The sequence below is a fragment of the Orcinus orca genome, chromosome 2 (assembly GCF_937001465.1).
Source record: "Orcinus orca chromosome 2, mOrcOrc1.1, whole genome shotgun sequence".
NCBI lineage: Eukaryota > Metazoa > Chordata > Mammalia > Artiodactyla > Delphinidae > Orcinus > Orcinus orca.
The window spans coordinates 10459704-10931684 of NC_064560.1; the positions used below are offsets into that span (position 1 = coordinate 10459704).

The 471981-nt window shown below is 39.3% G+C and overlaps 2 protein-coding genes and 1 pseudogene across 2 annotated transcripts; 1 reads left to right on the plus strand and 2 right to left on the minus strand.

Moving 5' to 3' along the window:
* Positions 1–44985: 44985 nt before the first annotated feature.
* On the minus strand, positions 44986–47989 carry LOC125963458 (uncharacterized). Its single transcript, XM_049705825.1, has one exon. The coding sequence runs from the start codon at positions 47950–47952 to the stop codon at positions 45001–45003; it is 2952 nt and encodes a 983-aa protein (XP_049561782.1). The 5' UTR covers positions 47953–47989; the 3' UTR covers positions 44986–45000.
* Positions 47990–56672: 8683 nt separating this feature from the next.
* GPR158 (G protein-coupled receptor 158) lies at positions 56673–381880 on the minus strand. The gene is made up of 11 exons (XM_004280961.4): positions 380129–381880; positions 350912–351017; positions 228605–228707; positions 210595–210818; positions 160795–160863; positions 101564–101673; positions 87985–88223; positions 71858–71996; positions 66372–66477; positions 61883–62029; positions 56673–61127 (listed from the first exon to the last, which is right to left on the minus strand). The coding sequence occupies exons 1-11, from the start codon at positions 381028–381030 to the stop codon at positions 59646–59648; spliced, it is 3627 nt and encodes a 1208-aa protein (XP_004281009.2). The 5' UTR covers positions 381031–381880; the 3' UTR covers positions 56673–59645.
* LOC105748586 (THO complex subunit 7 homolog) lies at positions 173981–174760 on the plus strand (annotated as a pseudogene).
* Positions 381881–471981: the final 90101 nt, after the last annotated feature.

Here is a 471981-nt window from a genome sequence, read left to right on the forward strand (position 1 = left end):
CAGGGATCTGGCCCAAGGCTGGCCGCGATCCCAAAGGGTGCAGGGGAAGGATAGCAAAGCTGGAATTGATGGAAGGCGGGGTCAGGTGGCAGCGAGCCAAGGCCCACGGGGAGGCCGGGTGACAGGGGTCCAGGCCTTCCTGTGCAGACGACTCCGACAGGGGAAAGGGCGCCACAAGATGCCACCGACGGCCGCAACACAGACTGCGGCCGTGAGGATGGCGGGCTGTGGGTAGGGACGGAGCTCTTCCCAGGGACGCGCAGAGTTTCGGGGGCCCCTGTTCCCTTCCGCCAATGGCTGGCTGGGGAAGTCTCAAGGCCCTGGGAACACGTCGCCAGGCTGACAGCAGTGGCCCCGAGACCCAGGAGGCGCCAGCCCCGTGATGATTAACCAACCCCGGGGGCTGGCTCTGGCCTTCGCTCCAGCCTGGAGGCTCCCACGCACCTCCTGATGTCGCCTGCGGACCTGAAGGCGCAGAGACCCCAGAGCCACAGGACAGGTCGGCAGGGAGCTGCTTCCCTCCCCTCCAGCTTCGCCCCTGCTCTTCTCGGGCCCCAGGGTCCCTCACCCAGCTCCCCCCTCCGCTTGGTTTTATTTTGTTTCCACTGGTGTCAAGACAGCATACGCATGTTTCCTAATTTCACAGAGAAGGGCCCACCACTTCCCTCTCCTCCCAGAAGATAAAGCCTCTCTTTATAACCACTTAAAAATGAAAAACAAAATTATCAGGGACAAGTTAATTTTACTATAATTAACCTATTTACCACAATTAGGATTTAAATTTCCTACGCAGGACTTTCCCAACTGTAACGTGGGGAAGTTTCCATTTGATGAGGCCGCAAACTCTAATAGCCAAACAGCCAGAGGTAGGACCCCCTTTCTCTTTTTCACAGGTCATGGGTTAGATTTGTAGCTCATGAAACCTTAAGTGTTTGGCATATTTTCTACCACCTGTGGCTCGTTCGTCTAATGAGTCCAGCCATGCCTCACTCAGGGGCAGGGCCACATCGTCCCCAAAAGCCGAGCTGTGCTCCCTGTACGCATGCCACACCCCCCAGCCCCTGGGAGCTATCTGGAAGCTTTTGCTGCGATCCATACAGAGTCACGTGGTCCTGGAAATCCACCAGGGATCTAGTCCAGGCTTATGGTGGAGACACAGGAGGTCAGATCTGGAGGAAGAAGGGCTCCTGGGAGGTCAGGTTCTCCAGGTGGGCATCGGGGGTCACAAATCCCAAAGCTTTCGCCCCTGACATACACATGGGTCCCTGAAGAACCAAGGCTGCTTGGGCTCTTGCCTCAGGAGATGAACCAGCATCAGGCAAGATGTGAGGGCACATATGTACACGCACAGCTGATTCACTTCGCTGTACGGCAGAAACTAACACAGCAGTGTAAAACGACCATACTCCGAGAAGAATTTAAAAGAAAGATGTGGTCCTGTTTTCAGTTCCTGCGGAGAGCGCTGGCCCTGCCCTCCCCAGACTCAGGCCTGAGGGGCTGGGGGGCTGCTGGTGGGAGGGGCTGCTGTGGAGACCCAGGGACCTTCTGGGCAGCACAGACGGGCCTAGTTCTTCCCTGACCTCTTGCCATTTGTGTGACAGCCTGTTATTTCAAAAGACTCTTTTTGACGTCGTCCATACTCTCCCTATTGGTCATCCTCGCTGCTTTGAGAGAGGCGTTGGAGTAGCTTTTTTTTTTTTTTAACTTTCTCTCTCTGTCTCTCTTTTTTGTACTTTTAAGCATTGCTGAGATTCTTTAAAAGGAGCATGTCCCGTTTTTTTTCAAAACAATAAGGGAGTTTCTGAGAAGAAGGAAAAAGAAAGAGGATTGAGGCAAAAGAAGAGGAGATGCATATCGAAGACGTTAGGACCCATTTCTGTTCAGATTTCACAGCCCATTGGGCACTGATGGGCCAAACAAATCCGGCCTCAGTTAGAAGGGCCGCCTAGAGGCTGTCTCTCTGTCCATTCATGTTGCTTGTCTGTAGCTGCCGTACAATGAACTCAGAATCTGCCCCCCTCAAGGGGAAGCCTGGCGTGGAGTGGAGGGGTTTCAATGTTATTTTTTGGCTTAAAAAATCTGCTGTGATTTTTTTTAATTGCTTTGGTCTTATGAATCCGCCCTCAGTAACCTTTGATGTGCATTTTCTGGACTCTTGGTTTCCCCTTACATTGCATTTTCCTTCCTTGACTTACTTCTATTAAGGAGATCAGAGTGCTTTGTGGCTTTTGCGTGGCTTTTCTGAGCAGTGAGGACTTGCCATCAGCTTCTCGGCATTCATTCACACTCTCCTCCCAGCAGCCTTAGCGATCCTTTTAGACAAGCACATCTATCACATCTCTCTCCTGCTCACATCCTCCTGTGGCTTTCCGTCTTGCTGAGAAGAAACCCCAAGTCCTTCCGGTTGTCTCCGAGGCCCGTCACGAGCCGTTCCAGGCGTGCCGGACGCCCCTCCGAGTCTATGGGCATTGCTTTCCTGCCTGGTTTATGCTGCTCCAGCCCCACCAGCCCCCTTGACGTTGCATCATCCCTTGAAGAACATGCCCACTTCTAGGCCACGACACTTACGCCCTCGTTCTTTCTGATCTCTCCTCAAATGCCCACTTTCAGAAAGATCTTCCAATTGCCCTACATAAACCTCCCAACTGTCATGTTCTATCTCCTGTAACTTACTTTATTTTTCTTTAGAGAACTTATCTTCGACTGTCATCTGTCTTTCCATCTATCTGTCAATCATCTATCTATCTATCTTTATTTTTTATTGTCTCTATCCTCTAGACTTTAAGCTCCACGAGATCAGAAACTTTCCTTTTTTTAACTGCTGTATCTGCTATATCTTTACTACGCAGCATAAGTGCTCAACAAATATTTGGTGAATGAATTAATACATGGATGGCAATAAAACAATGATATTCCAGTTAAAAGTAGCCTATCTATTCCTATGTGTCTATAGAAAACAGTGTTTCTAAACTTGAGGACCAGAGGATGGCTGCTTTAGAGTGACTGTTATAACGCATATTTCTGGGCAGAGCTACTGAGTCTGAAAGCTTGGGGTGGGCTCTGACATCTGCATTTTGAGCGAATTTCTCAAGCGATCCTCACACCCAAGCTTGAAACCTGTGGGTCTGTCACATCCTGTCAAAGAATGAGTACGAGAGAGAATGGGGACAAAGCAGATGATTGAGTTCCTTCTCAGTCAAAGGCAGTTGACTGCCTTTTTTTGAAGGAGAGAGAAAGAATAATGTAAAAAAAAAAAAGTAGAAGCAAACAGTATCATGCAAACTGAACGCATCAGTGGTGACTGATACTGCGATTACGGTCAGCCCTTCTTTAAAAAACATTCAAGAGGTTCTAAGTCTCCTGGGTCCATGCAACCCCTGTTATAATTGAGTAATAAATAAGGCTCTTTGTCATTTCCCTGACTCTCAAATTTAGATAATTTAAGAAATATCCATGGCAGCAGAAACCACTATTATTCTGAGCCAACAGTGATACAACTAATGGCAACTTCTCTCCCTTCTGAGAAGAATTTAATATCTTTAGGTCTCTCCTGTTTAACTTTATCTGGCATCTTATCTAACAGGCATGCAGAACTTTGGAGGTCATTACACGAACCTAACAAGCCACGATCCAGACTCTCCAGAGGAGCCCAGTGATGACGGAACAGTTCTCAGAGGGGTCTGGCACTTAGGACTAACCGTGTTTTCAAGTCACCCGTGATTCTGGGTAATTAGTAGTTACTTTTGCTATTTATTCATTCCGAAATATTTATTGAGGCTGTATCAGGGTAGGAGGATAACAGTGAACATTATCATCATAATTGCTAACTTTTGTGAACATTTATTATGTGTCTGGTTCTGTTCTAGGACCTCATGTACATTAATTCATTTAATCATCATGGCAACCCATGAGGCAGATACTGTTGTTATTTTTCCCAATTGTAGATGAAGAAAATAAAGCACAGGACAGTACTCATAGATGCTGACGTAATAAGTATTAGTAATAAAATTAAGTCAAGGCACTTACATAACAGAAAATAACAAATTCTGTAGATGATCATTTCAAGCCATTACAGGACCAAGGATAAAAAGGTCTGTGACAGGGGCTTCCCTGGTGGCGCAGTGGTTGAGAGTACACCTGCCGATGCAGGGGACGCGGGTTCATGCCCCGGTCCGGGAAGATCCCATGTGCTGCGGAGCGGCTGGGCCCTTGAGCCATGGCCGCTGAGCCTGCACGTCCGGAGCCTGTGCTCCGCAACGGGAGAGGCCACAACAGTGAGAGGCCCGCGTACCGCAAAAAAAAGGAAAAAAAAGGCCTGTGACAAGGGAAAGCGGAGGAGGATGAAGTAGTCACTGCAGGCAGCAAAATCCTCAACATTTCAGTCATGCCAAAATTGCCATAGAGGCCCCTGTGTTGGAAGTGCCCATGCCCACCAAGGTTCAGTGTTTCTAGGGATGTAACATCTTGCTGGACTTGAGGCCTCACCTTAAACTCTGAATAGGTTTCTTCACCAGTCAGTTCAGCTGGCTGACTGCATTTCCCAAATTGCCAGGGAATGGACCATAAAGTATGGGAATGAGATCTTTGTAAAAGGTTGTATTTTTTTTAAGGCATACAACAAATTATGGAAACCAAGTCCTATCCTGACTATGGAGCACTTTCATTGTCTGGCCCTGGATATCACCAGGGAAATCTCTAACAGCTTCTCCAGTAACTTTCCTCGGGCCCAAGGTCATCACAGTAAGGGGTGCAAGTAGGGAAGCTCACCCCACATTGTGCAATGTTTGCTCACAGGTGCCTGCCTTCCCTCTGATTAACCCAGGAGTGGGATCCGTGCGTCGGCTTGGGCTCCTAACCCAGGACTTGCTGCATGTCGTGGGCAAGGCCTCCGAGCTCTCTTTTATTCAGAAACCTCGCTACAGCTTAGCAGGGCTGCATCCTGAAATGCCGTCCTCCTTTGGCACTACTTCCATGATCCATCCTCAAGACTAAGAACTTTCTCTTGCCCACCGTGCTGTATCTTTTCTTTCTTCATTTCGTCTTCCATCTGAAGCAGAGCCCAGTGGATCTTACCATAAGCAGTTCAAGTTGCTGCTCTGTCCTCTGTGTCCAGGAGCTGGATACAAATTCACCGATGGCTGATTTCAATAATCTTCCACGTTAGACCCGCATGGGAGAGTACGAGAAATATCTGGGTTGAGAAAGATTTTTGTCCTTTTATCAGAAACAACAGCTTGTTCACTTTAAACTTGTTAGGGAAAAAAAATTCCCTGGAACTAAAATAGTAATAGAATTCGACATCAAAAGAGGGGTAGAGAGTGAGGCAGAGATAGAGTGCAGGTTGGTTTACGGGATAGAAAAATCTGTGCGTTAGGAAAGGAAAAAACTGGATAAAATATTATGTATAAAGTTGGGCTCCCTTCCCGGGGCTGAGGGAAGAAGAATTTGACAAGTCTGAGTCCGTTTGTATAGGGGTCTGAGACCCTGGACACACGGGCAAAGGGTCTTTGTGGGGTGTCTTCCACTGCATTAACCCTGTCTAGGCATGGCTATTCGACTGGGGATAATTTTCCCTCCCAGTATATCAAAGTCAAAGTGGAAATATTTAGAGTCTAGCTGTCTTTTCAGAGAAAAGTTGGATACAGTAAACACTCGAGCTTCTATACTTAAATGACTTTCACCCCGTAGGCCCACGGTGGGCAGGGTTGTGAGGATTGACCAACCATGCAGTGTATGTAGTTCCCAATCCTCTTCTTTGCCCCTCTAGGCAGTACAGGCTGTGTGGACCTGGAGTGATGAGAAGGTTTTTCTCTGGGAACGTCATAAGGTGTGTGGCCATGCGAAAACAAGCTCAAGGGAGGGAGGCTCCAGAGGGAGGGGCTATGGGGATGCATGTGTACGTGTAGCTGATTCATTTCGTTGTACAGCAGAAAATAACACAACATGGTAAAGCAATTATACTCCAATAAAGATTTAAAAAGGAAAAACAAATCAAGCTAAACCATATGTAGAAGAAATCACCCCGTTACACGTGATAAAAGGGTGGATGTAGGTTCTGAACACCCAAATCGAGACACCAGGAGATGGTTAAGGAAAGGACTGGCCTCTAGGGGGCGCGCAAACCTGAAGGCTGGTGCCGAGTAAGCCTGTGATGGGGTCCAGAGCGGTCCTGAGGAGTGTGCACGGACCTTCCAGAGATGCTGCCCGCCATGCCCGAGCCCCGCACTTGGTCATCTGACGTGTTTTCCTTTCCAACAGCCGGCACCTGCATCTCTTCGCCTAACTGCTGACCCTAGGCCAGTACTGACCTTGAATTTCCGGTGCCAGAGCCTGCTTTGCCTGCACACGTGGGTGGCTCTTACCCAATGACTCTGGGTGTGGAAGTACAAGTACTCCAGCGGCCTCACCCCTGATTGGGACAGTTTGACGTGGGGACGACACCGTCCCTAGAGCGCTCCTGTGGGATTGCACCCAACCTGCCTGATAACCCATCTTCGCTTATCTTGCTGCCCATTCCTGATCCACTGCCCCCCTTACCTGCCAGTTTTTCCCGGAAACACCTCCTTAAAAAATAGCTTTTGCATGAATTCTGTCTCAGGGTCTGTCTGCTTCTGGAAAGACCAACCTAAGACAACAGGCCACTCAGGGTGTTCGCAGGCACACGCCAGTCCAGACGGGGACCCAGGCTCTCACAGCTCGGTGATCTTAGCCTTTGAGATCCGTCCATTTCTTCCCAACCCCCTCGCTTTGATTCCACGATCACCAAACCACCTTCCAGTTATAATTTATCTTCCCACTGGGCTTTTCTCTAAGTAGAGAAGATGTTTATCAGCTAGAAAGAGCATTTCAAGTTCATTTTGGCAGTTTTATTTCTCAGCGTCCATTTAGAGTTCTGGTGTCAGGAATGCAACTCTGTCACCAAGAGTCAGACCATCCCTCAGAACTGACAAATTGTATTTCAAAATCTGCAACTCAGACATCTTGGAAACACACCAGGTGCCACCTTGAGAGGGCGACCAGCCTCTCCTGGCACCTTCTTTATTGCGCTACTCTTTAACCAGCAGAAGCTTCAATGCGTTGGTCTCCTGACCCGGCAGAGCTGAGAACATGGATTGTAAATGTTTCCTTCACCTCCTTGAGAACGATCCCTTCCTTCTCTTATTCCTCTGAGAGGCAGACCAATGCTTTGGCTAGAATCTTTAGAGAGAGATCCAGATTTGGGGTCAAATCCCATGACTTGTGCAATTTATAAAATCCCCTACTTACATCCTGGGAGGTTTATCATTTGGATATTAAGGGGAGAAATAAACTTTTTTCTTGTGGCTGCATCAAAGGTGTGGAATAGAACTAGAAACGTGGCTAATTTGGAGCATGTTTTATCTCTAGCTCTTCCACAACAGGCAGAATCACAATCTACTCTTTTGCTTCTATGATTTCATATTTATTCATATATAGAAAGGTTTTGTTTTTTTTTTTTCAAAAAAAGAAGAAAGCTTGAGTTTTGATGAATGAGTAGAGTGACCGATGATAATGATTAATAAGGTAGGGTCACACACAATGAGCACAAAAGAATCACATTAATATATTTTCCCAAATAAACTTTGCTTCATAAGACTCTTATTTGCGTGGAGGGTAATACACTTTTCATTGAGTTTTTCTTTTTCTGGACGGAAGTTCCAAATTCACGTGCAGCACGTAATTCCCTCGTCTTCCTCCTATGCACCTGGCACAAACCTGAAGGTCGGGTGGGGTCACTCCCATTGGATAATAAACTATAAAAAGTGGGTCGAGAGAGAAGCACAGAAGGCAGAAGCTACTCTGAGCTCCCCTGATGAGAGAGTCTTAACATTTTTGCCGCAGGTTTGAAATGTGGCCTCCGGGGACCGCTGTTTCCTCTTCTGAGTCATTGGCAGGCAGCCCTCTTCCCCCTGCAGTTCTGAGCTTCACCACTAAGAGCCGCTGCTGTATCGAATTCCACCTCGGAGAAACCAAACTGAAAGTTGGGGGGAAAATGACGATGAGATCACTTCCTCCGTGTGTCTTTCCACTTCGGGGAATGTTTTTCAATTAAAACACCAGACACAGACAATCTCATCATTCATGGCCTGCCTCCTTCAGAGCTCGGTTGGAGGCCAGGGCCGGCAGGAGCAAGGCTCTTTATTTGAAGGAGCTGTCTGTGCCGCGGAAAGAGAAGCCAGAAATAGACCTGGGGAAAAATAAGAGAATGGGGACGTAGCAGATGCTCAGAGAGCCGTTTCTCTTTATAAATATTTCTGTCCACTTCCCATCCTCTTCCATGTCACGGCAGGCCATTAGCACTCTATTTCTGCTCCCGCGGGGTCTCTGGGCTGGGCCCACGCTGCTTCCCCTCATGAGGGCAGCTCTCCTTGGCCGAGGGTTTGACATCATGAGTTATTTTTATCCCAGTAGATTGCAGTATCATAACAGCATATATCTTGTGCCAAAGAATGGCCCCAAAGCTGATAAAGATAAGAAATTATCTCAAAGGTAAACTCCCGGATCTCAAAATGCTTCTCCAGATGGTCTATTTAAAGCCACTGCAAAACGAGTGACAAAAATATACACATCTTGACTGTGACCTGGAAAACAGTGTAGTATCTTCTCCAGTTTCATAATCACCCCCAAGAAGGCCTGTCCGACGTCTAGAGGAGATAAGTGGCCCCCTGGCTGTGACTACAGTTGGGGTCCAAGAAAGGGGCCCCCATCAATCACCCTAGATGTATCCAAAGGTATCCTTTCTACTTTCTTACTCTAATTAAAATTCCCCCACTGTGAATCCCTTTGGGTTAAGTTGTGATCTGGGGGTGGAAGCTGAAGAGTGCCTGAAGCTGCAGCCTACCTCAGTGTGATCCCTAAGTGGAGAACCGTGGATCTGGATGTAGGGAAAGGAAACCGAGCTCAAGGGCAATGCAAACTAGAGGCTCCAGGGAAAGGCCGCTCAGCCACCTGGCACGTGGAGATGGTTGGTGTCAGAGGGGGATGCAGGGAGCCCTGAGGGGCCTGAAAACACCCCTCAGGCAGCAGAACTCAGCACGACGTTGGACCACGTGAAATGGCTTTTTCTTGGCCAGGATCAGTTGGCTCTGGAGCCCAGCGATCCTGAATACACCACCCCTCCCAGGCGCCCTCACCTCACTGCACTTCCTCTAAACTCGGTGGGGTTTGGTGTCAATTATCCTGAAACTTTCTTCTGTAACACATCCAACAGATAACATCTCCATGGAAGACACCCCATCGGGTCGGCGTGGCCACAGTGCTGCTTGTTATACAATTAAACAAGGGGATAGTTGAGGCACATTTCCTGCCCTACTAGCTCTTGTTCCGCCTTTCTTGTTTCCAATAGTCAGATGACCCTGTGGCCTGGAGAGAGGCCACTGAAGAACCTCTGGTCTATAAGATCAGGAATGCAGGAGAATCTGTAGGAACAAGGTTTTCTCAGGAGCATTTATCAGCCTATCTACTGCAGATCATTAAAACTGCCATATAAAATCTAGTTGGATTGGGCTTCATTTGGGGTCTCTGGAAGATGGAATCCTGATATTGTCAGCTGCACGGACATGGGCTAAAATAAGTGGCTGTAGATAAGGAACACTCCAGAAAAGAGGCAGCTCCTGTGCAGGACACTGGACCCCTGGACCAAATGCCAGCTTCATGGGAGGCATCCAGGTGCCATGACAACCAGAGCTGGGTGGACGGGAGGCTGTGCATTGGCTGACACACAGGCTGAACTGGGTGCTGCAACTTCCAGAAGGGAAGGAAAATAAAGAAGGGTCCACCTTCTAGTTCTCAACTCTATCTCCCGTTTGACAGAAAGCCGAGTGGAGTATGTGGACACGCTGCTTGGTAGGTCCTGAGGAGGGACACCTCTGAGCGTCCCCAGGCAGGAAAAAACCCACAAACCTGAAAGGCTCCTATAAGTCTGATCTGACAGATTCAAAGGCACTTTTTTTTTCTGGTACGCAGGCCTCTCACTGTTGTGGTCTCTCCTGTTGTGGAGCACAGGCTCCAGACGCGCAGGCCCAGTGGCCATGGCTCACATGCCCAGCCACTCCGTGGCATGTGGGATCTTCCCAGACCAGGGCACGAACCCGTGTCCCCTGCATCGGCAGGCGGACTCTCAACCACTGCACCACCAGGGAAGCCCTCAAAGGCACTTTTATCCTTCCAGATTCAAATTTTAGAGAATTTCCCTACAGTCATAGAGGAAAATTTAAGAATTTCTTGGAAAATAGTACAGAATAGACACCAAATACCAAAATCCAATCACATTCACGATGATTTTTTTCCTGCTTATCTTCTTTCCATTCACTAGTGAATATTAATAGCCACGACTGTCCTGCTCAACTGATCTGTAAACACTCCCAGGATCCAGCCCTGAGTTGTTTAGCTCCAGAAAGCCTTCCTTTAAACTATGCTAAGTGGTCACACCTCTTGCTGGATTCATCACTATTAAAATATTCTGAGCCTGTGGTGTATATTGTGCTGGCCTCCATTCAAATACCCCAAGGTAAACTGATTTATGAGACGTGAATGTAAGATGAAGAGGATGCTTTTTTTTTTTTTTTTTTGGCGGTACGTGGGCCTCTCATTGCTGTGGCCTCTCCCGTTGTGGCACACAGGCTCCGGACGCGCAGGCTCAGCGGCCATGGCTCACGGGCCCAGCCGCTTCGCGGCATGTGGGATCTTCCCGGACCGGGACACGAACCTGCGTCCCCTGCATCGGCAGGTGGACTTTCAACCACCGCACCAGCAGGGAAGCCCGAGGGTGCTTTTTATAAACACCTTCTCAGGGTAGTATACCAACAGCGGTACCAACTATATTTTAAACAATAACCTTATCTTGGGAATGATTGTATAGGCTCCCACAGAGACTATGTTGAAGAAAAAATACATTTGTTTGGTCAAGCTGTGTGCTCTGTGCATTGACATGTCAATTTCATTTCCCAAAATTCACAAATTTCTGGACCTTGATAGGCATAGATCACTTTTGGAAAGTGAATATGTTCCATTTGAAAGGCTTCAAAAGTTAGCATTCAACTTCTCTTTGCAGAGATTTCTCGAGTAGCTAAGTTCAGCCCAGGAGGTTTCCAGCCCAGGGTTTTAGAGAGATGACATTTAAGAGCGTGATAAATGCAGGTACGACATTCAAGAGTTTAGAGGCGGACTTTGGGGCCAGGCGGCCTGGGCTTGGAGCAGAGCTCACTCACCGACGCCGGCAGGTCCCACCTGGATTCAGGAGTCCTCGGCTCCGCAGCTGATTTTTGACCGTTCCTGATTTCCAGAAATGGCAGCTTCATTGGATTCAACTCAACTTTAAGCTCTGCTGCCTTAGGCTCATGCCTAAAATTATAAGCACAAACAATATTTACTTTTCATGGGCGGGTTACCGTAGTTACGGTAGTACTATAGAACAGAAGATAGGTAACCATTTATAAGTTTAGGAGTACAGCCTATGCTTTAGAGTTCTAAGTAAATGTCATAAAATACAAATACCGAAGTTTGGATCTAAAGTAGCCTACGTGCCCCCAGGGGGTCCAAGCATAGTGGGTACCTGATACTTTCTCTACCATAAAAAGCCTAAAAAGAGTTATTTTCTCCAACTCCTCAGCCAGCGCAGTGTTAGACTCAGGGCTGATGTTGATTTGACGACGAGCTTGCATTAGGTACAAAGCAAAAGGACGACCCTCTGATATAATTACAGAGAGTTACACGCAGCACGGTAAATGCCATTCGAAACCATATAGTCTGCAAAAATTCTATTCGGCCTACAGTGAGGCATCAATCACACCAATATTTCTCTGTCACCTATTTAGATCTTCTGTACCCCACACAATTTCTTTTGTCACGTCATCTCGCAGAGCTAAAAGGAAACGAACTTCTGCCCACGGAAAATATATTCAGACCGTTCATTAAGCAGCTTTATTTAAAAAAGCGTTATAAGGACAAACCAGAGCAGGAAGCCAGTTGCCACTGGACTCAGACTGAGTAATTGGATTTTCATCTTATGTTATGCTCCAAGGAGACAACTGAATCTAAAAAACGTAGACCCTTTTAGATCGCATACTACACTCCCGCACTTTACTTCTAGTGAGATGATCAATTTTTCCACAACTTAAAAAGACAGCTGCATACTTTTGTTGTTTAACTCCATACGTGTGAATTTACTAGTTGCCAACAAAAATCTTAAATTTTAAAATGTATTCTAATGATCTCCAAACTTTTAAAATGCACTGGTAACATTCTCTAATAAATCAAGGCATAATACATACTTGGGGTGACATAATCAGCAATGAGAGCAGAAGTAAATCCTATCTCAAGCGGTCATTTTGATAAAGGCACTTTCAGGGCCTCTTTTGTGTGAGATAGATCGTATGGAGATTGCTTTTTTATTGGAGGTGTGGTTGGCAGAGGGATTGGGTAAAAATCAAAGCAAACAGTGACGCTGCCATTTTCTTGTTGTTTACCTTTGCTGAACGGTTAGCATTATCACTGATGTAGAATTTCGTAGAAAAAACCTTCTCAAGTCAGTTGCTCATTTTATAAGGATACATCTATTTTTATGTATGTATGTATGTATGTATTCTTTGGCCACGCGGCAGGCACATGGCATCTTAGTTTCCCGACCAGAGACTGAACAAGCACCCCCTGCAGGGGAAGCACAGAGTCTTAACCACTGGACTGCCAGGGAAGTCCCAGGATACATCTATTTTAAAACCAAGAAATGTAATCTATGAAGTCACTTCATCCAGTGTGAACCTAAACTGCAACGCATCACAATGCACTGAAAGTAGACCATCACTGAGGACACACCACCAGCCCTTATCTTGTGGGATTCCCATTCCTTCTGACAAGGGACTGCTCCAGCCCACAGTGTGGCATCCAAACCATGTGAGACCAATGAGGGCCTTGGTCTCAACTAGTATTCTAAATAGTGCTAAAAGAATTTCTTATCTTTAGATAAAGAAGGCAAATGGAAATAGAATACAAACACTTCCTCCTAAACCCCAGTGAATAATCTTTTGTACTTGCTTGCCCACCCATCTTAAGACCACTGGTTTAAGATCACTGTCTCTTAAACTGCTCCATAAGTCACTGGCATCAGAATTGTGAGATATAATTATTTAAAATATAGATTTCCAGGGTCTATTTTGGATGAAACTTTTTCAAGTCTTTGAAAGTACAGTCCGGTAATCTTTATTGAATAATAATAAATATTGAACGTGTGTTGTTAGACAGATTTTTTGCAAAACTTTACATGTATATTAAATTATTTAATCCTTAGACCAACACTATGGGTTACATACTCTTCTTATGCCCATTTTACAAACGGAGAAATTGAGGCACAGAGAGGTTAAATAACTTGCCCAAGGCTACATGCTAATAACTGGCACAATCTGGACTCAAAACCAGAACTGGAATTAAAAACACTCTTAGACACTGTGAAACTAGTTCTTTAGATGATTCTTGTACACATTAGGTTTAGAATCACTGATTTACATGATTTTCTGAACATCTTGAAATTGAATGTATATGAAGATCATGCTTAGCTTGTTTCTGTGTCAAGTTATTTGTAAGATCAAAAAGGAATTTTTATTAAAAATCATTAACCTCTGACTGTAGATTACTAAATGTTATTCCCAGGAAATAGAAAATCAAATACGCCAGAATATACACAGTATTTGGTAATTTCCTTAATTAATTTACAAATAATGTCAATAGGTGTGACCAAAATTGCAGGGTTTTTTATTTCTCTCACATAGTCTTTTAACAAAAAAAGAGGTCACACTGCTGTCTGAACCCACGTATCACTTCGCAGAGAGCGTAATTGAGAACAAATGTTTCTAGAGCAGTGTCCCTGGCATCAGAAAAAGAGAAGCGGCTCCATTTGGATGTTCAGTGCAGGTGGGGTCTATTTTTGGTCTCTCCAGCTATATTGTGGGGTGGGAGGATACAAGACAATCAAATCCCTTACCGGTGCTCAAACACCCCATTAAAATGGGGTAGCAAAGGAGGCACAGAGCTGTTGCCCTTAGGATCCCAGTGCAGACAGGATGTCTGGGTAGGTCTCACTTTAAGGTGTATGAGAGGTGGGTGTATGAGTGATATATAGTCAAGGACGTAGTCGCTCTTCTGTAGCCCAAAGTCCAGGTCAGTAGCCCTAAGGTGCTGCAGTATCACCAAGGGATCATGTTAAAAATACAAACCCTTGGGACTTACTTTCAGAGATTCTGTCCAATGGGGTCAAGGATCCAGCATTTTATGAAGGATTCCAGGTGAGTTCAATGCAGGTGGTATAATTACCACACTCTGAGAAAAAAATGGTGGAGAAAAGAGTTATCACTAGGATGGATATAACTGGAACAGAAGATAACACTTTGAAAAATGAAAAATATCAATCACTCAGAGCAGCACAGAGATGGACCTCAAAATTGGAGGGAAAGAGGAGAAAACAAAAACTGAGGAAAATGATGAACGCAGAGGCAGGGAAAGGGATGAGGCCAATTCACAAAGGTCCTTCCTCTGCTGCCTCCTTCTTCAGCTGAGAAGAACAAAAGAGCCATTGGAGATCACCCCTGGTCTGCATGACTTCTGATGGCCAAAAAAGGTGACCAGGTATCATTTGGGGGCCATGGTTTGATCGCCATGCAGGGCCACACAGAGGTCGTCCTGGGAACCAAAGTGAACAACCAGGAGCCAAGGGAGGTCTACTCTGGTGCCCTCTGGTTCCTGCAGGAGGATGTGATTGGATTGTTTGACTAATATCACTGTCTGGCAGAAAACTAAAACCCGCTGCTCAGAGACTCGCCTGGTCCTCTTGATGAGGAGGGCTGTTTGGCAGTGGGTCTTATCCACAGGAGCAACACAGGGAAAGGAACTTGCAGTTAGGCCATCTGAGACTCTGCCAGCTTCAGAGGTGAAGGTTGCTCGTAATATTTGTGATATTGTGATTATAATAAGAAGTGTAGGTTTGGCCTTATCCTGTTCCTGGCACAGAGCCACTAAAATCCTTGGAATTTCCTAAGTATTGAGAGCAATAAAAGGTGTCTTTTGTTATGTTAATGAAGCGACTTTTGGACCGCCTCTCCATCGCTAAGGATGGAGGCTTAGGTTGCCACGGGAACCAACCACATGATTAAAGGTGGGAACTTTCAGTCCCAACCCTAGACCTCCAGGGAGAGGAGAGGGGCTGGAGATTGAGTTCAATCAATGGCCAATTATTTAATCAAACATGCCTGTGTATGAAACCTCTATAAAAATGCTAAAGGACTGGGTTTAGAGCACTTCCAGGTTGGTGAACACATGGAGATTCAGGGAGACTGGTGAGCTCAGAGAGCATGGAAGCTCTACATCCCTTCCCACATCCCTTGCCTACGCATCTCTTCTATCCGGATGTCCCTGAGCTATGTCCTTTTATGATAAATTGGTAATCTACTGATAGTAAGTTTCTCTAAGTTTGTGAGCTACTCTAGAAAATTAATCAAACCCAAACAGAGGGGCTTGTGGCAACCTCCAATCCGTAGCCTGTGGATCAGAAGCCCAGGTGACCACCTGGATTGATGTCTAAAGAGGAGGGGGCAGCCTTGTGGGACTGAGCCCTTAACAGTGGAATGTGATACTGTCTCCAGGTAGATAGTGTCAGAGTTGAGTTGGATAGTAGGACCCCCAGCTGTGTCAGAGAGTTGCTTGGTGGTGTGAAAAACAAACACACGCACACACTGGAATCAGTGTCAGAACATAATATTAACTTTATGCCTTTCACCACAGGTCTGTTGTCCACTTGCTTGTGTTCTAAGAGCAGGATTTGGTAGAGAGATGTGATGCCACACAGTTGAGAGTCCTGCTTAGATGCCTCAGTTTTGTTTTTTTTTAATAAATTTATTTATTTATTTGTTTTGGCTGCATTGGGTCTTTGTTGCTGCACGCGGGCTTCCTCTAGTTGCGGTGAGCGGGGGCTACTCTTTGTTGCGGTGCGTGGGCTTCTCATTGCGGTGGCTTCTATTATTGTGGAGCATGGGCTGTAGGCGCGCGGGCTTCAGTAGTTGTGGCACACGGGCTCTAGAGCACAGGCTCAGTAGTTGTGGCTTATGGGCTTAGTTGCTCTGTGGCATGTAGGATCTTCCCAGACCACGGCTCAAACCTGTGTCCTCTGCATTGGCAGGCGGATTCTTCACCACTGCTCCACCAGGGAAGTCCCAGGTGCCTCAGTTTTTTAACATGTCTTATTAACAGATGGCCTCACCTTCAAATGCTGTGCTGTCACACACACCTACACATACCTGCACTCCAGAGGAGAGTAACCTTGACCTATCAGCAGCTCAGCTTCTTATCAAAAGTCTCCAAAGAAGGATCCAATATTTATGTGCAAATAAAAAATATGATTCAGCTAGAAAAACTATAATGTGTCCCTAGATAAAGCTGGAATTAAGAGATTTGCAGACTGAAACTACATTGTTTTAACATCCTGCAAACTTTTAGTTTGGCAATGGGCCTCTAGCTATCAGAAGAAAGCCGTACATACTTTCCTGCTCATATATGGAAGGAAATAGTTAAGAATATCATCCACTTTTCACTCAGTGCTTCTCCATTTTAAGTTTCACGTGGGTTAAGAGTCTGCACTCCCAGTGCAGGGGGTCTGGATTCAATCCCTGGTGAGGGAACTAGATCCCGCATGCCACAACTAAGAGTCTGAATGCTGCAACTAAAAGATCTCACATGCTGCAACTAAAGATCCCAAGTGATGCAACTAAGACCCAGTGCAACCAAAATAAATAATAAATAAATAAATATTTTTTTAAAAAAGAAATTTATTGCAAGCTTAAGTGTAAGGAAAAGTTTCCTTTTGCTGATAAACCAGCATAACTTTTCTGTATTCTCTAAGATATCCAGATATCTGTTCCGACCTTTAATCCGACTATTTCTCTTTTATCCATAGTTCCTCTAATTCTGAGTGGCTTGTATTTTTCTGTTTGTGAATGTTACTTACATCGTTTCAAGTTGCTTCAAATGTTTGGTGAAATTACGTATGTAGGTAGGTATGTGGATAGATGATGGATGATAGGTAGATAGACAGATAGATAGATGATGGATGGAAGATAATTTTCCAAGTTAGGAAAGGTAGGCTTCTCTCCCTTATCATTTGCTCCCTTCCTGAAAGCTTCAGGCTGTGAAGGAAGTCCAGGTCGTGCTGCTTTTGCTACCTGTGGTGGTGCACTGCTTATATTTGCTCTGTTTCCCTACCTGTTGACTTCTTTTACTCACATGCAGTTTTTACTGCTCAGTGTTGAAGGAGACAGATGAGGGCCAAGAAAAGAATGGATGCAAGAAAGAACAAATGTAAGGGGTTCCACACTAGGAGCCTGGGGAGGTAATGAATGGATGCATTCTATTAGGGGAAATTCCCCAATCATGAGCCTTCCATGGAATTCTTCCTTGCCTTCAGCTGTCCTGACTCCTGAGTGTAAGAGAAAGGGAACACCTTTTTGAGTATGTTATTTTAGATCTTGTATATCTTCACATGTGCTAAAAGGCACAGTTGAGCTGCCAATGTATTTGCCTTATTCAAAAAAAAACAGCTTTCATTGTGGTGTTTTCCAGGCAACTGTCTTCTGCTTTGATCTTTCCTTGACCCAAATTCATGAAGTCACTGAATTTTAGAGCTTTATCTAACCTGAAAGATAAGCTAGTCTAACCAATCCATTTGGTGAAGAGCAAAGGTTTTTCGAGTAAAGCAGATTTGTATAAAACCACTGCTCCGGGGCTTCCCTGGTGGTGCAGTGGTTGAGAATCTGCCTGCCAATGCAGGGGACATGGGTTCGAGCCCTGGTCTGGGAAGATCCCACATGCCACGGAGCAACTGGGCCCGTGAGCCACAACTACTGAGCCTGCGCGTCTGGAGCCTGTGCTCCGCAACAAGAGAGGCCGCGATAGTGAGAGGCCCGTGCACTGCGATGAAGAGTGGCCTCCGCTCGCCGCAACTAGAGAAAGCCCTCACACAGAAACGAAGACCCAACACAGCCAAAAATAAATAAATAAATTTATTAAAACAAACGAAAAAAAAACCACTGCTCCGTTGCTGAGAAACCTTAGACAATTAAGATCGTTTAGACTTGATTGCAAAACTAAAATAAATTTATATCAGAATGAATGTATAGTGCTTGGTACAGTAATTTCTCTTCAGTAACTGTTATGATTATTATTTTTGTCAGGCCCAGGCAGACGAAGTGACTTGTTCAAGGCCACACAGCAAGTTGTGGAAGAATTCAGAGTAGTAAGGCAATTCCCAGACAGGTGCTCTTACCAGTATATAATACTAGTTTGTGGATCCCTCCCAAACAATATTTCATTTCTCAAAAAGAAAGAATATTTTTTAAAAAAATTATTTATTTGTTTTTGGCTGCATTGGGTCTTCGTTGTTGCGCACGGGCTTTCTCTAGTTGAGGCGAGCGGGGGCTGCTCTTAATTGCAGTGCGCAGGCTTCTCATTGCAGTGGCTTCTCTTTGTTGTGGAGTGCGGGCTCTAGGCGCACGGGCTTCAGTAGTTGCGGCATGCGGGCTCAGTAGTTGTGGCTCATGGGCTTAGTTGCTCTGCGGCATGTGCGATCTTCCCAGACCAGGGCTCAAACCCATGTCCCCTGCATTGGCAGGTGGATTCTTAACCACTGTACCACCAGGGAAGTCACCCCCCCAAAAAGAAAAGAATCTGACCAAAAAGTGTAATTTATTGCACTCCAACTGTGTGCTCAAGTACTCTGTTAGGTGTTTGCAAATGTTATTTCATCTTTACCATAATCTGAAATATAGATATTGTTACACTTATTAAAAAACTGAGGCTCAGAGAAGTAACTCACCCAAAGTCACAAAACCTGGAAATGACAAAGCCAAGATTTGAACCTGGTCTCTCTGTCCCCCAAACCTATCAATGCATGAGCTACGTCGCATATCTGTGTTGTCTAAATGGAAACTGGGCTCAGGAAGTCTCCTAGTAGACCCAAGGAACATGTGACTTCACATAAAGGAGTGATGAAAACCACCAAGCAAGAGTCAGAATTACCAATCTTTATTTGGCTAAAAAGTTTGTTAAACAGACCCTCCCACTTTGAACATCTGCCCTGACTCATCCGATTCACAGAGATGCTGCTCTGCTAGATCTGAAATGAATAATTAAATGAGAAGACTGCTAACTGTCCACCAAAACACACTCTCCCCTTCTTATATGTTAATATATCTTGGCCACGGCTCTCGGGCTAGATTGCCTGTTTTTTAGCCTGTGGTTATAGGTGGTTAGGTGTGGCCATAGGACTAGGTTCTCACCAATGAAGTGTGAGTTTTGGATGTAAGCCATATGGATGTGCTCTCTTCCACTGTATGCTCTCCCCTACAACTGGCTGTTCTGGAACAGAAAGTGGCAGAAGTCCAGCTTTGACCAGTGAGGGGATGCCTCTAAGGGTGATAGCACCATGATTGGAGAGGAACCTTGGAAGGAACTGCCTTGCTTACCCTGAAACTCTCAACTGAGAGAGAAACTTCCATATCCTTCAAGGCACTGTGTTTCATGGTCTCTTTTCAGGCAGTTGTTTAGCTTTATCATAACTTAAACAGGGATGAAATAATTGGGTAAGACTCCATGGAGAAATGGACTTGAGTTGTACCTCAAAATATTTATTAAAGATTAATCAAATGCAAAGGAAAAAGGCAAAGACAGGGAAGAAAAACTGTCCTTTATCATTGTCTGTTAGTGATCAGACACTCCCTGTCCATTAAAATAGAACAATAAATTCTATCCTTAGTAAGAGTGTCACATTTTGACAGAATAGAATTGCTTAATAATGTAAAAAAATACTCTAAATGCAAATGTCCAATAGGGTAAGTATCTTTAATTTTCATTTAAGTGTCTCGGCCTGGTTTCTCTATCCACAATTCGGGGAATTTTTAATGGAAAAAGAGGACTTACTGTGGTTCTATTTTTGTTACGTAAAATTGTAGGATAAAACCAACTCTAATTCTATGGTGCAACTGGAAAAGGCACAAGCAATTACAATTTGAATATATCTGCTGTATCCTTAGTTATGTAACTCTACCTTTTATCTTTTTAAAAGGGACTTTTCACTCAAGACATGATGAAAATAACGGGTACCAGATTGCTGTCCTGCCATAAACAACTAGAAAACTGCTATGAGTCACTGGATGAAAACCAATATAGGACTAGTGAAAAGAAAAACAAAGAAAGTAAGCCCTACCATCCTTCCGACTTTCTGCCTGGTGGCATTTTCGGGGCAGCATTCAGGCAGGAGAAACTTGAGAAGATCATGGTCTCAGTGAGTTGAGGAAGCAGAGATCAGAGTCTGCAGGGGTTGAGGTGTGACTGGGGTTTGCATTGTGAAGGACCAGAGGGGAGAAGGGTACGTAGGAAAAGAGTCCCAGAGATATGCTTGAGGTCCCTTAGTCTTGTGGAATACTAAATGGGTCATGCAAAAGGGTAAAAAGTCTATGAGGCTGAGAAAAGAATGGCATGGGATTTGTATGCTAAAAACCCCCACAGTTCACCCAGGGCTGGGAGATGTCCAACTTGCAACCAGCCAGAGTGAATTGAACAACTGGAACATTCAGGAGAGTCCCCTGAAAGCTCACAGTTTAGCAGTGGAGTGAAACCACCCCTGAAGTAAAGGTAGTGCCAGATTTGCCCTAACACAGCTTTAAAACAAGCTTCAAGAGTTTGAAAAAGAATGGATATATGTATATGTATAACTGACTCATTTGCTGTACACCTAAAACTAACACAATATTGTAAATTAACTATACTCCAATATAAAATAAAAATTTAGATTAGAAAAAGAATTACTCTAAAAAAAACAAACTTCAAAAAAATCAAGCTGAGTCTCAAGTCATTTTAGTAGAAAACAAAGTCCAATACTCTATAAAGACATCAAAATCTAGCACTCAACATCACACTAATCACAAAGCCTAGCTTCCAATAAAAAATTTATTAGACACACGAAGAAGCATTAAAATGTCATTTGTAATTTGCAGGAAAATGCATCAAAGATCCAGGAAAGACAGACATAGTACAATTAGCAGACAAGGACTTTAAAATGTGTTTTCTAAATACACTAAAGGATTTAAAGGAAAATAGGAGATCATGAGGAGAGATATGCAAAATATATTTTAAAAGAACCTAATGAAACTTACAGAGTTAAAAATGCAATATTTAAAATGAAATTTTTACTGAAAGCAATAAAAAGCAGATTAAGAACTACAAAAGAAAATAACAATGAATTTGCATACATATTATCAGAAAGGTAGTACAGAGAGAATAAAAAGAAAAAGTTGAGTCTCAGTGACCTGTGAGAGAATATCAAGGAGTCAAACATGTGCAGTTTCATTTCCATAAAAATGAAGACTAGAAAAAGTATTTTTAAAAATTATAGCTGAAAAATATCCAAATTTTATTAAAACAACAAAACCACAGATCCAAGAAGCTCAACAAACTACAAGCAGACTAAACACCTGTAGGAAACTACACCATGGCAGGCTACAATCAAATTGTTAAAAGACGGTGAGTGAGAGATATCTGGAGAGCAACCAGTTGCAGGGGAACAGGCATTGTATATAAGGGACAAAAATAAGAAAGAGCATGGATATCTCCATGGGAGCCAGAAGACAGTGGAGAAACATCTATAAGTATTGGGAAAAAAACCCAAACACTGTCAACCAAGAATTTCATATCCAGCAAAAATTTCCTTCAAAAATGAAGGCAAAATAAAGAATTTTCAGGCAAAGAGGAAGCCCAGATGATTCATTGCTAGCAATTCTGCCCTTCAAGAGGTTCTTCAGGCAGAAGAAAATGATGCCAGATGGAAAATGATCTGTACAAAGTAATTAAGATAGTCAGAAACCATAAATATGCAGTAACTTAAAAGTTCTTTTTCAATATTCTTTAAAATACAATTGACTATAACTCAAAACAAAAAAGTGAACAACCTGATTTACAAAATGGCCAGAGGAACTGAATTGGTATTTTTCAAAGAAGATACACAAATGGGCACCAGGTACATGAAAAGATACTCAGCATCACTAATCATCTGGAAAATGCAAATAAAATCTCAGTGAGATATCACCTCACACCTGTTAGAATGGCTGTCATCAAAAAGATGAGAGGCAACAAGTGTTGCTGAAGATGTGGAGAAAAGAGAACCCTGTGCACTGTTGGTGGGAATGTATATTGGTGCAGCCACTGTGCAAAACAGTATGGAGCCTCCTCAAAAAATTAAAACTAGAACTACCATATGATCTAGCAATCCCACTTTTGGGTATATACCCAAAGGAAAATGAAAACAGGATATCAAAAAGGTATCTGCACTGCCATGTTTATTGCAGCAACAGCTAAAATATAGAAACAATCTAAGTGTCCATCAATGGATGAATGGATAAAGAAGATATATACCACATCTATCACACCTTCTTTATATTTATGTCAAGAATAAAGAATTCTCACAAATCAATAATAATAATAATAGCACAAATAACCCTATTTTTTAAATGGGCAAAACATTTTAATAAATGTTAACTAAAGAACTTAATGACCAATAAACACATGAAAAAATATTCAACATTACTAGTCATAAGGAAAGTGTAATTAAAACCATAATGAGATATAATTTTACATGCATTCCAGTGGCTCTGAACAAATGGAAATCTTACACATTACTGATGGAAATGTGAAGTGGTCAACCAGCTTGGAAAACAGTTGGCAGTTTTTTATAAAATTAAAAGTACACTTACTATAAAAACCACATGATCATCTCAATAGATGCAGAAAAAGATTTTGACAAAATTCAACACCGAGTTATGATAAAAACTCTCCAGAGGGGCTTCCCTGGTGGCGCAGTGGTTGAGAGTCCGCCTGCCGATGCAGGGGACACGGGTTCGTGCCCAGGTCCGGGAAGATCCCACATGCCGCAGAGCGGCTGGGCCCGTGAGCCATGGCCACTGAGCCTGCGCGTTCGGAGCCTGTGCTCCGCAACAGGAGAGGCCACAACAGGGAGAGGCCCACGTGCAGCAAAAAAAAAAAAAAAAAAACTCTCCAGAAAGTGGGCATAGAGGGAACCTACCTCAACATAATAAAGGCGATATACAAAAAACCCACAGCCAACATCTTCTCAATGGTGAAAAACTGAAAGAATTTCTCTAAGATCAGGAACAAGACAAGGATGTCCACTCTCGCCACTATTACTCAACATAGTTTTGAAGTCCTAGCCACGGCAATCAGAGAAGAAAAAGAAATAAAAGGAATACAAATTGGAAAAGGAGAAGAAAAACTGTCACTGTTTGCAGATGACATGATATCGTACGTAGATAATCCTAAAGATGTCACCAGAAAACTACTAGAGCTAATCAATGAATTTGGTAAAGTTGCAGGATAGAAAATTAATGCACAGAAATCTCTTGCATTCCTATACACTAACAACAAAAGATCAGAAAGAGAAATTAAGGAAACACTCCCATTTACCATTGCAACAAAAAGAATAAAACACGTAGGTATAAACCTACCTAAGGAGGTAAAAGACCTGTACTCGGAAAACTATAAGACACTGATGAAAGAAACCAAAGATGACATAAACAGATGCAGAGATATACCATGCTCTTGGATTGGAAGGATCAATATTGTATAAATGACTATATTACCCAAAGCAATCTACAGATTCAATGCAATCCCTATCAAATTACCAATGGCATTTTTTACAGAACTAGAACAAAAAAATCTTAAAATTTGTATGGAGACACAAAAGACTCCGAATAGCCAAAGCAGACTTGAGGGAAAAAAACAACAGAGCTGGAGGAATCAGGCTCCCTGACTTCAGACTATACTACAAAGCTACAGTAATCAAGACAATATGGTACTGACACAAAAACAGAAATATAGATCAATGGAACAGGATAGAAAGCCCAGAGGTAAACCCACACACCTATGGGCAACTAATCTATGAAAAAGGAGGCAAGGATATACAATGGAGAAAAGACAGTCTCTTCAATAAGTGGTGCTGGGAAAACTGGACAGCTACATGTAAAAGAATGAAATTAGAACACTCCCTAACACCATACACAAAAATAAAGTCAAAATGGATTAAAGACCTAAATGTAAGGCCAGACACTATAAAACTCTTAGAGGAAAACATAGGCAGAACACTCTATGACATAAATCACAGCAAGATCCTTTTTGACCCACCTCCTAGAGAAATGGAAATAAAAATAAACAAATGGGACCTAATGAAACTTAAAAGCTTTTGCACAACGAAGGAAACCATAAACAAGATGAAAAGACAACCCTCAGAATGGGAGAAAATATCTGCAAATGAAGCAACTGACAAAGGATTAGTCTCCAAAATATAAACAGCTAATGAAGCTCAATATCAAAAAAACAAAAAACCCAATAAAAAACTGGGCAGAAGACCTAAATAGACATTTCTCCAAAGAAGACATACGGATGGCCAAGAGGCACATGAAAAGCTGCTCAACATCACTAATTATTAGAGAAATGCAAATCAAAACTACAATGAGGTATCACCTCACACCGGTTAGAATGGGCATCATCAGAAGATCTACAAACAACAAATGCTGCAGAGGCTGTGGAGAAAATGGAACCCTCTTGCACTGTTGGTGGGAATGTAATTGATACAGCCACTATGGAGAACAGTATGGAGGTTCCTTAAAAAACTAAAAATAGAATTACCATATGACCTAGCAATCCCACTACTGGGCATATACCCTGAGAAAACCATAATTCAAAAAGATACATGCACCCCAATGTTCATTGCAGCACTATTTACAATAGCCAGGTCATGGAAGCAACCTAAATGCCCATCGACAGACAAATGGATAAAGAAGACGTGGTACATATATATAATGAAATATTACTCAGCCATGAAAAGGAACGAAATTGGGTCATTTGTAAAGATGTGGATGGACCTAGAGACTGTCATACAGAGTGAAGTAAGTCAGAAAGAGAAAAACAAGTATCGTTTACTAATGCATATATGTGGAATCTAGAAAAATGCTTCAGATGAACTGGTTTGCAAGGCAGAAATAAAGACACAGATGTAGAGAACAAACGTATGGACACCAAGGGGGGAAAGTGGGGGGAGGGGTGGTGGTGGGGTGATGAATTGGGAGACTGGGATTGACATGTATACAGTGATGTGTATAAAATAGATAACTAATAAGAACCTTCTGTATAAAGATAAAATAAAAATTTAAAAAAATGTACACTTACTTTGTGACACAGCAATTCCATCTCTAGGTATTTATCCAAGAGAAATGAGAACATATGTCCACAAAAATAGTTGGATGGTAATATTCATAGTTGTTTTATTCATAATAGCCTAAAACATAAAAAAACCCAAAATGTCCATGGATAAACACATTGTGGTATATTCATGTATTAGAACAGTACGCAGCAATTTAAAAAAATGAGCTACATTCTATATTCATTCAACAACATGGACCGAGTCTCAAAAACACTGAGTTTTTAAAAAGCCATGATACTACTTCATTTATATGAAATTCTAGAAAAGGCAACACTAATGTATAGTGACAGAAAGCAAGTCAGTGGAGTTCATGACCAGGATTTGGGGAAGGGATTACTGCAAAGGGAAACAATGGAATTTTTTGTTTCAAATGCTCCATATCTTAATGTGGATGTTGTTACATGGGAGTATACGTTTGCCAAATTCATTATACTGTAAAACAAAGAAAGTTGATTTTTTTAAAAGCGTATGTTTCTCTTTTCTCTTTTTTTTTTTTCCTCCTTTCTTTTCAGAATAAGATGTACCCGGCAGAGTTGCCTGGTTACTTTAAATCAGAAACTCCTTGAAAATCTGTTGATGAAGGGAGAATCACAGTGAGGTGATTAGAGCAGCTTGATTTGACATCTAAATGTAGAAGTTCTTAGGGGCGAAAAACCACCATTCGACTTGTTACCATGTAAAGAACGGCCTGAGGAGGAGGCCAAGTGGCATTACTACGGTAGGGGCCCCAGACTATGAACTCACCGTTAACAAGGATTCCGAAACTTCATCTTTTCATTAGTAAATCGATGTTTGCGTGGCAGATGAATTGCTAGTCTGATTGGAAATTCTTTCCTGCACTGAAGAAATGGCACCAATTAACAATATTCATCTATCGGGCTCCCCTGGTGGCGCAGTGGTTAAGAATCCGCCTGCCAAGGCAGGGGACACGGGTTCGAGCCCTGGTCCGGGAAGATCCCGCATGCCATGGAGCAACTAAGCCCGTGTGCCACAACTGCTGAGCCTGCGTTCTAGAGCCCATGAGCCACAACTACTGAGCCAGCGTGCCACAACTACTGAAGCCCGTGCACCGCAACGAGGGGTGGCCCCTGCTCGCCACAACCAGAGAAAAGCCTGCGTGCAGCAGCGGAGACCCAACGTAGCCAAATTAGATAAATAAAATAAAAATAAATTAATTAAAAAAAATATTCGTCTGTCAGTTCAGCTCTGCAGGTTCAGGCTCATTTAACCTGATAAAAATAGCTCCTTTTTTTCTGAGTAGGGAGAGTTTTTCTCTGCCTCCACCTCTGGTTATGGGCAGAAGTGGTGAAGAGGCTTGTTACAGTGGTCACCTCCCTGTCTTGAATGCTCTCTTCCCAGCTGCAGTGTCACACGCCGCCCCATTTGTGGGTGCCCATTTCAAGACTACCCACTGGAAAAGCATGCACGACGTAAGAGCAGTGAGCTTCAGTTTTGCTGGGGGGCCTTACTGAGGACTCTAGCCCAGGAGATGATAGCTCTGAGGAACTGATGAAATTTTTTGGCTGGGATGTAGTTAAGTATGCATCTTGGTGAAAGAGGACTGCTAATCACAGAAAACAGCTATCTCAAGATATTAATTTTAGTGCTTCTCATGTATGGGAAGATGCAAGAATCTGAGGACCTCGAAACACTTCCTCAGATATGCAGCTTAACTGTCTAGGGGCCAGTATATCCAAAACACAAAATGCTTCCTTTTTTTTTTCTATCCTGAATGACCCACAGGGCACACCGTCAGTGCATGACTTCAGTGGTTCATGACTGGATCCTTGTAGAACTGGAATGGTGGGCAACATCTGCTTGTTTGTTTACAAACAAGCTTCTTTGGTTTCTTTACTACAAAAGTCACTCTAAGCATATCTTTTTTTTTTTTTTTGCGGTACGCGGGCCTCTCACTGTTGTGGCCTCTCCTGTTGTGGAGCACAGGCTCCGGATGCGCAGGCTCAGTGGCCATGGCTCACGGGCCCAGCCGCTCCGCGGCATGTGGGATCTTCCCAGACCGGGGCACGAACCCACGTCCCCTGCATCGGCAGGCGGACTCTCAACCACTGCGCCACCAGGGAAGCCCTCTAAGCATATCTTTTACCCCAAAACCTTAATGCCGTGTTTTCTGTTTGTCTTTTTTCCTGTTATTTTTTTGGCCACGCAGCATGTGGGATCTTAGTTCCCCGATCAGGGATTGAACCCACACCCCCTGCCATTGAAGCGTGCAGTCTTAACCACTGGACTGCCAGGGAAGCCCCTCCTCTCTGTTATTCTTAATATCATCTTTGTCTCCTTCCCTCCCTCCCCCCACTTCATCCTTCCTTTTTTTCCCTTTTGTTTAGACCTTCACCAGTGCCTAGCATCTTTTAAAGTTTATGCCCCTTTTATGGTGAGATTATGGACTGGCTCCTGCCTAGCACTTCAGGCTTTGGGTATTTTTTCCCTACGCAGTTCCCTCAAACTGAGGGGGTACCATCTCCCCACAGCTGCTCACATCCTTTCCATTTTGAATGTTTTACTCCCATGCCGAGAGATAAGAGATGACTGGCTAGTTCTCCCAGTCATCTTAGCCCACCTTAAATACATAGAGACTAATTCACTTGAGGAGTCTACGTTTTCTGCCCAAGAGGAAATCCCTTTTACGATACCTATAAAAGTGACAGAATCATCAATCCATATTTAAAAGGTCAATGATAACTATCCATCCAGTCGCAATGAACGTGGTGCTAAAAAGTAAATCATTTGCTATAGCGTGGAAACAGGCAGATAAAAAACAAGGATAATGAAAGATCGAGTGTGAAAAAGGTGAGCCAAACTTTTAAGGATGATAAAAAGGCTCTTAACTGGACTGTAGTGATGGTTTCATGGGAGTTTATTATGTCAAAACTCATCAGATAATACACTTAAAATAGGGACAATTTATTTACATCAATTGTACCTCAAAAAAGTTGTAAAGCAAAGCAAACCAACAGCTTTATATATATATATATATATATATATATATATATATACACACACACACACATATACATGACTTAGGTGTAACTAGCCAAGCTATCCTCACACGCAGACTAGTGTACATGGAACTGTAGCCTTGTTATTAACCAGGTGCAACTTTATTATATTAAAATTTCATTTTACCTTTAAAAAATTAGGGTGTGAGTACACACCTAATGAATGTTAAGTGGTTCTTGGTCAGCCTAAAAGGTGCATAATATCTCCTGATCAGACTCACTTCTGTAATTAAGATTGTTTTAACTCACTGTTCCTGTGTTTTGAAGGGCACTGACTTCTGTGGAACTATATGAAGCAGAGGTACTATCCACCCCGAACCCCAGTGACTTTATTTCTATCCCCATGTTATCATGGATCATCCATATTCTATAAGCTGGACTCAATACTCTTTTTTTTTTTTTTTTTTCGGTACGCGGGCCTCTCACTGTTGTGGCCTCTCCCGTTGTGGAGCACAGGCTCCGGACACGCAGGCTCAGCGGCCATGGCTCACGGGCCTTAACCGCTCCGCGGCATGTGGGATCTTCCCGGACCGGGGCACGAACCCGTATCCCCTGCATCAGCAGGCAGACTCTCAACCACTGCACCACCAGGGAAGCCCTCAATACTCTTTTAATGGTCCGTGATTATGTTTTGTTCTGATTATGGCATATTATGGATTTCTGTTCAGCAAACCTATTGTTTGATACTACTAGGAAATGGCTAAAATGTAGATATGCTTATTTGTTTTTTTAAACGGCTTTGTTGAGGTATACTTTGTATACAAAGAACTGCATGCATTTAATGTGTGCAGTTTGATGAGTTTGGATATAGATAAGCACCTGTGATACCAACACCACAATCAAGGTAATAGACATATCTACACCTCCCAGGGTTTCCTCGTGTTCCTTTGTGCTTTTTGTTTGCTTCTTTTTTTTTTTATTGGAGTAAAATTGCTTTACAATGTTGTGTTAGCTTCTGCTGTACAATGAAGTGAATCAGCTATATGTATACCTATATCCCCTCCCTCTTGGACCTCCCTCCCATGCCCTCCCATCCCACCCATCTAGGTCGTCACAGAGCACTGAGCTGAGCTCCCTGTGCTATACAGCAGGTTCCCATTAGCTATCTATTTTAGCTAGTGTACATGGTACACTATGTACATGGTAGTGTATTTATGTCAAACCTAATCTCTCAATTCGTCCCACCCTCCTCTTCCCCCTCTGTGGCCACATGTCCATTCTCTATGTCTACGTCTCTATTCCTGCCCTGCAAATAGGTTCATCTCTACCATCTTTCTAGATTCCACATATATGCGTTAATATACAGTATTTGTTTTTCTCTTTCTGGCTTACTTCACTCTGTATGACAGCCACTAAGTCCATCCACATCTCTACAAATGACCCGATTTCATTCCTTTTTATGGCTGAATAATATTCCATTGTATATATGTACCACATCTTCTCTATCCTTTCAACTATAGTTGGACATTTAGATTGTTTCCATGTCTTGGCTATTGTAAATAGTGCTGCAATGAACACTGGGGTACATATGTCCTTTTGAATTATGGTTTTCTCAGGGTATATGCCCAGTAGTGGGATTGCTGGGTCGTATGGTAGTTCTATTTTCAGTTTTTTAAGGAAACTCCGTACTGTTCTCCACAGTGGCTGTATCAATTTACATTCCCACCAACAGTGCAGAAGGGCTCCCTTTTCTCCACACCCTCTCCAGCATTTATTGTTTGTAGATTTCTTTTTTTAGAGTTTTTGTTTTAACATCTTTATTGGAGTATAATTGTTTTACAATGGTGTGTTAGTTTCTGCTGTATAACAAAGTGAATCAGCTATACATACATATATATATATATATCTATATCTATCTATCTATCTATATATATCTCCATATCTCCTCTCCCTTTTGTCTCCCTCCCTGATGGCCATTCTGACTGGTGTGAGGTGATGCCTCATTGTAACTTTGATTTGCATTTCTCTAATAATTAGTGATGTTGAGCATCTTTTCATGTGCCTCTTGGCCATCTGTATGTCTTCTTTGGTGAAATGTTTATTTAGGTCTTCCACCCATTTTTTTTTTTTTTTTTTTTTTGCGGTACGTGGGCCTCTCACTGCTGTGGTCTCTCCCGTTGCAGAGCACAGGCTCCGGACGCGCAGGTTCAGCGGCCATGGCTCACGGGCCCAGCCGCTCTGCGGCATGTGGGATCTTCCTGGACCAGGGCACAAACCTGTGTCCCCTGCATCGGCAGGCGGACTCTCAACCACTGCGCCACCAGGGAAGCCCTCCACCCATTTTTTAATTGGGTTGTTTGTTTTCTTGGTATTGAGCTTCATGAGCTATTTATATATCTTGGAGATTAATCCTTGGTCCATTGCTTCATTTGCAAATATTTTCTCCCATTCTGAGGGTTGTCTTTTCGTCTTGTTTATGGTTTCCTTGTTTTCTTTGTAGCTTTTCTTAAGAACACTTAACATGAGATTTTAAAACATCCCCTGAGCAACTATAAAAAATAAATGTTAGTGATAATAACCACTTCTCCATTTTTGCCCTGTAAGCTGGGGGGCTATGAGTCAAATGTACAGCTCAGTTTCTTAGGATGTTAGAAATACACTGTGGTTTCTCTCCTTACCCTCACAGCAACTTACTTTTCCCCCATTGTTTTCTCTTTATCCTGATGTGTTTGTTTCTTTCTTTAACTCTGTTGTATTATAACAAGCTTCCACCAGTCCTCTTCCCAATAGCTATTCCCACTTTATTCCCACTAGGAATAAAGGAATAACAAACTTCCTTTAGATGTGAGAAATGTGAATCTTTTAAAGTGTTATTTTCCAGGGCCTCAAAGCAACACCCAGATTACAAGATAACATGAAAACTGTAGAGCTATATTGTGAGTCTAGGTGAGCCCCAGGGTAACTTTTACTCACAAATCATGCTTATTTCTCAGAGCGCTGGACAGACATAAGCCCAGGATTCAGAGACAAAGAGGTTTGGGGTCAAAGCTTCCCTCTCCCACAATGGCATATTTGCAGCAGAATATTCTATTAAGAGTCTTGGAGGACAAGGATAAACTGGTGAGGGTAGTGGAAGGGAAGGAAATCCATCTCAGAGGGAAATAATTACAAGATTACCTTCACTTTCAAGGTATAGCAATAGGTCATTATTATTAACTGGTGAACTTGGCAGAGAAAAAAAATCAGTCATATGCAAGCATGTATTATGTCCAGAAAGGACTGATGATTGGCATTTTTCTAGTGGACATGAAGGCATTATAGACACATAATCTTGGTTTTCTTGGTTTCTGTTTCTATGGGTTTGCACACAGTTGTACATTAGAGGCATGGATGCTGTGCTAGGAACCAGCCTTGATGGACAGTGCTTAGCCTTGGATGCCTTCACAATGCGTCACCCCTTTGTCAGCGGGCCCCAAACACAGACGGAGCCTGCAAGAACACACAAAGCAGCTCTCTGACAAGGGTCACGTTTCAGTTCCACTGTATAACATTCACAGAAGGCACAGAAGGTGGCGGTTGGAGAGTCGCTGCTTTACTCCATTCAGTTGATTCCCAAGTTCCTTGATGGACAGGAAGAGTTTTCAAAGCTGCTAATCTCCCACTTTTTAATGTGACTTTTCTTGTTTTGTCCCCCATGGCCCCTCAATCTCTTTAATTCCTTTAGTCTTCCCAGGTTTACCCTGGTCCTGCCCCTTTGGTCTCTGGAGCAGGCTGTCAGTCATTCAGTTCCATGGGTTCTGTTGCCAGTATGGGGTATCTACCAAACAACTGGACATATCCCAGTGCCATGACTGATCTGCTTTGATCATTACAACTCTTTAGTGCAAGTGACAGAAAGGCCATTCCAGGGGACTTGAGTCCTCAGGTGTTTGTTTATCCTTTCAGGTTCTAGTTTGCCCTTATTCTCATCTACTCAGTGTTCTCCAGCCATTGCTGGCTGTTCTGTAGATACAGAGATACGAAGCCCTGCAGAGCCTCCTCCACCAGCAGTCAAAATTCCATAAAATGCAACCCCATAATAAACCCCTTATTGTATCAATCCTAGTGCTTCTGCTTCCCATACTGAATCCTGACCGATAAATGCCTTTAAGTAAGACACCAAGATCTTGGAGAAGCCAAAGTCTCTGCAGATATAATTTATCTAATACTATCTCTTTGATTAAAAATGCTAAATCTGGGCTTCCCTGGTGGCGCAGTAGTTGAGAGTCCACCTGCCAATGCAGGGGACACGGGTTCGTGCCCCGGTCCGGGAAGATCCCACATGCCGTGGAGTGGCTAGGCCCATAAGCCATGGCCGCTGAGCCAGCACGTCCGGAGCCTGTGCTCTGCAACGAGAGAGGCCACGACAGTGAGAGGCCCACATAACGCAAAAAAAAAAAAAAAAAAAAAAAAAAAGCTAAATCCAGTTTAGATAGTTGTCCTTACCAATATAGGCATTTCCTTTTTATATTTTACTGAAGACTTGATTCACTATTTAATATCATATCATAAGCATTATTCATACTGTTTTGTAGTCTTTATAAGCCTAATTTTAGAAAGATTTCATATTAGATTGAGTGGATGCTCCATAATTTAATCATTTCCCTGTTGTTAGATACATAGGTTTCTTCTAAGTTTTTACTATTATGAATGATCTGAAATACTTCTTTACGCATGTGATTTTTCCCCATATTTTGGAATATTTTATTAGGCTATAATTTCATTAGTTTAGGATAAAAGTATGTAAAAGGTATAAATTTTTTATTGCTTTTGATTCATATTGCTTAATTGCTTTCAAAAAGGACTAGAATAATTAGTAATGCTATTAGCAATTGATAGTATTCTTACTATGAGCAATATCATTTAAAATAGTCTTTATTTAAGTGAAAAAAATGTACCAATGCAATTTCAAAGGGATTCCACATTGCCCACTTTATATTGGTATCTATTTCCTGCTTTGCAATATCTAGAAAGCAAACACTGATCCCAAGTGGATTGGAAATATTCTAAAGACACTTTCCCTGAAACACAGCTGTTAATTTCTGACTTCTGAATGCGGCCTGCCCAAAATATAAGGATTCAACCATATACTTTCTCGTTAAACTGAGATTCTCTCACTTCGTGACTGGAGCAATTAGGAGACTCATCAGTGGAGACAGTGTGGAGGCAATGGAATCACGTGCAATTAATGTTCTTATCTTTTTAATTTTAGGTAATAGCACTTCTTCAGAATAACATCTTCAGGGAAAACATATTGAATTCAATCTGTTGGGTGAATATTTTCAGTTAGAGAAGGTACAGTATGTATGTATAAATGAACGTACAGACTGCTGGTGGTTTATTTTGGTCCTATAGCAGTCTTGGAAATAGAACTGAGTTTTATATAGCATCCTCCGGAATCAGGGGAGCCCTAAGCTCTTTATGGAGCAGTGATTTTGGCTATGTCTAAATAAACCTCATCCTTATAGTCAAAGACAAAAAATTCAGATGACAAACTACTTCATCTTTCCATACAATATCATGCAAATGGCTTGACTTGGGGCTTCCATAACTGCACGGCTACTTTGGCTTTATGGATGCATCTTTTTGCAACTCCCAGTGCCCTGCAGAAGGAGAAAGGCTGTCAAGGATGTCCTAGATGACTCCCTGGGTAGGAGTGGGAATACTCCTCTTGGAAACAAGTCATGGCACCAGTCATGGGAGCAGCATGGTACTGGCAATTTCAAGATGCTGCCCAGATATACAAGGGCATTTCTGTCTCAAAAGGAGCCATCCTAGCCCTTCCATGGGGGGCGGGGAATGGGGAGTGACAGTGGGTGGTAGTTGGAACAGTAATTATTGTGGATGATTTTTGTCCTGTCTACTGAATCGCCTGGTGGGTAAATGTATATATGGGACCCTTTCCTCCTTATGTTCAGGAATAAATTTAGCAGGCATGTTTACCAATAGTAGCATTTTATAGCCTGAACCACACACGTTGGTCTGTGTTGTTATAGTAATAGCCATGTCTTGCATTTGTACAGATATTCAGAGTTTTTTAAACCCACTTATACTTCACTGGATTATCTATACAATAACATCTCAGCTCTTTGCTGCAAGTCTTGTCAGTTGTAACTCTTAACTATATCTCAATTGCCCACTACCCCCTTCTGCCCTTCTAGCTGAAATCATATCATGCTTGTTCCCACATCGTGAGCTGCTACCAAGCTGGTCTTCCTACTTATTACCCTCCTGAGGCTGTTGGCAACCTATTTTCCCTAGAACAGCTTGAGGAATCTTCAGGACATGTCTCTGCTTAAACTCCTTTATTGTTTTCAGAGTGCTGATAAAGACCTGAAATGCCTGACTGTGGCACAAAGGGCCCTGCGTGATCTGGCCCCTTCCAACCTCTGCAGCCCGCTCTGCTCTCTCCTCTCTCATGGCCCCCCCAGCTCCTGTAAGCTCCTCAACTACAACCCCAAGCTGCCTTCCCCGAGGACACTGGTACCTGCTGATGCGCCTGCCGGAAAGCCTCTTCCTGGGGCTGAATTCTCATCTTCTGGGCTTTAGCTCAAATATCCCATCTCTAAGAATCCTTCCCCCCAAAGTGGGGATTCATGGAGAATGTGAGACTCAGATGAGGACCCAAAGCGATGGAAGCATGAAAACTGGAAGAAACCTCGTGCTCCTGGCCCCTCGTTCATCACTCCTGCCGGAACTGAAGCCAGCCTGTGACCTACATCCATTTCTCATCCAGTCACAGGAAGATCGTGGATTTTAGGGACACTTTCTAGTTTGTTTTGTTTGCATTCTTTTGACTACGGTGTTTAGGAAAATGGGGAAGATATTGCTGACGTTAAGTAATTCCCGCGTGGTTGAGACTGATTCGGGCAGGATGGACTTTGTTTGAGAATTGACACCAGCCCCCGTGAAGCCAGGCACCCTTGGGTTCCCTTTCAAAAGGGAGAGAGCTCCTCTTGCTACATAGTTGTTTGAAAGCACCCTGGAGACTTCCATTTGAAAGATGATCAGAAAACATCATCATGAGTTCTTTGATTTAAAATGGAATTTAAAATAGGACCAATTTCTACCCTTAAGTACAATGATATTTCCTCTAAACTAGGGTGTATACACAGATCACTTTTCCTCTGGGATATTTTTTCTCATCCAAACATTGTCCTGCAAATACAATTTTTTACATGAATCTGTGACTCACTCTCACCTTTTTAACCTAGAAGTCTCCCTGGTGTCGGCTGGCCTCCTCTGAGTTATTCATCTGGGTCTGAATCATATTGAACACATATGGCATGTGTCACCCTGGACAGGCAAAACCAAGAAAAGTCATGAAAAAAACCCAAACATTACTTTTCCTAACCATTAATATGTGCTACTCATTTGCATTTCAGATAGTTTCATGCCCCTTTATTTTAGAACAATTGAATCACAAAATAGAATTTTTAAAGACTATTTTAGCCTCATAGCCTCATAGATGCATTAGATGCCCTGGGCTGTGTCTCCACTAAGCTTCATCCAGCCTCTATTTAACCACCTTCAGCAGGGAGCACTGACTTTCTTCTGGGGCTGCACCATCTTTGCGTGGAATTAATTGGTAGGAAGTTAAGTTGAGCCTAAATTTTTGGCTACTAACTTGATCAACAAAGAATGTATGCTTTCATCCAGGACATCAATTAAACACTAAAGAGTCAAGAATAGAGCAGTGGTCAGCTTCTAGAGAACTCTAGAACCATTAATCAACACAGGCTTTGTCCTAAAATATGGTCGCAGTGATTGATGAGGAGACCATGGAAGTCTCGGGCAATCAAGGTGCACTATATATTCTATTAACGTTCCTGGGTTACCCTCCCTAATCTAGAAAACTTTGGTCACCTCAGGTTGCCCTCTGACATCCTGGTGGTGGGCAATGTTATTAAATAAGCTCGGCCTAAGGCAGGGGTTTGACAAAGATTTACATAGATTAAAACCCCTTCTCCCTTCACACAGATTTTTCAAACTCCTCTCCAAGTTCATCTATATCGCATCTCCATAATAATACATACCATGATTAACCGTGGGACAGCCTGACACTTTGATTTCATTACAAATTGAGAGATGTTCATCTCTGCACGTATCACTTGGTAATGATATCTTCCTTCCTTTCCTGGGGCTTTTGGCATTTAAGGATGCATGGTATTTTCCAAATAGCACTAGAAAAATCGAGTGAATCTAATGTTCCCATTGTCTTCCTCCACTCAGGATATTATATTTATGTGCCTTCTCCCCAGTATTTAGTTTCACAAGCAAAACAAATTCTGCAAATATATAAGTCCCATATCTTTGATTTGGAAAAGGTTAAAGGATCCCAGCTGCACAAAGTTTCTACAAGAAAGGATGTAGATTCTCACTGGCTCCAGTCTTAGGTGGGGAAATGGAGGATTCTAGAGTTCTGAAAACAGCATGGGCCAGGGAAACAAGGAGAGGAAAAGTATAGACCAAGATAGGTTAGCTATGACCTTAAGCTGGGTAAATGGAGCTCACCTCAATTCTGTTGGAGTATCCCCCCGTTTTCACATCCTACAATAATGTGTACACTTGTTTGTAACCACGTCAAAAAGGAAATGAGTTTAGCCTGGCATGACTTACTTATTCTCACTGAACCCATGCTGCCTGCTAATGATTGCTTTCCTTTTTAAATGCTCCCAAGCCATCTGTTTAATAATCTATTCTAGAATTTTGCCTGAGAAGAATCTCAATGCTAATGAAGTGGAAAGATCCCCAGGCAAAGATCAGGAGACCCAGGTTCTAGCCCGGGTTCTGTCATCAACTGACTGAATGTCGCTGGGCCAGCACCATACCCTGTCTTGTCCTGTTTCATCTCTGAACTGAGAGGGTCAGAATCGATGATCTCTATGCTGCTTCCAGCTATGAATCTAGGATTCCTTCATTACCTTAGTCTGTAGTTCTTGGAACCTTCTCTTCCCCCTGTTGAAAATCAGGAACTTAACCATATAGTCTTTGAGTATTTCTGTTCTGTGTGGTCTAGATGCTGTTACTTACTTATTAGTTGACTGGGGAAAGTTGTTACAATTCTATGGGTATAATTTCCTTCTCTTTATTTTTTACGTATTTTTAAAGATTTTTTTTGATGTGGACCATTTTTTAAGTCTTTATTGGATTTGTTACCATATTGCTTCTGTTTTTTTGTTTTGGCTTTTTGGCCACGAGGCATGTGGGATCTTAGCTCCCCAACCAGGGATCGAACCTGCACCCCCTGCATTGGAAGGTGAAGTCTTAACCACTGGACCGCTAGAGAAGTCCCATCAGTTACTTCACTTTAAAAATGAAGGGGTTTAAATCAGATGACATCTACATTTCTGAGTCCAAGTCCATAATACCTAGACGATATCGAATATTGTTTTTGTGTTCACATTCCATACATTCTTGAAGTAACCCAGTACTGTGTGTTTGGCCCTGGAAGATGAAAACAGACCCATCAATTCAGGTTGGGCAGAAAGCTTAGACATTATCAGTCAAGCAACTGACTGAATAATATTTAGAGTGGCTGGTGCTTTCTTCCTTGCCTTGGATTTAAATACTCTTTAATTTCTAGTCTGTACTGACTTTTTAAGTGCCGCCCTCCCCCGCTTTTCCCATTGAACAGCCAGCTCTGCTGCTGGGTTCATTTACACTGACTAAGGGCACCATGCTCATCTCAGTGAGTGCTCCCAACATCTAAGGGTATGGAGAGAGGAATCTCAAAATCTGCTTCTGTTTCTTTATTTCAGGTAATGAACGCTTGGGTTATAGAGCTATTTTATTCCGGCCTGATGATGTCGCATGAGTCAGTGTAGATGATTCCCACAGGAAGGTCTGACTTTTATTCTTTGACTCAAACCTAAAAATAGAGCCTTCAGCTCGTCCTGTACTCTCAGCTGTCATCTGCCATCGAAACCTGGGCGCTTGGCGTGTTTGCCTGTGGCTTTGAAAGAATCACTGCCTTCTTTGGGTTAAAATAAGGAGCAAACAAATATACGCGTATGGACCTGGACTGTTGTTTCACTTCCTATTGTCTTTATTCTGGGTGAATTATGCAGCTGAAGGTGGTTTTTCTTTCAGATGTGTTTAAATGCAATTCTTTTCAAAGGTGAGCATGAGAGGTTATGGCCCAGAAAAGAGATATTCTGACTCATCACGTCTTTTTAAATATACCTTCTGAATAATCATAAACGCTGATGGAACTTGACTGTTTACAGAGTCTCATTTTGGGAGGACAAATCATCTGTCATCATTCTCCCTTTGGGAATCAAGCAGGTTGAGGCTAAATGAGCACTTTGCCTCAAGTCACAGAACTAATGAGTCGAGGAAGCAGAACTGGACCCCAGGATTTGTATTATCACCCACTTCAAGTCATTCTTCTACTGGAACCCTCCACCCTACTCCACCACCAAAGAAAATACACCAAAACGTCAGACAAAATCTGGGCTGGTTTCTTCATGAGTCCTGCCCAGGGACAGTTACATACACTGCTTGTCCTTGTGCCTGAATATTTCTTGTCTTTATTGTTTGTGACACACAGTTGAGGCCCCTTCCTTAGTTCTTCGTAGCCTTCTCATAGTTTTATGTCCTGGCTAGACAGTTTCCCTCAACACCGGCACAGAGCTGGGTCCACCGTAGGCTAATTAGCTTAATTCAGGAAAAATAAGCCTCCAGGCCAGAAAAGAAGACTCTCCCAGAACCGGAGTTAACAGATGGCATGTCTCCAGGGCGTGAGCCCACTTTAAGGCTTGTTCTGGCCATGCGGGTGGGTTGCTGTGTGCAACTCCAATTATTCATAGACTCTCCACATTTCAGCAGCAGAAAGAGAAAAACGAGTTATTATACCTAAATTAAGTCCTTTGAGACTGGGGTTGATAAAATTCTCTTAAACATTTCGCTGGGAAAGATTTACCAGTGTCCCTCAATGAACCTGTTACGTGACCATATGGTTAAGAAGTCCAATCAAATTGTGGTAGGAACTGGTCTGACTCTGAGTTGGTGAATTCCATCAAACAATTCATAGTAGGGGTTAATTAAATTTCAAAATATTCAAATTGGGTTTATATGCTCCTGTAGCTAATGCTGACTCCAAATCTCCCTTTGTTTAGTTCCAGCTTATGCTCTGGGAAGTTACTAGTAATGACACAAAGCCCCTAACACAGAGCATGCCGTAGACGTCTCATTAGGACCCAAGCCAGCCTGCCCAGACAAACAGGGAGCTGGTGTATTTCATTTCTTTTAAGCACTGGATCGGGGAGGGCAGCTTTAGAGAATGTGCAGTTACATGTTCAGGAGCAGATTAATTCAAGAGCTGTTATGTCCACAATATTCTGCTAGTCTCAATACTCCCTCATCAGAGGTCATGAGCATGACATTGACAATGACCTTGATGGACTCAGGACTTTTCTCCCAACCTGTGCCTTGGTTTTACCTACTTTGCACCTCTGCTGGTTATCACTGTCTCAGCTCCAAACCCTTCTTCTTTGCCCTGCTTTGTGCTCCTGGAGATGGACCCGGAACACTTCTCCTTTGTCAGCTGGTGCAACGTTAGTCCTTGACATTAGAGCACGAGGGAGAGACATTGGAAGAGAAAGAGGCCTCTCTTTCTCTTTCTGGGCCTGTATTTTTCTTGCTCTCATGGCATGGCCCCTTTTCCTGCAAGGGGGCACGGGAGAGCTGGAGGTGCACAGTCTCCAGTGATTTCTATTGCTACCCAATGAGTTCCACGGGGAGGTTCTTGGCGGCCAGTCCTGCCCTGTGGGATCTCAGGAAACTTCTCCTCCATCCAGTGGGCTACAGATGCACAGACACATCCTCTCCAACAGGGGGTCTCAGCCACGGACGGGGGCTGCTTCCATGCTTGTTCCTTCCTTGGGCACCCTCTCTCAGCCCTAGAGGCAGGGGCTGCACTCTGCATCTGCTATTTCTGTTATTACGAAGACTTCTCGTTCCCCCTCTTGGAAGTCAATCGCTTGTTACTGGTTAATAATTTTATGTTAAATTTTCCCAGTCCAACTAACCAGTGTGGTTTCTGTTTTCTGACAGGACCCTGACTGATACAGAACCCCTTCAAGAACAGATCAGCCTTTAGCCTCGGATCCATGTGGTTTCAGCTGCGGATTCCCTCTGCTGCTTGGCCGTGTTTAGGATTGGTCTTTGGACCTTGCTTGTTGGTACTGACACAAAGACCTCATATTACATTGTGCCTTCATTTTCCTCCAGGTGCCGTGAATCAAGTTGAGTGGTTCTCTCCCACCCTCCGCATCTCTCACCTCTGCTTGTCCAGGAAGAGTGATGAGTCATGTTCGAGAAGCCCGAATAATATGATCTGCCTATAAGGTTGTGTGACCCGCAGAAGCAGAAAATATCGATTGATTCTTCACTGCTGTTTGAAGAGAAGAAATTGAAACAGTTCTTGGAATCACCCTGTTGCTGCCTTAACAAATACAAGCTAAATGCAGCTAAAGAACTCCTAGAAGATGTGTATGAGATAACAGTAATTGTCACCACTGCTATCATCATTGCTTGAAGGCTTACTGTGTGCCAGGAACATATTAAGTTACTAACACATTATTTTATTTAATTCTTATAGCAAGTCAACAATGTAAGAGCTATTAGTTCCTCATTTGTATCAGTCTGGGCTCTCTAGAAAAACAGAACTAATAATATATATATATACATATATATATGCATATATATACATATATAGAGAGAGAGGGAGAGAGAGAGGACGCTTTATTTTAAGGAATTGGCTCACGTAATTGTGGAGGCTGGCAAGTCTGAAATGTAGGGTAGGCCAGTATGCTGGAAACTCAGGCAATATCTATGCTACTGTCTTGAGAGTGGGAAACCTTAGTTTTTGCTCTTAAGGCCTTCAACTGATTGGATAAGTCCAAGCCATATTAATGAGAATAATCTCCTTTACTTAAAGTCAACTGACTGTAAATGTTAATCACATCTACAAACTACCTTCAACAGCAACACCTAGATTAGTGTTTGATCAAATAATTTGTCACCATCGCCAGTGTAATCAACGTGCCACCAGGTAGCTGACTGATCGCTCTGGGGAATGATGGAATATTGAAGACTCGCTGTTGGCCTCAAAGTGGGCACGCAGCAGTGGCTATAGCCACCTTGGCCTTGGAGAGAAGTCCATGTTGTTGAGCCCAGGCCTGACCTCCATCCCTGCCACCACAGCCAGTGTGTTCATAAACCCAGTGGGCAATAACAGGGGTGAATGGGAAAGAGACTGAGGTATCCAGAGCAGATCATCTTATCCACTTGCTTACTAAAATCCTTCTCTGCTGAGGTCACCCTTTGGTAAGCACTGGGACACACACAGGTTCATTTTTCTTTGTCCATTCAGGGAGGTCTCTCCCCATACCTCTTCCCCAGACTCTGTTGTCACCAGTATTCCAATCATGTTACTTCCAAGCCCTTGACCATCCACCTAAACACCCAGTTCATGATGGGCTGCTTAGGTCATATGGTAGCTTGGTGGACCACGGTTGAGTATTCAGTCTCTACTAAGGCCCAGCAGCAAGCCAGAAGCTCTTTCTCAGAAGGAAAGTAGTTGTCTGCAGAGGATGGCAGGCTTTGCTCCGAAATCCCAAGGGTCTGAGCTGCGACCGATCTGTTGGGCCTGTCTGCTCCCAACGGTATCTCTATCTGTCACTGACAATTCAAGCACCACTGGATCTGCTGGACCTATTGGTTCAAGGGGCAGAGCAGCTGGCAAGCAGGATAGACCTGTTAGAGAACCTTCTTGTTCTGGGCTCCACTCAGCGCTAGCAGCTTTCCTAGTCACTTGATGCATGGATCAGAGGAGTGCACTCAGATGAGTAATATGTTGCTCCCAAATCCAGAGACCCACTAGGCACTGTGCTTGTTTTATGGTTACAGGAGGGACCAGATGTAACAACTTGTACTTCGCCTGAGAAGGGATATCTCAACATGCTTCACACCAGCGGACCCCCAGAAACTTCACGAAGGTGGAAGACCCCTGAATTTTTGTTCAGCTTTATTTCCCACCCTGTGGCATGTCATCATCTGTTGCCAATGGTCCAGAGTAGTTGCTACTTCTTGCTCAGTCATTCCAATCAGCATATAATCAAGGTGAAGGATCAGTGTGATGTCTTGTGGAAAAGAGGTCTCGTGTAATCAAGCTTCTTGCAGACTAAATTATGACATCGGGCTGGAGAATTGATATACCCCTGAAGTAGGATAGTGATGGTGTATTTCTAGCCTCTCCAGCTAAAAGCAAACTGCTTCCAGTGGTCTTTACTAATAAGTATGGAGAAAAAAACCTTTTTCTGGATCAATAGCTCAGCTACACACCAGGTACCAGGGGATATGTTAATTTACTCAAGCAAGAAAACCACATTTGGAACAGCAGATGTGATTGGAGTCACCATCTGGTTACGTCTATGATAATCCACTGCCATTCTCCAAGAACTCTCTCTCTTCTCCAGAAGCCAAATAAGTGTGTTGAATGGGGATGTGGTGGAAACCAACCCTCCTGCATCCTTCAAGTCCTTGATTATGCTGCTAATCTCTGTGATACTTCCAGAAATTCACACCGATTTTGGTTTACTTTACTCCTATGTAGAGGCAGTTCTAGTGGCTTCCACTTGGCCTTTCATACCATGCTCCACAGTTCAGGGAAACAATTTGGAGTTTCTGCTGGTTGCTGAGTATTTCTATTCTAATTATGCATTTTGGAACTGGGCAATTAACCACAGGATGGGTTTGGCAACTCAGTGTGAGATAAACTTGAGCTGAGATTCCATTGGTCACCTGACCTCCATAAGCCCCTACTCTGTTGACCCACAGTGTCAGTTCAGAACTAGGGTTCAATCATCCCTGAGAACTCTGATTTTTTCCTTTTCCCCAGTGCAGAGTCACCCTTGTAAAAGGCAGTAGTTATGTTTGGAGAAGGCTGGGAGAAAGATTAATAGTATAAATTTTTGGCAGTGTGATGAGGTCCTTCTCCAGGGGACACAGTCTCCTCTCTATTCAAGGGGTTCTGGGTCTGGAAACCAGCTCAGGGCTGGGAATTGACTCAAGGGCCATGACTCTTCAGTTGTGGTGATTCAAGTTAGACTTCTGTCATCTGACTTAGAGCTTTTCCACATATGCAAATCAAGCCAGAATTTCGGAGACTGCCCATCTATTTCTCTTTTAGGGAAACTGTTCAACTGGCCAATGACACAGGTCTCTGCGAGTCAGGCTATTTTGACTGCTGCCTTGACTCTGCTATCCATTACGGTAACAACTCTTGCCTTGTATTGGTGATTAAGTGCCACCAGCGGCCCTTGCCACCCTGGGATCCAATTATCCCCACGACATTTAAGGATCCCAGTCAGTGGTAGCCATTCTCCCTATGATTTCTGACCTACAGAGAAGAGCGACCACGGAGCTCTTCAAGGATGCTGAGGCTCCCATCACAAATTTGTTTTTTATAGTCATAGTGTGGCCTCTGGCCCCTTGGTCATGGGGGCGAGCAGATCTTATATGACAAGTCAACTTTAACATCCCCATCTCCCTAAGCCTTTGGATATATTCTTCTACAGTATACCAAAGAAGTTCTGGCATTTCAACTTCATTTAGCGTAGGAGACATTTCAGTCTATGTTTCAGCCAACACCACCCCTGCCCCAGCCGCCCCGCAAAAAAAAAGAGCTTTTCCTAACGCTTTAAGTTACAATATTGAACGCAGAATTTTTGTTCAGTGGGCTCCATAAATTCAGCCCGATCCAACTTTACATTCCATTATTGTTAGACCTGCGCGGTCTCCTAGGAGTTTCGACTCGCCCAGGAAACAACAAGAGTCGGAAGTCGATGCAAAACGCAAGAGGTTTATTGAAGGCCGGTGCACCGGGGTTCCTTGGTCCTCACGCAGGAGGTCGAAGAAGGAACCCTTTTGGGCGCGAATATGTCAGTTTTATAGGTTCCCACTTCCCCGTATGTAAATTATAGATTTGGTTGTGTTCTCCTGCTGATTGGTCCCGGCTTAGGCTCGGACCAGAGAGGGAACTTGTCCCCAGCTGCCTGATTGGTCTTTGACAGACACCTTTTTTACATTTTGTTATCTCCCTCCTTCTCGGAAGGGGGCCGGACATCCTGGAAATTCACCCATTGTCTAAGAAGCCCCTATTGTCTGGAGAGTTCTTAATCATTAGCTGGAACAATGTCCCTCGAGTCCCACATTCCCCCCTTTTTCTTGTGACTATTGATTCCAATCATGGAATCTCAACCTTCTGTTCGTAAACTTTGGTACTGTTGTCTTAACATTAGAACTTGTACAGTACTGATACGTTCTCTAATAAATGCTATCAAGCGATTTAGAACACATGGTCCAAAAGTTAAAATCAACAATAAAACAATAAGAGGTCCCAACAGAGTAGAGATTAAGGTGGTAAACCAGGGGGATTTATCAAACCATGATTGAAACCATCCTTTTTCGTTTTCTCTCTCCCTTTGCCTTTTATCTAAGCGTTCCCCGAGTTTATCCATGGTTTTGGTAATGGTTCCTGAATGATCAATATAAAAGCAACATTCTTCTTTTAGAGCGGCGCATAATCCCCCTTCTTTAAGAAACAGCAAATCTAGGTCTCTTCTATTCTGCAACACCATTTAGTCAGTAAAGGCAGTAAAACCAAAATTATAAGTCTTAGGTTCGTAGAAGCTTGAGTTTGAGCGGGTGGTCGGTTCTTTGGGCCCGCCATCCTGATGATGCCGTCGCTGGTGCAGCCTTCACATGTGAAGCATGGATCCAGGCAGCGATGCCGTCCACTTTTATGGCCGTTGGGGTGGTGAGGAGGACGGTGTATGGTCCTTTCCATCGAGGTTCCAACGTCTGGGTTCGATGCCGACGGACGTATACGGAGTCTCCGACTTGGAAAGGATGAGTTTCTCGCGGTGTTCCCGGTTGGTAGGCCTCGGCGAGTTGGGACCATATTTTTTTCTGGACCAATTGGAGTCCTAGTAGCCTAGCATATAAGTCAGTGTTATTTTGACAATCAGGTTTTATTTCTTTTCCTAAAGTGAGGAGGGGAGGCGGGGCACCATATAATATTTCAAAAGGAGTAAGATGGTATCGGGAAGGTGTATTTCTAACCCGGAATAGGGCCAAAGGAAGGAGCACCGTCCAATCGGTACCGCCAGTCTCCAAGGACAATTTGGTTAGGGTCTCTTTTAGAGTCCTATTCATTCTTTTTACCTGACCTGAACTTTGGGGTCTATAGGCACAATGTAATTTCCAATCAGTCCCCAAATATCTGGCCACATCCTGACTTACCTGGGCGACGAAGGCTGGACCATTATCAGACCCTATTACCTTTGGTGCTCCAAATCGAGGAAAAACTTCTTCTAAAATCTTCTTGGCTACTACAGCAGCTGTTTCTTTCTTTGTTGGGAAAGCCTCTATCCATCCTGAAAAAGTGTCTACAAAAACTAAAAGGTATTTATTACCGTACCTTCCAGGACGCACTTCGGTAAAGTCCACCTCCCAGTAAGTTCCTGGGCGGTCCCCCCTGAGTCTCTTTCCAGTTTCAAGTTTCCCTTTGTGAGCATTTACCTGTTGACATGGGACGCATTCCTGCACAATTTGTTCAGCTAATTTTGTCATTTCAGGGGTTTTGTACCCGGCTTTTTGTAACAAGGCTACCATCTTTTTAGTCCCCAAATGTGTCCATCTGTGCATCTGTTGTAACATGGATTCTGCTTGCTGAGGGGACAAAGTTCCTTTTGTTGTGGCCGGGATGATTTCTTCATCGCGGCCTGGTTTTTCAGGAACTTTATCTGACAGTCCTAAAATGACTTCTCCCGATGCTATTTCTCGGGCCACTTGGTCAGCCATATTATTTCCCCTAATTATTGGGGTATTTCCTTTTTGATGTCCAGGGCAGTGGATGATACTGACTTTAGTAGGAAGCATGAGTGCAGTCAACAAAGCCACGATTTCGTCTTTGTTTTTAATTTCTTTGCCACCTGAAGTTAGTAGCCCTCTCTGTTGGTAAATGGCACCGTGGATATGAGCGGTAGCAAACGCATATCTACTGTCTGTGTAGATGTTTACTTTTTTATTCTCTGCCATCTCTAATGCCCTCGTCAGGGCAATTAATTCAGCTCGTTGGGCTGAGGTCCCTTGTGGTAGCGCCGCTGCCCATATGACTTGTTTTCCGTCTACCACGGCTGCCCCAGTTCGACGCTTACCTTCCTCCAGGAAACTGCTCCCATCCGTGAACCAGGTGAAATCAGCATCAGGGAGGGGCAGGTCCATCAGATCTGGCCTACTGCCGTGTGCTGCGGCCAGTACTTCCTGACAATCATGTATGATGGTGGAGCCTTCCAAGTCAGGATCAGGTAGCAAGGTGGCTGGATTGAGTCCTGTGGCTGGAGCAAACTTGATGCGATCTGAGTTTAGCAACAGGGTTTGGTAATGGGTCATCCTGGCATTAGTTAGCCACCTATCCGGTGGTTGATGGACTACATTTTCCAGGGCATGAGGAGCTGTTATCGTTAGATTTTGTCCTAAAGTTAGTTTGTCAGCATCTTTGACTAGAACGGCCACTGCAGCGATTATCTTTAAACAGGTGGGCCATCCTGATGCCACAGGGTCCAATTTTTTTGACAAATAAGCAACTGGGCGATTCCAGGGACCCAATTTCTGAGTCAATACTCCTTTTGCAATGCCCTTATTTTCGGCCACATATAAATGAAAAGGTTTGGTTACATCTGGCAGTCCTAGGGCTGGAGCTGAAAGTAAAGCTCGTTTGATTTGGTCAAAAGCCCGTTGTTCCTTATCGCCCCAAACGAAAGGAGTGCTGTTTTTGGTTAGGGGGTACAATGGGGCCGCCAGCTCAGCAAACCCTGGAATCCATAGTCTACAGAATCCGGCCGTCCCCAAAAATTCTCTAACCTGCCTGGCGTTTTTGGGAGCCGGAATTTGGGCCACTGTATCCTTTCTGCTCTCCGTGAGCCATCTTTGCCCCCCTTTTAATAGATACCCCAGGTAACTGACCTGTTGTTGGCATATTTGTGCTTTCTTGGCTGAGGCTCTATATCCCAGGGTTCCAAGTTCCGTTAACAGTTTTTCAGTACCCTTGATACAATCTTCTTGGGTCTCAGCAGCTAATAAAATATCATCAACGTATTGGAGTAATGTTACCTGGGGATTTGATTCTCTATATAATGCCAAATCCTGATGGAGGGCTTCATCAAAGATGGTCGGGGAGTTCTTAAATCCCTGAGGTAGCCGTGTCCATGTCAGCTGACCAGACATTCCCGATGTTGGATCTTTCCATTCGAAGGCAAAGTAGGGTTGGCTCAGGGGAGAGAGTCTTAAACAGAAAAAAGCATCTTTAAGGTCCAAAACAGTATACCACGTATGTTGAGGTGGAAGAGTGCTCAGGAGGTTGTAAGGGTTTGGAACTGTGGGGTGGAGGTCTGCCACCCGTTTGTTTACCTCTCGTAGATCCTGCACCGGCCGATAATCATTTGTTCCTGGTTTCTTTACCGGCAGGAGAGGGGTGTTCCATGCTGATTGACATCTTATTAAGATGCCCAAGTCTAGTAGCCTCTGCATATGGGGACGGATACCGTCTTTGGCTTCTCTACTCATGGGGTATTGACGGACCGTTATTGGGTGGCAGTTGCCTTGAGTTCCACTAGCACCGGGGGCCGATTTTTGGCCATCCCCATACCGGCAGTTTCTGCCCAGGCTTGAGGGAACCGAGTTACCCAATCTGTAACATTAACTCGTGAGGATGAAGGCTGCTCGTATAATTTATATTCATCTGCTAATTTCATAGTCAATATTTGAAGTAACCTTCCTTTATTATCAGTTATGGTGGGACCTTCTGGCTGAAAGTGGATTTGAGCCCCTACTTTGGAGAGTAAATCTCTTCCCAGCAAAGGATAGGGGCATTCCGGAATAATCAAAAATGAATGGGTTACTCGTCCAATCCCAAGATCTACTGTCCTTCGTGTGGTCCATGAATATTGTTTATTCCCAGTGGCTCCTTGTACCCATGACCTTTTAGCTGAGATAGGACCTTTTGAGTGGAGAAGGACGGAGTGCTGGGCTCCGGTATCCACCAAAAATTGAACAGGTTCCCCCTCCACTTTAAGAGTTACCCGGGGCTCGGGGAGAGAGTTCGAGCCCTGACTTCCCTAGTCGTCTTCTTCCAATGTTAAGATTTTGTTTCTGGTTGGCCTTCCTCCATTCTTTTTTTAGGGCATTCTCTCGCCCAATGTCCTTTTTCTTTACAGTAGGCACATTGGTCCTTGTCTAATGGCCGCCTTCTGTCTGCCGTTCGCCCTTTCTGCCTATTCCTATCCCCTATATTTCTTCCTCCAACCACAGTGGCCAGTATCTTACTTAAATTCCTCTCCTGTCTCTTATCCCGTCTTATTTCACGGGCTTCCTGCTCTTTCTGCTTTCTTTTTTCCTTCCCTTCCTCTGTTTCTCTTTTGTTATATACTTTATCTGCCTCTTTTACTAACTCCTGAAGCGAAAATCCCTGCAAGCCATCTAGCCTCTGTAATTTCTTCTTAATATCAGGGGCCGCTTGATCTATGAAAGCCATTGCTATAGTAGCCCTATGTTCCTCCGAAGTTGGATCATAAGGGGTAAAGCGTCTAAAGGCTTCCATTAAACGTTCTAGGAACACAGTTGGAGATTCCTGGGGCCCCTGAGTGACTTCCCTTACCTTAGCCAAATTAGTGGGCCGTCTGGCCGCTCCATGGAGACCCGCCACCAGAGCCTGGCGATACATTTTCAGGCGCTCCCTACCTTCCGGGGCATTGAAATCCCAGTTTGGCCTGACGAGTGGGAAACCAGCATCAATCTCGTTAGGCAGCTGGGTAGGTTGCCCATTGGCGCCTAATACATTTTTTTCTGGCTTCTAAAAGAACCCGTTGCCTCTCCTCAGTCGTTAGGAGAGTCTGGAGCAGCTGCTGACAATCATCCCATGTGGGCTGGTGGGAGAAAACAAGAGATTCTATTAAAGCGGTAAGGGCCTGTGGATTTTCAGAAAAAGTTGGGTTATGCATTTTCCAATTATAAAGATCTGCAGAGGAAAAGGGCCAATATTGGAGAGGTCTATTCCCTTGGCCGTCGGGGGGCCATATTCTCTAAGAGGTAGGGCAGTGGAGTCCGGGGAGATAGCCCTCCGGCTCCTAGTGCCCGCTGAGGGACCCCTTTCTTCTTCCATCATGGATGGTTCCCTTGGTGCCGAGGGCAGTGGAGCTGGGGGTCCTCTAGGTGGTAGGGGATTTGGGGCCGGAGGATAAGGGGGTGGGGAATCCAAAAGAAGCAAATCGGACTGCGGGTCAGGATAAATCGCCTTCGGTGGATCCGGGGCGTCGGGTAGCTTCTCCGTGTTGGGGTTTTTCTTTAAGGCTAATATCTCCGACGCTGATGATGTATGCGCGGACGTACCTGTTGAGGAAACAAAGGGCCGGACCCACGGAGGTGGGGAGAGAATTAAATCTTCCCAGACCAAGACATATGGTACTTGGTCTGGGTGTCCGTGGGGATCTATATTAAATATCTTAGACTTCAGCAGCTTAATCTTGTCTAATAAAAAGGATCCTTCGGGGGGCCATCCTATCTGAAATGTTGGCCATTCAGAGGCACACAAAGTCTGCCACTTTCCTTTCTTTACCTCTACCGAAAAATTATGGGCTCTGGCCCGAACTTCGGTCCAATGGCTTAGGGTAAGGGAAAGAGGAGTCGTCATAGTTTGTCCCATTGTCGTCCGTCAGAGAAGAAGAATAGACCACAATACAGAAACAGTTAAAACTCCACGAAACACATATACGCATGGGCCACCGCGAGCTCGCTTCAAAACCGAAACCTCTCCAGATGGCAGTTATCACCAAGGGAACTGCCGAAACCGAGTGAAGGGGAGACAGAGTTTGCCTCTCCTTCCAGATGAGCCACCAGGGCGTCCCCTAGGGCTCATGGACGCCGGCTATTAGCACGTCTGCCTAGCCAGAGGTCCGATACAGATTCCATAATAAGCCGATTCTTACGGCTTTCCTCCGATAATGGCCCACAAAGAACAAGGGACAAACAGACAATCAAGCTCGAGCTTACCTGGTACCTCCAACTCCCGATGTTCTTGTGGTCCGGGGCGAGTGGAATCCCGGACGAGCCCCCAAATGTTAGACCTGCGCGGTCTCCTAGGAGTTTCGACTCGCCCAGGAAACAACAAGAGTCGGAAGTCGATGCAAAACGCAAGAGGTTTATTGAAGGCCGGTGCACCGGGGTTCCTTGGTCCTCACGCAGGAGGTCGAAGAAGGAACCCTTTTGGGCGCGAATATGTCAGTTTTATAGGTTCCCACTTCCCCGTATGTAAATTATAGATTTGGTTGTGTTCTCCTGCTGATTGGTCCCGGCTTAGGCTCGGAACAGAGAGGGAACTTGTCCCCAGCTGCCTGATTGGTCTTTGACAGACACCTTTTTTACATTTTGTTATCTCCCTCCTTCTCGGAAGGGGGCCGGACATCCTGGAAATTCACCCATTGTCTAAGAAGCCCCTATTGTCTGGAGAGTTCTTAATCATTAGCTGGAACAATGTCCCTCGAGTCCCACATTATCACACACAACTTCAACTCCCATAAATATTCTCCATGTTCCTGCCTGGATACATTGGAAAAATTATGGGGTCTTTTGTGGTGTGACACATCTTGTGGGTCACTCTTTGCACCTCATCTGGGGCTCGCTGGAACTTGAGTCTAGCTATGGGTCTAGAAGCAAAGAGGAGTGGTGGGGGCATGTCCTAGGAGAATCAGCCATGTTTTTCAAGGCAGCTCCTTCAGGGGAGGCCATTACAATTTCATCAGGCAAACCAGGGTTAATCTCCTCAGGTGGGAGTGGCTTAAGGGCTGTTTGTACCTGTGAAGAAGACTCACTGTCCCCAGCTTCATCAGGATCTAGCCGTATGCCCCATTCCAGTTTTCAGGACTCCATTCCTTCCCGATCAATGCCTTCACTGCAACACCTTGTAAAGCTGAAAATTTAATTTGCATTGTAATTCAGCTGCTAACTGCAGAGATTCTGTGTCTGGTTTTTATAAAGCTCAGCTCCAGGGCTACAGGAGGTAAGGACTTCTTTCAAGACAGACACAGAAACTTTCAGATGATTCATGTGGTGGTAGAAGTGGGAATCTGAATCCCGGAACTAATACTTTTCTTTCCCCACACTGCCCATAGCAGTTAGGAGCCAGAAGCCAATCTCCTTATACTTGCTGGTTTGACAAAATGTTCTAAGGTACCAAACAGATGGTCACCCAGAACGTTGCCTCCTGTAGGTACTGGATTAGGAATATTCAGTGGTGAGATTTTGTACATTTCTATTGCCACATTACACCATGGATTATCAGTACCCTCTCTCCCACCAGAAAGAGTCAGTAGTGCATTTAAATCTAATCAAATTAGGAACCAATTCCAGGAACCTCAGAACCAATTCAGAAAATTCACTCTTAAGATTCTGTTCCTCTAGAACTACTCTCAATACCAAAATCAGTAACAGTCAGAGTACTCCAGAGAAACAGAATCAACAGGATGGATGGATGGATGGATACATAGAGAGGGAGAGAGATTTATTTTGAGGAACTGGCTCACACAACTGTGGAGGCTGGCAAGTCTGAAATCTATAGGGCTGGCTGGAAGGCTGGAAACTCAAGCAGGATTTTTATGCCATAGTATTGAAACAGAATTCTTTCTCAGTTTTTGTTCTCAAGACCTTAAACTGGGGACTTCCCTGGTGGCGCAGTGGTTAAGAATCCGCCTACCAATGCAGGGGACACGGGTTCGAGCCCTGGTCTGGGAAGATCCCACATGCCGCGGAGCAACTAAGCCCACGAGCCACAACTACAGAGCCCGTGTGCCACAACTACTGAAGCCCGTGCACCTAGAGCCGGTGCTCCACAACAAGAGAAGCCACTGCAGTGAGAAGCCTGCGTGCAGCAACGAAGACCCAATGCAGCCAAACATAAATAAATTTTTTAAAAAAGACCTTAAACTGATTGAATGAGGCCCACCCACATCATCAAGGGTGATCTCCATTATTTAAAGTCAACAGACTGTAGAGATTGATGGCGTCTACAAAGTGTTTGCATTTTCCTGACCCTGTAACTATTCCCCTCTGCTGTGATTTGCCCCATCCACAGTTTTGGCTGTTTCTATTAATTGTTTTCATTTCTTCCTGGATGCCTCCTATTTCCCCCTTTTTTGCCCCTTTTCTGATACTTCTCAGCTGAATGCTACTGGCACTGGTTTTCAACACCCTCTTCTAGGTACATCAAGCCTCTTCCTCCACACTGGGTCTCCTGTACTTTTAGTGTCTTCAGCATTTCTTGGCCATTTTGGCCACTGTCAAGCACTGATTCACTTCCAGGGTTGGGGCTGCTCCTGAGGAAAAAATGTAGCTGCTAAATGGTAACAGATATGGAATAATTTACTTCTATTTAATTTATTTTTGGGATACAAATGAAACAACTGGATTATTAGAATTGTGTTATGTTAAGTGAATCTGGAAACAAGCATATACTCTCTTAATAAACTAAAAAAATGGGAATAAACAAGATTAGGTCTTAGAAGGGGATGTGCCTTTAGGAGGACACAATGATGAGTAAGATGCCAGTGAGAATTCCCATAACAATGAGCTCTTTGAGCTGAGGAGAGAGGTGCTATGTAAATGTCAGGTTATATCATTGATACTTAAGATGCTCCAAAAAGGTCAAGCATTAGCCAAAGGGAACAGAATGTTTTCAGCTTTTAATGGACCAGACCCATTCATTTGGAGGAAGTTTAAAAGGAGTCTCACACACAAGGTGGATAAACAAGGTTGCAAATTTCTACCAAAATATTAACACCTTGAGTAGGTTTTAACACTTACAAATTCATTTCAAGAGGGTCTGAATCAATCCACAAACTTTTATACTGCTGTTCACATATGGAAACTTTATAGTTATATGCATGCATATCATGACTTCTACATAACATGAAATACATGGATAAGAAATTCTAAAGCCAGTAAAACATTCAGTTTGTTCAAATGCCCTCATTTCTCAGAAACATCTGAAAGTCTAGCATCAGTATTTATTCTTATGTGGATATTTTATATAGACCCCACCAAACTTTATTTTCCAAAGAGTTCGAATAACTAAAAGTAAGTTCCTACAGTCAAATTAAACATTTCTTACTTTTTATGACATATGGAAATATTTTTTAGAGCTCTAACAAACTGGGCCATGTCCCAAACCTTCAGCTTCTCCCTCCTTAGGGTGACAAATCAATTCTTACCTTGTAATGCTGGACAGTTACTGCAGTTCAGTCATAATCTGAAGCTTCCAGACGCTGCCAGGATGTGGATGGAAGACCAGTTCGTACTGAACATTTCAGAAATTCTGCAGCAAGTCTTCATCCAACTCCTGAGTTTCTCTTTCTCTTCAAGTGTATTTTAGACAATGATTAGTAATCAAACATTTCAATTCGGCAAATATTTATTGAACTCAGAGCAAAGCACACGGCTAGAAATTGGGGATATAGAGGTGAACAAAAAAAAATTTCTTGCCCCCAGGAGCTCTTATTTTAGCAGATGATACAGAGGACTATGTAACTAACTAAATTGTGGGTCACTGCAGTCATAGACTTAAGCAAATTCCTAAGGCAAGCACAGAGGAAGGAGAAAGTCATTCTGATTTGTGGCATTAGGAAATGCTTCATGGAAGGAGCAGGGCATTTGTGCCGCTCCTTGAATAGGCTAAACAAACAAACATCCCAGGTTGCTTGGGATAGTCCCAGTTTACACTGTTTTCCAAGCATAATTATTCATTATTAGCACTGCACTTTCACTCTTAAAGGTTTTCTTTGGACAATAAATTATATGATCATACTAGTATTGGAGCACACATAAGATGCTGACACAGAGAAGAAGGAGGGTGAGATTTTCAGATGGACCAAACAGCAAGACAAAAGGCACGGAGGAATAAAATCCCATGGTATGCTAGGGGAAAAACTGGGCTTAAAATCTGGAAGAGGGAATTTGCCGTCTTTTCTGTTGCTGTTTGAACTGAAGTGGAAGTATGTTCTATAAGAATTGTCATGACCTGCTATTTGCATACTTATTTTTCTTTCTAGGAATGTGACTGTTGTGCAACAAAGACTTTTCCCATATTTATCTCTCATTTTCCATTTTCATTTGATCAGACAGTTTTATTTCTGGCAAAGTATTATATTCACATCGCAGAGAAAGGGAAATTAAAAACCAATTCAGACTTTCCATTGTCTGCCTTCTGACCAGTTAACACTGAATTAAAGCATACAATGTGCTCCGAGTTTGCCCTTGTACTTTCCAAGAAACAAATGGTTCAAGAGAAAATAACCAAAGTTAGAAAGACATTACTTCTGTCCTCATAACTATTCAGGGGGAAAAGGACAGAATATGCTGAAATAATAATGAAAATCTTAACTAACTTGCATTGCTTTAGAACAAGAGATTGACATGATTACTTTTTGGAGTGATAAAGTCAATCTCTGATAGGAATAGTCCTCTTAGGTATTTTTTTTTAACAAAAAGGTTCTAAATGTAGAACAAAGAAACAAAACTGTTACTGTGCATAAATATATGAAAAATAATACAGCCATCACCCAAGCAATTCCAACAAACACTGAAAAGCCTCTATCTTCCTTATCACATAAATAGACTTGATTTCCAGGGCTTGTTAATCCTCAAAGGCTTTTGTCTCAGCTCTTTAGGATCATTCAAAGACCTGAAACCACTGATTCTCCGTGTAAGTACTGAGAGAATACAGAATATGCAAATATGCAATAACAATGGTGTGAAGGGTTGGGAAAGGGCCATCGCAGGAACCACTTAAAGGAAAGGTGATGCAGGGAGAGGGTGGATCCCTCTGACCTCCTGCCACACCTGCTTCTTTCTGGAGCTGCTTCAGAGCTGTCACTTCCAGGCAGGAATTTAGGTCTGCATCTAGGCAAGCCCTTTGCTCCTTTCCCAGCCCAGTTCAGTATCAAGGTTTCCCATAGCATGAACCTGGCATCCAGCTTTTTCTCATGAGTAGAGGATACTGAGGTCCAGTGACCTTCAGAGAGGGCTTTGAAATTATCCAAAATGTTAACAAACTTAGAAGGAACATTTATATTTGACACAGTTACCTAATTACTCTGATTTTTCTGGCTTCCTAGGAGTATAACGTAACAGGAAACACATTGGAAGATGCTATTTTGATAAAAAATAACCAACATTTTTTTCCTCTCCTCCTTAGGCCCTCACTTTCCCTTACCCCGACTCTCTTCTAGCTGATGTAGCTGCCTCTAGTCTCCTCCCACTTCAGGCCACTTCTGGGCTGCTTCCCATAATTTGGGGGACAAATCCTTTCCTTCTAAAATGTGACTTGATTATGCCCTATTTAAAGCTTTTTGATAGCTCCCAGTACTAAAGGATACACTGTAGTTACCTGAAGCTAGACGTGCAATGCTGTGCACAATTACCTTTCCGGCCCTACATTCTTTCCCTTTCATACCTGATGGTTTTGCAGAATTTCAGCCTGGTGAATGTGCCCTTCCTATGAAGACAGCCCTGGCTCCGAGACTTAGTCACGCTATCCTGTGTAATACCATAGCAGGGTCCGGATACTCTTATGGGTCTGAGTGCTACTGGAGCACCTTGTTCATCTGAAGATCATCATCGTTACTTAGCAGATGGCCTGGTATGTTTGTTGAGTAAATTTAAAACGGTAGCTGAACAGGGAACTATATTCCATATCCTTTAATAAACGACAATGGAAAAGAATATATATATATATACATATATATATGAATCACTTTGCTGTACACCAGAAACTAACACAACATTGTAAATCAACTTACCTTCAGTTTTTAAAAAGGTAGCTGAGGAATTCCCTGCCGGTCCAGTGGTTAGGACTCTGTGCTCTCACTGCAGGGGGCACTTGTACAATCCCTGGTTGGGGAACTAAGAACCCACAAGCCGCGGCCAATAAATAAGTAAATAAGTAAGTAAATAAATAAGTAAAAAAATAAATAAAAAATTTAAAAGGCAGCTGAATTAGTTCCCATTTGGCTAGAGCATCCTTAAATCAAAACCACTAGTCCTAACAGGTTTTATTGGCTCCAAATGACTACCTGCATGTTTGAGGCCACATTTGACTAATCACACATTCCTATATACAGGCAGTGTGGGGATGTGTGCGCATAAGTGTACCAAAGCCAAAGATATATGGGATTCCTCCTAAAGTTGGTTAGGTGAAATGAATTCAACTTTTGATAGATGAACACACAAATCGCCACAAATTGCTTTCATATAAATATGTTTTATTGCAGAGAAGTTATAAGTATTTACATGCTGCAACACGTCACGACATAAATTTACCAAATATTTTGTGGTGGGATGCTGTAGGTTTCAGATAATAGTTTCAGAAGAACCATAGATTAAGTGAAAAGACTGACAACTTTATTGACTCTACATCTCTCGGTTGCTAAATGCTAGAAGTCAAAAGGCAGTGTTTTTTTTCAGTCCTACCTGTGTCATCACTTGCATGCAGAGACCTAGGAAGCAAATACAAGAGAACTGTCGAGTTTCAAATCCATATGGCCACCAACGTTTACAATGGGTTGGGTTATAATTCATGTCGTAAAGCGTTTAACTCTTGCATAAAATATACAGTTCTATTAAGATTGGTATAAATCTACTTATTTATAAACCCTGGCTTAAAAACAAGGACAGGATGCAGCCTGCACATGCACTGAGAAGGACAACCTAGCAAATGTTTGTGAACTTAATAGTGTTTCTTCACTTGCTTATTGTTATCAATCTGGGAAACAACCTCAAGGATTGAAGATTTAAACTTCTATTGGTGATAAATAATGGCAATGAAAGTCTAGGAAAGACCCCAGGCGCTTTTGCTGATTTATGCTGGTGGAAGAGACTCTATGGACTGTACTAAGGTAGAAACTGGCAAGTCTTCTTTAGGCCACATCTCTAGCAGGGTCATCCTGAAGTGCAGTAAAAAGTCACTGATGCCTGACCGCTTATTTCTGAAAAAGTCAGTAAAGTACTAACAGATCTCAGATGTAAATGAAACAAGTAGGTGGGTCTGGACACTCCAAACCAAGTTCACAACTTTATACCTTAAAGTTGTAGTCCAAGGTCACTAAGTAGATAGATAGGCTTTGACTGAAAAGGAAGCGCAGAAGGAAGTAAATGAAGAAAGCAAAAACAAATAGAATTTCGACATCTCTTCAAACCTACCCCACCATCCTGAGTAATGCACGAAGCAAGCAAATGGGTGAGGAGATTTACGCACAGCTTTGCAAAATAGTGAAATGCATATTACTCCTGAATACAATCACTGGGAAAATTTTGATGCTGAATAGGAGAATTCCCAGTTTTTATCTTCCACTGAGAGTAATATTCCTAAGAACAGCCCCGTATCCACCTTCTGATGCCCTTTTCTCAACTTCTACCCTCCTAGCACTCCTTGCTGCTCAGAAAATGAAAAACAGTTATTTAGGCTATAAATGTCCTGGCCGAACAAACCGTGATACTTCAGCATTTAGCGTGAGAGAAAGGAAGTCTGGGTTCTATTTTTAAGTGATTCACCTTAAAATAAAATGAGACTGAGTTTTGCGATGGAATCTCTTTGCATGATCACATCAGTAGGGCTAAATCAGTAGCTTCGGATGGCTGTGCCAGGTGATCAGTGTGGAATGCGATACGTTTTATGAAACATGCTTTGGGAGCTGCTGTGCCTTGCAAATAACCCCTACATTTGGAATTTTGAGCCTGGTAGCTCACCTAGGCCATTTGCAGGACTTGGAAGTTTTCCAGGGCTTGGAAGAATGAAGAGCCCACACTGCCTCATAGGCTTTGAGTAACTGGTTATAAATCTCTTTGGGATTCAAGCCCAGCAAGTTCTACCCCTGCCTGAAGCAATGAATAAGAGTTTATGAGAATAAGTAGTTTAAGGTAATGTAAAATATTATATATTTAGTATACATAATAAAAATATATCCATATAATGATCTTGATGCTATAATAATTTTTCTCTTTAAAAATATAATCCCTTGAAAGTGCTATTGGGAGCTCCCTTTCTGTCTTTGTTTTAAAGGCAAATCCCCCGGCTCTGCAGTACTCTAATTCTCTTGTCATTCCCAGAGTCTTCCCTTGCCAATGGTAATAATAATGCACAGTATATTTTTCTCACTCTTAGCTTCTTCCTTCCTTACGAAATGCTGCTAAGTATGAAATCCTGAAAGAGTTAAAAGGGACAATTAATTGGAATGAAGGCATTATCTTTCCCTGACTTTGAACAAACAATAGATAAGTTGTCCTTAACTTAATGAGATGTATGACTAAGTAGGACCACTTGATCTCCAATATTAATAAAGCTTCTGAGTCCTAACAGGAAGTGCAAAACAAGAAACTCAACTTGTATAAAAAACCCTTATTAAGACAGTATAACAAACCATGATGTGAAATAATAGAGTCAAATCCAAATTCACAATATATAAACCACAGCCAAAATTAAAAGGTTTTATCATAACAGTTATGGCTTCCCAAGCCAGAGAAAGCGTACTGTACTTCAAGAATCAACTAAAGTTGATAGATAGCAGGTATTCTGGAAGTTGCAATAACAATTGAGTAGCTGCAGATTGCATAAATGTGTTGTGTCACATAATATCAAAGTTATTTGCAAAAATTATACAATCTGGAATGCTGGAATGAGACACAACAATGTACTGAAACAGACATTTATAAGAAAATGAAAGCAATCATTAATATAAAAGATATTTTTGGATGCATTAAGTTAGCAGTGCTATCATGGTTAAATAGGTAAAGTAAGTTCTTTTTAGTCAGCTACTTAGAATTTCGGTCACATACGTCAATACCTTCCTGTCCTTTGCAAAATCTCGTCCCTCTTCTGTGTCTTCTGGTTTGCCTTGCTTGGGATCTTCGAAGTCCCAAGGGTAAGTATTGATCAGGGGCAGACATTGAGGGCTACTTCCCCCAAACATATGCTGAAGTGTAAGGATTTTCCCAGTGTTCCCTGGGGCAAGACTTTCCTGGCCAGTCTAACTTCTCCATTACGACGTTGCCCTGGCCTCCTATGTGTTCTTCCACCCCTCCCTTTCACATTTCCCTTGACTGACCAATACTCCTTGGGAATTTGTGATCCTGTATCTTCTGTCTTATAGCGAATTCAGCGTTTCTTCCTTCTCCTTTTCTTTCTGGGGATGCTACACTTTAAAATTATCCCAGACCTCTTATTTCCGAGGCCCTGCTATCTTATTTGCACTTAAAGCAGAAGAGGCGGGGAAAGCTACACTTCTTTCAGCATTCGGTTGATCTGGGGTCTCAAACTCCCAGGGACATACCTCAGCTCGTGATGCTAAGGGTTGCTGAAAGTTATTACTTGAGTTATATGAGTCAGGCACATTTTGCTCAGAGGAAGATGTCTTTTTCTCCTGGTCTCCTAGTTGGTTGAGGTTTTCATTCTCCACTTCTGATGCTACGGCTTTGGGAGGCAGTTCTTCACACTGCCCAGCACACACACTGGCTGCAGAGTGCTGGCCGCCATTCTCCCCTTGAGCTCTTCCTGGAGGAACCTGAGTCTTGGAAATCACACACTTCTCATCTTCAAAGAGGGGCTGAACTTGGCTCTCCCAAGGGCACACCTCAGCTTTGTCTATGCTCTTCGGATTGGACTGCTGACACAGTTCAGCTGCCTTAGGCTTGGGATGAGATTTCCCCTTTAGGGAAAAAATTGGGGTTTTCTCCATTTCAGAAGCCGCAATCGATACGTGCTTTTGAACTTTTGATTCTGAAGGCACAGGACCGGGGGTCAGGTCGTAGATCTCCCAGGGGCACACCTCCCCTATGTCAAAGCTGTCCTTCATCTGGGGGGCGCCTGGACTCAGGTCGGAACTGGCAGTGGCGGGGTTGGCCCTTTGCTGCCTCATGATCCCAGATTTCGGAGGTTTCCTTGGCTCCTCTGAATGATTGGAGTTTGGGGGGGCAGAGTCTTGAGTCTCTGCGTTATCCGAATTTGAGTATTTTCTGTTTGTCTCTTTCTCTCTCGGCAGAGCTTTCTGGGCTTTGGCCCGTTCCTCCACGCCGGACGCCTGGGTTTTCCCGGCCAATCCGAGCGTCTTCTCTTTGGCACTGGCGATGACGCTGAGGGACTTCTGTAACACGGATGTGCGGGGCGGCCCGGGCTTCTTCTCCGAGCTGAGGTTGTGGGCGCTGGCCGACTTACACACCAGAGGCACGGACTCGGTGGACACGGCCTGGCTGTCGTCTTGCAGGGCTCGCGGTCGGTTCGTTCCCGCCGGGGACCCCAGCGCAGAGTCGTCCGTGGCCGCCGCCTCCTCCTCCCGGCTCGGGGCGGGCGGGCTGCCCGGGCTGCCCGGCTGCTCCCGCACGTGCTCGTACGTGCTGTGCGATTTCTTGAGCGAGAAGACTCGGTTCCGCAGGGACTCCTCCTTGGGCTTCCCGGCGCCGCCCGCAGCCTCCTGTGGGTTCTTCCTGCCCGGGACGGCGCCCTTGGCCGCGCCGTGGTCCAACGCGTCCTTGTCCTCCTTGGAGCACTGACGGCTGACCGTCTCCGGGATCTCGGTGATCCGCCTCATGATGGAACGGCCTAAGCCCTTCTTCGAGCACCGCTTTTTCTGGAGGTGGGGATTATTTGTGATCATCTTCTTCCTCTTATAGATTTCCAACTGGGCGTAGAGTTTCTTCAGCTCGTCCTGCCATACATAACAAGAGCAGATTCAAAGAGGTGCGGAATTTAGCGTGTGGGCCGGCTCCTATCACTAACTGTAATGTGAAGCTCTTCCTAACATCGCTGCTCATCAACTTTCCCCTCACTCCCACTTTCTGATTCCTCTGCATCTTGTTTCACACAGCGTTTGAACTTTAAGACGTGAACTCCTGCATTCTGCACTTGCTTCATGCAACAGGCACTTTGAACTTGTGAATTGTGTGCACCAGGCTGAGCCTGGACCATGACAAAACACAGCTTGTTGTCTACTGAGAAACCAAATCCCTGAACAATATGGGAAGCATCATGTAGCCACTGATAAAATTACACGTAATGTTAAATTAGTGTACAACAGACCATCAAATACAAAAGCATCTTCTTCCTCCAAATGCTGATATATTGTCACAGATTATTTTAAATAATTCACACTCTCTGCTCACAGATCTATCCTAGTTTCCCATCAGCAAGATCTCATAAACCGTCATCATGGGACATGTACAACCAGTTCATCATCACGGTGTCCAATAAGTCAGTGAAGACTATCAAGACTGGCCTGTGTGGCCTAACTTATACTGGGATTCTATGTTTTAGAACTGGGTTAACTGCATGTGATGCCTTCAGTTCTTACACAAACACACATGCTCTCTAACACAAAGAAGCACACATGCACATCGACCCACACGTGCGAGCCTATATGAATGGGTCTAATCTAAAACAGAAAAGAAGAAATACTGGTATTACCCGAATGTCTTCTGGATCCAAGCTGTGCTCACTCCAGGCTGAATTGATACTGCTGTTCAGGTAGGATCCAGATCGGCCCATGTCTAACTCATCTTCGTACGCTTCTGTAGCAATGTCGTCTCGTGGGTTATTGCTTGAATGTGAAAACTGCAATAGAAATTCAATATGAGCTGTAGACATTAGTCCACTGTAGGACACAACATAATAATTTTCTGAAGGTTCTAGTGTTACATCATTTCTTCAGCTTAGATGAATTCATTCACTGAACTCTTTACAAAATATTTGCTGCCATATGTGTGTTTTGTTTCCCACCTTACATGCTAGAGCACTTAGTGAGGCAACATTAACACTTGGTTCCCTCTTTGACTCCTATTTTCATTCTTGTCTTTTTTCCAGGTTCCAAGGGTTAACTCACATTATTCCTCTTCAACGATATTTGCATTTTGAAAATGAAAATAAGTAGAAGAATCCAAAGAAATGTTCTCTTAGGGTACTCTTAGTACACTGTACTCTAAGAGTAGCAATTTAGACCCACTGGCAGCTGAATGGGAATATTTTTTTGACAGGTGGTGTGTATCATGTCATTTCACTTTACACAGAGGAGGCTGTATTTCATCTATGGGCACAACTGGACTGATCACAGGAATATGACTTTCAGTCTGTCACACAGAGCTTCAAAAACACGACTTTCAAAACTCAGGGCACAGGAGGTCTGAATTCCAGCCTCGACTCTGTTGTCAGTGGGACCTTAACCAGGCCATGGAGCCTCTCGGGAGCACAGTGTCCTCTTAGCCTAAAGGGCTTGCGCTGGATGGCATCTGAGTTTAAAATTCAAAGATTCACTGAAATTATAGATTTTTTTTCTTAAGCTCATCATTATTCTCAAGTTCCTCCTTCATTGCATTTTGATATATTTTCATTATCTTCATGTAGTCTTTTGCTATTTTTCAGTTTCATGTACTCTTGCTATCTCTACTCTTCTTCAAGTGGAAAAGTGAGGAAGAATGAATTGGGTAAATGATGGAGAGCAGGAAAAATCAAAAGCATCCATTTTACACGACATATAAACCAAGTGACTGTCCTATGAAAACGGAGAGAACTTGGGGTCTCTTCTCCTAGCTTGTCATCAGGTAAAATATTTCCTTAAATAATGAACAGGTTTTAAAAAACTAAAAATAGCAGTCCCACTCCTGGGCATATATCCGGAGAAAAACATGTTCAAAAGGACACATACACCCCCAATGTTCATTGCAGCACTGTTTACGATTGCCAAGACATGGAAACAACCTAAATGTCCATCGACAGATGAGTGGATAAAGAAGATGTAGTACATGTATACAATGGAATATTACTCAGCCATTAAAGAGAATGAAATAATGCCATTTGCAGCAACATGGATGGACCTAGAGATTATCACACTAAGTGAAGCAAGTCAGACAGAAAAAGACCAATACCATATGATGTCGCTTATATGTGGAATTTAAAAAAAAATGACACAAATGAACTTATTTACAAAACAGAAACAGATTCACCGACTTAGAGATTGAACTTATGGTTACCGAGGGGAAGGGTGGGAGGGAGGGATAGATTGGGAGTTTGGGATTCACAGGTACACACTGCTATATTTAAAATAGATAACCAACAAGGACCTAGTGTTAAAAAAAAAAAGTAGCTAATCTCATGATAAGAAATGTAGCAGTAATCCAAATGTAATAGATTAGACTTCCAAAATATACATGTGACAGGGGTCCTTCCACTTAATTTGTGTGATTCTTGACAAATCTTTTACCCTCTATACTATTAGGCACTGTCTATAAAGACATTTGATACTTAAAAAAACAAAATATAATAAAAGAAAAAACAGAACAGGTTGCCCTTTGATACAGAGACACAGAGATATTTTAATGTCAACTATTGTTAAAATATTCAGCTAGGCAGGTGAACACAAACTGGAGATAACATGTGAGATGGTAGTTCTCTATTTAAGTAATAATGAATCTTTTGTATTTGGGACCGGCTGAGAAACCACAGGAACTGATGAACTTTCCCCTCACTCTTCTATTTATGTTTGTGGGAGCCACATGTGCCATAAACTTAAGGCCATAAGGGTGACGAAAATAGAGTCCTGGTCCTCCAAAATCTCACATGCTACTGGAGGTTATTTGTAAGAATGAAATTATTTTTCTTTTTTCTTTTTTTTTTTGCGGTACGCGGGCCTCTCACTGTTGTGGCCTCTCCCATTGCGGAGCACAGGCTCCGGACTCGCAGGCTCAGAGGCCATGGCTCACGGGCCCAGCCGCTCCACGGCATGTGGGATCTTCCCGGACTGGGGCACGAACCCGTGTCCCCTGCATCGGCAGGCGGACTCTCAACCACTGCGCCACCAGGGAAGCCCATAAGAATGAAATTATTTTTCTTGAGCAAAGTCTTAGAGATTATCGTGAGTTTAAGAGACAGTTATTTGTCAGATATTGTCCATTTCCTGCTTTATGATTTTTCCTTAATGCTTATCCCTATCTGAAATACTATTTTAAATATTTATTTTGTTTATCTTTTCTGTTTCCTCCTCTCTTCCACCAGAATATAAGTACCATGAGAGCACAGATTTATATCTGTTCACTACTCTTATTCTAGGATATAGAACAGTGCTTAGTAAAGCTCCTCAATAATGTTTTAAATTATTTATTGAAATATAATTCACATACCATAAAATTCTCAATTTTTAACTATACAGATCAGTGTTTTTTAGTATATTCATGAGGTTGCACAATCATCACCACCATCTAATTCCAGAATATTTTCATCATCCCCAAAAGAAACCTTGAACCCAGGAAGCAGTCACTTCCATACCTCTTTTTCCCCGGCCCACAGCACCACTAACCCACTTTCTGTCTCTTTAGAGCTGTCTATTCCAGACATTTCACATAAATGGAATCGTATAATATGTGGCCTTTTTTATCTGGCTTCCTTGGCATAAGGTTTTCAAGGTTTGTACAAGTTGTAGCATGTATCAACGCTTTATTCCTTTTTATTGATGAACAGCATTTCATTTTGTGGGTATACCACATTTTGTTTATACATTATCAATTGATGGACATTTGGGTTGTTTCCAGTTTTTGGCTATTATGGATAATGCTGCTATGAACATTCATGTACAAATTTAAAAAAAAATTAAGCCAGCTTTGTTGAGGTATAATTGATATGCAGAGAACTGCACATATTAAATGTGTACAATTTGATGAGTTTGGACATATGCAAACACCCGTGATGCCATCACTACCAAGGTAATAGACATCAAGAACAAATTTTTGTGTAAACATATGTTTTCAATTGTCTCTGGAGCGCAATAACAATTTTTTGAATGAATAAATAAATAGTCTGAGTATATACCCATCTAATAAAAATGTAGTCATATTACGTACAGTATAAGGATGGTTAAGATAGATTGTAGGAACAGACACATCCATGAAAATTATGGCTATCTGGTGTAATTCAAGTAAGGAAGAAAATAGGCATTTTGCTCTGTTTACAATTGTTTGGCCTTTTCAATCAGGCTGCAGTTCAATGTTTTGGTTAACTGTGAGAGGTGAGGTAAAGGAAGCCTAGAGTGAAATCACAATTCTGGTTTCAGCTGTGCTAACGTTACATTGTACGACACTGATAAAGATGTATTTTGTTTTACTACATGTAAAAGGGGAAAACAATGATAATTTTTGTTTTTCTACACATAATATTTTGTTCTAATATTTTGTTTTTCTACATGTAAAAGAGGAAAATAACGATAATTTGTATAGTATCTTTTTTCCAAAACTCGGATATCATTTTGTTTTATTCCAAGCAGCCTCACTGCTATGTCATAGATGAGGAAACAGAGAGATGAAAAGTCTTGCCTAACGTTACATTACACAGCTAACTTGGGGTGGGGTATGAGTTCAGAATCCCTGTATTCTGAGTCCTGGCCCATTTCCCTCCACGTCAGAATGCTGTGTAGATAAGTCTTTGTCAGAATCCATCATTGTTAAGCAAGACTCTTTTTATACAACATTATAATTATTTCTATTTACATAAAAATTCTCTGAATGTTTAAAACACAGTACTTCCCTGAATATGAATCCAAACAAGAGGATTCTTAGACTAGGATAATTATCTTTAAAAACGAGCTTGAGGTTACAGCTACAATGAAAGGCCACCTTGAACCCCTAATAATTAAAACATGAATAAATATCAAAGTATTTGGAAAAGGACTAAAACGGATGATGGGTTTTGTACAAACTAAGGCAGTTAAAAATTATGTGAGATGTTTAATAAATCCCCAAAGAAAAGAGACACCTAGATTCCTGAGGAGGGAGTTTTAAAAACATTGTAGCGTGTCAAGCAAATCTTCACACCTCCCTTTGCCTATATTGCCAGATATTTTTTAAAGGAGAAACAATTCCACGCTCATTTAAAACAACTATCTTGCAAGAGAAAAGTAATGTTGGAGGAATACCTTTGGAATCAAAAGCAACCCAATGGTCACTGTCACAGTCAAATGAGTATGTGCAAAATACAGCATCAACATCCAATCAGACTGAAGTCTTGAGGCAAGAACAAATCTGAAATGAGAATTCACCACATTAGCAACCCAACAAGATCTCTACTTAAAACACTAGGATACTTGGAAACTCTTTTCCTCAATGTATTAGTAAAAGAAAGCAAGCAAGAAAGAAGTCATAGTGTTATTTCTATGACATATATTTTCATCACAGAAGAATAAGGGTCTAAGTAACCCTAATTAGATGCATAAGATATGAACCCTTTAGTTCTTAAAATTATCAATAGTAAGAAAGATAACACATACATATATAATGTGCTAAACACTTCCTTGGATTATTATTTTGTAGGTAAGTTGAATGTGCAAAGCAAAAGCAGTGAACACATGTGAATTCAAAAGAAGAGTAGGTTAAAAAATGATTGTTTCAGGTAAATTTAGGTTATAAGACACATCCAAATAACTCTTGATCATAATATTCTTCACTTAAAAATATTAATTAGAACTAAGGAAAAAAAATGGGTAAGTATCTGTTTTAGTGAATGATCCCAGAAGTTTAAATGATAAGCAATGTAATGGATAAAATGTATGTACTAATGGTTTGTAACGTGCATCTTTTTAAAATTGTTTTGAAAAATTGAAATATAGTTGACATACAAAGTGCATCTTTTAAAATACAAACCTTGTTTTTATAGAGCATCAAATTATTTTAAAATAATTTAAAATATAATATTTTAAATCTTATCTTATTGAGGAATTTATAAACTTGTGTTCCAGGACGGCCCTTCAAGTAACATGTATAGGAAAAATTCATTATTAATATCTGATCTGGTAATTTGGGAATGTTTTCACAAATCAGTAGGTACATGTACAAACTAAAACTCATGTGTTAAGGACTCATCTCTATGCAGAAACCAGATATTGCTTTTATTAAGGTCATTTTGTACTCATATTCTTCTTTTAATGTTTTCCCATCTATTGTTTATCCAAGAAAGCTAAATATGAGATTTTAGTGCTTTTGGAATTAGAGAATTAGCATTTTGTTTCAATGCTATACATCATCAAATTTGAAAAGCTCCTATCCTAAGAAAACGCTTATGATATAATCATGAAATAAACATATATGAATCTAAAAAGAGAAGAAACTAATTTTATTTCTGCATTATACCATATTCATGACAAATTTACTAAGTAAATTAATATTATTAATATTTAAAACAAAATTTCCATCAAGGATATTTCTTCCAAATTTTCACTTCCATCCCTCCCCCCCCAAAAAAAATCAAGCTAAAATGGAAGCTCAGGAGTCATCAAAATGGAGGTAGAGTTTTTTCCCCTGTGTCTGGAGATATAAAAAACACAGACTTATACACAGAAGTGCAGAATGGCCATGATACTTCACAGACAACTAAAAGGGATTTTCTGAATTAACATCTTTTCTAGCTCCTTTGTGAGAAAAGTGGCTTCATACCTGCTTTGAATGTGACTGAATATTCACTTTGTTCAGGGACGGGATACTTTTGACTATACAGTCTGTGCTGGGTCAAGTAAGATTTTTTTTTAAGCATTAAAATAGGATCATCTTACTCAATAAAAAGTTATAGTCTCTGAGACAGAATACTGAGGCACAGAGCAGTAGAAAATGTACCCCTGAAAATAATACAATCCCAATCTGCTGGGGCCCCTGCCAGTACTGGAGCAGACAGTTACATCAAAGGAGAAGGATTTACAGTCAAAAAGCGGCCTTATGTACTGGGAATTACTATCTCAAATGCCAACACAGGTAAACTTGAAACTAGCCTGACAATATCTGGAAAAAAGAATGGGTACATATATTTTGAATTAAAACAGTGAATCTTCCAAAAAATAATTTTGAGATATGCTAACATCGATTGTCCTTAATCAGCTTTTAATTACTGCCAGATTTTTTTAGGTTGCAGTTTTGATTAGAAATACCTTAAGAACAACTGGGTTTTGAAATAGTATTAAAGCTTCATTTTAAAAAATAGTATTTCAACTTAAAAAATCGGTCCAAAAATCAGGCGCATCGAAATATTTGAAAATTGAGGCTAAGAATAAAGGCAAACTTTTTAAAAGCCTTGCACTTTCCCAAAGGTTTGCTTTATGCTTAGTACTAAAAATAAGTAAAGGGTTAGAACAGGCTGAGAGAAATGCCTTCTCATCATTTATCCTTCTAGACTTAACCCTTTTAGGTTATTTTTGTTCAGTCTGACAATTTGGTAAGAAAGAAGGTAAATCTGTACATAATATGTAGTCATAGTTTTTAATTTATATATGTGTATGTATAAATATGAATACATACATATATGTATACATGATTTTATATTTTAAGCAGACAAGAAGAACATATATATCCTATTGATAGAGAATATCTTTGCTGATGTTGGATGCCTTATTTAATATTATTTCATTCTAGGAAAAAATTGCCAAGATGGATCCAGCTGACTTAAATTTTTATGTTATTGCTTTTTATCCTTGAACTTTATTAATGCTGGAACCACAGCATATATGAACTCAGTCCACATGTAAATAAGAAGTTGTGCATACTTGATTTCTTTAATTATCACTGCGTTTTACTTGCTCCTGGCTCATCCCCCTAAAATCAGTGTTCTGTAGATTTAATGTGTTAAACTATAATTCCATCACTGGTCCCTTATGGCCATACAAATTAAACATTCAAGAGAGTAGCTACGATTCTTTGGAGCCAATGTGCCACCATCTTATCGAGTCTGGTCTATGTAGAAAGGTAAGTCAAATTTGGAACTTGAAATGCAGAGCTTCCCGTTCAGGTTTGCTTAGCCTTGCCTAAGAAGATACCAAAAGATACCAAGGCTGGTCCCTCTGCTACCATTTGAAGTCCTCCCTGTTCAAAACTGATAGGGGATTAAAGAGTTGTCTGGAAGAAGAGTATGCTATGTCTGCTCAATACCAAACCTACTAGGTTCACCATGAACCATTCAATCAGCTTGTGTCTACGTGAACCCAGCTCATGGTTTATATGATTCTTCTGGCTGGGTTGTTTGGGACTCTATAGGAAAGACCTAAGCAAAGTAAGAAAGCTATTTTCAACAAGTATTTAACATATTTCCTATCACCCTCGTTCAGTGATAAAACAGTGTTTTCTGAAGTGTGGCTGCTGTTATCAGATGTAAGGGTTGGGGGGATTCAATGGTCCATTACATTTGGAAAATGCTGGTTAAACAAAGTTAAACAGTTTATCTGTACAGCAGGACTTCTCGGTATGCTAGCGTCACTGTGACATTCCTACAAGGGAGCTATCAAATGTGATGTGTCATAAATACACATGCATATAAAAACATCTAACAGTGATTTACTAATATGTTAATAGTGCTTGTCTTTGGGTGGTTGGATTAGGGAGTTTATTTTCTCTTTATCATTTTATGATTTTTTTTGAAATAACCATCTATTGCCTTACTATTAAGAATTTTTTTAAAGTTCATTTAAAAATCATTTACCTTGCCTACTTCTGAAAGGACTTGGGCCAGCTGAGAGTTGAAAATCTATTGAAAAAACACATTAAATGATGGAAATTGAACAGAGTAAAATTGAACAGGTTGAAAAGATATAGATCAATTTTGGCAACTGTGTTGAACAGATTTAATTTCTTGGGCAATTAATTTGGTTCTAAGAAACATAACAGTTAATTTTAGGGCACAAGTGGGAAACTCTGCATGACAGTTACATTCTGACAGTAGAAGACATTTAAACTCGTCTGTGATAAGCCTCTTTTTTTCAATTTTTATTTTTTACTGAATATGGCTGATTTACATAGCCACTGTTTTATTTATTTATTTATTGGCTGCGCTGTGCAGCATGTGGGATCTTAGTTCCTTGACCAGGGGTCGAATCCCGGGCCCCCTGCATTGGGAGCGTGGAGTCTTAACCACTGGACAACCAGGGAAGTCCATGTGATAAGCCTTCTTACATGCTTATAACTCTCTAGTTGGTTTGTTAATATAACATTTAACTTATCAATGGTTCTAGATAAGCATGTTTGTTAGATCTTGAAACATATATGTTTGATATTCTGAAAACAAACAACAAAAATGATGCAGCTTTTTTGGGGAGAGGGGTTGGAAGAAATGTGAAGGCTCTGGAGCTCTGGCACCATGACAAAGTGCCCTCTGGTGCTCACGGCATTTTAGACCAGGGCATCCTCACTCATATCCTTGAGCTCTAGTCTGAGTGGAACTAGAGAAAGCATCCTTTTCTTTGCTTCTTTATGATTTCATATTCTGCGTCTCATCTGTCCTCCCTCTTCTACTCTTTCTCTCTTTTCTCTCTCTTGAGAGAGGGCAAGACAAAGCAAGGGGGCAAATTCCCTTGATTCCTGGCCGTCTCTGATGGAATTTCCAGGGTTGTCAGATCATAAATACCTCTTTCTCTTACTTTAAGAGTTTAAAAAGTGTAGATTATGCCTGAGCCCCAAATGTTCTTTGGCATCATCTATTCCTAGAAGTGCAAGATGTCATTTTATGATTATTGACTAAAGTGAGAGGTGATAAACATCCTGCAAAACTTCCGCAGATCCACACCTTTTCACCCTATTATTAATCTCTATCTTTCCACTGCGGGCCAAGACTAATATTCAAAATTTCTAATTACATTCTTAAGTGTGTCCTAACTTTTAATATATGTCGAACAATTAAATGGCATCTTTTTGTTGCTTTTCAGGCTATAGGATTCCTTTTTGGTTGCTGTTGTTTGGTTGTTGTTCTTGTTGAGGTAAGTCATACATATTTCATTTTGTTCACTTATCATAAGCCCCTTTCTTCCTCCTTTGTACTCATTGGTTATGGAGATACATGGAATAATAAGAAACGGAGGGCCAGGCCATATTTTCTTACCACAGAAAGTCATCACTACAGTGTAATGATGAAAGAACCCCACTGCACACAAAAATCCAGTCATCAACTTGGAGTGGTTTTTTGGTTCTGAATTCAACAGATTTCACATACGTAAGTTATCTGAGTGTTAAAATTTTGAAAGTATAAACCAGCATAATAAACATGAATGAAAACATAGACAATTTACCTGTATCTATTTTATAATGTATGCATGTATTGCTTTATATTTTCAGAACAAACAGTATTATGTATCATAAACAATATACCTAATGACATCCCCATAAGTGGTTTAACACAATACAATAACACTGAGTTACCCTTCCAAATAAATGAAGGCAATAAACAACTCATCAGAAGGAACTAAGAACAGCAGAGTTTAAAAAAAAAACAAAACGATTCATTTGCCATTTCTGTGACAAAGAAATTAGTCAAGTTATAAAACACTATCCGTCCTACATCTTTCCGTTATGCATCTTATCCAATTTTGCTATTAAATTAAACTGCAACACATCAGAAAAATAAAACAGTTGTTGAGTGGCTCTGCAGATCACTTGCCTAATTGTATGGAATATAGCAGAGATAATGAGCTCATTGTGAACTGCAACAGCCATATAGCGCGGCTCGTGAAAAGCTGATGGGACCGTTCGCACCGCGTAGCAGAGATAAACACCCCATAGGAGGAATAAAAATTCAGCTGTGAGAAGAACAAACAAACAATTCTCTGTTAGTTTTACAGGTGAAGAAGGAAGTAAACTTTAAGCTCTTTAGCATGCATTGTGTGTCTAGGATAGAAACACATAGAAATAGATGCATACAAAATGTTCATATATGAATACCTATGCCATATATTTATTTAAAATTTTTATTCAGTGTATAGAGGATTTTTTCACAGGTACACTTTGTGTTTTAATTGAAAAAAATTTAGTGTTTGGCATCTCAGATTGTGGGGTGTGTGTGTGTGTGTGTGTGTGTGTGTGTGTGTGTGTGTGTGTGTATGTGTGCGCTAATACCTGGCTTTTTCCTAAAACAATTGCAATTGTAAAATAATTTTCCACATTCCCAACCTAAGTTTAAGCTGTTCATAGAGCATCTGGGTCACAATAAAGCCCTGAAGGCAACAAAAGTTTATAATGTGTTTATATGCAGCTCCTAGAAATTTAAATTCTTACTGCATTGAGTCTGGTTCAATACATAAAGACCTCCATTGCCAGAAATGTGAGAAAATAGGCTGCTAAACATTCAGTGGCATAGTTTATAATTGAACCATTATTTCTTCACACATGACAGACACCACATCTTTGGAGGGTATATGCTAAAGGCTTAGTGAAATTCACAATTACCTCGTTTGCTTGCTCAAGCCAGAAGAGACAAGCATAGTGTAGCAGTTAAGGATAGGGCTTCAGAGTCACACTAGACCTGATGGGGAATTCTAGCTGGATCCCTAATTAACTTTGCATAATCTGAGGTAATTTAACCTCTCTGGTCACAGTTTCCTTACCTGGAAAATGAGGATAATAAAAGTACGTATTTCATGGGATTATTTGCTAATGAAATCGAATCATGGCTATAAAGCACAAGAGTTTCTGACAGAGTAGATGTCAGATAAATAAATAAATAAAAACAGACGTTAAATAATTGGTTCTTACTGTTAAACATCTCCTTAGACCTTTTTTTTTTCAAACTGAATGTTGTTATTTTAATTCATTCTGAGCAGTAACTGTTACCATCCATTTTATCTGTCTTAGTGACATGACCTCATGGGAAGATGATATCTAATTAACAAAAAGAAAGCTCTAATTTGGAGAAAACATTTCACCAAATGCATTACCTAGGGGTAACCTACTTATATACTGAAACACTGATTTCCAGTCCCATATGCCCAGGTGTTTTACCTGCCAAAGTTTCAGCATATTTCTACCATATTTAAACAATAAGCAGTGCCCTACTCATTGAAAATCCCTTAAGTAAACATATCTGTCAAGAGTTACTCTAAAACCCTGATGTGGTCAGAAGTTAAAGGGAAAATAAACCTCACTCAAAGGTCTCCATGAGATTAGAGTGGAGGTCCCAATTATTCTGTATGCTGGCCACTGGCCATGTCTGTGAATGTTTTTTCCAGCCGAGCTCTACTGGGTCAGGAAATACTGACGTGTTCGTGTATAACTTTCTTTCCTAAGGCTTGTACTTCTGGTCCATGCTACTACTATTGCCTCTTCACTCAGGTTTGAAATCTCAGTGCCACCTTTCACTGACACATTTCTACCCTGAGTTACTTTTCATGGGTATCACTTCTCTCAATGTCCACAATTATAATCCTTGCCTAAGCTCCTACCAGTTTACTCCTTATTTGTTACAATTATTTACCAACTGTCCCATCTAAACCTGGATTCACCCTTTATTAATTCATTCTTCATAACAGTGACAAGTTCATTTTTCTGAAGCTCCACTTTGATCATATCAGGATTTGTCCAAATCTCTGCCACTCCATTTGGGTTAACTGATTCGTATTTCCATTAGAAGATTCACTCACACCCACTTAGGACCCTGGAATAATTCCTGCTCCCAAAGGAAGACTACAGGGGTTCCTGCTAGGACAGACATATCTCAAGTTTCAAGACTTTGATGACTTTCTTGCAAGAAAGTTTCAAGACTTTCTTGCCACCCAGGCTTCCTGTTAGCTGTCCCATTGCTTGGCCTTATTCTTTTGTGCTTGTATATTTCTTAGACTCTGACTTCTTGCCTAGTCTCTGGCCCTCATGTTAGCCTTTTGTGAGGAGCTGCATGCATCTTCATTTAGAAATCTTTAGTAGCTCACTACTGTTTTACTCCTTGCCCTCTATGACCTCATGTTATGCATCCAACACAGTCTCCCAAAGCTCCCCATCACGAACTATGAGCTGACCCAGGAAGACTCACCATCCTCTGAACACTCCAAAGATTCTTCTTGCTTCTGAGTCTTTGTTCATGCTATTGCTCACATACGAAATCTCCTCTCACCCGCATTTCTAAACATTAACCAATTTTTCAATGTCTGATTCAGGTCCCACCTCCATCACAAGGCCACCTGAAATGATTCTAACTTACACTGAAGTTTCCTTCCTCTAATCTCTTACAATTTTTAACTATGTATACTACACAATGCAGAGACTAATAATGACACACAATATATAATTGGGAGAAAATTGTTCATGGAGTCTTGAGCCCCGACTGTGATGACCTTCTTCAGGGCAAGAATTGAGTCTTTCATCTATTTTTTCTGTCTTTGCCCACATAGATGATAGCAACAGTACTGATCACACACGGATAAGATTTAATAAATATTTGTTGAATTGAATGAATATAAATGATATCAGTTTCACGTCATTAGAGATGTAGGCTTTCTGTTACCCTACCACTCCATCTAACACTGATGGATGTCTAGATCAATCTAACATCTCTATACATGATACATCTATATACATGATCTAAAGATCATACTGGCATTATTCTTAATAGTGGCAATTGCTACTTACTGATAGACTGCTAGGTGTGTGGTACTGTGCTTGGCACACAAGAATGATGAATGCAAAAATATTATTTTTTTAACATCTTTATTGGAGTATAATTGCTCTACAATGGTGTGTTAGTTTCTGCTTTATAACAAAGTGAATCAGCTACATATACATATATCCCTATATCTCCTCCCTCTTGTGTCTCCCTCCCACCCTCCCTATCCCACCCCTCTAGGTGGTCACAAAGCACCGAGCTGATCTCCCTATGCTATGCGGCTGCTTCCCACTAGCTATCTGTTTTACATTTGGTAGTGTATATATGTCCATGCCACTCTCTCACTTTGTCCCAGCTTACCCTTCCCCCTCCCCATGTCCTCAAGTCCATTCTCTACATCTGCGTCTTTATTCCTGCCCTGCCCCTAGGTTCTTCAGAACCAAAAATTTATTATTAAACAATGCTAGTACAAAAATATACTGTAACTGAAGGATTCACATGTAGCTGAATTATGAAAACACTATCCCCTGCCACCTATTGCAGTGTTTTCATATAACGTTATACTGAAGATTTTTTTTTAAAGAAAAGGAGTTATCAGGTGAATTAGTGTGCTACAATGGAGAACTGCATCTAAAAATATAAGACAAAATAAGATTCCTCCTAACAGCTAAGCTGAACATTAAAATCATTTCATAAGCAATATCAAACAATATGCTCTGGCTGAAAAAAATATAATTAACTTCAGACTAACACTGCAATTAGTAAAGAAAATATGCAGATGTTACCAAATCTTGCAGTGTTATTACATGGGAGTTGAAATATGTGCTGTGCTTCTGCTTTAAAAAATAATTTCTGGTGGTAAATGATTTTGATGGGAGGCATGGGTATAGTTAAAAAGGAAATTGCATTCATATTTAAAGATTCAAATAGGGCTTTCAGAAAACTGAGGTATTCTATTTTTAATCTATAAGGAATGACAGTCAAAAGTTAACTACCATAGCTTTTAAAAAATTAATATGCCATAATGAAAGTAATTTCAAGTTATCTTTCCAAAGGCCTGGGTCAAGCAAAGAAGTGAGAATTAATATCAGTTCTTTGCCACTGAAGATGTCCCAGATCTGTTATCTTAGAACACCCAAAGGGGCTGAGAGAAAGACAACATCAAAGTACAAATGTCTCTCAAGCTGTGGTCCCCTGCTTTGCCATGTTGCAAAGGCATTTTGTATTTAATAACATTTTATGCCTCTTAGCCTGTTTAAAAATTAGTTTACATGGCACAAATAAATACATACAAGAAGGATTTAGGTTTCATTTTCCAAACGTGTCTTTTAATTTTGTCTTCTGTTTTTCTCTAAATCCTATCCACTTAGAAAATTTATGGTCAAAGTAAACTTACTCTGTTTTTATTCTATTAGTATGGTGGGCTGCACAGAAGTTATGGTTAAGTACTAAGTCAAAGAACTTCAATAATGCTTGAGAACAGCTCAAATTCTATCATTCCAGGGTTTGACTTCAAACAGAAGCCTTGATACTCTACAGGCTTTCTGCTTTTTCTTTGGTTAAAATAAAGACAGTTATGAGACGTACAATGATGAAAACCATGAGAATGCTACTCCTGGTAGAATCTTAAAGGGTGAAGTGACTTTGTGAGACCACGTGGTCTGTGGGTACATTTTTCAGTGTGTGGATGTGGCCGTGAAAGTGCTGCTTGGTGAGCTGCAGTTATCCTGGCTGTGGTGAAGTCAGTTTGTTCACCTGAGAAGCATGGAGAAGATGGATGTTGCAATGTATTTCACAACTAGGACACCGGGGACCAGAATGTCTGTTCCCTTCTCAGCTCCTGGGAGCAGCACATCACAGGGATGGGCAGAGCTGGGCCGTAGGATACGCCCATGGAGAAGCTAGCTCCCTCCCTGCTGACTCATAGTGAAGACAGCAGAAGAGGGACTGGATCCCAGGTCTCCTGACCAGGGTTCCCTAAATTACATCCTTCGACTGAGACTTTCTTTTGCTTTATTACTAACAGAGGTGGACAAAATCCTTGGAAGTATTTTTAACCTACTAAAGAAAATAAACATTTTTCCAAGCATCAATTGTTTGTGTTTTAAACAACTAATATACTAATTAGAATTAGCCAGTGGTAGTTAAAAGAATTCTACTCAAAAGTACTTTTTGTGCCTTATTTCGTCTGACTTCATAGCTAACATCTGTTGAATGTGCCAGGTGCTCTGCTTAATGCATTTTGTACATTATCTACATTTGGTTCCTTTAAAAATGATTGGGGATGGGCTTCCCTGGTGGCACAGTGGTTGAGAGTCCGCCTGCCGATGCTAGGGGACACGGGTTCGTGCCCCGGTCCAGGAAGATCCCACATGCCGTGGAGTGGCTGGGCCCGTGAGCCATGGCCGCTGGGCCTGCACTCCGCAACGGGAGAGACCACAACAGTGAGAGGCCCATGTACCGCAAAAAAAAAAAAAAAAAAAAAGATTGGGGATGAATTCAGGGGAAGATGGCGGAAGAGTGAGACACGGAGATCACCTTCCTCCCCACAGATACATCAGAAATACATCTACACGTGGAACAATTCCTACAGAATACCTCCTGAATGCTGGCAGAAGACCTCAGACCTTCCAAAAGGCAAGGAAGTCCCCACATACCTGGGTAGGGCAAAAGAAAAAAGAATAAACAGAGACAAAAGGATAGGGACGGGACCTGCACCAGTGGGAGGTGTGAGGGGTGAAGGAGGAAAAGTGTCCACACACTAGGAAGCCCCTTCGCGGGCGGAGACTGCGGGTGGCGGAGGGGGGAAGCTTCGGAGCTGCGGAGGAGAGCACCCCAAAGATAGCAGAAGGAAAGAAATCATAAGGAAGAGATCAGAAATAAATGAAAAAGAAATGAAGGAAACGATAGCAAAGATCAATAAAACTAAAAGCTGGTTCTTTGAGAAGATAAACAAAATTGATAAACCATTAGCCAGACTCATCAAGAAAAAATGGGAGAAGACTCAAATCAATAGAATTAGAAATGAAAAAGGAGAAGTAACAACTGACACTGCAGAAATACAAAAGATCATGAGAGATTACTACAAGCAACTATATGCCAATAAAATGGACAACCTGGAAGAAATGGACAACTTCTTAGAAATGCACAACCTGCCAAGACTGAATCAGGAAGAAATAGAAAATATGAACAGACCAATCACAAGCACTGAAATTGAAACTGTGATTAAAAATCTTTCAACAAACAAAAGCCAGGACCAGCTGGCTTCACAGGCGAATTCTATCAAACATTTAGAGAAGAGCTAACAGCTATCCTTCCCAAACTCTTCCAAAATATAGCAGAGGGAGGAACACTCCCAAACTCATTCTACGAGGCCACCATCACCGTGATACCAAAACCAGACAAGGATGTCACAAAGAAAGAAAACTACAGGCCAATATCACTGATGAACATAGATGCAAAAATCCTCAACAAAATACTAGCCAACAGAATCCAACAGCACATTAAGAGGATCATACACCATGATCAAGTGGGGTTTATTCCAGGAGTGCAAGGATTCTTCAATATACGCAAATCAATCAATGTGATACACCATATTAACAAATTGAAGGAGAAAAACCATACGATCATCTCAATAGATGCAGAGAAAGCTTTCGACAAAATTCAACACCCATGTATGATAAAAGCCCTCCAGAAAGTAGGCAGAGAGGGAACCTACCTCAACATAATAAAGGCCATATACAACAAACCCACAGCCAACATTGTCCTCAATGGTGAAAAACTGAAAGCATTTCCACTAAGATCAGGAACAAGACAAGGTTGCCCACTCTCACCACTCTTATTCAACATAGTTTTGGAAGTTTTAGCCACAGCAATCAGAGAAGAAAAGGAAATAAAAGGAATCCACATCAGAAAAGAAGAAGTAAAGCTGTCACTGTTTGCAGATGACATGATACTATACATAGAGAATCCTAAAGATGCTACCAGAAAACTACTAGAGCTAATCAATGAATTTGGTAAAGTAGCAGGATACAAAATTAATGCACAGAAATCTCTGGCATTCCTATACACTAATGATGAAAAATCTGAAAGTGAAATCAAGAAAACACTCCCATTTACCACTGCAACAAAAAGAATAAAATATCTAGGAATAAACCTACCTAAGGAGACAAAAGACCTGTATGCAGAAAACTATAAGACACTGATGAAAGAAATTAAGGATGATACAAATAGATGGAGAGATATACCATGTTCTTGGATTGGAAGAATCAACATTGTGAAAATGACTCTACTACCCAAAGCAATCTACAGATTCAATGCAATCCCTATCAAACTACCAATGGCATTTTTCACAGAACTACAACAAAAAATTTCACAATGTGTATGGAAACACAAAAGACCCCGAATAGGCAAAGCAATCTTGAGAACAAAAAATGGAGCTGGAGGAATCAGGCTCCCTGACTTCAGACTATACTACAAAGCTACAGTAATCAAGACAGTATGGTACTGGCACAAAAAGAGAAAGATAGATCAATGGAACAGGATAGAAAGCCCAGAGATAAACCCACACACATATGGTCACCTTATCTTTGATAAAGGAGGCAGGAATGTACAGTGGAGAAAGGACAGCCTCTTCAATAAGTGGTGCCAGGAAAACTGGACAGGTACATGAAAAGTATGAGATTAGAACACTCCCTAACACCATACACAAAAATAAGCTCAAAATGGATTAAAGACCTAAATGTAAGGCCAGAAACTCTCAAACTCTTAGAGGAAAACATAGGCAGAACACTCTATGACATAAATCACAAGATCCTTTTTGACTCATCTCCTAGAGAAATGGAAATAAAAACAAAAATAAACAAATGGGACCTAATGAAACTTCAAAGTTTTTACAAAGGAAAGGAAACCATAAACAAGACCAAAAGACAACCCTCAGAATGGGAGAAAATATTTGCAAATGAAGCAACTGACAAAGGATTAATCTCCAAAATTTACAAGCAGCTCATGCAGCTCAATAACGAAAAAACAAACAACCCAATCCAAAAATGGGCAGAAGACCTAAATAGACATTTCTCCACAGAAGATACACAGAGTGCCAACAAACACATGAAAGAATGCTCAACATCATTAATCATTAGAGGAATGCAAGTCAAAACTACAATGAGATAGCATCTGACACCAGTCAGGATGGCCATCATCAAAAAATCTAGAAACAGTAAATGCTGGAGAGGGTGTGGAGAAAAGGGAACCCTCTTGCACTCCTGGTAGGAATGTGAATTGGTACAGCCACTATGGAGAACAGTATGGAGGTTCCTTGAAAAACTACAAATAGAACTACCATATGACCCAGCAATCCCACTACTGGGCATATACCCTGAGAAAACCATAATTCAAGAAGAGTCATGTACCAAAATGTTCATTGCAGCTCTATTTACAATAGCCCAGAGATGGAAACAACCTAAGTGTCTATCATCGGAGGAATGGATAAAGAAGATGTGGCAAATATATACAATGGAATATTACTCAGCCATAAAAAGAAACGAAACTGAGTTATTTGTAGTGAGGTGGATGGACCTAGAGTCTGTCATACAGAGTGAAGTAAGTCAGAAAGAGAAAGACAAATACCATATGCTAACACATATATATGGAATCTAAGAAAAAAAATGTCATGAAGAACCTAGGGGTAAGACAGGAATAAAGACACAGACCTATTAGAGAATGGACTTGAGGATATGGTGAGGGGGAAGGGTAAGCTGTGACAAAGTGAGAGAGTGGCATGGACATATATACAGTACCAAACATAAAATAGATAGCTAGTGGGAAGCAGCCGCATAGCACAGGGAGATCAACTCGGTGCTTTGTGACCACCTAGAGGGGTGGGATAGGGAGGGTGGGAGGGAGATACCAGAGGGAGGTTATATGGGTATATATGTATATGTATAACTGATTCACTTTGTTATAAAGCAGAAACTAACACACCATTGTAAAGCAATTCTACTCAAATAAAGATGTAAAAAAATTTTAAAAATGACTGGGGCAGAATTCTGAATGCTAAAATTTCAAGTTTGGGTCAGAGACACTGTGTGGCGATACTAAGGAACACTGTTGTTAATCAAACAAAGTTTAAAGTTCATACAGCAACCTAACTGTCCTATCCTCTTCCCCACTCACCGCCGGGAGCTCTAGGCAGAACTGCCCTGAGTACATTTGCAGGTTGGGTTTTCTTTACTGCTCCCTTTCACAGAGCTCTAGACGTGGGGTCAAGTATTTCACAAGCTCCACTGGACTGAGGAAGGGACAGGAAGTGTACTTTCCCTTCTCTCTGGCATATGTGTTTAAGATCTTTAAAGTTTGAGGTGGACAAGATCTTTAAAGTTTGAGGTGGACAGAAATGTAGTGAACCCAAGGTTCTTCCAAGCTTATGGACACACATTAAAGGTCATGAATGCAAGAAGAGACAGAAGAGAGGGACAGGATGAGATCAGGGCCCCTGAGGGCACAGGTCAAGGTCAGGGCAGCAGGCTGGGTCTCCCAGGAATATCCCTTCCATTTCTCTCTCCCTGCCACTTGCCTATGTGTTGTTTGAGGTGGGAGTTGGAATTGGGGTTATTTGTTACCACTTTAAATATGTATGTTAGGGCTTCCCTGTTGGCGCAGTGGTTGAGGGTCCACCTGCCGATGCAGGGGACGCGAGTTCGTGTCCCGGTCCGGGAGGATCCCACATGCTGCGGAGCGGCTGGGCCCGTAAGCCATGGCCGCTGGGCCTGCACGTCCGGAGCCTGTGCTCCGCAACAGGAGAGGCCACAACAGTGAGAGGCCCGCGTACAACAACAACAACAACAAAAAAAAAGTATTTAAAAATTTTAATCCTTTATGGAAGACTGACGGCATTGAGAATTGCCTTTGCTTGGGCGACATCACTAGAAACTCACTGTACTTTTGAAGGGCTAGCTTGAGTGGTTTTAGAATGACTGTAGTGGGGGTTACTGTCCCAAGATAGTCCTTACCCCATCACAAAATTCCTTTCACTTCCAGAAAGAAAAATGGCACTGTAAGGATAAAATTAAGGAACAAAAATTAATTAATTTATCCTTTCTCTCAGACCTTTAGCATCAAATAAATACTCCTCAAAGAAGTAAAATAGTTTTCAGAAGATGTAGTATATAGATAAAAAAGGAAAATAACCTCCACTTGACTCATTCTAAAAACATTCAAGCAAGACCTTCAGAAAGTGTGTGTGAGTTTCTCATGATATAGCCCAAGCCTGTCAATGCGGTCAAGCTTTTATCCTTTGATTGAAAATTAAAAATACATTTTTAAAATGGTAACCAATGATGTAGCGCGGATTAAGGCATATGGTACATCAGAATAAAAGAAGATGTATGTAAATGATCCTAAATCATGAACATTAATCTAAGTCAGATGGAGAAGAAGTCTAATCTATTTTCCCCAATACTCATTAAAGGGTGCTTATATCACATTTCACCTGTCACAACATAGCCTAATCTTCTGGGGTGATTAAGTATCTTAATCCTTAGAAACAATTGCTATTTTAGAATTTCCCTATATAACTCAGTAAGAGTTACTGTATTCTCAATTCCTTCTAAACACTGGTGTACAACTAATTAAATTACTGAACACATTGTCTGTTTTTTTGTGTTTAAAATATTATACCAGGAAAGAGGAGAACAAAGAATAGCATGTTAATGAAGAAGAGAAAAGATTATATTTTCTGTGGTGAAAACATTCCATGTGAAATTTCATGGAAATAAATGAGTACTTTTGAACAGTAAGGAAATCAATGTTGGAATTCTCTGCAAGCAACCAAATCTTTTAAAATTCCCAAATGAGTATGTGAACCCAAGCTTATCACACCTGTTTAATCACTGCTTAGATTTCTCTCTATGTCTTTTTGTAAACTTGGTGAATAAAACATAAAGCAAGGGATGTCAAGCTCTAAGGGGTTTTCAGAACCATGAGATACCTCGTATACTGGTGGACTTTTCACAACCAGGAAGAGATGGGGGAAGATCCTAATTTAGAAAACAGTCCTTGTCGGGGGATAGTTATTAGATCATGTAAATGCAGTTGAGAAGAGTTAGGCCATATCAGAGATACAGAAAGATACAGATAATAATAGAAGATAAAGAGAAGCCTGGATCGAGCTTTTTGTGTATCTTCTTGTGCTGGTTAAGGAAGGCAGCAAAACAGCTTTATTCTCAATTATGTCCACTTTTAATCACATTAGATTATCGCCACCTAACGTCTGGAAGAAATCAAGAAAACATTTCAGTGCTTGCCTAGATCTGAAGTTTGACCCAGAGATTTAGCCATGGAACAGAAATTCTAAATGTCCTTGAGGTTGCCATCCCTCAGCAGTCAACTTTTTGCAGCACTGTTGCTTTTTCTCGTAGGCAAGGTAAGAATCTGCCCACTTACTCTAACTTACTTTGGTCACCGGTGCTGGTTCAGTATGTTGTCTGTGTTCTGAACATGTAGTCAGAAATTGACAGCTAACCAACTAAGTATACGGAAGAATGAACTCCACTGTGTTACCACCTCTGCTATCGAATTTATGTATTCCATACTTGGAAGCTATATATTGGAGGACCTTGGCCGCAAGCTCTAAATCTAGGTGTAAAGATGTGGTCTTGTGACATTAGGAAGGTAATTCAGACATGAGAAGTCAGTTCCAATCATTTGTCAGTTTGTACCAACCAACTAGGAAACTCACAGGGTAATGAAGTTTTAACTTTTTAACCATGATAAATTTGATTGCTATTGTGAAAAATCCTGAACATGAATAACTGACTACCAATTGACTAACTGGCATACACAGATTCAGAAAAAAAAATCTCATAATCCTACTACCAACTTTTTTCAAAATGAGTATGATTTGGGATAGTTATTTGCTTTCTCCATTAATTTAGGGGAATGTTTGCCCATCCCAACTCCTTTATTCTTTACACAGCTCTAGGAGAATGGTGAAATAATAAAAATTTTTATCAAAAGCAAATCAGTTTTATTCTACTTCAGTATTTGTAAATGCACTATGCAGTATTTTAAAAACTATAATTCTGATTAGTCATGCCAAATTTGTACCAAGCTCTTATTTTGACCGGATAGTTTGGATAAGTCAGAGGTCAAATTTCATAAAAGGGCTGGGGACTGTCATTTTAGTTTACATAATTTGCTCAAAAACACCTTCCCCAATCTGAACATACACTTTACCGTTAAAATTGATTTGGGTACAATTGTGTAACTCCTGGATTTTTAGCTTTAATGTGTCTCCTCACACTGGTCTAACCCTGACCACAGAAAATAATACACAATAAAGGAACTGAGTTCCTTCTCTGTTCATTCAGCAAATATTTCTCGAGAGCCTACAACTGACAGATACTTTGTTAGGTGCTAGGGATATAGGGTGACCATCCAGGCGATGTTGTGAAGAACAGATAGCTAGCTACTAGGTTGGGAGAGGAAAGAAAGTGAACAGATGTGAGAATCCTTCCTTTCGCCTTCAGTGAGCTACAGATAAGATACTGAAACACGCTTAGAGAAGTGCTGAGTCACATAAAGATGCCTAGGGTAAGTACTGCGGTATTATCTTTATTACAGATGTAGATGGTTTTCAAAGAAGTATGGCAGCTTAAGTTTTTCCAGGAATTCTAATCTGATCTAGAAATATTCTGGAACATCCAAATTTTGAGGTTCTCTTTCCAAGAGATAAAATAAAATCTTTTTTAAAAAAAACAGATTACTGGGCCTGTAAAGTGTTTCTCACCCTGGCCAATGTTCACCTGTCTTTCCCAGTCGCAATGTTTAGAAATACTTTATTTGCTTTCCATTAAAGTTTACTTCACATTTTTTTTATAGGACAAACAATGATTACTGAGAATTATAAACAGACATAAATAATAATGGGATTCTGAAAGTCATTTTTCTTCCATTTCTATGTTTTGAAATATTTCCTATGTTTTCAGATATTTCCTCAAAGAAGAAACTGAGGCTCATAGAGGTTGAGAGATTTTTCCAAGTAGTTTTCTATACCTGATTCCTCCTTCTGAAACACCTGTGGTAGGAAAAGCACCTACCTGGGCAGGTCTGAGCAGACCCGTGCAGTAAGCAAAACTAGAAAGGGCCCATTCTTTAAATTTATGACCCATATTTCTAACTGGAGTTCTACTTCAGTGAGAAAACTAGTATCACACTCTTTCAAATGGTTCTTTATTTTGCATTAAAAAAAAATAGATTGTTTCTGACAGGTAAAGGTGATCCGGAACACATGTTTATCCATAAATTAACCATCACTTTTCCTTTTTTTTCTAAATTGACTTCTGACACTAAGCTTCTTGACAAAGATTTTTCACAACAACTTTAAGGTAAAACCTATCTCCAGCCTCTCTACATCCTTCCCCCTGCATAGAAACATTTCTGTTTAGGAAACGGGGAATAATTTAGCTTTCAGTACATGTTTCTTTCTGGCTGACTGAAGATACATGAATTTATTCTTGAATAACAGCCTGGATATAAAAATATCTAATGGTAAACATGGTACTTATAGAAATATATAAAGAGGACTGAAAAGAGGCATATGTTACACATTAGCAAACATTAAATTAAGAGAGGTTAAATATGGAATATCTAATACCACATGCAGAAAGAGAAATAAATGAAATCGCTGTAGGGCAGTGTGAAAAAAAGTTTATAGCAACCACATGTCTCTGAGTTTTCAAGATGGTCCTAATTTCAAATATTTGTTCCTGTTGTTAAATCACGTGTCTTGACTTTTCTTTACAGAATTGTGTTACTGCAAGAAAAGTGTAATTTTTGAAACTAAGGTGTTGCTGTAGTTTATAGGACAAAAACAATGACTGGAAGATAGCAAAAACACCACCACCAAACATTTAACTTCTTACCTCTTAATCTCTGCACCCTATCATTAGTCTTTTATTTTCCAGTATTTTACACTCTAAAGAAGGTCACATCTGTGATTTCTATATAGAAATAAGTAGCAACACATAACTGACAGTAACCTGCAATTTATTTTACATAAACTTTCTTTATATATAAGTAAGAATTTTATATGATAAACAAGATCCACTGAATACCTATAATGTCTCTAGTAAGGTGTTGAACACTTTATGGGAGATATAAAATATATAAAGGCCTTATTCCTCTCATTAGGTAGTTTACTATTGGTTTACACAGATAAGTGAGAATTGTTAAAAATTATTGAAAAGCAAAATTAGGTGATAAAGACCCTTGGTACAATGGTAGTTCAATAAAGGAAGACAACGACTCGGACCTGAACCCAGGAATCTTTATAAAAGAGAAGTTCTTTGAGGCATGGTAAAGTTTAGAATATTGTAAAGAGGTATAGAGAACACTTCCTTTGATAGGAACAGTGGTGGAGGTGGATGGGAATTGTGTGAAGCATGAAGGAAATGCCGAACTGGAAAAGAGGGTAATGCTGAAATACATTGTAAATAATGCTGGATGGTTACATTTATTGTGAGTCTTTGCTTTTTTTTAAAGTTAGGGCATTTTGGGGGAGATGGGAGTCTTAAAAACCTGTTAAAGGAATCTGGAGAACCAGAAAGTGATGTGATAAATCAATAAATTCAATCTATTAATAGATTACTTTTAGGAGATACACACACACACACATACCCACACCCCGCCCCCGCGCCCCCCCCCCCCCTTGCAATTCAGGGATTGTGGAGTTGGAATCATTAGAATGGAGAAAGACTTAGAGCAGTGCTTCTCAAAGTGCGGTTTCAGGACCGGGAGCAAAAGCGTTGCCTTGGAACCTGTTACAAGTGCAAATTCTTGGGCTCATTTCCGCTTGCTCATTGCCTACCCAATGATGCCTCATTATGAATTTGAGTATTATAGTCTTTGTAAAACATAAGAGAAATATAATGGGCTTTTCTTCATAGTAATATTGGGAAATGATTTTCCCTAGTTTGGATTGAAGAACGTAAAATAATGTTATAGGTTTCTATTAAGTAGAAATTTTATATCTGTACAATTTGTTTAATTTTCATATCCAGACTAAAGTCAGAATTGGAATTGGAATTGCTTCTTACCTTAGTTCTATGCTTTATCTTCTGATACTGATATCTCCTGATACGAAACTACTGATATCTTCTTTGATATTGATCAAAATAATGATGATTGACTTTATATATTATCATTGTAACAATTCCCTTTATGTACCCACATTGCTTTATTATTACAGATATCAGGCCTATAAGATTCCTAAAATATCTTGTCCAGAAAAATATTATTCCATTTAAATTGTAAACTAAATACACATTAGCTTCTAGCAAAAGAGTAAATGTGAACATTCAATGAACAATTGCCAAATAAGGGGGAGACAGAAAATGGGAATTAAATTCATGGGTTTATTTTTGCCAAATAAAATTAAGATTTGTCCCTGGTTGACTGAGGGGAATGACAACAAAATAATAAAGGGTTTTTGTATTTTGGGAGGCTTAGTTTAAAATAGCCCAATATTAACAACAGAAAAATTCCTATGGATTTTTCTCTTCCTCATTTTTCAAAAAACTGAGCTACCAGAAAAATAATCTGTTTTTGGCCCAACTCATCATGGGATTCTTCCAAGTTCTCCAGCTTCTCAGTCACATAATTTACTATCTCCAAGGAGCATGGCTTTGTGTTTGTATAATACTGGACCTCCAGAGAATTCCCAATAAATTATCTTTAGAGGAAAGATAAATTAGAAATTTTGCCCAGAGTGCTCTAGATACCAAGTCTGATATATCATAGGACCAAAACTATATAAAAAAATACCAGTATGTTTCCTTTTTCCTCCCAGCTAAAGAAATAAGTCAAGAGAACAGCTTCTGTTAGCCAAATAGGGACACACTGATAGGACGGAAAGCAGAAAGTCTCTCTGTACAAAGAAGTTGCCTTTACTGACTGTATTTCTCCTTCTTGATTACATTTTCTGAACAAAGCTACACACCTTTGAAAAAGATGGAAACTCTCAGAAAAAGTTTGCACTCCGCATGTCATTATTATCTTTTCATAATATTGTTTCACCAAAACCGTATTAGGTGAAATTCCTTTAGGGTTTGTGAAAGGGCTTGGCAAGGCTTCTAACGAAGTCCATTTTAATGCTAGTGGGCAAAGGATAAAATTGCACAAAGCAAGTGATCACATACCAACTGCTGTCATGTAATCCCAGCGCTCAACGAGGCACATATTGAAGATGAGGTGATCTGATGTTTGCCCTTGGCCAATGAGTGAAATCTGCCTTTCCAAATTCTGGCAAACAGATGAAGTCCAGCCAATGAGAAACCAAAACACTACCAGGAGTATTACTGCCAGCATCCTCATGACCCGTCCACCGGTCATGTATGGAATCCGCTGGGCTGTTCGTGAAAGAAACACCTTCAAAACCCTGGAAAAGCAAGACATCAAAATTTGAAGGCAAACCTAACAACCAGAAAGTAAAATTCTAAAATATCTCATTTTTCTAGGTGAAATTTAAACCCACCCAAACCTACTTGGGCAGAGTTTTAACATAAAAAACAAACAACAGTGTTGCCTATACTTTGACTGAATTTCATTCTAGTTTACCTTCCAATAGCAGAACAAATACCCTGCATTAGGGGTCAGTGAGTCAACAGATTTGTGTAGGATGGAATTCTTTTGAGCATGTTTTAATATTTCAAGGAAAATTCTCAGGACCTTAGAAAGATCCACAGGCAAACATTGCTCAAACAGGGTTTCTGAGGGATCAAAAAATAGTCTTAAAAGTGAGTAGTTGGGTTTTACAATATTATACTAAGTCAAAGACTTCCTTAAACCAGTTTGTTTTTTTTTTTACAGTAGAATGTTATAAAAGGTATTTTCTGAAAATCATTTTATATAACCTCCCTTTATAGTCATTTTGTCACATTACCAAAAATAAGTACGAAAACAATAAGAAGCGTATTTAAATACCCCTGAATAAGATTATTGTATTAAGGAAGAGGATATGACCTATACGAAATACAGCAATTTTTAAAATTTGGGCTTTTTTTTTCCTGTATATATGACTCAAATGCACAGCCAGAGTTGAGACCTACTGGATTACATGATATCTAAGAACTGCTCCATCTCTAAAAATGGTGTGAAGACAAAATCCAACCTTACTATAGGGATCTTTCCAGCCATCCTTTCTTTAATTTCATCTCCAAAATATTCTTAGCTGATTTTAACTCCGCATTCTCATTCTGATATTTTAGGTCACAATATTGTGGCTTGACATAAACTACCATGAGTGGTTTATGATACTATAAGGGTATCCATAATCAATTCCCCAAAGGCAAAAATGAATTCATCTTCCCAAGTTTTCTATTTCCTGCTCTGATTCTTTCAACATTTTAAATGAAATATTCATATGCACTCTTCATAAAAGTCATTATAAATATGGAAATGAAACATACATACCTGAAATAACCTAGACGTATTTTACTATTTTTTCTCTCAATGCTGGGCTTTGATAGCTCTTTCAAATTAACATAACACATCCAGTAAAGAAAGTTATTTTCTAGCAGATTCTTATTTATCCTTCCCCCCTGCATATCTTTAACCCCACTGTCCTTCACCTAACACACAGCATGTAGTTATTTAATTCTGAATAAGATACTTACCCTCAATTTTTATGTGGAACAATGTCAGAAAGGTATTAGTATAAAATAAGAGTACAAAAGAAGATCACTTTACTCACCATTTAACTACAGGTAGTCCCCAACTTAAGATGGTTCGACTTACGATTTTATGATGGCATAAAGTGATAAGCATTCAGTAGAAACTGTACTTCGAGTTTGAATTTTGATCTTTTACGGGGCTAGTGATATGTGGTACGATGTTCTCTCCTGATGCTGCAGCTCCCAGGCAGCCACACGGTCACAAGGGTAAACAACTGACCCACTTACGACCATGCTGTACTCATTCGACCATTCTGTTTTTCACTTTCAGTACAGGATTCAATAAATTACATGATATTCAACACTTTATTATAAAATAGACTTTGTGTTAGATGATTTTGCCCAAGTGGAGGCCAATGTAAGTGTTCTGAGCACGGATAAGGTAGGCTGGCCTAAGCTATGATGTTAGATGTACTGAATGCATCCTCGACTTCAAGATATTCTCAATCTACAATGGGTTTACCTGGACATAACTCCACTGAAAGTCAAGGAAGATCTGTAGTTCACCAGATTAGCAGGTACTTTCCATTCCCTGGGTGAAACATACTGAGTATGGCCCGTGTCATGCTGAATGCTAGTACTGGCAGCGAACACAATGCCTCTCTCCAGTATGCCTCACTTTTGCTCCAACTAGTTGAATTGCTACTTGTTAAGAATCAGTTGTACTTGTCCCCAGATTATGCCCACTGTTATCATCTTTTTTTCTTGATAGTTGATTTGTAATATTATATTAGTTTCAGGCATACAACATAGTGATTCAATATTTTATAGATCATACTCCATTTAAAGTTATTATAAAATAATGGTTATATTTCCCTGTGCTGCACAATATATCCTTGTTGCTTTCTATTTTATAGATAGTAGTCTGTATCACTTATCCCATGCCCCTAACTTACCCCTCCCCCCTTCCTGTTCCCCACTGGTAACCACTGGTTTGTTCTCTGTATCTGTGAGTCTGTTTCTCTTTTGTTATATACATTCATTTGTTTTATTTTTTAGATTCCACATATAAGTGATAAAAGAGTATTTGTTATCATTTTATATAAGTTAACTAAATTGACTGTGTAAGCAAAGGAGACATTTGTACAAAATTCTATTTTGAATGCTTTGGAAGGACTCCATAAAGGTGAGTCACTAAAAGAACTGTTAACTTAGGGGAAAGTAAGGAAAATTTTAATATATTGCGGTGGTCAACAAACCAAAATCCAGAAGGAGTCTACACTCAGATTACCTCAAAATAACAACCAAAAACTCTTTAGATTCTCACTCCTACTTAAAGAACCAAAACTATGAACAATAGATAATACATTGCAGTGATTTATGCTACAAAGAGAACGATTAGATCCACAGTCAAAGAAGAGGACTTACTTCAAAAATATTGGTGAGTGATTATTTGTATCTTAAATTACAGTATCTATACACTTCTTTAACTCCTTTCTACTTTAAAAAACTTTATTCATTAATTGACCAATCACTAATCCATTAAGAAGGCTTCTACTAAAATCAGCAGATCAAGATTCAAAAACTCTATCCTAGGAATGAGAGAAATTTCTTGGAAAACTAATATTTCTGCCGGTGCCAATCTTATTTTTTGTAGGAGAAACCTGTAGCCACTATGTGCACGTAATTGTTTCTGGTTGTACCTGGATGAATTCTACATTTTGAATGATTAGGATCTCGAAAGAGGGAATCTGAACCATTTTTCTGGTCTTCTATATTTTGGCTAGGGCCAAAAGAAAAAGAGAGAATTGTTCCAAATTCTAGCTTGACTATATTTGAATATCTGAAATGTAATTATAATGAACAAAGGTTTATGTAGTGACAACCATATGCGAGGTATCATACTAGGCAACATGGAAGGCATAATATATGATTCCTGTCTTCCAGAAGCTTACAATGTAAGCTTACAATGTAAGCTATGTAAATAGCTACCATATAAAACAGCATATATTATATGTTGTTGTGTGTAGTTAGTAAGTCCAGGAACCTAATAGAATAGGTGCTATTTGGTCTGGGTCTTGATGGATATCAGTAGGTAGAAATGGAGGCAAGTGGAGAAGATATAAGGAGACATTCTAGCTGAAGGGAATCACATAACAAAGTACAAAGCAGGGAAATGTACGTTGTCTTTGAGGGACAGTGGGTGGAAACGTTTGGCAAGAAGGGAAGTTTTTTTTCAACCCACAGGAACTCCTAGGGATTTTTCAAGTTACTGCGAAGGGTTTCACTGGGTTGAGAACCATTGCTTCAGAGAAAAATAGTTATGATTTATATTTTCTTTCCATGGCCAATATGTGGGAAATCATTTATTTTTCTGATACTTGAAGATTTTCACATAGAAACTCTAAACCTCAATGAGAGGAAATATTGAATTTTTAAAATAACTATCTTTAAAATACTTCTTAACCAGATGAGTTTGTCATTTGCAGAGGAAATCTATATGATCCCAGTATGGTAGTCCTTTAATCAAGAAATCCAACTTCTAAATTATCAGAAATTTTCATGCTTTCCAGATGACCCCATGGGTATTTATTGTAAAATCTGAGAACTCAAGATTGTCACAGATCCCCAAATCTCATTTCCAGAGAGGAAAAGCCAAAGCAGAGCCCTCATGAGTCTCCTGTTACTGCTTTTACTGGCTTTCAAACACTAGAAAATACAATAACACAACTCTGCACGGCAATCTAAGCATTTCAGGATATTGGTTTTTGTAAAATGGAATAAGATGCATTTTTCTAGGATTGCCTTAAAATAAAATGAGAAAATTCTGCTATATCTTTAAAAAATGAGCTCTTGTTAGCCTAGGGTTCACTGCCTAGAAACCAAGTTCTAAAAATGAAATCCTTAGACATGCTTTTATATGAAATACAGCTGTAGAAAAAATGCAATCTTATATCGATTACTTTTCCTACTACTTTTTTCACAGATAAAATTTTAAGCTACCATCTGTTCAGAAGGTTTCACTATTCTAAAGGAAAGCAGTAATGTATACAAGAGGACTGCAAAAAATTTCCAGAATTTAATATAAAAAGGTATATTTAAAGTATATATTCAGTTCTCATTATTAATAGTAGAGAAATTCATAGAAATCATGTTGAAATGATAAAAAAAAGGAATTGGCTGTCACTATATGTCTGCCTCTACTTTTTCACATTCCACATTTCTAGTTTGAGCTCATAAAACTCCACTGTAAGGACTTGTACTTAGGTTATCGATTATCTGCTTCAAATATCTAATTGATGTTGTTACTCCTTATTTAACTTGATCTCTCTCCAGCTTTTGGCGTGGCGGAGGCACTTGGCTTCCGTTATGTCACGTTCTCTTGACTCTCTGCCTACTCCTCTGTCAGCAGCTTTTTAGTCTCTGTCAGAGTCCTCTGCCTCAGTCTTCCCCTTAAATAATAGTGTTCCTCAAGGATCTCCTAAACTTAGTCACCTTCTATTCTTGCTCTACGGATTATACCTGGGAAATTCCATCCACAATTCTGCTTCAATCATGTACATGCTGGTGAGTCCCAGATCTGTAACTTCGGTTTAGATCACTGTCCTGAGCTCAAGATCTGTATACTCAGTGACCTACGGGACATCAACAGGTTCCCCAAATAAAATCGTCACTCTCTCCACTCCTCTCTCCTCTAACCCACTGTGTCACCTGTCTCAATGACCAGTACCAGTTAATTGCTCAAAGCAGAAACCTAGGAATGAACTTTGATACTTCTCCCTCATTTACATTCCAGACACCAAATGCATGATTAAGAACTTAATTTCTACCTCTTAAATATCTTTCAAATCCTTCTATTTTTCTCCATTTTCACTGCCACTATATAGCTCCTGGTCATCAACCTCTGTCCTCAGTAATTTCCTAACCAGTCTCCTTATTGGTCTTGCCCACGTTCAGTCCACACTGTATGCTAAAGCCACAATGATCTTCTTAAACTGCACTCTGATCATGTTTCTCTCCTGTTTACAGTCCTTCTGTGGCTCTCCACCCAAATCCTAGCTACCTTACGATGTAAAACGCCTTTAAAAATTGGTTCCTCCTTGCTTCAGCATGCTCATCTCTCACTATTCTTCCCTTCCTAGGGTCCTGTGGGTCCCTGTGGACTATATGCAGGTGTCCTCTATCTGAACCTTTGCCCTCAGCTTCCTGTACTGCCCCTCTCTCCATCAATACAAACACCTAATTTAGCTAATTCCTGCGTATTTCTTCATGGCTCATTTGAGATGCCACTTGCTCTGGGCTAGTGGTTCCCAAACCACTATCATCAACACCATCTGGAAACTTGTTAGAAATGCAAATTCTTGGGTCCCATCCATACCTACTACTATGTCAGAAATTCTGGGGATTAGGGCTCAGAAATTTGTATTTTAACAAATCCGTTAGGTAAATTCGGACGAAGGCTATAGTTTGAGAGCTTTTTTCCCCAAAAGGCTTAAGACTGGTGCAGGTGTCTTTCTAATGGGCTGACTGCTCTAAACTGTCAGATAAATTTTTGAGTTTTTGTTATGCTGACACCAAAATTTAAAGCCTCTAGTAACAGAAAGTTTTCCATTTTCAGAACATCTGCATCTGTTTGTGATTTAGCTGCATCTTTTTTGTGTACTAAACGGGAATAAACATATACATCCTCAAGCCATCTAGTCTTCTGTTCTATTAATTTAATCGGAATAATCCTAAAGTCTTGAAGTTCTCCATTAGACTTGAATTTCTATACATTTTACTACTTTCTTAGAAACTCCAGAGAATAAATGCTTCTGATGAAAAGTAGGAGGTGATTATTTTCTTCTATAAATATAAAGCCACTCAATTCTTGACAAAAGAGCCTTAAGAGTGAACAACACGAAAAGGGCTGAAGTTACTCCCTCCCAGTTTGCTTTAAATGGTCACAAGCCCTCATGTTTATTAAGCTTTTCAACAATTTCTCAAAATTTCATTTTCAGAAGTAACCTAAAGCTGCTTCTTGGTCACTGGGTAGATGTTAGGTATATATTAAAAAGGACTGGCATCACCTAGGCAGAAACAGATTGTTAACATTTATCAGACATGAAGTTCAGTAAAACTGCTGTGACTATTTTAAGTTATTGCTATTCATAAGAAGGAAAACTCACAACTCAGCTTCCCAAATATGGGTACTTTTGTCCATTTCAGTGACCTGCTTGTGCTCTCATATCTCATACTAAGCTTCCTTTCTTTTGACCTGATTGTAAGTAGACAGAATAAGGCAGAATGATGAAAAAATAAAGGAAGAAGGAAGGGTTACAGGACTGTTGCAAGTCAAATATAGAGCTAGAAGGAACTTGCGGATTATCTCTTCTGATATCAGAAATAAGGAAAGAATGTCTGCTCTCACCACTTCTATCCATCATTGTACCAAAAGTTCTAGCCAGAGCAATCGGTCAAGAAAAAGAAATAAAATGCATCCATATTGGAATGGGAGAAGTAAAACTGTCTCTGTTAGTAGATGACATGATCTTATATATGGAAAACCCTAAAGAACACACACACACACACACACACACACACACACACACACAATCTGAGCTAAAAACCATATTCAGTGAAGTTGTAAGATACAAGTTCAACATTAAAAAATCAGTTTTATTTTTATATACTAGCGATGAGCTATCTGAAAATGGAATCGACAAAACAGCTCCATTTACTATAGCATCAAAAAAATACCTAGGGGTAAATTTAACCAAGGAGGTAAAAGATGTGTATGCTGAAATCTATACAACATCACTGAAAGAAATTTTTAAAGATCTAAAGAAATGGAAAGACATTCTGTGTTCATGGATTGAAAGACTTAATATTGCTAAGATGGCATTATTCCCTAAATTGACCTACAGGTTCAAGTCAATTTAACAAAACAGTGTGGTACTAGCATAATGGTAGACACATAGAACAACGGAATAAGACTGATCACCCAGAAATAAACCTCTCCATCTCCAGTCAACTGACTTTTGACAACACTGTCAAGATCATTAAATAAAGAAAAAATTATCTTAAAAAAAAATCTATTCAATAAAAAAGGGCGTTCCCTGGCAGTCCAGTGGTTAGGACTCGGTGCTTTCACTGCCGTGGCCCCGGGTTCAATCCCTGGTCGGGGAACTAAGATCCCACAAGTCGCATGGTGCAGCCAAAAAACAAATCTTTTTAAACAAATGGTCCTAAGGACGAGTGTATATCCAAATGCAGAAGAATGAATGTAGACCTCTACCTCACATAATATACAAAAATTGATTCCAAATGAATCAAAAACCCAAATGTAAGAACTAAAACTATAAAATGCTTAGAACAAAACAGAGGTATAAATCTTCCTGATCTGAAATTAGGCAATGGTTTCTTAAATATCATACCAAGGCATATGTAACAAGAGAAAAAACAGATAAACTGAACTGCATAAAAATAAAAAATTTGTGCATCAAAGCACACTATCAATAAAGTAAAAAAGAAAACCCACAGAATCGGAGAAAATATTTTCAAATAATTTATTAGATAAGGGTCTCAGATCCAAAATATATAAGAACTCATACAATGCAACACAAAAAGACAAAACACCCAATTAAAAAATGGCCAAAGGGGGCTTCCCTGGTGGCGCAGTGGTTGAGAATCTGCCTGCAAATGCAGGGACACGGGTTCGGGCCCTGGTCTGGGAAGATCCCACATGCCGCGGAGCAACCAAGCCCGTGAGCCACAACTACTCAGCCTGCGCGTCTGGAGCTTGTGCTCCACAACAAGAGAGGTCCTGACAGTGAGAGGCCCGTGCACCGCGATGAAGAGTGGCCCCCGCTCGCCGCAACTAGAGAAAGCCCTCGCGCAGAAACGAAGACCCAACACAGCCAAAAATAAAATAAATAAATTTTTAAAAATTTATTTAAAAAAAAAATGGCCAAAGGACCTGAATAGACATTTCTCTAAAGTGATGTAGAAATGACCAATAAACAGCTGAAAATAATCTCAACATCATTAGTCATTGGGAAAATGGATAAAAAGATTTTCTTCCTTTTGCCCTTTAAAAAATTTAAAGTATCTTACTGTATTTTATATATCTTTAGAAGAATACATAAAATAAATAAATATAAATATCTTCCAGTCACTTTCAAAATTTACTAGGGGGAGGGGTGGAGTGGGAGGCAGGGGTCAGCAGATGTAAGCTATTATATACAGAATGGATAAACAGCAAGGTCCTACTGTATAGCATAGGGAATTATATTCAATATCCTGTGATAAACCATAATGGGAAAGAGTATGAAAAAGAATGTGTATATGTATAACTGAATCACTTTGCTGTACAGCAGAAATTAATACAACACTGTAAATCAACCATACTTCAATAAAAAAATTTACTAGGAAACAAAACTATCTATCTATCTATCCATTCCCACAAAGTGTAAATATTTGGTGCTAATGAGTGCAGTAGAGAAAACTGCTACAAATTGCGCTGTATCCAAAGCGAGCGGTACTGAATAATGCATGAAATGAAAATCCCTAGGCCAGAGCCAGAAGAAGGTTTTTTTGCAGCCTGCTTAAATATGTTTTAAATATAGTACAGAAAAGTCTTTTGTTTTTTCTTGATTAGCCTTAGAAAAAGGAAAAGTCAATTTGTTTTCAGAAATCATATTACAGGGAATAGGAAAATGTTCTTTTAGCATTAAGTTTCTTAATCTCTCTCTACCCCCTTTCATTTAAAACAGTTCCTCATTTTTCCTCCTGATAATATACTCAGATTTTCTGAGCCTAGAGATATTGCCTTTCCAGGTTTCTTAAAACCAACCAACCGACCAACCAACCAACGTATAGCAAGTATTCTGTGAACCCACACATGCATGGACGTGCCAGATGTTCTTTTAGATCTGTCCTACATCATTAATGTACTAAGTCAAACATATCTATGGTTACTGAAGGAAACTCTTTTTATAAATGAACCTTCTTCATTTTTGCCTATTTCAGCTCTATTTTTCCTTATGATCCATATTGAGCTAGCTAAAACCTGTCCCATTCTCCCTTCTTTCTTTCTCCAAAGAGAAACAAACGGTTTTAGGTTCAAATAAATTGCATTGCATGAATGGCCTGCCAGTGAGGTTGGGCGGTGGGACTTGTCTGCCCTGGGTGCAAGTAATAGTGTCCGTAGAGAATTTAAGGCAATAAAAATGACAACTCAAAGCTGTTCTGCTTTGTATCATCACCATGTGCTGGTGATGCTAAACAATGTCAGTGATAAAATACTCCTCCCTGAAGGACTGGACCACTTTTACCACCTTCCCCTAACCTCTGTATTGCACTGTTAATAAACAAAAGACTTGCAATTTTCCTTTGGCTTGGTATGGTAGTCTTTGGCTGTATGACTCTCAAGTGTGGGGAGCGACCACTAAAGAAAAAGGTGGGAGATTTGATAAAAGTGAATGAAACCCTCAAGTTCCCGTCCCAGGCTAACAGTATCATTTCTAGTGACAGACTGAGATCCTATTCCTTTTTCAAATTTTCTTCAAGTTTTCAAAGTTACTGGAATTCTGTAAACACTAAAATTGATCAGTGAGAGATCAGGAAAGGGAAAAAGAAATGTTAAACAATTTTACTAAGCCTTGAGGGAAATGGCTGAAATAAAACAAGAACTCAGGTGTTTCCTGCCTATCCTATTCGCAAGGGACTAGAACAGTCACTTTATCAGTACTGATAATTGCCTTAGAATTTTCTGCCTAGAGAGGTATTACTTTTTTAAAAAAATTTTAAATAAAAAATTAAGTTCTTATAAAAATGAGAAAATAGCATTCAAGGGACTTTATCCCTTAGCTCAGGCTACCTTGATCCCTGAAGCTACCTTGCGTCAGGTCCGACAAAGCCTGGTTCTTTAGCTTTCTCTTCAAGTCTGTGACCTTCTCCATATCCTTCCAATGAATTCCTTTTTGGCTTAATTTAGCCATCCTCAGTGTCTGTGGTTTGCAACCAAAACCCCCTGCTTGACATATTTTACAAATATTTCAATCATGTTTAAGATTTACAGCAACTCTACAGGTGAAGTGAGAAGTGATTCTCAGAAGCTAAAATAATTTCTTCTTGGTTGTATAAGTTATTAGTGGCGGAACTGAAATTCAAATTTGGATTTGTAAAGATTTATGTCTTTCCTCTCTATCATGTTACTACAAAATCTTCAGAGTCCTTTCTTGAGGACAACACGTTGCTTGACTATAAGAGATATCAACCAAAGACATCCCTGCAGCCCCATTCACTATAACCATCCACCCATTCATTCACTTAACGAATATCTGAATACATTAAATGGGCAAGATGCAGCACTAAGGATGGGGAATACAAAGCTGGTTCAGCCAGTCACTTCCATCGGGTTGCTCACATTCCTCTGAGATGTTGATTCTTCAGTTTATAGACTTAAACAATATTGGAATCAGTTAAATTTAAACAATATGGAAAAACAATATAATATACAGCCATATGGTTCAGACAGGATACGAATAATTCAGCGTATTAAATTAGAAATAGTTTCCACTCGATTTAAGCCTTCAGTAGGTAATTCTTCACTGCAATGACTTCTAGAGACACACAGTCGGAGAGAAAATCGTTTTAATTACAGTCTTTAAAATAAAGAAAAGAATGATGAAGTAATCTAGTTTCCCAAATCCCAATCATTTGTATGCCACCCTCAAGATTTCTGCCTGTATCTGTGTACCAACTAATACTTTCTTTAAAACAACTTCTATTTATTGCTTTAAAATATTTTAAAGGGACTTCCCTGGCGGTCCAGTGGTTGGGACTTCGCCTTCCAATGCAGGGGGGGCAGGTTCGATCCCTGGCCAGGGAGCTAAAATCCCACATGCCTTGCAGCCAAAAAACCAAAACGTAGAGCGGAAGCAGTGGTGCAACAGATTTGACAAAACTTTAAAAATGGTCCACATCAAAAAAAATCTTTAAAATATTTTAAAGAAAACTTTATATTGCTACTTTCAATGAAAAACTGGTAGGTAATCCATAAATAGAATGTAACTATGAAAATAAATACAGTGAAATAAAGATAATAAATTTCATCTAGAGAGTATTGCAGTGGGAAGCTCTGAGCCTGAAGCTTGATCAACAACTCTTTGTTGTAAAGGAAAATTAGCAACTGTTCGGCAGGTGTTAAAGACCTACTATTTCCAAACTATTTTTTCTCCTGGAAATAATCAGAGGGATGGAAAGAGAACCTGAATGGAAGGAATTTTCTTACTCTGTGATTCAGTGTTATTTAATACTGTGTTTTTGTCCCACAAACAGCCTCTCACAGATGGCAATGTCATGTGTTTCAGGCACTTGAGAGCACACAGTGAGTCAGGGAAATAGGAACGCTTTATGTGTGGAGGGAACTGTGGGAAGCAGCTTCCAAGTCTGCATCTGACATTCATTCATTCATTCACTTATCAACTGTTACGCATCAAGCACCTGCCATGTGTCATTCATTGTGCTAAGAGCTGGGGATTCACTTGTGAATGACCTCACTTCAAGGAGAAGGTAAATTAGGTAAAAATGAAGAAGATAATTACATAAGCAAACTGTATCCTATAATAGAGGACCCAACAGATGCTAAGGGCTAGACTCATAGGGAGAGAGGTCATTCTCAAATCTCAAGAGGCCACCCATTCTTCTGGGAATTCCAGAAGTCTCATTGTCCATTATAGGCTGTCAATGATTTCTCATTTCCTTTAGCGAGCACCAGCTGAAAAATAGTTATCATATAAGCAATGGAAACCGGAAAGTACTTAAAGAACAGGACACAAGACCAAAGTGTGCTATGATGTGGAAAGAATAAAGTGAGCATCAGAAAGACCATGAGAGATTAGCCTAATCATTTCTTTCTGTAGTAAATAGAGGGCTATGATTTCCTAGGCTGAACTGAGATTTAAACTGGACCTCCTGAAGTCCAGCCCAATAAACTTTGTACTATATGACATATATAAGAAAGGATCTTGAGAGTTAAAGACATTTACATTTGTTCCAAAAAGATAATCTGGAGCATTCCCAGTTATTAAAAGCACAAAAAAATAGTAAAAGAAATGGAGATGCTTGTGTAATGGAGAGTATAATGATCACATTTCAAGAAAGGGTGAAGGGGTGGCATTTAAAGACAAATATAACACATATTATGGCGTCTAAGAGAAACTGTTTTATGAGCCATGTCAAGATACATTTCTTGAGAAATACGGTCAAATTAGCATGAAAATATGAATGGCTTACTGTGACTATTAAATCAGCTTTAAAGCTGATCAGCGTAAAAGGTTTCTCTATAGAACTAGAGTGTTATCCTGCAGGAGAGATTTATACGTTAACTCCTATGCTCTTTGGCACCACTACGCTGAGAAAACTTGGAAAGAGGAGGCAAGGGAAAGCCCTGGAATCATTTCCAGCTATTCCCAGCCTTTCTGGATAGGTAATTTATTTTATTGTCTCTTTCCTGCTAGTACTTACCATATACTTTTTAGAAGTAGGTGATTTTGAAACTGAAGTATAAGGGAATTTACAGTGTTCTCCAATTTATACGGCTGATAATCACTGGAGCCTACTGGTGAAGAAGGGAAACCAAGAATACTATTTTTTTGGAAATTCATCCAAAGAATATCAGTGGGATTACCCTGGGGCATGGAACTCAGGAATGGAGGACAATAGCTTTTGTTAGCTAAGCATATTGCTGAATTCTACTATACAGGATTCTTTGGTAGCTCTGGACTTGGATTATTATTGCAGCTGTATTGTCTTGTATTTCTTCCTGTTCTTAGCTAGTAAATACTGCTTCACATTCATTCTAAATTTATTTTTTATTCAGAATTAACCTTGCCATAACCAATGGCACATTCATTAAAGCATGTTGTTCAAATTCAATTGTATTAAAGACTTTCCTAGAGAATCCTAAAGACAGTGTCTTGAAAAAAAAAAATATATATCATCTTCCTATCTAAATTTCTGAAATTTAACCATTTAAGTGGCTGACTGAGCTTGCAATTACATGCTAAGCCAAACGCTTTGATCCTCCCATGGGAACGAAAACTAATAAAACATACTATACCTGTGAAGCTTGAGAGTGACAGTTCCATAAACAGTAGCAAAACCGAGAAGACGGACCCATCTTAGGAGAATACAGCGAAATGTGCTTGGCTCAAAGTACAAAATAACAACCTGTAGGATGAGAAGAGAAAGAAAGAGACCTTCAGGATCAGCTGATGACCCACAGATTAAAATCAGTATTTCACAGTCTGATGTTTAATACTATGAATTTTGACATGAGAACATATTTATTTGAATAAAACTCTAAAACATTATTTTGATCATTCTTTGTCCAAAACAAAGAACTATAAAGTCTCCTTATTGCTTTCATGTCAGATCTAAAGTCTTTAATTCTAGCTTTCAGGAGTTTCTAGCAATTGCCTCTAAATTTTTGGTATGTCCAAGCTTCACTCTCCTTTACTTCCCCAGGTGGGCCAGCCAGGCGAGCTTCCACTGCCTTTCTCAGCTGGAGCCGTGCCTATCCCTGCTCCACACTTCCGGCCATACCTTTCCCCTGTCTGAAATATCCTAAGAGGATTATCCTGTACTGCACCCCATCCCCCCATCATCTATCACTCCATGTTTATTACCTCACTTCGTACTTGGCTCCATCACTTCACTAACTCCTCACTTCTCACTCCAGAGTTTTCACTCAACAAATATTAATTAAGCATTTATCACGAGCCAGGCAATATACTAGATGCTATGGGTACAAAGGCCAATAAGAAAGGGAAGAGAGCCATATAAAGAAGAAATTGGAGGCTTCCCTGGTGGCGCAGTGGTTAAGAATCCACCTGCCAATGTAGGGGACACGGGTTCAAGCCCTGGTCCGGGAATATCCCACGTGCCACAGAGCAACTAAGCCTGTGCACCACAGCAACTGAGCCTGCACTCTAGAGCCCGCGAACCACAACCACTGAAGCCCGTGTGCTACAACTACTGAAGCCCGTGCACCTAGAACTCGTGGCTCCACAAGAGAAGCCACCGCAATAAGAAGCCCGCACACTGCAACGAAGAGTAGCCCCCACTCACTGCAACTAGAGAAAGCCTGCACGCAGCAGCGAAGACCCAACGCAGCTAAAAATAAAATAAACAGATAAAAAATTTAAATGTATATAAATAAGTAAAGAAAGAAGAAACTGCATCAAAGCAGTATAGGTGCTGTGATAAACATCTGTGCGGGCTCCATGGGACACAAAGGAACAAGTGGCCAACTCTGGGGGATGGTCAAAAGTCCTGTGAAAGCACGGTATGCACAACCTCTCATCTGCTACTGCGTGGCTTTGAGCAAAGCCCTCATTGAATAGGAAACGGTTTGGACCCGTTAAAGGATTAATGCCGTTGAAAAACGTGGCCTTGCACTCTTCTGCTGGAGCAGCTGGCCTGAGCTGATTCTGCTGAGCATAAGGTCATTGTAACAGAAAAGTATGCCCACTCCTAAAATCTCCAGTGTTATTTTGGTTTTTCCTCCCGAAGACGTGAATACTGGGAAACAGAAAGCATAGCGGGGGGAGATGAGGCAGGTGCTGACATTTTCTTTCTTTTCTTTCTTATTTCTTTCTTTCTTTTTTTTTTTTTTTTTGCGGTACGTGGGCCTCTCACTGCTGTGGCCTCTCCCGTTGCGGAGCACAGGCTCCAGACCCACAGGCTCAGCGGCCATGGCTCACGGGCCTAGTTGCTCCGCGGCATGTGGGATCTTCCCGGACCGGGGCACGAACCCGCGTCCCCTGCATCGGCAGGCGGACTCTCAACCACTGCGCCACCAGGGAAGCCCGCTGACGTTTTCTTGCTGATATCGGACAAATGGAGCCCCACTCTCCAGCAGTACCAAGCATGACATTACCTATAACTCTATGCTGGCATCTCTCTAATATTTCTACTATATCAAAGTATTAAATTAAGCATTGACAAGACCATTATGATTAAATTCTCAAGGACTAGGGAAAAGACTGGACAAAAGTGTCAAGAAATGAGAAGAAGGTAAAAAATAGATGTGGACAGGAGAGAATGTTCCTTTGTGTGTATATAGTACTTGTCCTTAATTTTCTAATTCACTAAGTCTATGCTGAAGACAGAGATAAAGATTTGATTTCAGAATTTAATCTGCCAGGAAACTGCATCCAAAACTTGATATAAAACTTTTCTTTTATTTTCTATTTTCACAAAACAAGTTAAAATTCTGTAACTTTGTATTCTAAGTTTTAGTTCATATGTTTTAGACATAGTTCCTATGCACAAGGGTCCAGTGGTAATTATGAGTTCTGCAAAGTAAGCTGTACGGTTTACTAAGGAATTGGAGCTCAAGGAAGAAGGGAAAACTTATGGGAAAGAAAAAGAGAAAACTTGATATAAGATTAAGGGATTAGGGAAGCATAAGTGCTCCTTCTCATGGCAGAGAGAAATGATAGATTAGAAACTAGAGAGATAGGAACCTAAAGTCTAGAATATATAAAATCTCAAATATTTCCACTAGAAATGGCTTTAGAGATTATCCCAGCACAGTGGATTCCTGGGGGCTGCAAAAGCCTGAGACTTATTGCAAACTTTTCTATGTCACAACAAGCAACAACTAAGAGAATGAATAAGCAAAAGTGAACAACTATACTATAGACGTCTGCATGATTGTTTTATTTTGAACGAAAGAATTGCTCTTGAACTGTTTGGGAACTATTGATACAGGTTCAAAATTTTATTTCACAGATAAAGAATCTGAGGACTTGTTACTGTAAGTGAAAGATTGAGTCGGTCAGAAATAAATGAAAGAATAACTGAGATATGTTTAAAAAGTAATAGAAAATGAAATTCCAGTGAACTTAATAAAACATATTAGAAACAGTTCAGCAAATAGTGAAGCAGAGCTCTCAATTTTGCAGTGTGGTGGTGGAGAATACAGGCTCTGCATCCAGTCTCCCTGGGTCCAGTCCTGGCTCTATTCTTTATTAGTTGTATGACTTTGACAGACACTGCTTTGCTATGCCTCAGTCTTCCCATTTGTAAAATGAACACAGCAATAATACTTGCAGATGGGACTGTTTTGAAGTTTCTGTGAGACACACATAGTGTCTGCTACAGTGAGTATTCAGTAAGTATTGGCTAATATTATTATGAGAGTTGATTTATGAATGCTTTATTCTAAAAGTTACCCCTGCAATGCAGTATAATTGCATCTCATGAATTCAATGAATTCTTTACTAATGCTTCTAGCCACTCCTTTTGAATTCCTATAATCACTTTTATTGTATATTTTTTCTACCTTATATTATAGTTATCTGTAGGGGTCTCTCCCTGAATCAAATGTAAAATCCTGTGTGCTTTACATTTATATGTAAAATATTTGCTCAATGATCTGTTTTAGTTAATTTAATAAATACAATATTCTCTTCAAAATAAACTATTTGAAAAGTCCCATTAGGGTTCACTGGTCTTTGTAACTCTAACTTACACGTTCACTAGTTATTTACTCTGCGTGAGGCAGTAAGGGATTTAGAAGCCATAAAAGTAAATCCGATGCAGATTAGGTCCTCAAGTTATCATTTAGAAGAGTGGATGTTACATGTAAATGATAAAAATACTGGCATGATCTTACCACATATTTATCCAGCATTATTGCTAGATACTAAATTATACATTTTTGCATTATTTGCACATTTAATCCTCACAATACCTTATGGAGTAGGGACTTTTATTTTATAGAAGAGAAATGAGGCACAGAGAATTTAAGTGATATGCTCAGGGCCACACAGCTAGGAAGTGTCAGAGCCAGGATCTGAATCCGGGTGGTTTGGTTCCAGAGTTCATGCTCCTAAGAGCTGCACTGGCTTGCCTCTCCAAATAGTTCCACCACGTGGGGAGATGACAAACACCATAATACCATGGACTGCATCATATTGAGGATTCAGAGAAAAGGGAAATTTCTCTCAGTGGAAACAAGCAAAGCTATCCCGGGAGGCTGGACATCTGAGAGCGCATGAAGGAGGAGCACGTTTAAGTATGGAAGCAAAGAGGAAAGAGGACGGGGGCCTGAGACAGAGCCATGGTTGTGGGGATGCTTCAGAGTGTAGAGTATACAGACAGACACAGTGGGAAGACATCCAGGGGAGTGTAGAATATCAAGCTTCAAAGCAGAGACGCGGCCAGTTCACTGTAAACTGTGAATAACAGGGTGAGGAATTCAGATTTTGTTCCAAGAGCAGACATGCCATTAAACTCTGAGTTGAGATCAGAAGTGTGTTCCAGAAAGTTACTCTGGTAGCAGCATGCAAGAAGACTGGTTGCCCATGGAAGGAGAAGAGAGTGAAGGTGAAAAGACCAGTTGGAAAAAAGAAAAACAATCCCAATCCATCATCTTTCCCACCAGCCTTTTCCCTCTCCTTATATCTTATTCCACCATTCCTCTTTCCTCCAGCTCCCAAACGGCAGCTAGGGTGATGTTTCTGACACCTCACTCTCCTGCCTAGAACCTTTCACTGGCTCCCATGAAAAAGTCAAAATTATTCGAGCTGGTTGTCCGCAGCTTGCCTTTATTACATCATTGCTTTTCCTCCACCCAAGCCCTCGAATCCTTGCATATGCTGTCCCTTCTCTCTGGACGTTCCTTACACAGCCCCACAGTCTCACCTGTACCTGGCTTACTCCTGTTCACCTGCAGGCCTCAGCCTGAATATCCCTTCCTCTAGGAGGACGAAGCTTTGCCCGTGGTTTAGGACACTGTCCCTGCTTTATGGCAGCATTGGACCCATGGCACCATGTTGGATTGTAGGCGCTGTGACAGCCATGCTTATCACGTTCACGTCTGTAACACTGGCGCCAGCAGAGTCCTGGCACACAGGAAATGTTCAGAAATATTTGTTGAATGAAAGAAAAAATAAAGCGATAGGAAAAAGGTAAAGAAAAATGTAACAAATACAGTGAGAGTGGGAATTTAGTCACGCATGGGAATAGAGGAAAAGATGGTGCTAAATCAAGAAAACTGGGCAACTGATTATTTGTTGAGGCAAAAGAGAATAAAGTGTCAAAGATAATGTAAAGATTTTAAGCCTGGATGACTGGGAGGATGATTGTGTTTGAAAAGAAACAGATAAAAGAAAAAGATGCATAAGTTGAAAAAATTATGTTACCTCTGCTTAAAACTCTCCCCATTCCCACCTTGTCCTTCACGTCTCAGGTCAGGGTTGGCATCCACGATGCTCCCCAGCACCTCCAGACCAAGTCAGGTTTCCATCTCGCTTGCACGGCATTTACTTGTATTGGATTCTGAGCTTTCTTTCATCACACTCATCAAATCTATTTTGATATAATTAGTTCTGTAATTCTTTTGTTGAATGTGTCTCACTAGCATGTAAGACATGAGGGCAGAGATTGTAACTGCCTTATTCATGATTGCATGCCTATTCTCTAGTGCTGTATGTTGTAATAGGAGGTAACCCAATGTGGAAGGAATGAGATTAAAAAAGAAGGGAGGGAGAGAGGAGGGAGGAAGTGAAGAAGGAGAAAAGATAGTAAGTTCATTTTTGGATATATTGAGTGTAAGTTTCCTGTTAAGACATCCCATTCAGATATAGCTTTGTATTAGTTAATATAATCTGTAATGAGAAAAAAAAAAACAAGGCTAAGATGCTTCAATGTTTTTCACATCCCTATATTTAACCTTTTCTTGTTAAATATCATGTATATAAATGTATAACAAATTACTGTAAAATAAATACCTCCTGCCAAATCCCAAGTTAATAACAAATTTCATAACAGACCTTGGTAGGAGAAGAAATGAAGAAAAACTAAGCCCCTGAGCAGAAGATTTATGAATGATGCAGCTAATACTAATAGCTGTCATTTTTCTGTACAAATGACAACAATAGCTGCTCATGCCCACCCACTGATCATTGTGCTAGACACATTACTTATATTTAAGGTCCAAGATATACTTTATTAACCCATTTTAAAGACAGAGACTTAATTTTAATGGGGTTCACTGACTTGCCTATTATCAAAATAGGAAACCATTGCCATTATCAAAATAGGAAACCCATAAAAAAAAATTCCTTTACTGGAAGAATTGCCTAAGGTGTATTTTCAAAGTACATATTTCAAGGGAAAACTTTTCCCGTTTTCTTTCCAATACTAGAGGCTAATGATAGATATAAAGATATTTTATTTAATGTGTGAGAAGCAGGATATAAGTGAACCATCTAAGGACCAAAGAACATGCACAACTGCTGGGCGAATAAGCACAGTGTATAAACTGTTAGGGTTAGGAGGGTGGGGTGAGAGAAAAAGAGACATTCGGGGCCAGCAAGAGAAAACGTGTCACAGCAAAACCACCGGTTTTCTTTTACCTTTAATATTGCCTCTTGGGAACTCACTATACTCTGCCTGGAGGTTTGTTTCCCCCAATCTCGTTGAGAGGAAGCCTTCAGTGTGAAGGTCTAAGGTGGATGTGCCCCTATGGGCATTTTAACAACTTGGCTCTACAACACTGGAAGTTTCTTCAGTTGCTTACAAAATTCAATCAGCTGATCTTAGTGGTGGGATGCTCTAGGCACTGTGATTTTTAAAAGTATTGCTGTTTTGGAAATACCCTTCCGAGCATTCCCCTCATTCCAAACAAGTGTGCACAGATTATCCACCCATTTCATCAAATGTGACTTTTTAAGCTAGTTTTGAAGTCAGCTTGATTGCTTATACCTTTTGGATACTGAACACAATGAATGAGGAAGAAAAGAGAATCATAGAGAAAAGGCTATTAGTCTTTTCAAATATGTACAAAATAGAAGAAACTTTTAAAATAATTTTCCTCTGCAAATATAGACACAACACCAGAGGTAGAAAATTGACCTCTGCTATGTTTGCTCAGAAGGTACAAGGCCTGGTGCTTCTGGAAGAATAATGCTTAGAAGGTGGAACCGTCAGCAGTCAGCACAGTCTGGTACTTTACCCGAAGCTCTGACACTGAACCATGTGAAGCTCCTGTTTTAGGCCTGATATTTTAAGGATCTGAGCAAGTTTCCTAATAGTGTTGGACACAGCAGTTCTACTTTCCTAATTCACTCGTCAAGTGTTATTTGCTTCAGTTCAGTGAAACTGGCTGTGAATTAAACCATTTTTATAGGTGAAGAAGGTGTTACATGCGTTGGGGTTTCTGTTGGTGTGTGTGAACAGTTTTATTTATAAAAAAAGATTCCTGGGTAACGGAAGCACGGGGACAGATGCCGGTGGTGAGACGTTTGTTGATGAAGCTGCCCTTTGATAAGGATTTGAGGGACTCCTGGGGCTTTAAGGACTTTCTCTACCGCATCTACAATTTCCTTCTGCTCCATACAAGGAAAAGTCCTGCCAGTCAAATATTTTCCAGGCCCACTCACCCCTCTCAAGTTTACTGTGCTCCCAACACTCCTTATTGAACAAGGGAGAATGAAGCTTATATCTCATCTTGATGGAGGACAGTCCACAAAAGTAACACTTGGAAATATCTAGTGTTAAAACCTAGTACTTAATCTACCCAGGTTTGCTATCTTTTGAACTAGGAGGCTGGAAATGAATCATTTAGGCAGGACTAAGTATATTAAAGCACTTTTATATGTGATTTGCTTTAAAAATAAGTAGATTCAAAGTCCTTGAATGTATTCTAAATTATTTTTCTATATTTGGCAAGACATATGGTTCCATCCACAGGAAATTTATTTAGGGTGAAAATGCATGTCCTGTAAATGTTTAACTAAATATCTGAAGTTGGATTCAAACTACAAAAAATAGAAAAATACTTAATACAAATTACTATACACATGAAGGGGTCTATGGTTGTGATTAAGACTTTCCACAACCATAGTCTAAAACTTATTACTGGGGCTTCCCTGGTGGCGCAGTGGTTGAGAGTCCGCCTGCCGATGGAGGGGACACAGGTTCGTGCCCCAGTCCAGGAGGATCCCACATGCTACGGAGCAGCTGGGCCCATGAGCCGTGGCCGCTGAGCCTGCGCGTCCGGAGCCTGTGCTCCGCAACGGGAGGGGCCCCAGCAGTGAGAGGCCCATGTACCGCAAAACAACAACAACAACAACAAAAAACCGCATCTATTATCTCATGGTATGTGTGGGTCAGCAATCTAGGCTTTGCCAGTCTCAGGGTCTCTCCCGAGACTGCAACAAAAGTACTGCTCAGGGCTGGGGTCTCATCTGAAGGTCAGCTGGGAAAGGATACACTTCCAAGCTCATGTGGTTGTTGACAGGATTTGGTTCCTTGAAGGATGAGGAAACTGAGGGCCTGAGTCTTTGTGGGTTGTTGGCTGAAGGCCACTCTCAGTTCCTTGCCATGGGGACCTCTCAACACAACAACTTTCTTCATCAAAGCCCAAAAGACAGTCTGCTAGCAAGATGGAAGTCATAATCTTCTGTAACCTCATTGCGGAAGTGACATGCTCTCAATGTTGATGTGTTTTATTGATTAGAAACAGGGTGGTCAAAGGGAGGGGATTGAACAGGCTGTGAATACCAGGAGGCAGGGATCGTTGGGGCCACCTTAGAAGCTATCTACCACCAAAGGAGACCCTACTTTGAAATCATCAAAAATGCTATTATCTACCTGTGTTCAAATCAAATGATATAAGAAGAGTATAGAACAAAAAGCCATTAAATACCCAGGGCACGCATTTAGAGAAAGAATAATGTGAAAAATAATTTTAAAGAAGACATTTTTAAAAGATGAAAAGAAATCTACCGAGGCTGCCTTCTCCAGTGGAGTCTAACTCATCATCAAGTTCATAATTCTGAGATTACTGCACATGGCTCATGACTAGATGCTACTGAGAAAAGACTTTTTTGGTTGTAATATTTTTAAACAATAAGAAAAACATGATATGGTCACAGTGCACTGGGAGAAATAATTTGGATCTTTTCAAGTATTTATACCTATGTTTAAATTGTGACTAACAAAGAATGAAGACTTTCATGTTCAACCTGGCAGATTGAACATGTTTATGTCTGTTACTTCTGGAAACTCTAGTTAATGACTGTAAAACTCTGAAGGCCAAAGAGAGTATGAGTAAAAATGACAACAGATGATAGCTATCAACAAAATTCTGGAAGATGGAAAGCAGATGGCAATGTATAACCAGATGAAGAAGTCAAAGAAAGAGGAAACCTGCACCCGAGAGGGAAGCCACTCAGAGGTCTGTCTGTCATCTTTTAGGAGGGAGCTGGACAATAATAACAGCATCTAATGAGTGCCTGCGATACTCCAGTTACCTTAAGGTGTCTTACACCGAACAACTTACTTGTTCCTTACAACAATCCTTTCAGACAGGCATTAGTATCCCCACTTTATCTGTGGGAAACCTGAGGCACAGAAAAGTTAAGGAATTTGTACAAGGTCACACAGCCAGTAAGTGGCAGAGCTGGGGTTTAAACTGAGCCTGAGTCTGGAGCCCAAGTTACCACTATGTGTTACTGTCTGCCTTTACGTAGAAAAGATAGAGTAATCAGGTAAGGACAGTGATCTTTGATGGAGGCTGAATGTTGTCGAATGCCTGGTGCCCTAGGACTCTGACCAGCTTATTCATGGTAATAAACAAGGAGGGCTTAAATTGAATAATGTTGTTTATAGGGTAAAAATAATCTAATAAAAAGAAATGAAAGTTATAACTAAAGATAAAAGAATGTAGTTAACAAATGGGGAAATGAATGCTAAAAAACTAAACTGGGATAATTCATGAAGAGAAATTGTGAAAGGAAAGAGTGACATCCCAGAGTTTGAAACACTGAGTCAGAGAGAAAGTACAGCCATAATCATGGGAAAAAATGGAAACCAGAAACCAAATCAGCAGTCTTCAACATGAGAATCACCTATGGTGGTGTTAAAACATGTGAAAGCCCAGGTTTCCCTTCTGAAAACTTTGATTCAGTAGTTCCAGGGCACAGCCTGAATAATTTGCTTTTTTAAAATGCTCTGCAGGTGGTTTTAACTTAGCAAGAGTTAAGAGCTGCTGATAACCATTTACAGCCCAGCAGCAAGCCACACACGGACCTGGGAGAACCACAGCTCAGACCAAGACCGGGAAGGGTGAGGAAAGTGTCCAATACCTAATAAAATGCAGTAAGAATTCTATTTCTAGAAAAATGCTCCACATATACATGCATACAAAATATGCAAAGATGTATGTCCAGGAATATTCACTAAAGCATTGTGTGCAACAGAAAAACAACGAAAACATTCTCCACCCAGAGGGAACGGTTTAAGTCTGTAATTCATGTTACATCCCTACAAAAGGCACAACAGTGAACTTTAAAATAATAAATGGATCTGATTCTGTTGCTGTAAAAACATATTTAAGAGAAACTGTAAATGAAAAAAGTTGCATAAACAGTATTAAAATATGATTCTGTTTGTATATACATGAAAAAGGAACGTCTGCATGCACACTCAGTGGCCTATTAAGACTATCTACCTTTGGGTAGCCAGTTTGGCGGCTGAGGAGGTCAGGAAGGAGAGGGGGGTTTTTACTTTTTAACTTATATCTTTTGGTACTAGTTGACTTTTTTTTAAATAATGAGGATAGATTACTTTTGTAATAAAGGAATTAAATGCATGAAAAGATTCCTAACTCATTCACTGTAATCACTATAAATGCCTGGCTCTTAATGGGGTCTGGAGGTTTGTTTCTAAGTACTGGGGTTCTGAGAGCAAAATGGAGACGTACCATATGTGATGTCTACGAATTGGCATTACATGGAGCTGGCAAGATACAGAAAAATGACCTCAGAGAAACCAGAGGATCTTAAGAACCCCAGACCTCAATAAAGAAACAAAATGCAACAGAGTGCACAGAAAGAGAGTTGAAGTACAGTATTATGAGAAGAAAGGCAAAAAAATGGTGAAAAGACACAATATATAATAAGATGATTAAAAACAAAAGCTTTTTTAAAGCCGAGAAGAAAATACACAAAATGCTTGTTTGGTGTGCTATTTCCTGGTCCTAAGGCGGCCCCTAGCCCTTGGCCAAGGCCCATCTGTCTACCTGAGCTTTGTTGGTCATCCTTTCCCTTGAGACTCTTGCATCCACCATTCACTGGAAAAAACTCTCTCTGTTCAGAGTCTGAAGTCTTTCCAATTTGTTGAAGAAAGTGTGCAGAACATATAAAACAATAGGTTCTATAAACCACACTTAAAGTCTAAAAAAGTAATTATTCAAGCTACAGTCACAAGCCACGCTTGGAATTGGTCAGTCACATCTCCCTCTGTGGGGAAGTCACCAGTGCCAGTACTAATTCTCAATGCCCTGGGCAGAAAGAAGCATGGATTTCTTGAGAGGCAGAGGAATATAGGGGAAAGATTTTAGCATTTGTAGACATAAAGGGACTGCTCTGCTACTTACTAACTGCATGACCTCGAGCAGCTCATTCTGACCATCTCCTTCCTCATCTGGAACGCTGAGTTAATAACCCCTTCTCTCCCTCCCAGGATGGGAAAAATGTATGTGAAAGCACTATTTCAACTAGAGTGGTATAATTATTTCTCCTACGCTTACTCCTTCAGGATTGATGCAAAATCCTTTTTCTTTCTGTTTAAAATGAGCATTAGGTGATTACACCTGATCTTTATAAATTCTCTCTCGATGGCAAATTAACATAAACATCAAACTGCTATGATAAGGGAACTGCTTTACCAGCCCGATTCAGTCTGAGTCACCCACTGCTTCACTCCTCTGGGAGAGGAGACATTCATATTACTCAGTTCCAAATAAAGGGCTGAAAATAAAAATCTAAGTTTAACTGTAGGTTACCATAAAAGCTCTTCAAGAATTTGTCAGTAAGCATTAACCAGTGGATTTCTCAATATATTTTTAATCCTCCTCCTATTCACTTTCCTGTTCTGCAGTGCTCTGTTTAACACATAACCATCATCGATAATAAAAAATGAATCTGTACGTGTAACTGTCACTGTTTATTGCATACCTGATTATCTATTTTCCTGAATGGAGATACTTAGAAAGTCCAGTGACTTGGCCAAGATGACATAGTTTAAACACGTCAAAGGTGGAATTACTCTAAATTGTCAACATTTTCAAAGAATGTCCCCCCCTTTTTTTTTAACATCTTTATTGGAGTATAATTGCTTTACATTGTTGTGTTAGTTTCTGCTTTCTACCAAAGTGAATCAGCTATACATATACAATATCCCCATATCTCCTCCCTGTCGCATCTCCCTCCCACCCTCCCTATCCCACCCCTCTAGGTGGTCACAAAGCACCGAGCTGATCTCCCCGTGCTATGTGGCTGCTTCCCACTAGCTATTTTACATTTGGTAGTATATGTAAGTCCATGCCACTCTCTCACTTTGTCCCAGCTTACCCTTCCCCCTCCCCGTGTCCTCAAGTCCACTCTCTACGTCTGCGTCTTTATTCCTGTCCTGCCCCTAGGTTCTTCAGAACCATTTTTTTTTTTTAAGATTCCACATATATGTGTTAGCATACGGTATTTGTTTTTCTCTTTCTGACTTACTTCACTCTGTAGGACAGTCTCTAGGTTCATCCACCTCACTACAAATAACTCAATTTCGTTTCCTTTTATGGCTGAGTAATATTCCATTGTATATTTGTGCCACATCTTCTTTATCCATTCATCTGTCGATGGACACTTAGGTTGCTTTCATGTCCTGGCTGTTGTAAATACTGCTGTGATGAACATTGTGGTACATGACTCTTTTTGAATTATGGTTTTCTCAGGGTATATGCCCAGTAGTGGGATTGCTGGGTCATATGGTAGTTCTATTTGTAGTCTTTGAAGGAACCTCCATACTGTTCTCCATAGTGGCTGTATCAATTTACATTCCCACCAACAGTGCAAGAGGGTTCCCTTTTCTCCACACCCTCTCAGGAATTTATTGTTTGTAGATTTTTTGATGATGGCCATTCTGACCGGTGTGAGGTGATACCTCATTGTAGTTTTGATTTGCATTTCTCTAATGATTAGTGATGTTGAGCATTCTTTCATGTGTTTGTTGGCAGTCTGTATGTCTTCTTTGGAGAAATGTCTGTTTAGGTCTTCTGCCCATTTTTGGATTGGGTTGTTTTTTTTTTGTTATTGAACTGCATGAGCTGCTTGTAAATTTTGGAGATTAATCCTTTGTCAGTTGTTTCATTTGCAAATATTTTCTCCCATTCCGAGGGTTGTCTTTTCGTCTTGTTTATAGTTTCCTTTGTTGTGCAAAAGCTTTTAAGTTTCATTAGGTCCCATTTGTTTATTTTTGTTTTTATTTCCATTTCTCTAGGAGGTGGGTCAAAAAGGATCTTGCTGTGATTTATGTCATAGAGTGCTGTGCCTGTTTTCCTCTAAGAGTTTTATAGTGTTAGGTCTTACATTTAGGTCTTTAATCCATTTTGAGTTTATTTTTGTGTATGGTGTTAAGGAGTGTTCTAATTTCATTCTTTTACATGCAGCTGTCCAGTTTTGCCAGCACCACTTATTGAAGAGGGTGTCTTTGCTCCGTTGTATATTCTTGCCTCCTTTATCAAAAATAAGGTGACCATATGTGTGTGGGTTTATCTCTGGGCTTTCTATTCCCTCTTCTTTTTAATGAAAAGCTGTCTGGTATCCAAAGTTTGCATTTCCTTATTGGTAAAAGTCAAGTTACTAACTGCCTCACAACCTAAGTAGTTTGAAGTCAGTGTTCTTCGGGTAATTATGCTTCTACATGGAGACACAGGCCTTCTCTCTTTGAAATTCTTGCCGTATTCTGCCCCCTGCTCCACCCTTGTCTCTACAAGAACTGAACTCTAAGGTCTTTCCCATGCACAGAACCTTCTTCCATCCACTCCTGCCATTCACTGTCCTCTGCAGTTCCACGCACCCTAACTTCACAATTCCTCGACTTCCTCTACTCCTTTGCCTTCCTCAGACTAGAGGAAATCTACATGGCCGTGTCCTGGATCACGTGGAAAGTGGGTATCACCTGGAAAAGCTGTCTTTTGAGCCATATGCCACAGGCTCAAGGCCACGGAAATAAAGGTGTTTCGAGGAATACTACTTGCTTGCTACCTTGAGAACATCTTTATCTTGGTGAACAGAAGTTACACTCCATATTCTGCTATAGGTTTTCCATCCAAAATATACAACTGGCAATATCTTACCCCTGCCTAGAAACCACTCTTGGTTTCCTGTTTTTCATTAAATAAAGATTACATTGCTTACAATGGCATACAAAATCCCTTCTTCTGTGTCCCCACCATCCTTTATTTGTCCTCTCTTCCAATGCCATCTACATCTATCCATATTCTAGCCACATAGATTTTGCAGACCTAAACAAGCACAGACTTTCACAACTCCATGCCTGTATTTGTGCCATTAATCTTAGAATATTCCTTTCCCAGCAACCTCCCTAATTGTTACTCCAGAGAGCAATATTTACTTCTTTCTGTAGCCTCTTCTGTATTCCATAGGTAGTAGTCCCCTTCTCTGTGCTCACAGAGCCTTTTTCCTTTATTACAGAACATATTAAGTTGTACTGCAATACCATTTGTACACTATATCTCCTCCACTGGGCATCATGTTCCATTTATGCTAATTGAATGAATGAATGAAAGTGGTTTTCATTTAGGAATCATTAGCTACAAATTCAGCTACCTTCTTAAGTTTAACAAACTAAATGCATTAAGATAAACTCAGAAGCATGATAACAAGTCACAAAGAAAAGGAGGAACTCTTGGAATAACCTTTGATAAGAGTCACTGAATAAGATGTGCCACTAAGTTCTCATAAGGCAAGTATAACTAGGATGTGTCATAAATAGTTTAATTTTAAAGGCACTAATAAAAAGATAATTTAAACACATTTTTCTTACTGGTTGTCACAGTGCCTAAAATATCTACCATTAGAATCACTTTTTATATCTTCAAAAACTCCCTGATGAAATTTATCTGAAAGGATTAGAGTGATGACAACTAACTGAAAGCCACTTAGGATAGAATAAGTTCTAGAAAGCATAGGTGCAGGATAGGGAAGTTTTGACGGAAAGAAGAAGGAAAGAAACTCTTCAGGACATGGTCTACTGCTCAGATTGGAAGAGTTCAGTGAGGCAGCCTCCAGGATGCCAGAGAGAGCTGGTGCCTAGGTTGGAAAGGCTTTGGTACTGAGGCTAGAAGAGGTGCTGAAAAGGAGAGGCGCAGACCTTGGGCCTGTTTCCTGCTGCTTCTTGTAAAGATGTTTTCTCTCTCCAGGAGTGATGTCACATCAGAATTCCTTAATTTATGCAAGACCGTCAACAGGCCTTTAGTCTGCATTTATTTTCTCGCATATGTGCTTATTTATCTGGATAACTGAGGAACACTGTTTATTGGGTATATTTTTAACCTTTCCTGCTCGGTGCTGACTCACTAGCAGTAGCAGCTCTCACTGCAGCCTCGTGTCTGCAGAGAGGAGGGGTGAGGGCACGTAGCTGCAAAGGCCTCAAAGGGCTGTCAGATAGGCCTCCCACATGTCCGCAGTGTCTAGACAGGTTCTGAGTTCTGTGGATTCTCATCTGCAACAATATTTCATGACTATGGGTCAGTTTGGGCTGTTCTTGGACTTCACAGAAATGGAATCATTGAGTGTATATTCTTCTGTGAGACTGAATGACTATAACATTCTTGGTGCAGTAGCCAGCTTCACGTTGGCATGAGAGTGCTTTTAGCCTCTGACTTAATTTGTGAAAAAAATAAAGGAAAGGCCCTTTCTCTTGTGTGTGTTATGCTTGTTGTTTATGGCTTTTAAAATTTGTCTCAGGCATGCTTCTGCCCTGTTTTGAGCTTACCTTTTGTCTTTTTTGGAAGCCACAATTCAACCCGTTACACCTCGGACTCACCATCGCTAACCCCTCCAGCCCCAGGGTGGGGACTGCTGCACTGGAATGAACTGATTTTTTTCCTTAACTTAAGCACCTCTACTTTTATTTATAGTAACTAAAAAATAAAAGGAAAAGAGATATGTTTGCTCTTTGAAAAAATAATAGAGATAGATTAAATTAGAAATATAAAATGTATTTTTATACCAAATATAAAATATAGAAATTGCCCATGTATTGGGAAAGCCTTTTGGATTTTCAAACAATTTTCACATTATCTCATTTTAGAAGCTACACAGTAACAGATCCACTTTGGCTCAGGAGAGGGAAAACCCTTCAGAGGCACGAGGAGAGAATGTGTACCCAGACCTCTAGCTGCCATCCAGTCTCCTGATTCTCCCCCTGCAGCCTAAACATATTAAGGTGTGAGGAGCGAAAGACACTGATCCTGTGTGAGCGGGATGAAACTAGAATTCTTTTGTGGTGTCACACTAAAGCAGTTAGGTAAGAATGGCCAGTAGGGTTTTTTGTTTGTTTAACTCAGACTGGTGGGAAAGTAAGACAAAAAATATATGCCAACTACTGTTGCTCACTTGCCAGTTACTGGAAAGAGAAGAGCGAGGAAAAAAAAAAACACAACAGGAAGAACAGGGCAGATCTGGGATGCAGGACCAAGGTCTCATACAAAACACAGGGAAGTCGAGGAAAGTAAAAGATCAACCTCCCCCCTCCCGGCACCTCCACTGGCAGGAATGCAGGCTGTTTTAACAGTGGCTATTCACTGGAGCAGTCACCAGGCCAACACAGAAGATTCCTGTGCTCCCTTTAACCTTATCTCAACCTTCACAACATAGCTGCTGAGGTGTTCATGTGTTTCACCACAATTTCTTGGCATCGTTTTGTGTTAGTGACCCTTCCTTTACACTTTTACTTTCTACTTGTGCGAGCTAGTGTAATAACACATTGTAAGGGAAGGCAATGCCTGAGTAGCCATGGCAACCTCCAGGACAGCCGGCCACCCACCCCTCCCTGTAACCCAAGGCTTCCCAAAGACGCCTTTTGATGAGCAAAGGTTTTTACTTTCATGAATTCCAAATTATCCACTTTTTCGTTCATGTTCACTGATTTGTGTGTCCTCCCCTGCCCCTTCCCCACCCTCTCCTGACATATTTATCCAGTTGCTTTAGCACCATCTGTTGAAAAGACTTTACTTTTCATGTTGAATTACCTCCAAGCCTTTGTAAAAAAATCAATTGACCTTCTATGTGTGGATCTATTTCTGGCTACTTTGTCTGATTGATCTATTTATCTATCCTTTGTCCAATTAACACTGTATTGTGTCCTGTAGCTTTAGAGTAACGCTTGAAATCTGATAGTATAAGACCTCCAGCTTTGCTCTTCCTACATATTGATTTGGCTAGTCTAGGTCCTTTGCTTACCCATATAAATTTTAGAATAAACTTGTTAATTTCTACAAGAAAAGCCTGTTGGAGTTTTGATTACAATTGCAATGGTTCTACAGACCAAATGGAAGAAACTCAACACCATTTAATTCGCGAACATGGTATATGCCTCCGTTTATTAGATTTTCTTTATTTTCTTTTAGTGATATTTTGTAGTTTTTCAGTGTAGATGTCTTGCACACTTTTTGACACATTTATTTCTAGGTAATTAGTGCTTTTAGATGCTACAGCAAATATAATTAAATTTTTTTCATTTTTCAATTGTTTCCTACTATCTATAAAACAACTGATTTTTGTATACTGACTTTGTATCCTACAAGTTTGCCAAATTCACTTATTCATTATAGTTTTGTACATTTCTTCAGACTGTCTATTGTAAATAAGTATGTTGTCTATGAATAAAAACCATATTGCTACTTCCTTTTCATTTGGTACCCTTTCCTTTCTTTCTCTTGCCTTGTTACAACTAGCCAGGACTTCCAGTGTGATGTTGAATGGTATTGGCTTGAACGGATATCCATGCCTTGTTCCTGATCTTAAGGAAAAAGTGTATATTTCACTATTAAGTATGGTTTTAGATAGATGCCCTTTATCATGCTGAGAAAGAGCTCTTCTATTTTTTTTTTTTTCTGAGAGCTTTTATTAAACATAGGTGTTGAATTTTGTCAGATGCTTTTTCTACATCATTTGGGATGGTCATATGAATTTTCTCCTTTTACCCTGTTAATGTGGTGAATTATATTATTTGGTATTTTAAAAACATATTAACCTAATATTGAATTTGTGAGATAAACATCACTTGGCCACAATGTATTATCACTTTTACCTATTTCTAGATCCAATTTGCTAATATTTTGTTAGGGAATTTTGAACATACATTCAAGAGGGTTATTTTTTTATGTATTTACAATATCCTTGTCAGGTTTTGGTATCAGGGTATGCTAGCCTCATAAAATGAGTTGGGAAGTATTCCCTCTTCATTATCTGAAACAGTTGCTTAAGACTGACACTCTTTCCTCCTTAAATGCGTGATAGAAATGGCTAGTAAAGACATTTTGGCCTATCATTTTCTTTCTGAGAGTTTTTTTTATTACAAAGTTAATATATTTAATATAAATATGCCTATTCAGATTTTCTATTTCGTATTCTGTCAATTTCGGTAAGTCATATTTTTCAAAGCATTTCTCTGTTTCATCTAAGTTTTAGAATTAGTTGGCAGAAAGTTTTATTGTATTCTTGTTGTTATCCTTTTAACATCTGCAGAATCTTTAGTGATATATTCTTTTTTATTCCTAGAATCTTAAATTTGTGCATTCTTTTCTTTTTGTTCTTGATTGGTCTTGCTAGGGGCTTGTCAAATTTAGTACTTTTAAAAATAAAAGTCTAGCTTTTGTTAGATTTCTCTATTGTTTGTCTGTTTTCTATTTAATAGATTCTTGTTTTTATTATTCCCTTTCTCCTACTTACTTTGGGCTTAATTTATTCTTTCTGTAGATTTGTAAAGTGGAAGCACGAGCCATATTTTTTTCTAACATCAGCATTTAATTATATAATGTCCTTAAAGCACTGCTTTGGCTGTGTCTCAGTAATTTTGATATCTTGTATTTTTATTATCATTCACTTTGAAATATTTTCTCATTTCCATTGTGATTTTCTTATTTTACAAACTGGTTGTTTACATATTGTTTAATTTCCAATTATTTGGGGCCTTTACAGTTAACATATTATTTATTACTAACTTAATTAAAGTCATAGAATGTACTTCAGATGATCTACATTTAAAAAAATGTATTGAGTTTTTCTGGCTATCTTGAGGAACACTGCATATGTACTTTGAAAGAATGTGTATTCTTCCATTGTTGGGTGTAGCATATATAAATAGCAATGTCACGTGTTTTCAAACCTTTTACAGTATAACTGATTTTTTGGTATGGTTGTATCATTTTATCAAGACAGGGTGTAAAAATCTTTGGTTTGATTGTGAATTCATTTCACTATCCTTTTAGCTATTTTTTTGCTTTATTTATTTTGAAGTTGTTATTACATGCATATATATTTAGGACTGTCATGCCTTCCTGATGAATTAACAGCTTTATCATTTGGGTAAAATGTACCACTCCAATTTTCTTCGGCTTAGTATATCCTTTTCAAGCATTTAAGTTTTATCCTATCTACTTAAAGTCCATCTCTTGTAGACAGCATATAGTTGGGCCTTGCGTTTTTATAAGTGCGGCACTTCTTACCCAGGTGCTGCCCAGTCTGTGCATAAGTTGCCACAGCCTTCACTCTGCATGCCTCCGCATCAGCCTTATCTCACCTGGGTCCCAGAAAGTAGTTGCTTGTTTTGCTTGGCACCTGTCCAACTATTCCTGGGTAACCCAGTGAATTTCTCTACCATTCAGTGGGCTGTAGTCACACCTTCTACAATAAGGTCTGAATTCCTGCCTTGGGGACAGAGCCCTTTTCCAAGTTTGTCCTTCCTTGGGTACTTTCCCTCAGCCCTAGGAGGCCACTTAGCATTCTCTTTATATCTTTATAGCTACTCCACTGTCATGGTTTAATAACTCTTTGTATTGAACTTCCACTGTTCAAATTACTGTATAGGGCTTCCCTGGTGGCGCAGTGGTTGAGTCTGCCTGCCGATGCAGGGGACACGGGTTCGTGCCCCGGTCCGGGAAGATCCCACATGCCGCGGAGCGGCTGGGCCCGTGAGCCATGGCTGCTGTGCCTGTGCGTCCGGAGCCTGAGCTCCGCAACGGGAGAGGCCACAACAGTGAGAGGCCCGCGTACCGCAAAAAAAAAAAAAATTACTGTATAGTTTCTCTCCGTGTTAGACTCAGACTGGGTCATGCCCCTCCTATGGATGCCTCCTTTTCACAATTCATCCCCTCAATTTCCAACTTCTCTAGCAGAATTGAACTCCATCCTCCAACACTTCCAGACACTTAGACTGCAGCTTTTTGCTTGAGCTACAGCTCCACACACTACATAAACTGGAGAACACCCTCAGGGGGAAAGTCAAATAATATGGAAACTATCCAGTGCAGTTCTGTTATCCAAAGGTTAAATTCCTTCTACTTTCTGCCTCCTTTGGGTAATTTTCCATTACCTTCAAACAGTTTTGTTTTTATATGTTGCCCAGAATTTCTAATTATTATCTTTTGGAAGGTTAGTTCAACATAAGCTACTCTGTTATTATTGGAACCAGAATTGCTGTGTAACTTTTGTAAACAACTTTAGTACAATATAATTCACACATCGTAACATACATTCATTTAAAGTGTCCAATTTGATGGTTCTTTACTCTATTCACAGAGTTGTACAACCATTATCACAATCAATTTTTGAACATTTTCACCACCCCAGAAAGAAACCTCATACCAATTAGCAGTCACTCCCCATTCCTCCTCTGTCCCTAGTCATAGGCAACCACTAATCTATTTTCTGGCTCTATATATTTGCCCATTCTGGAAAATTCATAATGGTATCATGCAACATGTGGTCTTTTGTAACTGCCTTTGATTTAGCACAATGTTTTCAAGGCTCATCCACATTGTAGCATATGTCATATTTCATCCCTTTTTATTGATAATATTCCATTGAATGGATATACCACATCGTTTATACATTCATCAGCTAATAGACATTTGGGTTGTTTCCACTTTTGGGCTATTATAAATAATGCCGTGAACATTCACAAACAAGTTTTTTGTGAATGGTAAACTTATGTTTAACATTTTGAGGAAATTCCAAACTATTTTAGAACATGGCTGCATTATTTTAGGTTCCACCAACAATATGTGAGGCTTCCAATTTCTCCATATCCTTGCCAATACTTGTTATTGCCTATCTTTTTTTTTTTTTTGCGGTACGCAGGCCTCTCACTGTTGTGGCCTCTCCCGTTGCGGAGCACAAGCTCTGGATGCACAGGCCCAGCGGCAATGGCTCACAGGCCCAGCCGCTCCGCGGCATGTGGGATCCTCCCAGACTGGGGCACGAACCTGTGTCCCTTGCATCGACAGGCGGACTCTCAACCACTGCGCCACCAGGGAAGCCCTTGCCTATCTTTTTATTATAGTTATCCTAGTGGTTGTGAAGTGGTATTTTATAATTTTTGATTTGCACTTCCCTAATGATTCATGATGTTGAGCCTCTTTTCATGTTCTTATTGGTCATTTGTATTTCTTCTCTGGAAGAATGTCTACTCAGATCTTTTGCCCATTTTAAAATTGGGTTATCTGTCTTTTTATCATTGAATTGTAAGAGTTCATTAAATATTCTAGATACAAGTCCCTTATTAGATTTATAATTTGCAAATATTTTCTCCCATGCTGTTTTCTTCTTTTCACTTTCTTGATGGTATCATTTGTAGCACAAAGCTTTTTATTTTGATGAAGTCCAGCTTATCTATTTTATCTTGTGGTTTGGTATCATATACAAGAAACTATTGCCTAACCCAAAGTCATGAAGATTTGTATCTATGTTTCCTTTTAAGAGTTTGTTTTAACTCTTCCATCTAGGTGTTTGATCCATTTTGAGTTAATTTTTGAATATGGAGTGAGATAAGGATCCGACTCCATTACTCTGCATGGGTACTCCATTACTCTCCATTACTCCATTACTCTGCACTCCATTACTCTCCATTACTCTCCAGCTTTTCTAGCAACATTTGTTGAAAAAACTATTCTTTCCCTCACTGAATCTTCATATGCTTATAAAAAAATAAGCTGACCATAAATATAAGGATTTACATTTGGACTTTGAATTCCATTTATGTAGGTCTCTTTAAAATCTCTTAAAATCTCTTTTATAGTTTTCACTGTATATGTCTTGCACTTTTTTTGTTAAATTTATTCATAAATACTTTATTCTTTTTTGATGCTCTTTTAATGGAATTGTTTTATTAATTTCATTTCAGGATTGTTCATTGCTAATAGGGAAATTAAGTTGATTCTATATATTGATTTTTATCCTGCAACTTTGCTGAACTTGTTTATTAGTTCTAATAGTTTTATTGTGGATTGCTTAGGATTTTCTCTATCCAGGATCCTGTTATATGGAAATAGAGATATTTTTACTTCTTTCTTTCCAAACTGGATGCCTTTTATTTCATTTTCTTGCCTAACTGCTCTGGCTAGTGCCTCTAATACAATGTTGAATAGAAGTGGTAACAGTAGACATTGTTGTCTTGTTCCTGATCTTAAGGGATTATTCTATAGATGTCTGCTATGTACTGTTGGTTTATACTATTTCCTTATTGATTGTCTGTTTAGGTGTTCTATTGCTTATTGAAAGTAGCATATTGGAGTCACCAAATGTTATTCTTAAATTGTCTATTTCTCACTTGTATGACTTTTTCAAAGTGCGGAAACTTATTAGAAGTTCCTAGACAAAAACCTGTGTGTTTTTAAGGCAACTACAGACAATTATAAGGGCTTCACATGGTGGCCTCATGGGAAAAAGCTGTCCCCACACCAGACCTGATGCACAATTTTGATGTACTACAGTCTCAAGGGATTTACAGGCAAGGGCTGTGGCCCTCTGGCTGGCCATGTTCTTACTCATATATGCACTATTAGCATAGGAACCTCCATCCTGAGGTCTCCTAATTGGAAGACCCTGAAGTCATTTTTCTCCACTCTGAATCAGTACTGAGTACTTTTCCATTCCTAGCCCTTCTCCCCAGGCTCTGCGTCCACAAAACTGCAGGAGCCTTTTGTACGGGGCTCCTTCAGCAGTGAAAAGATTCCCCACACCTGTGCTGGTCTGTCTGACCCTCACCTGGTGCCATTCCATGGAAGAAAATGGAACACTGGGGAAGCCAGCAGTTTCTCTGGGTTAGCCTCTTGCTAATACTATTGCAGTTAAGTGATTAAAGTCTTGACTGTTACTTTCATTTTTGGCTTGTTGCTTTAATCAGCTATTCTGACACCTGGCAGCTCAGTTCTCTCCAGCTCAGCTCAGCTCTAGACAGAACTCTTTAATACAAATTTATCTTTTTATTTTATGAACAGTTTTTAAAATACAGAAGTTGACTGAGAATAATATAACCTTGACATCTGCACACCACACAAATTAACAATAAACGTGTATAGTTTTGTTATTAATTACTTTGGGATTTTAAATAACTTAAAACTTTACCCATATCAAGTAGAAGCTTCTTAATTTCCCTCCATAGTCCCACTGTCTCCTACCTTCTCCAGAGGCAAGCACTAAAATGAATTTGATATATATGTACCCAGGACATGTTTTTCTACTTTTATTCCATTTATATGTATCCATAAATAATATATAACCTTATTTTGTGAGTTTTAAAATTTGTATATAAGTGGTAAATTGTATATTAGCCTTTTGAAATTTACAGGTCTGTCTTTATGGTGAATTAAATGATCCAATTTCCATCAAGACAAAGTTAAATCCAGATCTCTTTTCTAATTGTTTATTTTCCCCCAACTCCCATATCTCATTACTAAAGCCAAGGAGAATTAGATGAGAGTTGGCCTTATCCTCACAGGGTTACAGAAATAAGGAGGTTATATCTCTGTTGGGAGATCTCTCTTTATGAGAAAGTAAGCATATCATTTCCTTGAAAACAGGACCCATATAGGTTTTCAGAGCTCTTTAAAAGCAGGGGATCTGTTACATACCCTAACCATGACAAGCTCTGGCCTCCCAGTCGGGGAGTAACAAGATTAAGAGAAACTAGTTGAAAATGCTCATTTGAGTATTTTTTGGACACTTCCCTAAAACTGACAATGAACTACAGAAGTGAGAAGGGCTTCTGAGATCACTCATGCTGTCTTAACTTACAAAGTATGAAACTGAGACCCAAAAAGATCAAGTGACTTGTGCAAAGTCACAAGTTAGCCAAACCAGGACTATAACTCAGGTCTCCCGATTCCTAGTTCACTGCTCTTTACACTAATTACTGATTACTAAACTGGGCTCTGTGGAGGCATCCTCAGGGGCAAAGGAGAAGTTCAAGCAAGTTGGTTGCTAGGCCCCATTTCCTTTCACCCAGGGTGCCTCAACTTTCAGTAACTGTTATCTTCTCACAGTTAATAGGCTGCAATGACTCCTTAAATGCATGTTGGCAATCATTTTCATCTGAGCTATGAATGTATGAAGTTTCCTGTCACTGCTTTCACACCATAAGCAAGATGCCATTATTCTTGCTAAATTAATTTGATGGTGTCTCAAAAATTCATCTAAACACTTAGATTTTACTGGGCTGCATTACCAAGTAATATTATCGTCACCTTTGTATCATTTACATACCATGCTAAAATAAGTAAAATGGAGGGATTTACAGCATGGTTATTTTGGTCTAGTTAAAATATAAAGCTTTACATAATATCATTTTTGGAAGTGACTTATTTACTATATATATAGGATATACATTTTTTATTCTCCTTTGGACTGTTTTGTCAAATAATGGTATACCAGCAAACACTGTTGGTTGTCTACCCAAACAAAATTCCCTTCTTCATTACTAACAGAATTCAGATGTTATCCAAGGGCCCATCTCTGTGGCATCCTGTATTTTCCAAAGGTGAGTACATTTATCTCTGTCCCAGCCCACATGCTCTTCTTACAATGTGATGTTTACATGTTTCCTTGAACCTTGTAACTGCTCTGTCCAATAGAGTATGCTGGAAGTGTGTTAAGGGACTTTGGAGGTTAGGTCATAGAAAAGCAATACAGCTTACACCTGGCTCTCTTTTTCTTGGGATGTTTGACCTTGGAATACTTTGTAAGGAAGCCAGACATCCACAAGGAGAGGCCAGGTGTAAATGTTCCAGCCATACGTCCAGCTGTTAGTCTTCCAGCCAACAGCAAGCATCAGTGCTAGATGGATGAGTGAGAAGCCTTCAAAAATTTCACCCTAAACTTTTAAGTCCTCCAGCTGAGGCTTCAGATATGGTGGAATAGAGAGAAACCATTCCTGCTGTACCCTGTCAGAATCCTTGACCCACAGATTCTATGAGCATAATAAGTGGTTGTTTTTTGCCACTAAGTTTTGAGGTAATTTGTTATGCAGCCATACTAACTGGAACAACACTGCACAATAAAGCCCGATATTCAGGGGACACTAATTCTATATCCACCCCGAGGGGTGGACTCTTAACTGAACTAAGCAAGGGGTTCTCAATCAGGGACAACCATGCCTCCACGTGACATTCGGAAATGTCTGGAGACATTTTTGGTAGTCACAACTGGGAAGGCGGGGCTTCTGGCATCCAGTGAGTGCGGGCTAGGGATGCTGCCAAACATCAGTCAATGCACAGGACAGGCCTTCCCACCCCAACAAAGAAGCATGTAGCTCAGAATGTCAATATTGCCAACGTTGAGAATCCCTGACTAAGCCAACCAACAGCCTTGTGTGTATCGGACTGATCAGTTAGCAGTTGCTTGTGAAAGAGATTCTTAACAGATAGGTGGAAGAAAAAAGATGCTAAGGCATCCCATCAAAAGGAGATGAAACTCCAAGTTTCTAAATCTAAACATTAATATGAAGCTGGGGACCAAAGGCATTCACAAAAATACCAACTACTCCCTTGTCTGATATTGGGAGTTCAGGTGAAAATTTATAGCTGGGATCATCCTTTCTGTTTTCTATTCCCTAAAGAAAGAAAGAAAGAAAGAAATAAGAAAACACCTTATAAAGTTTCTGTAATGAAGAATACTAAGTTAAAGAAACTTATACATCAGAAATTATGGCCACATTCTATGGACGTAACTTCAGAATTTTGGGGAATTTTTTCTGAGTATTTAAATTGATTACCTGGGTAGTAATATTCAGATGGGAAGCCTAGATTTCTGAAAGTACAAATATTTGCATGTTTTTATTAGTCAAAAAAATTGGAATTTCCCTCTTGGGCATAAAGATAAATTAACTGATGACTCTAGTAGCTTCATCTTTAAAAATGTGTCTGAGTGATAATGTCATGTAAGATAATTTTTGCAATGTCATTAAATGGAGTTTTAAAACATCTTCGTGGTAGAATGTATCTTTTCCTCATTTGTGATATATAACTTGCCTTGAAGAATGCTATAAAAATATTTTTAAGATAGACAACAAGGATTTACTGTATAGCACAGGGATCTATATTCAATATCTTGTAATAACCTATAATGGAAAAGAATCTGAAATATATACATATATGTACATGTATGTACATATCATATATATATAAATATAACTGAATCACTTTGCTGTATACCTGAAACTAAGGCAATACTGTAAATCAACTATACTTCAACAAAAAATATTCTTATAGTCAGATTGATGGTTTTTTGGGTAGAATCTGTGAAGCATGGCATGAATTTTTTAAACTGTATAAAACGCAACATGAAAATTACTGCTTTGTAGTATATACACTTGGGCTCTCAATCACCTATATTCTCTACATAGTATTAGACGCCACACTGCCTCAGAGAGAAATATTAGCTCTGAGCGTGTACTTCCTGTTTCCTTCTTCATTCTGAAGGGTGGTGACTTTTTAACCGGGTTCCTCAGCTTTGTGCAGTAGTCATTAGTGCTGATCACAGATCTTCCTCTCTCTCCTTCCAGTCTTAAGATTAAGAATGGTATTCGCCTCTGGTCGGGAGCTGTAAGAGCCAGTGTGTGCTTTTGCCACATTCTCTTTTCCATGCGTCCTTATGGCCAGCAATGTCCCACATAGTTGCCTGGGTCCCAGAACGAGGACAACAAACAAGCACATAGACCAGAGCCCCCAGCTGATCCATGATAGATGTGCAGCATGAATCAAAACTAGATCTTTTTGTTTTAAATTACTGAGAGTTTGGGGTTGCTCATTAGCACAGCACAGCCTAGTCTCTTACGTGCTACGCTTTGATAAAATGAATACTAGGCAAACATCCTGTGTGATAATTAGATCCTCAAAAAATAAAACAAAACACCTGTACTTCGAGGGTCAGAGTATAAACTCTCAAATTCTAGGCTCACCAATATGTAGCAAAAGCTAAGTTGCAAGAAAGGATAATAATAAGAATTACTCTTCCAAATACTCTTAAGTATCTGAATTAAGGCGTATGATCAGAGCCCTACATACTCATGCTCCACGGGTTGGGGCCTTACAGATTTGCTGAACTGCATTTTAATGTCATGCTATCTGCCTCAATTGATGACTATTTGGAAATACCCCTAAGAAACTCGTAATTGCACTTGTCAGAGGAGCATAAAAGAACAACAGAGCTGTTTCTTTATGAGAATCTCTGGGACTCGGTATGATAAAATAGGTTTGCTTTCTTATCTCAGGGAAACTCGCAATTGTATAACTATTGATATGTTTCCCACTTTGTGCTAGCTGTTAGCAAGTTCCAAGTCAAATTTTTGGTCCATTTCTAGTCAAGTTATAAAACCGCAAAACCATATGGGATATATCTAGGGGACTAACAAGTTCTTATCATTTTTTTCCTACCAAACTTTCTTTTCCTCTTGATTTCTGTGCTAAATTGCTGTTTTAATTTGTGAACAATTTTTATTATTTTGTTGTTCTGTAGATATCTCTATAAACTTTTAAAAAATCCTTTTTTTGTGTTTTGTAATTTCTGAATTATTATTTTTGGAAAGCTTTCTGTGAGGTTTTCCAAATCTCTGTTTGGGGTACATCACAACATAAAAATTAAGTCTATCACTGTAGACTGATACTTGCTATTTGATACACTTATATTTTGAGTCCTATCATATAAACATAGACTGTTAATTTCTTGCTTCAAAAAAGTATTGTTGAATGCTTCAAAAATTACCTTCTTCTTCATTTACATTCTCATGTTTATTTTGTTATCCTGCTGTTAGGTGAAATTAGGAGTAAACCAGTGGATACCCACTCCTTCAACATGAGTTGAGGTCCACTTTCTGGAAGACAGTTTTTAAATGACCTCTGTATGCCTATAACTTAATAGGGTTTCATAGAATGTACCCTTAAAAGTAATATTTATGGAAGGCATATTTTATTCTCTTAATGTTATCATTGCCTTAAACATTTTCTGCAATTCCTCTTTGATGGTAACTTTTAGGAGTATATAAGCCACAAAACAAAACTTTTCCTGTGACTGCCTGCGGTGGAACTGTAGCATTTAAAGACAAATCACAATTTTGTGACACATACAGAACCTGGCATCAAGTTTTCAAAGAGATACAAAATAGTTCAATCCAACTTTGACTGATTGCTTAAAATGTTTCAGACACTGTGTTTAGAACACAATGAAAACTAAGATCTGCATTGGCCATGGAGGAAAGCAGAGTCTAAAGGAGGGAATAGATTTATGCTCAAATCACATCAGTAGACAAATGGGTTTTGATTGAGGGGCAGGCACTGAGAAGAGAGCCTAATGGTGAGAGAACTTCCTTGATGAGAAAAACTCTGATGAGTCTTAAAGGATAAGCAGGAATTATCCAGGTGAAGAAAAGGAAAGGGGTGTTTGCATGAGGCAGGTACAAAGGCACGAAGGCATGAGGTGGCATTATGATCGTAGGCAAGGACAACACTCTCTTATTTGCTGATGCACGAAGTCTGAGGTGGACAGTGGTGAGACAGGCTGGATCTGAAGACAGAACCAAGCCTTTGAGGGTCTTGTACACCATCCCAAGGAACTGAAATCCTAACTCACGGAGGAGTTTTACACAGTGGAGCACCAGAGTTGAATTTATGTTTTTCAAAATTCATCCTGGCCATTGTGTGGAAGGTGGATGAAACTGAGGTAAAAGGTGCAAAAGAAATCCAGAGATGAGAGAAACCAAAGGGACCCGGAGAATCAGAAGATGGCTCACAGAACGCTGCAAGGCAGAAAGGAGGGCAGAGAACTTCTATTCAGGGAAAACGGTCTTATTTAAAGCATGAGACAAGTGTAAAAACAGCTTGTTTACCTGAAAGAGACTGTTCTGGATTTCTCGTTGGTTCATGTTAAAGAATTATCCTACAATTTAGAATTCTGGGCTTAGAACAGAGCAGAGAAGACTCTTGAATTTTGGCTGGATCTGGAAAAGACCTTAGAGCTGACCTCATATAGATCCTTTACATTAAAAATGAAAAGCAGAGGGCAGAAAATATACAGATAGGCTTTAGTTGTTATCATCATCATCAAAGCAAGAGCTAATGGTTCTATACTGTCTCTTATGTATGAAACACTGTTCTAACTTTATACATCTTATCTCATTTAATCTGATAATGACCCTGTGAGGTAAGTACCCTTATTGTTCACATTTTACAGATGAAGAAACTGTGGCATATAAAGCTGAAAGAATTGTCCCAAGATTGACCAGCTAGTTAAGTGATGGAAGTGGGATTCAATTCCAGGCAGTATTACTTTAGAGCTTGTGCCCTGAATTCTACATTTAACTTCATCTAAGCCACAGAGCTAATGGTTTATCCAAAACTAATATTCAGATTTCTAATCCAGTGCACATTACAACATGTGATAGAATGAAAACTTTCCTATTAAAAGATAAAACTATTTTTACATAAATTTAGAATTAGAATATCCAGCCATGATAAAAAGGGGTTGGATCAGTAGAGAAAAGCCATATTTCTGCATGTAGGAGGTGACGCATCATCTAAAGAGCTAGGTCCTCAATAATGTCCATCACTGGGAAGACCACCTCTCCCACACAAAGCAGAACTCAGTAGGAAGGGCCTAGGTAGCCACAGAGTTGAGATCTGCCGTTTTTGGTCTTGCCTCTGAAGGTGATAAGGGTTGAAAGGCATCTCCCAGGTGATGGACTGTATAAGGGAGTGGTCACCACATGGAAGCTCGCCAGGGGTTAGGGAGAAAGGAACCAGGCAAGGCTGAGATCGGGGTCTCTTCTTGGGCCACAGGACCAAAGCAGGAAATTTCTTGGATCTAATGAGGATCAAAGAAAGTTAAGTAGGGGGCTCAATATATCAGGCAAGTTGGGCAGCTTCTTTTATGGTGGGTCCTGTTCTCTCAACACTAAAACGGGAACTATGGTTTCCTCAGTCTAAGTCACGGGATATTAGGAGGAACAATGAGGTAGTGCCAGGCACCCTCACCAACCTGATATCCTGCAGGTTCAAGTCTGCTTGAGTGTGGAATTTTTGTGTGTCTCTCTGAGTGCACCCAGACCAGAGCTGCATCCCCAGGACGAGGGCTACAACCCAGTTCATAGCCATTTTTGGATTGTTTTCCTCCAGGGTCTGTATATTCATTCAACAAACATTTCTTACCTGCCTACAGTCTGCCAGGCAGAGTTAAGTGCTGAATGCACTGCTGGGGATACACTGACAAAGAAAACAGGATGCTGCCCTCTGGTAAACTGTGGTTAATTTAGTAAGGGAGAGAGACTATAAATACATAAACAAATAGATAAACAAATAAATGATTTCAAATTATCATGAAGGAAAACATAACTAGGTTCAGTGATAGTAACGGAAAGAGAGGTTTTTGGTAAGATGGCCATGGAAGGTCCCTCCGAAGAGTGGCATCTGAGCAGAGACTTGGAGGATGAGCAGGAAGGATGCTATGCCCCCTCGTGGGATTGTGCGGCCACGCAGCCTCGCTGTGAGGAATCCCCTTACTGCCTGGGCCTAACCTCCCCTCTCCCCCCAGCAATCCTCTCCCCAAAGCAGCCCTGACTTTCTCTGTTCTGAGCTGTGACGAGGGGGTTTCTCCTGCCCAGTTTGCCCAAGGCAGGTCTGTGTCCCTGCTCTTCCCTCTGCCCCTTTCTGGCTTCTGCTTCCTACCAGAAATGGTTTCCATAAAGCATCCATCTATTTATGTGCATGACTGAAACCCCTGTGTGCTGGATAACTTCAAGTCTTAAAGCACGTTTCCTTCAATGTGAACGTGGCCTCATGCCAGACACAGCTGGAGATCTCCACGCAAACTGTTTTCAGAGGAATAAAATGTCCAAATGATTCCCAAATCAGTTTGCTCTCACACAGCAACCTCGTTTTTTCTTCCATTCTTCTACCTTAGAGCAGTTTAATTTACATGCCAATAAGCTGCCGTGTGCAATAACTTTGCAATTGTAAGCCCTGTTCATTTATCAGTCACTTCACACTGTGTATACCTCTCCAAGATTTAAATGCATGCATCTGCTTCAGTGTGAGCCCAGCCAGTTTTATGTGTCAACAAAGGAAACATCCAGAAAAAATCCCACCAGCATTTATGCTTTAATACCAAACAAACACTTGGTCATTTAGTTAAGTTGGTCATCTCAAATAAATCACTGTGTAAAGGTTATATGTGTTGGGCTTCCCTGGTGGCGCAGTGGTTGAGAGTCCGCCTGCTGATGCAGGGGACATGGGTTCGTGCCCCGGTCCGGGAAGATCCCACATGCTGTGGAGCAGCTGGGCCCGTGAGCCATGGCCGCTGAGCCTGCGCGTCCGGAGCCTGTGCTCCGCAACGGGAGAGGCCACAACAGTGAGAGGCCCGCGTACCACAAAAAAAAAAAAAAAAAAAAAAGGTTATATATGTTGCATTCTACAGTAACTTAATAAGGGTGCTGTCTGACTTTCTTTTAGGATTTAAAAGTGATAGGAAGCCAATCTATGCTTTCATTTCTCCCTTTTTTTCCTGCCAAAAGGCATGGAGTGATCCCCAGGTGTTTTGAAAAAGTCAAAGTAGACCATCAAATTAAAAGCAAATATCATCCTAGAATCCAACGAAGGTCTCATACCAGTGCTTCCTTCCATATTTATCTGCAGTACATAGAGAACAGAATTTTATAAAATATAGGTTTTCAAAGAAATCTCTAGCTCTCAGCAAATCACATTCAATTAAAGTAATGATTATCTCAGACCATGAGCTCAGTCATTCCCAAGGTAAAGGGCAAGAATCCAGCCACATGTCTCTCTCATATCTTCTTTTGAGATAAGGGCACTAATACTCCTGGGGTTAACATGGACCTAAAAGAAAAGTCACAAGTCTTTGATCTGAGAAAAATGGATTCATTCTGATTTTAAAAATCTGGGTAATTGTATGCTCAAATCAAATCAAGTGAGGGCAACAAACCTACTGGATTCAAAGACGTCCCGCTGAACTGAGAATACAATCCAACGCCTTCTGCCAGCAAGGCCCTCCGTCACGTAGCCCCGGCTACCTCCTGAGCTCTTCCCCTTACTCACTGTGCTCCAGCCACCCTGGGCTTCTTTTTGATCCTCAAACATGTCAAGTCCATTCCCACCTCCAGCTCCTTTCATTCGCCTGGAATGCTGCGGCTGTGTGTTCACTGAAAAGGCTCCTTCTCTTCATCCAGGTCTCACCTCACATGCCACTTCCCAGAGTGGTCTTCTCATGTTCTCTCCTGTTTTGTATTCTCCACAGCACCCACCATTTTCTGAGATCCTTATTTGTTTATCAGCCAACTTTATTTTCTGTCTCCTGTACTAGACTACAAGCTCGAGAGCAGCGGTTCTGTCTCTCATTAACTGCTATATCCTCAAAAAGCATACAGATAACTAGTTCAGACCATAGGAAGTATACAAAGGGAAGAAAAAACAACACGCGATCTTCAGGGAACAGGCAGGAACACCCCAGGCTCCTGAACGGCTGAGGTTTGACCTATCACGTTCTAAAGGGTGGGGTGAAGCATTCATTCAGGAGACTGTGCAAAATGGAGCCTCTGGGTGCAGACCCGCAGACCCACTGTATTCCAGGGAAGGCAAACTGTCCTTCCACTGAATCGTAATGAACCTCTTCCAGACTCTTGAAATTACAAGTTATCATTTGTAAAATAAAATTCTTCCAAAATTTTACTAACATCAAAAAACTTTCAGGAAAAGATGAAGGAAAAGAAATGAAACAGACTCAGTTTTATCAGCTTGCTGCTGAGTCAGTTTTCAGGCTAAAGTGAAAATAATTTCATAGAATTCAGATGCTTCTGCACTTTCCACTGATCCAAATTCCTGAGAGCTCAACTCTGTGTTCCTCCAAGTCTGAAATGTCTTAGTCACCCCTGAGGGTTCCTTAGGCCCTGAGAAGAAAATCATCTCCAGCCCCCAGGGCCAGCCCCAGGCCCTGTAGGCTTCCAGGGGTCCCTAAAGCTCTCAAGCAAATGATTCACTGCTCTCCAGTCTCAATGCCAGGATGTAATGCCTTTTGACACAAATCCGACAGTTCTGCAATCCGGTGCCTGATGACACTGCAGCATCTTATAAGCAGAGGCTGTTCTAAAGCAAGGCGACCCTATTTAACTCCCACACCGTCCCAAATTCAAAAAGGTTTGTTGCCCAGGTGACAGATCACGGGAGGGTGATTAGTCACATATAATGTCTACTTCTTCTGCTAAACTGCAACCTAAAATCTGGACATAGAAAGCCCAGGTTTACAAATATTTGGGCTTAAAGCTAGCGCCAATATTATGTAAACATCTACGGTTTTACTTTCAACACAGTAGTGACTCTAACCTTTGGTGCATAGTAGAATCATCTGGAGAGCTTTTAAAATGCTATTGCCCAGGCCCCACCTTTTGCCGATTACATTAAGTATCTCTTTGGGTGGAATTTAGACGTGAGTAATTTTCGAAGCTCCTAGTTGTTTCCAATGAATGTGTGACCAAGTTTAAGAACCACTGAATTACAGAAAGGTCTGTATTTAGAACCAAATGTGCCTTCTTGGTTTCCTTTAAAACTCTCTATGTAATGAATGACTGTATTTATACACAACACACACATGCACGCACGCACGCTCGCACGCACACGTGGGCAAACTGAATCTATGCTGAAAGAAGCTGGGATGGTTGTCACACTGGTGGGCAGGGAAGGCTGCAACTGGAAGGAAACTGAGGGATGTTTTATGCGGGGTGCTGGTAAAATTTTGTTGTGTTCAGTTTGTGAAAATTAATCAAGGTGCACATTTATAATACGTGTACTCTTCTGCGCATATAAAATGTCAAACAAAAGTAAAAACAAAGCAAATAAAAACTACTTCTCTCTGCTTATACTTTCTTTCCTTTCTCCAAATTGGTATCTTGAAATGTTGTTTCCAAAATGCTAAACTAGTCCAAGATTCAATAAAGCTATACTTCAACACTGAAACCAGCAAAGTTAAATTCTTTTAACAAGGTTTAGTGATATTGCAAATATTAAAATAGATGCTTCCTGACATATTTAAGAGGAAATTAAAAGGTCTCTTTCAGCATTGTTGTTCAACAAAAAGCAGAAGGGTATTCTGTTTCTCTTTTTTAAAAAACGGTGCTCATAAAACATTAAACCTATATTTGTCTCCTTCTTATGGAACCTAAACCTAAATGGTCCCTGATGGCAGGGACCATTTCTCCCTTCTTTACCATGTTATTTACCTTGCTTAGCACACAGCATAGCGTATTTGCTTAATAAATATTTGTGGAGGAGTGAAAGAATGAAAAAAATTCATGAATACCTGTAACAGAAGCTTGCTCCTTAAGGGCCCTGTATGTTGAATATTTTATGTATAGTTGACCCTTGAACAACATGGGTTTGAACTGCATGGATCCATTTATACTTGGATTTTTTTCCGTAGTAAATACTACAGTACTACAGGATCCGCAATTGGTTGAATCCACAGATATGGAACCATGAATACGGAGGACCCTGGTACAGAGGGGAATCACATGGGGATTTTTCAACTGCACTGACAGTCGGGTGCCCCTAAACTCCGGCACTGTTCAAGGGTCAACTGTGTATTTTTTCTAATCTGTCTACAAGCTGATACTAAAATATCCCTCTGATAATACCACCTCCTGTTGCAAAAACATGGTTAAAACTTCCCTTTCATAAAATTGCAAGTTCTAAGATGTTCTACTGACTGTTAATAGTTTATGTTAGGCTTATGTTAATAAAAACTTCATGTTTTTCTTCCTCATAACCCTCCCCCCATACCTACCTTGTGATCAAATGCATTTGTAAATGCTGGCTTAAGCTCTAAATACCAATATGCATTTTAAGTCATTAGAAGGGCATATACACTTAGCATGCAACACTTCCCAAGTTTATTTAACCATATAACACTTTATTCAAACGGCATTCCCTTTGAATACACAATATACAAGTAACTACAAAATCATCCCATATACCTTCTTATAAATAAAGAAGAAAGCACTCAAAAGTCATCTATATTATCAACCCTGACTAAACAATCTAAAGCTGCCCAAACTGTCACAAAAAATATGTTTTCACAGCTGTGAGACTCAAATTATTAGTTATGTTATAGACGATTAATTCACTAGTCTAAATAGTTAACGTTGCTTGAATAATTTCCCAATATAGATACTGAAAATCTGTGACAGATGAGGTCCCTAAGAAATCCAGCTGCCTGCATTAGACACTGCAGGAGCATCTATCAGACCTGCTCTTCCACTCTGTGTTTATCCACAACAAGTCTAGTGAGTTTCGTGAGTCAATGATGGGCTACCTGCTCTGTCTCCAGATGTTCTCCTGAGAGGTTAAAAAAAATAGCCCCCTACCCAAACTACCCTTCAGTCAGTGAACCCTTTTAATAAAAAAAACAATTCTTTCAGAAAATACCCTAAGACTATATTCTTGTAGGAGTGACACTTACAAAGAGCAGCAAGGGGCTTATCTGAGTGGCAGAGAGATGAACTTGGATAGAATAGAATGGCGCTGGATTATATAAAAGGAAGAGGGACTGAGTGAGTAACACTGAAGTCAGACCAGAGGGGACAAAGGCAGAGCACAGGGCTCTCGCTGCAATTGTATTTAAGTAGGCCCCACTCTAGGGGGCCTCTCAAAGTCCAGCTCTTCAGTGAGGCCTCAGCGATTCAACAATGAACACAGCCCAAACTTCTCTCTTTGTAAAAGGGCTGCATGTCAATACTTTTTAAAAAATATACTAGGAAATACGGTTTTCTCTTAAGTTGCAATTCTGTACGTGCAGGTTTTTGTACTCACCGTCATTTCACTCTTTGTAAGTGCTAATTTCGCTCAAAACGATAAATCATTTTCAAATGTTAAAAATAAAAACAGAAAGGGAAATCTAGGAAAACAAGTCTTCTAAACACAAATTTACCATATTGGATAATGAGTATTGTTAGTATCAAAATAGAAATAGCTCATTTTTGATTGATTGGACAGGTTGAATTGTCTGTATCACTCATTACAAGGCCAATAAGAGAAGTGCAGTATGATTAATTTCATTTTCACTCTTTCATGTGAAATGTATCAGCTTATTGTTCTCATCTCTTCTTTGCACTGAATGTTCAAAGAGCCTTGGCCATGTGCAGTTAAAGCCTAATCCAAAAGTCTGTAATGTTTTGGGTTAGAGCATTAGGAAAGAGCTTAGAGTCCAAATACGAAACCATTTTTCTTTTCAAGGTTATATATATATATATATATATATATATATATATGTTTTTTTTTTTTTTTTTTTTTTTGCAGTACGCGGGCCTCTCACTGTTGCGGCCTCTCCCGTTGCGGAGCACAGGCTCCGGACGCGCAGGCTCAGCAGCCATGGCTCACGGGCCCAGCCGCTCCGCGGCATGTGGGATCTTCCCGGACCAGGGCACGAACCCGTGTCCCCTGCATCAGCAGGCGGACTCTCAACCACTGTGCCACCAGGGAAGCCCCCTCAAGGTAATATTTAATCTAAGAGTAAAGGATGAAAAAGGAGAGGACTAGAAAGAATAACTCTTTCATTACCTACAATACACTCACAGGAGATAATGAGCAACATGTTTTAACAGTCATATGTCCTAAACCACATGTGACAGAATAAACAGTGCCACTGAAGAAGCTAGAGGTGGTGGACTTAAGTCTGTAAGCAAGGGACAGTGTTTTATAGAAGAAATTCACCACCATCTCTTCTGTTTGAAGTGTTTTTGATTCAAGGATGTGCTTCATAGCATTAACTGTAATGATAAATACAGGAAACCACATGAATGTCTAAAGTGTGGGGATCTGTTAAATGCATTTTGGTCCATCCACATAATGGTAAGCTAAATAGTTATTAAACAGAATGTTTTTCAGTGATAGGAAGAAAATATATACATTTAGGAAGACAAGATAATAATGAAATTGTCAACACATTATGCTTGTTGTAGAATTATGCATAATTTTCATCATCTTTATACTTATCTTCAATTCCTAACTTTTCTAAAAATAAACATTTTTACAATAAAAACTTTCAAATTACATTTAAAATTTAGAGAATAAATCTGAGTACTTTTAGGGATGTAAGGAGAATCTAGGTGGGTTATAGTGAGTGATAAATGACAATTTATCTCAACAATTTTGAGAAGTGTATATTTATTTGGAGATAGCTGTCAGTCAATGTTCAATGAGGCTAAGCTGCAGAAACAAACTTGGAAATCCCAGTGACTTAAAAAAGGCTATATCTCACTCCTACAAAGTCCAATTTGTCTCAGGCAGTCCTCCTCCATCTTACAGCCACCCCGTGTAGAAAACATGTCCTCAAAAGTGCCACAGTGGAGAGAAAGACAGAGGAGACACACCGGCTCAATCCATTTTACAAATCATTGTGAATTTTACAATTTCACTGTCCAATCTACTCATGTGGCTCTCACACTTACTGCAAAGGAGAACGGGAAACGTAAAGAAATACACGGATATTTGGTGTACGATAAAGTCTCTGCTACAGGGGTTTATAGAGACACTAATTACAAATAATTGAGTCATGATAATTTTTGACACACACACACACACACACACACACACACACACACACACACACGGCATACATCATACATATCCATATTGAAAATATACCTTGAATCTCACAAAGCTCAATTCTTCATGCTTTCCTTCGGTTTCCAAAGTTTCTAAAATGAACAGATATCTATTTTCTTTTCCAAATTGGTGAACATTTAGGGCACCCACCACAAATTTTCACTAGGAACATCCTTAAACATGCCTATTTATAAACAAGTGTGAGTCTTTATCTAAAGTATATGTTTATAAATAGTATTTTGGGGTTGTACACCATATATAATTTTATGTATACATATGCAAAAATGTATATATTTTTAAAATTTGTATAAATGCTGACAATTTGCATTCTAAAGTGCCTGTGCATACAAATACAGCAAGTGAGAATTTTAGTTTTGGTTTCCACTTATCCCCACAGCGGATGGATGTGACATTGGTATCTCCATTTCCATTTGCATATCCTTAACTGCCCTTGAGGTTGGGCATTGCTTTACATATATATTGCCTAACTGGGTTCCCTCTTCTATAAATTTTCTTTCGATTTACTTTACCTTGTCTTTATGTATTTCTTCACACAGAAGTTCTGAATTTTGATGATAAAAATCTGCCTTTATGGTTTTTGTTTTTTGTGTAATAGTCAAGAAATCTTTTCAAGGTCACAAAGATAGTCTTTTATATTTTCTCCTAACAGCCTAATTTTTAAAACTTTTTCATATTTGTATCTCCAATTTATCTGGATATTCTGTGTGTGTGTGTGTGTGTGTGTGTGTGTGTGTGTCTGTTGTGTGAGGTAAGTATCTGATTTTATTTTCTCCGCATAGAAGTCCCTGTCTCAACAGCATTCACTATAGACTCTTTCCTTTCTCCACTACTTTTAAGTGTTGCCTTCTTTGCATATAGAAGTGAGGTGGGGGCAGGTGATGAAAGAAGGTGATTGAAGGGAGCAGTTTAAGGACGTCTCCCCCTGGGAACATGAAGTTTAAGTTGAGGCCTGAAGGATAATGATAAGTTATACAGGTGAAGAGGGTAGGGTGCAGGTAGAGGTGAAGAGTAGGGAGTGACCGAAGATGGATCATTATTCAAAGAGGCATTCCAGCCTGAAACCCTTGTATTCTTTGAAAATGCTGTACCTCATCAGTGCCCCATAATATCTATGAATTCACTTTGTAAATGGCTTCTCAAAATATGTCCTCTTAATATTTTTAAAATTCCTACCATCACTCTACACAGTAATGCACCTTATCACTGCCATCTACTTAGTGACTGAAGAAAATTTAGAAGTGTGGAATGTTAACAGAAATACAGGCAAAGGCTAAATATATACTATGATAACTACCAATGGCTAAAAGTTGGTCCCAACCCTAATCCAGATAAAATTTCCAGAGTTTTAAATGAGAAGCTTCCTTAAACAAACTTCTTTAGCAGCTCTTCCAATGTGAGATATCTCTAATTCCGAGATAGGCAGAAATTTCAGTAGGTATTTATCTTGCTTTATTTTAGAAAAATCACTTGGAAGAAAAATTTTGTTTCGTTTCATTATTTTTCCTTTTAACTAGGATATCAGGCCAACAAAAGTTCCTGTCTTCTTTTCTCCTTTGACTTCAGAGAAACTCTAAGCATTCTGTTATACACTGAAGTTAGCAACTTGTGGCAATATTATCTTTCTTAAAAAAACCCCAAAAAACAAAAAACCTCATAGCAAAGGGAATAAAGCTTAGAGTAAAACTACTGTTTCCCCCCCCAGATTTAGCTCACTATACTTACTGTGCCTACACTATAGCTTAAAATAACTTCCAAAGATTTTTAAGGCATTGAAATCAGTGTACCCTAAAAGGAATTGAGCTGTCAAAAGAAAAACCCATATGAGAAAATCCATCTTAGGTGAGTCCCTCTTTAATAGTTATCTAATAGCCCCATAGATCAAATAAGGACTTTCTTTCCTGTCTGAATCACATCTATTATACAATTACTTTCTTTCCAGGCAAGTGAAAGAAACAAGAAGGAAGAGCTATATAAAGATTACAATTAATGATGATAGGCAGTTTTCCACCAGTTTTCCACAATGCACAATGAAGTCTGCATTGTGAGTTACATAATCAGTACCTCAGCAACCTTAGTTCTCTTGCCAGAAGTCATGGCTAGGCAGAGTCAGAGACAGGACTTCTCTTAATTTTTTTAAATAAAGATAATATATACATATGCATTAAAGAAATGCAGAAAATATAAATCAGGAACTAAAAGAAGATAAAAACCACATGCACAGTAGAGATGAGATCTCACAATGGGCATAATTTCCTTCTCCCAGTTTTTCAGTCAAGCACATGGCTGCCTCTTTAGAAGACCATTTCCTAGACTTCTTTGAAGCTACGGGTGACCATGTCATTAAATTCTGACTAATTACATTAAATGGAAGAGAGGTATAGTATTCCCTCTCCAGTCCCCATTCTTCCTGCCTGCTTCCTTGGAAAAGATGTAATGGTTGGAAGGGACAGAGGGAATAAATCACCCAAGATCCCTGTAACTGTGAAATGCAATTTAGCTTTGAACGAGTCACTTCCATACTTCTCTTTATGGCAGAAAGAAACTTTAGCTTTCTAAAGCTTCTATTCTTATGTTCCTTGGTACTTGCAGCTAAACCTGACCCTGACACCTATCAAATCCTAATAGCACTATATTTTTTGCTACCTACCTTTTGAGTTTTTATATATTCACAAGTATGCACTACCTCTTTAAATTTTTATTTTCAATTTGGTTTGTTTATTTCACATTGGGAACTCATGTAGCATATGGGAGGCTTCCAAATTTTAATTAACTGAAATACAGTTTTATTCCTTTGAGTCGGAGTTTTAACTAGGTGTCAGAGGAAGGATGTTTTTCCTTTTTATTGTCAAAACTTTCAGCAAAATCTGAAAGCCAGGCAGAAGCTTACTCTGTATGAATAAAACGGGTTGGGTGAGACTGTGAAAAATGAGAAAACATAGGCACTTGCCTAATGAGGATCCACTGCGCAAGTCCAACAGATGGTTGGCACTGAGGGAGTATCGGCCCAGTATTTACAATCAAGGAGGAAAACAGCCTTTTAATATGAACTTCGCTAATTTTCAAATGACGTTGGAAGGGAATTATGGAAAAATAAATTAATCCCTATGCAGGAGAGCAAACTTATGTGAAGGGCAAATTCATAGTAAAGGCACTATAGAACAAATTTATTGTCTGGGACGCTGATTACAATTAAAACCAGGCTTTGGAAAAAATATAAATAATAAATAAAATCAGGCTTTGGATATTAGAGCGTCTCAAAGACTTGGGGTAGTTCTGGTTGGATCGAGTTGGAATTTGGATTTTTGACAATTGTTGTGGTAGGTAGAACAGCACCCAAATATATCTATATCTTAATCCCAGGAATTTGTGAATATGGTATGTCTCTGTCTCCATTTAAAAGAGCATAAAACAAAGGATTGCTATAATACCAGAAGGTACTAGCCTAACATGAAACATTAATGGCACATCCACTTCATTTGCTACATGAAATTTCTCCCTTTTTGAAGGTAGGTATGAATAAAAAATTCACATTTATCTGAAGACAAAATCAACTGGAAAACTAAAAGAATATCTTTTTTTTCATTTTACTTTCCTAGAAATTCATATTTATTGTATTTTACCAAAGAATTTGTCTATGACAGATTGGAATAAACAAAACAAAACTAGCAAGTAAAAACCAACAATTCCTTCACCACACACAATTTGAAAAGCACTACTGTAGGCCAAAGGTTTTCAAAGCGTGGTTCAAGGACCAGTAACAGCAGAATCAGCATCCCTTTGGAACTGATTTGCAATGTAAATTCTCTGACTCGACCCCAGATTTACTGAATCAGAAACTCAGGGGTGGGGCCCACCAACGGGGATTTAACAGGTCTCAGGTGACTCTTATGCTTGTGAAGTTGGAGAACCACTGCTTTAGGATATGTTACTTTGTTAACTAACACTTACACATTTCATAATATGTGTTAGGCACTATTCTAAGCATTCTGCATGCACAGAATCATCCAAAGATACTTTTATTATCCCTGTTTTACAGATGAGGCAATGGAGGTCCAGAGAGATTGAAGGGCTAACCTAAGGTCACATAGCTAATGTGTCAGTTACAGTGTCTCCTCACTCCATGCTCTTAATCATTACACAGTAAAGCCTAAGACTGATCACATAAGTAAATACTAAGAAATAAGGTGTTCACTAGCTAGTGTATTAAGCTTTTCAGGAAACAACTGCTTTAACACAATTGAATCATGTGTCTCTAGAAAGTTAAGGAACAATTCTAATTTTATTAGCATGTCAACCACGGACACATACTTGGTAATATGGTCTGTCAGAGCCTTTCATAGCATATTATAGGGCAGTAACCTTTTTGTCATGTCAAAGTTCTGCACTGTTGGCTCATTTAATTTCTTGTTTACAGGCAATTAGAAAAATATTTATTGGATTCTTACTATATGCCAGGCACTATGCTACACACTGGGCTGGGGGGACAAAGATGTATTAGACATAAGATAACACACATAAAGCACCTAGGATGTGTAATGTGGTATAGAGGATGGAAAACCACACAATAAATGTCAGCTCTTATTATCATTAAGCTGATCCTTCTGCTGTTGCTTAAAATAGTGAAACACAGGAACTCAACTATAAAACCAAACAGAATACAGTAATATTGTGGCAAAGAAATGAGAGGCATGATACTCTGTTGTTCTGTGATACTCATACTTTCACGCTAAATGCATTAACAGTATTAATAAGAGAGATAAACTCCTTCCTCCCTTTCCTTTCTCTTTCCTCCTCCTCCCTGAAGTTCAGCACTCTGAATGCAGGACTCCATTTCTTAATGTTTGAGGGATGTCATCATAAGGCTCCTGCCAGAACTGAATCATGAATTCATTTTTCTCAAATACAAAGGGACGGAAATAAAATATGCTTTCCTAAGGAAGAACTGAAAATACGCCTAGTGATAAATAAACATGCCACCTGCTAGAAGCTAAGATTTCCAAGATGAAAACAATGCCATTTACACATTACCTAAAAATTGCAGTTTGCCAGTGTTCAGCATCCAACTTTCACCTTCAATGTTCTATTTATCAATAAATAGAGTAGGACAGAGGAAGGTGAAATAAAATGGCAAAAGGTTGACCAAGTGAAGGGAAAAAGATTCCAGCACTACTCAACTTTTTCAAGAGCTGCCGAAAAGCCTGGGTTATTAAGTGTTTAATCCATTTTTGCAGCTTAAATTTTTTAATTAAAATTCTATCTGAGCTCATGTGACAGATAATTCAGTTTTAGCCCTGAAGATCTGTACTATCTGTCCACATAGATTAGAATAAGTAGACAATTGTCAAATTTTTAATTTGCTTTATGATAGCAGAAATAGCTTAAGTAACTGAATAGCTGATACAATGACAGCCCTGAAGAGTACACGGATCCAAACACATCTGAATCTGAACTGAATAGGACTTGACAGGCAGTCTATCATCTGGAGTCACTGTTCTATCAGAGACAGTCATTTTGCCATGGAATGTACACTGTCTGGAGGGCAGACATGAAGCCAGATCGCTGTATACTGTGGAATAGTTATCACAAAGTCTGGGAAGTCTCTACCAATTATTTAGAATGTTGTAGTTTACTTCTCAGGACTCCCAACTTCAACTGCACTGAGATACTACCTGACTCTAGTGTGAAGTCCTGAACCATAGGAAAATGAGAGAAATAGCCAAAAATGTCACATTCTCAGAGATGTCCCAAGTTCTCATTTTTGCCCTGACCACTGATTTCCATGTGACATTTATGGAAGAGAAGGCCTGGTACCTCCTTCCTTCCAATCACAACGAATGAAGTGGATTTGTTCTGACCTAAGTTCAACCCCTCCACTTACTCACTGGATCCAATATGCTTTGGTCTATTTAAGGGCTTCCCTAACGACAATATTCACTTCTCTTCTGCACCATTATTTTCCATCTCTATGGGGCCATCCATAGCCATGAAAACATGTTGTACTATTTCTCATTAAAAATAGTCTCAGTTGCTCTACAACTTCCTCTAGTACCCGGACACTCTACTTCCATACACTGCAAAAACTGCAGAAAAAATAGTTTCTACTTGCTGTCTCTATGTCACCTCATCCCTTCCCTCTTTGGAATCATAGTTAGGCTTTTATCATCCACCACCACATCAAAACTGGTCTTGTCAACACCACCTCAACATCACCAAATTCAGTAGGGATTCTCGTTCCTGATCTTACAAGACCAATCAGCAGCATCTGAAGGAACTGACCACTCTCTCTTCTTTTTCTTGAAATGAAATGTGTACATTCAATTGATCTTTCTCCTACTTCCCTGCTAGGTCATTCCCAGTCTCTCTTGCTCAATCTTCTTCACCGCCAGACCTCTAGCCAACAGAGCATCTCAGGATATATATGTAATTATATATATGATTTTATATATAAACACAATAAATACCCATACCCATTTACCCACCCACTCAGTTTAACATTACTATTACCTTGAAGTCCCTTTATTCCCCTCTTCCTCTGTGATCTCAACCTCTTCCCTCACCTCTTCCAGGGAACCATCATCCTGGATTTTGCATTTGTCATTCTCCTGCTTTCTTACGGTTTACCTCATATGCTCATGTCACACACACACATGCACACACGTGACTTCACTCTATATAAATGGAATAATACTTCTGCAATGTTACAGGATTTTTATTATGTATACTTAAGACAAACATTATGGGACTGACATTATTAATTACAAATATTTTAATAGGTATAATGTATAAAAGGGTATAATAAAATCAAGGAAGATGGGGAAACACTCGGTTTTAAATGCATTCTTTTACTGCAGATCTCAAAGCCTTTAATAAATAATGTTCACTATGACTTCTCAGATAGGAGCATTGGCCATGTGTACTTGACCTCTTCTTTTTTAGAGAATCTCTTACTTCAGAACATCTGATGAGATGCTATGATTTACAGCAAAAGGTGAAATGGGCAGTTGTTTTGAGAGAATCCCGTATAAGCAGCAAAGCCTCTCATCCCTCCTCACAGAGAACAAGAGCACTTGTATGGGGGCTGCAGTGAGGTCACATCCAGACCCCAATAGCACAACTGATTGTGTGAAGTGGACACTTCTGTAAGCATGATGAAAAGTAGATGTTGGTGGCAGAAATGAATGTGTGAAGAATAAAGAAAGTCAAAGTGGAATTGAAAGTAATGTCTGGATTAGGATGTCATCTGAACATGTCCATACGTGAATTAATCATATTATCTCCAAAGCTTAGAGGAGACATTCAAAATAAATCTCAATTTGGAAAACTCAAGGATAAACAAATCATGGAGACTATAGACATCTAATCATAAATGACATCTCCCTTAGATAATTTAAATATTTATGAAGGTCCACCAATAGTGATTAAATTTTCAGAAAATATGGTCTATTTTCCTCATATTATAGAAATTATAACATGAAGCAATATTCATATACCATATTCACAGCTTTTAGATAAATATATAATTAAAATAAATGTGTGGGCTTCCCTGGTGGCGCAGTGGTTGAGAGTCCGCCTGCCGATGCAGGGGATACGGGTTCGTGCCCTGGTCCGGGAAGATCCCACATGCCGCGGAGCGGCTGGGCCCGTGAGCCATGGCCGCTGAGCCTGCACGTCCGGAAACGGGGGAGACCACAACAGTGAGAGGCCCACGTACCGCAAAAATAAATAAGTAAATGTGTCAGGTGACACACTTGTCTGATATATTCTAGGAAAGTAATCTGCTCTTTCTCCTAAAAGTTCATATTGACCTCATTTAAATGGTCCAAAATTCTGGACCATTAAATGGTCCAATTTTGGACCATTAAATGGTCCAAAATAAAAGTCCAAATTCTTCCTTCAGTCACACTTATACTAGGATCTGTATATTGTGAGATGGGGCTTTTATTACTATGATTCCATGTGAGTATTATTTCTTTATGTTTTCCCTCTTTTGCTATTTTGTTTTAGTGACATATCTGCTTTATTGAACTGGGACTCTTTAGTGACACTGTGTACTCCCTGACATTCAAGGTGTGATTTGCTTTGTCTTCTTATCATTTTTAAAAGAATACTTAATACCATTTTAAATAGTGTTTTTAAGTCTTCTACAACTTTTTCCCCGGAAACTAACTTGGAAGAGGAAACCATTTTTCAGGACACTTTGCTAATTCTGACTCTAACAACTTTTATTCTGCTTGTAGCTATGTTCCTAATTATCTCTCAGACCTAAGTGTCTTCATAGCTTCATATGTCAACTGTTCACAACTGAGACCCCAGAGATAAACTTGGACATCACAGTAGTGGCAGTCAGCTAATACAAATGTCTGACAATTCTGAGAATGTTTCCCACAGACTAAAGTTCTCTAAAACCACATGTTCACATATAACACCTAAAACCTAAAGTATAAATTTGTTAGCCATTTATTTACTGAAAATAACTTACCAAACTTCAGAAATAGCTAATTACTTATGTGTCTTGGGCCTGCACGGGAAAATTCAAGTGTATTTCTGTAAGCACGGGAGAAATAGTAACCGCTGAAAAAGAGACAGAGTTTCTGCCATGTTTTTCCCATGGGTAAAGACATTAATCCACAAACTCTGGCAAGGGAATTAGAAATGAACGGATACTTCCATAATTTTTTACTAAAGAGCTAAAACAGGCTAGCTATGACATTGCTGCAGAGGTACAATTTCTTATCTTTCAACTCAAACCATCTGACTGTCAAATTCTCTGTCATTGCCAGAGCCGGCACCTCTCATCTGTTCCTTTGAAGGCATTCTCAGGATAATTTATTATGTTCTTAGTCTACTGCCAAATTGTGACATCCCTGCCTCCACATCGTCACTGAATCTGTCTCCATTTGGTCCCATTAGAAATTCTCTGCAATTGGGGTGGTTTATTCTCACTTTAATGTCATAATTTTTTATTTAACTTCTTCCTGTTTATTCCAAAATAATGAGTTCCTTAACTTCCTTTCATGGAAGAGCTGACATCTAAGCAAAGGTTTAAAGAAGATGCAGGAGTTCGCCACAGAGATATGTGGGTTAAGAGTGCTCCAGGAAGAGGAGACAGCCAATGCCAAGGCTGTAGGGTGGGTGCATGCCACGCCTGCTCATGGAAGAGCAGTGCGGCCAGTATTGTTGCGGCAGAGTGAGAGAGGTGGAGTGCACTACAGTACGAGATCCAAGAGGTAAAGAGGGGCCGGATCATGAAAGACTTTGTGAGCAAGAAGTAAAGACTCTTTATCGTTGGTCTACATTCCTTTCCACCGCCCCATAGGGAAATCAGAGATAAAGACAGTGACCTAGAAGCAGAGAGACACAAAGATAAAGACAGAGGTAAACAGCCATACGTTCATATACATGTATGTGCATATGTGTAATGGCTTTAGTTAGAATTATATTGAAATTCAACACATTTTTAATGTTCTGTGATGGAAATAGATGCAACAGACATGGTCCTGCTCTTGAAAGATTTATAATTAAAAATATGATTATAACTAAAAATGTAAAAAATAACTTTTAAAAGGTATGAAAATCCATCATTAATGATACACGGAAAGAGCTGTACTCCATATGTTAATCAATAAAGAATGTCTGAAAAATATTCATTCATTCAAAAAATATTTGTTGACCACCCACTATGCTGCAGGCATTATTCCAGATGCTGAAATACAGGAGTGGACTTAAATTCTAGTGGAGGGAGACAGAAAATTAAAAAATTATATATATATATATATGTAAGAAATAAAGATAATAAAACTTATATATAAAGTGATAAATTCTATGCAAAAATATATATATATATGTTACCAGTGTGATCAGAAGTCCTCTGAGGAACAAGGCAGTCTGCAGTTTAAAGTAGGGTCTCAACAGGGTGAACTTCACCGAGAAGATATTTCAGCAAAGTTGTGAAGGAAGTGAGGCAGTTGTCACATAGATAAGACGAAGAAGTGTGTTCCAGGCAAAGGGAGTAGCTGGTGTACGTCAGTAAGGTGGGAGTGTGCCTGGCCTGTCTGAGAACAAGGAAGAGCCCAGCGCTTACTCTGCTTCCAGAGTAAGAGGAAGAGATAGGTGAGCAGATTACATAGGCTTTTAAGTTTTTAAGTTTCATGCTGAATGAAACAGGGAGCCATTGCGGGGTTTTGAGCAGGAGTAGCTGACTTAGGTTTAAAAAGAAATTTCTGGCTGCTGTGTTGAGAACAGACTACAGGAGGACAAGAGTGGAGAGCTGGGAGGCTAGTTTAGAAAGGTCATTGCAATAATTTAATGCTCAACGATGGTGCCTCAGACCAGGGTGCTAACAGTGGAAGCAGTATGAAATGGCTGGGTCTGGATATGCTTTTAGGATAGAACCAACAGGATTATTTCATGATAAACTTGATACAGGATGCAAGAGATAAAGGGAGGTCAAGGATAAACCCAAGGTTTCTGTCTTGAGCAACTGGAAGGATGGAGCTGCTACCAACTGGAAGGGGCATTATGCTGGTAGAACAAGTCTGGTGGTGGTGATGAAATGAGGAATTAAGTGTTGGATGTATTAAGTCTGTGATGTCTACCAGACATCCAAGTAGAGATGTTGAATAGGTAGGTGCACATACACGTCTGGAATTCAGGAAAGAGATTTAGGCTGGAGATATAAATTTATTTGGTTTTGGCATGTGGAGAGTATATTAAGCTATGAGGATAGATGAGAATCCCTAAGGGAGAAAAGAGAAAAGAGAAGCCCCAAGAGTTAAAGTTGTACCAAAATGAAGAAATACACGTAGAGCTGTTACATTCCTAATCCAGAGCTCAGTCAGGAAGCAATCTGTTCATTGGAGAATGAATCTTAGGGCATAGAGGGCCAAAGGAGAACTGGGGAATTTTCCTGTAGAAACACAGCATCATCCCAGATTGGAGACAGATTTGGAGACAAGCCATCCTCGTTGATGGACCTAAGCAGCACACTAGCCACGGAAAAGAGCCAGAGCCAAAGTGGGGTGAAAGAAGAAGGTGCAGCCCCAAATTATGATACAGACTAACCATGGGGCTTTGTGTGATCTCAAAATGAAGAGGCGGCTTCACTCAACCTATTCCTCCTGCTGCCCTCCACCTAGTTCTTTATAAAACAGCTGGAAAAAAACTGCTTCATTCAAAAATGAAAAGCCGCAAATCAAAACCTCAATGAGCTACCACTTCATATCCATTAAAATGACTATTAAAAATAAACAAGAGAGGGCTTCCCTGGTGGTGCAGTGGTTGAGAGTCCGCCTGCCGATGCAGGGGACGCGGGTCCGTGCCCCGGTCCGGGAAGATCCCACATGTCGCGGAGCGGCTGGGCCCGTGAGCCACGGCCGCTGAGCCTGCGCATCCGGAGCCTGTGCTCTGCAATGGGAGAGGCCACAGCAGTGAGAGGCCTGCGTACCGCAAAAATAAATAAATAAATAAATAAACAAGAGAAAATAAAAAGTGTGATGTGGAGAAACTGGAACATTCGTGCATTGCTGGTGGGAATGTAAATTGCTATAGCCACTTTGGAAAATGGTTTGGCAGTTCCTCAAAAGTAAAGAGAAAATGAGCACAGGATCCAGCAGTTTTGCTCCTATACCCAAAAAACTGAAAGTAGGGACTCAGATACTTGTACACCAATATTCATAGCAGCTTAGGTGTAATGGCAAAACAGCGAAAACAACCCAAATGTCCACCAACTGACAAATGGTAAACAAAATGTGGTATATACATACAGTGGAATATTATTCAGCTATAAAAAGAAATGAAATTATGACACATGCCATAACCTGGATGAACCCTGAACACATTATGCTTAGGGAAATAAGCCAGGCGCAAAAAGACAAATAGTGTTATGATGCTACTCACGTGAAGCACCCAGAATAGGCAAATTCATAGAGACAGAAAGTAGAAAAGAGTTTACCAAGGGCTGGGGGTGAAGGAGGAATGAGAAGTTATTATTTAATGGATACAGTTTTAATTTGGGATGATGAAAAAGTTATAGAAATAGATAGTGATGATTGTACAACACTGTGAATGAACTTAATGTTACTGAAATGTACATTTAAAAATTATTAAAATGGTAAGTTTATGTATATTTTACCACAATAAAAAAGAATTATCCCAATGAAAAAGAAATAAAAATCAGAAAGGAAACAGCACAGACTCTGTTTAAATACTGGATGGAAAAGGCAGATGAAGAATGGATAACAGAAGTGACACTACCCAAGAAAACTGATGAAAGTTCAAATAAATAATTCTCATAGCCTCAAAAAAATTACAGGAAACATTTCCTCTGATAAAGAAGCTCAAAGAAAAAGAGAATAGAGATCAAAGAAGAGAAAAGAAAAACAGAAAGAGATAAAATCACTCCAAAAAATGCCGGGGAAGGGGGAAATATAAAAATGAAAATTAAATTAAAAACTTAAGAGAGGTTAAAGGAATATTGGAATCAACTCAAGCAGAACAAACGCAATTGAGAATAGTGTGAAGATCATGGAATCTTGAGGGAAACACACAGAACAAACTAGAAAAGGACAAAGATACACTAATGACTAGAAACATAGATACAGAAGGAAAAGAAAATCCAATGTATACATAATTCAAGTTCCTGAAGAAGAAACAAAAAATTAAAAATATAACTTAAAACCATTCCAAGAATTAAAGTGGCCTTACATCTATATATTGAAAAGAAATACCATGGTCCAAGAAAAAAAAATAACAGGATGATAAATTTCAAGGTAACTCCTAGTTTGATCATTTAATTGCAAGACTAAAGAATGACTTATTGGCATCAAGGCAGAAATATCAAGTCATCCACTGGAGGGAGAAATCAGGCTATTTCAAGATCTGGAAATAGTCAGACAAAAGACAAAATTCTGAGCAATAGGAAGTGTCTTGAATTTTTTATAACCAGGGAATTTATTCTTCATGTTTAAGGACAATGGGTGGAGATTCTCAAGCATGTAAGAACTCAAGAACTACAGAACTCAATACTCCTGCATGAAAACCAAGGGACAAATCAAAATAAAGAACTGAGAATTGAAGAAGTCAGGTTACAAAGATTAGCAGAAGACATTAAATATAGACCTAAGGTTGAACAACTATGTGAATTATAGTTTCAAAATTGCATATTATAAACATTAACAATTCAAAATTATTAACTAACAAAACTCAAAGAGTGGGAGGATGGGGCGAAAGAAACTGAGTTCAATTTCTTGGCTGTCAGCTGAATTCAAGTGATACTATCTAAAGTTGAAACACACAGCTAAGAAAAAAAAATTAACCCAATTTAACTTTAGAAAGATCTTTTAGAATTAATAATCCTTGTTGTGAAGATTCATTTATCTGAACATCACTAGTAACTTGTTTTACCTCAGTTTTTTAAATTAAAATAATAAAGATTACAATTAAAATTTGTGTTAAAAAAACCTCAGAGTAATCTTGTCTGTGTCTCAATTTCCACCATCCATCCATTTTCTATTTCAATTTATATATGTGCATATACAGATGTCTAAAATGATCAAATGTATACAATGATTATTTCTGGATGATAACAACTTTTTGTTGATCTTTTCCTTGTATTTTTCCATTTTGTCCTAGTTTGTAAATAACAAATTATTATATTTCACAAAAACAACAAAGTATTTTTAAGAGGCATATAGTCGAATTGGTACTTATTTTAGTAAAGATGAAAACTGCTGTTTTTCACTGACAAACTAAGGGTCCAATTCTCAACTCTTTAAGGCTCAGTTTATTAAAAGTCTTTCAGCTAAAAGAAGATTATTAGTTACTTCCTGACACATCGCTGACCCAAGACTCTTCACCAAATGCCCTAGAATACTCACACTGGATAGCCTCTGTGCCTTTGCCTGTAGGCAACCACTGCCCCTACCCATCAAATCAGACTTCTGTCTGGAGGCTGGTAGGGGAGAGGAGCACAGGAACGAGGGGAGAAGTGGAACTGCACAGAACCCCAGGGCATTTACAGCCATTCCTTCTATTCCTCTAAACTACACTAGAGAAGAGAACAAAGCGACTTGGCACCACATGCTTCCAACTCCCCCGAAGAGGCGGTCTAGTTCTCTGACATCTTTTGATTTCAATATTTTAGCCAATGTTCCTGAAATCCTCTAGCTGTTTGTGGATTAAGAGTCTTCTATCCCCACAGGCTTTGAGCTATCTCGGCATGAAATAGCCATCCCCATGTTATTGTTTTCTCTGACAGTGTTGCTGTGCTCATGAGTCGCAACTTTCCTTCCGATTTCCTTTTTCCCTTTGGCTCTGGTACCAAGCCAAATGGATCTAAATGGCACTGAGTAAGATGTAGTCTATGGCACATATATACAATGGAATATTACTCAGCCATAAAAAGAAACGAAATTGAGCTATTTGTAATGAGGTGGATAGATCTAGAGTCTGTCATACAGAGTGAAGTAAGTCAGAAAGAAAAAGACAAATACCGTATGCTAACACATATATATGGAATTTAAGAAAAAAAAAATGTCATGACGAACCTAGGGGTAAGGCAGGAATAAAGACGCAGACCTCCTAGAGAACGGACTTGAGGTTATGGGGAGGGGGAAGGGTGAGCTGTGACGGGGCGAGAGAGAGTCATGGACATATACACACTAACAAACGTAGTAAGGTAGATAGCTAGTGGGAAGCAGCCGCATGGCACAGAGATATTGGCTCGGTGCTTTGTGACAGCCTGGAGGGGTGGGATAGGGAGGGTGGGAGGGAGGGAGACGCAAGAGGGAAGAGATATGGGAACATATGTATATGTATAACTGATTCACTTTGTTATAAAGCAGAAGCTAACACACCATTGTAAAGTAATTATACCCCAATAAAGATGTTAAAAAAAAAATTAAAAAATAAATAAATAAAAAAATAAAAACAATGTAGTAAACCAAAAAAAAAAAAAAAAAAAAGATGTAGTCTAGATCAGTTTAAAGGATAGAATCTTAAGTCTTAAGGATAGAATCTTAGAGTTGAGGAGAAATCTCCTTACAAAATCTCCTAGGTAACTGAGGGTCCAGAAACACTGGCCTAGTTGTAACATTGGCCTAGTTGTAAAACTGGGAACCTTCTGCCCTACGTTTGTCACAATGGAAGTGAATCTGTCTCAGAACTGAATTGCTACCATTTCCCCCTAAAAAGCACCAGAGCTCCTTGGAGAAAAGGCTGATTCCAGGGCTGGGGTAGGGAAAGTACTTTCTGTTGAAATAGAAAGGAGGGAAGTGCTCAAAGAATGCCAAAATCATATCCAAAGAAGGCAGGAGCCAGCTTGAAGGGACTCTCACTGGCCAATTCTGGGTTAATTTGAGCATCAAAATAAAAAATAAGGCAAACGGATTAAAAACTTGGCTGCTTCAACTATATTCTCAGGGTCTGATTCTCACCCTCCCTCCCCACTTTCAACTCTCTCTCCTTTATTTCCCGCCCTTTAAGCTCTACGCGTGGAAGCAACATGCTCCCGGTTTTTCCTCTGCTTCTGGAGGCTGCACATGCTCTACGCTGGAGGAAAAGAGTCCAGGTTTTAGTTTTAGGCTTTGGGGTGACCATAGAAAAAGCAGTCTCTTAACTGAGTGAGGTTCTGTGGCACTGAAACTAACCTGACATGGTCTAATGGGATTGTTTATTAAGTTTGAAAGACAAAATGTCTATTTTTGTAGGTAAAACAATTGAATATCAGAAACTTCACATAGCTCAACAGCACGGTCCATCTGAGCTCACAGAAGTTTTACATCAAACTCCTTAGTGCCAAACCTAAAGCTATTTCAAATTGGTTCCCTGTTTTATCCTCTGTGCCTTTTATTTCCTTGGAGGCCTAATGAGGAAAGGTGACTGATGAAGGGGTAGAACACGAGCCTCCCTGATGACGCAGTTTAATGCCATCTGCAGCTCACATCCATCCCCTCCATCAGAAGTACTGTCCTAGGGTGAAGAGAGTGCTGGACCAGGAAACCACAGACTAGAATCTAGTCCTGCCTTTCTCATCACCTTGCTGAGGAAAGTTGGAGGAGCTGAAATTTCTCTCAGCCTCTCTTCCTTCATTTGCAAAACAGAGGTTGAATCAAGACTAAGTTATGTCTGATGTCCCTTCCAGTACTAATATTTTGCAGCTCTTTTTTTTATAAGACTTGGGGTGGGCTGGGGTGGGGGGAAGAACATGAAAATAAGTACCATATTTATACATGTAGTGGTGTGCTGTATAGAAGGGCACATCCATCAATCAAATAGAGAACGAAGATTAAAGGGAAAAAATTTACTTTATTAGCTGAAACCGGTGGTTTGGTCAAGCTAGAAATAAACTTATAGACTCCATATTACTTAATATGTTTTATTAACCCATAATATGTCATTTTATGTGATTTAGCAAGAAAAATATACTTTAGTTGATTTTTTTAAAGCTCTTTTTTTCTTTCTTTTATAAATTGTATGAAAGTTGTTTTAGGTGATTATGAGGACTAATCGTTTGTTCACAAATGTGTGGACTTCAAATCATGAGTCTCTTTTGAGAATCTGTAAGAAAATGTTTTAAAAGCTTCAGCTCTCTGCTACCCAATTATAACAATGCTAAATTTAGTCAGATTTCGGTTTGTCCTTATCTAGACAATGATGATAATCTCTAATTTGGACTTTCCAATATAAGCATTGTTATGAAATCGTCTGTAGTCTAAGATTGCTTAGAAAAGGCAAAAATAACCTTAATTCTTGCAAATCTGTACAACAACAGGCGGCATAAAAAGAAGAAAAGGCTCACTGCATAACAACTCAGTAGAACAGTGAATCTCCTCAAAGCGTCCTTCCATGGAGTTACCCAGCCCGAAAAACAATTCTACTTTGCTCAAGAACACTGTTTAAAAAAACTGCAACCCCAAGTAAAAATTTTATGAGCAATTCCGGTACAGGCCACACAAGGAACAGAGAAAGTAGTAAGATATTAATATTTAACAGATAAATATAGGTCACATTTACACCATCAAATAATTAGATCATTTGGCTATATTAGGTTTACTGAATCACCTTTATCATTTATTATAGAGGTCCTCCTTATAGCAAAAACTCTAGCCCAAAGTCATAAACTTCACTCTGCAACACCCAAGGAAGCCAATGAGCTCTGGTCTAATGACCAAGTTACTCTTCTTGTCAAGAATGCTCTATGCACATACACCCATGTGCATAAACATTCCCTATGTAGCCAAAGATTTTATTATCAATTTCTGAGACATCATCTTCCATTCTCTCACCTAAAATAAAATTACTTCCCTTTCCATACTCAATCAATAATATATTTTAATGTCTTTTCTCCTCCTGTATCTTATGCTACATCCAAATCTTCATTAAATAATTTGGCCCTTTCTGCCATCAGAGCATGAACACTAACTTATTTAAAAACCAAGGTATGCGGCATGAAGTTGAGAGCTACACATTAATATTTCAAGCAGTTGCAGAAAGAATTTCTGTTATGAAAGATGAACTAGACAGCTAGTTAAACATGAAGTCAACATGATGAGGCATCCTTATGTTCCTGTTGGACAGAATTGCTTTGGTAAGTCTTCTTTTTTGTTTTTTTTCCTCCCAGGTACAATAGAATTGTCAAGCAGAAGTGTTGTCTTTTATTCTTTTTAAATTTCCATTTCTCTCTCCTCTTTTTCTTTGTACTTGATATCATCACAAGTATAGGTCCATTAGGTGACTTTCAAGACTGGATCCCAGTCAATGAAAGGGTCTCTAATAACTGCTTTGAACATTTAGCAGCCTAACATTTACTATTCTTTCAAACGTCCTTCTTTTCTAGAATACTTCTTCTGTTTATGAGGTTTTAAAATTCTATAGCTTTTAGGCCATGCTCCTTATTATGGCCACTTGATTTGAATAAGTAAAAAATAAACCCAAATTTGCTAACACCCAAAAATAACATTAAAAAGTGTTTTAATGCCTAGTTGTACGCACTAAATAAAGTAGTATGAATAGGACTATCATTCTTGGTCTTCCACAATCCAGCAGATTCTTTGGAGGCTATTTCAATAGGACAATAGCCACTAGTTTAGGATACAGTTCTAAATGCATCCAAATATAACCTCATTCATTCATTCACTGCGTATTTACTGTGCTTCAACTATGGTGACAGGTACTGGGCTAAGTGCTGCAGGTACAATAGTGAGCCACACAGAAACAGGCCATTGCTCTCCCTGAACTAGAGTCTGTGTGGGAGAGTGACACTAACCAAATAATTGCACTTTTGAATGCATACTTAGAGATAGGTGTGGTTAAGAAAGGGATTCCATGAGAAGTTATTACAAGGAATTTGACTTAGTTTGCGGTCAAGGAAAGCTTTCCTGAAAAAGTGATATTTAAGTAGAAATCTAAAGGATGACTAGTTGTTAATAGGCAGAAGAATTGGTGAGATGGGAATGGGGGGAAAGAAGAGAGGAGGATTCTTCAAAACTGAAGCAAAGCATGCAAAAAGGTCCTATGAGAAGAGGCACATTAGTTTCCTGTTGCTGCTGTAATATAGCACAAATTTAGTGGCTTAAAATAGCACAGATTTACTATCTTACAGTTCTGGAAGTAAGAAGTCCAAGATGGGTCTTATGGAACTAAAATCAAGGGGAAAGTCTGTTCCCTCGCCATTTCCAGCTCCTAGAGGCGCCTGCATTCCTTGGCTTGTGGCCCCTTCCTCCATCTTCAAAGCCAGCAGTAGCCAGTCCAATATTTTTCATGATGCTGTCTCTTTGACTTTCTCTTTTCTGTTTCTCTTTTTCACTTAGGAAACTTGGGCCATTCAGATAATCCAGAATAATCTCCTTATTTTGAAGTCCTTAATTTAATCACATCTGCCAAGTTCCCTTTTCCATATAAGGTAACGTATTCACAGGTTCCAGGAATTAGGACTGTGGACATCTCTGGGGAGCCATTATTATACCTACCATGAGAGAGATCCTATTTCATTTAAAAACTGAAAGAAGGTCAGGGTAGGTAGATGCAGAAAGTGAAGAGAAAAGTAGTATTGGATGAGGCTGGGGGGAAAGGGTGGGGTAAGGACCACACTTATATAACATAAACCACGTCAGGGTTTTGATCTTTATTCTAAGAACACTGAGAAGGTATAGAAGTGGTGAGAGGTTATATTTGATATTTTAAAATACCCCTCTGGCTACTGGGTAGAAAATATATTTTAAAATAGCAGAGTTTCACGAAAAAGATGATGGCAGAGCAAGAGAAGATATTCAGATGATTAAGATTATTACTCAGATTACTGAAGTCATTTCAGGCTTTCACGTTGTAACTGGGTGATTCTATGACTTTGGTTAAATACCCGCCTGGTAGTTCAACCAGGAAGATTAAATGTTACAATGTACAACATGCCATTTATACAGGAACAGTACCAGGCATGATAAACAGTCTTTGTATTATTATACCGCTTCTATTATTAATTACTGTGTATAACTCTATGCTAGTAAATTAGAAAACTTAAGTAATATGGATAATTGTATGGAAAAATAAAAATGATTATACCTAAATACATTTCTATCTTAAGGAGAAATGTAAAATGTAATTCAAGAAGTAGAAAACCTGGGTAGATTAAGAACGCTTGTAAACAGTGAGTCAGGAAAGATAATCAGAAAATGAAGTAATGCAGGCGCAGGATCCAAATCATGTCGGGCCTTGAAGGCCATCCTAAGGATTCTGGCTGTTACCGTAAGTAAAATGAGAAACGTTTTCAGAGTTTTGAGGAGAGGAATGCCATGGTCTAACTTTGGCATTCAAACTGGTTGATATTTTGAAGATAGATCGTAGGGGGTAAGCATGGAGGAAGAGAATGCAGCAATAACTCAGAAGACGGTGACTGTGGTTTAGGCTAGGGCAGTAACAGTGAACTGGTGGGGAGTGGCTGGATCTTTGCTATGTTTTGAAGGTTTTCTGATGGATGTGAGAGAAAGAGAGTTGTTAAGGATGACTCCCAGGTGTGGGGCCTGAGTAACCAGAAGGCTGCAGTCGCCGTCAATGGAGACAGAGAGACGGGCTGACTTTGGGAGGTCAGTATCTCAGTTAGGAACATGACAGGGAATTCTACTGGACCTTCCAATGGAGTTGTCAGGTAAGCAGTTGAAAATGAGTTTGGAGCTTGGGGGAAAAGTCTAGGCTGGAGATATAAAGTAAGGAGTCATTGTCAATTCAACAACATTTAAAGCTTCTGAGGCTAGACGAGATCCCAAGGGAGAATGTAGACTAAGCAAAGCTACAAGGACTAGTCCTGAGACACTCAAGTAGTAAAAAGTGGGAAAGAAGATTAAGAATCAGCAAAGAAGGCTGAAATGGAGCAGTTAGTGAGGTAAGGGGAAAACCAAAAAGAATGTGGTGCCCTGGAAGGCCTACCTTTTCCTTCTCTAACATCTATTCATCTTTCAGATCTTGGTCAAGTGATATTTTATTCCCCAGACTTGGTTAGGTGTCTCTCCTAAGTGCCTCCACAGCATCCTGCTCTTCTACTCTTCCTAACTTTTGTCACATTATATTATAATTACCTGTACTTCCTCATCTCCTCTTCTAAGCTGTAACCTTCTTGAGAAGAGAAAGCAAGTTTCTCTCACTTACAGAGTACTCCCAGATTAGCAAAGTGCTTAACACACAAGAACTGCTGAATACAAGTGGTTGAATTGAATTAGTAGAATCAGTACTTATCTTCTGGTTACAGATATGTAACTAGTGCGACAGGAAGGTCTGTTATGATTCTCCACACCACTAGTACCACACACACATTTATTCTGCTTATTTGTCTACGTGACCATTTGGAAATTTTCAGCATTAACTACTTGGTGTGTCTCATGGTTCTGATTCAGGTAGAGGGGGAAGAAGAAGGAAACCAGTGTTTATATGTACATACCAAGCATGCCTTTCATATGTGAGCTCACTTAAGCAGTTAACACTTCTCACAAATTTGGGAAGAAAAGAATAATTAGCTCCATTTTACAAGAGGCAACCAAGGTTAGTTTAGAAATGCTAATCAGCTTGTCTAAGGTCACCCAATAGGTAAGAGCCAGGATTTAAATATCTGTAAAGCCCTTGTTTATATATCTACCATATATCTACATCTACATTTTATACAATATAGATATAGGTATACAAACTTGCATACAGATATAGAAATATATATAAGCATATATACATATAGTACATAGTATATATAATATAGTATACGTATATAGCAAAATAAAATGGCTATTTTAAACATGCAATTATAAAAATATGTTACTTACTGGAAAGTAGAGAAGCAGAGACCCAAAAAGGATTGTTTCCAACAGGATAAGGCCCGATGCCCTGATGCTCTAAAAACAACAACAAAAATAAAAATGTCAATGTAAATTGACATTTCTAGGCATGGAAGAATTTAAGCTCTTGTGACAATGCCTCAAGCAGAACAACATTCTTTGGTGGGGGGAAATAACCAGAAATTGGCTTATATTTCAGACCGGTGAACTTAACTGAAACATGCGATAAGACTGACTATAAAGGTGGTGGTAGACTTAATGATATTGCCAGTGGCTTCACAGAATTTTGTTGTCTAAAATTTGAATCACTGAACTGAGAACACTATTTAGAAGATCCTTCCAATCTAAGAAATTCACAGACACAGAAAGTCTTGCCTGTATTGCTGAAACATCAGCCACAAATGCATTTCTTTTTTTTTTCAAAAAGGATATTCTTTTAATTTGATCTTTTAATTGAAGTACAGGTGATTTACAATACTGTTAGTTTCAGGTGTACAGCAAAGTGATTCAGTTACATATATTTTCAGATTTTCCATTACAGGTTATTACAAGATAGTAACTATAGTTCCCTGTGTTACACAGTAAATCCTTGCTGCTTATCTATTTTATGTATAGTAGTATGTACCTGTTAACTCCATACTCCTAATTTATCTCTCCCCCTCCTCCCTTTCCCCCTTTGGTAACCATAAGTTTGTTTTCTATCTGTGAGTTTGTTTTGTATATAGATTCATTTGTATTATTTTTTAGATTCCACATATAAGTAATATCATATATTTGTCTTTCTATGACTTACATCACTTAGTATGATATTCTCTAGGTCCATCCATGTTGCTGCAAATGGCAACATTTCAATCTTTTTTATGGTCGAGTAATATTCCATTGTATATATACTACATCTTCTTAAACCAATTGTCTGTTGATGGGCACTTGGGTTGTTTCCATGTCTTGGCTATTGTAAATAGCGCTCCTATAAACATTGGGGTGCATATATCTTTTTGAATTAGTTTCTTTTCTGGATACATGTCCAGAAGTGGGATTGCTGGATCATGTGGTAGCTCTATTTTTAGTTTAAGGAAACTTGATACTGTTTTCCATAGTGGCTGCATCAATTTATATTCCCACCAACAGTGTAGGGAGATTCCCTTTTTTCCACACCCTCTCCAGCATTTGTTCCTTGTAGACTTTCTGATGATGGCCATTCTGACTAGTGTGAGGTGAGACTTCCACAAATGCATTTCTGAATGCTATCCCTAAGCCATTTCACAAATACCTGAGCAATGGTTTCAGTGGATAAAACAAAAATACGTACAAGGTCTTAGCAAATCAGTGGTACATCTCGCACCATGTCAAAACATCGTTCCCAAAACTCAGTAACAGAGCTTCACTATTTAAATAACATAAATCACATTTAAAAACAGAGATATCTCACTTTATGAAATGCCTAAATTATTAACTCAAAATTCAAAAGAATAAGTTGATTTTCAAATAAGCTTCCTGATTATTTAAAGTTTGCTAAGCATAAATATATTCAATAATCGTAAGATATTTTGTTAGACTCAAAATACTATTCTCTTCCCAAAGCAAAATGCTTAGAGCTGTGACAAGAAATGAAAGACCAAACTATCAATTTTATTTAGAATAATAAATTTTGCTTTGATGAGTTCAAATATCAATATAGAGTAAACATATCGGTTAAGAACACAAACACAAAAACAGGTCGTTCTAGAACACCTGTGTTTTCACTCAATGCAACGTAAAATGTATACAAAAATTACACCTGATGTAAATATGATATCTTAACAGGGAAATACTTTTAAGTAGTTCAATTAATTTTGCAACCACAAAAAGGCAGTGAAATGCTAAACCACAAGTCCATTACATTAAAAACAAAAAAAGTGTCAGATAACTGGACAGCCAGGGAAAATTCTAATTCCTCTTGAAAACACTGGGAGGACACAGAGGAATACTTTGTGTAATCCCTCAAAACAACTCAGGGTCTTCATTAATCTAAGAATTTGGGAACAGAGAAACAAGTTTAGTCAGTGAACAGACTTGATTATTCGAGTGGCTTCTCCCTTTTGGTCATTATTTTAGCTAGCAGATGCTCTTAGTGAAAAGAAAACTTCTATCAGCAAGACTTTAAATGGGTTTTGGCTGGCAGAATTTCCAACACGGCAAATTACATTCATACCTAATTATGAATACTCCATAGTTTAGTTTTTAAACTTTCTCCAAAATGACACTAATTTAGAGTGAGTCCAAAATATAATGCAAGACTGCTTATAAAAAAAAGTCTATGCAATATTGTTTGAAAACAAGGGATATAAAAAGAAGCTGCAAGGCTTAATGGAAAAGACAGACTTTGCAGTTAACGTCATCTCAGTTTGAATTATGAAACAACCACTTTAGTTAGGTGACCTTGAACTTCAATGGCCTCACCTGTAAAATGGGTATCCTCATCTTTGCCTTATTAAACCTGACATCTTTGATAAAATATAAAGTATATAAAAATGGCTGGCATCTTGCCTGATATGTAATAAGTAGGTATGCATTCCTTAAGGTAGAAAACAGCAGCAGGATCACGAATTTGAAAACCACAGAGGTATATGTAAGTAGCTGTGAACATTTTTTTAAAGTTTGGGGTCCAAAATGACCCCAGAGGAGCAAAAGCCTGGTGGTAGGGAACACAGAAGTTCTTTGTTTTGGGCCACTGGGCTCTTAGCTATGTTACAACCATCACTACCACATAAAAACAGTTGCAGTGGTACATGCTGTTACATATTCTCAGAGCAAATAATCTGTCTCCTTTTCATTTGGACATGCTGAACTCTTAATACCTCACTGCCTTCCTCCTGGTTGAGTAGAGGAGCCCCATGATTTCAAATTATAAACTGGAACTCCGACAAATGGTTCCATAACCAAATGTAAGCCCTGTTCAAAATTTGTGCATTTTCTTTCAAAATATGCTTGGGCTGAGTTGGCTCATGGCCTCACAGAATGAGCAGGTACCTAATAGGTGGGACTTCAGGGACAAAGAAGAAATCTCATGCTCTCTAAAACATTTCCACATTGTCTTATTGGTACTGGAAGTTCTTTTAACTGGAACAAAGCGTTCTATTTTGTACTTGGTGCTAACAATTAATATACGTGTTGTAAGTAATACACTGACTTACGTTCAAAGTGAAGGATAGGAATTCTTTCCTTAAGGTCTAAGTGATAGGATGAGAAAGGAGAGAGGAGGGATTGAAAAATAAAAATGGACGAAAGAGATAATGCACAAAATAATAGACACCAAGAAAAAAATTTCATCTCCTTCACAGTTTTGCCTGAGATAGAAATGGTGGTATGGAACTCGTTTTAACCAGAACTGCAAACTGGCAAACCCTTGAAAAACTTTCTTGAAAAATGATCAACAATACAAAGTATGGTACTATTTATATAAAACACATACACACAAAGCAACACCATATGTTTTCTGTGTGTGTGTGTGTCTGTATGTATGTGTGTGTGTGTGTGTGTATATATATATATATATATATATATATATATATATATATATATATATATATATATATATATATATATAAAAATATCAAATCCAGGTCTGGAGGATATATACCAAACTGATAACAATGTATTTTATTTCCTGGAGAAGTAGATTTGAGGATAGATTAACTTATCTGGAAATACTTTACTTTCTTTGGAGATGTAGTCATATACTGCTGTGTAACATACATTTTAATAATTAAATAAATAAAATTAAAGAAAAATCATCTAAGATGTGTCAACTCAACTATTAGAAAATTCCACCATTAGGTATCACAATATGCAAAGAATTCTAAACAAAGCCCTTCCTAACTAATATCTACTTAATAAATTTTATTCAGTACTGACAACATGCATAAAATGATCAATGTATATATGACACTTATAGGTGAATATAAACCTGGGGGAGCTACTGACCCTAATTCTCTGGCTTAAACTCATACAGCCTAATAAATATCATTCCAGAGTTTACAAAAGAGGAGAGCAGATTCTACTCAAGAGGAGAGCAGATTCTACCGCACTCCACTCCATCCTGCTTTCCCCGGTTCTTAAACTTTCAGAACTGACTTATGAGGTAATTACAGCAGCCAGATATCAAACCTGTAGACAAAAGAGAAGGGCTAATCTTACTACACCGATTTTATAAAATTATGTCAAAGTCAGCATCTAAATTCCATAATCTCCAGATGTAAAGTACAGAGGCATAAGATGAAGCACAGCTTGCCACAGAATTTGCCTAGGATTTGCCCAGGATGTAAGCACCTAAAGGAAGCTAACTTACTGGAAGTAATAAGATGATAAGAACGCTAAAGTCTGAACTTCTAAACATAATTAAAATAGTTTGTCATTATTTCCTTGATCCTATAGGGACTAACTACTTCATTTATATTTTTTAAACATTTTTCACCACTGGGGAAATTAATGTATATTTTGCTAAAACAGTGTAGCTATTTTTGAACACAGCTGATATCTCCAGCCTTGCAGCAATTAAAGTTTCTTTCTATTACAAAAGGAACCCCTGAGCCTGAAGACATTTTTATACAGCTGGATCTCAGCATGTACGATGAAAATATACGAAAGCAAGAGAATCAGATTCTGAAAAGAGTGAACTAGCATAGGTTTGGATGACAAACCAGGACTCTGTAACTCTACAGCATTTACGAAAAGAATCTGCTGTTCTGGCAGAACATTCTCATGAGCTGCACTTTTTCTTTTAATTCTTCTATTTCTGTAGAGAAAACCATGGACAGAGAGATTACAAATGAAACCCGACAACCACCTGATGAAATAATTACACAACAATATATTGGAGGCAAGATGTCCTGAAAAGAATCCTGACATTGAGAGGTAAGAGGATACTATTTTCAATAATTTTATTTACAATTATATAAAGGGATGAGAATAGACTCATCCAGTTTGACAGACTACACGAAATCAGTTTGTCTAGAGATGATCTGTGATGACACACTGAAAAACCAATCAGATTTAGAAAAATGTGTCAAGGAACAATTGCTCAAAATGTGGTTAGTTAAAAATCAATAACAGGTTTTCAGAAGAATTCTCAGCAGTAAAAAAGGTATAAAAAAGTAGAATATGGTCAGGATAGAGATTCCCAAAGTGAAGTATAAATAACTCAGAGAATTATAAATTTGTGGAATGAACACATGGGCTTTATATGCAGACAGTTCAGAATCTCAGCATTGGCGGCTCACTAGCAGTGTGACCCTGGGCAAGTTGCCTGACCTTCTGAGCTTCACTTTCTTCATTTATAAAATGGGTGTAATAATGCCCACCATGAAGTGCTGCTGTAAAGATTAGTAATCATGCTGCCCGGCACAGAGCAGGCTCTCAGTCAATGGACATGGACAATCTTTCATGGGCAGAAAGATGAGGTGGTGTCAACATATCTAAGCTCACTCAGCCAACGAGTAACAGAACAAGGTCCCACCATCCACCACTGCTGGTCCCAAGTCAGGGCGATTTCCTCTGTACATCCAATCTGTCCCTCAGTCACCTTCTTACCCAAAGGAACAGAAATGAATGTAATACTACGATAAAAAAATATGTAGCATTATTAGAGTATTTAAAAATAAACTACAACTAAGGAATTCGGTTCAGATATTAGTTTTTAAAGTTGCTAGTAAATTTAGGGCTTCCCTGGTGGCGCAGTGGTTAAGAATCCGCCTGCCAATGCAGGGGACACGGGTTCAAGCCCTGGTCCGGGAAAATCCCACATGCCGCGGAGCAACAAAGCCCGTGCACCACAACTACTGAAGCCCGCGCGCCTAAAGCCCGTACTCTGCAACAAGAGAAGCCACCGCAATGAGAAGCCCGCGCACTGCAACAAAGAGCAGCCTCCGCAAGCCGTAACTAGAGAAAGCCCGCGCGCCACAACAAAGACCCAACTCAGCCAAAAATAAATAAAATAATTGATTAATAATAAAAAAAGGTTGCTAGTCGATTTAAAATTCCTGACAGTTTTATGTAAAACACTGAAACAAATTGTCACATGGCCTTAATTAGGAATTCTTTTAAATTTCTAAGACTTCATAAGAAAGCTCATTTTTGTATGACATGGTAATTTGCAATGGTGTTGTTTAAGACCTTTTAGAAAAATAAGTTTATCCAAAAATAAAATTCAGAGTAACGTATACATAGTTTCATATTCTTTAAACCAGTACAGCACACTAAGAAAAAAGTCAATGATATTTTATATATGTGAAATAAAAAACAACCAGTCATTCATTGTTAGTTATGGTTCACCATGCATTGCTGGGCAGAAACGTCTCCTGGTTGCTTTGCAGGATTTCGTGAGATGCTTGCCTTGTTCCCCCTTTGCTTTGTTTCAGATGATGTGGACACCTAGAAGTGTCTCATCGTTTAGGAGTTCAGTGCCTGATTTTATAACTCAAAGTGGTTGACTCTCACTGCTGTTGCAGAGATGCAGAGTAACTGGAATGCATGAGAAGGAACATTTTGGATCACCTTTACTCAGCCAGGGTCACCTGTCTGTGCTTATGACCAAAGCAACTTAAATGCCAAAGCACTTCCTATTAGACTTTGTCATTCCCACACTCAGCCTCCCCAGCAAGACGCCACTGGAATGCATTCCCAAAATGCAGACGATTATGTCCTGATTTGTCCTCATTTTTCCCACAGCTTCTTTACAAAAATAGCTGCTACTTCTCTATAATCTATTTGCAACCTCCTATTCCCTTTTTTTTCAATACTAATAAATAGAGTAATTCATACTCTATTCATGGAGATGAATTCTCTTAAGTGTCAAAAAAGCACACCGAAGTGAATGGTACAGACTAAGATATTACAAAAAGAATCTTGCCTTGAGAAGGATTACTTAAGTAAAGTGGCATGAAATTATTGAAACAGAATATGTCATTTGCTTATTCTATTATTGATTAAAACCTATTGAGAGGGCTTCCCTGGTGGCGCAGTGGTTGACAGCCCGCCTGCCGATGCAGGGGACGTGGGTTCGTGCCCCGGTCTGGGAAGATCCCACGTGCCGTGGAGCGGCTGGGCCCGTGAGCCATGGCCGCTGAGCCTGCGCATCTGGAGCCTGCGCTCCGCAACGGGAGAGGCCACAACAGTGAGAGGCCCGCGTACCACCAAAAAAAAAAAAAAAAAAAAAGCTATTGAGAGTAATGGATATATTTTCAAATAAAAAGTAGATCACTGAAAAAACAAATTCCCCCTCATGAAAATGGAATGGAATGATAATAATTAAAACATAAAGTATTAAGTACTTTAAAATTTGATATAAATGAGACAAAACACTTTGCTTACTTTTTCAAAAATCAATCTTAGTTACACTGAGGTAAACTCAAATATCATCTAGTCTGACACCAATCATTTTTTTAAACTTAAGTATATTTTATACCCAGAGAAGTTCAAGAGATGACATTTTTTGCTCAGTTTCACCTGATTGCTAAGTAGCAACAAATCTAAGCAATCTTTCTTCATCATTTGAACTTTCTAATCTCAGAATTTTTTTTTCATTTGGTATGTTGAACACTGTGATCTGTAAGGTGACTACTTTAAAATACTACTGCTCACACATAGGCAATAGGGCCCATTAGATGTTAGCTGGACAACATCAACTCTCCTCAGGCTTCTTAAGTGGGGGAAAAAATGTGAGAACAGAAACAGAACTGCTTAGAACTGTTAAGCTTGTCTTTAACACTGTCTGTCTTCTATAGCATGTTTGGAAGTGCATGGAATGACTAGACAGAGTGTAAAATGAAGAGATATTTCATACTGTGATATTTGGAGATAGTCTAACAAAAAGTTCCATTCGGATAAGACATTTACAAATGTACAAAGAAATATGATGAGCATTTTGGTGGATAAACAAATAGATGATTTAATGAGGTGTAGGAGATGCCCCCTACTTGCAAGAAGAGTAAGCGGTTCAGAAATTTAAAATAGCAGTATTATATCTGACAGGCAAAAACAAAGGTAGACTATAAAGGGTTGTGGGAGAATGACTCCTACTTAGATGCAAAGATGATGGAAACAGGAATTCGAAATTCTATCTCTAAAATAGTATAAATATTTCTAGATTAGATGGAGTAAATTGGATTCTGATTTTTGTCAAACTTTGGTGCATTAAGAAGATCTGTTAAATGGGTAATATGAAATTCAGTTCACACGGAGTGTATCACTCTTAAACTTGTTTAGCAAAAGACAAAGTGGAAAAAATGGGAGTCATATTAATTAACATCCTGTTTACATTGTGACTGTCAATTCTAACCATTTGTTTCACTAAATTCTGCTACTTCAGTTAGTCTTAATGTTTATTAGCAAGTCATAACATTTGCAATTAATTATCTTGATATTTAAAAGTTTTATATTTTATATTATGAACATGGTTCAGGAAAGATTTTCAAATAATAAATTCATGTTTTAATTAGAAATAGATGCTCTTTAATATAGAATACAAAAAGGTCACACTAACTGAGGGTTATTTTAATTAGTCTTCTCTCTTCTCTTTGTTGGATCCTACTTAGTTATTCTTTGCTCTAAAATATATTATACAAATGCATTTGAATTAGACTATCAAATCAAAAAGATACAAGAGAAATAATTAAGTACAAGCCAAAATTTGACAGTATAGAATCACTGAAAAGTTAAAACAATGTTATAAAACCAAAATTTAGAAAAAAGTTTTACAATGTAATAGATTTTTTAAAAAGCAATTGTGTTTAACCTCATTGAAAGATGAACTATTACTAAAGTAGTTTTCTATAAATAATATTTGAAGCTTTTTAAAGTAATGACTCCAAATCTGTATCTTCAGCCTAAGCCTCCTTCTGGAGCTCCAGAGCCATATTTTCAGTTGGCTATAAAACAGTTCTACCTGAATGACCATAGGCACCTCAAACTCAAGATTTCAAAAACTAAATTTTTCCATTTTGCAATCTGCTTTTCTCTTCATGTTTCCCATCCTGGTTAATGGTGATCAATTGCCTATTTTGTAGTCAAACTATCTAAAATCTACATCTATAGGCTAGAAATAAAAGTGGATTTTATGAAATATTCCTAGTTTTACTTTTGGTATTTTCCAGAACCCCCTCCAAATTTTGTTGACCAACTGTTTCCCTGAGTAAATGAGTGAGAAGGTAATGCGTGCTGATGCACATTCAAGTGGAGAGAAAATCCTTCACTTTTAATCCATGGGCTCCTCTTCAACTTAGAGGATAAGTTAAACAGTCAAAATCTTAATAAGAGGAGGTAGGAGGGAGAAGGAGAGAGGAGGGACATAGAAGAAACTGTCAACGTACGATCAATTCTTGGACGGGGTTGGGGGGGGGCACAGACACCTGCCTCTGTATTCACTCTTGTCTTCATCTCCATGACTTCAATCAATTCTGTCATCTCAGCCAGGCCTGCCCTCTTCAAGTTAGGCATAGATTTCAAAGGAATTCCCTTATTTCTCCTAATCCCCAACTTCTAATTTCTTCCATGCCTTAATTTTACCCACCTTCTTTAAATAAAAGGGATACAATAAATGCCAATTAGGGTGTTAGTGATTCATAGTAGTTTAATGGTTGCTCCTCCAGGTAGGACTTGGAAGACAAAGTAGACGGCCAACACTTAAAACCTAAAGGCAAAGACCTTGAACTCTGAAAGTTAAAAGCAAGGCTATCAGCACAGTGGGCCTCCTGGTGCCCCCAAACCTCACTGTCTATGACAGTTTCCTCAGAGACTGTTCCTATATGGAAGCAAACCAAGGTATCTACATTCAATCAGAAACTGGAATGCAGAGGCTCCTTTTAGGAATAAGAGGGACCCCATCATCCTCATCTTATGTTGAAGATTTTTTAAAGAAGAAATTCATATTTCAAAAAAGTCTTTTCTTCCCAGTTGCGCATTTAAATTCCATTGAGTCAGTCTATCTAACCATAACTACGCACATCTGTGCCTCAGAAAATCCCCTAAGCCTTTGTTGAGGACAAGCTAAGCGAGTCGGTTTGCTTCCCTTTATTCTTTCTGTCTTTGTAGCAGAAGTTTGTGTAATAAGGAAGGTGCCTCTGAAATCCAGCTTTCATCATGTGACAGGTTTCACGACATGCTGTGCAGGTGTGATTTCAAGGTCCAGAAGAGCGGCTTCCTTCCGCCCCCAGGAATATACTCCACTTACTATGGTTTTCTCTTTGTTTCTTTTTTGACCACATCTTTAAGACCATGAAGGAAGTAGAAATGCATAAATTCTGGGAATGAAAAAGCCAACTCTGGGGAAAGGGAGTAAATCCACAACCACTGTACTGGGTAAAACAGAGACCTGAAATTGTACCTAGTATTGCTAATTTGCTCATTCAGTGCCATTTTTCCCAAAGACACCTCTGACTTTAACAAAATGTTGATAATAAAAGTGGTAATAAGTAACAACAGTGACAACATTACATAACAAATGATGACAGTCGAATTTTTGTGCCAGCCATTATCCTAGGCACTTTATATTAATTAATCCTCACAAAAACATTTAACCCTCATGACAAATAGTAGGTACTATTATTATCCCCACTTTATAAATGAGGAGGCTGAGGTTTAAAGAGGATAAAAAACTTGCCCAGGGAAATCGACAGAACTGACATTATATAATGGTATCACTCAACCTTGCCCCTATCACTTTCAAAATCCAACTTTTAAAGCTGTCATTTAAAATAGCATTGGATAGCAGCTCCTGAAGCAACCTTTACTAACCTCCACTGAAATATAAAGACACACATGAAATGGAAAATCACAGCCCTGCTGTGAACAGGAAATTCAAAGCAGAAATACAAATTGAAATAAAAATGAGAAAAAAGTACTCACTCTCACAAGTAACTGGGAAATGTAAATTTAAAATATATCATTTTTAATCCATTAGATTCAAAAAGTTAAAAACATTGATAATATCAATTACTGGTTAGAATGCTAGAAAATGGACACTTTCATGCTGATAGAAATATAAAATGATGAAGGCTTTGATTAAGCAGTTTTGAAGTATCTATCAAAATTTTAGATACTTCACATCAACTCACATCAACTTGGCTCACATCAACTCATTCCTCAGGTCTTACTTTCACTGACTTTTCACACAATATAGGGTTTTTTTAAGTGTCTTCACTGTAACACACCAGGCAGTAGACACAGGAGTTTCATAGAACTACCCAAACTGGGTAAGTTTCCATGTTCTATGCTCATCACACAGAGTGCCTCCATGAGTGGAACACTTATCACAACTGAAATTAATGTGGAAAGCAACATTCATGAGCATCACTTCCTAACAGAAAGAACATCTATAGTGGTGAGGAAGGAATTCTTCTTAAGTAGGCAAATGATAAGGACGCCTGATGGCAACCGTGGGATTTTACATGATTCCAGAATTTCTGCCAAATACAATGAGCTATAAAGACTGGAAATGAGACAATGAGACAACACTGTGATCTGGCAGGAAGTTGCCCCAAGGAAGTAATCTGAATCACACACAAGATTTAGTTATAAGAATGTTTCAAATCCAAAAATGGGCAGAAGACCTAAATAGACATTTCTCCAAAGAATATATACAGATTGCCAACAAACACATGAAAGGATGCCCAACGTCACTAATCATTAGAGAAATGCAAATCAAAACTACAATGAGGTATCACCTCACACCGGTCAGAATGGCCATCTTTAAAAAATCTACAAACAATAAATGCTGGAGAGGGTGCGGAGAAAAGGGAACCCTCTTGCACTGTTGGTGGGAATGTAAGTTGGTACAGCCATTATGGAGAACAGTATGGAGGCTCCTTAAAAAACTAAAACTAGAACTACCATATGATCCAGCAATCCCACTACTGGGCATATACCCTGAGAAAACCATAATTCAAAGAGTCATGTACCACAATTTTCATTGCAGCTCTATTTACAATAGCCAGGACATGGAAGCAACCTAAGTGTCTACTGACAGATGAATGGATAAAGATATGGCACATATATACAATGGAATATTAGCCATAAAAAGAAATGAAATTGAGTTATTTGTAGTGAGGTGGATGGAACTAGAGTCTATCATACAGAGTGAAGTAAGTCAGGAAGAGAAAAACAAATACCATATGCTAACACATATATATGGACTCTAAAAAAAAAAAAAAGGTTCCGATGAACCTAGGGGCAGGACAGGAATAAAGACGCAGACGTAGAGAATGGCCTTGAGGACACGGGGAGGGGGAAGGGTAATCTGGGACGAAGTGAGAGAGTGGCATGGACATATATACACTACCAAATGTAAAACAGATAGCTAGTGGGAAGCAGCCGCATAGCACAGGGAGATCAGCTCGGTGCTTTGTGACCACCTAGAGGGGTGGGACAGGGAGGGTGGGAGGGAGGGAGATGCAAGAGGGAGGGGATATGGGGTTATATGTATATATATAGCTGATTCACTTTGTTATACAGCAGAAACTAACATAATATTGTAAAGCAAGTATACTCCAATAAAGATGTTTTAAAAAATGTAAAAAAAGAAAAAAAAAGACTGTTTCACATACAGTATTATTTATATCGGGACAAAATTAGGGGCAATCCACATCCCAAAAACTTGACAAATGGTAAAATGAATTATAATATACTCTATAGTATAATAATATTATGTCATAAAATTCAAGGTTTGGGGGCATATTTAATGACAAAAGAGTATAAGATTATAATTTATATATATGAAAATAATTTTCTACTAAATGTTTAGAAAACTAAATTGCGGACTTATAGGTAATTTTTACATTATTACTTAAAATTTTCAGTCTTTTCCAAACTCTGTAAAATATATTGCTTTTACAATACAGAACAGTTTAAAACTCTAATCTCACAGAAAGGTTGAAAAGATTAAAATTATAAAAAGATACCTTCTAAAATTGTTAAAATTAAAGAGACTGACAATACCAAATGTGGAGCGGATTTAGAGCAAGGGGAATTTCCATACATTGCTAATGGGAATATAAAATGGGAATATAAAATACAGTAACAACCACTTTGGAAAATGGTTTGGCAGCATCTTATGAAAGTTAAAAACACATCTGCCCTATGACCAAGCAATTCTAATCGTAGGTGAAAGAAAAACATTTGATTGCAAAAAAAAACTTGTATAAGAATGTTCACAGTGGCCACCGCCACCGCGCACGTGGGAGCCGTGACTGATAACGAAGTCATACGGAAGCGTCTCCTCATTGATGGAGATGGCACTGGAGATGATGGGAAAATTAATCTGCTAGCGAAAAGTTTCATTAAGTGGCACAACTCTGGATCCCAGGAAGAGGGATACAGCCAGTACCAACGTATGCTGAGCGCACTGTCCCAATGTGAAGTTTCAATGGGCAAAAGTTTGCTGGTATATGATATGAGTCTCAGAGAAATGGAAAATTATGAAAAAAATTTACAAAGAAATAGGAGGTAGCATTGCGAGAGCACAGGAAAAAATCGCTGAGTGCAAAAAGCCAATTCTTCAAGCAAAACGAATGCAAAAAGATAGCCAAGAACATGATGCACTGGCAAAATCCAGACACGCATGAGCCACTAAAGGAACTACAGGCTCCAGGAAAGGAATTAGAGCGTCTGTCACACATTAAATGAAGTATTGAAGATAAGCTGGAATTGAGAAGGAAACAGTTTCACGTTCTTCTCAGCACCGTCCATGAACTTCAACAAACACTGGAAAACGATAAAAAGCTTTCAGAGGTAGAAGAAGCTCAAGAAACAAGAATGGAAACCAATCCTAAACCACAGACCAACTAATCACTCACCATTCCCAAGAATACTGAAGTAGCAACATGATCTTAGTGTGTTCAGAATTTGTTGTGCTCTTGAGATATTTAAAGTTTGGGCAATGAACTACTTTGCCTTTAAATATTAATGCAAAGTTCATTCATATTTCTTCACATAAAGGAAGATGACTTCATTGTATATTTGTTTATATTGAAATGCCTTTCTTATACTTAAAAGTAGGAAGCGACATCCAAAAATGTTTAATAAAATGCTTTCAAGTCGAAAAACAAAAAAGAATGTTCACAGCAACTTGATTTATAATAATCAAAAAGGAGAACACCACAAATATCCATCCAACAGGAAAATGAATAAACAAATTATAATAATATTCTTACAATGAAATACCACTCAGAAATAGAAGGGGAAAAGTGGTGATTCACACAGTCAATATGAATCTCAAAGATTATACAGTATATATTAAAGAAGCCAGATACAAAAGAGAACACACTGCATGATTCCATTTATATGGAGTTCTAGAACAGACAAAACTAATCTACAGTGATAGAACTCTGAGAGGGAGGTGTGGGGATTGACTGGGAAAGGGCAAGAGACAACTCTCTGGGGAGAATGGAAACTTCTACATCTTGAAAAAGGCATAGATTACATGGGTGTATGCATTTGTCAAACACACTGCACTGTACAATTAATATTCATGCGTTTCACTCTATGTAAATTGTACCTTCATAAAAATAAATAAATAACAAAGGATTTGAAACTCACACTAAGGTGGATAAAGATAAAAATCAACAGACCTTTTATTACTCCTCAAATCTCATGAAATTGGTGCCACCAATTTGCAAGACCTAATCACACAAAGGGTAAACTCACAAAGAAAGCAATAGTATATAACTTTCTGGTACTTCTACCATTTGTACCTTCAATTTGTATATTCTATTAATTTACATTTAAGCCAATGACATTTCCATACTTCCCATTCATTTACTTCTATCGGATCACTTTGCAAAGATGGAAGAGAGCCCCACAAGAAAGGGAGCAAGAAATTGACAGGAAGCTCAGAGTTCTCTACCCACACTCCAAGAAACAGGAATATCAAACATAGGGTGGTAATTAAATATGTAAGCTGTTAAGGAGAAGTGGTACATATATGCAATGGAATATTACTCAGCCATAAAAAGAATGGAATTATGCCATTTGCAGCAACATGGATGGACCTAGAGATTATCACACTAAGTGAAGTAAGTCAGACAGAGAAAGACAAATGCCATGTGGAATCTAAAAAATGATACAAATGAACTTATTTACAAAACAGAAATAGACTCACAACATAGAAAACAAACTTATGGTTACCACAGGGGAAAGACGGGGGAGGATAAACTAGGAGGTTGGGATTCACATACATGCTACTATATATAATAAAATAGATAATCCACAAGGACCTACTGAATAGCACAGGGAACTATACTCAATACTCTGTAATAACCTATATTGGAAAAGAATCTGAAAAAGAATAGATGTATGTATATCTGAAAGAATAGATATATGTACATCTGAAACTAACACAACATTGTAAATCAACTATATTCCAATATAAAATAAAAATTTTTTAAATAGGTAAGCTCTGAAGTCTTTATGATCTTTATGATCTGAGTTTTGCTTACTGGCTCTGTGTCTTTGGGTAAACTTTATTAGTATTAGTTTATTCTATTTATTCTATTATTATTCTAATAAATAATATTTTATTATTTATTCTATTCAATAAAATCTATTAAAAATTCAAGTTAAATTCAATTCTTCAAGAATACACTATTTACAGGAAAAGGTACCATAACTATATAAAACATATATGCCTGCTAATTTCTCATTGCACACAAAAAATTATTTTGAAAATAGTGTCTAGAAATCTACTGCTAAGTTCTGATTCTGTTCTTCTTAGGTAGAAACAATTTTGTCATTCAATGAGTTCCTGAATTCATTTCTGATATGAGTAAGTTTTTGCTAATATATTTCAATTATGTTTAAATTTGAAATAACATTTTGTATGGCCTCTCAAAAATCACTTTTTTTCTGGCCTCAGAAAATGCCTTTTTCCAAAAGGGCACCATAAAAACAAACAGAGCAACAAAAACCCCATTTGCTATTATTAAAACTGACAGAAGATTTTGTTGTATTATCTCCCCTATTTTATCTACCAACTTAAAATATCACTACGAATACGAAAAAGTTGTTTATTTGTCTTATAAGAACAAAATGTATCTATTTGCTGGTAAACATTCAGATCAATTCACATGAGAATCTGTTCATATTACCTACTTGTTTACAAGTGGTTTTGGCAGACACATTTTTATAGTAACCCAATATAAGAAGAAAACAGGCTTGAATATCGATAACAACATTGTATTACAACCATCAAACTTGCTAAGAGACTAGAACTTAATGAGTCTAACCACTAAAAAAAGACAATTCATGTGATGTGATAGAGGTGCTAATTATCACTACAATAGCAGTCATACTACAATATACAAATGTATCAAAAAACATATACACCTTAAATTTATACAATGTTGTATGTCAAATCTATTTCACTTAAAAAATAGGCTAGGGCTTCCCTGGTGGCACAGTGGTTGAGAGTCCGCCTGCTGATGCAGGGGACACGGGTTCGTGCCCCGGTCCAGGGAGATCCCACATGCCGCAGAGCATCTAGGCCCATGAGCCATGGCCGCTGAGCCTGCGCGTCCGGAGCCTGTGCTCCGCAACAGGAGAGGCCACAGCAGTGAGAGGCCCGCGTACCGCAAAAAAAAAATAAAAATAAAAAATAGGCTAGAACTTGAGCTCGTCAATTACAAGACAATTACATACAGTGCTTTTGCTTTACATCATTAAAATGACCATATTCACATGTCTAGTCATGAATATGAATGGACTACATGCCAGATAAAATTTTAAAAATTCTGAAATATATATATGGAAATCCATGAGAACATCCACAGTGTATGTTCTCAAGAAAATAAAATATAGTCATTAAAACAGAGTTGACCCATTACTGCTAAATCAGTTCAAAAACTGTCTAAACTATAACCAAACTCTCCTGTTTCTCAACGTCTGCTTTTGGAAGGCAAGCAAACTCTCACCATATGCCTGTGGTCTGAAAGCACATATCATGAAGGCTGTTCTCAAAGACTTGGAAAATTTACAAAGATTTTGTGACTTCCAGACTCACAGAGAGCTGTAAATAGATAGAATTTATTTTAAGGCATTTCAACATCAGTTCTCCTGATACCAGCAGAATAAATAAATCAGAGCAAATGGACATCAAAATAATTAGATTACTTTCCCTTCCTGTATCTTAAAATACAAATCCTTCAGGTGATTCAAGTTTTGGATAAAGACTTAGAACAAGCGTTTTCTTATCTAAATTATTCCTCAGTGGTACACAGTAAGTCTGCCCCTCTTCTTCACATCCTTTCTCTGGAATACCTATTTCATTCCCACAGCATCAGTGAATACTCCATCGTGGTAACTCAAATCTATCTCTAGCTCTGACCTCTCTTCTGAGCACCACTCCAGGATTCTCCAGCTAGGGTTCATGGATGATTTAATCTCAGCATGTCCAAAACCAAACTCACCTTTGTCCATCCAAACCTATTCCTTCAAAATACCCTCTCTTTGTTAATGGCTTCAAAAAGCACGCAGAAAATCACATTACAATCTTGAGAGTCATCCTAGACTCTTCTTTCTCTCTTTCACCACTGCCAATACCATTTCTTTTTTTTTTAACATCTTAATTGGAGTAAAATTGCTTTACAATGGTGTGTTAGTTTCTGCTATATAACAAAGTGAATAAGCTATACATATACATATATCCCCATACCTCCTCTCTCTTGTGTCTTCCTCCCACCCTCCCTATCCCACCCATCTAGGTGGTCACAAAACACCAAGCTGATCTCCTAAGTGTCGATGGACAATTAGGTTGCTTCCATGTCCTGGCTATTGTAAGTAGTGCTGCAATGAACACTGTGGTACATGACTCTTTTTGAATTATGGTTTTCTCAGGATATATGCCCAGCACTGTAATTACCGGGTCATATGGTAGTTCTATTTTTAGTTTTTTAAGGAACCTCCATACTGTTCTCCATAGTGGCTGTATCAATTTACATTCTCACCAACAGTGCAAGAGGGTTCCCTTTTCTCCACACCCTCTCCAGCATTTATTGCTTGTAGAGTTTTTGAAGATGGACATTCTGACCATCTGTGTGAGGTGATACCTCATTGTAGTTTTGATTTGCATTTCTCTAATGATTAGAGATGTTGAGCATCTTTTCATGCGTTTGTTGGCAATCTGTATATATTCTTTGGAGAAATGTCTACTTAGGTCTTCTGCCCATTTTTGGATTGGGTTATTTGTTCTTTTGATATTGAACTGCATGAACTGCTTGTAAATTATGGAGATTAATCCTTTGTCAGTTACTTCATTTTCAAATATTTTCTCCCATTCTGAGGGTTGTCTTTTCATCTTGTTTATGGTTTCCTTTGCTGTGCTAATAAAGCTTTTAAGTTTCATTACGTCCCATTTGTTTATTTTGGTTTTTATTTCCACTTCTCTAGGATGTGGGTCAAAAAGGATTTTGCTGTGATTTATGTCATAGAGTGTTCTGCCTATGTTTTCATCTAAAAGTATTACAGTGTCTGGCCTTACATTTAGGTCTTTAATACATTTTGAGTTTATTTTTGAGTATGGTGTTAGGGAGTGTTCTAATATCATTCTGTTACATGTGGTTGTCCAGTTTTCCCAGCACCACTTATTGAAGAGGCTGTCTTTGCTCCACTGTATATTCTTGCCTGCTTTATCAAAGATAAGGTGACCATACGAGCGTGGGTCTATCTCTGGGCTTTCTATCCTGTTCCATTGATCTATATTTATGTTTTTGTGCCAGTACCATACTATCTTGATTACTGTAGCTCTGTAGTATAGTCTGAAGTCAGGGAGCCTGATTCCTCCAGCTACGTTTTTCTTTCTCAAGATTACTTTGGCTATTCGGGGTTTTTTGTGTTTCTATACAAATTGTGAAATTTTTTGTTCTAGTTCTGTGAAAAATGCCATTGGCAGTTTGATAGGGATTGCAATGAATCTGTAGATAGCTTTGGGTAATATAGTCATTTTCACAATGTTGATTCTTCCAAGCCAAGAACATGGTATATCTCTCCATTTGTTTGTATAATTTTTAATTTCTTTCATCAGAGTCTTATAGTTTTCCGCATACAGGTCTTTTGTCTCCTTAGGTAGGTTTATTCCTAGATATTTTATTCTTTTGGTTGCAATGGTAAATGGGAGTGTTCCCTTAATTTCTCTTTCAGATTTTTTCATCATTAGTGTATAGGAATGCAAGAGATTTCTGCGCATTGATGGTGTATCTTGCTACTTTACCAAATTCATTGATTAGCTCTAGTAGTTTTCTGCTGGCATCTTTAGGATTCTCTATGTATAGTATCATGTCATCTGCAAACAGTAACAGCTTTACTTCTTTTCCAATTTGGATTCCTTTTATTTCTTTGTCTTATCTGATTGCTGTGGCTAAAACTTCCAAAACTATGTTAAATAACTGTCATGAGTGGACAACCTTGCTGTGTTCCTGATCTTAGAGGAAATGGTTTCAGTTTTTCACCACTGAGAATTATGTTGGCTGTGGGTTTGTCATATATGGCCTTTATTATGTTGAGGTAAGTTCCCTCTATGCCTACTTTCTGGAGGGTTTTTATCATAAATGGGTGTTGAATTTTGTTGAAAGCTTTTTCTGCATCTATTGAGATGATCAGATGGTTTTTCTCCTTCAATTTGTTAATATGGTTTATCACATTGATTGATTTGCGTATACTGAAGAATCCTTCCATTCCTGGGATAAACCCCACTTGATCATGGTGTATGATCCTACTATTGTGCTGTTGGATTCTGTTTGCTAGTATTTTGTTGAGGATTTTTGCATCAATGTTCATCAGTGTTATTTGCCTGTAGTTTTTTTCTTTGTGACATCTTTGTCTGGTTTTGGTATCAGAGTGATGGTGGCCTCGTTTGGGAGCCTATGGTCTGCAACGGGAGAGGCCACAACAGTGAGAGGCCCATGTACCACAAAAAAAAAAAAAAAGAAGAGCAGGGGAGCTTCAAGATGGCGGAAGACTAAGACGTGCAGATCACCTTCCTCCCAAAAATTACATCAGAAATAGATATACATGTGGAACAACTCCTATAGAACACCTACTGAATGCTGGCAGAAGACCTCAGACCTCCCAAAAGGCAAGAAACTCCCCACGTACCTGGGTAGGGTAAAAGAAGAAAGAAAAAACAGAGACAAAGAATAGGGATGGAACCTGCACCAGTGGGAGGGAGCTGTGAAGGAGGAGAGGTTTCCACACACTAGGAAGCCCCTTCACGGGTGGAGACTGCGGGTGGCAGAGCGGGAAGCTTCGGAGCCACAGAGAAGAGTGCAGCAACAGGGGTGCAGAGGGCAAAGTGGAGAGATTCCCGCACAGAGGATTAGGGCCAACCGGCACTCACCAGCCCAAGAGGCTGCTCTGCTCACCTGCTGGGACGGGTCGGGGCTAGGAACTGAGGCTCGGGTTTCAGTCGGATGCCAGGGAGAGGACTGGGGTTGGTGGCATGAACATAGCCTGAAGACTAGCGCCACAGCTAGCCGGGAGGTAGTCCGGGAAAAGGTCTGGAGCTGCCGAAGAGGCAAGAGACTTTTTCTTCCCTCTTTGTTTCCTGGTGCGCGAGGAGAGGGGATTAAGAGCGCTGCTTAAAGGAGCTTCAGAGACGGGCACGAGCTGCGGCTATCAGCGCGGACCCCAGAGACAGGCATGAGACACTAAGTAATATACTTGGTGGCTGCTGCAGCCACCAATAAGCCTGTGTGCAAGCACAGGTCACTATCCACAACTCCCTCCCGGGAGCCTGTGCAGCCCGCCAGTGCCAGGGTCCCATGATCCAAGGACAACTTCCCCGGTAGAACGCACAGTGCGCCTCAGGTTGGTGTAAAGTCACGGTGGCCTCTGCTGCCACAAGCTCATCCCGCATCTGTACCCCTCCCTCCCCATTGCCTGAGCGAGTCAGAGCCCCAGAATCAGCTGCTCCTTTAACCCCATCCTGTCTGAGCAAAGACCAGACATGCTCAGGTGACCTACACGCAGAGGCGGGTCCAAATCCAAAGCTGAACCCCAGGAGCTGTGCGAACAAAGAACAGAAAGGGAAATCTCTCCCAGCAGCCTCAGGAGCAGCGGACTAAATCTCCACAATCAACCTGATGTACCCTCCATCTGTGGAATACCTGAACAGACAATGAATCATCCGAAATTGAGGAGGTGGACTTTGGGAGCAACGATATATGTATATATTTTTTCCCTTTTTCTCTTTTTGTGAGTGTGTATGTGTATGCTTCTGTGTGTGATTTTGTCTGTATAGCTTTGCTTTTACCATTTGTCCTAGAGTTCTCTCTGTCCTTTTTTTTTTATTACTTAAAAACTTTTTTTTAACAATTATTTTTTATTTTAATAACTTTATTTTATTTTACGTTATTTTATTTTATCTTCTTTCTTTCTTTCATTTCTCCATTTTATTCTGAGCCATGTGGATGAAAGGCTCTTGGTGCTGCAGCCAGGAGTCAGTGCTGTGCTTCTGAGGTGGGAGAGCCAACTTCAGGACACTGGTCCACAAGAGACCTCCCAGCTCCACGTAATATCAAACGGTGAAAATCTCCCAGAGATATTCATCTCAACACCAACACCCAGCTTCACTCAACGACCAGCAAGCGACAGTGCAGGACACCCTATGCCAAACAACTAGTAAGACAGGAACACAACCCCATCCATTAGCAGAGAGGCTGCCTAAAATCATAATGAGGCCACAGACACCCCAAAACACACCACATGTGGACCTCCTCACCAGAAAGACAATACCCAGCCTCATTCACCAGAACACAGGCACTAGTCCCCTCCACCAGGAAGCCTACACAACCCACTGAACCAACCTTAGCCACTGGGGACAGACACCAAAAACAATGGAAACTATGAACCTGCAGCCTACAAAAAAGAGACCCCAAACACAGTAAGTGAAGCAAAATGAGAAGACAGAGAAACACACAGCAGATGAAGGAGCAAGGCAAAACCCCACCAGACCAGATAAATGAAGAGGAAATAGGCAGTCTACCTGAAAAAGAATTCAGAATAATGATGGTAAAGATGATCCAAAATCTTGGAAATAGAATGGAGAAAACACAAGAAATGTTTAATAAGGACCTAGAAGAACTAAAGAGCAAACAAAAAATGATGAACAACACAATAAATGAAATGTAAAAATCTCTAGAACGGATCAGTAGCATAATAACTGAGGCAGAAGAACGGATAAGTGACCTGGAAGATAAGATAGTGGAAATAACTACTGCAGAGCAGAAGAAAGAAAAAAGACTGAAAAGGATTGAGGACAGTCTCAGAGACCTCTGGGACAACATTAAACGCACCAACAATCAAATTATAGGGGTCCCAGAAGAAGAAGAGAAAAAGAAAGGGTCTGAGAAAATATTTGAAGAGATTATAGTTGAAAACTTACCTAATATGGGAAAGGAAATAGTTAATCAAGTCCAGGAAGCACAGAGAGTCCCATACAGGATAAATACAAGGAGAAACAGGCCAAGACACATATTAATCAAACTATCAAAAATTCAATACAAAGAACAAATATTAAAAGCATCAAGGGAAAAACAACAAGTAACACATAAGGGAATCCCCATAAGCTTAACAGCTGATCCTCCAGCAGAAACTCTGCAAGCCAAAAGGGAGTGGCAAGACATATTTAAAGTGATGAAAGAGAAAAACCTACAACCAAGATTACTCTACCCAGCAAGGATCTCATTAAGATTTGACGGAGGAATAAAAAGCTTTACAGACAAGCAAAAGCTAAGAGAATTCAGCACCACCAATCCAGCTTTACAACAAATGCTAAAGGAACATCTCTAGACAGAAAACACAAGAGAAGGAAAAGACCTACAATAATAAACCCAAAACAATTAAGAAAATGGTAATAGGAACATACATATCGATAATTACCTTAAATGTAAATGGATTAAATGCTCCAACCAAAAGACACAGACTGGCTGAATGCATACAAACATAAGACCTGTATATATGCTGTCTACAAGAGAGCCATTTCAGACCTAGGGACACATACACACTGAAAGTGAGGGGATAGAAAAAAACATTCCATGCAAATGGAAATCAAAAGAAAGCTGGAGTAGCAATTCTCGTATCAGACAAAATAGACTTTAAAACAGAGACTATTACAAGAGACAAAGAAGGACACTACAAAATGATCAAGAGAATCAATCCAGGAAGAATATATAACAATGGTAAATATTTATGCACCCAACATAGGAGCACGTCAATACATAAGGCAAATACTAACAGCCATAAAAGGGGAAATCGACAGTAACAATCATAGACGGGGAATTTAACACCCCACTTTCACCAATGGACAGATCATCCAAAATGAAAATAAGGAAACACAAGCTTTAAATGATACATTAAACAAGATGGACTTAATTGATATTTATAAGACATTCCATCCAAAAACAACAGAATACACATTCTTCTCAATTGCTCATGGAACATTCTTCAGTATAGATCATATCTTGGGTAACAAATCAAGCCTTGGTAAATTTAAGAAAATTGAAATCATATCAAGTATCTTTTCTGACCACAACACTATGAGACTAGATATCAATAACAGGAAAAAGTCTGAAAGAAAAACAAACACATGGAGGCTAAACAACATACTACTTAATAACCAAGAGATCACTGAAAAAATCAAAGAGGAAATCAAAAAATACCTAGAAACAAATGACAATGAAAACAGAATGACCCAAAACCTATGGGATGCAGCAAAAGCAGTTCTAAGAGGGATGTTTATAGCTATACAATCCTACCTTAAGAAACAACTCAAATAAACAACCTAACCTTACACCTAAAGCAATTAGAGAAAGAACAGAAAACCCTCAAAGTTAGCAGAAGGAAAAAAATTATAAAGATCAGATCAGAAATAAATGAAAAAGAAATGAAGGAAACGAAAGCAAAGATCAATAAAACTAAAAGCTGGTTCTTTGAGAAGATAAACCGTTAGCCAGACTTATCAAGAAAAAAAGGGAGAAGACTCAAATCAATAGAATTAGAAATGAAAAAGTAGAAGTAACAACTGACACTGCAGAAATACAAAGGATCATGAGAGATTACTACAAGCAACTATATGCCAATTAAATGGACAACCTGGAAGAAAAGGACAAATTCTTAGAAATGCACAACCTTCCAAGAATGAACCAGGAAGAAACAGAAAATATGAACAGACCAATCACAAGCACTGAAGTTGAAACTGTGAGTAAAAATCCTCCAACAAACAAAAGCCCAGCACCAGATGGCTTCACAGGTGAATTCTATCAAACATTTAGAGAAGAGCTAACACCTATCCTTCTCGAACTCTTCCAAAAAATAGCAGAGGAAGGAACACTCCCAAACTCATTCTACAAGGCCACCATCACCCTGATACCAAAACCAGACAAAGGTGTCAAAAAGAAAGAAAACTACAGGTCAATATCACTGATGAACATAGATGCAAAAATCCTCAACAAAATACTAGCAAACAGAATCCAACAGCACAATAAAAGGATCATACACCATGATCAGGTGAGGTTTATCCCAGGAATGCATGGATTCTTCAATATACACAAATCAATCAACGTGATACACCATATTAACTAACTGAAGAAGAAAAACCATAGATCATCTCAACAGATGCAGAGAAAGCTTTCGACAAAATTCAACACCCATTTATGATAAAAACCCTCCAGAAAGTAGGCATAGAGGGAACTTATCTCAACATAATAAAGGCCATATATGACAAAACCACAGCCAACATCGTTCTCAGTGGTCAAAAACTGAAAGCATTTCCACTAAGATGAGGAACAAGACAAGGTTGCCCACTCTCACCACTATTATTCAACATAGTTTTGGAAGTTTTAGCCACAGCAATCAGATAAGACAAAGAAATAAAAGGAATCCAAATCAGAAAAGAAGAAGTAAAGCTGTCACTCTTTGCAGATGACATGATACTATACATAGAGAATCCTAAAGATGCTACCAGAAAACTACTAGAGCTAATCAATGAATTTGGTAAAGTAGCAGGATACAAAATTAATGCACAGAAATCTCTGGCATTCCTATACACTAATGATGAAAAATCTGAAAGTGAAATTAAGAAAACACTCCCACTTACCACTGCAACCAAAAGAATAAAATACCTAGGAATAAACCTACCTAAGGAGACAAAAGACCTGTATGCAGAAAATTAAAAAACACTGATGAAAGAAATTAAAGGTGATACAAATAGATGGAGCGATATACCATGTTCTTGGATTGGAAGAATCAACATTGTGAATATTACCCAAAGCATTCAATGCAATCCCTATCAAACTACCAATGGCATTTTTCACAGAACTAGAACAAAAAACTTCACAATTCGTATGGAAACACAAAAGACCCCAAATAGCCAAAGCAATCTTGAGAAAGAAAAACAGCTGGGGGAATCAGGCTCCCAGACTTGAGACTATACTACAAAGCTACAGTAATCAAGACAGTATGGTACTGGCACAACAATACAGATCAATGGAACAGGATAGAAAGCCCAAAGATAAACCCACGCACATATGGGCAACTTATCTTTGATAAAGGAGGCAAGAATATAGAGTGGAGAAAAGACAGCCTCTTCAATAATTGGTGCTGGGAAAACTGGACAGGTACATGTAAAAGAATTAAATTAGAACACTCCCTAACACCATACTCAAAAGTAAACTCAAAATGGATTAAAGACCTAAATGTATTGCCAGATACTATAAAACTCTAAGAGGAAAACATAGGCAGAACACTCTATGACATAAATCACAGCAAGATCCTTTTTGACCCACCTCCTAGAGAAATGGAAATAAAAACAAAAATAAACAAATGGGACCTAATGAAGTTTAAAAGCTTTTGCACAGCCAAGGAAACCATAAGCAAGACAAAAAGACGACCCTCAGAATGGGAGAAAATATTTGCAAATGAAGCAACTGACAAAGGATTAATCTCCAAAACATACAAGGAACTCATGCAGCTCAATATAAAAAAAACAAACAACCCAATCTAAAAATGGGCAGAAGACCTAAGTAGACATTTCTCCAAAGAAGATATACAGATTGGTAAGAAACGCATGAAAGAATGCTCAACATCATTAATCATTAGAGAAATGCAAATCAAAACTACAATGAGGGGCTTCCCTGGTGGCACAGTGGTTGGGAGTCCACCTGCCGATGCGGGGGACGCGGGTTCGTGCCCCGGTCCGGGCGGATCCCACGTGCCGCGGAGCGGCTGGGCCCGTGGGCCATGGCCGCTGGGCCTGCGTGTCTGGAGTCTGTGCTCCGCAACGGGAGAGACCACGACAGTGAGAGGCCTGCGTTCCACAAAACAAACAAACAAACAAACAAAAAAAACTACAATGAGATATCATCTCACACCCGTCAGATGGCCATCATGAAAACAATCTACAAACAATAAATGCTGGAGAGGGTGGAGAGATAAGGCAACTCTCTTTCACTGTTGGTGGGAATGTAAATTGATACCACCACTATGGAGAACAGTATGGAGGTTCCTTAAAAAACTAAAAATAGAACTACCATATGACCAAGCAATCCCACTACTGGGCATATACCCTGAGAAAACCATAATTCATAAAGAACATACCACAATGTTCATTGCAGCTCTTTTTACAATAGCCAGGACATGGAAGTAACCTAAGTGTCCATCAACAGATGAATGGATAAAGAAGATGTGGCATATATATACAATGGAATATTATTCATTCATAAAAAGGAACGAAACTGAATTATTTGTAGTGAGGTGGATGGACCTAAAGACTGTCATACAGAGTGAAGTAAATCAGAAAAAGAAAAACAAATACCGTATCCTAACACATATATATGGAATCTAAAAGAAAAAGAAAAAAAAATGATCAGATGAATCTAGGGGCAAGACGGGAATAAAGATGCAGACCTACTAGAGAATGGACTTGAGGATACGGAGAGGGGGAAGGGTAAGCTGGGACGAAGTGAGAGAGTCGCATGGACATATATACACTACCAAATGTAAAATAGGTAGTGGTAAGCAGCTGCATAGCACATGGAGATCAGCTCGGTGCTTTGTTACCAACTAGAGGGGTGGGATAGGGAGAGTGGGAGGGAGGCAGATGCAAGAGGGAAGAGATATGGGGACATATGTGTATGTACAACTGATTCACTTTGTTATAAAGTGGAAACTAACACCATTGTAAAGCAATTATACTCCAATAAGGATGGTAAAAAATTTTTTAAAATAAGAAAAAAAAAAAGGACATACAGAACCCTAGGACAAATGGTAAAAGCAAAGCTATACAGACAGAATCACACAAAGAAGCATACACATACACACTCACAAAAAGAGGAAAAGGAAAAAAAAAAAAATATATATCTATATATAAAAAAAAGGGAGAGCAACCAAATCAATAAACAAATATACCAATGATAATTAACTCTAAATACTAAACTAAGATAAACATAAAACCAGAAACAAATTAGATGCAGAGAGCAAACCCCAAGTCTACAGTTGCTCCCAATGTCCACCGCCTCAATTTTGGGATGATTCATTGTGTATTCAGGTATTCCACAGATGCAGGGCACATCAAGTTGATTGTGGAGATTTAATCCACTGCTCCTGAGGCTGCTGGGAGAGATTACCCTTTCTCTTCTTTGTTCGCACAGCTCCTGGTGTTCAGCTTTGGATTTGGATCCGCCTCTGCGTGTAGGTCCCCTTAGGGCATCTGTTTTTCGTCCAGACAGGACAGGGTTAAAGGAGTAGCTGATTAGGGGTCTCTGGCTCACTCAGGCCAGGGGAGGGAGGGGTACGGATGCGGGGCGAGCCTGCGGCGGCAGAGGCCGGCATGACGTTGCACCAGCCTGAGACGCGCCGTGCGTACTCCCGGGGAAGTTGTCCCTGGATCACGGGACCCTGGCAGTGGCGGGCTGCACAGGCTCCCCGGAAGCGGGGTGTGGATACTGACCTGTGCTCGCATACAGGCTTCTTGGTGGCTGCAGCAGCAGCCTTAGCATCTCATGTCCGTCTCTGGGGTCCCCGCCGATAGCCACGGTTTGCGCCCGTCTCTGGAGCTCGTTTAGGCGGTGCTCTGAATCCTCTCTCCTCGCGCACCCCGAAACAATGGTTTCTTGCCTCTTTGGCAGGTCCAGACTTTTTCCCAGACTCCCTCCTGGCTAGCTGCGGCACACCGGCCCCTTCAGGCTGTGTTCACGTAGCCAACCCCAGTCCTCTCCCTGGGATCCGACCGAAGCCCGAGCCTCAGCTCCCAGCTCCCACCGGTCCCTATTCTTTTGTCTCTGTTTTTCTTTCTTCTTATGCCTTACCCAGGTACGTGGGGAGTTTCTTGCCTTTTGGGAAGTCTGAGGTCTTCTGCCAGCATTCAGTAGGTGTTCTGTAGGAGTTGTTCCACATGCAGAGGTATTTTTGATGTATTTGTGGGGAGGAAGGTGATCTCCACGTCTTATTCCTCTGCCATCTTGAAGGTCTCTCTACCATTTCACTTCTACTTCCTTATTGTGCTTGGAAATCATTCCCTTTCTCCCACCCCTATGTCACTGTCCTAAGTCATGTTTGTCTTCATTTCTCCTGGAAACTAGTATAACAGATCCCTGACTGGTCTCTAAACTTGCAGTCTCATACATTCTAGGTTATCTTCCACATTCAGCCAGAGATTTCTAATAAAATACGAATGCAACCATACCATTTCCTTTTTTAAATCCTTGGGATAGCTTGCTATAAATAAATCCAAATTCCTTATCTCAGAATTTAAAGTTCTTCATGTTCTAGCCTCTTCCAACCTTTCCAGCTTCATTTCAAACATTCTAGAGACCACATGCTGTGTTCCACTGTGCTCTTTTAAATCCCAAGAACTTTGCAGGTTTTGTCTTTTTACCTAGAAAATTCCTACTCATCTTTCAAAGCAGTTCAAATATCGCCTTTTCTAGAAAGACATTCCCGATGTTTCTTTCCATTTAGAATCAAGTGTTACTCCCTCTGTATACCCACTCTTATTTACTTTTCTGCTTATTATTACTGTGTTTATATCTACCTTTTTCATCAGCTACCTGAAGCTGATAGAAAATATCACAGAAGGTATAGAGTACATTCCTCTATGTACATTCCTCTAGAAAGAAAGGCTTTGTGCTCCATTTCAAGCTTAAATTCTAGCTATACTATATAGTTTTCCCCCAAATAGTTAACAATACCAAGTTGCCACATAGCTAGATGAAGAAGGTGTATAATTTTTAGAATGCTTGTTTAGATATAGAGAAGTTGAGCCTCTTCCTCAAGAAGCCTAATGATCTGGAGGTTTCCAGTAGCGGACCAGAAGCATGTACCCCATGACTAATGTTCTCTAGTGAACTCTACATCAAGATTATGCTGATTTGAAATTCAATAATATTATGGATGTAGTTCTCAAATTTCCTTCTAGAGAAGAAAGAAAGAATGAACTTTGGAGATTAAAATCAAATAGTGACATTATTCCCCTATGGTGTTTTGGGGTTTTTTTCCATTCTTTCATTCAAAACACATACACACACACACACACACACACACACACACACACACTTCATGATGTCATGGAGTATTCAATTTTTTTTAGGAAAAACATATTCAATACATACAGACTGAAGTAGAGGTAGTTGCTCTAAAGCTGTGGTTCTCAAAGGGGGTAACTTTGCTCCTCAGGAGGTATTTGACAATGTCTGGAGATGTTTTTAATTGTTACAAGTTGCATACAGGGGGTAGAGGTCAGGAATGCTACTTACAATGCACAGAACAGCTCCCCACGACACAGAATTCTCTAGTCCAGAATGTGAATAGCACCAAGGTTGGGAAACACTGTTCCATAGGAAGACTACTCAGGACTGCAAAAGGATACAGAAAAGAAATCTGACGAAGAGTGAGAGCTTGGGAGATGCTTTCTTGAGAGTGATGGACGCTTGAGATCTGAAAGCCTGGGAGGAGAAAAAGGAGCTGAGTAGGTGGGTGGTGATGGAGGGAGAAAAGTGATAGTGTTCCAAGTAGAGGACCCACAGGCGCTAAGTCCCTGGGGTGCGTGTCTCATCACGTGACAGAAGGGTTTGGCTGAAGTGCCAAAAGGAGAGAGAAGAAAATGTTGAAGTTGTAAAGACAGCCAATGTCAATCATGCCAGTACTTACAAGTATGGTTTAGGAATTTGTTCTCTATCCTACAGCAGTAAAAGGCCATCGAAGGGTTTCTAAGGAAAGAGACTGCGTATACAAAGATTAAACTGAATTTAGAAAAGATCTCTCTGGCTGCAGGGTAGAGCAGATCTTGAAGGAGAAGTTGGATGCGTGCAGGAGGACAGTATAACCATCCAGGGAAGAGATGATCGTATCTTGGACCAGGATGGTGGCAGCAGAGATGGAGACAAGCGAATCCACGTGAGGTGCAGCTTGACAGGAATTTGTGATGGGCTGGAGGGCGAGGGGGAGTGAAGTGTCAAGGGTGATGCTGGTGGCAGGAGAGGGAGTGGATTAGGTTTGGCAGAGGAAGAGCCGGAGCTAGTTTTAAACATTACTGATGTATAGAGACACAAGCAGGAATACCAGTCAGGGAGCTGGGACTCTGGGTCCGGAGTGCAGAGGAAATGTCTGGGTCCGAAGTGCAGAGGAAATGTCTGAGGTTGTTCAGGAAGAGATAATAGGGAAAGAGAGGGTGAACTAGTAACAGGGAAGACAGGGGGTTATGAACTCCAGCTGCCTCTGCTATTTACATGTGATTCTCATCTGCTGTCTGTTCCTGTCACATGTGCCTCAAGCAGTCGTGTCTTTCAGCTTATTGCCCATATTTATCCCACTGGTGAGCCACTAGTGTTTGCCTTCTGCATTGCTGGTTCATTTGTTGTTGTGCCCAACTGCTCATTCACTTTCAGGCAAGCATTTCTCTGTTTGCTTATTTGTGTCGAAGGGAAAAGAAAAAAAAAACCTCAACCTCCTTTGTAGTTTGTATAGCATTTATGGTCTCTCTTAGTCCCTTCATGCTGCTAACAACCAGAGTAGACTAATCAACGGCTTTCCTCCATATTTGATTTCTCTTAGAACTGGCCTTCACATTTGTGCCCTCTCTACATTCACAGACATTTAAAAATAAATTTTGGCTATTTCATGGTCTGGGGTAAACAGCCCAGAAATTTCATTTCATCAAGTGAATCTGGAACAGTTCAAATGGCCCTGTCTCTCTCCACCATGCTCCATTGTCTCTGAAAGTCACTGCCCTCCAGAATACATCTCCCCTTGGTTTTATTTCTCCCTGGTCCATGAAAGCCAAAAAGACAGATTAACTATGGTTTGTAAAGGTTATGTTGTCTATGTGATTGTGAGAGCACAAGATTAATAAAGAAAAGTCTCATGTCTCCCCCAGATGAGAAGTATTTTTAGGGTTTACCTCCAGCCATAGAACAGGGCATGAAGGATGACTTTCAAGGTTTTAAGTCCATGGTTCTCAACCCTAGAGGTACCTTAGAAATACCTATGACAATTTAAAAAATTATACGTGCATATAGACCCCATTCTAAGAACTTACTCCTAAGATCTGAGAAGGGGTACGTTCATCCAAATTTTAAAAGGCTGCACAGGGGATTCTGAAACTGATAGCCTAATAGATTTAAGTGACACCCACCCAAGCCAAGCACATGAGACTTCACTGAAAAAGTAGTCACCCACCAGCAGTCAGTACCTAATAATAGTGTCTAAATAGGCTAGCCGGGGCCTAGCAGTCATGAGGAGGAGAATCGTGGAATGAATTCCAAAGCGGAAAGGGCAAACCCCAAGCCACAAGAGCCAGAAGCAGGAAAACTGGTTATCTGGGCATCACCAGCACGTGCTTTTCTAACCACGAACTGAATCAGGTGTAGAGACACCTTGAAATAGAAGCAAGTAGCCGGGGCAGAGCAGCAGAACCTTGGCTTTAGTGAAGCGTCTGTGTGCACTAAGTGGAGGGGGTAGAGTTGAGTAAGAAGAAAAAGTATTAGAAATAAAAGAGTGCAGAAGCTCAAAGACAGAAGTTGAGTAAACAGTAAGTATGGATGGTAAGAGCTCCCATAATAATTATGAATTAAATTTCTACTGCCATAGGCCAATAAAGGTTATGGCCTTTTTTATTTGTTTTAAGCTTCTCTGCTATTATTATTCACCTTTCTTCCCTATCCTTCCTAGTTTTCACAAGGAAAATGAGGCCAAATGTTTTAGAAATGAGACTAGGAGTCCTACCTCTAATCTATTTTAAATTTGTATCCTAGAGCTAAGAATTGACTGCATTACTGAAATGTCAAAAATGATCCTATCTGAATATTACATTCTGAAATAGAAAATAACATATATCCGTAAGAGCCCTCAGCAGTATTATAAAACAGCATCATATTTAAATTTAGTAATACTTTATGGAGAAAAAATAAACTGGCAAATCATTAGAATGGGCAAACAAGCTTTAAAAACATTTCAATGTCTCAAAAATCCTGCATATTTCTAGGATCTGTGATAAATAAGAAATTGTCACTTTGCTAATTATAGCATTATAAAGATAACAAGTCTCACAGACTTTGCAAAGCAAGAGAAGGAAGAGAAAAAGGGTCGATGAGAATCCTACTTCTCCTCAACTTAAACTTTTTCTCATGTCAACTCAGCTTTCTTCCAAATGAAACCAATGTCTCCCTGTCAGATGCATTTCCTAGGCACAGTTGGGAGGGTGCTATTACGGATAATTAAACGGGAAAATAGAAACCCATGCTTTTCTTCTACAAACATCAACTAGCAAGTCAATTAATGAAGTTGTTGTTTGAGAGGCCCTGTTTTCTCTCTTACTGGTTATGGCAAAGGAACCCAGCTCAAGACACAGCCAAGAGTGTCTTTTCTTAAGACAGCCTAACCCTGTCTCTCAGCTGGGCTCATCTCTAAAAATCTCCAATGGAAAGAAAACTCCCTGTCGTGGTTGCCTCCCCTGTGGCTTAGAGCCCTGTGATTCTATCCAGGTGGACAGAGAAAGCCAAACGACAGAAAGTACTACAGACATAAATATGAGGAAGGGGAGGCAAATGAGCTCTGCAGGCCCCTCAAAGGATGGCTTGTGACCTCTAGTTTGAGGAACACGGTTACAGGAAAGTCTAAGAGGCTTCCAAACGTATAGGAGACACACACTACACTGCACTCCAGCCGAGCAAGATCCACCCTCGAATGTACTAACAAAGCTAAACTGAATATGAATTAGCAGCGGCCCAAGAGCTCATGGGCCAAATGAAATTTTGTTTTGGTAAAGTAAAAACTTTAATAAAATTGAACATTATGATCCAAGGCAGCCAAGCCACGCTCCTCAAGCCCACAGAACCCAGAACCAAGCAAAGGACTTGGGCTCTTTGTAGCTATGTTTGAAAGGCAGATTGAGGCCTAGCTGCCCTGCCACCTTGCTCAACCATTCTGCCTGTGAAAGTTGTTTTGAAATTTTAAGTTCAGGATCTGAAGGGCCTGGTATATCACAAAGAGAACAGCAGGTCAAGAAACTAGCAAATGCTCCCAATTAGAATCATGTTTGTAGCTGACACAAGTGACTGTATGGTGGAATTAAAGGGTGCCAAGGTGACCTTTTAGCCAAAATATATCCAGACATCCTGACCTGTACCTGCAATCCCAGCACTGTGCATTCATTCATTTGGGTCTAGCCTTTTTAATGTTTAAGAGTTCCTTATGAGGACTTCCCTGGTGGCACAGTGGGTAAGAATCTGCCTGCCCCTGCAGGGGACACAGATTCAAGCCCTACTCTGGGAAGATCCCACATGCCGCAGAACAACTAAACCCGTGCACCACAAGTATTGAGCCTGCACTCTAGAGCCTGCATGCCACAACTACTGAAGCCTGCACGCCTAGAGCCCGTGCTCCGTAACAAGAGAAGCCACCGCAATGAGAAGCCCACACACCGCAACGAAGAGTAGCCCCCGCTCGCCGCAACTAGAGAAAGCCTGCATGCAGCAACGAAGACCCAATGCAGCCAAAAATAAATAATTAATTAATTTTAAAAAAAGAGCTCCTTATGAAAAGACAAACACCCCTGGAATATATAGCACCAATAAGCAAGGCACTGAGAGATGAGAGAAGTGGGGATGGAAACTGGACCAGGCAGGTGCTGTATTTTAAGTGACAGCCAACTTTTTAGTAAAGGGCCAGATAGTAAATATTTTAGGCTTTCCATGTCCATCACAACTACTCACTTCTGCCACTACAGTGTGAAATCAGCCAGAAACAACATGCAGATAAGCAAGTGTGGCTGTATTCCAATAAAACTTAATTTAGGGACACTGAAATGTGAATTCCATGTAATTTCCACATGTCATGACACATTCTTCCTCTTCTGATTTTTTTCCCCAAACGGTCAGCAGGTCATAGTTTGCTGATCCCTGCTGGATTAGGAAATAAAACTCACAAAATAAATCTCCCTGACTTCAGTTCTAACTGGGATATATCAACTATAACTAGCTAATGAGCTCCTGAGACAGAAATGGGTCAAGATGCCACACAACTATAATATTCATGCTAAAGTCTTCTATTAATAAAATATGCCCTTTTCATTGAATTTGGAAGATGCTGTTCATTTAATTATGGATAAAGAACGTCTTGCGTTATGACCTCAGGAGTATCTTTAGGCATTATTTTCTCCATTTGTGACTGAAGATGCTAATTACTGTTATTTCTTTCCCCTCAAATTAATTAATGGTCACACATATTAATGTTGTAAATGTACTAAGAAACTTGGAGAGTGATCATTTTGTAAGTACACTTAAGAAAAAACAAATGGACATAAAGCAAGATGCGACGTGCAAAGTATTTGTAGTTCCTTGAATGATAACCATTCAGTTAACGTAACTACCTATGCTAATACTTCCCATCTTTTCAACTTTCTGTCTTTTCTTCCTTTCAAAAGAACTTTAGGGAAACGTCTGTGCTGTCCTCTTTGATCCGGGCTCTCAGCAGTCCTTTTATGTGCACTTGGACATCCCCCATCCTTCCCCTACAGTGGCTACTGCCAAACTTGCATAGTATTCTCAAATCTCTACCCCACTCTATTCAAGAACGCTCAGTAAATGACCTTATCCCAAATCTCAGACAGAAAGTTCAAGCTAGAATTTCTTCAACTTTGTTGCCTCAACCCCAAATTATTGATGTCTACTTCATCAGAATCACCATTTCTCTAGTCTCAGATACAATTAAGATCTTCTGTCCAAAGTCAGTATCTCCACCTGTACTCAGGATCCGCTTCCCTTCTGTTCTCATGGGACCCTGTTCCACATTTCTCTGTATTTTCAAACTTCTCTTCTCTCATTTCTCTAGCGGTTTATAAATATGTTCCCATCTTCTGAGATAAAACTCCCTCAACCCTGAGTCTCCTCTTTGGCCGTTTAGTCTTAGCATCTTTCTACTTACCTTAGAGCCAAGCTTCTTGAAATAATGCTGTATATTTATATTCTCTACTTTTCTATGTCCAATCCATCTCTGAGGCCACTACAATCTGACTTCTCAGAAACTGCCCAGGTAAAAGTTTTCAGTAACTTTATAATCATCAAATCCATAGAGTTATTTTCATCTGGAATTTATTGCAAATGCTGTTAGAGAAGGACCTAATAATGTATTTTTCTATATGACTGGACAATTATTCTTATACTATTAAATGCAATCTCAATCAAAATCCCAACAGGCTTTTGCAATGAGTTTGACAAGCTTTCCCTAAATGTTAAACATGGAAGAGTAGAGACTAAAAATACCCAAAAGATTTTAAAGGCTAAGACGACCAGCTACCAAACAGTTAAGTCCCAGTAAAACTATCGTAATTAAAACAGCATGACATGGGTACAGCAATAAACTATTTTAGGCTTCATTTTCTTCGTGGCTCTGTATTATCTGCTACTGTTAACAACTCCCTCTCTTTTGAATCCCTCTCTCTTCGTTCCTATAAAATTTCCCTACTGGAGTTGGCTCATACCTCTCACTCCTCTGTCCCCTTTCCTCTTTCCTTTTCTTCTATCTATTCCAAAGATACTGGTTCAAATGTCTTCTTTTCTTACTGTAAACACTCCCCTGGGAAAGCTCAGAATTTGTCATGGTTTTCACTATCACTGTCTGGCCAACACTATTTCTCTCCCTTCCCAAATAAGATTGTTTCAAGTTTTAGATAACCATGCTTTCTCTACTTCCTCAATCATTACAGAAGAGTACACTGCTAAGGTTGCCAATGACCTCTGTGTTGCCACATTCGTTGCATACTTTTTCCACTCATATTATTCTATCACTCTGTAGTTTTCCCCACAGTTGGTCACTCTCTCCTTCTTTTAAATCCTGTCCTCTGGGAATTCCCTGGTGGTCCAGTGGTTAGGACTCCATGCTTCCACTGCAGGGGGCACAGGTTTGATCCCTGGTCAGTCGGGGAACTAAGATACTGCATGCTGTGCAGTGCAGCTGGAAAAAAAAAAAAAATACTGTCCACTTTTGGATTCTGTAATATGACTCCGACCTGGCGTCCCTCTAATCTCTTTGGCCACTGAATTATTCAAAAAGAGTTCCTGTATTTTACTTTTTCTTCAAAATGTTGAAGAGTTCAGTCTTGAGCAGTCTCTTCTTTTCCTTCTTTGTACATTTCCTAAGTGGGTAATCTCATTGTCACAGCTTTAGATTCCTATGTCTCCCAGCTTATAACTCCTAAACTCTAGCCTAGACTCCTGCACTCAGCTTCCAACTCATATATCTAACTGCCCACCTGACATCTCCACTTTGACTTCTCACAGGTGGCTTAACCATCAGGGTTGCCAGAAAAATAACTCATATAAACAAAAAAGGATGTTTTAGTATTAGTATGCAATATTTGTCATAGATGTATACTAAAACATTATTCATGGTTGATCTAAAATTCAAATTTAATTGGGCATCATGTTTTTTATGTGCTAACTTGGCAACAATAGCTGAACTTATGTCCAAAATGGAACTCTTGACTTTTCCTTCCCTTACCCTTCAAACCACTCTCTTTCCAGTGTCTCACTTTTTTTTCTTTTTTAATTTTTTTGGCCACACAGCACGGCATGCAGGATCTTACTGCCCCATCCCGGGATCGAACCTGCTCCCCCTGCAGTGGAAGCTCAGAGTCTTAACCACTGGACCGCCAGGGAAGTCCCCATATTTTCTTAATTTTAGTAGACAGCACCACTTTTTTTTAAAAAAATTTATTTATTTTTGGCTGCGTTGGGTCTTCATTGCTGCACACGAGCTTTCTCTGGTTGTGGTGAGCAGGGGCTACTCTTCATAGTGGTGTGCGGGCTTCTCATTGCAGTGGCTTCTCTTGTTGCTGGACACAGGCTCTAGGCATGCGGGCTCAGTAGCTGTGGCTCGCAGGCTCTAGAGCGCAGGCTCAGTAGCTGTGGTTCGTGGGTTAGTTGCTTCGCGGCATGTGGGATCTTCCTGGACCAGGGCTCGAACCCATGTCCCCTGCATTTGGAGGCAGATTCTTAACCACTGCACCACCAGAGAAGTCCTGTAGCACCACTCTTTACCCAGTTCCTCAAGCTATAAACCTGAAGGGATCAGGTTTTGATTTTTGTTTTTTCTTCACCAAATTTGATTTTTGTTTTTTCTTCACCTCTCACATCAAGTTCATCAGCAGGTCCTGTCAATTCTATCTCCAAATGTATCTCAAATTAGGCACTCGTCTCCATCCCAGGGCCACCGCTGTCTCTTACCTAGACTAATTCAATAGGCCTCTTATCACTGCCCCCACTTTTACATTGCCCCTTACTAATCTATTCTCTGCAGAGCACCTAGAGAAATTCGTTTAATACCTAAATGAGAGCATTTATCCCTCTGCTTCAAATCCTTCAGTGGCTTCTGACTGCACTTCAAATAAAATAACACACTTCACTCTGGCCTATAGAACTCTGAATGCCTGGCACCTGACTCTCTCTGAGCTCATCTCTCTCTACTCTGCTATGATTCGCTAGCCATGCTGGCCTCCTTCACTTCCTAGAACACTCCAAGCTTCTTCACACATTGGTACCTTAAAGATGTGGTTTTTCTCTTCCTGGAATACTCTCCTGTCCTTGTTCTCTGCCTCCTGGTTATCCTTGAGACCTCAGATTAAATGACACTGACTCTGGGACGTCCTCCTAAACAGTCTCCCCAACCCCATTATCCTCCCTCATTTTACTCTGTTACCTTCCTTCATAGTACTTACCAGCACTTACTAATTTATTTACTCACTTATCTTTGCCCCACAAGATTTTGAACTCCAATCATAGGATCACAGACCATCCTGTTTTGTTCACTATCCATAAACAATGCCTGGGAACTTAGTGCACCCTCAAAAAACATTGAATGAATGAGTGAGTGACTTCCAAGTTTGCTTCTATGGTGCCAGACCCATATGTCTAACATCCTTTGCCAGCTCAACCATTTATCTCAAGTGCCTATAGGATAAAGTCCCAATGCTTCGTCAGGATTTTCAGGATTCATACTGAAATATTTCAACTTCCCTGAATGTATCCTGGGCTCTGTAAGGTCTCTGCATACATGTTTGTCTCTCCCTAGACTGTCCCACTTACCTCCTATCCGTCTGACCAGTGAAATGCACTTTTCAAGATTCTTCCCATGTGTCCCATCTTCTTGGAAGTCTTCTCACACCACCCTCAACCACTCTTATTTTATGCTGTCATATTCTGCACATACCCCTATTAATGGCTAATGCTTACTGAGCATTTTCCACACGTCATTAGCTGTAATAAGCTTATAAGCATTCCACATACTTTACTCTTTACCATAACCCTATGAGATTTATTATTATGAGACTCATTATTATTAGATTTATTATTATTGTCCCCATATTACAGAAAAGGAAACTGAGACAAAGAGAGGCTGGTAACTTAACCTAAGGTTGAGGAACTCCTTTGTGTGAGGCCAGGAGAGGCACCTACATAAAGGGACTCTGGAGCCTATGACCTTAAAGACTATTCCCTACTGCCCTGCCAAGCACTCAACAAACTGTAGTACTTGTTTTCATATACCTTATATTTCCTTATATTCATTTCCCCATTAGATTGTGAGCCTCTCATGGGCAAGCCAGTATCAAAACCATCTTTTAAAATCTAGCTAAATGTTCATGGAATAGTCACTAAAGGCCTTAGTTTATAATTGTGCAAAGTACTTTGCCTACAAGATACTTGAATGGGCTTTAAAAATGAAGATCTAAGGAATTTAGAAAAGACAGATTGGTCTCTCAGAATATTTTTCAACTGGCAAGCAATTCAGTATACTAGTACATTAATTTTTAAAGTTATTTTTAGCATACTTCATATGTAACTGGCTTTACCACTCAAATAAGCATAAGTAAATGTAAGTGTCTCAAAACAGGAATGGCGCTTTGGTAATCATTAAGCATTTTATGTCTCTTAAGGCATACACAAGTATGTTATATTCACTCTAGCTGTTCTTCGTAACTCATCATTAGTACCGCTGCCACCGGATGGAGTAGGAAGTTATTTAAATGATATTTCTTAAGAAGCACAGAAAGAAAGAAATCTCTTCAGCTAAACTATTTTTTTTTCCCATATGTACCCTAACCACCACCCTGACATTCATATACATTCATACACATACATACATATACACACATACCCCTAAATCATTACATATGAGTTGCTCCTTGGGTTAAAGCATTAAAGGATGCCATTACAGTGCAAAACTGGGGACTTCCCTGGTGGTTCAGTGGTTAAGAATCCACTTTCCAATGCAGGGGACACGGGTTCGATCCCTGGTCGGAGAACTAAGATCCCACATGCCGAGGGGCAACTAAGCCCGTGCACCGCCACTACTGAGCCTGTGGGCTCTGGAGCCCACACGCCACACTATAGAGAAGCCCATGCGCCACAATGAAGAGCCCACGCAGCCAAAAGAAAAAAAGAAGTGTCCTGTGAGTCAACTTAAAAAAAAAATTGCAAAACTGTGTAGTAACACAAATGAGCAGAGACAAGGAACATAAATGGTACCACGCAAGAACTTAATTTATTCAGTTAACTAGTAGGCACCTAGCAAGAATGACACATTGGACATGTAAAGTTTTGATAAGGCATAAGGGTATGAGGAAAAACGAAGAATGCATGCAGGCCTAGAACTTGGATTACTACATTGAGGCCAGAGTTGGCGAGGTCTACTTTTTAAAATTTAAGAAAAAATTGCACTGTAAACATATGACAGATAGTATAGCACAGTAGTTAAGAGCAAAAATGAGTTATAAAGTCAAACAGACCTGAACTGGTAATCCTAGATTCCCTAAGTAACAATGAATGGGTTTCTTAAATTCTCTATGCTTTTGCTTATTCAAATATAAAATGAGGATAATACCAACTTACATGGTGGCCATAAGAATTCTACTCCAAAGTCACAGCCTATTGTTTTATATATTTCACTCTGATCACAGCACTTGCTAGCCACCTGATACATTCTTCTTTATTTTTCTTTTATTGTCTATGACTACCAGCCCCCACTGGAATATCAACTCCGTAAGAGCACAGCTATTATTTGTCCTGTTCAGCACTGCATGCCCAGTATGGGTAATAGTTCCAAGCACTCAATAGATGCTCAGCAGATGGATGATGAATGGAAAGAAGGAATGGAGGGAGGCAGGCAGAAAGGGATGGAATGAGAAGAGGAGAGAGGGAAAGATGAAAAATGGAGAGTACTAAAATAAAACTTCAAAAAAACGGTGGAAATGTGCTGATGAACTAAGTAACTATGTTAAAACCATTTTCTCCCATCATTTAGTATTCTACATGATCACTTTTATGGCCCCATATTTAAATGCATGGACCCAATTTTGAACACTTAATTGTTCCCAGTTTGTTTGTACTATAAATAGCACCATGATGCACATACATACACCTATGACTATATTTGTAAGTCCTTGTGCACCTGTATGATTTCTTTAGTACAGACTTCTAGAATTGAAACTACTGTGCATTTTTATGTTTATTACACATAATCCCAAACCTCATCCAAAAGTTTCTACCAATTTACACAACCATCAGCAATGTATGGGAACACCTAGTTGCTAACGTCTTCACAAAGAATTATTATTGTTATAAAAGTACGTGTCATTGTTTTCACTTGTCTTTTGTTATTACTCATGGATATAGAGAATATATATTTTATGTTGTTGTTGTTTTACAAACTGCTGATGGATGTTCTCTGCCTGTTTTTCTATTGGATATTTTTCTATTTCATAGTGATTCCTAAGAGGGTTTCGTCTGTTTTTAGAGTAAGAATGTTAATCCTTCACTATCATATCGTACCAAAACACTTTTCTCTAATTTGCTTTTTAATTTTGTTTTAATTGTTTAAATGCTAGACTTAGTCCTAAAGCTCACCCTTTACAATTCGAAAGCCTAGTGACCAGAAAAAGAAGACATTCCTTACCGCTAATAAAAGTAGCTTTAAGGAAAGGTAACCTACAAACGAGTTAAATAATTTCCACAGTAACAAGAGGAAGAAAAGATTTGAAACTCTAAACTTGAGCTGGGAGACTAAGCACTACTCAGAGCTCATAAAATATTTTCATGTTAACAAAATACATTGGGGGATACAAGTTCTGTGCTGGACTAAAGGCCGTAATTTTTTAAGATCAAATTTCTTAGGGCACTTGTATTAATATACACCACACATATTTCTCAGAGGAAAAGTAAAAATGAATAAGAGTTGAAAGCATTACCTTCTATCTGAAATACACTTGCCTTTAAATATTTAGGGAAAAGCACCTGTCAAAATACATTTCAGACTGTGTCAAGTTCAAACTACTTGAGAACTGGCTAGTAAATTATAGAATGGAATAACTCCTAGTAAATCCATTATATCTTGAATAGATAGAGCAGTTCATCATCTGTAGAAACCCTGAATTTTGATATAATTCTTTAAGAAGTGGGTCGTCCCTAGACAAAACGGTTTTATGGCCGTGCTTACCACGAAGGCCCTCCAACATCCTATATCGGTAGTTTTTCTTCCTTCACTTGTCCCCTGAGCCTGAAACTCCTAGTCAAGGAGTGACAAACATGTGGTACATATGTCATTAGTTTCCCTGATAATACCTATGGCTGCTAAAGTTAGCCAATAAAACAATCACTTCTCAGAATAAATCCATTTGCTGCATCGGAACCCTTTTTAACACAGTGCTCCAATAAACTGATGGGAGGTGGCAATCGTGTTTTAGCTCAAGCCCCACTCATCATTAGAACGATGACTAATCTTACTTAAACAGTATCTGTATTTTAAATAGGAAGGCTTTAAAGCCTGGAAATCTTTCAAGACTAAAATGTGTGAAGCCCTAACACTTTGGGCATAGTGGCATTAATTTTTGGAATAGAGATGCTTAGCGTATGCTTCCTTGATCACATGCTGCCCTGCACCTAATTGTAATGTTGTGGCTGGGCCTTTTCAGGCTTCTTATGTCCTAAAGAAGATCATTTGAATGTTAATTCAGAAAGCATGATTATACTTCTCTAACTTTCAAGCCTAGCATTTCAAGTTTCTTCATATATATGTTTAAATATATTTCATGGAAAGAAAAAATTATGCAAATAATATCAGGCATCATGTTACAAAATCAACCATTCCATTACAAATGATATAACTTTTACTTAATTCTTCTTACCCCCCCATAAGAACAAAAGTGTAGAATTAAAAGTTGTGATACTTTCCCCTTTGGTAACTCTTGGAATGGTCCAGAAATCCTTTCAATGAATGAGTCCTTACATACACATAAGACATAAAAAAATTTATCTCACATTAGCTAGTACGATAAGCTTCCTATTTGTAGATTCAATACCCCCCCCCACCCCGAACTGCTTACTACATGAATCAGGCTTGATTTTAGAGTACATACACTATTGCTGTTGTTGTTTTCCAAATTCTTGAATGTCCCCATTTTTACATAAGATAAAAGCCATTTAGAGAGACTAAGTGACTTGCTGATTAGGTATATAACTATGCAAACTTAGGGTCACATAACTAGAATATGAAATCACTAGGATTTGCCTCAAGCTTTCTGACCCCGAACCTTTGCAAAAACGGAGGTAAAACGTAAGGAACAATTGTACAGAGATTAAAAACAGTTGGATTTTAGAATATCAGGAAGGTAGGGTACAGCATCTTAGCGCTAAAAACTGGAAGAGTAAAATAGAAGACAAACTTAAATAGCTTCTCAAAACACAGAGGAAACACTTAAAATACAATACAGTGAGAACATTTTAAAAAAGAAAGTCTGGAGACCCAACCTATATTTAACAGGAAGGCCTAAAAGAGAAGCCTAGAAAAACTAGAGCAGAAGAGATAACATACGAACTAACACACAAAAGACTTCCCATATCAGAAGAAAGCTCAGTCTGAAATTTGAGAGTTTGGATCATATTTTTTGCAAACACAATGAAGAAGAACCATATTATGATGGTAAAAGTAAAGAAAGAAGTCAATAAGCATTCAGATGGGAGATTTTGTTCCATAAGAGACAAAAAGTGGGCAATCCTGGAAATTGTCCAAAATGTTCAGTTCTAAACGATAAATGAAGGAGCAATAGTAGAGCTTTAAAAGAAAAAGACAGTAATCCCCAAGTGCTCCCCCTAGCCAAGGGGCTGTCCTGTAAAAGCCACAGTCGGTGGGTGGGAGTTCAGATGTAACATACGTACAAAACTACCGTTTTCCAAACAAACTATTTGAAGATATAGATATCTAATAATGATAAAAGATTAGTCAAAAGTCAGAACTCAAAGGCAAAAAACCACATTTGGAAAGGTATTATGATAAGTAAGTAAACCAAATAAACATCTAGGAAGAAGACTAAATGATAAATTTAAATGTAGTGAGAGCCAAAATATATTAAAGAACTGCTTTTCCTTTGAAACTAATGATGGCTCTTACTGAAAATTGATGCAAATTTTTAATCATAGATTAAATTTTAATAAAATGGGAAGGGGGAAATGAGGAAAAATAAAAGTACCAAATTTCTCATTCATATTCAATAAAGGGGAGTGAAATATTATTGTTGTGATACTGTGTGATATTTTATTAGTTCAGTAGAGTTAAAATATCTGGTAAGAGTCAAGATCAACATTGTAGCCCTTAGGAAAACGGAAATTGAGGGAAATATTGTCTACCATAAATTGAGAGAAATATACAACATCATCTTATGTTGAGTGTAGTAGTTAGCCAGTATTAGAACAAGGTTTAAGAAAAAAATGTGTAAACAACTATGGAACTTCCATAAGTACCCCTATAGCTAGCTGCATTGAAGGTACTAGCTCTTGGTTTCTAACCATTCTACTCCTTTTCATGTATTATGCTGCACCTCCCTCCCATAAATAGAAAAACACATCCTAAAATTCATGAAAATTTCATGAATCTTAAGGGACCCAAAACGACCTTGAAAAGAAGAATAAATTTGGAGGCCTCACACTTCCTAATTTCAAAACTTACTACAAAGCTACAGTAATCAAAACAGTGTGATCCTGACATAAAGGCATAGACCAAATGGAACAGCATAGAGAGCCCAGAAATAAACCCACATGTGTGTGGTCAAATGATCTTTGATAAGAGTGCCAAGACCACACAACGGGGAAAAGATATTCTCTTCAACAAATAGTGCTGAGAAAACTAGGCATCCAAATGCAAAAGAATGAAGTTGGGCCCTTAACTTACAACATATACAAAAATTAACTAAAAATGGATTGAAGTCTGATATAAGGCCTAAAACTATTAAACTCCTAGAAAAAAAACACAGCAGGAAAGTTTCATGATATTGGCTTTGGCAATGATTTCTCAGATATGACACCAAGAGTACAGGCAACCAAAGAAAACGTAGGTAAACTGGACTTTATCAAAATTAAAAACTTTTGGGCATCAAAGGACACTATCAAGAGAATGAAAAGACAACCCATAGGATGGGAGAAAATATTTGCAAATCATCTATGTGATAAGTGTAATATTCAGAATACATAAAGAACTCCTACAACTCAGCAATGAACAACCAATTCAAAAGTGAACAAAAGACCTGAAGAGACATTTCTGCAAAGAAGATATACCAATAAGCACATGAAAAGATGCTCAACTGCCACTAATATCTAGGAAAATGCAAATCAAAACCACAATGAGAATTCACTTCAGATTCATTAGGATGGCTATTATAAAACAAAAACAGAAAATAACAAGTGTTAGTGAGGATGTGAAGGAATTGGAACCCTCATGAATTGTTGGTGAAAATATCAAATGGTCTGGCCTCTGTGGAAAACAGTTGGGTAGTTCCTCAAAAAGTTAAACACAGAATGACTGTGTGATTCAACAATTCTACTCCTAGGTTATATACAAATAACTGAAATCGGGGACTCAACCAAATACTTGTACACCAATGTTCACAATAGCATTATTTACAATAACCAAAAGGTAGAAACAACTCTTTCAACAGATAAACAGATAAATGAAATGTGGTAAATACACACAATGGAATATTATTCATCAATTAAAAGAAATGAAGTTCTGATACATGCTAAAACATACGTAAACCTTTAAAACATTATGCTAGGTGAAATAAGCCAAAAACAAAAGGACAAATAGTGTATCCACTTATATATGAGGTACTCTGAAAAAACAAATTTATAGGGGCAGAAAGTAGAATAAAGGTTACCAGGGGTTAGGGGAATAGGGAGTTGTTTAATGATTACAGAGTTTGGTTTGGGATGATGCAAAAGTTCTGGAAATGAATAGTGGTGATGGTTGCACAGTGATGTGAATGTACTTAATGCCATTTAACTGTACACTTAAAGATGGTAGAAAATGGTAAGTTTTATGTTACGTATATTTTACCACAATAAAAAAGTAATACATCTCCCTTTTTTCCAACAAAATAAGCATTAAAACATCATAATTAGCCTAGTAGAATTTCAGCCACACTCTACATTAAAACATCTGATTTTCCAAACCAAAAATGAGCAGTTATAAAATCACCTATCAATTAATTTCTAATTTAAAAAAAGAACTATTACAGGCCTGGAAGGGAAAATACAAACTGCAGTATGTTCACTTTAAAAAATGACTATCACTATTTTTTCCAAAGCACTAAGCTCAAACAAAACATGCTAAAATTTACTAAGAATAAATCAAGCAAAAGATTATTTTCAGAAGTGGAATAAGCTGCTGTTCCAGTGTACCTTCTTTTCTTTCAAATTTTCACTTGAAAATAAATTGTACTAACACTTCACATTACAAAGCTGTAAGAAACTATGCTCTCTCTTCAAAATAGCTAATAGAAAAAGATGTGACTTGTCATATATTTGGTAAAAAAAAAAAATAAAAATAGAAATAAGTTCCAAATATTTAATATTCAGAACCTTTAAAATACTGTTGTAAAAATTGCTGTTGCTTTAGAAGAACTTACTGGGTTTAAAATCACTCACAGTTTATTGACAGATTTAATCCTTAACCCAGGGCACAAAGGCAAATGTATATAGTTATGTCTCTAAATGTTTGTGCAGAGTAAAATTTAATTTACTCTTTGTGGCACTGTATCACCAGCCTCACCCCAAAATATAGCAGAATCTAGCTTGTGTTGTTTAAAATGATAAAATGTTAAACTAACCTTCGACCAATGATTGTTGGTACCTACCAACTGCAGAGTTGGTATTTTAGGCATGAGCAAACCTCATTTAACTTAAAATACCCATAATTAGACTAAATTATCTGTTTCCAGAGTCTGCACACTTGTCCGCAATGTTACTTCTATATTGCAACTAAGGTTTTTTCCTCTTTTGTCACAATAGATGTACACTGACAGATTATGTGGTTTTTGTTCCTTTAATTATCAGTGGGTAAAGAATGTAATGGGAAACTCATAAGGAAAACATCAACTTTGCTCCAAGAGGGGTCATCAGTTTTTTGCTTAATCCAAAGAAATGTTGCAAAGACATGTGAAAACTTTAAAAAGCAAAGCCAAAGTCTACATGTCCTAAATATGCAATCTCTATCCTGGAAATGGTTTATCGCTTTTACAATTAATCCATTGCTTTTGGTAATTGAAATAGGAAGATAAAATTTCATGAAACAGTGAACATATGAGACCTATGTTCACTGACTTTTTAAACTTCTTTCCTAAAAATATCTCCCCCTTATGTCACATTCTGTGAAAACCAACTGATTCTTCAAAAGGTGACCATCTTAAAACTAGATGTCTAATTTATGTATTCCAACTAGTTTGTATCTATAGAAATTTCACCAAATGACATGTAAAGATATCTATTCTCATGATAGCCTTGTAAAGCAGCATTTCATATGAAGGTGCAGAGAAATTCAAAAGGTTAATAACTTTAGAAATGTTAAGTAACATTACCATAGATTAAGACATTGGTCTAGCAAGCACTATCTTAGTTTTTTAATATCCTGTGTAATATTCTACCGTCATATATCACTAACTCAATTTAGCACAACAATCATTAATGATTAAAATCAATTAAAATTCTTAAAGAATTTTGTGGTATCCACTGTGTAAATGAATTACATTATATAGAGATACTTCAGAGCAGTTTATTAAATAGACCTTTCAATTCTACCTGCTCTGCCAGTGATAGGCTTTTTAATAAGCAATTAATTTTATCTAGGTAACAGTGGTTAGATATTTCCCAATTCCATTGGCCAGCTACTTTATTATATATACAATCTAACATATAATACATATTTTGTTGCAAAAGAATGACAAGTATTGGTTAAATGAAGAGCAATTTGCCAGTTTGCACCTTTCTTGCTGATATAAAGTTTGATTCTAATTTGTTGTATGCTTCTGTTAATGAAACTATTTAAAATAACTATTAAAGTCTATAACATTAACATAATGGATACATTCTCCTAGAATCTCAAAAGAGGTGGTTTTTTTAAAATTTTAATTTGAGGCTTTGTAACACATGCCATTCACAGAGTTGTTTTCTTTTTTTAATTTCTAATGGGAACACTTTATACTTTCAATGAGTTCTGTAATCTAAACCAATCTCTACAACTTTGCTAACATGAAGGGGTCATACAAATTCAGAAAAGGTGGAAACTTTAAGTTTTGTTTTTCTTTTCAATGGCACAAATACGTTTCTGAAAGCAACAGAACCACAAATCTGACACAACACTGGCTGCATACAGTTAATTGGGTGACCAACTGAAGACAGCTCCCCAGAAAGCTTTGCCCTGAATATTTTGGTATTTCGTCCACCCCCAACTCAGAAGCATACAAATGGTTATACTACTCTCTGATTCCTCAGAACAGAACCAAAGGACAGCCTCTCTCAAAAGCCATATAAGCTCTGTGCAGGACCACTATCATTCTGGGATACTAATGCAAGACCATATGTATGGTCATGAATAAATTCATTCTTCAGAGTATAATGTGCTCAGAAACAGTTGAGTCCATTTACCCTTTTCAAATATGGCTAAGAGAAATTAAAATGAAATACAATAAATATCACAAAGCTTTCTACCTAGGAAAAAATTAACAATATATTGGGAACTGGCAAAATAAGTTCTTCTAGAGTCTGAAGAGATGATGTAAAAGAGTCCTTTAAGGCAATGAGGTACTTGAGCTTCAGGGTAAACAGGGAGAAACACTCTGTAGAAGAAAACGTTATAATAAAGTTTCACATTTTCAATTCCTATTTCTCCTGCGAAGCTGAAGAATATAGCTTTCACACTCTAGTCCAATCATATTATAGAAAGACTTCTGCTTAAGAGAGAAGCAAATGGGATTTGGAACAATTCTACTTGCTTAAGAAAACTACAATGAGATATCATCTCACACCAGTCAGAATGGCCATCATCAAAATATCTAGAAACAGTAAATGCTGGAGAGGGTGTGGAGAAAAGGGAACACTCTTGCACTGCTGGTGGGAATGTGAATTGGTACAGCCACTATGGAGAACAGTATGGAGGTTCCTTAAAAAACTACAAATAGAACTACCATATGACCCAGCAATCCCACTACTGGGCATATACCCTGAGAAAACCATAATTCAAAAAGAGTCATGTACCAAAATGTTCATTGCAGCTCTATTTACAATAGCCCGGAGATGGAAACAACCTAAGTGTCCATCATCGGATGAATGGATAAAGAAGATGTGGCACATATATACAATGGAATATTACTCAGGCATAAAAAGAAACAAAATTGAGCTATTTGTAATGAGGTAGATGGACCTAGAGTCTGTCATACAGAGTGAAGTAAGTCAGAAAGAGAAAGACAAATACCGTATGCTAACACATATTTATGGAATTTAAGAAAAAAGAAAAATGTCATGAAGAACCTAGGGGTAAGACAGGAATAAAGACACAGACCTACTAGAGAATGGACTTGAGGATATGGGGAGGGGGAAGGGTAAGCTGTGACAAAGCGAGAGAGTGGCATGGACATATATACACTACCAAACGTAAAACAGATAGCTAGTGGGAAGCAGCTGCATAGCACAGGGAGATCAGCTCAGTGCTCTGTGACCGCCTGGAGGGGAGGGATAGGGAGGGTGGGAGAGAGGGAGACGCAAGAGGGAAGAGATATGGAAACATATGTATATGTATAACTGATTTGCTTTGTTATAAAGCAGAAACTAACACACCATTGTAAAGCAATTATACTCCAATAAAGACGTAAAAAAAAAAAAAGAAAAAGAAAAGAAGAGGTCAGTCCAGAATAAAAAGAAAGGTACCTTTCATAATAAAAAGAAAGGTAACCAGGGTACCTGGGTTTACCTTTGCTTTGCGAAAGCGGTAGAGCACCAGCATGCTCACGCAGTCGAGCAGCACACACAGGGCTTGGAAGGAGATGATAGCAAGTCGCAAGTACTTATCCTCCTGGACAAAGCAGGGGCTGTCATCAGCACAGTAGGGGCAGCCCTCCCTGCAGGGCAGGCAGACATGGGCTTCTTCTGACACATCCATTGCATTTCCTGCAAAATGGTGATCCGGACCCCTTCCTGAAAGTTCCAAATAAAACCAGTGTCATTGCACCTCTGAGGTAGGTGAGACTGAGTACAGAGTCAAAACACATCCTTACGTCTTCATTCCTTTTCCCTCTTATTAAAGACCTTTCATCAATCTTCTTGCTAGAGGAGAGAGTTACTTTGTCTTTAGACTCAAACAAAATTCTTTTCATCCTTTTGATTAGAAAAAAAACTGTCCTTCAGACTAATTCAGGAAAATTAGCAAAAATGGAACTAAAACTCCTCAGAGGCAAGGAACAGTTTTCTAAGTCTTTTATTTCACTATCTACCACTCACCAATGGAAACTCCCTACAGCACAAATAATATTCCATAAATATTTGTTAAGGAATTAACAGAAGGAAGGATAAGAAAGTTGTGTCATTCTTGTACCAAGTAAATATACACAACACTTTGGAAACTTCTTGACCTAGATGGCACAGAACCCAAAATAAGACTCTGATTGCTCCTTAATCCAGCAGGGATCTCGTCTACCAAGTTCATTAGGTCTAAATTGGATAAAATGGTACTTAATCGACAGTTGTTCAGTGCGCAATTGCCTGATGAGGATGCATCATTTGCCCAGAATACAATCCATACTCACAGGCTCTCACATAATTTCCCACTCTGCACACCTATAGGACATTTCCACACTATAATCTAACTGCTGCTACTGATCTCCCTTTAACTTTAGATTCTTCTGTCTCAGTTATCAAACTTAACGTAGCTCTGAAGCCCAAGAGGTAAGAATTCTCTTTAAATGTTGAGTTGAGTTTAGCATTGATAAATATCTAATTAATAATATATACTTAAAAAAAAAACCCAAACCTATTTCTAACCCTGACCTCAACATGAAACATATTAGTAAATATATACCCAGTTTAGTATATAATACAACCATACAGCTCAGTATATAACATAACTTTGATTGAGGAATTTGGGAAAGAAGTTATTCTGGTTAACACCATTTTAATAACACAAAGTCTAGCAGAAAATCTTTATTACTTTCATCTCGTGTTGAAGGTTCACAGTCTTTCTAAGATGTACTTTTGTCTTCATTCCTTCCTTAATAAATACAATAGCAAACATAATTGAATATTTCTTTGTTGATTCAGGATACACTGCTGTTTAAGAGTCTTCATTCTGTTACACACTGAAAAGCATATGAATTTCAGTGTCCAGCAGACATGGTTCCCATCCCTAGACAGCTCTGAAACATTAGGCAACTCACCCTACCACTTCGGGTCTTACTTTATTTATATATGAAATATGAATTGCTGTGGGGATTAAATGAGATAGTGTATGTAAATCACAGTGCCTTGCTTTCTCTTCTCCAAATATGGGAGACGCAAAGAGTAATTAGGAATCCACTGGTGTCTTAAAGAAAGGCACTACTGATCAAAAACAAGGAAGTTACAAGAAACAGCTGAGATATGAAGGGAGTCAGTGGGAATGACAAGCTCCATTGCAGATAAGTTAAATTTGACATCCAATTCATTGTCCAGGAGAAATATACAATAAGAAATGAGAAATAATACAAGAATGGAGTGTGGGAGAAGAATCAGTGTCAGTGAAAGAACTTACAGAGAACTCTGGGAGTAGATAAGGTATTGATCAGGAACTGCAAAGAGGAAGAAGTTAAATAGGTAGAAGTTTTCACAATGTCATAGAAGAAAACTGGAATTTACTGGAACATGCTGGAATGTGATCAGAGAGGATGCCTGAGGAAAGACTATGAGGTTTAATGATTATTTCATCCTTCACTGACCTTTAAGACAGTAGTTTCTGGAGAGTGGTAGAGATTGAAATTAGGTTGTCAGGGCTTAAGGAATAAATATGTAATAAAACAGAATACTGTTTCAGTCAATGTTCCATTGAATACAAAAGGCAAGAAGAGCTCATGGTTAATAGGTATAATAATAATGGGGTCAAAAAAAAGGATTTTGGTTTTGTGTTTTGTTTTCTTCCATTACAGGTGAGATCTGAACATAGCTATAGTCAGCAAAAGGAGGCACTGGAAATTAAAAAAAGATTGAGAAGATTGGTAAAGACTTGAGAAGTTAGGATTGGAGGTAATCAAGAGCATAGTTGGGGAAATTAACTCTAATAATTGATGTCACTTCTTTTAACACTAGAAAGTAGAGGTATATTAAAGATATTTTAAGTATTTTTTATAGAGAGGAGGAATCAGTTCAAAATCATTTTGATGCATTGAAGAAAGAAAATGTGGAAGCTAATCTTGTAAAGTCTTATACTTCTTAACAGCTCAGGTAAGAATATGTGTGAAGGTGGCCAGTTTTGAGTATGAAGACATGAAAGATTAAGGAAGCAGTTAAACACAAGATGACCAGTTGGATCACTTGGCAGAAAATGAACCCAGTCTGGATAAGATGGTATGATCTACTGGGAGATCTAGTCAAGAGAGTTTTTTTATTTTCTACAATTTTCAGTAGCATAGAAACGAATGGGGAGGATAAAGCAGTCGAGGGGAGAAAATAAAGAGGATTGTGACAATGGCATTGCTGGGGAGAAGGAAACCCATGCTGCCTTTACTCCCTCGGGGTAGCCAGTGCTCAGTCTTCCAGGGGCCTCCTGCGTACGAGTCAATCTAACGGATTAAACAGGAAAACATTTCCCCATAATCAACCTTACTCACTGGTCAAGGGTGGCCACCAGAGTCATTAATTTCCACACATTTCTGGGTTACGCACTCATGAGCCCAGAGCAGGTTCCTGCACCCTGAAAAATTACTTCAGTGGTGCCCACAGCAGAACAGAAAGGCAGAAGTATGGTCTGAGGTGCCAGTCTGAGGCAAAGAGCAGTACAAATGTACTTATGCAAAGCTGTTCAAAGCTTTCAGAAAATAATCATGGCAATGGCTAGAGTAAGAGGTAGGGCCAAGCGGCATGTGAAAGGGTGAGAAACAGGTATGTAATATAGATACAAACTTGAGGAATAACAGGCACACAAATCAAAATCTATGAAGTATGAAAACCTAGGTTACTAAGAAAACAATGAATTAATAAACTCTTGAGTAAAAAGTGGAGAGTCGTATAGGTGAAGCCAGAAAGAGTCACTGTACTGAGAAAGATTAAGAAAATTGTCAAGGATTCAGATGGTCTGATGAGGCTGACAAAAATGTCAAGGGCTCTAAGAACAGATGTGGGAGACAGAGGTCAGGATTTCCCCTTCGGGCCAGGATGGAAGAATGGGGACTGAATTTACTTTTTCATCAGAAATGATGAAAAAATGGGCAAAATATTTAAAAAGTAATGGTTTTACAGACACTGGACATTTGTAACAAAGGACGGTGATTCCTAACAAGTGCAAACACTCTTCAAATAAACCAACTACCATAAACAGAACCACAACAAAAGTTAAAGCAGTAAAGAAAAAGTATGTAGAGAAAATCTTTGTTTTATGAAATAGTCCTTCTGAACCCAACAGGTAGCTAAAATCTGAGGTACATCCAGAGTTTGTGATACAGGACACACACACACACAAACACACACACACACACAAAAGATGGCTTCTAAGTGCCAAAGTCATATAGAATACAATTTGAACGGTGTCCCCTAGATTTGAAGAACATGCTGACCATAAGCTGGACTTAGAGAGGTCAGCAAGCCTAGGACTAGTAGATCTCACAGACAACTCTAATTATGTTGTTAAACACTTTCCTACATGTTTACAAAGCAAATTACTCTGCAGAGGTAGTTTATTCTTGCCTGTGGTCCTTTTCTTTCCTTTACAATACATGTCTAATCCGTTTCCTAAAGATAGTAGACAATGCAATGAATTACTCCCAGTTTAAACTATCACACTTAAAGAGTAGAACCCGGGGAATTCCCTGGTGGTCCAGTGGTTAGGACTCTGCACTTCAGGGGGCACAGGTTCCATCCCTGTTCAAGGAACTAAGATTTCGCATGCCATATGGCAGTCAAAATAAAAAATAAAAAATAAATTAAATTATATTAAAAAAAAATAACGAGTAGAACTCTCTCCAGTTCCCTATTATACAGATTGTAACCAAATCACAGTATGGTGAGATGCTCTAATAGACTAGGTTGATCAAATTATCCAAAGCTCAATGAGCTTTAAGTCATCACCAAAGGAAAAACCTTAATTTCATGTTAGGAAAAAACAAAAGGCAAAACAGTTTCTCTTCTCAGACTTTGCCAAATTCAACAACTGATATTTTTAGAGTATTGTCAAAGACCCATAAGGCATTCTGCAACACTCTAAACATTTGGGTTTAGTTATTTGTTTCCTTTTCATAAGACATATCCAAGGATTAAAAAAGAAAAAAATTTCTCCTGCAATTAAAAATGGAGTACATTCTTTGTGAAATTTATTTTGTGTATATTAAATGTATATAATTAAATTCAACATATATATATTTTTTAATTAGGCTCTCTTTTCGTTCCTTCTTTCTTTTACTAGAAAATCTTATTCCTAAATCAGACTTACATACCATTTCTGCATATGAGGGAAAGATGTGCATTTCTTCCACTAATCCAATTTTGTTGCGCGCCCGCCTTTTTCCTAGTTATGGCCCCCTCTACACTGGCGTATTTTCTTGTGCATAAACCGAGTTCTTTCACAGTGGTCACAATACCCCCAATTCTGAGTTACTGCAGAGACTGTTACTTGTTTAGATTCAACCTGTTGAAGCAGAGAATGGGAGGTGGAATCCAGGAACACAGAATCTCAGGCAGTCTGTTGTCCAAATGCAACTACCCTGCCCCATTATTCTCTATCTCCACACCAACACAGAGAACTTTTCACACCTGATCCACTCTGTCTCTGTTCACTTCCCTTCCTGCTGCTCCAAGCCGTTATGACTATTTTTAATTGCCTGTGTCCCTCTGCTGTGCTTACTGCTAGAGTTCCACACATCCATATGCTGAACCCAAATAAACTGTGAACTCTCTAAAGTAAGACTATGGTTTTATATTTTTATTTCCCAACCTAGATTAAAATTGCAAAAGACCCAACGTATACTGGGCTATAAAATACAATCATGAGTACAGGACATACCACAGAGAAGCCCATTATCTTCCTCAGGTAGGACTGAAATAATAGCTAATGGGTATTATGTCTGCTGAAATAGTAATAGCTAGATTCAGGGTTGTAAACTGACATAATTCCAAACAATTCTATATTTCCTGATACAGGTAATACTAAGTTATGTTGGTTAAATGAGTGTTTCAATATTCACGGATAAAAAGCAATTTGTTGGAAGATAAATTATGATAACATCTTATCCTTTGTGCTCAAAATAATCACAAGATCAACTCACAAATGTCAAACGGTGAAGTGCTGCCATGAGAAACTTCCTCTCTAATAATTGCCTTCACTTTATTTGATTATGAAAAATCATGAGATTCTATAAGGGACACAAAGTGTTAAAATGGAGAGAAAGCAAAACTGAAAGTCAAGAGATTTGATTTCTAAAGCTCAAAAAAGCTAAAATTAAGGATAGAGCTTTTTACATTTAACTGTTTCCTGTAGGACGCAAAGCATGATTAAATAATCTTCTGGTTCCAAAAATAGTTTATTAATTTAGGCTGAAGTTCTCTACCTAGAACAAGAGTATACATGCAGTTAGTAGAAATCACACTACTACTAGATAATAATAATGGGCTTTTTGTTAATCTACTGAATGGCACTTTAAGTTTATGATGGTTTAAAATTTTAAGTTCCTAGAGAACAGGACTGTGATTTATATACCTCTTTATATACTCAGCACCAAACACAGTAATTTATACATACTGGATAGTCAGGAAATAATTGATAATGATAAAAGTGATCTCTCAAAAGAATAAATTAATTGACCTGTAATACGAATGTATAGTTGAAAATCACATTCAACTCAAATCTTTCTTTGTGTTCTCAAACCAGTTATGCATAAAAATTATATTTTTCAAGATGCTAGACATAAACTAGAAAGATACATTAAGAATATAAGCTATTACTTAATATTACTGTTTAGAAATCATCTTGGATGATAATTTGATTCTGAGCAACTTGAAACATCCTCCAGGCATCCTCCAGAATCCCAATCTGCTTTGCTAAGGCTTAAAAACAAAGTTGATACTTGGAACTTTCAGATGAAGCAAATACTTCCTGAAGACAAATGGCAAATATGAAGAGCTATTAACTTTGGCAATAGGAGGTTTTCAGTTCATTATATGGGTGATCAAATATGCTGCCTTGAGCAAAACTATAGAGGGCATAGGGAGAAGGTTACAGTAGCTCCACAGGAGCACTGGTGAATCTAAAACATTCACCTGTAAACAGGAGCCCATCAAGATAAATTGTGACAATTCGTAAACAGTATGTTAATCTATTTGCTTACCTTAATTTTTTTACATTGACATCAGAAAAACATATAACCTCTGGACATTTATACCAAGTTTTAGAAAGATTATATATAGAGAGACTATTGTATAAAAACTATAATCTTAAAGAATTAAATGACCAATAGATTTTCAAATGCCTTTTAAATTCTACTTTTCTATACATTCCAAAGTTTCTTTAATGTGTATATAATTTTTATAATAAAAACTAAATATTTAAAACCAGGACCCTCTAGATAGCAGTGAGCAACAAAGTAAATTTTGCTCCAAATCCCAAAGGCCTAATTAACCCACCAATGCTACAATTACTGAAAACTTCTAGACCTCTGAAATTGTGAAAATTCTATTTTTGTAGCTTCTAATTTGATATAATTTGAAATGCACAGAATAGCTGCAAGAAATCCGTATAAATGGAATAAAAAGATGTGGCACATATACACAGTGGAATATTATTCAGCCATGAGAAAATAGGATATCCTGCCATTTGTTTCAACATGGATGGACCTTGAGTACATTATGCTGAGCAAGGTAAGTCAGATAGGGAAAGGCAAGTACTATATGATATCACTAATAGAGAATCATACGTGGAATTTAAAAAAGTCGAACCTGTAAAACACAGAGAGTAAAATGGTAGTTACTAACTATAGGAGGTGATGGGTTAAAATTGATGGTGTTTAAAACTACAAACTTGTAAGGAGTAGTAAATAAGCCATAGAGATATGATGCACAGTACAATGAATACAGACAATAATATTGTACTATAATGATGTAATGTGATAAATATTGCTTCAATGGCAGTCATATTACAATATATAAATGTATCAAAGTAACACACTGTACACCTTAAATTTACAAAATGTAACAAATTTATCAAATATAAAAAAGAAATCCTATATATTTCTTATCCTGATTCACTAATTATTTATATTCTATAGCATTTATTTATCATTCATATGTTATCAATATAAAACTGATGTTTAAAAATGTATATGTATACTATTTTTTTCTGAACCATTTGAGATATTGTATCTCTCTACCTATAAACACTTAAGCTTGTATGTCCTGAGAAAAGAGCATTCTCATACAAATGCACATTACAATGATCGAAGTTGGGAACCTTAATACTGATGAAATTTTTTTTAATGAACAGTCCATATTAAAATTTCATCAATTCTCAGAGTAATGTCCTTTGTAGCTATTATCTATCCAGGATGAAATCCAGGATCATGCATTACATTTAGGTGCCACATCTCTAGTCTCTGATCTGAAACACGATTAAACAAAAAAGTATTTTTTCTAGTCTCCCAAAACACTTTTCTGATCAGTTTGCAAATTTTGCTGAGTTTTATAAGGTTTTTGTTTTACAAACTATGATCAGCATATTTTTAAGAATGTACCATACAGCAAACATACAGCTGTTGAAAAATAATGTATATTAGGGCTTCCCTGGTGGTGCAGTGGTTGAGAGTCCGCCTGCCGATGCAGGGGACACGAGTTTGTGCCCCGGTCCGGGAAGATCCCACATGCTGCGGAGCGGCTGGGCCCGTGAGCCATGGCCGCTGAGCCTGCGCGTCCGGAGACTGTGCTCCGCAGCAGGAGAGGCCACAACAGTGGGAGGCCCATGTACCACAAAAAAAAAAAAAGTTTATTAAATGCATAAAATAAATACTAAATTATATATCTGTATGTTACTGTTGGCTACATTTTTTACATGAAATAATAAAGTGCAATACTTTACATCATTAAATCAGGAAATAAAGATTATTTCTTAGTGAGTCCTTCATTTTTATGCTGTTCTTTTAAATTTTGTACTGCTTATGATATTCTAATAAGATTAGGATAGTTAACACTGTTAACAATGCCTTTCTAAATATTTCACCCCATTTGGGGATTTTTTAAAAACTTCTATTGAAATAAATTAGACAATTCAAAATAACCCAAAAAAATGAGGAGATACAGTTTTAAATAATGTGCTTAGACATACTGTCTTATGAAATCTGAATTTCAGTTAACAGTGCTATCATTCCCATAGACAATGGACTTGAGGACATGGGGAGGGGGAACGGTAAGCTGAGACAAAGTGAGAGAGTAGCATTGACATATATACACTACCAAATATAAAACAGATAGCTAGTTGGAAACAGCTGCATGGCAAGGGGAGATCAGCTCGGTGGTTTGTGACCACTTAGAGGGGTGGGATAGGGAGGATGGGAGGGAGGTGCAAGAGGGAGGGGATATGGGGATATATGTATACATATAGCTGATTCTCTTTTTTATACAGCAGAAAGTAACACTGTAAAGCAATTATACTCCAATAAAGATGTTAAAAAAAAAATAGTGCTGTCATTCCTACCTAGCCATACCTGTTTCCACAAAAAAGTTCAGTAAAGAATAAACTGCATTACTCATTAATTAAAAGTTGTCCTTATACATAATATTAAGTAGAAATATCTTAAACTTTTTCCTTTAACAAGGTAATACCATCCTTTTCCTTTGAAGGGAATTGCAAACGGAATTAGAAGGTAACATTAGAAAACTCATGTGGCAAAATTCTATTTGAACGCCGGCTGCCAAAAAAAAAAAAAAATTACATTGTGTATACATTGAGAAATTTTATTTGTCATAAAAATCCAAGTGGTAATTTCAGTCACTGCTGATGAAACACTAAAACTTTTCAGAAGTTTTCTTAAAATACTAGTTTTTAAAATATTTTCTGAAGATTTAACAAATGAACAAACTAAAGGGGAACTTCTCTCCTGCTGCTCCTCCTCTATTTTTTTAATAGAAAAAAAATACATCTTTCTTAATCTCTTAGATTGATACCCCCTGGGCATAAATTATAGAAATGTCAAACTGGTACATCAAAATGCATTTACCTTTTTTACAACTTGTGCACATATTTCAAAATGTACCCCAGAAAGTTTTCTTCCTATATTTTATGGAAGAAAAACACTGAGTTTCTGATTTAGAAAAAAATGAGGAATGAGTTTGAGGGGGGAGGGGGGATTGAAGCAGAAGTTATATATTTCAGGTCTTCATAGTATAAATATTAGGTAGAAATATCACTATTGTATTAAGGGTTTTGCTGATTAAGACACTTAAGTGCCAGAAGTATAAACTTGTGTTTTCACAATAGTAAAAACACAACATTTGGACATTTGAGTATCTGGATAGAAACCATACCTACCCTTGAAAGCCTGTTAAACCTTAAAGCTCTTACATTTGACCTAATTTACTAATATCGGACAGTGAGTTATATTTTACTCAAGATTGCCCTCATTTGTTGTTTGCGGGTATTGCAATATGTTCTGGGAAGATGATGGGTCTGTCCTAGAAGCTTAGAAACCTCGCTTTTTTACTCCTTTTTCTCCAGTTCTAAACAATGTCTGGCACAGAGGCAGTGCCCAGTAGTATTTTTGACAGATGGATTTTCAGGCACATAAACCAATCAACAAACCAGCTGATCAGAGGTCCCTTCTTAGAGGTGTTGTGGCCCTCAGTGCTAGGAACTGGTTCAGGCAGAAGCAGCTTAGAGCTTGGACCTTTGCAAGACCAGCCCCATGTGTTTATATGTCACAGACCCCTCTTCTTTCCATTCAACAGGCATGAGAGAAAAAGATGAATCACAGACAATGAACATAACTCAACTGGAAGTAACAAAGAATCAAGTCAGACAATGAGGGTTCAGCATCAGCTCTCCATACAAATAATGCTCATCTGACCTCATTATTAGGGTAAACATCTTCTTCTTTTCCATACACATATCTGATTTTTCATCAGAACTGGAGGGAACGTATTCATCAATCAATGTTTAGAGTTAAAATGCTGCAATGAGCTAACAATGGGAAGATATATTTGTTCATTATTTCATCTGTTTAAGATGATGAAGTAATCTGCCTCCAGTCTCCAGCTTGATAAAATCACATCCAAAAATTAAGTGGAAATAGGTACATGCACATGAGTAGCTCCAATACACTCAGGAGATTTCTGTGCATATTTGGTTCAATATGTATAATATTCATGAGGAGAGAACAGTTAGCAAACTGTGGTTATGCTCACACTGTTGTCCAAAAAGATTGCTACTGTTAGGACATGAATACATATTTGCATATCCTAAAATCAGGAGTAGCTAATATACTTTCATGCACTTATATCATGAATGGCTAGCTGTAACAATAAGCTCAAAATGAAGCCCAGAGCAAAAATTTTTTAATTTATATTTCCTCACTATGAATATAGTCAATCTTTCCCTGAATTTCTGTATGCTTACATATACATCTTATATTCACTTTTCTATTGTCTTCTAGATTTTTATTTCTTATAAGTGACTGTAGCAGTATTTTTCTTTGGACAAAAATACCACCTTAGATAGATCTTGGAACGTTTCTGATCTGAATTATAAAATTATTAAACGCGAATGGATTTTTTTTTTTTTTGCCTATGGACTATTATTCAATCTCCACAACACCCAATACATAAGTACTATAAATAAAAAGACTAAATTCTCCATATTCGCTTTAATATAATAATCACTATAATTTGGGGGATATCATGTTATCTCAATTACTCCTCATAACTACCAAGGGCATAGATTTCACTCTTCCTGATGTATGAATAAGGGGAGAATCTCAGAATATATGAGAAACTTCCCAAGTCTCCTGTGAGTAAGTGGAGATAAGACTCAAATCCGTCTGTCTGACTCAAAGGTCATCCTCATACAAAGAGCCTGCTAGATTATAAATTGTCTAAGTCAGCAATCATTTGCAATTATGAACAGTTTCCTCTAGAAAAAACATATGGCCTACTGTGAACACTGGAATGAATGCCGAGTGGGAAACAAACATACTGAGTGTACTGGTTTTCTATTACAAATTACCACAAATCTGGTATCTTAAAACAACACAAATCTCTATACTGCTTCTTACATGAAATATAATACACAGTCGACCCTTGAACAACACAGGTTTGAACTGTGCAGGTTCACTTACACGTGGATTTTTCTCACTGCATATGTACTACGGTACTACATGATCCATGGTCGGCTGAATCAATGTATGTGGAACCACAGATAAGGCAGGCCGACTATAAAGTTATACACAGATTTTCAACTTCACAGGGGCCAGTGCCCCTAACCCTGTGTGGTTCAAGAGTCAACTACAATTATGTTCATCCTGATATTTCTATAGCTCAGAAGTCTGATATGGGTCTCACTGGGCTATCACCAAGGTGTGAGCAGGGCTGCATTTTCTTCTGAAGAGTCCAGGAGAGACGTTATTTCCTCGCCTTTTCCAGCTTCTTGAGGCCACCTCCATTCCTTGGCTTGTGGACCCCTTCCTCCATCTTCAAAGACAGTGATGTAGCATTTCTCAAGCGTCCCTCCTTGTGTCCTTACATCTATCTCTAACTACCACTGGGAATGGTTCTCTGCTTTTCAGGACTCATGTGATTAGGCTGGACCCACCTGGAGAATCCAGGATAATCTCCCCATCTCAATGTTTGTAATTTAATCACATCTGAGAAGTCCCTTCTTGCCATGTGAAGTACCATTTTCACAGGTTGTGAAAATTGGAACATGCACATCTTTTGGGGTTTAAGGGGCACTGTTCCGCTTACTACAATGAGCTAATGTATGAATAATTGACAGTCCAATTCCCCTGCCAGAGGTTTTTTAATACTTGGGGGAAGCTGATTGTTAACACAAGTGAATCTCTAATTAGCAGTCTAATAATGTAAACAAATAAAAAGAATGAAATACCTAAGGGAAAATCTAACAAAGTAAAATTTCAGCTGGTAGGGGAAAAGGAAGACTTTGAGTGGACTATTACATCTCATAGCGAGGCCCATTTTAAGGATAAAGCTGAAAAACTCTGGGACTTAAAAATGTGTTCCTCAGCTGGGAAGTGGAGCAAATACTAGACGGAAGGGATGAAAATGGGCGGAATATCTGAGGAAAGGGGTAAACAGAATAAATACAAGCTTTCCAATAGTTACCATAAAAGTAACAATATTTTTGAGCATTTAATACGTGCCAATTACTATGATTAGAACTTTATATTCATTACATCATTGAATCCTTATTTATTCTATAAAGCAGATGGTGTTATCCCAATTTTATGTATGGCATAATTGAAGTTTAGGTTAGTTAAATAATTTAGCACAGTGCAAGTAAGTAATGGAGCCAGGATTCAAACCTAAATTAGACTTATTCCAAAGACTATGCTCTTAATTATTATATTAAACTATGGTAGAAATACAGCTCTGAGATCGGCAACCAGGGAAATCCAACATGGTATGGAGTGTTCCAATAACTGAAAAGAACTAGTTAAAGACAAACGAGGTAAATGAGATAGTCAATAGTCCAAGAAGATTGGCGGCACTGGGAACTCTTCCACTGGCAAATAACCCTATCTGCCAGACATTTAGTGCCTGGACTCCAATCCCTATAAACAGGACTAATGAAAGAAGATGTAAAAACTGAAAATTAGGCAAATGACAGACAAAGTATAGGCCCAGGCAGTTAGATGGAGAATTTTGCTACTACAACTGAAGTGATTAGAACCAGGTCACAAGGCTTAAGTAAGACCAAGAGCAAAAGTAATGATGTTGATTATGAGAATATGATATTGAAGCTCTTTTAATCCATTCCAAGTTGGGGATTAGACTAGAGACTGGACTTAGTCTGCAAAAAGCCAAATATCTCCAGCTCTCCGGTCATGAAACAGAAGAGGAATGGGGAGTGTGAGACCCAAGTGCAACACAAAGATGTGCATCCCAGAGACAGGTTAGCCTTGCTGAGCAGTTTGCTTGGAGCTCAGCATCCCTATACTGTACCTGCTTTCAAAGAGTTTTCCATTTCTTTCTTCTGAGACTACACATTTTTTAAATCTCTGCTTTTGGGGGGCCTTTTTTTTTTTAAATTTTTTTTAAAAATATATATATTTTTTGCGGTACGCGGGCCTCTCACTGCTGTGGCCTCTCGTGCCGTGGAGCACAGGCTCCAGACGCGCAGGCCCAGCGGCCACGGCCCACGGGCCCAGCTGCTCCGCGGCACGCAGGATCCTCCCAGACCGGGGCACGAACCCGCGCCCCCTGCATCGGCAGGCGGACCCTCAACCACTGCGCCACCAGGGAAGCCCGGGGGGGCATTTTTTCCCCACCATCAACAGAGTTGGCAAAGCAGGGATTGTCATTTTTAGATGTGGGTCATTTGTTAGATGAGTTTATCTGGAAATGCATGTGAGCTGAAGTCGATCCAAAAGGCAAGAGAGGTAAGACTGAGAGGCTGGTAATGTGTCCCATGAAAGAGAAAGGAGATTGTACTGAAGACAGAGTTCAAACTGTGACAGATGGATTTGAGGAAGATGAGCTTGTCATAAGCTTGTATTTCAACAGCCTGGAAGTGAACAACCTGGATTTGAAGAGACAGTTACACATCAGTACTTGGCGATTCTGAAATCCTGCTGCTATCCAGATGTCAGATCCTATTAGCTCTCCTATGACCACCAATCTAAAGAGATGCCAGGAACACAGTCTCTGGGCTGTCAGCACAGTTTTAAATCAAGTCATCTGAACGTATCTTTGTTGTTCTTTACAAGCTCTCTGTTTACTGTGGGCCTAGGTCTAAATAAAGATTTTTAAATCACTTCATATTTTAACAGGATTTTTAACAGTCACACTGACATTTTCTCTAAGAGATCAACACCACATCTTAGCTCCTCTCTCCAAATGGGATACAAGACTATATGTGGGAATTTCAGGTCTTTTTCTAGATTCACAGCTATAGATAAGTAAATTTTACCTTTGAGAAGCATCCCTTTCTGTTTTCTATATCCCACTTTCCCTATCAAGCAACTGATTTCCTCCTGTTGCCTTTAACTCCCAAGTCTTCTTTGTATTGTCCTTCTCAATGCAGCACTGGTTGTTACAGACTTTTGCTGTCCCATCTTCCTTCTGATCTATGTAGAATTCATTCTCTAAGAATTCTAGTTTAAAAAATTGGTTATCCTAATATAATAAAACATGTGAGACAAAGTGCTAAATACCAATGGCACTTAAGGAGTCTCTCTGTACATGTATCACTGATGTGTGTTTATATATGTGTTTGCTTATTCACTTATTTAACTATGTCTATGAACACTTATTATGTGCCATGTACTATGCTAGCTGTTTTGCATACATTACCTCATTTATTGGGTCTTCGATGCTTTGTTTACCTTTGGCCCAAGGGATACATGTAGTCATTCCTTACTTCACAGAAACCACCTCAAGAATATATGAAAACGACTACCCATATGAATTGCCTGGCTACTATGATTAAAAACTTAACACATTAAAACAGAGGTATGTAGTATAATTCTAATAGTAAACCAAAATTTTTTTTAAATGTTTGGCTAGCCCTTGGTAGAATACCCTACTGAGCTGTAACTCCTGGTCCTTAGGACAAGGAATGAATACTGTTAGATTTTCATGCAACCTGACAAGGCCATCAGGAAAGACATTTTTGGTCAAAGAGCACTTTACTGACTTCAAATTATAACATGCAGCTAGCTTTCTCTTCTGTCATTGAGGCAGGCCAGTTCTAGCTAAGTATGTGCTGAGGTCAAAGCTGAATCACAGGTATGCCCAAATATAGCTCATCTTTCTGAAAACTGTGGCCTCCTTTCCACAGCTGCTGTGTGTACAACACACGAGTTATTAGCCTTATGCAGAGAAGCGGCCCCTTCTTAGAGAGAGTAGGTCCAGTGAAAAGCACTGGCTTTTAAAATAAGGAGGAAAGTAGGAGTATGCAAATTAAATAAAGATAAGTTGTTAAAGGTTAACTAGTTTCTCCTGGTGGTGTTATAAGCAAATGGCATAGTCATTCTCTAGTTCTACAATATTTAAATGTTTTATTTCAGTCACATAGTGGGAGCTGAGAACAAATGTGGGTAAACCAGATACAAAATACCTTCACAGAACATAAGCTAAAACCTATTCCCTTAATCCTTCAGTGTTGAATCATATGTTATGTCTGGACCATAAATGTGAAGAATGCCAAAGTAGCTGGGCTATTGCCATGATCTTGTACACACACACACACACACACACACACACACACACACACACACACACAATCATATCCATGCTGAAAATATGTTACCGTCATTGCTATTGTATTAGTTTTCTATTGCTGTGTAATAACTTATTGGAAACCTAGGGCTGAAAACACCTATCATTACGTCCCAGTTTCTGTTGATCAGAGGTCTGGCACAGTGAAGCTGGGCTCTCTGCTCAGGGTCTCACTAGACTAAAACCAAAGTTTTGGCTGGGCTATATTCTCATCTGGAGCTTCCAAATGTATTCACACTGTTGGAAGAACCTATAGATCTTTGCATTTATACAACTGAGGTTCCTGTTTTCTTGCTGGCTGCCTTAGCTCTTAGGGGCCACCCTCAGGTCCTAGCCACGTGGCCCTCTCACAACAAGCTAATTTATTTCTTCAAAGCTGGCACTAGAATCTCTCTCCAGTCTGCTACTATGGGAAGGATTCATTTAATGCAATATAATCACTTGAGCAACTATACCATCACCTTTGCTACATAACATAGCCTAGCAAGGGAGTGAGTACCTCGTTGTATTCACAGATGCCACCCATACTTAAGGGGAGGAGATCTGTACAGCACATGTGGGAGCAGAATCTTGGAGGCCATCTTGGAGGCCTACAACAACTATTACTCAGAACAAGGGCTGAACCCTGTGAATTATATGACTGAGGAGAGAGCAAAATGTTACTCACTTCCAGAACCTAGAAGTCAAGTGTAAACTGTCTCAAGATGAAGAACAGTGCTTTCCAAGAAAAAAAGAAGAAAAAAATCCATAAATGTCTACCAAGTTTCCCAGAGGAAGACACTCAGGTCTCAATTTCACTGTATACTTTGAACTACGCCCAGTAGAGATGCAAATTCCTATACAGACCGATAATAAGGCTGACAAAGATTTATGGATGACTACCTAAATGATACCTGTACCTCAGTTTTGGCAACCCCAAACCCTGTACCTCCTTTCTCCACTACATTCCTTCTTGTTATACCCAATAGCTGGCTACAAGCCAACGTGGCAACACTGCATTCTCTAGAGGTAGAGTAAAAAAAATCAATATTCAAATAGTAACTTTGACATTTTCTGGAGTAAGATTAAAACAACCAGGTGAGCAAGTTTTGATTCTGCAATACCTGCATACCTCAGAGATATTGTGGGTTTGGTTTCAGACCACTGCAATAAAGTGAAATCGCAATAAAGCAAGTCACATGAATTTTTTTGGTTTCCCACTGCATGTAAAAGTCATGCTTACAGCATTCTGCAGTCTATTAAGTGTACAATATCACTATGTCTAAAAAACCAATATACAGACCTTAATTTAAAAATGCTTTATTCATAAAAAAGTGCTAATCATCATCTGACAACACAGGGTTGCCACAAACCTTCAATTTGTAAAAAAGCACAATATCTTTGATGCGTAACAAAGCAAAGCAAGATAAAATGAGGTATGCCTGTATATCTCCTGTATAATCACCTCCCCTTGAATGATGGTGGACCTGTAAGTATGATGAGATAGGCTTTCCTTTGATTAAGTGACATTACATGGCAAAGTGATGGGATAGTCATTCCCATGACTGATATAATGATTATATTATGTAAGACTCCATCTGAACAGACCGGGGAGATTTTCTTGGTGGCCTTGAAAAGTAAGGGTCACATGAGTAGGCCTTGAGGAGACTTCTAGGAGCTGAGAGTAAGCCCAGGTTGGTGGCTAGCAATAAAATGGGGACCTCACACATACAGTTGAAAGGAACCTAATTCTGTCAATGACCTGAATGAACTTGAAAGAAGTCCCTGAGCCTCAGATCAGATCACATCGCAGACGACCCCTTGACTTTGGCTCTGTGAGACCCTGTGCAGAGGAACCAGCTAACCCCTGACTGAAAAGCTAATCAGTTGAAACTGTGTGATAATATGATTGTGTTGCCTTAAGGTGTTAACTCTGGGGCACTTCCTCATGCAGCATAGAGACCTAACATATAAACAAATTGAAACATAAATAAAATAAGCAAACTAGCAAAATTAGCTTTAGGAATTTTCTGCAGCAACACCTCTCAATAACTGAATCCCAACTGGTCTCACTGAGTAGCTACAGTATTTCCAGGCATTTAAAATGTATTGAAAACAAAAATATACCTAAAAAAACCCCCACATTTTTTGGTGGTACTCCAGAGGATTGGAGATGACAAACTAAAGCAAAAACTCCTTAAGTGATGAAAGAATGCCAAACCAGTGGGGATTTAATCATCTAACTCCAACAAGGTTAAAAGAAAATCCAAATAATTAATTATGATAGATATTATGTGTATTCACATATATGCACAGAAGCAAAGGGCACTTACTCTGAAAGCTGTTCACTGAGAAGACTCGAGGATGATAGAATCCTGCTTTGCAAATGCACTGATAGGCTCCAAGCACGAATCCTAGGCCCTTAATCGGCATACACTATGAGAAAGAAAAGACAGCAGTACCGTTGATCATAGTTTACTTCACAGTATAAAGACTCACAGATATCCATCATTGCAAATGGTAACAGAGATACCACATTTTCCAGAAATAAAATATCTCATTTTTGAACTTTATTTTAGGTTTGTTTGCCAACAGACATTTTTTTAAAGTAGTTTTCTTTCTAAATATATGCCATTACAGCTGCAGTTGCCATACATCTTTAACTCATTCAGTTGCCTTAGGAAGTAATTATAGACAGTTTTTTTTAATGCCTCACATATCATCTTATTGCCTTAAGAGATATTTCTTAAGCCTGTAAGAATATTTTTAAAAGTGATTCCATGCGAAATATTTCCACCAAAGCAAAGGTAGGTAGGTAGATGGACAGACAGATACACAGAATTTAAGATGTGGAAATTGCCTTTAAGAATTAAATATTCATCAAATTTCATCCTCGGATTAAAAAATACAAATTGATGGAATAACAAAACAAGTAAACTTTAAAGTGTAATTTAGAAGAGGATAAAAAGATAAATTAATGATCTGAAGTGCTCTTTACCTAAAATCTGTTTCATAGATAAATATTCTACATGTACATAAACACGAAGAAAAGTAATGATTGGCTTTCCAAATATATCACACCTATAGACATGATGGACATCCCAAAAGCTTAATATTGGCATCTTTCAAGAATATCACTGAACCCTAGCAAAATTCAGTTTAACATACTTCATTTCTTTTTTTTTTTAACATCTTTATTGGAGTATAATTGCTTTACAATGGTGTGTTACTTTCTGCTTTATAACAAAGTGAATCAGCTATACATATACAATATCCCCATATCTCCTCCCTCTTGCGTCTCCCTCCCACTCTCCCTATCCCACCACTCTAGGTGGTCACAAAGCACCAAGCTGACCTCCCCATGCTATGCAGCTGCTTCCCACTAGCTATCTATTTTACATGTGGTAGTATTTATAAGTCCATGCCACTCTCTCACTTCGTTCCAGCTTACCCTTCCCCCTCCCCGTGTCCTCAAGTCCATTCTCTACGCCTGCGTGTTTTCCATTCTCTATGCCTCCTGTCCTACTCCTAGGTTCTTCAGAACCTTTTTTTTTTTTTAGATTCCATATATATATGTTAGCATACGGTATTTGCTTTTCTCTTTCTAACCTACTTCACTCTGTATAACAGACTCGAGGTCCATCCACCTCACTACAAATAACTCAATTTCGTTTCTTTTAATGGTTAAGTAATATTCCATTGTATACATGTGCCACATCTTCTTTATCCACTCATCTGTCGATGGACACTTAGGTTGTTTCCATGTCCTGGCTATTGTAAATACTGCTGCGATGAACACATGACTCTTTTTGAATTATGGTTTTCTCAATTGACTCAAGTGCTGGGTCATATTGTACTAATATTTTCAGTTTTTTAGGGAACCTCCATACTGTTCTCCATAGTGGCTGTATCAACTTACATTCTCACCAACAGTGCAAGAGGGTTCCCTTTTCTCCACACCCTCTCCAGCATTTACTGTTTGTAGATTTTTTTTTTTTTTTTTGCGGTACGCGGGCCTCTCACTGTTGTGGCCTTTCCCATTGTGGAGCACAGGCTCCGGACGCGCAGGCTCAGCGGCCATGGCTCACGGGCCCAGCCTCTCCGCGGCATGTGGGATCTTCCCGGACCGGGGCACGAACCCGTGTCCCCTGCACCGGCAGGTGGACTCTCAACCACTGCGCCACGAGGGAAGCCTTGTTTCTAGATTTTTTGATGATGGCCATTCTGACTGGTGTGAGGTGATACCTCACTGTAGTTTTGATTTGCATTTCTCTAATGATTAGTGATGTTGAGCATCCTTTCATGTGTTTATTGGCAATCTGTAGATCTTCTCTGGAGAAATGTCTATTTAGGTCTTCTGCACATTTTTGGATTGGGTTTTTTGTTTTTTTGATATTGAGTTGTATGAGCTGCTTGTAAATCTTGGAGGTTAATCCTTTGTCAGTTGCTTCATTTGCAAATATTTTCTCCCATTCTGAGGGTTGTCTTTTCGCCTTATTTATGGTTTCCTTTGCTGTACAAAAGCTTTGAAGTTTCATTAGGTCCATTTGTTTATTTTTGTTTTTATTTCCGTTTCTCTAGGAGGTGGGTCAAAAAGGATCTTGCTGTGACTTATGTCAGAGTGTTCTGCCTATGTTTTCCTCTAAGAGTTTTAGAGTGTCTGGCCTTACATTTAGGCCTTTAATCCATTTTGAGTTTATTTTTGTGTCTGGTGTTAGGGAGTGTTTGAATTTCATTCATTCTTTTACATGTAGCTGTCCAGTTTTCTCAGCACCACTTACTGAAGAGGCTCTCTTTTCTCCACTGTATATTGTTGCCTCCTTTATCAAAGATATGTGTGTGGGTTTACCTCTGGGCTCTCTATCCTGTTCCATTGGTCTATATTTCTGTTTTTGTGCCAGTACCATACATACTTCATTTCTGCTACATTCAATTACATAAGGATGGAATAACTTCCATTAAAATACAGTTTATCAGTAAAACAGGGTGTTTCAAGAATTTGATCAACACTGAAATTTCTTTTTTGATAGCTCTCTACCAAGATCCCAACACTTTACCTTTTTGCCATTATAACCTATTAGAGGAGCTTAGAATTTAGTGAATCTGAAAGTTACAAATAGTGACCCTCTGACAGAGGCCCTTGAGAGAAAATACTAAATTATCTAAATAATAATCCCTCAATCTAAGCTTTAATGATTAGTAATAAGATCAAAATTGCATATCATGAAAATTCCAGCAAACAATAAAGTATTTATATGTAAGGTAGCAAGAGCTAATACATGTTCTAAATTCATAGGTTATAGCACGAAAATCTTTGAAAAAGATCTCTCTAAAAGACCTTGAATATTTTATTTCATTAATACCCTTTTTTTTTTCACCCAACACACTCATATCCAATTATGTCTTGCAATTGAAAACACAGTTCTTGACCCAGAGCAAAATACAAGGACAGATAAGTACCAGTCAATTCAACTGGGTTGGCAAGTAGTTATGAAAGAACTATTGTGTGTGTAGAGAATTCCTCCAGGACTTAAATGAAATAACACATCCTACTTATAAAGTTCTAGTGATATAGTGGGTCAGATCCTATTTCTGAATTGTATAAATAAAAAGGCAATTGTAACACTTACTTTGGAGAAGCACTAGTATTATAAGAGATCATATTGTTTGTGGTCAGTCAGAAAACATATGCCTGAATTCTGACTTACTAGTTATGTGAATTTGGGGCTGTTCTCTTAACTTCGCTGAGACTTATTTTTTTTAACTTGTAAGAACAATCATTCAATTAGATTCAGGAACACTTTGAAGAAAGCAGAACTACCAAGATGTCCTAACAGCCGAAATACAGGGTATAAGAGGAAGAGAAGAATAAAGGATGACTCCCAGGTTTTTGGCCTGAGCAACGTTAAGAATGGAGTTGCCATCAAGTATCTGGGAAAGGCTGCAGGTGGAGTTGATTTGGAGAAGAGAACACAAGTTCAGTTTTGCAAATGTTAAGTGTGAAGTGTCTATTTGACATTTAATTCCTGATATCAAATAAGTAGTCTGGGGCTTCCCTGGTGGCACAGTGGTTGAGAGTCCGCCTGCCGATGCAGGGGACGCGGGTTCGTGCCCTGGTCCGGGAAGATCCCACATTCCACGGAGGGGCTGGGCCCGTGAGCCATGGCCGCTGAGCCTGCGCATCCGGAGCCTGTGCTCCGCGACGGGAGAGGCCACAACAGTGAGAGGCCCGGGTACCGCAAAAAAAAAAAAAAAAAAAAAGTAGTCTGATAAAGTAGTATGGAGTTTGGGAGAGATGTCTGGGCTCTATAATTTGGGATTTATTTGCATAAAGACGATAGACAAAGCCATGAGATCAGATAAGACTAGATCATTAAGGGAGTGCCTGTAGGCAGTGAAGTTAATAGATCCAAAGGGATGCGACTCAGGACACTCCAAGGCTAAAAGGTTAGGCAGAAGGAAGAAGAAAAGGACACTGAGAAGTGCAATTCAGTGAGGTACCATTATTTAATTAACTAGATTGTGACACTAAGTGCATAACATGGAATTTCTTGTGAGTTACATTTATCAAACATTCACCCAGCCAAGATATATCCAAGCAAACTAAGTCTTAGATACTAAGAATAGCAGTGCAGTTTAAATATTCTGCTTCACTGGAATTTGAAGGTTAATGCTATTCATTTAATCAGCACTAATTCCCTGGTAATGTGACTCGGCACTGCAACAGTGACTCAGTTGAGAATTTTAAATGTTTAAGGCAGATCTGAAAGTTTATTGGAATAAGGGTATCTCTTTAATATAAGCTAACTATAGAGCTGAAAGAAAATGAAGTTTTTAAAAAAATCTATTGATTAGATAAACATCAATAAATGTTGATTAGATAATTAGTTGATTAGATAAACATCACCAAATATAAAGTCCCCTGAACTTAAAAACAAAATGTTTCCTAATTTTATTATGGGAAACACTGCAATATGAATTATTAGTTACCTCAAACTCTTTGTTCATCTTAAATTATCTTATACCCTTAAAGAAAAATTTTAAAATGTTCAACCAGTTAAATTCAATAAAAGAATATCATCTGTTACAGTGGAGAAAAAACAAAAAAAAGAATATCATTCCGCTACACACACTCTGTGTGGAACCGAATGTGCTGTTGCTTACACACACTTGTCTTGGAGTGTAAAAGTGATCTTACCATACTTTCGTGTTCCATCCACCACCACCATTCTGTAGCTACTCCAATTTGGCCACCTCCCAGCCAAACTTACACATTTTCAACATGAGGCAATTCGTGTACTAGTTTAGCTAATTTCTCTTTTAATCTCCATAAGTATGGTGACTACTCAACCTATGTTTACTGTAATTGGACTCAGTAACTGCTTTTTATATTTTTTTCTCCTTAGGGATTTAGAATATAAACATAGATCCTCACTAGATTCAGGAGAAAAAAATCTTCAAAATTTTACCATAACATTATGATGCTCATTTTAGATATTAAAGATCTTTATTTTATATACTCAAATCTAAATCTTTCTACTTTATCTTCATAGAAGTCCAAAAGGGTGGAAATGGAAAAAGCAGCACTTCTTCTTCCATAAGGGTAGCTCTTCCATGAGACCCTTTGATAAAAATTAAGCTCTTCATATTAAGAGTTAAGGCACCCTTGTGAGTGAGGTAGGTGCCCAAAAGATTGGATGCCTTCTTTGATGAACCTTACGAAGCCACCAGCAGAGACTTCCTAAGGAGAGATCTTGAGAGCCTACAATCAAAGGTAGGTCCCTAGGAGTAATCCAGATCCAAATGGGAAGAGATGTTGCTTAAGAGATTAGAGAAATATGGACAGATTGCTAGAAGTATACAACCGACCAAGTCTGGGTCATGAAGAAACAAAAATTACGTACAAACCTATAACTAGCCGGTAGACTGAATCAGTAATCAAAAACCTCCTAACAGAGAAAAGCCCAGGGCCAGATGGCCTCAATGGACAAACATTTAAAAAAGAATTAACATCAGTATTCCTCAAACTCTTCCAAAAATTGAGAGAGAACAGTTCCTAACTCATTTTATGAGCCCAGAATTACCCTGATATCAAAGCCAGACAAAGATACTACAAGAAAAGAAAACTGCAGACCAATAATCCTGATTAACATTGTTGTGAAAATCTTCAACAAAATACCAGCAAACCATATTCAACATCACATTAAAAGGACTATAGAGCTTTCAGCAGCAAGGAGGTACTTGAGAACAAGAGCCGTGTGGATGAAACGCTCTTGGTGCTGCAGCCAGGAGTCAGTGCTGTGCCTCTGAGGTGGGAGAGCCAACTTCAGGACACTGGTCCACAAGAGACCTCCCAGCTCCACATAATATCAAACGGCGAAAATCTCCCAGAGATCTCCATCTCAACACCAGCACCCAGCTTCACTCAACGACCATCAAGCTACAGTGCTGGACACCCTATGCAAAACAACTAGCAAGACAGGAACATAACCCCACCCATTAGCAAGGAGGCTGCCTAAAATCATAATAAGTCCACAGACACCCCAAAACACACCACCAGATGTGGACCGGCCTACCAGAAAGACAAGATCCAGCCTCATCCACCAGAACACAGGCACTAGTCCCCTCCACCAGGAAGCCTACACAACCTACTGAACCAAATTTAGCCACGGGGGACAGACACCAAAAACAACGGGAACTACGAACCTGCAGCCTGCAAAAAGGAGATCCCAAACACAGTAAGATAAGCAAAATGAGAAGACAGAAAAACACACCACAGATGAAGGAGCAAGATAAAAAGCCACCAGACCTAACAAAGGAAGAGGAAATAGGCAGTCTACCTGAAAAAGAATTCAGAATAATGATAGTAAAGATGATCCAAAATCTTGGAAATACAATAGACAAAATGCAAAAAACATTTAACAAGGACCTAGAAGAACTAAAGATGAAACAAGCAACAATGAACAACACAATAAATGAAATTAAAAATACTCTAGAAGGGATCAATAGCAGAATAACTGAAGCAGAAGAACGGATAAGTGACCTGGAAGATAAAATAGTGGAAATAACTACTGCAGAGCAGATTAAAGAAAAAAGAAGGAAAAGAATTGATGACAGTCTCAGAGACCTCTGGGACAACATTAAATGCACCAACATTCGAATTAAAGGGGTTCCAGAAGAAGAAGAGAAAGAGAAAGGGACTGAGAAAATATTTGAAGAGATTATAGTTGAAAACTTCCCTAAAATGGGAAAGGAAATAGTTAATCAAGTCCAGGAAGCACAGAGAGTCCCATATAGGATAAATCCAAGGAGAAACACGCCAAAACACATATTAATCTAACTGTCAAAAATTAAATACAAAGAAAACATATTAAAAGCAGCAAGGGAAAAATAACACACAAGGGAATCCCCATAAGGTTAACAGCTGATCTTTCAGCAGAAACTCTGCAAGCCAGAAGGGACTGGCAGGACATATATAAAGTGATGAAGGAGAAAAACCTACAACCAAGATTACTCTACCCAGCAAGGATCTCATTCAGATTTGATGGAGAAATTAAAACCTTTACAGACAAGCAAAAGCTGAGAGAGTTCAGCACCACCAAACCAGCTTTAAAACAAATGCTAAAGGATCTTCTCTAGGCAAGAAACACAAGAGAAGGAAAAGACCTACAATAACACCCAAAACAATTAAGAAAATGGGAATAGGAACAAACATATCGATAATTACCTTAAATTTAAATGGATTAAATGCTCCCACCAAAAGACACAGATTGGCTGAATGGATACAAAAACAAGACCCATATATATGCTGTCTACAAGAGACCCACTTCAGACCTAGAGACACATACAGACTGAAAGTGAGGGAATGGAAAAAGATATTCCATGAAAACAGAAAGCAAAAGAAAGCCAGAGTAGCAATTCTCATATCAGACTAAATAGACTTTAAAATAAAGACTATTAGAAGAGACAAAGAAGGACACTACATAATGATCAAGGGATCGATCCAAGAAGAAGATATAACAATTGTAAATATTTATGCACCCAACATAGGAGCACCTCAATACATAAGGCAAATACTAACAGCCATAAAAGGGGAAATCGACAGTAACACATTCATAGTAGGGGACTTTAACACCCCACTTTCACCAATGGACAGATCATCCAAAATGAAAATAAATAAGGAAACACAAGCTTTAAATGATATATTAAACAAGATGGACTTAATTGATATTTATAGGACATTCCATCCAAAAACAAGAGAACACACATTTTTTCAAGTGCTCATGGAACATTCTCCAGGATAGATCATATCTTGGATCACAAATCAAGCCTTGGTAAATTTAAGAAAATTGAAATTGTATCAAGTATCTTTTCCGACCACAATGCTATGAGACTAGATATCAATTACAGGAAAAGATCTGTAAAAAATACAAACACATGGAGGCTAAACAATACACTACTTAATAACGAAGTGATCACTGAAAAAATCAAAGAGGAAATCAAAAAATACCTAGAAACAAATGACAATGGAGACACGATGACCCAAAACCTATGGGATGCAGCAAAAGCATTTCTAAGAGGGAAGTTTATAGCAATACAATCGTACCTTAAGAAACAGGAAACATCTCGAATAAACAACCTAACCTTGCACCTAAAGCAATTAGAGAAAGAAGAACAAAAAAACCCCAAAGTTAGCAGAAGGAAAGAAATCATAAAGATCAGATGAGAAATAAATGAAAAAGAAATGAAGGAAACGACAGCAAAGATCAATAAAACTAAAAGCTGGTTCTTTGAGAAGATAAACAAAATTGATAAACCATTAGCCAGCCTCATCAAGAAAAACCGGGAGAAGACTCAAATCAATAGAATTAGAAATGAAAAAGGAGAAGTAACAACTGACACTGCAGAAATACAAAAGATCATGAGAGATTACTACAAGCAACTATATGCCAATAAAATGGACAACCTGGAAGAAATGGACAAATTCTGAGAAAAGCACAACTTTCCAAGATTGAACCAGGAAGAAATAGAATATATGAACAGATCAATCACAAGCACTGAAGTTGAAACTGTGATTAAAAATCCTCCAACAAACAAAAGCCCAGGACCAGCTGGCTTCACAGGCGAATTCTATCAAACATTTAGAGAAGAGCTAACACCTATCCTTTTCAAACTCTTCCAGAATATAGCAGAGGGAGGAACACTCCCAAACTCATTCTACGAGGCCACCATCACCCTGATACCAAAACCAGACAAGGATGTCACAAAGAAAGAAAACTACAGGCCAATATCACTGATGATCATAGATGCAAAAATCCTCAACAAAATACTAGCAAACAGAATCCAACAGCACATTAAGAGGATCATACACCATGATCAAGTGGGGTTTATCCCAGGAATGCAAGGATTCTTCAATATACGCAAATCAATCAATGTGATACACCATATTAACAAACTGAAGGAGAAAAAACATATGATCATCTCAATAGATGCAGAGAAAGCTTTCGACAAAATTCAACACCCATTTATGATAAAAACCCTGCAGAAAGTAGGCATAGAGGGAACTTTCCTCAACATAATAAAGGCCATATATGACAAACCCACAGCCAACATCGTCCTCAATGGTGAAAAACTGAAAGCATTTCCACTAAGATCAGGAATAAGACAAGGTTGCCCACTCTCACCACTGTTATTCAAAATAGTTTTGGAAGTTTTAGCCACAGCAATCAGAGAAGAAAAGGAAATAAAAGGAATCCAAATCAGAAAAGAAGAAGTAAAGCTGTCACTCTTTGCAGATGACATGATACTATACATAGAGAATCCTAAAGATGCTACCAGAAAACTACTAGAGCTAATCAATGAATTTGGTAAAGTAGCAGGATACAAAATTAATGCACAGAAATCTCTGGCATTCCTATACACTAATGATGAAAAATCTGAAAGTGAAATCGAGAAAACACTCCCATTTACCATTGCAACAAAAAGAATAAAATATCGAGGAATAAACCTACCAAGGGAGACAAAAGACCTGTATGAAGAAAATTATAAGACACTGATGAAAGAAATTAAAGATGATACAGATAGATGGAGAGATATACCATGTTCTTGGACTGGAAGAATCAACAATGTGAAAATGACTCTACTACCCAAAGCAATCTACAGATTCAATGCAATCCCTATCAAACTACCAATGGCATTTTTCACAGAACTAGAACAAAAAATTTCACAATGTGTATGGAAACACAAAAGACCCCGAATAGCCAAAGCAATCTTGAGAACGAAAAACCTAGCTGGAGGAATCAGGCTCCCTGACTTCAGACTACACCACAAAGCTACAGTAATCAAGACAGTATGGTACTGGCACAAAAACAGAAAGATAGATCAATGGAACAGGATAGAAAGCCCAGAGATAAACCCACACACATATGGTCACCTTATCTTTGATAAAGGAGGCAGGAATGTACAGTGGAGAAAGGACAGCCTCTTCAATAAGTGGTGCTGGGAAAACTGGACAGGTACATGTAAAAGTATGAGATTAGATCACTCCCTAACACCATACACAAAAATAAGCTCAAAATGGATTAAAGACCTAAATGTAAGGCCAGAAACTATCAAACTCTTAGAGGAAAACATAGGCAGAACACTCTATGACATAAATCACAGCAAGATCCTTTTTGACCCACCTCCTAGAGAAATGGAAATAAAAACAAAAATAAACAAATGGGACCTAATGAAACTTCAAAGCTTTTGTACAGCAAAGGAAACCATAAACAAGACCAAAAGACAACCCTCAGAATGGTAGAAAATATTTGCAAATGAAGCAACTGACAAAGGATTAATCTCCAAAATTTACAAGCAGCTCATGCAGCTCAATAACAAAAAAACAAACAACCCAATCCAAAAATGGGCAGAATACCTAAATACACATTTCTCCAAAGAAGATATACAGACTGCCAACAAACACATGAAAGAATGCTCAACATCATTAATCATCAGAGAAATGCAAATCAAAACTACAATGATATATCATCTCACACCAGTCAGAATGGCCATCATCAAAAAATCTAGAAACAATAAATGCTGGAGAGGGTGTGGAGAAAAGGGAACACTCTTGCACTGCTGGTGGAATGTGAATTGGTACAGCCACTATGGAGAACACTATGGAGGTTCCTTAAAAATCTAAAAATAGAACTACCATATGACCCAGCAATCCCACTACTGGGCATATACCCTGAGAAAACCATAATTCAAAAAGAGTCATGTACCAAAATGTTCACTGCAGCTCTATTTACAATATCCAGGAGATGGAAACAACCTAAGTGTCCGTCATCGGATGAATGGATAAAGAAGATGTGGCACATATATACAATGGAATATTACTCAGCCATAAAAAGAAACGAAATTGAGCTATTTGTAATGAGGTGGACGGACCTAGAGTCTGTCATACAGTGTGAAGTAAGTCAGAGAGAGAAAGACAAATACCGTATGCTAACACATATATATGGAATTTAAGAAAAAAAAATGTCATGAAGAGCCTAGGGGTAAGACAGGAATAAAGACACAGACCTACTAGAGAATGGACTTGAGGATATGGGGAGGGGAAAGGGTAAGCTGTGACAAAGCGAGAGAGTGGCATGGACATATATACACTACCAAACGTAAAACAGATGGCTAGTGGGAAGCAGCCGCATAGCACAGGGAGATCAGCTCGGTGCTTTGTGACCACCTAGAGGGGTGCGATAGGGAGAGTGGGAAGGAAGGAGATGCAAGAGGGAAGAGATATGGGAACATATGTATATGTATAACTGATTCGCTTTGTTATAAAGCAGAAAGTAACACACCATTGTAAAGCAATTATACCCCAATGAAGATGTTAAAAAAAAAAAGGTTAATTATCCTAACATCCAGTGACTTCTCCACAACTATCAGCTGTTTATTAAAACAAAAGGAAAACACTGAAACAGAGGAAATCTAAAAGGCCCCCAGGCAGTGATAGGGTACACATCACCCACATATTTCTCAAACAATCTTCCAGGAAAACAAGAACTCATGAATAACAAATAGTGCAGTATTTCACCAGGGAGCAAAAGAACTACATTTTGTCTCTATTATTCATTAGCCGCCAGATAACATGGTTTAAAAAGCTTGATGGACTGGAGCAGGGTTGGGGGTGGAAGGATGTTTTCTTTTATGATATAGTTAATATGAAAAAAGAAACTGTTTTCTATTATTAATTTTTGGAACGTTCTTGTTATATTCAGTGGAGCCCTCTCTCACAACACAGGGCTAAGGATGCCAAAGCAGCATGGGAGCAGACACATTACAAGTACTGACACATAGCAAGATGCTTTGCGTGAGGTTGAAACTGACTCAAGAAAACGTTAGGATTGTATCTCATTGAGTGAGCAAGCCAGTTTTTCTAAACCTTCTTACAGAAAAAAGTCCCAAACGCTCGATAAAGATAAGTTCTTAATATGCTCAACACTTTAAAAAAAATAAAATAATGCCCCCCACTAAACCACAAATTCACTACGTTCTACCTTTGACACCCTGCGCTTCCTGTGGTCACAGACCATAAGTAATGGGAACTTTCTTCTCATTATTGACTTAATTTAGCTCTTGCTTACTGAGCCCCATTGTATGCTCTTTGCTACAGCAACAAAGAGGAACAAAATCATGGTCTAGTTCTCAAAGAGCTTACCACCCACAGGTAGAAAAGTAAAATCAAAGTTGCTGTATGGTGCTCTACCATGTTCACAGCTAAAGGGCTTCACATATATTTTTGAGTAGTCCATCTTTACACATTTTTCTGGCATCAATTGTTTGTTAAAATACAAATTGCTGTACTAAGAACAGAAATCAATGAAGAATATATAATATGATTTCAACTTTATAAAATTCAAAAATATGTAAAATTTTTATAAAGTACTATTTAAGCATATATACATACATGGAACGATAAAGAATCGAAGTGATAACATAAATTTCAGGATAATGGTTATCTTTTGGGGGGGCAGATGGGTATAGGATGACAGAGGAGAATACAGGGGCTTCTTAGGTAATGGTTACAATCTATTACTGAAATGAGGGAAGGAAAGAACTGACTTTAGTTTCTGGCTGTGATACATTATGTTATAGCAGGATGAAGTTTTCACCAAAAACAATTAGAATATCTGGATAAAATGGAAGGAAGGAAGAAAGAAACAAATGAAGGAACAAACAAATGACTGAACTCACCTACTTACCTATGAGGAGGCGTCAGAAAGCTGCCAATGGAGCCAAAATTGAGAAGCCAAGATCACAGAAAGAAGAAAAATGCACAGATATACTATATTCTTTATTTATGTATCAAACTGAGTATTTGATGATATGAGGCATTGGGGAAGGAGTGAGAATCCAGACAAATGGAAACTGGTAAGAAGTAGAGAAGCCAGCAAAATTTTGGATACCTTACAGCCCAGAGGAGAAAAAAAAATCAATTTGAGCACTTCAAAAATACTCAAGCCTTAAGGACAAAATCTCAGACAGAATGAAATAACAAAGAAATAAGACTGAGACTCAAAATTTGTTGTTGCATTCTTAAGCTGTCTGCGGTGAAAATCAAAGACGCAAAGCAGATGCTAAAGAGAAACAGGGTTGAGTTTTTGGTAGTATCGCAATGTTAAATTCCTAAATTGGAGTTCAGGAATTTCTGAGAATGAAGGGCCCTAGTAAACATCTCAGTGAGCTCCCCATAGTGCTATATCCTAGAAGTAAGAGTAAATAAGGAGCAGTTTGAGACTTTCATAGACTTCTGTCCAGCTGTGGGACAGATCAAGTACTGGTTAGATTAAGATGATCTGTCTCTATCTAGTTACTTATCAGAGACAGGGTAAAACCTCTCTGGAAGAAGGTAATACATCCAGAACCACTGCAACAAAACTATGTGTGGCATTCACTCTTAAATTAACAAACACTAAGAAATAAACAGACAGTATAAACAGATCGACAAATGATCAGATACTCAAGCTACTGATAGATTTTTAAATAACTATAATCAACATGTGCAAGAAAGCGGAGGACAACTTTTAGAAAAATTGGAATCTAATTTTTAAAAAAACAATAAAATATTCTGGAATATTCCAGAACTAACAAAACCAAGATAGGATACCAGAGAAGACAGGGTAAGTCAAAGAGAAGACAGATGAGCAAAAAACGTCCAGTCTGAAGTTTGAAAGCTAAACTGAAGAGAAATATACAAAAGAACACAAAGGACATAACGAATCATAGAAAAGGGATCTAATATACTTGTACTTAGAGTCACATAAAGGGAGAGGACAGAAGCAATATCAGATAAAATATATCTCGTTACACACCCCAAAGTGGATAAACACACATCATAGTCTAACTAGAAAGCCAAACACACACAAAAATCTTAAAATAGCCAGAGGGATAAAAAAGATCATACTTACAAATAAGTAGCAACAAGTTTGACAACTGTCTTCAAAACAGAAATAAAAGAAACCAGAAAATAATGGAATGACATCATTAAAGTGCTAAAAGAAGGGAAAACCCTAGAATTGTTTCCCAAGAGAAAATATCCCTTCAAATGTGAAATACATAAAGGTATTTCAAGTCAAACAAAACCTGAAAAAAAAAAATACCTTATCACCAGACCTATGACAAAAGAAATGCTAAAGGAATTTTCAAGCAAAAGGAAAATTATGCCAGACAGAAGCACAAAAGTGCAGGACAGAACGAACAGCAATGTAAGTAAATATGTGGGTAAATCTAAAATAGATAGTACAAGGTACTAATAGTAATAATAATGCCTCATGAGCTTTAAGATATATATTGAATTAAAATGCAAGGCAAAAGGCAGGGGGAAGGGTAAATGCAGGTAAAAGGTGCTGATACCCTATTTCGTCTGGGGAAGGTAAAAGGAATAACACATTTGTTTGTAATGAGCTAAGGATATATGTTGTAATCCATAGAATAACTACTAAAAGTATAGAAAAATGGTTTATAACAGGCAAAGAAAAAAGTGCAATACTAATAAAAAGAAATAATAGATTAATGCCAACTAAGGCAAGAAAAGAGACAGAAAGGAATATAATGGGACACACAGAAAAAGATATTAAGATAATATATGTGAATAAAATTAACAAGGAAGAGAAGAAGGAAAACAGAAAGACAGGCAGCTGTCTGATTTCTAACAGTGATTTCTTTAAAATTTGCAAACATTGTTAGGTGGTTTTTCCAGTGATGATTAGAAAGCAATTACATTTGTATAGTAAGGCCATTAAATTAATATGATGTATGTTTACATTTTTATAAAAGAACGACAGCAGGAAAAACTAATGTTTTTTATCAGGATGTTACCTTTGAAATGGGGTGGATAATGATTGGAAGAGAGCAAAAATGGACTTTTTTGCTGGTAATATTCTCCTTTTCCACCTGAGTGCCTGTTAAACAAGTATGGTCATTTTGTGCACTATTTTGTATGTATTTTGCACACCAATCAAAGTTTTAAAAAATAATCAAGTAGCACTATGAGAAACCACTTTACAATGACTAGGGTGGCTAAAATTAAAAAGGTAAACAATAACAAGTGTTGGTGAGGATGCAGAGAAATTGAGCCCTTGTACACTGATGGAGGGATTATAAACAGTACAGTCAGCTTGGAAGACAGTTTATCAGTTCCTTAGTTCCCATATGACCTAGCAATTCCACTCCTGGGTTTATACCCAAGAGAATTAAAACACAGACCCACACAGAACTAGCATAGAAAAGTTCACAGCAGCTTTATTCATAATAGCCAAAAAATGGGCACAATGCAAATTCCCATTAGCTAGTAAATGGATAAATAAAATGTGGTCTATTCCTATAATAAATTATTATTCAGCAATAAAAAGGAATGAAGTACTGATACATGCTACAACATGAATGAATTTTGGAAAAAGTATGTTAAGTTAAAGAAGCTAGTCACAAGAGAGCACATGTTATATGATTCATTTATATGAAATGTTCAAAATGGGCAAATCCATAGAGACAGAAAGTTGAACAGTGGTTGCCAAGTGTTGGGGAGAGGTACAAAGGAGTACAAGGTTTCTTTTTGGGGTGACAAAGAGCCTCTGAAAGTAGACAATTGTTATGGTTGCACTACTCTGAATATAATAAGAACCACTGAATTGTACACTTTAGGAGAGTGAATTTTATAGTATGTGAATTATAGTAAAAAGAGAAGACACTTCCTTGAAAACTGAGAAAATGCAGGCTATAGAAACAAATGTAGATGGGATGCAGATAAAGGAGCTATAAAACTCAAACATTTTTGGCAATGCTTTGTCTTAGTCATCTTGGGCTGCTATATATTTATAACAAACCACCATAATGGCTTAAACACAGATATTTCTCACAGTCTGGAAGCTGGGGAGTCCAAGATCAAGGTGCTGACAGATTCAGTTCCAAGGGAAAGTCCTTTTCCTGGCTTGCAGATAGCCACCTTCCTACTGTGTCCTCATATGGTGGAGAGAGAGGGAGAGCCCTGGTCCTTCTTCCTCTTCTTGGAAGGACACTAATCCTATTCCAGGGCACTACCCTCATGACCTCATCTAAACCTAATTACCTCCTAAAGGCCCTACCTACAAATGCCACATTTCAGGTTAGGACTTCAACATATGAACTTTGGGGGGACACAAACATCCAGTCCGTAATACACTTAATGTGTACAAGAATACAGAAGGGAAGATTGATAATGTTGGCAGAGACTGGCAAAGAAGCAAAAGTACCATTTTAAAAGATAATGGCTGGAAATTTTCCAAAAAAAATTAAGTTCACATTCCAGATGCACTACAAACCCTAAACTGGATTAATACAAGGAAAATAACACCTAGATATATCAAATGCAAAGATAATCCTTAAAGCTGGCTTCATATATAACTAAAATATATATTCTATATAATCTGAATATATTCAATATTATATTATTAGATATTTATTATTATACTATTAAAATAAAGTGATAATGGCTTGTCTAATAAAAGTGCAACAGAAAGTAACTGTTAATCTAGAGTTTATTTACAATTAAAATACCCTTCAAAATTAAAAAGTGAAATAAAGATATTTTCAGAAAACCAAAACCTGAAATAATTTTTCAGCTGCAAACCAACACTACATAAAATACTAGGGAGTGTTTATTAGACAGAAAGAAAATGATCTCAAATGAAAGAATGAAGATGCAGAAAGCAATCAAAAGCCATGGAAAGGGTAAAATCTGGGCTCATCTAAATTAATATTTACTATTTAAATCACTTATGTAATTATGTATGTATTATTAGGGACATCCCTAAAAGAAGCCTAAGAGAATGTAAGATACAAAGTTGATAGTAGTGATGAGAAATGACAGGAAGGACAGAAGAGGAAAGGCAACTAGAAATGATAAAAAAGTTCAAAACCCAAATATAAAAGAACTCATACATCAATAAGAAAAAATTAACATTCCAATTTAAAAATGAGTAAAAGTTTGAATAGAGTGTCACAATGGTTAATAAACCTATAAAAAATTTCCAACTTCATTAGTCATCAAAGAAAAACAAATTTAAGATAACCAATACATATCTACTAAAATGGCTAAAACTTTTAACAACTGACAATTTAAGTGTTAGTGAGGATATGAAATAAGTAGAACCCTCATATAGTGCTGACAGACATATAAAGACATACAATCTCTTTGTAAATGAATTTGGCATTATCTACTAAATCTGAAGATAACATATCCTATTATCTAGCTATTTCAATCCTAGATGTATATGTAACTGAAAGATATGCAAACATGCTCTAATAGACAAGCAAAAACAGCTGCACTGTTTGCAATAATCCCAAACTGTTAAGAAGCCAGATGTTCATCTAAAGCAGAATGGAGAAATAAATTGCATTTATCTAATATTATTTGTATAATAGAATACTATACAGCAAGGAAAATAAACCAACACTATATACAACAACATGGATGAATTTCTCAATATCTCAAACAATGTTGAACAAAATAAGTCATATGTGCTGTATTATTCTATTTACATAATGTTTAAAACAGGATATTGCAATATGTAGTGTTAGAAATCAGGGTATTTTTTAGTTTGGGGGAATAGTGGGGAGGAGGTGATGAGTAGGGGCACAAGAAAGCCTTCTAGTGTACTGGTGATGTTTTTTCTCTTGACCTGAGTGGTACTTATGTAAGTGCGTTCCTTTTGTGACGATTCATTGTGCTGTATACCTATGATTCTATATTTTTATGCAATGTTTTTTATTTCAATAAAAATTATAGAATTAATGTTATGCCACACTTCTGCCTCTCATGCCTCCAGTTTTTATTTCCTTTCTCTTTCACCTATCATATAAATTCTATTTTTTAGTATTCTGATTTATTTGAAACAATCAGAACATTTTATCCATTCCATTTTTGCTGACAGAGAAGGAATCTAAGTACTGATACTGAAGGAGGAAGCCTCTGGAAATTAAAAGTAATTACACAAAAAATTACGTAAAATTCAGAATGTGTTTGCATGCACTCAGTTCTTGGCTGCCTCTCAAGTATTTAGAATCTGAATGTACATTTGCATTTCCCCAGTGAAATTTTAGAGGGTTTTTCAATAGTAATTAGCAAATCAGCTAAAGAATAAAGGGCATAGAGCTAAACCAAAAGCCAGGAACTATACTGCTTATTAAATGCTAAATCAAACTAAATGTTATATTCTCAAATGGCACTGAGCTTTTCTTTTATTATGGAGAAAAATAAAATATTATTTATCACTCACAAAGAAAATCATTTTAATTGGTATAATTGCTATCATTCTCAGCTGAAAAACATTCAAGACTTTTTAAACAATTTATCTTATTCTAGAAAAAAATTCAAGATGCATAAATGCCCTTAGTTCATCACTGAACCACAAAAAAAGTTTTTTAAAAAATAGGACAGGGCTTCCCTGGTGGCGCAGTGGTTGAGGGTCCGCCTGCCAATGCAGAGGACACGGGTTTGTGCCCCAGTCTGGGAGGATCCCACATGCCGCAGAGCGGCTGGGCCCGTGAGCCATGGCCGCTGAGCCTGCGCGTCCGGAGCCTGTGCTCCGCAACGGGAGAGGCCACAACAGTGAGAAACCCGCGTACCGCAAAAAATAAAAAAAGGACAAATTTTAAGTAGATATTTAACGTTAAAAAATGTTTCCAAGTACTAATATTCATTTTTATATAAACAGTAAAAATATTGGTTATAAACTTTCTTTACTTTATCATCAAAACAGGCCTCTCTAAATAACCTCTATGGCACAACATTCAAAGCCCTGCACACACTCTTTCAAGTCACAGAATTTTAGTATCCTTTGCCTTACCTGAGACTCTCAACCTAGTCTGACCAACAAAAAAATTTGGATGGAAATATAAAATAGCTATTTAATTTTAGCATTCCTGATATCTATGAGTGGGAATGTCAACTAAAATTGACATGTACCCTAGACTTTAAGAAGACAGACTTTTTAAAACAGAAGGAAAATTTCTCCAATGAAACACAAAGTTCAGAAAAGAAACATATCCAAGAACACTGAGGAGTTCACAGGAGTAATAAGCATTAGCACTAAGTTTAAAAAATTTAAAGTACCTTCATTTTCTTTTTGAGAATGTCTGCAATGGCCAATAAGGGACAGACATATAGGTACAAGGCATATATATGGACTCACCAAAGTATTTTCTATGATTTTATTTGAAGTTGCTAAAACTCATGGAGAAATGGATAAAAGATTCAAAGACATTATTGAATAATCATAAAAAGGGCTCTGATTAATAGAGGGAAATTTGTGGTAGTGAATTCCAAGGCCCCTACTCTTGGCACTCTTTTCTTCCATGTGTTTAATGACAGTTTGAATGAAGCATTGAGCGGATGATATTAAAGAATTAGTGGTCAAGAACACAGACTTTGGAGTGAGACACACTTTAGTTCAAGTCCCAGATTAACTACTCAATAGCAATGGAACGTTGGGCAAATTACTGTCTCCTGAAATCCTATCTTCCTTACCTATAAAATGAGAATAATAATACTTCTTACATCATACAGTTATTTTATTTTACAAATGCTTGTATGGTATTTATTATATGCTAGTCATTATTTTTAAAACACTTTACATATATTAATTCATTTAATCCTCATAGCAACCCAGTGGGCTAGATGTGATTGCTTATCAGCATCCCAACTTTATAGATGAGGAGACTGAGGTAAAGAGGTTAAGTAACTTGTCTGAGATCACACATCTAACAACTGACAGAGTGGAGTTTATATTAGGTAAATAGAATGCCCAGTCATATTCATTAAATGTTAGCACTCATCATAATCATCATCATTGGAATGACACTGAATATACAAGATGATAAAAGCAGAAACTGAAAGGACAATAGGTTAATTAGAACAAAATAAGATTTAATATAAAAATATAGGGTCATGTGACTAAATTCACAAAAATCAGCCACATAAGTTGCCAAATTATGATATGACTGCCCCTCAAATACCAAAACAACAGCTGACTGCATTAAAGGTAATAAAGTAATATAGAATAAACAATCATTCACAGATAGATTATTAATTTCAATATTTAGAACTTCAGTTTAAAGAGACTATAGTCCAACTGAAGAGATCTAAAAAGGAATGATTCCCTTCCTCCAAAATACCTATGATTCGACTATCTGTGGTATACCAGAGGCACACTTTAGGTTCAAACACAAATAGGTTGAAAGTAAAAGGACAGAAAAAAACATACCATGAAATCAGTAAGAAAAGAGAACTGGTGTGGCTGTACTAATGTCAAATACCATACAATTTAAAACAAAAGTTGGTACTAGAGACAAAGAAGGACAAAATTTTTAAGGATGAAAAGGTCAATCTATCAAGAAGATATAACAATTGTCAACATGTATGTACCTAAAAACAGAGCACTAAAATACATGAAACAAAAACTGACAAATTTGAAAGGAGAAATAGAAAATTCAACAATAGTAGGACACTTCAATTCCCTACTTTCAATAAAGAATAGAATAACTAGGTAGATGATCAATAGGAAAGTAAAGGACTTGAACCACATTATAAATCAACCAGATTTAACAGACATCTATCTAGAAAACACTCAATCCCGCAAGAGCAGAATATACATTCTTTTCAAGTACACATGGAACATTGTCCAGGATAACCAGGATAGACCAAAAACAAGTTTCAATAAATTTAAAAGGATTTATATTACACCAAATGTTCTCTGACCAAAATGGAATGAAATAAAAAATCAGTAACATAAGAAAATTTGGAAATTCACAAATATGTGGAAATAAACAACACAGTTAACCAATGAGTCAAAGAAAGTATCATAGATAGACACTTTGAGATGAATAAAAATGAAAACACAGCACACCAAGATAAGTGGATATACCTAGGGCAGTGTATTAAAAGGAAAATTTATAGCTGTAAATGCCCATCTTAAAAATGAAGATTTCAAGTTAACCTAGACTTCTAACTTAAGAAACTAGAAAAGAAGAAGAAATTAAATATAAAACAGAAGGGATGAAATAAATATCAGACTGGAAATAAATAAAACAGAAATATTTTTAATTTTAAAAAATCAACAAAACTAAAAAGTTGGTTCTTTGAAAAGATCAACCAAGTTGACAAATCATTAGCTAGAATGACCAAGACAAAGGAATGAGAAGACTTAAACTAGACAAGCTGCTCCCAAAATTCATAGGGAAATGCAAGGGACTCAGAATAGCCAAACCAATCTTGAAAAAGGAAGAACAAAGCTGAAAGACCCACACTACCTGATTTCAAACTTACTACAAAGCTAAAGAAACCAAGATAGTGTGGTACTGACATATAGACAGACATACAGATCAATGGAATAGAACTGAAGAGTCAAAAAGTAAAGCATTACATTTATGGTCAACTGAATTTTGATTAGGGTGCCAATATAATTCAGTGGGGGAAAGAATGGTCTTTTCAATAAATTGCACTGTGATAACTGGATATTTAGATGAAAAAGAATGAAGTTACATTCCTACCTCACACCATATACAAAAAGTAACCCCAAATGAACCAAAGACTTAAATATAATAGCTAAAACTATAAAAATCTTAAAGAAAGTATAGAGATAAATCTTCATGACCTTGGATTTGGAACCCTATCTTTAGATATGACACCAAAAGGATGAAAAACAAAAGAAGAAAACAAATGGGCCTTCATCAAACTTTTGTGCTTCCAAAAATACTATCAAGAAAGTGAAAAAAACAACTCACAGAATGGTATAAAATATTTGAAAATCATATATCAGATAAGGGAATTGATTCTAGTATATATAAGAACTGTAACAACTCAACAATAAAAGAAAATAAAAGTCTGGGGGTTCCTCAATAAATTAAAAATAGAGTTACCATATGATCCAGCAATTCCACTATTAGGTATATACCCAAGAGAATTGAAAACATATGTTCACACAAAAACTTGTACTCAAATGTTCATAGCAGCATTCTTCATAATGGTCCAAAGGTAAAAATAAGCCAAATGTCCACCATTTGATGAATGGATAAACACAATGGGACATATCTATGCAGTGGAGTATTATTCAGCCATAAAAAGTAATGAAACACTGATACTTGCTACAACATGGACAGCTTCTAAATCAATGAAGCCAAACATAAAAGGCCATATATTGTATGACTCCATTTATATGAAATATCCAGAAAAAGCAAATCCACAGAAACAAAGTAGATTAGTAGTTCCAAAGGGTAGGGATGGGGGGAATGATAAGTGACTGCTAGCTAATGGGTATGACCTTTCCATCTGGAGTGATAAAAATGCTCCAGAGGGCTTCCCTGGTGGCGCAGTGGTTGGGAGTCCGCCTGCCGATACAGGGGACATGGGTTCGTGCCCCAGTCCGGGAGGATCCCACATGCTGCAGAGCAGCTAGGCCCGTGAGCCATGGCCGCTAAGCCTGCACGTCCTGAGCCTGTGCTCCGCAACAGCAGAGGCCACAACAGTGAGAGGACCGTGTAACGCAAAAAAAAATGCTCCAGAAATAGCCAGTACTGATGGTTTAACAATTCTGTGAATATATTAAAAACCACTGGATTGTACATTTTAAGAAAATAAAAAAATAAACTTTAAAGAAAAAAATAAAGAATGACCATAAGTTAAATCTGGAGAAACCAGAAATATTTAAGCCAGAGAAAAGTAAAGACTCAAGGAAGACATGAACACTACCTAAAAAATCTTTAAAATAAAACAGAGCAGAAACTAACACACCATTGTAAAGCAATTATACTCCAATAAAGATGTTAAAAAAAAAGAGACAGAGCTATCAATATTAGTATCTATATTGTGCAGATATATTAATATATCTTCTAATCATCTCTAAGAGTGTTATGTAAATGAGCTAATGACGGCTCCTGGGTATTGTTCCTATGTTACACTTCTTCACAGCAGGTTCAACCATTAGCTCAAAGCCCACCAGAGCCAAACTCAAATTATTATACACCCAACCACTTTAAATACTGCCTCAATAAGCATATTTTTAGCCATTTAGAGCCTACCTGCTTTGCATACTCTGCAAAACTTCATTCCAACACCTGCTAGCCATAGTTAAGACACACGCAGGCCCTATAAAAGATCCCAAGCCTCTGCTGCCCTTCAGAGCTCTCTGACCCACAGACTCCCCATCTTGCAACTGAGCGACATAGCATCACCTGGACAATACGGCCTCTCTCCATTTCCCCACTCTCCCAGGAGTTCTCTTGACTTCTTTCCCTTTTGAGAGGGGACCCTGCCCCACTGACTCTGGAACATCTGCCACCTGGGACTTGCCCTCTCATGCAACTAAGCCACCCAGATAAAGCCATTCTGTGCTCCTGCCACCTCATGGCCATGCTTTTTCTTTGATCTGTCCCCAAATTCTTCAACTCACCACAAAGGGGTTACTTCGTTTGATTGAAACCATATGTTGGTTCAATATAAATGAAAATCTAATAGTAAAAGATGGTCTAATACAAATATGTGATGAGTTCTCTGTCCCTTACAAACATCCACATTTTGAAGGGCAAGACTCTCTGAAAAAGAAACAGAAACTAGATAAATGGTTTGGACTAGAAGAATGCTGGTACAGCCTCAACCTAATTTTCAAAATGTAGAAAATAATCCAAGACCCAAAATATTTTACCAGTTTGGATTGGTTATTTCCCTAGTATACCCAAATAATTCAATTTAACTGTAGTCAACAATTTGTTTGCCTATTGGGAGATGAGGAAGATCTGACATCTGAAAAATGACAATTATTTCCTGATTTTCATCCCCAAAATAATGTATAATTGACCAATTTTTATTGCAAGTTGCTATAAATAATGCTAAACTTCATGAAGAAAATGTATTGGTGATTTCTAACAATATGTTAACACAAAATTGGTATTGTTCCAGTGATAAAAGGTAAGAACTACATTTGGTAAGAGTAAATAAGTACTGTGAACCTATTAAATAAACAAATGATCAGCCACAAATGTTAGTTAATTACATCAATTCTTTTGTGAATAAGAAAATTTATATTTAGGTTTAGGAACAGGAAGCAAAGATGATCATGATTATCACTTTTTAATAAAATAATTAAGTACTCACTATATATTTTAACGTGAGGATAACAAGATGAATAAAACAGTTATTTACATGAAAACATATTCCTAGTTTCCTAGACAGAGCCTAAGTCACCATGGTAACTGAAGCAAGATATTCAAGGATTTCACAAATGAAAGCACTTCATTATTGAATTAAAAATCTGTGTTTTAGACCTGAAAAGATTTACTTGACATTGGTAAATCACCACTTCAACACTTTTGAGCCTTCCTGCAGAAGACAATTCTGTGATTCAGTAGTGAGGGGAAGATCCTCTTCCAATCCCACGATAAGACACAGCAAGCATAATGTGCCCAGGGAGGCAGACATTCAAAGCTCTGAATTCTGTTTCATTTTTAGGCTATGGTCCCAACTTTTATTATAAAAAAATCAGTAATGGGAACCTAGTGATTTAAAACAGAAGACTTGGCCTCAGTTTTACACTAGGTTCAACAGCTCTAATTAGGCTAAATCCACCTTAGAAAAGTGAGGTGTAGGAAATAATCCTTGTAAAGCACTTTTTAAGTAGCAAGTGCTACAAAAGTGTTAAATAATAAGCTTAAGTACTACAAAAATTAACTGTTAAATAAAAAATTGGATTTTCTTGAAGAACAAAGTAATCAACGGCAGAAATCTATTTCCCCTATACTGGAGATAGTTGTAGTCATTTCTGCTCTTGCAGAATTTTAACAAGGTTGTTAAAGTGAAGATGTAATAGGTATTGTCACAGCAATACTGAAATACGACAGGAAGAAATACAAGCAAAGCTGCAGAGTATTAGTTTAGAAACGACTATCCTAGATTTCTTTCTAGCACTGTATATGTCATCTGGTTTATATTTTTATCTATTTCTTTGAGCATATATTTAATTCTCTTATATTCTTACAGTGGCCATGTTCAATACTAAGAAACTTCAGAAAGAATCAGGAATGTAACATACAAAGTAGCTGTTCAACGCATATTCTGCTTCCTTAGATATCTAAGACATGAGTCAGATACATCAGATACCAATAAAAAAAATTCGATGGCTTGTAACACACTGTGAAATTATCTCATTAGTCAGCTTAATCCTTTTAGAAATGAAAGAGATCTCTAGAACTGGGACAAGCATCTCTTTAATGGTGGGAAGGATTATAAGGATATAAAATTTGAGCCTTTGATATTCAGGTAGGTTCTGACGGTTGGAAAGGCAGAAGCAACCAATCAGCAAAGCCATATTTGCCTTTTATTCTTAATACTATAGACTTATTAAAATTATATTAACATAAACACATTAAAAAGCTTATATACTTTAAAAAAAGGTTCTAGAAATTGAAATACCATATTAAAGCAGAAATGAATGCCAAGAAATACCCTAGAATTTTGCATGAATTTCTTTGTCTGCTTAATTTTAATTTCTACCTCAAAAATTCACTTTTTTATCAGACTTAATTCAAGGACTTCCCTACACAGTTGTAGGACACTGCTGCGCTCACTGTGAAGATGGCAGTGTTAGTTCTTCATTAACTAAACTGATGGCCTTAACTTTATCACCATGGATTTCACTGTACTGATATTCAAAATATTTAATGACGGTATGGCATGGGTACCAAACAACCAGAACAAACGCTGGCCACAGTACTAGAGCATGGTCCTGGGGGTCCCCTGCAGATCCAGAGGTCCTCTTTTCGTCGGAGATGTCCAGGTGTTTCACACCACGGGGCCAGGACTGGGAGAGGAGTGAAGTAGGTATTTGAGTGATTCTGATAAGTGGCTATTTATCCACAGTTTAAAAAACAACAACAACAATGAAAGCAACAAACAAAAAAACTATGGATATGGCTGCTTTGCTATATCAGACCTGGGTGTCAGCCTAAACAGAAGCAAGTCCCCATCTGATTCAAAGGAAGCGTGGAAATTCAAATACAAGGAGATAGTAGCTACCTTTACTCCTTTGTCCCTTGTCCTTTTATTATCTGACACTATTTGGTGCAATTCCGGAAGCCTGAACCCACCCCCAACTCCCTCCCCTCCCCAAATCTTCCTAATCCTGTATTGTCTGACTTTGAGGTTTTACCATTTGTCCCAGGACAGCCACTGGTACCCCCCAACCCCAGCTCTCCCGGACAGTTTAACATGAAAATAAGGTTGTTTACTTGCTACCTCTACCATCCACAGCTTTCTGCGGAAGCTGCCACAGATTTTCCCTCATTCTGTCTCAGTAGGAGGCTTCTGAAAGGGGTCACATTTTAATTTCACATGTTAGATACCCTACTTGCAACAAAGAAAAGAAAGTTTTAAATAGAATGCCAAGAATTCCTTCTCTTCACAGGCATATCTCTGTGCTTAGGAGAGATTTAGAGTGAGAGCACAGGTAGGATGCCAGCTTTCTCTGTAAGCAAACACCTGTTGAGGCTCGTAGACTCTTCTGTGTAAGAGTCCCCATCTCACCCGGAGATAGAACTATTTTTTCTTAGCATTTTGATGGTATTTCTATTATGTCTTGTAATACTCATTTTAAATCATTTATCTACAGTCTTCTGGACTGGGAGTACCTGAAAACCAAATATTTGTTATGTGAATTAGTGAATGAATGAATGAAAGAAACTGAAGTCCAGGATGAGCACATGTATATGAAAACATGTATTCTTTTTTTTTTTTTTTTTTGGGTATGCGGGCCTCTCACAGTTGTGGCCTCTCCCGTTGCGGAGCACAGGCTCCGGACGCGCAGGCTCAGCGGCCATGGCCCATGGGCCCAGCCGCTCCGCGGCACGTGGGATCCTCCCGGACCGGGGCACGAACCCGTGTCCCCTGAATCGGCAGGCGGACTCTCAACCACTGCGCCACCAGGGAAGCCCGAAAACATGTATTCTTGTTTTGTACAGGAGGATGAGGAAAGAAAGGCAGATGAGTCCTAGCAAAGGTGATTCCTTTTCTAGGAACCATGTCACTTGCCCCCCTACACATACTTCCATACAAATATCTTGCTGCCCAATGCCTTAGTGTTGCTAAAATGAATGATAATACCCAACACCTCATCTGAGGGCTTTCTGGGATACACTTAGTTATAGGGGCTATCTCTGCCTTGGTTTCCCAATCTGTAAAATAAGAAAATCCTCTATTAAGATATCTTATATAGGGCTTCCCTGGTGGCGCAGTGGTTGAGAGTCCGCCTGCCGATGCAGGGGACGCGGGTTCGTGTCCCGGTCCGGGAGGATCCCACGTGCCGCGGAGCAGCTGGGCCCGTGAGCCATGGCCGCCGAGCCTGCGCGTCCAGAGCCTGTGCTCTGCCAACGGGAGAGGCCACAACAGTGAGAGGCCCGCGTACCGCAAAAAAAAAAAAAAAAAAAAAAAGATATCTTATATAGCTGAAATACAAACTATGGTGAAAAACCAATATGAGCCAGCAAATTTCAATTTTCACAAGAGAAATTTAGCTAATATGAATAACCTCAAAAAAGAAACAAACAAAAAACAAGCAGACATGTCATCATTAGTATATCTGCATTATTAATGGCCATAAATTATAAGAATTATGAAAACAGAGCTGATATCTCTCCATGCTTAATCGACAAATCTTTTACTTCCTTTGTAATATTTTAATCTGGTTTATGTTTAAATTTTTTATTTATAAAAATACAAATGGATACATTGCACGCTACATTCCACACTAGAAATATGGATATTTTCCAGGCAAATCACATGGGGTACTCCTGCTGCCTGATTTCACAAGAGATCAAAGTACTACAAAAATGTCTTTAACTTTTGTTCTACGATAGAAGTCAGAAATCTTGTCGAGAGCCTTGCCACACAGTAAGATGGGCAAGAGAAAGACCATCAGAGAGAGGTTTAGTAGAACTCCCACTGATCAGCTAGCAGGAGGGTTCTTTTCGTCTCTGTCTGCAGAATATTGCCTGATGGGACCACTGAGATAGGTTAGATATCTGCTCTGGCAATACAGGACAAACGGAGTCTATCCTTAGTTACCTGTCAAACTGACACTGGCCTCTACCTCAAGACAAAGTCAGGTATAGCAAATGGTATTCATTTCAGAGAAAGCAGCTGCATTACTTGAATATAATAACTATGAATAAAACTAGCATTCCTATGCTTAATCATGGTATAAATGCTTCATGTTTAAACACTTTTTTAAATATAAAACCTTTGGAATATTTTATCCATGAATGAATCAAACCATAAAGCAGGTGGAGTCTGAGATTCTGCAACCTCTTTTTTAAAAAAAATCAAGGTAATTAATTCTTAATTTGATCTCCAGCCCCAAACAAAATAACTCAAAAATACCATCAGTGAATTCTCCACGTCTCCATATTTTGAGATCTATTTTGAATTTAATGCTGCACAATATAAAGAGTGTTTCCAGATGGTTGAACTTTTAAAGTAGTGAATCTTGATGAATGTCTCTTCTGAGAAGAATGCCAAGCACAAAGCAATAACAGAAACTCAGATACCGATGAAAACAAAGGTGACCTAGTAGCTTCAGATTAGTGTAGGAGGTCTAAGTTACACTCTAGCCTCTATTACTAATTATCTTTGATATGCATATGATCTTAAATAAAAAACATAATTTAATAGCTCCTCCCTCTTTGTGAAATGATGAAATTTTTTTCTCTTTCTTAGAAATGTACTGCCAACTTTCAATGATCCAGAAGCCATAGTGCATGTGTATCTTCTAGCAAGGTAAATAACCACCTGCTAGGAGCCATGTACGTTACACAAAAAATGGTTTTCAAAAAATGGTCCATGTAACACCTCCCTCAGAACTGTCAGGAGTACTTGTCAAGCTTTCTGAGACCCATTTAGATCTATTCAAAATATTTTGTGAATCAAGTCCAGGAGTCTGAACTATTCAAAAGCACCTTTGATGATCTTTCTGCATTCTAAAGTTTAGAAACTACTGAAAAAAGATTTTGATAAATCAAGGATGACTTGTAAAAATCCCAACTCTAGGACTTTATGATCAAACTAGACATAGAGCCATACACTAAATAAGTCATGTGGTGTGAAATTAGTAATATTATATCTGTAAGCAGAATAACTGACTTATGCTAGTATTGATTAGATGCAGGCAATTTAATATCTTCATGAGAACATACAGATAGTAACAGATAAAGTCAAAACAGGTCTTTTATATTCAATTTTAAGTGGTTTGAACAAAATTAAATGAATCAGGAAACTTATCAGGTTTTAGTCATCTGCTTACTCTCTTTCTCCTCCAATTAAGTCAAACTTTAGAAGCAGGAGTCATGATTTTCTTTACCTCTTAAAATGCCTGAACATCAAATTTCAGAAATCCTAGATATTTAGTAATTGCTTTAAGAGGCAAACAATGTTCACTTCTAATACCTGAGCAGGCTAAAAGGGGCTACTAAGGCATCCGAAACTTACCTCCATATGACCAAGATCTAAATCTCACTCTCCTAGAAAACAGAAAGTTTGCTAGTCATCTGAACAAATCCCATTTTGCTCAAACAGAGAATTTCATTGATGCTTACTTGACCTGATGAGTATTTTATCTATCAAGCAGAAGACCTAAGAAGATGCAGTTCCTTCCTTAGGTAAAGAAAGGTAGATACCCATTTATCCCATAGGGCTGAGACTGGCAACAAAAACTTCTCTTCACTAGAGGCACTGAGCTTCTGTGACTGCATTAATACCAATAAGTATGCAATATTATGAGCCCTGTGGCAGATAATATGAGTTATTTGGAAAAATGAAAGAACTTAGACATCACTCTTACACTACAATTTATACACAACAAATCCTGGGGGTAAAGAAGGGTATTAATCTCTGTTCCTATATAACCATCAGCAAAAAAGGATAGATTCCAGAGACAGAATAATTGTCTGAAACAACAGAAAGGATTACACTCTTTTCTTGAAGACTATATATCAAAAATTTTTTTGAATTTTTGAATTTTATTTTTTTATACAGCAGGTTCTTATTAGTTATCCATTTTATATATATTAGTGTATATATGTCAATCCCAATCTCCCAATTCATCCCACCACCACCCCGCCCCGCACCCCCCCCACCCCCGGCTATATCAAAATTTTAATAGTGATTCTCTTAGGATGGTAAGATTCAGGTGCTTTTTATTTTTTGTTGCAATTTTCTGTGCTTTCCAAAATTTTACAACAAAACCAAATTACTTATTAAAAAAACAGTTGTAAAAAGTAAAACTTGAAAAATAGTCTACATCTCTGTGAGTTATTAAAGAAAAAGAGCATCACGTAAGTATTAGGATCCAGAGAAGGCAAGAGACTACAGAGCTGAAGAAACAACAATAAGAAACAGGAGGGACTAATAGCAAATCCGGAGGGTCATTGCTGCCATCTAGACTTTTAAATGTTCCTTTAGGTATTTAAAGGGCCAGAGACCGGATACATACCTCCAGGCTTAACAATGAAAATGAAGTGCAAGAAATAAGAACTGTATAAGTAATTTAGCACCCTATTTTAGAGGGCTATTGCCCAAGAAACAAAATAAATTATACTCAGACGGATATGTATGCTAGATTTTAGCAGGTTTCAAGAAGACATGGAGGTACTGTATATTTTTATCATCAAAGGTGCTAGGAGAGAAAACAGGAGCAACTAAGTACCAGGAACTCTGTCAGTACAATCACAGCTGGTTATGGAGAGAAAAGTGGAGGCATCTAAGGGGAAAGGGGGTCAGAAAGCGGGTTCTTCATATGTTTACTTTTCATTTGTTGGTATTTTTTTCAGAATATATACTAAGGATGGACTGAACTTTAGATAAATGCTGCAAAAGATTGGCACAGAGCCTTTCAAAACATACTGTGGAATTCCCACTTCTACCCATTAAATTATAACTTGTTTCAAACTAACCCTCTTGCTGAGGCTAACTCTAAGACCTATATAAAAGAAAACAAACAAACAAACAAACAAAAATCCTAACTGTCTGAAGGAAAGTAACCAAAACAACCAGGACTTGAGGGGCCAAGATCCTGATAAAAGAAACTCCACTGGGCTTCCCTGGTGGCGCAGTGGTTGAGAGTCCGCCTGCCGATGCAGTGAGCCATGGCCGCGGGGCCTGCGCGTCCAGAGCCTGTGCTCCGCAACGGGAGAGGCCACAACACTGAGAGGCCCGCGTACCGCAAAAAAAAAAGAAACTCCACCGAGGTGAACGCTCTAATCACATTTTTTTTCCTTTCAAGATACTTGCAAGTCTACATAGAGTTCAAACAAAATGTGTAGCCTAGAGGCTACATTGGTCTTACTGACCTAGGGTGATAAAAACTGGAGTTCCGTGCTACTAAAGCAGACAGAACTTGAGGGACTAAGACCCAAGAGTAGAAGAACGAAAAAGAAGATAACTTTCTGAAGACACTGTTCCCAAAAGCACTTCTGATTTCTAAGCTGCACACATGTGAAGCAAAATGAATCTAGCGATACATAAAATGACAATTTATTAGAAAACGGTGGATTTATTCCAGAAACACAAGATCAGTTTAATATTAAAAGCCATTCAGTACAGTTCAACATGTTAACAGAATATAGTATAAAACTTGTATGATCATTCTAGTAGTGCACCAAATCCAGAAAAGAATTTGATAAAATTCAACACCTTCATGAAAAAAAGCTTAGCAAATGAGGAGAAGGAAACTTTCTTAATATGATAAATTTATGCACAAAAAACCTTCAGCAAATGTCATATTTAATGGTGAAATACTGAAGGCTTTCCCAATATTCCCAAATGGGAACAAGAATGTCTGTTATCTTTGTATGACTACTTTTATTCAATATTGTACTTGAATTCCTAACTAGTGCAGTAAGGAAGAAAAACAAATTGAAGGGATGAGAATCAGAAAGGAAGAAATAAACATATTATTCAGAGATCACAAAATTGTGTACATAAGAACTCTAAAAGATTGAGACACTCAACCTCATTAGTTATCAGGAAAATGATAATTAAAATGAACATTAAAACTATGACACAGCACCATACAACATCAGATAGGCTAAAATTAGAATTTACAATATTATATGTTGGCAAGCATGTGGAACAAATTTTACATTCGTATAAAATGGCTGGCAGAACTATATATTGATATAATCACTTCAGAAAACTCTCTGTGGCGGGCTTCCCTGGTGGCGCAGTGGTTAAGAATCGCCTGCCAAAGCAGGGGACACGGGTTCAAGCCCTGGTCCGGGAAGATCCCACGTGCTGCGGAGCAACTAAGCCCGTGCGCCCCAACTAGAGCCTGTGTGCCACAACTACTGAAGCCCGCGTGCCTAGAGCCTGTGCTCCGCAACAGAAGCCACCGCAATGAGAAGCCCACGCACAGCAACAAAGAGTAGCCCTGCTATCTGCAACTAGAGAACACCCGCACGCAGCAATGAAGACCCAACACAGCCAAAAATAAATACATAAATTAATAAATTTATATATAAAAAAAGAAAACTCTGACAATATCTACTAAAGAGGGACATTTGCTACCCTATGACCCAGCAATCCCACTCCTAATTATATTCAATATATGCAATAGAAACGTATGGATATGTATACAATGAAAAACATGTATGAGAATGTTCATTGCTTCATTATTCGTAGTAGCCAAAAATCCAGCATCTGTCATAATAGAATGGATAGACTGTGGTATAGTCACACAATAGGATACTAAGTAGAAACTAAAATAAACTGCTATTGCTACGCATAACATAAATAAGTCTCATTCCAAATCATTAAGCAAAAGAAGTCAGGGTTCGTATTATGACTCAAATATATAACACTCAAAAACAGGAAAATTTTTCTGTTTAGAAAAGTGGGTAACCCTGGGATGAGGGGGCCATGTTGACTTGGAGTACAGAGAAGACTTCTGGGAAGTTAGTAATGTTCTATATCTTGATCTGGGTGATGGTCTACACAGGTGTGTTCACTTTATAAGAACTGATAAAAATTTAATAAAAATATTTCAGAAAATATTCTGTATAAGTATTTAAGCATCTACAGAATCCCACATAGTTATAAATTACTTATATTTTCCATTTATATAATTTTTAACATGCCATTACAAGAAAACAAAAATATACGATGAGTAATATTATTTAGGATGCTTTTAGCTAATGTTATTTAGGATGCTTTTTTTTTTAGGATGCTTCTTTTCTGTATCAGAAAACTCTGACTCAACTAAATGACACTAATAGGGAATTTATTATCTTACAAAAGAGCTCAAGTGCTTGGTGATTCCAATGTTGGTTAATTCAATACTTTAACATCATCTTCAAGGACCCAAGTTTAGCTTCATCTCACTACTTTGCCATCTTCACGTATCAATTTTGTCTTGAAGCTTATGACCTCATGATCACAGGATGGCTACAACAGTTCCAAGCATCAGTGCCCAGAAGCAGGAAAGGAGAGCTTTCCCATTTTAGAGCAAATAAAACATTTCTCAGAATCCCTTCAGCAGACTTTCCCTCCCTTTCATTTGTTACAGCTTTATAACACACTCTTGCTTAAATCAATTACCGGCAAGGGGAATAGGAGGGTGCACCAAATTGAATAAGATCTATCAGGATCTAACTCTGAGTCACTGAGAGAAAAGCAGGTACCCGAATAGAATCAGAACTCTATTAACAAGGAAGAGGAAGAGGGGGTGGGGAATGGTTTTGGGGGACAACCAAAATCATCTACTATAATAGCCAACTGAATCACAATTAAGGAAGCACAAAATAAATGGTTCTTTGGTATCATTCGAAATGTTTGTAATGCTATTAATTTTAAAATGTTCTCTCTGGTTCTATTATCTATGTATTTTTTTGTCTTACACAACAAATTATAAAGAATTATACAGAATTCAAATATAAAAATTCAAGTAGAGATTGGCTTATCCACATTTTGTATCTTATTTTTATGAGACAGGTAAACAATATAAACACAACGATTCATTTTTTTAAATACTTGCCCATTCAAGTATTTGAGTAAATACAAATACTGCTCCAACATCCATATCTTTTGCAATAACAGTACTATGACAACAGTCGATCTTCACACTTGATAATAATAACAATGACAGCTAATTTTTATCAGGTGCTTACTGTGTGCTCTCTATGTTCAGCACTTAAATGTAAGGAACTCGTTAAATCTTCATAACAAATCTTTTAGGTACTACTGTTATCTCCCGTTTTACCAACAATGGAACAGAATCACAGAAGAGTTCTTTAAATTTCTCAAGGTCCATAATTAGTAAATGGTGGAGTCATTTAGCCATATTTGTGACTGGCAATTTTAAAATATTAAGAAGGCACCCAATATAATGAATTAATTCCTGGGGATATCAAGTTTTTGTTTTTGTTGTTGTTTTTTATAATATAATGACTTAGTCTCAGAGAAGCAAACTTGATACAACCAAGGTATTGGGTTACCAATAGACTATAAACAAAATGATAACATGGTTCAAGAAGCTTCAAGAGAAGAACAGACGAGCTTATTAGAATAGACTTTCTTCAGACTCTGCAACTCCCCAGACAGGGAGAGGAAGTAATTATCTAGAGAAAAGGTCTTAGTTACTAGACAAAACACCACAACAAGGCTAAACTCCTGTGTTTAGAAAAATTTCAGAGGACTGTAAAGCAATATCAGTGGAACATTTTATATAACATATAGGCTAGAAAATATTCTGCTTACCATGTTGAGATATTTTAGGTCAGATTCACGAATAAAATTTAAAAGTTAAGTTATTTATAAAAACAATATTCCATCATTTATAACATCAACAAAAGGAACTGTTATTACATCACCTCACAATACTAGAAATTTCTATTCCTATGCAAAAAGCTATTAGTGAGTAATGAAATATTAATAGCAAGAATGTAGTTGCTTCTTTGGCTTCTAACCAGGTTTAAGCCATTAGTAAATCATGTATTTATGCCAAAAAATAAAAGTATAGAACTCATTTGCTCTCTCTGTTCAGTATTAACTCAAAAGCGTGTGTTGGATTATTCTAGAAACAAAACACTACAAAAATCTGTAGACTGCACTTATATCCTGAATAAGTAAATTATTTGTAATACTTGAACAAATCTCCCAGTATCCTAGAGATTTGTACAATATTCCCTCTAAAAATAATATGAAGAAAAACTATTTTAAAAATAAGAGATTTGCATTGCCATTTCTACCTAGTCAGCTCTTCACAATGAGACAGATCCTTTTGTCCTGGCCTCTCTGTCACTTCACACCAATTCCTGCCCATTCCCCAACTTGCAAATCTGGAATGAAGATACATACGACAGGATTTTAACTTTTTTTTTAGTTAATTAATTTATTTTTCTTATTAGTCATCCATTTTATACACATCAGTGTATACATGTCAATCCCAATCTCCCAATTCATCCCACCACCACCCCCACCCCCTGCTGCTTTCCCCCCTTGGTGTCCATACGTTTTTTCTCTACTTTTCTATGTCTCTATTTCTGCCCTGCAAACCGGTTCATCTGTACCATTTTCTAGGTTCCACATATATGCATTAATATACGATATTTGTTTTTCTCTTTCTGACTTACTTCACTCTGTATGACAGTCCCTAGATGCATCCATGTCTCTATAAATGACCCAATTTTGTTTCTTTTTATGGCTGAGTAATATTCCACTGTATATACATACCACATCTTCTTTATCCATTCGTCTGTCGATGGGCATTTAGGTTGCTTCCATGACCTGGCTATTGTAAATAGTGCTGCAATGAACATTGGGGTGCATGTGTCTTTTTGAATTATGGTTTTCTCAGGGTATATGCCCAGTAGTGGGATTGTTGGGTCATATGGTAATTCTATTTTTAGTTCTTTTAGTTATTTAAAATTAAAAAAAAAAAGTTTAGGATGGAAAAGTCAAATACCTAAAAGCAGAGTAAAAACTGTCATTTCATATTTCTCTTGTACTTTCCTTTTCACATGTAGTATCACATTTTATTCTCACAAGAACTTTATGCAGTAGTAAATGAGGTAATATTTATACTACTTTACAAGGAGAACCAGTCACACAGAAGCTGAATGGCTGAGGTGACCCAGTTCTTCAGAAACAATCATAGCTGGACCCAGGCCTGACTCAACGCTCAGGTTCTTCCCACTCAGACCTTGCTTCCTTCAGATAGTATTCTTTCTGGCTCTGGTTGCAGAGTATGAAAGAAATTGCACTGCTTATCTAAAAACTGAAACTGACCTGTCCCAGCAGTTCTTGCACTTCCTGCTGCCAATTCTATTGTCAGACGCATTGAAGCTTCACGATGACAGAAGACTGAACAAAGCAGAAGAGGATATGTCTTCAGTAGGAGAAAATTGATCATTATAGGTCTGGGGTAAATGGTAATAACAAAATAAGCTGACAATGAATTCAATTTTAGGTTCTTATTTTAATACTTCTTCCAAATTCTACTCATAATACACTCGCTATTTAAATTCATAAACATGTTTAACTATCCACACAGTGACTAGTTTAATACCTAAACTTTGGGGGTATTATTATTATTTGCCAAAACTTGAAATAAATCTACTGTCACTTCTAATTGTCATTTTATACAAGTGGCCTACAGTCCTTTCAATAATTTCCATTTTAGTTTCTTATACATAAAATACTCCCTTTGATTTCTAGTAGGAAACCACTCTCTTTAAATGTTTTTATAAATGGAACTACTGCATTTCCTCCATGGGAACCGTATTATATTTGAACTATAATGTATAGGTTTAAAAAATAAAGCAACACCTGAGCAACACTGTCAAGAGTACAGGGAGGAGGCTGTCTATGGCCCGTCTATAATTGGCTCAGAACACATGACACTAAACCCAAATGATGTCAAATCAGAAGCTCTGCCCAGTCATTTTCTTTCTGTCAAAGTTCCAGGAAATTGCCCTACAACTAGATGGTTGGTACTACCTCCTCTTAGCAAAAGAGAACAACCACTGTGTCCTCTGAGAGTAAAATATTTTGATATATAACTTCTGCTTATATGCTTAGTTAATACATCTTTGGCCTCTTTTCATTTTAGAGGAAATTTAGAAACTAGTCATTAATTATTCTTTTCTTCTTGAAGGAATATCCATTTTCAGTTACTTATTCTCCCTCCTCCATTGTAACACGTCCAACCACTTAAGGACAGTGAGACAGGTATTTTACTACAGCACTCACATCTTACATTGGGGATGAGCTCTATGGTCACCTATAGTCAAATGTTACATAATTAAAATTAAGAAAATCCCTTCAATCTGCCTTAAAATACAGTATATAGATATGCATATACAACTTTGCATGGTAATTCTTCTACATATTAAACTTGAGAACCACTGAGATACCTGAAAAAACGAACCTAGAGAAAGACTAGCAGAAGTGTGTGCATTCAAACCAGTCTTAAGACAACTATTAAATCCCTAGCTAATAGGCAAAAGTAGAATTTCTAATGTGTCCCCGCTTGCCTACACTGTTTACTCATTAAAAAATAAAATCAACTGAATGCCAAAAATATTTTGTCTATAAAATGAAGAGACTGGACAAGAGATGTCTAAGTAAAATTTCAGCTTTAATGTTCTATGAATTCTCAGTAGATCTCATTCCAAGGAAACCAACATCAGAGGCTGTAAATTGTGAAAAAGTGCCATAGTTCTACCTTAAGAAACACTGTCAATTTCACTAATTTTACCATTTTCTATCTTTTTTACATCTTCACCAAAATCCGTTTTTGCCAAATGAGTTTCGTGACACAATCCAGCCAGTTAACAATGGTTCCCAAATGTGTCAGCAGATCAGAATCACTGGAAAGCTGTTTCCCTCCTCAGATCTACTGAATTAGAATCTCCAGAGATGAGACCCCAGAAATGAATTTGCCAAAAGTGCCCCAGGTGATTCTGATAAAGGCATTCTATGAATCTCTAAGTTTAAAACCACAGAACTATATGTACATGCTCTTTATTCTTGGATGCCATATGTTAACAAAGGAGTTTTGGGGAGAATTCCCTGGTGGTCCAGGAGTTAGGACTTGGCACTTTCACTACTGCTGGCCTGGGTTCAATCCCTGGTTGGGGAACTAAGAACTCACAAGCTGCATCATGTCACTAAAAAAAAAAAAAAAAAAAAAGACTTTTTCTTTTTTTAATAATTTTTTAGATTCCATTTTTTGTTTTTATGTTATTTTGTTTTAACCTTTTATTAGAGAGTATTTCAAACATACACAGAGTAGAGCAAAGAATAAACCCCTATGTAACTTTCAACAATTATCAATTCATTGCCAGTCTTATTTTTTCTGTACCGCCACTCTCACATATTATTTTGAACCAAATCCCAGAGAGAGCAAAGGATCTTTTTTGAACCTGGGTAAAAATAGGTTCTTCTCAAAATAATGTCATATTCTAACACTGTGGAGAACACAGCCTGCGTGACCCAAGTCTCTAACCTGGAGTGCAGAGCCTGGGATGAAACAGGCCAGAAATACTAACAAAAGCCATAGACAGTGGTGGCAACTTCTCTTCAGAGTCATTGCTTTTAGCCCTTCTGAAGGTTCACGTTATTCCCTACATATTTTAATGTGCTATCACACCTCTTCGAGTACTGTTTAAGTCAGTCTGGTTTTCTGCTATAGGTGCATAGATACAATTACCTTGTTCATCTTCATCTCTAATTATGATAAAGCTTAGATAGACCCAAACTAGCAGATCACGCCAAAACAACACTAGTTGGTAGAAAAGTGTGACATTTGTCTAACCAACTGGAAAACGACAAACAAGTCAGCAAAGAAAAAAAATTACTGAAAATACAGCTGAATGTGTCATACTACATCCTAAGAAAAGATGATCTTCCTTTCTCTTTTCTGTGGCAGATCTAAAGCAGTATTTACCCAGTAGAGAGAATGTACTCTTTTAAAAATAGAAACAGACATTTATTATTATATTATTATTTATCATAATTTGGGCATTTATCATAATTGGGGCATGCCAAACATGGTATGTGACAGTCTGGTGTCCTTCCAATATGGTGTAGATTGATGCATTCCATTCTATTCTGCTTGATTATCTTTGGTAATTAAAAGAATGATGTTTTTCCAAAAGCTAGGTTAAGACCTTAACCATGCAGACATCAATTAGTCAAAGTGAAACAACTTAGCACTGAGTCAACTTGGTTTCATCTATGAAGGAAAGAAGGATATCAGAAAGTAACACTCAACCCAGTAGCACAGACTGTTAACTGTTTCCTAAACATTCCCAGGTTCTAATTTCTAAGCATCATCTTATCAGAGATATAGGATCAATCTCACTAGACTAAAAATCCTATATGGTATCCCTAGGGTAGGCTGGTGTTCTTTGATTTTTGTCTGTCTCTGTTCTACAGCTACTTATTAAACTGTCCAAGGAGCAGAAAGAAACATTGAGATGCCTCCCCAAATTTGAGTTCCCTCATGCTAAATTTCAGTATACATGGCTTTGCTTCTGTGTTTTTTTCAGCAACCATAAAAACTCTAGTTTTAAAAAATGTGACTCATTACTATAGGGGACAACTATAAAAAGAAGGGAAGTGTTTGGAATAGAAATGAGAAGTAAAAGAAGAGCTCAGCTAGAAGAGAAAAGTTTTTAAAATTTAAAGGTAATAAACACAGACGTTACACAATCCTACACCTGTTAAAAAAGAGTGGGATGGATAATATATTTAAGAGGTAACAGCCTGACCTTTGGGGCTGTACCTGGAGAGACACAGTGGGATCCAGGAGCTAGATTAGCAAGTCCAAATCAAAAAGTCTGAAAACCACTGAATATTGGTACAGCAGGATGAGCAATGGAAATAGAACGCATCTTAGTATCCACATTATTTACAACAAAGCAAAACTAATTTATAAGCGTCTCAATCAAAGTACCAAGCAGAATGATCCTAACATTTCCAGTGAGCTAGGGATGGCAAATGGAAAGTAATCATGTATGGCATTATTACTAAATTAAGATGAATGAAATGTCATTTACATTTTTCTTCAGTATGCTACACTGTTTCATTTCTGAAAAGAAAGAATAGCTTTTATTGGTTTACTAGACATACTGGCTTCTAAGGCATTAAAGATTGTGTAGTGCTATCAATATGTTCTTCAGGTTTTCCAGAGGAAAATATTCCAACAAACAGACATTAGGTAACAAATATTTACAAAGTGGAATGTATATTTAATAAGGTACTATTATTGATATTTCCCAACAATTTCCTACTAAAGTAAGTAAAGTTTATTAACAGGCCCTAGTCTGTCTGAATCTGAGACCTCCATTGTAACCACAGTTCCAAACACTGAATAAAAAATGGTGAAGATTCCTTGGTATCTAACACCTGTTTGCATGTATTTCTCTTTCTTTATTATCAAGACAAGAATTAGTGCCTCCTCATTCAGGAACATTTCAAGGGATTAACTCTCAGACCCAATGCACTAACCAAATTATAGGGACAAATTATATACACTTTAGCATTATCTACAGGACACACTATTAACACTGTCATTTTTTAAATCTTCGTCTTCAGTTCAGAAAACTCTGAAAATGCATTCTGAATTTCAATCTGTTTTCTTCAGCCTTTTCTTTTATTCTAACTTTTTTGTAGTTTTGTCAACTTTTCAGTTTTCAGTTAAGCCCAATAGTTAAAAACAAAGTACACGGGCAATTAACTCCCCAGTCAATAGTAACAGTTATAAAAGCCAGTGTAGCAATTTACATTGGGTTAGTACTTCATTGCTCCTGCCTTCCACATCTAAGAATCATAAATCCCAAAACCCCTTCAGATTGCAAGTCTAGCACAGATGGAAGGAGTTTTATCTCACTTGGGAACTGAGAAGGTGAAGTCATTCCAAAGTGGAAGAGTACAAAGCCAGTCCCATGTGTACCATTTAATTCAATGGTTCCCTTAGGAGGCACTTCATTTGCTGGTGCACCGCTGACAGCAGAAATGCTGCTTAGCACAGCAATATGGAAGCCATTTGTGCAGCATTATGTTAGGAAATACTTAAATTAAGGCCATGGAAAAACTGAAGAAGTCAATGAAATCAGGTTATCTGCATGACTCTGAATCAAGGTTTCAGGATACTGGTTTAAAGGAATGCACCCAGGTACATAAAGTAGAATGGCTCTGCACGTACTTCAGAAAAGGTTTTCTCCATCCCACACTTTTGAATGAATAAAACAAATGTTAAATTCCAACCACAGGTTTTATACCTTAATTCCTTCTGTTTTTCCTCATTTCCTTTCCTTTTGCTTTTCCTCTATTGTGTACATTTATCTATGGAAATTGTAGAGAAGAGTGGAAGAAAAGTATGTAAATGGTATATAAAAATTAGCCCTATCATGGTGAAGGAAAGAAGGATAACTTTGAGTGCAGAGCCATGGATGCAGAGGCCTGAGCCAATGGTGGGCCCAAGAGAATAAGATCACCACCCTGATGGGCCCAAAGAGCAAGGCTGCCATCCCAGCAGTCCCAGAGGACAGAGTATCTGGCCACAGATAATTATTCTATGGCCCTGAAACTCAACTTGCCCTACTGAGTTGTCATCTTGCTTGGGACCTGTTATCCTTTTATTCCTTCTAATTTCCCCCCTTTGGAATGGAAATGTCTATGTTATGGATGCTCTACCACTGTATTTTGGAAGCAGAAAACTTGTTTTCCACAAAGAGGAATTCATACCCTAAGTCTCACCCATAACTGATTCAGATGATTTAAGTGATGATATTTGAGACTTTTTGTGTTGACGATATTTAGATGAGATTTTAGACTTCGAGTTAATGCTAGCATGAGCTATGACTTTTGAGGACAGTGTGATTAGGTGAAAGTATTATACACACAGAAAGTATATGAACTTAGGGAGGGCATAAGATAGACTGTTACAGGTTGAATTGTGTCCCCAAGAAAGATGTGTTGAAGTCCTCATCCTCAGTTCTTATGAATATGACCTTACTTGGAAATAGGGTCTTTGTGACATTATCAAGTTAAGATGAGGTCATAAAAAACTAAGGTAGACCTTATCCAATACGACTGGTATCCTTATAAGAGGAGGAGAGGTGATAGAGACACAAGAAAGAAGAATAATATAATAATAATATAAGAATTTATAATATAAAGAAGAAGAATAATATGTGATGACAGCAGAGGGCAGACAGCAAAGGCAAGAACTACAATCCTGCAGTCTGTGGAACAAAAACCACAGTCACAGAAAGATGGACAAGATGAAAAGGCAGAGGGCTATGTACCAGATGAAGGAACGAGATAAAACCCCAGAAAAACAATTAAATGAAGTGGAGATAGGCAACCTTCCAGAAAAAGAATTCAGAATAATGATAGTGAGGATGAGCCAGGACCTCGGAAAAAGAATGGAGGCAAAGATCGAGAAGATGCAATAAATGTTTAACAAAGATCTATAAGAATTAAAAAACAAACACCTAGAAGAATTAAAGAACAAACAAACAGAGATGAAAAATACAATAACTGAAATGAAAAATACACTAGAAGGACTCAATAGCAGAATAACTGAGGCAGGAAAACGGATAAGTGACCCGGAAGACAGAATGGTGGAATTCACTGCTGCAGAACAGAATAAAGAGAAAAGAATGAAAAGAAATGAAGACAGCCTAAGAGACCTCTGGGACAACATTAAACGCACCAACATTCTCATTATAGGGGTCCCAGAAGGAGAAGAGAGAGAGAAAGTACACAAGAAAATATTTGAAGAGATTACAGTCAAAAACTTCCCTAACATGGGAAAGGAAATAGCCACCCAAGTTCAGGAAACACACAGAGTCCTAGGCAGGATAAACCCAAGGAGAAACATGCCGAGACACACAGTAATGAAACTGACAAAAATTAAAGACAAAGCAAAATTATTAAAAGCAAAAGGGAAAAATGACAAATAACATACAAGGGAACTCCCATAAGGTTAACAGCTGATTTCTCAGCAGAAACTCTACAAGCCAGAAGGAAGTGGCATGATATATTTAAAGTGATGAAAGGGAAGAACCTACAATGAAGATTACTCTACCTGGCAAGGATCTCATTCAGATTCCACAGAGAAATCAAAAGCTTTACAGACAGGCAAAGGCTAAGAGAATTCAGCACCACCAAACTAGCTTTACAGCAAACGCTAAAAGAACTTCTCTAAGTGGGAAACACAGGAGAAGAAAAGGACCTACAAAAACAAACCCAAAACAATTAAGAAAATGGTAATAGGAACATACATATTGATAATCACCTTAAATGTGAATGGATTAAATGCTCCAACTAAAAGACACAGGTTCACTGAATGGATACAAAAACAAGACCCATATATATGCTGTCTACAAGAGACCCACTTCAGACCTAGGGACACATTCAGACTGAAAGTGAGGGGATGGAAAAAGATATTCCATGCAAATGGAAATCAAAAGAAAGCTGGAGTGGCAATACTCATATCAGATAAAATAAACTTTAACATAAAGAATGTTACAAGACAGTTACAATGCTTTAAAAGACAGTTATAACTCATAAATAAAGAAAATTTCAAGAAAATTCCCAACGAAATAGCTGCAGGCCCTTATAGTTTCATTGGAGAATTCTACCAAACCTTAAAAGACCAGATCATCCCCATGCCACATAAATTATTCCAAAGCACAAAATATGAAATAAGGCTTCCAAATCTTTGTGTTAAGCAAGTATAACATTAAAATCTGAATCTGTAAATACAGTACAAAAAAATTACAGATCAATATCACTTATCAATAGCATTACAAAAATATTAACAAACTAAATCCAACAATCTAATGGTACATTAAGATATGTATACATCATGACCAAGTGAGATTTATTCCAAGAAATATATTATTCAATGAATTAGGGAGTCCATTAATATAATACAATATAACAAAACCTCTAAGGAGAAAAATGATTGGATTATTGCTCTAGATTACTAAAAATAAAAATAAAATACTTCTGGCAAAATTTAACATCAGGTTCTGATTTTAAAAACACTCAGGAAAATAGGAATTGATATATACTTTTTAAATATAGTAAAACATGTAAACCAGTATCTTAATAGGAAAGCACAAAAGATATTTCTCTTAAGATTAGGAGCAAGATAGAGATGTATCCACTTTCTCCACTACTATTTAATGTTGCAGTGGAGGCAACAGTAAATGCAATTAGAAAAGAAAAATCTATTAGATCAGTGGTTCTTACAGTGTGGTCTATAAACCCCAGGTGATTCCCAGGAGTCTTTCAAGGGGTTTGGCAATGTCAGAGCTTTTCCCCCAATAATACTAAGATATTAACTGCTTTTTCTACTGTACTGATACTGGTACTGATGGTGCAAAAGCACAGGGGTTAAAATTGCTGGCATCTTAGCATGAATCAGGGCAGTGGCAACAAACTTGACTAGTAGCTATTGTATTCTTTACTGTCAGGCACTAGAAGAAAAAAATTGCAATTTCACTTAAGAATGTCCTTAATCAAGCAGTAAAAAATATTATTAAATATCAATCCTTGAGTACATTTATTTTTAATATTCAGTGTAATAAAGAGGAAAGTATGCATAAAGTATTTATGCTGCACACCAAATTATAACGTTTGTCTCAAGTAAAATCACTTGTACAGGGCTTCCCTGGTGGCGCAGTGGTTGACAGTCCGCCTGCCGATGCAGGGGACACGGGTTCGTGCCCCGGTCCGGGAAGATCCCATATGCCGCAGAGCGGCTGGGCCCGTGAGCCATGGCCGCTGGGCCTGCACGTCTGGAGCCTGTGCTCCTCAACGGGAGAGGCCACCACAACAGTGAGAGGCCCGGTACAGCAAAAAAAAAAAAAAAAAAAAAATCACTTGTACAATTGTTTTGGTTGTGAGCTGAATTAGCACTTATTTCATGGAACACCATTTCCCTTGAAAGAAAATTTGACAGATAAATTATAGTTATTCAGATTGGATATCTGGCAGACATTTTTTAGAAAATGCATAAAGTGAACTTCAAGGAAAACAACTGGCAAGATTTGCTGCCAATGACAAAATTCAAGTTTTAGAAATCTTACAATTTCCACCATGAGTTTGACAGTTTCCCAATAATTAAAGCCCTTTCTGATGAGATCAGCAGTAATTTTAACAAATGTGATTCTTTAATATTTTCTAATGAAATGTGTTAACATTTGGAATATTTGCATAAATCAGTGAAACAGTATCTCTAAAACATAAGTAACAAAGTCATGCATGGGTAAAAGACCCATTCAAACTGCAAGACACACTAAGGGGTTTTAATGTAACATAGCATAAAAAATACACTGAAATGGTTTCAGATTCCATGTTACAAATAACATTAAGAAGTTACCACATGTCATGTTTTGGAGTATAAGGAAGAATATAATTCTCTGAAAATGTTACTAAAATATTCCTTTTACTAAAATATTCCTTTGTTTTCCAACTATATATCTGTATGAGGTCAGGTAATTCTCATATAGTTCTACCAGAAAAAAATAGTGCAACAGATTGAGTATAGAAATAGATATAAATATTCACCTGTCTTCTATTAAGCCAGATGTCAAAGTGATTTATAAAAATGCACAACAATGTCAATCTTGTCACTAAGTTCGTAAAAGTAACACATTTTTATTTTCTTTTAATTTTTTTTAAAACAATTGTACATTTCTTTTTTTTTTCTTTTAGAGAATATATTCTTTTTAAAGAAAAATATTTTCTTTTTGGTTCCGTTGGGTCTTCGTTGCTGCGTGCAGGCCTTCTCTAGTTGCGGCGAGCGGGGGCTACTCTTGGTTGCGGTGCGCGGGCTTCTCATTGCGGTGCTTCTCTTGTTTCAGAGCATGGGCACTAGGAGCAAGGGCTTCAGTAGTTGCAGCACACGGGCTTCAGTAGTTGTGGCTCACGGGCTTAGTTGCTCCACAGCATGTGGGATCTTCCTGGACCAGGGCTCAAATCCATGTTCCCTGCACTGGCAAGCAGATTCTTAACCACTGCGCCACCAGGGAAGTCCCAGTAACTCATTTTTAAAAAGCTGTGCTAACATGCAATGGATTTACCACTGTTATTTTAAAGTGAATTAACAAATATAATTTCCCGAGTCTTAATTCTAACACGGTAAATATTGATACCTATAATTCGCATATTCAAAAATATCTAAGAGCATAAAGGGGTCCTGAGACCAAAAAGTTTGAGAACTGCTGAATTACAGCATTAGAGTATGAAAAGAAATAAAACTACCTCTATTTGCAGAGGTACTGAAAAATCACAGAGCATCAATGATAAATCTACTTTAAGCAATAAAAGAATTCAATAAAGAATCAGAATACAGAATTAACATACAGAAATCAATACCCTTTTTATACACAAGCAATAATCTGGTAGACTGGATACAATGGTAAAATGAATGCATTTACAGTAGTAAAACAGAAAATAAAATACTACTTTGAATAAACTTAACAAAAAATGAAAACCAATGTAAGAAAAACTTTAAAACACCTCTGAAAGACACAAAAACGGCCTGGAACAAATGGGAAGATGTCCCTTGTTCCTGGATAGAATGTCTCACCATCATAGAGATGTAATGACTCCTCAAGTTAATTTATAAATTTAAAACTATTCCAATAAAGACACCAAAAAGGTTTCTTTTTGTTTGTCTGTTTGTTTTGTTTTTGGCTGCATTGGGAAGCTGGGTGCGGGCTTTCTCTAGTTGCAGTGAGCAGGGGCTACTCTTTGTTGTGGTGCGCCAGCTTCTCATTGTGGTGGCTCCTCTTGTTGCGGAGCACAGGCTCTAGGCACACGGGCTTCAGTAGTTGCAGCCCGTGGGCTCAGTAGTTGCGGCTCGTGGGCTCTAGAGTGCAGGCTCAGTAGTTGTGGCACATGTGGGATCATCCTGGACCAGGGGTGAACCCATGTGCCCTGCATTGGCAGGCAGATTCTTAACCACTGCACCACCATGGAAGTCCCTCTTTTTTTTTTTTTTTTTTTTAATGGAGCTCCAAAAGTTCATGTGGAGGGCTTCCCTGGTGGCGCAGTGGTTGAGAGTCCGCCTGCCGATGCAGGGGACATGGGTTCGTGCCCCGGTCTGGGAAGATCCCACATGGCACGGAGCAGCTAGGCCCGTGAGCCATGGCTGCTGAGCCTGTGCGTCCGGAGCCTGTGCTCCGCAACGGGAGAGGCCACAACAGAGAGAGGCCTGCGTACTGCAAAAAAAAAAAATAGTTCATGTGGAAAAATAAGCACGTAAGGAAAGTTAAGAAAAACTGAAAAAGAAAAGTTACAAGTGGGAAGCAAGCCTAACTATTTAAATTCTAAATTCTCTATAATTCAAACACTGTGGCACTGATGTATGAATAGACAGAGGGGACTAGAATAGAAGTAAACCCAATATGGAATTTTAGTAAATGAAGGTAACATCTCAGATTACTGGAGCTAAAAAAAGAGATGTAGTAATAAATGGTGCTGGGAAAACTGGAGAGACATTTGGGAAAAGATAAAATAAGATCCACACCTCAGGACAGACAGAATTCCATGTATATCAGACAGCCAAGATAAAAAAAATAAAACCATAAAAGCTCTAAAAATTAAAAAATACAAATAAATACTGGGCTGAGATATTTCTCACCTGTCATATTAGCCAAAATTAAAAAGTTTGACAACTTGTTATGTTAGCAAGGCTGTGGGAAAACAGGCGTTCATACCTTGCTGGTACAAATGCAAAGTGGCACAACCTATGTGGAGTGGAATTTGACAATATCTAACAAAACAATATATGTGTTTACCTTTTGATGCAATAATCCGACTTTAGGGAGTATTTCCTAAAGATACACTACCAATAGTATAAAAATACATATACACACACCAGGTAATTTATGAGAACACTCTAAGAAACTGTAAAACATTAGAAACAATATAAAAGGTAAAACATAGAAATATAGTTAAATAAACCATGGAACATTCACACAATGGACCACTGTACAGCTGTTTGAAAGTATGAAGAACTCTTAAAACTGATATGGAATTATTTTCAGAATATATTGCTAAATGAAAAATCACAGTACAGAAGAGCCTTGAGACTACAGTACCTTTTACATAAGAAAAAGAGGGGAGGAGTAGAGAGAAAGAGAGGTGAGAGATGAGAGATGAGAGATGAAAGATGAGAGAGAGAGAGAGAGAGAGAGAGGGAGGGAGGGAGGGAGGGAGGGAGGGAGGGGGGGAGAGAGAGAGAGAGAGAGAGTAGTTATTCATTTGCGAAAAAAAGAACCATATGACAGATAAACCAAATAAACTAATGAACTTAGTTACCAACAGGGGTAAGTGGAAATAGGCAGAAATAGGGTAGGAAAAAGGAGGTGGGAAAGGGTTGAAAGGGATAGGGTAGGAATTACACTTTTCTCAGAATTCCTCTTTACAAAAGTTTTACTTTTGAACCACATTAATATTTTAACATTCAAAAAATGAAAAAAATCTATGAGACTGGGGATTTTTAAAATCACTAAAATGAAATACAAACAAATTTTCAAATGAATAACATCAACTCACAATATTTGGACTATATATTTTCAGACTAAAGACAAAAAGAACTATAAACAAATATAAAACGTTAGTTAGTAGGTTTATTTATCACAGAGGATGACTTAGTGATTATGAACTACTTTGGTGTGTCCTAGGATTGAGAATGAGGAGAATTAAGTGTCTCATTTTCAGAGAAGAAAGTTACACATGCGGAGTGAGAAGACTAGAGGGAATTCTGAGGTGCTGACTTGGAAGAAGAGGTGAAAACATGAACTCAGCTACGTATGTGTGCACATGTGTAGACACAGAGACAGAGAAAGAGGGTGGGAAGAGAAACCACAAATAGTTTTCCTGAGAGACCCCAGAATCAATACCATCCTAGTAGCAATGAACCCACATAACATGCAGATCTCACTTTCTAAATACCATTCTCCACTAGGAGGAATCAGGGCTCCATGAAGAAATGGCTGATTCCAGGGCCAAGGTAGAAAAAGGACAAGATGAGCCTGTAACATCTTATGTCAGAAAATAAGAAAATGCTCATGGAATAATGGGGACAAGTCAAAAGGACACAGAACATCGACCGAAGGAACTCCTCCTGGCCACATATGGGACAACTGGAACATCAAAATATATAATTACAGTAATGGATTATACATTAGTTTTCTAGGTTGAATTTCTACGAACTGAGTTCACTTATGTGATCGGTATAAAGGGAGCTCTGTGGGTTCAATGAAAGGTCAGTAGGGCAAGAAAGATGAGGGTACTCATGAAAATGAAGTTCATATAATCAGCTCTATAGATCGGTCTGGGTAGGGGAGCAGGATCATAGAGAAGTTATTAACACTGGGAGAAAATGAAAGGCTCCAGAAAATGGATCCAGGAACTAGAGTCTAGAGGCTAATAATAGGTGACCCTGACAGAAAATGGTGACACAGGACAACATAAGCCAGAGAGAGAGAGAGAGGCTGAAAGAGGGAAGGCGGGAGGCAGGGAAGAAGTTTACATGAGAGTTTGTCATATAGCATATATCTCAGACATGTACTGGTTGCTGGTTTCCTCTGGAAGAAGAACAATGGCTAACCACCATCTCAAACGCCATGGGTTTAATCCTAAAGGCCACCTCAAAAAATACCGTTCCAACTTTCCACTGTTTCCTCTGACATCTACCACCCTGGATTAGATATACATTCTTCACATTATTTTTTTTCAAATACTGTCAAGTTTTTCAAATGACAAAATGCTTTCCTGTGGTTTCAAAGTGAAATTGTCAAAAAGAATATAAATCCTTTTTGTTCAACTTCAACTGGTACCATTCCAAAATACGTAATTGAAACCTCTCCCAAGTAGGCAGTGATAAAAATTTTATATAATGTGCCTGCATGTTTCTTTCATAAATAAAAGATGGCACAAAGTATTTCTAACTTGCCCATTATTATCAGAGCTGGTTGTGTCAGTGGAGCATTGCTATTTGTGATTCAGTTTAAAGTCTTAAATTTCAGCCTTTTGGAAAGTAAGTCTAAATTCCTACTGAACAGTTTTCCAAAATTGTGTTTTGCAGACCAATGCAATACCTTCAGCTCAACATGAGCTTAACTAAGGATGCACAATTTACTAGAGTTCCAAAAGACTTACAGCATATGTACAGACGTAGAAAAGGAAGAAAATAATTCCAGGTAACAGATACAGCATATAGTAAAGATACAAAGATATAAAAACAAAAGAGTGTACGTGTACATGTTTGTGCATGCACACATGCATGCACACATACTGTAAAAAAGTAGGAAAAGACTAATCTATGTCTCTGTACTTCTTCTTAATTATTCTGTTAATACCTGTCTTCTCCTCCAGATTCTATGCATCATGACCACAGGTGCCACATCTCTTTTGCTCTCAGTTGTATCCACGTGGCCTCAACAAGTATTTATGGAACAATGAATGGTAATAATAACAACCAGTCTGACTAAGCTGAAAGTTAATGAGAGACATGTAGTACCAAGTGAAAAGTAAGGTTGGATGAGCCCAGTAAAGCCAAATTATGGAGGGTCTTAAAAGTCAACTAAGAAACCAAATGAAAGGAATATATGGAGTGGACAATAAGGATTCATTGTACATCCTTGATCAGGGAAATGACCTTATGAAAATGACATTTTAGGGAAATGGTAGGGATATAACATATAACAAGCAGAAAAACAGAGAACAAAAGTTAGGAGGCAATAGCTGTAGTCCAAGTGTCAAGTGATGAGTCCAATTTAGTGTTATAACAATAGGAATAGGGAGGAAGCAGAAACCCAAAGAGGCATTTCAAATGAAGAATGAAAACAGATTCAACAGTAATGTCACTTTTAAAATCACTTGCAATTACTTAGATTCACTTTTTGGAGACTGAGCCATAAACTTAAACCACTAAACCACGAGTAATGATTTAACTACTAAAATACCACTTCTCTCCTATGATTCATTTGTCTCTACTTCTACCTCTAGGGACGCTAACAATTACAATGTAAGAAGACTTGAGCCACCCCAAACCATGACAATTCCCTGACGTCTTAGGGCACCTTATAAATTGTTGTTGGTTTGTTTGCTCTGTGCAAAATCACCAAGCCAAAGTAAAGTTAAAGACCATGGCCAAGAGAGACTCCCAGAGGCACACACAGTTTCCTGCTATCTGGAGTACCCTTCTCCTCTCCTTTACTCTATTACCTCCAACTCCTTCTCAACACAACACGGGCATCTGCTTCACTAAGACACACTTTCTGATCCAACCAAATGGAGATGAAACCCTTGTTTCTGCCCCAGAGGATTCTGGGCTCACAGCATCATCACACTATCTTATAACTATCGTAATTATGATATGTATACATGTTGGCATATGTAAAACCCCTTTGAGTTCCCTGAAAACGGTGATTTAATTTTACTCTTGTCAGTATCCCTAGCACTTGGGACAGTCCCTGGCATAGCGTAAAAGCTTAATAAATAGTTGATGAATGAACTATTAAATGTCCTTGACCTAAACATGCAATGCTAAGAATCTGGGAAGGGATTCTTTAGGGAAAGAGATTACACATCCCATCAAAATGGGACAAATTTGCTATCACACTACTTCTGTAGTATAACAAACTGATTTCTGTTAACAAGTTCTCTCCATCTTAATTGACCTTACCAATTCTACAGGGAAAGAGGGTCAATGAGGCAACAAAGTATAGGAAGATTATTTTCAAACTGTGCTTGATTAAATGTATTCAGATGTCACCACCAAGGGTGTAGGAGGATCTGAACAGGTAGAGCACTATAAGTTCTTAGAAAAACTTTCTTAGAGTCAGGGACTACAAAAGAGTAGAATGTGTCACCTCCAAAAGGGTTAGCTCTTCAGACACAGACAACATATCTACTTGTTGAATTGCTACTGAGCATATCCAGGAATCAGAGGGTAGCTGGATTATATTACCAGCATCACACCTCATAAGCTTGAGGCTTATGAGACAATTGACAGTCCTTCGATTCTCTCATATTTTGAGAAGCAAAGTGGGTGACTCTAAAATCCACTTAACTACTTGTTAGCCTATTAGCCAGTGTGACTCTGGGCAAACACTTTAAGTTTCTCGATCCTCACTTGCAGAGTTGTTCTGAAGACTTGTAGAAATATAAGGGGAAAAAAATCACATAACTGGAGACACACACACACACATTCAATAAACTGTAGCAACTGTTATCAAGCTATTATTCTTCTTCTCATGTGTATGTGCACTTAGTTTCTCTATAAAGAAAAGTACTGAGTCTTGAGGCAAAAGTAAACTGATAGTTATAAGTAGTATTGCTTCCTATGTACCATGTATTATTATTCTGAGACAGAAAATATTATAAAAATCACACTTGAAACTTCTAATTTCCCCCCTCAATCTACCGTCATTTGGAAAATTTCAAATGGCTCTGTGGTTTCAACTAATTTTTTCTTTTATTTTCAGCCTTAGGTAAAGTTTTTCTGAATATGTATGGTTTCATCCTTGCATCACTTATTTATTTATTTATAGACATTACTACAAACTTCCCAATTCAAGACTAGACACATTTTTTTCTCTAGATAAAGAAGATAGTAGGAATACACAGAAAAATTACATTAAGTCAACAAATTCTGTTTAAAAAAATATTTCTAGCTTTGGAGAAAAGGTATATACTTTTGGTTGAAAGAAATTGGTAGAGAAGGGATATCAATAATTGGAGCACACAAGAGTGAGCATAGGCCTCTACTAACCTACTAAACTGTAAAATAACACCAGCTAAAACCGTAAGCACTAGCTGTGTACCAGGCCCTGTCCAAGAGCCGCACAGGAGTTAACTCTTATGTTAGCCCTCACAACAACCCTATAAGGTAAGTTCTACTACCTTCCTTCTTTTACAAATGTAAAAACAGGAGCACAGAGAGGTTAAGTAGCCTGCTCAAGGCCACACAGATGGTAAAAGTGGTAGATGAACTTGGCACTCTCCTTCTGGAGCCAGCAATCTGAAACACTGTGTAAACAAGGGGTGAAACTTCTTACCCCTCTTCACCTCTCCCATCTGCCCACCCCAGTTTTCTATAAGAAGAAACATTTATATCTCACATATCCCCTTTGGTAAGCTTGAGTGTAGGTCCATGGGGATAATACTACAAAACAGTATCTAAAATTATTACAGTTGAGGAAACTGAGACCTACAGGGCAAGGACACTTGCTCAGGTAAATAACTTCAGTAAATTGTGAATTTAAGATTTCAAGCCAGATATTTCCAAACTCAGGCTCTGTGTGCCACATGGTGACTTTTCAAAATAATTTTTTGCCACACCCTTTCTTTTAATGAAAACTCCTGGAAAAGTCCACTATAAAGAATAAACATGAAGCTGCTTAGAAAGCTCCAATATAGCACCCATAACTGAATTAAATAACACACTACCACCTCTTCACGTATAGGCACTACACACATATATGGGTGTAGCCTAAACCACAATAGCTTTTTGCCAGGGGAAAGGAGAGGAGGGAACTGCATTACTGACTGCACTGAGTCTATAAGTGGCTAAAATCCCCAAGCCCTTTACACGCATGGTCCTTTTAGGCCAGATCTCACTCATTCCTGATTTTATACAAATAATATAGAGACCCAAAAGGCAGGGTTTTCCCTTTATCCTTTTTCAATTTTGTCATGTTAGATCTAATCCATCTCTCTAGGTTAACAAAAAAAATAAGTAAAACATATTTCTTTATCCAGGATTTCTCAGAGCCTTTAATACGCTTTTTGACTAAAAAAAAAAAGGGTTAATTACCAAATTTGGGGGTCCAAGAAAGAGATGTTTCATGTAACACACCAACTAATTAACAGTTTGGGGTACTATTATTCCAAAGATGCTGTCAAGATCTTTCAGGAAGCTGATGCAGTCGTTTTAACATATTTGTTTCCCTTACCAGCTTTGTCTATAAATACATAAACTGGATAATCACATTATTTTTATCTGCATAATCTTTATCTAAAGTATGGCAAAAATATTGGACAACACAAGGTTAAGGACAGAATTTTTTTTTACATGCCCCTAGAAATCTCACTCTGGGAGTGCTGTCCAGTGAAACTTTCTGTGATAATGGAAATGTTCTAAATCTTTGCAGTCCAATATGGCAACCACCAGGCACGCAGTCACTGAGCAGTTGAAATATGGCTAGTGCAGCTGAGGAACAGAATTTTTAATTTAATTGTAATTTATGTTGATATAGCTATAAATGTTGCTTATGGGACAGCACAGCAACTAACAACACACCATGAACTACTGCCATCCACAGGACCAAAACTCTGGCCTGATTGCTACAACTGGTTTCCATTTAAGAACACTTAACTGTCCCCAAATCGAATTTCTCCATATTGACATGAGGCTATCATGAAATAATCTGTCATGTATTATGATTACTACATTTTATTCATCTACCAGGTTAGGAACTGAGTCAAAGAAATAAATTAGAGTAGCCTATATAATTTTTTCAGAACTTATTTTGGTATCATCTGATTTCTGTTTCTTCTTCAAGTTTTTCACAAATAGTTCCTAAAAGCCATTCTAGATTTCTTTGCTCAACAACCACAAGTGGCTGGTGGCTACCACAATGGACAGCTCATATATAGACCTCACCACGGAAAGCTCTACTGAACAGCACTGACCTAGAGCTGGGGCTGGCAAACTACAGCCTAAACTAGGCCACATCCTACCTGCAGCCTGTTTTACATGGCTTACAAGCTAGGAATTGCTTTTACATATTTAAAGGGTTGTTTAAAAAATAAGAAGAATATGTGACAGAGACCATATGTGACTCACAAATCCCAAAATATTTATTACCTAGACATTTAAGGAAAACATTTGCCGACCCCTATCCAAGAGTAAGATGTATTCTAGATGCCACTTAGCAAAGCCTAAAAGCAAGCCCCCAATAAGATCCACAGGGGAGTTTCGAGATTGAGTCCTACCAAATTACAGTGTAACAGGAAATATTTAGGCTTTCCAATGGAATACTACTCAGCAAGAAAAAAGAACAATTACTGATGGATGCAATAAACAGATCAATCTCACAGACACTACACTGAACAACAACAACAGAAAAAAACACACGCAGAGGAGTACATACTGTATCATTCCATTTATAAGAAATTATGGAACAAGAAAATCTATAGTGATAAAAGTAGGTCAGTAGTTGCCTGGCACAGGTGGCAGGGAGTGACTGATTGCAAAGAAACACTAGCAAACTTTCTTGAGAGATGAAAATCCTACACACCCTGACTTGGGTGGTGATTACACAGGTGAATACCTTTGTCAAAAGTAGTTGACCATAAAACATGTCATGAGCAAAAAAAAAAAAAAGTAGTTGACCTTACAATGTACTTTATCATACATAATTTATACCTTAATAAAGTTGATTTTTAAAATGTATTCTAGAATCTCATTTTTTAAAAGTCCATGTCAAAGGTATCCATTTGTGATACATAGTATTCAATTACTTTCCCTTTCTGAAAATCACATTTCTCCATCCAAACTTTCAACATCCTTCCAATTCTTCACAAATCCCTCAAAATCCCAACACATAGGATATGATTTATCTAGGACAGGAAGTAATCCAAAGCAAATAAGTGTTCACTTATAAGTTCTTTATTCATTCTGGGTATGTTTTTTCCCTTGCTAATATTCACTTTAACTTTTAGCTTGAAGATCTTTATTTTGGAAAAGAATATGGAATAGAAATAAAATTTGAAGAATTTGACCAATTAAATCAGTATCTCTGACATTGGGGCCCAGACACTCACATTTTCTAATGAATGTCCAGGATTAAGAGCTGGCTCAGAAGACTAGATTTTTAAAACTACAGGTGAGGATGTTAAAAAGTTATCTAGTCAGACCATCTTATTGTAGAGATGGAGAGACTAAGGGATGTAATATAGTTTTTATTAATTGAAAAATTTTATCAAGGAACACTATTTCTGAACAGTTCCTTCCCTTGCTAATGTTCTACTTCATAGATTCACATACCTTTTTCTAACTTCTCACAATACATTTTGAAGGCATTAAGAATGGCAGGTATAACCATAAGTAGGTATCATATAAAGCTTATAATAATAGCGCACAAATGGGTGACATGAGGAAAGAACAGCTGAATGAGATAAACTCAGGGGCCACTAAACCACCACATTAGTCTCAGCCTCCGCACGAAGAATGCCAATCAATGAGGTAGTAACGTCTATACTCCATCCTCTCTGATAAGACCTCACTAATACAGAACCACATGGATTCCACTGGTTTTACTTTTGCTACTCGACCCACCCTTGTCGAAGGTCTGTCTCACTCTGTCTCTGCCTCTCCCCCATGAAGTTTCTTTTTCCTCCATGTTTCTCTTTCTTTGGAGCAGAAGGGGTTACTTGGGTATTAATCCAATTTAAGTGAATACACTGGTTTCTTTTACCCTCAATCAGGCCAAAAGGATACATGTGCAAACAGACATTACTAGACTAAATAAAATCATTCTTATGTATTCAGTAACAAAAATTATGTGAGAACCTCTATGAGGCAAAAATTTTAGCTTATTTTTATTTTTTATTTATTTATTTATTTATTTTGCGGTACGCGGGCCTCTCACTGTTGTGGCCTCTCCCGTTGCGGAGCACAGGCTCCGGACACGCAGGCTCAGTGGCCACGTCTCACGGGCCCAGCCGCTCCACAGCATGTGGGATCTTCCCGGACCGGGGCACGAACCCGTGTCCCCTGCATCGGCAGGCGGACGCTCAACCACTGCGCCACCAGGGAAGCCCTCTTAGCTTATTTTTACTCAAACGGAACAAAGAAAACTGTATTTAAGAACGTATGTAGGCAGAATAATCCCCCCTGCCATCCCTACAAAGATGCCCATGTCCTAATCCCTAGGACCTGTGAATGTTATTTTACTCTGCACAGGAGAACTAGGCTACAGATGGAATTAAGGTTGCTATTCAGCTAAGGTTGTTTGCCTTAGAACAGAGAGATTATCTTGATTGTCTGGGGGGTGGGGTGCACTATATAATCACAAATGTCCTTGAATGTGAAAGAGGGAGGCAGAAGAAGAAAGTCAAAGGGAGATGTGGCTATGGAAGAATGATCAGAGAGATGCAATTTCTGGAGACAGAAGAAGGAGGCCACAAGCCAAACAATGCAGGCAAACCATAAAGCTGGAAAAGGCAAGTGAACAGGTTCTCCCCTACAGCTTCCAGAAAGGGTCTCAGCCCTGCTGACACCTTGACTTTAGCCCAGTGAGACCTGTGTCACACTTCTAATCTACAAACGTGTAAAATAATATATTTGTGTTATCTTAAGCCACTAAATGTGGCTACTCTGTTATAGAAGCAATAGAAAATTGGTACAAAATGCTTCTAACATGTAATAATATAAATTAAACTCTTCATTCAAAATTTGTACTGAAAACATGTTCAAACTATTCCAAGTGAAGGATATAGCTCTTTTACAAATAAATTTGAAAGAAACCTTTTCAATTATGCTAACTACAATCTCAAATCATTGCTGACAAAACAGTTTAGAAAATAAACAAGTACTCTATATACATCAAGTTACATTTAGCTCCAGCTAAAGAAATTAAGTTGAAAATGAAACTTAAAGGTAAAGTGAAAAGCTCCTTCTGATTGGAGTAAATAAATAAACATGGAGATTCCATTTTCTTGGCAACATTACTAAGGGCTGTAAAAGCAGAGAAATGGAAACCATCTAAAGCATTTCTTTTAATTAGCTCAAATGCCTAGGCAGGGAAAAACAGAAGACTTGTTACTGAGAGAGAAAATTTCTTTTTAAAGAAGAAGAAATAAAAAGAAGCCAAATTGCTGTGAAATACACAGGCCAGGATGTTTGAGATTATGATTCATTCAAAGACTTGAACAACCCACCTTCTAATTCAAAGCCAGGATTCTGGCTAAGCTGATAAATGAAAAAGTAAAAAATTAATGAGAAAGATAAAAATGTACCTTAAACTGTTTAAGATTGAGAACTTGTATTGTACCCTTAAGAAAATCAGAAGCTCCATTTTTAGATTTTAAATATATATTGGTATGTTAATTTGCAATCATTCTGTTTTAATAAAACAAATTTAATAACAGGCATTTTTTAAATTTAATGGCAAAATCCATTGTTTATAGAATAATGATGCCAGTTCAAATCAGACTTTTAAAAAAGAATACCTGTTTTAAAAGCATGCTCTGAGAATTATTTATTTTGTTGGGTAATACTATTTAAGGTCAAAAGTTTGCTAAGTTAACCAAATATTTAGTTATAAAACAACATAGGAAAATTAAAATTATAGCAGCTAAATTCTATTATCTGGAACCTTGGAGTTAAGCCGTAGTATAGAGCATAGCCAAATTATAGGAACATGTACAAGAAGTAACCTATTAATATTACAGAACGTAATCCTAACAACAATAATAATAAATAAATAAAAAGTTTGATAAATAATAATAATAATAAAAGCTAGCATTTATGGAGTGTCCATAAATCTCAACAGGCAACTCTGCTGAGCATAATCCTTACAATATCCCCACATTCACTCATTTCCCACAGATGGAACCTGAGGTTCAGAAATGTCAAAGCGCCTTGGCTACTAAGCGGCAGGGATGGAATTTTAACCTACATATGACTGGCTCCCAAGTGTATGCATGCTTTTCCCAACGTACAACACAGCAAGTATTATATTATGACCTCAGATTTCACTCTTCTTACAGTACACATTGCAGCTCAACAGGAGAGGTCTCAAAACACAAGTACACAGCTACTGACAGAAAAAGACATCTATGTCTCTTGCCCCCAAATCCAGTTTTCTTGCTAAGATTATGGTCTACAAGCCACTGATAACCTATGTTGTCTGGTCACTGTACTGACTGACCCTCAAAATCTTGTATCTTCATCTGAGCTTTGGTAATATTAACCTGAAGGGAAGATGGGGGTTAAGAGGTAAAACAGAACATATTTCCTGTTTTCTGAAATGATGATACCCAGGTGATAAGACAGAAATAGGTACCATGTACTGAGGACAATGGATGAGAAATGCTTCTGGTTAGGGCCGTAACTTCTTATGCTTTCTGGCTTTCTGGCCCAGTCAAAACAGCACTGAACAATTCTCTGGAATCTCAGATGATGCTCACACATTCATTTACTCATCTACTGATTCATTCATACAATACCCCTTCAAGACCACTGTCAAATATTACTGTGCCTCACACCCATATATTTATTCATATGGCAAAAACTTGTCACTTCACAAATTGAGAAAGTGAGGCTAGAGAGACTGACAAAGTGGCCCTGGTCTGCAAAGATAGCAATGTCAGATCTAGAAGTAGAATCCAGTTCTTTAAACTCCTGGCAAAGTTCTTATGCTACGGAGTACCTAGTACGATAAACAAGTGACTAAGCCACAAGGAGCTAATTAAAATACAGGCCATAAGTAATGAGCAGAGTAGGTAGAGTGCCAGCCTTTTGCTACCTAAGCCTGTGCTGCAGCACACAGGCACAGAAAGACACTGAAGGATGGATTTTACTGAACTCCCATTTCATTACTGTGCTGAAATGAGATGACAGAAAGGTTTAATACCTAGAAAATGCTTGATGAATTGAACTCAGTTGACTTATTCCTTCAACACTCAACAAATATTTATCGAAAAGTCAGGAGACAGCCTGGAGTTGAATCCTAGACCCAGCACTTACTAAATACGTAACTGTGAGGAAGTTACTCTGTCCCTGTGTCTCACTTTCCTCACCTGTAAAATGGGGATAATAATAATATCTTTCTTACAAAATTGTTATGATAATTAAATGAGTTAATACCTGGCATGTTGTAAGCACTTAATAAATGTTAGTCATGATTATTTTTATTTGATACTTCTAATGTACTGGGCACTAGAAATTATAGCAATAGGCAAGACAAAATCCCTTTCCTCATGAAGCTTTCATTTTAATCTTAAAAAAAGGAAGACAGACGGCAAACACACACACTTAGATAATGCAGTAGCAAGTCAGGATAAAAGTAGTGAAAAGTTAAGCCAGGTACAGAGCTGGGGAGGCTACTTGGTGGGGATGCTGTTGGTGACTCACCCAGACCCCCTTTCACCACACGATGTACCCACCGTCAGCTTCAGTCAGCGTTGGCTGCTAAGGGTTCACAGCTACCTCCTTCCCTAGAGAACTGTCCTCCACTGAATGGGAGCTGCCTCACGCAGAAGACTGCATCCCATTACCGCCATCCCAGGAGCAGCCAGTGACTGACGGACGTGAACTACAAATGGCCAGTCTCTTTGCCTCCAAGTAGGACTACGGCTTTGATAAGATCTGTGCACCAATACCCCCGATGCAAACAGACTAAAGCAAGTCCCCAGCTGAGCCACATCTTTGTTTAGTTTTTTTCTCCCTGCCCTATAGTATTCCTCTCATTCCCCCTCTCCTGAGAGCACTCTCTCAATAAATGACTTTCTCAAGAATATTTATTGCAGGTTCTGCTTCTAACATCACTGACCTAAGATGTTATTTTTTAAAAGAGTGTCACAGAAGGCTCTTTTGATATCTGAGCAGAGACCAGAAGAAGAGGGCTTTGTAAAGAGCATATTACAAAGAAGAAGAGTATGTTAGGCAAAGCAAACAGCTCAGTCTGGAAGAAATTTAGCAGGTTCAGGTTCATGGCCCCAGGAGACCATGAAAAGTGTTTCCAGGTTTTGTTTGAAGGGCAAAGGGAAGGGAAGCAAAGCCATTGGGAGATTTTAAGCAGCTGAGAGACACGATCTGGTTTGTTTTTTAAATTGATTACCCTGCTGCTGGGTGAACAGACTTTATAAGGGGCAAGCATGAAGTAGGACTGCCAGTTAGGAGACTACTAGACAAGACCACGTTACGTATCATGACGTTTGGACCATGGATTTAACAGTGAAGATAATGAGAAGTACATGGATTTAGGATGTATTTTGAAGAAAGAGAAATCGATAACAGAATTAATGAAGGTAATCAGAAACAAGAGCTGAGCATGATTCGTAGGATTTTGAGTACAGGTGGGTGACATGAGGAGGTGGTGACACAGGGTAGATGGGAAAGGAGTAGGTTGAGAAAGGGATAGTAAAGGAAATCTCCAAATGAAATACTGACAAAGCAGTCAACTTCTACGCCCTTTTCTTTTTAAAGCACTAAATCAGTAGGGGTGAGAATTTTATCAGATGTTAATGTCTTCTACTTTTACTTTCGGCTTCTGTGCATTTTATACATCTAGATGCTCACCTGACAAGCTAGACATCCTAAGAATCTGACACCATATGACTCACAGAGAGGACCAATATCTTTTCCCAGTGCAAACTTGTTTTAAAAAGGCAGAGAGAATGCTATTGCCTACGGAAATTTTTGCTTCCACGTTCTTAGTTGGGAGGCAAAAAAAGAAATTCTTGGCACTATTAGATCACCTGCTGGATGAGTATCTCTTTTAATACACAAATCACTGGCCCTTTACCTGACAGATGAGATTATACCCAAATCATAGGGGTTGGCTTTTCTTTCCATATTCCTCTTGTTATCTATTCGGTCACCTGGGATGGTGCACTTTCTTAACTCAATGCAAACCAAAGATAAAAGCAATGATAGTCAGGTAGCCTTGTTCCCAGAAAATATGAAATGACTCACCATCATCAAAGCTAGCCCAGTGAGTCAGAAGCACAACTCAGAAAATTCAGCAAGAACATGCCTTTATGAACTGAAATTATCTTGCTGAGCAAACTAGGCTGATTTAAAGAGGGATTTCCACTCCTGTTTTTAATTACAAGAGATTATTAAGACATGATTTTAATATTGATTAAAAATTTTATTAAATGATAATGACTCACAAAGTTTCTCCCACGGTGCTCCCACTAAAGATGTTTTGTTTGCTTACTTTTAGTCAGCTGTCCTTCCCTTGGTTCAAATAACTAGAATCTCATTCATCTTTCATTAGTTGATTGATTACACAACAGCAATATCAAGGTAGTTGATGCAACAGTGACAAGATAAAAGAAAATTAATTGATTTGTTAGTAAACCTACATTATTTAAAATATGAGAAGTTATAAATTTAAAGAAATTTTTTTAAATCCCCAAACCAGGGTCAAGGAGACAGGATGGTCCATAAAAGCAAGAATATAACCTGCTATGAAAAAATTATGTATAATATTCTCCTTCTAATCCTAACGTTTATCTAGAAAACATGGCGCCTACATGGACCTTGCAAGAAATTTGGTCACTATTCGTGCCAATTTGCATCAAAAAATAACACCAGCAGCAATAATAGTATGGCTACCACTTTTTGAGAGACTAATATTTACTAGTCATTGCATTAGGTACATAATACCTTTTTTAAAATTATTTTTTATTGTGGTAAAAGTCACATAATATAAAACATACTATTTTAACCATATTTAACTGTACAGTTCAGTGGCACTAAGTACATTCACGTTGTTGTGCGACTCTCACCATCATCCATCTCCTGAATTTTTCACCTTCCTAAATTGAAATTCTGCCCCATTAAACACTAACTGCCCATTCCCCCTCCCCCCACCCCCGGCACCTGGCATCGACCAATGTACTTTCTGATTCTATGAACTTGACTATTTTAGGTACCTTGTGTAAGTGGAATCAAACAGTATTTGTCTGCACCTACTGTATATTGGAATGCATTTTTAAGGTTAACTTAATGTATGTCCTACAAACAGATTAGGTACATCATATCTTATTTTATCTTTTAAACAAAGACTAAACTCATTGTGAAGATTATCCCCATTTACTTAAAACTTACTGATCCTAGGAAGACTATACCTACTACATAAGTGGGAGAATCAGGAACCAGGCTCAGTTTCATGGTCAGATATCTTCCCTGACTCCATACACCAGCCATGTTATAATATAGATTTTTCTCCATAAAATAAAAAAAATAAAAGTAGAGAATGAATAACTGTGCAAATCCCTCTGTTCTCTATTAGGAAAGGAACACTCATGAAGCAGTAGTGTATGAAAGATGTATCTTTCACAGTTGATCCACAAAGGAAAAACTGCAAAATCTCAAAGGGCCACTTAGAAATCAATGAGCTTATATCCATATTTTTGGTCAGGAATGGTAGAAGACATAATTTTTTTTTTTAGTAATAGCGAAAGATAACTTTTGCATACCGTCTTTGCAACTGATCAAATATCTCATCCATTTCCTGATGGGAAAAATCCCATCCAACTCACTGTGACTGATTTCTCCTTAAAACTCTTGTTATTTTTATCATCATCCATTATTGTTTACTTTCTTAATGAACCACAGAATTCTAGACAGATAAGTGTCTTTTACAGCAAACGACACAGTAATTCTTGGAGAAAATAAATCAGTCTAACCAGGAAAATACTCAATTTTGTCCAGGAAATAAATGTTTTCTTCTTTCCATACATACGTGTGTGCGTGCCTGTATGTGTAGGGAGAAAGATAAAAGCAATTCTGTGTATAAAATTTGGCTCAAATTTGTATAATTTAGGTTGACATCTTTCAAATCTATTATCTGTGCTCTTTTCACAAGTCATTACATTCAACTTAGCTCTATCTATTTCTCTTTGCCAAGTCCTTTACTCCCTCATTCAATGATTCTGTTATATAGAGCTAATAAACTAGCAATGAAAAGGGAGTGTGGGAAGGTTGCGTTGCAAAGCATAACTAGATCTAAGGTCAGTGAAATGCTTTAAACTGTCTGCTCATCATGGGAAAATTTATCCAAAAGGAAAGAAAAAAAATGTCCTTTCAAAGTAACCTTGAAAGATTTTTTTAAGACAAAAGGAACAACGAGCTCATTCCAAACAGACTTTCTAAATTCTAAAGCAAACAGAATTATTAATTTAAATGTTTCCTTAAAATGCATTATTTTATGTTAACTTTGGTTCTATAGTATTTACCAACAGCAAATATATAAAAATGTATGTTATAAAAAGCCCCATGCAACAGATGAGTTGCATATTTGATACTAGAGTGATGCTGAAGTCATTGTATCCTCTTTATGATGACAAACAAAGAAATTTCTATATGGCCTCAGGATTACGAATATTTCTCACTTCCAAACAACTGGTCTTTTAAAATCTACAGTTCACTATAAAACAGGAATTGAGCCCATTTTCCCCTTTGTGTGGCTGCTCAAAGATAAATCTGCGGCCTATGGGATTTCCCTGGTGGCACAGTGGTTAAGAATCCGCCTGCCGGGGCTTCCCTGGTGGCGCAGTGGTTGAGAATCTGCCTGCTAATGCAGGGACACGGGTTCGAGCCCTGGTCTGGGAGGATCCCACATGCCGCAGAGCAACTGGGCCCGTGAGCCACAACTACTGAGCCTACGCATCTGGAGCCTGTTTTCCGCAACGGGAGAGGCCTCCATAGTGAGAGGCCCGCGAACCGTGATGAAGTGTGGCCCCCGCTTGCCACAGTCGGAGAGTGCCCTCGCACAGAAACGAAGACGCAACACAGCAAAAATAAATTAATTAATTGATAAACTCCTACCCACAACATCTAAAAAAAAAGAAAAAAAGAATCTGCCTGCCAATGCAGGGAACACGGGTTCCAGCCCTGGTCCGAGAAGGTCCCACATGCCGCGGAGCAACTAAGCCTGTGCACAACTACTGAGCCTGCGCTCTACAGCCCACGAGCCACAACTACTGAACCCACACACTGCAACTACTGAAGCCCGTGCACCTAGAGCCCATGCTCCGCAACAAGAGAAGCCACCGCAATGAGAAGCCTGCGCACCACAACAAAAAGTAGCCCCCGCTCGCTGCAACTAAAGAAAGCCCACGCCCAGCAACGAAGACCCAACACAGCCATAAATAAATAAATAAATAAATCTTTAAAAAAAGATAACTCTGTGGCCTACATTTAGAATCTAATGGCATACGTTTTGTATGTTACTTCACACATTTCTTATTTTTCCCACCCTTCTCTTTCTCCTGAATTTTTCTTTGCCTACTGTTTTTTATTTAATGTTATCTCGTTCTGTGTAAGCTGACTTGAATTTTTTTATGAGATGGAAAGAGATTGCAATTCATAATACGAAATTATAATGATACATATTATAACTGCAATTATATTAAAGATATGGCTGCATGCAGAAGGCAATGTGCAAATATTAAGATAACTGTGTGATGGTGTTAGTATTATAAACGTTTTACTTTTTTCTAATTATGATGTATTCTCTTCATTACATTTTTTCATATTTTGGTTAAATTTTTACTGTAGTAGAATTTTATCTTTAATGGCAGTACTTTGGTGACCCTAAACAACCAAAGAAACATAGTGTATTTGGTTCAGTTAAGATTGGGTTTTAATTAAACATTTCAAAAGAAAACTCTATTTGCATAACATACAGTTATCGAGAAGAACTAAATAAAAATTATCCTACTTAGGTTCAAAGTGAGAGAATATATAGTAAGACAAATAAATAGAAGAAAATACTCCATAAAATGCCTTGCCTTATACAATACAAATGAACACCTCCCTGCTACAAAGTCATTACCACCTGATTATCTAGTATATTTCTGTTGCTACTGACAAAAAAACTACATTTTCTGACTATTATTTTATCTGACTATTGATCTATTTCTCCCTTGGATGCTTTCTACTGTCCTCCCCTTTCCTTTTGAAATCACGTTTTCCTTTTCCATGCAATGACAGACTATTTTAAGGTTGACCGTCATATGAATTGTCCTCTTGTGCTTTTAAGCTTCACCAGTAGATTTTGTAGATTGTTAGTATACCTTTAAACACTGGATTACATACATTATTAACTATCTTGCCTTGTACTTTTCTTCCTAAATTCTAACCTCTGAAGACAAAATTTGCCCAGAGTATTACAAATGATATTATTCAAGAGAGTAGTAGTACCAGTTCAGTCGTGTTAGAAAATTAGGGAGTCAGTATATGAAATTATTTTCTAGAAGTCAATGTTATGAAATGTCTTTGACATACTGGATAAAAAGAGCCATGCTGAATCTAAGTAAGTTTTCCTATCCTTGCTCTTTCTGAGTTGTGTGGGTTTTGACTATAATGCCAGCGAATGCAAAATTAAGTTATTTAACCTTGACATTCTAAGCAATGTACCCTGTGTTTGTTATGTTTTTATGAGCTCATAGGGTCACTAATTGTGTGATTAGTTTATTGTCAGGGTAATTAATGAAATGTTAATTAACATGGCTCATGATAATGAAAACTCAGAGGATCCAATTTCTTATAATTAATTAGTCTTGATTTGTCATTCTATCTCCATATCTTATTCACGAATTTAAAACTAGCATTTCTCTAAGGTTATTAACAACAACGATAACAAGATGGTTTTCAAAATTCAAATTACATTTTTCATAATCCTTTATATATAGTTTCTTAAAAATAAAGACATATGTGGGCCTGTACCAGTTCTTGATTCAAACTTAGAAAATATTTAAATCTTCTTCCCTTTGCCTGGAATGCTTTCCCCTCACCTGCTTGGTGGCCTTTTATTCATATTTTAAATCCGACCCCTGGGAATCTTCTGATTCTCTCATGTATGACTCTTCTATATTAAACTCATACATTTGGTTGCATATCACAATATCACAATTATTTACAGGTCAATCCTCAGATCAGAACATAAACTTACTGGGAAGCAGCAATTTCCTATTGAACTTTGTGTCCCCAGTCCCCACCATTGTGTCTTGCATGTAACAGAAGTTCAGTAAGTGCTTATGGGTAATAAATGGTCTAATTTGATCCTCATGTAACATGAGGTGAAGGTGAGAAAACAGAAGCTCAAAAATATCTGCCAGAGGCCAAGTTGCTTGCTAGTAAGTCCCAAAACATGACTACGTTTTCTGACTCCTGTCCCACTATACTCTCCTATGTATATGTAAGCATAGAAAGGTGAAAAAAGAAAGACAAAGGAAGAATATAAGATGGAAACTCTGTCCTTAAATGGTATGTGAATTTCCCGAAGCACTATATATATATATATTTTTTTTTTTCCTTTTCCGGTTTGTGGGCCTCTCACTGTTGTGGTCTCTCCCATTGCAGAGCACAGGCTCCACACACGCAGGCTCAGCAGCCACGGCTCACGGGCCCAGCCGCTCCGCGGCATGTGGGATCTTCCTGGACCGGGGCACGAACTCGTGTCCCCTGCATCGGCAGGCGGACTCTCAACCACTGCGCCACCAGGGAAGCCCAAGAATAGCTATTTTAACTTTGTATGTGTTCTGTTCTTGGCACATGTAAGTGAATGGGATATAATTAAATGGCAATCTGAAAATTACCTTCACTTCCATCATTTGAGCTGAAACTATAAATAAATTCTAATCTAAATGAGGAATAACTAAAAAACGAATCTCTAAGTCTAGAAAATCTAGAAGGGTTAAGTTTCTATATTTGAATATATTTCCTCCCAGCAAAATAAATTAGAAAAAAATCAAGTGATCACATTTATTCCCAATAAAATAAATTAAAGGAAAATCAAATAGGTGAATTTAAATAAGTTTCAGGAGCACTGGAACTGTATTCCCATTTGTATTCGTATATTATTATTAAGTAAAAATAGGATGAGAAATGGAAGATCTTGATTCTATATTAAATCAGCCACAAACTGTGTGTCTAGCCCTTGATAAGGCCTTTAACTCATCTGTTTATGACTTCATTTGTAAAGTGAAAGAGCAGGACTAAATGCTCTTCAGAATTCTAAATTACCCTAATTTGTTATCCTTTTATACTTTTTTCTTGAAAAGCAATTGAGCTTAGGGATTGAAAACATGCATTCAACCCCCAAATTTACTACTTAAAAGGTGTGCTATCTTAAGCAACTAAATCTCATTGTGCCTCAATTTCTTTATCAGTAAAATAAAAGTTGTCATGAGAATTAAATGAATTAATACATAGAACATGCTTAAAATAGTGTTTGGGGGACTTCTCTGGTGGTCCAATGGTTAAGACTCCATGCTCCCAATACAGGGGGCCCGGGTTCAACCCCTGGTCAGGGAACTAGAGCCCACATGCCGCAACTAAAAGCCCACATGCTGCAACGAAGATCCCGCGTGCAGCAACAAAGACCCGGCACAAATAAATAAATAAATAAAATTTAAAAAATAATAATGTTTGGTATATGATATGCACTATGTATATTTCAGCTACTATTATCTTATACCAGTCTTGTACAACTCCAACTTTACCAATGATGAAAAGGTGGATATAGGAATGCAGAAAGTATGTTATAATGGGAGTTACACTTGAGCTATTTAAACCCAAGGCCTGGGTAATTTGTGAATACAGTGCATGAATATAAATTCCATATTTTCATATTCTCCCATTAAAACATAATGGATAGGTACTGCCAGCTTTTATTTGAGACATATAAGGTTGGAAAGAGCATTACTCCCACCCTTAATACAATAAAAATATCAAAGAAAATTCTGGACAATTTGAAAACTCCCAACTTTTCTTCAACTCACTAGAAAGCTGAGGTGGTAGGGCAATTGACTCTAACCTAAAATCTAAGGAAAAACAGGCACCTGCAATAAGAAACAGGATGTGACCTCTTCTTACTTGGCACACATATTATCAGAGACCAGTAAGAATTCAGCCAAAAATTTTAATAAATTGGTAAATGTTAAATGTGGGCTAGCAAGAGAGTAAAAATCTTGGAGAAACACACACATAAGAGGAATTCATAGCATTTCAGGTTCTTCTCCACTGTCCTGACCAACTGCTCATTAAAAAAAAAAAATGATTAGTGAGAGTCCAGAAAAATCATTCTTCATGATGTAGGCATGAAGGAAGGTAACAACAGCCACTTCAAAAAAAAAAACACAAGTGCCCAACCAGATCCCTCTTCTTCTTTTCCCCCTACGGAACAAAAGCCTTCCAATACTGGGAAAAGGCCAACAAAGATGTTCACCCTCAGAGCACTAATGAAAAGCCACTAAAACTAGGGGAAGAAAGAGGAGACAAAACCTCTGCATCTGGAGGAGGGAGAGGAATACAAGCCAGTGCCAGACCTACAACTGGAGGTGGAGTAGCAGCACTGATAAAGTCATCCCTGAGACGCAGGAACATAATGCCTGCCTAAAACAGAAGCTTTATTCAGAACTATAAAGAATCCCTCCAACCATCACCACAGAGATAATAAGCATCAAGTAAAAATAATAGACTACAAGGAGATTGGGAGAGAATGTGAATAGAAACTCTCATTAATGCATAGCACAAACGGAAGATATGAAGTTGAGGGTAGAACACTGAGGGAAAAAAAAACCCGACAAACTACCGTCACCCTAAAAACAAGGTAAAAACTACTAGAATGTAAAGCCTGTGGTGCAATGAAGGTAACCATTGGAACTACAATCCCAAACCTAGACCAGCTGCTGCCCACACTCACTCAAAAGCACACTGAAGGCTTAAAAGAAGGAAAAACGTACACATTTCTAGGCCCAAAAATCTATTTACTTCAGTTGCAACTGTCTCACACCAGATGTCCAGATTTCAACAAAAAATTAATACAAGAGAAAAAAACAATGGAAGAAAAAATCAGAATGGAGCATTTAAGATTTGTGAGAGAACATAACATTTAATGAAAGACACCAAACCACAGATCCAAGGGGCTCAGATAACCCAAAGTAGGATATATACAAAAATGAAACAGAAGAAACAAGCCAAACACACACACACACACACACACACATACACGCACACTCCTAGGAATATCATATTCAAATTGCTGACAACAAAAAAAATTTTTAACATCTCAAAGGCCACCAGACAGAAAAGAAATATTACATAGACAAGAACAGAGATAAAAATTACAGTAGACATCCAATAAGAAACAATGCAAGTAAAATGACAATGGAATGCCTTCTTTAAGGTGCTGGAAAAAATGTCAACACAGAATTTTACAGCCAGTGAAAATATTTTTCAAAAATGAAAAAGAAATAAATATTTTTCTCAAATAAACAAAAACAGAATTTTTGCCAGGATACCTAAACTAAAAGAAATGTTAGGAGTTCTTTAAAATATATATATATATATGAATGACACCAGACAGAATCTTGGATCTACACACACACAAAAAATAAACAGCTGGAAACTGAATAAATTTTAAAATATACAAAATTTATTTTTCAATGATCTAAAAGATCAGACAATCAAAAGCAAAAATAGTAGCATTCCATTATGTGGTTATAGTATGTAGAAAAGTAAAATAGCACCATAATAACACAAAGGGTTACAGAAAAAAAAACTGGAAAAATGCTGCTGTATGGTCCTTACACTACCTGTGAAACAGTATAATATTTAAAGGTAGACTCTGAGTAATTAAGATATATATTGTAAACCATAGGCAACCACTAAAATATTTTAAAGAAAAGGCTATAACTAAAAATCCAATATTAGATACTAAAAAATAATAATACCCAAAATTTTTAAAACAGGTCAGAAAAACAAGGAAAAACAAAGAACAGAAATAAAAATAGAAAATGCATAAGACATTATATGTTAATCCAAGCATATCATTAATTACATTAAATATAAATGATTTAAACAAAAAATTAAAAGACATTGTCAGATTGGATAAAATAGCAAGACCCAAATATAGCTATGTATAAGAAAACCCACTTTAAATGTAATACAAAAATAGGTTAAAAAAATAAGAACATAGCAAAATATATGCTATTCAAGCATGAATCAAAAGAAGGCTGGACGCACTGAACCAAGATGGCGGAGTAGAAGGACGTGCTCTCACTCTCTCTTGAGAGAACACCAGAATCACAACTAGTTGCTGGACAATCATCGACAGAAGGACACTAGAACTCATCAAAAAAGATACCCCACATCCAAAGACAAAGGAGAAGCCACAATGAGACAGTAGGAGGGGCGCAATCACAGTGAAATCAAATCCCATAACTGCTGGGTGGGTGACTCATAGACTGGAGAACAATCCTACCACAGAAGGCCACCCACTGGAGTGAAGGTTCTAAGCCCCACATCAGGCTTCCCGAACTGGGGGTCCACCAATGGAAGGAGGAATTCCTAGAGAATCAAACTTTGAAGGCTAGTGGGATTTCACTGCAGGACTTCGACAGGACTAGGGGAAACAGAAACTCCACTCTTGGAGGGCACACACAAAGTAGTGTGTGCATCAGGACCCAGGGGAAGGAGCAGTGACCCAAGGGGAGACTGAACCAGACCTACCAGGCAGTGTTGGAGGGTCTCCTGCAGAGGCGGGGAGTGGCTGTGGCTCAATGTGGGGACAAGGACACTGGCAGCATAAGTTCCGGGAAGTACTCCTTGGCTTGAGCCCTCCCAGAGTCTGCCCATTAGCCCCACCAAAGAGCCCAGGTAGGCTCCAGTGTTGGGTTGCCTCCGGCCAAACCACCAACAGGGAGGGAACCCAGCCCCACCCATGAGCAGTCAAGCAGATTAAAGTTTTACTGAGCTCTGCCCACCAGAGCAACAGTCAGCTCTACCCACCACCAGTTCCTCCCATTAGGAAACTTGCAAAATCCTCTTAGATAGCCATATCCACCAGAGGGCAGACAGCAGAAGCAAGAACTAGAATCCTGCAGCCTGTGGAACAAAAAATACATTCACAGAAAGGCAGACAAGATGAAAAGGCAGAGGGCTATGTACCAAATGAAAGAACAAGATAAAACCCCAGAAAAACAACTAAATGAAGTGGAGATAGGCAACCTTCCAGAAAAAGAATTCAGAATAATGATAGTGAAGATGATCCAAGACCTCGGAAAAAGAATGGAGGCAAAGATCGAAAAGACGCAATAAATGTTTAACAAAGACCTAGAAGAATTAAAGAACAAACAAACAGAGATGAACAATACAATAACTGAAATGAAAACTACACTACACTAAGGAATCAATAGCAGAATAACTGAGGCAGAAGAACGGATAAGTGACCTGGAAGACAGAATGGTGGAATTCTCTGCTGCGGAACAGAATAAAGAGAAAAGAATGAAAAGAAATGAAGACAGCCTAAGAGACCTCTGGGACAACATTAAATGCAACAACATTCGCATTATAGGGGTCCCAGAAGGAGAAGAGAGAGAGAAAGGACCAGAAAAAATATTTGAAGAGATTACAGTCAAAAACTTCCCTGACATGGGAAAGGAAATAGCCACCCAAGTCCAGGAAGCGCAGAGAGTCCTATACAGGATAAACCCAAGGAGAAACACGCCGAGACACATAGTAATCAAATTGGCAAAATTTAAAGACAAAGAAAAATTATTGAAACAGCAAGGGAAAAACAACAAATAATATACAAGGGAACTCCCATAAGGTTAACAGCTGATTTCTCAGCAGAAACTCTACAAGCCAGAAGGGAGTAGCATGATATACTTAAAGTGATGAGAGGGAAGAACATACAATCAAGATTACTCTACCCGGCAAGGATCTCATTCAGATTCGATAGAGAAATCAAAAGCTTTACAGACAAGCAAAAGCTAAGAAAATTCAGCACCACCAGACCAGCTCTACAACAAATGCTAAAGGAACTTCTCTAAATGGGAAACACAAGAGAAGAAAAGGACCTACAAAAACAAACCCAAAACAATTAAGAAAATGGTCATAGGAACATATATATCGATAATTACTTTAAATGTGAATGGATTAAATGCTCCATCCAACAGACAAAGGCTTGCTGAATTGATACAAAAACAAGACACATATATATGCTGTCTACAAGAGACCCACTTCAGACCTAGGGACACATACAGACTAAAAGTGAAGGGATGGAAAAAGATATTCCATGCAAACGGAAATCAAAAGAAAGCTAGAGGGCTTCCCTGGTGGGGCAGTAGTTGAGAGTCCACCTGCCGATGCAGGGGACACGGGTTCGTGCCTCAGTCTGGGAAGATCCCACATGCCGCGGAGCAGCTGGGCCTGTGAGCCATGGCCGCTAAGCCTGTGCGTCCGGAGCCTGTGCTCTGCAACGGGGGAGGCCGCAGTGGTGAGAGGCCCACGTACCGCAAAAAAAAAAAAAAAAAAAAAAAAGAAAGCTGGAGTAGCAATACTCATATCAGATAAAATAGACTTTAAAATAAAGAATGTTACAAGAGACAAGGAAGGACATTACATAATGATAAAGGGATCAATCCAAGAACAAGATAAAACAATTATAAATATATATGCATCCAACATTGGAGCACCTCAATACATAAGGCAACTGCTAACAGCTATAAAAGAGGATATCGACAGTAACACACTAATAGTGGGGGACTTTAACACCTCACTTACACCAATGGACAGATCATCCAAAATGAAAATAAATAAGAAAACACAAGCTTTAAATGACACAACAGACCAGATAAATTTAATTGATATTTATAGGACATTCCATCCAAAAACAGCAGATTACACTTCCTTCTCAAGTGCGCACGGAACATTCTCCAGGATAGATCACATCTTGGGTCACAAATCAAGCCTCAGTAAATTTAAGAAAATTGAAATCATATCAAGCATCTTTTCTGACCACAACGCTATGAGATTAGAAATCAATTACAAGGAAAAAAACGTAAAAAACACAAACACATGGAAGCTAAACAATACGTTACTAAATAACCAAGAGATCACTGAAGAAATCAAACAGGAAATCAAAATATACCTAGACACAAACGACAATGAAAACACAATGATCCAAAACGTATGGGATGCAGCAATAGCAGTTCTAAGAGGGAAGTTTATAGCTATACAAGCCTACCTCAAGAAACAACAAAAATCTCAAATAAACAATCTAACCTTACACCTGAAGGAGAAAGAAGAACACACAAAACCCAAAGTTAGCAGACAGAAAGAAATCATAAAGATCAGAGCAGAAATAAATGAAACAGAAACAAAGAAAACAATAGCAAAGATCAATAAAACTAAAAGCTGGTTCTTTGAGAAGATAAACAAAATTGATAAACCAATAGCCAGACTCATCAAGAAAAACGGGGAGAGGACTCAATAAATCAAGAAAATTAGAAATGAAAAGGGAGAAGTTACAACAGACACTGCAGAAATACAAAGCATCCTAAGAGACTACTACAAGCAACTCTATGCCAATAAACTGGACAACCTAGAAGAAATGGACAAATTCTCAAAAGGTATAACCTTCCAAGACTGAAGCAGGAAGTAGAAAATATGAACAGACCAATCACAAGTAATGAAATTGAAACAGTGATTAAAAATCTTCCAACAGGGCTTCCCTGGTGGCGCAGTGGTTGAGAGTCCGCCTGCCAATGCAGGGGACACGGGTTCATGCCCTGGTCCAGGAAAACCCCACATGCGGTGGAGAAGCTGGGCCCGTGAGCCATGGCTGCTGAGCCTGCGCGTCCAGAGCCTGTGCTCCGCAACGGGAGAGGTCACAACAGTGAGAGGGTCGCGTATCGCAGAAAAAAAAAAAAAATCTTCCAACAAACAAAAGTCCAGGACCAGATGGCTTCACAGGTGAATTCTATCAAACATTTAGAGAAGGGCTATCACCCATGCTTCTCAAGCTCTTCCAAAAAATTGCGGAGAAAGGAACTCTCCCAAACTCATTCTATGAGTCAACTATCACCCTGATACCAAAACCAGACAAAGATGTCACAAAGAAAGAAAACTACAGATCAATATCACTGATGAATATAGATGCAAAAATCCTCAACAAAATACTAGCAAACAGAATCCAACAACACATTAAAAGGATCATACACCATGATCAAGTGGGATTTATCCCAGGGATGCAAGGATTCTTCAATATATGCAGATCAATCAATGTGATACACCATATTAACAAATTGAAAGAGAAAAACCATCTGATCATCTCAATAGATGCAGAAAAAGCTTTTAACATAATTCAACACCAATTTATGATAAAAACTCTCCAGAAAGTGGGCATAGAGGGGAAGTACCTCAACATAATAAAGGCCATATATGACAAACCCACAGCAAACATCATTCTCAATGGTGAAAAACTGAGAGCATTTCCTCTAAGATCAGGAACAAGACAAGGATGTCCACTCTCACCACTATTATTCAACATAGTTTTGGAAGTCCTAGCCATAGCAATCAGAGAAGAAAAAGCAATAAAAGGAATACAAATTGGAAAAGAAGTTAAACTGTCACTGTTTGCAGATGATATGATACTATATGTAGAGAATCCTAAAGATGCCACCAGAAAACTACTAGAGCTAATCAATGAATTTGGTAAAGTTGCCGGATACAAAATTAATGCACAGAAATCTCTGGCATTCCTATACACTAATGATGAAAAATCTGAATGAGAAATTAAGGAAACACTCCCATTTACCACTGCAACAAAAAGAATAAAATACCTAGGAATAAACCTACCTAGGGAGACAAAAGACCTGTATGCAGAAAACTATAAGACACTGATGAAAGAAATTAAAGATGATACCAACAGATGGAGAGATATACTATGTTCTTGGATTGGAAGAATCAATAATGTGAAAATGAGTATACTAACCAAAGCAATCTACAGATTCAATGCAATCCCTATCAAATTGTCAATGGCATTTTTTACGGAACTAGAACAAAAAGTCTTAAAATTCGTATGGAGACACAAAAGACCCTGAAGAGCCAAAGCAGTCTTGAGGGAAAAAAATGGAGCTGGGGGAATCAGAGTCCCTGACTTCAGACTATACTATAAAGCTACAGTAATCAAGACAATATGGTACTGGCACAAAAAAAGAAACATAGATCAATGGAACAAGATAGAAAGCCCAGAGATAAACCCATGCACCTATGGTCAACTAATCTATGACAAAGGAGGCAAGGATATACAGTGGAGAAAAGACAGTCTCTTCAATAAGTGGTGCTGGGAAACTGGACAGCTACATGTAAAAGAATGAAATTACTCCCTAAGACCATACACAAAAATAAACTCAAAATGGATTAAAGACCTAAATGTAAGACTGGACACTATAAAACTCTTGGAGGAAAACATAGGCAGAACACTCTTTGACATAAATCACAGCAAGATCTTTTTTGATCCACCTCCTAGAGTAATGGAAATAAAAAAATAAAAATAAACAAATGGGACCTAATGAAACTTCAAAGCTTTTGCACAGCAAAGGAAACCATAAACAAGATGAAAAGACAACCTTCAGATTGAGAGAAAATATTTGCAAATCCATCAATGGACAAAGGATTAATCTCCAAGCTCATGCAGCTCACTATTCAAAAAACAAACAACCCAATCCAAAAATGGGCAGAAGACCTAAACAGACATTTCTCCAAAGAAGACATACAGATGGCCAAGAAGCACATGAAAAGCTGCTCAACATCACTAATTATTAGAGAAATGCAAATCAAAACTACAATGAGGTACCACTTCACACCAGTTAGAATGGGCGTCATCAGAAAATCTACAAACAAATGCTGGAGGGGTTGTGGAGAAAAGGGAACCCTCTTGCACTGTTGGTGGGAATGTAAATTCATACGGCCACTACGGAGAACAGTATGGAGGTTCCTTTAAACACTAAAAATAAAATTACCATATGATCCAGGAATCCCACTACTGGGCATATACCCTGAGAAAACCATAATTCAAAAAGACACATGCACCCCAATTCAGTTCACTGCAGCACTCTTTACAATAGCAAGGACATGGAAGCAACCTATGCCCATCAGGAGACGAATGGATAAAGAAGATGTGGTACATATATACAGTGGAATATTACTCAGCCATAAAAAGGAACGAAATTGGGTCATTTGTAGAGACGTGGATGGATCTAGAGACTGTCATATAGAGTGAAGTAAGTCAGAAAGAGAAAAACAAATATCGTATATTAACGCATATATGTGGAACCTAGAAAAATGATACAGATGAACCGGTCTGCAGGGCAGAAATTGAGACACAGATGTAGAGAACAAACATATGGACACCAAGGGGGGAAAGTGGCAGGGGGGTGGGGGGGTGATGTGATGAATTGGGTGATTGGGATTGACATGTATACACTGATGTGTATAAAATTGATGACTAATAAGAACGTGATGTATAAAATAAATAAATAAAATAAAATTTAAAAATTAAACAAAAAACAAAAGAGGGCTGGATAGCAACATTAACATCAGGAAAAAACAGACTTCAGAGCAAGGAATAATAAATAACAGAGCTAAAGATGAACATCACATAATTAATGGTAAAGAAGTCACTCTCCAAGAAGACATAAAAATTCTAAAAATGTATGGAACGAACAACAGAGCTTCAAAATATATTAAGCAAAACCCCAATGAAATTAAAAGGAGAAATAGACAAATCCACGATTATAGTTGGAGACTTCAAGACTCTTCGCTGAGTAACTGACAGAATTAGTACACAGAAAATCAGTAAGGCTATAGAAGACCTGAACAACTCTGTCAACCAACTTGATAGACCTGACATTTATAGAACACTCTACCCAATAACAGTAGAATACACCTTATTTTCAAGTGGTCATGGAACATTCACTGAGATAAACTATATTCTGGGCCACAAATTTCCTTAACAAATTCTTTTAAATATACAGTTAACCCTTAAATAACATGGAGATTAGGGGCACTGACCCCTCACACAGTCAAAAATCTGCATATAACTTCACAGTCAGTTCTCTGTATCCAAAGTTCTGTATCTGCAAATTCAACCAACCATGAATGATGTAGTAATACAGTATGCATTTATTGGAAAAAATCCTCATATAAGCGGGCCTGTGCAGCTCAAAACTTGTTCAAGGGTCAACTATATATCATACAAAGGATGTCCTATGACTATAAAAAAATTAAACTTGAAATCGAAAGTAGAAGAACACCAAGAGAATCCCTAAATATTTAAAATTGAACAATACACTTATAAATCACCTATGGTCCAAACAGGAAGTTTCAAGGGAAATTAGAAAATATTTTGAACTAAATTAAACTGAAAACACAACACATCAGAATTTATTAAATTCAGCTAAAGCAATGAATGCTTAGGGGGAAATTAATAACATTAAATGATTCAGTGTCAACTAGATAATCTAAGCTTCTGACCTAAGAAATGAGAAAATTACAAGCAAATTAACTCCAAAACAAGGAGAAAGAGAATAAAAATATAAGCAAAAGTCATTAAATTTAAAAGACAAAAATATAGAAAATCAATGAAATCAAAAGCAAGTTCTTTGAAAAAATCATAACATTAATAAATTTCTAGTCAAACTGTAAAAAGACATGAATTATCAACATCAGTAATAAAAGAGGGGACACTATTAAAAACCCCACAGATATTAAAAGTATAATAAGAGAATACTATCAACAATTCTATGCCCCTAAATTTGACAACTTAGATAAAAGACAAAAAACATTCAAGAAGAAATAACCTGAAGAATGCTATATGTATTAAAGAAATTAAATTTTAGTTTAAATCTTCCAAAAGAAAACCACTCTTCAACAAATGGTGTTGGAAAAACCAGATAAACACATGCACAATAACGAAATGGGACCCCTAGCTGACACTGCTCACAAAAATTAACTCAAAATAGATAAAAGATTTAAAAATAAGCTCCAATACCATAAAAATCCCAGAAGAAAGCTTAGGGAAGAAGGTCCTCAACACTGTCTTAGCAATGACTTTCTAGATTGACACAAAACACACAAACAACAAAAGCAATAATCAACAAACAGGACAAATCCAAACTTAAAAGCTTTCACACAGCGAAAGAAACAATCATCAAAATGAAAAGGCAACCTACAGAATGGGAAAAAAATTTTACAAGCCATGTATTAGATAGGGGGTTAACATCTAAAGTATATAAAAAACTCATACAACTCAATAGCAAGAAAACAAACCATCTGATTTTTAAATGGGCAGACAAACTGAATAGCCATTTTCCCAAAGAAAATACCCAAATGGCCAACAGGTGCATGAAAAGATACTCAATATCACTAATCATCAGAGAAATGCAAATCAAAACCACAGTGAGGGCTTCCCTGGTGGCACAGTGGTTGAGCGTCCACCTGCCGATGCAGGGGACGCAGGTTCGTGCCCCGGTCCTGGAAGATCCCACATGCCGCGGAGTGGCTGGGCCCGTGAGCCATGGCCGCTGAGCCTGCGCGTCTGGAGCCTGTGCTCCGCAACGGGAGAGGCCACAACAGTGAGAGGCCCGCGTACCGCAAAAAAAAAAAAAAACCACAATGAGATATCACCTCACACCTATTACAATGGCTATCATCAAGAATACAAGAAATCACAAGTGATGGTGAGGATGTGGAGAAAAGGGAACCCTTGTATAATGTTGGTGGAAATTTAAATTGGTCCAACCACTATGGAAAACAATAATGGAGGTTCCACAAGAAATTTAAAAATAAAAATATATAAATGTATCAAGTTAACACGTTGTATACCTTAAACTGGCACAATGTTATATATTAAATATATTTCAATAATTTTTTTTAACAAAAATCGCTGCAAAGAAAGAGAGGAAATTAGGGAGGGAGGCAGACTCCAGATCCAGATGATTTTACTGGTGAATTGTATCAAACATTTAAGGAAGAAATAATACCAACTCTACAGTAACTCTCCCAGAAAACACAAGAGAATGAAGCACTTCCCAAATCATTTTAAGAAGTCAGTACTGCTCTGCTGCTAAAACCAAACATTACAACAAAACTAGAGACTGATACCTCTTGCTATCATGAACACAAAAATTCTCAACAAAATATTAAATATAAAATTGAGCAATATATAATAAGGATAATACATCACAAACAAGGATATCCGAAATATATAAAGAACTCTGAAAATTCAAATTAAGAAAATAAACCACCCAATTAGAAAATGAGCAGCAACAAAAATTAAACAGAAACTTCACCAAGAAGATACATAGATGGCAAATAAGCACATGAAAGTATGTTCAACATCATTAGTCATTACAGAAATGCAAATTAAAACCACAAGTACACACCAATATATACCTATTAGAATGGCTAACATTTTTTTAAAAACTGAAAATTGCAAGTGCTGGTGAAGATGCAAAGCAAATGGAATCCTCAGATATTGCTAGCGGGAATGCAAAATGATACAGCTACTTTAGAAAACAGTATGTCTTTTTTTTATATATATGTAAGACTTATAATGCATTTACCATATGCCAATCTCACTCCTAGTACTTACCAAGAGAAATAAAAACTTCTGTTCACACAAAAACCTGTACATGAATATTTATAACAGCTTTATGCATAATTGTTAAAAACTGGAAACATCTTAAATGTTCTTCAACTAGTGAATGGATACTCAAACCGTGGTATAATCATACAAGGGAATACTCCTTAACAACGAAAAGAAACAAACTACTGATATATTATATGAATGTTTATCAAATGTATTACATTAAATGAAAGAAGCCAGACACAAAGGGCTAAATATTGCATGATTTCATTTACATGACTTTCTGGAAAAGGCAAAATTTTAGGGACAGATATCAGAATCACCAGTTGCCAGAAGTTTGGGGGACTGGGTGAGTAGCTGTCTAAAAAGACACAACACATAGAAATTTGGGAGAGTGATTGATCTGTTCAGTAACTTGATTATGATAACAGATATTCAACTCTATGAATTTATCAAAACTCATAGATATAAATCCTAAAAACAGTTACGTTTCATATATGTAAAATTTTAAATAAAGTTTAAATTTATAAAAGAAAAAAATTAAATAAACTTGTCCTTATTTGGACTATATTTCTATATCTACACTGGTATCCTTGTGATGGGTCTCTTCACATTTTATACTCAGGTGAGAAATGTCACCAGAAATTTGGCAATTTTATTCATCTAATTTTAGGTTTTATTGGTCCTCTACATTGCCTTCTATTTCATTAATTTCTGCTCTTTACTATTTTCTTCCTTCTACTTTCTTTGTGTTTATTAATTTATTCTACTTTTTCCTAGCTTCTTATGTTAGACTTAATTCATTCTCAGCCTTTCTTTTTCCTATTACAAGCACTTAATGCTGTGGGGTCATTTCCAAGTGCCACTTTTACTATATCCCCAAATTTTGATATATATCATATCATTTCATTATTGTTTAATTTTAAGTATTTTTAAAAATTTCCATTTTGATTTCTTCTTCTACCCATGAGTTATTTAGAATGACTTAAATTAAAAGACAAGAGAGGGGATTCATTTTGTTTTTTGTTTTTTTTTTAACTGATGACTAATTTCACTACGTAGGCAGTGCATGTGGTGTGGTCAGTATAGTACTGCTCTTTAAAGTTGACTGAAGGTGACTTACGGCTTCATTGTCAATTTTTGTAAATGTTTTGTCACTTTGTAAATGACTGAGAAAAATAACATGGTCCATAGTTTGGAAGCGAAGAGTTTGGTGTATGTGCATTAAGTCAAAGTTCCCAACTGTGTCGTTAACCTTCTATTTCCTTATTAACTGTTTGACCCAGAAGTTTCTGATATCTCCCACCCTTATAGTAGGTTTGTCAATTTCTCCAATCATTTCTATCAATTTTTTAATATAATTTAAAACTATTTTATTAGGCGCATATAACTTTAAAATGCTATTTATCTCTTCCTTGGTGTAGTGAATCTTTGCTTATAATATAGTGACTGTTTTTATAACCAATAGTGTTTTTTGCCTTCAAGTCTGTATTATCCTACATTAAGATAGCTATCTCAGCTTTCTTTCAGTTAGTATTTGACTGGTATATCTTTTTTCATCCTTATTCTGTCAAACTATCTGTGTCCTTGTGTTTTGACTGTGTTTTGTCTAAACACAATATAGCTGGATTTTCTGTTTTTAATTCAATCTCAACCCCCTTTAACAAGAAACTTCTATTTACATTTATGTATTACTGAAATCTTTTGATTTGTTTATACCATCTTATTTTGTGCTTTTTATTTGGTCTGATTATTCTGTGCTTAGGTGGAATTGCTAACAATCTTCCCCACTTATTCCATTTTTCTCCTCTAATGCATAAGTAGTTGTGCACTATTTTTCTTTTAGTGGTTACCTTTAAAATTTTACCATGCATAAAAGTTTGAAATTAATCAGTAGTAGGACAACCTAGTGGTTAGGATCATAGACGCAAACCAAATCACCTGGATTTTCAAATCCTGTCTCACTTCTGTGGCTCCAGGTTGTCAGTTTTATCATCCGTAAAACGCAAATAATACCACTAACCTCATAGGGTTATTGTGCACCCTAATGTGGGTAACTATACACAAAGCAAGCAGAACATGACTGATGTATCACAAGCACTAAATTCATGAAGCTAGTAGGAGCGTTATTGTTATCATTTACCATCATCTGAAACCATACAATGAGCTCAGACTTAACCAACTCCCTCCTAGCTTACATGTTTGTGTCCAGCATTTTAATTATACCTTATAATATTTTCTATCACAAATTGTTTTCAACATAAAGTTTATTTCTAATTTCCTACATATGTACAATTTTCTTTGGTCACCATTCTTTTTTTTTTTTTAAATCTCAGGTCATCTTTCTCGGATCTTTTTTTTTCTTAAGTACATCCTTTAGAAGTTCCTCTAGTGAAGGTCTGCTAATGGTAAATACTCTCAGCAATGTTATTCACTTAACCCTCATTCTTGAAATATAGACTTTCTGGGCACTCAGTTCTAGATAGACCATTTTTTCTTTTAGCATTTTGAAGATATTGATTTTCTAACTATTATGCCTTTGTACTAGTTGGTTTTCACTACCGTGTACTTTTAGTATTTTCTTTTTAAAATTTTTTACAGTTCTACCATGATGTACCTTAGTATGGGTTTCTTTTTATTTATTGTAGGTGAGATACACTGGGCTTTTCTGAATCTAAGAATTTTCTTTCATCAGTCCTAGAAATTTCTAAGGCATCATTTTTTCCTCATTCTATTTTTCCAAGGTACTAATGTGGGTAGCCATACACTAGTACTTATTTAATTCTCCATTTGTCTTAAACTCTCATATTTTCTACCTATTTCTCTATGTTTTGCTTTCTTGATAATTTTATATCAATCTACCAGTTCACCAATTCTCTCTTCACCTGAGTCTAATATGTTTAATTTATGAATTTTAAAGTTATTAATCATATTTTCATTTCTAGAAGTATGTCTTTAAATCCGTATGCCATATTTGATACTCTCTCATGTACTGCTTTTTTCTTTCTTTATATTTTATGTATTAAGTGTATTATATTATTTTGCTGGTAATGCCAATACCTCAAGTATTTAGAAATCTAAATCTGTTGTTTGTCATTTTCATTAACTTTCTCATGGTTTCCCAATGTCATTGTCATTTTTCATCATATGCTATTTGGCTAAACACAGTGTCTGGCATTTCTGAGTCTTGGGTGGCAGGTGGATCATCAGGGAAGCTTGGTACTTGCTTCTGCTAGGTACCATACGAGAGACTCCAAGAATTACTTTAAAATAATGTCTTAGCTTAGATTTGTCCTACTATGCAGATAATTTAAATTCAAGCTCCAAATTCAGATGAGGGCAGGCCTGAGATCTGTAGTTGCAAATTCTCAAGAAAGCTTCCCCACTTCCCCAAACCAGAGTCACCAAGATGTCAGGTTATTTTGTTCAATCTGCCAGCCAAGTGGGTATCTTCTAGGCCACTTTCTCGAAAAGTGCTATCCCTTTTAGGGTCCAGGTTTAGCCACTTTTTGATGGCCTCAGGTCAGATTTCCACAGAATTCTCCACCAGAAGCTATTAATCCCCAAGACAAGTTTCTTCATAGCAGCCTTTGTTCCCACAGCAACCTGAGTTCCCAAACTTGCTTATCTCCCTGGTTTCGATTCCATAATTGCTTGAGGTCCGAATTTTGTTTTGGTTTTGTTTCTAAAATTTTGTTCCTGGCATTTGGAGATTTCCCTTACTTTTTTACAAAGTCAGCTTTTCAATTAAAATTATGTTTATTTTATTTTATCCAGCTTTTTGGAATACCGTATTTATCGTTCTGCCAGAAGCAGAAGTCTTCTATTGACATTTTCTCTGTAGGAGCTGACAGTACAATCCTACTCATTAACTCTGCTCAAAGACTCCTGTTACTTTTTAGTTTTCTTTGAAAAGCTTCAATTAAAATCAAATTAATAGGTGGATGCTTTTAATACTCTGGGTGTGGGGGGAAAGTCTCTAGGGTATATATTTCACTGCTCTTACTGCTTCTGTGACAAACCTGTTCCCTAATCCTTCTACTTTCCTTCACTTTTCTTGATTGAAAATCTGAAATTAATTCAGGCGTTTCTCCCTTAGGATTTTAATAGAGAAAGCATTTTTCTTGATTGAAAATGGTCACTGTGCTCAGCAGATTCTGTTCTTCAGGACTACCATTTTTCATGCACAAAAATGTGACACTTCTCTCACTCAAGTTAAACTTTTCCTCTTGCCTATTTTTTACAGACAAGGTCCAATTACAATGATTCCTACTGATCTGTTTGGACTAATGTTCTGTGTTTCTTAGCTCTCTGTCTAGATTTTTAGAGCAGAAGAATTTTTATCACCATAATATGTTACCCAAATGGCCTACATCCAAATTTAAATAACTACCCAATTGAACTGTCACATAATCAGAAAGGGTAAAAGACCTCGTTACTGTGTCCCCGCCACTAGATACTTGGAATATATCCAAGAACCATCGATTAAACATTCCAGAGGAAGAAACAGAAGCAGTTTTTATTTTTTGGTTTCTCATGTTGTTTTTTTTTCCTAAATCAAAACAGAGCAAGAGAGAGAAGAGTCCAGTGAATATAACAGCATGTGGGTGGATCCTGCTCCAAGTACAGTAATACAACCATCCAGATTTAAACCAACAGAATTCACACTAATCAGTGTTATTACAGTGAGTGCTAATTAAATGCACCATGCCTTGATGCCTAAAATAAAGTGTTACCAAATTCAACCTCAAGCAAAAGGGATCTAATTCCCTTTGAAAGCTACAATTTGCACCAAAGCTCACTCAAGAAGAAATGCATTTTTAGCTGTTTTCCCACAACATACAATAAATAGAAACAGACCTGGGAAAGCAGTGAGACTATTAAGAACAATACATCATGATGTTCTAGCCACAAAACAATGTGCTCTTCAAGTAAATAATTGCAATATACAATATTATTATAATAATATGCCCTAAAAAGATCAATGGTCTGGGAGTCAGGATACCTGGGTCCCTATTCTAGCTCTGCCAACAATTAGGAGTATGACCTTGAACAAACCACATAACCTCTCTAGGCATCATTTTCTTCACCTGTAAAATGACAGAATGGAGCAAAATGACCTAGGTTTCCTTCTGGAAGTTATATGAATTTTTTTTAATGTGTACTTTCTTTTTCAATAGAAGAGGGCTATATAAATGAAAGTCACTATCATGACCCTTCTTTGATACCATGTCTGGATTGGGGCAATGAAAGATGGATAAAGAGGCCTGCCAGCATTCAAGTATGAAGAATCCACTTCTCGATTTCCCCTTCGAAAACCTTCCCAGTTTCTCTCTTCCCTGCAACATGTGAAGGAAGGGTGTTGAAAAGATTGTTATTGGTATGAAAGTCATTTATCTCCTCTGATATTGTTTTAATTACTAATGAGGGGTTAAGGTAGAGGACAGGGGATGTTTCAAGAGTTCAGGGGGAGGAGGGTCTATAAAAGGAAAAAGATTACTACTTAATAAAGCAGTGGTTCTCAATGGTTAGTGTATATTAGAATCACCTGGGATTCTTATTAAGTCAGGAATTTGGTCAGTTTGAGAAGGGCCTCAAAATCTGTTTTTGAGAGACAACCCTGATGATTTTTAATGAACACACTCTTGGGCTATATTTTAAAAACATATCTCTCAGATGTCCCTGGTGGCACAGCGGTTAAGAATCTGCCTGCCAATGCAGGGGACACGGGTTTGAGCCCTGGTCTGGGAAGATCCCACATGCCACGGAGCAACTAAGCCCGTGCGCCACAACTACTGAGCCTGTGATCTAGAGCCTGTGCTCTAAAGCCCATCAGCCATAACTACTGAGCCCACATGACACAACTACTGAAGCCTGCACACCTAGAGCCCGTGCTCCGCAACAAGAGAAGCCACTGCAATGAGAAGCCCGTGCATCGCAAGGAAGAGTAACCCCAGCTCACCGCAACTAGAGAAAGCCCGCGCGCAGCAACGAAGACCCAACATAGCCAAAAATAAATTAATTAATTAAATTTTCTAAAAAAACATCTCTCTCAACAAAGCTCAAATTATAAAATTTGTTATGGAACTCTGGAACAGTGCCTACAGAACTTAAGTTTATGGAAATGTTTTAAGATGATTTAAACAAAATCCAAGCACATAACCCTTTAATACCAAGAGGGGTATAATCAGGATTCTAGAACTAAAGATTAGCATAATTTAATATAGTTTTCCTAAACAAATGGTCCCCAATCACTTTTTCAAACAAGAATAAATTTCTATAATTCTAGCAATATTGTTTTCCTGACAATTTAATTCCTTTTTCTTCATCTCCATAACTCAACTTTTATAAAGCTTCACTCCTCAGCACACACAAACATCAGAATTTAGGATATGGAAGACGAAGAATCTATATTTGCCATTAGGAATTTACTTAACTGATTATACTACATCAGAAAACACAATAAAGGTAATTTAGTTAATTTCTGTAACACGTGGTAGAATTAAAATACTTCATGATATCTCTGCAGTGCCTATCTAAATGGTTATATGGCTTTGATGGTTTGGTGGCATCAAGCAAAATTAATTTTTAAAACATCTGCATTAATGGGCTTTTAGATAAATCAAAAGAGTGGGTCACATTCTGATCCCAGAAACATATGCTCATCTAGCTTGGAATTTGATAATTTGCTTTCCGGCTGTCACCAATTTCCTTGTGCTGGTCTACATGTAGTGAACACTGAGGAGTAAGTTGTTTTACAAGTGGGACACAGTCACCGATGTTGTTAACTAATGCATACCTATTGCAGGATGCATATAAGTTAATTTTCACATAAAATTATCTCCTCAATAAAGCTCTTTTATGCTCCCTTTATATCATTACTATTTGAAGACACAGTGAACAGCTTATTTTAGAAGCAAGACTATTTTACCATCCACAGGTCATGTAGGACGTCGTGTGACCACATGAAGTGTGTGCATGTACATATGCTTTCTGAATATAGGAGGGAAATAAATATCTCCTAAAGAAAAAAAGGTTTAGAAATGGTTGAGCAATGAAATCAAAACAATCTTGGATGTTGTGTAAATAACTATAATAAAAATGTTGACTTCAAAGGCAGAATAATCATGGGCTAAGTGGACAGAAAAACATCCCAACTGTAAAAGGACAATCACAGAGGAACTGGTGCACTACCAGCTTGTCTCTTTTTCTAAACCACATAAACCAGAGAAAAATCATGTTGAGTAAAAACCATTTTCTTCAATGCATAAAGAAGGTACTGAAGAGATAGAGTGAATCGGGAAGCAAATAAATGCTTCTCTCTATAGCTAAAGTTCATAATAGACCTGCCTAGCTAGACTTCTTGAAGTACTTCATAGTAGGTATGGATCAACTCATCTTTTTATCCCTGAAATATATTTCAAGTAAAGGGAATGCTATTTTCCACACATAATGGAAATCTTTGTTAGTACCAAAAAAGTTAAGATATCAATTCCCTTAAGAAAGTCCTTGAATATTCTTAGGACAGATTTCAATGGCAGCCCATTTGTCAAATAAACTACTTCTCTCTGTGTGAAAGTGAGGATTCTCTAGTTAGACTGCATTATATGCTATGCCGCTCCATTTTAACTTAAGAGATACTGCCATTGACAATGAGGGGGCTAGTGCTCGAAGTGTGACTGAAATGGTGCCTGATGATCACATCCCACAGAGCAAACTAGAGAGGATAGGGGAGATCACAGGTGATGTAAGGGGTGCATCTCCGGGAACCAGAAAACAATTATACTGCTTATAAGCAGTGAATTTTAATTGTGACTTGGAAATCAGAATATCTGAATTCCAGTTCCAGTTATGACCTATTGTGCGCCTTTGGATAAGACATGCTTTTCTTGTCTTACAGAGTCCTCCAGCTCTTATGTTCTAGAATCTCATGAAATTATGATGTTGACATATGCATGGATCTTACCTATAATTCTAGGAGCTCAGCCTTGGTTCAAGGCAGTCCTGGATAAAATTTTAAGTCTAGTACATCCCTGGATAACTTTCCTCTCATGTTGCAATTTGAAGGAACATTTGTTGTTCTATTTCTTTGCCTCACAAGCAGCCAACATTTTCCTCCAATTTAGGCTTCCCTTCCCCATCCTATCTGATTGCTGTGTTTATCGTAGTATATTTTGACTGTTTCTATTTCCATTCCATTTTGTACAGGAGGACCAACTTCTGTCTTGATGAATGAATCTCCTGAGAGAAGTAAGCCATTTTTATAAACATTCTGGGAAGGTGATTTCTGCTCAAAATAGAAAGCTGACATTTGTACATCTTTCTGTCTATATGTATGGATTGACTTGAGCATGAAAGCATGTAAGTAAGAGATGGGGTCTTGAGACAGGTTAAACGAAAAAGGGCTAGAGAGAAGAGAGCCAAGGAAGCAAGGAAAGCAAAGGAGAGGAAATAGAAAATAGGGAAAATCAGAAAATAAATCACCTGCCAGAGCAGTGAGACATAATGCTATCTGTATTATCTGAATAAGCACCACATCAAAATTTTCCCTGGTACAAGAGAATCAAAAAGGCAAATAAGCAAACAATACATTACTAAAAATAACATTTCAGAAGTTTAGCAAGAATTTGGAAAGCTTAAGCCTAAGTAACTTTAACTGTAAATTTAGCAACACCACTAAATTACATTAATACCACTGGACTAAGTGGCTATGTTATTCTGTAGTTCAGAAATGATTTTTTGCCCTCTGAGTATCAGAAGCCCTCACTCGTCATTGTTCACCTGAATATCAGACAGCTACCCTCCGCATTCTTTGAAGACAAGATGTATGCGAGCTGGTTTGAGATGACCTGGGAGGCATCCCTGAGGGCACTACTGGGCATTTTTGGTCACAATGACACTTATCTTGAGAGTATAATACCATGCTTCTAACTTACCTATTCTGGAATAGAACTCTGTATAGACAGCATTCAGAAGTCCTTGGTTTCTGTAGCCACACTATGAAGCTTTAACTACACCTGCCATATTACAAATGTGTGATCAGGGTGGATGGAACAGAGTATGCTCACCACCACTTCAAGGCACACAACTTAGAGCAGACAACTCTCTGAAAATGGGGCAGTATGTAAATAAGATGGTTTCATATAATATCATTTCTTTCATTCCTTCGATATTTGAGTCACTGTTATGCTAAGCATTGTGCTAACCATTAAAGATAAAATTAGGAGCAGAACAGACACCCCCATACCTTGGAGTTTAATGGAAGAAAGACACACAAGTAAAATCATCACATAAACAAATATATAATTATAATATAAAATACATAATATACAGGTATCCTAAAGCTTATCCATGCACCCTCACAGTAGATCCTAGATTAAGAACCCTTGATCAAGAAATAGCACCTTAAGGGAATTACGCTCAAGTAAACATTCTTCTCAAGTTGAACAGTTTACTCTTTATCCTATTCATAAGTTAAAGAGTATTCTTTTATCTCACTTGATTAAGTATTCACTTGATGTCATATATAAAGTATTTAGAAAACTGCATGTAATACTGAAATGTATATTCAGATTACATATAAAAGATACTTTTTGCATATACTCCACTTGAACATATTGCTTGCAAAAAAAAAGAAAAAAAAACTTATGCTTTGGTGTTTTGTCCTACAAAAACAAACAACCACTGCATTTAAGTTAATTCATTTCAATGAGATACACAGAGAGGTTGATAAATACCAAAGCAAAAGCAAAAACAAACAGCCTCATCTTGGGTAAGTGTACCATTTTGGTTAGGCTTCTTGAAATATTAACAATAGGTCACAGGGCCAATTCTATTTTCAAGCAAGCATGAAACCCAGAGATAGCACTGGAGACTGGAAAAGGTACTCTTTTAGATGTCACTGTGACAAGTTTTAAGAACATCCTCTTAGCATATGAAGGATCTACATGATACTATCAGCAAAGGTAATTAAAATGAAGAAACACTATGATACCAGTGTAGCAAACAGTGTCAGGGTCTTCATTGCCCTTTGTTTTGGTTCTCTCTGCTGTTTAACAAACTACCCCAAAGCTTAGGGGCTTAAAACAAGAGAGCTGTGTTCTCTCTCACAGTTCTGTGTATGGAGTTGGGTCAGCTGGGCATCTCTTGCTTAGGTTCTTTAATGCAGTTGCAATCAAATGACGGCTGAGCCATATGAAGGCTAGTCTGGACACCTAAGATGCTTCTACACTCACATGCCTGGCCTTTCAGATGGGATGGATGCAAGAGCTGTGGACTGGCCAAATGCATGCATATATAAATATATACGATATCTTGATATATAGATAAGTACATATATATATTTTTTCCACATGACCTCTTCAAATGCCTCACTTGAGTAACCTTGCAGCATGGAAATCTCAAAGTTAACTGGATTTCTTACATGGCAGCTGGCTTTGCCCAGAGCATGCATTCCAAGAAATCAGGGTGGAAGCTACAGGGCTTTTTATGACCTGTCTTTGGTATACGTGAAGCATCAATCTGGTTACAAAAAGCCAGCTCAGATTCAGTGTGTAAAAGATAGACAAGGGCATAAACACCAAGAGGTGTGATTCATTGGGAGGGAGGGATCTTTGGAAACTAGTTGCCACATAACTGATTTGAGAAATAAGAGTCATAGTCAAAAATACGTGATATGTGACAATTAGGAAGGGCTTTCTTGAAAAGAAAACCTGTGATACATGCAATAAGGTGAAAATTCAGGTCTCCATATACCAAAAGATGGCATTAACCAACAGACAACGTTTTATAAAATTTATTGCGCCATGTATTGGACCTTGCAGCCACTTCTAGGCACATACCATCATGACACAGCAGAAGAATCTTTTAAAAAATATAATAAGCAGCATCTTTAAACATGAAATAGGGGAGTTCACTGGTTGCTTAGTGGTTAGGATTCCAGGCTTTCACTGCCATGGCCCGGGTTCAATCCATGGTCAGGGAAATGAGATTCTGCAAGCCATACAGTCAAAAAAAAAAAAAGGCTGTAAACATAAAATAACATTATAATAGCATTTCTGAAAAGAAACTAAACCTATTAACATAGTAAAATGTCAGAAAAATTATTTCATAATCTAAAAATAAAACCTTTCTTCCAGGTTTCCTTTATCCATGCTTAATTTCTCCTGATAACTCAAACGCAAAATACTTAAAAGTTACTCAGAATGTCTTCCAAAGTGCATTACAATCATTAATTAGTTATTCCACACAATGTTCCCCGGAGGAAAATAATGATAATTATCCATTATTATGGAAAGCAATAGCAGGCTTCTAAAGACCAACTTGCCCAAGTGCATACCCAAAGAATATGATTTTTCTCTAAAGCTTTTTAAACCTCAACTCTCACTATTAAATCACACAAAGTCTGCCATTCCTGGTTAAGCCATCTGTTCACTTGGGAAGATATATTTTATCGTGCAGACACTAAAATTAATGTGTGAAACTAATCATTTGCTAATATGGTAGCTAGATCTCTATTTACTCAACTTGGTCTCAAGCCCTAAACCTAAAGATATATAAATAAAGATATATAAGAAAGCTCCAACTTGTTTGACTTGCAGGAAATGTCATCATTACTTCTCCAGAAGAAATAATTATAAACTTATAATTGTATCACATTTTTAGATGCCCTAGTATTTTATTAAAGACGGCCATAAAATACAGCATTTTAACAACATGCTGTGGTCAATTAACATACTTTGACCTAGAACAAAGTATGGTGACTACCCTGCCTCTCTGTTTTGCTACATCTGGCCTCGCTGCTCCTGTCATTTATCTTCTCCTTTTTTATTATTAGCTCCAAAGGGAAAAGGGCTATGGCAGTCATAATGGTTAAAAGCATGGATCATTTTACAGATAAAACAGAGTGCTTTTCTGAACAAATCTTCATTATTCAAAAAGAAAACTGACTCTGCTATGTTAATTGACTCTAATTTATTCCATTGAAATTACGTCATTTTCCGTGCTAAGCTATTCATAATCCAAGCATATCACACACTGATCTGCTGAGACTATGAAACTAGTCTATCAGAATTAATTAGCAAATTAAGAGACCTTGCACTAAAAATTTCTCAGCAAAGGAAAACAAAATTACATCAGGCTACTGTGAAAGAGGTAAAAAAAATAGAATGTTGTAAAGAAAAATAAAACAAGCTGAAGATCTTCCTATTCAGTTGACCACAGGTAGAGTAGATTTAGTTATACAAAAAGCACATTGGTTTGAGGGGGGTCGGGAGCATTAGAAAGTTGGTGTTTTATGTGAATGTGGTCACCTGTCCTCCAAAGCAAACTATTCAGCTGAGGAAAGCGAAAAGGCAGGTGAACAGGAATAGACATGAATCAAAATGAGCAGCTAGATTTTAAAGGGTGTTTTTAACCTTGGCTACACAATGGAATCCTGTGGGAGCTTTAAAAATCACTGATGTCTCAGATATTCTAATCTAATTTATCTGGAGTGTGGCCTGACCTTCAGGATTTTTAAAAGCTTCTCAATGTGCAGCAAAATTTGAGAACCACTGATTTAGATGTTAGTCATGGTCAGGTGGGATACAGTTCAGGACAGGAGGCTGTCATCACTGGTAAAGGTTAAGGGGAAATACTGGTTTGGGCAACATAGCAGAAGAGATTTTCAGAGAACCCCCTTGTGGTATAGCACAACTAAATAGCTGGATGAAATATTTTAAAACATCTTTTCTAATGTATTATCCACCTGACAAGAAATTAAGAGAACTTCTCAAAGGCCAGAATGAAAAGAAAGCACAAATCCTCAGAAATAAGTAGCATGGGAACTGACAGCTGCTTTGAAGTCTATGGCAATTCTTGCTGACCTAGACCCTGAGTTTTAATCAGTTACATGTGGAGAAGAGAAGCCCAAGCCAAGGGCCCTTTTAGAGTGAAAGGTCAGATTAGAGACGCTCCCTTAAACCTGATGCCTTTGAAGGGTGACATCCTCAGAACATGAAAGGGGGGTGACAAAACCAGAAAAACAAACAAACAAACCAAAAAAAAAAAAAAAAAAACCTGTTTCACCAAAAGAATAATACAAGTCATTCTCAGCCTTAACTCTGGATTCTTTGGAAGAAGAGGAAGACGTCTGCCCCGTTTAGGAATTCATTGTGGCCTAAAAAGTGTCAGGCCAAAAATTTAGTTAAAGGGGTCCTGAGACAGTGGTGACCAACCACACTAGTAGAAGCAGACACAAGGCCTCTCTGAAGAACACACCTCAACCCAGGCCTGAAAAAAATCTGCAGATGATGTTCTGAGAAATTGGGCCTTGTAATACATGAAAAAAATAAGAGTCATAAGGAAAAAAAGGTAAAGAATCAAACCCAAAACTGTAATTATCAGGTATAAAGGGGAAAATAAAGCAAATTCCTTGACCTAAGAAAATATATCTTCCAAAAACACAAACAAAAAAATCTATTACAAATATCATATGCAGTTAAATCATTCTTTAAAAAGCAGGGAAAATACAAGGATTCCTACTCTCGTTACTTCTATTCAACGTTGTACTGGAGGTTTCAGTCAGTGGAGTAAAATAAGATAAATAAAAAATATGGGGAATGGAAAAGAAGATGGAAAACTATCACTGTATACAGACAATAAACCCCAAAGAAAAATATTAAAATTATTAAGAGAGTTTAGCCAGGTAAATGTATATAAGATCAGCATATAAATTTTTATTGCAATTTTACACATCAACAATAAGGAGTTAGAAAATGCAATTTTTAGAAAGATGCCATTTACCATAGTAACACAAAAAATAAGGTAGTAGGAATAAACCTAAAAAGTGATGTGCAAGACTTAGAGAATATTATAAACTTTAAGACACTAAAGATGACTCAAATAAAAAGAGAGCTATAATGTGCCCCAAAACAGGAATACAATATTCTAATTTCAGTTCTCCCCAAATGGATGTAATACAATTCAACCAAATTCTAAATGGAGTTTTTGTGGAACTTGACAAATTGATTTTTAAGATTTACGTAGAAGAGGGAAAGCCAAGAAAGGCCAAGGCACATCTAAAAAAGAATCAGGAGGGAGTTTTTCCTGCCAGATATCAAACCTGATAATAAAGCTACAGTAATTAGGAAGTAGGATGTAAGCGCAGGGACAGATGACTTAAACAATTTTTTTAAAAAATACAAAGCCCAGAAACAGACTCGTACATACATGGAAACATTACACAACAGAGCAGACACTGGGCATCAGTGGAAAGAGAAAAACAAAATATTTTCTGAAACAATTAGTCGTCCATATCAGGGGTTGGCAACTACAGTTCACAGGCCAGATACAACAAGTCTCCTGCTTTTGTAAATAAAACTTTATGGGGACACAACCGTGCTTATCCATTTACAACTTGTCTTTGGCTGCTTTTGTGGTACAATGACAAAGTTAAGTATTACAACAGGGACCACACAACCTGAGAAACCTAAAATATTTACTATCCTATCCTTTACAGAAAGTGTGCTGACCCTTGATTGATATTTTTTAAAAATTAGAATGAATTCCTACCTTCTACCATAACAAAAATCAAGTCCAAATACATAAAGAATGTAAATGCAAAAGGCAAAACTTTAAGACTCATAGAAGAAATTATAGAAAAATATTCCTATGACTATGGGGTAAGGAGGGATTTGTTTAAAATGATACAAAAAGCACCAATTATAAAGGATGTTCTTTAAAATAATAAATTAAAATTAACTTTGGCTCCTCAAAGACACTATAAAAACAACCTACAACCAGAGGTAAGATATTTAATCACATTAAGCCACAAAAGGATTAATATATACAATATATAATCAAATCCTACAAATCAGTAATACTAGCAACCTAAAAGACAGATAGAAATACAAAGAAAACAAAACAGTCATTTCACCATGCAGTAGAAACATGATGCTTGATTAACATAAAAATAAAAAGTTTATCTCATTAGTAGGCAGAGAAATGAAAACTGAAACCACAGTGAGATGCCATTTCACATTTTCCATATAAACCAAAATTAAAGAATTAGACAATACCAAGAGCCAAGGATGTGGCAGAACACTGGAACTCTTTTACAAACTGGTACAGCCACTTCAAGAAACAATTTGGCACTACAGATAAAGTAGAGCATGGGTATGGTCTATGACCCAGCAATTCCATTCCTTAGAGGAATTCTTGCACACATGTACCATGAGATGTGGCTAAGAATGCTTATTGAAGCACTGTTTTGATAGAAAAAGAAAAAACTGAAAACAACATAAATGTTCACTGACCACAGAATTGATAAATTATCATATATTCATATAGTAGCATAGTACACAACATTGAAATTGAATGAATGGAGTTACACACATCCATAAGAATGAACATCAAAAACTATATGATGCAAAATAAGTACAAATTGCATTCATAAAGTATTTCAGAAATCAAAACTAAAAATGTTATTGTTTAGAGATACACATGCATATAGTAAAACTATGAAAAGCAGCAAAGAAAGGATATTTAAAAGATTTTTAAAACCGTCTAAAAAAAAGAGTTCTTTCATTGGTAGGCAGTAGCAGGAAGATGCATTTGGGGAGAAACCCACAGAAGGCTTCAAACATTTATTTTAGAAACTGAATGGTATTTACATAAATCTTATCATTATTACTACTATTATTATTAACCCTGTTAATATACATTATATACGTTCATTTGTATGCAAGATATATTTCATAATAAAAAAAAGGAAGAAAGGTAGGAAGGGAGGGAAAGAAGGAAGGAGGCAGTGAGGAAGTCAGCCAGTCTAACAGCCTTGTTTAAAGGCTAAAAGAGGCCTCCGGTTCAATGGATATTGACTATACTGAAGCATTCTTAAGATAGGAAAATTTAGATATAGGACTTATTATACGGCCCATAATGCAACTAAGTTCTATATTAAATATATTTTGAGTGCATAAATAAAGGAATAAAGTGAACGAGTGAACATATGCAAGCACGCTTTATGGAGGGGTGCTCTAGTAACCTGAATGAGCAGTTTCTTACACCTAGTTTAAAAATCTACTTGAAGTCTTTTATCTTAAATGTCTTAGACCTCTCCATCTGGCTCTAGGCACCTGGTAAAATTCTCTGGTAGTTAACAGTATCTCGTAAAAATAGTTTCCAAGAGACTAGATTATTTTTATTTCTTAATAGTATATAACCTTGGAATCAGCTGGTAAAACCACATTTTATTCCTATTTTGTAGAAGAGTCAGAAGGCATATAAGAGAGGAAGGATGAGCAATAGAGGGGAGGATTTTTCATCCTCTTCATTTTCCCTAACTCTCTTGGACAGGAGATGATGCTTGGTTCAAAGACAAGAAACTTGTAAAATAAGCTTAATTGTGTAAGTAGATATACGAAAATGGACCTATGAAACTTCCAAATTTAGCCAAAAATTAAGGGTCATTCAAAAATAACTTGATACAAATTAATGATACAATGTGAATACAAAGTGATTTACATTTAAAAAGCAGAATTTAAAAAATGAGAATACATAAATAGGTGTCAAAAATGTTTTCAAACCTTGAGAAATTATTTTGGATAGATAAAAAAGGGGAAAAAAGACAGCAGATGTAGTTTACTTACTCTGTTGATCAGAAGATAGAGCATAATTATTACCTCCCTTATTTCTAAATAGAAAATCAGCTTTATCTGGGAGCCATATACTACTGTTGGCTCACATGGAACTCAATGTTAACCAAAATCCCCAAGTCTTTTTCACACTTATTAAGAGGTATGCTAAGCCATCTATTCACCAACCTGTACCTGAGACAATGTTTTTTGTTTAGGGAAAACAGCAATGCAGGGCTTTAAATTTATCCCCATCAAAATTTATCTTGCTAATTTCAGCCAACTGTTTTTATTGTTAGAATATTTTTGGATCTCAATTCTGTAACTGTAATACATTTACTAATACTATTAGCTTTGTTTCATCTACAGATTTGCTGAGCATATCTATGTTTAACTGGGGCATGAAAGAGGACAACCAAGGATGACAATTAAAGCACACTACTTTTAAAGATCAGATTCTTCATGTGGAATGCGTAAGGTACACTGAAGTCCAACAGATTCTTGAATGTCATCTCTAAATAAAAACACATCTTTGGGCTTCCCTGGTGGTGCAGTGGTTGAGAGTCCGCCTGCCGATGCAGGGGACATGGGTTCGTGCCCCGGTCCGGGAAGATCCCACATGCCGCGGAGCGGCTGGGCCCGTGAGCCATAGCCGCTGAGCCTGCGCGTCCGGAGCTTGTGCTCCGCAACGGGAGAGGCCACAACAGTGAGAGGCCCAAGTACAGAAAAAAAAAAAAAAAAACACATCTTCTTTTTCTAAACATCTTCATAATATTTTTAGCTTATTATAGTAATTAAGAAGGTGTTTAATATTTATTTAGTTGCTAAAAATAGGGTTAAGAAAAAGTACTCATTAATTGTATGGAAAGGGCTACTGGGTAATGAATGCAGACGGAAGACACAGGGCCATTGTAGCTATGGACCCATAAGGTCTTTAGTCACAGCACTCACTGATACACCTACAACTCAGCACACTTTGATCCTGAACCAATGCTGAAAAGAGAAACTCTATCTGAAAAGATATAGCATACGCAGCAGTCAGAGTGCTAAGATGGTCCCCAAGATTCCCACTCCCTTTTGCACACATTCTTTATAATCCCCTGCGCCTTGTGTATGGACAGGTCTGTGAATACATCAGATTTTACTCCTATGATTAAGTTATTTTACATGACAAAGACATAGGAATTTTGTGGATGCAATTTTGACTGAGTCAAAAGGGAGATTATCCTGGATGGGCCTGACTTTAATCTGGCACGAGTTATCCAAAAGGGACTGAGATTTGAAGTAAAAGAGATTCTCCTGCTGGCTTTGGAGAACTAAGCCTTTATGTTGTGAGAGACCTACTTGGCTAGGACCTGAGACAGTTCCTCTAAGAGCTGAGAGTGATCTCTGGCTGACAGCCAGTGAGAAAACAGGTATTTCAGTCCTACAACCACATGGAAGTAAATTCTGCTAATGACTTGGAAGAAGCTTGGAAGAAGACCCCACACTCCAGATAAGAACACAGTCCTAGCTGACACCTTGAGACCTGGTGAGACCCTGAGGAACCAGGGTCCTAACTGAGCAGAGGACCCAGTTAGGCTATGCCTAGACTTTTAACCTACAGAATCTATGAGATAATAAATTTTTGCTGTTATGGACTATTAACTTTGTGTAACGTGTTATGCAGAAATACAAAATTAATACAGTGCATAGGAAATAAGACAGTCTTTCTGGTCCTGCCATCAAACAAAGTACCTGATGACTTGACGCACAAAGCTGAACTGAGATATATTGAAAGCTGTAAGGGATCCTGAGAGAAAAACAAAGCTATCAATACTAAAATTATCTACTGGAAGCAGTATTGTGTTGGTTTGCTCTCCGTAAAAGAGCTATTTGCAGAGAGAGACAGAGAGAAAGACACAGAGAGAGGGTCAGAGAGAGACTGGAGGAGCAGGGAAGAGAATGAATATGAATAATTTACGTAACTGGAGAGGCTGATGAAAATAGTGTCCACGAAGAGCAGGGAGTCCAACCCATAGAACACTTGATGTCATTATAAAAGCTACAGCAAGAATTTCCAGGAAGTAACAGACTCAGCAGGACTAGACCTAAGACTTTCTATGTTTATTTCAAGGACTGAGTATTAAAGTATTGAGCCTCCGAATCAGCTAACTCTCTTGCAAAAGTAGATTTAGAATTTATCTAGTAGTTGAATATTTTTAAAAGAGGATAAAGTTAATTTGCAAACAGCTTTAGAAATAACCAGTAACCAATAACCAGAAATAATCAAATACATAACTCCAATATGCTTTCAAATGCATTTTTAGTCTCCAAACAATCACATTCTCAACTTTTCTCTAACAAGAATACCAAGGTATTCTGAAACTGGATCTTTAAAATCTGTTTCCCTTTCCATTACACTTCTTGACCTTCTTTGTTTTCTTGTATATACTGTAACATGATGATATCAATGCAATGAGTATTGTAAGTAGAATTTATTTTTTCACTTCTGAATTATTTATTATTTTATAATTTAGTGAACTCCTGTGAACTTATTCTTTTATGAGCTTTTCAGAACTTTCTGATTCAGTAACTATGCTAAAATATGTAAAGAAAACTTTAACCAGCCATTTTTTAAAATAGGCAAAACAGAATTCTTCAATAACAATACAATCTTAAACCAAAGGTTATGTTCTTGTCATATGATAAGAAGCTTATCTTCAGATCTGCTACATCATACAGTGTTTTTGTAAATCCGTTTTTAGAATTCATACAGGCTCAGATGGTTTTGTAATCAATTTTTCCTGTTTCACCACGAACAAAAGCACTTTTATCAAGGCACTTTTGTGAATGTTTCAACGGAAAAAAGAAATAACCAACACGTATAGGCAGTCTTGGTTTTCTTAAAGAGTATTTTATAAATACTACAAAGAAAGATCCAAAGCCCAAAGTACAGGTGGTAGCATGAACATTTTAAAAACTCTATGTTCCTTAGTCCTTAGCCACAGAAGTTCTTTTTAATGATCCATAAGTGAACAGCACACTATAGTCAAAGCTCTTGAATTCATACATACATTAACCTTCCGTTGGAAAAAGCAAGCTAAATGATAATTAAGTTAGCTTAAGACAACAATTTGGAAATATCAAGAGTAGAACCTTTTTTATGGTTTCTAAAATTGTATCACAGACCTATTGATTTTATGATTACTAAACTTGCAAACAGCAGTGGACAATATTCAGTTCACTGACTTTTTCCCAAGGCAAATTTTATAATTTTCTTCCAAAAGGATAGCTTTTTTTTTCAGATAGTTATCCCATCAACAAATCAGAACCACTTTACACATTTTTAACTGCAGAACATGCCAGAAACTATGAAACCATTATACACACACACACACACACACACACACACACACACACACACACACACACACACACACACACACATAATGGTTTCATCATGGCTCATACACTTATAGAGCATCATCCATTGGAAAAATTTATCACATCTTATATCTTCTCCACAGTAGGCTTGTGAAAATTAATTTGCTTTCTATAATTATATTCTTCCTGTGTCAAAGAAGATTCTGAGTGACATTATCCATAATTATGAACTTCCTTCCAATCTCCTTAAAGTTGAAGGTAGAATCACAGATTTAGGATTTCCCTTTAAAAAGGTTCCATGACAGGGACTTAGTAAGTACATTTTTTAAACTTATAGGCTTTTTTAAAAAAAGAATCTTGTCACAATCTTGGAGATTGTCAAAGTTGTCACAAACCAAGGTTGAGAATCACAGTCTTACACCCACCCACCCCCCACACACATTTGCGTACACAATGGAACTAGAAGTCAGTTTCAGTTGAAGAATGGGTCATATTCCAGAAATAGATCAACAGTTTCTAGGTGACTATTTATGGGTTTTTTTAATCCTTTCTGCCTCTTCTCTGAACACTCTACCTTATGTGCTTAATAAAAAAGTAATCATCAAATCCCATGATCCTATGACTCACTCACAGGATTCACTGACAGGAGCCACGGCCTGAGCTGAGTCCACCCTTGAAGACCTGACCTAGGATGGGCCTCGTCAGCGTGTCCCTGGGACAGGCTGTTTGGCTAACAACTACCCTGATTCCCTCCTTGGGCTCCTCCTTTACTTGTCCTTCAGTTAAACTGGCATTTCTCTTGAATATCATGGTAGACAAAGATGCTTTTAAAGACATTTCTATATTTATATCCACAAGCAATTGCAGAATTAGTAGTTGAAAGATGAAAGACCAGTTTAGGAATAAGAATTCTAAAGCAATGACTGAGATAGGTAATGTCCAAGAAGCCATGAAATATGGAATGTTATTTCAAAGTTCACTGAGAACTAAACTCCATTTTCCTCTCTTGCTGTCTTTCTTGTGAACTGATGATTTTTTGTAGTGGTATGCTTTGACTCTCTTTTCTTTATCATTTGTTTATCTGTTTTAGGCCTTTGCTTTGTGATTACCATGAGGCTTTCATAATACATCTTACAGTCATAACAGTCTGTTTTAAGTTTATAACAAGTTAACTTTAACTGCATAAAAAAAAGTTCTAGACAGTTACCAGATTCCACATTTTCTATTGTTGATGTCCCAATTTACATCATTTTATATTGTATACTGATAAACAAAACAGCTATAATTATTTTTCATGTTTGTCTTCTAACTCATATGCTAGAATTTAATGTGATTTATACATCACCACTGCAATATGAAACTGACTATATATTTACCTTTACTAGTAACTTTTCTACTTTCATATGTTTTCATGTTACTAATGAGTGCCCTTTCCTTTCAGCTTGAAAACTCCCTTTAGCATTTCTTGTAAGGCAGGTCTAGTGGTGATACATTTCCTCAGCTTTTGTTTGTCTGGAAAAATCTTTCTCAATTTCTAAGAGACAACTTTGCTGGGTAAAGTATTTTTGTTTGGCAGGTTCTTTTTTTCTTTGACCATTTTGAAGATATCATCCCACTCTCTCCTGGCCAGCAAGATTTCTGCGGAGAAATCTGCTGAGTCCCCTTTTATATGATGACTCATTTTTCTCTTGCTACTTTCAAAATTCTGTCTTTGATTTTTAAGAGTTTGATTATAATGTGTCTCAGTGAAGATGTCTTTGGGTTGAATCTGTTTGGGCATATTTGAGCTTCATGTCTTTGGATGGCCATATTTCTCCCCAGATTTTGGATGTTTTCAGCCACTATTTCTTCAAATAAGTTTTCTGTCCCTTTTTCTCTCTTCTCCTTCTGGGACTTCCATAATGAGAATGTTGTTTTGCCTTATGGTATCCCATAATTCACATAGGCTTTCTTCATGCTTTTTCATTCTTATTCCTTTTTCTCCTATGACTGGATATTATTGAGGGGTCTGTCTTCAAGTTCACAGATTCTTTGTTCTGCAATAATTAAGCCTAATGTTGAAGCTCTCTATTGCATTTTTCATTTAATTTGTTGTATTTATCAGCTCTTGAATTTGTTTAGTTCTTTTTTATGATTTCTATCCCTTTGATGAACTTTTCATTTTGTTCATGCATTTTTTTCCTGAGATCATCAAATTGTCTCTCTGTGTTCCCTTGAATCTCACTGAACTTCCTTAAAATAATTATTTTGGATTCCTTTTCAAGTAACTTGTAGATCTCTAGTTCTTTGGGGTTACTTACTGAGAAATGATTGTGCTTCTTTGGTGGTGTCATGTTGTCTTGTTTTTTGTGTTTTGATGGCTTTGCACTGATATGTACACATTTGAGTGGGCAAGTCACCTCTGCCTCAGATGCCTATGAGTGCCATCAAAACTCAGAGGAGAGTATGCATGTGACGCTGGGTATCCTGCATTCCACTGGCTGCAGCTCACCATCAGAGCAGGGAAAAAAGCATTTTGGAACCAGAAATAAAAGTCTTCTTCACACAGTGTCTCTCCAATGCCAACTACTGAAAAGCTTAATACTGTCCCAGATGGCAAAAGGGAAATGCTTACAGGGCTCAGATCCAGTATCACAAAAGCAGGGCAAAAAAGGATGGATTTGGAGTGAGGAAATAAGTTGATAACTGGTACAAGGAATATACAAAACATTTAAATCTCTTGATTTCTACCTCTGACAGAAAAGACTCAACTTGGGGGTTCACCAATTAAAAAACCTAAGTCTCTTTTAGCTTTAGATAAAAGGACCGTGAAATTCTAAAGAACAGAAGCCCAACTCACTTCATATTTTACTAGTGAAGTGTCACATATCCATTTCTGTTTTTCCAGGCTTAATTTCTAGTCTTATAGACAGCATAACAGGGAAGTCTTAGGAAAATATATATTACTGGGACCAAACTACCCAGATATGATATGATATGATATATGATATATATGAAATGATACATAATATACATTGTAATATTTTTCATTATATTCACAGAATTACTTAGTTACATGTATATATATACACACACATTTAACCTTATTAGTTACTAAAGAAATATAAATTGAAGGAACAATTAAGTACGTATTTTTCACCCATCAAGTTGACAAAAAATAACTAGCATTTAGTACTAGAAAGAGTATGGAAAAGACTGCAGTTCGAAGCTGGTGAAAAGAGGAAATGTAGGTGGTAACTTTTTTCTCCTTTTTAGTCTTCGTATAGTTTTCATGATTAAAATAAATATTACTTTTATAATTTTGGAAGAACTTTATAAAAATAAAATGTCCCATTATGCAGTCAACAGTGGTAACACCTTATTGATAGACTGATTTTCAAATCACATTTGCTTCTCTAGACACTGACATTGGAGTAATAATACAAAAATAGCTGGAAGAGGAAGACCAATTCAAACATTCTTTTCCAAATTAGAAATAAATTTAAGTGTATCTGACCATAACACGCCCAATATTTAAGACTGTAGAAAGATGTCTTAAATCTTACTGGCGGAAACATTTCAAACAAAGATGTTTTAAAGTTTACTGGCATAAACATTTAAACAAGATTAGCTTTACAATTTATAGCTTCTCTAGAAAAGAAAATATAGCATAATATGTGCCACCCAAACTTGGTGATAACAATACTTCTTGAATCATAACTGGTCAATCTTGAGGTTGGTCACTGATGCTGGTGCTTTCACCCCTATCTCCCACTCAATACCTCCTTGAATTTGATAAAGGAAAAGAAACCCCCCTAGTAGCTCACCTCGTCTTTTCTCTCCCACCTAAAGAAAGCTCAAACCTAGCTCTTTATTAGCAAGAGTTCAAGAAAATTAAAAGGAGTTCATGTCAGAGGCAGGCTTTCCCTTCCAATTTCCCTTCCAGTTTCTTCACTCCATAAATAGTCCACGTCCCCCCTGCACCACTGACTTGCACCTCCGCAACACATAGACAAATGTGCATTCTCAGAGGATAATCTTTCCAGTTATGAATTATAATACGTGACTGACATGTATGCTCAGACCTCATAATATTTTCCTTGAGCTCTTTTGTAGTTGTAAAACTCAAGAAGGATCAAATTTCCTTGATCTTCATGCCCACAACACATGCAAAATATGTGAAGCTAAATGTGTGAAGGAATTCAATGGAATATATTCTAATTGTGGAGTCCTGAACAAGAGACCTAAATGGGATCATATTCTGGAGGTATATTACTAGGCTTAAGGAAGATCTGCTGCTAGATTGGTATTTTGCGTGGCATATATGGAACCAAATCATATTTTCTAATACATTCTATTCTTGATTTGGTTTAAGTTGTATGTGCATTTTTAAATGCAGAACTAGATGAATCAGAAAGTAAATTCGAAAATTCTCTGAAACTACTGTGTAAGCTGCAGCTCATAAACCTCTGTGGAGTCATGGAGTCACCTCAAGAAGCTCAAAAAACTCAAGAAACCACAACAAGAAATTCTTCTAGTTTAAACTAAAAACATATCTTGATATTTATATCTTATTTATCAAATGTATATAAGACTACTGTAATGAAATGATTAGTTTATTATGTTTTATCAACTAACAGATATCAAAAGTATAATCATACTTTAAAAGATAAACACTCACTGCTCTAGGAATGCTCGGGACTCCTAGAACCTTTGCCCAAGTTGCACTATTTCTTAGCCCAACATTTATTGGAAATTAAAACTTCTGGCTTTCATTTTTCTTTCTGGGAATTAATACAGTTTTTTAAAAAAAGGAAAATAAAGAAAAGAATAGGAAAGGAGAGGGCTTCCTTGGTGGCGCAGTGGTTGGGAATCGCCTGCCAATGCAGGGGACACAGGTTCAAGTCCTGGTCTGGGAAGATCCCACAGGCCATGGAGCAACTAAGCCCGTGCGCCACAACTACTGAGCCTGCACTCTAGAGCCCGCGAGCCACAACTACTGAGCCCGCGATCCACAACTACTGAAGCCGGCGCGCCTAGATCCCATACTCTGCAACAAGAGAAGCCACTGAAATGAGAAGCTCGCGCACTGCAACCAATAGTCCCCGCTCGCCACAACTAGAGAAAGCCTGAGCACAGCAACAAAGACACAATGCAGCCAAACATAAAAATAAATAAAATAAATAAATTTATTAAAAAAAAAGAATAGGAAAGGAGAAAACGAGGAGAGCAGAGGGCAGGAAAAAGGGAAAAAAACAGAAGAGATGTAAAAATAAGCAAAGACAGGCAAATGAAAAAGACAGAAGAAGGGTGAGGGAGATAGGAAGGGAAGGCTAAAAATTGACAAATTTCCAATTATACATTTATACATCCTGAAAAACTTCCTATCAAGAAAAATCTAATTTTTAATTTGGTAGTTTGATTGTGGAGGAAAATTTATATGGATTTAGCTGAATAGTATTTGTAAAGCTCTCTATTTTTATGTCAAAAAGAGAGATGCAGTTTTTAAAAGCATCATGTGTTCATTCATTCTTTCAAATCTAGATAAGTGACAAAAATACTTGGCAATGGTGAACTGAGAATAATCACTAGTCAATCTGTAGAGCCACCTACTCTGAATTCTTTACACCCTTTTTACAAAATGCATCTATCACAAATGAAAAACAATAGAAACTAAAGCACATAACTAAGTCATTGTGGCATTTACAGAGTTTTTATTTGATTCTAAAAATAATAGTAGTTGATTACAGTATTTGTGATAATAGAAGTTTCCTAATAAGAAAACCATAATTTTAATTGAACCCTTATTCATTTTTAATAGAACTGCTTGCAATAAGTAAATGAAATAAATGAAGTAAAATATAAAACAAACTAAAGTGAGACCTACAATCTAAGTATCCAAGAAGGTTTTCAGATAATAGGAAGAGTATTATGAGTAACCAGGCTATGCCTAGAATCTTCCATTCCTAAAGGAAGATGGACTACCTGGCAAGCTATGGCAGAATTAATCTAATTAATCTAAATTTTTCTTATGGATGTGATACAGTGATGAAAACAGTCACCATAAGAGATACTGTATAACACAAATATGATATTGTACATGAAATTAAACTACAAGAGCAGCCATACCAATAAGATGTATGAGTAGGCCACAGCCCTTGCCTCAAGGTACTCTTGCATCAGCAACTGATCAGTCCAAATTCTTAATTAAGATGTAACCTATATTAATTTTTTTAAGTAGCTGAGCCTCAGTTCCCTCATCTGTAAAATTGGAATAATAATAGGTATTTTCTAGGACTATTTTTTTTTTTTGCAGTATGCGGGCCTCTCACTGTTGTGGCCTCTCCCGTTGCGGAGCACAGGCTCTGGACGCGCAGGCTCAGTGGCCATGGCTCACGGGCCCAGCCACTCCACAGCATGTGGGATCTCCCCAGACCAGGGCACGAACCTGTGTCCCCTGCATCGGCAGGCGGACTCTCAACCACTGCGCCACCAGGGAAGCTCTCTAGGACTACTCTGAGGATTAAATTCAATATATACATACACACACACAGACAAACATATACACACATATATATGTATACACACACATATATATGACACAATAATAGGGCAGGCATCTGATGAAAGTAGCTATTGTAATTAAGAGTAATCAAATCATTTTAATACAGCATTACAGGTATTAAAATTAAAATATGAACAATGTACTAGAGCGGCACATAAGGGAGAACTTGCTCTGCTTGAATTGGGGAAAAGGCTGCCAAGGGGTCACAGAAGATCAAAACCTAGGACTCCAAGAATATGCAGGAACTTTGAGGTGGCCAAAGTGAGAAACAGTATGTTATTCCAAAGGAAGAGCATGTGCAAATATATGCGTGGAGACGTGAAACACCGCAGTAGAATCATGGAAGGCAAGTAACCAGGTATTGTAGAATGAGAAGAAATTTAGATTTAGAAAGCCATGTATATAAGGTGGCTTTTATCACAGAGATTAAGGAGAGTCACTGAAGAATATTAGGCAGTCAACTGCAAATACTTGTTGAGCGCCTTTATTACAGACATTATTATGGCACTTGAGATACAATGATGAACATAACTGATGTGGTTTCCGCCCTTCTGGAGCTTACAGTCTAGCACAGAAGACAGACATAAATAATTATAAGTAATTTCAAGCATATAAAGTGCTATGGAAAACAGCTAATATTTATAGAGAATGTACATGCAAAGCATTCTGCATACATCAGAGAATAATTCCCAGTTAAAGAAGCTGGAGGCATAGAAAGGTTAACAAACTCAGGCAATCTGAATCCAAAGTCAGCACTTTTAACTGCTATGTGACACAATATCAAAAAAAGAAAAAATACAGGACAACATAATCACATCAATTTTTTTAAAAATCACATTGGCAGCAGCACAGACAATGAATTGAAGAATAAGACTGAAGACAGGAGTAGAGTACTACGAAAGTCCAAGCAAGAAACAACTAAGACTAGAACTAAGTCAGTTGTAGTAACAATGAGAGAAGAGGAAGACCTTCAAGAGTAAGACATGGAAATCACCTTCCTCCCCACAAATATATCAAAAATACATCTACATGTGGAACACCTCCTACAGAACACCTACTGAACGCTAGCAGAAGACCTCAGACTTCCCAAAGCCGTGTGGCTGACAGGATCTTGGTGCTCCAGCTGGGTGTCATGTCTGAGCCTCTGAGGTGGGAGAGCCGAGTTCAGGACACTGGTCCACCAGAGACCTCCTGGTCCCACGTAATATCAATCAGCGAGAGCTCTCCCAGAGACCTCCATCTCAACACTAAGACCCAGTTCCACTCAACGACCAGCAAGCTCCAGTGCTGAAAACCCATGCCAAACAACTAACTAGCAAGACAGGAACACAACCCCACCCATTAGCTGAGAGGCTACCTAAAATCATAATGAGGCCACAGACACCACAAAACACACCACCGGACACAGTCCTGCCCACCAGAAAGACAAGATACAGCCTCATTCACCAGAACACAGGCACCAGTCCCCTCCACCAGGAAGTCTACACAACCCACTGAACCAACCTTACCCACTGGAGGCAGACACCAAAAACAACAGGAACTACGAACCTGCAGCCTGTGAAAAGGAGACCCCAAACACAGTAAGTTAAGCAAAATGAGAAGACAGAGAAATACACAGCAGATGAAGAAGCAAAGTAAAAACCACCAGACCAAACTAAAGAGGAAATAGGCAGTCTACCTAAAAAAGAATTCAGAGTAATGATAGTAAAGATGATCCAAAATCTTGGAAACAGAATGGAGAAAATACAAGAAACGTTTAACAAGGACCTAAAAGAACTAAAATGCAAACAAACAATGATGAACAGCACAATAAATGAAATGAAAAATTCTCTAGAAGGAATCAATAGCAGAATAACTGAGACAGAAGAATGGATAGGTGACCTGGAACATAAAATAGTGGAAATAACTACCACAGAGCAGAATAAAGAAAAAAGAATGAAAACAATTGAGGACACTCTCAGAGATCTCTGGGACAACATTAAATGCACCAACATTCGAATTGTAGGGGTTCCAGAAGAAGAAGAGAAAAAGAAAGGGACTGAGAAAATATTTGCAGATATTATAGTTGAAAACTTCCCTAACATGGGAAAAGAAATAGTCAATCAAGTCCAGGAAGCACAGAGAGTCCCATACAGGATAAATCTAAGAAGAAACATGCCAAGACACATATTAATCAAACTATCAAAAATTAAATACAAAGTAAAAATATTAAAAGCAGCAAGGGAAAAACAACAAATAACATACGAGGGAATCCCCATAACGTTAAGAACTGATCTTTCAGCAGAAACTCTGCAAGCCAGAAGGGAGTGGCAGGACATATATAAAGTGATAAAAGGGAAAAACCTACAACCAAGATTACTCTACCCAGCAAGGATCTCATTCAGATTTGACAGAGAAATTAAAACCTTTGTTGCAGTGGTAAATGGGAGTGTTTCCTTAACTTCTCTTTCAGATTTTTCATCGTTAGTGTTAAAGTAAATAAATAAATGAATGAAAACAATTTGAAATTTAGCAATATCATATGAATATCAGAAAATTAATAAATAAAGAATAAGGACTTTGTAGAAAAAAAGAAGAATGAGGAAGAAAACAAATTGATGAGATACTGAGGTAGAACTGACAAGAACTCACAAGTGACTGGTTGTGGGAGTGAGGAAAAGGGAAAAAGCTCAACACATTGCCACCAGAGAGACCTGGCTATCAAGCTTTTTTTATTTTTTTAAATTTTTATTGGAGTATAGTTGATTTACAGTCTTGTGTTAGTTTCAGGTGTACAGCAAAGTGAATCAGTTATACATATACATACATCCACTTTTTTTTTTTTTTTTAAGATTCTTTTCCCATATAGGCCATTACAGAGAATTGAGTAGAGCTCCCCAAGCACTTTTGTAATTCAAAATCTAATCAATCCTGACAGAGGAAAAAAGGTGCAGAATTTCATTTCCAGTCACCCTCATTCAACAACATATGTATCACTGTTGCAGGGGTAACAAAACATTGTATAGCTGTCAACCAAATATTTAACCTGTTTAAAGAAAGCTTTGTGAAGTCTTTCACATTAAAAAAAAAACAGATTCTGGGATCTCTATTTCAACAAAGGAATAAAATACTAAATTGACTTTTAATTTTACACATGCATGGTATTCATTTAGTCCAATTTAGTCCAAAGACGATCTTGACTGAACAGAAAAAAAAAAAAAAGATGTTTACTGAATTTGCAATTCATTAATTAAAAACAAAAATTAAATTGTTGTTGACCAGCTTACCACATAATAGGATTAAATTTCAGACCAATCGTAAGAAGAAAATTTTCAGGCGTAACTTCAATATGCCATTTATTAATAAACGGCACTAACTAAACAGACACACTGGCCTTTATACATACTTAAGGCTGCAGAATCCTATACAGTTCTATGTGCTTTAGTGTATAAATGACTTCTAATTTACATTTGAAATTTCAACACGAAATTCAGAGGATAAAATATGGTATATTCCATTATTTGACATTTTGGTCAAATTTGTTAAAAAATGAAATCAAAATCAAAATCCTAAAAGTGTCTTTTCTATTCAAACTAATAAGTGAAATAATACATGAAAATTTTTACCTGTAATGCAGTCACTATAGTTAGAAATACATATCAAACTTAATATGTGAAATTTTATTTTAAACAGATTGCCATTTAAACTAATGGGATCACGGCCCTTCTGTCATCCACCAATTCTAATGACACTAGGCTAAAGGTTCAGTGGAGTCTGAGGCTGAAATTATCAGGAGAGAAGATGGAGAGGAGAAGTGGGATACAGAAATCTGTCAGCAGAATCATCAAAGTAAGGGAGAGAAAGCATAGAAACCAGGAAGTGGAGTGAAGGTCAGAATCATGCAGGAGCTGAGGAACACACCAGATTGGACCTCTCAAATTTTTGATCTTGGAACCCCTTTACACTCTTGAAAATTATTGAGAATATCAAAGAGCTTTTATTTATGTTGGTTATATCCATTGATATTTACCATCTTAAATATTAAATGGAGAAACTTCCAAAATATTTATTAATTCATTTAAAAATAGCGATAAGCTCATTACATGTTAACATAGTGTATTTATGAAAAATAACAATATTTCCCAAAAATAAAAAACTTAGCGAGAAGAGTATCATTGTTTTACATTTCTGCAAATCTCCTTAAAGTCTGGCTTATTAGAAGACAACTAGATTCTCATATTCCTTTCTGCATTCAACCTGTTTCTATATCAAATTTTATGAAGCCTCTGTACACCCATGAGAATAGAGAGTTCAAAAGGCAAATAGTCTCTGAATTATTATGAAAATTATTATGAAAAGGTTTAACTTCACAGACTTCCTTAATAGGGTCTTGAGGACCCCCAGGGGTCCTCACTTGAAGGGTTCCAGGACCACACTTTGAAAATGATGATATTACACAAACATACTTTAAAAGGTGGCAAATGAAGGTGATCTGCAGACCAGCATAAAAACAAAACCCATAAACGAAGTGGTTTAGCTTCTAAGTCTATGAAATCTGGGCTTCAACAGAATTAGAATCATGATGGAGCCAAGCCTGTAGCGACAATTAACCATTATCCTATTTCTGAATGTAAATATAGAATCAACTCTATAGGCTTTCCTGCAGGTAATCAGGGAACTGTAAAGCAGGAAAAATTGCTTTTGCATGTATAAAACAGATTGTACTGACAAGTCAATAGTAAAATCTACTGAATAATTACATAATCGAGATTAGGTCATGGCTCTACTTCATTCCAATAATTATGGTAAGATGTTAGAAAGCATTGCTTAGGGACAGCTCTCTTTCCTGAAGAGCTGTAAAAATAAGTAGATATCTACATATTTAGAACAGTATAAAAAATATTCCTTCTGGAGACAGCATGAACCAAAAGCCTTTTAGAATCTCCTCCAGACTTAAGAGTCCTTGAGTATTTTTACCCCACTGAAATGGTCTCTGACACATCTGACATTTCCCCCTTTACACACTTTTCTACTTCACGTACAATAATTGCTGTAAACCTCTCCATTTACAGTTCTTCTTTGTTTTTCCCCTTAATCCTTCTGTTTTCAGTGTTTTGGTTCCAATTCCAGCCCACACACTTACTCCTGTTTCATTCACTGTTCCCTATACTTCTCCATACACCTATGTCAGTTTACATTTTGAAATACAAAAATATAATTAAATGTTATACATTCTTGTGCATTATAAAGACAATAGCAACTCAAACTATGAATAAGCAGAAAGAGGAGAAAAATACAATGACTTCAAGTGAAAAAGAAAAATTTAAATAGACACTTGCACATTACTTTGCCGGCAAAAGCATTTATTTCAATACTTTATGTTCTCCTTGTATCACCAACCACCCACTTGTTCTCTCTCAATCTATAAACCCTGGGGAGAGAAAAACAACGATAACTCGAAATGTGTCCTGGGTGAATAGACATAAATGACTTGGTAAAGACACCCCAAAAATAAGAAGGTGGTAAATAAGGCTTTTTCTCTTAAGGAAAAAAAAAAATCAAGGAATAGAGTTTAACTCTTGTATAATACAGTCAGTTAAAGCTTTCTAAATCAGCCAAGGGCTGTAGCTAAGCAACATGATTCTTCACTGTGCTCAAGAGGGGGCTGCCAAGCATCAGTAGCCTCATTTCTCCTGAAAGCTTTGACAAGCTTCCACCATATTTTATATAATTGTAGCAGAGGGAGTGCCAGATTAGATCTGATTTGCTGTCATAATGGGATTTTTTTCCCACATAAGCTAATGATGCAAAGCTATATTTAACCCCTAAAAAAGTCACCCTCAGGCACTCACTGTATATTCTGATTGCCTCTCATATCTAGAATTGGACAAGTAGCAATTTTTCTGCTACTGAAAATGACAAAAGCAATGGTTTAATAGGTAGAGTTTATTTTTCCCTGATTGCCTCCATTACAAATTTAGCTACATACTCCAAATCTGTTCACTAACTTCATATTTCATCAGATGTTCTCTCACCGCATTGAAAAGATCAAGAAATCTAGTACTTTGAGTTCATATCCATTGTTGTATGTAAGTCAAACTCCTTGCCCCAGCCTACCCCAGCCTAGCTGCATATGCTGCATATGCCCACCTTTAAGCTCAGCCCCATTCTAACCCCTGATCATAGAGAAGTTCGGGAGTATTTTAGGTGTTTATCTTCAGCAATAGTTAGAGTTTAAAATGTATTTATATATTATCATAAACACAGTAGATTCCCTTGGCATCCCTGTACCCAGTGAGTTGCAATCCTCCATATTCACCTTAGTTTTATTCCTACATTCTGATTTGTATTCTAACTCCCTGCAAGGAATAGGTCCCTTTCCTTAACACCTGCCCCTTAACTGATGCCCAGACAATGTGTACAGCCCTCAACAACTTCTATCTAAGGAGATGGATCTTATCCCTTGGGATCAGTTTCAAACTGGACATTTCTACCATCCCAAATCACTGCCATACATTGAAACAAGAGTACCACCACTGGCAAGAAACTTCTGCTGCTGCCGCTCACACACCTGTAAGATGGAAGCCCTTGTATATTGATCCTAATCCAAATTTCTATGTGAACTTGCCGTACTCTCTTGGAAATTTGTTTCGGCCACCTGAGAGCTAGATCAGTTCTTCCTGACTGGTATACGCCTAACCAATTAGTTAAGTAAGATTCCAGCATGCCTCTTGGCTGAACTCACAAGACTAACGGTATCAGCCCATGGGCCATTACCAGTCAGTGATTCTCTCTCCAAACAACCGTACGTCACCCATAGTACCTTCCTATAGTTTAAATTCCTGAAATACCATTTACTAGATTTATGACCTCAGTCAAGTTACTTAAACCACTCTAAGTCTTAATTTTCTCATCTAAATAATGGGAATAACAATAATATGTAACTCACACTATAAGTACGAAATGGACACGTCTTGTTTTTTATTATGAAATAATTGTTTTCTTAGAGATTGAAAAACAAACTTGTATCAAAGGGATACTTCACTTTTGGCGTCTTATAGACTTTTCAGGCTTGGGCTAAAGAAAACTTAATTACTAGCAAATATTATCAAAAGTGCCTTTACCTACACTACTGGTAAGAGATCTTATGAATAAGATCTTGTAAGGGTTTTTTTAAAAAAACATTTTATGTAGTCGATAAAGTTGATAAAGTAGAAAGCTATAAATCAAGATTTAATAGATTTTTGTCTCAAATAGACAGATAAATAGAGATATAGACATGAGATAGACAGACAGATCTAGAGAAAGAGTCTATTTACCTTGAATAGACAGGATGTGCTCCCCCTTTGTACATTCTAATGCAAATACTTCAAAGGTCCCAACATTAGATCAACAAGTTCAAGAAGGTTGGTGATACAATCCAGTGACATGGAATGTATACAAAGGAGTGTTATTCAGGAGCAGATACCAAATATCATGACTTTGTCATAGTGGAAAAAATGGATTTATCTTCTACTCTAAGGTATCTGATTCCTTCATAAGCAAAAGAAGCAAATTAGAGAAAAAAATAATAATACTCCCCTATATTGCCTCCTTTCTGGCTCACATCATCCCAGATTCGCAACCTAAAGTCAATAAACATGTTTTGGCTTTTCCTTCTCACTTCCGTCAGAATGTATTAGTCGTCCATAACCATCACCAAAGTGCTTAATGAGTAAGTGGAAATCAAATCCTATAAGCTAGCTTGAATGAAGGCGCCAATGATGAATAGCAGTTTGCTTTATCATTACCATAGAGCAAAATAAGAAAATCTCAAGTTTTGCAGGCACAATCACATGCAATGTGAGAATTCAAGGTATTGCCAATGCAAGAATAGTCAGAGCATTGCCTTTGGATGGAAACACCTTTCAGTTTTTCCCTTTACAGTTTGCTAGAAGTATAAAATCTTAGGGTTGCAAAGATACTTAAGAGGCACCTACTCCAACCATATAGCCAATGTTGCATGAAGTTTTTATAAGCCTTGCAAAATGCCCTCTCTTTCTCCCTTTCCCCCAACCACAAGATGGCAATAGCCACTGGTGAACCCTTGCTCTGTTCCTGGAAACATCTTTCTCTGAACAAGAGAGCCAGCTCTGAACAAGAATTTGAAAAAGGACAGATACATGTATATGTATAACTGAATCACTTTGCTGTACACCTGAAACTAACACAACACTGTTTATCAACTATACTCCAATATAAAATTAAAAGTTAAAAAAAATTAAATTAAAAAAAGAGAGAGTCAGCTTTCCCTTAACTGACTTATTAGGCACCCCAGTACAGTTATTTTGGAATACTATTTCCTAACTCTAGTTTTGGAGCAAGTCCAGAATATCTAGTCCAAATAACTTTCAGGAGCACAATGAAAACTCTGAAAATATCATCAGTTTCCCATTAATTTTAGAAAGGACTATGTAACAAAATCAAACAAGTTAGGTCTTGACAAGTTCAAAAACAAATGGGGAGTCATACAGTAGTGGTATGCCTCTTTTGGTTAAACCTAGTAAAACGATACTTGACTGAAACAGAAGATATTTAGCCTAAAAGAAAGACTTAGAAGCAGGCTGACAGCAGTCTTCAAATATCTGAGTGGCTGCTGTGAAGAAAAAAAAAAAGTTTAACTTTATTTTGAGCAATTCCAGTGGGAGAAATCAAAAGCAGTAACTCTATATTATTATAAGGAGGCCATCTACCCAAAGAGCAGGTTGCCTCCATTAATTCAAAATATGTACCAGGCACTGTGCTAGGCACCAATGAACACCTGATCACTGCCCTACATCTTAGCAGAAGAGTGCAATTTCACATTAATCACATTTTGTATTGATAATGAGAGAAAACAGAAGTTTTACTACAAACACAGTGGAAATTTAAATGTCTAGAAGATTACCAGTATTTACTTTTCCCCATTTACTGGAAGATTTTTTCACAGTTTTCAGTGTAAAATAATGGCATTAAAAATAGCTTGCAGGTTTATCATTACTTATTTTCAACTGAGTTAACACAGTAGATCATAAGAATGATTACGTAAGCCAAAATTCATTTCAAGTTTGTCCTTAAATGTCCCTTAGTGAATTTAAAGGCAATGTTACTGATTCACCCATATAAGGAAATTCAGGCATTTCAAAGGTTTCAATAATTTGTGTGGTTTGACTACACTATAAGCTAGGCCATATTCAAGAGCCCAGCTTGTCCACTAATTGTCCAGGGTCCAATGGTTCCATGTGGTTACTATATATTTCAAATCAGGTTAATGACCTAAGGACCTGAATTCTTAATTTTGTTTAATTTTAATTGATTTTCATTTCAGTAGCCATATGTAGCTTGTGGTTCTCATACTGAACAGCACAGTTCTGGAGATAGGTGAACGATAACATATGTAATGCAGAACCTTTCTAGAGAAAAGAAGAGCAATGTTGACATTTCAGCCACAAGATGAAAACTAATATATAACGGTTTCTAAACAATTTCACTCAATCAGAAACTGAATTAAATAAAAGAGCTCTAGGAAAGTACTCTAAATCCTGCCATAGGCAAATGATTAAGCTATGTTCTGTATATAAGAGGGCTTTCAAAAGAGAATGATTAATTCCTTCTGCTTTCTTTAGATTTTTGCATTAAATTTCTTTTCTTGTGTACTAAATTATATCCTTTCCTATATTTTAACTTTTTAAAAAGATTTCTTTAGAGATTCATTGAGTTACATCTAATGAAGTAGTAAGGAGCTACACATAGACTCTCATTCAGTGCATTCAATAGAAAAGAAGAGATATCCAAAAATTGTCTTATCGCTATATAAAACCACTGGCTGAGCTGACAACAAAACCATTCCCGTGATTCTGGATAGAACAGTGAATCCGATAACCTCAAGAAGTGGTCTCCAAAGCAGAGGACACATGTGGGGAAAAAAATACTAAAAGTTCTATTTATATTTAACTTTTTTAATAAAAAAATAAGAAATAAATTTAGCTTTAGTAATATTTAAGGCTTGGATTGACATTAATGCCTTCACTCAATCCACATTTCATATGACCATAATACTGATAAGGCACCAGAGGTAAAACTGGGAGTTTTAAGACAGAAATATTGACAGTGGTTACTTGGTTCCTATATTTGCTTTCACATTTCAATGTATTACCTTTTATATACGACCATCTACATGGATTTACAGAGTATATTATTTTAAATTGTAAAATATTTCCAACTCTTCATAATAAGATGGTGTGTGACCTGGAAAACCTTTTCCCACACAAAAGATTTTCTGATTATCAGAGTGAACTACTTGCTTCTAAACTCGAAGATTAGTTATGCATTGCTGTTTACAAAAAAGGCAAATGTTCTAAATTTGCTGACCTGCTCTATGACAACTGGATGTCAGTAGTGTCTACGTAGCAGGTTTTGTTTTTTTTTTTAATATATAAGCTCTTCCTTCAAAGTAACTGTGACACTTCAATAATCCATGTGAAAGCCTTCTGAAGTGAGCATTTTGAAAATGGATATTTGGAAATATTTTCAGTGTTCTGTGGGTTTTGTTGCCAAAAACTATAAATACTCACATAGCCATACAGTTTAAACTTGGAAATAAAATTTCCTCATCTGTTTGAAAATATTCCCCATGAAAGTCTGAGTGGATTTTTAACCTATTCTTTTAAAATATTAAGATGCCCAGCTTTTCAATTAGTAGGGACCAGCTGACTTCAGGTAAGATGAAAAACTGCCAGCTGTATTTCTGAAAATAACCTTGGCAAAATTGGTAGATGGAACTGAGAAATGAACACTGTTATTTAGAAAATATAGTCAACAATTAATTTCTTCAGTTGGGATTGACATATCCTTGTGAGGCATATTTTCAACTATGACAGACACTAAAACTAAATATAAAAATAAACTGAACTTAGAGACTTCTGAATCATTGCATTACTAAGTATTAAACTAAGATTTTGTTTGTTTGTTTTTAATTTTTATTGCAGTATAGTTGCTTTACAATGTTGTGTTAGTTTCTGCTGTACAGCAAAGTGAATCAGCTATACATATACATATATCCCCTCTTTTTTTGGATTTCCTTCCCATTTAGGTCACCACAGAGCATTGAGTAGAGTTCCCTGTGCTATACAGTAGGTTCTCATTAGTTATCTATTTTATACATAGTATCAACAGTGTATATATGTCAATTCCAATCTCCCAATTCATCCCACCCCCCCGCCTTTCCCCCTTGGTATCCATACATTTGTTCTCTACGTCTGTGTCTCTATTTCTGCTTTGTAAATCGTCTATTTACAAAGATCGTCTATACCAATTATTTCAGATTCCACATATATGTGTTAATATACGATATTTGTTTTTCTCTTTCTGACTTACTTCACTCTGTATGACAGTCTCTAGATCCATCCACGTCTCTGCAAATGACTAAGTTTTTTTTAAATGATGAAGCATAATCAATCATAACACTGTCACTGAAAATTTTTCAAAAACTGTAAATCAATTACATTGCTCTCATTAAAGATACATTTATTTTCATAAAATATAATCTACATTAAAACCGTATTTCATATTTATCTCAACCCAATTAAGTTTTCTGATTTATAATATACAGAATATGTAACAAAAGATGCATATACTTTATAGCATAAAAAATATACAAGTACCATTGGTGGATGCTTAAAGCATTTTTAGTAATATAATCAAAAAGTTTCAAGACCACTGTCCTAATGTTTCCTACTTTAAATAGTGATTTTAAAAATTCTTCTAATGGAAACAAAGCAAAAGAAAACCTTTAAAACAGCAATATCAATTTATTTGAATGTTTTTAATAAACTATTCTGTAGGAGAAGATTTTGTGTACTCAAAGCAAACAATGATATGACATAGGTGAAGAATTATTTAAATGGATACTGAAAACATGATCAAGTCCAGGTAGCAGTGATCTGAATCAGTCATAAAAACAGCCAGAATAATCCTGCAATCCAGTTCAGGGTGTCGACTCAGATCTCAATTTACTATGCCCTTCAAAAAATACTTACTGGCCTCCTAGACTCGATAACAACCCAAACTTGTTGAGAATTTATTCTCCTCACAAACTATCCCATGCCTTTCTAAAATGCTCCTGAGGCTTCTCTCATTGGTTACATACCACTTATCTGTTTCCAACATCAGACTCGCTATACTAGTTTAAGATACCTTGGAGGCTGAAAAGCCAACACACTGGAAAAAAAATTTTTAAGTGAAAAGTTTGCCTCAATTATAACTTTGAAATTTGTAACTCCCTGTGGTATTTACAAGAGAAGAATGTTAAATATTGGCAAAATAAAACCCAGTAAACACGAAGAGTGTCTCTGTTTCTAGTGATGCGGATTTTCATAGACAGGCCCCTACACCCTGCAAATACGAATCGTGGAAGATACGTCCCAAAACAAGCTGGTTTACACAATGATCCTTGGGGTCTGTGACAGAAAATCTGTGACAAGGAACAAAGGCGAGCCAGTGCAGATGAAAAACGCCCTGAACAAGAGCTTTTCTTTCTGTTTCCCAAGCAATAAAAACATCAGTAGAAGTCAGTTCCTAGTCTCCAATTCACCTCACTACAGGGAAGGACTGAAAGACCACTGCTGGTCCCAAGTCTGAGGATGTGGTATGGACCGGCGGCAGGTACCTAGAGAGACCAGCACCAACTCCAGAACCTTAGAGAAGTTCCAGGCCAGCCCTGTGTCAATCAGACTACCCACCAAGGGCCTCAGGGGCCCAGCCTAAGACACCAATATCTCGACTCCCAACCCTAGGACCTGGGCAAGTAAAGGGGTCGAGGGATCCAGAGTTTTCAAAACATGCATTTTGTAGATTCAGTGTTTGTTGATGTTATTTTTTGATCATTGAACCTCTTTGTACAACATTTTCAAATGAGATTCATTGAACTGTTGGTTGTCTTACAGGGTATGTTTTTCTGGTTTTTTCCTATAGGAACTGAATAAATGCAATGCTCCCATATATAAAGCCAAAAGTTACACATTCACCCTGATCTTTGTTTACCAGAATAGAGGATAATATTTTATCTTGAAATAACTTAGCTTTATTTGAAAGCTTTAAAAAGACACAACTCTCAGAAAATTGATAATCCTGATGCAATGAAAATAAATCAATCTTCCAAAAGGCCACCCAATAAGACCATCTAGTCAAATACATAGATGTGCTATATGGAAGAAAAACAACAAGATAATTAGAGGCAAGCAGCAACTGTAACAGACTGATAAAAAAATATCTCCTTGTTTCTAGACAGACTGTTTATTGAACCACCCAGGAGCACCACTGAAACAAGGCTATACAGAAATGAGCACATACAGATCAATATCCACAATATGACACCCATGCAGGAAAAATTCTACTCTGGCTAAAAGACAAAGCTTTGGAGCTATACGCCATTGGCATGGAGATAATAATCAGGCTAAAGATATTTACCAAATCAGTAACTGAAATTCATATCTTTAGAAACGCCAGAACCATCCAAAGGGAAGTGGGAACTCAGAAAAGTTCAAAACCATAAGAACAAACAGTGAAGGGAGATGAAAAGAGGATCTTGACCTCTGTGACTTGACAAGACAGAAGCACTTCATTGACATAATTGGGTCACAATTTGGGGGCAGGGAGTGAAGGAAGTGAGGGCTGTGCAGAGGGTTGGCTACGTGGAGGTGTATGGAGATGTGGGAGTGGGGACGTGTGGGGTACTGAGGAAGAGGGGGTCATGGAAACATGGTGGGGATGTGCGATGGGCTTAGAGGGACGTGGGGGATTTGGGAGGGTTTCATCGGGGGTGGGAGGATTGAGGGATATTGTGGTGGGAAGTATGGAGGGCAGGTGGAGGTGTGCGTGGAATGTAGGGGGATGTGGGGAACTGTGGAAGATTACTTGGGTAGTGGTGGGCTGCGGGAGTATTTGGCAAAAATTCAAACTGAACATGTAGATTACTACATTTATATGAATATTCCCTATTTTAAATAAATCAAGCTGACTTTCCTCATAAATTCATGGAAAGTTGAGATAGCCCAAGTACTTAAGGTCAGGAGCTTTATTGTACATTTGTTTCAGAGCATTTGGGGACCTCAGAGATAGATTACTGAAAATGAAATGAGGATGTCATCACACGTCATCTCGGAAACTACAGAAGACAAATGACACTAACTTGAAAAGATACACGCAGCCCAATGCTCATAGCAGCATTATTTACAATTGCCAAAATATGGAAGCAACCTAAGTGTCCATCAACAGATGAATGAATAAAGAAGGTGTGGTGTGTATGTATGTGTGTGTATACACACACACACACACACACACACACACACACACACAATGTAATACTACATAGCCATAAAAAAGAATGAAATGTTGCCATTTGCAGCAACATGTTTGAACCTGGAGGGCATTATGCTAAATGTAATAAGTCAGGCAGGGAAAGACAAATACTGTGTGATATCACTTACATATGAAATCTAAAAAATACAACAAACTAGTGAATATAATAAAAAAGAAGCAGACTCACAGATACAGAGAAGAAACTAGTGGTTACCAGTGGAGAGAGGGAATGGGGAGGGGGCAATATAGGGGTAGAGGGGAAAATAGGGTTCTTATGGGATTATATGAAATCAACTGTGTGAAACTTGAAAATTGTAAAGCACTACAGAATTTAAAATTCAGAATTTCATTCAATAAAAAAAATAGTTAAAAAAAAAAGACAAGTGACAGCCTTATTTCCAGAAGTATGATCTCTCTGCCTGTCCCTTACCAACCAGAGTTCCATGAAATCAAGTATGGAGAGGAACTGCAAATTGGAAAAAACACACCAAATACACACATTTCTGTTTCAGTTTCCTGTGTACAGTTTTCTCCTTTTTTTCAAAATCTCCTAGCCATACTTTCTCTATTGCTTTTCTAGCAGATGGCAGGGTGTCTGAATGAATACTATCAATGTTTCAACAAGCATCATACTCCATAAAAATGTGCATAATTTGGTTGACCCCTCTTGGGACTGGTTTCTCACTTCAGGGCTATTTTAATTTCCAGCCCATTTTGAACAATAGGGTCAGCCCTTGACTAAAGCCAAACTTCAGACATAATTTTAGTTTCAGCCTTCTCTTAGTCCCCAAATGAACAGTTATTCTGCACAAATTTCATTTTCTACTCCTCTTTCAGTTCATTTGGCAACATTCAGACCTGCATAGGAGATTTTTTTCCCAGTAAGATGCCTCTTGTTCACCTACCCACACAAATACAATATATTCAAAAGTATTATATTTCTGAGCTTCTGATTTCAGAGAACTTTATCTCTATGTTCTTACCTCTGAATTGTTAAGGTGACATTTGTGAGTTCCTGAAAACCAGCCATCACTTGAACATTGGTCAATGTCCACCTTCTGAAGATTTATGTCAACTTTCATGACACCCCTTAAAACAGAGAAAGACAAAAAGAACAAATTAATTTGAGCCTTTACAATATCTAACTCTGTATTCTACCCTAGAAATCAGCCAAATCAGCATAAAGAATGCACTAAAATTCTTCAAATTGCCCACCCATATTCATCTAAAGTGTACCGAGTGTAGCTACAGACAGAATAGAACAGAATCATAAAGTATTAGTTTTATTAAGTCCGAAAGCAGGGACTCTGTATTGTTCACTGTTTCAGCTCCCTGGATAATGCCTGGCACACAGTAGGTGTTCAATAAATATTTGCTGATTGACTGAACTCCGGACAGTATTACTCTGGACATGGTAGCAAAGTCGACTCTGAAATAACACCTGCTCCCAGTACCCCTTCTATTAAAGTAAATTTTTTAAAAGCCCTTATTTCTTTCTACTCCTATTTCCCAATGCAGGGCCTGGGATGGGAAGGTTGGGGCAAGGGGGCGGGGGAATGAGTTAAGAGGGGAAGACAGTATCAGAAAAAAAGCATCTCTTTCCTCTGATCTTCTATCACAATGACTTTAAGCAGTTCTTTAGGTCTTCCAGTGTTACAAACGGAACAGATTTGCACCATCCACAGAAGTGCCGTTTAGTGTTTACTCTTTTAAATCTAGAAATAAAAACACTGCATTTCACTTACCCATTTGAGAAAGGTCACTAAGAAAGAGAACTCACAAATTCAGAGCCAAAAACAAAATTGCAAAGAAAGCTCCAACTTTACCTAAAATTCCTCCATATTTGCCAACCAATCTTCCTATATTTTCCTAAGATCACTCTCTCCTATTTTTCACCACCACCAGCACCCCTAGCACCAGCAGTAACAGACCTATCTGTCCTACACTGAGCTATCGCACCTGGACTTACTTTAAATGAGTATTCTGGGGACTGGCCCTGAAGCCCAAAGCTCTACAATGACTTTTTTTCACCAGGTTGAGTAAAGCATAAACACCCCACTAAAACTCGCTAAATGTAAAAACACATTTTCAAGGTCCCATGTCCCCAACTTAAACTATTTTCGTTATGATATTATTAAATATGTACAAACATAAAGGTGGGCTCAAATTCCTTATATTATAGCTTTTCTAGCTACAAAACACACAAAATAGCAAAACAAATGAAAAACTATAAAGCCAACAATTTTTAAATTTAAAAAATTAACTTAGGGCTTCCCTGGTGGCGCAGTGGTTGAGAGTCCGCCTGCCGATTCGGGGCACGCGGGTTCGTGTCCCGGTCTGGGGGGATCCCGCGTGCCGCGGAGCGGCTGGGTCCGTGGGCCATGGCCACTGAGTCTGCGCGTCCAGAGCCTGTGCTCCGCAATGGGAGAGGCCACAACGGTTGAGAGGCCCGCGTACCGCAAAAAAAAAAAAAAAAAAAAAATTAACTTAAAAACACCAATGATTATGTTTTGCTGAACTAAATTACCTCTCAGAAAAGAAATATGGTACCAACTGCTAGTTCAGCAAGCCTGTTGTACCACATGTTATGACTCATTTTTCTCATCTCTTTTCTCCTTTTAAACTACTGTGAAAGCTTCTGACAGAGTGGCTTAATGTCATTTGGGCTTCATCTAGAGTGAATAAATCATTTACTTTTTAAGGCTGCCTCTGTTCTTATTAACCTGTGACAAAGTATGTACTATGTTACCTAGTGCTAACATGCTCAAAAGAGATACAAAAACAAACAGGCACACCAAAACCTCCCATCAGTATTTGGTTATCCAGACAACCCAGAATATGTGCAAGTTCATTTTTCAGAGGATCACTGAAAGGAAGACCCAAAAATTTATCATAAAAACCTTATAAATCCTTCAGAGAAATAACCCAGTTTGCAAAATACTACTATTGTGGACCATAATTCCATAAAACAAATACTATTCATGTGATAATTAACTGAATTCCCAAGTGACCTAATGCCTTAACCCAGTTAGCTCTTTCAACAAATATTTATTGTCTGGTATGTGCATATCAAGATAAGAGATGCCATGGAGATGAACCACATAGGTCCTGCCCAAGGAACTCCAAAGGTTTAAGATGCCTTAAAAAGCATCAGAATATTTCATGGAGAACGGATACTAAATTCTGAGGAATGTGGAAAGTTATCACTTGGGGTAGAACAAGTATTCCACAAACATTGGTTGACTTGCTGTCTTCACCAACCAGGACTTCCCATAAAACTGTGTTCCATATAGGTCATGGCAATCAGGACAAGCTCACTCTGGGCTCTATTTATGGTCTTTGGAAAATAACATATTCAGTTTTTCATTCAATAAATTACTTATTGAGCACCTACTATGAGCCAAAATTGTTCTAGGTCTCTGAAATACATTAGTAAGCAGGAAAAAAAAAGTTCCTGCCTTCATAGACCTTAACTCTAGTGTGGGACAGACAAATAATAAACCAGGGCTATAATAAATAAGTAAATTACACTTCGTATTACAAACTAAAAAGTGCAATGGAGAAAACAGAAACAAAAGAAAACACCTTCAAGGAGGTAAGAAGGATGGATGGGAGTAGGTTAAACTTTTTTTAACGGGTGGTCAGGGTAAGCCTCACTGAAGTAAGATTTCTAAGTCAATGGTTCAAGGTATAATCACAGCAGATTCGTATTCACACTCTAAGTTACCAGCCATCTTCCTCAGCGACATAAAATTTCCCACTGGACTACCACTATCCACTACATTTTGGTATACTTGAACGGCTTATAAAGAATGTAAGTAGGGGCTTCCCCGGTGGCGCAGTGGTTGGGCGTCTGCCTGCGGATGCAGGGGACGCGGGTTCGTGCCCCGGTCCGGGAGGATCCCGCATGCCGCGGAGCGGCTGGGCCCGTGAGCCAGTGCCGCTAGGCTTGCGCGTCCGGAGCCTGTGCCCCGCAACGGGAAAGGCCACAACAGTGAGAGGCCCGCGTACAGGAAAAAAAAAAAAAAAGAATGTAAGTAGGAAACTAATAAAAATATGTATTTCTGTTTGTTCCACAATCATTAGTAATAATAAGGTCAAGTTTTCCTCCACTATCTTGCTACCCTTTAGGGCAAGATAATGGAAATCTCCAAATCCTCCAGAGCTGGCTCAGGGTCACGGGTTAATTTGGGACTCCAGGAGGATGCAATTACTCTGGCCCCTTGCTTGAGAAACCTGGCTTAAGAAATTGGTATCTTAATGGCTGAGAATTTCCCCCCTTAATTCCAGGTTCCTATACAGGAAACAAAAGGTCACCGCAGACTTGAAACTCAACTCAGGAAGCTCTCTGGGCTCAGAGTAAAACCGCCAAAGGTGGGCTTCCCTGGTGATGCAGTGGTTAAGAATCCGCCTGCCAGTGCAGGGAACACGGGTTCGAGCCCTGGGCCGCGAAGATCCCACATGCCGCGGGGCAACTAAGCCCGTGCGCCACAACTACTGAGCCTGGGCTCTGGAGCCCACGAGCCACAACTACTGACCCTGCATGCCACAACTACTGAAGCCCATGTGCCTAGAGCCCGTGCTCCGCAACAGGAGAGGCCACCGCAATGAGAGGCCCGCACACCGCAACGAAGAGTAGCCCCCGCTCACTGCAACTAGAGAAAGCCCACGCGCAGCAACGAAGACCCAACACAGCAAAAATTAAATAAATAAATAAATAATTTTTAAAAACCCACCAAATGTAATGAGCCGTGCGTTTAGCAGCTGGAAATCAGCGCTGACTCTTCTTCGTTAGCGCCTGGGCCTCGGTGCCTGGAGACCTACAAAGCCCTTGGGAAGGCGCCGTGACTTTCTGTGGCGGGTGGGGAAATGGAGGCCTGGGTCATTAAGCGGAAAGAGAATGCTCTCTCGGTTTGGAAAAAGCATTCAGCCACAGCAACGCAAACACTCAAACGCCGACGCACACCCGCCGGCAGAACTTGGGCCCGCGTAAAATCCCGCCGCGCCTGCGCCCTGTGTCTCCTGAGCGAGCCCCTCTGAGGCGGAAGTGCTGCTCCCACATCCGGTGAGCGGGCACAGCCGGGAAACTCTGAAGGCGCGGAAGTGGCTGACGTGTGGTGGCTTGAGGACCGGAAGATGAGGGCCGACAAGAGCCTGGTAAGTGGCAGCCAGAGAATGGAAAATATAGCAAATAACATTCCCCAAACCTTTAGGTGCTTGGCTGAGCCGCAGACTAGCGTTTTCCTCCACTTCTCTTTCTGACTCCTGAAAGGCAGCAAAAGCACCAAACAGGATTTATCCTCCAACCAAATTTGGAATTTCCCTGACGTTCTCTCCCCATGAATGGGGCTTCCGTCCTTACAGTTATCTGGTGGATAACTTGTTCGTTCTGAAACTCACCGCCCAAATCAAAACAATTGCCAAGTTCCATAGATTCTACTCCCTGCATGCACCTTGACCCTTCCTCTCCATTTCTGCTATTTCTGCCTGGTTCAGATCTTCATCTCTCAGAGAGCTAAAAAATTTTTATAATAGTTTACTAATTTGGTCCTGTCTGGCATTGCTCCAGGTGAAGATCTCGGTTTGTAGGCCCTCACGTTTATGCGGTTTAGGGTCCTTCTTTAAGAAACAAATACAAAACTATGAATATACATTTTTATCACAATATGACCTTTGGCCCTACATGCTTATGTTACAAGTGCTGGTTGGGTAGTAAGATCATTACCAGAAGGCATTTCTATACCAGAACTTAGCTATAGACAGAAGTGACTACAGACTACTTTAATATATATTACTAAATTATCGAAAACTTCCCCTTAACCAATTTCCAGTAATGCCCACAGCCTAGGGAAAATGTAATGGAGGCAAGTTATAGTAGAAAGAGTATTCAATTGTATCTTCCTTTTGCAAATTTTACAGAAAACAATTGACCACAAAATTCGTTGTTAGTGCCTATTCCAGGGCTTTAGAAAATTCCCATGCAAGCAAGGGGCCGTAGAGCTTAAGCATGAAACACTGCTGTCTGTTTAATCTTTGAAACTTGTAAATATGATCCTCACAATTCCCTGCTTAAAATCAATATTTCCCACTCTCCTGAAGAATGAAATCCAAGCTCCTTGCTATAACATTATATTCAAGCCCCTCCTACTTCTAACTTCTCCACCCACTCACTTGCATACATTCTTTGTTCCAGACGATTCAGAATTACCTGTGGGGTCCTAAATCATGCTATCTCAAAAAATCATTCTTTTATAGATACCTTTATATCTGAAGTTCCTTTGTCTCAGTTGTGCTTCACCTATCATAGCTCCTACCTGGCTCCTTTTTAAAGCCTTCTGTGAACTCCAAGTCTCATTTAGAAACTGCTTCTCTATTCTCCCCATAATACACTGTGCTTACCTTCTTCATATCATTAGCACCTTTTATTATAATATTGGATTTTTAATGATGTTTTTCCCACCAGACTAAAATTTCCATAGCCCATGTCTTTGTAATATTTTCCCTCAGCTCCTAAATCAGCGCCCACCTCCCCAAAATTAACCTTGAAAAATTGCAGATGCTAGAGAGATGTGAACAGTAGCTAAAATAACCATGACCAGAGAGAGAGAGAGCACGTGCACGTGCGAAAACCCAAGGAAACAGAAAACTATCATGGACTGCTATGGGTGAATGAATGGAAAGAAAAACTGGATATGTTGAAGGAACGTTTTGAAATTCTTTTGTTTCTTCACCACGTTACCTTGGGCCATAATTTTCCTTCTTCATCACTACAGAAATTGACAGTAACAACCCATTAGTCAATTTTGATGGGGAATCAGGGCAGAGGTTCTGCCAAAATAAAGAGTTGATAAAAACAGATGCTGTTAGACCAGCTGCCATCAGTCATTTCCTCCAAACAGTAGATAACCAGAACAGGACCTGGTGCCTAGCAGGGGGTTGCTTACATAACAGAAGCCTAAAACGTATGGCACTGGCTTTGGGCCCAGGCAGAGGCAGAAGCTAGAAGGGCCTCAAAGAAATGGTTAATAAAAGTGGGAATATGTTGGTGAGTCTTAAAGGACAGTGTAGAAATGATACTGGAGACAGAAGAAAAAGCAACCTTTGGTACATAATAGTTGGAAAGTTTGGCAACACTGTCACCTGTAAACCAATGAACTTATGGATATATCTAAGGAAGTTTCTAGGTAAAATGCAGAGAATACTACCTGGCTTTTTCTAGCTGACTGTGATAGAATACAAAGAGAAAGGCATGAACTAAAGAAAGAGTTGCTTAGTCTTGTTTTGTTTTTGGCTTTTTAAATTTTTTAATTGTGGTAAAATATATATAACAAAATTTACCATCTTAACCATTTTTAAATGTACAGTTTAGTAGTGTTAATTACTTCATATTGTTATGCAATAATCTCCAGACTTCATCTTGCAAAACTACAACTCTATACCCATTAAACAACAATTTCCCATCCCCCTCCTCTGCCCAGCTCCTATATTCGAACCACAATTCTAACTTCTATCTCTAAGTATTTGATGCTTTTAGGCATCTCATGAGTGGAATCATACAATACGTGTCTTTTTTGTGGCTGGCTTATTTCACTTTGTATAATGTCCTCAGGTTTCATCCATGTTGTATCATGTGTCAGAATTTCCTTCCTTTTTAATGGAATAATATTGCATTGTATGTATATACTGTATTTTGTTTATTCATTCATTTGTTGATAGACAATGAGTTGCTTCCATCTTTTGGGTATTGTGAATAATGCTGTTGTGGAGTTGATTAGTTTTGGGGTGAAATTTAGAGGAAATATTAGAGTCAGGATTTGGAAATAAAACTTGCACATCCCCTGTCTATTCTAGCAAAAGATTCTCAGAATATGAAATGGCTTCAGAGCAAAGAACCACCTCAGGGTGGGTCTGGAAAATCCTTTGTTAAAACTTAAGAAAGGTCTAAGGCAGTGTTTCATAGAGGCTCTCAGCTAGACTAAAGGACTTCTGATGGTCTTATGGGTATGCCTCATAGACCCTCGCTGACAAACAACAGGGATTCTAAGATTCTCAAGGCATTATTAGCACAGTAACCACAGGACCCAAGATAGAAAACTTCCTGTCTTAAAGAGATTTGTAAATGTGACTTCTGTCTAATAGAATGAAATCCAGTAAGATTCATAGGAAATCTACGTTTTTCAATGAATAGCATAGGTAGGAGCACTATCATCTTGAATTAAAAAGAAAAGAGATAGTGCAAAATTTTAAAAGACACTTTCCCCACCCCCACCCTTCTATGGGCAAGAAGCAGGCTGAGAAGGCCACTCAATTGCAAATATAGTCAGTTTCTTAGGGAAAAGGAAGGGTAGCTCAGAGGACAGAATCAAGAGGCCAGAGGGTAAAGCCAGGACCTTAAGAGAATTTTCCCAGGGAGCAGGACTGGTCCTAATCAAGAAATTGGCAGTATGTGTTGAAATGAATTTCAGAATTGCTATAGACTAGTAACTGCTATGTGTATCCTGTTCCCCTGCTTTTTCAACTGAAGTGTTATTGTAATTGTCCTATCTCTTTATCACATGTGGATATTTCAGGGATACTGGGGGCAGGGGACAGATAATGTTTCTTTACAGGTCTTTAAATTGAGAGATACTATACTTGAACTATACACATAGCACTCATGCTCATCTGGGTCTCATTCAGTTGGCTAAACCCTGACTTCAAGACAATATCACAGTGAGATAAGACTTTGGGGGTGGGAGACTTGAGAGGAGTAAGTGTATTCTGCAGATAAGAAGCCCTACTACCCTATTACCCCGCTGGAAGTAAATGCAAGGTGCCAGGTGGAGTAAATGTGGAAAGAGAGTTTACTGAGCAGTGCCCATGCATCCCCCAGCTATTCCAAACTTCGCAGCCCAGTTGCCAGATATATGAATGAAGAAGCCACCTTAGAAGTGGGTCTTCCAGCCCCAGCCATGCCAGCTGACACTGCATACACTAGAAACAAACCACTCAGCCAAGCCCTTCCCAGATCTGTGATCCACAGAACTGTGAGAAAAATGCTCGTTTTATGCCCCTAGGTTTTTCAGTAATTTGTTATGCAGAAATAGGTAACTGGAACATCTAACCAATATAGACACTGTATATGTGGAAAAGATACAGTGGATTTAGAGGATATAGCTACCAAGGGCATACATGCTGCCAAAGGCACGTGTGTGTGCTTGTGTGTATATTTATCAACAATTGACATAAGAAAGAAATAATTGTTGGAAATTCTGACATACCTCTGAGAAACTGATAGATTGAAGAGAAAGAAGCAATTAGCAAATATCTCAACAGTACAATTAAGCTGTAGACTTAAGCTATTTAGGCATATATAGAGCTCTTCATGTGACAAATAATTCACTTTTTGTTTTAACATGCACAGAATATTTACTGAATATTTACCAAAAATAAACCAGAGATAATATTTCAAAGGGAACCTCAGATTCCAAAGGATCAGTGTCATACAAACTATGTCCTTTAGTCATAATGCATTAAATTATAAATTAAGTTTCTTAAAAGGATAGCTTAAATATACCTCACATGTTTGGAAAATTAAAACAAATTCCTAAATAACCCTTAGGTTGAAAAAGAAAATTAATGAATACTTAGATTTGAATGGCAGTGAATACACTACAAGTAAAATAAAATTCTGGAACAAGGGTTAGAGAAATGACTGAACCTAGGGCTGGGGCAGGGAAAATGCAAGGTACACTTAAAGCATCATTTTCAGAAAATAAGAACAAGGGCATGTCAAAAAGACACACAAGCCAACTTAAAAGAGTTCCTAATTGTCGAAGCTGGAGTAGTTTGAGCAATGAAATAAATAATGATAATATCGGATTCAACCCCCAAAATAAATATCCATAAGTCCATACTCATATGAATAAATGATTAAGTTAATAAATGAGGAAGAAGACAGAACTCGTTGTTACAAAAGAATTCCAACTCATACATTTAGAAGAAATGAGGGAAATAGAAAATCATCATTAGAATACCACATTAATAATTGTTGCAGGCAAGACCTGCTGATAAATCCTAAAATTAGTGGGAAAAACATTAAGAAGAAACAGGATATTTGAATAAGCTCAAATCATCTCCCCCAAAACATTTATTAATTACTGTAGTGGTTTTAACATATGTCCAAAATTCTTTGATACTCCTCCCTCCAGGAAGAAGTGAATTCACCTTCCCTTATGTTTTAACATATGTCCAAAATTCTTTGATACCCCTCCCTCCAGGAAGAAGTGAATTCACCTTCCCTTAGAGTGTGAGCTTAACTTAGTGATTCACTTAGAATAAAATACGGAAAGGGAAAAATAGTAACTAGAATGGAGAAACCTGGCAAACACCCCACGAACCAAGTGACCAAGGTTAACATCACCAGTAATAAGACATATCGATACTATGTACTCTGTGGTGTGATGCAATGAGAAGAGCATTTCCCCTCTATTGTATTCTTCCCAAAAGCCCATAACCTCAGGCTTATCATGAGAAAGCATCAGACAAATCCAAATAGAGGGATATTCAACAAAATACCTTAGCAGCACTCTTCAAAAGTGTCAACTGATAGTTGATAACATAAGAGTATTGTTTAAAGGCAAGGAAAGACTGAGAGACTGTCACAGATTGGAGGAGACTAAGGAAATATGAGAAACAAATGATATATTAGTTTGCTAGGGCTCCCATAACAAAGTACCCAGACTGGGTGGTTTAAACAACAGAAACGTATTTTCTCATAATTCTAGAATCTAAAAGTCCAAGGTCAAGGCATCAGTAGGGTTGGTTTCTTCTGAGACCTCTCTCCTTGGCTTGTAGATGGCCATCTTCTCTCTGTGTCTTCACATGGTCTTCCCTTTGTGTGTTCCTGTGCCCTAATTTCTTCTTATGAAGACCCAAGTCATATTGGATTAGGGTCCATCTTAATGACCTCATTTTAACTTAATTAGCTCTTTAAAGGTACTGTCTCAAAATACTGTCACATTCTGAGGTACTGAGAGTTAGGACTTCCACATACGAATTTTGGGGAAACATAATTCAGCCCATAAGATATGGTATCCTATTTTGGATCCTGGAAGAGAAACAGAGCATTAGTGGAAAAACTGAGGAAATCTGAATAAAATCTGTAGCTTAGTTAACAGTGTTGTACTAATATTAGTTTCTTAGTTTTTAATAATCTTATGTAAGATGTTAATGTTATAGGAAGCTGGGTGAAGGGTATATGGGAACTTCCTGTATTGTCTTTGCTAATCTTCTGAAAGTCTGAAAGTATTTCAAAATAGTTTAAAAATTTTTAGTTATAAAAAAACTAAATTTCTTTGAAAAGATAAATAAGGGAGACTCAAGAATTAAGGAGAAAATATGCAAATAAACAGGAAATAGGCAAATAAACAATACACAGAATGAAGATACAAAGGAATGTTTTTTAAAGCTATTATTATTTTTAAAATATATGATTATTTTGTAACAAACTTCTAAAAACTAGAGGAAATGAAAACAATGGATAAATTGATAGAAAATATACAATGCCAAATTTGCCACAAAGGGAATATAAAACTTGAATACAACCATAAGCATAGAGAGTTTTAAATCATTCACTTCCCAGAAAAGCTTCAGGCTTGCGAACATGGTTTTGTATATGAATTCTACCAAACTTTTAAGGAAAATTTCTTTTATTTTTACAAGTTCTTAAAACCAATAAAACCCAAAATTATCCAATTTATTTTATATGATTTTGATTCCAAGCCACATGAGGACAATATAAAAAAAACAAAGTCCCATTTTAACTCTGCATATAGATCCAAGAATCCTAAAGGAAATCTTGGCTAAGCAAATATTAAAATATATTAAAATAATTATACATTATGACCCACTGGAGTATATCTCAAGAATAAAAGGATGTTTTAAATTAACATCAGAAAGTATATCAATGAAATTCACAGCAATAATAGAAGAAGTTAGAAAAATTATATGACTGTTTTAATCAATGTAAAAAGGCATTTTACAAAGTTCCAACACCTAATTTTTTTAATGGTATACTAGAAATTGAAGGATACTCTTAACTTGGTAAAACTTGCCTCTATCAACCCTATACTTAAAGGAAGAACTTTTTCTTTAAGATGTTCCCTTTAAGTCGAAAATGTTTACTATCACTGATGCCGTTTAACATAGTTACTGAAAGTCACAACTAATTCTGTAAGAAAAAAAAAGAAATGAGATATAAAGATCAGATTATTTGTAGATGATATGACTGTTTAGCAATAAAATCAACAGACAAATATGAGAATAAAAAGTTCAGCGGGGTTGATGGATACCAGATCAATGTACAAAAATCAATAGCATTTCTCTACACCAACAATCTCCAACAAAAGTTATAACTAAAAAGATGCCATTTAAAATAGCAACAGAACCCATAAATTATCTAGACGTTAACTTAATCAAGAATACACAAAACCTTTATGGAGAAATTTTGAAGCTCTATTGAAGGACAAAACAGATGATCTGAATAAATGGAGACATCACATGCTCTGAAAGGGAATAATTTACTGTATTAAAAATGTCAATTCTCATCAAATGGAGCTATAAATTTAATGCAGAACCAATTAAAATTCAATATAGATTTTTTTTAGAAACTTGATAGCTTACTTTAAGTAGAAAAATAAAAGTCAGCTTTGAAAAGGGGAAAGAGGTAGGCTTTGCCTAAGCAAATATTGAGACATACTACCCAACCACAGCAATGAAACATAACAGTATTGACCAGAAAACAGACATGGGAAACAGTGGAACAAAACAGAGAGCTCAGAGACATACACATGCATATAAGGCACTTATTTGTATGATAAAGGCTGATAATGTTGGGAACCTGGCTCACTGAATGGATAAAAATAACAACAGGATCCCTACCCAATATCATATACCAAGGTGAACTCCCAATGTTAAAGACCTGACTGTGAAAGGTAAAACTTTAATGGTAGTAGTTGATTATAAGAGAATATTTTTGTGGCAAAGCATTGAAAGACTTCTTAAAATGAAACCCAAAAGCATAAACTGTAAGGCAAAATTTTGACTAAGTAAGTAGCATCAGAAATTTTTTAAAATTCCATTCAAGGGGAGATATTATGGGCAAAGTCACCTGAAAGATGACAGATTGGGTGATATTGCAGTGTCTAAAATTGACAAGGAAATAATATCTAGAATACAGCAGGATCTCTTGCAGCGAAACAGAAATATAGGAATCACAATAGGAAATGGGCAAAGGCTATAAACAAGCAGTTTACAGAAAAGTAAACCCAACAGGCTTACACGCACATGAAGAGATGCTTAAGCTAATTAGTAGTCAGAGAAATGCAAAGTAAAACAATAGTGAGATATCACTTTACATTCATTAAAATGGCAAAAAATTAGAAAGCTGTATGATGCCAAGTGTTGGCAGGAAAGTGAGGCTATAGGAGCCCCTATGCCCTGCTGGTGGATATGTAGACTGATGCAGCCTGTCTAGAGAGCAATCTTGCAATATTTTGTAAAATGATATTTACCCCTCCCGGTGACCCAGAAATCCTGCAATTCAGTTTATCTTTCAAGGAAATTCTCATGCAGGTCCATAAAGGGGCGTATAAGCTTACCATAGTGTCATTGTAATGGCAAGGAACTGAAGACTATCTGGGTGTCCATCCCTAGAACTGGACAATTTCTACATGCTATTTAGCAGTAGAGTCCTAGGCATCAATAGGGAAATGGACTGGTTGTATACATAGCAGGAAGAGATTCTTAAAACAGAATTGTATAAATAAAAAGTAAGCAGAATAATGAGAAATATAGCAATTATTTAACTGAAATGATTTGCACACAAATAGCACATGAACAGAAGAGCACACTTCACAGGTTAGTTGCTAGTGGGGTGGGATCAAGGAAAAGAGACTTTTTTTTTTTTTAAGGGACGAAGAGCAATTTCCTTTCTGTTTCCTTATAACTGTAGAAGACTGTAGATTCATGTTTCAATCATCTTTGGGTAACTTCCTCACTTGGGGCCTCTCATCCTCAGAAAACACTGCTCACAAAAACATCTCTATCATTTAGCTCAAACCCATAACTACAAGAAGTACAGGAGAACCAAGAACACAGTCTGATTCCCTCTAGATTATCTTGAAGAATTTGACAACAGTCTGTCTTAAAGCAAGAAAATGTTCTCCCACACTACTTTGCAGCTGCCATGTCCAGAGAAGCTTGCCAAAGCTTGACATAGTGACAAATGTCTTCCTCTGTCTGACTTCTTGTTCGTGGAAGGCATTTTGGCAATCAGGTCACACCTTCCTTGGGAAGATCTGTGTATTTTGTGTGGGGAAAATAACTCAAGTTTGATTTCTAAAAAGAGAGAGAACCAATAAATATGAAGTAAGGTCAATCAGAACATCAGTTCTCCATCCACAAGTATACAATCTTTGGGGCTCTTGAAGGTGATCCTTTTTCAAAGTTAAGTGCAGCACATATCTTAAAGGTGCTAGGGATTAAAGTTTGATAATAGATGATTGTCCCCCTGAAAAATACATTTTGAGTTTGCTGCTTTTGCAAAAGTAGCTGACTAATGTCTCATTTTATGGTTTTCCTTCACTGCAATAATTTTGAGCTACATTCTATTTCAATTTTAAATGAAGAAAGGACAGTTTATTTTATCAAACACATCCACAGTGTTCTTTATATCACCTCTTTGAATATGACCATTTCTAAATGGGGTGGAAAATCCCTTGTCAGGGAACCCACTACAAAGAGATCACCTGTCTTGACTCGTTTTATTCAAATAACACTTCTATAAAAGAGCAAGTACTTTTCTTGATTTATAGATGAGGAAAATAAGGTTCAGAAAAGTTATATAATATGTCCAAAGACATACTTTTTTTAATTGCTAGGGGAGAAAAAATAAGAAGAAAGTATATTCTGTCAGAAAATAAATGTCTAATGTGGACACTAACCTGTCTTAAAATATAACGATTTTCTACCTTGAGTTTCCTGGTGATTTCATTAAACAAGTCAGTTATGCTTGGCTACAATAGCTAAGTGAAAATAATCTTTTTTGTTAGTCATTTTTAAAATCATTATATTTCTTTTTTCTGTTGGTTCTTATTCATATAGCTCTTCAAGTCAAATTACCCATCTGATAATCTGCAGTTTTTTATTCTAAATGACTTCTTTGTAGACCCTAATATTTTATACAAAAGGTACAAATTAGCCGTTCATAGTAACTTTTCAGAGAAAGATATATAGCTTGTGCCAATGAATTCTTCTGATTTAGAAATAATAACAGTAAGCAAGGCTATAAATATAAAGTAAATTTTAAATGTTCCCATTGGAATTTAAATTAAAGTACTTTGGTTAGGTACCCAAGATATGAACTAAATATAGGATGTACTTGTATGCTTAGAACCCTATGTTTTAAGTTATCATTTATTGGGTACTCATTGTGTGTCATACATTATGCTATACACCCTTAAAACACCCTCACTGAACTGTTATGTGACTGATATTATTCTCCCCAATTTATATTACAACTATATATGGTCAATATCATTCTCCTAAATAATAGTTGAGAAGTTTGGGACACAAAGAAGTGAAATAGCATACCTAAGGACACACACCTAATAAGTAAAATAACTGAGTATGATGTCCATAACTTAGGTATAAGGGTAAGGAGACTGGTCAGAAGACCTAAGTTTGAGTTCTTGTTTAAGTTGGTGAGTTGAGCATGTTTCTCCACCTCGTCCCTCCACTTTAATGGCAGTAAATAGATACAAGAGGGAATGAGAAGAAGTAGTTGACCAGAAATTTGACATAATTCTTCAGCACCATACTGATGATAAGCCAGAGTGGTGGCAGCTAAGCCCAGGACATGCTCAGGAGAAGGCTGGAACAGAGGTGGAAACTATTCTTTAAGCAGAGTTTCCAGAAAGATTTTAAGCTCAAAGTCAACAGGTATCAAGAGTGGAAGTAGAAAATGAGGCAGACATCAAGGTGATGAATTGAAGGATTTCCTTCTAAACAGTTACACGAGTTGGCACATCCTCTCCTTGCGTGCAGTGATGACATTTATTCCAAAGCTAAAAACCAAGATCTATTCTGTAAAGAGATTGAAAGAAATGTCTGGAAAGAACTAAAACTTCTAAATGGTTATAGTTCTCCCAGAGTAAACGTCTAGGGTGAGCCAGAAACTGCCAGCTTCCTTCTCAGGCATCCTAAAATGAATGTTGAAAGCCTGACAGTCAAGGGGAGGCCTACTGAGGAACTAGGCTACTCATCTGCCGTAGGAATCCATGCCATCTAGCTATATATGTTTACCTAGCCCTTCAGTCATAACATTGATGGCTAATAAGGATCATATTTGAGATGAACTGGTAGCATAAAGGAGAAGAACTGGTATGAACAAGCAAAATAACTGAACCTGGAACAAACAGCAATAATTCAGGGAACAGAAGACAATTCAATAGATATTTTAATTAATATCTCAAAGAGATTTAAGAAAATGAACATACAATTATGAAAAAGAAATAATTAGAGCAAGAAAGAGTTCATGGAAAGTAAAAGTGAGTGCTAAATGAAAACTAATTTAATTTTTCAAAAAGGTAGAAAAAATAAAATCTTCTAGAAAGTAAAGTAAAAAGAAAAAGAGATGAAAAATGAGAGAAGAGCTAAGAAATACAGGGATCAATCCAGAAAGTTGAATACCTAACTATAGGAGTTCCAGAAAGAGAAAATGCATAGCAGAACGTAGTTTTAAGCCATCATAAAAGAAAATTACTGAGTGGAAAAGTCTAAAAGGGCCAACTAAGTGATGAGGTTGATGAATAAAAAGAATCACATCTAAGCACATCATCGTGAACATTCAGAACCCCACAGAAAAAGAAAAGATCTTAAGAGTTTCCGTGAGGAGATAAGATTACCTACAAAGGTATAATGAATCAGGTTAATAACAAATTTTTCACCAGCAACAATGAATGCTAAAAACAATGTAACAATGTCTTTAAAATTCTGAGGGCAAAATGACTTTGAACCTATAATCCTATATACAGACAAACAATCAATCATGCATGAAGACAAAGACATTTTCAGACACGGGGAGACTTAGAAATTTTACCTTCCACAGATTCTTTCTGAAAAAGTACTTGAAATTGCGTTTTAGGGGTGGGGAAAAAAGAAGAATTCTTGAAATAAGAGGACCAGCACCCAACACACAGCTGGATCCAAAATTTCAATAATTTGAAAATTGTTCCATGATAGGTATTCTGCAGAAGACCTAAAGCAATTTGTACAAATTATGGGACTCCAAGAAGCATGTCTTCAACAAAAATGTAAATTTTCTTTAACAAACGATTGATTAAGAAGTTGGATGATCTTAGAAATAAGAAAACATAGGGTTTCTTTTTATTTCTTTAACGTGAAGAGAAAAGCAATTGGCAGCTGCATGGAGGGAAAATAGGTGAAAAGTCTCCATGCAGACATGCACAAACTAAAGGTAACATGGTTTTGTGCAACTGATCTAAAAAAAAGGGAGGGAAAATCCATTGGTCCTTGAAATTTGGAACATTCTAAAAATGGCATAGATTCAGATATTCAGATTTTAATTTTTAGAAGCAACTAATGGACAAAACACAGAAGTGGGTTTTGGGTTTTTTTTTTTTTACTGCAGTGACAGACTGAAAATGTTACCATCTTGAATTACCTAAAAGTATTGGAATAGGAGTAGAAGCATAAAGAAAGAAAAGAATAGAAGATACTATTTTAAATTGATGGATATAAAAGTCAAGGTAACCAATAGAAAAATTTTAAATATAATTAATAAAACAATGGAGAGAGTAGAGAAAGGAAAAGTGAAATATAAAGAAGCTAAGTTTCACATTTGTCGTATCAGAGAAGCTGATCATCGTATCATCGTATCATCATCAGTGTATCATGGTGATGATTTTAATCCCCAAAATTCATAATCCCAATTTTCCATTGATAATTCTCTTCATTAGAGATGTACTTCTGCCTATACTTCCTTTCCTATGGTACAAAGTCTGCTTCCTCCAAATTCATGTCCAAATGTTTGTGGTGTCCCTTCTGGCTTTTCCAGTCTCACTTCTGTATCTTGTGCCTCTCACTGGCAGTTTCTGAGGCAGCCCCTAACCTGACATCTTAGTGCTCACCATAAAAGACAACAGAGTGAGGCGGGAAATGCCAAACGACAAGACCTGCCCGCCACAAGCTTGAGAGAGGTAGGGGACCCACTGCATGTCATCTCAGGCATGCTGGTGAGGGAGAAAAGTGTTTTGCCCCTGAGTTTGCCTGCTGTGCCTCTGCCTTTAGTCTCCTGCTGTTTGTGTTTGGAAAGGGTTTCACCGTACAGGTTTAAGCCGGGGAACAAGAAAAGCACCCAGCTGATTTTTGCAAGAAATTCTAGATTTTCAATCTCTACCTCCCTTACCACTCAACTCTTTCAGTGTATTCATTCACAGCCAAGAATGGAGCAGCTGTAAATAGCTTCTTTGACTGAAATCTCATCAGAGAACCTGGAAAGCCCAAGCTCTCAGAGCTAAGGGAGGCACTGGGCAGGAAGGCCAAGACAGAAAGGAGGAAAGAAAAATGGAAAGCAAAGAAAACGAAAATACATCCACAATCTACATAGTACTACAGGGCTAGAAATTTGTAAAACCCTTAACATGTTTCTGTATTTTAACCACTTACTGAGCACCTTCTACATCCCTTACTCTCATTTTCTATGTTAACCCCCCCCCCACTACATTCCAGCAACATTGACTTTCTTTGTGCTTTTAGAGCATTTGAAGCTCATTCCTATCTCAAGGCCTTTGTTCTCGCTGTTCCCTATCTCAAGCATGATTCCTAAGCTTAAGCTTGTTTCATGGCTGTCTCCTCATCCTTCATTTCTTAACTCAGAGTCACATCTTCAGAGAGGTTTTCCTTAATCACCCTATTTACTGCAACACACCTTACCTCTCAGCCATTCTTTACCACATCATATTTATTTTCTTATAGCATTTGTTTGTATCAAGAATTATATTTATCTTGCTTGTTTGTCATCTATGTCCCCCCACCCACCAAAATAATCCACAGGTACAGGGATTTTTATCTGTCATTTTCACTATTATATCCTCAGTACCCATACTCCTAGCCAGGCGCATGTTATATACGTTATTATTTTATTTTTATTTTATTTATTTATTTTTTTTGCGGTACGCGGGCCTCTCACTGCCGTGGCCTCTCCCGTTGCGGAGCACAGGCTCCAGACATGCAGGCTCAGCGGCCATGGCTCACGGGCCTAGCCACTCCGCGGCATGTGGGATCCTCCCGGACCGGGGCACAAACCTGTGTCCCCTGCATCAGCAGGCGGACTCTCAACCACTGTGCCACCAGGGAAGCCCACGTTATTTTTTTAAATAACACATTCCATACATTATGCTAAGCTCTTTACATAGGTAAGATTGTTTACTCTTTACAGTGTAATCTGTACTCTTTGCAGATAAAGAAATTGAGTCACAGAAGGAAATAACTTGCCCAGTATCACACAGTAAGTGAAAGTGGAAGCTCATAGATTCAAATCTAGGTTTTTAATCCTAAAACCCTTCTTCTTAGACACAATTCCATACTTCCTGAAATATGCAAGGCACTTTCAAGAGGCAGTGAATATGGGAAATCATGAAATGTGGTCCTTGCATTTGAAGGACCTGTAGAACTGGTTGGGGAAATAGGATGTTTACATAAAGAGACAAATTATAACAACAAGAGGCAGCTGCTCTCATGATAGTCTCTGTGATCCCTCTGCCTTCATAACCTACTAGTCATTCTGCCCTTGCCAGTAGGGTCATGGCCGGCAGCCAAAGTTTTTGCACGACTACAGCTGAAGCTGCCAAGTATTTACAACTCTTAATTCTTACTCTTAAAATCGTTTAAAAGGAATTTTATGTGTTTCAAGCTTATCAGATACTGTTTAATTTTTCCCACGTTTGTGTTTAAGGACCAGCTCCTTGTGAATTATGGAGACTTTGGTTTTTGTTTTGTTTTGTTTTGTTGAAATTTACTTTATTTTTATTTATTTTTGGCTGCGTTGGGTCTTCGTTGCTGCACGCGGGCTTTCTCTAGTTGCGGCGAGCGGGTCTACTCTTAGTTGTGGTGCGCGGGCTTCTCATTGCAGTGGCTTCTCTTGTTGTGGAGCACGGGCTCTAGGCGCGCTGGCTTCAGTAGCTGTGGCACACGAGCTCAGTAGCTGTGGCACACGAGCTCAGTAGTTGTGGCACACAGGCTTAGTTGCTCCGTGGCATGTGGGATCTTCCCGGACCAAGGCTCGAACCTGTGTCCCCTGCATTGGCAGGTGGATTCTTAACCACTGCGCCACCAGGGAAGCCCCAAGACTTTGTTTTTGATACAGACTTCTGAAGCTGTCCCCACATGTCTTCTTCACAGGGTCTGAAAGGGCCTAGGAATGTACTATCAGGCTTTTCAGGTGATCCTGATACCCAGCCAAGTTTGGAATCAGTGAATAATGACCGTAAATTAATGTTTACTTGATGACTCAGGGTCTTTTTATCTGTGCCTGTTATTAAACTACAAGTTCACTGCAGCCATAGCCAGGGCAAGTGATGGTCACCACTTCCCTGGGTCTCAATTTCCTCATGTGTAAAAGTAAAAATAAGTTGGATTACATGATCTCTAAAATCCTTTTTACTTCTAAAATTCTAATTCTTCAAAAAGGAGCTTTCCCAGGATGTGCACTAGAACATTGTTTCTTTCAAGAATGCCCCAGTTGTTATTTGCTTCTTTCTCAAAAAAGTGGAAAGACAAATGGATTTCTAAATAACTTTCAGAGGGCTGTAATACGAGGGCCTTCCCACAAATCTAATTATTAAGTTAGTACCTGAAACAGCTTTCTCCAGTGTGCCTTATCCAGATAAATAGTAATCTTCATCTTTCTCTGCATGAGCTTTGGTCGCATCTCTTAACATTCACAACATCATCTCTCATTTCTCTGTAATCAACACAATATACAGCAGCACGCTCCTCGTTTCTTGCCCCTGAAGCTCACATGTACTACATGTTTATGGATGGCACATGAGGAAGCAGGCAGGCATCAGTTTGTGCTATGGTAATTTGTAAAGCCTAAACATTCTTTTCCATCATGTAGCCATTGTTATTTTTTAAGGTTTCTTCTGACAGGATTCTAAACATAGTAATGTTAAAAACTGTCTTTAAACATGTTAAAGCCTTAAATAATGTCTATATAATATGTTATTTTAATTATTTCTTCTAGGAAATTTCATTTATAATATGTTCAAATTATGAACAGCTTCTAGTTGAATCAATAAAGGTAAAGTGGCAAACAGAGCATTTTAGGGAATTCCCTGGTGGTCCAGCTGTTAGGATCCGAGCTTCCACTGCAGGGGGCCTGGGTTGGATCCCTGGTCGGGGAACTAAGATCCTGCAAGCCATGCAGCGCAGCCAAAAAAAAAAAAAATCATTAAAAAAACCAGAGCATTTTAAGAATATATATTGTAAGGTATTAATATTCCTTTAATGTATAAGCTCTGCATCAGCCTGTTTATAGCTTTGACTTCCTGAGATAAAGTTCTGAAATGCAAGCACAGTCAACCTATCTTTATAATGATTAAATCTTCAGGAACTTGATTCCTCACTACTTGCTAGAAAAGAATAATTCAGTTTCATCAGAACTATGAAAGTGCTCAGTGGTAAACAGAGCTTCATGAAAAAGTAAAACACTATTCCACAGCATCATAGATTGCTAACTGTTTTTCATCATTTCATTCATCTCCATTTGTTCCCTGTCCACACTCCTCTCTACCCCCTACTTTCTCCCTCTCTCCTCTCTTTGTCCCCACAGAGGTTCACACACACACACACACACACACACACACACACACACACACACATTTTCTTTTCCAAATGCATCCTTTAATGGGAAATCTCAAATATGAGACATTTAGCTATATAAGTAGCAAATCCATGCTTAGCAACAAGTTCTGGAAATAATTTGGCCAGATGTTCTTTTTGAGCCTTAATGACATCTAAATGTGAATTAATATTCCATCGATTCATCAAAATTTTCCAGTTCTCATTCATGTCAGATTCTACATATGCAGTGATCTTATGTTCCAGACAAATAGAAATGTGATCTGACAAACTCACACACACACACACTGTCTCTCACACACACACACACATACACACACACACACACATAGATACATATAGAACTCTTGAAATAGGATAGCCACAGAATAACATTTTTATATGTGTTCCCTCTACACCAGCTGCTTTCAACCAGAGACATTTTTACCTCTTAGGTGATACTTGGCAATGTTCGTAGACATTTTTGATTGTCACACTGGGCAGGGAGGTTGCTACTGGCATCCTGTGGGTAGAGTCAGGGGTGCTGCTAAACATCTTACAGCGAAAAAGCCCCCACAGAAAAGGGTTATCTGGCCCCAAATGTCGATAGTTCTGAGGTTGAGACACCCTGCTCTACACAGTGGTCTAAGGCATCAAATAAGGGGACAGCCAAACTCTTCATTCCATTCCCGGCAACTGACTAGAAAAGAAAGAGAAAAAACGCATACGTCCACAATTCCATTTAAATCTCTTTAACCAAAACTAGTTACATGGCTACACCACAAAGCTTTTATTTCCACCCTGAAACCTCTAAGCACTTTAGAAAGGAAAGACAGATCTAGTCCCTCTATTTTTAGTTTATAAGTGGTCTTGTATTCTCACTGTCCTATCCATCTCCCCACAGTGTGAGTGAAACGCTTTGCCAGATGATGTAGAAAGATTTTGATAATCCTTACCTCACCTATTCTGAAAATAAGTTTCTGCAGCTTCTGGCCCGATGTTTTGTGTATTTCACATATATTAAAAAGACAGTGTAGTTACATGTTTTAGTATAGCTTGTCTTGTTTTAAAAATTATTATGAAGACAAATAGCAATCTGATATACAGCAGTAAGGTCTAGGTTTTTTGTTTCCATATAGGCATATTTTGCTGCATATTGATAGCTTATAGATGATAGTAGAACTTTATAGTTGGAGAGACCATGGAATTTAATTTCCCATTTTCTAATATCACAGTTCATCAAATATAAAATGCCATTAATTGTAAGATATGCTATTACATTCTGTACCACTAAAAGAAAGTGTATGCCAATTGGAAATGACATGCCCCCAATCATTAAGACACATCTCAGTTTGAGAGACATCAAAATGTGGAAAAGGTACATCTTAGAATTGATAAAATACATTATTTTGTACTACAATACCTTTTCCTCTTTCTGAGATAAAAGCCATGTGTCTTGTTATTCTATAAAAATCCTTCCACGATAACGTAATAAGGCATACACGTTGGAAAACACATAAGTGGTGAGAAAACCAGGTTAAGAAAGTAAACCAACATCTTATGTAATTCTAAGTTCCCTTTTAGGTTATAAGTGCACTGGGTACTTTGCTAACTGGACAGGATTTTTTTTAATCCTGTTTTGTCTTATTCTAAATGGGGGAAAGTTACAAGAGGTATTATAATGAATAAAAATTAACTGGATTTCAATTAATTATAAGTATCAGTTAACTATAAAAGAGAAAGAGACTGCCTTCTTTAATAAAAAGGAAGGAAACTGTTTTTTGGAGAAAATGATCTTGGGGTCAGATCACATTTAAGCTAATCTCTGTTTTCTATAAATTCTACCTATAATGAAGGTAATGAAACTAGGTGACTCCTGTGATTGCTTTGAGGCACTATAATATCCTTTGGTGTAAAAGAGAAAGTCAGTCATGGTTCCTACACTAAGTTTGGTATTGTAGAAAATGGGGCTGGGGGGTTGGGTACCTGAGAAAGACTTTTAGCCAAGAGCAATTAATTTTTTCCTAAACTGAAGAAGTATTTTATAGAACAGCCTATCCACCTAAATCTTTTCATAGGTCAAGTTTTAGGAAGAAAGACTTGTTAGATGAGTAAATGCCCAGCCAAAGTAGAAATTACACCAGAAAAGGTTTCTTGCTAAAACTTGAAAAACGAATAATACTAAAAGACCAGCAAAACAAGCCAATGTACATATGTGCCATAGCTGTGCTGGGCAAGAGCCTAATGATGCTGTTGTCTGCAAAGTCTCTGAAACATAGCCCCAAGACCGCTGAACTGCCTGTTTGCACATAGTGGCCATCAAGCTGCCAAAGTTATCAAAATTCCAATGTACTGTTTCAGTAATTCTGTTTAAATAACCCTGTGAACATCAATCCAGAACTGAATAGAGAAAACAAACAAGGCCCTAATGCTTCTGTACCAACCAAGTACAAATAACACCAACAGCATACTTCTTGGCATCCCAGTATATTACAATATAATCATAAAACATGGTGCATCTTGGGAAAAGGTAGCCTTAAAACCCTGAACAGTGAACAACAAACTGCTGCTTTTATGAAGTTGAAAGTAAAATTTGACTTATCCAGCAATTGAGGCCATAAAATCAGTCTTGTGAGGCATGAGTTCTCTCCCCAGAGGGGAGGCCTAAACTCTTGTCATTTATTTAGCAGTCTTGAAATCCCATTTCAGCTTCCGAATGCGTGTTCTAGAAGGTGGCAAGATAATGCTGTACCACTGCTACACCACACTAAATAGCCTCCTTTGAAGTATTAACACCAACTACAGAGTTAAGTCAGAGACAGGTTGTTTTTAAACAGTAAGTAGGAGCTTCAGGATGCCTAAACATTGATTACCTTGGGGAAAATTACACAAGTGTACTGAGGCCCTTGGTTTAGAAATCTGTGAAACAGCTTCTTGTTGACTTTAAGTAAATTTCAGGTGATCTTTCAAGATCTAGAAACTCAGATCATGCTTATTCTTATTTTGAAATGGAGTTCTCATTTCCCTTAGTATATATACTTAATTCAGTGTACACCGAGAGGGCTTTCTCTAAATATCCTATGAGTAAATGACCATGATAAAGTTAAACACTGAACATATATGAACATGATCTGCATTTAAGTGAGGATACATTAACTGGTTTCAGCATAACCATCGAAACTTCACAAGTTAAAGTGACACATTTAATTATGTACATAATCATAGACTTTTAGATTATAAGGAACCCAACAGGTCACCTAGTCCAGCCCCCTTTAATTTACAGATGAGGAAACAGGATTAGAAAGGCAACTGCTGCCCATGGGAACACCATAGTCAAGGATGTGGTCCAGGCTGGGGTCAATGTCTCCTGTCTCCAAGGCCAGTATTTCCCCCATGATCCACTGTAATTACAAGCCTTCGCAATAATAGGAATGAAACTAAGTCATTATATAAATTATAAATTACTATAAATCATGTGACTTTAATACAACTAAAAGTGTTCAGTATTTAGGAAGACAGACGCTGTGACACAAAATATTTACTGAACTTCCTGTGTGATGACAGTTCTTCATTTAGTCTTTACAAAATCCCAAAGATACACTTTACTATTCACAGCTTAAAGATGAAATAATTGAGACTCAAAAGCCTCAACAGCAGAAGTCCATCTAAAAACTCTGTTCCATTACCCAGGTAGACAGCTCTGTCGTGTTCCTATAGGTAACCTCTTCACCACTACCAGTACCCACAAGAGAGACAGGATATGTTTGGCCTAGAGCAAGATGGTCTTTTCTCTAATACTATGTAAATTGGCATCTGCAGAGATCTATACCAGAATCTCTGATGGAGGTGTGTGGGCACATGTTTGTGAAGGAGAGGGAAGTAACCCCTCAGGAGTCAGTGACTCAGTGACACCAATGTTAATTATGTAAGTTTCTAAAAAGGCGTTTCCACACTATGGTGGAAAAATGCACATCTGACATTCATTTGGTGTCCTCTTCTTCTGCACGTTCCTCCCCCATCAATATCATGTCCACAAGGTACTGCATTTATGTGTATCAGTCCTGTTTCCAAAGCCTCCTTGTTGCCCGTTGGATAGGTCGCTTAAGAACTCATAGAACAAAGAGTTATAAAGGTATATGGATATCGCCAAGTCTCTTTCCACGTTTTAATTGTGCAGAAACTGATTTTCAGACAGGTAATACAGCCAGTCAGAGACAAAACTGGGACTTAGGGCAAAGTTCTGACTCAAGTCTAATACTCTTCTCTCTATACAACATACTTGATTATATGATTGGCCAAAAAAACAAATGTCTGTCACTTATTTGGCCAAATATATTAATTATTTCAAGCCAATACCATGTTACATTTTTAATAACAAGGTGAAAACAAAATTGGTAATTAAGAGATAGCAGCATAGGGTAGTAGAAAGACAATACAAGCCTCATAGCTAGATAGATCTAAATTTAATTCACGCTCCCTAATTTACTAGCTGTGTTGCCCTGGGCAAGTTGCTCAACTTTCCTGAAGTTGTAACTACCTGAGAATACTAAGAACTACATGCAGTGGGATATTTATAAAACATCTGACACATAGTAGATGCTCAATATATATTGGTTCCCATTAATTCTAACCCACCACAAAAGAGCTGTGCCACTCTAGCAAATTCCTTTAGCCCTCTGGGTCTTAGTTTCCTCCACTGTACAATGAGAAGAGGAAAGAAACCAAATGAATTCCAAAATCCCTTACGGATCATCAAGTAAGAATTCCCAAAGGTTCCTTTACCTGAATTTAAATTCAACCAACACTTAGGTACCTTATATTCATCCTAGGCACTAAACAGTTCCAACCACCACCAGGAATATGTCTATGATTTCATTAGAATGGGCTCAAACTCCATAGTACTTTAAGTTCCACACAGAAAAATTAGTGTACAAAAGCAAAGGACTTAACTTTGAAGAAAACTCTGCAAGGACATCACAAACCTAATATGATAAATAAAAATAATTTAGAGTATACCTTAAATTGTTAGTCTCTCTTTTTTTTTTTTTGCTGGGATAGAAGATGAGAACTTAAGTGTTTATACTATAGGTCTATAACAAGACTCAGGAGCCATTTAGGTAAAGCACTAATGCCATTTTGGGGGGAAAAAAAGAGCAATAAACTTCTCTTCACATGTGAGTCTTATACTAGGCCTTAAAATTTAAGAAACCTGTGTCATTCTGAAGCAGAGGAATAAAATTTATTCTGAGAGGTGTTTTACAGTGATAAGCATTAATATAAGAAGGTAGTTGACCATGTTTTCCACATTACTTTTGAATTTCATATTTCAGATTTGAATTCTCTAAAAATAAAATATAATTTAAATCTTGAACCTTGTAAGTAAGACCTGGGGAAATATTAGCTGAAATAGTAACTGAAGTTAAATGAAAATCTTACTACAAAGTTTATCCTCCTCTTCTCTTCCATGAGGAAATCATTAGCAAATTTTTTTATTACAGATAAGGCTTTTTGCAAATAACACTCTATAGATTCAAAATAGATTTAAAATCATGATTAGAGCCTAGTCATGGTTTCTCAGAAATTCATTTGGGGTTTACCTGTTACCATACCTGTACAATATTATTCACTTACGTTATAAAAGTTTAGAATACACATCTTAGGTGATAAAACATCAACAACATCAAAAACATTTGCCTTTTATGAGTATGAAGAGACAGAAAAGGCCCATTGAAATTTATATATATATATGACATAGTGTGTGATTCTTGGACAAGTCGCTTCACCTTTCTTATCTGTTTCTTTATGAAACAGGAAGAACCATCTGATCTAAGATTTCTTCCAGTTCCTATAATTAACATCTGTGCGAATCCTCAATACAGTACTTGAGGAGCATGGGACATGGGGCAAAAGTACTCACAGGAGAGCACTTATTCTGCTCTTCATGCGTGCTGCTAGGAGGAGCCAGATTCTGTAGAGAGCCACACACTAAATGGCCTGGCTTCGTGCCTTGGCTAAAGAACACCATCGATGACTAGGAAGGCACTTAAAGAGACTCAGCCAGAGGAAACAATCTATTTTCTGAACATAGTCCAAAAATTAGAGAGGGTCGTGTGAGCCTACACAACATGACCCCTGGTGTCTCAGCCTTTTATCTTGGCCTGCGGAAGGCCTGAGTTCATGTAGGTGACCTATGCTTTCTAAGCCTTATGAGAAATACTTCCGAAAATGAATGGTTCTCATCCCCAGTCTCACATCTGACCCTTGAAAATACATATATTTTTATGCAGCAGCTGCAATACATGCAGCACTCCTAAGACACCTTCATGAGACAGAGTTTAGCATAGTGGTTAAAAGTGTGAATCGAGCTCAAATCCCGACTCTACTGCTTAACTGCCGCGTGATCTTAGGAAAGAAGCTTAATCTCTCTGTGCTTCAGGTTCCTTTTCTGTAAAACGGGGAAACTAATAAAACCTAACCCAGGTTTGTTGTGAGGATTAATCAAGATAATACATGCAAAGCAGTTAGCACAGAGCCTAACATAAAGTATCAATATACATTAGTAAGCTGGATGAATGGATAGATCAATCGATCGATTGATCAACTGATCTTTCAGTCCTGGGCCCTGGGACTCCCTGAAAAGGCTTATGCGAAGGCCAAAAGCAATTTTCTAGCAGTGAATGGCATCTGCAGATCTTTTCTGAGCAAATAATATAGCAAAGACTCAAAGCTGGGCTCAGCTTTTACTAATAGGATCCTGCAGAAATCAGGAGGAAATAAGATTATCCTTAAAGTAGGAAAGAGTTACGCTGGTTTAAGACAAGATCCTTTAAAGAGATAGACACACCAAAAAAACATTTAATATGGTCATACAGAATTAGAGAAAGGAGGTTACTTTTCATTTATACCTTCTCAAGTGTTGCCAGCATTAAAAGCCACAGAATTTTATAACTCCCTAGAGACCATCTAGTTCAACTCCCTTACTTGATAGGTAAGTTGTTGAGGCCCAGAGAGATTAAGCAACTTTCTTGAGGTCATTCAGCAGTAAATAACAGTGCCAAGACAAATAAGCTTTCTGACTCCTCCCATTTGCCCACCCAGTACTCCCCCTGGTAACTTTCACCAGGTCATCATCCTGTCCTTGTTGTACCAAAAGGGCATTAAAACACACACGTTTCTCACTTTTGCCCAGTTTCCCAAAAAGTACAGAAGCAACCTCAACCCCCAAGACCTTCTTCCCATTGGGAATTGGGGAGGATACCAGTCAATCTGTGGCCTTCTCCCAGGCCTTCTTTGGAGTTTCTACTCTTTCCTTTCTGTTCCTCATGTTCACTCAACAGGGCTACTTCTAAAAGTCCCTCACCCCAAAAATCAGGCACGTCCCAGGGCACAAGTTACCACCTGCTAATCTGCAAATTCTCATCTTCCCACAAATGCTATACCTTGAGGCAGGAAATACAGAACTATTACTAAATTTTCTCTGAGCTCCCTGAGTGAATTCAGTGAGAACTGATCCCTCCCTCCCTAGGATAACTCAACCAGGTTCATTTATAAAATGTGTGTATGTGAAGGGCCAGAGAACCCTTAGGTGTGCCTAACACAGAAAACAGGAGAAAGAGGGGACCAAGGAATGGGAGATGGGTTGAGGGAAGGAGGGAGACAAGTAGAAGGAGCGCACCTGTCAAACTGCAAAGTGTGGATCCTAGAGACAGCTGTGCTGCTGGGACTGACTCACTGCTGAAGGGACAGAACTGCCCAGGGGATTGCAGCGTTTTCATTAGGCGCTCTGGTAACTGACTAACAACAGACTGGCGCCTCAAACTACACACGTAGGAAGAAGTAGGTAGAGGCTATCCCGAAGTGGCGGAAATAACGAACTCTTTTCTTCCCACTCCCTTTCCTACTCTTGTGAGTTGGCTCGCCACTCTGTGCCTGGCTGGCATGCCCTGAGCTTGCCAGGGTGCAGTGCATCACCCCTGACCGAGAACTCCCCTCCCTGCTATCCCGAGGGTTAGAGAGAAACATAGGGCATCTCTCAGCTCTACCAAGAGCTCCCGTCCCTTGCCCCTTGCAGGGGAACTGATTTGAGAGAAAAGCTTTTGCTGAGTGTCTGAAGCTGACAAATGCGGGGCACTTCTTGTCCCTAAGCACTTGCGCCTGCGTGGGGTGTCCCTCAGCCTGGGGCTCCGCTTTGAAGGTGGGAGGCCTAAATGTCACAGCCACAGTGTTCCTTCCCCACATGCGCACCTACCCATGAACCCGGAAAGAAGGCTTTGCTTTTATCTTTTTTCCCTCCCTACCTGAATTCCGGGACCAGGTTAGGCTGCAACCCGTAGAAAGCAGCGGAGAGAGTGACCAACCACCCGGGCTTGTAACTGCCGTTCTCGCACTCCAGATAAGGCGGAGACCACTTGACGTGGCTCTTGTCCCCGCTAAGACCGTCCCTGCGCCGCCAGCTGTGGCCCAGGCCCCGGGGCCCCTGATTGGAGCCGCGGCGGTGCAAGTGAGTCCTCCACTTGCGCCGGAGGCCGTGGAACCACTCGGTCTCCAGCGTGGCGTTGGCCAGGTGGTGTGCTGAGGAGGACAGGTCCTGGAGCAGGATGCGACTCTCCTCGCGCGTGGCCTGGAGGAAGACCTGCGGGGCTGGGGCGGACAGCGACTCGGTGCTGAAGGTGATGGCCGCCCGGGAGATGCTGGGCTCACCCTCCAGGAGGCTCCGCACCAGTGCCCGGTACCACTCCAGGTCGTCCTGCGAGTTCTGCTCCCGCGACTTATTGCTCTGCAGCATCATGTTGAGGAAGTTGGTGGCGTGTGTCAGCGTGTCCAGCGCCCCGTGCAAGGAGGGATGGGAGCTGGCTAGGGCAGGCGACTTCCCCGGCAGGCCCGCCAACTCGTAGCGGCTGGAGCAGTTGGCTCGCTTCAGCTGGTGGGAGTCCCCGGTGTAGAGGTAAGAGGCCACGTCCATGGGCACCTCCTCGGCGATTTTCTGCGCCAAGATGGTGCCGTCGGTGGAGCGGCTCCAGGGAGCCGAGGGGTCCGAGGCAGAGGCTCGAGCCGGCTGCTGGGCGTGCTGCTTCGCCCTCAGGGTCTTCTCTCGAGAGGAATCCGTCCGACTTGGAGGGTCGCGGCTGGCGCCGGCAGCTCCCAATCCCAGGTGAACGAGCAGGAGGCAGCAGAGTAAGGGGTTAGCCATGGCTCCCATCTGCCTCGCAGCAAGGAGAGGAGGTAACGGAGGGAGTGAGTCACTTTTTAAATTTTGGTCGTCAATCTATCAGCACTAAGACTTTTACTAGGAGTCTTCCCCCTTTTCAGCTGGCACCCAGTCCAAAAGGACTTTAAAATAGGGATGTTCTGAAATACGCGCGGCTGACTGAGCTACCGTCGCAGGAGATCAGATCACCTGTGGCAACGCCGGCTGCTCCTGCTCCACCATGGGTCTGCTCGGGATTGCGCACCTCGCAGCCTGGAGCCCAGCAGCTTACATCCCCTCTAGCCGCCGGCAGCTATAGTTGGCCTGCTTACGTCTTTCTGCTTAGCAGCTTCCACCGCCGCTCTCATTGAGGTGTGTTCAGGAGCTGCTGCTGCTGCTGCTGCTGCTGCCGCCGCCGCGGCCGCCAAAGACACTGCTCCATCGTCTCGCCCGTGGCAGGTCGTTCCCGCCTCCAGGCTCAGGCTCCTCCTCGTCCGCTTCGCCCCGAGGCGCGGAGCGCGCGCGCCCAGACCCGCACCGCGAGCGCAGCAGCTAGGGTTTCTTTTAAGGCGTTTGTCTTTCCGGAACCACGAGGGCTAGGCAGCTGGTTAATTGGAGTCTTTAAGTTTGGCCACAAACCACACTCCTGCCTCTCCCTGCTCTCGGGAGGAAAGCCGGTTTAAAGAGGCGGCTTGGCCGCAACCAAACCCTTGTAGGGCGGCTTCAAGTCGTCTTGCGCCCTGTTTGGCCGGCTCCTCTGTCAATCAGCCGACTGCCGTTTGTTGGGCTGGTGCGGGAGCTGTCCAGTGCTGAACCCGAGGCGCAGGAGGAGGCGGTGGCGCGGGATGCAGCTTCGCTGAGTCCTTTCACCCGCTTGCGTTCCCTGATGACTCGGGAACCTGAGGGGGTGAGAGGTGGGGTGGGCGGAGTGAAGGGAGAAGCAGACGTGTGGTGGCTCAGAGCGAAGGAAACTTGGACGTACCGAGGAGGAGGGTGTTGGCATTTGCATGCTTAGTTAAATCAGCCTTTCCTTTTGCCTGGTAAAGAGGGAGAAAGTAGTTTTCATTTGTGGCTTAAATCGGAGGGAAGGGACGTAGGATGGAGACGTGTCCTCCCGAGCATCTGCTCATTTTGGGCAAATTATCAAATCTTCTTCCTTGTTGTCGGTTAAAGAAATGATTAAACCCTACTTGCCGAGGTCTTAGCTATAAGGGAGTAATGGAGACATCTACCGGCTGAACTTTAAGGGAAAAATGCCGTATTAAAGGAACCTCTCTGTTTGAAAGGGATGAAGGGGAACCTGTGGAAGTGTAAGCAAGTGAATATGTGGAAGGGAGAGAATAAGTGCCGGGGCTGGACTCGGACTGTGAGAGAATGAGAATGAGTCTGTTGAGCGGGAAGGGAAGCCATTCTGACTGGGAGTTCCTAGAATTAATGGATGTAAGAACTAAGACATCTGGTTAACTATAGGTTGGGATGTCCCAGCAGAAGAAGGAAGAGCTGAATAAGTATGCCAAGACCCCCCAGAATGATTGGAAAATCCCTTAACACAGTCTAATGGTTTTATTTGAAGCTTTAAGAGGGTCTTCTGACATTTTCATTCTGAAAATACTGATTAGTACTTTGGATAGGTATGGTTTTATGCACCTCCACCTTCCATATGCACCTCCACTTTCAAATTCCCCAAGAAAGACACAGGATAGAAAGTCTCAAATTCACTTCAATTCCCAACTTAAAAAAAAAAAAAAGTTACCTGTGGCATTCTAAGGTAGCACTGCTTAGATTTGCTTTATCATTTCATTTTATTCTTCCTGTTGAGAAAATACCTAAGCACAAAAATTTAAGCTCCAAAGAGCAAAAGTTTGTCTGCATTGGTCACTGTAGGATCTTGAGCACCTAGAACACGCAGATGCCTGGCACATAGTTGGTTCCCACTAAATATTTGCTAAACTAATGAATGAACCAGAAGATAATGATGATGAAGCTAATTATTTAGGAATCCATCTCATTACCTAAGAAGAGAAGTCTGCCTGATGTGTCAGTGGTGAGGGCTTTTGGAATAAGACATAGCAACCAGTTTTCCAAACTGCAGTGTATGGTCTCCAAGGGAGTTTTTATAGCTTTGCAAAGAATGGTTATTAGATTTGTGTTTATTTACAAGTAGAGTTCATGTTCATATCTGACTTATTTAAATTTTGCTTTGCAATATATACGCTTTTGCTAAATAAAGGTCATCCCAGTTTAATCCTCTACTATAGCACACGTGGCAATAATAGGAGTTTCTGTTTGTTTAATTTATCAGAGTATACAATATGATTTTCTATTTAGTTGTCTAAAGGCTGGTGTAATTTCATCATTAATTGATTTTTTTAAGAAAACCTGTATAACTAATTAACAATCCTTTAAAATTTTCTAGTATTGCATTTTAAAAGGAAGATATAATTTTATTAGTCAGTCCTTCTATAAGTAATTCAATGACTTAGCATAATTGAAAGATCTGGGTTCTGGTCGTATCATTATTTTAAGCAAGATATATGGACACTAGCAATACATTTAAAGTTTCTGTGTCTCGGGATGCAAACTGTATGTGGGCCTCATGATTTGACACTGAGGGAGTACTGAAATGACACCTGAGCCACTCTCCTGGAGTGCCAGTTCTTCCCCTGGTACACAGCTAACAAGAATGGAGCAGGCTATGAGAGGCTCTTGCAATTTGGGCATTCCCTTCAGGGGATCACCTTCAGTCTACATTGCCAAACAACAGAGGTGAACTAGTTAGGTCTAGAACAACACTGCCCAATAGAAATATAATGTGAGTCACAAATGTGATCCACATATATAATCTCAAATGTTCCAGTAGCACATTTTAAGAGTAAAAAGAAAAAAAGTGAAATTAAATATAACAATATATTTTATTTAGCCCAATAGACCCAAAATGTTATTCAATAAGTAAACAGTATGACAGTTATTATGAGATATTCTACATTTTTATACTAAATCCTCAGAATCCAATGTGTATTTTACAATCACAGCATATGGAACTTCATACTAGCTACATTTCAAGTGCTCGATAACCACCTGTGACCAGAGGCTACCATAGAATACAAGCTCTGGAAGATAGTACATCGTGGTCTAGAATGATCTAGAAAACCTAGGTTTACTCACGATAAGGTACCATGGTCCAAATGGTCTAGGAGGCCTGTCCATTTAATAGATCTGGAGTCAAGGAAACTAACTGAGTAGATAGACAACCCTACGTCTATGTTAGTGTCTGTCACTGAAGGAGATCATCCAAAAGAAGTTATTATAGGGGACCAAGATATAACACATACTCGTACCCCTCTAAGCAGACTACAAAATTCCACAGCAACTCACAGACATATTCATTCAACAAATGTTGATTTAGCCTCTGCTGTGTATCAGGCATCATGCTTAGTACTCGGGCAAACACCTGCATGATGGACACATGGACCTCACAGTCAAGTGTATAGAGAGAGAAACAATAAAAAAGCAAACAAATAAATTTTAAAATTACATATTGTGATCAGTGCCATGAAGAAATAAACGCTGTAAAGTTACAAAGAGTGCATGGTATGGGGGCAGGGAGATTCTTATAGAGAGAGAGAAAGAAAAGGAAGACTTCTATGAGGAGATAACAGTTGAGCTAAGATGTAAAAATGAGGAGTAGTTAACTAGGTAGTAAGTAGTAGTGAACTAGCTAAGGGTAAGATGAAAAGAAACAGCAGGAAAGAGAAATGGAAAAAGATGACTGCATTAAGATGAAGTTCATATATAATATAAAAAATACAAACAATTGAGACAAAAAGAAAATTATAGGATAATCGAAGTGATCCTGGCATGAATAGCACCTCTATCCCACCAATTACATGAGCGTGATTTGTAGAGGAGATAAATATCCCTGTGTAGCCTCAAGTTAAGAGCTAAGTTATCTAAATGCATATTAATACTGTGTGGGAGCTTGACTGTAATAGATCAGTGTATACAAGACCCGTAGGCCCTGTGTGAAAAGGCCCAAAGCGTTTTCATCACAGCCTGAAAAGTCAATCTAACTGCTTTAGAACAGTCAAATTTGCACTGATGAAAAAGCATTATGCAGTGGAGCTTTGAGTTATTACTTGTCAGTATATTATTGATTTATCATTACTGTAAAAAGGAAGATGTGATATTAGCATATCTTTAAGTAAAAGAAATTAAAGGAGGTTAAAAAAAAAACTGCTGAGACCAGATTTTATGTGAGCAGTATAGGTAAAGTTGTTTCTAAAATTTAAGTGCTCCTTTAAATCATTTAAATCAGCAAGGATTAGGACAGTGGGATATGGCGAAAGGACACTGGATTGGCAGCTGGGAGACCAAGCTCTAATTTCCACACTGCTGATGTCTAGTCATGTTACTTTTGACAGTTTCCTCAACCTCTCTGAGCCCTTTTGCTTCATCTTTAACATAAGAGTGATGTATTAGGGACTTCCCTGGTGGTGCAGTGGTTAAAAATCCACCTGCCAGGGCTTCCCTGGTGGCACAGTGGTTGAGAGTCTGCTTGCCGATGCAGGGGACACAGATTCGTGCCCCGGTCTGGGAAGATCCCACATGCCGCGGAGTGGCTAGGCCCGTGAGCCATGGCCACTGAGCCTGCGCGTCCGGATCCTGTGCTCCGCAACGGAAGAGTCCACAACAGTGAGAGGCCCGCATACCGCAAAAAAAAAAAGAATCCACCTGCCAGCGTAGGGCCCATGGGTTCGAGCCCTGGTCCAGGAAGATCCCACCTGCTGCAGAGCAACTAAGCCCGTGCGCTACAACTACTGAGCCTGTGCTCTAGAGCCCACGAGGCACAACTACTGAAGCCTGTGCGCCTAGAGCCCATGCTCCGCAACAAGAGAAGCCACCGCAATGAGAAGCCCACACACCGCAACGAAGAGTAGCCCCCACTGTCCGCAACTAGAGAAAGCCCAGGCACAGCAACGAAGACCCAGCGCAGCCAAAAAAATTTAATTAATTTTTAAGAATACTTAACTTAAAAAAAAAAAAGTGATGTATTAGATACAGCCACAACTGAAACAATTTTAGCTGAGTGATGGATAATGGTCCAGGTATATTTTTCAGGAACTCATCATTTTTGATAGTTCTAGATTTATAATGTAAATGTTATTTTTAGGTTAAATAATGCTAGGTCTCAGTAAACAAAGTGGCACAACCCGAATCAAATTCTTGATAAAGCAAATAAAGCCACAAAGCAGCAGCATAATCTGTCAATATAACACAAAATCAGAAATCCAGTTCTTATTCCTGGTCTTACTGAGATTCCGGATTTCCCTGAGCTTATGCTACCCCCTGTGCCTCACGTTCCCATTTGCAAAATGAAGATCATAGTCTTTGTTATCCAAGGGTGGTGGTTTTGAAATTTCTGGGTGAAGAAGTGTCACTAGAGAATTCTGATCACTGCTCTAGGTCTGGGGGGAAGTTAAGAATCTGCATTTTAATAAGCACCACAGGTGGTTTTGATGCAAGTAAGCCATGGAGCACATGCTGAGAAATGCTGCTTTGAGCCATGGAAAATAACTCTAAGATAATAGGGGAGAAGCTCTCCTGGTAAACAAAAAGCTGTGCTGTAAATTGTGAAATGTACCCTGTGGGGGGAAAAAATGAAAATAACGCCTATAAAGAGATTATCATCATCACCTAATCATTTATATAGCACTTACAGTGGCCAGGCATTGCTCTAAGGATTTTACACACTTTAGCTCATTTAGTCTTCATTACCACACTGTGAGTTTGGTACAGCTACCATTTTACAGATGGGAAACAAACAAACAAATGAATTGCCCTAAGTACTACAGCTATCTGGCTCCAGAGGTCATACCCTTAATCACTACACCAGTGGTTCTCAAATGTTGATACACACTAGATATACCTGGAGAACTTTTGTCAAAGCACAAATTAGTGGCCTTAGCCCCAAAACTGCTGACTTGGTAGGTCTAGAATAAGGCCTGAGAATTTGCATTCCTAACAAATTCCCCTGTGATGTTAATACTGCTGGTCCAGGGAACACACTTTGAGAACCACTGCTCTGAGATGTGCTTTTCATCATTATAATCCCTGACTTTTTGATAACACTTTTCCATCCATTTAATGTGGAAAGAGGAGAAAGTCAAATTAAGGGATGAAAATATGCCTGAAATCTAGCAAGAAAAAAAAAACTATTTCTAACTTAGAAAGCTTACTCAAGATGTTTATGTTTTTTACTTAGCAGTTTATTCTCATCTGCCTCCAGTTTACCCTTAAAACTCTTACTCCCTGTCAGCATCGCTTCTAACAACACTCCTGCTCTTTCCAGAGTCGTCTTCTCTGTTTTTCACTGTGAAGTCATGACTTGGGCTGTTCTTGCATTCCCAGTGAAGTGCAAACACAGTATCATCTATAGAGTCACTAGGGCTTTGACCTAAATTGCTAGTTTCCCTAATCCCCTTACCCCCATGCACACAAAATGGTTCTGTAAACTAAAGACACTTGAAGAACTTCCTGACCACAAGGGAAGAAAACGCCAGGAAATGGCATTTATGTTAGGAGAATCCTGAATGTGCTGAGGCGAAGTATTTCCCCAAACAATGTCCCATGACACTGACCTGACATTCAGCAGTGCAGGAGAGGACCAATATGACCTTCACAAAAAAATCACACCAAATTAATTATTCAAAGCTCAACTCCATTCAATGCAAGGATTGTCTCTGTTTCTTATTAAGAAATAAGAACAACCAAAAAATTTGAAACAAAGTTTACCAAAATATGGACTTTGTGGATAGCAAAAGATGGGAAATGGATTATTTTGTCTCTGCTCGATTTTGCCTGCTTCCCTTGCTGGAGGGAAGCCCCTCACACCATATGTACCCATATGTTGTTATAATTCATGATATAGCTTTCATCAGCCTATTACCTTGGGCATAATGGGGGTTTACTTCATGATCAGTTTAGGACTTGTCTCTCCATCTGAACACAGGAGCTTCTGCAAGTTGGGATCTTCAAGTGCCCAGGATCGTGCACACGTAGGATACACTAACTAATGACGGTTCCTCATTGATGAAGAGCAGAAACTTGTAAATCCAAACAGACTTATAAAGAACAAGTTTAGAGTAGTAAGCTGCTTATAAACTTTTTGCTGTTATTTTAAAAAACTTGAAGGAAATTAATCCAGTAACGTTGATATTGTTGAAATTGCAGACATCATCTTAACATCAGGATTGTATGGAAAAGGAAAATAAAGAAACATAACATGGAAATATATGCCAACAACATGTGAAAGAAGACAATCACTGCGCATGTTTCAGGAATATCCGCAGGCTAAGAAAATGACAAACCTAAGTATGAATCCAGGTACAAAACAGTTCTGCAAATCTATCGTTTTATTTTAACAGTAATATTATGTATGCCTACTTAAAAAAAAAAAAAAAAAGTTTCCTCCAGACCTCTGCTGCTATCCCTAAAGAAAAAAAAAAAAAAAGGAGGCAAAGAAATTTACTTTAAGATTTCCTATCTAATCTGTGGTCAGTTGGTCTCTCCTCCTCTTCCTCCTCTTTCTCCTTCTCTTACAGACAGTAAGTGCTCAATGACAGATTAGCTGTAAGTCTGGGTTGTCCCCAGGGAAAGGGAAGAGAGAACGTCCATTCCTGTGCGATAGTTATTGACGTTTACTTAGAAGTGTCTTCTTTTGATTGCTTTCGGTACTAGCATTTAAGTAGGTCTGAGGCAGAAGCCTGAGTCCTGTGGTATATATAAATCATTTCCACTTGTCCTTTTGATATACCCTTGGGAATCAATAGTTTCAGGGAAAATTTTACCCGGTCTTTACCAACAACTCCCTATTCAAACGCAGGAGAATTTTAGAGAAGTTTTGGCACAGGAAGCTTTCAGTTCCTTTTGTTCACTGTGTCAGTGAATGTTCTTGGCTGATGGGGCTGGCTTCCAGTCTATATGGCCAGCATTTATCACAGCGTCTGCAGAGGGATGGGTTCTTCATGAGCATAGAAAAAGCAGACTAGGGAACAAAGGCTAAAAAGAGAAACAGTTTTCAAGAATCTGCAGTATCATGAAGACCAAATGTGATGAAAAGTAGCTATCTCAATTGTTCGTTTTTATATCTCAAATCAGATATTTTAGAGTAAAAAACTAAAACGTAATTAAAAGTGAAGAAAGAAGTAAGAGGGACTTCCCTGGTGGCACCATGGTTAAGAATCCACCTGCCAATGCAGGGGACACAGGTTTGACCCCTGGTCCGGGAAGATCCCACGTGCCACAGAGCAACTAAGCCCATGCGCCACAACTACTGAGCCTGCACTCTAGAGCCTGTGAGCCACAACTACTGAGCCCACGAGCCGTAACTACCGAAGCTCGCGCACCTAGAGCCCATGCTCCGCAACAAGAGAAGCCACCACAGTGAGAAGCCTGCACACCACAACAAAGAGTAGCCCCCGCTCACCGCAACTAGAGAAAGCCTGCGTGCAGCAACAAAGACCCAACACAGCCAAATAAATAAATAAATTTATTAAAAAAAGAAAAAGAAAGAAAGAAGAAAGCAATAAGAAGGCTTTTCTGAATGTCAGGGTTGTTTTTAATTGAAATGGATTAGCCAAGAGCAGAAGAGAATATCTTTCCTTGAAGAATAATTTGTGATCTCCAGTAGAAACTATATCCATGTATCAGAAATGAGTTATATTTAATTCTGCCTGGATAGACAAATGAACCAAATGGTCATTGGAATCTATTCTTCTCCTACAGTCCTATAATGGACTGAGGAATATATCCTGTTATGTCCCTACAAACAAGAAAACTAGTGCAGGCATATTTAACCCAAGTACTTCTTTTAGGCATCAAAATCCAATCTCTTTGTGCTACCACTCCTCTCACACTGCATTACTCAACCTGGCATTCAAGGCCATTTACTAACTTTTTTTGCCCATCCCACTAGTCCTCCACTACATTTTGGAGATACTCCATTCTAACAAAGCTATGCTGTTTACACTCTTCCTTTATAAGTACTTTGCACACTCCCATCCTATGTCTGCCTTTGTAGAAGTTAATTCTGTGTATTGAGAAAACTTCCACAAATACGCTTCCTCTCCTTTAAGACCTTTAAGAACTACCAACACTTTGAATAGACATTTCTCCAAAGATATACGATTGGCTAATAAGTGCATGAAAAGATACTCAACATCATTAGTCTTTAGGGAAATGAAAATCAAAACCACAAGATACCATTACGTACCCACTAGAAGGGCTATAATAAACAAGACAGATGATAACAAATGTTGGTGAGGATGTGGACAAACAGGAGCCTTCATGTACTTCTGGTGGGAGTGTAAAGTGGCACAGTCACTTTGGAAAACAGATTAGCAGTTTCTCAAAAGAGTTGAATATAAACTATCATGTGACCCAACAACTCTACTCCTGGGTATTTGCCCAAGAGAAATGAAAGCAGTATGTCCACACAAAGACACACACATGAATGTTCACAGCAGCTTTACTCACAATAGCCAAAGTCCAGAAACCACGGACAAGGCCCATCAATTGGGGAATGGATAGACACAGTGTGGTACAGCCATATGGTAGAATCCTAGTCAGCCATAGCAATGAACAAATTGCCCGCACATGCTGTGTCACGGATGAAGCTCAGAAACGTTATGCTAAGTGAGAGAAGCTGGACCCAGAGACCACACGTTGTATTGAGATGCAATGTCCAGAAAAGGCAAATGTATGGAGACAAAAGGTAGATTAGTGGTTGCTTGGGGCTGGAAATGGGAATGAGAATCAACTGTAAAAAAAAAAAAAAAAAGAATCAACTATAAATGGGCACAAGGGAACCTTACTGAGGGGGATGAAAATGTTCTAAAACTGATGATGGTAGCTGTACCACTCAGTAAAGTTATTTTCAGTAAAGTTATTTAAAATCATTTGAGTTTTACACTAGAAACTGGTGATATGTAAAATGTACCTAATAAAGTTTGTTAAAAAAAAAAAAACTACCAACTCTAGGTATTCTCCAAGATTGACTTGATTTTCTAGAATCAGCCTTTGATTCTAGCTAGAATCATCTTAGTTCTTAGAACCGATTCTGTATGATAATGGTTTACCTATGCTGATTTAATGCTATCTGTGAACGTCTAGGTGAACAACCGAAGAAGTTTTGGGTAGCATTCTCATCTATATTATTTACTATTTTATTTTATTTAACAAATACCTATTGGGGGGTCCACTATGTGCCAGACACCATTCTATATAAAAGTGATGCTGCAGGAAACAAGTCAAGTTGCTGCCATTGTGGCAATTACATTCAGATGTTATATGTCCTGTGAGGAAAAATAAAGTGGGATAAGAAGATATATCAAGATTGGAGGTCAGGGAAATCACCTCTGGTTAAGTGGCATTGAGTAGGAGAGTGAACGGTGTGAAAGACCAATACATGGGAAGACTCAGGAGAACAACTTTCCCAGTAGAAAATAATGATCATAAAACCCCTGAAAGAGTATCAAGCCTGGTCTGTCCCAGGAACAGCAAAAATTTCTGTGTGGATAGAGGTCAAGGAAAGGTGGACGGAGAGAGAAGGCAACAATCAAATCACATAGAGCTTTTTGCACTGTGGCAATGAGTTTTGTTTTTATTACAAGGGCAATTGAAAGTCATGGGAGGGTTTTGACAGAAGTAACAAAATCATGGGGGCTGCTATAGAGACTGACTGAGGAGGGCAAGAATAGAAGCAGAGAGACCAGTTAGGAAGCTGTTGCATTAGTCAAAGTGAGAGACAAGGGTGGTTTAGACTAGAAGTGGATGGGGAAAGCAGGATGATAATGGTTGAGATGGTTGAAAATTGTTGAATTCAGGACTGTAATATTCCAAAGGTCGTGAATGTGGCTGCCCATTCATACCCTCTGAATTTCAGATGCAATTAAGGTTTTCCTAGAGTAAGAATAATATTAATATATAAAATAATGTGTGCCAACTTCATTTGGGAGTAGAATCCTAATTTTAGAATAAAACTTAATTCTATTCCTTAGAAAAATCACTGTTCCTATGTATCAGTTTAAAGTACTTATATCCCAACTGAAAAATGAGCAGAAGACATGAACAGAAATTTCAAAACAGAAGAAACACATATGGCCAGTAAACACATAAAGCAAATGTTCAACCTCATTAGTGAGCGTGGAAATGCAAATCAAAACACGAGACGTATGAGTTGTATCTATATGATTGGCAAAAATTAAAAAGTCCAATAATGCCAAGTTGTTGGCACTGGTTGTGGGAAGGATGGAGGAGATGTGGATTCACAAAATCTCTTATGCTCTGCTGGTAGAAATGTAAATTAGTATGATCGTTTTAGAAAATAATTTTGGATTATCTAGTAATGCCAAACATTCACCTACTCTATGGTCTAGCACTTCCACTCTTGATATATACACATAAGAAACTCTGTCCCATGTATACCCTATAATATATACAAGAATGCTAATAACATCACTGTTTAAACAGCACAAACCTGGAAATCCTGAATGCCTGTCCACAGGAGAACAGATGAATGAACTGTGTTATCCTCACACAGATGAAAATAAAAACAAGGAAATTATGAACACAGGATTCAGGGAGATGGCTGACCTCCTTGGGTTGGGGGGAGGTACGAGAATGGGGTAGGGTACCCCTCACCCTTTACAATTCATTGGACTGACAAGTCTGGCAAAGAAATGGTGTAACTGTTCCAGTAGGTGTCAAGATATTACTCCTCCTCGGTAACACAGTCAGCTTTTCTGACTGACTTAGCCCAATGGCCAACAGTCTACTTGTGGCCAGTTTCGGTGCTCAGACAGGGCTCTGAGGGAGGTATCTGAGATCAGAAAGGGTTTTTAATGCCCGCCTTCAACTGTGCTGAGCGTCTGTCTTTGACGAAGTCCACTCTAGGAGAAATCTGATTTCACTTCCGGAGAGTCCAGCCCTTTCTTCTCTTCCATATCAGTCTCTCTACTTACGGAGTCTGTATCCAGAGCACTATTTCAAGACCTCCAATGTGTCTCCTCAAAGACTGCCTGACCCACTTTCCAGATGGAGCCAACATCATCCTCCATCTGATCCATAAATCATGAACAGAAGGCTGAGGAAATGAGAAGCTGCGCTCCCACTGGGAGGGGAGTGAAGCTTCCAGCATGGGGTGCACAGCGTGATCACAGAGGCACAACACAGTTCTCCAGAAAGCCAGTTCTGATGAATGACAGAACAGCCGGTTCCAGATGAAACTATCCTGGATCTTCAAATACAAACGGTAACATTGAAATGAGATAGGACTTACCACCAACTTAATTGGACATATTTAATTATATGTATTCTGATTATTATGGCGCCTGAAGACCAGATATAAATAGTAAGCCGTTCACATATTTTACCATCATAGCTATTTCTGGGATTCCCTCAGACAAAAGATGGGAGAGAGAAAAGATAAAGTGTATGAGCTTCTCTCCTGCCGGAAGGGCACAGGGCACTGCTCCAGTCCTCCTTCTCTAAAAAGGATTGAAGGTGTCCCATAGCACCTGAAAGAAGAAAATAGCGAGATACCCCAGAGAGGCTGGCTGATCTCAGTGTTCATTTAAAAGTCAAAGGTAGGGCTTCCCTGGTGGCGCAGTGGTTGAGAGTCCGCCTGCCGATGCAGGAGACGCGGGTTCGTGCCCCGGTCCGGGAAGATCCCACATGCCGCGGAGCAGCTGGGCCCGTGAGCCGTGGTCGCTGAGCCTGCGCGTCTGGAGCCTGTGCTCCGCAGCGGGAGAGGCCACAGCAGTGAGAGGCCCGCGTACCAAAAAAAAAAAAAAACCAGGACAGAGCTTCCTGCAAATTATGATGAAGTGGTTTTTGCCTCCAATTCACTGGCTTTGTGTTACAATATCTATCGAAGAAGCTGGGTTTTCCCCACCCTCGCACCCACTCCCTCCTAAGATGGGGGCAGGTTTGGGACAAGGAACAGGAGAACACTGAGCCAAAGTGCTAATGGGTCGACTTCTGAAGCATGAAGAGTGAAGAGGATATAAAAAAAATCTTGTCTCTGTATAATGTACCCACCTGAATTCCTCTTTTGGATTCTTTATCCTTATTTAAACCTGTCATTTGAGCAGCTGAAGTGAAAATATGGGCCCAGGATCTCCTTCTGAGTGAGAGAAGCACCTCTTCTCCAGCATCCTTACCAGAAGAAATCAATGAAAACAGCCTCCAATCAAAGGTTAAGAGGAAATCAGAAGACAGGGGGGGCGGCGGGGGGGTAGTGGTGAGTAGCAATGAGTAGCAGGTTGGCCTGGCTACACAGGATCTTTCTGAGATTTCAAGGTTATCTCTCTCATAAGCTATCTTTTCCTGGTTGGATTTGACTTTTGTGTTTTGTTTTCATTTTCGTTTCGTTTTCTTACCATAAGAGTGGTAAGGCATTAAAGGTTAGGCAGTGAGCCAGGAGAAAAACGGCCAAGAAAACAGCCTGGCTGCCTTCAGGCTAGGCTTCTAAGTCACAGAGAACAAAAGGGAGTCCTCCCAACAGCTCAGGTCCTGCTGAACTCACCAGGATCAGAAGAACAGCATGCAAATTGGAGTCAAAGTGCTGTAGTCATAAACAATACATACGACTTGGGGGTGGTTTTCACGTCCACACAGAGCTCCCTGGGGAACCTCATTCATTTGGGTTGAGTTTGCAGGTCCTGGTCATGACCACATTCTCTGTGACCAACACTGACTGATGGTGGGAGGCGGGAGTGCTGCCCATGAGTAAGCAGGGTGAGTGGGTGCAGGCCCTGTGGGCCGAGCTGGGCAGATCTCTGCCTCATACCCTGTACTCTGCAACTCAGAGACACCTCGGAGGGGAAAACAGAGGCACCATGAGGAGGTATTTAGATGCAAGAATAGGCAGCTGTCACCATGCCTCCCCCTGAATCCTTAGTTCTGCTCCTGACCTACACAAACAAAGCCTTTTCTTGAGCTCTGACCATTGGGAAACAAGAGTCAAGATGCTAATCACCCAGATTTTGAAGCAACAGACTTTTCTGTTTCTTGTTTTTGTATCATCACATGGTTATAATTGTGGTTTACAAATTCAGATGTGAATGGATTATGGCTTTTAAATATTCTAGGAAACAAATTGTTACTTGAATATTTCATCTCAATGAGCAAATCAGCAATTCAGCCTCAGACTTTCTGGAAAGATCTGCCTCTCCCATACCAGATTGGACCAGGTTTCAAAGGCTTCGCACAGTGACAGGGTGCGGGAGTTTGGTCCTCAGTCATCTGTTTATTTCCACGTACTACCAAGATAGCCGCTGTTCCTGGGTGTATAGACCCAGACCTGGAGGCTCTCTGATGCATGCCAGACCACACATGGGCCTCAGGAATCTCTGTCCCGTGCAGAGCTGAACTCTGAAGTGCCTGCGATCTAGGGTTGCCAGATTTAGGGGGAATTATACACACACACACACACACACACACACACACACACACAAAAGAGGATCTCCAGTTAAATCTGAATTTCAGATAAACAACAAATTAATTTTTTAGTGTAGGTGCGCTCCATGCAATATTTGGAACATATCTTCTATAAACAGGACCTGGGTCGCTGTGTCTCTATGAACCTCTTCTAATACTAGACCAGGGGAACTTTTTTTCTGGGGAATTATTGTTCTCAGTGGGATTAAATGTTTTGAAACAAAGCTGGGAACATCCTGCAGATGGTTCTGCTTTCCACCTGCCACATAACTGCCCTGAGGCAGTGAATTAGTCTACTACCTTGAAATGGCAAGGCAGGAATTAAGGTCTCAAATTGTTTATCTATACTTCCTTTCTATCCTTTGTTCTTTCTCTTACTCTCTCTCTCTTCCTCTCCTCTCTGCTTTCTTTTTGCAATATCAAAGGAAAATGTTGGAAAAATGCATTTTTATTTAGGTCAAGTAATCAGGCAGTTCTAACACTATGAAAGAGATTTATGAAAATACAGTAAGACTATATGAAGCCCAGGGAGTCAGAGTACCTTAGAATGCAAATACAAAGGAGTAGGTATGCTCACATCTCACAGAAATACTTTTTCTAAATTTATATTTCAAGACCCTTGACTTTTTTCTGTAAAAGTGTGATCCCATTGTAATTCAAAACAGAAGTTACTAAGAAAATGCATGGTTGTCTGGTAACCACATATACTTGTTTTAAAAGTATTTTAAATATATTTCTATGTGTTTAATTTAATTGTTGATTGGACTATTCCAAGAAATCCAGAATACATTCTAAGGAATGAATGAGACAACTGCACAAAAACGTGTGTAAAAAGATGCTCATTGCAGTATTATTTATGATAAAGAGAGGACTGATTTAAGTGCCCTTTAATCAAATATTGATTAAATGAATTGTGCTATAATTACCTGCTACGGCTATTAAACCTGATAGTCTAGTCATCATTAACTCAGAGTTCCTATAGTAAGGAAGAGAAGTTAAAAGATATAAGGAGTGTGGGGCTTCCCTGGTGGCGCAGTGGTTGAGAATCCGCCTGCCGATGTAGGGGACACGGGTTCGTGCCCTGGTCTGGCAAGATCCCACATGCTGCGGAGCGGCTGGGCCCGTGAGCCATGGCCGCTGAGCCTGCGCGTGCAGAGCCTGTGCTCCGCGACTGGAGAGGCCGCAGCGGTGAGAGGCCCGCGTACCGCAAAAAAAAAAAAAAAAAAGATATAAGGAGTGGAAAAGAAGATATAAAACTGTCATTTTCCAATGACAACGTAATTATGCATGTATAAAATCCAAAATCATCTACAAATTATTTGAATTAGTAAGTTTAACAAAGTTGCCAGATACAAGGGCAAAATACAAAAGTCAGTTGTAATTTTATACCAATATAAATAGTTTGAAAATGAAAATTTTTTTTAAGGCCAGCGTACCGCAAAAAAAAAAAAAAAAAAAAACTTAAGATAAAGCTGCAGTAATTGAGACAACTGTGGTATTGCCTCAAGGATTGACAAAGAGACCAATAGAACGGAATAGAGTTCACAATCAGACCCACACATCTGGTCACTTGATCTATGACAAAGGCGGCACTGCAGAACAGTGGTAATAGGATAATCTTTTCAATAATGGTTCTGAATCAACTGGCTTACTCAGATGCACCTTCAGGACAGAGGCACGCATTCTCCCAGTTGCTGGGAAAGTTAGGTGGCTGCTCGCTGCTCACAGCTGCATCTCGCTCTGGGAATTTCCCTTAGCCAAAAAAAGCTGCATCACCCAAGATTACTCTCTCTCGCTGAGGGTACCCCACGTCCAGTGACTGGTCGATGCAAGGATGCAAAGTCCTGGCCCTTGCCTAGATTGGTCTCTGAAGGACCGTTCTAGTTCAAGAGCGCCCCTTGGGAACAGCTTAGGTCACTAATGCAACTGTATCCCCACAGCTTAAGTCTCCCTCCACCCAATCCTGCTTCCTCTGCTCCCTGTCAGATTGTACCTGAGAGGTTTATGCCAGCAAAACTCCTGCACACAAACCTCAATAGCCCAGATTCTGTTTCCTAGGGAACTCAACCTGGAACACATTGGAAAAAATTAACATTGACACACACCTTACATACAATTAATGCCAGGTGAGTGTATATCTAAATGTGAGTGGTAAAAACTAAAATTTCTATGAGAGTTTCTAACATAACAGAGCCTCCACTACTTTGGAGTTAAGGAAGGATTTCTTAAACAGGACTAACCATAAAGAAAAAGACTGATAAAAGCATTAACCATAAAGAAAAAAACTGATCAATTGGACCACATTAAAATTAAGACTTTCTGTTTATCAAATGATACCATTTAGAGTAAAAAGGCAAGCCACAGAGTAGGAGAATACTATACAATGCTATAAGCTACAAAGGCTTGTATACAAAATATATAAAGAAAGACCAAAAAATCAATAAGAAGTTAGACCACCCAATAGAAAAAAGAGCAAGAGACTTGAATAGGTACTTCTCCCTCCCAAAAAAAGACAAAATGGCCAGCAAACAAATGAAAGGGAATTCAAACTTATTATTACTCAGGAAAATACAAATTAAAACCACAGTAAAATACTCATCTTAAACTCATTGGAGTGGTGAGACTCACACTACCAAGTGTTGGTGAAAATGTAGAGCATCTGGAATTCTCAGACACACAGCTTGAGGAAACTGGTATTACATAGTCTAATAACATTGAGCACGTGCATGTATATCACTTTTAGGAATATCCCCAACAGAAATGAGTGGGCATATATACCAAAACACTTATGAATAAATGTTCATAGTAATGTTATTCATAATAACAAAAAAATTAGAAGAGTCCAAATGCCTGTTAATTTTTATAGACAATAAAGAGATAAATAAGGCAAGGAAAATAGAATCAAAACAGATGAGTAATCAGGAAATGCCTGAAAGGCAATCAAATTATGCTGAGGGAGAGGATCTAGAAATTAGGACAGCCTTGAGTAAGACAATGGTAGGGGGAAATAAATTTAACATTTTAGATACGGTGGATAATTCCAAATAATTAAGGAATTATTATTATTTATTTGTAGAAACTTATATAATTCATTCCTTTCCTCTAACTAGAGTATTACACACACACAGCTTATAAATAGAAATGAACTGAACACAAAGTAGCGTATCCTTTAGAGAGGAGCTCCCCGTCAGATCTCTGTTCCTCTGAGTTGTCCAACACAGTAGCAGCATACCACACCACTGGCACCCCTACCACCAGCCTGGTAGCAGGCAGCTTTCCTGGGTGCAGGCCCATGGTAGTTAATTGTATATGTCAACTTGGCTGGCCCGTGGTGTCCAGATATTTGGTCAGAATTGTTATGGATGTTCCTATGAGAGTGTTTTTTAGAATAAGATTACTATTTAGTTGATGAATTAATTTAATTGATGAGGCTCACCCCACAGTGTGGATGAGCCTCATCCAATCGGTTGAAGGTCTCATTAGGACCAGGACGGACACCACCGCCACCACCCCATGTCTCCCTCCTGCAGCCAGAAGGAATTCTGTGCCTTTGGACTTGAACTGCATCTCTTCCCTGAGTCTCCAGCCTGCCAACCTACTCCATCAGATTTTGGCCTCACAGAGCCTCTTACAGTCATGTGAGCCAGTTCCCTAAAATCAATCTTTCTCTCTCGTGTACGTGCGTGTCCCCTGCCCCCCCCCCCCCACACACACAAACACACACACACACACACACCCTGTCTTGTTTTCTGGAAAAGTCTGACTAACACAGAGCCTAATATCTGGGAAGAGTCAATTCCCCCACGTGGATACCTGGATGAGCCTGGCATGAATGGTACTGGCTTCACTGCATTCCTAGTCCTAAGTGAAGCCTGCCATGTAAGTTCCTCTCTTCTCTCTGAAAATCAGTCTTAAACACATCCTTTCCTCCCAGTCTTTCAAACTCCACCATTTCTTCTGTGTCTTTATAGGGACCAAACTGAAGACTGTCTGCATTTTGGGGGAGAGTCATCTGTGCCAGGCTCTGGTCCTCTGCCATGCTTGTGTGATGCTCTGACATCTGGTTCTCCTCTGAGCAGGTTTGTCTCATCTTTTTTTTTTTTAATTTACTTTATTTATTTATTTTTGGCTGTGTTGGGTCTTCGTTGCTGCACGCGGGCTTTCTCTAGTTGCTGTAAGCGAGGGCTACTCTTCGTTGTGGTGCACGGGCTTCTCATTGTCGTGGCTTCTCTTGTTGCGGAGCACAGGCTCTAAGCGCGCGGGCTTCAGTAGTTGTGACATGGGAACTCAGTAGTTGTGGCTTGCGGGCTCTAGAGCGCAGACTCAGTAGTTGTGGCGCACGGGCTTTGTTGCTCTGCGGCATGTGGGATCCTCCCGGACCAGGGCTCGAACCCATGTCCCCTGCATTGACAGGTGGATTCTTAACCACTGCGCCACCAGGCAAGTCCAGGCTTGTCTCATCTTGAGTGTCCCCTGACACTCCAGTCTCTTCAGGATCCTTTTCGTTCTTTGAGTTTTTATTTAACAGATTGAAACTCTCTATAAACTAAACCCTCCCCTTTAATGTCAAAAGCATCTCAGATTTCAATTTTTTTCTTTAATAGAACCACATTCCCCAAGGTTAGGCTTGCTCAGCTCTGCTCCTGAACGAGACTAATATTCTAAGGTTACAGTTTCTTCCCTCTGGCTAGCTCCAAGAAATCGTTTCCTGCCCTAAGGTTGATTCACTACCTGATCATTCTTCAGCCTAGAATCACCTGAGGGCTGATAAAAACATAGTCTTCTGGGCCCTACTCCCAGCGTTTTTGAGTCAGTAGGTCTGGGGTGGGGCCTGGGAATTTGCATTTCTTACAGGTTCTCAGGTGAGGCTGCCTGTGGATCCGGGGAACACACTTTGAGAACCACTGCCCTGGCTCTGGTTCCTTAATTGCTACCTCTTGTGCCTGTTCCGCCACTGACTCCCTTTAGCCCCTCAATCTTTTACAGATTTTATCTCTGCTGGTCCAGGATGAAACTCAGAGGGAGAAAGGGAATGGGAGCGCTCACACAGGCTTCCACAGCAGAGACTGGCCAAAAACAGTGAGAATTCAATTCAACATCACAACCAGTTTTTTGAGTGGCTGGTGTGTTATAAAGCACTGGTGGGGAGGGGTTAGAGAGATAAATAAGTTTCTGTTCTCAAGAAACTTAATATATAATAAAGGGAAAGCCCAGCACAGCACTAATGATACTCTAAGGGAAAATGTATTCTCTTAGAAAAAACGTTACAGGGCTCTGGGACTATCCGGCACTGTTGGTGTCCCAAGTATATTCCCTAGGCCTACCCCAGAGGTCATGGCCGGGACTCATTCTCAGGGTCATGAAAGTGCAGTGTCAGCAAGTCAACAATCCTGAGTGAGCACCTCTTTAAATTTTGCACCCTAGGGGTGTCCTAGGATGTCCTCCTCCCAGCCTTGGCCCTGCCAGAGGTTACAAGAGAGTTCCAGTGTTCCTGGTGGATTTCAGCCTTTCTCTCCATACAGGTATTCTCTACCAGAGGAGTCGGCCAGGCAGGTCTGACCACGTGTACAGCTGGAGATGGAGCCAAGAGCTCATGAAATTACAATGCAAAGCGTATAGAGCAAGAAGAGCAGAGGACCTCAGGCTGATATTTGCGGAATGCCAACCTTCAAGGGATGGGATTCACAAAGGTAAGTAGAACAAAAACCAGTACAGCTTGAGATCTGCTTTGATGACTGAATAAAGTGTGTTAGACACAGAACTTGCCTTTGGAAAGCTTCCAGGCTAGTAGGGGAAACAAGATCTGTGCTTGAAAAGATAAATATTCTGGCACCAAGCCCCAAATCACTGTTAAGGAGAGAGTGTAACAAAGCAGGTTAAGCTAAGGCTTGCCTTAACTTGAGCAATGTGATCCTCAGTTTTTCCATTTATAAATGGTAATGGTGATATTGATTACTAGTGTTTTTATGAAAATTGTGTGAAATAATTAAACTCCTAAGCACAGTTGCTGGCCCATAACAACCACTCAGTAAAGTGTTCTTATTGTAATGTCTGTTGTGATGCTGTTGCTGCTGATGATGAGTAAAGTTTAGAAGAAAGAGAGGGAGTTGTGGGTTGTGTTGGGAATGATGGATGATGGACAGTGAGTAGTTGGAAGGGTCAGAATGTAGAGCAGGATTCGCCTACATCCTGGGGCAAGACACTGGAGCAAGGCGCAGGGGCAGTGACTGTTGAAAGTGCAGGGATGGGGCTTCCCTGGTGGCGCAGCGGTAGGGAGTCCGCCTGCCGATGCAGGAGTCGCGGGTTCGTGCCCCGGTTTGGGAGGATCCCGCGTGCTGGGCCTGCGCGTCCGGAGCCTGTGCTCCGCAACGGGAGAGGCCACAACAGTGAGAGGCCCGCGTACCGAAAAAAAAAAAAAAAAAAAGTGCAGGGATGAGTCACAAGGTCAGTTTTTTCAGAGTGTGTGCAGCTTGAGGGGGAGGCATTAAGAGTGGATAGTAAAAAAAGTGCTTTTTGTAACCGTGTATGGTGAGAGATGTTAACTAAGCTTACCGTGATGATCATTTCGTAATATAGACAAACATTGAATCGTTATGTTGTACACCTGAAACCAATATAATGTTATATGTCAATTATATCTAAATTTTTAAAAAAGGAGTAGATAGTGGCCACACTGTGAATCTTGGCATAGGAAGTTTGGGCTTTGCCCCAGAGTTAATCCAGAACCTCTGAAGATTTATGACAAAAAGATAACATAAATGAAAACAATCTTTTAGTGAGATTAATTTATAAATTGAGAGCGGTAGTAGGAAAAATGATGCTAGGGGCTCAGTACCTCAGATATGAGATGATGCTAGGTTAGTGGAAATTGAAAGGAAGGAGAACATTGAAGAAATATTCAAAAGAAAAGAATCAATTCAAAACAGAAGAAAAGGGTGTTAGGTTAAGATACGAAGGCATGGATGGAAGTAGGCATCCCTTTTCCTCATACCTGGATTTTGAGGTCGGGTTTCCTAGAGAATGGTTGTATTAGTCTGCTTGGACTTCCATAACAGAGAACCAGACTGGTCGGCTTAAACAATAGACACTTATTTTCTCACAGTTCTGAAATCCAAAAATTCGTGATCAAGGTGCCATCACAGATGGTTTCTGGTGAGACCTTTGTTCCTGGCTTACAGGTGGCTGCCTTCTCACTGAGTCCTCACATGGTCCTTCCCCTGTGCACATGCTGAGAGAGAGATTTCTTCCTCTTCTTAAAAGGACACCAGTCCTGAAAGAATGCTCAACATCATTAATCATTAGAGAAATGCAAATCAAAACTACAATGAGATATCATCTCACACCAGTCAGAATGGCCATCATCAAAAAATCTAGAAACAATAAATGCTGGAGAGGGTGTGGAGAAAAGGGAACACTCTTGCACTGCTGGTGGGAATGTGAATTGGTTCAGCCACTATGGAGAACAGTATGGAGGTTCCTTAAAAAACTACAAATAGAACTACCATATGACCCAGCAATCCCACTACTGGGCATATACCCTGAGAAAACCAAAATTCAAAAAGAGTCATGTACCAAAATGTTCATTGCAGCTCTATTTACAATAGCCCGGAGATGGAAACAACCTAAGTGCCCATCATCGGATGAATGGATAAAGAAGATGTGGCACATATATACAATGGAATATTACTCAACCACAAAAAGAAATGAAATTGAGCTATTTGTAATGATGTGGATAGACCTAGAGTCTGTCATACAGAGTGAAGTAAGTCAGAAAGAAAAAGACAAATACCGTATGCTAACACATATATATGGAATTTAAGAAAAAAAAATGTCATGAAGAACCTAGGGGTAAGGCAGGAATAAAGGTGCAGACCTCCTAGAGAACGGACTTGAGGTTATGGGGAGAGGGAAGGGTGAGCTGTGACAGGGCGAGAGAGAGTCATGGACATATACACACTAACAAACGTAGTAAGGTAGATAGCTAGTGGGAAGCAGCCGCATGGCACAGGGATATTGGCTCGGTGCTTTGTGACAGCCTGGAGGGGTGGGATAGGGAGGGTGGGAGGGAGGGAGACGCAAGAGGGAAGACATATGGGAACATATGTTTATGTATGACTGATTCACTTTGTTATAAAGCAGAAACTAACACACCATTGTAAAGCAATTATACCCCAATAAAGATGTTAAAAAAAAAAAAAAGGACACCAGTCCTATTGGATTAGGGTCACACACTATGATCTCATTTAACCATAATTATCTCCCTAAAGGCTCTATCTTCAAATACTGTCACATTGGGGCGGGGGAATTAGAGCTTCATCATATGAACCTGGGGCAGGGAGTAGGGCAGGGACACAATTCAGTCCATAACAATGGTGTTATGTGCTACTATGAGACAAAGGAACTATGAAGTTTGAGCTAATGGATAGAAAGATCATTTGGGCTTTAGACATGATGGTTGGTTAATCTATAGCACCCTCCAGTAAAACATCCTGCAATGATAAAAATGTTCTATATCAGCATTGTCCATTATTGTAGCTACTAGTCACATGTGACAACTGAGCATTTAAGTGTGGCTTGTGAGACCAAGGAAATGAATTTTTAATTGTATATACTTTAACTGTATTAGATAGCACAAGTTATAACTATAGGAACCCTAGGCAGAGTAAAGAGGTTTTTATCAATAATTAGATAGCTAAGGCTTCTCCTAGGCCTTAAAGTCTGGTACTATAGATGTTCAACTTCAAACCACCTCTTGTCAGCCAAGGAAAATCTGAAGCTCTAAAAAGATATATGACTGTTCCAGGTTAATGCAGCTAGTTAGTTACAGATCCTCAATTTAACAGATAGCTGAAGATATACAACTGTTTGTCAAGGACTGAGATCAATGCTTTGGAGTCATCCCATGGATGTGACATGATAGTGGATATAATCTAGAAAGAAAAGGTGAGCCTTCATAAATACTCACCTAAATAGAATGAAAAGAAAAACAAATCATAAAAGGAAATAGATTTTCATCTGCCAAATTTATACCAACAATTAGCCCCAGATGACCACCACCTCAACATACTCCAAGTGCATCTCAGAGAGGTGGGCACAGTTAAAGGGCGAGAGCTCTGGCGGCCCCCATCTCCACTCACATTGGCTGGCTGCCCACAGCGAGGCTCTCAACCTCTCTGCACTTCCTTTTCCTCCTTTGTAAAATGGGGATAATGACAAGACTTCCTTCCGAGGCTGTTGAGAGGTTAAGTGAGGTGGCATGTAAGTAGCAGCAAAGCCCTGGCACATAATACACGTTCTTTAAATCTTAGATTAAAAAAATGAAATCTGTCTTGTCCCTAATCTTGTTCCTCTTCCTGCGTCCCTGATCTGGGCTCATACAGCCTTGCCCTTCATCTAGTCAGTCTTTCTGGAAACCTGAGTCACCTTTGATTTCTTCTTCCTCATTCCCCACATCCAGTGACTCACCAAGAGTTATTGATTCAAGCTCCACAGTCTCTCAAATGTAGCGTCCTCACTGTGTGTCCTCCACTCCGCTGTCACTCACATCCTTGGCACTTTCTATCAAAAGCATCTCCGCTAACGCTGTGTTTGCTATAATCCATCCATTCTGTATGCCAGGGTGGGATTTTGCACCCTTCCCCTGGCAGTTTCTTTTTGCAGACAGGATTAAGTTGACATTCCTGAGCTCGGCACTCAAGGCCCTTCACAGCTCACCCCCCAATCTACCTCTGTTTTCATATTTCACCTTTTACTTTGAACCAAGAATACATAAATAGGAATCCGTGCATTTTAAAAATTCAAATGAATAATTGTCTTGTGACTCTGTGTGGACCTGGGAGGAGGAAGCAGAGTTGTTTGTTTGTTTGTTAATTTGACTTCTAGGGGAAAATGCAGAGTTCCCCATGAGAGCTTACAGAGAGATTCCTTTCCAGTACCTCCTGTAATTAGGGGGATTGTGTGTCCTCATTTGCCCAGGACAATCTTCTTTACAACTGTCCGTGCTGTATAATGTTTAGGAGCAACCTCCCCCCATTTCACCCTCAAAAGTGTCCCAGTTTGGGCAATAGGTTGTGTGGTCACCTAGAACCCACCTTGCCAAAATAAATCAGTCTGAAGAAATGAAGGACAGCAACAGAATGATTGTCCCCACCCACCCATCTTCTTTGGCATTTGGCTTTGGAGTCACTCTTCACTTCTGTCAGCACCTCCTGCTTCCTCCTGGAACCACTGCAGGGCTGCTTAGGCCTCGCTGAAGCATCTCTTCCAAGCTATTGCTTCATACCTCCCAAGCCTCTTTATTAAAAATCACCTCATGGCCCCATTCTCTGAACCTACTTGATGAAAAAAACTAATAGCTGAAAAGTAGCTAGATGTGCCACCTTCCAGAGAGAATTTATGAATTTTAAAAGGACCTTAAGAGCCCTGACCAAATGAATGACTAACAGAGGACTTTTAGAACTGTGTAGGTGTCAGCAGTGTCATTCAGTGTCATGACGCATCAGAGGCCAGGGGTGGCATGAGGGACCGGAGAGGACGTGAGCCATTGCTCACACCCCTGACCGACAGGGAGAAAGAGATGGGGGAGGGGGGCGTGGGGGGCACATAGTAATGAATGATCCTGGAAACTAAGAGAAATGTGAAAATTAAAGAAAGGCATGACTCAGGGAAATTACTGCTGGGGACTCCCTGGGCAAGTATTTGGAAATTGAACATGAGAAAAAAATTGTCAGAAGTAGAGGATACACAAGCTGTTACAAAGAACCAAGCCAAGTCAGGCAGGCCCAGGGCACGATGCATACGGTGACAAAGGGTTCTGTTCTCTGGCACTACCCCCAACACCCACAAGCTCCCCTTTGTCTGCTCGACACTGAGGGATGCTCCAGCACAAGCTTCCTGAACAGCGCTGGTCAGGAGAAATAGATGGGAAGAAGCTTTCTCAAATGGAAAAGTAAAGAGCTGACTTTAGTCAAGAGAGTATTTTAAAGGTTTCAGAAAGGGAGATGGGAAGAGAGAATAGACCCTGTCTTGGGAACACTTTATAAAGTTAAGACAAGAGAACAAAGGTATTTCAGAGGCTAGGCTGAGAAGGAGAACCCTAAAAGAGACAATGAGACTGTGTCTAGGAAGGAATTACATAGAATGGGAGCCCTTCCATCAAAGGGGCAGGAGAAATAGACAGTGGAGGCAAACAGGGATGTATTTTCAGTAATCTGTTTCTTTCTTTCCTCACTGCTTTCCTTCCTCCCTTCCCCTGTCCTTCCTAGTCTCTGTCCTCACCTCCTTCACTTCCTTCCTTTCCTGTCTTCTGAGCTTGGATGTGGACCTTTGACTGGCGTGCCTTACTCTGCAAACCAACTTGGGAGATACCATACTCAATGCAGTGACCTCTAACAAGGTTGAACTCTCTCAGGGGAAGGGGGCAGATGATGGAGAAAATTGCTGCAAGCAGAAGCTCAGTACCAAATATGACCTTATTCCTCTTTTAATAGAAAAGTTTGATTATTTTATCTTTTTTCAGGATCATATAGAAATTGGCCAAAACCTGGTTCATCATCTGTACAGAAGGTCCTGGGAGGTTGAGCTTTTTCAGTCTGGAAAGACTATTCTCAAAACATTCAAATGCTAATTCACACATGGCTGATAATTCTATGGAGTAAAAACTCAATCTCATTTGTAATCAAGAGAACAAAAAAAAATTTTTAAATTAAAATAAATGCCATTTTTTTCATTTTGTATTAGTAAAGACTTAAAATCAAAAACAGAAAACACCAAGATTTGTGAGGAAGGAGTAAAATAGATAATCATATACTATTTGTGGAATTATAAATCGGTATAACCATTTTTGGAAGATTGGGCAATATGTATCCAGAGCGCACAAAAGTTTACATAAAGAAAGCAATCACAAATATGCCAAAACAGTTTTATACAAAGATACTTAGTGTTTTTATAATAGTGAAAAAATAGAAAAAATATGCAACATTAAAGGATTTATTTCTCTTATTGAAGTATATCTGACATATAACATTGTATAAATTTAAAATGTAAACATGTTAATTTGATCCATTTCTGTATTGCAATATGACTGCCATTGTAGCAATAATTAAGTGAGAGATCACCTCTCACCTGTTCGAATGACTATCATCAAGAAGATAGGAGATAACAAGCGTTGGTTAGGGTGTGGGGAAAAGGGAGCCCTTGTTCACTGCTGGTGGGAATATCAGTTGGTGCAGCCACTGTGGAAAACAGTATGGAGGTTCCTCAAAAAATGAAAAATAGATCTACCATATGATCTAGCAATTCCACTTCTGGGTATATACCTAAAGGATTTATTAAATAAATTATGGAGCATATTAAAAATCATAAGATATATAAACATGAAGAATGTTCACTTTCTACTTAAATTTAAAAGACCCTTTATAGAACAATATTACATATGATTTCAACTCTTGTCATATATGTATAGTAGAAGGTGAGAAGGTTTATATATATAAAAATTTATAGTTAATTTTTTTAAAGAGTGAGCTCACTCACTGTGGCCAGGGTTAGTGTTTAGGTCCTAAGGTGCCAGTGTCTCTCTTGGCCCAGAATTTGGCATGTGCTGTTTCCTCTGACTAGCTACCTAGAATGCTTTACCTACCCATCCTGTCCTCCTTCCCGTCCTCCCCCTCTAATCATTCTTCAGAAGACAGGTAAAAGATGCGTTCTTCCTAGAAGCCTGGCCTGACACCTGGCCCTGGTCTGTCTGTCTGGTTATGTGTTCCCTGGGACTAGTATCTTCTTCCTTCAGAGAAACTCCTCAATTTGTAGTAATTCACATGTTTATTAGTATAACTGTTTTGTCACCGTCACTCCCACTTGAAGGTAAGCTGTACCAGCACCCAGACGGTATTTCTTTTGTTCACTCTCATATCCTCATACCTAGCTAGCCAGTGCCTGGCACATATTTTGTCTTCCATAAATTCCTACTGAATAAATGAATGAATATTTGAATATTAATATTTGAGTGAGTGAATGAATAAGCATAAATGTTCATCCTAACTTGATCTCCTGGTAATCTTCCAGATGAAATAATGCTCACAATTGCTAAAAACCAATAGAAATCCTCCAAGTGTGTTGTGATCTGGAGTCAAATAGTCTTCATCACTCAACATACATTTATTCATCACCTGTTATATAGTATAGAGGTTAAGATCACAGGTTCTAGGGTCAATGGCCTGGTCAAATACTTGCTGTGTGAACACTGGGAAGTTAGTGAACAGTTCTGTGTCTTAGTCAGTTCATCAGATAACAGGAATTTTAATTGTAAATACATATCTCAAGTGGTTGTTAGAAGAATTAAGTTAATAGAGATAAATCACAGAAACTGGCACATGGCCACAGTGCATGGGATCGATAAATGTTAATTATTGCCAGCATTACTATTAATTTTTGTATCCAAAAGCCCTTGCACTACAAGTTATGGAGGATGCGATGGTAAATCAGGCAAAAATTGTCCTACAAGAGCTTGTAATTAAGCAGACAAGATAAAGAGTGTAACAGTGGAAAGAGCACAGATGAAACAAGAGAGCTAAGAGAATTAAGAGGAGGGAGCAAGGTACATCCAGGGTAGATTGTTTTCTGGGTGTCAGATGGAAGATAAATTCTGATGTTGTTTAAACAGCAAGGTATATCTTGTTTACATTTTAATGAGCTCAGATAGATACTCTTAACCAGATTAGACAAACTGCACCAACCTGGTTAGCAGCTCTAGCTCATTGGGGATGTAGTCACAGCAAGGGGCAGCCACAGCTTTATGCATGTTTTGAAAAGATTCGCGCGACTTCCCTGGCGATCCAGTGGTTAAGACTTCGCCTTAATGGGTCCGATCCTTGGTTGGGGAGCTAGGATCCCACACCCCTGGTGACCAAAAAAACCAAAACATAAAACAGAAGCAATGGGCTTCCCTGGTGGCGCAGTGGTTGAAAGTCCGCCTGCCGGTGCAGGGGACACGGGTTCAGGCCCCGGTCCGGGAGGATCCCACATGCCGCGGAGCTGCTGGGCCCGTGAGCCATGGCCGCTGAGCCTGCGCGTCCGGAGCCTGTGCTCCTCGGCGGGAAAGGCCACAACAGTGAGAGGCCCGCGTACCGCAAAAAAAAAAAAAAAAAAACACAGAAGCAATATTGTAACAAATTTAATAAGGACTTCAAAAATGGTCTACATCAAAAAAAAAAAAGTCTTAAAAAAAGAAAAGATTCACACAAAGACATCTCCATGCCAAGTCTCCTGAAGACCAGCTGGCCAGGGCACATCAACATCGGACTCAGAACACTCCCTGCTAGCCAATCATGGTTCACTTTTCTCCAGAAAATACTCTTCTTGTTTTTGCAAAGAGTCTTGAACAAGGAGCCTTCCCTGAACCCTTGTTATTCTGCTGTTCGGCCTGATAAACATGAGAGACCACTCTTCCTCTTGCTAAGCTATGGCAGTTCTCTGCCAAGATAAGATTATACCGGAGAAGATGATTATCACTTAATAAAACAGCTTACCCAACTCAGTATTAATCATGACTGAGTTATTTTAGCAACTGCTTAGAGAACTATCACCTCCTACAGCCCAGCAGGCACCCTTGTACACATTTTCCCTTTCAGCAGAACAATCATCCACAGTCATTTCCATGGAATATTGCTTGCAGGTAGATAGCTCCACCAATGCTCCCCACTACCACCGTCACCTTCACCCCCCACACACACATCCCTCCCTCATTCTAGAAATGCCTATCTATCAGCCCCTCCATCAATGTACTGCATCTTGGTCTTTGGAGTGAAATGACAGAGTAACAGCTGGTGGACAGAAAGTGAAGTCAGTCAAATACAAACATAGCACAATTTAGACTTTAAAGAGACCTGATTCAAAGTATATCAAATAAGCAATTCAAAACTGTTAAGTGACCAGGTAAGTTCTGTGGTTACAGATTCAAAGTGAATTTATTCAACAAATATTTGACCGCCTACTCTGGGCCAGACCCTGTGCTAGTTGCTGCTGGTTTAACAGGGAGGAGTCTGGCCAAGGAAGTTGATACCCCAAAACATGACAGTGTTGTGAGGAGTGTCCTTACTCCCCAACTTCTAGAAGATGTGCTGATGGCAGTGACAGGAGCTGAATTTACTTGAGTTCAACTCTCATTTCCTAAGCACCTATATGGTGCAAAACATTTTATCCAGCACTGTAGGATTACATTCAAGTCATATAATACATTGCCCCTGCCCTGACAGATACTACAAACTACTTAGGAAAGGCCAATATTTGGACAGGTCAACATACATGACCTACAGCTTGAGGCCTTGAGCACCAGGTTAAGTTGAGCCAAAACTATTGGGTAAAATCCATCGATGGATGCTCTTTGAGCTAGTCCTTCAGCTTCGTCTTTGCAAGGGTTTTATTTCCTATTTGAAATTGCTCTTCCCTAGGAAGGTCCAGATTAAGATTGCATAGGAGAGAGGCCAATGTAGAGGAAGCAGCCTCTACAGGAAGCATGTACAGTGACATGTGTTTGGTTGCAAGAAGCAGAAAACCCAACTCGAGAACATAAGTTGCATGTGCCATTGAAAAGTCCAGAGACACAGTGACGTTCAGATCACTGATCACTCCAGCACAGCCTTGGTAGTTGTCTCCGCTCTGCCCTCCTCTGTGTGTTAGCTTCAGCTTAGGCTAGACTCCTTTAAAATAGGATGGATCGATGGATACATCCGTCCCAGGCCTCCAGTTTCCACATGGCACCATTTTGGAGGAAAAGGGACCTTTTATTTCTCCAACCACCAAAAGTCTTCCACTCTATTTGACCCAGCTTAGTTTTCATACCCCTTGGAACTAATCATTAAGATTAGGGGTGTGTCAGGGGCTGAGTGACATAGGTTTAGAAATAAGAAGGTAATCTCTAGGCCAGTCACCATGGGAACAGGGATGAGAATATGTTGATTGGTTCAGGACCTCCCCACTTTGGTTGAGGGTTGAGGTAGTCAGGTGTTAGGAAGCGGGGTGGGGGGGCGTGGCACGGGCATTTTGGCAGAAAGGAAAGCAACGACGTACACCACAGGTAGACCCTTTGAAACTGGAAAGATTCAGACTCATTCACTAAAAGAAGGCAATAAGATGGTAAGTGATATCTGGGGAGATGAATCAGTCCCTGTAAAGCATTCTGTAAGAATGAGCCACTAAATAATAAGAGTGTAATCATTGGGATGCTTTGTACACGTACTAACTCTGCAGATTGCCTGAGCTCAGGGTGATTTTACTGCTGTTACTCTGGCAGCAAGCCCTCCTTGCCAAGATTGTTATTATGGGACCAGCTGAGCTGTAGAAGCCTGGAGGGTTCTTTAGCTCCTCATTCATCACAGCGACATTTATTACCTACTTCGTAACATAGCCCCCTCAACATCAAAAGAAAAAATTGGAGGAAGATCAGTGGCCATGGAACCAATACACCTCCTTCTAGCCCCTTCTCAACACAAATCTAAACACCTTCCGGGGGCTTCCCTGGTGGTGCAGTGGTTGAGAATCTGCCTGTCAATGCAGGGGACACAGGTTCGAGCCCTGGCCTGGGAAGATCCCACATGCCACGGAGCAACTAGGCCCGTGGGCCACAACTACTGAGCCTGCGCATCTGGAGCTTGTGCTCCGCAACAAGAGAGGCCGCGACAGTGAGAGGCCTGCGCACTGCGATGAAGAGGGGCCCCGCTCGCCACAACTAGAGAAAGCCCTCGCACAGAAACGAAGACGCAACACAACCAAAAATAAATAAATAAATTTTTAAAAAAAAGAGTAGCTCCTGCTAGCCACAACTAGAGGAAGCCTGTACACATCAACGAAGACCCAACGCAGCCAAAAAATATATATAAATAAATTTTTAAAAAATAAATAAATAAAAATAAACACCTTCTGGGCGTGGGGCAGGGCCCTTCGTGGTTCAGTATCTCGTGTGGCTCTCTTCTCTGAAGGGAGCATGTCTGTTGCCACCTGCATGGAGGAGATATCATAGTGGCCACACGATGTGGATAAGCACCCCCAGTTTGGGGGCTTCCCTGGTGATGCAGTGGTTGGGAGTCCGCCTGCCGATGCAAGGGACACGGGTTCGTGCCCCGGTCTGGGAAGATCCCACATGCCGCGGAGCGGCTGGACCCGTGAGCCATGGCCGCTGAGCCTGCGCGTCCGGAGCCTGTGCTCCGCAACGGGAGAAGCCACAACAGTGAGAGGCCCGCGTACCACAAAAAAAAAAAAAAAAAAGAACCCCAGTTTGGGAGTCTTCACAGCTGGGGTCAGGACCTGGCCATAGTGCGGAGTCTGTGTGGGACCTCAGTCCTTTTGTCTCTCTGGGTCTCATTTCCTCTTGTAAAATTAGCTAACGTTGCCCTATCACATTTTAAGAGCCCAAGTTTTTATGGTAAACTTCCCTGGTAGAAGAGTCTCCATGCTAGTTCAAGATTGAAAAGATGTTCTATCTTAGTTCTGGCGCCCCAGGAAAGAGATCCGTGTGAGGGACTTTGTGGGGAGTGCTCTCAGGATCAACACTACTGAGGGAGGGAAAGAAGGAGGGTTGGGAGGCGGAGAGGTTGACCTGCAGTGCGGTCTCATTGCAGGCCTCGCATTCATCGCACAGGGAACAGTAGAGCTGGCTGGACCTTCAGGGCCCACACTGAGGAGGGGGCTGGGTCTTATCAACAAGGCACAGGATGCAGCTTCCTGCAGAGAGAGCACCAGACCTGGGGCAAGGCCGTTCTCCTAAGCTGTTGGCAGTTGCCTGGGAAGGACTCAGTTGTGAACTTTCAAATAGCCAACACCCCTGGAAACCAGGGACAGAATGCCTCTGTCTTGAACGGGGGTTTGGGGGTCTGAGTGACAGACAACAGCACCCACTGCATGTCCTGCACCCGTGTGTGTCCTCTGAATATGGGGACCATGGCAAGGAGGGGCCATGTCTCTTCCCTTCCTAGTCTCTGTCCCTGTATGATGGCCCAAGACACCCAACTTTCCCTCTAGTGATTTTCTGAAGGGAAAACTAATGCTGGAGTCCCCCTCACCTGGCTTTCATGGATGGTGTGACTGAGCCTAACTTAATTATGCAAACAGCCCTCAGAGGAAACCAGGCTCCTTAGCTGTACAGGGGATGTTACTTTGACCCTGTGAGCACTGCTTTTTAATGGGTGTTTTAATTTATCCCTCAGAAAAAAAGAATTTGGTATGTTGAATGTTACCTTTGAGAATAGCTCTACCCTTATATATCCTTGTGACAGTCCCCTTGTGTGATATTATTAACATTTCCTTAATTTATACCTAGGGGAGCCAAAGGCCCACAGCCTTTTTCTGGCAGGGCCCTATGTGTGAGGAACTCTCACCTGCCTTTTGCTGAGAGTGAAAAAAAAGCTTTCTTTACAAACTGAAACAATGTAGTTAATTTTAACATTCATTTTTCCTTTACCCACTATTTTTCTCTGATTTAACTGTTTTAGAATATGCTTTTCTTATATTTCTGTCCTTTGGCTTTGAGCAAAAGAAACATCTTAAAAATATCTAATCAATAAAGAAGATGCAATTCCATTATGCATCACTTCCTTTAATAGGACCTATTTTAAACCTGGACTTCCGGAACTAAGATATCCAATAGTTTATCAGAAATAATTAAGACAGTTTGAATAAAGTATATTTGCAGGTCCACAACTGCCTCTTTGGATATAAATTTGTACAAAGCCATCAAAAGAACGCTGGTAAAACCACTCCACTTGAAATGATGTCCTCACTTAAATAGAATTATCCCAGTGCGGTTGTTCAGGGAAAAGGATGTAGAGACAGAACCCCCAAAATAGTTGTTTTTAGAATCAATCAGGAGTTTAAGAGAATTCAGCTTTCCAAATGTAACTCCAGTGTATGAGAAGACATTTTTTTGGCTGAGGAAATCCTCACCATTATAAATCAACTGCACAGTTTTTTAAAATTTATTTATTTATTTATTTTTGGCTGTGTTGGGTCTTCCTTTCTGTGTGAGGGCTCTCTCTAGTTGCGGCAAGTGGGGGGCCACTCTTCATCACAGTGCGCGGGCCTCTCACTATCGTGGCCTCTCTTGTTGCAGAGCACAGGCTCCAGACGCGCAGGCTCAGTAGTTGTGGCTCACTGGCCTAGTTGCTCCGCGGCATGTGGGATCTTCCCAAACCAGGGCTCGAACCTGTGTCCCCTGCATTGGCAGGCAGATTCTCAACCACTGCGCCACCAGGGAAGCCCTCAATCGCACATTTTTTACTGAGAGTCTACTTTATGCTCCACAGTACTGGTCAGAGGAGAGTGTATCAAGAAGTATTAAAAAAAAATGTCTTGCCCTCGAGAAATTGTAATCTCATTGGGGAGAACACACTAGCACATGAGATAATTAAAGCACAATGAAATCTAAAATACTCTAAATTTAGTGGAAGTTCAGGAAGGGGAGGGCCCAGTAACCGCAGGCTGATGTAGACATTAAAGTTTTTACTAAGGGGTTAGGAGTGAAGCCTTTGAAATCCCAGTCGAACTACAAAAATACTTTCTGGGAGGGGCAGTGTTTTAAGTGTTCATTACTTTTTAATGTCTTATCTATACATTATCGATTAGACCGCTGAACACTGAGTTGTACTTGAGAGGAAGAGCTGACAGTGGGTCAGGTAAGCTTGGAGGGAGGGAGGTCCCAGGGAAGGTTTGAGAGCTGCAGGCTCCACGTGAGGAAGGGCAGGCCTGGGTGAGAGTCCTGGGGGTGTCAGCAGAAGGGGTTGACCCTTGGTCCACATGGACTGAAAGCCTCAAGGAAGGGAAGAAGAGGCAACCAAAGGGAAGTTCCCCCAAAGCAGTCTGTGCCTGCTGCACATTCAGGGCCAAATTTGCTAACCCTCCATGGAATATAAAGGGAGTTGAGAAGTATTGTAGCTTCTCTGGTTATTTCAAATAACCCCCGGTCCTGGGCAGAGTCACTATCTGCAGTGGGGGCTTCCTGGCCCCAACCCTTCTTTGCTAATTCTAGGCCTTTCCAAGTGGTAGAGAGCATCACAAGCAGACCCGAGTCACGTCAGCATGACTCAAGACTTCCAAGGAGAAACTGGGAAGAATATGTAGTTGGCAAACGATAAGAGTAATTATGAATTGAGCAGGTACTCTGCTCGGCACTGCTGTATACGTTTATTAGTCAGCACTTAATTTAACCTTCAAAATCATGCTTTGAGACTGTGGTTATCCCATTGTACAGATGAGGACAGTGACCCTCCTGGAGGTTACGTAACCTGCCTTAAAGGAAGTATTAGAATGCGCTCCCTAATCCATTAATTGAATGAATAATTGATTGAGCCAATCAATTAAGAATGCTCCATGAGAACAAAAATTACCAAAATTATGAAGATTTGTAAAGTGCCTGAGTATGAACAAAGTACTTCTGTGTATCGATTGCCTCTCTTGGTTCTCACCACAATTCTCCAAAGAAGACATTTTACTTTCTCCTTCGGCAGATAAGAAAATGGACCCCCAGAAAGGGTATGTGACTCACCTGTGACTTCTCAGCTGGTAGGAATCGCTTGAAACAAGATTCAAACCCAGATGTTTGAACACCAAAGCCAGTTTTGTTCCCACCAAGGGCTCCAAGTCCAGGAGTAGGAAGACAGTCTGAGGGCTGAAGGGAAGGTTGCCCTCCCACGGATGAACACAGTTACAACGAACAGAATTAGTTCCGCTTTCCCATGGTTATTATTCTTGTGATTCCCTCTATCCCCATGTTCTTGCATACAAAACCTGCCTTTTTCAAAGGAGATTTTTTGTGGAATTCTGGTGTACAGCAGGGAAGGTGAATGTATGCAAAGACTGCAGCCTACCCTGAAACTAGTCTTGGTCAGGAGAAAGGCATAATCACAGTGATCTCAAGAATCCGGAGAGGAGAAGCCAGCAGAATCCCTGGGGGTTGTGAAAAAGAAAAAAGGGAGCAGAGAAGAACAAGAACAGATTTGAAAGGTGACATCCGGGCTTAGCTGGTGAGAGACCTGCCCAGTCTCTGCCGCTGGGGATGTTGTCATGGCAGTGAGGTCCCTGGGAACAGGCCTCTTCAGCCAAACTCCCTGCCCATCCCCCAGTATCCACCCCACAAAGCCAACCCCTCTCTTGGAAAGAGCGTGTGGAAACCATTAAGATAATGCAGTTCCTTCCTTGCTGACTTTGCCATTGGGAGCACCAGGCACATCCCTTGAGCCAGACTTTCTTCGAATGGAAGAAGTGGAGGAGTTGCTGCCATGGCAATGCAGTTCCCCTGCCCATTTATACCATCGGTGAGCTGGGGGAGATCCCTGGAGGAAGTGGTTCCCCACCTACTTCACCAAGGCAGGGAAATCGCCAAGGACACACAGATGGAGAGGAGCCTTAGGGAATGTTCCCTCTAGCCTGAAATGGATGCTGGAAGTTGCCATGGCAACCTGATTCCTTGCCCACCAAACCATGAAGGAGGGAGAGCAGCAAAGCCAACAGGCTGCAGAGGAGCCCGCTGCTGCCAGTCTAGCTCTGGGCTCCCACTCTGGCTGTAGGGGGAGCGTGCGTCTTAGGTCAGAGGCATCCCTGGGAGCCCAGCCCTTTCCTGTAGAATCTGTAAGGACGAACTGGGTACGGGCTCTTTTCCATGAAAGGACAGTACCGATGAAGCAGAGGACCGAAAGGAGCAGCTGAAGAAAACAAGAGGACAGTTGCTGTCCCTCTCGGCAGTGCTCAGTCATCGGGAAGCATTTGAACTGAATTTCCTTTTTTTTTGTCTCAGTTCTTGAGTTTCCTCGGTTACCTCCCTCAACTAATTATAATCTAATATTCAGATAGCTGGCTTTTGCTTCTTGGGAGCTGGGAGTAGTTGTAGTATAGAACAGTAGGTTCAAATATTAAAATTCAAGGTACGCACGTGTATGTGATTTTTATGATTAAAATTTCATCTGAACTATGAAAGAACTGAAAAATGAATAGAAATAGAACTGTTTTAGGAGCCAGAGGCATGAGTTCAAGAATCCCAAACGCTGTTGGTAACAAGAAGTATGTGACCCAATTAAAGCACAGCCTTTGGAGTCAGAGACCTGAGGGTCTGCATCCCTGTTTATTATCATAACTACTAGTCATATCCAGAGACTAATGAGTGAAGAGTGAATAAAACACACCAGTATATAATTGACTGGTCTTTTTTGAGACAGCTGTATTGAGGTATAATTGACATACAACAAGTGGAGCACATTTAAAGTGTATCATTTGATAAGTTCTGACGTGTGTACACCCCCTTGAAACCACCAGTGCAGTCGAGTGAATATATTCAAGTCTCCTCATGCCCCTTTGTAATTTCTTCTTCCTATCCTTTCCTGCCCCCCCTCCCCCCACCCGGCCCACACCTAAGCAACCCCTGATTTACTTTCTGTCAGTATAGATTCAGTTGCATTTTCTAAAGTTTTATATGAATGGAATCAGACAGTATGTACTTTTTTGGGTCTGATTTCTTTTGTTCAGTATAATGATCTTGACATTCATCCATGTTGTTTTGGGTACCAATACTTCGTTCCTTTTTAATGCTGAGTGTATGCCATTGTATGGGTATACTGAAATTTGTTTATCCACTCATCTGTTGATGGACATTTGGGTTGTATCTAGTTTGGGGCTCTTACCCACAGAGCTGCCTGAACATTTGTGTACAAGTCTTTGTGTGAGCATATATTTCCTTTTTTCTTGGGTAAAAACCTATAAGTGAAATGACTGGATCATATGGTACGTGTATGGTAACTTTCTAAGAAATTGCGAAATTGCTTTCCAGAATGATTATACCCTCAGGAGTACATGTGAGTTCCGTTTCTTCCACGTCCGCCCCAACACTTGGGATGGTCAGTCTTTTTAAATTGTAGCCATTCTAATAGGTGTGTGCTGGTATCTTGCTGGGTGATTGATCTTTTTTATTGCATTTCCTCTCATTGGATCATTTTCATTGCCTGCTGGGTTCAGAAAAACAGCATCACTTGAAACATGATGGAGGTGGGTTGTGAATCAAAGCAGCTAACAGGCCACTTGGCTAAATTTGCATAAGAAGAAGAAGAAATTAGACTTATCTCACCATCATTTTACTGTCCAAGAGTGACAGACACAATGCAGTGACCTTAGTACGACAATGCAGTGACCTTAGTACGAGATGCTGGTGGCAGATGACATTTTATGCTCGTCAGTGATCACAGTGACAGCTACTATTTATCAAGTTCTTATTATGTATCAGCCCTGTGCTAAGGGCTTACATAAATTCTTTCATCTGCACAACACAGTGAAGTAGGCATTATTATGCCCACTTAGCCACTGATGGAATTGAGGCTAAGAGAAGTTAGGTATCTTGGGAATAAGTAGAAAATACCTGGCCCAAAGCCAACCCTGATGCAAAGCTGATGCTTTTAACTACTGTTCTCTGAGCTGCCCAGGTGGTTATGACTCAGCATACATATAGAGTACCCACTCCTGAACAGGCAAAGCGAGTTTTATATCAGCTGCTATAAAGAGGAACATAAAGACAAATATATATATATATATATATATATATATATACACAAATCTTATTTTAACACCCTTATAAACCTGCTGGGCAAATGAATATAATTCAGGTCAATGGCTGATCATTTGATCTATGCAAATATCAAAGTAAAAGTACTCAACCTTACTAGTTAAAAAATATGCAAGTTTAAATAGGACACCATCAGTTATATGTCAATTATATCTCAACAGAGCCAAGTTAAAAATGTTACTTCGAAAAAATGAGACACCATATCTTCTTATCTATATCATTTTATCTATTTGCTGAGGTATGTTTACATGCACATGAACATACACACACACGAACAGTGCTAATGAAGTTGCAGTGGCACTGGAGCTCTCATACACGGCAGGTGGGATTTCTCAAAGGAAACTGGGCAGCACACACATATATGCATATATACTTTTTCACACATCCAGGAGTGTTCCTACCACCTGGCCCGGTGGTTATCCTTCTAAAAATCTACCCTAGGGAATGAGGTTCACAATAAGGTTTACCTAAAGGCTGTTTATTATTGCTTTGTCATAGTAAAAACCATAAAAACAACTATAATGTTGGGAGTGGGAGAGCAGTTAAATAAATCTTGGTACAGTCATATATGGTGGAGTATTGTACATCTATTAAAAATTACATTGTTGGGCTTCCCTGGTGGCGCAGTGGTTGAGAATCCGCCTGCCAATGCAGGGGACACAAGTTCAATCCCTGGTCCGGATAAATCCCACATGCCGCGGAGCAACTAAGCCTGTGAGCCACAACTACTGAGCCCGCGTGCCGCAACTACTGAAGCCCGTGTGCCTAGAGCCCGTGCTTCACAACAAGAGAAGCCACCGCAATGAGAAGCCCACACACTGCAACGAAGAGTAGGCCCCGCTCACCGCAACTAGAGACAGCCCGTGCGCAGCATTGAGCACCTAACACAGCTAAAAATAGATAAATAAAATAAATTTTTTTTAAAAATTACATTGTTGGGCTTCCCTGGTGGCACAGTGGTTGAGAGTCCGCCTGCCGATGCAGGGGACACAGGTTCGTGCCCGGGTCCAGGAAGATCCCAAATGCCGCAGAGCGGCTGGGCCCGTGAGCCATGGCCGCTGAGCCTGCACGTCCGGAGCCTGTGCTCCGCAACGGGAGAGGCCACAACAGTGAGAGGCCCGCGTACTGCAAAAAAAAAAAAAAAAAAAAAAATTACATTGTTGAGGCATATTTAAAGACAGCAGGCTATGCCACCTTATAATGCTAAGTGAAAAGAAGCAGGATACAAAGTTATATGCAGAACATGGTTCCAATCTTATAATAGAAATCACATATATACATATACTGAAACTTTATCAAGTATTTCTATTTTTGTCTTCAGAAAATAAGATATAGAAGGAAAAATACCAAAATTTAATAACAATGATATTTTGTGGGATTTTAATTTTATTCTTTATGTTTTCCCTGTATTTTCTACAGTCGGAATGACTACTTTTACAGGCAGAAAAAAATAATAATGATTAGTTTTGTTTTTTTTTTAAATCAAAGTAAGAAATCAGTCAGGTTATTACAATTCATTGTCCAACTTCTTACCTCGCCTCAGCCATGTAAAACGGGGGTTGACCGAGACTTGGAAGAACCACCCAGACAGGAAGTGGCAGCATAGTTGTGTGAATGAAATGCAATGACTTTTCTCCGGTAACTTGCAGAGAAGACCTAATAAAAGCATCTTGAATAAGGTCATTACCCCTTCAAAGGAGGAGGAAGGCTGTGTCATAGCCTGACGTGCCTATTTCTAGTAGTCGCCTTTGTGTGAGAACAGCATGACTGGATTATCAGCAAAAGAATCTTAGGAAAAGGCCCTGCCAATAAGGAGTCAAAGTCATGTGAAAGGGTCAGAGGAAGAAAGACCAAGGACTCAGTGTGGGAGGGACTTCCCAGACATACTGTACAACAGACAGAAAATAGGCACCTTCCTCACCGTCATGAGGAGTAATTCACATCCTGTGACATTGCTTTCTGTCCTTGATTATCTCAAATACAAGAAAATATTATCAATCAGCCTTTCTGAAAAGTACCAATACCAATGATCCACATTTCCTTTTCCTTCATTTGTCTGTTAACAGTGTTGATGTAAACCTTCCTGAAATAGAAGGCAGCACATTTCTTAAAATATTTTTCTGATGAGTGGTGCTCCCCACTTTCCCTTTCCTATTATTTCCCATGCCTTTCACAAGAAAAAGAAAAGAATTCAAAATTTTTTCCCCAATTGATCATGCTTTGGTTAGCGGGGGAGTTTTAAAGCTACCTTTCCCAATTTGGGTTATTTCCATAACAAACTAAAAAGAACTATATTGCCAATATTACTAAGAACATGCATAAAAGGATGCTTAATCCGTTTCGATAAGCTATTCACAGGCATAAAGAAACAAAGAGGTTAGTCATTGTCATGAGAAGCTCAGGAAGACTATCACTTTCAAATGCAGTATTTAGGACACACTCCCGTTCATTGAGTCATCCCTCCAGCATTTGCGGAGCTGCCACTGACTAAGCAGAGGGGGTTGGCCGAAGGAGCTAGCCTTGTGTGACATGCCAGCCCAGGCCTGCCGATGAAAAGCATGTAGAAGGACATCGTGGAAAATTCCTAGGTCCTGAAATCCCAGCGCCAAGTAAAGGGAAGTTGCAGAGGTTGCAGTGCGGGTGCACAACAAGGAAGGCTACAGAAGTACAGCACAGAAAGACTTCCAGGGCCCACGCTGCCAAAATAAGGCCTGGAGAACATTAATTTGCAGAGCAGCAGGACCAATGCCTTTCGAGATAGGGTACAGTGTTTCTGGATGCTGATGGAGCCTCTTGAAAGGTAGATCAATTTCTGGGGTCCCTTTTAGGGAGACTCTCACCCCGGGCAGGCTGCTGACCATCACCTCTGATCTGAGCACAGCTATATACAGAAGGATGACACCAGGAAGCCTAGGTCTGTGCCTTTGGAAAGAAAAGCATCACACTCAGAGAGTCTGGGGAGCTTTTATTGATATTAAGCAACAGATTCACAGGTGTCAATATAATATAGAAGCCAAACTTCATTTAAAGTCTATAACTGTAGGAAAGCTTATATATGACTTCCAGATCCTCACAAATCCATTTGTTTCAGAAAAGATTCTAAAGAAGAAGTCTGGAAAATCCTTAATTAAATTTTGGGATTTAGATGATGATGGGATACAGAATAAAGGAGGTCTCACAGATCTTTGGGGTTGATCGGAGGAAGGCCACATGGAGGAAGTGACTTAGGAATTTTCTTGTGAAAGTGTTGGAAACATACCAGCAGAGAGGTCTGAAGACAGTGAGGCTGTCCACAGCAGGCACGGGCTGGAATGCCCACAGGCGGCAGGTCAGTCCACTTCATGCGCAGGTCTGGAGAAGAGCAGATCTGCTCAGAGCCAACCTTGGAGTGAAGATCCCTGGCTGCTCTGGGTCGGCCTAGGGGATGGTCCCAGGATGTTCTGAGTACGACTGCATTTCCTTTCTGAAGCAGAATCTGCCCTATTCCAGGAACCTAGGGTCTCTGAGAGATAAGGTTGTTCAAGAGAGACAGTAGCCTCCTGGGGATGCCTGGGATTAGGGAGTTCAGTCCATGTGCCTCAGTCTTTAAACTCATATTTGCATGGGTATTAAGTTTGTCAAAAAGGTGGGGATCAAAAAATAAAATAAAATAAAATAAAAATTAAAATAAAAATGGTGGGGATCAGAAGTTGTACAAAATGAATGATCTGCAATGCTCATAAAAAGATACAGAGAGATGGAATTCCCTGGCAGTCCAGTGGTTAGGACTCTGCAATTTCACTGCTGAGGGACCGGGTTCAATCCCTGGTCAGGGAACTAAGGTCCCACAAGCCACGCGGCATGGCCAAAAAATAGGTAAATAAATAAATAAATAATTTTAAAATAATAATAATAAAATCATTGAAGAGCAATCTGCCTCTTCTTTGGTGGAGTCTGAGAGCACACAGGAATGCTGGTCAAGCCTGGAGTTTGTGCTGAGAACTTAAAAAAAAAGAAAAATGATACAGGGAGAAAAAGGAAAGATATGACAAAGGAAAGCATCTGAAAGAATAGATAAAATAGATTGAGCTAGAATAACAGGATTTAGTTTACTCTTTAAATTGAAGGCAAGCAATTAGCAATGAAGGGTAAATTTTCTAGTCCTTTCTACTCATACATTCAAAAGATGTAGAGTAATCAAAAATGCATGATATGTTCTCTGTTGTAGTTATCAGAGAGAACCAACCCCCGCACACACATTAAATCAGAATAAAGAAAAAAATGCTGCTTTTGTGTGCAGGGAAAAAGAAAAAAAGGTCAGTGGCAAGCAGAACAGGGTTACCTGGTGGTCCCAGAGGGGCACCTTTACCATGGCCCATAATTCAAGGTGGCTGATACAGACTAAAGGGGTTTAATTCCAATGGACCAACATTTAGTGAGCACCTACTAAGCCCAAGGGCTGGAGACTGTGGAAACACAAAGATGAATAAGAAGACACTCCTCCCTTCTCAAGTTGACAGCCATCTATTGGGAACCAGATCAGAAAAGGAATAAGAAAGATATAAGTGAATCCAGTCTTTAGAGATGTAATAAACCAACCTTAAAAATGCCAAACTGTTCAGAAGAACAGCAGTCTGTTCAAATGTAAGCCAAAGGCAGTAAGCTCTAAGGCCTGGCCAGTCTGCCAAATAGACATCACTTGTGATTTTAGGGATTCTCTGTTAAAAACATCAAATCACAACCCCTCTTAGTCCCCTGGAAACTCATAATCCACTGTTTAGCCTCGCTGAAGGTTTTCAGTATCTTGAGCAAGTCGTAATGTCTGAGTGCAGGCTCTGGAGTAAAGACTCCCTGGATTCAGACTATGGCTCCACTATCTGCTAACTGTGTCCTTGAGTAAGCGTCTTCCCCTCTCAGTGCCTCAGTCACCTTATCTGTAAAATGGATACCTTCATCACAATATTGTTGAGAGAATTAAGTGACCCAACACTTGGAAAGCATTTAGAAGCATTTCTGGCACATAGTTAGCACTGAATAAATGTTAGCAACTTCTACTGTAGAGGCCCCGGACTAGGAAGTTCTCGCTAATCCTTATCAACCGACACCCAAATAGGAAAGAGCAAGAAGAGCTACAGGTTTAGGAGGCTGGAGGTGAAGAGAAGCGGGGTTAAAAGAGTAGCAGGCTTCCCTGGTGGCGCAGTGGTTGAGAGTCCGCCTGCCGATGCAGGGGACACGGGTTCGTGTCCCGGTCCGGGAGGATCCCACATGCCGCGGAGCGGCTGGGCCCGTGAGCCATGGCCGCTGAGCCTGTGCGTCCGCCGCAAAAAAAAAAAAAAAGAATCCGCCTGCCAATGCAGGGGACACGGGTTTCAATCCCTGGTCGGGGAAGATCCCACATGCCGCGGAGCAACTAAGCCCGTGCGCCACAAATACTGAAGCCCGTTCCCTAGAGCCCGTGCTCCGCTGCAAGAGAAGCCGCGGCAGTGAGAAGCCCGCGCACCGCAACGAAGAGTAACCCCCGCACGCAGCAACGAAGCCAAAACCCAACGCAGCCAAAAATAAATAAAATTTAAAGAAAAAATAAAGAAAGAAACGAAAACAAATAGCTCGCTGTTTTTCAATGCTGCTGGGTACCTCTCACGATGGCAATTCTGGACTGGGACTAGGGGGGAGGCTAAAGAGTTGCCTGGGGCACAATGCAAAAAGCGGCATTGCTCTCAGGCTCAGGCAATGAAAGGGCTGCCGGAATGCCTCACTTGCCTCACCCTAGTTCCAGCCCTGCTCGGCACTCCTGCTGGTTTCCTCCCAGGGCTGGTTCCTTGGGTTTATTGTCAGCGTTTGTGCTGGAACAGGAAAGGACACGGACAAGTATGTGAGAGAAATAAAGAAAAGTTAGCCAACTAATTAGTCACCAAACATCTGTAAAGCCACCTGAAGTGAGTGATCCCAAGGGTGACGCCTGTCTCCAACATGGCTGCTTCCACCAGTAATCCAGTCAACACTGGAGGGGGGGAGGGGGAAGGGGTGCTGTATCAGGACCCCCAACCTCACCCACCCCGCCCCGTGCTTAGAGAGCTGCGCGTGTAAGCGGGAGTCTGGGGCTGCGGGTTGGGAGGGCCTGCTAGGTTGGCGGCAGGGAGAGCGCATGAGTTGGCTACCAGACTTGCTGAGTCTCTTGGAATGACTCAAGCTGCCCTCGTTTAACCCTATAGAAGCATTTCCCCATGTTTATGCTTAGCATAGCTGTAACCATAACCTACAGCTCGTAACCAGGAATCCATTCTGTCAGAGAACCCTGCTCACGTCCCGTAAGGGCCCCTTTCCAGGGAGCGCGCTGAGTTGTCTAGGCGCCCCCTAGTGGTAAAGGTTTGTGCCATGGCTGCAGAGAACCCTCACCACCTGGAAGGCAGGCAGGATCCTGAAAGGTGATGGGAAGACTATTTAGAAATGTGCTTTCTCCCCTCCCCGGTATGAATGGGTGTGCCATACTGGCTGTACCAGAGGCCACGTGCCTCACCTCTACCAGACAGTATGTGAGAAGGATGAGATGCTTGCCAGGCAGAGACCACACTGAATTTTCAAGAAAACTTATTATCCCTTATCAAACCTTCTCCCTAAGTAGTTTGTGGGGCAGGCTAATAGGTACAACCTCTGTGGACACTGAGCTTTCAATTTCTTGCCTGTTTGTCCGGAAACAAACTGGAACCTCTCTGAAGACGGAAAGAGCCTTCCTTCCCTTCTCCTGGTCGGCATGCTGGTAAGGGGACTGGAGGTCAAGCTGCAGAGCCGGCTCAGACTCTAGGGCTGACCCTGCAGGCTTCCCTGCGGATTGACGCACCGGCCCTTGATTTCCAGCGAAGATTGAGTCAGAGATGTTACTCATTATTTACAGCTAATAGTAATTAACATATAAAGATCACTTGAGGGAGTATGGGCTCTGGTGCCAGACAGCCCAGAATGAAACCCTATTTTTATCAGTTACCAGCTCTGTGACCTGGGGAAAATTACTTCACCTCTCTGTGCTTTTGTTTTCTAATCTGTAAATCAGGGATAATAGCATCTACCTAATAGGGTTACCCAGAGGACTAAAGGAGTTAACATGTATAAAGTCCTTAGAATAGAACCTGACACATTATAAGTGCTGTGTGTTAGCTATTACTCTTGTTCTTGCTGTTTTGTGTTAGGCATATAAATTATTATTATTATTTGTCTGCTCTCTTTTACAATAATTTATAAAAATCCTGATGTGGACAAGTAGTTTTGAATTCCTTTTTGGACTACACTGTCCTGAGGATAATGTGGCCTATTTTGAGGATCGTGGTGGGGACTAAAAGCATGTGTAGTGCTTGTCATATAGTACGTGCTCAGCCAAAGCTAGCAGTGATAGTAACTACCACTAGGAAACAAAAAGAGGTGAAAAATCAACACGTGTAGCAGCCTAGGCACTGCTACTAACTAGATATGAGAACTGCAGCCCCTCCAGGCAGGTTGCTTAAACCCTCTGGGTCCAATTCCTCGTAACATTTCCATAAGTTGAAAAGTTTAGAGCTGCCTCTTCTTTAAGGTAGCTGTCAACTCTAACATTCTATTGTATTCGAAGAGCAGCAACTGGCCGGGTAAGATCGAACTCTCATCAGGAGCTTAGTGAATACTGTTGTCTGGCGACTGAGGAAAAGAAAGAACTGGAAGAAAAGGTAGCGGACAGCACTGCGAGGCGTGGTGGAGCTGAGTGCAGCCCTTCCCTGACCTCATCTGAAACAGACGTCTGCATCCGTCCTCTGGCTCCAACCGATGACTCCATCTCTGTGCCCCGAGTTCATCTGGTCTAATTAGGCGTCACTGAGTATTGACCTAGTGAGGGGAATATGAAAAGTGCGTTGACCATAAATCAGAGAAGCAGATTCTACCTGTTGCTCCAATACCAACTGGGTGGAAGTAACAAGTTCTCTGTACCCCAAGATCCATCCCCTCTCCAAAATGAGGAAGGACACTGTCTACCTTCAACATACTTCCCAGCAATCTTGGGAATGTAAGTGATTTAAACTTAGTAAAATGAACTTTAGGAACCTTGGAGTGCTTGAGGAAAAGAAAATGGAGACACTGAATCAACGTCGGGCAGACTTTTAAAAACCAGAAATGTATACTATACCATTTAGATGAGATCTGCATTAGAAAAAAAGGGGTGGGGGGTACTTCCCTGGTGGTCCAGTGGTTAAGACTCTGTGCTCCCAATGCTGGAGGCCCGGGTTCGATCCCTGGTCAGGGAACTAGATCCCGCATGCCGCAACTAAAGATCCCGAGTGCTGCAACTAGGACCCAATACAGCCAAAGGAATAAATATTTAAAAAAAAAAAAAAAAAAGACCAGTGCAAACTAAAGGTGGCCTCAGAAATTTGACAGTGGTAGTGTCAATTAATAGAACTGAAAGCACAACATGGATAATTTAAAATTTTGAAAAATCACATGTAAGCATCCTGCCCAGTCCCTCAGAGAGCTTCAGATTCCATCCATTGCAAGGCTCTCAGCTTCCCTGGTATTCACAGTCCGCCCTCATGTCCAGGGCATTCTAAGGGAATGTATTACTGGTAACTTTGCCTACATTAGCGTTATGAAGAATACAAAATGGTCCTATTATTATGTAAGCAGTCTCAGTTTTAACAGGCTGTCAGTCAGCTCTCTCCAGACTTGGCGGCATCTAGTGTGTTGGCAGATACAACATTCCAACCTGGTTTATCCTGTCATGTTTTTGACAAACATTATCATAAGCCAGGTGCCTTTTTGAGCCGTCACCTCCTCTCGGGCAGCTGCCTTATCTATCAAGGGGAGCACCCGTTAAGAACTGAGGACATTATTTCAGCAGGTAATTAACCAAGCTAAATGAGCATATAAATTTGTTTCCAATTCAACTTTCCATTTCTTTTCCCAGCTGCTAATAGAGGGAGCAGAGTCAGTAATGTGTTATGAATGGATGATGTGTGAGGTTATGTCTTATTAAAAAACACATGTCCATGCAGATTTTTACAGCCGACAATTATGAGAACTCTGACAATTTTAAAACATCCACGACACATCCAAAAAAGCACTGTCTTGTATTTTGTGATTGATTATAAGTATGAAAAGTTGTGTTTTTTAAAAGGAGATTTTTAAAATGCACTTGCAGTCGGAGCCAAATACACTCAGAAGTCACCAGACGCCTCCCCTTGCAGCCCCTGCGAGTCTCTGCACCTGATTGTGACCTCACCTCGCTCAGATGCTCCAAGTCAGGACGTTCTCCAGAAGGGTGAACTGAGCGTCCTGTATAAACCCTTCTCGACACGCCTTATTTTGAAAGGAATAGGAATGAGGACAATGTCTTTAAGTTTGGACTTCTTTGATTTTTTGGAAGAGTCTGCAATCTACCCAGTCACCACCCTCCCCCTACAAGTAATCCAAACTTTAATCATGTGAACTACGGCAGTATGCCTAAGACAGTGAGTTTTCACTCAGAGCAAAACAGATCTGTGAAGTTGGGGAGCACAGCTCCCCAAAAGGATGAGGAGGACTCAAGGTTCTCAGGCTAGTCCGAGGTCGGGCCCCAGTGTCTACTCCATGACGAGGACCAGATGGCCTTCTGTAAATGGAGACTCAGTAAATTCAGGGCGGGGGGGGGGGGGGGGGGGCGTGTACTAGAAACAGAAATCAACAGAAAATGGAGTTGCTCTCAAATGGTCAGTGGTCAGTGGTTAACACTTGCCCCAACCCGCCCAAAGCAGGGGCTGAATGTGACACAGGACCCTGCTCCGAAAGATAACTCCTTCCCTGTACGACAAGCTTATTCATGAGTGCAAACTGGTCCTGAACTTTGGGAAGGGCCAAGAGTCAACTTAGTGCTGGGGAAAGAACAGCAAGGTAGAGAGATTCCCGTCAAAGCAGAAGCCAAGTGTCACTTCTTTGGCATCCGGGCTGGATGGCCGGCCCTCACCTGCAGACCATCATGCCAACGAGGCACAAGGTGCAGTTTGGTGTCTTTCAAAGTGCTCTGACCCTGCAGGTCCCTGCCAACTTCTGTGCTGAGGAGGAACTGTGTTAATTAATAGGAGATGTGTGTGAAGAAAATAAATATCACAGCAAGTGCCACTCGGCTCTAAAGCCAGAGGATCTTGATCTTCTCCAGGGCTGGGTGGGGGACATGGCATTAGGAAAAAAGCCCAAACACGCATCACCCTCTGTGCTGACTCCTTGCCGTCTTCATTAGCCCTGTGACCCTGAGTGACCGTTCATTCGCTGCCGCCGTTTACAAAGTTTATAGAATATTGAAAATGTTCCATATTTTGAGTTTCAGGCCTGGTCCTAGGCCCTGGGGCTTCAGAAAAGACTCTCAGATGGGATTTTTGGCCTCAGAAATTCAGCTATGAGCGCTTAGCCAGAGAGGAGACTGTTCTGCCTGTGGGTAACTAAGAAGATGAGACCAGCTCTGATCTTGCTTCTTGGAGAAAAGGCTCTGTCCACACTCCCTTCTCTGGAAACTGGCTGTTCCCCACAGGCCCTGGTGAAGGGACAGGGTGTCCTCTGACCACAGCTGATGGAATTGGAACTAGATAGGGGACCCAAGATGAGCTAAGAGATGCTTTGCCTTGAGGATTAGAATCGTAACCCAGAGACGGTCATCCCAGGCGGTGTAGCTGAGAGACCAAGAGAGCTGGTTCCCAGCCAGATGCACCTTGACGGAGAATGTGTCGCTATGGAAAAAGGGCAGAAAGAATCAGATACCCAGAAGGAAGAGGAGATAAGAGATTGCCCGAGTGTCCTGCAGAGATGGGAGAACACCTTCAGGTCCTGACTTGTTCAGCCCCAGTGGAACCTGGCTGTACTTCCCACCGTAGGGTCCTTTGACGTGGGCTGGACTGAGTGAGTCTGGGGCCCCTTAAGGAGCCAGTGCAGACAGCGCTGCAGCGGGTGGGAGGCTGGTCCTGTGAGCAGGCCTGTAGGGTCAGGAGGTTGGCACTGTTCTAACAGCCCTTGCAGTTTCATTCCATTCATCAGAAGAGCCAGTCCCAATGGGCCCCCTACCCTCTCTCACCCTGCCTCGGGCCCGACACAGCAGGCCCAGCGTGTGGCTGAGGAACACGTTTTGAATCCTTGTTAGAAGACATGGCTTCCGTGACCTTGACCTCATTTGTTTAGTTTCCGGCTTCTGCCACTTCTGTTTTCCCCCGAAGAGCTCTGTTAACGTTACCTGAGCCGTGAATCATCAGGCTGTAATCAGTCCCTCTGTGAACTCTGAGAGGCAGTGCCTCTGAACACTCAGCTGGCACTTGACGCTACCCTATGAGGACGCAGAGGCTGCTTTGCAGTCTTGAGTGGTTTTCCATTTGTCACAGGTATATGTCTTGTTTTCACAGTTAGAACTCCTTCAGAGCCAGGGCTAACGCATTGTTGTTTTTAAAGCCCTAATATGCAATCATCTCCATGCAAGAATAAGCCCTTCATGAACAAAATGACAGTCAAGTCCCCTCAGTGCTTCTCTGCGCGTCGGAGCTGAAGGACATGAGATAGCTCTGGACTTGAGCTAGCGCACGAGCCCCTTCTCCCCTCCACCCTGGGGCAGAACTGAACTGTAAGGCTGATTCTCAGCACGGGAGGAGAGACCTTAGGAAACCAGAAGAGCAACCCATATTTCAGAGGAGGAAACCGAGGCCCAGAAAATGTCCCCTGTCTGTATCACCCGCATCATCGCCCTCTGCTGGCCCGCTCGGCCGTCATCAAGTAGGCAGCTCCGTTTTGCTTCATGGTGGTGAGGAGGAGGGAGCAGGCCTGACAGTTTGTCTTTCTCTGCTTCTTTCTCCAGGCTCTGGAGCTGTGGGGAGCCTGGCTGCTGCCGAGGTCCCCGCCCCTGCTTTCCACTCCCTCCTGGCCACGCTCCTGGTCAGAGAGTCCAGCCCGGCGCTGACCTCAAATGACTGGTCTCAGGACTTCTCTAGGCTTTTCTGATTTAAACCACTTCCTCTGCATCTCCCCCAACTGCCCCAAAGAAAACAGCTCCAGGAATCATAAAACAAGGCAAGCTGGCCTCACTCCAGCTCTGGGCCTCACCCTGTAGGGCTCCCTGACATCAACCATTCACGTACCACGTCTTAGAAAATCAGCTCCTGGGGGAGGGTGTCCCAGAAGCCGTTTCTCTACCCAAGTCCACCCTCAGACGAGGCACGTTATGCAAAGCAGACACAAGATGGGCAGTGTGGCAGTTCAGTTACCTTGGATCATGGGAGCTCTCTCGCCAGCTATCTATGCAGAGGAAGTTAACGTGTTAATGAATGGGAAATTCGTGTGAAGGAGGTTCGGGCCACGTATCAGAGCAAAGCCCCCCCTCAGGAAGCCGGAGTCTGAAGAGCGTCGCAGTGTTGGGCAGGTAGGGGGTGTTCGTGAAGGAAGCCGTGGTCCTGCCTTTCATCCAGAGCCTTGCACAAAGTCTCTGTCCCTCCTCCCCATGCTAATGAGGCACTTTCCTCTCCATTGTCTCCCAACAGCAGCGGAAATGAGTCTTTTCGGGATATTCAGCGCCTGCAGAACCCACCTCTGCAGTGAGGCCCAGCTGGCAGTCACAGTGCCTTTGGCTGCAAACGCAGGCTCTAAGGATGCTGCTCGGCAGCCTGGGCTCCCCGCTTCCCCGGGGGTGTTTCTCCTCTGTTAGCACCCCCTCCATCAGCCCCTCGCAGAGCTGTGACTTCTCTGTGCAGAGCCAGGCAGACCCCCAGCCATGATCACGCTGAATGTCAATTGCTGCTTCACGCGTCTGCCCACAAGGCCTTGCGCTCCCTGAGGACACGGCCCAGCCGTGACACTGGCCCATATTGTGGGATGATTAAACATGTCATAAATGAATGACTGACTAAACTCCCAGGATAGGCTCTGATAAACTCAGATTAAAGTGAAAATTACCATGAGGACCAAGCGGTACTACTCCAGAATATTTGCATCCTGAAAGCCTTTCACCAACCTGAAAGGAATTGGAGAATTTTAAACACCAGGTCATTGGGAGGGAGAAGAGTTTGGGGAAAATCCAGTGGCCAATCAGAGAGCCCTTCGAGCCCAGGATACAGGCAATAAGGTGGCACCTTGTCGGTAGAGAATTTAAAAACAATAAGAAATCTGATCAAGATTGGTTTACTTTTATTATAACCTTAGCCAGCAATTTTAATGTCATTGATAACATACCTCTTCCCCCCCCAAAAAAAATCTTTAGCTGGTCTAAGTTGTAAGCAATTGCTGCAGTTTATTGTTGAGTATTAATAACAAGGAAAGAGAAATTCCACTATGTTTCTTTTCTGGATGTTATTATTCTTCTTTTAATTTTACAATTATTACTGAAAATAGTTTTGTTGCATAGAGGAGGTGGTTGTTAAAAACGTGATCCACTTCAGATGTCAAGCCAGTAATGCCATGGGAAATCTAGGGCACTAAAATCATACTGTGTAAGCACTGTCCCCACTGCAGACCAGCTCTGCCCCTGCCACTCACTCACTAGTCCTTCTCCACTCACTAATCTTGCTTCCTTTCCTCACAGCGTTTTGCACTGTCTGAAATTCTTCCATCCTCCTCTTCCTCTTCCTCCTTCTCCTTTCGCTCTCTCTCTCCCTCTCTCTCTCTCAGGCCTCCAACTAGAATATGACCCCAGGAGAACAGAGACTGTATTTGTCTGTGTACTGTATGTAGAAGGTGCTTAAAGAACATTTATTGGATTAATTAATTAGACAACCTAAACCTAAGGCAAATTTCTATTCCAGTCTTGAAATGCTGACCTCTGGATGGTCCTTGAAGCCAGAGTGGGTGGACTTTGAACTGCAGGTCCATATCCTTTAATTAAGTCGCTCTTTTTGCTCAGTGGTGCTATGCTAGCTCAAGTCACGTTGCTAAGGGCAACATACCTTTGCTTTTCCATCTTCATCTACTCCCCTCAAAAAAAATACAAAAAAAATCTTTTAAAAGGTTCAGATGTGAAAAGTCCCCAGAGGAAGAAAAATGTCCCCAAACTATACTCTTATGTAATCCAATCATAATTATAAAGATCTCAGTTCATCAACTTGAACAATTTTTTTTCAGCTACCACATTAACAGGTTTAAAGGTATTTGCTTCTTACTCATTTTTTACTTTTTAAAAAGTATTTATTTGGCTGTGTCGGGTCTTAGTTGCAGCACGCAGGATCTTCGTTGCGGTGCGCTGGCTTCTCTCTAGCTGTAGCACGCAGGCTCCAGAGTGTGCAGGCTCGGTAGTTGCAGCGCCCGGGCTTAGTCGCCCCGAGGCATGTGGGATCTTAGTTCACCGACCAGGGATTGAACCTGCGTCCCCTGCATTGGAAGGCGGATTCTTAACCACTGGAACACCAGGGAAATCCCTTTACATTTTATTTTGGGGTTTTCACGGGGGGAAAAATGAATTTCAAGACATGAAGACATAAAAAGGTAGGTTTCCAAGTTCTGTGGTTTGCAATCCAAGTTATTGGGGCAGTAGGAGGGAACACAGGTAGCTCATCACCACGCTCCTAAGGTGAGGCTGACAGTAGGACCCTGGATTTGACCAGCACTGATTACTCCCTCCCACATCCCCACATGCAATCAGTCTCCAATTCTTTCAGACTGTAACTCCAAACTGTTTCTCAAATCTAACCCTTCCTATCCATTTGTTAATCAACAGCCTTCCGGTTTCCCTGCCTTCAATATTGTCCTCAGTCCCACCACCCATCCTTCCCAAGGCCAGTAGTCAGACCATGCCCCTCGCTGTATAAAATGCTCCAATAGCTCCTCTTTGCCTAGAAAGAAAGGTTCAGGCTCCTTAATGAGCCATAAGTAGGCTCTCCAGGACAGCACATCTATCTCTAGTCCCTCTTCTTGCTCTTAATGAGCTAACAAACCCAGCTCTTGTAGTTCTCTGAACATCCTATGAGGCTTCTCACCTCTGTGTCTGTGTATAGGTTGACCTTATACCCCAATCCCTTACCCAACCCTCCATTCTCTGGTTGATTCCTACTCACCTTTAAAGACTCAATTTAAGAGTCACCTCCTCCAGGAAGCCTCACTGGAAGCACTTCACTCAGTCAGAATTAGGTCCATCCCTTCTATATTCCCTGAGACTCCTCTGTCATTCCCTGTATGTTCTCAAATAGTAATTACATGCATATGGTTCCATGAACCTTATTAGCCAGGAATTCCTGAAATCAGAGACTGGATCTTATTCGTTTACTTAGTGCTTAGACAGTGTCTGGCACATAGTTGGCCCTTAATGAGTGCTTGTTGAATGAATTAAGTGAGTATCTGAATGACAAAGTAGCTTTTTTGACTTAAGTATATATTCTTAGAAAAGTCAAAACATTTGAAGAACTGCTTTTATGTAAAAACAAAGTCATATGAACACGTGATCACCCTGGTCACTCTGGGAAAAGTTTGTCCAAGGGCCAGTTTAACCACTCCTAGCCTTTCTCAAGTCCCAGGAAGGGACTCATGGCCCTCATTTGTGCATGGAGGACATTATTCTCCGGGGTTGCTTATTGAGCACTTCTCATGGCACTGAAATAACTTACTTATCACTGAATCTAGTTGCACCTCAGTTCAGAGCAGAAATAGAGACACAGTGAGCTGGAGACAGGACATGCTTGTTTGGGAATTTACTGAAATCAGTCTTGATCTGCAAGCTTCTAGAGACATCAGTTAATTCCCTGAAGTTAAATCTGTGTTTCTAGGGAGAGCTTTGTCAACCTACACAGAACCTGCAGATATTTTGGTAAAGCTCCCCAGTTACTCTAATATGTCCTCAGCCTCATCCTGCTAAACAAAACCCACCTGGACAGCTGATCCGAGTCCTCTCCACTCATGGAATGCAAGGGTCAGAGCGCGGCAGCAAGGGTTTTCTGGGACTGGACACTGCACTTTTCCTCTTACCGCAGTTCAGCCCCAGCATTTCTGATGTGTTTCCCTAAGAGAACTTTAAGAATTAGGAAGATGTAGCATCGTGGGTCATTGGAAAGGACATAATCAGATGCTGGAAGAAAATGTGAATTAGAGGATTCCAAGGAGATGAGTACAGGCTGATCTGAGATTGCACAACCCCAAATAGGGCTTTTCCTGGCCAGGACCATGCCAAGAAGATGCCCTTGTAGTCACCAAGCCTGTGGCTGTGTAATAAGGGCACACATTTAACCCTTAGTGAAGGTCCCCAAAGACAAAGGAAAAAAATAACAGAGAATAATGATGGCAACTGCCAGCTGTGCTTCTTTCATAAAGTTGGGGTTAGAAGAAGATTGTGTGAACTCTGTGATAGAACAAGGCTATTGTCCTCATAACACGCCTAGTGCCTCTAAATGTCCAGAAACTCAGCTAGCAAGATGTTCCAGGAATTTCCCAGACCTTCTGTAAATAACAAACGCACCAAAATCAAAGAAAAACACTTTTGTCAGCCATACATTTATTTGACAAATATTTATTGACATCCCTCCATATGCCAAGCATTTGATTAGATCACAAATTAAAAGACTGTGTCCCTTTGGTTCATTACTGTACCCCCAACACTAAGTATAGTACCCGGCACATAGTAGGTGCTCAGTAGAATGTCCAAATAAAATTTTTTTTATTTGATGGGGAAATTAATTCAGTATATGAAATGAAATATTTTTCCTTTTTCTTTTTTGGTGTTTGATGTTTTCTTCATTCAAACTGATACGCAGCCCAACATTACCACACTAATATAGGAGAGTGCTGTTTTGACTAAAGGGTATGATTTCAGCTACACTTCCATTATATATGAAGTCTGACAACGAGGTAATTATTTTATCATTCATAAATGTGACTCAAAAACAATCTCAAAAAGGTGCTCTAAAAGGCTTTAAATATGAAATGTCCCAATAAATTTAGACAAAGATCAGTTTCCACCATGACAGCATGAGGACCTCTGCAGACTTGTTTCCCAGTGAAATTGGTGAAAATTATTTTTTTAAATAGCCATTTAAAACCCCTAGAGAGACTTCCCCGGTGGTCCAGTGGTCGAGAATCCGTCTTGCAATGCAGGGGTCGTCGGTTCGGTCCATGGTCGAGGAACTAAGATCCCACATGCTGCAGGGTGTCTGGGCCCGCCCACCACAACTGCTGAGACTGTGCACTGTGGAGCCCACGCCCCAGAACTAGAGAGAAGCCCGCGCCCCACAAGGAAGAGCCCGCACGCCGCAGCGAAATATGCCACGGGCCACAACTAAGACCTGACGCAGCCAAAAAATAAATAAATAATTTAAATAGATAAATAAATAAGTAACCCCCCTAGAAATGGTTTGAAGGGCATACACAGTAAAGGAAAAAAACATCTATCCATGAAAATTCATTAAGCAAAAGGAGTCACTGGTATTTGAGCCATTCCCTTGCTGGCCCTCTGGGTTCAGTGAGGAGGAGACTCCCCTCTAGGCTGGTGGAGCCAAGATGGCAGGGTTTCCTCCCCCCGCAGCTCCCAGTTGGTGGCCTGTCTTCCTAGGAGCAGGACATCAGCATTCTCATCCAGCCTCAACTTCCTATTGCTGAGGCTAAGTTGTGGGCAAGTGCCATGGAGAGGTGGGGCCTCCCTCAAGCCCCCACTGATGGAAGGTAGGCTTTACCCTGGGTGCAGTACTGCTGAATCCTGGGGCCCCCAGCACTCCGGGTCCAGCTTGTAAGGCAGTGGTTCACGCTAGGAGTAGCAAGTGGTCAACAGCTAAAATGGGGGTGTCATGCTGAAGAAGGGGTGCATTGTCCCTGCTGCCAGCTCCAGAGCCCTGGCTCAGAAATTTTGCCTGGAGGGAGAAACAGATCCTAAAACTGATAAATCCTCACCTGTTTCCAGAGGAATTGACTTATTTTTGCCCCACAGTATAGAGAAATTCAAGCCTAAGAGCTCTCAAGGCCAGTGGACGTTGTGGTAGGGGTAACTGGGAGGAGGTTGGCTAATTCTCAGAAGGGAGTTGAGGATGCAGGTGGCTGGTGGACCCCTCTGGGGTCAGAACAAATACCAGTGACCTTGGGAACTTCTCCTTCAAGAGAACCTGAATGTGACTGAATTTGTCTCTAGAGCAATTTATGCCTCTAGGGTATTGTCGAAGATAATAGAAGGATTAATCAGCCAGCAGTAGTGGAGCCTAACAGCTGGGTGTGGTCAGGGAAAGAGAAGACTAAAGCTCTGCCCATCCCATCCCAGGGTGACTGGGCACCCCCAAAGCTGTGCTTCCTTAGGAGCTGTATCAGAGACTTAACACTGTGTGTGGGAGGGCACCGGGGGTGGGGGGGTGGGGGGTGGGGGGGGTGGAAGGAAACTTCACTAAAACAATCCAGCCAATCATTAAAAAATGAAACTGGCAAATAACAATAACAAGCCCCCGGCCGGGAGCCAGGAAAGTACCAGAGTTGCTACAATATGTCCAGTTTCCAACAAAAAATTACAAGACATGCAAAGAAACAGGAAAGTATGACCCAGATCCTGGGCAGGCAACAGAAACAGCCTGCGAGAGCAAACAGATGGTAGAATTAACAAAAAAAAGACTTCAAAGTGGCCGTTATAAATCTGTTCAGTGAAAGAAAGGAAACTATGATTAAAGAAAGGTATGATAACATCACATCAGAGAAAGAACATCAATGAAGAAATAAGTTAATATATGAATGAATGAATGAATGAACTGGTAAATGAAAGAATAGACTTTTAGCAGCAGGACTAACCCTAACATTTGCAGAGTCTAGGATAAGAGTGAAAAATGGAGGCCTGCCTACTATTTATCTAAGTATTTAAAAGATATGTCAAACTAACAGACTGTATGTTAGTAAAATAAAGTATGTTTTATCCTCATACTTTGAAACATGTGCTTGCATAATGACTTAGGTACTTGGGGTATGACTGTGAACAACCCAGCCCACCACATTCAAACTCTCCCACTCTTCCTCCAAGATCTGCTTTTGGCCTCTGGAGGCACATCTGTCCTCAGACCAGGGGAAGAGGCCTGTGCAAGCCCTGGAGGGGGCCCAGAACCACCTGAGAGGGGAATCTCTGGGTATTAGACCCCAGAGCCTGATCCAGATTAGCACAGCAGTTCTCAAATTGGAGCAGACAGAATCACCAAGAGGGCTGTTAATACACTGATTGCTGGCCCCGTCCTTCAGAGTTTCTGGTTGAGTAGTTCTGATTGGGGTCCAAGAATCTGCATTTCTAACAAGTTCCTAGATGATGTGATGCTGCTGTTCTGGAGACCGTGTTCTGAGAGCCATAGGTCTAGAAAGAAGATGGGGTCTGGGCGGGCCCTTTGGAAGAGAGCCAGAACAGGGTCTTCTTAAACATGGGGCCCAGGACAGGGCTGTCTTGTCCAGGGCTACTTGGCAGTGGCAGAAGGTATACCAGGCAGCCTGAGAGATTGCAGGAGATAATGCCTAATGGGGTGCCTGCAACTCTGAATGCAGCCATTTTTTCAGCACTAGAGTCCAGTCATTTGATCAGGAGACACATACTCCCTAGCAACTGACCTGCCACTTTACTCCAATCAAGTCCAAGTGCCAGGGGGCACGAGGATGCTCTCCTTCCTTCTATCACCAGTCAGGGGATGACACAGCAGCAGGGTCAACCGAGGTTCCAGTGAGAACAGGTATTACTTTGTTCACACTGAGAAATACTAACTCAGTTCATTTGAGCACAAACCCTTTTTCTGGAGTCTCCTCTATTAACATCACGTGCAAGAATTTGGGGAATTACGGTACTGCCCTGTTCTAATGGGAGATTCAACTGCCTCCCCCATCCGACTTTTAAAAAGGTAACCAAGTGATCAAATAAAAGATTTATTTTCTTACTTTCCCTAACCTAGAGATGTCAAATGACTAAGCTGTGGGTCGCAGAAGAAAAGACTAAAAACAAAATGACATGGTGAAATCACAGTGCCCATTGTCTACACCTAAAGAGCCAGAGGAGTCTGCAGGTGATCAAATTAACTCCACCCTGGCTAATTGCACTTTTGTCCAACAGCTTGATTTATAAAATCTGCAACTCTAGCCTTACTTTACATCGGGCACACCGAAGCAGTAGTAGGCTACTTTATTATCATTATTTTTTAAGTTCATGCATTCTTTCAATGAGATAGCCGTGACTAAGGTCTAGAAACAGCAAGTCACAAATGAGCCAAATAACCAAGTCACGGTCACCGGGCGCCATCTCCCCCACAGCAGACCTGCACATCTTGAACTTCTCTTCCTTCCCTGTGGTCAGGAGGTCACCATCAGCCCTCTCATTTTCCAGGGTAGGAGCCAGCACACTGAGGAAGTGACTTTCTCAAGGCTGCGGGACCACTCATCTCTCCCAGGCATTCAGGGAAGCAGCAGGGAGTTAATGTGCACCAGGAGATGAAGGGTTAATATGAAGCTTAGCCTCTTGAAATAAAACCCCCTGAATTTGCTCAAGGACATCCTTTAAATTCCTTTCCTCCAGCACTTTGTTTGCAAGCCCATAAATAGCTCCTCTTCAAACACAAACTGAAAGCCCAATTTAATAAAAGAGGTAAAACTGTTTCTGGGCTGAGTGCTTATTGTATTTGCACAGGTCAGAGCTATAGTGTTCGCTCTGATCTCAGTTTAAATAAAAGGCAAAGAATTTGAGTACAGCAGTCTCGGTCTCGAGATTCCCATGACATGGGGGACGGTTTTCTTAACCCACTGCAACTACACATGGAATGCTAGAGGCTGCCTGCTTGTCAGGGTGCAGACTGAGATGCTCAGACGCCCTGGGCAGAACAGCAATGAACTATTCAGGGGACACTTGGGCCGGGAATTAGAAAAAGGAAATAGTTCCTGCTTTGCTGTTCAAACTTGCCTTAGATCACAAGCAAACAATAATAATGGTGGTCAGAGGAAAGGAACTTTCTCATAGATTGCTCTCTAAGAAGAAGCTAAGTGCTGTTTTTTTCATGCCGATTATAACTGGAAGAGCTGCTTACATCTCATCTAATTCAATCCTCTAATTTTGCAAATAAAATCTAGACTCAGAGCTTTCAAGCAGTTTGCTGTAGGTAGGTAGGTAAGCAGGCAGAAAGGAAGGCGATAGGTAGGTAGGTAGGATGCAAGGAAGGACGGAGGCCGCAAGTAGGTAGGTAGGTTCTTTACCAGGTACCACCTCACCTCATCAGGCTATAGCTCGACTTCTTTTTAAGCTCATGAAGAGATCAATATAGGATTTAGACAATTCATGTGTGAAAGCTTCTCAGTTCATTCTTAAAATAGCAACATGGCTATCAGAGGTGATTGGCTAAATTCTGAAAAATAATACCATGGAGGCCTTAGACATGGCCCTCAATAAGTGATTTGCCAGTAACTCTTGTAATATTCTCTTCTGTTTTTCTCAACGTTCCTAAAATTTTACATTTACAGGAAAGCAGAAGAAAGTGATTTTATGACATTTTACAATAGTTTATCTGAATCTTCTCACGTTCCCAGCTGCTTTATTCTGGGCTCTGTTCATATTTGCAATGCCTCTAGCTCATGACACAGCAGAAAGTGAATCTGGACATAACAAGTTTCTAACACTGGTGAAAAAGAAGCACAACCCAGTAGTAGACTGCTGAATTAATTAAAAGAAAAAAGAGGCCAGGATACTGCCCTGAAGGAAAAAAACATCCCCCGATGTCTTGTCTTGTGGCAGCAGTTGACACAGATGGCCTGTTAAAGACAAAAACTTCCATGGAGTGGGAAGAGTCTCCTTCAGAAACACAGCTGCCATTATGTCAGAAGGGCATCTAAGGACACAGATTCTTGGCTTCTGGACCTCGCAGGGGAGAATCAGCCTGTTTGCTTAGTGCTGACATCCACTAGGGGGAGTCAGGGTCCTTCTGTGGATTTCTACAGGGAAGAACTTCCCAAACTGCAGTCATCTGAAATAGAAACAGAACTATGGAAGCTGGGAGAGGACGAAGGTGTCACTTCTGCCTCGGACACACCTCTCTTTGAAGAACACTTAATTCATGGATTTAGCTCTTCCTTCCACAAACAGTCACTGAAGGGCTATGTCATGTGTGTCTAAAATCGTCAATGGGAACAGTGGACATCAACACACACGGAAGGGCCAGCCTCACTTCCATTTTCGAACGATGTATGGAAAGTAGAAGCTAGGAAGCCTGTGATCTCGATTTACTAGTTGAAAACTGGTCAACTTTCACCCCACTTTCATCCTACCTAAGTGAAAACCAGCAGTTGCTTCATCTGTCTCCGACTTCAGCCACATACAAAGGTAGTTAACCTTTTTAGCAAGAAAATGAAGAGTCTCTTTTCCCTTCAAAATTATAACTCCTTCCTGTAACCAATTTCTGCAGTTTTGTGTTAAAGAGACATTCCTTGGAGTCTTCAAGAATCCCCTATTAAAACACCACCTAGGACTTCCCCGGTGGTACAGTGGTTAAGAATCTGCCTGCCAATGCAGGGGACATGGGTTCGAGCCCTGGTCCAGGAAGATCCCACATGCCACGGAGCAACTAGGCCCGTGCACCACAACTACTGAGCCTGAGCTCTAGAGCCCGCGAGCCACAACTACTGAAGCCCACGCACCTAGAGGCCGTGCTCAGCAACAAGAGAAGCTACCACAATGAGAAGCCCACACACTGCAACAGTAGCCCCTGCTCACTGCAGCTAGAGAAAGCCTGTGCACAGCAATGAAGACCCAACGCAGCCAAAAATAAATAAATAAAATAAATTAATTTAAAAAAAAAACACCACCGATATGTGGGGGTAGAGTATGTTACAGTATAATTTACAATAGGAAAACTGGAAAGAGACTAGAGGCTCCATACCAAGGGAACAGCAGAATAAACTATGATGAAGCCACAGGATGTGATATGATGACAACTTTAAGATCATGCTTTAATATAATTTTAATGACATGAGAAATGATTACCAAATAGTGTTAAGTGAAAAACAGCATATTGGAGTTCTGATATAAAAAATGATCTCAATTTTTTAATTAAAGAAAAAAGCAAAGGCACCAAAATCCTGAGATCAATATCTCTAAAAGGTAGAGTTACAGATGGACTTACATTTTGTCTAATTTTTGTAGTTTCCCCGAAAACCTGTTAAAATGAATATTTATTAGTTTTATAATCAGAAAGAATTTTTTGTATACTATTAGTCCAGGGAAAAGTGATAGCTAACTTTTTGGGATTATCAAAAGAAAAAGGGAGATTTAACAGCTAACCAAGAGCTAGGGATGGTTGACAGGAGAACTGAGGAGCAGGCCTGCAGGGAGGGGGTGGGGAGTGCGTAGGGGGATGAGAAGGAAAGATTGAGAAACAATGTTTTTCCTGCTACTACCCTGTCACAGTAAGGCCTTGCTTCACCACCCTCCCTGGTCGCAGGGCAGCATTGGGCCCAGCCAGTCACTGTTCTCCAGGGTCAAAAATCCAGAAAAAAAGAATGCCATTATTGAAGACCTTGCCTAATGAAAACAAGCACTTTTAATAAGAGACAGATTAATATACGGACTTTGAGATCTTTGCTTTGATGGCTTTGCAAGGCAGAGAGAACAGAAAAATTAGTTACCATTTAAAGTTTTATTTTTACTCTGCTCAGCTCAATTCACATTGATTATGAATGGCCCAAATAATGTGTAATAAGCTCTAAATGGCTTTCTGTCCTTCATAGAACTCATTTGGTCATTTGCAGGTGTTTATGATTGGGTGTTTTATATATAGAAAGACATTTGCATTATACACCATGGAGCGAATATATTTATCATGGAAGAAAGGGACCTTTACTTGGTAAAGTGACGTTAGCAGGAAATTACCACCTGGATGAGGGGGTGTTTCAAGCATATGTTACAATTTGAAAGAAAGCTTAGACGTATCTCTTCCAGGCACAGAAAGTCTCTCTTAGAGCTAATTTCCTTCCAAGATTTTTGCTAGACTATGGGCAACCCAGAGAGACAGCGTATCGAAGGAAAATGGGAAGAAAGAGGTGAGAAAACTAGAATGGCTGACTAGTATATCTGTAAACATGTGAATAAGTACCTAGGATTTTTCTATTTATCTACGGGAATCTAAACAACAATTGTGGGACTTCCCTGGTGGCGCAGTGGTTAAGAATCCACCTGTCAATGCAGGGGACACACGTTTGAACCCTGGTCCGGGAAGATCCCACATGCCAGGGAGCAACTAAGTCTGTGCACCACAACTACTGAGCCTGCGCTCTAGAGCCCATGCGCCACAACTACTGAGCCCACGTGCCACAACTACTGAAGCCCCACGCCTAGAGCCCGTGCTCTGCAACAAGAGAAGCCACCACAATGAGAAGTCCTCGCACCACAACGAAGAGTAGCCGCCGCTCACCGCAACTAGAGAAAGCCCGCGCGCAGCAACGAAGACCAGATGCAGCCAAAAAATAAATGAATAAATAAATTTATTTTAAAAACACAGGGAAAGTTGTGGAAGACAAAGAGTTCTGTCCTAAGTGTCAGAAGGCACGGCAACATGGTTAAGAACTTGGCGCCATCCATTGTGAACCTGAAATCATCTTCCCTGTCGTCGTCACCCTGCCTTCAACCCGTAGCCCAAAATGGGGTTGGGGGGTGGGAACCAGAACCATGAAATGACTGCACTGGCCGCAGAGACTAACCTCGAGACTTTGAACTTGTAAGTGTTCCTCTGCTGCTTTCCAACTTTCTTATCTCTCTGTGGTGGATCTTACTGATCTGCCTGGGCTTACAAGTGTGAATGATTAACTGGGAGAAACGAAATGCCTAATCCTTTCGGCAGTTTCCGCAGATACTTTCCCTCCACAGCCAACACTGTGCCTGTTTATCAGAGAAACTTTTCCTTAAAATTGTAAGATTGGTCCCTTTGGAAAGTGCATTTTTATTTTATTTATTTCTTCAGCTCAAAGAAGTGCTGTGTTGTTGCTTCAGGGTAACACATAAGAGCCTCGTCATCGTGCCTCAGTGCAGTCGCCACAGCCTCCCTTGGAGCCTGAGAAACGAGCATGCAGGGAAGGAAGAGAGAAAGCCATGAGAAGGGGAAGATGCTTTCTCCGAGGGAAGAAAAAGACATTTCAAACACTGTGCGAAGGAAAAAGACAACTGTCCTTTCTATGCCTGGCAATCCCAAGGACTTAGTGCTATAGTGATCACGTACACCAAATAGGAACTATCTGATAAGTTGTCTGAGAAGGAATCTCAACAAGTTTATAAACATATGACAAGAATCAGGGATGCGAATAAATGGTATTAAGCCATTTCTTATGTCACTAATTAGATCCCAGAAACAACTGCATCCCAGCAACTCCTTCATCACAAGTGTTCGTGATATCACACCTTCACTCACTGTAAGATGGTTTGTTTCCACCCCCCCAGATGAAAACAAGGAAACCAGGATTAGTTCCAAACAACAACAAAAATAACCTAAATAAGCTCAGGGAGAAAATGCATTTAGATGAAGGCTTTAAAGGCATGGAATTCTTTGAATAAGAGGTAAGGAACAAGGCATAGAAAAACTCAACAATGCCCAACTGTCTTAGTTCAGGTTTCCTAGAAGCAGAGCCTAAAATGGGGATTCTTGCTCCAGTGACTTCTTGGCTCCTGTTCTCAGGACAGGGGAAGAAGGGGAAAGAGTTCGTCTGGGGGTGGAGGGGGAAGCTAAGCAAGAATCTAGTCTTAGCTGGAGGCCAACTTCAGTATGGCTGCCACTGGGACACTGGAGCACAGGTCGCACCTGAATTAGGTCCCGTCTTTAGTGAGGGGGCTGGCCTGTGCCCATCCACCATCTGCTGCCAAGGTCTGTTGTGTGTGTCGGGGGGAAGGGGTGGTTACACAAGGGCGCCGCGTTGGCTGGAGCACAAGGCGTGGAGCGGCCCCCAGCATGGGGGCGGCTGTGGGTCACAGCGGCTACAGGATGGGTGCGCTGGCTGGGAAAGAGGGTCTGGAGGGGCCGCCCATGGCATCCACTGTACCAAGCGAGTATCAGGCCATGACCTGATGCACAGAGTAGGGGAGATGCTGGGCAGAGCAGTGGCTGAACATGATAGGAAGCTACTATGGACATTCACTCAAATCCATTCCTACTCACCAGAATGAAAGTCCTTCCTGTTTGGAAGTGCAGGAGATAAAGTTAAATCAATAGTAGAACTCTCACATAACGAATCAGACAAATGTGGACCAGATGCCTACTAACTCTTTCAAGCTTTATAACATGGAGAAAATTATTCACTTTCTCCAAACCTCAGTTTTCTCATTTATAAATTAATAATAAATATAAATACATTTATTATTAGAGATAATAATACTACCTTGGCTACGGGATAAGTATTAAACAAGATCTTTATTAAACAAGATCTTGTATCTTAATGAGCTTAGCCCAGTACCTGGCACATAGTAAAGGCTAGATAATTGGGGATTATTATTAATTTGGAAGGCAATTTTTCAACAGTGTCTATCTGATCAGAATTGTAAAATGATGCCCCATCAATGGGAAATCCAATAATTGTACCAATACCTAACATAACATGTCTCTTGGACTTGGCTGGTGACCAAGTGCTTTCGTACGTGAGGTCTCATGGACCCTGTTTTACAGGACGAGAAACAAAGACTCAACTCAGAAAGCATGTCAGGAAAGGCCTCTGGACGCCCTGCCCCAAGCTGGAGGCCCCCCGTAGATCTCGCTTTCTTTGTGTTGGCAAAGTTTTACCAACTCCCAGGGGGCAGGTTTGTCAGCTTTTCCAAGGGGTTGGGTGACATCCAAATTTCATGTTGGAAAGTACTCCTTAGTGTTTTATCCGTCCTGGAATGAAAGAATCATTGAATCAACAAGGGAACATTATGTATTCAATGGCTTCCCAAAGGTTTAAGGGTTGATTTATCTGTGTTGCTGGCAGAGCCGGGCGTGTTGCTGTCCCTCACTCACACAGGCTTAGCACACGGACTGGAGAGAATCATACCTTCTATCTGAGCACCAGGATCCATAATCCGGAAGCAGCAAGAGGCAGCAGGAGGCTCAACCCAAACAGCCTCTACTTAATCTTCCAACTCAGAAATTGGCCAGCCAAAGTGTAAAGACCTAAAATGTGAACACGCATTGCTCTGCAGTGTGCCATTGATGTCACAGCACAGTCATTTGGGAAAAGTGAGATGGGCCCTAGTTTTCCCTTCAATAACTAGTTCAAAAGAAAAAAATGATATATATTTTTGATTTTTAAGACTACGTGATAGTAAACAACAGTTTAGCTGACTTTTTCCCCCTACTGAATGTTTTTGAGTGTCATGTAGTCATTCCAGTAGTCAAAGCACAAATTAGTCCATAGAGGTGAATAATTTTTTAAGTTGCAACTTTCCTTGGTAATCTATTCCTAAATTTTACAATTTTTCTCTTCCGGGAATTTAATTCTTCGTATTGGATCTAGACCATTTCTCACAAAATTGTCTCTTATTTTGTCCTCAGAAAAAATAAAGAACATTATATTACTGAATACAATTCAATAATACTCCTTCGCCTATGTGTGATACTGGTCTACTCCTTCAAATTTCTCCCATGCAATTCAAATAATCACAGATTACTAATCTCTTCAGTTCCTCCTTCTACATGATTATTTATACATAGGTGGTACCAATTGTTTCCAAAGTTCAAAATAGTTCTGGGATTGTGTGATCCAGGATTGGTGCTGTCCTTTCAAGGTCTTGGTTGAAGATGTTTCGCAGAGAACCTGATTCAGGGATACCTGGGCTGCAGGCATCCAAGATATTTGGGAGGCCCCAGTCTCCTCTGAGATAGTAGTTAAGACGGTCGGAGTGGAGGCACACCTGAGTTTGGATCGCGGCTATGCCCTTTACTTGTTGTTCATGCTTGGGTAATAATTAACATCTCTGTGCTTAAGAACTGAGCCTAATAGCTACCTATTTCATAAAAGTTTTTTGAAGATAAAATGAAACAATACTGTGAAATGATAGACATTCCAGCAATATTAGAGATTATTAGAACAAACTTTAGTTCTTATTACATTATGTGCTCATCTGCCACTTGCCTGAGTTCTGCTGGTGGATGAAACAATATAAGATGTTGAGTTCACACATATTTCTTCCTCGTCTTTAATTTTCCCTTTTGAATGTGTTAATGTAATGAATGTCATTGACCTTCCTGGGCCAAAGGTATATCTTGTCTCCCTTGAGACATTCAGAGAAGCTTCTGGCTAAGTCATACTTAGTCTGGATTACTCTAGTCAACTGAGTAGCACACTGAAGGCTTTAGGATGTGCTGAAGAAAAAGTAAGTCTTCTAGGAAGCCACTCTTCTAAGAGCCATGTAATTGATCTCTGTCCCAGGTTTTGAAAGAAATTAGTTCAGAGGGAAATTCAGCAGAAAGCAATTATCATTTAGATTTAGAATAATAGGTTCCTCCAATATCATTGTTGGAAAAAATCTTAGAGGCCATTTCCACCTGATGCGTAAATTCTCCTTACATAGTCCTTGAAAAGTAACCATTCAGTCAATCAGCTTCAGACAGCTTGACTTGGTAGAAAGTTTGTCCATATTTTGAGCTAAAATATTCTCCACTATGATGACATCTACTCATTGGTTCTCACTCTGCCCTTAGCATCCCTATATCCTTGAAGGTGAGTCAAATCCCTCTGCCATGGGACAGATCTTTCCTCTTGAACACATCCATCTGGTCCCTTCTACACCATCCTTACCATCCTTCAGTCCTCCATTTTTTTCCAAAGTAAATATCCCCAGTTCTTTCATTAAAATGGAAAAAATTACCTTGTACGTATCACTGTGAGTACCATTGTAATTAAAGAAAGGGTTATTAAAAATCTGATTATACACACACACACACACTTTAACCTCACCTCAGCCACTGTTTTGTAGCCAAGAGCCTAGAGCAGTTTTCCCCCATATTCTTTTTGCTTTCTTACCCAGCAAAACTGGGTAAGAGATCTCAGCTCTCTGGGGCCAAAAAATACAATAGATTGCACTGAATATTGCCATTCTAAGCTAACTTTATATGTATTGTGGCATATATGGAACAGTAGCTTGCTTGAGTATGCCCAGAGGTCCCCAAATCAGTGGAGGTTGCCATGCTGTTTTCAAAGATTCCCCATTCCAGCCTCCTTCTTCCCAGCCCTATTTAAAGCGTACAGCTGTGCAAGTAACTTAAGAGGTCATTATGGTCTTCTACATTTACAGAGACTATTTAGTTTGTACCTTCCTTAGCTTGAAAATTGTTTCTGGTTTTACGGGGAAAATCATTCCAGGGAAGGAAATTATTGAGGTTTCTACTTTCAATATTATGGCACTACATCAAGATAAATAAACATATTTAAGGAACAATGAAATGTAAAGGGAATACTGCCATAGCCGTAGTGGACATGGTAGAAGGACACAAAGAACCACCACAGGGTAAAGTGCTTCTCAGTAGTGGGGTGAGGTTGCTTATTTAGTATTCAACTTAAGATATTTTTGAGAAACAGTAAATAAATGGGGAGGACCTAGATGGCATGTGTGGTCACCCTCATAGTGTCCTGAATGGGCAGAGTATTTAATTCATACCCTATAGAACGGTGCCTGGGCTGATTCATTTTGCGTATGTATCTGCTTAGAGATACACTGATACACTGACGTATTTTTTCCCCGAACGTTGCATTGTGCAGAATTATTACCGAACCAGGTTTGTTTGCCAGACACACAGCAAGCCAGGCGCTGACATACTGAGGTTTGCAGCAGAGAAGGAGTTCATTTACAAGGCAACCAAACAAGGAGATGGGAGAGCAAATCTCAGATCGGCCTCCCTGAAGGTGAGGTGCTGGAGGTATTTATGGGATAAAGAAGCAAGGTGGTCTTAGGCATGGGGAAAGGTCGTTGGAGGTAGGGAAACAGTGAGGTAATCGGTGTTATACGCAGGTGTACCTGGGTTACGTGCTTCTTCATGGGACGCATATTTGATAATAGAGGCGCTTAACGTGACCCGACAGTGGCGTTTTTGGCCCTCTGATGTCAGAAGGTCATTTGTTGAAGACCCAGTTTTAGGGTTGGTGGTCCCAACTAGTCTTAGCTAGCCTGACCTGTACAAAGCTGACTCCAAGTTCCTAAAAAACAACGTAAGTCTTGTTGTAGCAACCCATATGTCAGAGGTGTTATCTATAGAGGTGGTTAAGGAGTCTTGTGATACATTCCATAGGCTACGTGAAGCTTGGAGGGTATGCAATTAAAGAGAGGAAAACAGAAAAGAAAGAAAGAACTAAAGGGGGCTTAATCAGTGAAGGCAGTTTACAAGTAGAGGGGTTTTTAACAAGCTGTTGCTTTATCTGTTCTGTAAAACAGGCTCAGGAATTTCTGCTAGTCACCAGCCTCTGTTAATCCTATGGGTCATGGTTTCCGAATATCTTCTTAAAGCTCAAGACTGTTTTGACTTCAGTATTTAAGAGAAGTGGTAAGTAATTCAGATACTTGACTTTCTCACATCTGCCAGTATCTTAGAATTCTCACAGGATTGCTTAATCTAAGAAAATTCTAGCCTCTTAAGCACTACCTCCAGGGCACTTGTTATAAATTCAGAGACATGACATTATTCCTCCTATAGACTTATAGGATTTTAAGGTTAATTTTCAGCCAGACTTTGACTATTGACATTCTCCTCCTCCTCCTGCTTTATAAGTGAGGAATCTTTTAAACAAGGAATGAAATTCTAAGTGTATCCAAGGCCAAAAAAGGTGAGAATTTGTAAACTACAGTTGTGAGAATTGTTTTAAAGTCCATGCTATTTCCCTGGTTAAAAATACTGTGAGCCTGATATTCCCTTGGTATTCCTTAAAATTATTCCATTAAACAATCATAGTGACATATAGGTGTGAGTGAGGTACCCTTATAAGATTAATTTCACTATCCAGCTGTTGAGATGCTTGCTATCATTTTATTCACTCTATTTTTGACATGGAAAATTAGAAAAGAAAAGAAAAATGGAATCTTGGTATAATGAGATTGAGACTGTTACTCTCTTATCAACTTTATGCAACATGAAATCTTTTAAGAAATTTAGTAAACTTTATCATGAGCCTGTCCTAAGCACCGTATGGTACCTATTTTCAGATAATGAAATACCTACAGAAAACTTAAAATGACTTATTTTTGTCTGTGGCTGTGATGCCTCTTAGTAATTCGTGGGTTTTTGACAGGAATTTTGGTCTTCCTAATGCAATCTACAAGGTGTGACCAGTTGTCACATACATCATAAGAACAATAGCATACTTATATTTTGTTAAAGCCGAGGAAAATTCTTAGGAATGAACATCAATAAACCCGACCAACATGGCCACAAGTGGAGTCAAGATACAGCCAATGTTCTGTTCATCTGACCAAAATAGGGAGCCAAATAATTCTCAAATCTATTCAAACCTATTCTACAGAAAGCATCACATTTCAGCTGCTTATTTTGGTCTTCATTCTACTTGGTGCTGAAAAGAGCCACCTTAGTCTTAAGGCATAGCTTTTATCCTATTCTAGACACTTGCCCAATGGATGCAGAGAAAAATGTATAAAGTAATGAAGAAAAATGCTTGTAAGATATAAATACTTGCAGTGATCTGGTTCTTTCATAAGGTAGTATGAGTCTCTCCGCTTTTCCAAAAACGCCTCGGGAAAAATTGCTAAATGTTTAATCCAGTGTCGCCAATAAAAAGACAAGATCATTCTTGATGAGTAGATTAGATCTATTTTTTTTTTACCTATTCACAAATTGTCTACTTAGTGGAAAGCCCCTAAAGAAAGCAAGACTTGCCCCAGAGGGAACATGGGAATTTCCTGGTTACATGAAGTCTGTACACAAGCTATAGCTTGAAAATATTCCCCATTCAATGATTAATATGGCTACTGCAAATTGGAAAAAGTATCTCTGGCTTTGGATTTATTTGGGGTTTGGCTATTCTCTGGAAATTTAACATTTTTTTCAACATTCAATAACACTGAATTTAGAGGTTTAGTTCAGCTCAAGATACTTGATTTTTGGTTTTAAAGCCCTTGTTGGTTTAAAGTCCTTCTGATCTTAAAGCCAAAATGGCCTCCTCTGCCATCCCTATGCTTTCAGTAAATGGACCTAAAACCCAACAGTATGATGCAAATAATTTACAACTCTACCTCCATTTCCCAAAAGCCAAGCAAAAGTCTCACAGAATGTATCATCCTATCAATAAGACTGGCTTTGATATTAGCTCCATATAGGATAAGTAATAGAACTGATCAAAAAGAGATATAGATCATTTGAAAACTAAAACATATACTTAGGAGAAGAGTTAAGGATATTAAGATATAGAATCAATATGCAATAAAGCCTAAATAGTCATTTGAAAATGTTTCACAAAACTTTATTTCTCGAGTGGAATTTTCATAGAATAATGTCAGATAACGTTATCCTGTGGGTAAATCCAGTTTGCCTTGTTATTAACCTCTGTTGAAATAACTTTGGAGAAAGAAATACCACTGAGGGGGCTCCTTCCATTTTTTCAAGTCACAGAAGGGCTTCCATGTATTGAGCTAAATTCTACCTACAGTTTCCAAATCAAACTTGGTTTACTCCTCTTCTGCATGACGCGGATTCCACCATTGGACGGTAATTCTCAAAGCCCCTCCCAGGTGTCTCTGCAGAGAGCCACACATCTCTAATTAGGTTATTCATGCACTTGTTCATTCACTGATTAAATATTTATTGAGTATCTATTTTATACTAGGCACTGGGGACGTTAAAAAAAAGGGGGAGGGAGACACACTTCCTGCTCTTATAGAACTAATGGTTTTAGGTGGAGATAAACACATAAAAATAAATTTACTATACCGTATGGTATGTACTTCCACAGAGGTTGGCCAGACTTTGTGAAAGCCTAGAGCAGGGACACATTATCTTGGTTTGGGGGTGGGTGACTAGAGAAACCCCCTAGAAAAAAAGACACTTGAGATGAGTTTTGATGATCAAGTTGGAGTTATATAGGTGATTAATAAAAAACCACAATGACCCCATTTAACATATGCCAGGCACTGAGCTAAACCCGTTATAGACATAATCTCATTAATCCTTAGCAATACTGTAGAGAGTGATTTCCTCCCCTCCCATTTTATAGATGAGAAAGTGGAGGCTTAGAAATGTCAGTGCCTTAAGCAAGTTCACACAGCAAGTAGCAGAGCTCTATCTAGGAGAGAGCCTCCCGCCAAGAAAACAGCATATGAGAAGGTCTTACGAAGGGAAATAGACTGCCCGTGTGAGCCACACAGTTGGGACTGTGCATCTGAAGCAAAACCAGTATGTGCAGAAGTGAGGGTTGCTGACATGCGTAGACGGGCTGTAGCCAAGCCTTGCAGAGTTGCTAAGTATTTTGGATTTAATCCCATAGCTATGAAACCTCTTGAAGGATCCCACACAGGACAGGAAAAAAAAGAGTATATTTACATATGGAGGCTTTAGTTTGTTTACCTTTATTTTATTTGAGACCGGGTGCTGCCAGTTTGCATGACTTGAATACCATCCATTCCGCCAATGAAAAGTTTACTCCTAACATCCATTATGCTTATGAATGTACCCTTTGTGGTGTAGATTTCAGTAATAATATTTGAAGTGCTAAGTCACCCCCCTCTGAAGCATCGATCCCTAATTAGGGCATTTCAGATGCTAACTAACCACCTTTGGAATGTCGGTGCCTGATGCAGACACTTCAGATGCTTCCTCACTACTTGCAGGACGTAGATTATACCAAAATATTTCAAACTAAATCGACATAGAGACGACATAGCCCTCAGATAGGGCTTGCTACTAAATACAGGAGAGAAAAGTGTCCCTTTGTGTGTGTGTGTGTTGGAGGACGAGCAGAGACATGCTCTGAGTGATGTGGCCTAGTCATTTCCTTTTCCTGACCGGGTGTGCGGATGACTTAGGAACGCGTGAGCCTCTGTACCCCTTTGTCTGAAAACCCTCATGACACACTTGGGCTCTACAGACATGACCATTATCCCTCACGCCTTCCCCATAGCTCCAAAGTACGGACGTGAAGTCAAGGCAGACAGGCTGACACATCTGAGAATTGAGAGCAGGATCTGAAACCAAGGCTCCGACTGGCATCATGTCTCCACGTGGCTGGCCTTGAGAGAGAGGCACGGTCTCTGGGCTCTGCTTGGGGAAGGGGAGCTTATTCTGGGCTAAAAACAGACGAAGCTCTCGCACCCCTGCAACAAGCAGGCCAGGCAGGGGTGTCAGTATGTCTTCCTCTGAGCGAGATCTGAGCAAGATCCCGTCTGTCTTCCTTTTACATGTGACAAAATCAACTTAACACAGCCCTTCAGAGATGCCACAGAGCCCTGTGGGACCCTTGGGCTGAGAGAATCCCATGAAAGCTCTGGCCCCCATTCCCAGAAAAACAATGAAAGACCACATAGGCACATACATGGTTTTGTATATAATTTCAGGAGGAACATGGACCTTCCCCTTCCCTAAAAAACTATGTATCTTTCAGTGCAACCTAAAATAGAAATATCTTGGGACGGCAAAAATGTCACAGTAAGGGGACTTCCCTGGAGATCCAGTAGTTAAGACTCTGCACTTCCACTGCAGGGGGCACGGGTTCAATCCCTGGTCAGGGAACTAAGATCCCACATGCCACGTGGCACAGCCAAAAAAAAAAAAAAAAATCACAATAAAGTAAATACCTTTTCTATAATTTCATCTCATTTCAAATCAAATTTAGCTCAAAATAAAAACAATTGTCTGGCCTTTGGAGTGTCCGGTGGTGGCATAAACAACCCTGACTTCCTTATTCTTGGTAATGTTTGGCCAAGGTTGGGTGCTTCCTGGCAAGGATGCTAGAGAGGGGATTCCTATACTGAATGGCAGATTGGGCAAGACGCCTTACACATAGGCCTTTCAACCCTTAAGAGTCTATGAGCTTCCATTTGAACTATCTGTTGGGGAGGAGGAAGTTCCCCCTCTACTCCTCTTGAGTTCTTGTGTCTGGACTAATAATGAAATTGACACATCAAAGTCAGACTAACAGGGAAAAAGAAACAAATGTTAATTCATGTACATGGCTGTCTCATAGAAACAGGACCTAAGAAGTGGCCAAAGCAGACACTTTTTATACTTTTTAGGCAAAGGAACAATAAATTTGTGAGGAATTCACAGGACAAAGAAACTCGGGTTTTGGCTGCCCGATTAGTGAAAAATCTAAACAGAGTTTGGGCTTGGGGTAGTCAATTTAAAAAGTAACCACGTTTGTCTGTATCGGCTTCTCTGCTGATTTTCCCTGTCTCCCACAGGAAGGGTGTCCTTCCACTTCCAGATGCAGCGAGGGCACCTTTCACATGAGAGATTGATATCCTGCTTTCAGAGGGACAGAGGAAGGTCAGTTTTCCTTCTTGCATCGGCTGCTTCTCAAGCGACTTCATTTCAAGATAGTCAATATGCCTTTGTGGCATGTTTTGGGTTGGTCCGCCCTGAGCTCCAACACACCCGTATGACCCCAAGGAAGGAGACGCTGAAGGATCTTCAGAAGTCATGGAGAATTCATCTCCCCACGGGCAGGTCAAAGGTCATCTGAGGTTTAGGTCTCCATCAGGATCAGTTCTAACATCCATGAGGTCAGTATCCCCTACCTACCAAGTCTACTCACTCCCAACTCCCTTAGGCCCACAGAGTGAGGACTGGGGGATGGAACCGGGGGGCAGGAAAAGCAAGCCTAGGAATCAAACTTCCTCCAGGACTAAGAAGACAGAGATGAGCAACTAGGAGTACTTGAGGGCTAGAGGTCTAGTCCTAGGGGGTCAACGTTCAGTTTTCTGGTGGAATTTGTTTCCTCCTCACCCCCTCCTACATATACTCCCAGTCCCAGGCAAAAAGAGAGGGTAGAAAGATTCTTATTTGAAGAAAAAAAGAATGCATATGCCAAGAATAAATAAGTAAAACATACACACAAACGTTAAGACAATACCAAAAGGGGACAATAAAATGTTAATGGTAATTACTTTGGGGTTATGAGGTTATAAGTAATTTTGGTACATGTATTTATACATATCTTTATATGGATTGGCTGTGTTTTCTGCAACGATTTATTTTTTTTAAGCAATAACTATATATATATATATATATATATATGTTTTTTTTTTTTTTTTTTTTTTTTTTTTTGCAGTATGCGGGCCTCTCACTGTTGTGGCCTCTCCCGTTGTGGAGCACAGCTCCAGATGCGCAGGCTCAGCGGCCATGGCTCATGGGCCCAGCCGCTCCACAGCATGTGGGATCTTCCCGGACGGGGCACGAACCCGTGTCCCCTGCATCGGCAGGTGGACTCTCAACCACTGTGCCACCAGGGAAGCCCCAATATTTTTTTAATGTACTTTTTTTAAAAAATAACTTTATTTTTGGCTGCATTGGGTCATTGTTGCTGCATGGGCTTTCTCTAGTTGTGGCGAGCGGGGGCTGCTCTTCCTTGCAGTGCGCGGGCTTCTCATTGCGGTGGCTTCTCTTGTTGCGGAGCACAGGCTCTAGGCGCACGGGCTTCAGTAGTTGCAGCACACAGGCTCAGTAGTTGTGGCTCACAGGCTCTAGAGTGCAGGCTCAGTAGTTGTGGTGCCCTGGCTTAGTTGCTCCGCAGCATGTGGGATCTTCCTGGACCAGGGCTCGAACCCATGTCCCCTGCCTTGGCAGGCGGATTCTTAACCACTGCGCCACCAGGGAAGTCCCAATAACAGTATTTTAAAATGCAAGTTCTTATTTAGAAATACAACCCATCATTGTTGTTGGATGCAGGCCCAGTAGGATAACTCAAGACCAGACTTGATAATAATTAAATTAATGATAATAAATATGAACTAATTAATACTAATTAATATTAATGATGAAGTAATCCTGGGAAATAGTGGCTCTCGGTTTCTTTGGATGCCTGGAGCTAATCACCAATGCCAGGAAGCACAGGCAATACATCAAAGCAAATTAGCGTCCAACAAACTGAATATTGCCAAACAGAGTCTAAACACAGCCTGAGCACATATACTTTAAAGTGTAACGTCAGCCTTCAGCGATAGAAGAATCCCTGTTGTGCTTGGGGTTCCATCTCTGTGCTACCCTCTCTTTATCCTGGCACAATTCCAGCCTCCCTCCTCCTTCAAGAGCTGTGTGTAGTCTTAGGAGAGGTTGACAAAAGCCGTGTTGTCCCCCACTTCTATTTTATTCTCTTCGTGGTAGCCTCCTCTAGCCTCTGTGATCTCCTGCGGGAACGACTCCAAGCATCTCTTGACAGTTCTCTGACTCCATTTCATCCCTCCCTCCTGCCAAAAACAGAGTTTCCGTCCTGTGATTCCACCTTGCCTGGTGAATCAACACATCGAGCAGAAATTCAAGAGCAGGTGCTCATAAATGCCAGCGCTGATTTTCAGTCCAGCTGTTTCTAACGTGAGTAATGTAGGAAGATCCAGGGCAATTAGAAGGAGGGTTTTCTCTATTTAAAAACATTTAGTGATTCCCCCGAGCAACCATGGGTGGGCCAATGTTGACTGATGTGTTCTCATTGCAGCCACACTGTCCTCATGGTCAATAGGAGTAGAGATTATATATCTTGTACCTCTTTTGGATCCTCCACTTCATTTATTGTAAAGCTGAGCACTGAGTAGGTAGTTTATAAATTCTTATTGACACGGCGCAGACATGACGGCCAAGGAAATCGCTAATGCTGTACCCTGCAACCGGCAGTCCCTGCACCTGGAGACCCGTGAGAGGACCCCTCCTACCACCAGATATGTGGTGAGGATCTTTCTGGGAAGAGTGAAGAGATTTATAGGGGCCTGAGGATGGCAAACTCTTTCGAATTGCAGACTTTGGACTTAAATCATCCACCTATTAAGCCAGCGTCCTGTGTCCCTGGCACAGTATGTCTGCTTCGATCCACAATCAGCCCATGGACACTTAGTGAGTGTCTGCTATGTGCCAGCCCCTGGTTGGTAAAGTAGATCCGAAGATGAACCAGGGGCAGTCGCTGCCCTCAGGTAATCCACATCTGCTGAAATTGTGATACAAAAGCTGTGACAATCTAATAATTGCCTTACAGAACGTGGATTTGCCCAGAGGGCTTCCCGGTTGCAAAGGGGAACAGAAGAAAGCTTCCAAAGAGAGAAAACTTTTGAATTGGGCTTTGAAGCACAAGAGCAAACCAATGTAGACTTGAAGGAAGAGCACTGGAGGCAGAAGGAATCCGTGCAAAAGCAGAGGCGTGAGGAGCTAGGTGCGTATAGAGGAAGACACATCCCCCCATGGGCGGAGCCTATGAGGACCGGAGTAGGGGCCTGGCTTCAGCACACAGTGCCTGGCAGGACGCGGGCTATGGAATAGACTGGGGTGGGGCAGAAGGCGGGGGGATGCGGAGAGAGACGCCCTCCTCTCCCGGCCCTTCCTTTCATGTCTTTTCCCTGCAGCCCAGGTGGCTGGGTCTCTCCCGCCATGATGTGAGTCACGGCCTGTCTTCTCTGACCAGGCCTGAGAGCTACCTGATGGAGGTGAGCACTATTCCTAACGCATTCCTCTGGACCAAGTGCCAACAATGACTAACAGATGAGGCCAGGCCCGCTGTGTCATCAGCTGGCAGAGGTGCGATCAACTCCCTGACCTTGCCTGCAGACAGATTCCTGCCTCAGGAAACGGGACAGCATACTGCGGGGGGCGGGGGGGGGGGGGGAACGACACAAAGAGGAAAAACAGAAGGAAAAAAACTGCAAGAGACTTCCCAGACAGGGAGCGGCTGTGCAAAGCCCCCAAGGTTTTCCTCAAACGTTCCAGAACAGCTATGAAGAAAACAGGCTTAGTTACCTCTCCTGTTCCCTCAGCAGGACCCTCAGCAGGAATGTGAGAAAAGAGCAAAAAGGCCGAAGGAGAGCTCGCCCAAAGCTCGTAGCTCACTGAGGCTTTTTCCTCTTCTCGGTGAAACTGGAAATGCGTGGGGAACACGAGACTAGCCTGACGGGAACAGAAGGAGGAACAGAGCGCTCGCTCCTGCTGGGAGGGTCTGCCTTGCCGCCTGCTGCCCTGTTCCTTCTCCTCCCAGAGCCCGGGTACAGAGAGGGGGCCGCCCCCAGCAGGGAAGGTGGCTGGAGGGTGGGGCGCCCTGACGTCGCTCTCAGCGCCGCGCCTGGGATGAGGTTTCTCTTCGCCAGCTGGGCGCGTCTGGCAGCCGCAAACAGGCCAGGCGCCTGGGAGCTTCCCGTGGCGCTCAGTTGCCATGGAGCATGAAGACAGAGCAGGTGCCTGGAGGTGACTCCCCAGCAAAGACTGACATTCTTGTGCCCGAAGATCTTGCATCTGGGCAGCCAGCCCATTAGGGGACCTGAGAGACCTCTTGTCTCATTGAAAGAAACATGAAAGGTTGACAGAATCATTGCATTACATCCTCACACCCCTGGGGTGCTGTCTACTTTGCCAACACAGTGAACTGCCTACCATTTGGTTCAAGTTCAACCACCACTCAAGCTTTGTGACTTAAGACCACAAAAGTTGGAGACGTTCCTCCTGGGAAAAGGGCACCGTGGCTTTGGCGTGGTGAGTCTGTGTACTTGGGGAGCACGTGGGAAGGGGCTAGTGGCTTCTTCAGTTCATTCAGTACTAAGAGGCTTTCAAGTGTTTTTTTCCTCAGTGGACCTTACCTGCTGAGCAATGAGCAGTGTTTCTGCTGCTGATCTATTTGAGAAATCAGAGCAGCCTGGACTGAATTCGGGTGGAGGTTTACTTTGGCCTTTTGCTGGAGAGCATGTTGAGAGCAGAGACCAGCATTCCTCATCTGGAGTCTTTCTTACCCGGGAGACTGGCACCCCGTCTGTTTGCACAGTACAGTTTTAGACTCCGAGTCACCTTACGTTCTCTTCTTGGTATGACTTTGCCACTTGATATCACTTCTTGGTATCACTTGAAACTCAGCAGCATTCTAGTACCTTGGCTTCTCCTTTCAGGAAGCAGAGAGGCCTGGGCAGATGAAACGGTTGCATATATTAGATGCCCACTCACCTGGGACAGCCAGGTTTTGGTAACAGTGTTTTATCACCTCCAGCCCTACAAAACTCGCACCAGGCTGCCCTAGGCAAAATGGTGAAACATGTCCAGTTCATCCAGGACTTTTCTCCCATCTTTCCTTATGTCAACACTAGCCAGCATATCCTTCCATTCCCACTAGACAGAGCTTCATACGGTAAGTGCGTGTTCACATTTATTTGGCAAAGCAGTGTGTGCCAGGCTCTGGTCTAGGCCCTGGAGGCGTGGCAGTGAACAGAACAGACAAGGCTCCTCCCTCATGGAGGGGTTGAAAGCTGCCATGATATTTGCTATATACATTTTTCTTTATACTTTGTACAGACACAAGGACAAAATGAACATCAATCAAGTGTCCTCTTAAATAGAAAAGTAAGTTACAAAGGGGAAACTGGCAATGGAAGCCTGGGCCGGGGGAGGGAGTGGGCAGGGGCTTCTCAGAGCAGCTGGTTGGTCTCTGAGCCTTAGTGACCACTGCCACATGCCCCCCCTCCCCCAGTCTGCCGGCCACAGCTTTCTTCCCTGCCGCCTGCCTTTCATGTCATTGGTCGGCTCTGTCATTTCTAATCAGGGTGGGATTAGGTCAAAGGTGAGAACCAATCCCTGCTCTATTTAAAACTGAATCATAGATATATACACTACTATGTATAAAATAGATAACTAATGAGACCCTACTGTATAGCACAGGGAACTCTACTCAGTGCTCTGTGGTGACCTCAATGGGAAGGAAATCCAAAAAAGAGGGGATATATGTGTACGTACAGCTGATTCACTTTGCTGTACAGCAGAAACTAATGCAACATTGTAAAGCAGCTATACTCCAATAAAAATTAATTTAAAAAATAAATTTTTAAAAACTTGAATGATAGAGGACAGGCAGAGGGGCTGGCAGTATAGCCACTTACAATTATCTAAACAACAACGACGTACTCTCCCAACTCCAGACTTACATTTATAATGTTCTCTTTGTGGGAGCTACTCCATAGTGATACATTTATAATGTTCTCTTTATGGGAGCTACTCCATAGTGATACCTGATGAAGTCTGATCTTTTCAAGGCCCTCCTCCGATCCCTAATTTTCCCCAGATTAACCCTCCCCCAAATATGAGTTAATCTTCCCCTAGGCTCACACGACATGTTTCTAGTCCTTCTTAATAACAATTCCCACACTGGGTCTGCACTGCAATTGTTTCTCTGTGTGTCTTTTTCTTCCCATTGAACTGGGAACTCCTGGGGTAACAGGCAGGTGTTGTCACCTCTGTATAGCTTATAGTACATGGCACGTGACAGAAGCGCTTCACAAATGGACCACTCTTTGCAGACAGACCTGCATTCAAATTCTGACTCTGTTACTAACAAGGTGAACTCAGACTAGTTGATTAACCACCCTGAGCCTCAGTTTCCTCCACTGAAAAATGGAGATAACGATTACCTCAAAGGAGTCTAAAGACAGTACCAGGAATGTGGTGGTTATGCTGTACTGTCTGACACGTGTTATAATGATGATGGTGGATAAAGATGTAACATCCTCAACTTCTGTGTATGAGCAACATAATAAAACTGACGCCACCGGAAAACAACTATTCCGTAAGCATTTCCAGAGTCTCTCTCACACCTGCCGTGCTAGAGATGCTTTAGTTGGTGGCTGGAATTTCTCTAATAGAAAAGAAGGTTGGCAGTGCTGCAGGAGTAGACAGATGAATCATAATGTTTGGAGATGTCTTCAGTGACAGTAAAAAAAGAGCAGCTGAAAAGAGACATAAAAGAGCTTCACTGTGTCCTTTTATCAACCACGCAAAAAGGAATATAATAAAATCTCTCCCCCTGCAAAAAAAAAAGGATAACTTTTTGATCATCAGTATTTCTGTGGAATCTTCTGTTTGTTAACATTCCAACTTAGACCAAATCTAGAGCCATCTTAATGGAAATCCCCCCCACTTTTTCTTGCCAATTTATTTGCTCCCTGGAGCTCATGTCCACGGAGAGAGATTCTACTACATAGGAGTAATTGAAGCATATTTTGGAAGCGCGGACCTTTCTGATAACATCGTGTAAAAGCTGTGCCTCTACTTGGAATGCACGCTGGGAAGAAAGCTGGGTAACAACAGCAGTAGCAGCTGAAAACCAGGACCATTTCTTTGAGATGCGGCCTCTGAGGTAAATCACACTGTATTTCTTCTCCCCGCTCAACTTTTGAACACAGGCAAAATTGATTTAAAATAGATGGCACTTAAACTAAAAAGAGGTCACGAGAGGGCAGGGAGACAGAGTGAGAAGGAAGGACCATCATTGATTCTTAGGGACCTCAGTGAGGGAGAATGGTGGTGACACTAGGATATTTTAACAGAAAAACCACCGGACTCCGAATCCAAAGATCCAGATGTGAGTTCTGGTTCCTTCACTTGAGAGAGCTGAGAGAACTTCAGATACTGACTCATCTCTCAGGACCTCTGTTCCTCATCTCTAAAGTGGAGATAAAAGTACATCACCGACTTCACAGGGATGCGGGGGAACTGAGTGAGATAGGAAACAAAAGCACCTTGTAAATGCAACAGCCCATTCATTTTTTTTTTTAATTTACTTATTTTTGGCTGTGTTGGGTCTTCGTTGCTGTGCGCGCTTTCTCTAGATGAGGCGAGCAGGGACTACTCTTTGTTGCGGTGCACGGGCTTCTCATTGCGGTGGCTTCTCTTGTTGCAGAGCAAGGGCTCTAGGCGCGTTGGCTTCAGTAGTTGTGGCACGTGGGCTCAGTAGTTGTGGCTCACGGACTCTAGAGTGCAGGCTTAGTAGTTGTGGTGCACGGGCTTAGTTGCTCCGCGGCATGTGGGACCTTCCCCGACGAGGGATTGAACCCGTGTCCCCTGCTTTGGCAGGCAGATTCTTAACCACTGCGCCACCGGTGAAGTCCCAGCCCCATTCATTTTAAAGCAATCGTTTTAAACCCAATTGATTTTGTAAAGTGTGTAATAAGAGGAGCAAAATAGATCAAAATACTAACAATGGTTACTATTTCATAATGTTGTGTTTGGGGCAACAGTTTTGTTTGTATTTTTATTTATACTTCTGTTTGTACCTCATTATCTTGCCAACCTTTCCACAGTGAGCATGCATTACATTTGCAATCAAGAAAGTTACGTGAGTTAATATGTGTGTGGCTTAGAGATACACACCATGTAGTGAAAGTATAAAGGAATGTGGGAGAATGTTACACACTGACTTCAGGAGAAGGTTACCATTGGGATAAGAAAGGAGATGGGATGGAGAAGAATGCGTGAAGCCTCCAACTGTATTGGTAAAGATCAAATTCTTAAGTAGGGACTCCCCTGGTGGTCCAAAGGTAAAGAATACGCCTTCCAATGCAGGGGATGAGGGTTCAATCCCTGGTCCGGGAACTAAGATCCCATGTGCCACGGGGCAACTAGGCCCGCATGCCACAACTATTGAGCTTAACATGTGTCAACTAGAGAGCCTGTGTGCCACAAACTACAGAGCCCTCACTCTGGAGCCCGTACGCCACAACTAGAGAGAGGAAACCGGCATGCCACAACTAGAGAGAAGCCCGAGTAGACCGCGGGCCGTAATGAAAAAGATCTCGTGTGCCGCAACTAAGACCTGACACAGCCAAAAAATATAAGGAAAATAAATTAATTAAATAATTTTTTTTTAAAAAAGCCATTAGAGTTTTAAAAAAATTCTTGAGTAGAGTCCTGGGTATGCAAGTATTGTTTTAATGATTTCTGTATTGTATGTGTTTTAAATATTTCATTATAATTTTTAAAACAAAGTATCAGTGCTGGGTACAGAGCATTATGTGCAAGGATGCTTATTAATTTGCAACAATCAAAATATTTTAAACTGTCCAACAATAGAAAATTGGTTAAATAAATTTTGGCACAGTAAAAAAAAAAAGGAAGATAATATTGTTAATATTATTATGATTGTCCTATGAACCTTAAGTCACCTCGTTTCACTGAGCTAGCCACTGCCTCTACCATTGAGAGTGGAGGATGACAGAAAATTGGCACCTAATTGAAAATTTGATTCCTCCGACTTCATTTTCTCCAGTACTTTATTAAGCCCGTTATCGGTCTAAATGTATCCACTTAGGTGAGTATTCCTAAGGATTTAGAAATGTTCAGTCAGTACTGTGCATCATCCCACACATATAAGAATATTAAATACTTAAACAAGGAGATATGAAGAAGGAAAAATCTGAAAGGCCCAAGCGAGGCCGCCTACTATCAGGACCTACAACAGTTAGCCTTTATTAACATACTTGCCTCTTTACTTTCCAGGTGAGAAGGCTTGATTGAGGTTGACTTTTTGTCTTCTTCCTCTTATCAAGTTGTTAAACTAAGGGAACATTTTCTCACTTATTTCATTAGCCTCTACGACAGATATTAAATAGTAATGGACCTTGCCAAGGATTTGACATTTCCGTCCACCTGCTTCTGCACATTCTATCTAAGAATTCTAAGAAATGTAGCTTTCAAATCAGTGACTAAAGACAACTGGCTTTCTGCTCTGTTCTCGGGTGATTACACTGTGATCTTGCAGCTTAAGGTAAGTTTTTTCCATTTTTATAAATCAAAAATAACATTATTTTATAAATGTGTACCTTGCTGATGCAGATACAGCTGCCAGCCACTAGGTGTCACAATGGCGCATTACAGTCTCATTTCAGAGGATCACCGGGATAGGTCTTAATGCAGAAAGGTGAGCTGGATTTGTCCTTCGCCCCTCAAGACCCCTGCTTCTGCCTTGTTCGCTTCAGCAGCTTAGTGATCTCTCTCAAACTTTCAGGAAGGGACCCAACAGAGTTCTGTGGGAATATGAACACACAGACTGCTTCACCCAGGAGTATTTGTTGTCCCTCTTACCTGAGGCTGACATTTTTACACTAGGATCTTTTTTCCCTGCTAATCAGTGAAAACCCCTTAGTATATTCTTTCAATTCTTTCCTTTCTTCCCCCTGTTGCTAATATTTCCTTGGCTTACTTCCACCCTATGACCTCTGGTTTCACGAGAGAACCAGATGCAGATGTGGGAACACTCCCTAAGTTTCCCCGCAGAACCTCTGCAGAGCTGCTGTGGTGAAGCCATTTGTGCTGTTACTATGATACACTTTCTGTGTGGTGCAGAGAGGGGGCAAAGGGAGGAACAGGGTCTTGACCTTGAGAAATGATTCAGAAACTGTGTGTCAGGGACCACGGAAATAAAAAGCATAAACAAAAAAATGAAAAATGTGACCAGGAAAATATTCTGTGAGAAATAAAATAAGATCTAATCAACTCCATTATACATGCTTTCCTTTTGTACTATGCGTGTATGTCAGGGAAACTGCTGGGACCATCTGTTAAATGTTTATTTCCATTATTACGTCTGAGGTGCCAAAAATCCTGTAATGGGAAGAAAGAAGAAAATAGCCTTTAACACTGTTGGAAAATGATCAAGAAAAGAAAAAGCCAGAAGCCAAGTTCAGGCTTAAGTTCTGTCTTCCTTTTTATACCAGAAAGTTCTAGAACATGCAAGTCCACCTTTTCAGGGAATTACTACCTAGGCATATTGTTGATGCCACTTCTTTATGGCTGGGAAGGGGACACTTGGGAGGAAGACATCATGTCATTTGTAAATACTTTTTTGAAAGGACAGAGGAAGTCAAGCAAAGACAGGAAACAAAGCTTCTACTTTCCTTGTTAGCTCTTCTGGAAAAAAGGTTTGAGAAGAAGGATGAAGCCGTCAGCCAAAATAAGATACAAGAGCTTGTCTGTACAATTTGATTATTCATGCTTTCCTTGCCCACAATTAGTCTGGATAATCAAATACTGAGTGACCCAGAAAGACTACAAGACAATGAGGCACTTTCAGGTGGCCTCACTTGCTCCTGAGGTTTAATCCTGCTCACTAGCGTCCAAAAGAGCTTCATCGTGGAAAAACTGAACACGAAAAGAATTGGCATCCCTGAGTGAAACTTGAAAATTTGTGTTCACATTGGATTAAATTTATAAGAGGAAAAATTGGGTTTTTCTGTTCCCTGAGCTATAAGAATTTAGATAGATAAAAACTTAAACTGCCAGCAGCTTCAGAGTTAATAACCCTGAATCTTGTTGCCAAAAACTAATTTTAGTTGGCGGAAGGCAAAGTGAGAGTCTACTGATTTGGCCGCAACTTGAAAATGACAAAATGTCATTTTTTCTCCACCTAAATAAAATACCTTCTACTGAAACATTGTGAATTTCTAGGATGTTGAAACTAACATATATGACTTAATTTAAAGACCTTTGGGCACTTCAGTAAATAAATGTTTTGGCTGGAATACAACACAGCAGTTTGGTTTAAAAAAAAAAGTTTGTTTAAGGAACGGTATAGTGAGATTTCAGTATTTTACAGAACAAAATTATTTTAGGCTTAGCCTTTGGAAGGGTCATGTTTTTGGAGAAAGCAAAGGGTTGTGGTGCTTCATAGGTACTATCTCCTGTTGTTCTCACAACCCGAGCAGGCAGGTATTTTTTATCCATATGTTCTAGATGAGCAGCCGAGGCACAGGAAGATTTAGTAACTTTCCCAGGGTCTTAAAGCTGGTTTTGGAACCAGGGCCTGGATACAGGTGATCCAGCTTCAGAACTGCCTCTATAAAGCATACAGGAAAAGTTTTTCACCTCTGGGATATTATAAAGGTGGTAAAATGCAAGAAAACCTTTAAATTATGGAATTAGAGCTTACCACCCACACAAGAAAATGGAGGTGATAGTTCTAATGATTGAAATAACGCTCTCATCAAAAGTCCATGATATATACATACACTACCAAATGTAAACTAGTTGGCTGGTGGGAAGCAGCTGCATAGCACAGGGAGATCAGCTCGGTGCTTTGCGATGACCTACAAGGGTGGGATAGGGAGGGTGGGAGGGAGGCTCAAGAGGGAGGGGATATGGGGACGTGTGTATGCATATGGCTGTTTCGCTTTGTTATGCAACAGGAACTAACACAGTATTGTGAAGCAATTATACTCCAATGAAGATATATATATAAAAAAAAAGCCCATGATACTATTGATCGTGAATTCCTCTTTTGTGTCAGTGAGATTAATTCTGTACTTGATACAATGTATCTAAGTTTTAAATAGATCATTTTGGCTTTGCAAAGATATGGCTTCTAGTAGCATTCTGATTGTACCACCAGGAGATTTCTCATTTCCCCTGTGAAGAAAAGGAAACAGCCAGATTGAATCATAATAATTAATAAACCCCCCTCCACAGCATTGGTTAAGCACTGCTCCACATCCTCTTGCAGTTTTTTTTTTTTTTTTAATCCTTTTACTCTTGACAAAAAAGGATGCTGAGAAGATGAGCAAGGCTTTAATCAGTGCTAAATCAAACCAAAGACTGATTTAAACAGTTTCTGGAAATAATGTCCAGGTCATTCCACATCACTGACATTATGAGAAACAGATAGCATTCATGAACTACTGAAAGAAAAAAAAAACATAGTTTGAAACAAAAGTGTGCATTTAAGATCATATTGTTCCATTCTATTCCAGTGTCAAAAACTGGCATTCATTTCAGAAATCAACCTAATAGGATTGCAGGGATTTTTCTTGAATACATTAAATCATTCTCAGAAAAGAAAACTACTACTTAAAAAAAAAAAAAATCAACGTGCTTCTCAGTTCTCTCAAAATTTAAGGCAGGGGCTTCCCTGGTGGCGCAGTGGTTGAGAGTCCGCCTGCCGATGCAGGGGACACGGGTTCGTGCCCCGGTCCGGGAAGATCCCACATGCCGCAGAGCGGCTGGGCCCGTGAGCCATGGCCGCTGAGCCTGCGCGTCTGGAGCCTGTGCTGCGCAACGGGAGAGGCCACAACAGTGAGAGGCCCGCGTACCGCAAAAACAAACACAAAATTTAAGGCAGTATTCATAATGGCACCCTAAGAATATCTTTTTTTTTTTTTTTTGCCACACCACGTGGCTTGTGGAATCTTCATTCCCCGACAAGGGGTTGAACCCAGGCCCATGGCAGTGAAAGTGCGGAGCCCTAATCACTGGACCATCAGGGAAGTCCCTGTTTTTCGATGTCCTTTTTTTTTTTTTTTTTACGGCACCCTAAGAATAATATGATGTATTCCTTAAAAATCTTCTCACATACATCAATTTACCAGATCCCCATAACAAGTATATACCAATTTTAAGATTAAGGGATTAAGATTAAGAAACAGATTAAAAAATAGAGGCCTGTACAGATGAGAAAGGTACTCACTGATACTGTAATAAGAGTATCTTTTAAGTGTAAACCTAAGTTCCTTAAGAGTTAAACAAATGTCTAATGCCTAATTCACTTACTATTAAAAGTGGAGATCACAACATGTGCTAGGCAGCACTATAACATGGGGAAGTGGGGACACAGCACCGTTCCATGTCTGTTTAAAGTGTAAATTTCATGGGAATCCTTCAGACAACTATCAGACTTCTATCATCTTTCCTGATAACCAAAAAAGTAAAACAACTCCTTTTAAAGGGAAACCATTTCCTGTGACACCTTATCCTAGAAAACAAACCAAAAAATTGTGAGTAGATATTGAACAACAATGGTACCCACAGGGACTTCCCTGGCTGTCCGATGGTTAAGACTCCGCGTTTCCACTGCAGGGGGCACAGGTTGATCCCTGGTTGGGGAACTAAGATCCCACATGCTGAGAGGTACAGCCAAAAAAAAAAAATTAGAGATTAAAAAAAAAAAAAAGGTACCCACAAATAATCTGAAATATCCTATAATACTCTGTACCTTAGAAAGTGACTGCATGTCAAAATGTTCCATTACATAAAGAAGGCTGCCCAACAAGCTTAAAATTCAATAATTTATTGTGTTATCTGTTTTATTGTCAGTTATCAGAATGAAGTATACCAAGAAGTCAATTAACTAAGACTTTATCCTTTAGACAATAATACACTGGTACTTTGGCTGATATCAAAGAATTTGAACTTGTAAAGAATTTTATAATAAATTTTTTAAATGATACTTATTTATTAGAAAGAAAGCCAGGATTTTAGCAAGTTAACTACAGAAGAGCATATAAATGCTAAAGCTAAAATGAACAGGAATGGTGGTTGCTCAGGGAATAATTTAAATGAAGTGAATTCTGATTTGCAACTTGAAAATGTTGACAAATAGATGGGCAGGATTTAGGAAGCATTTTTAGTAGAACATGATAAGGAAAGACAGGAGGAAAGAAGAGCAAGACAGGTTTGGGTGTGTGTTAGGGGAGAAACAGAGATGCATTTGTTTGGAGGTGAAAGTTCTCCAAATCCCCACATGCTTTCATTAGTAAGTGAGTCGCTTTACTTTCTCTTCTTTGAAGAGGGTTTGGAGACTATTTATTTCAAGATGTGATGGAAAATTAGAGTGAAAATTAAGTGTCTAGTGAGTTAGGCATGCAAAACCATCAGCATTTCCTCTCCATTCTACTCATCACCAAGTCTGCTCATCCTACTATATTCTTGATTTCTGTGAATGGTGAAACCATCCATCTAGTTTACAAACTTGAATCTTTCTCCATGCCCTTCTCATTTAATCTGTCATCAAATCCTATAAAGCTACGTCCTAAGTATTTCTTGAAAATACTCCTTCTGGTTCCACGACTGCAGCGTATACTCTGGCCTGTTAATGGGTCTCAGGTCTGTGAGTCTCATCCCCCCACCCCACCCAGTTGCTAGCATGATCTTTCTAAAATAAAGAGTTAATTATGGTATTCTACTTAAAATTCCTCAGTGATATCTCATAGCTTTCAGAAACGTGTAAACTCATGGATCCTGCCTGATTTTCTAGCTTCATCTCCACAACCCCATACATACATGTTTTGTTCCAGGCAAGCTGAGTGATACGTCCCTACTCGCCGCCATGTTGTTTCCTCTGCTCACCAATTCACCTACATAACTGTCACTTGACTTTTAAACTTTGACTCCCACGTAATCATCTCTTCTAGAATGCCTTCTTTAATCCCTCAGTCTGATATCTATGACTCTCTCCCATCCATAGCCCCAGGTCTAAAACATGATCATGGCCTGAAGCAGACTAGGCAAGAGCCATCCAGGCGTTGTCCAGGGCACCAGCCTTCAAAAAGATTTACACGTCGTTGGGAACATTGCAGAGAGAATATAATGTTTATCAATACCACTGGTGCTTAGAAGGACTACTTCAACAAGGTTCTAGGAATCAGAGGTCAGAAGACCCAAGAATATGCTTGAATAAAGGATTTCTAAACTGCCTTTCAAAGAGGGTGAGTTTGGTTAGTTTCCATGTTTTTGTTTTGCTAGTAAGGTATGCAAGTTAGGAGTCCAAGCTGAGCTGCTTAGGACAGCACAGGAGAGGGAACCTCTGCCAATAGGTGTCCTTCTCTGTCCTTCCCTGCATTGTGCTTGTGGTGGGGGGTCTGTGCAAAAACTGTGGTCTCTCCCCAAAAGGAAAGTGGAACAAATGCTTAAAGAACATCAGTTTGAAGGGGAACCAAATATCTAACTAGCTTTCTCAGGGTCCACCATGTTTCTGGCTGGTTCTGATCATAATATATATCATATGATCTTGTAATAAGTTGAATTACTTGCCTAAGTTCTCCATAAGCTTCCCAAGGACTGAAACTATGATTTTTTGTTTTGTTACAAATCTGAAAAAGGTACATGTTGACTCAAAGTGTGTGATCTGGAAGGATGATGATACAAAGATCAAGAGTTAGCAGTGTATATTTAACACTGTCCAGAGAAGAACGACCTTGAGTCAAACAGGTAAGAATATTCTGTTCACTCAAGAGGTATTCTATATTGTGGGATAACTACAGTTAATTGTGAGTGAAACATCCCTGAAAACTATCCTTCTCTCTTTGGTTTGACTTCATATTTACCAAATAAACTACTATTTCCAGGGTATCTTCTTAAAAGGGATGGGGAGTCTTAGGTGGAGAAGACCAAATATGTGGTCACTGGAAAGATATATCAACCATTATAAATCAATAAATGTACATTTTAGTTTATGTTAGTTCTTCTATAAGTGTGATTAGTGGAAGATTGCATAATGTCCCTTTCTGAGGTCTTGGGAAAATCAAATAATTTATGTGTAATCATTTTCAAAGTTATATAGCTCCTACATGTATTTTTTTCCTCTTTGATAAGAATGACCTGCATATTTCAAAGGATATTTTAGCTTTGATTGTTTTCTCCTTAAAATTTCATTTCATTTCGGTATGACTTTCGGCCAGTAGAAATTTTATGCTCTTGACCCAATTTAAACTAATATTTTCCTTCTTTCTTTTGCCAGTAAAATATTATTATACTCAACTTTTCTCAAGAGAAAGACGTTCTGTTTCTTCATAGTAGGCTACAACACTGAAGGGAAAAGGGGGTACCTTTTGACTTGACTCTTTTTCTGGAAAGTATACAGAATACTGTGAATAAATAAGCTTTTCAGATCTTTTAGGATTAAGTTACATTACTTTAATAGAGAAGAACCCTAAACAGATGTGGAATTTACAAGAAATGATGTTTTTTCTGGTAATGACCCATGTTGATTTGGCAGTTGTTTAAATATTATGTCAGCCAATTATATTTAAAATCTCAAACAGATTGGAGAGATAGTCCCAGAAAAAAAAAGGTAATATCGAGGGCAAGTAAAATTATTTTCTGAAAACTTCTGCTATTTGATTTGAACCTTGTAAAATTCAAGACAAATATGAATAATCTCCAGTCTTGTCAAACCAGGATGTCAAATCATTTTAACCAGGCCACTTGATCCAGTAGAAATGCTATTTTCTTGCATATCTTTTCTGTTAGATTAGGAAACTGTGTTGTGCTAAAATGAACAAGTTAACAATCCATTATGCAAAACCCATGGGTTAAATGTTTTGCAATTCCAAAATTTTAAGATTTTAGAAAGGTGAAGTCATGTGTTTGCCATATATTCAGTGTGGTAGTAATAATTGGCTCTCTGAAAAATGTGTGTGTGTATACATAAGTTTATTAAGACTTTTACTGATTAAACAATGTAGAACACAAAATTACAAATAATAATAAAATATACAATACTCTTTCCTGTAACTGTATATAACCAGTCAATTTCCACCGAATGCTTTAACTTATTTTTGCCCAGCTCAAAATGTTTACTCTATATCACTTGGTGCCAATCTCACTAATTTTACTTGTAATCATCACTTAGAACTGTATTAAGCAGGGTTGTTAGTTGCAAATACCAGAAGTTACTCCGAACAAGTTTAAGCTTAAATTAAAATAAATTTATTAAAAGATAATAAATGGACCAAAGAATCTCCAGAAAACCAGAGAATCAACTTTAGAGGTTGGCACCAGAAACAATACCCAGGTCACATCATTGAATTGCTTTTGGGGACCACTAAAGTGGCAGTAAAGTCATTAAAAAAGTAAGTCATAAATGGACAAAAATGTCAGATGAAAAGACCAGCAGCAGCACAGAAAGCAAGTGAATGACTCAATGAGAACATGAGATAGTAAGTGCTGCAAACAAAACATATTGAGGGACTTCCCTGGCACGCCAATGGGTGAGACTTCGCGCTCCCAGTGCAGGGGGCCTGGGTTGGATACCTGGTCAGGGAACTAGGTCCCACGTGCCGCAACTAAGAGCTGGCACAGCCTAAATAAATAAATAAATAAATAAATAATTTTTTAAAAAAAATACTGAAAACCTAGAAGTTCTCTAATTTTAAAGAAAATGATATACTACAACATGGATTGCAAATCTGGGACGTGTGCTGTCAAGTATACCCCAAACAGTATTTTTTTACGTGGCTTCAAAAGAAAACCTATTGCTAGGCATATAGTTATAAATTAAAGTTTAATGTTGCCATGAATACAAGCAAGCCTAGTTTAATC

Coding starts and splice junctions, on each gene's coding strand:
- LOC125963458 (XM_049705825.1), bottom strand. CDS start 47,952: ATGAGTAGAGAAGCCAAAGACGGTATCCGTCCCCATATGCAGAGGCTA.
- GPR158 (XM_004280961.4), bottom strand. CDS start 381,030: ATGGGAGCCATGGCTAACCCCTTACTCTGCTGCCTCCTGCTCGTTCAC. Junction 71,997..87,984: donor GGATTACATGACAGCAGTTG/GTATGTGATCAC, acceptor TTCTTCTCACAG/CTGAATTTTTATTCCTCCTA. Junction 66,478..71,857: donor GCTATATTCCATACAATTAG/GCAAGTGATCTG, acceptor TTCTCATTTCAG/ATTTGTTCTTGCCTCAAGAC.